This window comes from Nothobranchius furzeri, chromosome 10 (assembly GCF_043380555.1).
Source record: "Nothobranchius furzeri strain GRZ-AD chromosome 10, NfurGRZ-RIMD1, whole genome shotgun sequence".
NCBI classification, from domain to species: Eukaryota; Metazoa; Chordata; class Actinopteri; order Cyprinodontiformes; family Nothobranchiidae; genus Nothobranchius; species Nothobranchius furzeri.
Window position 1 is genome coordinate 28,077,659 of NC_091750.1, and position 432,730 is coordinate 28,510,388.

Consider the following 432,730-nt stretch of genomic DNA (forward strand, 5'->3'; position numbering starts at 1 on the left):
AAACTTTAACTACGTTCCCCAGCTTGTAATGGACATTTTGGTGAAAATGATGGGAAACTTCAACTTCCCAAATCACAATTTTGGCTTTAATTTGTTTGTTTTTTCATGGAGAAACAATTTAATAGGTTTAAAATGAGAAGCCTGAAGCTAGTTACACAATCTACTGTTGAAATACCAACATTGTGACAGTAAAAAGAACACAGTTAAACAAAAAATAAATAAATAATTGATATACTGTCATAGAAACTGCTGTTGCATCATGATGAAACGACAAAGTGCTCCCCAGTGTGCTGCCTATGCTTTTCTGCCAAAGATAAGCCCCATGTGGACACGAATGCCTTCAGGCTTTTACTTAATTAACTAAACTCTACACTGGACACATTTCTGTTATTTATTTCTGGTATTTATGTGCAAAAGTTTTACGTTTGCATCACTGCTGGATTTTAGGGAAAACCCGCTGGAAAAGCCAGCTACGGAGCACGTCACCCGCTGATAAAAACTAAACCTAAAGTTGTTGTTGTTGCCTCAGAGAGTGAGCAACTTTATATTTTTAATTAAGAAGAACTTGAAGCCCAGTTGTTCTGTCTACCATCTACACTTGCACGTCAGTTAGTGTTGAACCCAGGAGACAATCAAAATGTAATTTCTCAGCTCTCTGTGATCTTGCGGCTCGGTGCTCTTTTCCCTCTGTCTGTTGGAGGCAAATTGAAGCCTGAATAAAACTGGGAGATTGTTTTTGCTGTTGCATCGTTCAGAGCGGAGAGGAGAGCAGCTTCAGGGGACCTGGACAGGATGCTAGAGAGCTGACAGCTCCTCAGTACAGCACAGATATTGCTTTGAGCTCTCTAGGGCAGGTTCAAACACCCTCAGATTCGAAAATACATTTAGTTTAAGTAACAGGTGCAAAACGAAATGTGCCGTGGATAAAACAAATGAACTTAAACTGAATTTTTGTTAACCATCCACCACAAGATTCGCTGCCTTTGGTTTATTTCTGCCGCTTGGTCATCTCCACTCTCTCCAACGTCCAACTGGGCACAAGTACTAACTGATGGCCGGAGCTGAGCATGCGCTGACGGCCGATCACCGGATACACGGCAGCGTTTGAAGCTGATGGCAGCTCGTTAACAAACATTCACAAACAATTAAGATGCATTTTTGTCTAATTTATCTACTGACAAAACAAAAAATAATCTGTTAAGTATAACTCACTCAACCTGGAGGTAAGTGGAGAAAATTTAGAAAGTTTACAAAACTATATTGACAAAGTTTTTGAGTTTTTCGTCATGGGTCCGAAGAAATCAGCAGCTGAGGCTGAAACACCTGCTGGGACCAAGAGGAGCCGTACTCAGGAGTCGCCTGAGGCCTCATCTCCCCGGAAGGACACATTAGAATTATTAGATTCTATAGATAAACGGCTTCTGGGATTTGAGGGGCGACTTCATCTGCTTGAGGTTGTACACCAGGAGTTTCAGAACCTCCGAACATCTTTGGAGTTCAGCCAAGAGACAGGTGGAGCAGCTTGCCGCTGAGAACGTATCTCTGCGGGAGTCCGTTTCTTCCCTGGAAGAGGGAATGACGCGGATCACCCAGGACTACAAGACTCTGAAGGAGACTGTTTTGGACCTTCTGGTCCGTAGCATGAGGGATAATCTGGTGTTCGCAGGCCTGCCGGAGCAGACAGGAGGGACGGAGAACTGCGAGCAAACAATAAAAAACTTTCTCCGGACCCAAATGAAGATACCCGAAGAAACGGTAAAAAACATCACCTTTCACCGGGTACATCGCCTTGGAGCTAGACGAGTGGACAGCAGAAGACCTCGTCCCATCGTGGCTAAATTTGAACATTTTAAGCAGAAGAATCTTGTTAAAAGTCACGGAAGAGAGCTCAAAGGGAAAGACTTCAGCGTTAATGAGCAGTTCCCTAAGGAAATCCTGGATCGGCGCCGAGTCCTCTTTCCGCTGCGCAAAAAGTTTATCCAGGATGGGAAGAGGGCTGTCATCTCGGTGGATAAGCTTTATGTGGACAATACACTTTACAAGGAGCGAGGAGTGACAGACTGGCTGTATTAGCCCAACATCAGGTCAGACATTTATCATTCTTATCAGGATTTACTGGGTTTGATCACTTCAGGATTCAGTGTTGGGCAAGTTACTTCAAAACTGTAATGCATTATTTATTACTTGTTACCCTCATTTTAAAGTAATTCATTACCTTACAATATTACTGATTTTAAAATGTAAGGCATTACACTACTTTTGCATTACTTGAAGTAATTTCACCAAAACAACTTCAGTATGAATCTGGTCATGTGACGCTCAGTGAGCTCATGACATATATGTGGAAGGTGATGTGGCGTCTGAGCTAGGACTGCTGTTAAAAACAGTCAGATATAATAACAGTGCTTTAAAATGATTGTTTATTAAATAAAAGCAACAACAATCTGTACTCTCAGCACGCTGCCATCTTATATTAACTGAGGAGGGAGTGAGGTGGTGGGGGCTCCAAGCCTATATTTGCTTTGGTCCCCAAATCTCTCTCTCTCTCTGGAAGCCCCACTCTAAGGGCCTTTGCAGTGTATTAGTGACTCATATATTGTACAACCACAGTCATAAAGTTTTCAATCAGTAGTTTTATTTCAGTATGTATTTTTCCAGTATCACAAAAAATATAATTTTATATGGTTAAAACCATCTAGCTTATGTGCACTTTTTAAAACACTGCCCAGCAAAAATTTGGACGTTTAATGACAGTTGAACGGTCACAACTGTAAAATAATATCACAGGAATTAGGAAAAAATAACACAACATCTACTCTATTTTCCTTGCCCGGACTCGAACCTGGATCCTCCGGGGGGAGAGTCACCCGCTCTCCCAGCTGAGCTATGACAAAAACTACTAAATATCAGATTTTTTAATATAGATATAGCTCCCATCATTTTGGTCCGACAGGAAGCCAATGGGCCAATGAGGTAGAGGATAAAGTGCAGGCAAAACTAACCAATCAGAGAACAGAGAAGATCTGCCACAGGCCACACCTCCAGAGTGCCAAAACCCCTTAACAGCCGAGCGAGCGGAGTCAGAAACCGAGCGCGCAAAGAGGCTGCCGAGCGCGCAGAGAGGCTGCCGCACGCGCACGTTTTCATCTGCCGTGTGCTCGTTGGCAACGCGCGCACGCAGGTTTGTCACTTGTGCACATCCTTGTGCGCTCACAGACACAGTTTGCTCCCTCTCAGTGCACAAATGACCTCTCGCCATGTATATTTTCACTCGCGAGTCCCGTCCAAACGCGCGAAGTGGACCCAATCCGCGTGCACGGGTTGTGGCACGGGTCTAACGCCATAGAAGGGTAACGCAGCAGCTTACGGTAGCAAGACGTGCCACTGCAGTAACGTGCTGCTGACAGCTCCGGTGGAAAGCAGGGGTCAGACTCAACACACACACACACACACACACACACACACACACACACATTAAATCCACAGCACAATGTCATAATTTATGCGTCAAATAATACAACCACAAACACTGTTGGATCTTTATTATTATTATTATTATTATTTACTTTTCTGTTATTTATTAACATACTATTTTATACATTGAAGTACTTATTCCATCATATTCACATTAAGGGGCCATATTATAGCTACTCACACACACATCTATGGGTGCACTAAGGTTTGTCTCATGGAACGTACATGGAGCTGGCTCCATAGAGAGAAGAATAAAGATTTTTGATCAGTTAAAAAGACTACAAGCAGACGTAATATTATTACAAGAGACTCATAGATCTGCCACATCCGCAGATGAACTTAAAACACCTGAGTTTCCCAGCATGTTCTCTGCCTGCTATAACTCTAGGCAAAGGGGTGTAGCTATTTTAATACACAAAAACATTAATTTCACAGTATTGGACACAGTCTCTGATCCAGAGGGTAGATTTATAATGTTAAAAATATCTGTACAGAACCAAAGCTTATGTATTGTCAGCATATACTGTCCAAATATTGATGACCCTTCATTCTTTCATAATTTTTTCTCTGTACTCTCCGAACACTTGGACTGTCCGCTTATACTTGGAGGCGATTTTAATTTTTGGATGAACTCCTTAACAGACAGGCTCAGTACAGCTGGGACTCAGCGCAATTGGCAATCCACTAATATAGTTAAACAGTACATGAGTGATTATGGGCTTTGTGATGCATGGCGATCTCTTCATCCTAACCGTAGAGAGTATACTTTTTTCTCACACGTCCATCACTCTCATTCACGTTTGGATTCTTTTCTAGTCAGCAGCTCATTGTTGGCTAACATTTCAGACACTGAGATACACCCCATAGTTGTCAGCGACCATGCTCCGGTTTCTTTAACTCTGGTAAATAAGAAGACAATCCCACCAAGCAAAAACTGGAGGTTTAATACATCACTGCTTAAAGACGAAGGTTTTATTGATTTTTTTAAAAAGGAGTGGGCTTTATATTTAGAACATAACGACCTGCCTGGAACATCAGCATCTGTTCTCTGGGAGGCAGGAAAGGTAAAATAATCTCTTCTCATCACATAAGAAAAAAGCAGAAAACAAACGTATTCAGGAGTTAGAAGAAATCATTGTCTTTAGAGGCATCCACAGACGAAGAGTTAATGAGCAAATTACGTATAGCTAAATTAGAACTTCATGGAATTATTGACAAAAAGACACAATTTTTAGCACAAAGACTACAAATAGAAAACTTTGAACATAGTAATAAATCAGGTAAATTTTTGGCTAGCCAATTAAAAATAAAGAGAAAACTACTATATCTGCTGTTAAAGACTCAACCGGGAATATAGTTTATGACCCTGAAAGCATAAACAACACTTTCAGAGACTTTTACCAAACTTTGTACTCACCACAGATAAACCCATCATAATAATGATGGTGATAATGAGATTAATGAGTTCCTTGACAGGATAACACTTCCTAAGTTATCAGACAGCAAAGTTACAGTCCTGGACTTGCCACTAACATCAGCAGAGCTCCAGGAAGCCCTTAAATCCATGACTAATAGGAAAGCTCCAGGTCCAGACGGGTTTTTCAGCAGAGTTCTACAAAGAAGTCTGGATCATTCTGGCTCCAATATTTTTCAGAATGGTGAGGGAAAACGAAGAGAGCGGCAGATTACAGCCAAACATGAACTCAGCCAATATTAGTCTCTTGTTAAAACCAGGCAAAGACCCTGCATTTCCTGCCAGCTATCGTCCAATTTCTCTTATTAATGTTGATCTCAAAATAATTTGTAAAGCCCTGGCAAAAAGATTATAGTTGGTAACCCCCTTCATAATACACCCTGACCAAACTGGTTTCATTAAAGGTAGACAGTCATCCACAAACTCGCGTAGATTACTTAATTTGATAGATTTATCTTACAGTAGAAACATAGAAACTAGTATATTATCTCTAGATGCAGAAAAAGCTTTTGATAGAGTTAACTGGAAGTTCTTATTTGCAACTTCACATAAATTTGGTTTTGGGAACTTCTTCATAAACTGGCTACAAACATTACACAGTTCACCAACAGCACATGTCAGGACAAACGACCAAATATAAGCTAGCTTCTGTCTTCAGAGGGGGCCCAGGCAGGGATGCCCACTCTCCCCCTCACTGTTTGCTATCTTTTGATCCACCCTGTTCTTCTGACAACGACCCAGATTCCTTAACTGCTCAGTTCAGCGAGCACTGCCTCTCCATTCTGGACAACATCTGTCCTGTCAGAACCAGATCAGTTCCTGCAGTGAACCCTACTCCCTGGTTTAATGACAGCCTTCGCAGCATGAAGCGCCAATGCAGAAAAATTGAGCGTTTGTGGAAGAAAACCCATCTCCACGTCCATCTGCTGCACCTAAAGGATGTTCTGACATCCTTTAACTCTGCAGTCAGAGACGCTACGGTTTCCTATTTCTCCAACCTGGTGTCCCAGAGCAAAGGGAAACCCAAGGTGCTGTTTAACACCATCAGCAGCATCGTCTCTCCTGCCTCTCCTACAGCCTCCATCCACTCTGTTGCAGACTGTGAGAACTTTCTTTCTTTGTGGACAAAGTCAATAAGGTTAGATCTAGCATCTCTCCTTCAGCCTTATCGCTGCCTCTCCCGACTCCAACCAGGCCCATCATCCTAGATAGCTTTGCTCCGGTTTCTTTGCCTGAGTTAACCAAACTAGTTAACTCTATGAAGACCTCTGCATGCCCCCTCCACATCTTACCCTCATCTTAGTTTAAAAGTGCTTTTCTGTCCATCGGTCCCAGCGTGCTCTCTATAATTCACGCTTCTCTGGTCTCTGGTCAGGTCCCTGCTTTCTTTAAGAACGCTGTAATCCACCCGCTTCTTAAAAAACCGAGTCTCGACCCCTCTCTCCATAGCAGCTTCAGACCCATCTCTAAACTTCCGTTCATCTCCAAGATCTTGGAAAAGGTTGTGGCTAAACAACTCACAGCTGCTCTTGATGAACATAACATCTATGATAGCTTCCAGTCAGGTTTTCGTAGAGCTCATTCTACTGAAACAGCTCTTCTTAGGGTCTCTAATGACCTTCTGACTCACAATGATGCAGGGGACTGTTCTGTTCTGGTCCTGCTGGACCTGACTGCAGCCTTTGACACTGTTGACCATCACCTGCTACTGGAGAAGCTGAGAGACTGGGTAGGCTTATCAGGATCTGCTCTGGAGTGGTTCTCCTCTTATCATTCTGAGCGCTCCTTTTCTGTGGCCGTCTCCAAGTTTAGGTCCTCCACCACCTCTCTTACCCATGGTGTCCCACAAGGTTCTGTGCTGGGGCCTCTACTCTTCCTCCTCTATCTGCTTCCTCTTCAGCACATCCTGAGCTCCTTCAAAGGAATCTCCTACCATCTTTATGCAGATGACATCCAACTGTACATCTCCTTTAAGCCCCATGAGATGTCTAAGCTGCAGCTGTTACACACCTGCTTAGACTCTATCAAAGCCTGGATGGTGGGAGCTTTCTTCAGCTGAATGAAGATACGACTGAGATCCTCATCTGTGCCCCAGACAAGCTGGTTCCCAAAGTCAGAGACTCTCTTGGTCAGCGTGTTTCTCACACCAAACCTTCCGTCAGGAATCTTGGCTTGACCTTTGACCCAGCTCTCACCCTGGATTCTCATGTCAGTTCTCTTGTTCGCTCTTCCTTCTTCCATCTCAGGAACGTTGCTAAGCTGAGTTCCATTCTGTCTCGCTCTGAACTTGAGACAGTTCTCCACACCTTCATCTCCTCACGCTTAGCCTACTGTAACTCTCTTTTCACGTGTCTGAGCAGAACCTCCCTGAACCGTCTACAGGTGGTTCAGAACGCCTTTGCTCGGCTTCTGACCAAGTCCTCCAAACACACCCACATCACCCCGCTTCTCCTCCAGCTTCACTGGCTGCCAGTCAACTTCAGGGTTCATTTCAAGATCCTGGTTCTGGTCCATAGGGCCTTACATGGACAAGCACCATCTTACATTGGTGATCTTCTTAGTCCCTACACCCCCAGCAGGTCCCTGAGGTCCAGTGATCAAAGCACCCGGCTAAAGACCAAAGGTGACAGATCATCTGCTGCTGTGGCCCCCAGACTCTGGAACTCTCTCCCCCTGAGCCTGAGATCAGTGGACTCAGTGGTCTCCTTTAAAAAGCAGCTGAAGACTCACTTGTTCAAGCTGGCTTTTGTATGACCTTCTTCACCTCTCTCTCTTTATTCTGCTCTCCCCACCTATTCCACCTTCCTCAGGATCCACTGATTTCCCTCTTTCCTATTCACTCTCTCTCTTTCTTAACATTTTTTCTTTTAAATTGCAATTGCTTATTCTTGCTCATTTTAAATTTATTTTTAAACATTTTCAAAATGCTTTTTTTTTTCTATTTTTACAATTTTTATATTTTTTGTTTTTGTTTTTGTGAAGCGCCTCGTGATTTTTTATCTTGAAAGGCGCTATAGACATGATATTTTCTTCTTTCTTCTTCATCAATCCTCTGGACGCACTCCACCTCAATCTTTGCGCCCTCCAGCTCTAGGTTTTTGGAAAACATTTGTTGAACTTTAAGCTCCAAATCCTTAAAGTTCTCTCTGTTGGCATCTGGTATCCCTTCGATGATGATGTTTTTTCTTCTGCACTGGTTTTCACTATAGTCAAGCTTTGCGAGCATTTCATCAATGTCCTTTTTTGACTTCATGATTTCAGTTTCAAAAGATTTTAATTTGGCTTCGATTGCCTTATGTCCTGTTGTCATCTCCTCCATTTTACTTTGTGCAAACTCCAAACTTGTCTTCAGCTCCTGTATGTCTCTCACAACACCATCCAGCCTCTTGCTAGTTCCATCCATCATCAGTTGTATAAAACCTTTAACGTTTTCTTGCTGCAGATTCAACATTTGTTTGTAGAATTCTTTCTGCTGCTCAAACACGTGTGTGAATGTAGCCATGGTAATAGCAGACTCATCCTCACAAGGTGCCATTTTATGGGAGGCATGATATTCTTACCAAGATGTACCAGTGGTGGATGTTGTAGATGGATTGATGAAGGCTGTAAGCCTAAAGCTGAAGGCTGTAAGCCTAAAGCTCTCTCTATCAGAGACGGAGAAACAGCTGGCTGCTACCACTTAAACTTTAAGACTATCAGAGTCCCAAAAAGAAAAGCACCATTTGAAGTCACGGACAAAAAAAGACGTTTGAGCTTGAAGAAAACGGTGACTGGTGTTTAGCCCTCTCGCATTTCCTCAAGAAATGCGGGTTTCTGATTTTGGTGGACGCGAAAGTAGCGAAGATATCCGTTAAAAACCTAGCTTGTTGTGTAGATTCACTAAAGCAGCTTTTAACCTTCTTTTTCAGAAGAAACTGTTTCTTAGCGGCCATTTCAACATTACTACTTTACATTGGTATGCAGGTCGGTGACGGATCACGCGTTTGATAATTGTCATCACAGACGCCCTAAGCTAACTGCACTCATCAACAAGGTACCATACCATATAATACCAATTTATTTATAAAGCACCATTTCTAAATAGCATGGCAGCTAACCAAAGTGCTGTAAATAAAAGAGCCAAATGCTTGAACAAATCAACAAAACACAATGAAATAAGGTAAAATACATAAAAACATTGCACAAATAAACAAGGATAAAAATTCCTACAAAAACAATAGAATAAGAGAACAGTTAAAAGCACTATCAAAAATAAAAATTATGTGACGAATGATAAAAACCATTTGAGATGGCACAAATAAAACCAAAAAAGCTACAAGATGGCGTGAGGTGTTACACGTCAGCTACAGAATCATAAAAACTAAATTTAGAAGAATAAACCCTGTGCTGGATTTTCATGCAAAGTGTCACGGAGTGAAGGCAATACTGAAAAGGTGTGTTTTAAGGACCGACTTAAATCTGCTGACAGAGGGAGCCAAATGCACATGGAGGGGCAGAGTGTTCCAGACTTTTGGGGCTGCATGAGAGAAGGCACACTCCCCCCGTGACTTGTACCAAACCTTCGGAACAACAAGCAGCAGATGATCTGCTGAACAACGGGCACAAGTGGGAACATACGGAGTCAGCAGGTCCGTCAGATAGGATGGGGATGGGCAATACAAAGCCTTGTATACATATAACAAGACCTTGAAATGAATCCTAAATTTGACTGGGAGCCAGAGTAAATCTGCGAGGATAGGTGTGATGTGCATGCGTCTGTCGGTGTTGATTAAAAATCTGGTAAATGTAAAGGTAAATGTGGTTTGAAATTTTAGTATACCTTTAAAGATAAGGTGTTCGTTGCATGAAATGCCATCTTCGTTATTGTCTTCCTCCGCTTATCCGGGTCGCGGGGGCAGCATCCCAACTAGGGAGCTCCAGACCGTTCTCTCCCCGGCCACCTCCACCAGCTCCTTCGGCATGACCCCAAGGCGTTCCCAGACCAGATTGGAGATGTAACCTCTCCAACGTGTCCTGGGTCGACCCGGGGGCCTCCTGCCGGCAGGACCCCAAGGCGTTCCCGGACCAGATTGGAGATGTAACCTCTCCAACGTGTCCTGGGTCGACCCGGGGGCCTCCTGCCAGCAGGACATGCCCGAAACACCTCCCCGGGGAGGCGTCCAGGAGGCATCCTGACCAGATGCCCAAACCACCTCAACTGACTCCTTCCGATCCGGAGGAGCAGCGGTTCTACTCCGAGTCCCTCCCGAATGTTCGAGCTCCTCACCCTATCTCTAAGGCCTCAGTGGCAACATGTGGCCACCCTACGGAGGAAACGCATTTCAGCCTCTTGTATCCGCAATCTTGTTCTTTCGGTCATTTCCCAAAGCTCATGACCATAGGTGAGGTTTGGGACGTAGATCGACCGGCAAATTGAGAGCCTGGCTTTCTGGCTCAGCTCCCTCTTCACCACGACAGATCGGCTCAGCGTCCGCATCACTGCAGACGCTGAACCAATCCGCCTGTCGATCTCCCGATCCCTCCTACCCTCACTCGTGAACAAGACCCCGAGATAATTAAACTCCTCCACTTGAGGTAGGACCTCTCTCCCGACCCGGAGTTGGCAAGCCATCCTTTTCCGGTGGAGAACCATGGTCTCAGATTTGGAGGTGCTGATCCTCATCCCAGCCGCTTCACACTCGGCCGCGAACCTACCCAGCAAGAGCTGAAGGTCAGAGCTGGATGAAGCTAGGAGGACCACATCATCCGCAAAAAGCAGAGACGAGATTCTCCTGCCACCACACTCGACACACTCCACACCACGGCTGCGCCTAGAAATTCTGTCCATAAAGGTAATGAACAGAACCAGTGACATAGGGCAGCCCTGGCGGAGTCCAACCCTCACTGGGAACAGGTCCGACTTACTACCGGCTATGCGGACCAAACTCACGCTCCTCTGGTAAAGGGACTGAATGGCCCCTAACAGAAAGCCACCAACCCCATACTCCTGGAGCGTCCCCCACAGGGTGCCCCTGGGGACATGGTCATAAGCCTTCTCCAAATCCACAAAACCCATGTGGATTGGTTGGGCAAACTCCCATGCCCCCTCCATCACCCTTGCAAAGGTATAGAGCTGGTCCACAGTTCCACGGCCAGGACGAAAACCACATTGCTCCTCCTCAATCTGAGATTCAACTATCGATCGGACCCTCCTCTCCAGTACCTTGGAGTAGACCTTTCCAGGGAGGCTGAGGAGTGTGAACCCCCTATAGTTGGAACACACCCTCAGGTCACCCTTCTTAAAGATGGCGACCACCACCCAGGGTCTGCCACTCCACAGGAACTGCCCCTGATGACCACGCAATGTTGCAGAGACGTGTCAACCACGACAGCCCTACAACATCCATAGCCTTGAGATACCCAGGATGAACCTCATTGAATTTCTTGTGCAATGTCAATTTTATAAAAGTATGAGGAAACTTGACAAAAAGTCAATTCTATCGATTATTTTTACTTTTATTTCATCCTAGCAGGATTTTTGTTGTCTGCAAATGCAACATAAACAGTCCCCACTGAGATGAATCAAACATTTTTTACTCTGATAGATGTAAGCATTTGAAATCACTGGAAACTTTTTTTGAAATCTCGTTTTACATGCCCCCTCATGAATGCGTTTTCAGTTTTGTCAGAGCTGTACGCATCTTCCATTACCTGTCTGGCACAATAACAAATGGTCTCACATCTGATTTATTAAATTCATGTCCCACCTTTTCACGTCGACTTTCTTCCATGTTCTGCTGACAAGGTGACCGTCTTCAAAAAGCCTCGCATCAGCACTTTTCTAAAATCTGAAACACAAACACACTTCAGGCTCGACTCCCTTTGAAGCAGCAAAATCTGAAGAAGCCTTTTATCTCTGAAGCGGTGGAAGCCTTTAATGTAAAATTATGATAGAGACCCAAAAACATATTAAAATACAGCTTTCATGGTAAATTTATGCAAATATGTAAAGTAAGCAAAAGAGAAGCTCACGTGTTTAGATGTATGTGGGACAGAAGAGAATAGAAACAGGTTCTTTTGTTGCTTTTCTCCTCTGACTTTACATCACATTCCACTTTTATGTTGGGATAATCTTTCATATAAAAGGTGGGATACTTTGGGGAACTCTGAACCGAAGAATCCAGGCAACACACAGGATGAAGGGTGTTTATTTTTAAACTGGAATATAGCAGATCCAGATTCTGGATCCCAGGAAACATGACAGCTTGTACTGGAAAACACTGGAAAAAGAGAAACAAACTGAGAACATAGATTTGGCACGTGTAGGGTTGAAATTCTGACTGTTTCAAATATCCTGTAGAAAGAGAGGAGCCAGGCAAGAGTTAAAACTGCGTAGTCTGTGGGAACAAGCAGGAAGGGCAGGTGAAGTAGTAGAACCAGAAAGCAGAAACATGGCTGTGATTTCTGTGACTTAGAGTTAAAAAATGCAGGATTTAATCCACACAAAGCTTCAGATAATCTTACACCGCAGTGTTGTGGCTGGAAGTTGTTTATATCCTGTAGCGCACAGGTGGAGATAATTAACCAGGCACAGGTGAGCATGATTAAGTGGGTAAGGAGTGATGAGAGAGACGTGGAAAACCCTTCACAGGAAACGGTCATGGCACGACTTGAAAACAGCACCGCAAATGAATCATGACCAATTTCAGCCTGAACCAGAAACTGTTTTAAAATCAGAAATAGAAAATCTACAAAATATATCAATGAAATAAAAGTTTAATATGCAGAAAGGTAAGAAAAAACACTGGAATGGAAAAATAAACTATGATGACGTTAGTACTTTTAAGATTTTTTTCCAGTATAAGGTATAAATAATGATTCTTACGACTGCAGATAGCTTTCTGAACAGCTTTGCTTCATGAATGTGTCAGGTAGTGGTCAGGTGACCATGGCGATTGGCATCAAAAGGATGTTCCACCCACCTGCTCTCTCAGACGGGATTCCTGTCATGAGCTCCGACACCCTCTCATCGTCGGCCTTCTTCTGCCTCAGGTGCTGGCAGTAGGCTTCCTTTTCACTAAGCCATCCCTGTTATGTTCCTGGTCCGCCCGTAACACCGAGTCCTTTAACTTGTAACGCTCTTGGTGTTACTAAACTGCATGCTTATTCTTACCTTTTGCCAGATCTTACCACATTTGAGTCAGCACAAAACACAAGTGCTTCTAATGGGTTGTGATCCTCTAAAAAAGCTGTTCAAACAAGCTCCAGTTTGAAAAAATACAATTCACAGGTCCAATTCATCCACTTTATGCACCTTTCCTTAAGCCACGCCTCCAGAATGCAGGAGAACGCCATACACAACGGATATGGTTGTAAACCTAAACATAAACATATCTATATAAATAAATAACGAGGGATGCACCAATATGACAAATTTGGGCCGATACCAATATCCGATACTAAAATTGCTCTTTTGGCCGATAACTGATATTTGCCCAAATGTGTGTGTGTGTGTGTGTGTGTGTGTGTGTGTGTGTGTGTGTGTTTGTGGGAGCTAAAGGAGGCTACTAAACCACAAACTGATGATGACCTGACTTTGTTGCTACTGGACTTGTAAGTAAAAATTGCTTTTGCCCAACAGTGTGGATCTTTTTGCTTAGTGGCTTCTATTAGTGTTAGCTTGCTGTTAGCGATAGCTAAAGGAGGCTGTGGCAGGGTTGTTTACGACTTGTGCAGCAGCTCATCAGGCTATGCAGAAGTCTGTTAATCACCTGTTGATTGAAATGGTGTGCTGAAAGAGAGTTAAAACTAAAACGTGCTGGATAGCAGACATCCAGGCATGGAACTGAATACCCCTGATCTAGCAGATTGGAGCGGTTTTTAAATGGCAGCATCACTCAATGGCTCAAATGCCGTCCATCTACTTTCAGCTGCTTATCCGGAGTCGGGTCGCGCGGGCAGCAGCCTAAGTAGGGAGGCCCAGACTTCCCTCTCACTTGGGCCAGCTCTTCCGGGGACATCCTAAGGCGTTCTCTGACCAGCTGTGAGACAAAGTCTCTCCAGCGTGTCCTGGGTCTTTGAGTCTTCTCCTGGTCAGACGTGCCTGGAAAACCTCACCAGGGAGGCGTGCAGCAGGCATCCAAACTAGATGCCTGAGCCACCTCAACTGGCTCCTCTCGATGTGGAGGAGCAGGGTTAGGTTTTATAATTAGGTCTACTCCGAGCCCCTCATGGATGACCGAGCTTCTCACCCTATCTCTAAGGGAGAGGCCAGCCACTCTGGCAGAAAACTCATTTCGGCCGCTTGTATCCGTGATCTCGTTCTTTCGGTCACTACCCAAAGCTCGTGACCATAGGTGAGGGTAGGAATGTAGATGGACCGGTAAATCCAGAGCTTTGCCTTCCGGCTCAGCTCTCTCTTCACCGTGACAGATCGGTACAACGCCCGCATCACTGCAGATGCAGTACCAACCTCCACGCTCCATCTTTCCCTCACTCGTGAACAAGACCCTGAGATACTTAAACTCCTCCACTTGGGGCAGGACCTCATCCCTGACCTGGAGAAGGCATTCTACACTTTTCCGACTCAGGGAAAGGGTAGGCTGACTCAGATTTAGAAGAGCTGTATCTGATCCCAGCTGCTTCACACTCTGCTGCGAACCGCTCCAGCGAAAGTCGGAGATCATGGTCTGATGAAGCCAACAGGACCACATCATCTGCAAAAAGCAGATGCCTGATCCTTAGGCCACCAAAATGGATCCCCTCAACACCTTGTCTGTGCCAAGGCTCAAATACTTTATAGGTAAAGGTGGCTTTGGACTCTTCCAAAGAGAGATGTGAGATACTTACAACCTTAACACAGAAATCCAAAACAAATGGCAAATAAGAAAAAACTGATTTAGAATAAAATAAGAACCAAAAGAATGTAAATTTTACAATCATCCATTAGCATTCATACAGCCTTGTTTCTACACGGCCCAGCAGAGAAAGGCAAAAAGGTAGAAATCACAGAAGAGGAGTACACAGCCTTTTGCCTGGGGGCGAAGCTGTCAAACTTCAGAACTTCATCTCCATCCAGCTCAGTGATACTGAGAGCCGGTTCCTCAGATTTCCTCTCTCGTGTGTCCCATGATGCATATTAAATCAGCTGGTGAATATTAAAGCCTGTGTCACATAAATTAGAGAGATTCACCAAATTCCCCACAGGTTTAATCGACATGAATATTAAAGGAACTCACATTGTTTCAGAGAGAAACCTCCAGCAGGCAGACGGTAAAGACGTTTAATACCTGAAGGACAAAGACAAAGAAGAGGCTTTCCTCGAAATAAGTTGGTGTGAATTCACATGAGGGGTGACCGTGTAGTCGTTCAGCTGACATCAGGGAAACGGGGTTAGTGAGGGGTAATAAAGCTGCCAGTGCTGCCCTGCGTGTCACATCAGATGCTTTTTAAAAACTGTGATTCATCGTAATTCATCACACACACTTGCAAGATGCTTAAAACATTCTTTATGCCTTGGTGCTGCTGGTCCACAAAGGACTGCAGCAACAAATACTCATTTGTTCAAATAAAAGCTTCACTCGCTCACTGACTTCCTGCGGTCTTCACCGTTTCAGTGGTTAAGTGGTGAGGGTCGGAGCAAAACCTGGAAATGTCACCAGACCTTCTCAGCTCGGGCTTAGTTCACACATTTGCAGTGGTCTCTAGTATAAATGAGGACCTTGTGAGTTGATCTCTGTGGAGAAAGAGCTCTCTCGCACCTGTTTCGGGGAGTAGAAGTGAGCCAATTCACACATCTCACCTCTGATTGGCTAACAGTAGCGACTCTACCACTGAGTTTGTTTTCTCTGCAACGTTGATGTTTTATCTCTACAAATAACACAAGCCTGGAGAAGTTCTGCTGTGTGGTGGAGTTGCTAATGGTAACAGTTAGCCTCTAATAGCTGAGATGTTCTCTGCTGATTCCTGGATGCTGAAACAACAACAGCCTTCCCTGCTGTGAGCCAAGATGAATCCATGAATGTTAGGTGACAGGGTGACGTAGATCTGTCAGGCTTTTCTAATCCCAGAGTTTCACCATCTGTTTTCTATCAGAAGCTAATGCAGGAGACAGGTGTAGGAGACTATTTTCATGTTTGTGAAAGTCAGATTGAACAATCATATTTCAAAAATAACAAGTAAACACTGTTTCTCAGTGAACTTGATCTTTAAAGGTGATTTTGCTGATGACTAAAACCTGTTTAGCAGATATTCCTGCTGTGTGTGGTGTGTTAAGAGCACTCTGGTTTAATCAGAAGCATTCATGGGCCGCTTCAATCATAAATCAGGGATACTAACTGTTTTGGGTTTTCTTGGTCCGATTTTCAAGAACGAACAAGCGTGCTGCTTGTTGAATGCAACTTGTAACCAATCAAAAAGTGAAGTGACAGAAGCGCTCTTCTCCTCCGCCATGGTTGTTTACGCCAAATTTACATTTGATCTCATGAGATTTCCCGTCTGAGCGGGAATTGTTTGTGTGTTTGTCGTGGAGTTATCGGAGTGCACCACCCTCCCTGGAGATCATGAAAATTGTTAAAACCTAAACCTTCCATTTTCACACGCTGATAGAAACATGCTTTTCCCTTTCCAGATTTCAGGGGGGTGGGGGGTGGGGGAGGGGGGGGGGGACGTGGAGTTGGACTGGCACTAAATTACTGAGGGACCGAGGGTTTTTTGGAATCGCATGGGGGAAGCATACAGCAGATAATGAATCAGCTGCAAACATCCTCAGAGCTGACGCTAATGGTGGCGTCACTTCCTACTCCGTTTATCCACGGGCAGCAGAGGACGTCAAAGGCATGACAGAAAAAATAACAACAACAATGAAAAACACAACATAAACACACCAACAAAACCATACACAACAGTTAGAAACAGACTAGTACACCCAAAAGACAAGATACCAGCTGGACTTAAATGTGGAGTCGTTTACGAAATCCCATGCAAACTCTGCAATAAAACATACATAGGAGAAACCGGACGCCAACTCAACACACGAACAATAGAACATAGAAAAGAGTGCGAGAAAGAGGCAAATCGAAAACACACAAGAGCAGCAAAAGAAGAAGCAGAAAGCACAATAAAGAAGTCAGCCGTAACAGATCACTGCACAAGAGAAAACCATATAATGGACTGGGACAACACACGGATCATAAACACCGAACAACAGAAATACAAAAGATGGATAAAGGAAGCCATAGAGATGAGGAGACGTGGATGTGGCACCATGAACAGGGATGATGGAGTTTACTCGTTGGATCGTGCATGGGACTGCATCATCGGAGTAGGAAGTGACGCCACCATCAGCGTCAGCTCTGAGGAAGTTTTGCAGTCGGCAAACGAAACGTTAGCAAGATAAAGAGAAACCTTTCCTGTGATTTAAAAAAAGAACTTAATGTTTTCAAATAGATGTTTTTCTGTGCTTCAGCATCACTTCCAGTGTTGGATGCAGGTTCAGATCAGAGGACATTATCTGTTGTGCGTAAATAAGGTTCGGACTGATGGAAGGAATGCTTTGCTTGTGTCCTTTATGGAAACATCAGGAAAAAGTTTTAATCAGGTTTTAACAAAGATTCATAGGAAATGTATTATGATTGTAAAAGTTGTAATAATAGTAATTTACATTTAATTAAGGACCGTGAGACATTAAGATTTCATATCGAGTATTAAATCCATCTTGCGGACCACTGGGTTATTTAATCAGAAGATTGGAACTTTTTAATGCAGGGATTAGATAACACTTTGTATTAACTGAGAGACAAGAGAAGAGAGAGTCCTTCAAACGTTCAAGATGATTTACTACTAAATAATTTTAAACAATTTAAACCATGCTAACTCTCTAATGATGGGTGGTCTGTTTGAATGTGGTGTGAGATGGACGGTGTGTGTGAATGAGTGTTATTCAGAACTCTCGTATCCAAAGAAGCAAGTCTGAGTGGGATGAAGTTTTGCTTCTAACTGATCAGAGTTTGACCGGAGTAGTCATAAACACATGAGACGCCATGTTGTCGCATCCACACATACCCTCAGGGAGACCTCCTTCACGGATCCAGAATGTCAGATCCACGGACCCTCCTCTCGGTACTGGAGCCAGTGGTACAGCGTCACAGCACGACAAACTAGTCCTTTGATTGTCTCCAGGTAAAAAGCGACAGGTGGTTGACAGCGTCAAAAGGGGACCCTCCTTTGGTCAGCGAGTTCAGCTTTTATTCTGAAAGGAAACGTTGCTTGGTTTGTAAAAACAACAGATTTTTCCAGCTTGGTGGTTCTCGGCTTTAAAAGGGAAGTACAGATGGCCGGTCCGATACTTCGCTTAGCATGCGGTGAACTCCATGGGATGTTGAGAACTGGACTTAAGATGGCGTTGGAACTGGTTTTATTAATCTGGATGTTTTGAATTCTGGTCGAATCAAAGCTGGCAGATGTATAAACACCACAGAGACTCTGCCACGCTTCAGACTAGGAAGGTTCTGATTGGATCAGCAACAGCAATGTGCCACGCGATTGTTTACCTTACGTGTGTCAGCATGTCTAGTGAACTAGAATAAGTCATTTTACTTATTAAAACATATTAATCATCACATTGTGATTTCACAGATCGGTCACATTGTCTTATTGACTAACACTTGTTTTGATTAGCTTCATTAAAAATAAAGTTCTTTGATTTAATAAAAGAAAAGAGTCCTTTATCTTCTTTCTTCTTTTGCTGGAAAGTAAACAGTTTAGAAGCGAATGCATGACCTTGAGGCTGCCTCCTGCACTCGAGCGCTGTGTCAGAGGCAACTGTGGAAAGAGGTTAAATAACCTTGAGGAGGAATAGCTCCTTCATCACGTTACAAAGTGAAACAGCTATAAAACAACCACTGGAAAATCACTAAAAACAACCAATCCTGCAATAAAACAGCCACAATATGAATTTTGATTAAACTAAAAATAAGAACACAGTTCTTGAGTTTTAGAACATATGAAGACAGCGCCGGCGCTCCGCACACGCACACCACGCATAGCGCGTAGGGCACCACGCCGGGGAAGGGGCACCAAACGCAAGCTTATGAAAAAAAATATATATATATGATGAAGACAGATTTCAATTAGAAGATGTGCAAAGCAAGTTAACAGCATGTTTACAGAGAGAAAACAATACAAAAAGGAAAGGAGATGGACCGTGTCCACTTTTCACTCTCTGTCCGGGACGTCCGGACTGGAGGTTCTTGTATTGATGAAAATGTCCGACTTTTCATCCAGGAGCAGGGATTGAATTATGGGGGAGCTGTATATCCTACACATCCAGGGGAGCCGGAAAAAAGTTTTCTAACTATATGACATCATTTATGGACTCTTTGGAGCAGAGAGCACAGACAGCTGCACAGCGCTGTGTTGTTGCGCAGCGATTCAGGCAGCTGCTTCCAGCGCACGGTCCATTCTCAAAGTGGCACAACCAAATTTAACACACGATCGTTCATGTCCGCACGTGTTCTCTACTTTCTGTCTTATTTGCGCCTGAAGCGCTCTGCTACTGCGGAGCTCATCACCTGCACTGCGGTGATTTCACCTCACTGACGCAGCATCGAAACGCGCTCTCCGCTTTGCGGTCAGGAGATCCCTTTGATCTGCTCAAAGTAACTGATGAGGAGAAAAAGTAAGAATCCAGGCAGCAGTTTTTCTGGAGAGTTTAGAGGAGACGCAGGAAGATGAGAGACAGACAGGACAGGAAAATAGTTAAATAAAAACAAGAAAACAAAACAAAGTGTTGAAAAGTCAAATGTAGGTAGATTTATCTCCACTACGTGTTTTTACCTGCATAAAGCAATAAGTTACACACATGTCATATTTATTCATATTTTTACATCTGATACAATTCAGATCACCTTCAAAACTCAGTCACACACCCAGGGCCGTTTCAAGACATTTTGGGGGCCAAGGCAAAATGACCCCCCCCCCCCCACACACACACACACTAAATATCAATCCTACTTTTTGGAAAATAATAAGCAGTTTCTGCATACAAGAGAATTTAAGAGAATTTAAGGCGAAGCGCTCGCACATACTGTGTTATTGTGTTGTTTTTTCTGTATGTGTGTGTGTGTGTGTGTGTGGGGGGGGGGGGGGGGGGCACCACGAAGCCTTTGTGCTTAGGGCACCAAAATAGCTAGCAACAGCCCTGTATGAAGAAATCTTTATAAAACAGGAGAAGTGTTGGTCAGAGGGATGGAGTGTCTGGTGGACTCATAAAAGCTGACAGACCATGCTAGCAGTTAGTAACAGAAACATTTATAGAAGAAAGTTTGGAGTCTTGAAACAAAATCACCCATCCAAGTCAGATTTCCAAGGTAAAAGGTCAAGGAATCCCAGTGGCTATCTCCATGCCCTCCTGGGGGATCCCAAAGTGAGTGAAGATCTCCCATCTCTCCACTAAGATTCTGGATACAAGCAGCTGAAATGATGGATCCCAGAGATCAGGGTGCAGTTTAGATTAGATTAGCTGCTTCTTCTCATAAAAACAAGTTAGTGGAGGCGGTTTGAACTTTAAAACTCATGAACTTAGATACGGTTCAGCGCAATCAAGGGTTCCGATTCTCTCAACACAACAGACTGGAGCATCGCCTTCATTTTTGTAGACAGTCCCTCAATCCATCGCTCCTCCATCCTACTCTTGACACCAAGCTGCTTAAATATCTCGGTCCAACACAGAGGCTGCCAGCATTCCTTAGTTTGACCTCAGACATGGAGGATCTGCCTGGTACCCAGGAAACTCCACATTTTGCTGGTGTCGGCTGAAGCTGCCCAACACTGACCAAAACACATATTTCCCAATAGAATAAATAATCCCTTAATTATCCCAAAGTGGGGAAATGTTCACAACATGAGCGTAGAAGAACAAAAGTAAAGCCTGATTCATGCTTCTCCGTCAGCTCCAACAGGGAGAGACACGCACCCACGGACGGAGATGCTTTGCCCTCAGACTTCTCCGTCTCCTGGAGAGTGTTGCAAAGCAATTCCCCGGCAGGACAGCAGAGGGCGTAGCGCTGTTCTGTGGTATCCTGTCATGTATCGGTCCAAGATCATGTGTTTATATTGTTTTTTTTTTTGTATATAAGAGACTTTTAACACAGACAAATTTGTCTCTCATTCTCCTCCACCTCTTCTTGCGCTCGCCACCTCTAAACCCACGTTTCCTGTCATTTCCGTCCACAAATAAAACGCTTGCTGCGTATCTTTTCACTCCTCCAGTCACGGGGAACTAAACGTTCATATTTTAGAGTTTTTTTCACGAGGTATTCTTCAAGCTGCTCCGTGTCTGCCGCTAGTTATCCTCGGCCTTCTTTATGTTTTTGAGGGCGCAATGGCGGGGGTGTAGACGACAGTGGTGTCCTGACCAATCACAAGCTTGTGTACTCCGTCTTGACGGACGGATGTTTAGAAAAGAGAGCTCCGTCCGTCCTTGCGGAGCTCTCCAGCAGGCCCACAAGAACAGTTGCGTTGCGTGTCTCCGCGCTGACGCAGACGGAGAAGCATGAATCAGGCTTAAGAATAAGGAATAAAAGGCTGTACATTAAACAAAAAACATGAAAATCACATGCAAGAAGTCCTGAAGACTCAGTTGAGTTAACAACATTTACACTTTAGATTAGCAAATTATTACATGTGATGAGTGATAACATGAATGGAGAAATGTGCAAATGAGACACGAATTTGTGCAAATAGAATTATAACAGAACTGAGCGGGGAGGCAAGAACTGTTTACTGGTCTTATTGGGAGCAGTGGTGGTTATGGAGTTGCTGGAAGGAAGGACCTGCGATTACGTTCCTTCATGCACCTAGCGTGGAGAACAGCAGAGAGAATTATAAGATACCTTTCGTCAAACTTTTTGACAGGTCTATTGTTCTTTGACCTTTCAGTCCTATTGTTCATTTGACCCTTGACCTTGCCCCCCCCCCCTTCCTATCATTAATCAAATGGACAGGTGTATTGTTCAATCTTTGTCCCCCCCTTCCGTATCATTAATCAAATGGACATGTGTATTGTTGATCGTCCAGATGGCCTAGACCCCCCACGCCGCATCATCAATGGCGTATTGTTGAACGTCCAGATGTCCATGATTCCCCACGTCATAGGCTAATGTGTGTAATGGCGCATGAAGTTTCTTATTGTGTTACCCAGCGGTTCCCACAGCCCCCCTCCCTTCTGAGTGTAATCCTATTGTGTATAACTCTTTAAAAGCTCAGATCTGTCCGAATGGTGAAAAGCCGAGCTCTAAGAAAAAATGATGAACCACGAGGAGATGCATGAAGCACCAAGATGACGCTGCAGCCCTTATAATGCATTTACCAGCCCTTACTGGCACACTATATCAGTCTAACCTCGTGGGACTTTTTATATCTAACATGACATGGCTCACTGACAGTGGATGAGTGCGGCCTAACTGTTGTGAATGACAGCCCCACACGCTGGTCAAGTACTTATGAAATGGTTGTACGTCTCCTCAAAGTTAAAGAATCTGTTTGTGAAGAAGCAAACAAGATGGGATGGTCTGCTTGCTCTCGAGTGAGTGGCAGAAGCTGAAGTCAATGCAAGAACTTTTGCAGCCTTTTGCTGAACACACACAAACTCTTCAGAGTGACACATTGTCTATGTCATTAATACTCTCTTTGATTTACTCAGCCATCTGGCAGATGTTCACGTTGGATTTCGTATGTTCAGTCTTAAACTTTGTGTTTAAATGTGTAAATATTTACATGCAGCTCACTGACACTTTTTGACCAGAACTAAAACTATTGTGTAAAACTCTCTGTCCAGCAGCACATCAAATTAATGGCTGTAAGCACACACACACACACACACACACACACACACACACACTTACACTCACATTTAAAGCACTTTCCCCTTTCAGAAAATGTCTGACTCTCTCTGTTACCAACTCTAAACACCATTCATACATTTCTCTCACTTCAGAAAAGCAATGGTTTGCCATCCTAAACCATTTATGGTTCTATTGTAAAGCACCCTGCATACTCAAGCCTATAAGAATAAAAGTTGATCCTTACCTCAGTGTGACGCTTTTAGTCGACAACTCACAAAGCAAATGACTCTGTATTGTTTTGCAGGTGGGCTGAATTGAAAGAGTGGCGGGAAGTTGGTTCAACAAAGATCTGTTGAGCTTTCTTAAAGTTCATTCTAAACAATTTTACACGGCCAGCGACTTCTGACAAAGCAAATTACTTCCTTTTTTTTTTTTGCAGGTGGCGGGAAAGTTTTAAAACAAAGATTTGGTTCATTCTAACCTAGTCGGCATGGAAACAATTCACAAAAGCAAATGACTTGCTATTGTTTCAAAGAGCTATTTAGGTGAACAGCATCTTTGGTTCGTCATCATCAGCAGTGAAAGCTTAACCATCGCCTCCTGCCTTTAGTGTCACATTTTGTTTTCACTGTCACACACACACACACACACACACACACACACACACACACACACACACACACACACACACACACACACACACACACACACACACACACACACATTGCTTCCTGCCTCAAAGAAAAGATTTGATCCTTTTTGTAGGACCTATAACAGCTGAAATAAATAAAAAGCTGTTTATGAGGTTTGTTTTTTGGGAGGGGTGGATTAGTAAAGTCTCAGAGCAGACGTACCTCTGGTCAAACCTTTAATGTCATACCTCTCAGAATAGTTAAACTAAGGCACATGCATGTCGTAAACGGATTTACACACGAGCGAAGAAGAAGAACCGATGGATACGTGTTTTGAATATAGCCTTCCTCTGCTAAAAACAACGTTCGAATTGAGACATGATGAGATTGGCTTGACAACGCAACAGATTTTTCATAAGCGATTTCAGGAAGAAATGTCCGGTACAAAACCGGTCCGGTATTATTTTTTTGGATCTGCACGCACGCACACACACACACACACACACACACACACACACACACACAAAACTCTAAACACCCATTCAGACATTTGTCTACCTATACAACAAAGCAAATGACTATGTATTGTTTATAAACATTTTTTTTTCGACCAATCGCAACCGTTTTCTATTCAAGATTTTTTTAAACAGCTGTATAAAATGTAAAACCGCATTTTCGGAGTCGTGATTTGAGGTGTAACAAGCTAAGATGACGGGTAAGTTTTTAACTTAAGACGCAAATCTTTTTTTCTCTTTCTGGTTTAACATCTTTATTTTCAGACGCTATTGTCATATCGGACGGCGAGTGGGAAGAAATTCCTATTGAGGAATTAACTTGTAAAACTCCGGTCCCTCTGGATGATTTGTCTAAAATTAATCGTGCGGTCGAGAATCTGAGTGAGTGGATTTTATAAATATATACGTAACGTTCTTTTCTTCAGCTGAGAAATATCTCATTTTACAGAAAAGGAGGGGGTTCAACCTTAGCCCGGAAGTGATAACTTTTACCCAACCACGCCTCCATCCACCAGCCGAACCGTCTTACATTCGTATCAGCCCAGCCAGACCGTCAGATCACACGCGAACGCGAAAGCTGTTCGTTACAGGACCATCACGCCACAGACGATCCTCGAAGCTGGTAAGTGATTACAAAATAGCGATTAATAAGTCAGAGATGTGTCGTTCATATTTATCGTTTTTATTCTCCAGAGCAACGGCCGACGGCCTACGCACCCCCAATATCTCAGCCCCCACCACCTCCAACCCCTTCTCATGCGCAGACGGATGGTAACGATAAAAAAAACAACTGATTAATAAGTCAAAGATGACTCGTTCACATTTACCGTTGTTTTTTATCCTTTCAGAACAACATCCGACAGCCGCTTCAATATCTCCGCCCACACCACCTCATCCTCCTCCTCCTCCTCCCCCTTCTCCTGCGCAGGGTAAGAGATATATAAAAAGGTGGTTATTTACTTCAAAGATGATTCGTTCATATTTTTCATTATTTTTATTCTTTCAGAACAATCGGACAGCGACTCTGAAACCGCTGAACGTGCTCCTGAGCAGCCAGCCGGTAAGCTGTTTCACAAAAAGCTCCGCAGAGTATATTAAATTTTGAAGTAAAAAAGATGATGTTTTTTATCCTTTCAGAACAACCCACGACCGACGAAGAGAACGCCCCACCTCCTGCACCTGTACAGAGTAAGTTAAATTTATATATATAATTTATGAAAAGCTCGTTCATTTTATTTATTTTTATTTATTTTTTCATCAGAAAAACGGTTAAAGAAGAAGAAGCGGGGCAGATTTACGCCACTTCAGAGATTAAACAGGATGAAGCTTGGGTACTTGCTCCTGCAAGTGAATTCCGGCCTGGTGGATGTGATGCAACAAGTTCTGGCTCTGTAAAAGGACGACGCAGATTTTTTTTCTTCATTTTTAGTAGGTTTTTAATGTCTTTTGTATCATGAGTGAAAATTGGTTTGATGACCTTTCAGATTTGTTTGAAGTAGATGATGAATTAAACGTAGATTTGTTAGATCGAATTTTAGATAATGAAACCCCCCCTCTTCATCCATCCTGCGAAAATCTGTTAACTGACTGGTTTGATTTAAGCGGACTGAGTGAAGTAGATGAATTAGCTTCAGATAGTGAGATCTTAGACGATATTTTAGCATCCCAAGCCGTTTCAAACGAGGTCGATCAAATTCTAGCAAATTCAGATCCGCCTTCATCAGAAGCTGTAGATGAAATTTTGAGACAAATAGAACACCAGCAGCGCGTAAACGAGATCGATCAAATTCTAGCAAATTCAGATGAGCCTTCATCAGAAGCTGTAGATGAAATTTTGAGACAAATAGAACACCGGCAGATCGGAGGGAGCGTAAACGCAGCTTTTAACCAGCGTGAAATTAGAGAGAGAGTGTCTTTTCAAGCAATCAACGACCCAGCCGAGTTTTATATTAATCTGATGGAAATATTAAACAGGTTTGCTGAAAGAGGAAGCCAGATCGCGCGTCCCAACGATAGAGTCCAGTTTGAAATTAATACTTTGCACACGACGCACCACGTTAATTTTAATTATGACGGATCAAATATGTTAAATCAGCTTCAGTATTTACTGGATCTGTTAGTCCAATCAAATGAAGCATTAGAGGCCGACAACGAATTTAATTTCAGACTGCAAGTGATAAATAATCCGTCCGGCGGCGGAAAACGAAAAATCGAAACCATTCTGGATCACGAATTAGTCAATAAAAAACGAAACCATCTCATTTGCCCTCCAGAGGCCAATCAGTCGTTGTGTTTTGCGCTAAGCATAGCCGGACTGTTAAATCCCTCAGCGAGAGATACAGAATTATTGAATGTGGCTAAAAATATTCATCAACAGGCAGGGCTTCAGGAGCAATCAACCGTTTCATTTAGCGACGTGATTCGATTTGAAAATATTGTTCAAAGAAAAATAATCATTTTTTACAGATCCGACAGAATCATTTCTAAATTTGAAACAGATTTTAGTGATCGATCAAATCCGTTGTTCATTTTGCTACTGAATCACCATTATTACGGCATAAAAAATATTAAAGGTTTCTTAGGAGCCAAATATTTTTGTTCATGGTGCTTTTCCGCTTATAATAACATGAACGGACATCATTGCAAATGGTTCTGTCGCGTGTGTAATACCGATTTATGCAAACGGACAGAAACGTCTCTCATCACATGTTCTGATTGTAATCGAATATGCCAAAATGTAATATGTTTTCAAACTCACAAAACACCTGTTTTAAGGCCTCAAGCAAACAGGTTAGTTTCTCCTTGCGAAATGTTTAAAAAATGCACCATTTGTAAACAAACTTATTACATCGCTGAAAATATATGTAACTCTCATATAAGCTCTTTTATTATTCATTGTTACATGCTACTCTTTTCATTATGGGATCATGTCATAATATCAAAGGCCTCTCTGTGTTTCTCTCCTGCACAAGCTCTAAAAACAGCTGCAGGAACTCCAAAAGGGAGTGAGACATTGCAGTCTCTTCTTGTACCGGTTACCAAGGATGCTCAAGGCCTCTACACAAAGATTAATAGCTGTATATCTTCTCCTGCACCAGAGAAGGGAGTGTGCACATTCCATCTCCACTCAGTGCCTCTCGGTACCAGTGAATGTATCTTCTCCTGTCATGAATGTATCAGGATGTTCCTGGTAATCTCAAGGATGCATGTTCTCGTGATGAATTAACTGTCCACTAACAAGGCTGTTATTCTTTACCTGTCATGATCATTGACGTATGTACATGGCAAACTACGTATGTAACATTCCTGTAATCTTCAATAAAAATCAGCCGTTTCAGCAGAACGGCGAGAGTCTGTCCGAAGCAACTGACGGGAGCAGGTCGCGGGACCTGCTGTATGTTGCAAAGGCTCTCCCCCTCATGAGCGGTGAAAACAGTGACTGGACTTCTGATCATTTGTCTCCACATTCTGCCAACTCAAAAGGTGTTTAACTCCATCTTCTCCGTACCCGTGCTTGGTCTAACAGAAGAAAGACCAACAAATTTGGCGTCACGAACAGGATTTTTTCTTTTTGAAGAAAAAGGAGTTTTTGGAGGACGATTTGACCAACCGACCCAGTGAACGATCTTGGCACAGAACACCGCGGTGGAAAACAAGGTGAGCAGAACCTTATTTCTAAAAACTGCTCATTGGATTTATCCAAAGCCTTTGTGTCCAGAATCATAGTAGCTGTGGTCCTAAAAATAATAGTTGGAGAAGAAAGTGGAGACAAGTGCAGAAGAAATAAGAGATTTTTTTTGTAATGGTTTAATGGTGAAATAAGATAAGGATTTTACAATGGTTTAATGATAAATGAGATAAGGAAATAGTACAGAAGAAGGGTTGGAGGCCCAGGGTTATTAGAGAAGCCCTAAATTCCATTTTCCAGGTCGTGGCTGGCCACACTATTTGCTGACGAGTGAATAGAAATATAACGAGGTTATATAAGAGCTTGGCGAGAGAGTCCATAGGTGTGGGAACCCTAAAAGTCCACAGGTCGAGGACCTGGTTTGTGTTGAGGCCCTGGGAGGCTAAAGAGAGCTCCCTAAAGCACAGGTCGAGGACCTGGTTCGGGTTAAGGGCAGGGGAGGCTAAAGAGAGCTCCCTAGATTTTAAAGGTCGAGGACCTTTTGTATGAGATGAGAAAAATGTTCTAAGGTAACTGTTTTTGCATAAAATAAGCAATGTTTTAAATATGACAAGCAGCCCAGTTGAAGCCATGAGAAATAAGGTTTTATTGAGAAAGTCAGCAGAAAAGGCGATGAAGGAAAAGGGGTAGATGTTAACAGTAGAGGTAACTGGAGCAAGATTTGGGAAGTGAAGGCTGCAGAATCGAGAGAAAAAGGCACAGCTGTAGACAAGCTTCACTGTGTGTGTAAGCTGAGTTCAGCCTGTGTGTGTGAGGCGCAGCAAGAGGCTGCTTACGGCTCTGGATTGAAAGCGCAGCACTAGGAGAGTGCAGAATGCAGAGCAGAGTTTTGGGAGCTCCGTGTGTGTGTGAAGGCCTGATGCGGTACCAGAAAATAAATAAATAAGATAAATAAGAGCTTTAAAAAGTTGCAACTCTTATATGTAAATTACACTGCAGTGCTAAAATTAATGTTTGGAGCTACGCAAAATTCAAATTCTGCAACCCTGTTCTGATCAGTCTTTGAACAGAACACCATAAGTTAATAAATAAAAGGTTTTTAAAGCAACATATGTATGTGTATGTGTGTATGTATGTATATGTGTATACATATATATACATATGTAGTGTACAAGCGTGATAATCATTTGTGTGCGGAGCAGCATGTGAGGGACCCCGATCTGGGGGTTAAGTGGCCTGGAGATAAAAAAAACAAAAACAATAAGAAATGCAAGTAAGGTTGTATATGACAGCTTTATTTCAGAAATATATGGATATACATATACATAAAGTCAGGTAGCTGCTAAACAGTAAAATCAAAACAGATCTGCAGAAAATAAATATATAAACTATTCCTCAGAGCGCTCTCAAAAAAAAAAAATTGCAATTGGATTTGCTCTAATGTTACATAAGGCCTGCTTAAAAGCATAGTAAGCATTAAATTCTGAAAATAACCAGTGCAGTGTTAAATAAATTAAATAAATTCTGTGCTTAAAATATTATATATATATAGAGAGAGAGAGAATAAATAAGTGACGGACTGACTTACTTTAAAAAAAAAAAGACTGTGACAAACAAAGAATGTCTCTGTGCCTTGTGAATGAGTGGATGCGTGTCTTCTTGCATGAGAAGTAAATGCTGCTTTCGCTGGATCTTCTCCTGAAATGACTCAGTTTTTAATAGAGGGAGCAGCTGCTTGAGAAACGGTGCGGTCCATGTTTTTGCTAGACGGTTATTTAGTTCAAGAGACTGTGGAAACAATAGAAAAAGAATTTATCGTTAGTGTGATGACAAGTAAATCCTTTAAAATACAAAAGTTGCATGGTTGTGGTTATAAAGGAAGTATTTTGTCTGATTATGGGCCGTGGAGTCAGCTGGACTCCCTCGCTCTCTCTGTTTTTCTGTGTAACATGCAGTTTTAAGCAATTTGTGACTTTAGAAAGGATATTTTTCGGTGTTTTGGACGTACCTTAAGGCTCCTGGTTAGGGTATTCAGGAGATCCTTCCTCTCGGACAGATCTAGTGAGAATGACTGGAGTTTCAGCCTGGGGACCTGACTCCACCCACTTTTACACACAAGAATCCCATAGTCTAAAAATAGCACAGGGTGCTGCGAAAAGCAGCTCTGAACTTCTCAGGATCATCTTTATGAAAACCATAAAATTAACAAATAATCAGTCAAGAAACAAAATATTTGTTAAATCTTGCTATAAAACAAAATCCAATAATTGTCTTGCCTCAACTTTAAGGACCATTAACGTTAATAGCTGGATTGTGGGACGCTGAATAATGAAAAAACAGATAAACTAAGTATTATTTCCTGTAACCTGGCTAGAAACTGTACCAGGCTGTTTTGAGTTAAAAACTGGTAGTTATTTTCCTAAAATAAAAATAGATAATAAAAAATGAAAGGAGGGATCTTGCATTTGGGATAGATTGTGCCTAATGTTTAAAACCTGTGTAGAACTGATTTGATGATTCAGAACAAATTGTGCATAGGAAGTAGTCTAGATTTACCTTTGGGTCAATAAAGTCGACTAATTATTAGAAACCATCGTTGATTTTGATTTGTAAAAAGAGAAAGTTCTGTCATTTCAACCCAATCAACATATTTAAGGAAAACGTTTGCTGTGCATTGTGGCGGGCATGAACTTTACTGGGTGGGCCTGTCACAACCAGCTGCAAAGAATGTTTGGGTCTGACTTCTATACAAAGAGAACCTGGAAGCCCTCACCAAAAACTGTGACTTATAACATCAAGACGGGGAGCACTACAAGATGGACAAAGAGGCAGAAACTTATTTGCCCTGCTGCTGATGAAACAAAGTTCAAAAGGGGGAGCATGTGTGCTAACATGTGAACTTTAATCAATGACGGTGGTCATCCTGGACTTACAAAGAGAGGCTCAAAAGAGACTGTTTCCTATGGTTACACCCAGTAAAAGAGTGCTTGCTGCAGTCAGGTAATGAACAAGGCTTTTTGGCAACAACCAGTTGAATTGATGAAATGTCAGAACTGTGGAAAATTTACTAAACTACTGTAGAACATAGTTAACTGAGAAAGTTAGCCTAAAAAAAAAGATAATAATAATATCAATAAATAAATAAATAATAGGATTAGTAACCTGGATTTCAGCCCAACTCACCATTGGACGTCAATATAATCTTTATTGTCTTAGGATTCTCAGCTGCAGCGGACATGCAGTAAAGCCTTATTTTCTTTTCAAAACGGAATACATCAGCGTTATCACTTATTTTCATTGGTTAAGGAAACGGTGTCTATTTATAAGTCTAGGAGAACGCTTTAGGCTTCAACAGTTCTCTCCTTCGAGCAAACATGCGCAAATTTCCGGACAGTTTATAGTAACGTTCCATCCCATTCCATTCATTGCATAAAAATAAACATTAAATGAATAATTTGGCATTCAGCTGACTAAATGATTCATGGAACATCTCATCCGAGACAACAGTGTTGTTTCAGCTCCGTTGAGTTTCCCAACAGATCTAGCCAAACCTAGCTGATCCTATATTTTTCTATCAGCTGTAAGTTCTAACGCAGAAAATAATGTTACAAAAATATTGAATAATGGTACCCCTCATTCGATAAAAATTATGTTCACATTTTTATCTTGTGAAATCTTTAACATAATATTTTTAATTGGCCTTTTTGACGACAATTGTCTAAAAAGTCTTTAAGATTATCATCACAGGATGGCATGATAAATAAGTAAATAACATAAATAAATAAATAGATAAAAATAAGAGAGAAAAAGCAAAATTAATTAAATGAAACGTAATAGTAATAAAACGTTAAATTGATCTAAAATCTGTCATTCAGTGCCACTGGAAAAAGGAAGAGGATAGGGGAGTATTTCTTAGCACAAATCACGTTATTGATTTAGCAATGCAGCTTAATTTCAGATGCTTTAAGGATGATACTAACTTGTGTTATAGATGGAGGAGTAGCACAGAAACACACTTCTAGATGAGGAGATAAGGAAAAAAACTGCTGATTACCAATACTATGCACAAACAAACCTGTAACTGCAGTTTCGTTATTTATGAATTAACCTTAAGTAGTGAATTAATTCTTAGGATTTCTTGTGCGAGTAGTGTTCTTAAAAAAGAAAGAAAGAAAGAAAGAAAGAAGGTAAGAAAGACAGGTAGTTTAGGTAAGGGACAACCTGAAACTATTTGGTTGAATTGATAGTAAAAGTGGTTGTCCTAATTTCTAATTGGAGAGATCACACCGCAACATGAGTTTAGAACGGCAGTTATGGGAAGTTTTGTTGGATTAATTTGATTACACGCTTTAGGTCTTATTTTTTTCTTTCCACTGATTTAGCGTTAGGTTAAGTATTTCACACTTTCGCTTCAGTCTGACATTTGCTTGGTGTGTGAGGGCACAGAGACGTGTATGGACCGTGTGTTTGACTGTGTTTGTTTTGTTTGTTTATTTATCTATATGGGCATGGCCGAGCCTTGAGAAACATCAACAAAGCCATTGGACTATTCTAAGTAAATTGACCAATTCAAATTCAGGATCCTGAAACAATTTGGCTATAACCTCTAATTGATGAAGGACATCTTAAGAATTCATTGTACAAGGCTTCCTCTCCAGTGTTGCCAGAACTGTTATAAAACCCATGCATGGTTGTATATTTTAGTTTGATCATTTATACTCATTGAATTATTGTTGTTTGCTTTATGTTTTAATTTCTTTGTAATTTTTTCTCTGTGACACAGGTGGAGATGCTGGTGGCAAAGTGGATCCCACTCATTTCTTTCTCCCACACACATTCTTACTCTCTCCCTCTCTCTCTGTGTATGTGCATGTGTATGTGTTTGTGTGTCTGTGTGTGTCCATGTCGTGATGTCACTGTACCTTTAATTGCGCTTGCTGTTCGTAACTGTATGTGTCTGATGTTGAAGGTATCAGAGGCTAGGGTCAGTAAGAGCTAGGACATTTTTGTGCATAACCTTTAATCCCTAGGCGATCGGTTCGGGGAACTTCTGGTCCGGCCGGAGTGTGAATCTTCCTACCAACTATCTGCCAAGATCAATTGGACTGCACAAGCCGAGAAAGCCTTCATTGGACCAAAACCACACATGAAGATACTTCGCCTTCGGTGCCAGGCGTCGTCTGGGTCCTGCTGAAGGTCACCAAAAGAAAGTGGACGGAACCAAGGTGGACCGGGCCATACAGGATCACGGAGAGGATGTCACACGCTGTCCGGCTGGACGGGAGGAGCCTAACCTGGAAGAGAAGCAGCTGACATCTGCCTAACTAAAAAAAAAAAAAAGGATCACAGACTAAAACCAGGAAGAGAAGTAGCTGACTGCAATAGCGTGCAAAGCTACCAATTCTGCGGGACGAGGTAGCGTGCCAACCTACCACCACATCCTGCAGGACGAGAATTGTGATATCATCACCCCCTGCAGCTGCCTGGAGCCAGTGGAGGGACCTCAACAGGGGGAAGAAGTAACCACCATACGAACATTCTACAAGGGTTATATTTTACACCCTCATTTATTTTACAAGGATTGATCACCATTGCCATCTCTCCTCCACCTGCTGACCCAATTATCCAGATGCCCTTGTTACTAGCCAATCCTAACATCTATTTGGGAAGGGAACCCTCTGATGATAGTGATGACTCTCATGATGAAGAAGATGATGTTAGAGTGTGAGAATGTTCAGTGATTTATGTAACAATCCCTTCACCTGTTCATTTCTCTGAGTTTTTTGATTGTGTTGTTTTTATTTTTTTTTTATCATTGATGTCCTAGGCATGCCCACTTTGTGCCAAAAGGTGTTCGCCCCAAAATGGGGGGACATGGGGGAATTTTCCCTATTTGACGTACGATAATTAGGGTTTTTCGCCCTCATACGGTGAGCATGCGATCCATTCATGTTGTAACATGTTCAGTTAAAAATATGATCATGTTTTTTGTATTACTTTACTGCTGGAAATATGAGAAGCTGTAATCTGATTGATTGTTTGTATTTGTATTTTAAAACTTTGCTTATTAGATTCTTTTTGATGAAATTTGGTGTTGTTGTTTTGATTTCCTACATCGTTGTTGAACTCTTAAAAGAGTTCAAAAGGGGGATTGAAAATATATGTAACTCTCATATAAGCTCTTTTATTATTCATTGTTACATGCTACTCTTTTCATTATGGGATCATGTCATAATATCAAAGGCCTCTCTGTGTTTCTCTCCTGCACAAGCTCTAAAAACAGCTGCAGGAACTCCAAAAGGGAGTGAGACATTGCAGTCTCTTCTTGTACCGGTTACCAAGGATGCTCAAGGCCTCTACACAAAGATTAATAGCTGTATATCTTCTCCTGCACCAGAGAAGGGAGTGTGCACATTCCATCTCCACTCAGTGCCTCTCGGTACCAGTGAATGTATCTTCTCCTGTCATGAATGTATCAGGATGTTCCTGGTAATCTCAAGGATGCATGTTCTCGTGATGAATTAACTGTCCACTAACAAGGCTGTTATTCTTTACCTGTCATGATCATTGACGTATGTACATGGCAAACTACGTATGTAACATTCCTGTAATCTTCAATAAAAATCAGCCGTTTCAGCAGAACGGCGAGAGTCTGTCCGAAGCAACTGACGGGAGCAGGTCGCGGGACCTGCTGTATGTTGCAAAGGCTCTCCCCCTCATGAGCGGTGAAAACAGTGACTGGACTTCTGATCATTTGTCTCCACATTCTGCCAACTCAAAAGGTGTTTAACTCCATCTTCTCCGTACCCGTGCTTGGTCTAACAGAAGAAAGACCAACAATCGCCATGGGTGGAAATGGCTCACAGCACGTTTGCTCAGCGACCAAATGCATCGTTTGCAAACAGTCGGTGGTCACGGATGATCATCGCTGTTTTATTCAGCTTGAAAAAAAAGATGACGGTTTAACGGAAAAGGTTATTTATTACGACACTGAAACGTTTACGGATCAGAACGGTGTGCATACACCTTTTTTAATCTGTGCAAAATCCGATTCAGGCGACGTTTGGGAGAAATTTGGTTTAGATTGCATTAAAGATTTTATTATGCAGATGCGTCGTCCTAAATTCAGCAATTATACATTTGTTGCACACAATGCGCGCGGATTTGATGCTTATATAATTTTGAGAGCTATGTGTCAATTAAAAATTGTTCCCAAAAATATACTCATGCAAGGCTGTAAAATCCTGAGTTTTCACGATCCAGATTTCGGGTTGAGATTCATTGATTCCTTAAGTTTTCTCATGATGAAATTAGCTAACCTTCCAGCTGCTTTGGGCTTTACAGATAAAACTAAAGGTTATTTTCCTCACAGATTTTCATCGCTTGAACATCTGAATTATAAAGGGCCTTATCCAGATGTCAGCCATTATGGGTTTGAACAAATGTCTCCGGAGCATAAAAAAAAAATTTTTAGAATGGTACACCGATGTGTCTAAACAGCAGCTGTTTGATTTCAGAAAGGAGGCCGTGTTTTATTGTAGAAACGATGTGGAAATTCTGCGTAAAGCATGCGGTATTTTCAGAGAGGAGTTTTTTTAATGAAACAGGTATCGACCCGCTGAAATCTGTCACGATCGCTTCAGCTTGCATGCGCGTGTTTAGATCAAAATTCCTAAAACCAGACACATTGGCCATTCCTTGTCCGCTCGGCTATCGACCGCAACAAAAACCATTTTCAAGTTCAAGCATCGTGTGGCTGGAATGGGTTTCACGCAGTCATAATGTAGACATTCAACACGCTTTAACGCCTTTGGGGGAGTATAAAGTGGGAGATTTTTATCTCGACGGATATGCTGTGATTTCAGGCGTCGAGCAAGGGTTTGAGTATATGGGTTGTTTTTTCCACGGCTGTCCAAAATGTTTCTTACAGTCATCCATATGTCCTCTGAGAAAAATCACTTTTGGTGAAATTTATGACAAAACCGTCGAAAAGCTTCAGTCGTTGGAAACTGTGCATCGATTAAAAATGAATGTCATTTGGGAACATGATTGGCAGGAGATGGTAAAAACTGATCCGGACGTGAAACAGTTTGTCTCAAGATTTGACCCCCCGCCAGCTCCTCTCTCACCTCGTGAAGCCCTGTATGGAGGCAGAACTTGTCCGGTTCGGCTGAGGCATTCGGCTCAGAGCGGTGAAAAAATCCACTATGTGGATTTTACGAGCCTGTACCCTCATGTAAACGCCACACAGACTTACCCCATAGGCCATCCCAAAATTCATGTTAAAAATTTCAGAGATCCAAGTCACTATTTTGGCTTGATTAAAGCTGTCGTTTTGCCACCCAGAAAACTGTTTTTCCCTGTTCTGCCTTTTAAAACATCCAAAGGTAAACTTGTTTTTACACTATGTCGCACATGCGCTGAAATGAATAATCAATCTGATTCTTGTTCACACAGCGCGTCTCAACGTGCTTTGATGGGCGTTTGGGTGAGTGTAGAGTTCAATTACGCTTTGGAGTCAGGTTACCGTCTGGTGAAAATGATTGAAGTCTGGGATTTTGAGAAAAGCAGTAAAGATGTGTTCGCAGGTTACATTAACACGTTTTTGAAGCAGAAACAACAAGCGTCTGGTTTTCCTGAAGGATTGATTGACGATGACTCGAAAAGAAAATACATTCAGGACTACCAACTTCATCAGGGAATACAATTAGATGAGTCTAAGATTCAGCACAATCCTGCTAAGCGTGCCATTTCAAAATTATGTCTCAATTCACTCTGGGGAAAGTTTGGTCAAAGAGATGATCTTGTACAAACCACATTTGTTCAAAAACCTGATGAATTTTTTGACATTCTGTTTTCAGGGAAATACAAAGTTAAATTCTTCAGCTTTGTCACTTCAGGAGCCGTTCTGGTGCAGCACAGTTTGACAGAAAAATGCCTAACGACTCCTGGCAGAAGCAACAACATATTTATAGCCGCTTTCACCACAACTTATGCCAGATTGAAATTATTAAATGCGTTGAAAAAACTGGGAAATCGCGTCATTTATTACGATACAGATTCTATAATTTATTCTGTCAAAGAGAATGAGTGTGTTTTACCAACAGGACCGCTGCTGGGGGATTTAACCGATGAACTGCACGGCGATTCCATCACAGAATTTGCTTCATCCGGTCCAAAAACGTATGCTTACAAAACCCGGGACCGCCAGCAGGTGTTGCTAAAGGCTAAGGGTATCACACAGTCATTCATTTCATCTGATCACATCAATTTTGACAGCTTAGCGCTGCTGGTTAGGGGTACGTGTCTGGAGAAAGGGGAAGATTTTTGCAAACTCGGCAGGAGATCGTCAAGAGAGATAAAAAAGGCCTCACTCTCTCGAATGTTTCATTTGTGAAAAGGTTTCGTGTGATTTTTGATAAGCGGAGGTTATTTGCTGACGGCAGTACAGAACCATTTGGGTATTAAAAATGGAAACTGATTTTGACGCTAGACTAAAATTTCCATTCAGTGCACAAATTGCTGGTCCGTCAGGCTGTGGAAAAACCTTTTTTGTAAAAAGTATTTTGGAAAATTGTATGCAATGTTTAACTGAAATGCCAGAAAACATCGTGTGGTTTTTTACATCTTATCAACCTATGTATGATGATCTTTGTAATAAAAGTATTAGATTCGTTCAAGGTCTCCCGCTTTCATTCGAGGATGATGATTTATTTCCATTGGGTCATAACCACTTGGTGATCTTGGATGACATGATGTCTCAAACGTCCAGCCATCCTGGAGTGTTAAAATTATTTACGCAGCTGAGACATCACAGAAATATGAGCGTCATTTTAATCACTCAAAATGTTTTTCATCAAGGAAAACATAGTCGTTCCATCAGCTTAAACACCAATTATTTGATTTTGTTTAAAAACCCTCGAGACAAATTGCAAATCAATGTTTTAGCAAATCAAATATATCCTACCCAAAAAAGATATTTCATGGAGAGTTTTCAAGACGCTACGTCAGAACCGTACGGTTATTTAATTGTGGATTTAAAAGCGGAAACGCCAGAATCTTTCCGTCTCCGTACGGGTTTACTTCCGGATCAGCTCACTGCGGTGTATTTGTCTAAAACAGAGCCATGTCAGCCCGGATAAAACGCAACGCCAAGATTCTACGTGCTTTGTCACGTATGAAGCCTCGCCAACGTCGGGAGTTTTTAAAAGGGTGCTCCGAGGACGTTCTGAAGGCTTTGTGCGAGATAGCTTTAAACGTGATCAAAGGAAATATACGTCTGTCGCCGCGTCAATTTCAAAAGTTGTCTAAAAGCAGAACGGTGCTCAGGCAGTTGACTCATAACAAAACTAGCCTTTTTAAAAAAAAGAAGCTTTTAGTCGGCCAGAAAGGCGGATTTCTACCCATACTCTTAGCAGCCGCTGCGCCTCTGATCGGCGAACTGATAGGTGGCTTAATAAGGAAATAAACGATGGCTTCTCAAAAAATGTTTATGGTGACCCCCCAACAATTACGTCAGCTTGTTAAACCTACGATACGGGACGTGGCTGAAGAGAATCTTGACTCTGAAATGAAATTAATTATGCAGGAGACGGGATTAACGCCGTATGAGAAAATTAAAAAATACAATGCGCTGCTACAGCGTTATTTAAAGTTGATGAGAAGCGGATTACACGAAAGCGCACCTCCCACTGAACCGCCCACTGTGACGGCTGAGCCTACGTCAGCTGTAGAAACAGCAGCTGACACACTCATTAATGAAATGCTACAGAATCTTCCTGTACGCGGAAGAAAAAACGCCGAGTACCTGCTGAAAATGACACGATTAAACTGGACTCCGACGGGGGAATTTAAATATAAAGGCGATGTGCAGAAAGGATCGCACATCCTTGACTTGATTAAAAGCATCAGCAACCCGTTAAAAAAACATCCACAATCAGAACGGATGGGTTGGACTCCTTTCCTAAAAACTCTAGTAGAAAAAAATGTGCCCTTATCTATCGTGTCCAATCCGCTAGCGAAACGTCAGATTACGCAACTCAGGAACGGAGGGGTTGTGCTTCCGGATTCTGAAGACGGTGTTTTGAAGAAAAAAAAGAAAAAACCGAGGAGAAATATCATTTTATCACCAAGCTGGAGCGATGTCCCCACTTTGAAGAAATGGATCAGCTTTACACCTTAACTCTCTTGTTTGTTCAATAAAACTTTATTCAAAACAAATTTCACAGTCCGTGACATTCTTTAAACATTTCAAGAGTACAATTCACCTGTGTGAAGTATACATCATGACGTTTGATGCAATTTGAAAATTTTTTAACAAAATGATAAACCATAGCATCATTTTTATCTACATTTTTATGATATTTAGACAGAATTTGTTTCAGAGAAAGTCCACAAGCCTTATGACACAGGAAAAAAACACAATGCTGGCCACAACGGTCGGATGCAAAACTCTGTAGCTGACGATCCTGATATTGTATTCTTGAACAACGTTCTGTTAGAAAATTCAGGATGTTTTCAGGGTAATATTTAAATTCAGGCGATAGACCGTAAGAGTCAAAAAATGTTCCGAGGCCATTTTGTTCCACAGCTAGCGCCAACCAGTGTTCACCGGGTAAATGGACAGGATGAGTGTTTACCACAAAGTAGGCCGGTAGTCGAATGTTTTTTGGGACGGTAGACAGCTGATCAGACACGTACACGCCACCAAAATCTCCCAGCAGGTTCGATAATATGCCGTCCAATTCGTGATTATCCATTAATAATAATCCACCAATACCTCTCTCTTTGAGTTTATCTCCAGAATGGAGTCGTAACACGCATACACAATGAGTGTAGCCGTGGCTCTCAGAGGTTCTCCAAAGCGCATCTCCATCCTCAGGTTGCCGGTGGAAACGGTTGAAAGCGCCTCCGAGTCATCCGCTGTGTTCAGATTAAAGGCAAAGAGTGTATACCCCTGTTGATATTCCAACCTATTAATCGATAGAGGCAAATCTTTCAATTGTCTTGAAGTGGCTGTAAACAGATTATAAAATTCTCTGACCGATGTTCCCTGGTAAAAAGTAGGTTGGAAGGCTTTCGATGGAATCTGTTTTCCGTCTCTGGACAACGCCAGATATTCCACATTCATGTGGCAAAAATTAAAAGGCGAAAGATCTCGACGTCCTGTGTAAGCTTCGTGATCCACTAATCCTAAGACGATATATTTAGGAATGGCGCCGAGAAAGAGGTTCTCCAGATTACATATCCTCGAATTTTGTGGAATGGAATAAGTTTTGACGGTCACGCGTGAGAGCGGGTACATGGCGTTTGCTTTTAGTAAAGCAGACTCGTGACCCAAACGTACGGCGGGTGAAATATTAACTTTCTTCACAAAAAGCGATGCACCTAGCAGTTTCAGCTTGTAGGTGGAATCACGCGCCCCCATCAGGCAAAAAGCATCACACGCGCGTGTCAGTTTAATTCTGAGATCGACGGAATTTAAAAGAAGTCTTTCACAGAAAAATATATCAGAATGCAGGGGTCCTATCAGATCCACTTCTCTGGAGTTTTCTGTAAAAGTCGCTCGTTGATTAAGGCCTAAATTGCGTCCGTTAATTACAACGGTGGAATCGTGCGCGCCTGCGGTGTCTTTGAAGAACAATCCCGCGCTGAATTGAGAATTCAAACTCGCTTCAGAAAAGTTCAGCAGGGTTTCGATGATCGCTCTGTAGGGGTGCGTGGCGCTGGACTGTGAAATCAGACGATCGCCGAGAACCACGTCACATTGTGAGAAAATCGTGTTTATCGGGTAATTAATCAGACCGGTGGCAGCACCATCATCTAGCGGGCTGCCATCATCGTTTGTAATTTTCACCCGCAAAAATAGAAGAGTGTCGTTTAAATCCAAATATTTTTCTCCATCTCCGGGGACAAAAAATTCTACAGGCCCGCCGTCCGTCAGGGCCGCTATGGGTAAAATTTCGCTGTAGATCTTATCTTCGATAGACAACTGCGTCATGGGTACGGTGAAGAGATCCAGTTCACTCAGCGTACATTCTGACGATTTGCTGTGGAGCAGTGACATGATTAAAAAATATCAGAGCCCGTCTGGCGAGACTTCTTCCTCTTTTGCTTGCGTTTTGTAACTGGAGCTTTGATGCGCCGGTCGCTTCGTGATGTAGATGTCTTTAAACGCCTGCCGGGGGGTCTTTTGCGAACACGCCTCGACAGAACCATGAGGCCTGACCCCTCTTGGGCATTAGGGTCATTGATTTTACCGACGGCTCTCGTCAACACATCTGACACGATTCCTGTAGCGGCCTTTTTGAGATGCGGTTTAGCCAGAGCAAATCCTTTTTTAACAAAAGGTGATATGAATCGAAACAGTCTTGAAAATATCGATCCAAAGCCACGTCCGTACATATAAGGAACACCGCTAAAACCTGGTAAACCATGACCGGCCTGAGTGACGTAATAATTGATAAAACGGTTGGGATCGTTTCTCTGCAGGTGATAAATCATGTCTGCAAGACGTACGAGCGTAACTGACTCTCTCACCCTGTTTCACAAGCGTTATATTATTGTATTTCTCTGATGTGCGGGCCTGAAATGAAGCCTCACCGTTGTTTTTCCGTATAAGAAGTGAATCGGCTCATTCTGATCAGATTTTATTTCGATATGAATGCTTTCTATATGATTCGTAGAAACGCTGATGTAATCCACAGGATTAAACACATGAGTGACCGTGTGACCGAAGGTCCCTTCAACTTTCACCGTACGTAATAAAGGCGCAAAGACGTCCCCGACCAACTGCTCGGTCACGACATCCGTGTAGCAGTAAAACTGATATAGACCGCCTGTTAAATCGGGTGGGCGAGGCGCCGATTTGATCGGTTCATCGAGGCCTGAAGTACCTTCAGGCGTCAACCACTCACCCGCGTTGAAACCTAACAGATAGGCCAGAGGCGCTAAAAATCTAAATTCTATTTCATCACCGATCTGATATTTGAGAATGGGGTCGGGGAATCTGTGAATGAGATAGAAATCAGGATCAATCTTTCTCATAGCAGTCTCACATTCCATTCTAAGTGTTTGGATAGCTTTATAATATCCGGGAGTAATCGGAGCTCTGTTGATTTTCTTAGGTTCTTTCACTCGTCGCCATTCAACAAACGCACGATTGTTCGGTAAATTAAACCACGAGTGCACGTAAGTGATTTCAGACAGTCCCACTTGCCACCTGCCATTGAGATTGATGTGACGGGCTAGATCGGTTCTGTAACTGGCAATCGTGTTATTTTTAAACACTTCGTTACTGGCGTTAGAGGGCAATGTGATATAAAAACCCTCCTCTTGTCTCAGATCCATTTTTTTATTGTATCTGTTTTTTTAAACGTTGTGCAGGTCTGAGGCTTTAATCCAACTGGAAAATTTTTGAGGCCAGCCAAGCCATTTAACAAAAACTTGCTTCTGGCCTCTGTAAGTTCTGCGCTTTAACATTTTTTCAACGTGGAAGGATCGTTCGGTCGATAAGTTTACTTTCTGCAATTCGGGTTCATAAAATGACCCTTCGATTTTTTCCCCATCAAAATCTTTGAGTTTATAAACCGGCGGTGCTCGATGAAGACACTGGTCCACTGTGAACAGCTCGTGCGTGAAACTCTGCTCATATTTTTTATCAAAAACACCTCTGAGTTTGGAAATTCTCACAACGTCACCCCTGTTAAACTTCATTTTCTTTGCAGGCTTCGGTGCGGTGGTCCCGTAAAGGTTGCGAAACACTTGCCATTGATTTTCCGTGTTAACTTCAAAGGGGGCCATTTTGATAGAAGTGTGGTAGCTATGATTATAACCTTTCACCAAATCTTGAATCACATCTATGTAGCGATGGGTGTTTTTGGCTGTGAAATATCTCCACATTCTACCTTTTAGAGTCCTGTTAAATCTCTCCACAACGCTGGCCTTTACGCTGCTGGCTGTGGCAAAATGCACAATTTCGTGTTTCTTCATGAGGGCTTCAAATTTCTTATTAAAAAATTCTTTACCGGAATCCGTTTGCAATTTTTTAGGGACACCGCTGTCTTTCAAAACTGAAGCAAAAGCTTCTGTAACATCTTTCCCCGATTTGTTTTTCAGGGCTCGTACATAGGCTTTCTTTGAAAATACATCTATGACGGTTAATAGGTAATTAAAGCCGTCGTTTGATTTTGACAAGGCCTGCATGTCGCATAAGTCAGCTTGAAACTGTTTTAGCGGCCCTGAGACAAAAACCTTATTTCTCGGAAAATGAACTCTTGCAGGTTTGTGAAGTGTATAGGCGTCTTGTTCTGAGAGAAAATCGCGAGCCTTATCCGATGAAACTTTCTCCCCAATATCTTGTTGTAAACCGGTTCTAAACCTTTCCACACCACCGTAACTACCCTGATGTTCTGGTGTAAAATAAACCTTTTTCATTACCTCCTCCATCTCTGATGAATGGTTGGCAAAAATGATGCATAATTGTTTTCATTAGTTCTTTTTATTTCATAAATTGTACACACAATCTAATGACGCTACCGTCAGAAATAAAATCTAATCATACTGTAAAAAACAGCAGTCATCAAATATAATCACACAGTCTAATCATACTGTAAAAACAGCAGTCGTCAAATATAATCTAAACACTAGTCAGAACTAAAAACAGTCGTCAAATATAATGAATAAAATCACACAGTCTAATCATACTGTCGTCAAATATAATCTAAACACTAGTCAGAACTAAAAACAGTCGTCAAATATAATGAATAAAATCACACAGTCTAATCTAAACACTAGTCAGAACTAAAATCTAATCATACTGTCATCAAATATAATAATAAAGTTGTAGAAGAGACCCTCCGCAGCTCGCTCACTCCATCACCACCCCGGACAGCGCGTCCAGGTCAGCTTTGGACAGGCGATCGTACACCGGAAAAATGTCTTTGTGAATGGGCATCACAGCCCTGAATCCGTGCAGCTGCGTCACAGCCATGGTGAACAGAATCTCAGTGTCCAGAGGCTGGAAGCCGTGCAGACTGAGAAAACTTTGAAGAGCCGGAATCAGTTTAGGTGTTAAAACCCTGCGAATAATGTGAGTAAAGTGAAAATCGTAAAATAATTCATTTTCAGCTACGTAAAGACATTCGTGTTGCCGTTGACTGGGGTGATCGATCTTGCATCCGTGGCAGATGGTTGGTAAGTGAGCTTTGATCGCCATGTTGACCAAGTGAAGAAGACCCATTTTCACACGGTCTACTTTGTCTTCTGAAAACACCCAGTCAGGCAGACGGTGAGGCTCCTCATCGGTGCTCTGGATGTCGAGGGGTTGCACATCCTCCTCCTCCTCATGACCTGGCGGCGGCTCAGGGTTTGATGTCACCAAAGGTGGATCAGCCCCGTCGACCCAGGGCCTGAATGGTACGTTCTCCGGAACCTCCATGATGGTGGGGAGTCGTGGTAGGTTATCCTCTGGAAAACACGATGGTGCCGATGCGGGCCTCGGACTGCCGTTGTATCTCGGCGGTGGTGGTGATGGTAGCGATCTGGACCTCGGACTGGTGTTGTATCTCGGTGGTGATGAATCCGTTAGTACCCAGCTCGGTGGTGGGCTCCAAAGGTCTTTAAGGGTCGTCTGATTGTAGAACCCCGTCATGCTGATGCCTAGATCGTCTGGATGAAATGGTTTCTAACTGTAAGCTCTTTATAACTAGTGCTGGGTGGGGGGCGTGGTATGATGATGCAACCTCCTCCTCCTAAGGCAGGTCTTAGAACTCCAGCTTTTTTCGCACTGTCAGAATGTCGTTCCAACAGCGGCTGGTACGAAAAAGTGAAGTAATACGATCCTCCACTTCATTTATTTTTTCACACCAGGCTTCGAAAGGTACAACCTGTAGAAGGCGGTAAATTCTGCATACAGAATGCACATTCTCCAGCACAAAAAAGAGCTCAAATCCTCTCACACGGACCGAGGCCTTGAACATCCACTCTCCATCAGCATCCTCTTCCCCCTCCCATGAAGCGCTGAATGCTGTCACAGCGTTCTGGATTTCATCCAACGTTGGAAGAGCTTGCGGCCCGCTGCGATTGACAGGCGGACGAGGTCTCTCTTCATCATCTCTGTGCACCTTGCGTGGAACAGCCAGCCTGAGCACAGCCCAATCGTTGTAGGAGAGAACCGCTGGTGAGTTTGATAAATAGGATTTAAGAGGTTCGCCCTCAGCCACATCTTGGATTAAACACAGTTCCTTAGTGTCGTAGCTGAACCGGTACCCAAAACTACCGGAATAGCCGTAAGGTTCCAACTGCCATATTTGCTCCAAGATCTCTTTACCGCCGAAAGGAGGAACCTGCACTCTGCAGATGTAAAATGTAGATTTGCGGGGAGCACCAATTCCAGCCGGCATCTGATGTATAGCGATGGATTTTTCACAAAGCATGGTTTTTGACAGCGGCGTATCCACGCTCTCTTCTTTCACTTTTTGAGTTGAAGTTGAAGCGTCGGATGTAGTAGGCACCTCTTCCTCGTGGCTTGGTGCTTCATGCATCTCCTCGTGGTTCATCATTTTTTCTTAGAGCTCGGCTTTTCACCATTCGGACAGATCTGAGCTTTTAAAGAGTTATACACAATAGGATTACACTCAGAAGGGAGGGGGGCTGTGGGAACCGCTGGGTAACACAATAAGAAACTTCATGCGCCATTACACACATTAGCCTATGACGTGGGGAATCATGGACATCTGGACGTTCAACAATGCGCCATTGATGATGCGGCGTGGGGGGTCTAGGCCATCTGGACGATCAACAATACACATGTCCATTTGATTAATGATACGGAAGGGGGGGCAAAGATTGAACAATACACCTGTCCATTTGATTAATGATAGGAAGGGGGGGCAAGGTCAAGGGTCAAATGAACAATAGGACTGAAAGGTCAAAGAACAATAGACCTGTCAAAAAGTTTGACGAAAGGTATCTTATAATTCTCTCTAACAGCTTAGGGCAGGTGCTGGGGGACTTTGAGTCCTTCCCACCTTCTACACTGGATTGAGTGGACATCCTAGGACCTTCTTAACTCATTCACTGCCAATGACGACTAAGTCGTCATTGGCATGTTTTTACTGTGTGGGCGTCGGAACGAGCCCCCGCACCGTGAGAACAAACATCACAGTTCTAAAGCCGATCTTCATCTGCGCATGTCACACGTCACATGATCAGGAAGCAGAACATCCATGTGTTAGGAGATCGTTTTGGGCCGCTGCTGTAAAAAAAAGTGAGGCGCGAACCGGAAAAGCTTCTGCCGATGACAATTCGACAACGGATTATGAAATTATGGATAACGCTCGAAACGCGCTGATTCTTCCTGATGTAAGAGGTGAGTCTACTCTTTGTTTTGGTAGTTCTGGCATTGACATCATCCTAGAGCGCAACGTTCTGTCACTCTTAATAAAACGGTGAAAACACTGAAAAACTCTGGCAGCGAAAGGCTTTCTGATCAGGAACGGCTGACAGTGAATGAGGTAATGATCCACAGATAAGCTGCTGCCCCAACAAACCACACCCTAGAAGATGGCTGATTCCATGACTGAGTCAAAGACGGTCTTTGTCCATATTTCAGAATCAAAGTCAGAGACTCTCCTCATCAGCTTGCTTCTCACACCAAACCGTCTGACAGGAATCTTGGCGTGACCTTTGACCCAGCTCTCACCCTGGATTCTCATGTCAGTTCTCTTGTTCACTCTTCCTTCTTCCATCTCAGGAACATTGATAAGCTGAGTCCCATTCTGTCCCGCTCTGAACTTGAGACAGTTCTCCACACCTTCATCTCCTCACGCTTAGACTACTGTAACTCTCTTTTCACGTGTCTGAGCAGAACCTCCCTGAACCGTCTACAGGTGATTCAGAACGCCTGTGCTCGGCTTCTGACCAAGTCCTCCAAACACACCCACATCACCCCGCTTCTCCTCCAGCTTCACTGGCTGCCAGTCAACTTCAGGGTTCATTTCAAGATCCTGGTTCTAGTTTTTTGGGGAAGCATGGCCAATAACCTCCTCGTGGGAACAGGCTCTTATTTATCAGTCTAATGTCAGCCTATGGTCATTTGAAGCAGTTAGAACTGATGTCTGCATGTCGAAGACAAGCCTTGCAGTTTTATTCTCACAGGTGGAGCATTATAGCTTCTGTGTTAATGATGCCTGATACCAAAACTTTATTAGAAATACTTTTGGACATAGACACAGAAGTGTTTCTTGACCTGCAGAAAGAGAGAGAGAGAAAAAGGGGCGACACACTAAAATACAACAATACCAAAATGTCACTGCTCCAACAGCATAAGTATATATAAAAGTAACTATTTTTGCTGAGAAACACACGGTAATAATTCATAGTGCAGTTAGTGCCAACCAAAGCCACCACACAGGTGATGTGTTGAAAATGCCCAAGTCCGTCCTTGTGAGAGCACCATGTGAGCACCTGCATGCATACATGTGCTTATGTATGTAAGGTTTCTCTATAGGAGTGTCCAATAGTGAGTGTGAGGGGACACAGGCTTGCCCCCAAAGACGTGTGGAAGATGGAGGAGTTCCAAGCCCTAGAGGTCCAAGGGTCTCCCCAAAGCGCAGGAACCCCAGGGAGACAGCTGCCGGAGAAGTCCAACGCCCCACCCGAGAAGATTACCCCAGGGGTTGCAACCAGCAGCCTATGGTCAAATAAAATGAAGCCACAAAAAAGGACATTTTCGTTTGAGACATGATGGACACAAATTGGAAGACACACACTTCTCTTCAGTTCAGTGGCGCTGTCGCTTTATTCAATGTGTGAAACAGTTTCAAATGTCTGCAACAGGATTGTGGGGGAATAAACTCCCAAGGTCCCCTTCACTGTTCGCCAGAACCAGAGCCTCGATCCGAGCCGCGCGGCTCCATTGTCTGACTTCAGGGAAAATCAAATCAATCATTAAAATGAAATAGGGTTGCAAAACTTCCAGGCCATTGTTTTTGTAATTACAGGTTTTAATTTAATATAATGTAAAATCTCTAGCTGCGTGCCTCTTTTGCTACAATGGAGTAATCCGTCCACCCACCAGCTCATTCAGGAATCTGACAGAAAGCGCTGGTTCCCGGCCCACCAGCCTGTGGAGAATCGATTGGTTCCAACTGGGGAGAAAAAGGAAGATCATGCAGAAGGATTTGCAAAGGGCAAATCCCCCCCACACACACACACACGGAGCCTTTGGTCTTCATAAGTGGTCCGACGGTGGCGGTAATGTGGTGCAATAATGTTCTTTTACAAAAGACTACCTGATACGGGTATAAAGGGGGTATGGGGGCGGTCTCTGCGCTGGACTTCCTTTTAGCTTGGTGATAACTTGCTTTTTATTGCAACTGAAGCCACGCTCTCTAAATTTTCTTGACAAGCCGCAGCTAAATGTGTCTGTCCTCCACAGTCTAGTGATCTGAGCTTCAGCTCTAATGGAGAGAACCTCCTAGAGCTCTGCATCGCTCCAGTCTCAGTTGGTTCTGGTTACAAAAGTAAAGCTTACTGCTCATTTCATTTCATGACGGCTCGGCGCTTTCATAAGGCACACAATGGCAGCAGTATTATACTGATTTGCGGGCATGGTGTGTCTTATGAAAGCGACATAAAAAAACAAGCTGGCCCTGACCACGCCCACCCATCCCCTGCTCAGGCTGCTATTGACCCTTTGCACCAACGTCACCTAATCACGTGGGTCCACCATGCTGGACGGCAAAAGCATGTAAACAGAGAACGATACGATTACTAAACAAAGGGAAAAGTGGAGCCTAAAATTGTTTCTGCGATCAAAACAAAAACAAAACTCCTCCAGCATTCCTTCCACTAGTTCATGCCCAGTTCAGTTATCAGAGGAAGTAGCACATCTAGCGGGGCTCATAGAGAGCGGTATGCTAACTAGCTTACCAACGTTAGCTTACGTTCTCTCTGCAGCTGTTCACCGATGTAAACATGTTGCTGACTTTGCCTAAATTCACCCCTCTGGATTTATAACTTTATGTTATAAACAGCGTTTCACTTTACACCAAAGCTGATTGTTAGAAAGTCCGGATCCCTACCAGCTTCTGTTGCTGGTGGTGGTACCGGGTTCAGCTGCTGCTCCCACACCGGAATGAGAAGATCTCTGAACGCCGACGCTCATATAAATAAATAAATAACGTCATTTTAACACACGTAATCATACATCGGAGCTTTAATATTGTTAATAATTGTCTGGCTTTACACTACAGTGGACGGAGCGCAGCCTCCGTGGTGAAATACCCGTCCATCAGGATTACCAGTAACTCGTATAAACACATCACATTTATCCCTGTCCCTGTCTTCCTCGTGGAATAAATCAACGTTAGTCTTACCCATTAAAAACATGTTCGCTGCAAATCTGAGGCCTGCTAGGCCGCTTGATTGATCGCTGCAGTTCATCTCCGTCCTCAGTCTTCATCAAAGTTATTAAAAATAAAAAACGAGTTGAGTTTACGTCCTCGTCTGTATGTGCCGCCGACCACGCAGCAAGCTAAAACCATTTTACTGTCAAATCAACTAAATAAAAGCCATAAAAGGCTCCAAACTGACTTGCTTTGACTAGCTTCACTAGAGTTTCTACAGGTGTAAACGGTCTTTTTGCCGTCCATCATGGCGAAGGGGCGGTCACATGAGTGGCGTGACGTAACGTGCAAAGGGTCAATAAGCTGAGAAGCTCCAATATCTGAGAGGAACTTGGATTAGAGTTGCTGCTTCTCTAGTGTGCCAATTTCCCTATTTGTGACATCACAAACAGGGATTTAAAAAAAGGCTTGTATTCATGGCACATAACTCTTCAAACCAAACGCTGACAGGATACGGATGGGACTTCTTGTGTTCATAGAGGCAGTAGGGCCTCACATGGCAGCACAACAGGATGCAAAAGGTGACTTTTCTTTATGATGTTCCCTTTATGTTTCAACTCCGTGGATCCAGATCTATCAGCCAACTTAATAATTACATATTTTTTAGAAAATATGATATAAAATTCATTAATTTGGGCTAAGTAGATGCAGCAAACGGATGCCTGGCCGCATGTATTTCTGAGTTCCACACGTCCTTTAAAAGAGTAGAGATGACTCTGCATCAGTGGCAGTGAAACAGATGTAGTTGGAGAATTTATACAGTGTTTACTTTATTGATCTGTGTCAGCTTGATGTGTGTGATTTCAAGTGAATGGCACGACTCTCAGATGGAGCTCAATTTGGTGTTATAAGACTCACTAACAGGAACACAGCTGTGCAGCCTCATCAGCCACTCTGAGGCAACAAGAGGGAGAGTGAGCTGGGACCCTGACAAATCAGCTGCAAATGACAAAACCCGTCAGATTTTTTGTTTCTGGCACCGGAGGGGGGCACATTTTCCAGCTGCAAATGGGAACGGCTGCATTAATTCATTAGCCTGACATAGAACTTTAGGAGGAGTTTGGAGCTGTTATCGTTGCTCCGGGCCTCCAGCTTCGATGGAAACACCAGCTGAGGTCGGCACGCAGGATGGACGGCTGCAATAGCTGTCTGCTTTCCACACAGCCATGCTTTATGGTTCTCAGTCCTTTAATCTTAAATATGACCATACGTCAGAGAGCAAATGGAGCCAGTGCTGGTATCAGTAATGAGATATGCAATAAACAAGATTTATTTATTATTTTTATAGCTTTTTTATTGAATTTGAATTTTGTTTGTTAGATTTACGGCTTTGAAACAAGTTCTTGTATTTGACCACCAACATGCAGATTCTCCATAGGAGTGGAGTGTGAGGCTGTTAAAAAAGAGAGGGCTGTTAATGTTAAAGCAAACAAAATGTCAGAGAACAACACGTGGGACAGCGTTTCAGGTTCGAGCTGACTAATCTGTGGATGGAGGAGGATGCACAAGTCGATCTGCTAGTGAGCTTTGTTGGAAGATATTTCCAGGTTTTATTAGAATTTCATTAAAATGTCGAAACATCATTTGAGGAATTTTGACCAAGCTCAAAAACAAATTTTCTTTAATAAAATACTGTATTTGAACCTGAGCCAGAGTTGGACTAAACTCATAATTAAAGGAGGGTTGACCGTAAACCGACCGAGACACGAATGAGACACTTGGTGACTAGAGTTAATCAATCAAACTGTCAATTTTTTTACATCTCCATTTGGTCACTCACGTAACCCAAGATATGAAATAATAATTAAAAATAATACTACTAAAACAACTGAACTCCAAGTTATTCAATGAAATTATGTTTCAAATTTTTTATAATATTCTGTTTTATTTTTTATATAATTATACATTTTTTACAGCAATAAAGAAATAAAATTGGTACTTTTCCACCATACATCCTCCACCAGATGGCAGTAGGCACAAATCTACCCTTCTATTGTATCTTATCTAAATTTAACATTCTATACTATTTAATAATTCATTTTTATTTATGATGTACTTATTTAACAATATAACAATAAATAAAAACATAAATAAATGTGTCCCTTGTTGCATGTTGTACGGAGATGCTCCTCCAGGGGTCAAGTATAAAACTGGATATCGCAGGGTTCTGAGGAAGGCTCTAATCCGGATCTGATCTGGATGCTTCAAGGACAGAAGTGGTTTGATCAGAATTTTGACAATAAAATGATACCAAGGGGTTGTAAAAAATTATTTTTGCAAAAACGCCTCACACACCAATTCAGATAAACTACGACTCGCACATACTGTGATATTTTTATGTATCCAGCCAACAGTAGCAGCTCGGTGCGATAAAGGCTCAAAAGATGTAACATTTAGTTAAATGCCTGTTATTTCCTCAAGGGCCACTTCTGCCAGGTTAAACAGTCACATCACCAACTTAATTAAATAAAACAAGATAAATTAAAGGAGAAGTCCATTTCAGGATGCAGAATGACTTTGATTGACGACACTTTATGAGGGCCACACATACAAACAGTACATTTGTAATAAATAAATAAATAAATGGCTACAAAACTGGACGTTTAAATTAAATGTTTATTCTCTAAAAGATGCATCTTGAAAATGATTTGTGCAGCTTGATGTCACTAATAATAAATGAATAACCATCACTGTTAGGGTCAGCGCTGGTTACCAAGGTAACCAAATAGACCTTCCTCAGGAGGGAACAAGTTGTTCCTATTGTTAAATCAGTGCTTTTTGCATTTTCTTGAACAAAAAGATGATTTCAGTAGAGTTCCAATTTACAAAACGGCAAATTTAGAAAAAAAAAAAAAAATCCAAATCAAATCTCACTTATTGGATTAAATAAAGCGGATGAGCACATTTAAGCTGTCTTTTATTTAATATCGGAAGCCTGATGAATTAAATTTGACTAAATCAAAACTGTGAAGAGCATCCGAGGGACCTTGACGTCTCTAATTTCCCTCTGGGATTAATGAAGTATCTTTGAATTGAACGGAATGATAACGTGAAGCAGAGTGGCCGAGCGCGGATCTCTGGATCTGAAAGGGAAATCACAGCAGATGGTTACGTTTAGCTGGATGAGTCACTCAGGAACAGTGAAGCCAGTGGAAGTCAGACTCGGTGTTAATATGATGGTGAGTCACGGAGGCTCTCTGGCTTCATGTGAAGATGGAAATGATGTCTGATTCAGCTGCTCGCAGCTCTGATTAGGGACACAATGACGCATCATGAGTGCTTTCAGGTGTTTTTTCTGATGCTTTTAAAGACTACATTAGATTTTCAGCTTGTTAGGAAAAATAAAACATGTTATTCATCAGAGATTTAGATTTCTGTGCTGGCAGCCTTTTGCATTGTTTTGGTAAAATTTTTAATCCAAATTTTGATTTGTTTTACTTTTTATTTTCATGACAGAAGAGGCAACACATAAACATGCTCTTCAACAAACATTTATCTCCTTTTGCTGCAACACACAATCGGAGGATGTTGATTTTCAGAGGGACAGTAGACCTTGCAAGTTAAAGCTTGGGTGCATTACAGTTTAAATTTTTTTAAATAACCTTAAAAATGCTTAAACGTGACCATCAATCCCTGTTCTATAATATGAATTATGTAATATTTCATATTTGCATTTCCCCACAGTCCCTCCTCTTGCCTCGCAGCACAACAAATAATTTACTGGAGTTTAGAGTGTTGACCAATATACTTGCATGTCCACAAGAGGGAGCTGTCAATGAGAAACCACCCCAGTTCCCAGAATGCATTGCAAGGTGATGCACTGATGCACCTATCAGCATAGTACAACAACCTAGCTTGAATGCTAACTTGTCATGCATTGAATTAATGCCAATTTGTAAACTTCAAGCTAACTTTGGAAGACGAGGGAGGGGAACAAAAAGTGTTGGAGCCCCTCACCTAATCTGAGCTGGGAAACTAAGTTGGAGTTTTCCTTATTGGATATTGATCAATTGGTCAAAATTCAAATTTTATGACAACAGGTGAGCGTTGGAACCAAGCGACAAACTCCACCTGCCAAAAAGTGAAGCCAACGTAGAAGTGACAATTGTTGTCCCCCCATCCACAAGGGGCTGGCTCCAGAAAGGTGCAAGGACAGGTTGTCCATCTTATCTATACAGTAATTGGTTGGAACATCGACCAACTAGTAAATTAAGAGCCTTTCGTTCTGCTTCACCAATGCCCTCATTGCTGACAATATAATCTGAATCCATCAGTCCCTGTAAAGTCCTATACATGTCTACTGCCTCCTGGTGGAGGATGAAAAGGTGGCAAGGGCCAATTCTATTTTTTTGTAGTTATTTTGTTATTTGTAATGTAATATATGTATGCATGTTAGGCTTTAAAGGGTCAAGTTTCGCCATAAAACCTTAAAATGACAACAAAACGCGAGGTCTTCTAAAGACCATTTCTTGTTTATATTGCTGAACCAGGATTTTCTTGTCTTTCCTTGCAGAAAAAAATGCAATTGAATGCAATAATTTTTATGGTTTAAAGTAATACTAAACAGTTCAACACTTTAAGATATTTGGGCTTCAGTGATTGCATACATAGAAACTTTACCAACTTCCCCTTGGAAAGCACTCTGCAGCTCTCTGCCGACCAGAAATTGCACTTAACAGAGGAGGCTCCCTAACTGCTTAACGGCTGTTAGCTTTTGACCATGCCGGTAGCTAATATAAAAGCTAGCAGTTTGCTTTCTCAGTTCGCTGAATGTCAATAAAAAGCGCAAGCAGAAGAAAAGAAGGAATCTGCTTCTTTGATGGCCAGGTCGCGGGGCCTCGAAGTAAAGGGAAGCGAGTAAATAATTTGGAGGCAAAGCAAAGAGCTAAGACCAGAATGAACTGTGACATGGCCTACACTAGTTTGAAGGAATCTTCATGGACTGATGTAGGGTTGAGAATTGAAAACCGGTTCTTGTTGAGAACTGGTTCCCATTGTTTCAATTCCTAGGAATCGTTTCATACTTTTGCAAATGATTCCCCTTATCAATTCCAGTCGGGGTGAATGATGCGTAGGTTACGGAAGCAGGAAACATGACGTGTAAGTGGCACAAACGCTCAAAAGTTTGGTTATATTTTACAATCAAGCATGACAACAGGGTAACTTGCAAGACTTGCAAAGTATATTTCATCAGGGGAGGAATCATTATGAATATTCAAAAGCCTTTGGGCACAAAATACGCAATAAGTTAAAGTTGTTGTCATGTTTTGACCCGTATAACTGATTATTTATCATAAAGAAACTGACAGTTATTTGCAGGAGATGTGCACATTTTGTTCTTTTCCACCTGTTTAACTACTCTGGAACTGAACAATCAATTCCCACCTCTAGACTGATGGTGACCTGGCTTTGTTGCTACTGTATTTTATAAGTAATAGCTTTTGTCCAACAGTGTGGAACTTTTTCTTTTGTGGTTTATTTTAGCATTAGTTAAATCATGTTGGTGTTAGCTCGTTGTTCGCGCTAGCTACAGCAGGCTGCGGCAGGGTTGTTTATGACTGTTCAATTTAGTTTTCAACTACGAATGAGAACTAGGAAACTGTTTCGAGTTACTGTAAAATCTAGTTATTTCTCAAGAAATCAGCAAAACATATTTAATGTGCCATCATTAGATTAGAAATATAATTTTTTGTAGGTTTTCTAAAGTACTTTATTAATAGTATTTCATACTCCAGGATTTAAAGGTTCAAACTGTTAATTCTTTGTAATAAAATACTTTATAAGACTTTCCACTGAAACGACTTTGTCCCAGATCTCATAACCACGCTGCTTTTGCTTCACTAACCCCGCTGAAAGTCTTTGTGGTGGCAAAGCAAGAGCAATTTTCCAACTCCCTAGATTAAAGTACTATTTTCCCAGGACAACTTTTGATGGTCGTTGACTTTGTCCACGGAGGTTGGATTGAATTTCTTCACTCTTGCTGAATCAGAAGTACAATCACATAGCAAGAACAATGAACAAGTATTTCAGTCATGATGCCAAGCCTGCACTGCAATCATTCTAAAGGTCATAAAGTCTCAAAGACTAAAAACGCCTCTGGGAACAAACATTTCAGTGCTGCTCCTTTATAAGCTCCACTGGTGTGTTGAAGCTAATCATTCTCTGTTTCTGTGCAACATCTCTCTCTCTCTCTCCCTCTCTACATGTGACACGATCGAGGTGGATGGATGGTGCCACTAATATTAAAAGGAGATTCAAATAGGTTCACAGATAAAACTAGTAAGGTACTCCGGCGTCCGGCAAAAATAGAATCGATCCTATTTTTGCCGGATGGCGGAACGGCGGGCAGGGCACTGCGACGCACGGCCGCAGTAGTGGAACAGCTCTGATTGACTACAATGGGACCATTTTTGCTGCGGAGTTCGTGCCGGTGCGCAGCGGAGCGGAGATAGTGGAATTTTGGGGTAACTCTGCCCGCCTGCTGTGTTGCGCTCCGTGCCCTGGCTTCTCCGGCCGCGGATCTCGCTCTCCGCTGCTGCTGCTACTGCTGTCCGTGCCGCTGGTGAACCCCCTCCTCGGTCCAAGACTCCGACCGGACTCAATGGCACCTGTACGTGCGCCGCACACGTGTGGAGAGAGGGACACCCACGCTCCTCCGCACTCGGCCGCCGTCCATCCTCCAGGACCGTACTCCGGGTGATCCTCTGTTCCGGCGGGGGGGTGCAGGCAGGCACATGTGTCCTCAAGACACCGTCCGGGGTGCGTCTCTGCCTCAAGCTGGCTCTGTCTGCCATCCTGGCTCTCCCCCTGGTCCACGCGTTCCTCCCTTTAAATAAAACCTGTCCTGCCTGCGTCTGTTCATTAATTGGCAGTCCAAGCAACACTCTGCCGCAGGTGTAGATGATTGGAGTGATTAACACAGAATGAAACACAATGTTGCACCAAACAAACTAAAAACACACCATCAATAAAAACATGCACATCAGAATAAAAACAAGTAAAACATGCAATAAAGAATATAACTTAAGTGCAACATTACCACTCTGTGACACACACACACACACACACACACACACACACACACACACACACACACACATCGTAAATCCTCTAATACAGGCCCGGGCCTGTATTTGACTCAAGCTCATCAAGCTCCAGGCCTTTATTGGGAGGAGGACCAGAATTAGAGGCAGGCCTCAATTTCTATTTGAGCAAAATGAACTAATGGTTCGCTGGAGTTTTTGACAATTAAAATTGCGCCCACGTTTTCAAAGTTAAACACATTTCTTTTAACAACGGTAGTTTCTGATTCAGCCCCCCTCCCCCCTCCCCCTGCTTCAGCCCTCTCCCCCCTCCCCCTGCTTCAGCCCTCTCCCCCCTCCCCCTGCGCAGCGGCCGCAAACTCACTGATGCGCCTGCAGCCTCTCTGAGTTCCTGCTGCTCTAAACATTAAAATAATTATTTCATTTTCTGTTCCTCACTTCTGATTACCTTCAGTGGTGTCTGTTTGTTGCAACCAGCAGGTACAAAAACTAACTTGTTTTTATTTGACTATTTTTCTGTCCTGCCTGTTTATTATCTTCCTGCATCTCCTCTCAATCCTAAAGAGAAACTGCTACCTGGGTTCATATATATTCACCTCATGAGTTACCTTTGAACTGCAGTTCTAAAAGATCTACTGACAACAAAAACAGCGGAGTGCTCGCCGGCCGCACCGGTGAGGTGCGTCACCGAGGACAAAACAGGTGATGCGCCCCATGTCACGAGCGTACCTGGTGAGTGGAGCGGAGGTAGGATTCAAATGCGAGGAGGAAGAAGGCGAACAGTTAAGTCCGTTTAACATGAGTTTATTAAATACACACGCTGGACACTGAAACAATGACACGACATGGAACACAGAACAGAAGGGGTTTAAATACGCGAGGAGCGGGAGCTATGGTGATTGGGAAACAAGAGGCAGGTGGGAGCAATTAACGGGGACACAGACTAAAACCTAAGAGAAGACAGGACAGGGTGTGACAGTACCCCCCCCCCCCCCCCCCCCCCCAAAGGGCGGATCCCAGACGCCCACAGGAACAAGGAGCAGGGCGGGAGGAGGGGGACCCGGAGGGAGGGCCCAGAGGAACCGAGGGACCGATGGAGAGGCGGCAGGGATCAGCAGAGTCCGGGGGCCTGCGCTTGCGGCAGATGAGGAGGCGACGGGCCCTTGGAGGTTGGCGCCTGCGGCAGAAGAGGAGACGACGGGCCCTTGGAGGCCGGCGCCTGCAGCAGAGGAAGAGGCGACAATGGGCCCTTGGAGGCCTGCGTCTGCGGCAGAGGAGGAGGCGACAGACTCTTGGGGCCCGGCGTCTACGATAGAGGAGCTCTGCAGGCTGGGCCGGTGACAAGGTCCCTGCAGGCTGGGCCGATGACAAAGTCCCTGCAGGCTGGGCCGATGACAAAGTCCCTGCAGGCTGGGCCGATGACAAAGTCCCTGCAGGCTGGGCCGGAGCCACCTTCAGAACCACCATCGGAACCGGAGACGGTGGAGACATCGGACCAGAGGGGATGTCGTCCTCTAGACAGGAGAGAGCGTCGTCCTCTAGACTGGAGAGAGCGTCGTCCTCTAGACTGGAGAGAGCGTCGTCCTCTAGACTGGAGAGAGCGTCGTCCTCTAGACTGGAGAGAGCGTCGTCCTCTAGACTGGAGAGAGCGTCGTCCTCTAGACTGGAGAGAGCGTCGTCCTCTAGACTGGAGAGAGCGTCGTCCTCTAGACTGGAGAGAGCGTCGTCCACTAGACTGGAGAGAGCGTCGTCCTCTAGACTGGAGAGAGCGTCGCCCTCTAGACTGGAGAGAGCGTCCACCTCTAGACTGGAGAGAGCGTCCACCTCTAGACTGGAGAGAGCGTCCACCTCTAGACTGGAGAGAGCGTCCACCTCTAGACTGGAGAGAGCGTCCACCTCTAGACTGGAGAGAGCGTCCACCTCTAGACTGGAGAGAGCGTCCACCTCTAGACTGGAGAGAGCGTCCACCTCTAGACTGGAGAGAGCGTCCACCTCTAGACTGGAGAGAGCGTCCACCTCTAGACTGGAGAGAGCGTCCACCTCTAGGGTGAATAAGGTGGCTACAGACGAGGCGACTTCGGACACATCGACTTCAGAGACGACTTCGGACACGTCGACTTCAGGCGACACGTCAACAACAGGGTGAGACGTCAACAATAGGGTGAGGCGTCGACTTCTGAACAGGGGGAGGTGTCGACCCTTGGCTTGGAGGCGTCGACCCTTGGCTTCTGGTCCTCCGGTGTCTGGACCACCGGTCTCTGAGCCGCCGGCTTCTGGACCGTCAACCTCTGGACCAGAACTGGAACCGTCTGCTTCTGGTCCGGGGGAGTCGGCTTCTGGTCCCTCGACTTCTGGACCGCCGACTTTTGGACCGCCGATTTTTGGACCAGATCCGGTACCGTCTGCTTCCGGGCCGGTACCCTCTGCTTCTGGGCCCGATCCGTCAGCTTATGGGCCGGTACCATCTGCTTCTGGGCCGGAGGCAGAGCCGCTGCGGGGGGAGCTGCCTGGACAGGCTGGACCAGATGCGGTGCGACCTCCGGGACCACCGCTGGAACTGGAGGCGGTGCGTCCACCGGGGCCACCGCTGGAACAGACTGTGTGAGAACTGGTGGTGCTGGGAACGATGAGAGGAGGGAGGACAGATCGTCCAGCTGTAGCTCTTTGAAGTTGAGTGCCCGATGGAGCTGGACCAGCTCAGCCTGGAGACCGGCGAGCTCCGCTGGGTGAACCCCGGGCTTGCTCCTCTGGCTCAGAGATGAGGAAGCTGCATGCTGGCCCGAGACCCTCTCCTGGCGGTTTGGGGAGGTTAGAGCGTCCAGGTGAGACTCCTGGAGGCTGATGAGCTGGCAGGACAAGCCGAGCTCCGCCTGGAGCTCTATCAGCTGGGCTGCGAGTGCTGCTCCTCCCCCTGCAGACGACGGAGGCGCCGGTTCGGCAGGAGACGGGACTGGTGGTCTGGCCGGGGGCGTGTCCAAACTGCCGCGCCGGGCAGGGGCAAATGCGAGCTCACAGCTCCGTCCCGAGACACCGGATGGTGGTGGAGTCCGGCGTCTTTCCCCACGCCGTGGACCAACTCTCAGGGAACAGACAGCCAGCCTCGTGCCCTCGTAGCCGCAGCGATCCGGGAACGTCTCCCCATCCAAACCCCCGTCCGGTTCCGGAAGGGCGGCGAGGAACGTCGAGGCTGAGGGTCGGGGACGCCGGCGGCAGCGAGGCGGAGCTGGGGCTGGAGAGGGAGAAGCCAGCTGGTGGGTCGGGGTAAGCCACCGGAGCAGGTACTCCCACAGAAGAATCTCCCCGCTGGATCCTTTAACAGGTCGTGTCATTCTGTCACAAGCGTGCCTGGTGAGTGGAGCGGAGGTAGGATCCAAACGCGGGGAGGAAGAAGGCGAACAGGTAAGTCCGTTTAACATGAGTTTATTAAATACACACGCTGGACACTGAAACAATGACACGACATGGAACACAGAACAGAAGGGGTTTAAATACACGAGGAGCGGGAGCTATGGTGATTGGGAAACAAGAGGCAGGTGGGAGCAATTAACGGAGACACAGACTAAAACCTAAGAGAAGACAGGACAGGGTGTGACACCTCACTCCACAGCAGTGAAACGCATCAGGCACAAATAAAAGAATAGAAGTCAGAAAACATAAAAGGAAATGAGCTGACATGAACGATCGCGTGTTAAATTAGTTTTTGAGGTGGCGACACCTGATTTGTTACTGTTACTGTGGCCGTGCTCAGGACGCAGATGTCTGGAGCGTGTCAACAATCAGAGCTTTGCATGTGCAAGCTGGTTAAGGTTAGGATGGGGGTGAGGGGAAGGTTAAATTGCAAGAGGGTAAAGGTCACAATTTGGTTAAATGTCCGTTTTACGGCAGGTGTCAGTACCGACGCTCTGGCACAGCGCGTTGCCTCCCGACGCGCAGGAGCTTGTCACCTGCTGACAGCAGGCTGCTGTCTTTTCCGAGGACTGCATCTTGCCGGTCATTATCACGTGACAGCGACTAGTCGATGACAGGCATAACAAGTCACTATAGAGCGGTGAAGTCGACTAGTGACTAGTTCATACAACCCCTGCTACTGCTCCCCAGAGTGTTCTGCAGCATAATCAGCACGTTCTCTTTGAACTTGATATCAAATTTTCGCCTCCTCTTCATCTCCGCACGGTTAAAGTTACCCTCGCGGTCGATCACTGGCAAATCAAAAGTGAGACGGATGACACAACTGCCCCCCGTACTTGCTTGTTACCACATTGCACCCGGCCACAATAAAAACCCGGCCATTATTCACCTCCGCCGACTCCAACACCGGCCAAAATATGATACCCGGCAGTTAATTAAATACAGGCTAATATTAGAGGATTTACGGTATATATAATAGATGGTGAACATGGTGGAACTCTCAGATTAGACATTCTGTCAGATCTACTGAAAATTAACATTCATGAACTCGTCCATCTTCGCTCACAAGGCTCTCTGCTAATAGAAGTTAACCGTTAGCATTAGCCACTCCACCACACACCAGAGATCCTTCCAGCTTGTGCTATTTGTGGAGATGAAACATCAACATAGCAGAGTGAAAGGAGTCAATGGTAGAGTCGTGTTGGTCAAACAGAAACGAGCTGTCCAAATATAAGACTCCAAATCCTGCCATGTTCTGCTCCTTACTCTGGCTAACTTCTAGTTCCTGAAACAGGAGTGCCAGAGCTTTCCCCCACAGAGATCAACTCACAAGGCATTTGTTTGTGTGTATATATATGTATATATATATATATATATATATATATATATATATATATATATATATATATATATATATATATATATATATAATATAAAAAACAATAAGCCAATGCATCCAATACATTCACCTCAAATTTCAGGAAAACAAGCATTTAAGGAAAAAGACAGATTAGCACAATCTTGGATTAATGACATTCCTCTTTAGGGTGGTGAGGGTTCTCAGCCTCAGAGGTAACTTAATGGGCTCCATCATCCAAGAGAAGACAGATGAGACTACCTTTCCTCATCCAATTGAGTCAGATGACCACTTTTCCATTTAGATTCCTTCAGTTAAAGCATCCTTTCCAGACTGGAACCAGAAAGCAGATTAATCAGAAGTTTTCTCAATTAATACCAGAGTTTTAATTAGCCATTAGTCGTCACGGTCACCGTGTTCCTTTTTCAAGCCTGTTTAGGTGGTCAGGATTTATCTCGGCCCATTCCAAGGTGAAGGATAATAACACACTAAGTGGAAAACTGGATTAGAGCCATTTACATTTGCCTGGACACGCTTCCTACACACACACACACACACACACACACACACACACACACACACACACACACACACACACACACACACACACACACACACACACACACACACGACCTCCTGACCGTTTTCTAAGCACCTACATTTTATTTCTTATACTAAAAAATGCCATTTAACTGATTTACTCCACTTTAATTGCTGGGCTCCAACTTAAATACATTTCCTCAGCTATGTACTAATCCATCTGCAGAAACAATATTAGCTTAGACAATGCCAACAAATCTTCTGACTTGTTTTTAAAAGGAAAGTAAATGACTTCACAATCCATTATTAGAATATTGCCATAATCTCAGCATTTCACTGGAATAAAATGTTATCTGTTTCTTTAGCTCTTTGACCATGAACCCAAATCTGTGCAGCCAGAGCAGCTATGAAAAGTTGGAGTGATGCATCTTTGTTTATGGCCTTTTAAAAGTTGATTTGGGGCTTACATGGAAATGGCAATCACTAAGCAGAATATTTGTGCTCTTAAAAATAAAGTAAAATTGGATTCTAATTCTACTAATTAAAAAATTATTTAAATTGTTTGTTCGTAATTTAAAGGGACACTGTGGAACATTTTAGTAAAAATCAATATTTATAATAAATAATACCTCCACGAGGCATTTACAGGTGTGCAGAATGAATGTACAGTTTCTCCGATAAAAACTATATTAAAAAAAATCTAAATTTTATTTTGACGGGAACGATGCAGGGTACATCTACTAGCCAATAAGGGGGACTGTTGTGTTCAAAAGTCCGCTTGGCAAGGTGAAGCTGGGAATGTGTTTTAATGTCCATCAATGGTCAGTTTTAAGCACAGTTTGACCCATGGACGTCACTAGGATTGAGATATAGGGGGGGCTTAGCCCCAGGAGCTTGACCTTGAACATTTTTTTCACACCCTGCAAAAACATTGTCAATTAATTCATTATCTGAAGAACATTTAACAAAACCTATTATTTTATCACTTTCTTTTCCTTTCCTACCTTTGTGCATTTTCTCTCTTCTTTTTATAAAAAAATAACACTTAATCAGTAAATTAGTGGGGTCTATGTTGAAGAAAGATTTTATATAAGTCCATTAAAAATTAGATATGTTATATTTCCAAATAAAGCTATTCATTTCAGTCTACTGCACTTAACAGGGGGAAATGTTGCAGTCATTTGTTTAATTTGTTTAATTACAACTTGCTTAATTATAAATGTTACTGAAATATGACAAAGAACAAATGAATAATTGTCAAACTTTTATTCTGCCAAATGAGTGTGCAGTTGACAGTTTTAATATATGAATAACACTGCTATGATATGGAATAAAGGAGTATGTAATTAACAATTACAAGACAAAATAACAGTATATATAAAAATTAGGGCTGGGACTTGATTAAAAATTTTAATCTAATTAATTAGAGGCTTTGTAATTAATTAATCTAAATTAATCGCATTTTAATCGTTCAGGAAAATGTGCTCTGAAAGCAAAACTTAATTAAAATTATGAGACGGAGAATTAAACCTTAGACATAGTTATTAGTGTAAAACTAAAGCTTTTAATAAAAAACTAATTTTAATTAATCAAATGTCACTGTGTGATATGAAACAAGACCCAAATCAACTAAAATTTATAATTACAAATAGAAAATGCCTGCAAAGGGTTCCTGAGCCTTTAAATAGTCTCTCTGTCTAGTTGAATGACAGAAATAAATTTGACTTTGCACCAGATTCTAATTTTTCCAGTTTTACTTGTTTGTATAATTGGGAGTTTTATTAGCATTTCTACTCTTAATGTAGTAAAAACACACATATAAATAATAATCCTTCAAAATGACAGTAGAACTGGCACAAATATGATCTAGGACTTAAATGTGCTATTTTTTAACACCAGAGCAGGCATAGCATATTCTGAGAATGATCAGAAACACTAACTGGTTCCAGTTGGATGACTGGAGGATGATGGGAAGATAAAAGATCATGGCGAGGAAATAATGATCTGACGAACAGGTGAGGGGACCTTCCTTACATGGGAAGTCCTGATGTCACGTTAAGAAGGGGATGCTGCAGACCCGCAGATTCACGCCTGCTGCAGCGAATCTGGTGTGATCTCCAGCCTGATCACAACTTCCTCGTTCCTCGCTGCCCCTGATGCACTTAAGCATCCGTCTCTTAGCTGATGACAGCTTCAACACACCTCGCTGCTTAATGATAGTAATGCATGCGATGTTTAGACAGCGACTCGTCTCAGAAACACAATACCCCGACAGAATTGTTTAGAAAATCAACAGAAAAGTTTCAGAGTGTTTCTGTTTTAACTTAAACTTCTGTATTCAACTATAAGACACGTTGTCTGTGACTGTTTACAGAGTAGTGAGAACACAGAGCGTTCTCCCAGCGGCAGCCAGGTGCCTCTCGTTTGTCTGACTACTTTCATAAACTACTGTTAGGGCACAGAATTATTCTGTCTGGTGCTTTCAGCGCTGCACAGATGTTACGTAAATGTTAAAAATATAGCTTACCGCAACTTTTGTAAAGTTTCTGGTGCCACCGGGCAGCTGCAGCAGAGACGATCTCTGAAAAATGTCCGCGACTGTCACGTTCTGCCCCTGCCTTCCTGACTGTGTCTCTCTCCTGCCCTGATTAGCCCTTATTGTTCTCATCTGCCCCTCGTTAACCTGCCCATGTGTTCCTGATTTATACCTCCCTCCTTGTGCCAATCTTTGTCAGATCATTGTTGTTGTTTGTCGTGTTGTTCCTGCCGTATCCTACTATTAAATCCATTTTTATTTAATCCGTGCCTGCTCTTCTGCCTCCTGGAACCCTCCACCACACTTGGTCCACCATCTCCACCTCCTACACCATGACAGCGACACGGACTCCGTTGTTGTCTGGAAGTTTTTTTTTCCAAGTTAAGAAAAGAGGCGGGTGGGTTTCCTAAATCCTGCATCAGTCCAAGCAAGGCAACTTCTTACTGTTTTTATTCCATTAGTAGCCATTAGCACTGTGCATTGTTGTGTGCCTCAGTGATATTCTGTCTGCGAGGAAGTCGTGCAATGACAAAGGTTCCGCTGTGCTCGAAATGCAAGCTGCGATTAAATGCGTGAAATAACGCCGAGCTGTGGGGAGGGGAGAACGGGTGGAAAACATCGGTCTCCCGAGAGTTCCACAAGCCGATAGTGGGAACCCAGCTCCACCAACATGTTGTATTTCAACCCATTTTCTAAAGTGCAGCATTATGTTAAATGCACTGGGTTTTACCCTATTACATTTACATTTCATGGTTAAACAGTACATGTTAAAATCTAAGCTCAGCTCGGCAGTGACCTAAAATACACAAATACAATTTTACTTACTGAAAAAAATGAAGTGGAGACTCCTTGGACACTCTATTAGTGCAATTAATGCCACAGCAAGTCATTTTGTCCAACAATTGCACAAATAATATTGTAGTGACCCCGAGCGTCTCAGCGGCAGTCCCCAACTCAACCAGCAGGAGGCAGTAGTGGTTCACACCAGACCTTTATTAGGCTTCTTCTTCAACCCTTTGTAACACTACAGACACAGAACTTCTATCACGCTCCTACCACACAGAGTCACGGTGTCAGTTAACCATGCTAATTCAACCCGCTCCACAGAACACACATCACCTTCCCTGTGGCTTACATTAACATAACACTCAAATCAACACATAGAAACTAGCAGACGGATAGGAAACACATATAACACAATACCCAGAATGCACCTGGCTTACAACCCCAGCCAGGTCATTACACTGCCCCCCCCCCCCCCCCCCCCCCCCCCCCCCAAGAGGTTTAGTGTCCCCACAACCTTAACCGTCCACTCTGTAGTCCTTTAAATATCCGGGCCGGCGTCGAGTACGCTTTGGCCTTGACTGGGGTTCCATGGCGCCCCCAGCTGAGCCAGGCGTAGGAAGCAAGGAATCCCCAGGCTGCCCACCAGTCTGCGGGTTTGGGGCAAGCGGATGGTATGGCGCCAGCCGATCCTTATGCAGCACCACCCGCCTTCCCCGCCCCGGCATCCGGACTCGGAAAACCACCTCTGATAGCTGTTCCAGGATCTTGGCCGGGCCTTGCCAGTGACTCATGAGCTTGGGGGGCCAGCCCCCGCTTCCGCCGGGGGCAGTACACCCAGACCCAATCTCCGGCCCCCAGCATAGGACCATGCGCACGGGTATCGTACGCTCGTTTCTGGCGGGCCCCGGCCCCCTCCAATGTCTGTCTCGCCAGCTGATGCACCGTGTGCAACCGCTCCTTGAGCCGCCGGAAGTAATCCATCTCTGGTCCCCCAGCAATTTCCGGCTCAGGGGGCGCCCCGAACACCAAATCCACCGGAGTTCGGATCTCCCTTCCGAACATTAAGGCTGCAGGGGTACACTGACTTGACTCCTGCACTGCAGTTCGATACGCCCACAAAACAAGGGGCAGGTGTTGGTCCCAGTCCCTCTGATGCTGGCTGGTCAGGATGGCCAGCTGGGTGGCCAACGTGCGGTTGAACCGCTCAACCAGACCATCGCTTTGAGAATGAAGGGGGGGGGGGGGGGGGGTCCTCGTTTTTTTTACCCCTAGCCTCCGACACACTTCTCCCAGCACTTGGCTCTCAAAATTCCTCCCTTGGTCGCTGTGGAGCTCCTCCGGTACACCAAACCGCGTGAAAATCTCATCCACCAGAGTGTGCGCAGTTGTCACTGCACTCTGATCCGGCACTGCATACGCCTCTGGCCACTTCGAGAAATAATCCATTGCGACCAGGACGTACTGGTTGCCGGCATCAGTAACAGGGAACGGACCCAGGATGTCCACTCCGATCCGCTCCATTGGCACCCCAACTAGGTATTGCTGCAATGGGGCATGGGAGCGCTGGCTGGGACCTTTCTGTGCTGTGCAGTCGTCACAGCAGTGAACATGGATCTCCACGTCCTGACGACAGCCCGGCCAATAGAACCGCTGTCTCAACCGCCGCACCGTCATCCCATTCCCAAAATGGCCAGTACCTGCAGCCCCGTGAACCCAGCGGAGGGTTAGGGTTAACTAACCCTAACCCTAACCCTAACCCTAACCACAGCCAACAGCTCACGCCGGGTAACACAATAATTCCTCTCGGCCCGGCTGAGACTGCAGCTGTAGTATGCCACTACTCGCTCCTCCGCCTCTCCCCCTTGGGAGAGCACAGCTCCGACCCCCACGTTGCTGGCATCGGTGTCCAACAGGAAAGGCTGGCTGGGGTCAGGATACGCCAAGACCAGGGCACTCACGAGGGCAGTTTTCAACTGTTCAAAGGCCGCTGCACAGTCCTCAGTCCAACCAAACCACCGACCCTTGTTCGTCAACTGATGCAAGGGGCTAGCGACAGTGGCAAAGTCTTTTACAAACCTCCTATAATAGGAGGCTAGCCCCAGGAAGCTTCGTAGCTCGGTGACGTTCGACGGGGGGGGGGGGGGGGGGGGGGGGCAGTCCCCCCACAGCAACCACCTTCTCCGGATCAGTAGCCACCCCTTTTTCGCTCACCACATGTCCCAGGAGCTTCACCTGGCGAGCCAGGAGGTTGCACTTAGCCGGGTTCAGCTTTAGTCCGGCCCTGCGGATAACAGTCAGGACCTCTCACAGGGTAGCAACAGCCTGTTCAAAGTCCTTGGCATGAGTCAGCAAATCATCCAAGTAGGCCACGCAGCGGCCGCGGGGAATGTCTTTGAGGACCCTTTCCATTAACCTCTCGAACGTGGCTGGTGCGTTGCATAGTCCAAAAGGCATCACCCTAAACTGCCACAGTCCTTGCCCAATGGTGAAGGCAGTCTTGGGTCGTGCCTCATCAGCAAGCTCCACCTGCCAGTACCCACTGCGGAGGTCTAGCGAGCTGAACCAACTGGACCCAACGATGTAATCCAGTGCGTCATCGATGCGAGGTAGCGGGTAAGAGTCCTTGCGGGTTACCGCGTTCAGGCGCCTGTAGTCCACACAAGGGCGCCAACCCCCTGTTTTCTTCCGCACCATAACTACAGGTGCGGCCCATGGACTATCCGAGGGTTCAATGACGCCATTATCTGCCATCTCTTTTATCAGTTCCTCGGCAGCTTTGCGTTTGGAGAGGGGCAGGCGGTGGGGCCGCAGACGGATTGGGGCAGCTGCTCCAGTGTCGATGGTGTGCTTCACCAGGTCCGTCCTTGTACAGTCTTCTTCCTTGGTGGCGAAAGTATCCACAAACTCTGCCAGGAGGCTCTGCAGCTGCCGCTGCTGTGTCACACTGAGGTGCACCCCACTCCGCCGCCCAAGCTCCTCTACTGCCGCGACAGTCTCAGGCGACGGGGAGACCGCCGAGCTAGGCGGCGACTCTGGCTGCGGGATGTTGGCTCTGCTCACGTTTACCCCCTGGGTCCTCTTCCGCCCCTTTTCCGCCCTCGACCCCTGGCTGTGGCCTGAAGCTGTGGGGCGCGAGAGCTTTGGGGGTGCCGGCGGGGTGGGGGCCTGTCCCTGACTACCGCGGCCCACTTGGAGCTGCACAGTCTCAGCACCAAGGTGGATGGCAACTCCCGGCACATCGACCTGTGCCCCCCAGTGGGTTAGCAAGTCCAGTCCAACAATGCACTTATCTGTTATATCGGCAAGCCAGAACTCATGGTTCACTCTGTTTGTGCCCACCACCACCTGCAGAGTCTTTCTCTCCGGCATCACAGTCTTTTCTCCTGTGACAGTGTACAACGTTGTATGAGTAGGGGTCCAATCCATCGGCAATGACCCGCCCGTCTCCGGAAGCACCCCCTCCGCAGCAAGCAGATGGTAGACCCCGTGTCCACCAGGGCCCGGCAAGACCGTCCATCCATGATACAGTCCAGGTATAGTCCACGGGTGGACCCACAGCGGCCCACCACAGGATGATTGTCATGGAGAGGTTTTAATGATTGGGGTGGGGGTCCCCTCACTGTCCCACCCCGTGGCCGTTTCCCGTCGGTGATGTCACTCGGGCCCGAGGACTAGGTGCAGGACAGTTCCGGGCAAGGTGCCCGGGCTCCCCTCACCGATAACAACAGTCTGTCCGGCGCCTTCGACGAGGGACTGCTTCTGGTTGGGCTCGTCTGACCTCCTCCTCTTCATCAGACTGGTCCATGCTCATCTCTCGCTCGACCCCCCTGACTGATCGTCGGGTTACTGGTTCGCCCCTCAGCACCTCCTCTGCCCGCTCCGCCTCCCTCAACGCCTCCTCCAGGTCTCGGGGGGATGACAGCCGGACTTGCTGTCGCAGCCTCTCCGGTGTGAGACCCCTCAGGAAGGCGTGGAGACCCAGCTCTTCCTGGGCCGCTCCTGAGAAGGTTGGATAGCCCCGTCGGGCATAGAGGCGGACGTCCGCGGCAAAGGACCCCAGGCTCTCTCTCTCACGTCGGCTAGCCAGCTCTTCCCTGCTCTGTTCAGCTGGTGGTCTCTGTCCAAACCGTCTGCCGAGTGCCGTAGTCAGAGCCCGGAGGTCGCACTGCTCCTCTAGGGGCAGGTCCAGCAGAACCTGAAGTGCTGGGCCCTCCAGTGCGAGCGCCAGGTGGGTGGCAGTCTCTTCTTGACCCCACCCATTGTGAGTGGCAGCCAGCATGACTTGGGCCAGGTACGGCTGTAGCTGTGTCGCCCCGGTGTAATGCTGCAGTTTAGCAACCGTCCTGCCAGGGAGCTGTGGTGCAACCCCAGGAATCTCTTCCCGCCGCAGGGGGTGTCTGTTCCGGGGCGCACTGTGGCCCTGTGGCCGCCCCAGCTCCGGTCTTCTTTGCTGGATCTCGGCAGCCATTTTTCCGAGAATCGAATAGTTGTCCCAGATTGCATGCTCTATTTCGTCTATGGTCGGCTCCATAGTGTCTGCTAGACACTCAGCGATCCCACGTCTGACACCAATTGTAGTGACCCCGAGCGTCTCAGCGGCAGTCCCCAACTCAACCAGCAGGAGGCAGTAGTGGTTCACACCAGACCTTTATTAGGCTTCTTCTTCAACCCTTTGTAACACTACAGACACAGAACTTCTATCACGCTCCTACCACACAGAGTCACTGTGTCAGTTAACCATGCTAATTCAACCCGCTCCACAGAACACACATCACCTTCCCTGTGGCTTACATTAACATAACACTCAAATCAACACATAGAAACTAGCAGAGGGATAGGAAACACATATAACACAATACCCGGAATGCACCTGGCTTACAACCCCAGCCAGGTCATTACACTATCCAAAAAAGAACACACACACACAGAGACTCAAAATCCCGGAGCAGTTTCCAGACCAGACCGAGGCTCTACTGAGGCCTTTCCCCGGAGCTAGCTCTGTGGGGTCTGATGCTCATTAATTATACAGAATTTTAGGCTTTTAATACACTTAAACAGAAGAGTGAGAAAAAAATTCACCCCCCTCAGAGTTGTCATGAGTGTAAACTAGATCATTAAACCAAAAACATGTTTTGGTACCAGGCTGTAAACATGTTTATTTCTGCTGTGAAACTGGTGTTTTTAACATGGGAGTCAATGAGGATTTGCTCGCTTCTGACACCAGCCCCTAGTGGATGAGGGTGGAACTGCAATTTTTGGTACTTCCGGGTTGGGACCAATTTTAGAGCCGCATTGTGGGGGCCTGGTTGCAACCCGCACCTTCGCGCACCGGTGTAACGTCATCAGAATTCTGCTCGATTCGGTGACCACACTCGGTTCCGTGTTTGAAATGTGTTTCCCTACCGCTCCGCACGGAAGCGGCAAAATAACGTTTAGCGCTCATGACAAGCGGATTCTCAGCGCTTTGCTCATAAAACAGAAGACCTGCAGGCCTCTGTGAGTTAAAACATCCTGATACTGTTCAGGTGTAAACATTGTGCTCCATCCCTGTGTTTGAACTCAGAAGATGCTCCTTGATGCCACAGATATGTGATGATTTAGCTTGTTTCTTTATTTTACTCCAGAATTAGAGATTAAAGTATTACTAAAGCAGTTCAGTGTAGTTAAATTAGTCATTCACATGATTCTAACATGCTGCAGTGTGTGTGTGTGTGTGTGTGCGTGTGTGTGTGTGTGTGTGTGTGTGTGTTACACATATAGGACTGCATGAGACACCGTGGTTTCATCAAATCCATGCATCCTATATCTTGGCTGAAGTAACGGCTCAGGAAAATAACTTACAGTTGTGGTCAGAAGTTTACATACACTTGTAAAAAATATAATATAATGGCTCTACTGAGTGTCCCGTTATTTCTAAAACTCTGATTTTTCTCTGATAGAGTGATTGGAACAGATACTTCTTTGTCACAAAAAACATTCATGAAGTTTGGTTCTTTAATGTCTTTATTATGGGTTAACAGAGAAAAGTGATCACATTTGCTGGGTCACAAATATACATACAGCAGTGCTAATATTTGGTTACATGTCTCTTAGCCATTTTCACTTCAATCAGGCGCTTTTGGTAGCCATCCACAAGCTTCTGGCAAGCTTCTGGTTGAATCTTTGACCACTCCTCTTGACAGAATTGGTGAAGTTCAGTTAAATTTGATGGCTTTCTGACATGGACTTGTTTCTTCAGCACTGTCCACATGTTTTCAATGGGGTTTAAGTCAGGACTTTGGGAAGGCCATTCTAAAACCCTTATTCTAGCCTGATTTAGCCATTCCTTTACCACTTTTGACGTGTGTTTGGGTCATTTTCCTGTTGGAACACCCAACTGCGCCCAAGACCCAACCCTCGTGCTGATGATTTTAGGTTATGTTGAAGAATGTGAAGGTAATCCTCCTTCTTCATTATCCCATTTACTCTCTGTAAAGCACCAGTTCCATTGGCAGCAAAACAGCCCCACAGCATAATATTCCCACCACCATGCTTGACTGTAGGCATGGTGTTCTTGGGGTTAAAGGCCTCACCTTTTCTCCTCCAAACATATTGCTGGGCATTGTGGCCAAAAAGCTCGATTTTTGTTTCGTCTGACCACAGAACTTTCCTCCAGAAGGTCTTATCTTTGTCCATGTGATCATCAGCAAACTTCAGTCGAGCCTTAAGGTGCCGCTTTTGGAGCAAGGGCTTCCTTCTTGCACGGCAGCCTCTCAGTCCATGGAGATGCAAAACACGTTTGACTGTGGACAATGACACCTGTGTTCCAGCAGCTTCTAATTCTTGGCAGATCTGCTTTTTGGTGATTCTTGGTTCACTCTTTACCCTCCTGACCAATTTTCTCTCAGCAGCAGGTGATAGCTTGCGTTTTCTTCCTGATCTTGGCAGTGATGAAACAGTGCCATGCACCTTATACTTACAAACAATTGTTTGCACTGTTGCTCTTGGGATCTGCAGCTGCTTTGAAATGGCCCCAAGTGACTTTCCTGACTTGTTCAAGTCAATAATTCGCTTTTTCAGATCCATGCTGAGCTCCTTTGACTTTCCCATTGTAGCGTTTGTGGGCGTTTGTATCCAATGAGCCCTATTTACCTGGCCTAAGAGAAGTCACCCGCTGTAGTCACTCATAGTCACTCACAAGAAGTTAAGAGGCCATGCTACGAAGCTCAGTTCACTGACACGTTTCTAAGTCACCAAAATTGCTAGTTCATGTTGCTGTATGTATATTTGTGACCCAGCAAATGTGATCACTTTTCTCTGTTAACCCATAATAAAGACATTAAAGAACCAAACTTCATGAATGTTTTTTGTGACAAAGAAGTATCTGTTCCAATCACTCTATCAGAGAAAAATCAGAGTTTTAGAAATAACGGGACCCTCAGTAGAGCCATTATATTATATTTTTTACAAGTGTATGTAAACTTCTGACCACAACTGTACATTTCAAACATAATGACGTCTCTGCGGTGTTTATGATAATGATTTATCTTATCTTTGGTCTGGGAGGTGTAACATATCATGATACATGCCTTTTAAAACATGTTAAAGTGCTACAAGAGGAGATGAATGCATGAATTTAAAGTTCATGTTTGGAGACCGACCTTCACAGTTTGGAGGCTCACGCTAGTGAGGAGACACCATTAGTTCTAGTAACACCTGGGCTCCCAAGGCCTGTTCTGACAGGATGGACATTACGGGACCCTTAAGGCTTCCAGTTGGATGATTGGAGGATTATTTAGGAGGATTGGAATGAACAAACTGATTTCAGGGGTGAAGGGTTAAACGAGTGAGTGAACCCACTACCAAGGATGAACTCTGCTAACTTTAAAAATCAGCTGCTCTAAATAAGCATGAAGGTCAGAGAGGAGCTCTAGGATGGACACGGATAAAGGAACTGTAATGTAGAGGTAAAGTAGGGCAGGGCCAACGTTAGCAGCTGTCATACGGTCCATCTGAAATGTCTGACTGCATTAGGCTTGTTATGTGACGGGTTAGAGCACAGTCTCATGTTAGAGTTTTGTCATGAGAACATTGAGATACCTCACATGCTGATGGCATCTTAAAATTTTTTTTCTCAAAATGAAGAATAATTTTAATCACAATTGAAACTTACCATCCTAGAAAAACCTCGTCCAATCAATGTGCACATCCTGTTCTCACTGACTGGATAGAAATCCCTCCTTCAAGCTGTGTGTGTGTGTGTGTGTGTGTGCGCACACACACGAGCGAATTGTGAACTGGTGTTATGATTTAGCGCTACTTACATGTAGCCATCCTTACGCTGACAAAAATGTAACTAAGTAACTTTTACTTTGAGTACATTTTTTACGATACTTTTTACTTTTACTTGAGTAAAAATTTAGGCAAGTACTTTTACTTGTAGTTGAGTAAAAAATTATCAAAGTATTGGTACTCGTACTTAAGTAGGAAGTTTTAGTACTCTTTCCACCTCTGATCAAGCGTTTGTTTCCCGTGCATTCTGACTGTGTATTTTCGTATTTGCCGCCCAAGGGGAACGTTAGAACATACCATCTGGCGAGGGGGAGGTTACACATACCCTCTACTTTTAACCTCCACCTTGGTAGTTGAAACCTCCCCCTCGCATTGCTTCGGTCCAAACTCGACCAATGACGAGGCGGCTCCCGCCGTTCCCTTCACAGAGCCGGCTTTTAGAGCGACCGACACATCACTAACGTGTTCGCTAGCAAGATGGTTAAGGTCAGGTTAGGGGTGAGGGGAAGGTTAAATAACAAGAGGATAAGGTTAGGGTGAGGTACAATGAGCTTGTTTGGTGCCCTGGCTGTGGACATCCCATCGCGTCAGTTTTACGCTGCATTGGGATCTGCAGACAGGAAAGGGAATAACCCCTTTTCGCACATAAGTGACGAAAAAGGGCACTTTTGACGTCAGGGGTGTGACGCGGAGGGTGGCTGACCAAGCGTTTGTTTTTGACACACTGGGAGTGAGAATGTGTTGTCAAATGAGACAAAATATCTTTCTTTAAACGTGTTATTATTTACAACTAGCAAATAAAAATGTTGTTTTAGTTTTTTTCTTAAACAACGAAGCAGTTTCTGTGATTAAAAACTATTACGACTGACAGACGAAATCAGATTCTGCAAATCTCACAACATGAACCAGTAAAAGCAGCAAATCCAGCTGTTGGACTCTCATTGGAAGTGGATGTTTAATGCCCTCGAACAGCCTGTTCCCTCTCGGACTTTGTTACGCTGCTATTAAACTGTAAGAGTTGCACTTAAACCTCTGACTGTTTCTCATCATTAAATGTAAGTATTACTCTTTAAAAAGGTTAGATCTACAGTGGGGGACAGGAGGAACTCGATTCATTTCAAAATTAAATGGATAATAAGAACCGATGTGAATAAATCTGCACATCTGATAGGCTTTTGTCATCCAGAACCTTCCCACTGTGAACGCTGCATTTTAATTTGTACGGCGGGGCTAATGAAGGGTTGGCGGTGCAAAAGCCAATCAACTGAAATCCACCTTTTTTAATGAAAAGAGAATTATTCTAATGCGTATTATGGCTGAATCACCACTCGGCGGCCACATTTGCAGCTCGCTCCTTGTTATCTCTCTATTGTTAATTAAGATGGGTGAACTAAGAGAGCCTGGGAACTGAGTTTATTTCCTCTTAGCTGGACGTGAAAATGCAAACTGGTTGGCAACGTTGTTCTCCCTTTAACACATTCATAAAGTTCTTGTAAAAAGGATATTTCTCTTCTCCTCTACTTCTTAGTGTATGGTAAATGAGGCGAATAGTAAAGGTGGAAATTAGTTTTTTTTGCACATAAAACAGCTTCACGCTGCCAATCACGACCATTCTGTTAGACCTGATTCATACAGCCTTACTGTCGAGAACAGACGATCCTCTCTGAGCATGCTCAGTCTGAGTTTAGCCGATAAATCACAGTCAGTGAAGATTTTGAAATTCCAAATAAACCTCAAAACGTGTACCCTCAAGTGTTGGAATCTAACCAGACCGTTTGAACGTGAAGCTACTAATTTTACATCGTCAGGAATAAAAGAAGACAACCTAGAAATGAATATTTAGCTCAGATAAATTAGGGAAGTTTTCATGTGTCACCTGTGGTTCCTATCAGGGGGTCTCCCTAGAAACGACTCATTTTTCAACCATGAAAGAGTTAATTAAATGCATTCAGCTGTAGATCTTTAGGGTGTTTTGGGCCCTGTCCACACGTAGCCGGGGATCTGCCAAAACGTAGATATTTTTCTACGTTTTGGCCTGCCATCCACACGAAAACGGAGTTTTTTCACACGAAAACTGAGTTTTTTAAAAACTCCGGCCAAAGTGAAGATCTGCGTTTTCTCCGTTTTGGGTGTCTGCGTGTGGACGGACAAAACCGGAGTTTTAAGGTCCGCAACGTCACATTCCGCGACAAAAAAATGCTGACATCACGTGTGCGACCTGTGTTTACACTAGCCGACATCATGGATGCCCTCAGAGCTGCGCTCGCTTTATCAATAGTCCAAGCGCTTTCTGCTTGTTTGTGTTTGCAAGCGGAATTACTGCTCCTTACGGAAGACCACAGACGAAGGACGAGGTTAAGAACGGGGGAAGTACTGCCGCCTACAGGTCTGGCATGTCCTTAACAACGTATTTATCCGGGTACGTGTGGACAGAGTTTGTTTTTAAACGAGGTGGTGTGGATGCAAGTTTTTGGAGGGTCGGATATTCGTTTTAAAAAAGACCCGGCTACGTGTGGACTAGGCCTTGGTGTTCTCTCTCTCTCTCTCTCTCTCTCTCTCTCTCTCTCTCTCTGTCTATCTCTCTGTCTCTCTCTCTGTCTCTCTCTCTCTCTCTCTCTCTCTCTCTCTGTCTCTCTCTCTCTCTCTCTCTCTCTCTCTTTGTCTGTTCTGCGATTGGGCTAAACTTTTTAGTTTCTGTCTCTGTCCTGCCCTCTCAGACTCATCCAGAGCTTGTTTTTATTTTTTTAAGGATGTTTTAACCCACTCAGGCGCAAAATAAGTTTTGATAAAAGGACGAACAACTAAGTCCTTCAGGGGTACTTCTGAGTTAAAAAATGCTCACATAATACGTGTGTGGAGTAACCAGGTGGGTGGGTTTTAACATTGCAAATCTGCAACGCCTGCCTCCAGAGGGTTAAGAGAGTTTTCCTTTAGATTAAATTAGCTGCTGTCCTCTGATAGGACCGATTTTACTTTCCTTTACGTTAAATGTAATTGTTTTATAATTAGATGGAATTGACAGTTTTTACATACATTTAAAAAAAATTGCACAGCTTTTGAAGATGGACTGTGTTGTAAATTTACACGTATAAACTGAATTTACCGGAACTGAAGCAACCCGAAAACAAATGTTTCCACTAAAATATGCATATTTTTATGTCTCAGTGGTTTTGTTTAACTAAGCCTGTTGGACCTCTTGCTGTGAAAATTGAGACACTATAAACATAAATGAAAATAAGTCCAGGACTACAAATGCGCTTCACGTAAGTGATGTCATCGAACCAGACACGGAGAAAACGGAGGAAAAAGGGCTGTAACTTCAGCAAACTTCCCGCAGAAGGAAGAACCACCATAAATCTGGTCCTGTGGTAAGTAGCCGCTACGCTAGGGGAGAGGAGATTATGTGGTGACGTCACATATGCGATGTGCCCATTTCTAGTGTCTGCCAGTGAGCAGAATATCTCTGACAAGGTGACGGGCTGCACAGAAAAGAATTTCAATCAAACCTCTTGAGCCCTGCTCCAAGTCCTCATCCAGATGATAAAGGGCCAAGAAGGCAGACTCTACATGGAAGAGTTGCACGCTGTCAGTATAGTCATGTATTTATTCTGTCTTTTGTCCAAGGCTGAGGACGGTTGGGCCAAACAGAAGGTTCTGCAAAACGATCGCAATGTTGTTGTCCATTTAAAAAAATAATAAAAACAAACGGTTGTTCTTTTTTACACAAGCACAATGACAGGTTTTGCTCCAAAGAGCTCAGCGTCTTTAGGTTAAAGCTGAAATGTTTCCTTTGAAAAATGGCCAAATAAATAAATACAATGAAAACAAAAAAAATATTTTTATTGTTTTTATTTATTGTTATGAAAATTGTTTTTTTTTTAACTAATTTATTTTTTTCTCACAAATACTCAGAGTTTTGAAGCTGAAAAGACAGAAATGTTAACTAGACATTGGGGGTGTTTCTCAATGACAAGGAACCTTGCCTTGATGTCTTGAGCCCCGCCCCGGTTGCCTAGGAGATACGTCATCAGGAACCGCCAAGACGTGTTCCAATCGGTTCCAATGTTCATGTTCTACCGAGGCGTGTGTTCTCTGTTTGTTAGCCGTTTAGCTAGCTGAGCAAGGAGGAGGTGTCTTGTAGCCTAGCCTTGGGCAAAAATTACCCTCAATACACCGCAGTATTTTCAAAAAGACGGCGGATCAGAAGCCGGCAGCTACTTCTGGGACAATTTTCAAGTTTAAAAGTAAGTCGACTAATTTAAAATGTGTTTTTAGATCCAAAGAAGTTATCCATGGTTGGTTAGTTGCTTAGTAGTTGCAGCTTCGGTGGTTAGCGAGTAGTAACTCACTTATATTTTTAATTTAATAAACATATATCTCATTATACGTATATACATATTGAAACTAATACATATAAAATATCACGTTATCTCCCGTGTCACGTGATGCCACATGACCGCCGTGGAAGCCATGTGATGCAAGTCTGTTCCATTTAACCGTTTTCTTTGACCAAGGAAGGACAGTGTCCTCCTGAGCAAGGCGCCTGGCCTTGCAACACATTGCCTCGCAAGGCAAGGCGCCTTGACATTGAGAAACTATTTGGGGGATACAAAATGGGTTTTAAATGGTAGGTAATCTTTCATAGATTGTATTTCCCCTAAGCCCCACCCCTGGTCTCTACAGCAAAATCAATCGTTACGCGAGCCGAGAGCGTTGACCAATAGAGTTGCGTTTCTACAAGAAGGAGCTGCCAATCAAAGATATTGCGCCCCACTTCCAAGCATGCACTATGGTTGGATGCAGCAATGCACTTAGCAAACCAACCTAGCTTGAATGCTAACTCGCCCTACACTGAATTAATGTTGTAAACTTCCAGAAGAGAAAGGAGAACCAAAATGTGTTGGAGCTAAGTTACTAGCATAGCGTTCAACCTTACGCTCCATCAGACTACTGTTTTGGCCTGCTGTGGCGTTAGTCGGGATGTGTTAGCATTGTGAGTTGCCTGCCAGTTATAGATGTCTCCCTGCTTGACCACTACAGATTTGTTTTAAATGAGGGATTAGCAGCTCCTGCAGAACCCGATGAAGGCTGAGGAGATAATTCAACAGTTAGAATCAGGTGTGTCTGTGCAGGAACATATTGAAAACATTCGTCCATTTGCGCAACAAAGCTATTTGTGTGTGTGTACAAGGTATGAGGCGTGGCTTTCATTTCCTTCCTGAAGAGGAAGTAGGTCAGGGGTGTGAGATTTCAAAATCTCCTCCTCGTCTCCACACGGAGTTTTAATGATTGTGGTTTTCACTACAGGTAACTTGTTTTCGTCTGACTGACGCTAAAGAACTCAAATAAAATTGACCTAAGGTCATAATTAACCAACGAGCAAAAAGTGTTGAGCGCTAATGAGAGATGGAAAAGTGCAAAAATCAACGGAGACAGACGAGAGTAAAAAATAGATCCTAAATTTGGAAGAAGAGGTCATAAAATGCTCGAAAGGAAACTTTGCTTAGGGCGAGTTTTTCTTTTCCAACAGACACGTTATCATCCGATGGAGAGAGCACACCAGAGATTGTTATGAACATGGAGAACGTAAAGAGCAGCTGTATTTTTATACTTAAGGGAAACGCTTTTTAAAGATGGCCAACTTGCCTGAAGGAAATGCAGTAAAAGACATTTGTGTAAAAGTGAGAAAAACACATTTTGGAAACTAATTGGGATCAATCAGCAGACAAAAAAGCCATAAAATGTTTTATTTTATATGGAAAAAAAACTATTTGAGGACAAATCACAACAAATCTCACCGAGAAAGCGTTCTCCAGCTGGTTTTACAGACTTGTTCAGTTTACCTTCAACCAAATGTGTGGTTTATTATTTAATCTGTCCTTCCAACACATCCAAAACAAACAGAATCTAATGAGCTTGACTCTTCTGCAGAACCAGGCTGGCGTCGTCTATGAATGACTTCTTTGAAAATCATCTCAACATGGACCTCAGATCAATTTCCCAGCAGCCACTTCAACTTTCCTCCTCTTCTTCCTCCTTCCTAGCATGACACGCTGGTCAGGCTCCACCGACAGGCGCATCCTGACGAGCACTGCGTCACGAGCAGCTCCGCAACAGCGACGCACCATGAATAATGATTGTGGCATGAATCAATGTGAGCACCGGAACAGCTGACTGCTGACGGTTGTCTGCTCCTTTTGTGAATGTCTTCTTGCGTCGACTCTGCATCCTCGTGGGGATGCAGCAGGCAGTGAAAGCTGCAGGCTGCAGCGACACTGTGACTTTAAAAGACCGACGTGCTCCCCCATCATCCCCAAAAAAGGGTCTTCAGAGAGATCACAAAGGATTCCGATCTTAACTCCATCGCTGGCTGCTTGCAGCATTCTTTCCCTCTCCCAACTCTAGCTGTCAAAGTCATTACAGCGGCACGCTCTTTTCCCTCTGCTCTGCACAGATAACAAGCAGCCGCGCTCATCTGCTGACTCCTCTCCAACCAAAGCAATGCTTATCGTCCTTAAACAGGCTGCCCCTGTGAAACTAATTATTGTGCTGCTTTCTGCTGCTTAACTAATAACCTAAAGAGGGTGAGGAATTTTAACCCAAAGTCACTAATTGTCCCTTTTTACTTCTAATACTGTAAATCCAAAACAAATGACAAATCACTTATTTTCATGTTAAAATCTTTCAGTGAAATACATGATTATGTTAACTTTCTTCCTGGTTTAACTTGCGTTTTAAGACAGTGACGTTTGACGTGAGGGATCCATCTCAGGAGTTTACTTTGCTGAGACGAGGAGGAATCTAGCAGAGATTTCTTTTGTAAAGTGAGTTGCATAATTTGTCTGAAACACTGCTAGAGAGGAAAAACAAAATAATTACTTATAGAGAAAAACAAACCACGCAGAATAGTATTCACAAGCAGAAACAGATCTCCTAAGGGAGGAGACGTGGCTCTCTGAGATGTAATGAGTCTTGGTTTGTCAGGACTAATCCTGCTGTCCTATCGGGTGGCCCCCTCAGGACGGGGAATGGTTAAGCGGGGTTGATGGTTTAACCCTAACCCACATGGCGGGGGTGAGGTGGTGCTCACTCCTCAGAAATCGAAAAAGAAACACATTAGGAATGTGGGAGGGTGGGGAGAAAAACAAAAGGAATAACAAACACTACATTTCTGCTAAAACTCTGAACAGAGGGCTTGCTGCAGAAGAATTTGTCAAAAAAAAAAACTGAGAAAGGCAAGCAAAACTCGAAACGGCGCACGGTAAAACTGGGGTGAAACTGTGGGTTTTAAAACGGCCGCTGTATGACGTCGTGTCGTTTTCAACTTCGCCACCTGACGCGCCTTGAAGAGGCCACATTCCGAATCCGCTATACACGCTTTCGTACCCTCACATCTTGAATACACCAACTAACTTTTGGTCGGGATTCCTGTGTCGGCCATGAACCGGTTGCAGATTGTGTAAATCACAGCTGCACAAATAGACAAGCCATGAGATCCTAGTTTGGCGCTCCTATATGGAGTCAATTTTATGTCAATAAGGTCTCGCGAGAGCACGCACAGTCACGAGAAGATAATTCAACATCCATCAGAGGATACGTTCCCATCCACTAGCGCTAAAAAAGCCCTCCTCACATGTCTTAAACTATCCGCGAGTGCGAAAAGCACCTTGCGCGTGTTTAGAAGGACCCGAGAGCAGATTTTATCCAGTCAAGCACAGACAATTGTTCCTGACGCACGTAAGTGTGGGTACTACGTGCGTGGAACTCATAATACACGCTCGTGCAGCCTGCTCTGCTCTCGAGTAGAAATTACGATCTATCGGACAAGTTTCACTTTTGACAGTTTGGGGGGCGGATTCCAAGGAGCTGCCTTCCCCAACGTGATTGGTCACTTTCAGACAGAGATCTTTACCCCATTTTCCCACAGTACAGACAAAATCTGCTCTTGGGTCTTTCTAAACATGCGCAAGGTGCTTTTTCGCGCTCGTGGATAGTTTAACACATGCGAGGAGGGCTTTTTTAGCGCTAGTGGATGGGAACTTGTCCTCTCACGGATGTTGAATTATCTTCTCGTGATTGTGCGTGCTCTCGCGAGACCTTATTGACATAAAATTGACTCCATACTCCTACACTGGCTGCCCATGGCCTTTAGGGTGAATTTTAAGATCTTGCTCTTTGGATCAGAAGAGGTGTCAACAGGTAAGATCAGGCTAAATCTTCTTGGTGGTCACAAACAGGCAATATTTGATTCATTGGTCATATTTCCATCAAAAAGTCCTCATGTGGAACATGTAAAGGATCAATGTCACCTCTTACAGAGGAGATTGAAAAGTTTGTCCTTGTAGGGCAGCAGTAGTTCAGGAGGTAGAGCGGGTTGTCCAGAAATCAGAAGGTTGCAGGTTTGATTCCACCAGGGAAAGCTGCTGTTGTGTTCCTTAGCAAGACACTTAACCCCCGGTGGTGGTTGGAGGCACTGATGCCGCCTGTGCTCGGCAGCCTCGCCCCTGTCGGTGAGCCCCAGGGCAGCTGTGGCTACACTGTAGCTCATCACCTGTGTGTGAATGGATGAATGTTACATTTTAGTGTAAAGCGATCTCCACAGGGCTGTGTACTGTCTCCTCTGCTCTTCTCCCTGTACACAAACTGCTGCACCTCGAGCCATGACTCCGTTAAACTGATCAAGTTTGCGGACGACACCACCCTCATCGGGCTCATCTCTGACGGTGATGAGTCCGCCTACAGGAGGGAGGTGGAACGGCTGGTGTACTGGTGCAGCGGCAACAACCTGGAGCTCAATGCTCAGAAGATAGTGGAGATGATTGTGGACTTCAGGAAAGTCACAGCCCCATCTCTCCCCCTCGTCCTGACAAACACCCCCGTCACCACTGCGGACTCCTTCCGCTTCCTCGGAACCACCATCACACATGACCTTAGGTGGGAGCCATCCATCAGCTCCCTGATCAAAGGGCCCAGCAGAGGATGTACTTTCTGCGGCAGTTGTGAAAGGTCAAGCTGCCGGCCCAGATGATGGTGCAGTTTTACACGGCCATCATTGAGTCCATCCTCACCTCCTCCATCGCTGTGTGGTACGCTGGAGCCACAGTGAGGGACAAACACAGACTGCAGCGCATTGTGCGCTCCGCTGAGAAGGTGATTGGCTGCAGCCTTCCATCTCTCCAGGACCTGTACGTCTCCAGGACTCGGGGGCGTGCAGGTCGGATAGCAGCTGACCCTTCTCACCCGGGTCACAGACTTTTTGAGCCACTTCCTTCAGGCAGGAGGTTACGGTCCATCCGGACCAGAACCTCCCGCCACAAGAACAGCTTCTTTCCATCTGCCGTTAGACTTGTGAACAGCTTATAACCACGCAACCATGCTCGTCTTCTGTACTCGACACTACGTCACGTTATCGGCCATGTTACCATTACCTGCCATTTTTTAAAGCTGAAAGTTTTATTCTATTTTTAATCTTATTATTCATGTTATATGTAGCACATTAGTACCGAAGCAAGTTCCTAGTTTGTGAATTGTTTGTTCACTGACAATGGCAATAAACCTATTCTGATTCTGATTTAGAGTCCTCAGACTCTGAACGGCGCTATAAAAGTAATTTATCATTCATTTAGTTCCATCATGCAAATATAAAAATTGCTTGAAATCCCTTTCAGATGCAGAATTTTAATTGGCTACAAATGTCATCACTGAATTATTTAGGACATGGAAAAAATGTGTGAATGAATTTCTTAAACAAATGTGCACATTACATGCTACTTTTCGTGCCAGAGTTGTAAATCAAAGCCTTCAGTTGTTGGAAAAAGAGGGAATCATTTAGTGTCCAGCCTGAATCGGATTTACTTGAAAAGCTGTTAGAAATTTCTGAGTTTCACTAAATTCAGGGCAATGAGAAGAATGTAGCTAAGTGTAGCTCTTCTCAGCTCAATACCGCCAAACCGTAGCTCAGTAATAGTAGAACTGACAGTTACTTACACATCGTGTTTGCTGACACCACTTCGGTTTGGCAGCCATCTTGATTTGGATTCATTGGTTGCAGATGAACAGTTGACTAATTTCTAGACACTTCATTGGTTGAAGGAAACATTTTTACTTGCTGAAAATGGCAAACTTGTTTTGTCCATTCATCTCCGCCGTAAGCGGTTCCACATGTTTTTTTCACCTTAACCTGTTGACACGTTTTTCGTCCTGCAGCGTCTTTTCTAAGCACAGACCGGTTGTGCCTTGGCCACATGAGCAGTCAGAAACATAAGTGTTCCCTGCTGGTCGGGGATGATGGACTTGATGCATCCATCTGGATTTCAAACAGGTTTCTTTGCTTCGAGTTTGCTGCGCTGGCAGGGCTCATTGAAATCTGATGGATAATTTATGTTGTAGAGGTGAGCCGGTAATTTCCAGGGGTGTCGTGGTCTCTGTGCTTGGCTGCCCATCGTGAATGATTAATACGTAAACATTATTCATGACTTTCCCTCATAAATTTAGCTGGTGATTAATTCTGCCAATCCAGCACTCGAGGAGAGAACGGAGACGAGACTCAGGCTGAGGTGAATGTGAGCAGGATGACTTCCAACACCTGGGTCCAGATGTTTCCCACTGATTGGTTGTTTTTCTTTGTGTCAAACATGCTGCTGACACGTGCGCTCTAACTGTTCGAACTAATTACCTGCGATGTAGATGTCCATACCTTAAAGCTTCTTATACAACAGTTGGTTCCGACCGAGTGATTTGATTGGTCAAGAGGCTTTCCAAGAGTGCTGATATTGGACTATAACAACACCGTTATTGTAGATAAGGTTTGTGTTGCCTAGCAACAGCCTTGTCTGAGTCTCTGTTTCGTGTTGGGACTATTTGTGTTGGTGGCGGAGCCTGATAAATGATTAAATACATGATCAAATCATAATCTGTTGCTTATTGTTGTTATAAAAATAAAATGAGCAGGTAGAACTGTTGTATAAAAGCAATATCACACTTGAGGTCGTGCGTTGTTGCTGAATATCAGCACTGGTGTGATTATCTACGGCAGTCCGTCTGCGACCTCGTGCCTACGGCCGAATCACGTGTGATATTGCTTAAATATCTAAAATATTTAGAAAAAATACTTTTATTAATAATCACTAATGGATCACTCTGTCTGGAGCTTTTTAAAACAAACAGCTGTTATTTTGTTTAAAACAAAGTGACAAAAAAAATAAAAATCAACCAATCAAACAACAAAACTAGGAACAAAAGTTCAGCAGAACACAATGGCTGTGTCTCAATTCAGGGTCTGCATCCTTCGAAGGACCCAGCCCACCCGGCCGACGTGGGCTGCGTCCTCCGTCGGCCGGGTAGACCGGATGCTAACGGCTGTGAATTTGGACAGGCCTTGCCTTCATGAACTCCCTCGGCGAACGTTCCGTCGCCTAGCAACCGTGGAACCGCTGGGCAGAAGGGAGAAGGAACTTTAAACGATGGAGCTCGACGTTTTATTTAGCTTTTTAACCCCCAGAAACCCAAATTTAGAAAACAACTGCAACATCTTTTTTTTAACCTTTCACATGTTGTTCTAGGAGGCCAGATAAACGGGCCTATTTACACATTTTAACAGTCAATAGCGTTGCAGAACCGAACAATAAGACCTATTAGCAATGTAAATGTAGTTTTAAAAAGAAAAAAATGGGGAAGGTTTATTCTTGTAGACTTAAATCTGATGTTGTAATATTACAACCGTGGGTCTCTGGGGGTTAATCATTTCCTTGACTGTTGGAGAGCTAATTCAGAGAAAATACTTTTGACAAGCTGAGCCTGAGCAAAGATGTGATAATAGTTTTTAATACTTTCTAAGGGTCTTAATTTGACCAAAACCGATTTATCACCTTTTAAGACTTTTCAAGACCCAGCGGATACCCTGTAATATTAAACAATTCTCATTTGTAAACAAAAATAAAATTCAAGAGTTTAATGCAGAACTGATTTTATTTAGATATTTCTTTTATATATACATGTTTAATCTTTATTAACCATTTTTTTCTAGCAAAGTAAAAAGCTGTCAAAGTTCTCCCTTCTCTCCTGGGCCCTCTGCTGCTCTGCCTCCCTCTGCAGCCTCATGTCCTCCCTGATCAGCTCCAGAAGCTGGTCATCGCTGTCACCTTCCCCTGGATGCCCATTTTCTCCAGAATAGTCTTAACAAACATGTAAGAGAAGAAACAGATAGAGAAAAGAGGACAACGGGTTATTGCTTTCATGTTTTCGCAGAAAAAATAAACTCAAACGAGTTTTTAAAATATGAGATGTTATTGTACCTCCATGCCACAGCCGCCGAATACTTTGCTCCGGTGATCATGTGGTCCATCTCCGCCCTAAGCTTAATAAAGTCCCTGGTTTTCTCTTTTGGTCCTAAAATACAAACTTCTATTAAAATCAGGGGGAAACGTAGCGGGAGAAGTACGACACCGAGCGGCCGAACATACGAGCCGAGACCGCAATACAAGCACTTTTACTGTAACATTTCTAACTAAAATAACGTTCATGTATCACAAAAAGTCCTTAACCTAACAGTTTTCAAGTTTATACTTACATTTATATGCGCAATCCTCTCCGACAGCTCCCGCTTCACTGTCCGCCATTGTTTTTAAGTTTTTCTGGCTGTGTCTCAATTCAGGGTCTGCATCCTACGTCGGCCGGATTCGTCGGCCGGTTACGTCACAGCGCCACGACTAGGCCTGTCCCAATTCGAAGACTCCTTCAAATGCGGTCGACGAATGCGGCCTTCTTTTCGCCTGAATGAAGGATGGGTCGGGTGTATCCTTCAATAGGTAGCATTTCCCAAGATGCCTTGCGGGCCGGCCGGCAGAAAAACTTAAAAACAATGGCGGACAGCGAAGCGGGAGCTGTCGGAGAGGATTGCGCATATAAATGTAAGTATAAACTTGAAAACTGTTAGGTTAAGGACTTTTTGTGATACATGAACGTTATTTTAGTTAGAAATGTTACAGTAAAAGTGCTTGTATTGCGGTCTCGGCTCGTATGTTCGGCCGCGCTCGGTGTCGTACTTCTCCCGCTACGTTTTCCCCCTGATTTTAATAGAAGTTTGTATTTTAGGAACAAAAGAGAAAACCAGGGAATTTATTAAGCTTAGGGCGGAGATGGACCACATGATCACCGGAGCAAAGTATTCGGCGGCTGTGGCATGGAGGTACAATAACATCTCATATTTTAAAAACTCGTTTGAGTTTATTTTTTCTGCAAAAACATGAAAGGAATAACCCGTCCTCTTTTCTCTTCCTGTTTCTTTTTCTAACATGTTTGTTAAGACTATTCTGGAGAAAATGGGCATCCAGGGGAAGGTGACAGCGATGACCAGCTTCTGGATCTGATCAGGGAGGACATGAGGCTGCAGAGCAGCAGAGAGCACAGGAGAGAAGGAATAACTTTGACAGCTTTTTACTTTGCTAGAAAAAAATGGTTAATAAAGATTAAACATGTACATATAAAAGAAATATCTAAATAAAATCAGTTCTGCATTAAACTCTTGAATTTTATTTTTGTTTACAAATGAGAATTGTTTAATATTACAGGGTATCCGCTGGGTCTTGAAGCGTCTTAAAAGGTGATAAATCGGTTTTGGTCAAATTAAGACCCTTAGAAAGTATTAAAAACTAAACTATTATCACATCTTTGCTCAGGCTCAGCTTGTCGAAAGTATTTTCTCTGAATTAGCTCTCCAACAGTCAAGGAAATGATTAACCCCCAGAGACCCACGGTTGTAACATTACAACATCAGATTTAAGTCTACAAGAATAAACCTTCCCCATTTTTTTTCTTTTTAAAACCACATTTACATTGCTAACAGGTCCTATTGTTCAGTTCTGCAACACTATTGGCTGTTAAAATGTGTAAATAGGCCTGTTTATCTGGCCTCCTAGAACAACATGTGAAAGGTTAAAAAAAGATTTTGCAGTTGTTTTCTAAATTTGGATCTCTGGGGGTTAAAAAGCTAAATAAAACGTCGAGCTCCATCGTTTAAAGTTCCTTCTCCCTTCTGCCCAGCGGTTCCACGGTTGCTAGGCGACGGAACGTTCGCGGAGGGAGTTCATGAAGGCTAGGCCTGTCCAAATTCACAGCCGTTAACATCCGGTCTACCCGGCCGACGGAGGACGCAGCCCACGTCGGCCGGGTGGGCTGGGTCCTTCGAAGGATGCAGACCCTGAATTGAGACACAGCCTCTGCCGGCCGGCCCGCAATGCATCTTGGGAAATGCTACCTATTGAAGGATACACTGGACCCATCCTTCATTCAGGCGAAAAGAAGGCCGCATTCGTCGACCGCATTTGAAGGAGTCTTCGAATTGGGACAGGCCTAGTCGCGGCGCTGTGACGTAACCGGCCGACGAATCCGGCCGACGTAGGATGCAGACCCTGAATTGAGACACAGCCAATATTTGACACGTTTCTTCCTCATAACGGTGTGAAGAACCCCTTTAACATTAGTAATGAGCCACATTAAAAGTGGATTAAAATGTCTTTTCCTTGCAGTTTGTGCGATTTTAATCACCAGTCCATGGACGTAATTTTCACTTTAGAAGTGGGGGGGGACACGGAGTGGGGAGGGGGGAGGGGGGAGGGTGGTGAATCTTTACAGTATGCTCTAATGGGAAACAGGCTTTAACACAAACGGTTGTTTTCTGCTTGGTCCTAGAGCTCAACCATTGTCAATTTAATATAGCGTAATATTGTTTTTGGATGGTAAAAAGTGCAGGGGTCAAACCTTGACTTTGGAAAAAGTGGGGGGGACATGTCCCCCCCGTCCCCCCCCCCCCAAAATTACGTCCATGCACCAGTCATATTCATTAAAGCAGAGCAGAGCACCACCTAGAGCTGCATTCACAGTCACTGCTTTCAGCCGAATTCATAAACACCGTTTGAAAGGCTGATTATTAACAAACACAGTCCTGTACAGGTGAAACTTGAAATGCTAAAACATTGTTTGCAGGATGAACCATTGTCTCCCTGCTCCGGGATCCTCTCCAGAAACTCAGATTCACTCATTCTATCAACACATTAGTTGTGGTCTCTAGTGCACATGAATGCTTCGTGAGTCATTGTCTGTGGAACAAAAGCTCTGGCGCTCCTGTTTCAGGTGGTTGAATTTGTCGGGGGGGGGGGGGGGTGAGACATCGGGGGGGGGGGGGGGGAATCATAACCAAAACAACCCAAACAAGGCAGAGACTCACCTCTTACATCAGGAAGAATCTGTGCATTTCGAGCGTTATCCATTCTTTCATAATCCGTTGTTGAATTGTATTCAGCAGAAGCTTTTCCGGTTCGCGCCTCACTTTCTATACAGCAGCGGCCCAAAGCCATCTCCTAACACATGGATGTTCTGCTTCCTGATCACGTGACGTGTGATGTATGTGGATATAGATCGGCTTTAGAGCTGAGATGTTTGTTCTCACGGTGCGGGGGCTCGTTCCGACGCCCACACAGTAAAAAATTGCAAGTAGTGAATGAGTTAATAAAAGGACCCTTATTGTAAAGCGTTATCAAGATATCAAGTAAAAATGGTTTCTCAGTGAACTTAGGGTGTTTCTCAATGTTAAGGAACCTCGCCTTGATTCCCTGGTTCCGCCCCGGTTGCCTAGGCGATGCATCATCAGGAACCGCCAGGGCGTGTTCCAATATTCATGTGCTACCGAGGCATCGGTTCTCCGTTTGTTAGCCATTTAGCTAGCTGACCAAGGATAAGCGGGAGGTGTCTGTTAGGTAATTTTATCTCCCATCCAGGATTACCTTATAGGGAAAGTTCAACACGCAGGGTTTATAACAATCAGCTGATCAATACCCAGAGGCGGTTTTACCATTAGGCATAGGTAGGCGGCCGCCTGGGGCCCCCTTGTGTTGGGGGGCCTCCTAGCCCTGACCGCCGGCACCCCTAGGTTAATGCCACAATATTCTTATTACCAACCTGTGGCCGCAGACGGGATTGGACATGCTTCTCGTTACCATATTTCCTGAACCGTTCAAGATATCATTAAAATTCCAAAAGTGCTGAAAAGATTAAAAATGGGGGTTTCCGTGCATATACAATGTATTACGGTAGCCACCGGGATTCCCCGTCTTGAGCGCAACGAATCACAACACAGAGAGATGTGCTGAGTTTGTCATCCAAAATGCTCCGTTTTATAACTTTTGAACGGCAGATCAGATCCAGGAAATTCCAACGGTTCCTAAAAGTACATAAAAGCAGCTTTCCAACGATCTATAGCATGAAGCAATCAGATTTATGGAAAATATCGCTACGGGGGGAAATCCTGCTGTACAGCCTGATTGAAACGGAGCGCAGCGCCGCGGTGAAAGCGGATAACGGAACGGGGAAGCTAATCAGCATAAAAGCCAGCATGAAATTATGGAAATGCCTCAAAGAAAATCAACACAATCTATTAGGTGTCCCAGAAGGCTTATATCTGAAGACAGTGACCACGAAGAAGGACAGATCTCCAGTGAACCAGGGTATGAATGTTTGTTCCGTCTTTATTTTTTTATTTGAACAACCCTCAACTATTTGCTAATTTTAAGATTCAGCTTCATTACAGCATTATTTATCTTTTTACAATAAATAATTATTTTTGCTAAAACTAAAGTTTTTGGTATAGCAGTGCACGGTGTGCCAGAGAAGCATCCCATGGCGGTGTGAGGTGTGCTCTGCCTGCAGCTGGAGAGAAACTGCTTCAAGGTCTACCACATCAAATAAAAACGTCTGAAAGTTTACAAAAATAAATGGTCTTAAAAACAGCTAAAAAAGATACCAAGGTTCACATTTTTTTAAGAATAGATGCATTTCAGTTCAAAGTTTAAATTGTTCATTCCAAATTGTTTGCCCAGTCATTTTGAAGTTCCTGTTCAGTAATAAATGTAAAAAATTCAAATCCGTTTTTTGCTTTTTTCACTTTTAAGCTGATTTTTAAAGGCTTTAATAGAAATAAAATCTAAATACAAACCATACACTGAAAGCTGAGGTTGTTCTGAAAAAAGGAGAAGAGTTACACACACTTTGTACTTTTTATTACAATTTTACAGCCTTAAGATTAAAAACATACCAGGCGGCCCTGTTATAATTATGGCCATAAGAGGGTTATTAAGATGGCGATGCACAACCAGGAAGTGATTGGTAGTCATTCCACTCCAATCCAGTTGGTGGCGGTAATGCACCAAATTGTTGTTTGCCAATTGCCATAAGACCACAAATAAGAAGAAGAAGAAGAAGAGAGGTGGGAGCTTTCATAACAAACCCAAAGCGATAGTCAAAACATGAAGCATGACATGGAGTTATCCTAGTGGCTCCAGTAAGAGAAAGAAGCAGCTTGCTTCATAAAAGCTTTTATCTTCACTTCTGAAAGTGACGTCGTTTCTCGATGTAAACATCAAAAGGAAGCAGAAAGGAAAGACAATGGAAAATGTTTAAAGGTAGGAAAACATAGACCAAAATGGAAAATAGAAAAAATAACAAAGGCTAAAGCACAGGAGCACTGACAGGAAAAAGAAAGCAGAGCAAACATTGAAAGCACTCAAAGGGAGGGAAATACAGGAAAAAAGAGGAGGACTAATATAAAGGGAAAATAACTCATGTCAGAAGAGGGGAGAGTTTCGCAAATCCAGTTAAAGGTAAGATTGTTGACAATTTTGTGTAAGGGGCCCCATGTCTGTGTTCGCCTTGGGCCCCCAAATTGCTAAACCCGCCCCTGTCAATACCAATACCAATAATCAACCAACAATCTCAATTTAGACTTTGCAAAGTGGAGAGGAATGATACACACCAGACAAGGGTCGACAGTTCACTCTCATCAGACAAAGTCCTCAGACAGTATTTATTAAGCAGACACACAAAAAGATAAACACACACACATTCGAGGTTCTCACAGACTCTCAGGCAGGAAGACACTCCAGGTGCAATTTCTAAAACAATAAAGCTGTCTCAAGGGAGTTCTACTGATAAGGGGGACTAGGACTGGTACCAGGCGAGGTCAAAACCTCCCAAAACGTCCTCCCTGTAAGAACTGAAAAGGCCTGTCTGTTACCCGAGTAAAATAAATGGATGAAACTTTGTTTAAAAACACCAGATGTTACACAGTCAAGTCATTATAATATATGTTTTTATCCAACAGTGTCTTTTAGCCTGGCCCTGGTAAAACATTTCCCAGAATACAGCACGGTACTTTCAAAAGGATGGCGGATCAGGAGCTGGCAGCAGCTCCTGGGGGCAAACTTCCAGTTTAAATGTAAGTAAAATAATTGTAGCTATCGGGCTGATATCTGAAGTGTTTATTAGATCTGAAGCAGTTTTCTATAGTTGGTTAGTTTCTTAGTGGTTGCAGCTTCCGTGGCTAGCGGGTAGCAACTCGCTAACATATTTAATTTAACCAATATATACACAAGTAAAGAGTAAAGGGCTCGTTATAAATCTATATTGATACGTATAAATATAAAATATAACTTTACCTCATGTGACCGCAGCTCCTGAAAGCGTTCACATGAGGTAAATTCTGTTGACTGTTTTCTTTGACCAATGAAGGACAGTGTCCTCATAAGCATTGGCACTGAGAAACACCCTTGGTCTTTAACCTGTTTAACCCTAACGACCCCGACTGGGGGCCTCTACAGTTTCATGTCCCAAACATCTACAACTGTCCACATTCTCCAAACACAACTAAGCCCACAACCAACCAGCCCGCATGGGAAACAAAGCCATTTTAAATTGTATTAGATTAAGATACAATGATGTTTGAACGTTATTTTAGAAGAGCATCTGACCTTGAACAAATTTAGTTGAGAACCCCTGGAATAAATAAAACAATTGACTAAAAATCCTAAATGGAATTTGAACTCACAACCTCCATCCTGTCAGCACTTCCACACAGGGCAGCTCTTCTAAAATAAAGTTCAAGTATTATTTTATCTTAATGCATCAAAATCCAAATCCTGCTTTGTTGACGTTTTACGTGTTTCTAAACTGTTTTGACGCTAGCTGTAGCCGTGCTCGGGAAATGCAAACAACCACTGACACCTGGGACATGAAACTCCAGAGGCCCCCAACTGGGAGGCGCCAGGGCCCAAAGGAAAAATGCCTAGGGCCCAAAGGGCACCACAAACATCTGGAATTGGTGTTGTATCTCCAGCTTGAATAAAAACAAACTAAAAAGCACATCGTGTTAGAAAAGGTATTTTTGTTTTGTTTTTCTTTCCAGGTCACATGTTCGATTTGCAATGAAAGAACAAAGTCAGAAGTCCTACCCAGTCATACTGGTTTAACTGGACATTGTCCTGTCTCTGATTTGGGTCTGTCCTTTAAGAAAAAGCCCATCGATCACCTTATTGTGTTTACAAGTCACTTTGTTTGTGTCTCTTTCTTCTAAAAGCTTTTTCTTCTCCGCCCACAAGCACCTTTCTGCCACAAGGTATTTCCTCTAAACAACCATTAATTACCCATGATGCAACCTTTTACGTAAGAAGGAGGTCTCAAAGAGAGCTTTGGGCACTTTGCTATAAAAAGGAGGAGTTTTGTTTAGGAAATGCAGAATTTTTCATTGTGTAAAAAGGCCTTTATGAATATTAACAACCAATCAGCTGTAGAAGATGTCTTATGGAGGAAGCTACAAGAAAACAATTAAAAATCTACAAAAAACCCGAGGGACCTTTCGAATTTTGAGAAGAAAGTCAATTTGTCTATTTAGTTTAATCTAAGTGTTCTCTGTCCTCTTGTTTTGATGGGTTTTTAAAAGGAACTGACTTCAGATCAGCAGATCATTACCTGGAGACGCCTCTCCTCTCTACAAAATGAGCCTCTCGTTTGAAGTCGTCAGAGTTTCCCCGAACAACGCTGATTGACTTTTAACTGACTTTGCGCCGGGCTTGTTATCAGCGAGGATGTGCTGACTTCGTCCCTCGTGGAGCAGCGCAGCCCCTCAACACTCGCGCATTAGCACTTAAAAGCACATCTGTCGCTTTCCAGAGCAATTACTTCCACAGATGCAGTGATTTTACATGGAGATTTTTCCCAAACATGGACAGGAAAATGAGGGTGGAATTTTAAAACATGGAGGAACTGCTGGTGGAGCATGTGTAGGGAGAGGGACTGTGCGAGAGAAAAACTAAAATCTTAGAGGAAAGACATTATTAACGAGAAAGAATTAGATCTTTTACCTCAAACTTTCCATTTGTTCTGACCTACATATCCTGGTGGTTTGCCTCGAAGGACTTGGCTTTGTTTTCTGTGCTGCTGCTCTCCGTCTGGCCATTTCAAACACAAAAGGCATTTACTGTAAACAAGGCCATATGCCGGGCTGAGCCTTCATTTTCTCCATTATTCACAAGCGCACACACACTCGTTTTCAGTTCGACTCAGAAAATGTGCAAACATAGCAATGGTGATCAAATACGTCATTTTGACCGCACAATCGGTCATCATTGTTAATAAAAACTCCAACATCTGTCGCTAATTTCTGAAATACAAAATATCAACACAGTTGTAGCCCTCAAAATGCCCTTACACACTGAGAAAAGAGAATAGTTTAATCAACCTAATTGAATTGCTTCAATTGGTAACAAGCAATTTAATTAAGTTTATCCAACCTTAAGTATTAAAATTGTAGTTTATCTAACCTAAATTATTAAAATTGTACTAATAATATTAGTTGGATAAACTTAATTAAATTGCTTGTTCCCAATCGAAGCAATTTTTTAAGTTGGATCAACTTTTTCTTTTTACTGTGCACTTAGCCCAGATACCACGAAGAATGGTGGTGCAGATGTATTTTGCCAGAGGTGGCCCACACATGACCGGCTGTCCCATAACCCCAGCCAATACTTGGCCATGTGTGGCACGACATCATCTCAGCAGTGCCAGCCATGCCAGGGGGACGCCAGATCCAACTGAGACGTTTCTGGAATGTTGGAAAAACTTTACATTCTAGTTGATGAATAAGGAAAAAGCAAAGTGGGGCATTCATAGACAGTTTGGTGCTGCGTTTAGCTGTTGTACCAGTCTGTCGTGGTGAAGACAGATCCGAACTGGAAGGCAACTTGTCTGGATTCGCTAGTTGATCTACGTTCCAGCCCTCATGTCAACCCTCAGCTTTGGGCAGTGACTGAAAGACGGAGATCACGGATACAAGCAGCTGAGAAGAGTTTTCTCCACAGGGTGTCTGGGCTCTCGCTTAGAGATGGGGTTAGAAGCTCTGGCCTCTGGGAGGGGCTCGGAGTAGGCTGCTCTTTCACATCGAGAGGAGCCAGTTGAGGTGGCTCGGGCATCTGGTTAGGATGCCTCCTGGAAGTATCATGGTTTTCCAGGAATGTCCGTCCAGGAGAAGACCTAAAGGAAGACCCAGGACACGCTGGAGGGACTATGTCTCTTATCTGGGCAGGGAACGCCTTGGGATTGCCCTGGAGGAGCTGGCTCAAGTGGCGGGGAGAGGGCACTTTTCAAAATTGTTGAGTTAATAATCGTTGCTGGCCACAAAACGTCATCTTATTTAAAGATGCATAAATGATTTTACGGTAATTTTGTCCTTGTGTATTTGTAAATAAAAGTTCAAAAGAGCCTATTAGTAAAAGTCTGAACATGAAAATGTTCGAAATGATCACTTTACATTAAAAACCTGCTGAGAGTCAAACTTTGTCCAGAAATGCAAGTGGCCACGAAATCACTCAGCACTTTGAACATTACGCTTTAGATATTCCACCTAGTCAGTTTCTGCTGGGGTCATTCATATGTTACCTTCAACTGGTGAGACCTCACTATTATCTCAGTTTATTCTCTTTATTCCTTCAGAGCAGATGGGAGCATGAACCAATGTGACACACCACCTTCAGAAAGATGAGCTCTTTGTTTACTTGTCAGCAGAAAAGTATAAACAACTGTCTGCATGAAAAGCCGTAAACAGGCCGAGACGTCATAGAAAACTTGGCAGGAAGGCTGGCTTTGAATTCTAATCTCACAGAGCCTCCTAAGTCTTCAGCCCACAGAGACAGTTGCCAATTGCGACTGCCTCGCCTCTCCGATGTGATGGATGAGCCTCCGTCAGTAACTCGCCTTGTTCACGTAAACAACGGCTCCACCAGAACTTGCCACACAGCGGTGGTCATGGGGGAACGACGTCCTCATCTCACCGAAGGAAACAGTTCAAACCGACTAATTAATTAGACATGAAATTCTGACTTAGCACGATTTTTACTTATTTTAACCTTCAGACGCATCATTTTGACACTTTGAATCATTTAATTGAATTTGTAGAGTTTAAGCCTTTAAAGCTGAACAAATGGTTGGCTGATGTCAATGATAATGTAATTATATAACGACATAACTGCAATAAAGACCCTTACCATCTGCAGATCCTCCACCAAAGGACAGTAAAGAACATGTATAGAGCTGGATATGGCAGGTTTTGAATGGAGGTGCTAATCATGATACTCCATCTGGATGTTTTAAAGTCTCTTTCCGGAGTATTTCTCTTATCCGATGGCACCATCTAGTGGCTGACAAGCATATCACACAAAAAATCTGTCGATCCATGTTACTAAGATGGCGACTTCAAGTTTCTGTTTATAAATGAGCTTCTGTAGCTGACAAACAGCTAAAACACGCTGTTTTACAAGTATTATTCTCATGTCATGCTGTGTTTTCATATACAGGTGCTGGCCAGTAAATTAGAATATCATCAAAAGGTTGAAAATATTTCAGTAATTCCATTCAAAACGTGAAACTTGTACATTATATTCATGCAATGCACACAGACCAATGTATTTCCGATGTTTATTACGTTTAATTTTGATATTTATAGGTGACAACCAATGAAAACATCAAATCTGGTATCTCAGAAAATTAGAATATTCTAAAGGCCAATGAAAAAATGTTTGTTTCTCTAATGTTGGCCAACTGAAAAGAATGAACATGAAAAGAATGTGCATGTATAGCACTCAATACTTAGTCGGGGCTCCTTTTGCCTCAATAACTGCAGTAATGCGGCGTGGCATGGACTCGATCAGTCTGTGGCACTGCTCAGGTGTTATGAGAGCCCAGGTTGCTCTGATAGTCGTCTTCAGCTCCTCTGCATTGTTGGGTCTAGCGTATTGCATCCTCCGCTTCACAATACCCCATAGATTTTCTATGGGGTTAAGGTCAGGCGAGTTTGCTGGCCAATCAAGGACAGGGATACCATGGTCCTTGAACCAGGTGCTGGTGGTTTTGGCACTGTGTGCAGGTGCCAAGTCCTGTTGAAAGGTGAAGTCTGCATCCCCATAAAGTTGGTCAGCAGCAGGAAGCATGAAGTGCTCTAAAACTTCCTGGTAGACGGCTGCATTGACCCTGGACCTCAGGAAACAGAGTGGGCCAACACCGGCAGATGACATGGCACCCCACACCATCACTGACGGTGGAAACTTTACACTGGACCTCATGCAACGTGGATTCTGTGCTTCTCCGCTCTTCCTCCAGACTCTGGGTCCTTGATTTCCAAAGGAAATGCAGAACTTGCTTTCATCAGAAAACATAACTTTGGACCACTCAGCATCAGTCCAGTCCTTTTTGTCCTTGGCCCAGGCGAGACGCTTCTTGCGCTGTTTCTTGTTCAAGAGTGGCTTGACACACGGAATGCGACACCTGAATCCCATGTCTTTCATGAGTCTCCTCGTGGTGGTTCTTGAAGCGCTGACTCCAGCTGCAGTCCACTCTTTGTGGATCTCCCCCACATTTTTGAATGGGTTTGTCGTCACAATTCTCTGCAGGGTGCGGTTATCCCTACAGCTTGTACACTTTTTTCTACCACATTTTTTCCGTCCCTTCACCTGTCTGTTAATGTGCTTGGACACAGAGCTCTGCGAACAGCCAGCTTCTTTAGCAATCACCTTTTGTGTCTTGCCCTCCTTGTGCAAGGTGTCAATGATTGTCTTTTGGACAGCTGTTAAGTCAGAAGTCTTCCCCATGATTGTGGTGCCTTCAAAACAAGACTGAGGGACCTTTTGAAGGCCTTTGCAGGTGTTTTGAGTAAATCAGCTGATTAGAGTGGCAGCAGGTGTCTTCTATATTCAGCCTTTTCAGAATATTCTAATTTTTTGAGATACCAAATTTGGAGTTTTCATTAGTTGTCACTTATGAATATCAAATTTAAATGTAATGAACATTGGAAATACATTGGTCTGTGTGCATTGCATGAATATAATGTACAAGTTTCACGTTTTGAATGGAATTACTGAAATATTTTCAACCTTTTGATGATATTCTAATTTACTGGCCAGCACCTGTATTTATATTTTAAAGACTTACTTGTCCGTTAAAAGTTCATTAACTCTGCATCAGTCGAGCTATGTCCTTAAATTGAAGCATGTAAGCTGTAGTCTAACGCTATTGGTTAGTCCTGGTCGGCATTCAGTTTCCTAATGCACGGCAGGGGCGCATTTAGGACTGAAGAAGATCCGGGGCTTAACACGTGCGCGTGCACGTGCACACACACACACACACACACACACACACACGTAACACGCACTAGTCTTTTCATAAAACATTCGGGACTTGAGCCCAAGTAGCCGGGCCTAACGCCGCCCTTGATGCACAGAGCTCTGCGGGGCAGGGGGCGTGCTTAGCATAAAAAATGACTTATTGCTTACATTATATCACAGTAAATGATAAGATAATGGCTTTTATGGATTTCTGAAAAATCATACATCATTTCTTAAAGGAGAAAACTCTGGAAAGATAATTTAAGACAAAAAATGGTTTGATGAACATTTCTGACAATAATATAAGGGCGTAATTCAATTGATTATTCAATAAATTAGCTCTTGTCTCTACGGAGGCCTTTCGAGCCATTTTCAGTTGAAGAAAAGCTCTGGCGCTCCGGTTTCTTCTGATGAGCTCACAGCAACGGGACTCCTCATTCTCAGTTCGCTCTTCTTTATTGGGTATTAAAATGCAATGTTGATGTTTTAAATCCACAAATAACACAAGCCCGAAGGAGTTCTGACATGTTGTGGAATTGCTAATTCTAATGGTTAGCTTCTACTAGCTGAGATGTGCTCTGCTCTCTCCTGGATGCCAAACCAATAACAGCCTTCCCCGTGTCACACCCTGTCCTGTCTCCCCATTCTGTTCTGTCATGTGTCTCTGTTAATTGCTCTCACCTGCCTCTCGTTTTCCAATCACCCAAGCTCCCAGCCCTCATGTATTTAAACCCCTTCAGTTCTGTGTCTCTTGTTGGTTCATTCTTTCAATAGTCCAGCGTGTTGTTATTATTAAAACCTTTTGTAAACCCTTCCTGCCTGCCTGTCTGCCTTTGCACCCGCATATGGATCCTCACCTCTGCATTTACTCACCAGCACGCTTGTGACAGAATGAACCAACCCACAGAAGGATCTAGCGGGAAGGTTATCCCTTGGGAGTACCTGCTCCAGTTTCTCGCTGCTGACCACCGGCCGGCTTCTCTTCCTCCGGCATCGCCTTGCCGCTGACGCCGCCGCCGAGCCCGGGCCTCAGCGATCCTCTCCACCCTCCCAGAGCCGGATGGTGAGTTGGACGGGGAGGAGCAGATGGACCATAGTCCCGTCTCCGGTCCAATCAGCGCCTCCGTCATCTACAGGCGGAGGAACTTCGCCTACAGCCCAGCTGACAGAGCTCGCCGGCCTCCGGGCGGAGCTTGGCCGAATCCGTCAGCTTGTCAGCCTTCAGGAGTTCCAGCTGGACACCCTATCCTCCCCGAATCACCAGGAGAAGGTTTCGGTCCAGTCAGCAGCTCCCTCTTCTCTAGGCCAAAGGATTGAGCCCGCAGTCCACTCAGCAGAGCTTGACGGTCTCCGAGCTGAGCTGGCCCAACTCCATCAGAGCCTCAGTCTCCAGGAGCTCCAGCTGGACAATCTATCCTCCCTACTCTCCCAGTTACCGGCGCCATCAGTTCAGTCAGCTCCAGTTCCAGTGGTGAACCAAGAGGCTCTTCCCCCAGGCCGGCCTGTCCAGGTGTCAGAGCCCAGTCCGGCGGCTTCAGCCAAGGAAGCGGTCCGATCTGCAGGAGCTCCTCCTCCACTCCAGAAGTCGGCGGTCCAGAAGCCGGCGGACCAGAAGTCGACGCCTCCGGACCAGAAGTCGACGGAGGTCGACGCCTCCAGCCCTGTGGTCGACGCCTCCAGCCCTGTGGTCAATGCCGTCCCCAGTCCAGTGGTCGACGCCGTCCCCAGTCCAGTGGTCGACGCCGTCCCCAGCCCAGTGGGCGACGCCGTCTCCAGTCCAGTGGTCGATGCCGTCTCCAGCCCAGTTGTCGACGCCGTCTCCATCACGCTGTCTCCAGCCCAGTGGTCGACACCGTCTCCAGCCCAGTGGTCGACGCCATTGCCTCCAGCCCAGAGGTCGACGCCGTCGCCTCCAGCCCAGTGGTCGCCGCCTCCAGCCCAGTGGTCGACGCTGCCACCTCCAGTTCAGAGGTCGTCGCCGCCACCTCTAGTCCACAGGTCGAAGCCGCCATCTCCAGTCCAGAAGTCAATGCCACCGCCTCCAGTCCTCCGGCGTCTCTGCCTCCGGTCGCCGCCGGTCCTGCCCTCGCCAGGAGCGGGCCCCCAAGAGCCCGTCGTCATCTCCTCCTCTGCCCCAGACGCAGTCCCCCGGACTCTGCTGGTCCCTGCCTCCTCTCCACCGGTCCCTCGGCTCATCTTGGCCCTCCTTCCTGATCCCCCTCCTCCCACTCTGTTCTGTGTTCCTGCGGGCGTCTGGGATCCGCCCTTTGGGGGGGGGGGGGCTGTCACACCCGTCCTGTCTCCCCATTCTGTTCTGTCATGTGTCTCTGTTAATTGCTGTCACCTGCCTCTCGTTTTCTAATCACCCAAGCTCCCAGCCCTCATGTATTTAAACCCCTTCAGTTCTGTGTCTCTTGTTGGTTCATTGTTTCAATAGTCCAGCGTGTTGCTATTATTAAAGCCTTTTGTAAACCCTTCCCGCCTGCCTGCCTGCCTTTGCTCCCGCATATGGATCCTCACCTCTGCATTTACTCACCAGCACGCTTGTGACAGAATGAACCAACCCACAGAAGGATCTAGCGGGAAGGTTATCCCTTGGTAGTACCTGCTCCAGTTTCTCACCGCAGACCACCGGCCGGCTTCTCTTCCTCCGGCATCGCCTCGCCGCCGAGCCCGGGCCTCAGCGATCCTCTCCACCCTCCCGGAGCCGGATGGTGAGTTGGATGGGGAGGAGCAGATGGACCGCTTCTGCTGTGTGCTCCCCCGGAGTTGGCCCACGGCATTGGGAAGGATGCCGGGCTCCACCGGAGGAGGAGGAGGACGGAGCCGCAAGCTTGCCTCTGCCCCGGCTTGGCGCACCTGCTTGGACCCGCCCCCAGTCAGACCAGTAATCCCGTCTCCGGTCCAATCAGCGCCTCTGTCATCTACAGGCGGAGGAACCACGCCTACAGCCCAGCTGACAGAGCTCGCCGGCCTCCGGGCGGAGCTTGGCCGAATCCGTCAGCTTGTCAGCCTCCAGGAGTTCCAGCTGGACACCCTATCCTCCCCGAATCACCAGGAGAAGGTTTCGGTCCAGTCAGCAGCTCCCTCTTCTCTAGGCCAAAGGATTGAGCCCGCAGTCCACTCAGCAGAGCTCGACGGTCTCCGAGCTGAGCTGGCCCAACTCCATCAGAGCCTCAGTCTCCAGGAGCTCCAGCTGGACAATCTATCCTCCCTACTCTCCCAGTTACCGGCGCCATCAGTTCAGTCAGTTCCGGTTCCAGTGGTGAACCAAGAGGCTCTTCCCCCAGGCCGGCCTGTCCAGGTGTCAGAGCCCAGTCCGGCGGCTTCAGCCAAGGAAGCGGTCCCATCTGCAGCAGCTCCTCCTCCACTCCAGAAGTCGGCGGTCCAGAAGCCGGCGGACCAGAAGTCGACGCCTCCGGACCAGAAGTCGACGGAGGTCGACGCCTCCAGCCTTGTGGTCGACGCCTCCAGCCCTGTGGTCGACGCCTCCAGCCCTGTGGTCGACGCCGTCCCCAGTCCAGTGGACGCCGCCGTCCCCAGTCCTGTGGTCGACGCCGTCTCCAGCCCAGTGGTCGACGCCGTCCCCAGCCCAGTGGTTGACGCCGTCCCCAGTCCAGTGGTCGACGCCGTCCCCAGCCCAGTGGACGACGCCGTCCCCAGTCCAGTGGTCGACGCCGTCTCCAGCCCAGTGGTCGACGCCGTCTCCGGCACGCCGTCTCCAGCCCAGTGGTCGACACCGTCTCCAGCCCAGTGGTAGACGCCGTCGCCTCCAGCCCAGAGGTCGACGCCGTCGCCTCCAGCCCAGTGGTCGACGCCTCCAGCCCAGTGGTCGACACTGTCTCCAGCCCAGTGGTCGACGCTGCCGCCTCCAGTCCAGAGGTCGACGCCGCCATCTCCAGTCCAGAAGTCAACGCCACCGTCTCCAGTCCTCCGGCGTCTCTGCCTCCGGTCGCCGCCGGTCCTGCCCTCGCCAGGAGCAGGCCCCCAAGAGCCCGTCGTCATCTCCTCCTCTGCCCCAGACGCAGGCCCTCAAGAGCCCGGCGGCGTCTCCTCCTCTGCCCCAGACGCAAGTCCCCGGACTCTGCTGGTCCCTGCCTCCTCTCCACCGGTCCCTCGGCTCATCTTGGCCCTCCTTCCTGGTCCCCCTCCTCCCGCCCTGTTCTGTGTTCCTGTGGGCGTCTGGGATCCGCCCTTTGAGGGGGGTGGGGGGTGGGGGGGGGGGTTACTGTCACACCCTGTCCTGTCTCCCCATTCTGTTCTGTCATGTGTCTCTGTTAATTGCTCTCACCTGCCTCTCGTTTTCCAATCACCCAAGCTCCCAGCCCTCATGTAGTTAAACCCCTTCAGTTCTGTGTCTCTTGTTTGTTCATTGTTTCAGTAGACCAGCATGTTGTTATTATTAAAACCTTTTGTCAACCCTGCCTGCCTTTGCACCCGCATATGGATCCTCACCTCTGCATTTACTCACCAGCACGCTTGTGACACCCCGTCTATTACAAGTTTCTCAGTGAACCTCCTTTTTTAACAATATTATCTTTTAACAGATGTCCTGCTAGTTTGTCTAAAGATGTTTTTTTGTAAGATGAACGGACTTTTATCTTACGAAGCCAAATTTTACACACAGTTCTTGTAAAATAGCAGATTTATCCTCATCAAAAAAAATTAATAAAAACATTTTTTTAAAAGCTGAAGACGTCTGAAAATTCCACTAATGTAAATAAACATGCAATAACAAATCTGTTGCATTTATAAATCCATACCTATTACCTGTCTGCTTCTGCATTTAATGACTTATCTGAGTGGATGTTGATTCAGATTGAATCTGAAGGCTGAAAATATTTCTGCCTGGTCTGAAAACATCTTGCCTGATAGCTGAACGCTCTTAATATTTCATATGTGACAGCCCGGTGATCTGTGAACACAAACTATAATCTATATGAGCAAGCACGCAGCGTGGAACCGAACGGATTGGTTCTAAGTTGCTCCATGAAGAGGAAGACGTTTGGCTGGATAAGGAACTGAAGACCATTTGACACCAAGACTCCATATCTGTCATTCAGCTTTGCTTCCCATCAGATTGAGCTGTGGAGTTTACAGACCATTGTGAGAAAATTAAAGAAAGATTTCTGAATCATGTTAGAATATAAATCAATCAGTCAATCAATCAATCAATCAATCAATCAATCAATCAACCTACTTTGTATTTCTTGTGTTGGGGTTGATGTGCGGATTAAATTAGACCAGGAGAAAAAAATTGTTCAACAATGGTAAAGTTTAAGGGTTTGTTTAAATCAAATGTGATTAAATATTATGAATCAAGTCAATGAAAAAATGCATAAAGTATTAAAGTTTTTTTGTAAAGCAAGAATGGGAATTTGAATATATTCCCATACATTTCAATAATGATGTATAAATTATGGAATCGGTACGCTATTCTAAAATTTTGCTTAAGTTCAAAGGGTTTGGGGGGTTGGGCTTATAAGCGTATGCTTCTGCCTGCACCCATTCTTTGAACTGTAAGTTGTGTGTTTGCTTGTAAACCTGCAAATGTTTATTTTATTTTTTGTTGTTGTACTATTTTATTGTACTAATTTTTTGTTTAGGTGTCAAGATGGCCGCTGGACAAGCTGTGCTGGTGTGAGTCTCTGCAAACAATTAAATCTAAAACTTGGACTAAATTCGGACTAAACTGATCAACAACATTGGAAAACTATTTGAAACAAGGAAGACAAATGCAACTTGATAAATTTACAACTGGAGTTGTGAAAGATGTCAAAGGGAAGACAAAAGCAGTCTTCCAAACAAATGGAGGCAGATGCGCAAAAACAAATGGAGAGTAACCGAGAGGAAACAACTGAGGACATGTCACCGATCAAATCATCAGGTTTGGCTGAAATACTTGAAGAACTGAAGGAATTTCGAACTGAAACATCAGTCAGTTTTGGAGCATTGAAAGCTGAAATGAACGAGCTACGAGTACATTTCATGAACATTAAAAAAAGAATGGAGGAAGCTGGACAGAGAATTGCTGAGAACGAAGATCGTGCAATGAAAGCCTCCAAAGTGCTAAAACAAATGCTTCAAGTGCAAAAACAATTAGAAATAAAATGTGAAGAACTTAAAAGCCAAACCCGCAGAAAAAATATAAGAATCTACTCGTTACCAGAAGATTGTGAAGGAAATAACATCATTGATTTTGTCATCAAATTGGCTCGGGAAAAGCTGGAAGTGGCCGATGAACTGCATATTGAGATGGCACACAGAGTTGGGCTGAAGACAGGACGAAAGGAGCGCCCCAGAGCGATTCCGGTTCAGTTCCAATCATATGCTATGAAACGGAAAGTACTAGAAGCTGCTTGGAGAAAAAGAACTCTACAAGTGAAGGACCAAAAGATCTACTTCGGCGAGGACTTTACAAGAGCTGTGTTTAAGCAGCGTGCAAAATACAAGGAAGTGCGGAAAATACTCAGTGAAAGGAAAATTAAGTCACGGATTCTGTTTCCAGCTAGACTACAGTAAAGATCTTCTGTGAGGATGGGAAAGCGCGACTGTATAATGATCCTCAGGCTGCTGATATTGGATTAAGTGAGTTCGGAGTAAAGATGAATATTCCAGAAGAAACGGAAGATCTGGAATAAATAATGAGGAGCGCAGGATGGAAGTTGAAGGAGAAGAATTCCCGGCCATGAACTGATGAAGGAGTCAAGGTCTGTTGAGATACACAAGAGATGAGGTACTTTTGGAAAAATAGCTATGGTAAAACTAGCTGGAAAATCCTTGAAAAGATTTGAAGCTACAGAATATAAAACACTTGATTATGAAACCAATACTGATCCAGACAGTAATCTACTAAATGCAATTAATGACAATTGTACATATTATACAAATGATCAATTTAATTCCATACTGTCGTTCTTTTTAAAACACAGAAACAGTTTTGTTGACCTGTTTTGTCGCTACGTTTCGCCGGCGGCTGCAGGCATCCTCAGGCTGACGCTGATGGTGGCGCATCACTTCCTTCTTGAAATATTGACAATAGTAAAGAAAAGTAAAAATAAAACATCTATTGATTGTCATGGGATTGACATGACTATAGTAAAGAAAACAATTGAGTATGTTGTTAAACCACTTACTTATGTTTGTAATTTGTCTGTTCAGAATGGTATATTTCCAGTAAAAAAGAAAATCGCTGAAGTAATTCTGATATTTAAAAACAGAGATAGACATAGCTTTGATAATTACAGACCAATCTCAGTGCTTCCCCAGTTTTCTAAAGTGCTCGAAAAATGGTTCACTCAGAAACTAGACAACTTTACTGAAAACAACAAACTGCTGAGTGACAATCAGTTTGGATTTCGATCTAATAAATCTACATCCCTGGCATTACTAGAATTAAATGAAGAAATTACAGCAGCAATAGAAAGGAAGCAATACACAGCAGGTCTGTTTATTGATTTAAGAAAAGCATTTGATACCATAGACCATAGTTTGTTACTTTCTAAATTAAAGAATTACGGGATAAGAGGGATAGCTCATGATTGGTTAAGTAGTTATCGGACCAAAAGAAATCAATTTCTACAGTTAGAAGATGAAATTTCATATTCTCAAATTATTACATATGGTGTCCCACAGGGTTCTGTGTTGGGACACCATATGTGTCATTTGTATATTAATGATTTTTGTGATGTGTCCAAAACATTACAGTTCATTTTGTTTGCTGATGATACACATATATTTTGTTCTGGGAATAACTTACAAATTATTTAGGAAAATATGGATTGTGAGATGACTAAACTTAAGAAGTGGTTTATGGACAATAAATTATTTATAAATTGGAATAAAATGAAATTCATGATCTTTGGTAACAGGAAGACAGATGGTTCTGTTACACTGTCCATAGATGGTACTTCAGTTGAAAGAGTAAATGAAGTAAGATTTTTCGGGGTCATCTTGGATCATAAACTTAATTGGAAACCCCAAATAAAATATATTTAAAAAAATGTGTAAAAGTATTGGACTTTTAAATAAAGTAAAAAGTATTTTGGAGTCATCAACACTTCATATATTATATTATTTATTTATTGTTCCATACTTGACTTATTGTAAAGAGGTTTGGGGCAACACACATAAAACAAACACTAATCCTTTGTTTTTATTCCAGAAGAAAGCTATGAGAATTATATATAAAGTAGATGCTAGAGAACATACCAATAGACTTTTTATTGAATCAAAAATTATGAAATTCGGGGATTTGGTTAATTTGAAAACTTTACTAATTATGTTCAAGGCAAAAAAGAGGTTACTGCCAGTGAAGTTACAGAAGTTTTTTGTTTTGATTTCAAATGATGGAAAAAATAGAAAGAAGCCCGAGTTTAAAAGAGTTTTTGCACAAACAACATTAAAGCAAATGTGTATTTCAGTATATGGAGTAAAATTATGGAATAATCTGGATCATGACCTGAAAAAATGTTTAACTACCGATCAATTTAAGAGACTATATAAAGAAAAATTCATAGAATCCTATGATTGATAAGTAAATATTGAATAAGTACATTGATGAGTTTTATTGTGATGTTGTTTACAAAGATAAGGAAGTTCTATACTCGGTTTGTGTATAGGGCCATTCTGTAAATGATAATGTATGAAGTAGAAAGGCGTAGGTCATACAAGACTTCTTCTTCCTCCCCCTTTTTTTCACTTAGGAGACTGTTGATGATTGTATTTTGCATGAATGATGAATGAAACTGCTGAGTGAGAAAATAAATTAACAATTGTACTATTGATTTTAATTTCTCATTAAAACATTCTAACTGAATTAACCGTTAGAACCTGTATTTCTCACACTGAAGGAACTCCTCCTAGCTAGCAAACAGAAGTTTGCTTGTAGAGAAACGAACTGCAGTTTGTCCCCGTCTCCCTTAATACTTTGTTTTTTTGCTAAAATGTTACTCGAGACTGTGACGCTGAGTCTCCTTACGGCAGATTTCGGCTTTCTCCAGACTTTTGTCTTCCTGCACTCACCTCCCACGCTACATCAAAGCAAGGCTTCTACCCCTGTAAGTAGATCTCGTTTCCATAATGACACCCATAATAATCCGAGCCTTTTATTCTATTCCACTGCCTTTGCTGGAGTCATTGCCCCTTATTATATTACATCACAGCTTTTCAGAATGTGGTTTGTCTTTCTGTTGGTAATTTACACCTACGTGCACGAGGAAATGTGCACAAGTTGGTAACTCTGAATGACCTTTAGCTTCTCTGGAGTTAGACACAAGAGGTTAGGGAGCACAGCTGATGGTTTATGGCTGGAAATAATGATTTTTCAGTGTCCCAAACTCACCTGGATGTGAGCTTGGTCCTGATTTTCATGATAAAATATTAGAAAATATGAAATTTAAGAAATATATTTGATGGAGAAAAAAATAAATAAAAATAAGCCCCCGACAGATTTAAGGTGATTTGAACCGCTGCTTTGTTATGATGAGCTCCAACTGACAAGGACGCGATCAATAACAACGTATTGAAGATTTACTGAACACATAAGGGTCCCAGAAACATGAATGAAGCATTTGTCACTGTCACTTCTGAGTTTTCAGTTTAAAACGAAGAAAGAAGCAGAAACAGAAAACCCATCCAGCTCTTACCAAACTGAGCCGGTGCTGCTTTGTTTCAGTCATGGAGGATACAAACGCCTTTTGCAGACAATTAAAATTCACTGCTTAAGGCCACATTAATAATTTTCTTACAGCTCTGCATCAAACGTGATCAATTTACCACAAATAGACGTTCAATCAAAAAGGCAAACCACGTCTTCTACCAACAGATTTAGACAAGCAGCAGTTAAACAAATAACAATAAGGTGGAATGAGAATAAAATAAAATATGTGAGAACATTTATTTAAAATAGAAACAGCTGCACAGAATGTGACCATCTGTGTTTATCTTCATGGGCAACATCTGGAGGATGCTGTCTTTGTTCACACAAGTCAACAATAAAAACATCTGTATCACCACTTTTAGACATAACATCACAGTTGGAACAACCGTCTACCTGGTAGCTGGAATATCAAACAGTCATAATGACACAACTAACAGCCAGCGTGTCAGCAGTAGACCTGCTGCTCCTCCACACTGAGAGATGCCAGTTGAGGTGGCTCAGGCATCTGGTTAGGATGCCTCCTGGACGCCTCCCTGGTGAGGCTTTCCAGGCATGTCAAACCGGGAGGAGACCCAAAGGAAGACTCACATCTGAGGACCTGGCCTTGGTGGCTGGGGGAGAAGGATGTCTGGTCCTCTCCACTTAAGCTACTGTCCCCATGGCCCGAACCCCGGATGAGCTGATGGACGTCATCAGTGTCCATGGACGCCTTTTGGCGCTGCTGGTCGTGATTTACTGGCATCTAAGCAAAGTCCTTAAAGAACCGATTTTATACAGAGACAATGGCTGAGAGGACTGAGCCCAGTCACCGTTCCACCCTCCCAGAACTCCTTCAGACTACAGACTCAAACAGCTGAGGGCAAGGTTTGAAGAAAAGAACATCGAACGTTTAGATCTCGGATGACATGTTGTGAATGACTCGGCAACCACCAAACCAAATCTCAGAGATTTTATGTCAACTTTTAAGTTGGATCAATTTATAAAGTCAGATGGATGTCCAGGAATTATTTGATCAAAGTGATATTTTGTTGTAGAAAATCTCTGTGAAGGAGGCATAATCACAACAGTTCAGCCTGAACGTATGCTGTATTTGTTACGCCTCATTCCACAGAAAGCCATGTTGATGTAAGACGCGTGAACGTTCCAGGTCGCGCAAACAGCTCAGCTGCTATTGTAGAGAAACACAAACCCAGTCAGTGTAACACGTTGGGTAAAAACAGAGAACCTGGGCCATGCGCCACGCTTCACCGGCTCTGTTTGGTAAGTATTGTTGTGGAGGATCAAAGCCTTCACTAGTGCACTCCCTTCCAGTGAGATTTCAATGCTGCACAACTCTCAGCTCAGCTAAGGGATTAGGCCAGCCTTGAATTTAAAGGGGTGAGGCTGGGAGGAGGGGGTGGGTGAATTTTTGCCTACAGGGGGTGGCATGTTGCTATTTATGGCATGAGCTGCATAAACTAAAGCTTCGTGTCTTGCAGGCATTCACTCAAGAAAAAAAAAATACCGCAGTGCAATTATGCATTGACACAAACTGATATGCAGGTTTTTCTTTTCCTGGCCTCACGCGCCTGATACAAGCACTCAAAAACCAAATAACCATGACTATGTGCTACAACGGCTTGTATTTAGTTCAGCGACAGCATATGTAGGGTGGTATATTCTGGTTTTGAGCATGTTCAGGCCTAAAGCTTTATAATTAATTGGAACCGTGCTGTGTTCCAATCTTTTGACTGTCATCCTGTGAGAAAAGCAGGTGTCTCAGAGCTCTTCAGGGCTCGGGCCCAGTGTCAGATCCACCAATCAAACCAGTTCTAAGCGCAGATTGACCAATTACACACCAGCTGTTCACGAAGGGGTGAAAGACGGGGGGAGAGGGAGATGGAGACATCTGATCTGAGTCGCTCTGACAGGAATGGCACGCTGCCCGGTTCTCTAATAGTTGTCACAAATGTGTCGTTGATTGAAAAACTCATATTTGGCTAAATGTTGTTATTTTAATCCCCATCAATTTGCCAATATTAGCAATAGAATATTTTTGAAGTCCATTAAAATAAAGACAGCTTAAAATTTTAGTTTTTTAACGTTTTTACCTGTCAGTTTAGGAAAAAAACGTAAAAAGTTTCCTTTGAGGAATCCTTCAGCTCTTGGATTTTAACGGAAACACCTTTCAGGTCAAAGGTCAGACATTCTCCTTAAGGGTTTTCTAACATGCAGGAAACATGCTGGATCAAGAAAATGATTAAAAAATCTGAAAAAGTTGCAAAATATCCCTTTCTAAATAAAAAAAAACTAAATTTTTGTCTGCATTACTTAATCGCTTTTGTTTTACTGTATTTTCTATTTGAAACACACAATTATACCAAGACACGTCTCAGTCAGATACACTTATCTGTAACTGACTCACTCACTTACTTAAAAACCTAATAAACACAAGGACAGCAGAGAGCTGGTGTGTATCTCCAGCAGTCATTGCGTGAGAGGCGGGTACACCCTGGACGACATGTTCACGGGTGTCCTCCAGGATGTCCATCACTGGGACACACAACCAGTATGTCCATCACTGGGACACACAACCAGTATGTCCATCACTGGGACACACAACCAGGATGTCCATCACTGGGACACACAACCAGTATGTCCATCACTGGGACACACAACCAGTATGTCCATCACTGGGACACACAACCAGTATGTCCATCACAGGGACACACAACCAGGATGTCCATCACAGGGACACACAACCAGGATGTCCATCACAGGGACACACAACCAGGATGTCCATCACAGGGACACACAACCAGGATGTCCATCACAGGGACACACAACCAGGATGTCCATCACAGGGACACACAATCAGGATGTCCATCACAGGGACACACAACCAGTATGTCCATCACTGGGACACACAACCATTCAAACGTAAATGGAAACCTGGAGACAGATTAGTATAAGTAAATGACCACAGTCTTCTCTTTGACAGCAGTTTTTTGTTTTTGTGTGTGTTGCTCTGCAGAAGCTGCATTTATGTTCTTGTCTCATCAAAAATACAAATGGCTGACTGTTAAGAACTGAGACCTGCAAAAGATTACGATTTAATATTGATTTATATTTCATTGTTTGTGTAACCATTTGTGTTATCTTTGTATGTATATTGTAAATACTTATGGTTTGTCTGTCGTTAACTAATATAATGTGGTTAATTCAACCAATAAGATCGCTGTCAGTGACGCATAAAGATGACGTGACAGAATAAACCAGGTGCTCCCTGATTGAGAAGCTAAGCAGTGATGTGGATGTGTTTTATTGTCCTCCGTCGACACGATTATTGACTCTGCTAACAGGTTACGGGCCCAGTACTACCCGGTAAAAGGAGCCTAACTGAAGGATTACCCCCGACACATTAAGAGGGAAGATCACGTTTGGTGAGCCGCCAACAACCCACACCATGAGCCGACAAGCTATTGAATCCAGAAGCTGGTGGGCAAATTGGTATTTGACGGAGAAGAAACAGAAACACGAGTTGTGGGAAACCACATTCCTAGGCCACTTACGTCTGCAAGGACTAAAAGACACTATATCGAGCACCGATGAAGGTGAAGCTGATTCTGATGATGAGAACAAGAACGCGGAAGCGTACGCAGAATTGATCCAATTCCTGGACGAGAAGAGCCTGTCCCTCGTGATGAGAGACGCAGCTGACGATGGCCGCGCAGTACTACGGATATTGAGGTACCACTACGCTGGCAAAGGTAAACCCAGGATCATCGGTCTTCATACTGACTTAACTTCTCTTCAGAAGACGCATGATGAAAGTGTAACGGAGTATATCCTACGAGCGGAGACTACAATTACTGCTTTAAGAAACGCAGGAGAGACTCTAAGTGATGGGCTGCTGGTAGCTATGATTTTAAAAGGATTACCAGAGACATATAAGCCATTCTCTGTGCATATAATGCAAAGTGACTCGGATGTTAAGTTTGCAGACTTCAAGAGCAAGCTACGTAGTTTTGAGGATACAGAGAAAATGCGCAAGGATGAACATGACAACGTCATGAAGGCGAGACCAATTTACAGTGGGTCTCGACACACGGCAGCTGTTGCTAATCAATGACCGCGGTGACCTGTTTCAAATGTGGCCGACGAGGACATAAGGCCAGAACATGTCATCAGAAGCAGCCGATGCAGGAGCAACACTCACCGAGACGCGACATGCCGGAGAAGTCAAAGAGGTGATGAGGTACGCATAGCTCGTGAGGACGACGATGACGAGACCCAAGACGACACTTATGCTTTCAACAGTGGCGGCTGGTGAAAAATATTTTTGGTGGGGCTGTGCTATTTTTTTTATTTTTAAACAAACTTGTGCTTTCTGAGCTTTGTGCACAACTTCACTATTTCCTGAATTAAGCACAGCTCTTTTATTTCCTGTCTTACATCATTGGACAAACTGATTAATCCAGGTGTGTCTGACTATTGGCACACTGCCTTGCGGACCAAGGTTGAAAAATACTGCATTAAATTGCACATAAAATAACATGACCATATATGGTAAATAGGCAATGCGAGAGGCAAGTAACAAAAACATTTTGTTTAATTTCAACATTTGAGTGAACACCAAAAATTATGAGCAGGTCACTGTTACAGTAATGGTAGTAAACACCACTTAGACAAAATGCCAGAAATTTATACTGTTAAATATTTCTGGAGTGTTGTGCCAAGGTCAACTTTATACAAAGATCAAGTGGATGCATTTGTGTGTGTGTGTGTGTGTGTGTGTGTGTGTGTGTGTGTGTGTGTGTGTGTGTGTGTGTGTGTGTGTGTGTGTGTGTGTGTGTGTGTGTGTGTGTGTTACCTCATTTGTACAGAAATTTTGCCCTTCTGTCCTTCTGAGTGGCAAAGCTCTCGATGAGCTTTTTATTGAAGTCAGGAATGTTTGTGACAAGCTTGTTTTTCCATGGAGAGCATGGCAAGAGCATTCAGCCCATCCTGTGTCATGGTGTTCCTCAAGGAAAGTCTTAATCCTCTTTAAAGTAGAAAAGCACCTTTCTGATTCGGCTGTGGTCATGGGTGTGGTGACAAGAATCTTCTTTTGCATGGCTCAGGATGGTGTGAAAAACCTGTCATATGATAAATAAAAAACAACAGATAAGTGCATAGGAAACACTTTCATAGGAAATAATGTCATCAGTATCCTCTTACAAATGTCATATTTCCCAGTTTTTGGGACAATAAAACATTTCTGATTCTCAATCAGATGTTTTTACATTTGAGGTAAAAACATCTGATTGAGAATCAGAAATGTTTTATTGTCTCAAAAGCTGGGAAATGTGTTTGCTGCAGCAGAAGTGTAACAAGTAAAATGGAATCAGATTGATGTATGTACAAATTTACATGAAATACACATTTACATGATTAAATATGTATAATAAGTATGTGTGTTGAAATTAGTTTTTACAGTTATTGCTCATTAAACATGTTATTAAACAAATGTCCCAGTTTGTGGGACAACCAAGGATTTCTGATTCTGATTGTCTTGTTCACAGAAATGTAATGTACAGCTTACCTCTGCACCCAGCTGCTGTTGTTCCCTGCATGGCAACGTTAGCTCTGCTGCCTAGCATGGCTAGCTTCACCGTGTTGTCCATGTGTGCCCGGGATGACTCGTGTTTCTTCACCTTCTCAGAAAAATGTTTCATGTCTGTAACTCCTGACTCATCCATGCCTTATCTGTCTCAGCCGTTTTGAATAACAAACACGGAAAGCAAAATAACGCATTAGCATGATTGCATCCAGCTAGCCAAGCCTTCTTGGTGTACCAATTTTGGGAGAAGCCTAGTGTGTACAGTTTACCTCTCTCCTTCTCCTGCTGGCTTATACGTCGGGCTGATCTGGTCCAAGCTCTTTGACATTAAGTTTTTCCACCATAGTTCTCTTCTCGAACGGATACTGGAGAAGAGACCGAACTGAATTCAGTGGCTGCTGAGATCCGGTATCCATGCTGGTTGTAGTCACCGGCGGCGTCCATGTTACATCTGCGTCACGACCAAAAACGACTCTGCCGAGTTCTACCGAACACCAACGAATCCTTTGGCGGTAGCTCCATCGCCCATCATGTTTCTGAAACGTTCTGAAACAACGTCGATGCTGATTGGATACATTCCCATTCCTACCCTTTGATATTCTTGTCAGCAATTGGACAGCTGGTCTCGTCCTGTTTGGGCGATTGAAAAACAGCACACAGCCTCCACCGCTCGGCAGAGACCGGCAGAGACCGGCAGAGACCAATATATATATATATGATTTATTTTTGTTACAAAACACACAATTAACTTAGAATATGTGATTATTGTTAATTTTATTTATTTATTTTTTTTATAAAAATTAAAAACACGGAAAAACTGGGAGGGCGGCGCCCTATCGCCCTCTACTGGCCAGCCGCCACTGGCTTTCAAGATAAATACAGACAACGAAAATCCTGGATTCTGGAAGGAAACAAAACAAAGCTAGATTCAAGATGTACTGAAGGAATATTCATTGGTTATGACAAATACAATCCTGCATATCTCATTTACTTTCTTTTGAACAAGAGTGTGCAGAAGGTTAGACTGGTAAAGTTTCAAAACAAGAATGTTGAAGAGAGGCAGACACAAACAGTTCTTATCCCTGAGGAGGATGACATACCAACTGTCTTATGACCTCGAGTGGTGAAAACGCCATCCTCTCACAAAGATGAATCAGGTGGTGAAACTTCTGATGGAAATGATCAAGGTCCAGACACAAACAAGGCAGCAGGAACAAACAGAAGGTATCCAGAAAGGATGAGAAAGAAACCAGAATATTTAAAGGTCTATGTATCAAAAGGGGAGGATAACAATGATCAAGGATCATATATCGACTACTGTTACAGAGCAACATGCGGTATGCCCATTACATACAACGATGCTATAGAGTCCCCAAATTCTGAAAAATGGAAAGCAGCAATGGATGAAGAGATGCGTTCTTTATTAGAGAATGACGCCTATACCCTGACTGACTTACCAAACGGGAAGAAAGCAGTGGGGGGTAGATGGGTATATGTTCTGAAGAACAATGATAACGGATCAGAAAGATACAAGGCTAGCTACGTAGCAAAAGGTTACGGTCAAAGAGCTGGACTAGATTATGATGAAACATTTTCCCCAACAGCTTGTCTAACAAGCGTCAGGGTACTGGTGCAGTGTGCTTACAGGAGAACCTCATTTTACACCAGATGGACGTCAAGACAGCTTATCTTCATTCACCAATAGATTGTGACGTATATATAGAACAACCAAAAGGATATGAGATTAAAGGCAACCCAGATAATAATAATAATAATAATGCACTGAACTTATAGAGCGCTTTTCTAGACACCCAAAGACGCTTTCACACACTCTCACATTCACACACTGCTAGTGATGGTAAGCTACTTGTAGCCACAGCCGCCCTGGCAGAGGCGAGGCTGCCATTTGGCGCCGTCGGCCCCTCTGACCACCACTAACACAGGCAAGTTGGGTGAAGTGTCTTGCCCAAGGACACAACAGCAGGATACCCCTGGCGGGAGCTGGAATAGCACCCATGACCCTCATGAGGCAACCCGCTCTACCACCTGAGCTACTGCTGCCCCCAGATGAACATTTAGTGTATAAACTGAAGACGTCTGTACAGATTAAAACAATCTGGCAGGAACTGGAATAAAACTTTACATGACTACTTGATAACTAAAGGATTCAGTCAAAATCCTGCAGACCATTGTGTATATACCAGGACAACAGAGAGCCACAAAGCTATAATACTCATTTGGGTCGATGACATCATTTTAGCTGCCAGTGATGCGTGTCTTTTACAGTCAGTCAAGATAACTGTATTCAGATGACTCAACAGAAGTATGCTGAACAGATATTAGAAAGGTTCAATACGCATGAATGTAGAACAAGAGCAACACCATGTGAACAGAAGAGAAACTATAACGATGGTGCAAAGAAACTCATAGATGTACGACTGTATAGAGAAGCAGTAGGTAGTCTTCTTTATTTGGCATCATGCACAAGACCAGATCTCAGCTTTATTTTAAGCAAGTTATCACAGTATATCAAAGACCCGACTGAAGAACAGCGGATTACTGTGACTCAGTACTAAGGTATCTAAAAGGTACAACAGGAAAAACTCTAACTTACAGACCAAATGAGACGTAACTAAGAGTACAGGCTTACAGTGATGCAGACTGGGCTGGTGATGTAATGGACAGATGAAGTACATCAGGTTACTGCATTAAACTTAATGATGAAAGTGCACTGATATCATGGAAGACAAAGAATCAGCCAACTGTAGCTTTATCAAGTTGTGAACAGTGTTGGGAGTAACGCCGTTTAAGTATAACGTATAACGGCGTTCTTTTTTAGGTAACGGAATAATCTAATTAATTACTTTTCCCGCCGTTGAGACGCCGTTACCGTTACTGGGGACAGAAGGTTGTGCGTTACTATGTGCTTGTCGAACGTTGAGCAACAGTGTGAGGCTTTCTGACCGCCACACTTCAGCTGCAGCCGGGGAGAGAGAGGTGTCGGTAACGCACTTACAAACACGATGATGATTGGCCGGGTGGGCGGAGACCCTCAGTGTTCTCACTGTCACCGCATGCTGTAGAGCAGGGATTCCCTAAGTGTGGTGCGCGCACCCCTGGGGGTGCGAGAGCTGCCGCTAGGGGGTGCGCGAGGTGAAAAGTGTAATGGCTGCGGAGCTCAGAGAAGTCTGTCATATGTCACCATTAGCGTAGCCAGAAACTCATTTGTGGGCGGGCCTAAGAAAAAGTAAGTGGGCACAATAAATGTAATTGAAAACAAGTATATTTTTGCACGTGCGTGTGTGTGTCCTCCGCATGTGCCCTAGCTTCATAATAACAATGCGCCGAGCTTCAGCACTCTGGCCTGCGCACGCCGATATGTTCCGTATTTGATCATTTTTAACGGTGTTGGAGGAATCTGAAGGTGGCGAGTCATTCTGGCAGATTGTAATTAACACCTGTCTCATGCAGGTGTTCTGACGTTGTAAACCTCACACACACAACATTATGGATGTAACAAAATAAATAAGAAATGATTCCCATCTGAGCATTTTAGCATTATTATATTATTATATTAGCACACTGACTGTGGGACAGCATTCTAAACGTGTCAGGCTATTGACAGCGCGCTGAAGATCTGAAGTTCAGAGTGCGTCTGTCAGAGGTCAGATGTGTTCCAGCGGAACCACGGCTCACGGGTGCACAAGTGAGCACATCTGGGCTGGGCAGAAGTAATTTTACATCATTGGTTTAAATAGCGCCAATAACGAGACGCGGTGACTGGAGTGGCTCATGGAGCTGTGCCGCACACACACACACACACACACACACACACACACACACACAGATTCAATAAGCACGCACGCTGCGCAAACTCCGGCGCGCCATCAGACTGAAGACAGAAATGAGCGCTGCCTCCTCTGTGATAAAATAAGTTATTAGCTTCTATTTTGGGATGACGTATTAAAGTCGAGTCCGCTCGATATATATATATATATATATATATATATATATATATATATATATATATATATATATATATTTTTTTTTATATATATAAATATATATATAAATAAATAAATATATATATATATTTATTTATATATATATATATATATATATATATATATATATATATATATATATATATATATATTTATTTATATATAATTTTTGATCATTTTAATTTTTTTGAAGCGCCTTGTGATTTTTATTTTGAGAGGTGCTATAAAAATGTTTTGTTTAAATTGTGTATGAAAATGTCAAATAAAAAGCTGAAAAGTCAGTTTATTGTCCATCCTTTGTGATATTACATCTGATCCTGCTGCCTACTACTAAACATATGCAGTAGAGCTTATTTTTTTAAATGAAATCATGACACCGCTGTCCTATATTACTTGTTTTTAAGGTTTTTCACATTTGTTTTGCCATTCTGGTTGTTTTTGCTGTTAATCTGCCATTAGTTTTGCAGTATCATTTCCTGTGGTATCTACATAATGAATAAAGGTGACAAAAAAAAGTTTACCTGAAAACGTGAAGGGGGTGCGCGGCTAAATAAGTTTGGGAGCCGCTGCTGTAGACACAACAGAGCAGTGATGGGAATAACGCCGTTTAAAATAACCGCGTTAATAAAAAAAATATTTCTTTCAGTAACGAGCAAACTAATTAATTACCGTCTTCTTTTATCAAAACGATCGTTTCTGTTACTGATAAGGAAATGTGTGCGTTAAGCTGCGCGGTGTGTTGAAGCTGTCATCAGCTGATCAGGAGCTAAAGAGGTAGATGTCTTCATCCAAGCGCATCACGGCCGTGAAGAACGAGGAAGATGTGATGAATATCTACGGCTGCAGGTGTGGATCTGCAGCCGTGCCCTTCTTAGCGTGACAGCGGGACATCCCGAAGGTCCGCTCACCTGTTCACCGCTCAGACGTCCTGATCTCCTGCCTTCCTAGATCATCCAGCTGTAACCTGTTTCTGATCATGTCTTTAGTCCCGCTGTAACACTGATGCATCAGTCTCAGACGTCATGGAGCTCAGGTGTTATCAGAACTACCTGTGTGTGTTTACCACCCAGCTTCAGCTCTTCTGTGGTTGGGTCTGACCCACGTTAGTAAATGTAAGTCCTCCATCAGGCTTGTGCCTCTTCTAGTGTCATTTTAAAGGATATTTATTTATTTATTTAACCGTTACTAGATTAGTAGCAACAGAAATGCTGCTAAAAACACACAATTATGTGAAGCTGGAAAAATTAAAATACTGTGCAAAATTGCATTTATTTCTGTAATTTAACTAGACTGAGAGACCATTTAAAGACTTGGGAACCTTTACAGATGTTTCTATTTTAAATTTTAGCTGACTGGGGTCTTGTTAAATATCACACAGTGACCTTTTAATAGTCTAGATTAGTATAATGTTCCTGTTAGTAGTTCCTCCTGTTAAGCGCATATTTATTTAAATTATTCAGGTTTATAAAAAAACATTTGGACTAGGGATGGGTACCTATGACATCTGAATCGATCCGGTACTAATTCCCGGTACCTAGGAATCGATACCGGTACTTAACGGTACCAATTTTCAATACTTTTGAGTGTTTATTATTTTAATTCTCTTTCATAATTAAATATATTTTTTTTCTCAATATATAACAATGTTTAATAAATATCACGATAAATAACATTCAACTGTTTGTATTTTAACATCGTCCTTGTAGTTTTATAAGCTGATAATTAAACTGAAGCAAACATCTTTACTGTGAACTAAATTTACTGTGTATCTTCATTCCTTTTGCCGTCCTTTCTCATTTGATTTTTCCTACTGGGAAGTCAGAATTTCCGAGGAGAAAGCGAACGCACCATTAGCTGATAACAATGGTAGCAATGGAAGCTAACATATCAAGCTAACGTTATCTTAAACAGTTTATTTAACTGCTGGAGCAGATTAAAACGATGATGCCTCACACTTAGATCGTTCTCACTGGTTTCATCTTCACCCAATCACCCGTCGCATTTAGTAAAGTGAAGCCAAACTTTAGAGCGCGTTCATGTTCTTCTAGTCGGAAATTCGGAGTTCCGAGGAGAAAGTGAACGCACCATTAGCGAAACGGAAGCTAACATATCAAGCTAACGTTATCTTAAACATTTTATTTACCTACCGGAGCAGATAAAGATGAGGATGTCTCGCTTAGATCGTTGTTGCTGGTTTCATCATCACCCAGTTACCCATCACATTTAGTGAAGTGGACCCAAGCTTTAGCGTGCTTTCTTTCTACCGTGCTGCTCTGTTTACAACTGGCTTGCAGCGAGCGACGACATAATGCTCTTGCGCATGCGCAGCTCTCTAGGCAAGTTCTCGTTGTGAAGGACGGGTACCGAAACGAGGCACCGATTCAAATGACGTGAATCGGTGCTCGGTCGGTACTATGGAATTCGGTCGGTACCTTAAAAAGTACTGAATTCGGTACCCATCCCTAATTTGGACATACATTTTATTATGTTCCAGTCATTAGTCATTTATATTTCACTATTGTAGTAATTCTTGCATGCTTTAATGAAAAAAGTAACTCAGTAGTTATTTTTCTTGGTAATTAGTTACTTTTATAATCTTGTAACTCAGTTAGCAACTGAGCTACTTTTTGACAAAGTAATCAGTAACTATAACTAATTACTTTTTAAAGTAACGTTCCCAACACTGGTTGTGAAGCAGAATACATTGCATTAGCAACAACTGTACAGGAATGTTTGTATCTTTCATATTTGTTGCCTAGTATGCATGCACAGGACATGATGGCACCCTTAATCCTAGAGGACAACCAGGGTACCATTGCTTCAGCAAAGAACCCCGTCAGAGGGCAGAGATGCAAACACATAGACATAAAATACCATTTTATAAGATCACGTGTGAACGATGGGAACGTGATGCTACAATATTGTCAAACCGATCAGATGGTAGCAGAGGGAACGACAAAACCAGCAACAAAAACGGTATTGAAGAAAGATGAAAGCATAATAATTGGAAAATAAGAGAAATCAGGAATAAAAGACAAAGAAAGTAAGACAAAGTGAGAACAAGTGGGGGTGTTAAGAACTGAGAACTGCAAAAGATTATGATTTAATATTGATTTCTATTTCATTATGTTTGTCTTCTCATTTAAGTTATCTTTGTATGTAGACATTGTAAATGCTAATGGAGTGTCTGTCGTTAACTTATATAACGTGGTTTATTCAACCAATAAGATCGCTGTCACCTGATTGAGAAGCTAAGCAGTGAGGTGGCTGTTTTATTTTCCTCCGTCGACACGATGATCGACTCGGCTAACACTGCTGAGAAACCAGTGACAGCAGACTGACCCGGCTTTCATCCTGCTGCTGCAACACCACAAAGCACACTTTATTACATTTATTAATCATTTCTTTTGTAGACGCTCGACATGTGCTGAGTTTGTCCTTTTTATGACCAGAGAAAGGTGGATGCTTCTAATAAATAAATAAATAAAACAAAGCATCTCTCTGTATTCCTGCGGAGAGTCCTCCGTTTAAAAATAGATGAAAATGCCTCTCCTCCTTTTAATAAATAAGCACTTAATAAAATGCTCATCAATATTTCATTGTTCTGTTGTGCATTATTAAAAACATAATGAGCTGGTTAGGCTTTTCTAATTGATTTGGATAATTAACTGTGTTGATTTAGACTTGAGGAGATGCATCTCTATCTGAGCACTTAAGCTAACCGGTGATGGTTTCAGACAGCAGCAGCAGGCTGCAGCAGAGGAAACATACAGAAAAAAGACTGACAGCATTAGCAATAACAAAGAATCATAAAAAAAACCTCCGTACAGTCAAATCAGACCCACACAGCTTTGTGACTTACCTCCTAATGCTCATGATTACCGTGAATCCAAAGCCGCTAATGATGCTGATTAATTTCAAATCAGACTGATTTAAGGGGTTAATTAGCCAGCATAAATAAAACCGCCCACACAGTTTGGCTGTCTCAGAAGGAAATACACAGAAAGGCTGGAGCTTTGCATTTCAGCTGTATTATTGGTTTTACTCAGTAAATGTAGAAAACTGTTGATTTTCTCTTTTGTTTCCACTCGAGTAGAGCCTTAGTGTGTACACTCTAGAATTTTTACCTCATATTTTTATTTTTTATTCATTTGTTTTCACATACGGTGTTTGGCTAGAACATTAAAGGGGCAGTAGAACGTAAAAAACACTCATCTGGTTGTTGAGTAAAAGCAGCTTGGATGGTCAAAAACCAGAAAGTCAGAGCCACGCCTGACCGGATTTCTTTGTATCGTGGATCCGTTTGAATTACTTTGAAATAAGAATAGAATAGAATAGAATAGAATAGAATAGAATAGAATAGAATAGAATAGACTTCATTGATCCCACAGTGGGGAAATTCCCTTCGTACAGCAGCACCGACACTTAAAAGAAAAATTTGAAGATAAATAATAACAAAGGTTTATGTATTTATACACATAGGCAATAATCTAGTATTGTAACCTTTGACCACAAAAAAACACAAATAATAAATAAATAAATTAAACCTTTTATTGAATGAAAAGTGCAATTTTTTTTACCAGTTGGTGAATGTTGCTTTTCTTTGTTTTCAGAGGGATTCGTTTCTCAAGACTTGAATATTACCTGAGCAGGTGGTGACGATCTGTAGGTTGTGCTTCTTTAGTTTAAAACAGTAGCATATTTTACTGAAGTTGATCAAGTTATTTAATCATCTTATTAGTTTAATTTGAAAAGTTATTTATTGATCATATGACTCTTTTTACTAATGATTTTATTTTTATAATGTTTTTCTATTTTCTATATTTGTTTTACATTTATTATATTGATATTCATCATTATTGATTTTATTAAATTTATGGAACTTTGAATGCCTAAAAGTTTCTTATTTATACTGAAGTTGATTCAGTCAAATTAATTGATTTATTATTTACTATTACATCATTTCATTTATGTATTAAATGCATTCATTTATTATTAGATGTGAAAATGAGTAAAATATCAAATATGCTCAAGTCATCATCAAGTCAATAGATGCAAGTCGATTCAACTTGCAAGTCCTTGGCGTTCAAATCCGAGTCGAGTCCTGTCTTTATAGATTTTATCAAGTCACGTCAGAAGTCATTAAAATAATGACTCGAGTCCAAGTCATGTGACTCGAGTCCACACCTCTGGTTTTCACACATGCTTTTGTTGCCTCTAATGGTGTTGGTAGATGTATTTAGCATGCATATCTCACTGCTGGGAGGCAAACTGTTCTTGGAACAAAGACGTCAGAATTAAAAATGACACCTACAAAGTTGACGTAGACGAGACAAACTGTTCAGCTCTGAAGGGCATCTTGAACCTTCAGCTACTTCACAGGTGAGTGGAGGGAGTGGAGAGCTTCTCAGTGTGCTGGAGTGGATAGATGGCTGGCAGCCGACCTGATCAGTGTCCTACCCTCCGCTGGCAGTGTAATAATTTGGAAACTAGCTGAGGATGAGATCAAGAGTCAGCCCATGAGACAGAGAACAGTACTGGAAATGAGGCGATGATGCTGCATTTTGGCTCATTCACTCCCTTTCAGACACTTTGTCCTCTAAACGAGTGCAGCGGTCTCATCCAGTCAGGTGTGCACGTCTTCGCTTGTCATCTAGAAGCTTCTGGTGTTTAATCTGTGACTGGCCGTGAATCTCACGAAAAGGGAGTGAGTACTGTGAATTTGCATTCTTGGTTTGTGCCCGCCCACATAAAGGGGAGAGAGAGAGAGAGAGAGAGAGAGAGAGAGAGAGAGAGAGAGAGAGAGAGAGAGAGAGAGAGAGAGAGAGAGAGAGAGAGAGAGAGAGAGAGAGAGAGACTGTTTTCAGTCCACCTCTACGTTCCTACCCTCACCTTTGGTCACAAGCTTTGGGTGGTGGCTGAAAGAACGAGATCATGGATACAAGCGAGTGGCTGGGTTCTCCCTTAAAGATATGGTGAGAAGCTCGGTCATCCGGGAGGGGCTCGGAGTAGACCCGCTGCTCCTCCACATCGAAAGGAGCCAGTTGAGGTGGCTCGGGCATCTGATTAGGATGCCTCCTGAACGCCTCCCTGGGGAGGGCACGTCCAACTAGGAGAAGGCCTAAGGGAAGACCCTGGACAAGCTGAAGAAACTGTCTCACAGCTGGTCAGGGAACACCTTAGGATTCCCCCAGAGGAGCTGGTCCAAGTGGCTGGGGAGAGGGAAGTCTGGGCCTCCCTGCCCCCATGACCCGACCCCCGATAAGCAGCTAAAAATGGTTGGGTGGATGGATTTATTAAAGGGATTTGGGGGTGGTCTTCCTGGGAGGATCCAGTGGGGCGGCCAACACTTGTCCAGGTGTGGCCATGCCCCCCCAGCCACCCCTTGAGAGCGCCACTGCAGATGAGACAAATAAGACGTCTCCATCCTGAATCCGTGTCATTAGCAGCTGAATGGTGGTTGGACACGTGCTTGGTCATGGAGATAAACACAGATTTTTAGTGTGAATACTAAACTGATTAGTCTTGATGAAATGTGACCCGAGCAAAAGGAAAAATGTCCTCCATCATCCAAGCAACACATGGCTAAAACAATAATATAAACACGTTTTCGTAGAATGGGAACTTCGGCTTCCCACCAGAAACTTTGCTGGCTGCCTTCAGCTGGAACGAGTCGCGGAGGTGCAACTGGGCATCTGGCAGGGATACCTTGGAAGTCTACGGGGGGATTTCACACATGTCCCACGACTACCAAAGTCAGAACAGTCCCAGAATCCTCTGGAGAGATGATTCATCAGCTGGTTTGGGAATGCCTCGGTGTGAGAGGTGTTCCCAAAAAGGTCCCAGAAAGAAAAACTCAACAGAATAAATAAAAACAGGCAAAGGAGCGAGCATCATAGGAGAGTGTATTTAGAATAAACCTGTAAGAATGATAGACTTTTGTGTTCAGTGATTAAAACTTTAAACACGAATGCTGATGGGACGGCAGCGAGGGAAGAGTGATGATGGGTGGTGATCAGCTGATCCATGAGCACAAATGAAAATAGCTTTTCTAATAATGACTTCTAGTTTCTGTTTCTTCCCCGTCAGTAACGAACACACACCGCTGCTGGAATTAATTAAAAATCAAACAACTTCTAATGCCCTCGTTAAATAAACTCTAATTAGCAACACGTAATGTGGAGCTGCGCTCCTCCAAGAGCCTGAAGGAGCATCGGAGGAGCGAACACCCACCTCCGCTCCGACCGGGGACGCGTAATCACCCGCTGGAAACCAGAAGACTCCTTCCTCCCGCGCTCTCACGTCACTTGTTTACCATCTGCAACTCTCTGTTAGTCAATATTGGCGGAATAGGCAAACAAAACTGTTGAAGCTGCATTTGAACAATGAAACGTTGTGTTTCTGTACGTTTTATAAATCAATGCGAGCCTGATGTTGTTTGGTGCTCAGCTGTGTGTAATGGGACTAACAAGTCCTATAAAGCTGAACTGGAAACATAATGAGAAACAATTCATCATGTAATACAGCCGGCCCGTCACGCGGCCGGACCTATTGACCACAGCCGTGTTGTATCTGATCCCTCCAGGAAACGTGTTGCTCTGCTGGTGAGAATAATGACGCCTGCCTCCCCGCTGCCGAGCAGCCGAGTAGACGGGCCTCGAACCGTTTAGTTGTGAAGTAAATGTATGCAGTGATGTGTTGTGGAGGAGATTAAGCTGACTGAGCAATCTGCTTGAGCAGGCAAAAATGTTGATGGTGTCAAATGTATGGCGTAACACAGCGAAGTGCAGCACTCTCTCAGAGGCGGACAGCCTCGGCATGATGGAGCTGTTATGAGAAGGAAGTGAATGAAACAGCCTAACAACAGATGCTGACATTTAAAAAGTGGAGAGCACATTTCTGTCCATTTGGAGGCTTCATGATCTAAATTGTGGACGCCCTGGTATTTTGTCCATTTATTTTCCCATTCTCCTGATTTACGCTCCGACAGATCGTCTCGGCTTCGGTAATTTAGCACAGCTGTATCAAAATTACCTTTTGATCATTTCCCACAATGCCTTAAGTGGGCCTTCCCCTCGGAAAAGCCAACCCACCCTCTGAGCTCAACAACTTCCAGCTCACATCTAATTTGTTATCGCAGCCGTTTGAAAAACAACGAAATGGCGTTCGTGGCATTCTGCTATGAAAATGACCTCCTGTTGTAAGAACTCAGTTATTAATTTGTTCTAATAATTGTTTGTTTACCACCTGCAGGTTAAAATCTCCCTAATTCCACAAACTTCAGCAAAAGAAGACACATATATTCAAAAGAGTTTCGTTGTCACAGAACAACGAAGACGTCATTGCACTCGCTCAGACAGCTTTAATGCACGTATAAGCACGGTGAGCAGAAGCAGTTACACGATTTCTTCTGGTTTTTCACTGAACTCAAAGTAAATCAAGCTTGTTTTGAACTTTGCAGAGAAGGTGCAGGCAGCAGGGGGCGACATCATCCTCTGCTGCCTGCAGAAGAAGCGACACCACCAACATCGCCAAAAGCTCTGACGAAGGCGCCAGTGAGAGCCAAAACGTGGCAGCTAAGGTAAAAACAACCTGCATTTACTTTGTGTGTACTGAAGAACCGGAAAAAAGGAATCGGATAGGAAAACAGAACAAAAGTAATGAAGACGTTCAAAGAAGCAGTAATTATTTTATTTGTTAAGGATCACTTTGGATTAGGGATGTCCAATATTATCCACCTGCCATTAATATCCAACAATGCCCGTTTTAAAACAGGGCTGCTGCCAGCTTTTGCACTACTCCATGCGTGTGGGTGGGGCTTGCTTCTTCAGCGAAAGAAATTAGATTAAAAGGATACTTTGGAATTTTTCATATATTTAAATACTTTTCTTCCAGTATGTGCTAAAAGGACCCTTTACAGGGTTAATGAACTGCCACTCAGACCTCCACTGCCCTCTGTGGCCAGAATACTGCACTTGCAACTTCAGACTGGTAATACCTGGTGCTGTAGTCTGCTTCCAGCATGTTTCCTATGTTTAGACCATGAACACAGCTGATTAGTTTGATTTATCTACAGGGCAGCAGTAGCTCAGGTGGTACAGCGGGTTGCCTCATGATCGGAGGGTCATGGGTTCGATTGCAGCTCCCGCCAGGGGTATCCTGCTGTGGTGTCCTTGGGCAAGACACTTCACCCAACTTGCCTGTGTTAGTGGTGGTCAGAGGGGCCGACGGCGCCAAATGGCAGCCTCGCCTCTGTCATACCTCCCCAGGGCGGCTGTGGCTACAAGTAGCTTACCATCACTAGCAGTGTGTGAATGTGCAACACATTCTCACACCCTAAGCGTCGGAAACAAACGCTTGGTCAGCCACCCTCCACGTCAGACCCCAGACGCCAAAAGTGCCCTTTTTCGTTACTTATGTGCGAAAAGGGTTTTTTCCCTTTTGTAACTGCAGATCCCAATGCAGCGTAAAACTGACGTGATTAGATATCCGCTGATGCGGCACCGAACCAGCTCATTTAACCGCACCTAAACCTTAACGTTTCACTATTTATAACCTTCCCCTCTCCCTCATCCTAACCTTAACCCTCTTGCTACCTAAAACGTTACTCTCACTGTGATCAAGCGTTTGTTTCCCATGCATTCTGACTCTGACAGTCAGAGTCTGACAGTGAATTTTCGTATTTGCCGCCCAAGGGGGACGTTAGAACATACCATCTGGCGAGGGGGAGGTTACAAATACCCCCTACTTTTAACCTCCACCGTGGTAGTTGAAACCTCCCCCTCGCGTTGGCTCGGTCCAAACTCGACCAATCATGAGGCGGCTCCGCCGTTCACTTCATAGATCCGGCTTTTAGAGCGATCGACGCATCACCAACGTGTTCGCTGGCAAGATGGTTAAGGTTAGGATAGGGGTGAGGGGAAGGTTAAATAAGAGGATAAGGTTAAATAAGAGGATAAGGTTAAGGTGAGGTACGATGAGCTTGTTTGGTGCCCTGGCTGCGGACATCCCATCGCTTCAGTGTAACGCTGCATTGGGATCTGCAGTCAAATAAGGGAAAAACCCCTTTTCGCACATAAGTAACGAAAAAGGGCACTTTTAGCGTCAGGGGTCTGACGTGGAGGGTGGCTGACCAAGCGTTTGTTTTTGACGTGCTGGGAGTGAGAACGTGTTGGAATGTGAGAGTGTGTGAAAGCGTCTTTGGGTGTCTAGAAATGTGCCATATAAGTTCAATGCATTATTATTACTATTTAGTGATGAATCACTCCTGTAGACTCTAAGGAAGACTGAGGAGACATGTCCACGCTTAGATTAAGGTGTTAAAAGGACAAACGCATAGCAAGAAGTTTCCTTTTGCTAGGGGGCGCTAAAAGCAAGCCAACTCTCCCTTTAACATGTTTGTTTTTGGTCTTGAGTTGGTTTTGGTGGGTTACATGCATTCAGCTTGGTTTATGGACTTGAAATTATAAATAAATAAAATAACTAAAATATCAACAACCTAAAATAAACCCGTCAACACTGTTCAGATCTCGTTTGAATCAGCCGATGAGTTATGGTGTGGGTGTAAAGAGTCAGAAAGCCCAGAGTGTCGATGAAGCGATCGAGTGTTGTTCACCAAAGCTAAAAACTTCAGAAAGTTGGACTTCAGCCAGCTGTTAGTGTTGGGGAGATTGGAGTGGGTTGATGCTTTTGAAATTAATGATCAGTTGAAAACAATTTTCCTGAGTTGTGGTAATTTGGTCATTTTCATTTTGGAGCATTTGTCTGATCTCCATCCATAGACCAGTGCTGAAACCCTGTCAGAACAGAACCTGGACCAGAGGTCTGCAACCTTTATAATCCAAGGAGCCATTTCTCCCCTCGGTAACTTCAGAGCTGCAACTGTTACAGGAACTTTGAAAAGAGACAATATGTCAGAACCCAAGCCCCCAGACCGGCCTCTCCCAGCTAACCGGCCTCCATCTTGGACCACATTTCCCAGCATGCTCCTCGCGGGAACTCCCGGCATTCTCCCAGTCACACCCAAGCCTATATATGGAAGACGCCGCACCGGCTCTTTACTCAGTCATCGTTTCATTGAAACCCCTGATCAGAGTTCTCTACCGAATAATCCAGATATCAAACATCTTTACCAAGCTCAACTCCCGTACCCAGTCGACCATCGTGACACAATATTTCCTTATTGATAATTATCCATGGGAGAGGATTGGGACCACTGGAAAGTGTATTTGTTTTTTCAGATTTCTGTGAATAATGTAACGGTTTTGAGATTAAAATCAGGATCAGGACTTTTTCTGAGATTGAAGGCAGAACTCTTTTCATTCATTTTCTAAAGACCCAGTCCACTTATTTTTCAACCTTTCTGCAGTGGTCTCTAGTTAAAGTAAATACTTTGTGAGGGAACCTTTGTGGACCAGAAGCTCTGGTGCTCCTGTTTCTAGAACTGGACATGAGCCAGATGAGAGGCCAGCAGAAGACAGCAGGATTCAGACTCATTTCCTGATATTTAGACGTCTCTCCTCTTATTGGCCAATGATAACGCAACTCTGATGTTTTATCTCTACAAGCAGCAAGCCTAGAGGAGTTCTGCTGTGTGGTGGAGTTGCTACATTACAGGTACTTTTAGTCTCATTCTGTTTTAGAAATTCAGTGAAATTATTCCAGAAAAAAGTGAAATGCTGCACAAACCTGCATTTTTGCTGTATTTATATTGAAAATAAAGAGTTTTTTTATATCAATTGTAGCCAAAGTTATGAAGGCCTGAAGACCTGTGGCTGCAGGTTGCAGAGCCCTGCTCTGTGTTTATTGATTATATTTGTATTTGTAAAAGGTAAACCTTACATTAGAAACATTTAACCAGATCACATGTACTCTCAGGCATGCACGAGGAAAAGCTTCCTTTCCCTTTAACTTGTCTAAAACCTTATAAAGTGTGATGGTTCTCACAGAAACGGAAATATATTTAAAATAAAACTGTCAAATATAGTTTGATTAACTCTTGTACCAAACTATTCTCTAAAGCCAACTTGCGGCCTCAGATCGACAGAGAGATTGATGGATTTAACCTCACCCTTAATCTTTACAACTGCATCCGAGCCTGCCACTGTGATTTAAGGCACTGCAGAGATATAGCCGCACAACAAATGGCTTCACTCCTGTTCTTCCTTCTACTCCGTCTGTGTGAACGCAGCAGGCCTCCCAAAAGGTCAACCAGCACCCATCAGGTGTGACTGACTGACATCAGTTGTGTTTTAACCATTTGAATCAGAATGGGAGGATCAGGACAGAGGTGAAGAAGACAAACGGGAGAGAAACACACACACACCAAGGCTGTGCCATTTATTGCATTATTTACCATCTTGGTATTAAAAACACACACAAGCAGCAGCGCTCGTAGAAAATAACTCTCTTCCTTTTTTTCCTGCTGACAAAACAAAAACGTTGGCTGGTATGATTAAAGCTGCTGTCACCGGGGTTTTTATCAGAAGTTTCTCCTCTTCCTCCATCTGCCTGTTTCTGATTCTCAGCCCTATCGCGCAGCAGCATCAATGGAAGCTCGATAGTGCTCCAGGACAACACGAGGACCTGAGGGGACTGGCGCAGTGAGAACCATGATGGGAGCTGAGGGAGAAGAGGTGCTTTATGAGCGTGATAGATCAGCATCTGAGTGTGCAGGTTCCATACATGGCGACAGCATGGTGTCCACTTTGATTTGTACAGTTTAATCCCGCTTTATTACCGCGTCTGTCTCATTCCTGTTGCTGCTTGTGCCGATTCTGTCATTAGAACTCAGAGTTGTTAAAGTAATTGCTTTCATTTGGTAAAACATCCTCTGTGTTTACAAAGAAAAGCAATTATTGATATTTCTCTGTGGATTTGAGTCTATCGCTATCCAGTTTGAGTCATAACTCATGCTTTGCCCCCCTCCTCCACCCCACTCTGTACCAGGTTGAGTATTTAAGATGTTCCAGCGCTAGGCTGGTTTAAATCCTACCTGTCTGACAGATTTCATTTTATAAATGTACATGACAAATCTTCTTCATACTCCAGGGTTACTTGTGGAGTACCACAGGGTTCAGTGCTTGGAGCAATTCTTTTTACTATATATATATGCTCCCAATTGGTAAAATCATTAGACAGCATGGGATAAACTTCCACTGTTATGCTGACGATACTCAATTATATTTATCCATTAACCCTGATGAACCTAATCGGTTGGGTAGAGCAGCTGTGAGTTTTTTAGCCACAACCCTTTCCAAGATCTTGGAGATGAATGGAAGTTTAGAGATGGGTCTGAAGCTGCTATGGAGAGAGGGGTCGAGACTCGGTTTTTAAGAAGCAGGTGGATTACAGCGTTCTTAAAGTAAGCAGGGACCTGACCAGAAACCAGAGAAGCATTAATTATAGAGAGCACGCTGGGACCGATGGACTGAAAAGCACTTTGAAACAAAGATGAGGGTAAGATGTGATGACTGTTGCTTGACTTGCTCCGCCCCAGCCTCTGCCATCTGGTCAAGGTGTCTTCTCATATTGATCAAACCTGTTGAATGACAAATACATAACACATATTTAATATATCTGGTAATTAAGTTTTGATAGAAGATGCAACAAGAATTGTTTTTAGTAATACATGCCTTACAAATACTATAATTTGTGTCGACAGACTCGTATAATTGAACTTTAAGTATGTTGACAGGATTGAAATGAATAAGAAACAGATTAAGGTATGATATTAAATTAGAAAAAATTACCTGCTTCAATGATATCGTGCCTCTCAGTCCGGGTGGTCTTGAACTTTGGAAGAAGGATTGCAGCAGCAGTCAGCTCAGGGTCTTCCATCATCTCACCAAAGAGCTTTTGGACACCATCCTGAATGGCTCTGAAGAGTGGCAGACACATCTTGGAGACAGTCTCCAGTCTGCTGAGTTTTTCTTTTAGCTGGAAGATCACTTGAGGGGCGGGACTAGGAAGCTCAAAAATGACCAATCAGAAAAAAAGGAAATCCCGACTGTACCACACGACGCGGTAGATTTCTAGTTGTAGTAAAAAAATAGCATCTGACAATGGCGCAAACATCTTTTATTTTTAGAAGAAGTGCTTTTAGCGCTTCTACTTGTGGTTTTAAAGACATCTGAGTCATTTAGAACAGAGGAAAGAGCCGCAGCGAACTCCGCCGCTGTCTTCGTTGTTTATGAGAAATTGAGCATCGCCGTGTATGACGTGAATTAAACAGGAGGAGTCTGGCAGGCCAGGCTGTCTTTCTCGTACCATTAGCGCCTATTTTCTTCTCCTACCCACCATTCATTGCACTGTAAGGTCACTGAACACATGCTTCACACTAAGAAGTTCAACTCACCTGTTGACCCCTCAGACATCCCTTCATTGCTTCTCACAAGCCTTGATCTTCTTAGGTGATCCTCCAGTCGTCCGAGTAGTCAGTTAGTGTTTCTTATGCTTTCCTTCGTACCCCGTAACACACACTCTCGTAACTTAAGCACTCAGTTCTTCTGGTGCGCGCCTTCAGCGTTCGCAGCATTTCCGTGTTTGGGTCTTTCAGTATAGACATATATACATAGACACTTCGTTAAGCGCTGGATCACTCTCGAGCGCGTTAAGACGCTTCTACATATGTATATGTTTATACTCTCGTCTCTCTTCTCTGTGGTTGTCTGAATCCAGTGCGAACCGTGCCGACACTGTATTTTGCAATGTTGTTTTTTTTACTCGGTAACGGATAAGATAAAAAATATAGCGAAGTACAATACTTTTACAAAAAACAATACTTAAGTAAAAGTAAAATTACAGATTTTAAAAACTACTTAAAAAGTATAAATGCGCAAAAAATCTACTCAATTACAGTAACGCAATGTAATTCGTTACTTCCCACCTCTGATGGTTACAGGTGTGAGGATGCACCTTCTGTTATAGCCACATTAGAGGAGTGCAGCCTGGCTGAGGAGGAGAGAAGGAAAAACCACACAGAGTAGAATACTAACTAATAATTACAATTTCTTGTTGTGTAGCTCACCTTACGTGCACTTTAAAACCTGGACATGTGCCTGCTCACAGCAACCCGTTTGTCTGGTCTTTGGAACTGGGCACAGAGAGGTTCTGGAACAGGAATTTTTTTCCGAGTACTCCTGATATGGGAGAGGATCCACCACCACAGAGTCGAACAGCAGGTCCATAAGCTTGTAAAGGTGGAGCTGAGGGTGTGGCTGTAAGGCTGGGATCAACTGACGACACCCGGTCAAACTAGCTACAAGCTAACCTGAGGCTAACCCAAAGCTAACGCGGAGGTGGGAGCTAAGCTAACGGAGGTAGCAACCTAGCTACAACCGGAGTTAACTGTGCACAACACCAGAGCTTCTGAGTCAGAGATACGCCGGGCTGACCGCTGGGTAAAACCGGGTGGAACACAGAGGTCTCCGAGACCTCCACAAGCCGGCAACCGCGCAGCAGACAGAAGCCGTGATCAGACAGAGATACGCCGAGCTGCGGGGAGGAGAGAACGGGTGGAAAACATCGGCCTCCCGAGAGCTCCACAAGCCGATAGTGGGAACCCAGCTCCACCAACATGTTATATTTCAACCCATTTTCTAAAGTGCAGCATTATGTTAAATGCACTGGGTTTTACCCTATTACATTTAAATTTCATGGTTAAACAGTACATGTTAAAATCTAAGCTCAGCTCGGCAGTGACCTAAAATACATAAATATAATTTTACTTACCGAAGAAAATTAAGTGGAGACTCCTTGGACGCTCTATTAGTGCAATTAATGCCACAGCAAGTCATTTTGTCCAACAATTGCACAAATAATATCCAAAACAGAATACACACACACAGAGACTCAAAATCCCGGAACAGTTTCCAGGCCAGACCGAGGCTCTACTGAGGCCTTTCCACGGAGCTAGCTCTGTGGTCACGTGGGTCTGATGCTCATTAATTATACAGAATTTTAGGCTTTTAATACACTTAAACAGAAGAGTGAGAAAAAAATTCACCCCCTCAGAGTTGTCATGAGTGTAAACTAGATCATTTAAACCAAAAACATGTTTTGGTACCAGGCTGTAAACATGTTTATTTCTGCTGTGAAATTGGTATTTTTAACATGGGAGTCAATGAGGATTTGCTCGCTTCTGACACCAGCCCCTAGTGGATGAGGGTGGAACTGCAATTTTTGGTACTTCCGGGTTGGACTCAATTTTAGAGCCGCATTGTGGGGGCTTGACGGAGACACAGCAACCTCACAAACTCCCTGGAATTTGCTGTGACTGTCGTTCCCCCCCCCCCCCCCCCACCACCACCACCACCACCACCCCACCCCCAGCCAGTCATAACCTTCCTTCCATGATTGTGACATTAGACTGATTCACAGCAGCATTCTTACATATTGCTCCTTTAAGAGAAGTTTTAAAAGGACACCAAACACAGTTAAAAATATTATTTCAGTAGTAATCTGTAGGAGCTGCTGGGAACTCAACCTTTTTAAGTAAATGCTGTATGTCTTGCTCATAACTGCCAACCAAAATGATAAATTAAACATCAGTCCCCATCGGACATTATACAGAGTTGCTTTTCATTAATCTAACATGTTCGTACATCAGTCTATACATGAAATCATCCAACTTATCGTAAAATAAGGAAATAGATGTAAGAATCATTTTCATGGAGTTAAATGAACAAATCATGGAAGATGTTCAGTAACACATTCCATTTTGTCGATAAACAGGATGCGTCCATCATTCAGTCAAAGATCCGTCCACATGTGAGGACGTCTGACATGCTGAGGCCTGAGGACGCCACGTCAGAAGATGTCAGGATGACTTCAAATCATCCTAAACAAGGATTCACTTTATTGACGTTCAACACATGGAGACTCTGAGTTGTTTAGATCCATCCATCAACCTACAAACTAAACTCAACCAGTAAATTCTGATTTAGAAAAACTTTTAGTTTTAACGCTTTACGTGTAATTTAACTGAACGTTTTAGTGTTTTATCAGACTTTAGAGTCATTCGTGTCATTTCGTAGCCAACCTAAGGGGGTAAAAAGAATTTCTGCTGGTTTCAGTTTGAGTCATAATGTCAAAGCTGAAGAAGAAGAAAAGCTGCGTTTTTTCTTGTTAAATTTGTTTTTATTTTAGCCAGGTTCAGCACGTTTCAATAAGACGAAGGGCCTAAAATCTGCTCTGCTCTGTCAAGTTATTTTGTTCCAAGTTTTTTGCTATGATTCGATGCCCTCCACGGGTGGTCTCATCCTTCCAAGCGCGGGTCCAGTCCAGGAGACCTGGGAGCTTGAGGGTTCTGCCCAGCATTTTAGCTCTTCCTAGAGCTCCAGGTTGCAACCAATCTAATGCTCTCCTAAATTTATGTCACAATTAATGAAAATAAATAAATAAATAAGCTCCTGTGGGACTTCCAGATCCAGACCAACAAACAGGTGATGGCAAACCAACCGGACTTTGTGGCAATACCAAATACAAAAGGAACACGAGAAACTAGAGTACCAGGACCCCCAAGAAGAACTTGAGACAGCCTGAAGAGTGAAGACATCGATGATGCCTGTGGTCTTTGGGGCATTCGGGGCGGTAACCCCCAAACTGGAGAAGTGGCTAAAACAGATTCCAAGAAAAACATCTCAGTCCAGTCAAGTTGCAACCAATCCAGTGTTCTCCTACAAACTACTATGAAGAAATCTGACCTACGTGTCAAATTTGCAAAAACGAAGCCAGATTTGAGCCTCATTTTTCCTGTTACATGACCAACGATTTTAGACTGCAAAAGACAGACGACAGGTGCGACGGGAAGGAAGAAGCTCCACCAGCAGGAGGAGCAGAGTGAACCAACCCACTAAGCCAAATGACAGGGAAGATGATGGGGAATGGAGGAAATGTACAACTCCTGCAAAAACACGAACCACACGTGTTTCATGATAAATTAAGAAAAAACAGAAAAACTTTTCTTATAAAATAGCTTTTGCACCAAAGTGCAATGACTTTTTTTTACATTATGAAGCAGTTTAGGGCAAAACTGATCCATTTTCATCCTGGTCCACTTTAAATTAGCTGTTAGCTCATCAACTAATCTCCGTTTCTCCAAACTGGAGCCAGTCAAAGAGCTTTTTACAACAGATTCTGAAGAAAACTCTTGGATATTCAGTAACGATGGCTCAGGTTAAACAAAATGAGCGTTAGTTTAAAAATAGATGCTTGTAGATAATAATTCTGTTATTGGTCCAACCAAACTCTCAGAGCTGAACCAGTTTTCTGCAGGACAGAAAGCAGGAACTGAAATTAAGTAGAACAGAGAGAAGAACATACTGTAAATCCTCTAATACAGGCCCGGGCCTGTATTAGAGGATTTACGGTATTTTATATTTGTACTGCAGCGGGAAGACTTCGCTGCTATTAGATGTGTTCTTGTATTAATTTTATTCCAGGCTGCAGGTTTCCTGTGGTCACCAGCTTCTCTACGAGTACCCCTCTGCAGCAGCTACACACACACACACACACACACACACACACACACACACACACACACACACACACACACCGGGCATACCCTCTGGGTGATGTACGCATGTTGCATTTATGTGCATGTGAGGAGTGAAGCGGGACATGAATGTGTGTGAGAGCAGCCCTGCATTATTTGTAATCTCTGCTGCTGCTGGAGGCACCAGACCTCTGTGTTATAGGACGGAAACAGACCTGCTGTTTCATGATAAACAGCCTTGTCTTCCTACAAAAGCCCCATAATGCAGAAAAACACAGAGTTAACGTTCGTCCGGGTTGGCCTCCTCTCTGAGCTTACACGTGACATTTGCTGAGGCGAAATTCAGTTGTTTTCCTCAGAGCCGGAGCTTGTTCTCCCCTCAGCCCACTTCTACTCTCCGACAGGAGGCTGTGAGGCAGCGGCACCCTTGAAATTCACGACCAGCCTTGCAGGAAGGAGCGGTTAATCATTTCTACCAGATGTAGCGTTGTGTTGGTGACGTTGCTTTGGAAACAAGTGAGTCACTGTTGTGTTTTGTTACAGATGAATGTGGCCAGCATTTTGGTTTGGGCGTGCTTTAGATGTCTATAACACCAAAAACGACCAGTGGGGAAAAATATGCAACTATACTAAGACATTTTTTATGTAATCTAATCATGGAAATTTTTTTTTGTTACATACATCGGTCACTTTTGGCTTCACATGCAGGCTAAACGTGAAAATAGTCTTCTACCCCTTTTTCCTGTTAACCGGCGATAGAAAACAGACAAGGAAATGCTCGGATGAGGAAAAGCCAGTCGGATCTACATCACACTGGAAGTTTGGGTTCACGGACTAACTATCGCTATGTGACACGTGTCACTTCAAAATTGACATGCAAATATTCAAAGTGGATTAAAAAATAAATGCTGTCAAACAGCCGCAAAGCGTGGCAAGAACATCAAAGTTACGTGTGCCACCGGAGACTTTAGAGGACGGACCAGTCAAAAAAAAAAGCTTGCTCCTGAGCCTCTGCCACTCAGTGTGGGATTACTCATCAGGATTAAAGGGAAGTTGTAAAGGCCACGCTGCCGACATGCAACAGCACCTCACACGAAGCAGCCTGCAGTTGTTCCTCCTAACCAGACAACTATCGAGGAAGGGTCAATAAAACTTAGCAACTCCAGCCTTTTTCATAAAACTACGATGTTACTTTGCAGCAGGGCTGAGGCTATGGCTGATTTATTGTTTGGATCACAGTGAGTTACACTAATTCTAATATATTTTTATTTCTATTACACATACATACTTTTTAACTGTTATTTTCACATGACTGTTGTCAGGCTGTCTTGTTCTGGTTCTCATGATAATAATTCTGTTTCTTCCAGTAAGTTATCTTGTGCTTACTTCATCTGTATAATGTCTCTTTACTTTTGGTGAATTGTACTGAGTCCAGAATAAAGGCTACTTGGCTGTACAAGATACAAACAAGGATTACGTTTTGGAAATATATGAAATGTATTTAGCCTGCTAATTTATCTCAAATACTAATAACTACCGTATTTTACGGACTATAAATCACACTTTTTTTTTCATAATCTGGCCGGTCCTGCTACTACGGAGCGGCTTATATAACAAAACATGTAGGCAACACCACGCTGCTGCGGGCCGACTCCGACCCAAGAATGAGTTCCCCTGTCCCGCTGGGAGGGTTTCAAACACCGCCTTCTTCTGCTGGAGACCGTGGCCCGCTGCTGCGGCGCATTATTCGGTTATTGTTAACGGTACTGCAATGTGAAACGCTTTGTCTCAGATTTTGTAAGAAAAATAAAATTTCCCCCCAAAATACGACTTATATACAGTGATCCCTCGCTACTTCGCGGTTCGTTTATCGCGGATTCACGACTTCGCAGATTTTTTCTTTGGAGCCTTATTCAAGGGAAATTCGCTGATTCGCGGTATTTTTCACCGATGCGCGGTACTTTTCTATGCCAAATATCAAGAAATTCCTGTTTTTTTTCATCAATTTCATCATAAAATGCACTTTTGTAATAAAACTATAAAAAACCAAGTAAATAATTTTTTTCTTGAGTTTTACCCACAAAAAGAGAATGTGATCATACGATAATTCAATATAGTACTGTATGTCAGACTGGTCGGCTGGATTCGGGAGTTGAGCTTGTAGGGAGCGTGGTTTCACAGACGCGGAAGTGAGAGCGTCGGTGAAACGCTGGCTCATGATTTAATCTAGGAAACCCCCGAGCGTTCGAGCGTCAACGAATTGACACGGAAATGCCGGGCTTTCCAGAAGTAAGTAAGATAACTTACTATGAGCTGATAGTTAGTGGGATGGATCGGTAGGTTGGAAACTCTGATCGTGAATCTGAAGAAACGATGACTGAGTGGTGAGCTGGAAAGGCGACTTCCGTTTAAAGCCGCGGTTTGTGACGTAGATGCGACGTGGAGGGAATCCCCTTCAGGGGCATGCTGGGAGTTTTGGTCCATAGTGGAGGCCGGCTAGCTGGAAGAGGCTGGCCTGGGAACTTGGATTCTGACACTGTACTGTAAATATGGTGTCCCTACTTCGCGGATTTTCACCTATCGCGGCCAGGTCTGGAACGCATCTACCGCGATAAACGAGGGATCACTCTAAGTTTTTTTCTTCTTCGTTATCATTTAATGGCTGGTGCGACTCAGGAGCGACTTATAGTCCGGAAAATACGGTATGTTAAAAATAGTGAAAACTTGCTCAAAGCAAAATATATTTTCATTACGGAAATAACTTATAAACTTACAGATTTAATATTTTTTATTCACAGAAAGGTACTTTTCATGAAACAGCGCCGCAAACCTCCACCTGAACTCCATGCGGTCGATGGGTGTTCCTCAGAATTAGCTCCGGTTGTAGCTAGGTGGCTACATCCGTTAGCTTGGCTCCCACCTCTGCGTTAGCTCTGGGTTAGCCAGGGTTAGCTTCAGGTTAGCCTGTAGCTAGCTAGACAGGGTGTCGTCAGTTGATCCCAGCCTTACAGCTCCACCTCTCTTCCCTTTTATGGAATTGCCTGGGCTTGACGGAACCTGTGACACGGTCAAAATGGCGGTGGTGGCCACCTCCCATTTTAGTACAAAAACGTGTTATTGGAGCCTATGGAAAGGAGATGTCCAGTATATTTATGTTGATGGTCTCCTTTTGTAATTTGACACCTGCAAGCAAAAAGTTCCAGAGTTGTTTAAAGAGCTGAAGCCAGGAGCAACCCAGAAGTTATTTCTTTATAATAACAACAACAACAACAACAACAATAATAATAATAATAATAGTAGTAATAAGTATTATTATTACTATTAACAGGGTTCTGCTGAGCTTTGTGACCTCCTGAACAGGTGATTCAAACATTGAATCACTTTCCAGCATGTTTTAGTTGTTTCCCTGCACCAGCATACCTATTTTGATGGTTTAATCACCTGTTTCTGAGCTCATGATGTTCTGCAGAAGCCTGTTAATCACCTACTGATTAAAATCAGGTGTGGTGGAGCAGAGAAACAACTAAAACATGCTGGGTAGAGCCAGGATTGGACTACTTATTTATGAAATCAAGAGTAAACATTTTTTAAATGAGTTTTTTGCCACAAGAAGACAAAAAAATAAATAAAAAATAATAAATAACCATCACAAGTTGTCACAAAATTACTGACATATTTATTGTGAAAGAGCGTTAAGGGAAAATTATTCAAAATCCCAAGCTCAGTGTCCTGAATCTTTTAAAAATGATTGGAGTGTCTCATTTAGAGACACAGAAATCATGTTTTGCCATGGGAGTTTTCTCAAGTGTTCAAAATATCTGAGGTGAAAATGAATAGGCTGAGTTTCTGTGAGATAAATGCAGCGTTCCCGTCCTCAGGCTGCAGCTCTGTCCTTGGTTTGATCCCAGAGTTCGGGATAATTACGGAAAACTGTGACTCCGCCGGGTCATTCATAAGCAGCGGGCGTTTATCACCTGGAGTATGAGGTGGACTGTGCTCTTGAATTAACGAGTGAAGGTGGATCAGTATTTTAATGGTATTTTTTTACAGATGTGGGTCAGCCGGCTGTATTTACCTCTGAAAACCACAGAATCCTTAGACGGCTCCTCGTTTGTGATGGATTCTGTCTGACACGATGATTGGAATCACTGCTCCCTCCATGAAGCCTGCTGTGGGTCTCCCCCACCCCCCTCCTGGTTTCAGGGGTTGCTGCAGGGCTTTCTCCTCCAGTCTTTTCTTGCTGTTCTGTATTTTTACTTCATGTCTTTATTTCCTCCATTAGTCTTGCTTACTCTAGTGTTGCAGCTGCTTAGTGTCAAAAACAATCCCCGTTCTTTATTTGTTACTTATATTTCCTACTGCATGGACCCTGTTCCACGCCTCCATTGTTGAGGTGGTCGACTGGAGCTGTGGTCGCAGGATCGTCGGTGCCTATCGTGGTGGCAACCCCCAAACCAGCTGGTGGACACCGGCAGTTAGGATGCTGTCAAGCTGAAGAAAGAGTCCTATCAGGTCTTTTTGGCCTGTGGGACTCCAGTGGCAGTTGACGGGTACCGGCAGTCCAAGCGGAACGCGGCTTGGGTGGTCGCCAAGGCAAAATCCTGGGCATGGGAGGAGTTTGGTGAGACCATGGAGTAAGACTTCTGTATGGCTTCAAGGAGATTCTGGTCCACCATCCGGCACCTCAGGTGGGGGAAAGCAGTGCGCTACCAACACTATCTATAGTGGGGACGGTGTGCTGCTGACCTCTGCTCAGGACGTTGTGGATCGGTGGGCAGAATACTTCGAAGACCTCCTCAATCCCACCGACACGTCTTCCCGTGAGGAAGCAGAGTCTGGGGACTTTGGGTTGGCCTCTCAAATCTCTGGTGCTGAGGTCACTGAGGTGGTTAAAAAGCTCCTCTGTGGCAAGGCTCCGGGGGTGGATGAGATCCGCCCGAAGTTCCTTAAGGCTCTGGATGTTGCGGGGCTGTGTTGGCTGACGCGGCTCTGCAATATCGCGTGGACATCGGGGACAGTCCCACTGGACTGGCAGACCAGGAAGGTGGTCCCCTTATTTAAAAAGGGGGGCCGCAGGGTGTGTTCCAACTACAGGGGGATCACACTCCTGAGCCTTCCTGGAAAGGTCTATTCAGGGGTTCTGGAGAGGAGGGTCCGTCGGATTGTTGAACCTCAGATTCAGGAGGAGCAATGTGGTTTTCGTCCTGGCCGTGGAACACTGGACCAGCTCTATACCCTTAGGGGGATCCTGGAGGGTGCGTGGGAATTTACCCAACCAATCTACATGTGTTTTGTGGATTTTTAGAAGGTGTTTGACAGCGTCCCTCGTGGGGCCCTGTGGGGCCCTGTGGGGGGTACTTCGGGAGTATGGGGTACCAGGCCCTCTGATACGGGCTGTTAGGTCCATGTATGAACGGTGTCAGAGCTTGGTCCGCATTGCCGGCAGTAAGTCGGGCTCGTTCCCAGTGAGAGTGGGACTCCACCAAGGCTGCCCTTTGTCACCGATTCTGTTCATAACCTTCATGGACAGGATTTCTAGGCACAGCCAAGGTGTGGAGGGCATCCATTTTGGTGGCCTGAGGATCAGGTCTCTGCTTTTTGCAGATGATGTGGTCCTGTTGGCTTCATCAGAAAGTGATCTTCAGCTTTCGCTGGAGCGGTTCGCAGCCGAGTGTGAAGCAGCTGGGATGAGAATCAGCTCCTCTAAATCTGAGACCATGGTCTTGATTCGGAAAAGGGTAGAATGCCTTCTCTGGGTCAGGGATGAGGTCCTGCCCCAAGTGGAGGAGTTTAAGCATCTCGGGGTCACGAGTGAGGGAAAACTGGAGCATGAGATCGATAGGCGGATTGGTGCTGCATCTGCAGTGATGCGGGCGTTGTACCGGTCTGTCGTGGTGAAGAGAGAGCTGAGTCAGAAGGCGAAGCTCTCGATTTACCGGTCGATCTACGTTCTGTCATGGTCTGCGTCTGCGTCTCCCCTCGTGTGTCTCCTTGTGTTCTCCATCCCTCTCTAGGTTCTCCTTTTGTGTCTCCTAGCGCCCTCATGTGTCTCCTGGTGTTCGCTATTTGCCCCCAGATCTTCCGCCCTCTAGGTTTCCCTCCTCAGGCATCCCCCTCCCAGGTCCTGTGCTCCCTTGGCCCCCTTTTAGTCACACCCCTGTAGTTTTTCTTTCTGTAGTGTTTTTCCTCTAGTTTCAACTTCCCCCTTGGAATATTAGTTATGTTTGCTGCCCTTCAGGTCTTTAGGTTTTATTCTTAGGTCATTTTCCTTAGTTACAGCTGGTCATGTTATTAGTCTCTCTAGTGTGTTTTTCCCATCTGTGTTTGAGGTTTTTTCACCCTCCTTAGATTTTTTAGTTATGTTCCTGCTCTTCTTGTCTTTAGTTTTTATTCTTAGGTCATGTTTGTTTCCTCCCTAATTAGTAACTCAGTTCACCTGCTCTCTCTCCCCACACACCTGCAGGTCATCTCCCTCTCATCCTCCCCAGTGTATGAAGCCCTGTCTGCGTCCAGTGTCTTGTTGGTCCATTGTTTGGTGTCAGCGTTGTTTCGTGCCTCGTCTCTAGGTTTTGTGCTCGACGTGAGCTTTCGTTCTCCTGGTGTTCAGGACTTTGGTTTTTGGCTTCCTGCCCTTTTGGATTTTTTTGTTCCTCATCCTAATAAAAAGGATTTTACTTTTAAATCGCTCCTGTCTCGAGTCATCTGGTGTTTTCTGCATCTTGGGTCCTAACCTCCTCCTAACTCACAACGTGACACGTTCCTACCCTCACCTATGGTCATGAGCTTTGGGTAGTGACTGAAAGAATGAGATCGCAGATACATGCGGCCGAAATGAGTTTTCTCCGCAGAGTGGCTGGGCTCTCCCTTAGAGATAGGGTGAGAAGCTCGGTCATTAGGGAGGGGCTCGGAGAAGACCCGCTACTCCTCCACATCGAGAGGAGCCAGTTGAGGTGGCTCGGGTATCTGGTCAGGATGCCTCCTGGACGCCTGCCTGGTGAGGTTTTCCGGGCACGTTCAACCAGGAGGAGACCTAAAGGTAGACCCAGGACACGGTGCAGGGACTATGGCTGTGTCTCAACTCAGGGTCTGCATCCTTCGAAGGACCCAGTCTACTTGGCCGACTTGGGCTGGGTCCTTCGTCGGCCAAGTAGACCGGATGTTAACGGCTGTGAATTTGGACAGGCCTAGCCTTCATGAATTCCCGCCACTCCCTCGGCGAACGTCCCGTCGCCTAGCAACCGTGGAACCGCTGAGCAGAAGGGAGAAGGAACTTTAAACGATGGAGCTCGAAGTTTCATTTAGCTTTTTAATCATTTCCTTGACTGTTGGAGAGCTAATTCAGAGAAAATACTTTCGACAAGCTGAGCCTAAGCAAAGATGTGATAATAGTTTTTAATCCTTTCTAAGGGTCTTGACCAAAACCGATTTATCACCTTTTAAGACTTTTCAGACCCAGCGGATACCCTGTAATATTAAACAATTCTCATTTGTAAACAAAAATAAAATTCAAGAGTTTAATGCAGAACTGATTTTATTTAGATATTTCTTTTATATGTACGTGTTTAATCTTTATTAACCATTTTTTTCTAGCAAAGTAAAAAGCTGTCAAAGTTCTCCCTTCTCTCCTGGGCGCTCTGCAGCCTCATGTCCTCCCTGATCAGCTCCAGAAGCTGGTCATCGCTGGCACCTTCCCCTGGATGCCCATTTTCTCCAGAATAGTCTTAACAAACATGTAAGAAAAGAAACAGGAAGAGAAAAGAGGACAACGGGTTATTCCTTTCATGTTTTCGCAGAAAAAAATAAACTGAAACCAGTTTTTAAAATATGAGATGTTATTGTACCTCCATGCCACAGCCGCCGAATACTTTGCTCCAGTGATCATGTGGTCCATCTTCGACCTAAGCTTAATAAATTCCCTGGTTTTCTCTTGTCCCTAAAATACAAACTTCTATTAAAATCAGGGGAAAACGTAGCGGGAGAAGTACAACACCGAGCGACCGAACATACGAGCCGAGACCGCAATACAAGCACTTTTACTGTAACATTTCTAACTAAAATAACGTTCATGTATCACAAAAAGTCCTTAACCTAACAGTTTTAAAGTTTATACTTACATTTATATGCGCAATCCTCTCCGACAGCTCCCGCTTCACTGTCCGCCATTGTTTTTAAGTTTTTCTGCCGGCCGGCCCGCAAGGCATCTTGGGAAATGCTACCTATTGAAGGATACACCGGACCCATCCTTCATTCAGGCGAAAAGAAGGCCGCATTCGTCGACCGCATTTGAAGGAGTCTTCGAATTGGGACAGGCCTAGACGCGGCTCTGTGACGTAACCGGCCGACGAATCCGGCCTATGTCTCTCACCTGGCCAGGGACCGCCTTGGGATTCCCACAGAGAAGCTGGCCAGGCACGTGCAGGGGGGGGGGGGGGGGGCAGAGGGTGCTTGAGACCCTGCCCCTTTTGTCATAAGTGCCCAAAGTGCCCTTTTTCCAGTCGTTCGTCAGCTTTTACCATACCAAACTGTTATACTGTGATACAGATCGGGAACTAGGACCATGCAGAGGCAGCCGCCTCAAGCTGAAGGCTATTTTCCCTTAGACCCGCCTACAAGCTCACTGATTGGCTCTGCCGCATCATACTAACGTGTGATTGGTTGTCCTTGCTGTCGCTCTACCTTGTAGCCATGGAGACAACAGACCGGTGTTTTCCCTGCGGACAGGAGTCTGCGTTCATCTAACTGTAAGTTTTTTTTTCTGCCTGCTTCACGTCAGCTGGATGAATATTAATACCAGAGCTTTTGTTTACGTGTGTTTGAGTCCGTGGTTAGTGTGTGTGGAGCAGAGTCAGGTAGCTGCATGTCTGGGACAGAAAATGACACATGAGAGAGAGTTCTCCTGAAGTGCTGCAGAAACTCACAACAAAGAATCACGGATGTGTCTCACTCTAGATTCTCCAGGTCATAACTTCTGAATTACTAAGCAAATAAAAATACTTCAAACGGGTTCTAAAAGTATATAAAACGAGCTTTCCAACGAGGTATTACATGATGTAATTCATGTTACTCCAAAAATCGCTATTAGAAGGAAACCAGCTTTGCAGAAAGAAACGGAGGAACCGCGACAGGAGAGCAGAGAACTGAAGGGAGGAGATGATCTGGTCATCTTCATCAGCAGCTTTTATAAAGTTATGGAAACGTCACAAATAAAATCCACCTGGTTGGTCAGGTATCCCAGAAGGCTGTTTCTGTAGACGGTGACATGAGGAGGGACAGATTAAAGTCACACTGGTTTTTATTTGAACACTCAACTGTTTACTAAATGATTCAGCTTCATTCCAACATAATTTATACGTACAATAAATATTTATTTAGCTGAAAATATAATGTTATCAGTGCAGAATTTTATTAGTTGACTTTTTGTAATGAAATGTTTACATTTAACCTTTTATGTGCTTATTGATCTTCATAATGCTGGTAGAAATGTAGCTACAGCTGTGATGTATGAGTGTTATGATACCTAGTATTTATTTTACTGTATCCCGTTCTCTGGACCAGAGCGTTATGGCGCAGTATGGGGACCAAAATTAAGACTACTGCAGCAGGAGGCTATATAAATTCTGAAGCAAACTACTGATCTGATTAATGATAAGTTGGTGCCGGTAACTGAGAGGCTGGCGCTGCTTACTGAGAAATAGCACCTTTACCGGCGTTACTACTAGATACGCTAGGGACTAGCAGCCCTCGGCTGGTCATTGACTGGTTCACACACTCCCTCTGCTGTCTATTAGCATGGATAGGCTAGCATTAGCCTGGATGGGCTGGTGTTAGCATCGGAGAGGCTAGCCATTAGCATGCCTAGGCTGGCCACTAGCTGACTAGTGACTCTCCGAGACATGCTAATGGCTAGCCTCTCCAATGCTAATGCCAGCCTATCCATGCTTAAAGTCCTTCAAGGGTGTAGGAAATCCAGCTAGTGGCATGCCTAGGCACGCTACTGGCTAGCCTCTCCGATGCTAACGCCAGCCTATCCATGCTAATGGTCCGTTGAGGAGGTAGGAAATCCAGCTAGTGGCCAGCCTAGGCACGCTAATGGCTAGCCTCTCCAATGCTAACACAAGTCTGTCCAGGCTAACGCTAGCCTATCCATGCTAATAGACAGCAGAGGGAGTGTGTGAACCAGTCAATGACCAGCTGAGGGCTGCTAGTCCCTAGTGTATCTAGTAATAATGCCGGAAAAGGTGCTATTTCTCAGTAAGCAGTGCCAGCCTCTCAGTTACCGGCGCCAGCTTATCATTAAACAGATCAGTAGTTTGCTTCTGAATATATAAAGCCTCGTGCTGCTGGGCAGTAGTCTTAATTTTGGCCCCCATACCGCACCATAGAGCGTAGACCTGTGGTCACAGACAGGCTGCAGTCATTAAACTGGTTAACATGAGGTCAGGGGTCACACTGTTTTCTGAGTGTTTGCAACACAGTTCTGAGTTAAAATTGTTCTTTTGAAATAGTTTGCTCAAGTCATTTTGAAGTTCCTGTTTAGTAATAAATGTAAAGAAAATTCAAATCAGTTTTTTTCATTTAAGCTGCAGTTTTACAGACTTTAATAAACATAAACACAGATACAAACCAGACACGAAAGCTGAGGTTGTTCTGAAAAAAGGAGCAGAGTTACAAACATTTTACACTTGTATTACAATTTTAAAGCCATAAAACAAAACAAAAATACCTGTTATATTTATGGTCATAAGAGGGTTTAACGTGATAAATTTTCTGCCTCCCACAAAGAGATGGTAAAAGTGAATGTGAGCATAATTATATACATTTTATTACTTTATTATGTATTTTTTATTATTGACTATTACTCCAAAGGGTTTCAGATGAAGGCAACTGGACTTCTCTGGTTTCTTTAAAACGTTTCACTTCTCCTCTGAGGAGCTTTGTCAGTTCTAACTGGAATTTGGGGGAGTCAAGCTCATAAGCTGTAGCTGTCTGTTGTTATTTAAAGAGCAGAAACTACTCTGAGTACCCCGCCTCTCCATCTCCTGATGAGTCGTTAGCCTCTATTGATGGTGAGTCATCGTGTTGATTAGATGCAGGAAGGTGTGACCTAGACTGAAACTGAATGAGATTCAAAAAAAAGTTCTAATCTTTTAAACAACGCTGTTGGTCCTCTTGGTCCTTGTTCTGGTTTTTTAAAACCCGGTGTTAAAAACCTTGGTGTGTTTTTAGACGGTTCTTTTAATCTTTACAGACAGGTGAGTGCAGTGGTCCAATCAGGTTTTTATCACTTAAGGCAGATAGCAAAGGTGAAGCCATACCTTCCTGCTAATGTCCTCGAACATGTCATCCACCTGTTCGTGTCTTGCCGATTGGACTACTGCAACTCCCTGTTTTCTGGCCTGGACCAGTCCTCCCCACACTGACTTCAGCTGGTCCAAAATGCAGCGGCTCGCTTGCTGACTGGAACCAGCAAGTGGGATCACATAACCCCGGTTCTGGCCTCTCTCCATTGGCTTCCTGTCTTACAGGATCTATTTCAAAATTTAACTTTTTGTTTTTAAATCCCTTCATGGCCTGGCCCCAGTTTACATCTCTGAGCTGCTGTCCGCTTACGTCCCTGCCAGAACTATGAGGTCCAGCTCTCAAGCTCTTTTAACAGTTCCAAAAACCCGCCACAAGACTCGCGGCGACAGAGCGTTCTCTGTGGTTGGTCCCAAACTGTGGAACAAGCTACCTCTCAACATCAGGACCACACAGAATCTAGAGCATTTTAAATCCCTTCTTAAGACGCAAATTTTTGATTTGGCTTTTAATGCAGGTTGACTTGGGCATCTTAGTAGTTTTAACAGTTTTTGTCATAGATTGTGAGTGTTGTGTGCTCATCTTATTTTAGATTTTTATTGTTGATTTGTTGTATCTTGATTTGTTTTACCTTGTACAGCGCTTTGGTGTAGCTTTGCTGCTGTAAATGCGCTCTGTAAGTAAAATTGACCTTGACCTTGACCAAAGCTGCATTATTGGTACTGGAAAGGTGAAATCTAAGCCCCGCCCCTATTTAAAGTGGGGTTTTCACATTTTTACATAGATAGCTTCTTTTACTCCTCTCAAATCATCGATCTTCTCTGTCCAGAATGTGGACTTTGTCATCTTCAAAGGTGTGTCCCTTGTCCTTCAGGTGAAGGTGGACTGCAGAGTGTTGACCTGAAGAGGTGGCTCTCCTGTGTTGTGTTATGTTCTTGTGTAAAGGGTGTTGTTGTTAGGTTGGTAGCAGAGCTCTCATGTTTAGTGGTAAGTTCAGTGAGATCATGGAATGGGATCAAGAATTTTCTACTGACAGGAAAAAGTTCTCAGCTAACATAGCTGTAGATCACACTGGATAAGTCTCTGTGGTGCATTTATTTTACATTTATTTAACTACCTCTTACTAGAGCTGTCTTTAGTAAGCACAAAATATCTTTGGTTGTACACCTGTGCAATAGCAATAAAGTATCTTGATTCCTGTTAAATGTACTTCCTGAATGAGTGACCTTTTTAGGCTAAAATAACAAAATGACAAATACAGACAGAAGGACGACTTCTTTCTTCTTTTATAATGCGTTGCATCACCACCTGGTACCAGAACAGTATTCAGTATTGGAAGATAATCAAAAATCAAACAACTTGGACTCGGATCAGGGGCAAAAATGTGGTTGTAACATCTCTAGATATAAGTCAGCTTTAAAAACTAAAACTGTTATTTATGAACTAACATTAACACCAATGACACTAATTGATATATTTTTATTATGTTGTTTGAACCCAAGGTTCTCATTATCTGAATTTTCTAACTTATTGGATTGCTCTATAAGTGCCCCTTTTTTTACTTTGAGCACCCGCCCCGTCAAAGGTCTCTGCACGGCCCTGGAGCTGGCCCAAGTGGCTGGGGAGAGGGAAGTCTGGGCCTCTCGCCTTAGGCTACTGCCCCCGCAACCCGACTCTGGGTAAGTGGAAGAAAATGAATGAATGAATGAATGGATGGATGGATGGATGGATGGCTATTTCCTATTGCCTGGCTGGGGAAATCAATAATGCACGTTTTCCAGATTCCACTTCTTTAATTGAACATCCAGTCAAGGTTTATCTTTATGCAGGAGATGCCAAAGTATTCCACTCTCTCTCTTTCTCCTTGTCCCATTCTCTTCTCCTCAGGTGCAGCAGGCTAAAGTCAATGCACGCTTATGCAAAGCTGCTTGATGCACCATGCAGTAAAGCCCACTGGTCCCATTTATTGTGACTGGTGATGCCTAAGCCTTGGTATACATCCTCGTGTCAGGGTGCAAGGCTTTTATCTGGCATGTGGGGTCACATGCTTCCCGTTTTAAATGTAACGTAGAAAAAAACTCTACAGAACCTCAGTTTTCGTGGATTATTCAGCATCCTACCTTCCTAATACCAAAGTTTCATTCAAAGATTTCTAATTGGCTGCACCTGGCGGTAAGGCGTTTCCTGTTTCCTGTTTTCAGTGTTGCACTCCGTGTAGCTGTTTGGTGTTTGGGGCTCGCTAAAGCTGATTTAATTTCTCTGTACTTGGATATCTCTGAGTTATTGTAGCACAAAAGCACGCTAAAACACACATTTTCTGTTTTTCCACCTAGCTTTTAGGGAACCATTTGAGTTTGCACGCAGTTTATTTGGTACTGAACAGTTTGCTCGTCCAGTTAGCTTAGCCTCAGCACGGCTATGGCTACTTCTGTCTCTGCTTCTCCATCTCCTATCTCTTGCTCTCTGTGTCAGATGTTTAGTTACTCCTCTGCCTCCTTTAGCGATAATGGTACGTGTAATAAATGTAGCATTTTTGTAGCTTTGGAGGCGAGGGTGTCGGAATTGGAGTCCCGGTTCCGCGCTGTTGAAAAACCCGTAAACAGCCGTAGCTACTTAGCTATCGCGGGGCTAACTAGCTTAGAACCACCCCGTAGCGGTCCTCCAGCAGAACCCGAGCAGCCGGGACCTCAGGCCGGCTGGGTGACGGTACGCAGGAAGCATAGAACCCAGCCCGTGGGCCACCACCAACCCTTCCACGTTTCTAACAGATTTTCCCCGCTCAGTGACGCACCCACTGACAAGCTGACTCTGATCATTGGCAGCTCCACAGTCAGAAACGTGGCATTAGAGACTCCAGCAACCATAGTTAAATGTTTACCTGGGGCCAAAGCGGGCGACATTAAATCTTATCTGAAACTGCTGGCTAAGGATAAGCGTAAATGCAGTAAGATTGTTATTCACGCTGGCGGTAACGACACCCGGTTACGCCAATCGGAGGTCACTAAAATTAATGTTGCTTCGGTGTGCAAGTTTGCCAAAACAATGTCGGACTCTGTAATTTTCTCTGGCCCCCTACCCGATCGGACCAGTGACGACATGTTTAGCCGCATGCTGTCCTTCAACCGCTGGTTGTCTAGGTGGTGTCCTGAAAACAATAAGGGCTACATTGATAATTGGAAAACTTTTTGGGGAAAACCTGGTCTGATGCGGAGAGACGGCATCCATCCCTCTTTGGATGGAGCAGCTCTTCTTTCTAGGAACATGGCCAGTTTTATTAGTCCTCCATGACTACCCAGGGTCCAGACCAGGAAGCAGAGTCGTAGTTTAACCCACCCCTCTGCAGCTTCTGTACTGTTACCCACCCACTACCCCATAGAGACAGTGTCCTGCCCACGGCCAAAATCACACAGATTAAATATCAGGCTTAATAAAGCAAATCATGGAAATCTCATAAATATTAGAACAAATTCAACTGAGCAGAAAACTAGAAAAATTAAATGTGGGTTATTAAACATTAGGTCTATTTTTTCTAAGACTTTGTTAGTTAATGACTTGATTTGTGATAATCAGATCTCTTTGCTCTCTCTCACAGAATCCTGGCTGCAGCAAGAGGACTATGTTAGCTTAAACGAGTCGACTCCTTCAAATTATTTAAATCATCATATTGCTCGAAGTACAGGGCGAGGAGGAGGAGTAGCAACCATTTTTCATTCTGACTTATTAATCAGTCCCTTACAGATTAATAGTTACAGTTCGTTTGAACATCTTATTCTTCGTTTTCCTAATCCAGATTGCAAAACTGTAAAACCACTCTTGTTTGTAGTTTTATATCGTCCACCAGGCCCTTACTCTGAATTTTTGGATCAGATCTCTGATTTTTTTTCTGATTTGGTGCTAAATACTGATAAGGTCATTATAGTGGGGGATTTCAACATTCATGTGGACATTGAAAATGATTGCCCCAATGTAGCCTTTAGTAATATCTTAGAATCAATTGGTTTCACTCAAAGAATACATAGCTCCACCCACTCCTGCCATCATACATTGGACCTTGTGCTGACTTATGGCATTGAGTGTGAGGAAATAACGATCTTTCCACATAATCCAGTCCTCTCGGACCACTTTCTGATAACCTTTGAGTTTTTTATAACTGAGTTCTCGAGACATGAAAGTAAATTTCACTATAATCGGTCTCTATCTGACAACGCAGTTGCATCTTTTAAATCAACTGTTCCATCTTTACTGTCCTCAGCATCTCAGAGGAATGGTAAATGGTAAATGGCCTGTATTTGATATAGCGCCTTCTAGAGTCCTGGAACCCCCAAGGCGCTTTACAACACAATCAGTCATTCACCCATTCACACACACATTCACACACTGGTGGGGATGAGCTACAGTGTAGCCACAGCTGCCCTGGGGCGCACTGACAGAGGTGAGGCTGCCGAGCACTGGCGCCACCGGTCCCTCCGACCACCACCAGCAGGCAACGTGGGTTAAGTGTCTTGCCCAAGGACACAACGACAGCGACAGACTGAGCGGGTCTCGAACCTGCGACCTTCCGATTGCGAGGCGAGCACTTAACTCCTGTGCCACCGTCGCCCCATCATGTAACATAGGGCAATATTTTCATTTCTAGCCCCTCACAAATTGATGCCTTAGTTCATCATGTTAATTCCTCTTTACGTGTGGCATTAGATGATGTTGCCCCTTTAAAAAAGAAGGTATTTAGGGACAGGAAGTTGGCTCCCTGGTTTAATTCTCATTTACGAGCCTTAAAACAAAACTCTAGGAAATTGGAGAGAACATGGCGCTCTACGCACCATGAGGAGGCCTACCTATCCTGGAAAAATAGTCTTGTGCTTTATAAAAATAAGCTTCGACAAACTAGAACTGCTTATTTTTCAGCACTAATTGAGGAGAATAAGCATAATCCTAAATTTCTTTTTAGTACAGTTGCTAAACTTACACAGAATCATAGCTCTGAGCCATCTATTCCCTTTGCCCTCAGCAGCAATGACTTCATGGGATTTTTTTACAAGTAAAATTAATTCTATTAGAAACAAAATCTTTAGCATTCTCCCTAATGCGATTTTGTCTTCCTCAGTAAGTGAGGCAGCTTCAGAGGTAACTGTAGAACCTCATCTGTGCTTAAACCGTTTTGATCCAGTTGAGCTTTCAGAGTTATCAAAAATATTAGCTTCATCTAAACCTTCAACTTGCATTTTGGATCCAATCCCAACCAAATTATTTAAAGATGCATTTCCTTTGGTTACTGCCCCCATTCTAGATACAATCAATCTATCCTTAGTAAATGGGTATGTACCACAGGATTTTAAGGTTGCTGTAATCAAACCTTCACTTAAGGCCTAGTCCACACGTAGCCGGGTTTTTTTTAAAAACGAATATCCGCCCCTCCAAAAACTTGCATCCACACCACCGCGTTTTAAAAACAAACTCTGTCCACACGTAGCCGGATAAATACGTTGTTAAGGACATGCCAGACCTGTAGGCGGCAGTACTTCCTCCGTTCTTAACCTCGTCCTTCGTCTGTGGTCTTCCGCAAGGAGCAGTAATTCCTCTTGCAAAAACAAACAAGCAGAAAGCGCTTGGACAATTGATGGATTGGGTAGTGACAGAGCGCAGCTCTGAAGGCTTCCATGATGCCGGCTAGTGTAAACACAGGTCGCACACGTGATGTCAGCATTTATTTGTCGCGGAAAGTGACGTTGCGGACCTTAAAACTCCGGTTTCGTCTGTCCACACGCAGACACCCAAAACGGAGAAAACGCAGATCTTCACTTTGGCCGGAGTTTTTAAAAAGATCCGTTTTCGTTTGAAAAAACTCCGTTTTCGTGTGGATGACAGGCCAAAACGTAGAAAAATATCTACGTTTTGGCAGATCCCCGGCTACGTGTGGACAGGGCCTAAGAAGCCTTCTCTGGATCCAGATGACCCAGTGAATTATAGACCAATATCTAACCTTCCATTTTTATCCAAAGTCCTGGAGAAAATAGTGGCCATCCAAGTATGTCAGCATTTAAACACTAATGATCTGTTTGAGGAATTTCAGTCTGGTTTTAGAGAGTATCACAGCACTGAAACTGCATTAGTGAGAGTTACAAATGATATTCTCATGGCCTCAGATAAGAATCTTGTGTCTGTTCTAGTCTTGTTAGATCTCAGTGCTGCCTTTGACACAGTTGACCACAATGTTCTTTTAGAAAGGCTTGAACATGTTGTAGGGATCAAAGGAACAGCGCTAGGCTGGTTTAAATCCTACCTGTCTGACAGATTTCATTTTGTAAACGTACATGACAAATCGTCTTCATACTCCAGGGTTACTTGTGGAGTACCACAGGGTTCAGTGCTTGGACCAATTCTTTTTTTTTATATATATGCTCCCAATTGGTAAAATCATTAGACAGCGTGGGATAAACTTCCACTGTTATGCTGACGATACTCAGCTATATTTATCCATTAACCCTGATGAACCTAATCGGTTGGGTACATTACAGGCTTGTCTTGAGGACATAAAAAATTGGATGACTCTAAACTTTTTGCTTTTAAACCAAGACAAGACGGAAGTTCTCATCTTTGGACCAGAAATCCAGAAAAGGAAATTGCTTAGCCAATCGCCTGACCTTAATGGCATTACATTAATCTCTGCGAACAAAGCAAGGAACCTTGGTGTTATCTTTGATCAGGACATGTCATTCAAATCCCAGGTTAAACAGGTTTGTAGGATTTCCTTTTTCCACCTTCGGAATATTGCTAAGATTAGAAGCATACTTTCCAGGAGTGATGCTGAAAAACTAGTTCATGCATTTATTACATCAAGACTGGATTACTGTAATTCATTACTCTCAGGAAGTCCACAGAATGCAGTTAAAAGTCTTCAGCTTGTCCAAAATGCTGCATCTAGAGTTCTGATGAGAATTAAAAAGAGAGATCATATCTCTCCTGTCTTAGCTTCCCTACACTGGTTACCTGTTAAATTCAGAATAGATTTTAAGATCCTCCTTCTCACATATAAAGCTCTTAATAATCAAGCTCCATCATACATCAGTGATCTGATTGTTCCATACATTCCTAACCGAGCACTTCGCTCTAAGACTGCAGGTCTACTGGTGGTTCCAAGAATATCTAAAATTAGGATGGGAGGCAGATCTTTTAGTTATCAGGCTCCTCTCCTGTGGAACCAGCTCCCAGCTTTAGTCCGTGAGGCAGACACTTTGTCTACTTTTAAGAATAGGCTTAAAACATTTTTATTTGATAGGGCCTATGGTTAAAATCTGATGTTAGCCTAGATCTGGACAAGTGGGGGAGTAGAGGGAGGTGGAGTGTACAGTCGGTAAAGACGGCTCTCGCTTGCCCTGCCTCCAACATGCCTACATCTAAATAGGATAGATTATCCAGAGTTATCTCTGTAGTTATGCTGCTATAGGCTTAGACTGCTGGAGGATACACTGACCACTTTTCACACTCTACTGCTTTATTCTACAATCTGCTCTTCAACTGTATTATTTTCTGCTATTTCAGCTGTTAACTTTATTTTCTCTGTAAGTGTTTTTCTCCCCAGAAGAAGCTACAACGATGTTCTGCTGAGCTGTGGTGGCCTCATGGAGGGGGCCATCATCTAGCACACTGCTGCTAACCACTTAAACATTCTCTCTCTCCTGATAATAACTTTTTGCTTTCCTTGACGTTGGATGTGCTACTACTAGTTTACCCGTTTAATTATAGATCCACTAGGATAAATACAATAAAGTTTATCTCTCACCAAATAGAATATTTACTAAGAAATCACAATATAACTGTAGACACATTACTTGTGTGTGTGTGTGTGTGTGTGTGTGTGTGTGTGTGTGTGTGTGTGTGTGTGTGTGTGTGTGTGTGTGTGTGTGTGTGTGTGTGTGTGTGTGTGTGTGTGTGTGTGTGTGTGTGTGTGTGTGTGTGTCTGCCTGCTCTGTCTTCTCCATCCCCAGTGAGTCGTGGAGGATGGCTGCTTATTCTGAGCCAGGATTCTCTGGAGGTTTCTTCCTGTTAAAAGGGAGTTTTCCTCTCCACTGTCGCTTTATGCTTGCTTGGTATGAGCATTGCTGTATAGTCACTGACACTAGTCAGTGACTTGATGCAATTTGCTGGGTTCCTTATATAGGAAACATTATTTTTGATTGGCTTAATGAACTGACCTGAATTGGAATTTTTATTATGTGAAGTACCTTGAGACGACTCTTGTGGTGATTTGGCGCTTTATAAATAAACTTGAATTGAATTAAATTGAATTAATCACCCTTGATGAATACATACCCCCCCCCACACACACACACACACACACACACACACGTGCGCACACACACAAGCACCAGCTGAGTCTTGGACAGTAGTAAGACATCATGTGCCATCTAACTGAGCTCAGAAGTCCCTTAGGGATGTGTCCTCGGTCCTCGACTCTTTACTATCACATACGTTTACAGCCAGAATCAGCAAAAGACAGGCCATTAAGTCTGTTGGTGACACAAAGCTGTAGGGACTCGTTAATGACCACGATGACTCAGAAAAAAAAGAAAGAATCAGCAGACAAATTGTTTTATAATTTCAACAAAAGTAAAATGATAGTTTTGATCATCTCCTCCCATGGGGTCAGTGTCAGCAGCTTGATATTTATGAGTCTCAATAACACACATCTACGAAGAAAGCTCAGCAGAAAACGAACATTTAATTCATTTTGGTTAACTACATTTTAAAGCTGCTTTAAAGGAAAATGCCTAAACGCTTACAGAGAGAATACACTTACATGAAAGTTGTAAGAAGCAGGATACTCCACATCAAAGATACGGGCTGGAGGTAAAGTTTCAGGTGTTTCCTCTTTTTTTCCTCTACTTTAAGAGTTGAAACACTCCTGAGCAGGTTGCCAGTCCATCAGAGTGCTGACGTGGAGAGCTTTCTGCTGTCTGTGTTTCATATCTTATCTTTGCTCTGTGCTTTGGAAGCAATACGTTCACACTTTTCGAAACAGCTTGAAAAATGCGGTGCCCAGACATGAAACTTGAGCTGCCAAGTCTGCTAAAACAAAAGCAGTATGAGTCTTTTTCTTATTGTTTTGTAAAAAAAACATCTAAGAATACACATAAACACAGCCACACACCCACACATGTAGGGGGTGACACTGAGTTGTGTCTGATGTTGTTTGGAATTCCCCAACAGAGGTTGAACAGCACTCACTGTCACCCCTGATGTGAGTGCAGGAAAGACCGACTGCAAGCTTCCCATCTGTTCAGCTCCAGAGATGGCAGTGGTCCATCTCCCCAGCTCAAATTTTAACACCCCCCCCCCCCCCCCCCCCCACACACACACACACCATTCTGAAAGTTCGGAAGCAGCTATTTCATTCCCCAAAAGGCTAAGAACAGGATCCAAGCGTGGGATGATTCAATCCTGCTGAAGAGCTTTTTCACTCATTTTCTGTCAAATAGACACCAAACTGTTCACTTAGTGCTCAAAAAATGAGGTAAGAGAAAAGTAAACGACAAAAACGTACATCTGAAAGTTATTTCTTTAGGGGAAGTTCATCAAAAACCTGACAGGACCTGAGAGGTGCACCATCCTTTAGGAATCCCGTTGTTCGTTCTAAAATTCAACGTATGAATCTACAAAACAAGCTAGCTTGTAAATACAAACATGGTTGCAGAAGTCTCACCCCTTCCACTGGGTATCATCCCCAGGCCATGCTCGCCAAATACCAGAACCTGCATTGCCAGAGTAAACAAAATAGTGCTAAACACCAGTCACCGCTCTCTAGGTTCAAACCTTATTTGTTGTCTGTGACTTTTAACTCTTTTTGGGGGGGGGGGGGGTATTTTCAGAAAGTTGAAGTGGTAGCAGTCGGCTGTTTCTTCTTCTCTGATATTGAGTGGAGAGCCTCACACCACTGGTGTTCGGCTGCTAAATACGTGAGCGTGAGATGAACGAAGGCCCAGGGAAGAGCAGAAGTCCAGTGAGACCAGCAATCGGGTTTGTTTCGGACCGAGTCGTGCTATTGGCTGAGGTTTTTAGACAAATGGGAGAGCACCACTTTATTATCATTTTATCTTCACAATGTATTTTTCTTTGGTGTGTTATTACTGTGTCTAGTTTCTAAATCCATTTTTGGTTCTTTTTTAAAACACAGAAAAGGTTTTTCTTTACCTTGCTGACAGTTTCGTTCGCCGACTGCAAAACATCCTCAGAGCTGACGCTGATGGTGGCGTCACTTCCTACTCCGTTTATCTGCGGGCAGCACTATATCACCGAGCAAACATGGTAACAGAAGAAAGAGACCGAAAACAAGAGGACAAACACATACAACATGCTTTAAAGACCTGCGGATACCCGACATGGGCAATAAACAAAGGAAAACAACAAACAACAACAGAAAGAAAAGAACAACCTAAGCAGAGAAACAGAAACCCAGAAAGACAAGAACCAAAACCAGTGATAACCCTACCATACATCAGAGGCATAACAGAAAGAATAAGAGCAACAATGAAAAAACACAACATAAACACACCAACAAAACCATACACATAAACACACCAACAAAACCATACACAACAGTTAGAAACAGACTAGTACACCCAAAAGACAAGATACCAGCTGCACTTAAATGTGGAGTCGTTTACGAAATCGCATGCAAACTCTGCAATAAAACATACATAGGGAGAAACCGGACGCCAACTCAACACACGAACAATAGAACATAGAAAGGAGTGTGAGAAAGAAACAAGTCGAAAACACACAAGAGCAGCAAAAGAAGAAGCAGAAAGCACAATAAAGAAGTCAGCCGTAACAGATCACTGCACAAGAGAAAACCATATACTGGGACTGGGACAACACAAGGATCATAAACACCGAACAACAAAAATACAAAAGATGGATCAAGGAAGCAATCGAGATAAGGAGACGTGGATGTGGGACCATGAACAGAGACGATGGAGTTTACTCATTGGATCATGCATGGGACTGCATCGTCGGAGAGGGGAGAGCGGGCAGCAGAGGGCGACAACGTCCTTTGCTGCCCGCCGATAAACGGAGTAGGAAGTGACGCCACCATCAGCGTGAGCTCTGAGGATGTTTTGCAGTCGGCAAATGAAACATTAGCAAGATAAAGATAAACCTTTCCTGTGTTTTAAAAAAGAACCAAAAATGGTATTACAATGTATATTTGTTATACTGTTAAAACATTGTTGAGGCACAAAAGCATGTTTTAAGCTAGCTTGTTTTGCTGATTTGCTATAGCAGCTATAAAAGTCTCGTTCCCTTTTTGTTCAGTATGTTTTCTGTGTTCCAGTATGACTGAATGAGAGTCGCTTCTGCTGTTTTAAAAAAGTCTGGCGCTCAAGTTTCAGCTGGTAGAAGAGCGGGGGACGTCTAACAGTTACAAGTCGATGTTGCAAATATGCAAATGTCTCAGTTCTGATTTGCTAACAGCAACACAACTCCAACATCAGAAAGCCTGGATAACTATTGATCAAAGATGCTTTATTTACCCACCAATTGCAGGAATGTAACATAGAAGTTAACACTGAAACAAAACAAGCGCCCTCTAGTGGTTGGCTGTGTTATACGGTTTATGCTCTGCCCCCTTTTGGTAAAACAAGATGAGACATATTAGTCTCTACAGCTGTGGTGTCCAAATCATGTCTTGAAGGGAAGCTATTGTGCATGTTTTAGGTGTTTTTCTGCTACAGCCCTCTTGATTAAAATCAGTGAGCAGTTAACAAGCTTCTGCTGAACTTGGGGACATGTTGAACAGCCACAACTGTTGAATGAGATGTGTTGGAGCAGGGAAACTCCAGAAACCTGCAGGTGTTCTGGCCCCGGACCAGGATCACACACCTCCACTCTGCAAAGTTCTACTATAATACATAAATACACCGTGTTTCATCAGACCTACATAGTTTGTACATTTTATTTTTGTATTTTTTTACAGCCGTTTGCCTTATTTGGCCTTATTTCAGGGACACAAGGATCCACGTGGAGAGATTTAGCCTCATTTCTGTAGGTGAAACTACTTCATGGATAAAGTCTGCTTGTCTTAAATGTATTTCAGCCACATTGTTCAGTCACGGCAGGCGTTTAAAATCGTTTCTGACAGCCACACTACCACTCAGCAGAATTTCAGCAGCTGTAAAAGCAGACCCAATCTTCCAGTGACAGTGAGTGTCATGTCGGGAAAAGTTGTTTTTCTTTGGTGCTTTACTTTCAAAAGAAGATGAATATATTTTTATTTATTTAATTATATTTTTTCCTCATCGTTACAGTCAGGTCTGGAAACTGTTGTGTTGTTACCTTTTTACCTGATACCTCACCAACACTTGGACTTTGGACTGGAAAAATAAAACTATTTGTCGTTCTTCGTGTTAAAATATCCTTACAGAGAACTGGTTGGTTTGATACTTTGAGATCTGACTAGTTGGGAGTTTTTTTATGTAAATAAATTGATGTAGGTGCAATTTTATCTCTCTGGGTTGGAATCAACACTTAAACACTAACACTAATGATAAAGACTGTAGCGGCATGAAGGTTCTCTGATGTGTGCCAAAGGTCACGTTTGCCCAGCTGGGTCAAGCTGGGTCAAACAGTACTTTGAATCCACAGATTAACCCAAGGAGCCACGATGTCTGCTCAAGATCATAACATCATATCTGCTGTTCCGTCCCAGAAGAAGGACACTTCAAGCCACGATGATAATAATTAGATAATAATTAATAAACTCATTGTTTTTTACTGTTTAATATAATCATTATAACATGATCACTTGGTTCATTATAAAGGTATCTTAATTACATGAAATGGATTATTATGTTTTGGGTATAATAATGATTAATTATAATGATTATAAAGATGTGTTCAGCAAAGACGACCTTCACCCGATCCAGCTAACACAGAGTTCAGATAAACAATAACTGCATCACATGTTTTTGACGCATGAGCAAGCTTTCTTCCAGAGAGAGGGGGGGTGGTCTGAGAGCTTTCGGTAAAAACTAACCATCACAGATTTCACGCCCAGTTCTGAACAAGGCATCATCCTGAGAAGCCAGGGACGGCCACCCTGAACGTCTGCCTGCTGTTCTGTCACGCCGACAAGAACGGCTAAAGAACAAACGAACTATAACCAGCCAACGAAAGACTGATTTCTGAAGTTAAGTTAAATACGAGAACGTTCATCTGCCAAACGCTTGGCCACCGTGTACCCGGCTACCACTCTGGACCAGAGCATCGGACACTTGCGTCTTCTCTGCCAGCCCCGAGTGTCATCTTGGATGAACCCATCCTCTCGATCTCCGGATCCATAAGAGGGTCAGCTGTTTAGGTGAGGTAGAACACCCTACAACCCTCAAAATAACTCAGTTATCCACAAAACATCATTTTCACCCAGAACCTTCCATTCCCTCTGAAAGAAACCTTCTGAGAACCTCATTCACGCATCCAAAACTCACCATTCTCAAATGAGTTTTCCATCCAACACAGGTTTGCTTTTAAACAAAGTTTAACATCAAAACTGTTAAAGGTTGTCATTCAAATTGCCATCCATGAACTGTCATTTTATAATTGTCGTTTCAAAGTTTCAGTTTAAAAATTGTTTGTAATAAAACATCTTCATTTTTAAACTTGCCTCGTTATTGAAACGAAACACAGAAAAGGGTTGCATTTCCATTTATCGAATGAAAAGAATCTTACTGAATCTTCTGTTTAATAAATAAACTTTTGCAATTAATTTAAGTATCTTAAATTAATTTTCACCCCATCACAAGACACACTATGAGTAAGCTTTTGTCTGTTTAGCGGTTGTGTTCAGCACTACGGTGTCCTGTTATCCCATAAAATGATCATTTGCTTAATTCTCTACACAACAAACTTGACATTTTGCACGTCAGTGTTGCAGCAGTGCTCCGTGATCATGCTGGCAGGCTGGTCTGATGGTTGCGCCAAACATTAGTTTACCAACACTTATTGTACTAAATAGATCACCCATCCATCCATCCATCCATCCATCCATCCATCCATCCATCCATTTTCTTCTGCTCAGCCGAGTCGGATTGCGGGGGCAGCAGCCTAAGTCGAGAGGCCCAGACTTCCCTCTCCCCAGCCACTTGGGCCAGCTCCTCCGGGGGAATCCCAAGGCGTTCCCTGTCCAGGTGAGAGACATAGTCCCTCCACCGTGTCCTGGGTCTACCTTTAGGTCTCCTCTCGGTTGGACGTGCCTGGAAAACCTCACCAGGGAGGCGTCCAGGAGGCATCCTGACCAGATGCCCGAGCCACCTCAAGTGGCTCCTCTCGATGTGGAGGAGTAGCGGATCTACTCCAAGCCCCTCCTGGACGACCAAGCTTCTCACCCTATCTCTAAGGGAGAGCCCAGCCAGCCTGTGGAGATAACTCATTTCGGCCGATTGTATCCGCGATCTCGTTCATTCGGTCACTATCCAAAGCTCGTGACCATAGGTGAGGGTAGGAACGTAGATCGACCGGTAAATCGAGAGCTTCACCTTCTGACTCAGCTCTCTCTTCACCACGACAGACCGGTACAACGCCTGCATCACTGCAGATGCAGCACCAATCCTCCTATCGATCTCACGCTCCAGTTTTCCCTCACTCGTGAACAAGACCCCGAGATAGTTAAACTCCTCCACTTGGGGCAGGACCTCATCCCTGACCCGGAGAAGGCATTCTACCCTTTTCCGAATCAAGACCATGGTCTCAGATTAAAAAAATAGATAGTTTATTAGTAAATCATAGAGATGTTAGTAGCACTTTCAAACTGAACCAGGTAGTTTGTTTTAACAGAATCAGAACTTGTGTACAAAAAAGTGAAACTAGCAAGTTTCAAAATTCTTAAACTATTTTTAATAATAAAAATTATTATTTAACCAATTACAGCCCTAACAGTATTTCACCTACAGCGTCTAAAAGTGCCAGACCCAACAGATATCAAGTTGTTCAGCAGGTCAAAGATCTGAAACACCCAAGTGTAGCAGCAATATTTTTAGACCTTAAAGAAACATAATTTTAAATCATTTTCTTGAGCCAGTGTGTGCTAAATTACTCTTCATGAAATGTTGATGAAATGTCACTCAGACCCCCACTGCCTTTTATATGTGGCATTTGCAACTTCAGAGTGCCGGTTCCATATGTTGGACTTGGAAAAAAATTGAGCTGACATACCTGGTACTGCAGTCTGCTTCCAGCATGTTTCCTGAACACAGCTGATTGGCTTAATTTAGATATGAATCACTAGACACTAATGAAGGCTGGGGAGACATTAAGGTGTTAAGAAGATGTTTTACTTTTGATTCTACTAAATGGACACTAGAGGGTGCTAAAAGCTAGCCCAAACAGCCTAGTCTCCCTTTAAAAAGGCCTTTCATATGGTTAATCTAACAGAAAGTATATCTGCAACTGGTGTATTCTAGTCACAAGGGGAGTGTCGATTCACTATTTAATCAATGCATTGCAACGTGACACGTTCCGAATCAAAATCCATTTGTAAACATACATAAAAATGTAAAATAAATGCTGAAAATTTGCTGCTAAGCATGGTGGGAACATGAAGGTTACTCATAGCGCCCGGAGGCTTTAGGAGACGGATCAGCAGAAAAAAAACAAAACAGCAATGGTGGAAGCTTGTTTCTCAGCTTCAGCTGAGGGATCTACTCATCAGGAGGAATAAAGGGAAGGTGTGAAAACCTCAAATAAAATGCAGCAACACCATCAACATGCGACAGCACCATACATGTTTCCATCTTGGATTAGATGAATAGGAGAAGCCGGTCGTTCCTCCTAACCATTTAAAAAATCGAGGAAGGATTAACAAGTCTTGCCTGCCGCAACTTCACACTCTTTCATAAAACAACCGCGTTGCTTTGCTTCACAGCTGAGGCAGCACCAAGGAGCCTTTGGTCGGGAATATGACGCGATTATATGTTTTCACAAAGATTACGCGATGCGGTATAAAGTGGGTGTGGTGGCCGTCCTAACAAAAGCAAAACTCGTGTTTTTCCTGTAGATTTTATGCAAAAGTATTTTGGGTATGTGCTCAGTCTTACATGAGTAAGATGGTGGAATAAACGGTATTTAGGAACTTGAAATAAAGTGATAATGTGTAGTTTTGCCTTTAGTCTCTGGAAATTTTTGTTGAAATGTTGTTGAAAATGAATGAAATGGCCATGGGTCACTGCCTGGCGACTGCAATGCCCCTGGGCGGGTCTGGGTGGGGGCCTGGGGGCTCGGGGTTTGGGGGTGGCCGGCCCCGTACGGGGATCTGGGCGAGGCCTTGGGGGTCGGGTCCTGACATGTATGCTGCTGGGAAGAAGGCAGGAACACGCAGCAGTGCCTGGCCTGGGTTCGGGGGCCTCAGGTAGACCTTGGCTCCTCTGCCGTTCCATCACAGGGGAGGGGGAGGTTCAGGAGGGGGAGGACCCAACCTTACCTGGATGTCCCATGTCTTATATATTCTGGAAGTTGTGCAAATGCAGGGATGGGCATAGATATTCTGCTGGGGTGGGGCTGGGTTGGTGCCCTCGGACTCCGTGAGGCTCTGTAATGCTGCTGCTTTGGGCCCTGACAGGATGGGCTGGGGTCTCCATGCCCTGCGTGGCAGTTTGACAACAGAGGTGCCTATTGGGGCCAGTAGGGGAGCTGGCTCCCTGGAGGGCTAAGCCCAGCCAGCCATTCCTCCCCATCCCCGCACATTTCTCTCCTCCTGCTCCCTCACATCATCACACAAACATACACATAGGACCTTGGGGGGTGGGCAAGTCAGGGAGTGCAGGTATGGACCCCATTTCCGCATTCCTGTGGCAACCTGCCCCCCAATTTTATTTGCACCTTATACACTTCCACTGACGACATTCCACACAAACACACACTTAGGGCCTTGGGAGTGAGCACATTCAACGGCATTTGGCAGGGGGACTTCTCAGCCTCCTCCCGGGTGCCGGTGCCCACTTCCAATTTTAAACCGCACTTAGACACTGATGGCTGAGGGTGTAAGTGGGGTGGTGCGGTGGCACCAGCTGGCTTAGGCCGGATGATGCCCGCACTGCCCACTCACCACAGCCATGGAATACACCTCATGATCACACAACACTATATTGGAGCAGGCGGAGGGAGACTAGGGGTCTTAGCCACCTCTGTTGTTGCTAGGCCTCCTGGAGCTGGAGGCTAGGAGGGAGATCTGGCCGTCTGGTTGGGGTTTGGGGTGGTGGGTTGCTGTGCTCAGCGTTGGGCGGGTTTGCCTGCTCATCAGCACCCCAGCAGAAAGGGTCAAACTCTGGTTACCAGTGATGGTTGTACCCAATGTGCAGCAGTACCGGGACCAGAGTGAATAGGGTGTGTATGGGGAGCATGAGTGGGTGTCCGGCGTGCATTTTTGTAAGTCTTGGGTTGTATGTGCATGTGTGAGCATGAGGGAGGGAGTGTGTGACTGTGTTTGTGTATGACTGTATATGTCAGGTGGGGCCTTTGACTCCTCCCCTCTCCTGGAACCTCTCTTGATGATATAGATCTTTGTCCCCCATCCCCCTGCCACACCTGGTGTTACGGCCGCCGCCGTTTTGAAGCCCAGTGGTGTGCTGCGCACCGTTCCCTGTGCAGCAGCGCAGCACCACGGACAGCTACGCCTTGGGAAGCTGTCCTTACTCCAGCACCATGGACAGCGCCGGAGCGGCAGTCACGCCAGCTGGGGCTTCTCATCTCATCAGCCGGCCCTTTAAAAGCGGCCAGGTGGAGCTCATCAGGGGAGAGAAATGTTTGGTGTTGCAGAGGCAACGTGTGTTCTCTCCCCGTTGGCGGTTACCAGAGATTTTGTGGTTAATACCAGGTTGTGGTTTGCTTCTTGTGAAGAAGCAGCTTTAGAACCTTTTGTGTTTGGGAAATTCGCAGTTAAGCGGTAGTTTTTGGTTTTGGTGTGTCTACAAGACCACCTTGTGGGTAAATTACCAGGTGGGTTTTTTTTCCCCCTTTTTGAAGTCTCAGTTTCCTGAGCTATTTTCGTTGTTTGGGTAAACTTAAGTTAATTCAGTATTTGGTTTTGTCCTTTAGACAAACCTTATTTAATTTAAGGGTGGGATTTTTCCCCTTTTGAGTTTCATCCCCTTTTTAACTAAAGGAGATTTATTTAGGATTTAGGATCTTGAGTGGTTGGTCCTCTGGACATTTTCAGTTAATTAAGGATAACTTAGTTAAGTTCTAGGTAAGGGTTTTTTGGCCCTTCTTTTGGTTCCTTTCTTTTTTTAATAAAACCTTTGAAATTATAAGGACACTTTGAGTTTGGTTTTGCTTGGTCAAGCCTTTTTCTCCCCAACGAGGGTCACTTTTTGTTAGACTGGTCCATCTTATGTTTATTCCCCTCACCTTCCTAGCTGAGCCCATAGAGGGGTGTAACACCTGGTGCGAGGGGTTGTGCCATGGTCTGCCTGAGTGTTCGTGACAACCGGGTCTGGGGGTTTAAGTTTCAGGCATCTGCCTGATAGATCCCGGTGGCTGCCTGGTGGGGTCTGGGTCCCTTGGCTCTGCTGGGTCCCCGGCGGGGGTGGTCGCCCCTGGGTCCCGGGCTCGGCTGGCTAGGGGGTGGGAGGCTATGGGCGGGCCTGTGGGCTTGCCGCTGATATCTCCCGGGACTCTGCTGGCTGCTGGTTGTGGCCCCCCGGGGCTATCCTCTGTGCCCCTCGGGGGGGGGGGGGGGGGGGGGCTTCCTGGTTGCAGTCTCCTTGGGGTTCCTGTGTTCTGGGGCAGCGCCTGGATCTCTGGGACTTGGCACTCTCCCCGTCTCCTGCGCATCTTTGGGGGGGCAGATCTGTGGTCCCTCACACTCTCTGTTGGACACTCCTATAGAGAAACCTTACATAAACAAGCGCGTGTACACACACAGGTGCTCACATGGTGCTCTCATAAGTATGGGCTTGGGCACGTTAAACACAGGTCTTAAGACTCTGGTGGGCACTTAATGCACTGTGATTTATTATCATGATTCTACAGTTAAGCAATGTTGATTATATAGTTCTTCATCAAGTTGACGCAGTGATAGCTAGATCTTGTTGTATTGTTGTTGTGTCCCATTTTTTTTGTCTTTTTCTGCAGGTCTAGAAGCAGACTCTTGTTCATTGTTTATCTTTGTGGAACACCCCCCCCCCCCATCTCTCCTCCTCCTCTTTCCCCACCTTTTCTTTTCCTTTCTCTTTCACCTCTGTCTCCGTGTCTGGTCGGAATTAAAAAGCATTCAAAAACAATAACAATAAAGTTTTAAGTATCAGGCGTGACATTAAAACCAGACGCTTTGATGCTCCACCTGAGAGTAAATCTGTAAGGCTTGTCACCAGCATTCAGACATCAATTCTGCTTGCTTCACAGCCAGACAGGACACGGTAAAAAAAAAAAAAAAAAAAAAAACAATGAATGAAATGATGTTCAGTCGTTGAAAAATATTAGAGGCTTTGTACCACTGGGGGTGGGAAACGAAAACCAGTTCTTGTTGAGAACCCATTCTCATTGTTTCAATTCCTAGGAATCGTTGACCACTTTTGCAAACGACTCCCCTTATCAGTTTTAGTCGGCGCAAATGACGTCACCATGCAGATTTATTCAGCTATGGAAGCAGGAAACATGGCATCTAAGCAGCACAAATGCTCAAATGTTTGGTTATATTTCACAAGATGTGATGACAACAGGGCAACTTGCAGTAATTGCAGAGTAGATATTTCATCAAGAGGTTGAAACACTACGAATGTGCAAAAGCATTTGGCTAAAAAATACACAATAACTTAAAGTTTATGACCCGCTCTGGATTAGTAAATTTCAACGCAGCAGTGGTGACGTTCACACATCCTCTCCTGGTTATACTGGAGGTAACTAATCAACCAACACTGCCTATCGAGGTAACGTCGTCTGCTTCATATCCCCACACTAGCAGACTCCTCCAGCGACAAAGGTCCGGCATGAGGGGAGATTTCTCCCATCCAGCAAAAGCTGCAGCAACACTGCACTGAACAAGAGTGAGCCTCTGGGCAGTGTGTGTGTGTGTGTGTGTGTGTGTGTGTGTGTGTGTGTGTGTGTGTGTGTGTGTGTGTGTGTGTGTGTGTGTGTGTGTGTGTGTGTGTGTGTGTGTGTGTGTGTGTGTGTGTGTGTGTGTGTGTGTGTGTGTGTGTGTGTGTGTGAATAAATGAACTGTAGTGTGACGCACTTTGGAGTCCTCTGACTCTGAAAGGCACTTTACAAATACGGGTCGTTTATCATTTAAATCAGAATGAAATACCTAAGATGGCACACTCCTAGTTGGGGGTGGGGTTCCACAAGGCTCGTTTTGGGACCCAAGGCTCGTTTTGGGACCCATATTAATTTCCATGTATTTAATTCATTAACCATAAATATGACCTGACTGTAACAATGTGCACTGATGATGCTTTGGTTTTTGTTCAGGGTAAAAATGTGAAAAGTCTCACACATGGCATGCTGAAAATGTAAACCTGGCTAAGAGGTCACATCTGTCTTTAAAACCCACAAACAGACATAAAAATGATGATGTTCACAAGGAAACCTATCAAATTAAACACGGCTAATAACCAAAACCTTTCAGCACAGAAGAGTTCAGGACCACGGAGAGCTCCTCTCCCACACTGCGGGGTCAGCTAGAACAACTAGCCACCCATTTCCTGGGTCTGCTTGTTGCTGTTCAGGGTTGTGTGTGGTCTAAGTCTATCACAGAGAAAATATGTTATTAATACACAAATATTTTCTTTTTCTGTCAGTAAAGAAGATCGTAAATGTCTTGGAGTTCGGAGTTCATGCCTTTATTTTGTATTTTGTAGTTTTTCCGTTAGTTTTCTTATATGTTTATTTTCTTGTTCTTTCTCTTGGTTTATTCTAGTTAAATCTGATTTCACACCAGGTTTGAGTTTTCTGTCATGCTTGGCTGTAGGTTAGGTCAGCTCCCCTCCTTCTCTGTTTAAAACTCAATGCAACATTTAAGTTTAGCCAAACCAAAAAATAAATAAACAGATTAATAAACATTACCTTTCAGCCTCTGTGCCAACTCTTGCATTTCTTCTTTGCCTCTCCTCTGAGCAGCACTTTTATTTGTGTAGATTTTAAAAACAGGACTGCTGAGTAGACGTGCTCGCCAAAGCTCAGTTCTCAACCTTTCACATCCACATATTTACTCATTTTGACCAAGTTCAACACCTGGATGAACAGCGAACCTTAAAACCAGCATAACCTGATCCGAGCGCGGCGTCTCCTGCAGGCTGTGACGTCACTCCCGCCTCCAAGGTCACTGAGCTGCTACTTATCCAGGTTTCACCAATTCTGAACGATGTTTAGTAAATAAAAAAACAAATAAATGCCATGAAACCGGGCTTCATGTGGACTATCTGTACAGTTTATTGTATTTTCACTCAGAAAACCTAAAGGCGTCTTTAATTCCTGCTGTTTAAGAGAACACTTTCCAGTTTGCGGTGATTCTTATAACGAATATTTAATGCTTAAGGATGAAATTAGTTCCTATGATAACTCTGTGGGTCGTTTTACCTGAACGCGCAAAGCCAACCGCACATGTTTGGTTTATTATAATATTTTAATATTTATTTTAAATTGGAGCCATCAGGCAGACTTCAGCATGAATGAGGCAGATGTGCTTCAAACTCTTGATATTTTGAAAGTTTGGGTTTTCGGAGCTTCATTGGGGGACTTTGTCCGCCGCTCGGAGCCGCCTGACTCACCCCACCCTCCCCTCCTCCCTCCCTCCCTCCCTCCCGCCTGCCTGCCCCGGTCACGTCAAAGGCGCATGTGTGTTTCTGCTGTGATGCGAGTTGAGCCGCATCCAGACGCACTGGCCGCCGCTGGCTGATGCCCTCCCCCCTCCCCTCATCCTCCTCATCCTCTCCTCGCTGCTCCTCATCTTGGTGTGCGCTAAAATCTCCAGCGCCGGACGGACGGACGCAGTTTGGACGCAGCAAACGAACGGCACCGCGGGGGATGTGAGAAAAAGACACCCAGAGCAGACATGGATGTTTAACCGGCGTTTGGTTTTAATTTTTCTAATCTTTATTTTTTTTTATCGTAAAGAAAAATCCCACAAACAAACCTTGTGATGTTGCTTCTGCCCAGGGGGGTGTAACTGAATTAAACCTGCTCGATGTCTCTCATCAGTTTGTAACCGGAACAAAATGAGGATTTCTTCCCGCTGGATTCTGCTGATGTTCTCGGGCTTGTGGGGACTGAACATGGGCGCGTTCCCGAGCAGCGTTCAGATCGGTGAGTGTGAGCCTCCGAGTCCAACCGGACCGGGAAATAAACCCTGGAACCGGACCTGCCCGCCACCTCCGGTCCTGACACTGAACACCTCAGTACTCCTCAAAGTGAGAGGAGCTGATCTATGCTGCAGCTTGTCCTTCTGATAAATCCTCTCCAGTTGTCTATGATAGATGTGCATTTAGACACATCATGCGTTTTTACGTGTGTGTCCCAGTACACCCGCCACTGCAGCAGATCAGAGCAGCAAAGTGTGTGTGTGTGTGTGTGTGTGTGTGTGTGTGCAGCATGCAGGCTGCCTGTGCATTGACTGCTTTTAACACTGCCTCCGGGTCCTGGTGCTGCAATAACCCGCCTCCACTGTCCCAAAGGACCTTAATTCCTCACCTTTTATTCCAGAGGTAAAAAAACTCTTGATGCTGTCATTTAACAACTTCACAGCTTTGGTCATGAGAGGGAATACGGATGACAGCCTTGTGGTTTTCATTTTCCCATCTGACAGCATTTGGCTGGTTTAGAGGCAGCTGACAAACAGAAGGGCAAACTGTGACCTCCAGCTGCTAATCACTCGCCCAGCAGAAACACCGTTCCAGTAAAACCAGCGAAACCCTTATCTCTGAAAAATGCACTCTCTCTCTTTTTTGTGTGGATTTGCCTTCCACGGTATCCCTGCGTTCAGGCAGTGATGCTGATGATGAATGACAAGCCGTTCAAATGATTCTCCTTGTCCTTTCGTGTCAGTGTGATCCTCAAACCCCTGGGCCCTCGCAGAAGGTCAAAGTTCGGGGTTTGTTACAGAATATCAACCTTCCTGAGCCCTCTCGCAGGAGCGGCCAGTAAAAATGCTTTGCCATCATGTCGAGCATTTATGTAAGGAGTCGTTGCTGATTTAAGCAAAGCGTTGTGGGGGAGAGCTGCTCGGATACAGATCTCTAGATGTTTATTTAGGCTCATCATGGCTGCTTATTAACATGTGTTTAACAAAGTGTCATCGTTCTCTCTGTCTGACCTGTGGGAGAGCAAAAACACCACTAAATGTCACCTTCTGACCGTGTAACGTGTTACCTCAGAGCTCCTTTTGCCGCCTGGAAGGGCAAACAAGGGCAAGAATTATTGCTATCAGCAGGGAAGGCGTGCTGTGCAGGTGTAACAAATACACAACTGAGTACATGTATTTTTATGGGTCTACAGTGAGGGTTCAGCTTTTCCCATCATGCATTGCACACTGCATGGAGGACACATTGGATGCAAATTTTGTCCGATTGGAAAACGTTGGTTTATATGAAAGCAGCTACAATAAATTCAGATGGAAAGGCCTTCATACACAAAGAAGGCTGGTTTTGATCAGCGCTGTCCATTTCTTCTTGGAGTGGGTGTAAAACGACACAGCAAGTACATCTGATTGGTAGACAACTTATTGTTTTGCAGGCCTAAAACAGTTTGAGCAGCTTAAAAACACAAAAAATTGGACTAAAATGAGCCGACTAGCCAACTCCAAAAGTGCATTAAATACTAACGCTGGACAGAAAAAATAAAACTTAAAGGAAATGATAACTAGCTGGATTCCTGACATTAGAAATCCTCCAGACTATTCTTTCCAAACCAGCTTTTGAAGAAACTTGCTGCTCATTCACTTATTTTCCTGTTTGTGTTTCTGTCATTTCTGTATTTTTCAATGTTTTTGTTGTGCTTGTGAAGAACTTTGTGAGTATTCTTATTAGGTTACAAGGTTATTTTACAATAATTTGACTTCCTATACCCACATTTGTTGTGGTCAGTAGCTCTTAAAGGGCCATTTGGGCCATTTTGAAGTTTTTGTATAAAAGTTATAAATAAATTCAATTCAAGTTTATTTATATAGCGCCAAATCACGACAAGAGTCGTCTCAAGGCACTTCACATAATAAACATTCCAATTCAGGTCAGTTCATTAAGCCAATCAGAAATAATGTTTCCTATATAAGGAACCCAGCAAATTGCATCAAGTCACTGACTAGTGTCAGTGACTATACAGCAATCCTCATACTAAGCAAGCATGCAGCGACAGTGGAGAGGAAAACTCCCTTTTAACAGGAAGAAACCTCCAGAGAATCCTGGCTCAGTATAAGCAGCCATCCTCCACGACTCACTGGGGATGGAGAAGACACACACACACACACACACACACACACACACACACACACACACACACACACACACACACACACAGACAAGTAATGTGTCTACAGTTATATTGTGATTTCTTAGTAAATATTCTATTTGGTGAGAGATAAACTTTATTGTATTTATCCTAGTGGATCTATAATTAAACGGGTAAACTAGTAGTAGCACATTCAATGTCAAGGAAACAAAAAGTTATTATCAGGAGAGGGAGAAAGTGGTCAGCAGCAGTGTGCTAGACGATGGCCCCCTCCATGAGGTCACCACAGCTCAGCAGAAGATCGTTGTAGCTTCTTCTGGAGAGAAAATCACTTAGAGAGAAAATAAAGTTAACAGCTGAAATAGCAGGAAATAATACAGTTAAAGAGCAGATTGTAGAATAAAGCAGTAGAGTGTGAAAAGTGGTCAGTGTGTCCTCCAGCAGTCTAAGCCTATAGCAGCATAACTACAGAGATAACTCTGGATAACTTATCCTTTTAGATGGAGGCATGTTGGAGGCAGGCCAAATACATTCTTAACCATAGTGGACCACACTCCGAAAGGCCTGTGGAATGTTTTACAGCAAAGACACAAATTATTTGGGGAAATACTGCCTCCTACAGGCTTGGCATGCTTATGAATGCTGGTGGTGGTCAGAGGGACTGGTGGCACCAGTGTTCAGCAGTCTTGCTTTCGTCAGCACGCCCCAGGGCAGCTCCGGCTACAGTGTTAGTTCGTTATCACCAGAGTGTGAATGTGTGTCAATGGCTGGATGACTGGTTGTGTGTGTCTTGGGGGTTGTAGATGCCTGAGAATGCACTATACAATTACATTTACCGTGGTGTTCACAAGGAACTGGACATATATATATGTATATATATATATGTATGTATGTATATATACATATATATATATATATATATATATATATATATATATATATATATATATATATATATATATATATATATATATATATATATATATACATACATATATATATATACATATATATATATACATACATATATATATGTATATATATATATTTATGTATATATATATATATATATATATATATATATATATATATATACATACATATATATGTATATATATATGTATGTATATATATATATATATATATATATGTATGTATATATATATATATATATATATATATATATATATATATATATATATATATATATATATATATGACTCTCAAGACAGCTCTGAGGATGTTTTACAGTTAGCAAACGAAACTGTCAGCAAGGCAAAGAGAAACCTTTCCTGTGTTTTAAAAGAATCAAAATGGAATTAGGGGGAATTTAATGCTGGATTTAGGTAAATGGAAAACAGGAGTGGTCTCAGCTACTCTTCGACAAGCCTTTAGCTCATCAATTCTGTTTTATGTAAGCTCAGTTTCTCTACGCAGACTGTTCTGGAAGCTGTCTGCATTCAAACAGTGCTCTTACAGTTCAGGATGGCTCGCAGAGTCAATTCTAAAATGTAATTTTGTCTGTTTGTGAGGAGAAAACAACCTTTTAGAAACATAATTTACAAGAACAATGTCCTCTGAAGCTCTTATTGCCTTAAATTTGCCTTCTGACATCTTAGGATATATCAGAAACTTGTCCTCTTTTGGAGGTCGCAGCAATCCCTGTGAACAGTTCTTAATTTATGGTGCATGACATTCCCCTAACGACTCACAGTGTGGGTGTTGCTTGTTGAATGTTTGGCCACTTTGGTGTGTGTGTGTGTGTGTGTGTGTGTGTGTGTGTGTGTGTGTGTGTGTGTGTGTGTGTGTGTCCGTTCAGCAACACTTTGAACAGTCATAAAGACACACAACTTGTGGCATCAGATTTAGTGTGACGGGTTCACAGATTCAATGTCAAACAAACGCAAAATGGGATTATCACGACCAGGTTTCAATAAAGGGAGTAAATTATTCTGAAGTTTACCTTTTTTAAGAGGTCAGCTATGAGAAAAACACGCTGGCATTTCACTTAAAGTGACATTTACACAGTCTCATCCTAAAAAATATAGCCTTAAGTCTGATCTGGAAATGTGAAACAAACTGCTCCTAACACCTCTGACATTTCCACAACCACGAATGGCTCAGATGGAATCTTTGTTTATGTTTGGGATTATAATCTAAAGAGACAGAGCCTAAAAATGGAGCGGAGTTCTTTCCAATGTTAAAGCTGATTTATGACGCAGGAGCTAATCTGGAATAAGAAACTGAAAGCTGAGCTGATTTATCATGATTTATTTTTCTATCTATACTTTTATGTGATAAAATAGTTTTGTAGACATCGAGCTGACTGTTGTTGCCATAAAAGAGAAGAATAAAGCATCATGGATGCCAGAAAGCACAGGATGTTACATTTTTCATAAATGTTTACAGGTCAGTTTGTTATAGGTCACTAAAGCAGAATTATGTCTTCTCTAACCTCAACAAATAATCACATTTAAAACCAAAATACTTCATTAGACCTTTTAAAACAGAATTTAATATCATTTATTGTAGTGTTGGTCGAGGTTAAATGACTTTGTTTAAAGCATTCCCCTTAAATTATACATTTGAAGCTCCGGTGTAAGAATAAACTCTAGATAAATATTGGCTACGTGTTTAAGTGTTTTAATAAAATGCATTTGATAATAATAATAATAACAACAACAACAATAATAATACTATTAATAATTGTTGTTCTTCTTCTTATTATTATCCTTTTTCCATAAGATCAAATTAAACATTTTGAGTAATTGAAAATATTCAATCACTAGTGATTTAAATATAATAAATAACAAATCGTCATTATGTATTTATAGAGCTGTTTCCTAAACCATCAGGGTTAGGGTTAGCTCTGCAGGTCGATCTAGCCTCACCTCAGCAAGTTTCCCATCGGAGCAAACAGTTTTTGGCCCCAGCTATTCACAGAACTCTGTATGTTGGGAGGGCTTTGCACCGGCGGGAGAGCAAAACTACAAAGATGGCGGCTCAGGAATGGGGCTCGTTTGAATTGGCTTTGTCATCAAATTTGGTCGAGTTAGACTTGAGCTCTCCTTTGTGACATGAGCAGACAGAGATATTTGCTTTTTGTTCTCTTGGCGTCACATTATTCTTTGCTCTGATTGGTCCTAGCGCGGCCCAATCGTGTTTGGAGACAGTAGGGTTGTCACGGTATGAAAATTTAACCTCACGGTTATTGTGACCAAAATTATCGCGGTTTTCGGTATTATCGCGGTATTTTTTAAACGGTGTTGCATATGTTCAGAAAGCATTGATAGTCCTGTTCTACACAAACTGAAATAGTTCTGAAAAGGTTTAACAGTGTTTATTAAACCTAAAATAACACAAAGCCTTAGCAAAAGTGCAACTTTTCACAAGTAAAGGAACAAATAGCTTATTTTTCTGGAACATGTTACAGTAGTCAGTGCAGGTTTAAATTATACAAATCCAAACATTCAAAACATAAACAATATGTAAACAAATCAAAGAAACACCACTTGTTTTCTCATATACTTGTTTTCTTCATTATCAAAATGAAAATCTAAAACTCCAGTCCACACTTGACTTGAGCGCTGTACAAGTCCACCTTAAAAAAATATGTATTTAAAATAAATAGCCACTTTAAACAAATTACTAAAATAACTACTACACTATGTAATCAAATCCAAATGTTCAAGTATAAATGGCATTGATTAAGTAAACAAATCAATGACAAGGAACTAATTGTATATTTCTCTTCATCATCAACAAATAAGATGCTTCATCCAGCAACAGGGTGTCCGTGACACGGTTTAAATGCTGGCAGAGGACGCTGCGGCTGCAGTATATAGTGACTCGTTGTATTCTCCCTCAACCAAAAGTCCTCACGTCATGCATTTAAGCTAAAATGCTAATGTTAACTTACCTTGCACTGGCTGTAGAGACGTGGGTGATGGTCACGCAGATGTGCCATGAGATTCGAAGTGTTGCTGCCTTTTGCAGACACTTGTTTCCTGCACGTTCTGCAAACGGGATAGCCGTCTTCTATTAACTGTCCCTCAGCGTTTTTCAGAAGTCCAAAATATGCCCATACTTCCGATTTAGTCTTCTTTGACGGCTGATGGATGTCCTGGGCGCTGCCGTCTCCTCCTTCGGCCATTATTTCAGCTTCAAAGTTTTGGTGCCGTTGCAAACTAAAAAGTGCGCGCCGCGGGAACTTCAGCTGAAGCGACGGTGGCTGGTAAGGGTCATCGCGCCGAAACCGCGGCCACGGTAAACCCACCGAGATAATTTAGTTTTTTAAAAACTGGACGGTTATTTTTATTGTCAACTTTTTTACCGGGGTTTACCGCTATACCGGTTACCCTGACAACCCTAGGAGACAGTCTGAAAGACAACCATGGATTCTGGGTTGTTTCACTAGGTTGTGGCCAGACTCACATTTATAGGGTGGCTTTCCAGGCTGGGCCCAGTCTTGTAACAAGATCAATCCTGATAAACAGGATATGAAATCAGAACATTATCAGCCTCTTAAAGCCTTTTTGCATTTCATGCTCATTGGTCGACGCATCTGTGTGGAATTCTGTGATTGGTCGGTTTGTATCTTTTTGTTTTTGCTTATTAGAATTCTGGACCTTTTTACCCTGATGCACGCTATGAATCACATGTAAAAACCTTTCCTCTAGTGACACCGGTGTGACAGAAATGTTATTTATCAGGTGTTAAACACCATGGTTGTGTTTTCCAGCAGCAACACTTCCTGTTTAATGTTTACTGATCAGATTAGAACATCTCTATTTGTTCCTGGCATGAATCGGATGACTCCGGCACAGTGAGTGTTGATTTTCTGGATGTTTGACTCTCCTATATGAATGCGGACCAGAGTCAATATTTCACTTTGTCCAGTTGTTCACTCTGATTACGCTCAGATTCAACCTCCATTAGCAGCCATGTTGGCTGGAACTCAACACGTTTGGTGATAATTAACAGGTGATGGATGGAAAAAGTTGTGGATGAACAATTAGCACACTTTTCACAGCTCCTGGATATCAAATCAAATCAAGTCAAAGATACTTTATTGATCCCAGAGGGAAATTAGAGTTTCAGTACACACAATTCAGAGATCAGACATACATGGGCAAGACACATGAAAAGAATTGGTGACTGTGGTCATTCGCAACCCTGAGTCGCGCTACCTTAATAGAGATAAGAGGGTTAAATGAGGATTGGTTCAGGTGGAGGGAAAAAAGGCACTTCAGAGTTACCCTCCACCAGGAGGGCAGCTTTGCTCTGCAAAAAAACACCTCAGACAGATATGCAACAGACTTCAGACAACACAAAATAAGTGTCCACTAGGTGGGGTGGTGGGTTGGGACTATCCCCACTTCAGTTCCTGCAGCCACTACAAGCAGCGCATTGTGTGGATAGGGGAAGGAGCATTGAGGGCTGGAGGGTTGCAGCGACCCTGGAACGTTTCAGCGGCCTTCCCGCAGTCCTGCCCAGGCTGGGAAAGGAGACAGAGTTGAGTTGCCATAGCGACGGCACATTCCACATATCTTCTGGGGGGGGGGGGGGTCGTTGGAGCCTTGCAGGCTCAAGGACGCCAGATTCCGATTAGAAATTGTTTTGGGGCCAGACAGAGATAATTTCCTCTCTGTCTTACAGTTTGTTGGTCCTCAACCTCTCAAAATCCCAATAATGGACATTAATCTATCCCAATCCGTGCTTATTCGTCCACCCTCTCCTTGATGGCATCCATCTTTTGTGCCAATGAATGAATCTCGGCCAAAGTTCCAAGCTTACGATTTATCTTGACAATTATTTGAGTCTGTGAGTTCACAGCACAGTGCAAACCATCTCTGAACTCGGGGATCAGGCCAATATTCCTCATTAATTTTCCGGTAAACCAGGTAGCCTCCAAGGCCAATGAGCAGGAACTCTGACACCAACACCATGAATATCCACACGTCTTCAGAGTCCTCCACAGACAGCTGAGATAAACAAATCAAGTTCCACTGTTTCCAGGAGTCCATGATGCAACTCGGTCTGTACCGGCGGGGCATCCGGGAGCCCCTTCTCCCGTTCTCATTGTTGACAAAATTGTATCAATCGCGTTGAGTGACCAACTGACGAGATCCATTTTAGTGAATTTCAGTTTCCAGTTTCCAGAAAAATGCAGAAGCAGCCGTGCACCCAGCACACAGAGACAGACAAAGGGCCTTGAGGATAAGATACGGAGAAGAGGAGGAAAAAAGCGTCTGCACCCTCCAAGAGCCGGAAGAAGAAGATGCCATACCATCCCATATTTATTTATAAAGCACCATTTCAAATAGCATGGCAGCTAACCAAAGTGCTGTACATAAAAAAGCCAAATGCTTGACCAAGAAACACAATAAGAACAGGCAAAATACATAAGAACAAAGCATAAATAGTCGGAGATAAAAATTCTTACTAAAAACAGTAAAATATGAGAACAGTTAACAGCACTATAAAAATAAAATAATGCAACGAATGATAAAAACATGTGAAATGGCACAAATAAAACAAAATAAAATACCAGATGGTGCGAGGTGCCAAAAGTGAGCAACTAATTCATAAAAACGGAATTAAAAACTCAAATCCGGAGCTAGATTGTCATGAAAAGTGTCACGGAGGGAAGGCAATGCTAAAGAAGTGCGTTTTCAGGGCCGACTTGAAACTGCTAACGGAGGGAGCCAGACACACACGGAGAAGCAGAGAGTTCCAGAGTTTTGGGGCTGCATAAGAGAAGGCACACTCCCCCTGTGATTTGTACCAAACCTTCGGAACAACAAGCAGCAGATGGTCTGCTGACCAAAGGGCACGGGTGGGAACATACGGGGTCAGCAGGTCCATCAGATAGGACGGGGATGGGCAGTACAAAGTCTTGTAAACATATAACAAGACCTTGAAGTTAATCCTAAATTTGACTGGGAGCCAGTGTAAATCTGCGAGGATGGGTGTGATGTGCATGCGTCTGTCGGTGTTGGTTAAAAATCTGGCCGCAGCATTTTGAACCTTCTGCAGTTTGCTTAAGGCTGAAGCATTAATCCCATTCAGGACATAATTTGCGTGATCCAGACACAAAGTAATGAAAGCATGAATGACTGACTCAAGATCCGGCCGTTTGAGGATTGACTTAAGACGAGTGATGCGGCAGAGTTGGAAAAAGCAGGACTTGACAGTAGCGTTGACTTGTGAAGACATTGAAAGGTCAGAGTCCAGTTTCACATCTAGGCTAGTGCCACATGATTTGAGATTGAGTGGGAGAGTTGAGACATCTAAAGCACCATTCATGTTAGTGGGGCTAAAAAGTATGGCATCTGATTTGATGTCATTTAACCGTAGGCAGTTTTGAGAACGCCAGGATCTGACCTGGGAGAGGCATTCTGACATTATAGAAAATGAGTGCTGTTGGTTGATTTGAAGGTAGATCTGGCAATCATCTGCATAAAAGTGGTAGTTAACCCCAAGACTTGCTCAAATCTTACCAAATGGTAGTATGTAAATTGAAAAGAGGAGAGGACCCAGGATGGAGCCCTGTGGTACTCCCCATGGAAGTGGGACATTGGGAGAAAAGCAGTCTCCAACATGAACACTAAAACACCGACCATTAAGGTAAGACTTAAACCATTCAAGGGCAGTACCGGTCACACCCACCCAAAATTCAAATCTGTGAAGTAGGATGGTGAGGTCTACAGTGTCGAATGCTGCGGTCAGGTCGAGTAAGAGTAACAGCACATGGGAGCCAGAGTCAGTCAGAATCAAGATGTCATTGAGTACCCTAATGTGTGCAGATTCTGTGCTGAAATTACTTCTAAACCCTGATTGGAATGGGTCAAGAAGCCCATTGTCATCTAGGTGAGAAGTAAGCTGCGTGAGAGCCAGTTTCTCAACTACTTTTGAGATGAATGGAAGTTTTGAGATTGGGTGATAATTGGCACAGTCAGACTGGTCAAGGCCTGGTTTCTTCAATAGCGGCTGAACAACTGCATTTTTAAAAGCAGCTGGAAACACACCAGAGGAGAAGCTGGAATTGACAATATCCAAAACAGCAGGGGCCACCCCTGGAAGGACATCGCACGGCAGTCTTGGAGGAAGGCTGTCCTCTGGAGAGCCTGAGGGCTTCATAACCAAGATTAGGTCAACCAGGGAAGAGGGTGTCACATGAGCAAAGCAAGTGAATGAGGGTGGACAGTGAGGATCCACACAGGTAACCCAGCCTGAATAAGAGAAACCGGTTCTAATTTCCTGGATTTTATGCAGGAAAAAGTTTTGAAACTCATTGCAAAGAGCCCCTGTAGAGGGAGAAGAGTTGGGAGATTCTCTAAGGGATAGTACAGAGGTGAGGACACTGTACAGTTTCTTCTGGTCGTTTTTATGCCTAGTGATTATATTTGCAAAATATCTGTTTTCAGCTGCGCGGACAGCTTTCTGATAGCGGGTCAAAGAATCCTTGAATAACTGGTAGGAGACTTGCAGCTTGTCCTTCCGCCACCGGCGTTCACAGACCCTACATTAGCTTCTTAGGGCACGAGTCTCCTCATTGAGCCAAGGGTCTGCCACAGTTTTTTTTATGCCTGGATTTTAGAGGAGGGACTGCATTTAAAACAGTTGAGCAGGTAGAGTTGAAAGAGGTCAACAGCTCCTCAACTCCTACACAGGTGGAATCAGGTTGGGAAGTGGATAGAGTCGCAGCTAGGCTAGATGCTAATAGATTGGTGGTGAAAGGGGAAATTATTCTTGTAAGGTGTAGATTATGTTGCCTAGGAGATGGAGGCGTCAAGCCACAGATATTAAAAATAATAGAATGATCAGAGATACACGCAGAGTCAACAATCAGATCAGAGATACAGATCCCAAAAGACAAAACCAAGTCTAAAATGTGCGATCCTGAATGGGTGGGTGACTGGACCTGTTGCTGGAGACCAAAACAATCTAAAATGACTAAAAAGCCACCAACAAGAGGTTAGTCAGGGCAGCAAACATGTATATTAAAATCACCAAGAATAATCCCGCGGTCATATTTTGGAAGAAAGTCTGTTAAAAGATCAGAAAATTCCGATAAAAAGTTTGAATTGTACTTAGGTGGGCGATAGCAGAGAATAAACAGCAGCGGAGGACTAACGTCCACCTCAAAAGCCATAAACTCAAAGCTGGTTGGAGTCACCGGTATAGTAAGTTTTTTAGGATGGAAAGAGGATCTGAACATGGTTAGTAATCCACCACCACAACCAGTGAGCCTGGGCTCGTTCAGAACCTGACAGTCTGAGGAACAGAGCTCTGACAGAGCAGCTGACTCACCAGGAAGAACCCAGGTCTTGTTCATGCAGAATAATGTCACCTCATGCTGCCGCACTTTGGAACCCCCGCGTTTGTCACGTCTGCGGCGTTTCCTTGGTAGCCACGCCGGGCGGGGAGAGCGAAGCAGCAGAGCTGGGACCGCTGTAAACAGCGGGGCGAAGGACCGTCTTAGATCCGAACAGCGGTGATAGGCAAATCCAAGTTTATGCCGAAGTTCAAGAAGGGAGAGGCGATCATAGCAAAAATTTGAGCTACTATCCATCAAAGAGCAACTCAGGAAAATAAAAAGCAAAAACAACAATCGGGTGAGCAGACGGCAGGCCGTGGACGGCGCCATCTTTTTTTTTTTTCATTTAATGAAATGTCATTCATTAAAAAGATTAAAAATAACATATTCATATGAGATGATATAACTCTGCACAGAAGCACAATCAGACCAGGAAGTAACTCCTGAGAATCCGTTGTAGTCCTTTCCTTCCTGTCAGAATTCAGCACAGCAGGAGCTTAATTTCACTGTGATCCTTTAACCTTGGGAATCTGCACGGATCGTGTTATTTCATTCATTTACACGCCAAGAAAAACCTTCCGTTAGAACACAAGACGTAACTTAGTACTTTGGGCTTAACTGCACACATTCCAGAGATCATTTAAACACGGTGGAGTACCGAGAAGAAAAGGCAAAGATCAGAAACGATGTTTTATATCCATGAGAGAATTCCCAGTCAGGAATGTTTGTCCCAGTTTTCATCAGTTATTTAATAATGAAGTATCTGATGCTTTTATTGTTATCAACGTTACTACTATTAATACTACTAACAATTGCAAGTACTACTACAAAACACCTACTGCTAATACTAACACCACCACCACCACTACTACTTCCCAAACTACTACTACTACTACTAACACCACCACCACTACTACTACTTCCCAAACTACTACTACTACTACTAACACCACCACCACTACTACTAGCCAAACTACTACTACTACTACTACTACTACTACTAACACCACCACCACTACTACTAGCCAAACTACTACTACTACTACTACTACTACTATTACTGCTAACACCACCACTACTACTACCCAAACTACTACTACAACTACTACTACTAACACCACCACAACTACTACTACCCAACTACTACTATTACTACTACTACTAACACCACCACCACTACTACTACCAAAACTTCTACAACTACTATTACTACTGCCACCACAACCAATACTACCACTACTACAATGACTTGTGGCATTGGGCAGCAGTAGCTCAACAGGTTGAGGAGGTTGTCTAGTAATCGGAAGGTTGCAGGTTCAATCCCGGCTCCGGACAGAGATTTCTGCTGTTGTGTCCTTGGGCAAGACACTTAACCCACCTTGCCTGCTGGTGGTGGTCGGAGGGTCCGGTGGTGCCTGTACTCGACAGCCTCGCCTCTCATCACCACCAGTGTATGAATGTGTGTGTGAATGGGTGAATGATACACTGTAGTGTAAAGCGCTTTGGAGTCCTTACTCTGAGAGGCGCTATACAAGTGTGGCTCATTTTTCATTTACAACAACTACTACATTTGCTAACACAGCTACTACTATTACTACCACTACCAAAATTATTACTACTATTACTACTGCCACTTCCACCACTACAACTACTACATCTAGCAGTACTACTACTATTATTACTACCACCTCCAATACTACAACTACTACCAGAACAACCACTATTACCCATTAAGAAAATGACCAGAACTACCACTACTACTACTACTGCTACTAAAACTACTACAACTACTACTACTACTAGTTCTACTACTACTACTACTACTAGTTCTACTACTAAAACTACTGCAACTGCCGACACTTCCACTACTGGTAATTGATTTAGTCTGAACTATGTAGACTTTTTTCTTTTCCTTTACAATATTACTAATACTTTTCAAAATGAAATCCGTAATAAAAGATGAGAAAAACAAATTAGTCTGATGGTAAAAGTACAGGAGAGACAAGTTGGTTATTAAAATATTTCTTTTGTTTTCATTGTTTTAACTTTTCAGTTTTTCATGCTTTTGTTCCTTTAAAAATTTCTACTTTTTAAAACTTTTGTCAATTTTTAAATGTTCATTTTTTAAATTTTTGATCAAATAAGGTCATTTTTGTCTGTAAAAAGATAAATGAAAGTTTGCAAACTTTGCTAAAATCCTGGACATGAAACACATTTGACCTTTCAGCAACAATAAAATAACGAGAAACACCTTGGTGGAACTAATTAGAGTAATTAGCCGCGTGTGGACAAGGTGGTTGTGATGAAAAAGCATCGCAGATCAGAAGTGAAGAAGGTAGAATGTGTTAGAAAAGAACAATTTAACAATTTTCTGAATTTCTTAAATGTTTCAGAAAGTCAGAATTAATCCCTGATCTGAGGTTCCTCATCCATCCTCTTTCTCTCCTCCATTTTTAAGGTGGTCTGTTTATCAGAAACACCGACCAGGAGTACACCGCCTTCCGACTGGCAATATTCCTGCACAACACAAGTCCGAACGCATCGGAAGCTCCGTTCAACCTGGTGCCTCACGTGGACAACATCGAAACAGCCAACAGCTTCGCTGTCACCAACGCCTGTAAGTCAAGCTAACAGTAGTTTGTTGTGCTTCGGTGGGTCTGGAGGTAGCTGGAGGATGCACAGAGCAAAACGGAGAACTGCTGGTTCAAAATGGGAGAATGTGGTGTGTTAATACAAAACTAATGAATATTTGCATGAAAACATCAATCATGCAGATTTTACACCCACTCTTCACCAGTTCAATCCAGGGACAGTCTTAGCAGACATTCCTGCCATTTGTGGTGTGTTAAAGAGTGCTCTGGTCTGCTAGGAAGGATGTCTGGACCATTTGGATAAAAAATCCTTTCAAACATGTTGGATTGGTTTGGACAAACAAACTTGCTGCCTGTTGATTGTGATGTGTATTCAATCAGAATGCAAGGTGATGGAATTCCAAAGGGGTTCTAATGCAGGCAACCGGACTTCTTTGGTTTCTTGAAGATGTTTCACTTCTCATCCGAGGAGCTTTGTCATTTCTGACTGTCATACAGGAGGGCCAAGCTTATGAACTGTAGCTGTCTACTGTTGCTTAATGAGCAGAAACTACCCCTTTTTTTGTACGCCTTGATGAGTTGTTGGAGTCGTTAGTCTCTATTGTGTGGGAATCGTATTGACTAGATGCAGGAGGGTGTGACCTAGACTGAAACTGCTTGGTAAATAGGTTGAGGGCTGCATTATAGGTGGTGGAAAGGTGAAACCTGAGGCCTCCCCCTCTATTTAGGCCCTGTCCACACGTAGCCGGGGATCTGCCAAAACGTAGATATTTCTCTACGTTTTGGCCTGCCATCCACACGAAAACGGAGTTTTTTCACACGAAAACGGATCTTTTTAAAAACTCCGGCCAAAGTGAAGATCTGCGTTTTCTCCGTTTTGGGTGTCTGCGTGTGGACAGACAAAACCGGAGTTTTAAGGTCCGCAACGTCACTTTCCGCGACAAAGAAATGCTGACATCACGTGTGCGACCTGTGTTTACACTAGCCGACAGCATGGACGCCCTCAGAGCTGCGCTCGCTTTATCAATTGTCCAAGCGCTTTCTGCTTGTTTGTGTTTGCAAGCGGAATTACTGATCCTTGCGGAAGACCGCAGACGAAGGACGAGGTTAAGAACGGGGGAAGTACTGCCGCCTACAGGTCTGGCATGTCCTTAACAACGTATTTATCCGGGTACGTGTGGACAGAGTTGTTTTTAAAACGCGGTGGTGTGGATGCAAGTTTTTGGAGGGGCGGATATTCGTTTTAAAAAAACCCGGCTACGTGTGGACTAGGCCTGAGTGTAGATTTTTCCCGTTTGAGGTGATGGGCGCACACAGCACGCCCCTGCAATCTTTCCCATCTGACCTTGGAATGTTTGTGTGTGAATCGCTTTGAGTAGATTTCACAAAAACTTTTACATCTGTGATTTCTTTTTAAAAAAAATTTACCGCCACACGAGTGGTCTCATGTTCCGTAATTGTTTGACTATTTAAAACTCCTGCTGTGTGAATGGCGTCTAAATGGGAAAAGACTTCAGATTTATTTTCCCAGGAGAGTCTTGAGTGATACTTATCTTTGTTTTTAGTTTGATTTCCTTTATATAGTTAGTTTCCAACATTTCTTAACTTGAGTTCCAGTTGAACCTTGGAGACTGAATTTTGATTATGGTCACTGCTCGTGGAAAACTTGTTCAGCTTTTGCTTCTAAACCAGGAATATTTTGTACCTGAGCAGGTTTATTACAAGCGTCAACGAATGCAAATAGCTTTTGGTTTAAAGAAATGGTTCATCAGCTGTCGGGTTTAGTCCACCTAAATAAATGTTGTTTAGCCCTGCAACTGTTCCAAGACCTTTTGAAAATAGACTATTTCTAATATTTCTAATTTTATGATGGTTTTATTTATTTATTTATTTTTGTGAGATTAAAAGTCAGAAAATCTTTTTATTTACCTCTTTAGTAAAAATTTACTAGAGATTTGCTGTCAGTTTTTGAAAAGCCTCTTTAATATACAAAAAACTTTTGCAAAAATATTGGGTATATTTTCTATGGGATGTTGATATTTAGGGAAAATGTTAAAAAACACACAATTAGATCCAAACATATTACTGGTAATTTTAGTGTTATTCTATTGTGAAGATAAACTGTTTAGACCCGCAATAAAAATATGTAAAAACGTTAAAACCGAGTTAGATTTTTTTATCATTCGTAGCCAACATTATTTACAGCCTTTGTGGGAGCTCCAAAGAGCAGCTTTTGGCCCCAGAGCCACAGATTGCAGACCCCTGGTCTGGATACTTCTCAGGTGAACTTTGCTTTGGTTTCAGGTTTATTTTACTAAAATCTTATTAATATTACACGGGACAAGAAAAATGTTTATGTAAATAAGGGTCTATGTGGTTAAACTCCTGTCTGTGCTAGGGCTAGTGCAGCTATGAGATACATAGCAATAAGGATAATTACTGTAATATGATGAGTGTAGTTTCCAGAAAGAAAAAGGTCCCCGGATAAATGCCACTGATTTAGGTTTATGTGTTTCCATCCCAACAGCTCAGTGCTGCTGATGTGGCTGCACAGCTGTGTCTGAGTGTCTGCTGGCTCACATCTGATCTCAGCAAAGCTACGGACACCAACGGGGATAGGAGCCAACCATAAACCCCACACACTGCCATGCTTGGATCTCCTAACAGTAGAAGGCAGTGATTTTCAGTGATGATCCCTGAGGAAGCATCTTGTGTTTTCTCCTCTCAGTCGTTTGTGTGTCTGCAAGAGGGGAGTGGAGGGGTTGAAGTTCCTGCAGAGCCCATAAAACTCTCCAGCCTGACGTCTTCCACTATCTACAGTGTGATCTGGTGTTTAAAAAAACCAGTGGCTAAATTAAGCAGGGAAAGGAATGGTTTCATGCTGGTTTGGTAATTGCTTGCATGTGGTGAGGTGGCTGTAGCTCAGGAGGAAGTGAACCCCGATTTGTCGCCACGTGAGAATAAATGGTTCTTCAGCCTCTCGGTGTGACGACTGGGAAAGTATATGGAGGAGTCTTAATGTTCTGTCTCCTGCATTTTAATTTTATCACTGGGAGCTCATATTTCCTTCACATCCCACCAGGGATTTTCATAATCTCTTGTTGCTGTGTTAGCGTCATTAGAGGTTGCCAAATGAAATGTCAGTGGTTCCTGTTTGTGTTGGTGCACATGGATGTGCCGTCAACTACAACTAGGTAAACAGACGAGTCTCTCTGGAGGATTTAGCAGCTTATTTTATTTTGATTCTGTGTCCGCTTCATGTTTTTTCTTGCTGGAGATGAGACCACAACGATGCAACGCTTGCTATAGCTGGGAGTTAAAGAAGAAGCAGTGATTTTGCATGATGAGTTGATCATTTTGATTTAATTGTGTTGCTGGTGATGCTGAAGTGTCCAAAGCTAGTTTACCCAAACAGAAACACCGCTGATCGTTCATCCGCTAGCTAGACGGTGAAACAGGAGGTTATAGTTTGATGTTGGCATCTTTATTTTTGAATTGGCAGTTACAGTGGGGCAAAAAAGTATTTAGTCAGCCACCGACTGTGCAAGTTCTCCCACTTAAAATGATGACAGAGGTCAGTAATTTTCATCATAGGTACACTTCAACTGTGAGAGACAGAATGTGAAAAAAAAATCCATGAATTCACATGGCAGGATTTTTAAAGAATTTATTTGTAAATCAGGGTGGGAAATAAGTATTTGGTCAATAACAAAAATTCAACTCAGTACTTTGCAACATAACCTTTGTTGGCAATAACAGAGGTCAAACGATTACTATAGGTCTTTACCAGGTTTGTACACACAGTAGCTGGTATTTTGGCCCATTCCTCCATGCAGATCTTCTCGAGAGCAGTGATGTTTTGGGGCTGTCGCCGAGCAACACGGACTTTCAACTCCCTCCACAGATTTTCTATGGGGTTGAGGTATGGAGACTGGCTAGGCCACTACAGGACTTTCAAATGCTTCTTACCGAGCCACTCCTTTGTTGCCCGGGTGGTGTGTTTGGGATCATTGTCGTGTTGGAAGACCCAGCCACGTTTCATCTTCAAAGCTCTCACTGATGGAAGGAGGTTTTGGCTCAGAACCTCACGATACATGGCCCCATTCATTCCTTCCTTAACACGGATCAGTCGTCCTGTCCCCTTAGCAGAAAAACAGCCCCAAAGCATGATGTTCCCACCCCCATGCTTCACAGTAGGTATGGTGTTCTTGGGATGCAACTCAGTATTCTTCTTCCTCCAAACACGACGAGTTGAGTTTATACCAAACAGTTCTACTTTGGTTTCATCTGACCACATGACTTTCTCCCAATCCTCTGCTGTATCATCCATGTGCTCTCTGGCAAACTTCAGATGGGCCTGGACATGCACTGGCTTCAGCAGCGGAACACGTCTGGCACTGCAGGATTTGATTCCCTGCCGTTGTAGTGTGTTACCGATGGTGACCTTTGTTACTGTGGTCCCAGCTCTCTGCAGGTCATTCACCAGGTCCCCCCGTGTGGTTCTGGGATTCTTGCTCACCGTTCTCATGATCATTTTGACCCCACGGGATGAGATCTTGCATGGAGCCCCAGATCGAGGGAGATTATCAGTGGTCTTGTATGTCTTCCATGTTCTGATAATTGCTCCCACAGTGGATTTTTTCACACCAAGCTGCTTGCCTATTGTAGATTCACTCTTCCCAGTCTGATGCAGGTCTACAATTCTTTTCCTGGTGTCCTTCGAAAGCTCTTTGGTCTTGGCCATAGTGGAGTTTGGAGTCTGACTGTTTGAGGCTGTGGACGGGTGTCTTTTATACAGATAATGAGTTCAAACAGGTGCCATTAATACAGGTAACGAGTGGAGGACAGAAAAGCTTCTAAAAGAAGACGTTACAGGTCTGTGAGAGCCAGAGATTTTCCTTGTTTGAAGTGACCAAATACTTATTTTCCACCCTGATTTACAAATAAATTCTTTAAAAATCCTGCCATGTGAATTCATGGATTTTTTTCACATTCTGTCTCTCACAGTTGAAGTGTACCTATGATGTAAATTACTGACCTCTGTCATCATTTTAAGTGGGAGAACTTGCACAATCGGTGGCTGACTAAATACTTTTTTGCCCCACTGTACTTCCACAGATAAAGACAATGAAACTGACCTTGTTAACACGTTAGGAATAATTAACAGTGTTGGGCAAGTTACTTCAAAACTGTAATGCGTTATTTATTACTTGTTACCCTCATTTTAAAGTAATTAATTACATTACAATATTACTGATTTTAAAATGTAAGGCATTACACTACTTTTGCATTACTTTAAGTTACTTTCACCAAAACAACTTCAGTATGAATCTGGTCATGTGACGCTCAGTGAGCTCATGACATATACGTGGAAGGTGATGTGGTGTCTGAGCTAGGACTGCTGTTAAAAACAGTCAGATATGATAACAGTGCTTTAAAATGATTGTTTATTAAATAAAAACAACAACAATCTGTACTCTCAGCACGCTGCCATCTTATAGGGCCAACTGAGCAGGGAGTGGGGTGGTGGGGGCTCCAAGCCTATATTTGCCTTGGTCCCCAAATGCCTTGATACGGCCCTGGATGTGGGACTGACTTCTGGGGTGATCTGATTCCATCACATGTATAAATATTAAATGCTTATATATTATTGCTTTTCACTGGTAAAAATGTGTATTGAGGATAAATCTACCTACTTTTTTCTTTTCAAGCACTTTGTTTTGTTTTCTTGATTTTATGTGAATAATTTCCCGCCCTTTCTCCCTCTAACCTTCCTGCATGCTGCATGTTTTCTCCGTCTTCCAGAAAAACTGTTTCCTAGATTTCCTACTTTCTAACTAATCAGCCAAAGGGATCTACCGAACGCAAAAACAAAATAAATAAATAAAAAAGCTTCGCGCTGCGCTCCAGCAGTGATGAGTTGAAATCACTGGGGCACAGATTATGAACTCAGCTGAAAAGTACATGAAGTACCAGAGAATATGGGCTGATATAAACGATCGCAAACGAATGACTTTGTTTTGGTGGAGCGGTTTTGTGAATATAACAGCGGCCGCGTGCAGGACGCAGCTGGAGTATTTGAGCCGTTACCGCTGCGTCCTCTCTGCACAGAGAATGCCCGCAAAGCTGAGTCCATACATGACGTCATATTTGTAGAGACTGGATCTTTTTTCAGGCTTCCCGCAATTTGAATTTTTAGGAAACCCGCATCTTGATTTTGGGTTTAAAAATGCGTTGTAATTACCGCGTTACTGACAATTGTACCGAGTAAATATTACCGTTTTCTTTCCCTGTAATGCCTTACATTACCACATTACAGCAAAAAGCAGTGCATTACAGTAGTTAATTACTTTTGTACCGCGTTACTCCCAACACTGATAATTAACACGTGTAAACGCTCAAACATGAACAAGGTTTACCTGAATGAAACATGGTCAGTCTTGGTGTGACCATATTGTGTTTTTTTAAGTTATTTTAGAGATATTTTTCCATCTGGGACTTGTGTTGTGCTGTTGTGCTTCAGTAAACCCATTTTAGCCAGTTTAAAGGTGCAATGTGTACGAATTCTACAGGGAAATAATCACAACAGTCTAATGTCTCAATCATGTTGAAAGGAAGGTTGAACTGAAACACATTTCCTTCTCAGCCGGCCGGAGGGATTGAGTTTTTTCTTGTGGAAGAAAAAAAAAAAGCAGGACGTTAACTGTTTACTATCTCAGTCTGTGAGGTTGCCGAATCTGCAGCAAGCTAATGCTGCAGAGCAGGCATTTGTAATTTGACACCAGTAGGCAAAAAGTTCCAAAACCAGTAAACAGGATCCACCCAGAAGTAATTTCTTGTACCCACAAGAGGTCACGTCATCCCCCCTTTTTTCACTCTAATACTGAGTGAAGCAGGCTAGAGACTAAGGGTGCTTCTCAATGCCAAGGAACCTTGCCTTGATGTACACGAGGACACACAACCATTTTTACCGCGGGTTTGCTCCAAAACATCAGTTCAGTCCCTGTGATCCACTCGCTGTTTACCTCCTCTCTCCCTCCTCTCCTGTGGGTTGGAACCCGCACCTTCGCGCACCGGTGTGACGTCATCAGAAATCTGCTCGGTTCAGTAACCAGACTCGGTTCTGTGTTTGAAATGTGTTTCCCTACCGCTCCGCATGGAAGCGGCAAAATAACGTTTAGCGCTCATAACAAGCAGATTAGCAGCGCTTTGCTCATAAAACAGAAGACCTGCAGGCCTCTGTGAGTTAAAACATCCTGATACTGTTCAGGTGTAAACATTGTGCTCCATCCCTGTGTCTGAACTCAGAAGATGCTTCTTGATGCCACAGATATGTGATGATTTAGCTTGTTTCTTTATTTTACTCCAGAATAAGAGATTAAATTATTACTAAAGCAGTTCAGTGTAGTTAAATTAGTCATGACGTGTGTGTGTGTGTGTGTGTGTGTGTGTGTGTGTGTGTGTGTGTGTGTGTGTGTGTGTGTGTGTGTGTGTGTGTGTGTGTGTGTGTGTGTGTGTGTGTTACACATATAGGACTGCATGAGACAGCGTGGTTTCATCAAATCCGTGCATCTTATATCTTGGCTGAAGTAACGGCTCAGGAAAATAACGTATATTTCATAAATAATGACATCTTAATAGTCTTTATGATAATGTTTTATCTTATCTTTGGTCTGGGAGGTGTAACCTATCATGATACATGCCTTTTAAAACATGTTAAAGTGTTACAAGAGGAGATGAATGCATGAATTTAAAGTTCATGTTTGGAGACCAACCTTCGCAGTTTGGAGGCTCATGCTGGTGAGGAGACACCGTTAGTTCTAGTAACACCTGGGCTCCCAAGGCCTGTTCTGACAGGATGGACGTTACGGGACCCTCAAGGATTCCAGTTGGATGATTGGAGGATTATTTAGGAGGATTGGGATGAACAAACTGATTTCAGTGGTGAAGGGCGTGTTGTGAACTGGTGTTGTGGTTTTGCACTGATGTAACCATCTTTACGCTGACAAAAATGTAACTAAGTAACTTTTACTTTGAGTACATTTTATTTATGATACTTTTTACTTTTACTTGAGTAAAAATTCAGGCAAGTTAACTTGTACTTGAGTAAAAAAATATCAAAGTACTGGTACTCGTACTTAAGTAGGAAATTTTAGTACTCTTTCCACGTCTGCTCAGGTTTAAGTCAACTAATTTAAAATGTTGTTTTTTTAGATCCAAAGAAGTTATGTATGGTTGGTTAGTTGCTTAGTAGTTGCAGCTTCGGTGGCTAGCGGGTAGTAACTCACTTATATTTTTAATTTCATAAACATATACACAATTTAAAAAGCAAAAGTCTTGTTATGTATTCATATTGAAACTAATACGTATAAATTATAACGTTGGCTCCCATGTCACGTGACGTTACGTGACCGCAGTGGAAGCCGTAGTCACGTGATGCAAGTCTGTTTCATTTAACCGTTTTCTTTGACCAAGGAAGTGTCCTCGTAAGAAAGGAGCCTGGCCTTGTAAGATATCGCCTCGCAAGGCAAGGCGCCTTGACACTGAGAAACACCCTAACGTTTAGCTAACAATGCTAACGGTGAGTTAGAAGCAAATCGGCTCTAAAAATATTTCAAGCTACTTTTCTAATCACCGTAACTGAACACAGCCATGAAGTAATATTTTAGCTAAAAAATGAGCAGCAGTAACCACATTTGACCACATGGTGTTGCTGTTCCTAATGTAACCCTTAAAACTTGATTTTCACTTCACCCGTAAGTCATTTCAATCTTCTGGCTGATTAGACTAGACTGGATATGAGTAGGAAGTTTATATTCATGTAAAACTTGTGTGACACCTCAAATTTAAAAGCCAAATGTTGCTTTTTTTGAGTTTTTCCATGAAACTCATTTTGTCTTCACTCATCTGAATTGGACACTGCAAGTAAAAGATCCATAAAAGTAGCTGATGCAAACAAATACAACCATCCTTGCAAGTTTAGGAGCAGAATGGAGACTGAACAGTTTCTTTACTGGAATAGAAGCAACCACAATGGCTGTACATTCACATTGAGCTGGCCTGCAGTGCATTGATTGGCCAAGCCAAATCAAAGCAGAATTGCATGAGCCAATTGCATGAGCCAATCAATGGCTCTGATAGTTCAGGGTCAGCTGGGAATCCGAGATCGAAGACACATCACTGTTTTCATCCCCAGTTTTACATGTATTCTGTCTCATCTGCTGCTTCACCCTCGTTATCAAAGACCTTGATGTTAAGGTTATGAATAGGAAACGCTACCATGTGACATTTAAGGGCATCGAGTACATTTGGGAAGAGGAGATGAGAGGCAGAGCTAATTTGTTAGGAGAGATTATTCTATGTAGGGGAATGCTGTCAGGAAAGCTGATGGGGATAATTGGCAGGAGAATGGGGACAAATTATGTGATATATTCTCATTGCCATTGATAATTCTTCAGTGGGCCCATCGACATATACATATATGGACAATGGGTTTCCATAGACCCCAATAACACGTTTTTGAGGGGAAAAGGGAGGTGGCTACCACCGCCATTTTGACAATGTCACAGGTTTCATCAAGCCCAGACAATTCCACAAAAGGGAAGAGAGGTGTAGCTGAGGGTGTGGCTGTAAGGCTGGGATCAAATGACGACACCCGGTCGAACTAGCTACAAGCTAATCCAAAGCTAACGCGGAGGTGGGAGCTAAGCTAATGGAGGTAGCTACCTAGCTACAACCGGAGCTAACTCTGTGGAACACCAGCGACCTGAAGCTCACATGGAGTTTGTGTGGAGGTTTGCGGCGCTTTTTCATGAAAACTATCTTTCTGTGAATAAAAAAGTATTAAATCGGTAAGTTTATAAGTTATGTTTTTAATGAAAATATATTTTCCTTTGAGCAAGTTTTCAATATTTTTAACGTACCATATTTTCCGGACTATAAGTCACTCCGGAGTATAAGTCGCACCAGCCAGAAAATGTATCAAGAAGAAGAAAAAAACATAAGTTGCACTGGACTATTAATCGCATTTTGGGGTAAATTTTATTATTTTTCTTACAAAATCTGAGACCAAGCGTTTCACATTGCAAGACAAGTACCAGTAACAATAACAGAATAAACAACGCGGGCGCAGCAGCGCGCCACAGTCTCCAGTAGAGGATGGTGGTGTTTGAAACCCTCCCAGTGGGACAGGGGAGCTCATTCCTTGTCCAGAGTCGGCCCGCAGCAGCGCGGTACAGCCTACATAATTGGGTATATAAGTCGTTCCGGAGTATAAGTCGCAGGACCGGCCAGACTATGAAAAAAAAGTGTGACTTATAGTCCGTAAAATACGGTAGTTATTAGTATTTGAGATAAATTAGCAGGCTAAATACATCTCATATATTTCTAAAACGTAATACTTGTTTGTATTGTAGCGTTGTGGTTTTAGGCTCTTTTATGAAAGAGGAACCATGCTACGTATTAATTCGGAATATTAATTTTTTATGAATCAATAACCAAATTTTATATTGTTAAGAAGACTCAAAGGTTGTTTTCATCGATAAACTGACGATAATATCTGTGTGTCTGTGTTTCAGTTCAATGAACAAACAAGTTTCAAAATTAAAAGTTTTAATTCTTCAAATTAGACTAATGATTTTGAAATTGACAAACAGGAAATAACAATCAACATTGGCAACTTTGTGGGACAATCGTTAACAGTTGATATGATCAAATAGACCTTGTGGTGAATTTATGAAGATTGAGAATGTCGTGACATGAATGCGTGTGTGAGTCTGATTTTGCTTCAGGAAGAAACAGGTGTCTGAGTGAAGTGATGGTTTGGATAAACTTAGGTCTTATCAGAGAACTGTATCAAACGCTAAATATCGTGTTCTGTCTCACCGAACTCTTGTGGACCCTCTTTCGGATCCAGGCCGTGGAGGATGGTGGTGGTTCATCCAGATGACACCAACGGCTGACAGGGGAGACGTAGGTGTCGAACGGAACCGGTCCAGAGTTGCCCTCGGTACAGGGGGGAGAAACGAGCCAACCGGCTCCCCCCTTCGGTTTCTTCAGGTCCTCTCTCTTTCGTTGTCAAGCACGAACTCAAATCATAAGACTGAAACTTACCAAAAGCCTTTCTCTTCTCAAAGCAAACGTGTGCGTCAGCAAATGTGTTTTGGAGTTTACTGTGAGAATCTGTGTGTGGGTGTGTGTGTGAGTGTTTGTGAAGGTCGCCAACAAACATCCTCAAACATTATTTAAGAATGGATTAATTAATCCATTATAATTACCCAAAGCATAAGAATCATTCATTTGATTAAAACACATTTATAATGAGCAAAATGATAATGGTTATTCTTTAACATTAAAATCAAGAAACAAAGTTTTAAGACTTGTTATGTTATGACTACATTTATGGGAACAACATCTTCTGTGGGAACAACATCTTCTGGCACGAAGCTGCAGGTGGCAGATGTTATGGTTTCCTCCCAGACTCGCTGGCGTTCAGGTCTTAATCTGTGGGTGAAAGTTCTCAGCGACCCAGCTTTGACCCAGCTGAGTCCAACACCACCTTTGTGACAGAAAACCCACACTTCCTCACGTTACAGTATCTTGTACAGCCAAGTAGCCTTTATTCTGGACTCAGTACAATTCACCAAAAGTAAAGAGACATTATACAGATGAAGTAAGCACAAGATAACTTACTGGAAGAAACAGAATTATTATCATGAGAACCAGAACAAGACAGCCTGATAACAGTCATGTGAAAATAACAGTTAAAAAGTATGTATGTGTAATAGAAATAAAAATATATTAGAATTAGTGTAACTCACTGTGATCCAAACAATAAATCAGCCATAGCTGATTAGTAATCATGACATGAGGTCTGGGAGTTTTAAAGTTTCATTCTTTTATTACATTTTTTTCTGAGATCTGTTAAAAGGTCACCATGGCAGCCTGTGTCTCCAACATCAGCTACACAACGCAGCAAGTGTAAGTGCCAAATACCTGTCTTGACCACTTCATGTATGGTTTTGTACTTTAAACAGCTAGGCCAAACCTGTTATTTTTTCTCCATAGCCATTTGGATCATTGGAGACAGCTACGTGAGACGTGGTGCCCAGAGAGCTGCAGAGACCCTCGGAGACAACGTGAACCATGAGGAGGTAGGGAGGAGGTGTTCTGCAGGTGACAGTTTCTGCTTATCAAGCAACAATAGACCGCTACAATAAGTACGTCCGTGTCTCCTGGTTCGGTTGGGGCGGACTGAGGTGGAAAGACCTTCTCCCCTTCTTTTTCCACTCCCTGCGAGGAAGAGCAGCTCCTGATGTCCTTCTCATCCACTGTGGCGGCAATGACACGGGGGTGGTCAGCAGTGTGAGGCTGGTCAACATGATGAAGGAGGACCTGTACCGGCTTCACCTTCTACACCCTCATATGATGATCATCATGTCATCCATCACCCAAAGGTGTAGCTGGAGGGCAGGTGTAAAACCTGATAAAATTGAGAAGGCCAGGAGGTTTGTCAACAGTGTTATGGCTACACTTATTTCTAAATGGTGCAGTTGTTGTGCTTCCTCACATCACATCTTCCTGTACCGACGCTTTGTGTCCTGTTATTTTATAAAATGTGATGTAAAAAAATAAATATTTTTGCTCAATTACTGGAATTTCTTTGGTTAAGACAAAAAAGGAGGGAAGAATCATTTATGTCAAGTTATTTCTACAACAGGCCCATTTTAAGTCCAACAGTTTCTTAGCAGCCAATTGAAATGTGTTCTTTACTAACTTTACTTGGTTTAAAAATCTTACTAAAATAAACCTTAGAGGCTGCCGTGTTGCAAAACCCAATCATGCTTGTTATGTAAATATTAGCTTTGTAGATATTTTTTACAGATAGATATTTGTGTGCTAAAAAAAACGTAAACTTAAATAATTTGTCATTCTTTATTGAAAAACTACAAAATACTGGTATGCAGAAAGTGTGGGAAAATGATAATGTGAAAGTATTGCTCTTTAAATATTTATCTTTAAAAAGAAAAACTCTAAAAATGTCCTGTACAGCAACATGACAGAAGAATGGTGGTCTGTCTGTCAGAATGTGCTGAACAGATTTGCTCCATCAAGAGGAGCCTTTTGTGTACGAGTTTAGGTTAATGTAATATTGGTTTGGGTTTTGTATCGCCACATCAGCATGTAAATGCTGAACCCATCTGGAATAAAGAGGGTTGATGGAGGACAAACAAGTAAATAATAGAGGAAAATAAAAACAACTAGGAAACCAACATAAAAACAGCAACCAGCTGCTGCACCTGTAAAGAAACATTTCTAAGAATCATCAAGAAAACGTGGGATGAACAACTATAAACATGTAAACCATGAACAACAAACATCAACAAGCATGTTTTAGTCTTTGTACTGGGAAGACCACCTCACAGACAGCCGAGCGCCTTGCTACAGAGAACTCAGCAAGGCCACATCCAGAACCGGGCTGACACGGGTCATGGGCCACAGGACACAGGAATCACACAGCAACTCCACCTGAAACAGAATCATTAAAATTAGAATCAAATACAACTGTTGTTCAATATGACATAACTGTCATGATTATGAGACAGACTAAACAGACTTTCAGCCAGACTGAAAAAATGTTGCCAGAAAAAATATTTTTGTGCTGCTGTCATTGAAAAGATATAAATAAAAGTTTCCAAAGGTTATCCTAGGTCAAACCCCCTTTCAAACACCAGTGTTGACCTGCAGTCACACGCCTGGCATGAATGAGTGAGGCATCTGCATGGTAATTCAAATGGAATTTTAAGGAAGGCAACTGGACGTCTTTGGTTTCATGAAAATAGGAGGGTGGATCTTATTGTAGCTGTCTATTGTTGCTTGATAAGCAGAAACTGTCACCTGCAAAACACCTCCTCCCTGCCTCCTCGTGGTTCGTTTGCATCGTTATCATCTGTATTGTGGGAGTCGTTGTGTTGATTAGATGTAGAAAGGTGTGATGTCGTGTTACTTTCTTGTAAATATGTATATAGTATTTCTTCTTCGTTCATGCATGAGTTACAGTTATTACATATTTTTCATATTTTGCTATATTATTATTATTTGCAGTAGGTACCTACGTGAAGCCCCCCCCCCCCCTCCCCACCTTCTTCAAATCTAACAAAAATGGTGTCAAACATTTGTGCTGGTTTGTGCTGCAATATAATAATAGTAGTATATCAATAATATGAAAATAAAATGTAATAACTATAACTGTGAGCTTGGAACGCAGAACAAAAACTATATACATATTTACAAGAATGTTTTCTTCTAGTTACACAGCAATGTAACATCTGTATACTCCCTCAATACTGTTTCATACTCTGAGCTGAGTAAGCTTGTTGCGAGGCAGAAGCCATCTGGCTCTCCACTTGACGTTCTGCCGCCTCGTCTCTGGAAGGCTGCCTTTCCGTGCCTTGGCCCTTCACTTGGTCAGATTATCAATGGGAGCCTCAGCACAGGTGTGGTCCCAGCTGCTTTGAAAGCAGCAGTTATTCGGCCGACCCTGAAGAAACCTGGTGCTGATGTCTCTGTGATCGAAAATTACAGGCCTATCTCTACCCTGCCTTTTACATCTTAACTGCTTGAGAAAGTCATTTATCAGCAGCTGGTCTCACATTTAGCTGACTCTGATCTGTTTGAGGTTTTCCAATCAGGGTTCAGGTCTGGCCATAGCACAGAGTCAGCTCCACTGAGGGTCTTAAATGACATCTATCTATCACTAGATCAGGGAACATCTGTGGTGCTTCTGTTATTAGACCTGACAGCAGCCTTCGACACAGTTGACCACGCGATTCTACTCGATCGCTTGGAACGATGGGTTGGAATCAAAGGGTCTGCTCTGGATTGGTTTAGATCATATCTCCACAACAGGACATTCTTTGTTAAACTGGGTGATGTTTTTTCTTCTTGGGAGGGGCTCCGCTGGGGGGTCCCGCAGGGATTGATCCTTGGTCCTCTTTTGTTTGCCATTTCTGGGGTCAATCTTTCGTAAACATGGCCTATCATTCCATCTCTATGCTGACGATTGCCAGATTTACTCTCCATTGTGTCAGGAGAAAGGTCTGCTCTATCCAGTCCTTTGTGTCCTGTGTTAACGAGGTGAAGTCTTGGCTAATGTCCAACTATCTACATCTGAATGAGGGAAAGACAGAGCTCATTGTTTTTCACCCCAACAGCAGGAATGTGGATCGTTATGTTGATCTTGGCCCTCTTTCTCCCTACTCAAAACCAGTTGTGACCAGTTTGGGGGTGAAAATTGATGCTGGACTTAAATTTGATGCTCACATCAACTCTGTGATCTGGTCCAGTTTCTTTCACCTGAGACGCCTTGCAAAAATCAAGCCCATGCTGTCAAGAGCCCACCTGGAGCAGGTACTGCATGCCTTTGTAATTTCTAGGCTTGACTACTGCAACTCTCTATATGCAGGGTTGCGTCAGTCATCACTGCGTCACCTTCAGGTTGTGCAGAACAGCGCAGCCAGGTTCTTGACTGGGACCAGGAAACGGGACCACATCAGTCCGGTTCTGGCCTCCCTGCACTGGCTTCCGGTTCGCAATTCAGACTCCTCGTCTTTGTTTTTAATTTCTTCCAGGGTGGTGCTCCCCCCTATCTGGCCACGCTCCTGAACAGACATTCCCCATCACGTGCTCTGCGCTCCTCTGACCAAGGCCTGTTCGCTGTCCCTCGTTCTAGGTGTCGTACCCATGGGGACCGGGCTTTCTCAGTCCTAGCACCGTCACTCTGGAACCAGTTGCCACCCTCAGTTAGGCTGTCCCCATCTCTGCCAGTCTTCAAGAGCCGCCTAAAAACATACCTCCTCCGCTTGGCGTTCCCTGAATGTATTTGAGTTAGGCCGTCATTTATGTTGATTTTATCTCACAGTTTTCATTGGTTCAATTTTTCCCTTGTTTTACACATTTGTCTTACACATTTGTCTTCTACTGGAATTGTAATTTGTAATCTGTAATTTGAATTGCTTTTATTTTCTGATTTATTCACTTTATTTAACTTTGTTCTGCACAGTGTTCAGCGCCTTGGGCTTCCTGACTAGGGCTGTCGCAATAATCGCAAGAACAATATATCGCGATATTAAGAAACCCACCGCGCTGCATGACGTGCCACCGCAATTACCGCACTTGATTAAATCTCGCGACAGCGCATGCTGAGAGGTAAAGTCTGTGCTGATCGAGGAGATAGTAGGGCACTTTTTTTTATTCCTGTTAATGTTGCAGCCAAATTTGCATTTCAAAGTTAAACCTCCTGAATGTTGTTTTTAAGTTCAGTCAAAGAATGCCGTTACTGCCCTTTGATCTGCATTCAATAAAGTGTTAAAAATGGCCATGTATTTTTTTCTAACATTTTTTAAATGTGTAAGCACAATGTTTCAAAGGAAATATTGCCATGAGTTCAGTAATTAACAAACAAATTTGCTAAGTACATAAATAAAAACGGGGTGCAATAATATCGCATATCGCAATATTGAGCTGCCCTGACTCACCGCAGGGGGAATTCCTCAATCGCGACAGCCCTATTCCTGACAGGGTTGCGGAAGGCGCTTTATAAATAAAGCTTTGATTGATTGATTGATTGATTGTATATTATACAGCTAATGCTTCAATTGTTTCAATATGACCAAAATATGAAGTAATGTGTTTGTACCCTGGAGTCCGTGGTGAAGTGATGACTCTGAAAGTGTTCACTGCACAAGCGGGAGTGTGAATTGGGAGTCCAACACTCTCTTCTTTGGTTGCTTACCCAAAGGTCAAGCCTCTCTGGATCACCTAGAGGAAAACTTCATACAAAGAACTACTTAACCATATGGGTTTAAAATACTTAATAGCTTATCATGGCATGTAGTAAAAGGTCTAAAATTAGGATAAAGAGTAATACAAAATGCATACTTTCTAAAAAAACAATATAAAAAAACCACTTGAGTCTATCGCCTTATTGGATAGGACATGAACCTTTTAATTATCAATTTTATTAACTAATTTCCACTTTATTAAACTGCACTGGTTAGATTCTGAGAAAAGCTCAAACAAGTTAACAATGAAGCTTCTATCATATATAAATATCTAGGATATTATATATTCGATAGAAGTTCATATGCCAACGAGCTTGGTCCATTTTTAATCCAAAGATTAATTTTAATTTTAAGATAATTAAATTTAATAGCAAAGGTTTATTTATTTAATCAGAAGTTAAAGGAATCTTTGCTTATTCAATAACCAAAAATATATACACCATTCTGTGTTTCATTTGAAAGAAGAGTCAGAGTTTTTAAAAGTTAAGAATTTATTACTTAAACTTTTAAACATGACAATTTGAAATGACAATTTAGAAATGACAATTTTTAACATCTTTGATATTAAAACTTGTTTTAAAGGCAAACCTGTGACTGAATGGGAGCTAAAATGAAAATGCGAGTTTTTGGATGGGTGAATGAATCTCAGAAGGTTTCTTTCGGAGAGAGAAGCACATTCTGGGTGGAAAGTTGGTTTTGCAGCTAACTGATGTTACTTAGATAAACAGCATACAGACGCAATCTGTCGAAAGTGTCTACCTCACCCAGATCAGGAGACCCTCTTCTGGATTCGAGATGTCAGGTGGAGATGATTTCCTCTGGGCACGAGTTTGGTAGAAGGACCTTAGTGCCACCAAATCGGTCCTGAGATGTCTCCGTGGGTCACTCAACTGGTGAAATTATTTGCGTCTCAAAACCAATAACTCTGAAGGAGTTTTGCGTCAGCTGGAAACAGTTGCATTTATTCAAAGCAAGTCTATCGGCGTGACAGGATGCTTAGTAGAGAGTTGGGCGGCCGTCCCTCGTCTCCTGGTATGGTTCAAGAACTTAACTTACAGCTGCGGGATTTGGTTTTAACAAAACCCTCAGAACACGCCCTCTCAGCGTCAGAAAGCTTGGTCATGAAGTAATGACATGTGAGATGTTTGACTCCTTACCCTGGATACCCTCTGTGTGAGGTGGTTAAACATGCAAGATGACCTTCTGGTTTACTGAACACACATTAGGATTATCAACAATAATTATTATTATACCCAAAGCATAATAAGTAATTTCAGTAATTAAAATACATTTATACTGAACCAAGAGATTATTTATGATGGTTGTAATAACAGTAATAAAGTCAAGAGTTTATTAAAATTATTATTTAAAATTATTATTGTGACATCTTGAAGTGTCCATCTTGGGACGGAAACGCAGCAGATAAAGATGATTTTCAGCAGACATCACGGCTCCTGGCGGGTAAATCTGTGGGCAAAGTTACAGTTCGACCCAGCTTGACCCATCTGGGAAAATGTGACCTTTGTCACAAATTAGAGGCCATTCATGACGCTTCAAACAGTACATGTTAAAATGGTAGTTAGCTAGCTACTTTGATAAGCTCAGCTACTGCAAAAGCGGCAGTGACCTAAAATATATAAATATAATTTTACTTACTGGAAAAAATGAAGTGGAGACTCCTTGGACGCTCTATTAGTGCAATTAATACCACAGCAAGTCATTTTGTCCAACAATTGCACAAATAATATCCAAAAAAGAATACACAAACGCTACAACTACTGGTCTCATTTCAGAGATTAAAAATCGCGTAACAGTTTTCAGGCGAGACTGAGGCTACTGAGGCCTTTCCACGGAGCCTGCTCTGTGGTCACGTGGGTCTGAGGCGGCGGTCACGTGTGTCGGATGCTCATTAATTATACAGAATTTTAGGCATTTAATACACTTAAACAGAAGAGTGAGAAAAAAATTCACCCCCCTCAGAGATGTCATGAGTGTAAACTAGATCATTTAAACCAAAAACATGTTTTGGTACCAGGCTGTAAACATGTTTATTTCTGCTGTGAAATTGGTGTTTTTAACATGGGAGTCAATGAGGATTTGCTCGCTTCTGACACCAGCCCCTAGTGGATGAGGGTGGAACTGCAATTTATTTCACTTCCGCATTTGCCTCAATTTTTGACCCGCATTGTGGGGGCTTGAGTGGGCCAGACACAAATTATTCTACATTTGTTTGATTTACTGTTGTGTCCCTTCCAATTTTCAGGAAGGCTACTGGCGTCACTGGTGTCAAATTGTACTGGTGTTTAACCAGAATAGCAGCAAAAAGGAGTCAGGTTTGTTTTCAGTGACGACTTTTATTATAAATGCTGCAAAATGGCAAATCAGATTTCTTCACTTCAATTTAACAAACTGTCTCTTTTATTGTGGAACAAAAATCAGCAGGACGATTACTTTGCATTTGTGTCAAGATGCCATTATTCGGTGAGTTAAATGAACCGGGGGCAGAGTTGAGCATTTTTAATGCAGTGACCAGCAGAATGATTACATCTGGCTGAAAGAATGGTTTTCAATAAGGTGACCTCGTAATAGAGGGCACTCTGTAATTAAGGTGCACAGTTTGAGTGAAAGTGAGTGTTAGATCCTCACATCTTCATTAGAAACTTCAAATTAAGTGAAGATTTGCACAGACGCCCCCCCATCATTATGTGGAGGATAAACTGGAAACTCATCTATGTGTCTGTGAGCAGCTGCAGAGTCCCGAGTGTGTGTGTTACCTTCCAGCTGATGCTGTTTTGTTTGCAGTTTCCAAACCACACAGCCAGGCAGGTTTGAAAAGCATTGCAGGGGTGGAAAGGGTTAATGAGTCCTCCTACACTCTGACTCGGCCTTCGCCTTCTTTGGAAAAAGTGGCATCTTAATGGGCATTGACTCATTTATATTCAGCATGGTGCTCTGACTCACTCCAGCTCCAGACAACATGCAACAACCCTTCCTCCTGTGTGCAGCACCAAGAGAGCTGACCATCTCTCTGCATCGCTCACATGAACACTTCCTTTCTCTCTTTTTGGCATGCATGCAGGCTGTGCGGCGTGTTGTTGACCCCGTTTGAGTCTATTACTTCTCCTCCGTGGGTCCTGTGCTGCGGCTTGTTCTGCCCTTTGAATGGCTGCCTGTGCTCTTTGTTTGTGTGAGGATACCTCATGCAGTCCTTTTGTCATTGGTTGTTTAGTGTGAGTTGGTGGAATCACGGACGGAGAAGAAATAAATGGAGGTGGAGCCTATTAATGAGAGATCATTGAGGTAAAGCAGGAGAGAAGAAGAAGCATTAAGGAAAATGTGTTGGTGGGATTTCCTATGCTGAGTCATGATGCAGATGTTGGTAGGAGATGTTTTTTTGGAGCATCTTGTGCTTGAAATGCTCTTCACATACGGATGACAACTAATTAAATTAAGTCTTTTGTTTAAAAAAAGGGAATAGTTTGAACAATCCTGGAAGTACCTCAACTGATCATTGTGAATGTCCTGTTCTTAATCATATGATACGTACATCAAACTGCCCTCTGACCCCCTTCCACCCTCTGAGCACGAATCTTGTATTCTCGGCTTGGAGCAGCTGAACAGGAGAGCTGTGCTTGCTATTGTAGCCGACCTAGTGTTCTGTTTGCAAATTTCATTTAAGAAGTGGTTTTCTACCTTCTTTTTAGCGTTTGGCTCTGTCCTTGTTGGAAAACATTTAAGTGACGGACCTGTTGTCTGTGAACGCAGCCTTTCCTCTGTCGGCTGGCAGAGTCGTCTGTTTGTTGCCTTGGCAATGCGTGTGTGAAGGGAAAGCAAATGGGAGAAGGTTCTAGAAGCTTTGACCTGTTCGTGGAGTTTTACGAGATTGTTGGTGGCGCTGAGCTGCAGTGATTTTAAGTTGGGGATAAATAAAATATGGGTGCGTTACGTTAGGATTTGCGGGAGAAAAAATGCAGACAATGGGTGGAAAATATGAAACTGAAACCTTGAACAAGCATTTCTGTATTCTGGCTTATGGTAAAAACGGGGGTTGGACCTTTTAAATTGTGTATATTCAAAAGTATCTTTGCTTGGATTGCAAGAAAAAAAACTTGTCCTATTCCACCTTTAACCTACTCTGGAACCACAGATAGAAATTAGCCTCGGGCTAAGTCCTGTAAATCTCTCCTGAGATTAATGTTCTTGTTTATGATATCTGACAAACTTTAACAGAAGCAAGATTACCTACGACGTCCCGTCACGTGCACGCGTTGGCATTCATCAAGCCTTCTTCATGTGTGTCAGTGCACCAATAGCTATGTGCTACCTTATTTGTTGAAGGCCTCGTCTCTCGTCTCGTCTTCCTCCGCTTATCCGGGTCCGGGTCGCGGGGGCAGCATCCCAACTAGGGAGCTCCAGGCCGTCCTCTCCCCGGCCTTGTCCACCAGCTCCTCCGGCAGGACCCCAAGGCGTTCCCGGACCAGATTGGAGATGTAACTTCTCCAACGTGTCCTGGGTCGACCCGGGGGCCTTCTGCCGGCAGGACATGCCCGAAACACCTCCCCAGGGAGGCGTCCAGGAGGCATCCTGACCAGATGCCCAAACCACCTCAACTGGCTCCTTTCGATCCGGAGGAGCAGCGGTTCTACTCCGAGTCCCTCCCGAATGTCCGAGCTCCTCACCCTATCTCTAAGGCTGAGCCCGGCCACCCTACGGAGGAAACTCATTTCGGCCGCTTGTATCCGCGATCTCGTTCTTTCGGTCATTACCCAAAGCTCATGACCATAGGTGAGGATTGGGACGTAGATCGACCGGTAAATCGAGAGCCTGGCTTTCTGGCTCAGCTCCCTCTTCCCCACGACAGATCGGGTCAGCGTCCGCATCACTGCAGACGCCGAACCAATCCGCCTGTCGATCTCCCGATCCCTCCTACCTTCACTCGTGAACAAGACCCCGAGATACTTAAACTCCTCCACTTGAGGTAGGACCTCTCCCCCGACCCGAAGGTGGCAAGCCACCCTTTTCCGGTCGAGAACCATGGTCTCAGATTTGGAGGTGCTGATCCTCATCCCAGCCGCTTCACATTCGGCCGCGAACCTACCCAGCAAGAGCTGAAGGTCAGAGCTGGATGAAGCTAGGAGGACCACATCATCCGCAAAAAGCAGAGACGAGATTCTCCTGCCACCAAACTCGACACACTCCACACCACGGCTGCGTCTAGAAATTCTGTCCATAAAAGTGATGAACAGAACCGGTGACAAAGGGCAGCCCTGGCGGAGTCCAACCCTCACTGGGAACAGGTCCGACTTACTACCGGCTATGCGGACCAAACTCACGCTCCTCTGGTAAAGGGACTGAATGGCCCTTAACAGAAAGCCACCCACCCCATACTCCTGGAGCGTCCCCCACAGGGTGCCCCTGGGGACACGGTCATAAGCCTTCTCCAAATCCACAAAGCACATGTGGATTGGTTGGGCAAACTCCCATGCCCCCTCCATCACCCTTGCAAGGGTACAGAGCTGGTCCACAGTTCCACGGCCAGGACGAAAACCACATTGCTCCTCCTCTATCTGAGATTCAACTATCGATCGGACCCTCCTCTCCAGTACCTTGGAGTAGACCTTTCCAGGGAGGCTGAGGAGTGTGATCCCCCTATAGTTGGAACACACCCTCAGGTCACCCTTCTTAAAGATGGGGACCACCACCCCGGTCTGTTGAAGGCATTTTAGTAAACTCTTCCTGCATCACCGTTCCAGTTACAGATTAATTTTAAGAAACGGTTTTCTGCCGTCAGGAGGAGTCACATCCTAGTTGATTTTTGGAGTTGTCAGCATGACTGTGCAGCTAAATGCTTCAAGCTAGATGCACATTTAACATAAATATGTATTGGTTGCCTTCTGCTTTTGCTGCAAAGATGATCAAGGTTTCCCCAAATAATTAGTCGTAAGAGTCAATCATTTCTTTTGCAAAATAAAATAAAATAAAAACTTTTTTTCTGGAATTATTAAATATAAACCCTCATCTAATCTTGTTTCTGTCTTCAGCTGATTTCTTTGCATAATTTTTTCTACACCTTTCCTTTTGAGGCTCTACATCCCAATCCAAGCTTTGGTTACATAAACCCTCCCAGGAGTGTGTTTAGAAGTGTGTGTTCTGTATCAGGAAGGGCTGAAGACACATTTATCGAGAATTTAAGCCCTTAGATGTTTTTTTAATCACCAGTGTCAAAAAATGCAAAAGGTGGGCAATGTTGTCTTTCTTTTAGCAAAATATCTCATTTAGATGGATTTTAAAGAAATTGACCAAAATGTCATTCTATATAAATCAGCATCTGTTAACTTTTTAAGTTAATTCAATCCAAGATGATAGCAGATGCATCTTGGAAGACAAATTTACAGTTAAAGGGATACTTTGCAACATTTTTATATTTTTAAATACTTTTACAGGGTTAATGAAAGGCAGCCCAGCCCTTATCGCCCCCTGGGGCCAGAATATTCCTCTTGAGCTGACATACCTGGAGCAGCAGTCTGCTTCCAGCACGCTTCCTACATGTTTTAGATCATGAACAGAGCTGGGTTTTTTTTTTATTTAGTGATGAATCACTCCTGTAGACACTAATGAAGGCTGGGGAAACATTTCAGTTGTTTAGATTAAGGCGTTAAAAACGATTGCACAGCGAGGAGATAAGTTTTGCTTTTGGTTCCTCAAACAGACACTAGGGGGTGCTAAAAGGAAGCCAAAACTGCCCAGTTCCCCTTTAATGAGCTAAAAATTGGTGCCATATTAGCTGAGAATGGTTCAACACATTTTAAGTCAGGGCCAGATTAACACTTCGTTGTACCCTGGGCAACAATATTTAAGGGCTCCATCATCACGACCCAAGGATCACCACAATATGGTCACATACAGAATATTTTACTGTAACATGGAGTAAATATACTCAATACTTGAATGCCTGACGTCACGTAACCCGCTCAGGGTAACCTTTGACCCACCTCGTGTGGACTGACCAATGAGGAGGGGGTCTTAACTTGAGGCCCTCTCTTCATCGGTGTGCAATTGCCCAGTTGCCCGTATGGTTAATCCGGCCTTGTTTAAGTGCTAACATATCATAAAAGCTTTTGTGATTTTATTATTTCACCCAAAAATCTGTCATTTCAATCATTTCCTAATATGAGATTAACTCTAGAGATTATATACATCCCATTAATAAACACTCAGCCTTGTATTCATTAAATATACACTTTATTTAAATTATTTAAACAAAGAGATAATATATAAAACATATTTTTATTCTGATCATTCAAACAGGATTTAAAACGTTGACTCGCAGGCCACAGATTTATTCAGCATCTCTTTAAACCAGAGATCCACCATGAAAGAAGAGGATTTTCAAAGAAATCCTGTCTGGCCCCTGATGAGCAGATTGCAGCAGAGCTACAAGTCGGGAAATGTCAGCAAAATATGTAGCTTGTAATCAAACGGTGTGAATTCCTCTGTGCTTTTACTGAATGAGAGTGAATAGCAGCTAAGTTTGACCTCTAACGGGTAAATAATTACCTAATAAATCAACAGCGCTTCACATAAAGTTGATTTTCAAGAGACCTCTGACTTCATGAAGGCAGTGAGCTGGAGTGATGAGGACCACATGTTGGCACAGATGGTCACTTCTGCAGAGATGTGATGTTCTCCAGAGGAAATAATAATCTGAGACATGGGAATTTACCTGCAAGCTAGCAGGGCGGATCTCAGGAGGATGTATGTCGATGCAAATCAGAGATAAGCTGAGTAATCCTCATAGTCAGGGTTTAAATTACCGGTTTCTCTGTAAAGTAATGCTACTGTAAAGCTGTTGTTGTGCTCACATGAAGCACAGCAGCTTTTTTTTTTTTTGTTTAAAATCCACCCATGACCGGTGAGGATGTTCCTTTCTGTTGACAGCAGAACGCGGCTCTGCTGATTTTATTGATTAAACTAAACCTGAGGTGACAGATTAAAGAGCCCAGTAGTGCAGCTACATAAATGCATAAATGCAGGTTATCGAGGAGCTTTTTTTCCATCATCAATAAGTCATAACCACAAAAAGCCAAGAAACATTTATTTGCACAACAAAGCTGTGCTTGGGAGAAATGGTGAATTTCACTGGATGTGTAAAAACAGGAAGTGGCTCACGGGGTCAGCGGCAGCTGCCAGGATATCAGATCTTTGTCAACATTCCCTAAATAACCGAGAACACGCAAATGAACGTGGATTATTTGTGTTGGTTCTGATGCTGACAGTCAGGAAAGAAGTCCGGTTTAGCTTTTTCCTGTTGTCCCTGTTGGTTATTTATAAATCCCTCAACCCTTAAACCTAAAATGAACACACACACAGAGGAGGGAGGTCGTTTTACGCTGTGTGGCCAGAACAGCGGGGGGAAGACATGACACAAACCCCTCCAGGTCTCCGCCATACTTCTGTGCCCCTCTGTCCCACAGTAAGTTTTATTGAAAGACAGGACGAAGAAGGCGGGGCCTTCTCGAGTTACATAGTTACAGGCTCATCTCCTAGGATACCAACAACGCACACACATCACATTCCTAAACTGCTCCGTAGAAACAATGTCATCTCTTCACACACACAAACCCAGGTGCTTTCAGTCAACATTCTATTTCTCATGGGAGTATATCCGATAACACAGAACAGCACGATCTGAGGAAGGTCGTTGTCCTCCCTGTTGAGACGGGAGGACTGGCACAGGATAACACTTGCATTGGTTTTTAAGCGGTAATGTCAACTAGGGATGGGTACCGAATTCGGTACTTTTTAAGGTACCGACCGAATTCCATAGTACCGACCGAGCACCGATTCACGTCATGTCAAACGGTGCCTGGTTTCGGTACCCGTCCTTCATAACGAGAACTTGCCTAGACAGCCGCGCATGCGCAAGAGCGTTATGTCGTCGGTCGCTGCGAGCGAGTTGTAAACAGAGCAGCATGGTAGAAAGAACGCACGCTAAAGCTTGGGTCCACTTCACTAAATGTGATGGGTTACTGGGTGATGATGAAACCAGCGACAACGATCGAAGTGAGACATCCTCATCTTAATCTGCTACAGCAGCTAAATAAACTGTTTAAGATAACGTTAGCTTGATATGTTAGCTTCCGTTTTGCTAATGGTGCGTTCGCTTTCTCCTCGGAACTCCGAATTCCCGACTAGAAGAACATGAACGCGCTCTAAAGTTTGGCTTCACTTTACTAAATGCGACGGGTGATTGGGTGAAGATGAAACCAGCAACAACGATCTAAGTGTGAGGCATCATCGTTTTAATCTGCTCCAGCAGCTAAATAAACCGTTTAAGATAACGTTAGCCTGATAAATTAGCTTCCATTGCCACCGTTGTTATCAGCTAATGGTGCATTCGCTTTCTCTTCGGAAATTCTAACTTCCCAGTAGGAAAAATCAAATGAAAAAGAACGGCAAAAGGAATGAAGATACACAGTAAATTTAGTTCACAGTAAAGATGTTTGCTTCAGTTTAATTATCAGCTTATAAAACTACAAGGACGATGTTAAAATACAAACAGTTGTATGTTATTTATCGTGATATTTATCAAATATGGTTATATATTGAGAAAAATATATATTTAATTATAAAAGAGAATTAAAATATTAAACACTCAAAAGTATTGAAAATTGGTACCGTTAAGTACCGGTATCGATTCCTAGGTACCGGGAATTAGTACCGGATCGATTCAAATGTCAAAGGTACCCATCCCTAATGTTAACGAAAACCACTTTTTTCCCTATCAGTCCCCAGCTTCTTTATTTATTTTTTTTTTGGGGAATGTCACTGGTCAAGGTTGTTACACCTGCATCCTTTTGTTTTGGCCAAAAATGTATTCCAGGAGTGTCCAAACCTGATCCGTGATCCACCATTGTGTCCTGTAAGGGCCACAGCAGCTGTAGATGAGGGTCAGATCTTCTCTCACCATGTTTAAACCGGACCATCTGACTCCAAACACACACCAGCAGTTACTTTACCCAATTATTGTAAGATGCAAACAAAGACAAAAAAGGAACAGAAGCAGAGTTGAAACTGTAAAAAATCTCTGTGGGAAAACATCCGTCGGCCATGTTGGTCCAGGAAAAGGTGGATTATTGCAGTTGTGCCGTTTGAAGAGAAGTGCTGAACATTAAAAAGCCATCGGGGGTGTGCAGCGGCAGCCTCGTCATCGTCTTTGTCAATTAGTCTTCTATTTTTGGATCTGAGGATGCTCTGATGGGTTTTCTACTAATTGGGACAGCAAGCTGTGCCAGTTAGTGCGTTGATCATGTAGAGATTTCAGATTTTAGCAACTTTTGGTTGATTTTAGTTTTATTCATCGTGATGATGTGGAACGAAAAGCACAGATGTTGACGCAATCATTGTTGATGTTTCCAAGTGAGTCATAACTTTTGGTAAATAGTAATTGGCCCATATTTGATGTAGCGCCTTTTGGAGTCATTCACCCACACTGCACTGATGGTGACGAGCTACACTGTAGCCACAGCTGCCCTGGGGCAAACTGACAGTGGCGAGGCGTGTCCGCCGTTGTTGATGGTCACTTCTCCGGGAGCTGGAGATCAGCGGGACATACAAACTCAAAGCTAACAGTTTTCTCGGGTGTTTTCAGCTGGAAAAATGCGGCTGAGTGACTCAAAAGTGAAGCAGCGTCAACAAAAAGAGTTGCGGTGTTTCTGTGGTCTCCCTCAGAGATCCAGCATGGCTACAGCCTCGCTTCGGAGCCGGCCCGGCTGCCACGGGAACCGGGAACAGGTAGCCGCCTGCTATTCTCAGGCAGGAGAAGCTGGGCACCCCGCTCAAGTTTCTTATGCAGCCCCACTAACATGTTTGACCAAGCACTTCAGTGACAGCACATTGGGGTTTGCTTCAGATCCTGCAGGAGATGCTGGGGAGAGGGATGCCTGGGCGTCCCTCATGGACCCACCACCTCAGGACTTGATCTTGTATAGGGAGAATTAATCCAGAAGTAACCAATCAGAATGAAAACATTAAAAAACTTGAAATACCTTTAAAGATTTGTACACAAATAAAAAAAAAAGTTAAATGGAAAGAAAAGCTTATGTGGCTCTAAACCAGGGCTATTCAATTCTGGGCCTGGAGGGGTGGTATCCAGAACTTTTCAGTTTTAACTGTTTCAACACACCTGATTTCAATCAGCAGATGATTAACAGGCTTCTGCAGAACCCGATGAGCTGCCACACAGGTGAATCAAGTGTGTTGAATCTGAGAAACCACTAAAACATGCTGGATACCACCCCTCCCGGACCGGAATTCAGTACCCCTGCTTTAAACCTTCAGTGCACAAATATTTGAGTTTATAGTTTGACCTCCATGTTTACAAACGCATACTAACCCTAACCCTGTCCTAGAGGGAACCCTAACCCTGTCCTAGAGGGAACCCTAACCCTGTCCTAGAGGGAACCCTAACCCTGTCCTAGAGGGAACCCTAACCCTGTCCTAGAGGGAACCCTAACCCTGTCCTAGAGGGATTCCTAACCCTGTCCTAGAGGGAACCCTAACCCTGTCCTAGAGGGAACCCTAACCCTGTCCTAGAGGGATTCCTAACCCTGTCCTAGAGGGAACCCTAACCCTGTCCTAGAGGGATTCCTAACCCTGTCCTAGAGGGAACCCTAACCCTGTCCTAGAGGGATTCCTAACCCTGTCCTAGAGGGATTCCTAACCCTGTCCTAGAGGGAACCCTAACCCTGTCCTAGAGGGAACCCTAACCCTGTCCTAGAGGGAACCCTAACCCTGTCCTAGAGGGAACCCTAACCCTGTCCTAGAGGGAACCCTAACCCTGTCCTAGAGGGAACCCTAACCCTGTCCTAGAGGGAACCCTAACCCTGTCCTAGAGGGAACCCTAACCCTGTCCTAGAGGGAACCCTAACCCTGTCCTAGAGGGAACCCTAACCCTGTCCCAGTGAGAGACGCCCAGAATGGTTGGAAAGCCTCAATGATGCAATGATGGAAGTTACAGGGAAATAACAGAATGTCTGCTCTGAGATCACAGCGAATACGTGGTGTGATTTCACAGATGGGCTTTAGCAGGAACACACACACAAACACACACACACACACACACACACACACACACACACACACACGGTGGAGAATGCTGCTGCAGTGCATAAAAATGTGCATGCATCACATATTTTAATGAAGGTAGGAACACAAACAAACCTTGTTTGTCCTTTGAGGTGAAGGTTAGCGGAGTAAAGCCTTCCCAGGTGACTAACCATGTCACCGGTTTCTAACAGATCTCTCTGGTATAAGAGGACCGAATATCATATTAGACTAGAGTTTAATCACTCACAGGCTAATAAGGAAGGGACTGACGTGGCTGAAGTCAAACATCTACATCACACAGTACCTAACCGGCTTTTTTTCTTTGAAGTAAAAACATTTTTCCAATGCTTGCATCTCTTTCTTTAGAGTAACTTTTTGTTTTCAGCACAGTGTAGATATTAGGTTAAAACTAAGCATTTCATCCATTAGAAAACTGAAGATTTACTGACATTTTGCAGCACATCTACTTGCACCTTATCTGCTTCTATAGTCTGCCTCTTCTCAGCATCAGGAAGTAGCCTCACAAAGTAAAACCATATAAATAAATGTTGGTGCAAAGTCAAAGTTCATGTTTGGGGACTTTTGCACTGTTGTGACTGTAGTGGCTGTAATAATTGAGAGATAAATGACTGAAGTAAAATCTAGTTTACATTCTATTTAGGGATGAGCCGGATACTGGTTTCAGACGAGTATCCGGTACGGATAAAGCATTTTTGACGAGTATGAGCGTGAAACGAGTAAAACGTAAATATCTGTAATCGTGCTGAAGGTAAATCCTCATTGGGTAACTGACTGTCTTCCCGCTCTGTGATTGGCCATTCACATAGAGCGCCCGCCCCTCCCTACATACAAAACTCTGCAGCGGGAGCTCAGTCCACGTCCGGTCCATCCACGCACACACACATACAGTAACGGATCTCTCTGTGCTTGCTTCACTGTTCACGTTTCTTCAGTACTCCCCATGTTTTCTTCAGTTTGCTTCTTTTTAAAGTTACTTTCAAGTTATTTAAAGTAACTTTTGTCGTAACGTACGTGGTGCATTTGACAAGACAGAGCTGAAAACGGCTCGTGCTGAGTCAGTCACTGCCTCCGCTCCGTCGCGTTTCTTTTTCCTCTCTCTCTCTCTCTCTCTCTCTCTCTCTCTCTCTCTCTCTCTCTCTCTCTCCTCTTCCTCAGGATCTACTCCCTCTTTCCTATTCACTCTCTCTCTTTCTTTACATTTTTTAAATCACAATTGTCTATTTTTTGCTCATTTTAAATATATTTTAATCATTTTCTAAATTATTTTTTCTATTTTACATGTTTTGTTTTTGTGAAGCGCCTCGTGATTTTTATCTTGAGAGGCGCTATAGAAAAGATCTTTCCTTCTCTCTCTCTCTTAATTCATGCACTTAAATATTAGTGTTCTGATTTTACTGAAAAACTTGTTCTGTAATAGTTCCTTTACTATTGTGATCAAAAACATTTAATCTCAACTCTGAGGCTGCTCTGTAAATAGTTTTCAAATAAACAATACACATAGCAACTTCTGATCAGACTTAAAATAACGCATCGATGCAAACCACACCCACTTCCGGTTAAACCACACCCATTTCCGGGTTAGACCACGCCCACTCCGAGTACAGATACAGATACTTTAGATGGCTGAACAGATACAGATAGTGGTGTACTCGCTCATCCCTAATTCTATTAGTAAAACAGCACCTTTGTCTCTGAAAGAGACGGAGAAAGATGTTTTTCCTGACACGCCTGCCCTTTTTTGTGAACTGAAGCTTCTTTTTAATATTTTTCTCCGTTAGATTCAAACACAAACAGCTTAAGAGAAGGTGGCTATTTTATGTTTCATGTGTGTTAAAACGGATCAGCTATTCCATAATGAAGGGCTTTCTCATTTAACCCTCCCACTGTCTATATGGGAAAGACTAGTTACTGTTTGATTATTTTAAAATGAGAAACGGTTTATTTGGCTTTATAAAAGCAAAGGTTATTTTCAATAAGTATGGAAATTCTGTTATTTTATGTACTTGTTAAATATTCAACCTGCTAAATGAACACCTTTGTGCTGAACCAGTGGGTTCAATCGTGATTAGACGTTCTGATGGAGGAACCCAACATGGAAGATCTCCATTAGTTGCTGATTTCATTAGTTGGAGGTCAAACGGCCAAACTCCGTCCCAAAGACCTCAAGAGGAAATGGATCCTGACTCCGTCCTCTTGCAGCTTTGACCTCTTCACCTTTTAACTCTTTAGAGCCTGAATGCTCCATCCGTCTATCTTTTCTAGCCTTCATGAATTGTAGTTTTGCCTTCAATTCTTTTTAGTTAGTGAGATGATGCACATGCGGTTCTTTAGTTTCAGTTTCATTGAACTGTTTTGTTTTGCTTCACGTTTTGATCATCAGCTTAAATTTCTTCTTGTGTTAAAATGTTTAAGTGAAATTCTTTTACACACACCGACGTTGTTCTTTATTAAGTGATGCATCTACAAAGTCTTGAGTCGTTCTGCACTTCTGTAGATTTTCCTTCAAAGGAATCAGACTTTCTTATTTTTGTGGTTTTAATCAAATGTCTTCTTTTGGACTTCAGCTGCTTTTTACTGGTTTTCATTCCAGGACCACCGCCACCACCATCACTGGCTTTATTTTTACCACTGGACCTCATTCTGAATTATTCTGTCAAATAGGTGCACCATCTTAGCAACAAAACAAATTTAAATAGCATCCTGTCACAAAAATGCAATTTGAATTTATTTACTCTCAAAAATAAATGGAGCACTCTCAGATGGAAGCTGAACTTTTTTAGTTAATGTTGGCCTTTTCTTTATACTGTGTGGATTTTTCTCATTTTAAGAGTAATTTTAATATAATATAGATTATTAAATCCTGCGATGGACTGGCTCTCTGACCAGGCTGCCCTGCTTGATTGCCCATTGACCGCTGGAGATAGGCACCAGCCCCCCGCGACCCTACATGGACAAGCAGGTTCAGACAATGGATGGATGGAGATGATTAAATTATAAAACAAAATGACTAATCTTTGTTTTTGTATTAATTTACTAGTTTGTTTTTTCTGTTTTGGTCCAGAGACAAGAATATCAGGTTTAAATATTAAAAGATAGTCTGGTTTAATGTGACCATCATCCAGCATCATCACCTTTCCTACGTAGTCAGGTCAGACATGAGGGGTTTCCCCTGCTGTGACGTAAACCGTTCCTCAGCGCTGATTCATCCATTCGCACTTCAGATCAGATGTTTATGTCTCTTTAAACAGTAAAGCCTCAGAAAACTGTTCAGGTTGACCTTTCACCCCTCGCTACTACTTCTCCATCCCGTGGTATCGAATCAGATAATTATGGCTTATTAATTCTTTTCAAACTGGCTCTCCCTCTGTGTGTGTGTGTGTGTGTGTGTGTGTAAAGATGCTGTTGGAACGGTCACTGTATGAGAACGCTCGCCAGCAGGCTACCAGAGAAAAGACCCTGATTGCAACGTGATTGGCCAATTACAGAGTTTTTATCAAGCCAGATTCGTCTCCCTCCACGGCGGCCAGCACACATGTGAGGGACGGGACGAGTTTACGGTATTTGTTGTTGTGTGTGGGAGTTTATGCCATACAAAGTCAAAAATAAGGATGCTAAGTCCAGCAGGGATGTGGTTCGACACGTTTGTGTGTTGAAGTGTTTTTGAGGTTATGAACAATAATCCTATAAAACTATTTTCATTGGTTAAAAACTATGGAAAAAAAACAAATTGAAGACACAAATAAGATTCGAGTAAAATAAACACCAGTCCATTCTTTGAAATGCGCCTTATTAGACAATGAGGTAAAAATGTTGTAAACTGCCAGTCAATGCATTTAATAAACTCTTTGTCACAAGTGGTAGATTAAAAGTAATAGTAGGTAAAAGGGAAATTCATTTAAAATAAAACTTGCCAACAAATCAGTAAAAATCAGTCGCATTTAAAACTTTTGGAGATGAAAGCGACATGTTAGAGCAGGTAAACATGGCAGAATGACGGCAAAACCCACTGCTACTGCGTCTCTATTGTGGCATCTAGAAAAATCTTTTTTTCTCTCACATCGTCTGTTCCTGTATTTTCCAAGTAAAATTTTAAGTTAAATTATTTATTAATATACATGTATTAAAATGAGATATCCCACAAGCCATTTTGATTTTTAAGTTTATATTGATTCCGTTTGATAAAAGGAGTCACTATTAAACAGCACAACTCTTTTTAAAATGTGAACTCTGGATGGCGTTTCCCAAAATCCACAAATAATCAAGTCAGAATGATTGTTTTCTGTTTGTCATCAAAAATATTACCTGCATTCTGAACCATTTTATTCCTTCTATCCAACATTTCTAAAAAGGTTTCGGATGTTTCAAATATATATATATATGTCTATATATATATATATATATATATATATATATATATATATATATATATATATATATATATATATATATATACACATACAGAGAGAGAGAGAGATTCTACAAACCTATTTAGAGATGTATTGTATCAGCAAATCCGCCAGGTTACATTTCTTTGGCTGATGGTTTCCCACAGGAATGTGGTGTTCCAGGTCCTATTCTCTCAGCGAGGGCTGACATCAGAGGCAGCTTGCAGTGATTTGGAGGGTGTGAAGGAGAAGTGGATTGCTTATGCTGTGCCCTTGACATTTCTCCCCCTCCTAACTTCAACTCAATCAGGGAATCAAAATTCAAATTATTGAACCATTTTACCTCCAGTCCATCACTGCTGCCGGCCTCCCATCAGGCCCTTCTGCACCCTGACCAGGATAATGAATCGTCCTTGAATTCCGACTGGAGATCCTTAACACCTCCCTTCTCTCCGCTTAGACTAAATCTGCTGAATTGCTCATTCCTGTGGGAACAGACCGCATGATGATGCACATTAATGACCTGCAGAGTAAAAGATATTACCCTCTGACGCTGCATGACCACAGCCGATGAAATGCTTGATCGGAAAGGAAGACGATGAGGAAGGGAGGAGAAAATTTGAGAGGTAAAGCGTGGAGAACAGTGGCGGCTCCAGAAATGTTTCTCTGCAGGTGCTATGAAGGAGCTAGTCTTTTTATTGAGGGTGCTATGAAGGAAGTGGTCATGCGTACCTGTTGTTCTCTGAAACACCTTCAACACTAGCAGATACACATGCGTGCACAACACCTCAACAACACCTGAAACAATCATTAATATACATCATAAACATGTGAACAGCCGCCGACTTTTCCATGAAATCATAAACACATACAACCACACAGAAAACCATCTATTGACCCTTTGCACCGACGTCACCTAATCACGTGGGTCCACCATGCTGGACGGCAAAAGCATGTAAACAGTGAGCGACACGATTACTAAACAAAGGGAAAAGTAGAGTCTGAAATTGTTTTTGCGATCAAAACAAAAACAAAACTCCTCCAGCATTTCTTCAACTAGCTCATGCCCTGTTCAGTTATCAGAAGAAGAAGAATGCTAGCCAGGGCTCCACAGCTTCCAACCAATGCCTTACACCAACAATTACAGAGGCAAACCGGCGGTCTAATTTACAAGCCCACACAAACACTCCACTGAAATAAATTTGCACACACAGCCTATTAACATGCATTTAGAGCCACCAGTAATAGCAGAGACGCTAAGCTACAACCGCCACATATTATCATGTTTAAACACCGCCAAACAACAGGCAATGAAAACACTCACCTCAACCAAAAACGAGGCACTGCGTTACATGCAAACACTGGGGGTGAAGGAAGCTCTCCAAATGGCGTTACCAACATGGAAAACAACGAGTAGGGAAGACTGAAAATACACGAAGTACACTCAGAGCTGGGATCTGCACAGACTGAAGAGATATCGCCCGGGGGCTCATAGAGAGCGGTATGCTAACTAGCTTACCAGCGTTAGCTTACGTTCTCTCTGCAGCTGCTCACCAATGTAAACATGTTGCTGACTTTGCCTAAATTCACCCCTCTGGATTTATAACTTTATGTTATAAACAGCGTTTCACTTTACACCAAAGCTGATTGTTAGAAAGTCCGGATCCCTGCCAGCTTCTGTTGCTGGTGGTGGTACCGGGTTCAGCTGCTGCTCCCACACCGGAATGAGAAGATCTCTGAACGCCGACGCTCATATAAATAAATAAATAACGTCATTTTAACACACGTAATCATACATCGGAGCTTTAATATTGTTAATAATTGTCTCGCTTTACACTACAGTGGACGGAGCGCAGCCTCCGTGGTGAAATACCCGTCCATCAGGATTACCAATAACCAGTATAAACACATCACATGTATCCCTGTCCCTGTCTTCCTCGCAAAATAAATCAACGTTAATGTTAATTACCCGGTAAAAACATGTTCGCTGCTAATCTGAGGCCTGCTAGGCCGCTTGATTGATCGCTGCAGTTCATCTCCGTCCTCAGTCTCCATCAAAGTTATTAAAAAGAAAAAACGAGTTGAGTTTACGTCCTCGTCTGTTAGTGCCGCCGACCACGCAGCAAGCTAAAACCGTTTTACTGTCAAATCAACTCAATAAAAGCCATAAAAGGCTGCAAACTGGCTTGTTTTGACTAGCTTCACTGCAGTTTCTACGGGTGTAAACGGTCTTTTTGCCGTCCATCATGGCGAAGGGACCTGGGCTGCATGGTGGCGCAGTGGTTAGCACTGTTGCCTCGCAGCAGGAAGGTTGCAGGTTCAAAACTCGGCTGCGGCCTTTCTGCGTGGAGTTGCGTGTTCTCCCCATGCATGTGTGGGTTTCCTCCGGGTACTCCGGTTTCCCCCACAGATCACAACGTGCCCTATAGGTTATAAACTGTAAGTCGCTTTGGATAAAAGCGTCTGCTAAATAAATGAAAACATAAAAACATCTTCACCTGAGAATAAGTTTCTACTTTTTCTGCTTGCAAAAAGAATGGTTCATGTGAAGGGGGCGGGGAGAATATGCAAATAGCTTCCTGAACAGTTTGGTTCCATAAAAGGACTTTTTCCGACACATTCACAAAATCATAACTTCTGTCCGTCCATTCAGGATTGTTTGTTTGTTTGTTTGTTCCCGATCTTAACAGATTGGCTTGAACTTATTAAATGTTTCACATTAGTGGTAACATCTGTATTATGTCTGGAGACTGTTGCTGTCTGAATTAAAACAGACAAAAATCTTAGTTACAATCACACTTTAGTTTGAATTTCATTCATTATCAAATAAAATATGGAATTGGAGTGATTTTTTAAACAATTTTTAGTCATAAATTGTAAATCTTATGACTTAGTTTCAAGTACAGCCTTCTTTTAATACTAATTTCATCACAAACATATTGAATTATTATCAGATTCACCCGCTTTAAAGGGATACTTTAAAACTTTTTCATATTTTTAAATGCCTCACAGACTGGGACGTTACTCGAGGTGAACCGTAAGCTGGACAATGTCCTTGCTGCGTTGCCGGTGTTAGTGCACAAACTGGATGTCATCTCGGAGAGGGTCACTGGATGGTGTGGAGATGTTTAATACCTAAATTGGCTTCAATGGAGGACTTGAATGATCAGTTACAGACTTTAAGGCAGAGAGGAGAATTATCTCTGCCGGACCCAAACAAAGTCCTGTTATCCAATCTGATGCCATAGCAGCCTTGGAGTTGCGTGCAATCAACCCCCACAATGGAAGGAATGCAGACAGATGCTGTGAAAACTCGACCTACCCCCCGCCTTCAGATTGTGGTCTCTGCATAGCGAGGTCATCAAAATGGAGGCACTCAATGTGCTCTGTGCTCTCCCATGACCTCCCTCCCACCTGTGGATACAGTTGGCTGAGCGCCACACGGGCTGCTCCCGCTGAGGAAACCAGGATCTACAGGATCTACCGGGTCTCATGTTGTGAACTGTGACGTTCGTGCTTACTTGTTGAGGTGTTTTTTTTTTTGCATAGTAGAGCTACTCCCTACCGGGTGTAACTCTGCTGTGCCTTTTTTTCCCTCCTCCAACTCTCCTCGTGTAATCCCCTCTTCATCTATTGAAATGAGCGCCGTTATGGCTGCTCTCGTGGTCTGCCTGTATCTGTTCTGTCTATGTATGTGTGTGTGTAACCTTGGGCAGGCTGTTCTGTGGAGTCAAGTTCCTATGCTCTGGTTCGCTGAAGCGCTGGCAATAAAATTCTCTCTGATTTTCTTGAGCAGGTATGTGCTAAAATGACCCTTTACAGGGTTAATGAAAGGTCACCAGCCCCTATCGCCCCCTGTGTCAAGAATATTCCACTCGCAACTTCAGACTGGCAGGACGCTTTGTTAGAAAAAAAAACTGGAGCTGACATACCAGGCGCTGCAGTCTGCTTCCAGCAAGTTTCCTGCATGTTTTAGATCATGAACACAACTGATTTGTTTACATGAGTGAATCATCACTAAATTAGACACCTGGATGACTTGGAGATGTTTCAGCTGTTGGATTAAGGTGTTAAAATGACAAACGCACAGCAAGGAGAAAAGTTTTTCTTTTGGTTCTACAAACGGACACTAGGGGGTGCTAAAAGCAAGCCAAAACTGCCTGGTCTCTCTTTACATTTTCATTTAGGTTTTATTGATAGATCTGCAGTTAGTAAAACTGAATTCTGTTCAAATGTAAACATTAGTTTTAAACTAACGGAAACAGATTTAATGCAGATAAATCATGCATCTAAATGAAGTGTGATTATCAGCAGAAGCGTACTCTCAGTTTTATCTGACCTCTGTTGTTTTCCTCCACATGGATAATGTATGCATGCAACAGATTCTGTGTCATATCCAGTGCATGCATAATTTCTCCCTTGTCCTTGTGTGTGGGCGATTTGACCCCTGTGAGTAATATCTGGCACTCCTAACAATGACGTGGACAAAAGAAGAAAGAGTTGCAGATTTGCCGTTTACCAATTTTGTGATGTTTTCTCGTTTGTCATCTCCTCGCATTTTTCTGTGTGTTACTTTAGTCCTGTTTTTCCGCTTGTTCCCAGAAAAACACAAACATACATCACTCAAACCATCTGCATTCACGCAGCCCTCCTCCGAGTGTTATTTCCTGTCTCTACGGGGAGCTGAGGGTGGGCTAATGAGGCAGACAGGCCAGATGATGCACCTCCTGATAAAAAAAACATCCAAAGTTCCTTAAGCCTGCATTATGCTATGCTGTCTAACCAAAAAGTAAACAACTGCAGTGAATTTCAGATGAATATCTGGAGCTTAAAACAAAAAAAGTCAGTCTGCTAAAGAGAAAGAGGATTTTTCTCCAGAAATCAAATGTTTTGTTGGAGTTTATATTTGGTGCAAAATCTCTGTAGAACTCTGGAAACTGAAGACCCATGACTCCAGCGCCTGGCTGCTTTTTTATGCTAACATAACTTGCCCTATATTTATGATGATAAAAGTATGGACTTATAGATATTTGTGTGATCCCATGCAATTATGCCAAACCTTGCACAGGTAGTTTGCATGCGTGTTAATGACTCATAAGTAGCTCAATAACTGTAAAAAATAAATTAAACACCATTTCTGTATGGGCCGTTGTTAATTAGCTGTGGCATCCATCTTGAATCTAGCTGACTCTAAAGGTTAACTAGAAAACTTTGCATTTCTTGCACAAATGCTGTTTGAATGCTGGTTAGCTGAAAATGTAAGCAGAAGCTGCTGAACTGAAGCTGAAACTAAGCAAAAGCGTCAAAATGAGCTGAATGTTTTGAAAGATGTAGAAGCAAAAGCACTAACAAGCAAATAAAGCACAAAAAGTAAGTGAAGAATGGAGAAAAATAATCTTAAATAGCAAAAAACTGAAATCAGTGAACATTATATAAAAATCTGGACAGCTAAAATGCCTACACACCTGTTATTTCAGTAGGACTAGTTTAAAAGTTTAATTTTTACATTTAGCTGAACTGTGAAATTAGCATCATATGCTGAATTCAGAAACTAATTGCTGAAGCTGCTGAATAGCTCAAGTGACGCTGATGCTTAGCTAAACTGTCATAATTTGCTGAATGTATTTAAAGATTTAGAAGCAAAAATCACCAAAAACTGTAATAAAGCTCATAATGTAGGTGAAGAATGGCAAAAAAAAGCTAAACAGCAAACTGAAATCTTTGAACAATGTTTAAAAACTAGACAGTTGAAATGTTTACACACCTGGCATTTGAGTAAGAAAAGTTTAATAGTAAATTTTTCACAATTAGCTGAATTGTGAATTTAGAAACTTTTACTGATATCTGAAACTGATTAACATATGTTCAGATTGTGCAATGGATGGATGAATGGTTGGATGGATAAAATGATGGATAGATGGATGTTAGATGGTTAATTGGATGGATGAATGGATGGATAATGGATGGATGGATTTATTAGATCAAGACGATCAATTTGATGTATCATATGTATGGGTGTGTACTTCCATTTAGCCAGAAGATGATTGAACACTCTCAGCCAGTCAGAGAGCTGGGATGGGGTTGGGCAGTTTCCCGCCTTCTGACGGTGAATAAAATGTAAGTTACGTTTCTAGTTTTACGTACGGGAGGTCAGAAAGATCAGAAACAGCACTATGTTATTGGCACAGTATTAGGCTTTTTACATTCATTTCGATGAGACTTGTTTGGGGTAATCCTTTTGCACCTGCATTGCCATGGTAACAGATGACAGGAATCTGCCCCAATATGGTGACGTCCAATGTCCCATGACCTTTTTACAATTTAAATAATGTTTGTATATTAAAGTATGTTGATACAGCAGTGTCTAAAAGTTTACTAAAAGTTGTTGCTAAACCTGTTGCCATGGTAATTGATAACTCATTTAAAAGTTAACGCAAGATTCTGGAGACCAAGCCGGTCAGTTTGATGTATCATATGTGTGGGTGCTCGGTCCTGTTTGGGCAGAAGACGGTTGAACACTCAGCCTCATTCAGGAAGTACATTTAACAGGAATCAAGGTACTTTATTGCTATTGCACAGGTGTACAACCAAATATATTTTGCGCCTACTAAAGACAGCTCTAGTAAGAAGTAGTAAAATAAATGTAAAATAAATGCACCACAGAGACTTATCCAGTGTGATCTACAGCTATGTTAGCTGAGATCTTTGTCCTGTCAGTAGAAAATTCTTGATCCCATTCCATGATCTCACTGAACTTACCACTAAACATGAGAGCTCTGCTACCAACCTAACAACAACACCCTTTACACAAAGGCACCATCATCACATACGTGGCAGGAGTCTCAGAGAAACTTAGAAGAATCTTCTCCAAACACAACATCCCGGTAAACTTTAACCCAACAGCACCCTCAGACAGAACCTGGTCCATCCAGAAGACAAAACACCCAAACAGAAGCTCAGTGGGTTCGTTTATGCAGTCCAGTGTAGTGAGGACTGTCCAGATGTTTACATTAGAGAAACTAAACAACAATTACACAAGAACATAACACAACACAGGAGAGCCGCCTCTTCAGGTCAAAACTCTGCAGTCCACCTTCACCTGAAGGACAAGAGACACACCTTTGAAGATGACAAAGTCCACATTCTGGACAGAGAAGATAGATGGTTTGAGAGAGGAGTAAAAGAAGCTATCTACGTCAAAACGTGAAAACCCCACTTTAAATAGGGGCGGGGCTTAGGTTTCACCTTTCCAGTACCAATAATGCAGCTTTAATCTCATTCAGTTTCAGTCTAGGTCACACCTTCCTGCATCTAATCAACACGATGACTCACCATCAATAGAGGCTAACGACTCATCAGGAGATGGAGAGGCGGGGTACTCAGAGTAGTTTCTGCTCTTTAAATAACAACAGACAGCTACAGCTTATGAGCTTGACTCTCCCATATTCCAGTTAGAACTGACAAAGGTCCTCAGAGGAGAAGTGAAACGTTTTAAAGAAACCAGAGAAGTCCAGTTGCCTTCATCTGAACTCTATGGAGTAATAGTCAATAATAAAAAATATATAATAAAGTAATAAAACATATACAATTATGCTCACATTCACTTTTACCATCTCTTTGTGGGAAGCGGAAAATTTATCACGGTTAACCCTCTTATGACCATAAATATAACTGGTATTTGTTTATTTTATGGCTTTAAAATAGTAGTAAAAGTGTAAAATGTTTGTAACTCTGCTCCTTTTTTCAGAACAACCTCAGCTTTCAGTGTCTGGTTTGTATTTAGTGTTTATGTTTATTAAAGTCTGTAAAACTGCAGCTTAAATAGAAAAAATAAACAGATTTGAATTTTCTTTACATTTATTACTAAACAGGAACTTCAAAATGACTTCAGCAAACTATTTCAAAAGAACAATTTTAACTCAGAAATGTGTTGCAAACCCTGGCTTCACGATTACCAGTTTAATGACTGCAGCCTGTCTGTGACCACAGGTCTATGCTCTGGTCCAGAGAACGGGATACAGTAAAATAAATACTAGGTATCATCAAATAACACTCATAGGCTACTTCACAACTTTAGCTACATTTCTACCAGCATCATTCAATTCAAAAATACTTTATTAATCCCAGAGGGAAATTGATTGCTGTAGTAGCTCAGAATAATAATAATAATAATAATAAAGTCATCAAAGATCAATAAGCAGATAAAAGGTTAAACGTAAACATTTCATTACAAAAAGTCAACTAATAAAATTCTGCACTGATAACATTATATTTTCAGCTAAATAAATATTTACTGTACATATAAATAATGCTGGAATGAAGCTGAATCATTTAGTAAACAGTTGAGTGTTCAAATAAAACTGTAATCTGTCCCTCCTCATGTCACCATCTACAGAAACAGCCTTCTGGGACACCTGACCAACCAGGTGGATTTTATTTGTGACGTTTGTTTCCATAACTTTATAAAAGCTGCTGATGAAGAGGATCAGATCATCTCCTCCCTTTGGTTCTCGCTCTCCCGCCGCGGTTCCTCCGTTTCTTTCTGTGACGCTGCAAAGCTGGTTTCCTCTAACAGCGATTTTTGGAGTAACATGAATAACATCATGTAATACCTCGTTGAAAAGCTCGCTTTATGTACTTTTAGAAACCTTTTGAATTATTTTTATTTGATTAGTAATTCAGAAGTTATGACCCGGAGAATCTAGAGTGAGACACATCCGTGATTCTTTGTGAGTTTCTTCAACACTTCAGGAGAACTCTCTCTCATGTCTCATTTTCTGTCTCAGACATGCAGCTACCTGACTCTGCTCCACACACACTAACCATGGACTCATACGCACGTAAACAAAAGCTCTGATATTAAAATCTATCCAGCTGACGTGAAGCAGGCAGAAAAAAGCTTACAAGTAGATGAACGCAGACTCCTGCCTGCAGGCAAAACACCGGTCTGTCGTCTCCATGGCTACAAGGTAGAGCGACAGCTGGGAAAACCAATCACACGTTAGTATAATGCGGCAGAGCCATTCAGTAAGCTTGTAGGAGGGTCTAAGCGAAAATAGGCTTCAGCTTGAGGCGGCTGCCTCCGCATGGTCCTAGTGCCCGATAGGGCTGTCGCGGTTGAGGAATTCCCCCTGCGGTGATTCAGGGTGGCTTAATATTGCTGTATGCGATATTATTGCAGTCCTTTTTTATTGCAGTACTATCTAAACAAAATGTTTACACATTTAAAAAAGGTTAAAAATTGCCGTGCCTTCTTTTATAATGCTTTACTGAATGCAGATCAAAGGGCAGTAACAACACATCGCAGTAACGTTTGTTTGTCCGACAGTTGGAGTCCGACTGAACTTAAAAACAACAACATTCAGGAGAAGGTTAAACTTTTAAATGCAAATTTGGTTGCAGCATCTAACAAATAAGAAACAAGTCCCCATTTTGTTTAGTTGTTTAAAATCAAGCATAAAAAATTGCATGTACCGGGCGCGCGCGTGCGCGCACCGGGGGGCGGGGGCACTATCATTTCACTTTCACACACACGAATGACGGTGATTTATAGCTCGGTCACGTCCTTGTTACATACAAGGAAAACCAGCATGTTAACCATATACGGTTTGAGAGAGGATCTGAGAGGGGTGGCAACATTTCCAGCAACACTGAAAACCCTCTCGGATGGTGCGCTCGTTGCACTTACCCCAAATTCCACTACCTCCGCTCCGGTCCGGCCCCGCTCGCTTCCGAACTCAACTTGCATGCGACTCTGGCGAGCAAAGGGAATCTCTCCCGGTTGTTGCTCCACCATGTCAGGGGGGTTTCTTTAGGGTGGATGCATTCCTCCTGCAGGTAGCGAGTGAGCTCCAGCTCGGCTCAAACTCTCTTCGGGACGGTTGCAGAAGTAGTGCTTGTCCGGGACTTCAGCAGGTCTCCGAGCGTTTATTTATTTATTTATTTTTTGCCGCTGGTGGCAGCTCCGTCTCGGCCAAGGACTCTGGCTGCGCAGCAGCTGACGTACTGAAAACCAAAGCGCTCCCAAAGGAGCGAAGTAACGTTTCGTTTTGATACCAGTGCAGCCGTCCTTCTCAACATGCATCATTGAGTTGAACCAAGTTCAGTAATCGCGTTGGCCCATGATGCAGCGCGGTGGGCTTCTTCATATTGCGATATTTCATTTTTGCGGTTACCGCGACAGCCCTAGTGCCCGATAGGTTTCACAGTATAACAGTTTTGTACGGTAAAATCTGACAAACGCCCGGAAAAAGGGAACTACGGACAAAAGGGGCAGGTGCTCAAGCCCCCCCCCCACCCCCCCCCCCCCCCAATTTGCATTTATTGTACAATTGCTGTTTGAATGCTGGATAGCTGAAACTGTAAGCTGAAGCTGCTGAACAGCTGAATTGAAGCTGAAACTAAGCAAAACTGTCCAAATGAGCTGAATGTATTGAAAGATGTAGAAGCAAAAAGCACTAACAAGCAAATAAAGCACAAAAAGTGAGTGAAGAATGGAGAAAAAATAATCCTAAATAGCAAAAAACTGAAATCTGTGAACACTGTATACAAATCTGGGCAGCTAAAATGTCTAAACTGTTATTTCAGTTGGACTAGTTTCACAGTTTAATTTTGACTGTGAAATTAGCATCATATGCTTAATTCAGAAACGGATTGCTGAAGCTGCTGAATAGCTGAAGTGAAGCTGAAACTAAGCTAAACTGTCAAAATGAGCTGAATGTATTTAAAGATTTAGGAGCAAAAATCACCAACCAGTGTAATAAAGCTCAGAATATAGGTGAAGAATGGACAAAAATGCTAAACAGCAGAAAACTTTCATCTTTGAACATTGATTAAAAACTCAAAATTTCAAATGTTAAAGAGCTGGCATTTGAATGAGAATAGTTTAACGGGTACATTTTTACAATTGGCTGAACTGTGAATTTAGAAACATTTGCTGATATCTGAAACTGATAGATTAACATATGTTCAGACTTGGTATGGGATGGATGAATGGTTGGATGAATGAAATGATGGATGAATTGTTGGATGGATGTTAGATGGTTGGATGGATGGATGGATGGATAGAAGCATGTATGGATTTATATGTGGATGGATAGATACCCTAGCCCAAGCTGATAGATTTGATGTATCACATGTTTGGGTGTGTACCGGTAATTCCATTTGGCCAGAAGATGATTGACCTCTCTCAACCAATCAGGGAGCTGGGAAGGAGCGGGGCACTTTCCCACCTTATGACGGTCAATCAAATTGAACTTGTTTCTAGTTTTAAGTACAGATAGTTCAAAAAGATCAAAAACAGGGGTCAGTTATTGGCTCAATATTCAGCCTTCTATATTCATTCCTATGAGACTTGGTTAAAGTGATTTGTAGTTCCATGTGTTGCCATGGTAACAGATGAATGAAGTCTGCTTTAATAAAGCAATGTACAATGTCGCATGACTATTAAACTTTGAATAACATTTCTATATTAAAGTCTGTTGATACAGTTGTGTCTACAATATTATTAATGTTGTTGCTAAGCACGTTGCCATGGTAACTCAGAACAATATCAAGTTAATACAAGACTCCTGGGACCAAGCAGATTGAATCGATGTATCATATGTGTGGGTTGATATTTCCTTTTAGGCAGAAGATTATTGAAAACCCTCAGCCAATGAGAGAGCAGCGAAGGAGGAGGGGGTGGGGGGGTGGGGGGTTCCTGCCTTCTGAGTAGTGTTAAAATGTCAACTATGCTGCTAGTTTTAAGTGTATAGATCTCAGAGTTTAGAAACAGCAGTATGTTATAGGCTCAATATTAGGCTTCTCACATTCATGTCAATGCAACTTGTTTGGGGATATCCTTATGCACTTGTGTTACCATGGTAACAGATGACAGAAATCTACTTCAATATACTTATGTTCAATGTGCCATGACCTTTTAAAATTATTATAATGTTTGTATAGTACTGTTCGGCTGTATGTATGGAAGGGAAAAAGAAGGAACACACACATATAAAGGAATCACTTAAAACATGTGGCTATCCTAATTGGGCGTTTATAAAGTCAGCAAAGATGCACAGAAAAGAAGACCAGACACCAGCGAGGGAGGATAAGAAAGACAGACGCAACAACCTTGTCATCCCCTATGTAGCGGGTGTATCAGAGAAACTCAGGAGGGTTTTCTCCAAACACAACATACCAGTGTACTTCAGGCCCAGCAACACACTCAGACAGAAACTGGTTCACCCGAAAGACAAAACTCCTAAACACAAACTGAACAATGTGGTGTATGCTGTACAGTGCAGCGAGGAATGCCCAGACCTCTACATCGGAGAAACCAAACAGCCACTTCACAAGCGCATGGCACAACATAGAAGAGCCACCTCCACGGGACAGGACTCAGCATTTGCATCTAAAGGACAAAGGTCACTCTTTCGAGGATGCCAACGTTCACATTTTGGACAGAGAGGACAGATGGTTTGAAAGAGGAGTAAAGGAAGCCATTTATGTCCACTGTGAGCAACCATCTTTGAACAGAGGCGGTGGTTTACGGCACCAACTGTCTGCCATCTATAATCCAGTTTTGAGATCCCTTCCCAGATGCCTCAACGCCCACACATATCCTGGGTCATCTGACCTCAGGAATTCACATGATAGGGTGGGGCCAGGTTTCACAATGAGCTCACCCGAAACTCTGGCTGAATAGGACCCACACCCACCCTCACACCTTGGCTCGTGTGTTTATGTAGAAGATCATCAGGGGGTCTTTTGTTCCCTCTTCGGGGGGGAAACTCCCACTGGGTTTGAATCTGGGAATCTCCACCATTTGACCTTAGAAGTGAAGAAGCCTCTCGGATGAGAGGTGAAACGTCTTCAAGCAACTCAAAGAAGTCCAGACGCTGTTATGATAGGGATTGTTATGGCTTACAGCTGATTTCAACCCCAAAATCTAAATCTCAGACAATCAGTAAATTATGAAACGGTTCAAAATTTTAGACTCAAAGTATCACACTAATCAGCTAATAAATCCAGAACACCTCCAGAATGTTCCTGAGCCTTAGATGGTCTCTCAGTCTGAGCTGGATTACTTATAAATGTACATTTGCACCATGTTCTAGTTTTTCCTGTTTTGCATTATGATTACACAAAAACTCTATATATTTGTGTTTGTATTTGAATTGTCAATATCCATCTACATGATAGTGTATAAGTCATTTATTAAAATGGCTGAGTAGTACTTTCTGCTTCTCTATCGTGTGTGTGTGTGGTTGTGTTTAATCATGTTATGATGAAATGACCCCATACCAAACATGGATGCCAGAGAAAACAGCGTAACGTATAAATATTTAGTGAAATGGTCACAAAAATATAATCAATTAAAACCAAAATATTTAAGCTTAAAAATAAAATTGGTTCCATTACATTGTGTAAATGGCAGCTAAAGAAACCGTTAATGTGTTTAGTGCAATGTAAAGTTTAATTCTTTAACAAATACATCAGTAATAATGACAAAAAGTCTGCAGCTGCATTTGATCCACGACTCTGATGTCTTGAATTTTTAAATTTCATGTTAACATTTTGTGAAACGACTAGTTGGAGGGCAGGATTTAATTTTAAGCAATAAAAACAAACATCTACAGAAACATTATTAAGCAAAATGACTTTTGGGGACATTCTTCTACAAGTTCCCTAGAGTGACTGCAGCAGAGCCTTCATTTATTCATGCATTTGCTAACAGCCTGTAGTGATGCATAGGTGTTCTTTCCTCATGACACTGCGCTTTCTGAAATGGAAACCTTGATTAAACTTGGACTAACTTCCAGTAAACTGCAGGTGAGCGATACTACTGACGGCAGTCCCGTCCCAAATAAAACACAGCAGTAGCCCTTATTTCTACAAATGTGTTTGAGTTCTGGTGTCTGGGCCAGCAGGGAGCCGTCCTGAAAGAGGAAAGCAATTAAACAGGCAGGCTGAAGCAATTCGCAGAAGCTTTTGTTGAAGTGATGGAGTAGAGGGAGGAGAGAGCCCAAAGTACTGGAGTTAACGTCAAATCATCTCGTTTCCACACTCTGAAAGAGGCAGAACAAATACCGAGTGAGCTAAAGGGAAACTGCAGCTGGGAACAGAAATATTCACTCAGCTGGGAGGAAGGAAATGTGGCAGAGGCGAAGACAAAAACTCTAAACGTTGGGAATAACAGATGGAGTTGGGGATATTTACAATCTAGTGGAATTATGGACAGTTACTTGTGACTGTAGATGGTGTTAAAATATCCCCATCACCATATTTGCACGAGGTGCTTTGGGGATTTTCGGGCCTCCAGAGGGACCAAATCACAGCGAAAACAAAGGTGCTTAAACTTTGAGCCTGATCTCGGACGTTTACGGAAGCGTGGGGCTGCCATCCATGCAGAATAATGATATAGTGATGTACTTCTCTTATTCTAACTATCTTTCCTGTATAATGTAATATCACATGTTTACTATGTTATGTTTTGAAATCTCTGTCACAAACTGGTGTTGCTGAAACGGCCTTCAAAGTTTCAGCCTCATCCTGGTCTAAACGGCAGTGTCATTCTAAATGAGCTCATTTACCAAAAACGACAGAAGCACATGGGTCTCACCTGATCGCTGCAGGCAAGCACCGTTTTTTCACTAATTTTTGAAAATGATCAGTTTTTCATGCAGGCTGAACATGAAAATAGTCTCCTACACCTATCTCCTGCATTAGCTTCTGAAGATTGTTGGCGGACAGTATACAAAACTGGTCTTTCCTTCTCAGGAATCTCTTCTCACACACTGGGAGATCTCCAGTCGTCCACCTAAAGCTTGGTTTATGCTTGACGCATTCACTTTCCACGCGGTGATGCGGCTCGCGGATGGAACGAGCTTCACAACTCGCAGCGTTTATGGTTCGTGCGGCTCGTCTCTGCGGTGAGACAATATTCTCCCAAACTGTAGGGGGCAGCATGGAGCTCTACGGCATGCATCCAACACTACACCATAGTAGAAGTAGAAATCACTGTTTACAACATGGCATTCCAGCATTTTTAACAGCGTCCTCGTCTTTTCCGACAGTGCGAGCTATTTCTCTCCAAGAATCATTAACAACATGTTGATCACGGTGATCTCTGAAAGCTGAATCATACAAATGTCTGTATTTACCAACCTCTGCCATACTAGTTCTTGCCGGTCCGCCATGTTTTTCCGCGTCCGTCCGCGTGGTTAGAAATTTTCCGAGGTGCGCGTTGCGGAAATCTTGGGCCGTGCGGAGACGCGGTGGAGGGGCGTGGTTGTTAAAATGACGCAAAATGACGCAACTTCTCCGCGCGGAGCCGTGCGGACCTCGCGGACGCGTCAAGCATAAACCAACCTTAAGGCTTCTACTGATCTCCAGCATCCATTACCATATTGAAGCACATGGAGATAACAACCTGCACTTACTCTAAACACTAGAGTATTCTAAAAGTCTTGCACATTTTTGAGAGCCGTAACGCTTTGTGTTGTGGTCTTGTTCAATTAAACTGCTTGTAGAATTCCCTACTTTTTAGCAAATGCATTTAATGACACATTCATTCCCTCTAGTTTTTGTCCTTTTAAATATCAGATTTACATCAAAAGCTGACAAACCTGCAACCAAAATCACACAAAATGACTAAAATCAGAGAAAAACGATTTCAGTGACTTAAAACTTCCTGTAATATAAATATTGTAACAGGATTATTACTCTGCTTAGAGTCTTCAAGGTGACAGGGTGGTGAAAACAATTCATGTTTTGTGTGTGTGTGTGTGTGTGTGTGTAAGTGTGTGTGTGTGTGTGTGTGTGTGTGTGTGTGTGTGTGTGTGTGTGTGTGTGTGTGTGTGTGTGTGTGTGTGTGTGTGTGATAAAAGATTGGGTGTCCACACTGCTCTGAACACCCAGATGGTGTTTTGCCTGTGACGCACATTTTAGCTTCAACCTTCAATTATTTCATTGCACACATCACTTACTGTAAAACACACACACACACACACACACACACACACACACACACACACACACACACACACACACACACACACAAACCCCTGTGGGACATTTCTGTGCTCCCCGTTGGTGCAGCCGAACGCCGAGTTGCCATGTTTGGGCATAACTCTCTCCTCATTAACACAACCCCCCCAATCTGGTCCCACGTGGTGACCGTTTTTAAATGGAGGCGCGTTTCTCTAAATCCCGTCACTCAGCCACTATTTTCTCTCCTGGACCTCAAACCCAAGCCGATTGTTCTGTTCTACGCAGTCGCTTTCCTTTTACTCTGACATGATTCGTTCACGATTCCACTTGTCATTTGTGCAACAGAAGAACAGCAAAATCAGTGTCTTTATTTGGTTGCTTTGTCATTTTTTGATGTGATGTGACTCTGAAAAATTTTGCTTCTGAAAGTCTTTTGTTCTTTTGTGTCACTCAGTTGAGTAAGTGACGATTTACAACATACTGCCGTTGAAGAAGTTTTGCTTCAAACGAGGAAAATCCTCAAGTTCACCTCGGATCATCGTCCTGCCTCGACCTCACCTACCTCGGTGTACAGTTTGTCTTGATACAACACATTCATTCTCAAAATTCAAAATTTGGACAGCCTTGGTGCTTCACTGTGAGGTAATCGACGATAAAATGCGCTCTCAGCCCCTAAATTCAGACAGAGCCAATGTTAATGGTAGCAATACCTATAAATACAAACATGGAGACTAACTGGGCCTTTCCACTGGATGTGAAAGAGTCGTTTATTGCCCCTGAAATTGGTGTGACGGGTGTGTTTCCACCGGCCGCGAAGCGTTACATTTTGGAAGCTCCCCAGAAGCATAGGTAGCCTACGCGTTGTTTATGCTTCAAATTTATTTTTTACGTGCTACGCTTCCAGAACACATCAAACTCCGCTGTTCAGATCGGGCCAGATGGGAAGTCAAACACACAAGCAGTGTAAAGCATCTGAAATTTTTCTAAATATAAGTCCCTTGCAGATTTCCAGTGCCTTAACTAGAAAAAGTGTGTCAACACCAATAAAGCAGCCGTAGCCTGTTACAACCCCGACATGTGTTGTTAAGATGTGAAGGAGGGGGTAACATAAAAACATGACAGTGAATTTTAAATGATTTTAATTGCAATAAAAGTTTTTTTTTTAAACAAGTGCAAGCAGAAGGTGAGCAATATTAAAATAATGCAAAAGGAGCATTTCTCAAAAAGGTTAATGGTTAAAAGACAACTTATCAGCAACTAAAACACCTGGTTAAAACTTTGTTAAAAGTGTATTTTAAAACACAACAAAATTGATAAAAGTCTTCAAATCAAAACAGAGTTTACCTTAAAATGAGTCAACCAGGTTGACATGAACAGAAGACCCCTTTGGATCACTCGGAGTTAAAACTTTGAAGTTAAATCTTATCAAAATGAAGGGGTTTAAAACCAAACGAGGCGCTGGAGGACAGCAGAACCGCTGCACTGCTGCCTCCCAGACTGCTGAAGTAAAAACCTTCAGCTGTTAGCCTCGTTAACTCCTTGAGTGATCCGTTTGAGCAAACTCAGTTCCCTGTTGTTCTCCAGACCCACAAAGCAAAAGATGGCGGCCGTGAGGCTTGCCACAGTACGAGCTCTGCTCGTGTGTCTCAAAGCTCTGATTTGTTCGTTAGAAAGTCATTTTGTGTGACATAAACCTGTTGGGAATCGCTCTCCCTCAGGGAGAATCCCTATAATGGTGATGAAGCAGTGATGACAGCCCTTCCTACGGAGATAACAAACACAAAAACTGCAAATCCTCGGAAAACCTGGAAAACCAAAAAAAAAAAAAAAAAACTGGGCCGAGCTGGTGTACTCTGTAGGTTCAGGCAATGATCACTTCGACCACCACAACGTAAGATCACTGAAAAACAAAATGGATGAACTTCTACTTCTTATTCAAACTGACAGGGATTGTAAGGTCTGCTCTGTCTGACGAGACCTGGTTGGACCACTCCGTGCCTGACCCAGCTGCAACCCTACCCGGGTTTTCCCTACATCGCACGGACAGGTCAGTCAAGCTATCCACAAAATCTAAAGGCGGTGGTGTATGTGTGATGGTGAATCAGCGATGGTGCAATAATAACACAGAGCTGAAGAGCTGTTGCAGTCCTCACCGGGAATATAATGCTGTCAAATGCAGGCCATACTATCTTCCCAGAGATTAGTCCTCCATGGTCTTAGTTGGAGTTTACATCCCTCCATCTGCTAATGCTAACATAGCCATCGCCGAGCTGGCAAATTACATCTCCTCTGTGGAAAACTCTAATCCAGAAGCCACTGTAGTGACACTTGGTGATTTAAATCGCTGTGGTCTGTCAGTGGAACTTCCCAACTATGTCCAACAAGTCACCTGCCCGAGGAGAGGTGCTAACACCTTGGATCACTGCTACGTGTTAGCGGTGCCTACCGCTCCTGCGCCAGGGCTCCGTTGGGGAGGTCAGATCACGCCACGCTCCTGCTCATCCCGAAATATCGGCAGAAGCTCAAATCCAACAGCAGGAAATCCAAAACTGTCCCGTGTTGGTCAACCTCATGCACAGTAGAGCTGAGGAAAATAATCAAATAATCGATGCATCGGGATGCGGACATAAACGATTCTGCATCGTAGAAGAGTACGCCATAATCGATTATAGTGGAATGTAGTTTTGTTTTTTTAACGGCGGCACCAGCGCCGCATCCCAATCTGTCAGAGTGAGCGTCCTCCACATTTACCTCCGCCTTAATGTGGTACTGCAGGGCTGAGCGCTAGAGTTGTCACCCGAGACCAAACCGGAACCGAATCAGCCCGACCGGTTCTGTTGGATTTGGGCCGTGAATTATGTTAATTGAGCGGGTTGTCACGCGGCGCGCTCCACTCGCTCGATCAGCGACCGAGAGACAGAGAGAGACACTGTCTGCTCACACAAGAGAGACGATCGGAGGACGCTCTTCCAAACACGCGTTAATATTTTCATAATTTAATTATTATTTCTCCTGGAAGCGCTCAGTCAGACTGCTTGTTGTAATGTAGGGAGATCCGGTCTTGGGGAGGGGGCGGGGTCAGTGACGGCAGCTGCAGCGTAATTATCCGTCTCTTTTATTTAGGGACACGAGAAGTTAAAAGGAGAGAGAAATGGAAGATAGAAGTTCTTGTTCCACTTTATTCTTTTGTGTCATGAAGATAAACTGATGTTAAATTCAGCTTAAAGAGAAGCTGGGAGGAAGCTTTGGTCCATTTTAGGTTCCAGGAGACTTGTCTCCTATCTGCTCCTCCAGAGACAGCATGGACATGAGGGTTACATGGTGAGGGTCACACAGGACAGGTTAGTGGAAAGGTTTGTAGTTAGCTGGTTAGTGAAAGAGATCCATCAGCTGGGTAATTTAATCCTAATCCAGCCCACAGCCTTCTGCTGGTGTTATTATCAGAAAGAATAAAACACACATCTTAAATATTATTGGAGTGTATAATTTGTTTTATTATTTTCTGCATCAAACAGAACTTGATTCACTCTCCAACATTTCAGAAACGAACCACTGGGTTCAAATAAAATAACAAACTAAGTCAAACATTTCATTTGGTGTTATTTCTGACACCCTTCAACTGCGGCATAAATATCTGACTCTAGAGCTGCTCAGAGACATGAAACACTCATATATGAACCCATTATGTATTTTATTATTACATTATGTTGTGTCCTGTAGGTTTTCAGTACTTTTTTAGATTTGTGAGTTTTTGCAAAGCGTGTTTTTCTCAGCCTGAGGCGTGGTGTTGAACGAGGAAACAGATTGTTTTACTTTGTTAAATCTTCTTAAATGTTTAAATGTTTTGTCCTAACCTGTTGTGAATGGAGAGCTTTTGAGGGATGGCAGGTTGTGTCAATTACGTTTTTGATAATAAAAAAAAGAAGCAATTATCTGACATCTTAGGTGTGTTCTTGCTGTGTCTTTGTAAATCCATGCTTTCGTTCTTTTTTAAACACAGAAACAGTTTTGTTTACCTGTTTGTAGCTACAGTTTCGCCGACGGCTGCCGGCTTCTTCAGGCTTCCTGTTCACTCTCTCTCTTTCTTAACATTTTTTCTTTTAAATCGCAATAGCTTATTCTTGCTCATTTTAAATATATTTTAAACATTTTTGAAATGCTTTTTTATATTTTTACAATTTTTTTATTTTTTATTTTTGTTTTTGTGAAGCGCCTCGTGATTTTTATCTTGAGAGGCGCTATAGAAATGATATTTTCTTCTTTCTTCTTCTTCTTCTTCTTCTTCTTCTTCATTTTTGTCATTGCATGAAGCACTCCATGTGTTTCAGCTTCTCAGAAAATAATCCTGTACACCAGTGATTCCTAAAGTTTGGGTTGGTTGTATTTCTAGCAGAATTGTTAGAAAACCTGTCATAAATAGTACTAAGTGAACATGAGCTGAAGTGGTTTCTTTTATACTCTGAATAATTTAGCTTTGTCTCATCTGAAGTTTCTGGGGTCAGGTTTTTGACAGTTGCTATGTTGTGGGTCTGAAGCTGAAAACTTTGGGAACCAAAGCTCTCGAGTCGATAAATGAGAAATAAAATCATAGCATGGAAAAACACCCACCATATGTAAAACAATGAAAGCATAATTAAAAATTATTATTAATCAACATTAAGGACTTTGTACAGTTTTTAAACTCTTTCCAGGGTGGAGGTCATTGAATCAGCAAGCAGATGCACGTCCCGTTGTCGTGGAAACCCTTATTTCCTTTGATCTTTAGATCCCTTAACTTGTATACGTGAGCTCGGTGAGAACAAGATTCATCCTCCAGCTTACAACAGATCATATATAAATGATAAACTTGTGCAGCAGATTTGGTATTTTAGAGCTTTTTCCGTCAGACGGTCAGAATAAAAATGAAAAATGTCATCGCGGTATTCTGATTTAGTTTGACACGAGCTGACACAAAGACAAAAAGCGGGAAAACGTTGCATCACGCAGTCCCAACGTATATTCAACACCCTGAAGTGTGACTCTCCCCGGCCATTATTGTTGTCATTGAAATGATGACCTTGTTACTGGATCGTATTGACTTTCTCATGTTACTGCCCAGCTTGTTATTAGCAGTAATGGAAGTTCGTAGACCTCCACTCTTTTTTAGATTTGTCCACAAGGAAGGAATGTGCAGAATTTACATAGTTTAATAAGGAACGATAGCACCGGAGCGGAGACTCCTCTCGGCTTTTCCTGGGAATCCGAGTTGATGTTTACCTTTATGTTGTAAATAACCGCCAGCCCTCCCCTTTCCCTCCTTATTCCAGCCTTTTGCTGGGGAACTCTGCAAATACATTTTTTTATGTTTTCTGCTTGTCTGAGATGCTTCTAGGCTGATTCTACAAATAGGAGCGATCTCTGTTTAATGCAGAACATGTCGGCTGAGTGACTGAGATGCCGGGACTGGACTGCATTCCTTCCCGTGTTAAACACATTTTTTTTAATGCATCACATTGTTTAGTTGCTGTAATTGTTCTCAGTGGCTTCTGGACATTCTAGCATCAGTGAATGCGGACGTTCACTTCTTTTTTCTGAGCCACAATATTTGTTTTCGTTGATGATTTAGGAAAATGGTGCAAGATGGAAAACATAACCTGTGACAGATTTTCACCTCCTGATGTTTGGGAATGTAAAGAAAAGGGCAGGATTTGAATCTAGGTTAGGTTAAAAACTCTAATTTAAAGGGTTTGATTTGAGATTTAGACGGGTGAAGTTTATCTATATTAAAAACCACATAATTACAAAGTCCACTGAGACAATTGTTAAACAAAACTTTTGATTTAAAAACTGGACGGTCCTTCTAGAGTAGGGGTAGACAAGTCCTTTCCCAGAGGGCCGGTGTCCTGCATGTTTTAGTTGTTTCCCTGCGTCAGCACACCTGATTGTACTCAGCAGGGGTCTCATTTATCAAACATTGCTTAGAATCCGTACTAAAACCGTACTCAAAGTTAGGAAAAAAAGTACTTACGCCAAGTAGGTTTGTGATCTATCAAACATGGAGTACGCACAGCTGCACGCAATCTCCGCTTCATAAATCGGAGACTAACGGGAATGCTTCTGAGCTGCATGTTAGTCACATCCCGCCCTCACCACGCCCACTTACTGCCATAAATGGTCAATGCAAAGTGCCTTGTGGACCTCATGCATACACATAAGCCGGCTGTTGCAGCGCTCCGCCAATGACGATGACGACCGTAGATCAAGGCAGATCAAGGAGGCGCAATTTCACACAAGCAGAAGTTGAGGTACCTGTGGGTGGGGTGGAGAAATGAAAGGAAGTGCTTTTGCAAAACAAATAAGACAAAATCCAGGGAGTGGCACAGCGTTGCTGAAGCCGTCAATGTTGTGAATTCTTCCAAGAGATCTGTGGCAGATATGAAAAAATGGTCTGATCAGGATTCGATCTCCAGACTCCCAGGTGAAGGTCATGCGCGCTAACCAGTCAGCCAAACAGAGATCTCTCTTGTCCAACTAGCCAGGGCACATGATCAATCGGGTCACAGTGACAGGACACACACACTGTCACAGACGCATGATGTTCTGTCTCAATCTGTCCCCCTGCTGATATTCTGCATTCCGTATTCTGCGCTTCAGGCTGTGTGTGTGTGAGTGTGCGCGCGCGTTTGTGTGCGTGTGGGGGGTCTTGTTCTGTGTGAAAACGAAGCAGTACAAGTGATAATGTTGCAGGATTTCATAATTTTATCCTTCTCAGCAGCAGCACTGCAGGTGCTCTCCATGTCCAGCATGTGCATAAGCCAGGTCCTTAGTCAACTTAAAGTTGAGCACATTTTTCTGCTAAGTTTTCTTTCATAAATCCCAAAGTTTGCGTGGAAAGTTGCTTACGCAGTTTTCTGACCCTGTTTTGTGCATAAGCAAGCTTGACAAATGAGGCCCCAGGTGAGTACCGGGCTTCTGCAGAACCTGATCAGCTGCTGAATTGGTGAATCAACTTGTTGGAGCAATGAAATACATAAAACATGCTGGGTACCCTCAGGGCAGGGAGTTTTGTACTCCTGCTAGAGACATAGGCAGTGGTAGGCCGCCATCTTGCATGTTTTAGATGTCTTTTCTGCTCCACCTCACATGGGTTCAGTCAAATTGATGGTTGGGACACTTCTGCAGAACTTGAGGACCATCTGAATGAGGATTTCAGGCATTCAGTGAGCAGAGAAATGACTCGAATATGCATGATTGTGGTCCAGGCTGCTCCAGAATGCATTGCTTGCTACTTTTTTTTTTATTGTAGAACTTTTTTTTTCTTCTTCCAGTTCTCGGAGGGTGCAGACACTTTTCTCCTCCTCTCCTCCATATCTTATCCTCAAGGCCCTTTGTCTGTCTGTGTGTGCTGGGTGCACGGCTGCTTCTGCATTTTTCTGGAAACTGAAATTCACTAAAATGGATCTCGTCAGCTGGTCTCTCAACGCGATTGATAAAATTTTTTCAACGATGAGAACGGGAGAAGGGGCTCCCGGATGTCCCTCCGGGACAGACCAGCTGTCTGTGGAGGACTCTGAAGATGTGTGGATATTCGTGGTGTTGGTGTCGGGTTTCCTGCTGATCGGCATTGGAGGCTACCTGGCTTACCGGAAAATTAACGAGCTGTCGAGGAATATTGGCCTGATCCCGGAGCTCAGAGATGGTTTGCACCGCGCTGTGAAATCACAGACTCACATAATTGTCGAGATAAATCGTAAGCTTGGGACTTTGGCCGAGATTCATTAATTGGCACAAAAGATGGATGCCATCAAGGAGAGAGTGGACGAATCAGCACGGATTGTGATAGATTAATGTCCATTATTGGGATACTGAGAGGTTGATGACCAACAAACTGTAAGACAGAGAGGAAATGATCTCTGTCTGGCCCCAAAACAATTTCTAATCAGAATCTGGCGTCCTTGAGCCTGCAAGGCTCCAACGAAAACTCCCCCCTCAGAAGATATGTGGAATGTGCCGTCGCTATGGCAACTCAACTCTGTCTCCTTTCCCAGCCTGGGCGGGACTGCGGGAAGGCCGCTGAAATGTTCCAGGGTGACTGCAACCCTCCAACCCTCAATGCTCCTCCCCTTTATCCACACTGAGGTGACATACGCTGCTTGTAGTGGCTGCAGGAACTGAAGTGGGGATAGTCCCAACCCACCACACCACCTAGTGGACATTTATGTTGTGTAATGTCTGAAGTCTGTTGCATATATGTTTTAGGTGGTTTTTTGCGGAGTTATATAATCCAATCCAATTTTATTTATATAGCGCATTTAAAAGCAGCATGTCAGCTGACCAAAGCACTGCACAGAGTTAAACCTAAAAAGCCATTCAAATTCACATACATACACATTAAACACAGATTAAAACTGTCATAAAATAGAAACACCTGAAATCAAAATAAAAGTTTAAAACAGCCAATAAAAAGATAAGTCAATAAAAACAGAAGTCAGTAAAAACAGAAGCTGTGGAGGACTCTGAAGATGTGTGGATATTCGTGGTGTCGGGTTGACCAAAAGCTAAATTAAAAAAATGTGTCTTCAGGCTGGATTTAAACTGTGCGAGTGAGGAAGCCTGGCGTACCACCAGAGGGAGTGCGTTCCAGAGTCTAGGAGCAGCAAAGGCGAACGCACGCTCCTCACGAGCTTATACTTCATTTTAGGGTCTTTGAGGAATAGATGATCAACAGACCTTAGTGACCGGGGGGGATGTAGGGGGTGAGCAGCTCTGACAGGTATAAGGGGCTAGCTGCCCTCCCTATGGAGGTGAAGTGCCTCTTTTTTCCCTCCACCTGAACCAATCCTCATGTAAACCCCTCTTATCTCTATTAAGGTAGCGCGACTCAGGGTTGTTTCATCTTGTTCTCTCTATAAATTCCACAAGATGCTCAGCTGACTTTTCCTCGTCCGAGGCAAACCTTTATTGAACTCTCAATAATCAGCCATGTGTGTCTACCTCTCACCTTCCGGTGTTACACTCTCCAGACTCCGGGCGGAACACACGGTTAAGAGCAATTCCCATTGCTACATCCCTTCTCTTTTACAAAGACAATGAACTTTCCATTTGTTGAGAACTCAGTATGCAACTGGCACAAAACTTAGACTTGAAATTTCTTTGTTGGACACAATTTCCCTCAAGAAGTAAAAATTTCTATTAACTTTTTTTATTTTATTTTTTTTTCAACAAGTAAACAGATCCCAAAGCCCTACCTCCAAATATTATCACAGAGGTGTTGTTCTGTTCCCTAACCAGTACACAAATCTCAACATATAACTCACATACAGTAGTACCCCTTAATTGCATACATAGTCCTTCAGATATCCGGGTTGTTGTACCACCCGTCCTGACCTGGTAGTGCTGATTTGTGTGTTCCCTTTGTTCTGTGTCAGCCCAGTAAGGTTCTGTCCCTCAGGCTGGGGATGTACTGACATGTCTTTTTTGACCTCCGCGGCTCGCCTCAGATGGCGACGATTCCTTCTGAGGACTCTGCCGTTGTCGATCTCCACATCATAGGATCTATTTCCCTTAGTGTTACACACTCTAGCCTTGGACCATAAGGTGTGTTGTTGAAAAGGTTGGACTCGCACCACGTCCCCTGGGTTTAATATGTCCACGTCCTTTGCCGTCCTGTTGTAGTACTTTGTTTGTCTCTCTGTGTTTTTCCTCAGTGCCAACCTGTCATCAGTCACTTTGGGTTGCAACAATCTGTCTCCTATCGGGAGGAGTGTCCTCGTCCTCCTGCTTAACAGTCTCTGTGCCGGGCTGGTAGTCAAACCTTGTGTTGGGGTGTTTCTGTGGTCCAATAAGGCCAAATATGGATCCTGTCCAGCCAATTTAGCCTTTTTCATGAGTCGTTTGGCAGTTTTAACCGCAGACTCCGCTTTGCCATTACTCTGCGGATAGCCCGGGGATGAGGTATGGTGTTGAAATTCCCATTTCTGGCTGAAGTTGGCAAACTCTGTCGAGCTGTACTGGGGCCCGTTGTCAGAAAACACAATATTTGGGATTCCCTGATGTGCAAAATGAGCCTTTAGTTTCCTAATCACAGTTCTCGACTTGGTATCCGGTAGATAATCTATCTCCCAAAAGTTGGAGTAATAATCAACTGTTACTAGGTAGTCCCTACCCTCAAAGCTGAAGAAATCTGTCCCAACTTTGGTCCATGGTCTGGTGGTCGGCTCGTGTGGCTTTAGTGTCTCTTTCTGTTGTCGCATCCACAGACCGACATCTGTCACATGTAGCTATGTACTTTTTGATGTGGTCATACCGTGCCAGTAGACGCAGTCTCTAGCTCTCCTGAGGCAACCTTCTGTTCCGATGTGTGTTGAGTGAATTCGCTGTGTTATATCTGCCTGGAGTGCTTGTGGAATCACCACTCTCTCTCCCTTGAAGACCAATCCATCCTGTGTGCTCAGTTCATCCTGCAACGATTGGAACAGGGTTATTCCAACAGGTACCTCTTTTTTTACAGGCCGGCCACCCCTTTTGTATTGTCTTTATTAGCGTTTGTAATGTGCCGTCGGTTCTTGTCCCTGCCCGTATTCTGTCCATGCTTTCTGTTGAAACAGGAACATAATCCACCATGTTGACACATTCTGTCTCCAACTCTGTCTGGCTTTTGATGCTGTCCTGCAGGTAGGCCCTACTCAGCGTATCAGCGAGTAGCATCTCGCGGCCTGGAACATATGTTATGGTTATATCATATTTTTGCAGCCTCAATAACATCCTTGGCAGTCTCTTAGGTGCATGTAACAGTGGCTTCTTAATAATGCTCTCGAGTGGCTTGTGGTCTGATTACACACTCACAAGACGACCATATGTACATTTGTGGAATTTCTCCATCCCAAACACAATAGCCAAACATTCCTTCTCAATTTGTGCATAGCCCGTCTCAGTGAGCGTCAGTGCACGACTTGCAAATGCCACTGGTTTTCCCTGTTGGGTCAGGGCTGCTCCCAGCCTCGTCTCGCTGGCATCACACTGCAGCGTTAGCTCTTCTTCAGGGCTGTAATATTTCAGAACTGGGACTTGTGTTAGTTTTTCCTTTAGTCTTTTAAATGCTTCGTCCTGCACGTCTGTCCACTCCCATAGGCTGTCTCTGTGCGTCAGTTGTCTGAGAGGCTCACAGTCGTCTGACAGATGCTTGTAGAACTTGGATAGATAGTTGATCATTCCAACTAGTCTCTGCACCCCTTTTATGTCAGTTGGTGCTGGCATCTCTGTGATGGCCCGTACCTTCTCTGGGTCAGCTCTCAGGCCCTCGGCTGTGAGTAGATGCCCGATGTATGGTACTTCCTGTCTTCTAAGCTTGAGTTTTTCCACATTCAATTTGATGTTCCTCTCTCTGCAGCGTTCCAGGAAAACTCTCAGGTTTCTGTCATGATCCATTTCTGCCAGTTCCATCGTCTCTCCCTTTCCAGTGATCAGGATGTCATCAGCAATGATGTATGTGCCTGGCAGGTTCTCTAACGCTTGCATCAGTTTGCGCTGAAAGACCTCCGGCGCTGGGCTCATCCCCATCGCCATTCTCAGCTAACGAAAGCGACCAAATGGTGTTGCGAATGTCGTGAGATGGCTTGACTCTTCTGTAAGCTTTACATGCCAAAAGCCATGTTTCACATCACACACTGTGAAAACTTTCGCTTTGACACATCCGGCAAGATGTCATCCATTGTTGGTAACGGGAAATGACTACGCTTCAAAGCTTTGTTGAGCGGTCTCGGGTCAATCCATATCCTGGGTTTGCCATTTGGTTTCTGCACTGTCACCATCCCGCTGATCCACTCAGTACTGCATTCCACTGGTGCTATTATTTGTCCGTCTGCAAGACTCCTCAGTTCCTCTTTCAGTGGTTTCATCATCGACACTGGGACTCTTCGTTTTGGCAGTTTGACGGGCTGCACTGTTGTGTCGATTTCCAGCTTGTAAACATCCATCTCCTGTAAACACATCCTGAAACTCAGTCGTTATCTCTTCCAACAACCATGTGTTTTTCTCTGATGGAGCTGTTGTCACTGAGCTGTCCAGAGCCCAGATGTTATCATGCTTAACTTGTATTAGCCTCATCGCCTCACTAGCTGTTCTCTCAGGTAGAGGCGTTTTACAATCCTCCTCTACCACTTGGAACTCGACTCTGTACTTTTTGTTGTTTCTTGGGTTTGTCAGCTTGACCTTACACCTTGGCTTATTGTACATCACAAGAACCTTGTCTGTGTGCTCCATTTCGATGTTCTGGTTCAACAGGTTGATGGGAATAACGTTGCATGTTGCTCCACAGTCAACTTGAAACTTGACCAGGCTGTCGCCAATCATCATGCCTGCAAACAGCTGCTCTCGTTTCTTTCTGTCTGATTCTTTGATCTGGTTCACTTCTACTGCAGTCTGTGTCAGAGCTGTGACAGTCACTATGTCCTCACAGGAATCTGAGTCCTGCTCCGTCACTGCGTGAACTTTTTCTCCACTTTCACTCTGGCTGCTTGTACTCCTGCATGCTATAGCAAAATGATTCTCTTTGCCACATTTTTTGCATTTTTTTCCCATATGCTGGGCATTTTGATTTGAGTCTTTCATGTGCTCTTCCACAAAATCTGCATGATATCTCTTTATCCAGTCTTTTTCTCTCTTTTTGTTTTACTGCATGCAGTTCTTCCACAGCCTGTCCCGCTATTGTTTTGTTGTATTCTCTTGAAATCTCAATTGCTCTACAAATATCTAGACATCTGTCTAATGTGAGGTTCTCTTCTCTGAGCAACCTTTCCCTCCAGCTGGAGCTGTTCGTGCCACAGACGATCCTGTCTCTAGTCAGTGAGTCTTTTAATTGTCCAAAGTTGCAGGTGCTCGCCAGCATCCTCAGGTCTGTAACATATTTATCAATATTTTCTCCAGGAGCCTGATTGCGTGCAAAAACCTGTATCTCTCTACAGTTTCATTAACTTTGGGATTGCAGTGTTCATCTATTTTTCTCATCAGCTCACTTACTGCCACTCTTGCCTCAGCTCCGATCAGATAGTAAAACAGCTTCACTCTCGCCTTTTCCTCAGCATCCGGCAGAGCTAGTTCCGTGTAGAGTGTAAACTCTTCTTTCCATGTTTTCCGCGCCTTAGACAGGTTCACTGAATCCATGCTTCACTGTGCGGGTGGCTTCAATCCATCCATCGTAGCCGCCGCTGCGCTCTTCTCGTCAGCGTCTCACCTGCTGTCCCGAGCCGTTAGCACCCCCAAGGCTAACTGGCCTAGCTGGACGCGTCGGTACCATCCACTCAATCTTTCTTCATCCAGGTGTAACCCACATATAATTGTACCTTAAATATTAGAGGTCAATCTCTATGAAAATAAATAAATAATAATAATAAAATAGAAAGACGCTATTAGTTAAGAGCTACGTTTAGTTGTATCTGAATAGCCCACGGATCCAGCATAAAAAGGGTTAACTCCCAGGAGAAATGAAGGTATCACTCTTAGCCAATGAGCTGCGGCTAAACCCTGCATGTCCCGCCCATCTTCTCCGTGTTGGGCTGCAGACCTTCCGTTAATTCTTTTGGCTGGAGCACCTGGTCAGAACACATCAACCGAGTGAGCAGACATGGAGTTTCGGGGGAAAAAAGGTACAAAATGAAGAGTTAGGTGTCTTTGCGACCATAAAAAATAGTTTTATACATGTTTACTCAGAAAGGAGCCGTTGAGTAAAACGTTATTTACTAGTTTGGTTCTTTTTGCACTTCTGGTTGTAGAAAGCCAGAGTTTAGAGGCGGCGCCATTTTGTGCTGCTGTGCTGCCCCCTTGTGAGATCGGTCAGGTTTTTCACGTGATGTATGAACATTCTGATGTTGATGGCGAGCCAAGCCCGTGGATAAATCAGATCAACAGCGCCTTCTTCTTCTCGCCTTGCTGCACAGTGGAGCATGGTAGGAGTGCATCGAAAGGACCCCATTACACCAATCTGCTCTCGTTTCCCTTTCACATACACACACACCTTCCCTTGGACTTTTGGACATCACGCTTTATTATTTAGGACTTTTTTTTTGACTCTACACAACGTCATACGAGAGGCAATTTGGTGTGTTTCAAGTCGGAGCCACTCCGACAAAAGTGGAGGTTTATTTATTTTTTTGTTGCAGGAAGTTGGAGGTTATACACGTGTCAAGCAGATATCGTGTACTGAAATTGAGCTGATCTGAGCCGAAAGATTAATTGATTTACTAAAAAGGGTGCACCCAGGGAAAGAAACAAGAACAATTGTGATTGCAGAACGGTATTGTTACTCAAACTGTTGGTACCAAAAAGAAAGATATTTCAGTATGAAATAATTTTGTTTTCTCTTTTCAAATTTTCTTTATTAAATTCATCCAGCTGGTAGTTCTAAAATACTTTAAACATTGTCTTGAGTCTCATTCCTTTTCACCGCTTCTGTGTGTAGCCGAACCTACTGGTCCAAAACTTCGACTATATTTACTTTGACTGTTAAGCGAGGTAAATCTGATAGTTGAGCCACAAGTAACTCTTAGAGGCTGTTACACGAGCGCGGTGTGGATCTCTCTAGACCCCGCTGCCACCATGTTTCATCTTGTTCTCTCTATAAATTCCACAAGATGCCCAGTTGACTTTTCCTCATCCGAGGCAAACCTTTATTAAACTCTCAATAATCAGCCATGTGTGTCTACCTCTCACCTTCCGGTGCACTCTCTAGACTCCGGGCGGAACACATGGTTAAGAGCAATTCCCATTGCTACAAGGGTTGCGAATGACCACAGTCACCAATTCTTGTCATGTGTCTTGCCCATGTATGTCTGATGTCTGAATTGTGTGCACTGAAACTCTAATTTCCCTCTGGGATTAATAAAGTATCTTTGATTGATTTGATTGAAATAAAAGCTTAGAAAGGCTGAAGTTTTCAGATATGTGATTTAGGTTCTTTTCCCCAGCAGAGCAATGGTAAACTAATTTGACCTAATTTATGGGATTTTTTACAGCTGAGAAAAATGGGATGACTGTCAAATTGATTCATGACCAGAATCCTGCTCCGCATCCCGACATGAAGGCTTTTAAAATTCCCAAAGGGTGGAAGACATGCCACCCTGGTGGAATAGAGCAACCGACTCCACAATGATGAAAGTGTCTCGTAAACGGAATGCAGAGAGGATGGCTGAATCATGTCGGGAGGCAAGGTGGGGAGGCGGGAGATGGTAACGCGTTGTGGTCTTTGAGATGTCCGTCCATCCTCTGTCCTGTCCTCTTGTTTTGGTTTTGTCTCAAACATAAACATCTGATTTATTACCCCTAAGCCCATCTGAGACTGTGTGCTGCGAGATTTCCTCTTGATCATAAATCTGATCTTTGACTGGTTTTATGTGGTTGTTCTGAAAATGGAGTCAGGGAACGGCCCCTGTGTCCGTGTGTGTGTGTGTGTTCCCGGGTTCCCATCGTTCTCTGAAGATGAGCGGATGTGACAGCGTCGGCCGAAAATGAACTGTTGTCCTCAAGAATCTCTCGGCTCTCCTCGTGTTTATCTTCATGCGTGTTGGTGTGTCCGTGTGGGTGGAAATCAATCAAGTACAGCGACTCTCCAACCACTTTGCTTGGAATGTTTTTACCATGGTGTGTGTGTGTTTATATATGTGCACTTATATGACCTAAAACAGATCCTATTAGAGGTAATGTTCCCCTGTGGTTTGCTAGTTGGGGCCCGTGGTGCAGCTCTGAGCTGGGCCTCGAGGTTGACAGCATACCAGCATCCACCTGACTGAGCTGAGCAGAGGGAGGCCTTGTGGTGCAGCTCTTCCCTCAGGCCCAGGATGTGCTTTCTGACCATCCAGTGAGTCATGAAACATTAGTGAACATGTGAACAGAACCTTATCCTCCACCAGTAGAAACCGGGAGAATAAAAGACATTCTAGCTCGATTTTAGACATGGAAGTTATCATCTTTTCCAAATTTGATAACTATAATTTATATTAAAGGTGAGTTTTACTGAGAAACATTTAATAGGATAAGTCACTCTGAGTTTAACATGTAGGCCAAAAGTGAAAAGGGGTCTTCTACCCCTTTTTGCTGCGTTTGCCGCTGATAAAAATTAAACGGGTTAGAAAAACCTGTCAGATCTTTGTCACACTGAAACTTAGCATTCATGGACTCACCCATCTTGACTCGTGACTGTGGAAGGTTGTTGATGTTTGAAGCCCGAAGAGAGCAGAACACATCTTGGCTAGAAGAAGCATTAGCAACTCCATCACATGGCAGAACTCCTTTTATTGAGATAAAGCATCAGTGTTGCAGAGCAAACGGAGTCAGTGATAAAGTCACATTTCTGATGTGTGATGTTTTCTTTTTTTTTTTTTAACCGTGGCCTGTCTGGCTGTGAAGCAAACAGAATTTATGTCTGAATGCTGGTAACAAGCCTTACAGATTTACTCTCAGGTGGATCATCAAAGCGTCTGCTTTTAATGTCACGCCTGATACTTAAAACTTTATTGTTGTTATTTTTGAATGCTTTGTAATTCCGACCAGACACGGAGACAGAGGTGAAAGAGAAAGGAAAAGACAAAAGAGGGGAAGAGAGGGGGGTTCCACAAAAATAAACAATAATGAACAAGAGTCTGCTTCTAGACCTGCAGAAAGAGCAGAAAAAAATGGGACAAATAACAATACATCAGGAGCAAGCTATCACTGCGTCAACGTGATGATGAAATATAAAATCAACATTGTTTAACTGAACAATCACACGATAATAAATCATAGTGCATTTAGTGGCAACGACAGCCTTGAGACAAGTGTTGAACGTGCCCAAGCCCATACTTTTGAGAGCACCATGTGAGCACCTGTGTGTGTACACACGCTTGTTTATGTAAGGTTTCTCTATCGGAGCGTCCAACAGAGAGTGTGAGGGACCACAGATCTGCCCCCCAAAGATGTGTAGGAGACGGGGGGAGCTCCAAGTCCCAGAGATCCAGGCGCTGCCCCAGAACACAGGAACCCCAAGGAGACTGCAACCGGAAAGGCCCCCGCCCCCCTCGAGAGGCACAGAGGATCGCCCCGGGGGGCCACAACCAGCAGCCGGCAGAGTCCCGGGAGATATCAGCGGCAAGCCCACAGACCTGCCCACAGCCTCCCACCCCCTAGCCAGCCGAGCCCGGGACCCAGCGACCCGGGACCCAGCGACCCGGGACCCAGGGGCGACCACCCCCGCCGGGGACCCAGCACAGCCCAGGGACCCAGACCCCACCAAGTCCCAGGAGAGGGGAGGAGTCAAAGACCCCACCTGACATATACAGTCATACACAAACACAGTCACACACTCCCTCCCTCATGCTCACACATGCACATACAACCCAAGACTTACAAAAATGCACGCCGGACACCCACTCATGCTCCCCATACACACCCTACTCACTCTGGTCCCGGTACTGCTGCACATTGGGTACAACCATCACCGGTTACCAGAGTTTGACCCTTTCTGCTGGGGTGCTGATGAGCAGGCTCCCCCGCCCAACGCTGAGCACAGCAACCCACCACCCCAGACACCAACCAGACGGCCAGATCTCCCTCCTAGCCTCCAGCCCCAGGAAGCCAAGCAACAACAGAGGTGTGCTAAGACCCCGAGTCTCCCTCCGCCTGCTCCAATATGGTGTTGTGTGTTGATGAGGTGTATTCCATGGCTGTGGTGAGCGGGCAGTGCGGGCATTGTCTGGCCTATGCCAGCGGATGCCACCGCACCACCCCACTTGCACCCACAGCCCTCGGTCTCTAAGTGCAGTTTAAAATTGGAAGTGGGCACCGGCACTCGGGAGGAGGCTGAGAAATCCCCCTGCCAAGTGCCGTTGAATGTGCTCAGTCCCAAGGCCCTAAGTGTGTGTTTGCGTGGAATGTCGTCGGTGGAAGTGTATAAGGTGCAAATAAAATTGGGGGGCAGGTTGTCACAGGAATGTGGAAATGGGGTCCATACCCGCACTCCCTGACTTGTCCACCCCCCAAGGTCCTATGTGCATGTTTGTGTGATGATGTGAGGGAGCAGGAGGGGAGAAATATGCAGGGATGGGGAGGAATGGCTGGTTGGGCTTAGCCCTGCAGGGAGCCAGCTCCCCCACTGGCCCCAATATGCACCTCTGTTGTCAAGTTGCAACCCAGGGCATGGTGACCCCAGCCCATCCTGCCAGGGCCCAAAGCAGCAGCATTACAGAGCCTCACAGAGTCCGAGGGCACCAACCCAGCCCCACCCCAGCAGAATATCTATGCCCATCCCTGCATTTGCACAACTTCCAGAATATATAAGACATAGGACATCCAGGTAAGGTTGGGTCCTCCCCCTCCTGGACTTCCCCCTCCCCTGTGATGGAACAGCAGAGGAGCCAAGGTCTACCTGAGGCCTCTGAACCGGGGCTAGGCACTACTGCATGTTCCTGCCTTCTTCCCGGCAGCATACATGTCAGGACCCGACCCCCAAGGCCCCGCCCAGATCCCCACACGGGGCCGGCCACCCCCACACCCCGAGCCCCCAGGCCCCCACCCAGACCCGCCCAGGGCCAATGCAGCCGCCAGGCAGTGACCCATGGCCGCCGCCAAGACCTCCAAGGGGCCCCACTCACAACTGCCAGTAGTCCACCCCCCGAGGCCACCCGAGCACCTCCAGAGGGGGGCAACGGCCCCCCAGTCCCAGACACCCCCCAGTGAACCCACCTCCAGGGAACATCCGGATACTCCAAACTCAGACCCTCCACCCCCCCACCCACATCATCCCGCAGGACAATATTAATGGTCCCCCATCATCGCTATGTGATGGAACCGATCAAAGGAGCCCAGAGAGATTGATTTGAAGTGGAAGCAGAGACTAAATCAAGTGCAAAATGATCTATCAAAAGATTTCAATACTGGTTAATGCAGAGAGATTCTCTAATTTTCCAATTCAAGAGGATAGTTTTCTTAGCGATGTAAATGGCAGTCAGAACCACGTGAACCAAAGATGTTTCAATTGGGACATCGTCCAGGTTTCCCAGTAAACAGAGGGGGAAGTTGGGAAATGATATTTCAGACATTTTGACAGATCCTCACATACTCTACCCCAAAATTTCTGGACAGGTGGACAGGACCACAGTGCGTGAATATAATCTTCAGGAATGTTGTTTGTGCAGTGTGTACAGGCGTCAGATGACACAAACCTCATCTTGAACATCCGATGACCTGTATAGTGTACTTTGTGTAGAATTTTGTACTGAATTAATTGTAAAATGGGGTGTCTGATCATTTTAAAAGTTTTTAAACAAGTTTGGGACCAGAAGTTCTGGTCAAAGCTAACTGATAGATCCACCTCCCGTTTTTTATTTTTTATTTTTTTATTTTTTTTTTTTTGCACCTCCCATTTTTTCAATAGGGATTGCAATTTTATCGTCTATTTTGGACAGTGTCTTATATACTTTAGACAGTAGTTTAGGGGGTTTGAGATTATAGAAGTCTAATACCCTTGGTGGTGTTTGTAATTCTATTTTATTGAGCTTAAATATTTGTTTGACTATAGATTTATTTTGGTGATATTCTAAAAAGCTATTCTTACCCATTTCAAATTGGGAGACTATTCGATTAAATGGGATGAAGTCCAATCCTTCATGTATGTGTTCCAGGTATAGGATTCCTTTATTTTTCCAGTCCGGAAGGTTCATCATTTGTTATTTTGCTAAATATCAGGATTAATCCAGATAAGTGTGCGTCTGCATGGTACTAGTGAAGACTCTGTCATTTTAAGATACTCCCACCATGCTGTCAGAGAGGTGCTGATACTAATACTTTTGAAGCCTTCATGTTTTCTTATGCTTGAGCTAATAAATGGTAAGTCTGAAAGCTCTATCGTATTGCAAAGTGTCTGTTCTATATCTAACCAGGACTCATCTAGTGGGTTATCTTGCAACCATCTTGGTATATATTGCAGCCTGTTGGCTAAGAAATAATGATAAAAGTTGGGTAAATCCAGTCCTCCTCTGTCTTTGGTCTTCTGAAGCGTTTTTAAGCTAATTCGTGGAGGTTGATCCTGCCAAAGGAATTTAGTAATTGAGGAGTCCAGAGATTTAAACCAGTCAGCTGGTGGTTTGTTTGGGATCATCGAGAATAAGTAATTTATTCTGGGTAAGACCATCATTTTAATTGTAGCAACTCTCCCCATGAGTGATATCGGTAAGGATTTCCATCTTGCAAGATCGTCTTCCACTTTCTTTAAAAGTGGGATGTAGTTTAGTTTGGTTAGATCTGCCAGCTTGGGAGAGAAATTAATTCCCAGGTATGTGATATTCCCTGACTCCAATTGTGTATTAAGCAAATTGACAAATGAGAAATTAATTGGTAGAACTGTGGATTTTAACCAGTTTATAGAGTAATCTGAAACTCTTGAAAAAGAGTTTATCAGTTCTATTGAATGGGAGAGAAAGGATTGAGAATTCTGGAGAAAGAGTAAAACATCATCTGCATAAAGACTGATCTTATGTTCTATTTTCTTACACTATATCCCTTTAATATCTGTTGTTTGCCTAATTGCTGCCGCTAGTGGTTCGATAAAAATAGCAAACAGTGAGGGGGAGAGTGGGCAACCCTGCCTGGTCCCCCTCTGAAGACAGAAGCTAGCTGATATTTGGCCGTTTGTCCTGACACGTGCTGTTGGTGAACTTTATAATGTTTGTAGCCAGTTTATGAAGTTCCCAAAACCAAATTTATGTACAGTTGCAAATAAGAACTTCCAGTAAACTCTATCAAAAGCCTTTTCTGCATGCATGTGAAATTTTGCCCTCATGCATATGTTGTAAACAGAAGGTTGAAAATTTTCAACTTTTCAACGCTGTCGCTCGGACAAGGGTCAATCGGTGGAGGTGTCACTGACTGACCAATGAGCGGACAGGATGCTTCTCAGTACATCTCCCGGCAAACGTGAAGGAAAAGTTAATATTTGCTGTGTCAGATTTCCCAGAGCTTTGCAACATTTCTGCAAAATAATATAGAGACAGGCAGCAGGTTAAACCGCTGCTAAAAAAACCCCATCTCTTCCTACAAATCATGTGGAGAACTACTGACCTATCTCTCTCCTCCCTTTTCTGTCCCAAATCATTGAAAGGGTGGCTTTCAAGCAGATCACAGAATACCTCTCACAAAACTGTCTGCTTGACCCTTACCAATCTCGGTTCAAAAAGGGCCACTCCACTGAAACTGCTCTGTTAGCAGTGATGGAATCCTTAAAAGAAGCTAGAGCGACTGCCAAATCCTCAGTGCTTATCCTGCTCGACTTATCGGCTGCATTTGACACTGTCAACCATGGCTTCCTTTTGTCCACACTCTCTAGCATGGGCATCACAGAGAAAGCACACGCCTGGTTTGAATCGTACCTCACAGGACGATCATTCAGTGTATCTTGGTTCGGACAATCCTCTACCGTGCACCATCTTGCCACAGGAGTCCCCCAGGGCTCTGTACTAGGAACTCTTCTCTTTGCCATCTACACTACCTCACTGGGTGAGATCATTCAATCACATGGCTTCTCCTACCACTGCTATGCAGATGACACCCAGCTCTATCTGTCATTTCCCCCGGACGACCACACTGTCTCTGCACGAATATCAAACTGTCTCTCTGACATATCAAAATGGATGAAATCCCACCATCTCCAACTCAACCTCTCTAAAACTGAACTAGTTGTCATCCCAGCAAAACCATCCATACAGCACAATATCTCAATCCAAAATGACTTCCTATCTCTGGCTCCTTCAAAGGCAGTTCAAAATCTGGGTGTTGTGATTGATGAACACCTGACCTTTAAAGATCATGTTGCCTCTGTTGCTCATTTGTGCCGCTTTGCGCTGGATAACATATGAAAGATCAGATCATACCTAACACAACATGCCACCCAGCTCCTGGTGCAAGCTATTGTCATCTCCCGCCTCGATTACTGCATTGCCCTTCTAACTGGTCTTCCAGCCTGTACTGTGAGACCTCTTCAAATGGTCCAGAACGCAGCGGCGCGTCTGGTATTCAATCAGCCAAAAAGAGCACACGTTACCCCTCTGTTCATTGAGCTCCACTGGCTACCGCTAGCACCATGCATCAAATTCAAATTGCTAACACTAGCATACAAAGTCCGAGATGGTATGGCTCCCATCTACCTGAATCCTCTTGCAAAGGCTTACGTCTCGGCCCGGCCGCTCCGGGCATCACAGGTTCGTCAGCTAGCAGTGCCTACTCCACGCTCAGGACAATTCAGACTCTTCTCATGCACCTTTCCACAAATGTGGAATGACCTTCCAAGCACTACCAGAACAGGGGCTTCCTTTTCAATTACCAAGAAACTCCTGAAGACTCTGCTCTTCAGAGAGCATCTTCTTAACTAGCACCCTCCCTGCAACTGTCCCCCCTCTCTGCTGTCCACTCCTTGTTCCCTCCTCTCCATGACTGATGTCAAGTTGTTGTTGTTATTGTTGTTGTTAGCCTCAAGGGCAACATGCCGATTATCACTTGTAAGTCGCTTTGGACAAAAGCGTCTGCTAAATACATAAACATAAACAAATATGGTCACAGAACTCTCATCCCTCCCATTAAGCTTCAGCCCACTGAAATGCACGAGCGCGTAATGAGTGGAGGACCCAGCTAAATGCAGTGGTTCAGTGAAAAAGACAACCGGATTGTCCAATCGTTGTTTCAGAGCGAGCTGCGATATTGGCTAAGGTTTTTAGACAGAGAGAGGACCACCTTTTTTTGTTGTTTTTCTATTTACTCTCAATTCAATTCAATTCAAAGATACTTTATTAATCCAAGAGGGAAATTAGAGTTTCAGTACACACAATTCTGAGATCAGACATACATAGGAAAAGACAAAGACACATGACAAGAATTGGTGACTGTGGTCATTCGCAACCGGAGTGGTGCTTAATAGAGATCAGAGGGGTTTACATGAGGATTGGGTCAGGTGGAGGAAAAAAAGAGACTTCAGAGTTACCCTCCACAGGGAGGGCAGCTTTGCTCTGCAAAAAACACTTCAGACAGAAATGCAACAGACTTCAGACATAACACAACATAATTCAATTCAATTCACGTTTATTTATATAGTGCCAAATCATGACAAGAGTCATCTCAAGGCACTTGAGCTGATCCCCTTAGTCCACTAGGTGGGGTGGTAGGGTTTGGGACTCTCCACATGTCAGTGAATGCAGCCCTTGATAAGCAGCGCTCGTCACCTAAGTCTGGACAGGGGTGGGAGGTTGTTGGGTTTAGAGGGCACAGTGACTCCTGGAACGATTCAGCAGCCTTCATAGCTCGCAGATTCCGATTAAAAATTGTTTTGGGGCCAGACAGAGATAATTTCCTCTCTGTCTTAAAGTTCCGTTGGTCCTCCGCCCCTCTGAATCCAATAATGGCGTAAATTAATCTATTCCAATCTGTGCTGATTCGTCCACTCGCTCCTTGATCGCATCCATCTTTTGTGCCAATGTGTGAATCTCAGCCAAAGTTCCAAGCTTACGACTCATCTCGACAATTATATGAGTCTGTGCATTCACAGCGCGGTATAATCCATCCCTGAGCTCCGGGAAAGAGCCAATATTCCTTGACAGCTCGTAATTTTTCCGGTAAGCCAAGTAACCTCCCAGGCCAAAAAGCAGGAAACCTGACACCAACACCACGAATATCCAGATGTCTTCAGAATCCTCTACAGACAGTTGAGATAATCAATCAATCAAATCAAAATCAATCAAAGATACTTTATTAATCCCAGAGGAAAATTAGAGAGCAAATCAGGTTCCACTGTTTCCAGGAGTCCATGATATGCCCAACTGGATCTGTCCAAGAGAGGCACCCGGGAGCCCCTTCTCCCATTCTTATCATTGAAAAAATGTTGTCAATCGCGTTGAGAGACCAACTGACCAGGTACATTTTAGTAATTTCAGTTTCCAGTTTTCCAGAAAAAATGCACAAGCGCCGTTGCACCCAGAGACAGACAAAGAGCCTTGAGATGAGATAGGGAGGAGAGGAGGAAAAAAGCGTCTGTACTCTCCAAGAGCCGGAAGAAGAAGATTACACACAGAATATTTACAAACGTACTTTGCGTACTATTTGAACTTTGTTCAGAGGCTAGCTTGCTTTACAGATTTGCCATACCGCTGTTTAAAAGATGAAAGATGGGTAGCTTTGTGTAAATCAGCAGTGGCTGCAGTTTTAAAGAGATTTTGCATGATTAGAATGAATGCACATCAACACATTAAAACAAATTATAGTAATTTACTGCATTTGTGGTTCATCTTTTGGTAACTTTAGACCAGAGATCTGAAACCTGCAGCTCTGGAGCCCAGGGCCAGATTAACACTTTGTTGTACCCTGGGCAACAATATTCAAGGGCCCCATCATCACGACCCAAGGATCACCATAAAATGGTCACATACAGAATATTTCACTGTAATGTGCAGTAAATATACTCAATACTTGAATGCCTGGCATCACGTAACCCGCTCAGGGTAACCTTTGACCCATCTTGGGTGGACTGACCAATGAGGAGATGGTCTTAACTTGAGGCCCTCTCTTCATTGGTCAGTCTCGAAGGGGGGGGGGGGGGGCTGTCATTTTGCCTTGGCCCCCAAAATGTCTTGAAACGGCCCTGGGTGTGTGACTGAGTGTTGAAGGTGATCTGAATTGTATCAGATGTATAAATATTGCATGTATATAACTTATTGTTTTATACAGGTAAACATGTAGTGGAGATAAATCTACCTACATTTTACTTTTTGTTTTGTTTTCTTGTTTTTATTTAACTATTTTCCTGTCCTGTCTGTCTCTCATCTTCCCGCATCTCCTCTAAACTCTCCAGAAAATCTGCTGCCTGGATTCTTACAGGTGCTGGCCAGTAAATTAGAATATCATCAAAAGGTTGAAAATATTTCAGTAATTCCATTCAAAACGTGAAACTTGTACATTATATTCATGCAATGCACACAGACCAATGTATTTCCGATGTTTATTACGTTTAATTTTGATATTTATAGGTGACAACCAATGAAAACATCAAATCTGGTATCTCAGAAAATTAGAATATTCTAAAGGCCAATGAAAAAATGTTTGTTTCTCTAATGTTGGCCAACTGAAAAGAATGAACATGAAAAGAATGTGCATGTATAGCACTCAATACTTAGTCGGGGCTCCTTTTGCCTCAATAACTGCAGTAATGCGGCGTGGCATGGACTCGATCAGTCTGTGGCACTGCTCAGGTGTTATGAGAGCCCAGGTTGCTCTGATAGTCGTCTTCAGCTCCTCTGCATTGTTGGGTCTAGCGTATTGCATCCTCCGCTTCACAATACCCCATAGATTTTCTATGGGGTTAAGGTCAGGCGAGTTTGCTGGCCAATCAAGGACAGGGATACCATGGTCCTTGAACCAGGTGCTGGTGGTTTTGGCACTGTGTGCAGGTGCCAAGTCCTGTTGAAAGGTGAAGTCTGCATCCCCATAAAGTTGGTCAGCAGCAGGAAGCATGAAGTGCTCTAAAACTTCCTGGTAGACGGCTGCATTGACCCTGGACCTCAGGAAACAGAGTGGGCCAACACCGGCAGATGACATGGCACCCCACACCATCACTGACGGTGGAAACTTTACACTGGACCTCATGCAACGTGGATTCTGTGCTTCTCCGCTCTTCCTCCAGACTCTGGGTCCTTGATTTCCAAAGGAAATGCAGAACTTGCTTTCATCAGAAAACATAACTTTGGACCACTCAGCATCAGTCCAGTCCTTTTTGTCCTTGGCCCAGGCGAGACGCTTCTTGCGCTGTTTCTTGTTCAAGAGTGGCTTGACACACGGAATGCGACACCTGAATCCCATGTCTTTCATGAGTCTCCTCGTGGTGGTTCTTGAAGCGCTGACTCCAGCTGCAGTCCACTCTTTGTGGATCTCCCCCACATTTTTGAATGGGTTTGTCGTCACAATTCTCTGCAGGGTGCGGTTATCCCTAGAGCTTGTACACTTTTTTCTACCACATTTTTTCCGTCCCTTCGCCTGTCTGTTAATGTGCTTGGACACAGAGCTCTGCGAACAGCCAGCTTCTTTAGCAATCACCTTTTGTGTCTTGCCCTCCTTGTGCAAGGTGTCAATGATTGTCTTTTGGACAGCTGTTAAGTCAGAAGTCTTCCCCATGATTGTGGTGCCTTCAAAACAAGACTGAGGGACCTTTTAAAGGCCTTTGCAGGTGTTTTGAGTAAATCAGCTGATTAGAGTGGCAGCAGGTGTCTTCTATATTCAGCCTTTTCAGAATATTCTAATTTTTTGAGATACCAAATTTGGAGTTTTCATTAGTTGTCACTTATGAATATCTAATTTAAATGTAATGAACATTGGAAATACATTGGTCTGTGTGCATTGCATGAATATAATGTACAAGTTTCACGTTTTGAATGGAATTACTGAAATATTTTCAACCTTTTGATGATATTCTAATTTACTGGCCAGCACCTGTACTTTTTCTCCTCATCAGTTACTTTGAGCAGATCAAAGGGATCTCCTGACCGCAAAGTGGAGAGGCGTTTCGATGCTGCGTCAGTGAGGTGAAATCACCACAGCACAGGTGATGAGCTCCGCAGCAGCAGAGCGCTTCAGGAACAACTAAGACAGAAAGTAGAGAACATGTGCGGACATGAACGATCGTGTGTTTTTTTGGTTGTGCCACTTTGAGAATGGACCGTGCGCTGGAAGCAGCTGCCTGGAGCGCTGAACACCAACAATCATCGCTATATGTGCTATCTGCTCAAAATAGTCCATAAATGGTGTAATATAGGTAGAAAACGTTTTATCCGGCTCCCCTGGATGTGTAGGATATACAGCTCCCCCATAATTCAATCCCTGCTCCTGGATGAAAAAACTGACATTTTCATCAATACAAGAACCCCCCGGGCACCCGAGCAGAGAGTGAAAAGTGGACATGTCTGGGTAAAAGAGGACGTATGGTCACCCTAGTTTAATATAGAGCGCGAGTTTACAGATATAGTATTTTGCTCGTGCCCTTGCTGCCCTGGGCCCTTTAGAGTTTGTGGGCCCTGGGCAGTTGCCCAGTTGCCCATATGGTTAATCTGGCCTTGCTGGAGCCACTCGGGCTCTTTTGCTGTCTGAAGAAGCTCCTTGTAGCTATAATTTCATTAGCCTGATAAGCTAACGCTGGTGCTCGCCATGGCTCATCACACTCAGATATTGATCTAACGTTGCAACATCAGCTCACTTTAGTGATCCGTCAAAGCTCCTTTTCCCAGTCACACGATGAATTTTAGGATATTGTTCAACACAGACATACCAGCAGAACGTCACATGCTCTGATCCAACTGGTGCTTGTGTGACCTTCTACATGGCTGGTGCTTGTGTGGCCTTCTACATGGATTATGTTTGTGTTTCTCGTGTGACCTTCCGGCTTTCCTGCAACCCCTCAGGCTCCGGGGGGCTGTTCTAGCTCGATCCCGGTTGTATGAAACAGGATCTCTCTGGACATCCTGGCCTGCTTTTGAGCCAATTCTGCAGTTATTTTTGATTCAGACTTCTGCACATCTGAAGTACATCTTTACTGTGTCTCGGTGGGGAAATTTAGATTCAGTGAAGTAAACTCATAGAAAGTACATTACATCCTTTTTTTTAAAAAATCCACATTTCGTTACGTTACCCCAGCAGACTTCTTCATAAACACTAAAAAGTCTCCTGCATAAATATTTTTCCCTTGAATGTTTTTGCTCGTTTGCATTTCAGATGTTTGCCGTGTTCTCAGGCAGGTCATGCGGTTCGGTCATCGAGTCAGGAGTCGTTTTCTCTCCTCAGTGGGCGAGTGTGAGAAGCATCTCTGACTGGTTCCTTCTGTCCTTTCTCATCTTTACCTCAGACAGACTTTGTCCACCTCTGAGCTGCTGCAACCTTTTTATTTTGTCAGGCATCAGAGAACTTTTCTAGATGTTGCTACATAAAAAAAAATCAAATATTCAGTTATAGACAGGAATTAAATTACTTGTGATTAAACCGAATGAAGATTTTGTCTGTTTTAGAGAATACTGTAGTTATATTTCTTAATTAGCAAGTCAATTTTAGTGATTTAGCAGGCTAATATTGTCTAACTAGTATTAAATACAATAGTGTATACAGACTTAGACATAAGACTTTTTGTTGAAATGAGGTGAGATAAATAAAGATGCAGATATTTGGTGGGGATGTTTAATTGTGCTGAACAGTCACGTGTCTTTAATAGCAGGCTCAAATTCCTGTAACTGTGCAGCATTTGCCCGGTGACAGTTTTGATGTCTTCATTGAACAAACCAAATGACTGCGTCGGCCAAATTACCTGCAGAGAAACGTTTGGCAGCTGCTTCAAATCTGTTCCTACAGATATGAAGCTGCGGCGGTGATCGTCGGGGGAGCTGCTCTACAACTTATTGGTTTTCTCACTGACGTGCTCTCACGTGGCTCTTAAAGTGTGTGTGTGTGTGTGTGTGTGTGTGTGTGCGCGTGTGTGTGTGCGTGTGCGTGTGTGTGTGTGTGTGTGTGTGTGTGTGTATTTGTGGCTTCCAGCCATTCAGATTGATGAAATCTTAAGGTATTATAACATAAAAATACATTATTCTGCTATGTGGTTCTGTTATGTCTTGAGGTTTCTATGAAAAGTTTTATAAACATTTACTATCTCAAGAATTAGTCAGTTTGGAGATGCACGGATTGGTTGTGATCAAGCAAATGAGCTAATAACTAACTAGCCACAATGGGGGAGTGGAGGGGGGGGGGGTAATCAGAGAGTATTAAACTCTCATTCACCTGTTTTTTGTATTTTGCATTTTTTTGTATTTAAAAAAAATGCAGTTTCTGTGTTTTCTGAATGAATACCTTGAGTCGTTTTCAGAGAAAAAAAACTTTGGTGCTTTAGTGTGAGGTTGTCTGAGGAGTGGGGGAGCTGAATTAATTAGTGTGCAAACAGCTCGTCTCTGATTGGCTATACGCATTGCAACTCTTCTGCTGCCTTTGTTCGCTCTCTGTTTTGAGTAAACATGCAATTTTGATGTTTGATCTCATGTTTTCCACCATGTGGTGCCAATGTTGGCAGCTATATACCGTATTTTCCGGAGTATAAGTCGCACCAGCCATAAAATGTATAATGAAGAAGAAAAAACGTAAGTCACATTTTGGGGGGAAATTTTATTATTTTTCTTACAAAATCGGAGACCAAGCATTTCACATTGCAAGACAAGTACCGGTAATAACAGAATAATCAACCAGGGAGCAGCAGCGCACCACGGTCTCCAGCAGAGGATGGCGGTGTTTCAAACCCTCCCAGCGGGACAGGGGTGCTCTTTCCTGGGTCGGAGCCGCCCGGCCTGCAGCAGCTCGCCCCAGGCTCCAGCAGGTGATGGCGGTGCGTCTTTAATTCCCAGCGGGGCAGGGGAGCTTATTCCTGGTCCGGAGCCGGGCCGCAGCAGCGCGGTATACATAATTTGGTATATAAGTCACTCCGGAGTATAAGTCGCAGGACCAGCCAGACTATGAAAAAAAAGTGCGACTTATAGTCCGGAGAATACGGGATATATCTTTATATGATATCCCGTTCCATCACATTCCAAATTTGCTCTGCTGGATTGAGATCTGTTGACTGTTGAGGCCATGTGAGGACAGTGAACTCATGGTCACGTTCTAGAAACCAGTCTGAGATGATTTGAGCTTCATAACACGGTATTATCCTGCTGGAAGTAGCCATCAGAAGATGAGTACTCTGTGGCCATAAAGGGATGGACATGGTCAGTAATAATACTCAGGTAGGCTGTGGCGTTGCATCGATTAGTACTAGTACTAAGGGGCCCAAAGTGTGCCAAGAAAATGGCACCCACACGATTACACCACCACCAGCAGCAGCCTGAACCATTGATACAAGGCAGGATGGATCCAAGCTTTCGTGTTGTTGATGCCAAACTCTGACCCTATCCTCTGAATGTCGCAACAGAAATTGAGACCAAATTTGGTGAGCCTGTGTGAATTGGACTTAAGAATAATTGAGGTGACACACCTGGTGCTGAAGTCTGGTTCCAGATTTGTTTCATTTAGTGATGAACCGCTCCTGTAGACACTAATGAAGGCTGGGGAGACCTTTTAAGTGTTGGATTAAGGTGTTAAGAAGACAAACGCACAGCGAGGAGATATGTTTTGCTTTTGGTTTGACTAAACGGACACTAGGGGGTGCTAAAAGCAAGCCAAAACTGCCTAGTCTCCTGTTACACCCCTCTGTGGGCTCAGCTAGGAAGGTGAGGGGAATAAACATAAGATGGACCAGAATAACAAAAAGTGACCCTCGTTGGGGAGAAAAAGGCTTGACCAAGCAAAACCAAACTCAAAGTGTCCTTGTGTTTTCAAAGGTTTTATTACAAAGAAAAAGAAAGAACCAAAAGAAGGGCCAAAAAGACCTTACCTAGGAATTATCCAACTAAGTTTAAATGAGTAACGGAAAATGTCCAGAGGACCAACCACTCTAAATCCAAAATAAAATCTCCTTTATTTAAAAAGGGAATGAAACGCAAAAGGGGAAAAATCCCACCAAGTAATTAAGCAAGGTTTGTCTAAAAGACAAAACCAAATACTGAATTAACTAAAGTTGCCAAAACAACTTAAATAGCTCAGGAAAAACCGGGACTGCAAAAGCCCCCCCCCCCCCCCCCCCCCCCGACCTGGTAATTTACCCACAAGGTGGTCTTGTAAACACACCAAAACCAAAAACTACCGCTTAACTGCGAATTTCCCAAACACAAAAGGTTCTAAAGCTGCTTCTTCACAAGAAGCAAACCACAACCTGGTACTAACCACACTCACTGCAGTGATGTCCAGCGGGACTATTAACCACACAATCTCTGGTAACTGCCAACGGGGAGAGAACACACGTTGCCTCTGCAACACCAAACATTTCTCTCCCCTGATGAGCTCCACCTGGCCGCTTTTAAAGGGCCGGCTGATGAGATGAGAAGCCCCAGCTGGCGTGACTGCCGCTCCGGCGCTGTCCATGGTGCTGGAGTAAGGACAGCTTCCCAAGGCGTAGCTGTCCGTGGTGCTGCGCTGCTGCACAGGGAACGGTGCACAGCACCCCACTGGGCTTCAAAAGGGCGGCGGCCGTAACATCTCCCTTTAACACCCTTTCCAACAGAAACTTTATTTCCTTCTAACCTGTTTAGGAACAAGTGGGTAGTAAATAAACCAACATATTTAAATGACTCAATATACAATCAACTCAGTCATTTTTCTCACAATATGCAAAATATAAACATTAAATATTGATTTAAAAATTCATAAACTTGTATTTAGAACTTCATGTTTGATACACAATTTCTTTTTGCGTTGTTGCTCTGGACATTATTTATTTATTATTGCTAGAAAGGCCAAAAATGGCCTCACTTTTGAGATAACAGTTTGACTCAAACAATGTTCAAAAAGTCAAAGAAGCAAATGAGCGAGACAACCTGATGAATGTGACTTTTCCTGAAGTCCCCGGCACATAAAGCTCTAGTCCCTTGGTTCTGGTTCTGGTTGTTTCAGCGTGTCTGTTTAAGGCTCATTTGTGATTCATGTAAAGTAGTTTACATGAAACGCATCTATATCTCTCAGCATTCATCCCCAGACTTCCTGATTTTTGTGATGACGTGAAAGAAGCTGGAGATGGGTGAAAGGGAAAGAGGAGTGTTTCAATGCTTCATCTCCCCTCTTACTCTCATCACCCCTATTTAACCCAGGGCATGATGGGAGACAAAGCCAAGCAGAATGAGCACGGCACAGCAGGGTGCATGCATGTCCACGCGTACATACGTGTGTATGTGTGTGTGACATACTGTGTCTGTGTCCCTGGTGCATTATGTGAAAAGGCTCTGCAGTTATGTCCAGCGGGACTCGGTTTCTCTCCCCCTTTGTGCACATTTGTGTGAGCTGCATGCCGAAGGAAAATTCATGCACACAAACGGAAACATGCAGCAATGCACGGAAGCACATGCCACAACTGAGGCATGCACATACACACACACACATGCACACACACACGCACGCACACACACACACACACACACACACACACACACACACACACACACACACACACACACAAGCTGAGGAAAAGAAAGGAGGCAGCAGTTTGCTTTAAAGCGCCAGGTCTACCCGAATGGCTCTTGAAAGACAAAGCTCAGAGGCGACACGCTTATGCCAAACACACTCTTATGATTCTCTGTGTGTAGTTTTGTCCTTTTTTTACAACAATTTTATTTTGAGGCTTTGACACACAATTGTTAACATCTGGTGACATGATGATGCTTGTAGATAGATAGATAGATAGATAGATAGATAGATAGATAGATAGATAGATAGATAGATAGATAGATAGATAGATAGATAGATAGATAGATAGATAGATAGATAGATAGATAGATAGATAGATAGATAGATAGATAGATAGATAGATAGATATGCACCTGCCGGGTATGTCAGCTACATTTACTTCTAAATCCAACAGACCAAACCGGCAACTCTGAAGTTGCAAGTGCTGTATTCTGGCTACAGGGGGCAGTGGTAGTCTGAGTTGCATTTCATTAAGCTTGTCAGTAAAGGTCCTTTTAGCACATACTGGCTCAAGAAAATTATTTACAACATGAAAAAGTTGCATTTACATGTAAATTTTAAAATCAATAGAATTCTATTTCTGTTCAGTAAGAATCTCTGACCTTTGGGTGGAACCCAGTCGGTACCCCCCACAGCAGCAGCAGTAAACTAATCTGGATTGACACTGCTGATGCAGGTCAGACACAAGAATTGACTTGAAACACCTGAGTTTCCCAGCATGTTCTCTGCCTGCTATAACTCTAGGCAAAGAGGTGTAGCTATTTTAATACACAAAAACATCAATTTCACAGTATTGGACACAGTCTCTGATCCAGAGGGTAGATTTATAATGTTAAAAATATCTGTACAGAATCAAAGCTTATGTATTGTCAGCATATACTGTCCAAATATTGATGACCCTCCATTCTTTCATAATTTTTTCTCTGTACTCTCCGAACACTTGGACTGTCCACTTATACTTGGAGGCGATTTTAATTTTTGGATGAACTCTTTAACAGACAGGCTCAGTACAGCTGGGACTCAGCGCAATTGGCAATCCACTAATCTAGTTAAACAGTACATGAGTGATTATGGGCTTTGTGATGCATGGCGATCTCTTCATCCTAACCGTAGAGAATATACTTTTTTTCACACGTCCATCACTCTCATTCACGTTTGGATTATTTTCTAGTCAGCAGCTCATTGTTGGCTGACATTTCAGACACTGAGATACACCCCATAGTTGTCAGCGACCATGCTCTGGTTTCTTTAACTCTGGAAAACAAGAAGACAATCTCACCAAACAAAAACTGGAGGTTTAATACATCACTGCTTAAAGATGAAGGTTTTATAGAATTTTTAAAAAGGAGTGGGCTTTATATTTAGAACATAATGACCTGCCTGGAACATCAGCATCTATTCTCTGGGAGGCAGGAAAGGCAGTGATGAGAAGTAAAATAATCTCTTTCTCATCACATAAGAAAAAAAAAACAGAAATCAAACGTATTCAGGAGTTAGAGGACATCATTAAGTCTTTAGAGGCATCCACAGAAGAAGAGTTAATGAGCAAATTACGTAAAGCTAAATTAGAACTTTGTGTAATTATTGACAAAAAGACACAATTTTTAGCGCAAAGACTATGAATCGAAAACTTTGAACATAGTTATAAATCACGTAAATTTTTAGCTAGCCAATTAAAAATAAATAAAGAGAAAACTACCATATCTGCTGTTAAAGACTCAACCGGGAATATAGTTTATGGCCCTGAAAGAATAAACAACACTTTCAGAGACTTTTACCAAACTTTGTACTCACCACAGATAAACCCATCAGATAATGAGATCAATGAGTTCCTTGACAGGATAACACTTCCTAAATCATCAGACAGCCAAGTTACAGTCCTGGACTCGCAACTAACATCAGCGGAGCTCCAGGAAGCCCTTAAATCCCTGACTAATAGGAAAGCTCCAGGTCCAGACGGGTTTCCAGCAGAGTTCTACAAAGAATTCTGGATCATTCTGGCTCCAGTATTTTTCAGAATGGTGAGGGAAATTGAAGAGAATGGCAGATTACAGCCAAACATGACCTCAGCCAATATTAGTCTCTTGTTAAAACCAGGCAATGACCCTGCATTTCTTACCAGCTATCGCCCAATTTCTCTTATTAATTTTGATCTCAAAATAATTTGTGAAGCCCTGGCAAAAAGATTAGAGAAGGTAACCCCCTTCATAATACGCCCTGACCAAACTGGTTTCATCAAGGGTAGACAGTGATCCACTAACTCACGTAGATTACCTTGATTACCAGCGCCTTGGGCTTCCTGACAGGGTTGTGGAAGGCGCTTTACAAATAAAGCTTTGACTTGATTTGATTTGATTTACCTGATTGAAACATCTTTGGCTCACGTGGTTCTGACTGCCATATGCATCGCTAAGAAAACTATCCTCATGAATTGGAAAAATATAGATACTCTTTGCATCAACCAGTATAGAAATCTTTTGTTAGATCATACTACACTTGATATAGCCTCTGCTTCCACTTCAAATCAATCTCTCTGGGCTCCTTATCGATGACGGGGGGCCATTGATATTGTCCTGCAGGATGATGTGGGTGAGGGGGTGGAGGGTCTGAGTTTGGAGTATCTGGACGTTCCTTGGAGGTGGGTTCACTGGGGGTGTCTGGGACTGGAGGGCCATCGCCCCCCTCTGGAGGTGCTTGGGTTGCCTCGGGGGGTGGACTACTGGCGTTTGTGAGTGGGGCCCCTTGGAGGTCTTGGCGGTGGCCATGGGTTACTGCCCGGCGGCTGCATTGCCCCTGGGCGGGTCTGGGTGGGGGCCTGGGGGCTCTGGGTGTGGGGGTGGCCGGCCCCGCGCGGGGATCTGGGTGGGGCCTTGGGGGTCGGGTCCTGACATGTATGCTGCCGGGGAGAAGGCAGGATCATGCAGCAGTGCCTAACTCGGGTTCAGGGGCCTTGGGTAGACCTTGGCTCCTCTGCTGTCCCATCACAGGGGAGGGAGAGATCCAGGAGGGGGAGGACCCAACCTTACCTGGATGTCCTATGTCTTTTATAGTCTGTAAGTTGTGCAAATGCAGGGTTAGGCATAGATATTCTGCTGGGGTGGGGCTGGGTTGGTGCCCTCAGACTCCGTGAGGCTCTGCAATGCTGCTGCTTTGGGCCCTGGCAGAATGGGCTGGGGTCTCCATGCTCTGGGTGGAATTTTGACAACAGAGGTGCCTATTGGGGCCAGTGGGGGAGCTGGCTCCCTGGAGGGCTAAGCCCAACCAGCTATTCCTCCCCATCCCCACACATTTCTCTCCTCCTGCTCCCTCACATCATCACACAAACATGCACATAGGACCTTGGGGGGTGGACAAGTCAGGGAGTGCGGGTATGGACCCCATTTCCGTATTCCTGTGGCAACTGCCCCCCAATTTTATCTGCACCTTATACACTTCCACCAACGACATTCCACGCAAACACACACTTAGGGCCTTGGGAGTGAGCACATCCAACGACATTTGGAAGGGGGATCTCTTAGCCTCATCTCAGGTGCCGGTGCCCACTCCCAATTTTAAACTGCACTTAGACACTGAAGGCTGTGGGTGCAAGTGGGGTGGTATGGTGGCATCAGCTGGCATAGGCCAGACGATGCCCGCACTGCCCGCTCACCACAGCCATGGAATACACGTCATCAACATTCACTAACACCCTATTGGAGCAGGCGGATGGAGACTAGGGGTCTTAGCACACCTCTGTTGTCGCTTGGCTTCCTGGGGCTGGAGGCTAGGAGGGAGATCCGGCCGTCCGGTTGGGGTTTAGGGTAGTGGATTGCTGTACTCAGCGTTGGGCGGGGCAGCCTGTTCATCATGACCCCAGCAGAAAGGGTCAAACTCTTGGAACCGGGAGTGGGTGTACCCCATGTGCAGCAGTACTGGGACCAGAGTGAATAGGGTGTGTATGGGGAGCATGAGTGGGTGTCCGGCGTGCGTCTTTGTAAGTCTTTGGTTGTATGTGTATGTGTGAGCATGAGGGAGGGAGTGTGTGACTGTGTTTGTGTATGACTGTATATGTCATGTGGTCCCCTCTCCTGGGACTTCTTTTGATGATAAAGATCTTCGTCTCCCCTCCCCCGCCACACCTGGTGTGGGGTGCGGTGCCTTGGTCTGCCTGGGTCGTGGTCAGGGAGTTTAAGATTTTTGGCATCTGCCTGACCAATCCCAGTAGCTGCCTGGTGGGGTCTGGGTCCCTGGGCTCTGCTGGGTCCCCGACGGGGGTGGTCGTCCCTGGGTCCCGCGTCATTGGGTCCCGGGCTCGGCCGGCTAGGGGGTGGGAGGCTGCAGGCGGGCCTGTGGGCTTGCCGCCAATATCTCCCGGGACTCTGCCGGCTGCTGGTTGTGGCCCCCAGGTGTGATCCTCTGCGCCCGGGGGGAGCAGGGGCTTTTCTGGTTGCAGTCTCCCTGGAGTTCCTGTGTTCTGGGGCAACTCCTGGATCTCTGGGACTTGGAGCTCCCTCTGTCTCTTGCACATCTTTGGGGGGCAGACCTGTGGCCCCTCACTCTCTCTATTGGATGCTCCTATAGATAAACCTTACATAAACAAGCGGGTGTACACACACAGGTGCTCACATGGTGCTCTCATAAGTATGGACTTGGGCATGTTCAACACTGGTCTTAAAGCTATGGTGGGCACTTAATGCACTGTGATTTATTATCGTGTGATTGTTCAGTTGATTATATATTTCTTCATCAAGTTGACGCAGTGATAGCTTGATCTTGTTGTATTGTTGTTGTGTCCCATTTTTTTGTATTTTTGCTTTTTTGTCTTGTCTCTTTCTGCAGGTGCAGATTCTTGTTCATTATTGTTTATTTTTGTGGACCCCCCCCCCCCCCCCTCCCACCTTTTGTTTTTTCCTTTCTCTTTCACCTCTGTCTCCGTGTCTGGTCGGAATTACAAAGCATTCAAAAACAATAACAATAAAGTTTTAAGTATCAGGCGTGACATTAAAATCAGACGCTTTGATGCTCCACCTGAGAGTAAATCTGTAAGGCTTGTCCGCAGCATTCAGACATCAATTCTGTTTGCTTCACAGCCAGACAGGACACACACACACACACACACACACACACACACACACACACACACACACACACACACAAAATTAAAAAAAGAAGTGACTCGATGAAAACGTTAGTTTTTGTTTCTGTTTAAACAAATGGAACCTGAGCCTCGTGAAGCCTCTCATGGCGCTCAGCTGTGACAGCGGGATCGTTGCTGCTGTCGTTCTGGTTAAAATGGCTGCCAGATCAGCACGAGAGCCACAAACCGTGATGGTTTCTTTTCATCCGGACTGCTCAAACAAGCTGGTATTGATTGTTGCCTTGTTGAAACTATTACCGACACAAAGGGGCTTCATTCTTATCCTTCCTGCTCTGTAAAAATCCTCCACAGAGGCTCTTTTGCTGCTTTAACGGTTAATGAAGATGCTGAACGTTATCAGCTGTTGCTGAAGGGAAAAATTATGTTGGTAAATCTCATTTGAATTATTTTCCTTCAGCAAATGTGACTTAAAACCTGAATAGTTTTTGACATAACTCCTGTGCTTTCTGCCTCTAAAACAAGCGGTTAATAATGGAGGTTTGTTCTGTGGAGCTGCGGTCAATTTATTGATTGTTCAGCGGTCTGTAGCCTGCGTCATACACGTTTCCCAGAGCTGTGGGCAGGGCCTGACACCTGGGAAGAGTGTGTCAGTGGCACTAAATGGTGTCCAACCAACCAAGCATCCTCTGACTTACGCAGGGTTCTGATGACGAAGCAGTTTGGTGTCCCTGGAGTCCGGTCCAGACTGGGAGAGCTGCTGGTGATTTAGCTTAACTTGACAGGGCTCCTTTTAGGTTGATGGTTTAAGTCCGCTTGAGCAGATCTCGCCCCTTGTTTTGTTTATTTCAGCTCAGAGTAGCTGTATTCATGCAGGTGTTGTGTAAAATGACAGTTTGAGTTGCTCTGTTAGTGTGTCACATGCATTGATCTCAGCAAGCTGCAGTGTGTGTGAGTGTGTGTGTGTGTGTGGCATTCTGACCTGTTTGTGCAGTCGAGTGTGAGGCCAGCGGATGCTGTTTCAGGGTCACTGCTGGTGTGGGACTAAATGGACGAATCCAGGAGGCCGTCCTGTCACCAGCAGCTGCCCACTCCCTGTCAGCACGACTGCTGTCACATCACTATTGGGTCAAACTCACAACTCTGTTTGATGCATCTTGACTCAGATGGATTGTTAGTATTGACCTCAACTCTTGTGGAACTGCTGTAATCTCAAATCAAAGCTTTATTTATAAAGCACCTTCTGCAACCCTGTCAGGAAGCCCAAGGCGCTGAACATGGTACAGTAGAAGGTAAATATATTGAATAAATCAAAAATAAAAGCAATTCAAATTACAAAAAAGGTGAAACATTCTGGTACAGGACAAATGTTTAAAACAAGGGAATGAGTGAACCGATGAAAACTGTGAAATAAATTCAACATGAAAGAGGCCAAATTCAAACATGTTCAGGAAACGCCAAGCGGAGGAGGTGTGTTTTTAGCCGACCCTTAAAGACTGGCAGAGTTGGGGACAGCCTAACTGAGGGTGGCAACTGGTTCCAGAGAGACGGTGCTAGGACTAAGAAAGCCCGGTCCCCGTGAGTACGACACCCAGAACGAGGGACAGCGAGCAGGCTGTCTCATTCTGTGTCTCCGAATCATGATTAGAACACCAAATACGGTTGTACTGTTCACTTCCTGAGAGGCTACTGACACAAGCCACGGCTGATTAAGGTTAAAGGTGAAAGATTACCTCAGGATCAACATTATTCCATCTTCTGCTACCTTTCTGGAAGATTTTACTTTTTTACTAGAATGGAAAACACTTTCCACAACAGTAGACAATCAAAGGTCACCCGATGTTTTTGTCGTTTGAGCAGAACCAAGGAAAGGGTCATGGCTACGCTTACCGAGGGAACATCTAGCAGAAGACGTACCTCAGTCCAGTCGGAGACGGTCTGGTTCTGATCACATTGTTTACTCGGAGAAAACCGATTACATCAAACACTTTATTCAGTTGCTAAGAAAGATCTTTGCAGCGACAAAGAGAAGAAATGGTCTGACATTTTCAAATATCATCACCCGGGCTTGTTTTTCTCTATGGAGATAAACCTACTGCGTGTTGGTGCAGTTGGTGGCACTGTTGCCTCGCAGAGAGAAGGGCACAGGTTTGAATGCCAGCTGTGCCAGTGTCTGATGGTGTCTGACTGATGGTGCAACACCATGCATGTGTGGGTTCTCCCACAGACCAAAATCAGGTAAACTGTGTGTGTGAGTGGTTGTGTGTGTGTCCCTGTGGTGGGTTTGGACACCTGTCCAGAATGTGCTTCACCTTTCGCCCATCTATCTGTGACAGATGATGAATGGATGGATAAATAATCTGGAGCATGAGTGTGAGAAGTTTGGTTTTCTGTGAATCGTAGAGATCTGGAGTCTCTCCAACGAAACAATCTTAGATTTAAAATCGAAGGTTCTGCTGCTTTAGGAGCTTGTGGGACCTCTGCTGTCTTCTTTCAGATCTGGATCCATCATTATCCTCTTCTCTTGGCTCAGGAAATGGGATCCCTTTGGAACAACTTTTCATTCATATCTTTCATGTTGGTGTCTTTTAAATTGCTTGGCCCTGCCCAACAAACCAGGATATGCATCTTCCTCTCCTGTAATTGTGTTTGTGCCCCAGGAGCTTTGCAGAAAAAGCATTTTTATACAAACGGCTGATTTGAATAGATCATAAAAGTGACAGTTGCGTTTCAAACCCCAGCTTCCACTTCCACTCTGCGGTCTGGGTCCAGGGGGTCTAGTCCAACCATAGCAGTATGATGTAGCTCTGCAGGTCACGCTCCACCTCAGTAGGTCTACCATTGGCCTGAACAGTTTTGTGTCTTGCCAATTACAATGCTGTTTGTTGGGCGGGCTTTGTAATAGAGCTGCGATGGACAAAAACTACAAAGATGGTGTCGACCCAGAGACGCTGTTTGAAATGGCTTTGGCATCAACTTTGGACGATTTAGACTTTGTCTAGCGATGAAAACGTCACATTGTTCGTTGCCTTGATTGGTCCTAGTGCTATCCGACTGCATGTGGAGATGGTGAAAGACAACCGTAGACATACATACCCTTACCCATTTTCCTTTTTGGTGGTCAGACCTCCACACCGGGCCTGGCTCCATCATGGGTGGGTCTCCTCCATCAGCAGATGAAAGAAAGCTGGGTCCATTCCTGAAGCTGGAGTGGCCTTATCAGCCCACATCCTCACTTCCTTCGTTTGTTCGCCAGGTTGATGCTGAGGTTGTTTTGTGATAATCTCAAAGGATTTTACTGAACATGCTGACAGAAACCACACATAGGCTACATTACTACCCAATTCTGGCCCCATCTAAAAAAAATTATAAAATAAAAAGAAATGGCTTACTTTTGTATTCTAATTGGTTTCCCAGAATAAAACTAGCGTAAGGATGGAAAAGAAACAAATGGAACGTATTTATCTATCAGACAATGACTGCCGGCCTACACCTTACCCAAACCTTTAGAGAGCTGAAATTTACCAATGTAAAAAGAAAGATAAAGACTGTAATTGTAAAAATGATCAAAGAGCACACAAAAGCACAGCTGGACAGGTGCTGAAAGCTTCTGGATTACTGTAATAATACCAAGAGTTTCACTTTAATCAATATACATCAGGTTTCTGTTCAACAGGATGAGAAATCCTATGAAAAATATTCTGGTTTTCGTGTAATGTTTGTTTATTTCTTAAGAATATTCCAAAAAAATCATTTTTACTGAAAAAATGTACATATGTAAATAATACGGTGTTAGTTTTTTCTGTGACATCATTTGAACACCAACAGTGACTGATGGTGCAACACTTGCCTGTCTCTTCTTTTGGCCACTTGGGGGCAGGTTACCACGTAATATTAATCCTGTTGCACATGCAGTCGCGTGTGCTTACACACTCACAACACCTCAGCCTTGATTTAGACTTGTTTCAGACCATCTGATGAATGATTTAAAGTCCTGCCTCATTCCCGTGTGGGTCTGTTTTCATTTGAATTTGCCTGGAAAGCCGAGTGGCGAGACCGATCCAAAACAGTAAAACGACAGGATTTAAAACCAGATCAGTGAGCTAGAAAACACTAAACAGGCCCTGGGAGCTGGTGAAAACTCTGATTTATAACTCCACACTCAATCGATGGTTGATGTGAAATTATTGAGCGCAGCATCGGTAAATGCGGGCCGAGCAATCCAAACACGGCAGGGTGGTCATGCCTGTAATTGCTGCTCACAGAGAACATGCGTTTAATTTTCTCGACTATGATAGAGGAGCTTTTTACTTTGTGCAAACACAAAATGTGAAGTTCACACCAAGAATGGAGTTTTTGCTTCTGAGCAAGGGCCGATTTGTCCTGGGACTGAATTATTCCGTTGCACCCAGGTTTCTGGAGGCATTTGCTGCAGATAGGATTTAGATATTGAGGCTGCATGTTGGAGATGTATTTCTTCCTCAGCACACCCGGTGTCATTTCATAGATTATTAAAGGAGCTGTCCGGATTATTTCTTTTATCTGACGGCACCATCTAACGGCTGAAAAATGTATCACACCAAGACGTTGTTACTGTTTTCACTTCCGTATTTACAGCTGAAGGCAACGCCTCAGGAATTTGTTCCTCTAGCCAACACAACAGAGCTAAAACACATTTCACAACAATTACGTTCCGGTTATGTTGTGTTTAAATATACTTATATTTTGAAGACTTGTCCACTAGTATGGTCGCTAACTCTGCATCAACCGAGGTCCATCCTTAAAGGCTCGAACATGCTCTGCGGTTGACGTCTTTACATAAGTGGTTGTCTAACACTATTGGTTAGTGCTGACCAGTGCTCAGTTCATATTGCATTGTGCTCTGTGAGATGGGGGCGGGCTTAGCCAATAAATAAATAGACGTATTGCCTGCTAGGGCTGGGCGATATATTGAAAATGTATTATCAAAATGTCGGACTCTAATCAATATCTTTTTCCTTTGTCAATATATCCGAAAATAAACAAAATGAAAAGATGTGCGTAGGTTGGCCACGTTCATGTCACTTTAAGAAGCTTTACTACCTCGAGTCACATGATAATGTGACTCAGTGTAATACATGACAGCCCCATCTAGTGGACAACTTTTGTGCATACATGTAGTTATCGTCAATTTATTGTTATCGAGGTGAACGCCTCAATATATCGTGTTATTGATTTTAGGCCATATTGCATACATTATATCACAGTACATGATAAGACGAACACATTCACATATTTATAAATAATCCTACATAATTCCTTACAGAGAATAAATCTGGATAGCAGCTTTAACTGTTTTTGCATGACAAATTGATGCAGTGGATTATAATTTTGGTTCAATAGTCAATGGTGCATAAGTCTACTCCCCTTTATCTCAGATCAGATGTTGCGTATGTGACATCACAGCAGTTGCTACTTACCACACGACCAGATTTATGGTGGACAATGCTCCTCCTGGAAGAAAGGTGTGAAGCTCGCCAAACTCACAGCCAATTTTCTCCTTTTCTCCATGTCTGGTTTGATATAAATTTGGTGAGACGAGCAGTTGGACTCCTCTTCGTCTTTTCACACAAAACCTAACGTAACTTTTGCCACTTGGGGAAAACGATCCATTTATTGGCATCAAAATGGGTTTTTTAAATTGTAGCTTCTGAAATATTCTTTTGTTATTCTGAATATATGTGAGCTTGGCTAAGTTTATTTTGTTCATAGAGTTTTACTGAGTTTTTTTATTTTATTTATTTTCTGGCGTTTGTTTTCTCAGTTAGTTGTAATTTATTTATATATATATGTCTATATGTATGTATGTCTATATGTATGTATGTATATATGTATATATGTATGTATGTATGTATGTATATATATATATATATATATATATATATATATATATATATATATTTAATATAGTTTTCTTTTCTTTAATCCTAGTTCTTTTACTATTCAGCTACTTGTTGTCTTGCTATCGTGACCCTCTTGAAAACGAGATGTTGTATCTGGTTTTATCCTCTGAAAATATAAGTGAATAAATTTGCAGACATCATATGTGAAATCTCCGGCACATATCAAACGGGATCCGAAAGTAACTTTTGTCAGCCCGTAGACTCCCATTGATTTTCTTTGACAGTAGGGGACCCATGGTCCAGAAGCAGATAGGTGCGACTTGGGCTTCCTGTTTGATCCACAGACACATATATTGATCTATGTCTATGTCTATGGTTTCATCTTGTTGTTCCATCACAATGAAAGCAGTGAAGACTGCTGCCACCTAGCAGTTGGAGTGTGAATTGTACCACACAAAAGAATTACAGTAAATATTTGCCTTTAAATTCTCAATAAAATTCAGTAAACTCATTTTAAATATTGATTCAGGATCATACCACGAAAATTGCGATATTTCAGTTTGTTGATATTTTCTTACGTCTTTATCATGCATTTTATACATCACACTCTTTGTCCAAACTATGACGGATCCAAGGTTACGTTTTAAATAATATTTGAGTTTGTTTGGCTCCACTGGCCTAACTTGTTGTCATTTTGCAACGATGATATTTAAAATTTGAGTATGCATGATTAGGGATATGTGATGATAGTTACTCAAAATTATTTAGTTTTGAGAGGAGGACTCTTAGTTTATATTGTATTGGAAAATGTGGGTTAGACTATTTCTGTATATCAGGTATCAATAAAAAATAGTCTAATCAGATGGAGCATGGAGTATCAGGATTAGTACCTTCATCAAAAACCCACCAGATCTAGTCCTTTAACCCTCCCACTGTCCCATTGGGTGTGACCCACGAGGAAAGTTGACCATTTAGCAGGGTTGATGGTTTATCCCTTGGGTCCATGTGGCAGGGGTGAGGAGTGAGCACCACCTCACCCCTGCCACGTGGACCTCAAGGGATAAACCATCAATCCTGCTCAATGGTCAACTTTCCTCGCATGGTCACCCATAAAGACAGTGGGAGGGTTAAATGTCTACTGGCCTCTGGTGGAGGATCTACAGGTGGAAAGGACCGATTTAACATCTTTATCAATGTTAGGTTATGAAATGAAGTTTTTATATTTGGATGTTATGTTCTCGGCATGTTTAATTATTAGAACATGCACAACAGTGAGAAAAAATAAAAATCATAAGATTCGTCAAATTTAAACAAGCAAGAAAAGTTATTAATGAAATGTATTCAGATTAGGACTAGTTTTAATCTAAGATTCAGAAATATGGAAACGTGTTTACGCGCATCACCTTAATGTTGAATTTGATTTAAATTTCATGGAGGATTTTGTAGTTATAACAAGGTATTCTTTATTTTCTTGAGAGGAAACACCAGTTGTCATGTTGGGGTTTAAGTGCTTGACCCAAGACATGCAGAATCAACACGAGACAAATATAAATTAAACAAAGGTTTTACTCATCTGTGCTCAACTAAGGACGTCCCAAACTGGGAGATGTTGGGGTGAGGGGGAGAACTGGACCTGCAAGTAGAGTCGGATTAGTAGGAGTTCTGGTGGTTTGAAGGTGGAGGAGGAGTGGAGGTCTTACTGTGCTGCTGGGGAGATGGTCCGTAAGGAGGTCGGTTAGATCTGAGGAGGCAGGATCCAAGTTTCCAGAGGGGTCGAGGGAAGGGTTCCAGAGTGGGGTGGATGAGCGGTGATGAACGGGACTGAGGGAAGGAAGATTCAGGCTGAAGAGAGGTCCAGGAGCTTGGCTGAAGGGGTGTAGTCGAGCCGGATCTGGGAAAAACAAGGAGCAGCGTCAAGTAGAAAAATGAAAAATATAACTAGACTAGACCCGAGTTTTACTAGAGACTGAGTAGCAGGAGAGTTTCCAACTGGATATACCCATGTGGAGGAATCAACCGGCGTTGATTAGCGGTCTTCCTCCTCCTTTTAAGCCAGCAGTGGCGGATGATGGATCTGCTGCAGCTGGTCCCATTCACACACCGCTCACCTGGAATGAATGCTGAAGCTGATTAGAGGATGAGCTCACCATGACGCCAATAAGATGTTAACTAGGGACACGTCTTCTTAAATATAGTTTTTGTTTTGCATTGGTGTGCAAAATACCTCTGAAGGGAAGTATAAATGTCATTTTCTAGCCTGGCCAGCCAGACCCACGCTTCCTCATGGGAAGTTCTCTGTGTGGAGTTAAACAGAAGGCGAGTCTGGCGGGCCAGGCTACACGTTTCCAAAAAAGTCTGAATTTTGCCTCCAGCTTGAAAAAACAGGAAACATCTAAATGAAAAATACACGGGGTGTACATGTGGGTAAAAAAAATCATCACGATTATCTGATTAGGACTCCCACACCTCTGATCCAGGATTCTTTGTTTATTCACACATTGCTGCAGATTCACACTGATCCAGCCATGATAACAGAAACATCCAACCATCTTGTGGGGATAAAATAATCAATAAATTAGAATTCAGGCACAAAAATTCATAAGAGTTTAGAATTTTCCTAGAAATAGAGAGAAATGTGAATCCAACCGCTACGATGAAATCTTGGCGGAGAAAAGCAGCAGAAATTGAACTAGCTGGTTTAAAAATGATTCATTATGTCTGTAATTACATTTTAGTCCTTACGCTGCTCATTTGATGGTGTTGGAATGAAACCCTGGAGCAGACAGAAGTCGGAACATAATCGCCAAAGCCATCATTCGCCATGTGGCATGTGGCGTTGTTCAGCCATATTGTTCTGTCAGAATTTCTCTGAGCACCTTAACAGCTTCTGAACATGTCAGAGTGCGACCTTCTCAAACGTGCTTTGTTCTGCTCACAGCTGGACGAGAGTGATGAGGAATCTTTGTTCTTTTGGGGGGGGGGGGGGGGGGGGGGGATTTTTCACATCAGAGGAGAATTTCCAGCCAACCAGACAGCTGCGTGAAGTTTTAAACCCTCCGCTTTCGTTTTGGATTTTGGTGAACTAATAGTTAAAAACTCCACATCTCGTAAATTCTTGTTTGGGTTCTGTTGGAGCTCCAGAACCAGGATGCAAATGTAATCATCTCCAAAGTCAAGCCTGTTACTCTAATTAGTCATTATGTGTGATAGTAGCGTTTGGAGTCTATTGGTAGACTGAATATTGATTGTGCTGTCGGTGTTGTTTTAGTTGTAACAGTTGAACGCTGTGAAAACAGACTGTAATCGAAGGCAAACACCGCAGAAGAAGGTGGATTTGGATCCAGACTGAGAGGATTAAATATCAGACCTGCAAGTTGCTCCACATCCGTATTAAAGGGTTGTTGTTCTGCAGCCTGTAGCTAACATGACGGAGGGGCGTTGGGTGGAGGGTTTTCTATACATTCGAGGAGGAAAATGCTGCTCAGTGTGTGTGTGTGAGTGCGTGCATGCGTGTGTGTGATGTCATCCTATCCCTTGAGGGGATATCAGCGGCCTTAGTGAGACCTCTGCACTTGTTTCTCAGATGGCTGGACCTTTTCTGCGCTGTGAATCCTGACTGACCCCGTTACGCAGATGCACAACACACAAGGGTGCAAATAAAAGTAGTTTGGCATCTTAAAGGTTTTGGTCACTGAGAAATCCTGTAATTCTTCTTCTTTTTGAAATTCAGTCCTTCACTTTTTAGTTGCACATGCATGCTGACTGTGAAGTCTAAAACCCACATTTCCCGCATTTGACTTTGAGTGCGTTTACATGCAGCCAGTAACCCTTTTAAAACCCGAATATTCACAATAACCCGGTTCCGCAGGTCCTTGTAAACACCGCCAAAAACCCGAATATGCTCATAACCGTGTTTTTAAAAACCCGGTTACTACACCTGGGGTAACCCTTTTCTAACCCGAATGTTTGGTCGTGTAAACGCATACCGGGATATCCCCATCAAAGCGTGTGTTCTGCACATGCTCTGTTCACAAGGAATCTTGGTCTTTTGAGTAGCGAGACGTCTTGTATGCGCCAGAACTACGGAAGTAAACAACAAGTTGGGAGCAACATGGCGAGTCGCGGCACAGCACCACACTTTTGGAGTGACGAGGAAACTAAAGCGCAAACAAACGCGGTCGCTATCTCTTCCGAACTGGGAAACATGTTGTTGTTTTCACGGAAACCGGAACAAGAAGAACCGGAAATGACGCATATTGCGTCTGGACGTAGTCCACACGTCCTGACGCTACCCCAACGTCCGCATTTAAATCGGGTTATGCAAGTTAGAGGTAACTCTTTCTATTTATGCTTGTAAACGGGTTATTCTGATCAACTCAGAAACCCGAATGCCGACCTTAACCCGATCATAACCCGGATATTGGCTGCATGTAAACGTAGTCATAGAAAGAGACAGACGGGTATACGGTCAGGTCAGAATAAGCCAGTCTCTGCTACTTCACAGGGATATTTATTATTCATGACCCCACCCACCCTGGCTTGAGACCGCCAACGTGAAGGTGGGGGCAGAATGCATCGCTGCCGGTAGAAGCTATCATTAGCATTAGCTAATGGAACCTGTCCAGGCTTGTGTTATTGGTGAAAATAAAACGAGAAAAGTCAAAAGAGGCAGCAGGAACGTTGCGTTGCTGTGAGCCAATGGTGGAGGGGAGGGGCACGTATATCATGGATAGTAGTGACTAAGTCCAAATCTTGCTGTTTCCTGCCCCCCCCCCCCCCACCCCCCACCCCCACCCCCCCGTTCCGACTAAGCTCTATTTCCTGAAACAGGAGAGCCAGAGCTTTGTTCCATTGGAAACGACTCACAAGGCATTCATTCAGATGAGCGACCACAGGAGTGATGTGCTCGGTTCTCTTGGTGCTTGTTGAGACTCTAGCATGTAGTTTTGGCGGGACATGGGGACATGCCACCCCCCCCCCCCCCCCACCACCACCACCACCACCACCACCACCTTTCCCAAAGTAAAGTTTTGTCCCCTTCACTTTTTACCATCCAAAAACACCATTATGTTGTATTAAATAGACACCGGTTGAGCACCAGGACCAAGCGCTTGGGTTGAACCCTGTTTCCCATTAGAAGGTCCATAAACTCGTCTATTGGCTCTGCTGATACTTGCTAACGTGTGATTGGCCGTTCCTGCCACCTGTGTACTTGACAGTTCTGCATTCCTGACATTGCATAAAAGTCCTCTAGACTGTAGTTTTATACGAATTTCTGTATACTTACTGTAAAGACCCCCCCCCCATCCTCATGTCAGCTGTGTCCCCCCACTTCTAAAGTCAAAACTACGTCCATGCTCTAGCAGCAGCATTCTGAATGAGCTGCAGCTGCTTGACAGATCTTTTAGGGAGACCAGACCAAAGACCATGGCAATAGACCATCCTGCTGTAGAAGAACGCATGGATGAGAGTCTGTCGATCATCAGACCTCTGAGTCTTGCTGTTTGATAAAGAACATCATCAGTCGATCTTTTGGAGAAACTGGAATTTAATGTTGAAACAAGACAAAAGGGATTAAGGCCCAGTCCAGGTTCATGACACTACAAAACCATCCCAACAGGAGGTTCCTTTTTAAAACGAAAGCCAAACTGGTGGAGTGCTCAGTAACGTTTTATATCATGGTTGCGTAGTTCCTGACACCTTCTTGTACCTTAACTGTGTGTGCAACAGAAGCTGAGTTGCTTTTCCCTCTCGGCGTTTGACTGTTGTCTCGTTTAATCTCGCGGACGAGGATCAAAAGCGACGCTGATTCGGTCTCGTTGTCTCTACAGTGGAGTGCCGCACTCTGCATGAAAACAATGAGTTTGTCAGTAAAACAGCCCCGTTGTTTACTTCCACACCCTCGATTTTCTCTTCACAACAGGAACACCTTCAGCTCTTCCTTCTGTCGCTCGCTCTGATTCTCCTCATATCCACAAACTGGCAGAGGACGCTCGTTATCTCCCCTGTTTGTTGTTTTGCCGTGTGTAGAAAGAAGGAAAAAAAGTGGGCAATTACCACACGGCTCTTGTAGAGAGCCAAGCCGTTCTATAATGAGAAGATCTCCTTGAGCAGGACAGACGGAGTGTGTGCTCAGCGCAGCTCGTGTAGACTTTATGCAAATGCAGTTCCCATTTAATTCAAAGGGCGACCAATAAAAACACAACAGACACAGATTTAGTTTGTGCCGTCCTTTTTATTGTTGTTGTGAAGCGTCTCAGCTGGAGCAGGAGAAAATTCCTACAGTGCTGCTGTAGGAAATGTTGGTTTTTATTTAAATGAGGGAAGAGGCCATCTTTCCTGGTGAAAGCTTCAGAGGAAACATTAGTTCTGATCTCTGTTAGCTGTTTTTGGAGCTCCTCTTCAGTTGATTTAAAGTGGTAATCAGCAGGTTGATGGCTTGTTTTGTTTTCTGTCGCGTTGTTAATCACCTCTCGCTTTAGTGATTTGTTTCTCCTTGTTTGCCTGCAATCAGTTGTCATAGCAGAGAGCACGATGGAGATAACGGAGTACTCTTATCAGCATCACTTCCTGTATGTGTGTGAGGATGAATCTGGCTTCAAAACAATTCATCTATATTTGCTCGATTTCCACAACAAAATGGGCCATCACCTGATTCTTTTGAGTAAACTGAACTCTAAAAACCACATTGCAAACAATAAAAAAGCAATTAATCATAAAACGTTTGCACATTTTTTTTGTTTTTGTTCTGCAGTTTGCTCCCAGTACTCTCGCGGTGTCTTCGCCATCTTCGGCCTGTACGACAAGCGCTCGGTCCACACATTGACGTCCTTCTGCAGCGCCCTGCACATCTCCCTCATCACACCCAGCTTCCCCACCGAAGGCGAGAGCCAGTTCACCCTGCAGCTGCGGCCGTCCATCCGAGGGGCACTGCTGTCCCTGCTGGACCACTACGACTGGAACAAGTTCGTCTTCCTCTACGACACAGACCGAGGTGAGAGGCCAGGATGGGTGGATTTCACAGCAACTGTTGGTGACAAGTTGGCAAAAGTATCCAGAATGTCTCCGAGCATCTCCAAGTTCTCTCAATTTGCTCCTGTGTTGAGGGTTTGCAGAACCAGTAATCTCATCAGGAACTCTTCTCAGTTTAGTTAATGTGAGTCAAACGAGTCGAGAATTTGAGACCGGAGAGATTCTGTGATTAAAATTCAACAAGAAAATGTTCATTAAATTTGCTTAAATGTTGTAATTTGATCTCATTTGAGCCAGCCTACCAGTGTAACCACATTGGACCAGTACTGGAACGTTGGTGAGGAGTTGGAGACAGAAAATTGCAAGAAGAAAATGCAGATTTTCAGTTGGAATCACATTCAAAGCTTTTGTTAGTTTCAAATGACCGAGTCACATGAAACATAATTCATACACGTGCACACGAGCGTGCACACATGAGCACACACACACACACACACCCCAGACTCTGCTCAGTCGAACGAGCAGACAGAGAAGCTGCTGCAAGCTGGAGGGTTTTAACTAGAAGAAAGGCGGGAAAAAGTTGTTTTTTAAAGGAGGAGCGGCTCCTGATTGGTCAAGCCAGCTGGAGCCCAGTCCAGTGCAGCCACTATAGGACCGACGATGTCACCTGGGACCTCCTAGCCATCAGCTGTAGCTTTATTCTAAATCAATGAAGAGCAGAGTTTTAACTTGGAGAGGGAGAAATAATGATGCTTTTTGACGTTTTTAACACTTAAGTGTCTAAACAACAGCTATGAGTGTCTACAGCACTATTAGACACTCATCTATGCAGTTTAGTTACTCGCCCTTTAACGTTGAAATCTACACACCTCCTTAAAAAGAATAAATATCAAATATCTGACATGTTTGCAAGAAACACGATGTTCTCTAGAATTCAGATCATGAAACAAACCCGCTGGTTTTACTAACCATCACGTCTTCGGCTTCGTTCATATTTACTTTTGTGTGACTTTTGGCTCGACTCACCAAACAGATGTGGGAACATCTGTGCTTCTGAAACAATCGTTTGTTTTGGTGATCCAGATGAAAGTCGGGCAGCTGTTGGCAGAGTTTGGGGAAGAGTTGGATCTCTCTCCGTCTGTTTTGCTTAATTTTCTCCACACAAAGATGAACCTCCAAATCCACAGCCGCAGAGGCGGCGCGGTTGTGCGTATTCACACCAGCATGTCACATTTCCATTACAAGGCAGAAAGGATATGGGCTGCTGCCTGGATCACATCTCCACATCTCGCTCTCATATATTTTCCAGGAGGTAGTCAGAGGTTTTTCGTTCTCTTTTCTCTTGCTGCCGCAGTAAATGTTTGAGCAGATTGGCTGCAGTGTGAGGAGCCGATCTCCCCAGAAAACTCATTCCCCACCTCTCTTTCTCTTATCTGGGGTCACACATGCTTGACTGGGTAAAAACCCTTCTCTTCTCTCAACAAAAGCGTCTTGTATCTGATCAAGTATTCTCTAGAAACTCAACAAGGGTTCCTGTTTGTAGGGCTGTGTCATCCTGTAGACGAGCCAAGGACACAACGTGACTCCGATGCAGAAATTCTCTCGCCTTGCGAAGAGCTTTAATGACTCGGATAGTTTAAAAAGACGTGTCACGTTTCTAAAATCTTGTTGTGGTTCAGAGTAGACGTGTACGTCGAGAACAAAGCACCAGGGTGATTAAAACCAGTAGGGCGACTGAGTATTGATGTGACACGTGCAGAACCTGCCAGAGCTAATGCATATTGATGATTCTGGAAAAGTGCATGGTTTATTTTCCAGAAAGTGACTGACAGGTGTCTGAAATTGTGCAGGAACAGTTGCTGCTACGTTGTCCTCCTATTAAAGCGGCCACGTTTCATTAGAACATTTTACCCGTACAAGATCTCTTTGTACGTAGCTGCAGTAGGATGTGTTTTATATTCCAACTATGTAAAGAATATGCATGTAAAAAGGAGCGTAAACTGAAACAACTTTCTCAGAAGGATAAACACAAAGGCAGTGGTAGCAGCCGGCTGTTTCTCCTTCTCTGATGTTATAGCATCAGAACCTCTCACACCGGTGGTGATCTGTTGCTACATACGGGAGTGTGTGGTGAGTGAAGGAGCCAGGGAAGTGTGGAAGGGCGGTGGCTCGGTGAGACAGACAACTGAAAGCTCCAATAGTTGATTTGGTACCGAGCTGTGTTATTGGTGGAGGGTTGAACCCCTTCATTATTTTTTTCCATATTTTTCTTAATCTCCACAAATTATTTACAGCCATACTGTGTTAGAACGTTAAGAGGCATAAAAAACGTTTTCAGCTCGCTTGTTTTGCAGATTTGCCATCGTAGCTCTAAAGGCCCTGCTGCTGAGTTTGTGTCCTGCAGGAGAGAGGGGTTCAAGCACAGGATCAGATTTCCGTCCATCTATTTTCTTCAACTTTAGTCAAAGATTGAATTTTTTTATCCCTCTGTCATGAGCCCCCAGCTGGACATGCAGGAAAATCCTCCACAGGAAAAGAAAAAAAAAACGGCAGCTGGTGGCCCAAAACCACCTCAGAGGACTCATTTCGCTGAAGAGGAGCAGTAACTACATTCCTGGATGATGAGCTCCTGTCAGTCAACAGGTTGTTCCTTAGGTCACAACTAAGTTACAGCAAATGCTTCCTCACACCTCCAATGCAGACCAAAACGATGCCCTCATCACTGCAGACAAAGCTCAGATCCGGAGGTCTTTCTTCCAGGTGATCGCCCCAGAAGGTCACAGTGTGAAGATACCAACGTGACCACATCATGAGATCCTGAGACCATCTTTTCCCTCTTGGCCTTGGATGGTTTCTGTTTTTCTTCTCCTGATTTTAGAAAGAAGCACAAAGATGACCAATTTTCACTTTAATCACAGGAGAGAATCAAGTTCTTTAAAGTTTCCTGGAGCATGAAAAGCAGAATAACTGTCGTATATTTGATGTTTGCAAGAGCTTTTAACTGCAAGGTTCAGTTTTACAAAAATGACAAAAACAACATAGTGCAATCTGAAATCACAGCAGATTTATTTTCTTGCACAGCTTCTTTAATAAACACATTTCCATGCATCATGTGTTTCTAACCTCAGCTCTTCTGGCTCCTTACCTTTTCCCAGTATTTTCAGTTGATTATTTCAAATCTTTTTGCCGAACTTTGCAGGGTTTTTCACATTTTTGCATCGGGTCTGAGGGGTAAATCTCAAAAGCCCTCACACAATTTCCCTTTTTGTGTGTTTGGATATTTTAAAGTTCAAACACTCTGAGTATGAGTAGCGGTGGATTATGAAGAAGCATGTCACCAAACCTCGACCACATTATGGGATGTTTTGTCACCACCGAAGGTCTGACTGTGTGAAATGTGTGTTAATGTTTTGTTTGAACATGCAAGAGCTTTTCTGAGGGCTTCAGGGTGAGGGTGAGGATTTTTTCATTTATTTTTCCCCCGCTGCATCAGGCACTCGTGCAGTCTTGAGTATAATAGAAGTAGAATTGGCCCACGCGTGGCTGAGTGCTGTCAATGAGCGGCCATCGGATTCCTGTCAACAGAGACTCAGGAGGAGTGTTTACTAAATTCCCCTGATTAGATCCAAAACAAAAACCATCCATCAAGTGCTACTGGTAAGAAAATATATGGGCTCCTCCTTGAACCGTCACCTTATCGTGGTGGAGGAGTTTTAGTGCCCTAATGATCCTAGGAGCTATGTTGTCTGGGGCACTTTATGCCCCTGGTAGGGTCTCCCATGACAAATTGGTCTTAGGTGAAGGGTGAGACAAAGAAGGGTTCAGAGGATCTTTCATGGATGTAAATTCAAAGAGTCAGAGTACCCGGCCCGGAGGCTTACCGGGGTCCCACCCTGAAGCCTGGCCTGGGGTTGGGGCCCGTGAGCGAGCCTGGTGGCCGGGCTTTCGCCCATGGGGCCCATCCCGAACCGGATACATGGGCTCATCCAACTGTGGACCCACCACCCGCAGGAGGAACATGAAGGGTCCGGTACAATGTGGATTGGGTGGCAGACCGAGGAGGGAGCCTTGGCGGTCCGATCCCCGGACAAGGAAACTGGTTTTTGGGACATGGAACGTCACCTCGCTGGCGGGGAAGGAGCAGGAGCTTGTGGCAGAGGTTGAGCGGTACCGGCTAGATATAGTCGGACTCACCTCGACACATAGCATTGGCTCTGGAACCCAAGTCCTTGAGAGGGGTTGGACACTCTCCTTTGCTGGAGTTGCTCCGGGTGAGAGGCGGAGGGCTGGGGTTGGCTCTTTGTTTGCCCCAAGACTCTCTGCCTGTGTGTTGGGGTTTACCCCGGGGGACGAGAGGGTAGCTTCCCTGCGCCTTCGGGTCGGGGAACAGGTCCTGACTGTTGTTTGTGCTTATGGGCCAAATATCAGTTCAGATATTTCATTTCATTTATTTATAAAGCCCCTTCTGCGACCAATGCGGACGCCCAAGGTGCTGAACACAACACAATAAAAACATAAAACCATCAGAGTAAAATATAACAATCGTAAAACCAGCATAAAATCAATTAAAAGAGGAGAGTTAAAGCAAAAAATAAAATCCAGAAAATGATTAAGAGGCCAGGGCATTGAAACCGGGTAAAATTTGCTAATCCTGAAAAGCCTTGACAAAAAAATGGGTCTTAAGGCGAGTCTTAAAACCCCCAATGAGGGTGACTGACGCACCACCAAAGGCAACTGATTCCAAAGTGCAGGTGCCAACACAGAGAACGCATGGTCCCCCCGTGACCTGCACATAGTGCTTGGAGCGATCAACGGCTCCCTGCCGGCTGAGCGAAGGGCCCACGAGGGGGCATGCCTATGCAAAAGGTTGCCAAGACGTGCTGGAGCAGTTCCGTGTAAGGCCCTGTATGCCAATACCAAAACCTTTAATTTTGCCCTGTATTGCACAGGCAGACAATGAAGGGATGCCAACACAGGGGTGATATGTTCCCTGCGCCCTGCACAGTGCATTGCAGTAGTCGAGCCTTGAAAGAACAAAAGCATGTGCGACAGTCTCTAAATGTACTCTGGACAGCAGGGGCTTAATTTGGCTACTCTGCGTAAGTTAAAAAAACACGATCGCACAACCTGGTTGATTTGCGCGTCGAATTTAAGGGCTGAGTCCAGTTGCACTCCCAAATTTCGGATGGTGGTCTTCATGTTGGATGCTAAAGGGCCCAGATTCACAGCATCGCATGGGCATGTAGACATGCCAGGGCTAAGTACAATTACTTCAGTCTTAGCGTCATTCAGATGTATAAAGTTTGTAGCCATCCTGGAACGCACATTCTCTTTTTATTTTTATTTTTTTTTTTACATGTCCTGTCTGGCTGTGAAGCAAACAGAATTGATGTCTGAATGCTGGTAACAAGCCTTACAGATTTACTCTCAGGTGGAGCATCAAAGCGTTTGCTTTTAATGTCACGCCTGATACTTAAAACTTTATTGTTATTGTTTTTGAACGCTTTGTAATTCCGACCAGACACAGAGACAGAGGTGAAAGAGAAAGGAAAAGACAAAAGGTGGGAAGAGAGGGGGGAAGGGTGTGTGTGTGTGTGTGTGTGGGGGGGGGGGTTATTGAAAATAAACAATGATGAACAAGAGTCTGCTTCTAGACCTGCATAAAGAGGAAGAGCAGAAAAAAATGGGACACACAACAATACCTCAGGAGCAAGCTATCACTGCGTCAACCTGATGATGAAATATAAAATCAACATTGTTTAACTGAACAATCACACGATAATAAATCATAGAGCATTTAGTGGCAACGACAGCCTTGAGACAAGTGTTGAACGTGCCCAAGCCCATACTTTTGAGAGCACCATGTGAGCACCTGTGTGTACACGCACTTGTTTATGTAAGGTTTCTCTATAGGAGCGTCCAATAGAGAGTGTGAGGGACCACAGATCTGCCCCCCAAAGATGCATAGGAGACGGGGGGAGCTCCAAGTCCCAGAGATCCAGGCGCTGCCCCAGAACACAGGAACCCCAAGGGGACTGCAACCAGAAAGGTCCTCGCCCCGGGGGACCACAACCAGCAGCCGGCAGAGTCCCGGGAGATATCAGCGACGAGTCCACAGGCCTGCCCGCAGCCTCCCACCCCCTAGCCAGCCGAGCCCGGGACCCAGCGACCCAGGGGCGACCAACCCCGCCGGGGACCCATCAGAGCCCGGGGACCCAGACCCCACCAGGCAGCCACCGGGATTGATCAAGCAGACACCAAAAATCTTAAACTTCCTGACCCGGGAGCCACGAACACTCAGGCAGACCAAGGCACAGCACCCCACACCAGGTGTGGCAGGGGGAGGGGAGACGAAGATCTATATCATCAAAAGAAGTCCCAGGAGAGGGGAGGAGTCAAAGGCCCCACATGACATATACAGTCATACACAAACACAGTCACACACACCCTCCCTCATGCTCACACATGCACAATACAACCAAAGACTTATAAAAATGCACGCCGGACACCCACTCATGCTCCCCATACACACCCTATTCACTCTGGTCCCGGTACTGCTGCACATTGGGTACAGCCATCACCGGTTACCAGAGTTTGACCCTTTCTGCTGGGGTGCTGATGAGCAGGCTCCCCCGCCCAACGCTGAGCACAGCAACCCACCACCCCAGACCCCAACCAGACAGCCAGATGTCCCTCCTAGCCTCCAGCCCCAGGATGCCAAGCAACAACAGATGTGTGCTAAGACCCCCTAGTCTCCCTCCGCCTGCTCCAATATAGTGTTGTGTGTTGATGAGGTGTATTCCATGGCTGTGGTGAGCGGGGTGTGCGGGCATTGTCTGGCCTATGCCAGCGGATGCCACCACACCACCCCACTTGCACCCACAGCCCTCGTTGTCTAAGTGCAGTTTAAAATTGGAAGTGGGCACCGGCACTCAGGAGAAGGCTGAGGAATCCCCCTGCCAAGTGCCGTTGAACCTTTCTCACCTTTCTCAGTGGTTAACCTTTCTCAGTGGCCTAGTGGTAGAGTGTCCGTCCTGAGACTGGGAGATCAGGTGTTCGACTCCTGGTCGGGTCATACCAAAGACTTTGAAAAAATGGGACCCAATGCCTCCCTGCTTGACACTCAGCATTGGGGGGTTAAACCCCCAAATAGTTCCCGAGCGCGGCTTGTTTGCAGCTCACCGCTCCCCCAGGGGATGGGTGAAATGCGGAGAATAAATTTCGCACACACACCTGTATGTGTGACAACTAATGGGACTTTAACTTTAACTTTGAATGTGCTCACTCCCAAGACCCTAAGTGTGTGTTTGCGTGGAATGTCGTCGGTGGAAGTGTATGAGGTGCAAATAAAATTGGGGGGCAGGTTGTCACAGGAATGCGGAAATGGGGTCCATACCCACACTCCCTGACTTGTCCACCCCCCAAGGTCCTATGTGCATGTTTGTGTGATGATGTGAGGGAGCAGGAGGAGAGAAATATGTGGGGATGGGGAGGAATGGCTGGTTGGGCTTAGCCCTCCAAGGAGCCAGCTCCCCCACTGGTCCCAATAGGCACCTCTGTTGTCAAATTGCCACCCAGGGCATGGAGACCCCAGCCCATCCTGCCAGGGCCCAAAGCAGCAGCATTACAGAGCCTCACGGAGTCCGAGGGCACCAACCCAGCCCCACCCCAGCAGAATATCTACACCCATCCCTGCATTTGCACAACTTCCAGAATATATAAGATATAGGACATCCAGGTAAGGTTGGGTCCTCCCAAACAAATTCTTTATAATCTGAATCTGACGCCCTGATAGCCTTGAGCTGAGAGCAACTAAAACCCCCACGAAGGAATGCACCCCCACTCCCCCCCCCCCCCCCCCCCCACCCACCCACCCACACCCCACCTTCGGATTAGTGGACTTCAGCCTGGCGAGATCATCAACTGTGGGAGTCAATGTACTCTTTGCTTCTCCCAAGATCTCCCTCCCACCTGTGACTGTACAGTAGATGAGCGCTAGAGGGCTTCTCTCGCTAGGGAAAACAGGATACCCCGCCCTCCTACTGGAGTCTCATGTTATGTTGTGTTGTCTGAAGTCTGTGCATATCTGTTTGAGGTGTTTTTTGCAGAGCAAAGCTGCCCTCCCGGTGGAGGGTAACTCTGAAGTGCCTTTTTTTCCCCTCCACCTGAACCAATCCTCATGTATCCTTCTTATCTCTATTAAGGTAGCGTAACTCGGGTTGCAAATGGCCACAGTCACCAATTCTTGTCATGTGTCTTGCCCATATATGTCTGATCTCTGAATTGTGTGTACTGAAACTCTAATTTCCCTCTGGGATTAATAAAGTATTGATTGATTGATTGATTGATTGATTGATTGATTGATTGATTGATTGATTGATAACAAACACCATGTTTGAACATAAGGATGCCCATCGGTACACTTGGTACCAGGATAGCCTAGGTCACAGGTCGATGATAGACTTTGTAGTCGCATCATCTGATGTGCGGCCATATGTTTTGGACACCTGAGTGAAGAGAGGAGCAGAGCTATCAACTGATCATCACCTGGTGGTGAGTTGGATCAGATGGCAGAGGAAGATGCCGCGTAGACCTGGCAGACCCAAATGCATAGTGAGGGTCTGCTGGGAACGCCCGGCAGAAGAACCTGTCAAGACGGTCTTCAACTCCCACCTCCGGCAGAGCTTTGACCGCGTCCCGAGAGCAGTGGGGGACATTGACTCCGAGTGGGCCTTGTTCCACTCTGCGTTTGTTGAGGGCTGTTGCTAGCTGTGGTCGCAAGGTGGCCGGTGCCAGTCGTGGTGGAAACCCCCTTTCCCGCTGATGGACACCAGAGGTTCGGGGAGCCATCAGGCTGAAGAAGGAGGCCTACAGGGCGTGGCTGGTCTGTGCGTCTCTGGAGGCAGCAGACAGGTACTGGATAGCCAAGCGGGGTGCAGCAGTGGCAGTTGCCGAGGCAAAATCTCGGGCGTGGGAGGAGTTTGGTGAGGCCATGGAGAAAGACTATAGATTGGCTCCAAAGAGGTTCTGGCAAACTGTCCGGCGCCTCAGGAGAGGAAGAAAGCAACTCGCTCACACTGTTTACAGTGGGGAGGGGGAGCTGCTGACGTCAACTGAGGCTATAGTCGGATGGTGGAAGGAATACTTTGAGGAGCTCCTCAATCCCACCTACGCGCATTCTGAGGAGGAACCAGAGCCGGGAGACCTGGGGATGGACTGTCCAATCTCGGGGGCAGAAGTTGCTGAGGCAGTCAAACAACTACACAGCGGTGGAGCCCCGGGGGCGGAAGAGATTCATCCTGGGTATCTCAAGGCTATGGATGTTGTAGGGCTGTCATGGTTGACACATCTCTGCAACATTGCGTGGTCATCGGGGGCAGTTCCTGTGGAGTGGCAGACCGGGGTGATGGTCCCCATCTTTAAGAAGGGTGACCTGAGGGTGTGTTCCAACGATAGGGGGATCACACTCCTCAGCCTCCCTGGAAAGGTCTACTCCAAGGTACTGGAGAGGAGGGTCCGATCGATAGTTGAATCTCAGATTGAGGAGGAGCAATGTGGTTTTCGTCCTGGCCGTGGAACTGTGGACCAGCTCTATACCTTTGCAAGGGTGATGGAGGGGGCATGGGAGTTTGCCCAACCAATCCACATGTGTTTTGTGGATTTGGAGAAGGCTTATGACCGTGTCCCCAGGGGCACCCTGTGGGGGACGCTCCAGGAGTTTGGGGTGGGTGGCTTTCTGTTAATGGCCATTCAGTCCCTTTACCAGAGGAGCGTGAGTTTGGTCCGCATAGCCGGTAGTAAGTCGGAGCTGTTCCCGTTGAGGGTTGGACTCCACCAGGGCTGCCCTTTGTCACCGGTTCTGTTCATTATTTTTATGGACAGAATTTCTAGGCGCAGCCGTGGTGTGGAGTGTGTCGAGTTTGGTGGCAGGAGAATCTCGTCTCTGCTTTTTGCAGATGATGTGGTTCTCCTAGCTTCATCCAGCTCTGACCTTCAGGTCTTGCTGGGTAGGTTCGAGGCTGAGTGTGAAGCGGCTGGGATGAGGATCAGCACCTCCAAATGACCATGGTTCTCGACCGGAAAAGGGTGGTTTGCCAACTCCGGGTTGGGGGAGAGGTCCTACCTCAAGTGGAGGAGTTTAAGTATCTCGGGGTCTTGTTCACGAGTGAGGGTAGGAGAGATTGGGAGATCGAATGGCGGATTGGTTCAGCCGATCTGTTGTGGTGAAGAGGGAGCTGAGCCAGAAAGCTGGGCTCTCGATTTACCGGTCGATCTACGTCCCAATCCTCACCTATGGTCATAAGCTTTGGGTAATGACAGAAAGAACGAGATTGCGGATACAAGCGGCCAAAATGAGTTTCCTCCGTAGGGTGGCCGGGCTCAGCCTTAGAGATAGGGTGAGGAGCTCGGACATTCGGGAGGGACTCGGAGTAGAACCGCTGCTCCTCCGGATCGAAAGGAGCCAGTTGAGGTGGTTTGGGCATCTGGTCAGGATGCCTCCTGGACGCCTCCCTGGGGAGGTGTTTCGGGCATGTCCTGCCGGCAGGAGGCCCCCGGGTCGACCCAGGACACGTTGGAGAGGTTACATCTCCAATCTGGTCCGGGAACGCCTTGGGGTCCTGCCGGAGGAGCTGGTGGAGGTGGCCGGGGAGAGGACGGTCTGGAGCTCCCTAGTTGGGATGCTGCCCCCGCGACCCGGACCCGGATAAGCGGAGGAAGACGACGACGACGACAACGAGACTAAAATGGGAAAGAAACAGGAATGTGTAAAAAAAAAGACCATGTGCATGTGCAACAAGAAAATATTTTAAGAAAATGGATCCAAGAGCAGAAAAGGACAAAAAATAAGAACCAAATGGGAAAAGATCAAATCAAATCACTTTTATTGTCACGTCACATGTGCAGGTACACTGGAGGAAAGGACAGGAAAGATGAGGGGAAGTGAAAGGGAAAATGAAGGAAAGGAAGAGAAAAACAAGGTGAGGAGATGGGAGCAGGGTAAAAGTGTGTGTGTGTGTGTGTGTGTGTGTGTGTGTGTGTGTGTGTGTGTGTGTGTGTGTGTGTGTGTGTGTGTGTGTGTGTGTGTGTGTGTGTGTGTGTGTGTGTGTGTGTGTGTGTTGACCCATCCTAAAAGTGGACCAACAGAATCTGCAGCTGACTCCATCGAGTGTCCGGCTGGGCTCCAGTCCTCCGTGGGTCCACACCCGCCCACAGCTGGCTCCTTGACGCTGACGCTGATTGCGGCTGGCAGCTGCTTCACATTAAGTCCCGGAGCTCCACATTTATCAGCTGGTAATCAGCTGGCCTTTTGCACGCTTTGCTTGCTTCGACCACCATCGCTGCAACTTCCTGTTTGTGGTCTTTAGACAACGCGTCGCCCAATCGGACATGACGCCTTATCTTGTTGCTGCAAACTATGCAAGTAACTGCTGCTGGTTTGTGGGGGCGGGCGGTGGTAAAAAGTGACTGGTTTTCCTGCTGGTTTCACTGTGTTTTAAAATGGTCACTTCAGTAATAAAAACTAATTCTGTAGTTTTCATTTTTAAGACCTTTTGTGTGTCTAAAAGTCTTTTTTCACAGAACATTTTCAGAGTTTTTTCCCACCTTTTAATTGAAAGGGTTAGGGTTTGCCATTTTAAAAGCTTTTGTGTTCAATATCTCGTGAACCACTTGACCAAGTTTAATTCAACTCAGAAAGCAATCATTAGATGAGCATCTAGTCATCTTTTAGAGTTGGCGCTGTTCAAGAAGGCAGCCGCAGCTGCTTGGCCTCAGAAAACACCAGAGTTTTTACTGCAAAGTCAGTTTTACAGATATTAGTGAACTTTTATGAGGTTTTAGCTGAGAGTCGGTCACAACCCATACCGAGCTATTGGGTCGGGCAAGATGTTGAGATCTTGCAGAGCTTAGATAAAATGTTGTTTTTGACACTAATAATGAGCATCAATCACATTTTATTTGCAAAAGACACCAAATAATCTGCAAACATTCAATCAGCTCATTTTGTCCAAACTGATCAGTCGTATCAAAAGTAAATGGTCAACAGAAATAGCAAATCAGATTTACAGAATTATTCTGCACACATAAATGCTAAATATACAGTTTTTTAGAATACCTGCACAAACACTGATGCTAAATTTCTTCAATCGTCTTTTTAAACATTTTTTTATTAATTCAGAGGAGATGTAATTTGAAGTTAATGTTGTTCAAGACGGCAGCCACAGCAGCTTGACATCAGGACTCCTGCACAGTCAGTTTTACAGATATTTACTTGAAATACTGTTATCTGTATCGGTCACACACACACACACTGGTTTGTTCAGATCTAGCATGATTTTATTAATTATTCTTCCTCTACCGGGATAAAGTGCTCACATCTGTTGGTATTGGCACTAATAATGATCATAAATCTACATTTATTTGCAAAAACAACATTTTAACTCCATCAATCAGCTTTTTTTATTTTACATGATCAGATGTGCCAAAAATATGAATCAGGAAACAGGAATTTTTTTATTCAATTCAATTCATTTCATTTCAATTCAATTCAAGTTTATTTATAAAGCGCCAAATCACGACAAGAGTCGTCTCAAGGCACTTCACATAATAAACATTCCAATTCAGGTCAGTTCATTAAGCCAATCAGAAATAATGTTTCCTATATAAGGAACCCAGCAAATTGCATCAAGTCGCTGACTAGTGTCAGTGACTATACAGCAATCCTCATACTAAGCAAGCATAAAGCGACAGTGGAGAGGAAAACTCCCTTTTAACAGGAAGAAACCTCCAGAGAATCCTGTCTCAGTATAAGCAGCCATCCTCCACGACTCACTGGGGATGGAGAAGACAGAGCAGACACACACACACACACACACACACACACACACACACACACACACACACACACACACACACACACACACACACACACACACACACACACACACACACGCACGCACACACACACACGCACACACATAAAGACAAGTAATGTGTCTATAGTTATATTGTGATTTCTTAGTAAATATTCTATTTGGCGAGAGATAAACTTTATTGTATTTATCCTAGTGGATCTATAATTAAACGGGTAAACTAGTAGTAGCACATCCAACGTCAAGGAAAGCAAAAAGTTATTATCAGGAGAGGGAGAATGTTTTAGTGGTTAGCAGCAGTGTGCTAGTCGATGGCCCCCTCCATGAGGCCACCACAGCTCAGCAGAACGTTGTTGTAGCTTCTTCTGGGGAGAAAAACACTTAGAGAAAAAATAAAGTTAACAGATTTAGATACGGCTTGTTTTAAAACCATAGCACGCATGCAAGAGATGCATGAATACTGGCACTAACATTTTTGTCAACACTTATTATTTCAGAGGAGATATAATCTGAAGTGATATTCTCCCTTCTGAACAAGATCTGGAAGAAAACAGATTTATTACCATCCATCCATTTTCAACCGCTTATCCGGGGTTGGGTCGTGTGGGCAACAGCTTGACCAGAGAGGCCCAGACTTCCCTCTCCCCAGCACTTGGGCCAGCTCCTCCAAGAGAATCCTGAGGCGTTCACTAGCCAGCCGAGAAGCATAGACCCTCCAGCGTGTTCTGGGTCTTCCCTTGCATCTGCTCCCAGTTGGACGTGCCCAGAAAACCTCACCAGGGGGGCATCCAGGAGGCATCCTGACCAGATGCCCGAGCCACCTCAACTGGATCCTCTTGATGTGGAGGAGCAGCAGGTCTACTCCAAGCCCCTCCCAGATGACCAAACTTCTCACCCTCTCCCTACAGGACAGCCCAGCCATCTTGTGGATGAACTCATTTTGGGCGCTTGTACCCACAGTCTCGTTCTTTCAGTCTCTACCCAAAGCTCGTGACCATAGGTGAGGGTAGGAACGTAGATCGACCGGCGAATCCAGAGCTTTACCTTTGCCAGTACAACGCCTGCATCACTGCAGATGCAGCACCAATCCACCTGTCGATCTCCTGCTCCATCTTCCCTCACTTGTGAACAAGACCCTGACATACTTAACCTCCTCCACTTGGGGCAGGACCTCGTCCCTGACCTGGAGAAGGCTTTCTACCCGACTCAAGACCATGGTCTCAAGTTTAGAGGAGCTGATTCAGATTGATTACATTTTTACAAAATTTGCATCTTCTTCTGATGACGTCTCTGATCACAACGGTGTTGCATACGTTTAAATTTAAGTGAGTTTCAATTTGTCAGTCGTGCAATTGAGTAAATGAGCAGATGATTTTGTTGTTACACTTGAGAACAACCCAGAAGTCCTCGTGAAGACCTCCGCTTCCTGTTTTTTACACACAACCCCATTTGTCTTTGCTTGCAACTGAAAACAATGTCGTCCCATTTGGCGTTTTTCCTCCCAGCAGCTTAAAGCGTCACGAACCATTTTTCCTCCCTCAGGACAACTGTGGATATTCTGTCGTGATGTGTGTGTGTGTGTGTGTGTGTGTGTGTGTGTGTGTGTGTGTGTGTGTGTGTGTGTGTGTGTGTGTGTGTGTGTTGCTCCCTTTTGGCACCTGCTACCCTCTAATGGAGAGTGAGGGGCGAAGGAGGGGATGGAGGAGGTGGAGGGAGCTGGGTTGCCAGAGTACAGGTTAATCCACTAATTGGGAGCAAAGGGAGATGGGTTGCCAGATTGTGATGGCCACCAGGAGGGGCCGTTTAAGGTGGACATCTGTTCCTGCTGGAGAACAGCCACCCTCACAGTTCCCCTAGGTTCCTCCAGGACACTCATCTTCTTTGTGCACAGACCTGACAGTGATGAGTGCGGTGCATCCAACTCATGCTGCTTTTTGTTCCCGCCTGGACCGAAAACAGAGATCTGGTTGGGAAACAGTTGAAAGCGGTGGAGTTTTCATTATAGATAGGGGAGAAAGGTTGAAACGTAGAGCTAAAAATAGCAGAATGTGATTGAATTCAGGAATTATGGCCAACGTGTTTTATCACCTCATATGATGTTTTTGCATCTATCAAACCTACTGCAGTTCATATGAAACATGTAAAAATGCACGATTATAATTGTAGACGGTGACGTTTATGTGATTTTATTAGCTGCAGCATATTTAAGACTCTTGCCTTTTGTTTCTAGCAGGATACCATTCCAGGCAGAAAGCACCTGCAGCAGGCAAAATGCATGATCTGAAATATTTAAAATTTAGTTTTACAAATACGTCAGCAGGTAGAAAATGCGTGCGGGACATTTTAAGCCCTAAAGGAGACACAGACAGTGTTTCAGTGATTAATACTTAATGAAAAGTTGTCTGCAAGACAAATTCTTGGTTTTCCAAAAAAACATCCAACAGAAATTCCTGCAACAAAGAGAGAAAAAGAAAGTTGACTCCATTCTTTGACATTAAATTTTTATTTTTTAAAGTTATTTTGCTTTTTTTTTATGTGCAAAAAAGTAAATTTTTAATGCAATTGTTATGAATCAAAAGGGTCAATTTTCACCATCGAATTGACACAGCATAACCTTTCATACACGCCAGAGCTGCAAAGACAAGGTTACACCAGCTGGAGGATCCAGACGCACAAATCAACCTTTTGCTCACTTATCGTTCTTCAACGCAGACATGCAGTGTGTCTGAATCCACAGGAAGGATGCTTAAGAGTACGGGTCCTCGCCGGTCTAGCAAGACCGGGTCCTTGCTAGACCGCTAAGACCGGAACCAGCGGCTCTGAATTCGGACAGTCTAGCCTTCACCTCTACGGTGGCCCGTAGGTCCCGTCACAGCCGCGGCGGCAGCTACACGCAAAGGAAAAATGCTAAAGCTAGCGAAAATGGAGCAGGAATATTAAGGAGCTGCAGCAGCTTCACGTCCATCAGCAGCGTTTGTTCACAACCGTTTTCAGGTAAAGTAACTTTGTTTATTCTAGAAGCTTTCAGGACTTACATGCTAACTTTAGATGGTTTCATGTTTGTTTTAAGCTACAGAATGAACTTGTTAAACGTACACAACACATTACTACAGAGTATTATCATGTAGGTAATTAATATAAACCAAATGCATTATAAATGTTGAATGCAGTAGGATGTTTTCTAATGTAAATTGGACCTTAGAACTTATTTTGCATCAAATGAGGGTAAAACGTTTTAAAAAACAGGCTTTTTAATAAAATAGCATAGAAGTGTTTTCAATGTGCATTTGTTTATTCTACTTAAGCCTAATAATGATTAGATCTGTCTTAAAAATGTAAATTCTCTGTAGTTTTCCCTGCTGCTTTTCTTTAAACTGAACAGAACCAGTGTACTGCAGGTTATATGTTTGTTTTACATTTTTCGATAAAAAACTTATTTAATCTATTACAGGTCAGCATGCACTGTGCTGCACATCTGCCTCTGTGCTGGTGAAGTTGTGGGTCTGGAGGATGAGCGTGAGGAAGATGTGTGTGGAGGAGGTCAGTGGTGCTCTGTCCTGCAGGAGGTACCAGCAGACCACCACTACTGTTAACAGGCAAGTCATTCACAGAGACGTAACAGCCGTCGTCTGAGCCAGCCCAGCAGGCCCTGTAGATGGACGATGGAGTGGACAGTGAGAGGAAGCGTCCCAAAGCTCTCTCTGCAGACCGTCCTGTATGATGTTCCTCTGGCCAGAAACGTCCAGCCACGGGTCTGCTCCAGCCCTCCGTCCACGTCTGGATCCTCCTGCAGCAGATCCAGCTGCACTGTTAAAGACTTCCTGCTCACTCAGTTTAAATAAATGATCCAGGAAGAGTCACTCAGGTTAATCCTGCTTTAACCGTACAAAACTGGTCCATACTGGTTCTGATCTGTAAATAAGTGTAACGTATTATCAATAATCTTGTCTCCTTACCATCTTTTCATTTTCTGTTCATGTAACATGTTAAAAAAACATCTGTAATAATAAAACTGGTGATAAAATCAATGACCAGAAAGAGTTATCAGTTAGTATTTTTAATAAACGTGTTCAAATATCAAACAGCTAAATAACATTAACATGATGACAGTAGAAGGCCTCTCTCCCGGGATGACCACCAGGTAAAGCCTCTCCTGACCCTGGACACCTGCAGTCCTACAGAGAAAATCAGACCACAGGTGACAAAAAGGCAATAAACACATTTTTACATTTATCCACATGAGAAGATAAAACTTTTATTCTTCACACAAACTTTTTACTTCATTAAAAAGTGTCAGCTGTGTAAATCCCTGAATGTAAAACTACTTTTCACAGAAGAACTTCTATGGTTGTGTGGGTAAACAGCTTCACTCTTCACCTCTAAGCTTAATAAAAACGCTTCTTTGCTCCGTTGTCCTTAAAACAAATGACAAGTTTAATTCGCCACGCACACACACACACACACACACACACACACACACACACACACGCACACACACACACACACACGGGAATAACTGGGACCTGTGAAACAAACTCGTTCTGGCTGATTTCTGCCTAAAATGTAATTTAAAAAACAAACATAAAAACGAAAAATATCTATAAACTGAACCGCTTTAAGCTTTTTAGGTTTCTACGGCTAGTTTTTAACAAACTTACGTTTAAAACTTCGTAGCTCTCCCCATTTTCTCTCCCTGTTGAAAATCCACAGCCGGCGTGCAAAGCATGCTGGGATAGCCTTGTTCTGTGAGGATACAACAGACCCGTCCTCGAAATGTGGGCGGAGCGAGGACGCGTTTGAGGACGCGAGAATGAGTATTTTTGGAATTCGGACAGTACTCGTTGCTGCGCTGTGACGTCATCGCACTCTTACAAGCATCTTTCCCGTGGATTCGGACACACCCGTAAATAAACTGCCAAGGTCTCCTACAAAAGCCCTTCTCTCTGCCCAGACTGCTGGATTCCTCACTCTGAATAAAAGTGAATCTTCACGAATCCAACAAGGCTTTACTACCTATAAGTTAATTAATCATATGGTTGAATGAACAAGATGTTTAAATGAAAATGTTTGACTAATCTGTGCTTAAATCAATGAAGTAGAAATGAATATTGCTCTTACAATGATCCATTGCAGATATTATGATAAGTTTGTGTTAGATTTAACAAGTTAATCATTATCTACACTCGTACACATCTTCATAAGATACAAATTAAGGTTAAGGTTCACCTCACATAAGTGTTTTAAGCCATTCTCATTCACAGTGTTACAAACATTTTTGTATCTGAGGAGGATGTGGCTTTCTGATAGATGTTGGTGAATACCCAGAAACTTGTCAAATTCTGATTGGCCAAACTTGGCCAGAGATCATAACAAAGTAGTTTAATAAAACAAGAACTACTTCCCGGGTAATTCAGTTTCTAGCGGAGTTCCAAACCGGCCAATTCGGAACAAGCATCCTTGAGATATCTCTTTTGACATACAGTCAAAAGCCTGTTTGCACGCTGCAAGCTGACACAGCCAGACGGCTCCCTAAGAGCCACATCCACTTTGGACACAAACAAGCATTCCAGCTACTGTTGTGACCTGGAGACATCTCAGGGTCATACCGGACGGGTCGCATTGGAGTTAGTCTACTGGCTTCAGGTACCGTGAAGTCCACCTGACTTCTGACAGTACGGATCTGTTGGGGGTCTCCGCCAAGGTTTGTAGACACAACAGATTGGGTCTGATGCTTTTTTATTAATAATCAACTCTCTAGTTTATAGCGGACAACAAATTCTTTTACACCCAGATTTCACAATTTCTTTCAGATTCAAAGATTCTGATAAACATCTAGCTTACATCACACCACCTACACATCGCATTCAATTACCGCATATCCACTCATCACATCTCATTATTCATATCTTGACACGTATAGTCATTAATTTAGAAAAAATAAAACTCCTTTTTAACTTTATACCGGACTCCATCTGAATTAATGCAAAGTGTGTTTATGGTCCCTGAACAAGTAAAAGTAACTATAATCTTTTGATTAATCATTCAAAGATCAATCAGGTTGATATTTCATAGTTCTTTGGAATCATCATATCTTATTGGTCATGATTAATTTGCAGTTGTCACACTATAAAGTGTGACCGCTACACAATCTAGTCATTTACTTCAACTTTGTTTTGTGTGTTTCCAAGGCTACGCCATCCTGCAGGCCATCATGGAGAAAGCAGGACAGAACAACTGGCAGGTCAGCGCCATCTGTGTGGAGACTTTCAATGACGCCAACTACCGACAGCTGCTGGAGGATCTGGACCGGCGTCAGGAGAAGAAGTTCGTCATCGACCTGGAGGCCGAGAGGCTGCAGAACATGTTGGAACAGGTGATGCGATCAGATCTCATTTTAATAAGCCCTTTCCAGAAAAGGTGTTTTTATCTTCTTCAGTTATTATGATTATAACCTAATTACATGAATGAGTGTCTCTCTGCAGATGAAATAATGTAATGCCTTTTGCCGAAAGCATTCTGGGTTTCTGGGCAGCACTCATGAGGAGACTTAAGATTTCATTTTCTTCCAGCTCTTGGAGAGTTCAGACGCTTTTTTCCTCCTCTCCTCCCTATCTTATCCCAAGGCTCTTTTTCTGTCTCTGGCTGTACGGCTGCTTTTGCATTTTTTCTGGAAACTGGAAACTGAAATTCTTAAAATGGACCTGGTCAGTTGGTCACGTAACGCGATTGACAACATTTTTTCAACAATGAGAACGGGAGAAGGGGCTCCCGGGTGCCCCTCTGGGACAGAGCCAGCTGGGCATATCATGGACTCCTGGAAACAGTGGAACCTGATTTGCCTATCTCAGCTGTCTGTAGAGGATTCTGAAGATGTCTGGATATTTGTGGTGTTGGTGTCGGGTTTCCTGCTCTTTGGCCTGGGAGGCTTCCTGGCTTACCGGAAAATTAATGAGTTGTTGAGGAATATTGGCGCTCTCCCCGAGGTCAGCGCTGTGAATTCACAGACTCATATAATTGTTGAAATGAGTCGTAAGCTTGGAACTTTGGCTGAGATTCATGCGTTGGCACAAAAGATGGATGCCATCAAGGAGCGAGTGGACGAATCAGCATGGATTGGGATAGATTAATTTACGCCATTATTGGGATTTTGAGAGGTTGAGGGCCAACGTAACTTTAAGACAGAGAGGAAATTATCTCTGTCTGGCCCCAAAACAATTTCTAATCTGAATCTGGTGCCCTTGAGCCTGTGAGGCTGCAATGAATACTCCCCCCTCAGAAGAAATGTGGAATGCTGCCGTCGCTATTGCAACTCTGTCTCCCTATCCCAGCCTGGGCGGGACTGCGAGCTGTGAAGGCCGCCGAATCATTCCAGGAGTCACTGTGCCCTCCAAAGCCCAACGACCTCACTCCCCTGTCCAGACTGAGGTGACGTGCGCTGCTTATCGTGGCTGCATGCACTGATGTGTGGGAAGTCCCAAACCCACCACCCCACCTAGTGGACACTTATGTTGTGTTATGTCTGAAGTCTGTTGCATTTCTGTCTGAGGTGCTTTTTGAAAAGCAAAGCTGCCCTCTCTGTGGAGGGTAACTCTGAAGTGCCTTTTTTTTTTCCTCCACCTGAACCGGGGGTCGGCAACCCACGACTCTGGAGCCGCATGCGACTCAATCCATCTGATGCGGCTCCCTGTGCTTGTAAAATAATGAATGGATATCTAAATAAAATGCTTTATATTTTACTGCATTAATTTTACATCTGTATGCCAATTCTAAATGTAAAGATTGTCTGCGTAAACCTGAACAGGTCCAACCCGGTCTACTGTGAGACCGGGTAGACGCGTCACGCTTGTGCGTAGTCATATCGGCGCTTTCTGAGCTGACGAGGATGTGAGATTCTGGGATTCTCCTCAGACGGCTCCTGGATGCGTCGCCACATTGGAGACAGGAACAAGCGCTATTCAGCCAAAGTTTCATAATCAGGGGACATTTTCTAAGTGACAAGTCTCGCTTCAGTTGGAGGAATCTTCCCGCATGTGCTCTGGTTCTGCGACGCGATCCAAGCCCCTCTCCACATCTTCAGCTCGCTGTGTACCTTATGTAGTACACGCTGACAGCGAGCTGCGCTGAGCAGTGTCCAGCTCAGATGTTCAGATGGGAATCTTTTCTTGAGTGATTTAGCTACATCTGCGATGTGCGTAGAATAAAGTGTCAGTTCGTCTGCGTGCGTCGGGGTAATTCTTTCTATTCTTTCTCCGTCAAAATAAACGGTCAAATACAGGAACTGTCCGGTCAACACAAGCCCTGCTTTTAACTGTTCTGTTTTCTTGTGAAAATTGTTGCAAAGAGACAAAATTAAACGATTAACACCAGAGCCGGGCGCACTGCGCCGTTATATCCGTCACTGTAAACGAGGGAAAAACAAAATGATCGGATCCTTTTCTGACCTTCCCCACCTACAAAGTTTAATTACAACAATCAAACGTGACAGAGCCTGGATTTGTATTCTGAACAGTCTAAACATGTTTTAAAAAGAAACGTACGACAAAAGGGGCACCTGCTCAGTAAAACCACCAACAGGGTGAAAAATATCAAAATATTGTAGGCAGAGACGGGCTACAACTTCTGGATCCATTTTATATAAATCGTTTTATTGATTATCGTCTTATGAAAGATAACTTTGACGTACACGAGCGACCGGTACTGGCTGCTGTCACCTGTTGTGATTGGTTAAAGCAGCTCTGCTGTCTGAGGGTAGGCCCCGCCCACAATGCCGCGGCTGCTGTGGCTCCCAGTGTTTTCTTTACTGTGGGAAACGGGTAATAATGGCTCTTTGATGGGAACAGGTTGCTGACCCCTGACCTGAACCGATGCTCATGTAAACCCTCTGATCTCTATTAAGGTAGCGCGACTCAGGGTTGCGAATGACCACAGTCACCAATTCTTGTCATGTGTCTTTGCCCATGTATGTCTGATCTCAGAATTGTGTGTACTGAAACTCTAATTTCCCTCTGGGATTAATAAAGTATCTTAGAATTGAATTTTATGGTCATTAAGGTGATTCTTTAACGGTGCTTAGATGAAGGGCGGACCCTCAGATACATGTCTTAGGTCCTATTTTAGACGTTTGCATGATTTTGTTAAACATGCATCATTCAGAAACTTTTCTTCTATTGTCATTCACATTTTTTTAGATTATAAAAGAAAACATGACAGGAAATCCAAACCTACTTGACATTTAGTTCTATGGTTGATTTAAAACATTTATGACCTTCTTTGCACTAAATTTGTCTCTCGTCTCGTCTTCCTCCGCTTATCCGGGTCCGGGTCGCGGGGGCAGCATCCCAACTAGGGAGCTCCAGGCCGTCCTCTCCCCGGCCTTGTCCACCAGCTCCTCCGGCAGGACCCCAAGGCGTTCCCGGACCAGATTGGAGATGTAACCTCTCCAACGTGTCCTGGGTCGACCCGGGGGCCTTCTGCCGGCAGGACATGCCCGAAACACCTCCCCGGGGAGGCGTCCAGGAGGCATCCTGACCAGATGCCCAAACCACCTCAACTGGCTCCTTTCGATCCGGAGGAGCAGCGGTTCTACTCCGAGTCCCTCCCGAATGTCCGAGCTCCTCACCCTATCTCTAAGGCTGAGCCCGGCCACCCTACGGAGGAAACTCATTTCGGCCGCTTGTATCCGCGATCTCGTTCTTTCGGTCATTACCCAAAGCTCATGACCATAGGTGAGGATTGGGACGTAGATCGACCGGTAAATCGAGAGCCTGGCTTTCTGGCTCAGCTCCCTCTTCCCCACGACAGATCGGCTCAGCGTCCGCATCACTGCAGACGCCGAACCAATCCGCCTGTCGATCTCCCGATCACTCCTACCCTCACTCGTGAACAAGACCCCGAGATACTTAAACTCCTCCACTTGAGGTAGGACCTCTCCCCCGACCCGGAGGTGGCAAGCCACCCTTTTCCGGTCGAGAACCATGGTCTCAGATTTGGAGGTGCTGATCCTCATCCCAGCCGCTTCACATTCGGCCGCGAACCTACCCAGCAAGAGCTGAAGGTCAGAGCTGGATGAAGCTAGCAGGACCACATCATCCGCAAAAAGCAGAGACGAGATTCTCCTGCCACCAAACTCGACACACTCCACACCACGGCTGCGTCTAGAAATTCTGTCCATAAAAGTGATGAACAGAACCGGTGACAAAGGGCAGCCCTGGCGGAGTCCAACCCTCACTGGGAACAGGTCCGACTTACTACCGGCTATGCGGACCAAACTCACGCTCCTCTGGTAAAGGGACTGAATGGCCCTTAACAGAAAGCCACCCACCCCATACTCCTGGAGCGTCCCCACAGGGTGCCCCTGGGGACACGGTCATAAGCCTTCTCCAAATCCACAAAGCACATGTGGATTGGTTGGGCAAACTCCCATGCCCCCTCCATCACCCTTGCAAGGGTATAGAGCTGGTCCACAGTTCCACGTCCAGGACGAAAACCACATTGCTCCTCCTCTATCTGAGATTCAACTATCGATCGGACCCTCCTCTCCAGTACCTTGGAGTAGACCTTTCCAGGGAGGCTGAGGAGTGTGATCCCCCTATAGTTGGAACACACCCTCAGGTCACCCTTCTTAAAGATGGGGACCACCACCCCGGTCTGCCACTCCCTAGGAACTGCCCCCGATGACCACGCAATGTTGTAGAGACGTGTCAACCATGACAGCCCTACAACATCCATAGCCTTGAGATACCCAGGACGAACCTCATCCGCCCCCAGGCTCCGCCGCTGTGTAGTTGTTTGACTACCTCAGCAACTTCTGCCCCCGAGATCGGACAGTCCATCCCCAGGCCTCCCAGCTCTGGTTCCTCCTCGGAATGCGCATTGGTGGGATTGAGGAGCTCCTCAAAGTATTCCTTCCACCGTCCGACTATAGCCTCAGTTGACGTCAGCAGCTCCCCATCCCCACTGTAAACAGTGTGAGCGAGTTGCTGCCTTCCTCTCCTGAGGCGCCGGACAGTTTGCCAGAACCTTTTTGGAGCCGATCGATAGTCTTTCTCCATGGCCTCACCAAACTCCTCCCACGCCCGAGATTTTGCCTCGGCAACTGCCACTGCTGCACCCCGCTTGGCTATCCGGTACCTGTCTGCTGCCTCCGGAGACCCACAGACCAGCCATGCCCTGTAGGCCTCCTTCTTCAGCCTGACGGCTCCCCGAACCTCTGGTGTCCACCAGCGGGTACGGGGGTTGCCACCACGACTGGCACCGGCCACCTTACGACCACAGCTAGCAACAGCCGCCTCGACAATCGCAGAGTGGAACAAGGCCCACTCGGACTCAATGTCCCACACTGCTCTCGGGACGTGGTCAAAGCTCTGCCGGAGGTGGGAGTTGAAGACCGTCTTGACAGGTTCTTCTGCCAGGCGTTCCCAGCAGACCCTCACTATGCGTTTGGGTCTGCCAGGTCTACGCGGCATGTTCCCTTGCCATCTGATCCAACTCACCACCAGGTGGTGATCAGTTGACAGCTCCGCCCCTCTCTTCACTCGGGTGTCCAAAACATACGGCCGCAGGTCAGATGATACGACTACAAAATCTATCATCGACCTGTGACCTAGGCTGCCCTGGTACCAAGTGTACCGGTGGGCATCCTTATGTTCGAACATGGTGTTCGTTATGGCCAAACTGCGGCTTGCACAGAAGTCCAATAACAAAACACCGCTCGAGTTCTGATCAGGTGGGCCGTTCCTCCCAATCACACCCCTCCAGGTCAAGCTGTCATTGCCCACGTGAGCATTGAAGTCCCCCAGCAGGACAATGGAGTCCCCTGATGGAGCACTATCTAGCACTCGTCCCAGGGACTCCAAAAAGGGTGGGTACTCTGAACTGATATTTGGCCCATAAGCACAAACAACAGTCAGGACCCGTTCCCCGACCCAAAGGCGCAAGGAAGCTACCCTCTTGTCCCCCGGGGTAAACCCCAACACACAGGCAGAGAGTCTCGGGGCTAACAAAAAGCCAACCCCAGCCCTCCGCCTCTCACCCGGAGCAACTCCAGCAAAGTAGAGTGTCCAACCCCTCTCCAGGGCTCGGGTTCCAGAGCCAATGCAATGTGTCGAGGTGAGTCCGACTATATCTATCCGGTACCGCTCAACCTCTGCCACAAGCTCCGGCTCCTTCCCCGCCAGCGAGGTGACGTTCCATGTCCCAAAAACTAGTTTTCTTGTCTGGGGATTGGACCGCCAAGGCTCCCGCCTTGGTCTGCCACCCGATTCACATTGCACCGGACCCTTCATGTTCCTCCTGCGGGTGGTGGGTCCACAGTTGGACGAGCCCATGTATCCGGTTCGGGCTGGGCCCGGCCGGGCCCCATGGGCGAAAGCCCGGCCACCAGGCGCTCGCTCACGGGCCCCAACCCCAGGCCTGGCTCCAGGGTGGGACCCCGGTAACCCTCCGGGCCGGGTACTCCGACTCTTCGTTTTAACCGCCATGAAAGATCCTTCGAACCGTTCTTTGTCTCACCCTTCACCTAAGACCAATTTGTCATGGGAGACCCTACCAGGGGCACTAAGTGCCCCAGACAACATAGCTCCTAGGATCATTAGGGCACTCAAACTCCTCCACCACGATAAGGTGACGGTTCAAGGAGGAGACTTTCACTAAATTTGTCTCACATAAAATTATTTCAGCTGTTTTATTTCATATGGTTCCAACACCTTCTAGAATAAGCCGACTCTGTCACTTTAAGAAACCAAGCTGGAGCTGGCCATGCTCACCCATCCTCCAAATCATGCTGCTATACGTTGAGAAGCTCAGAGTACAGTTGCTCTTCATTCAGCAACAGCTCTCTTGCATGTGAGAGGTGATTCTATGCTAAATTCCCCGTTTGTGATGTCACAAATGGAGACTTTTTCAAACGGCTCTTTTTAGACACTCAATCCTGAAACCAAGCACTCACACACAACGGAAGGAGTCATTTTCACGTTTGAAATCAGTAGAGAAGCACATGGCAGCAGAAAATGATACAAACACTGACTTATGCACGATATGTCCCCTTTAATCACAACCTCCACTCACTAAAAACCTGAAAAGGGCATTAAGATGGGATTTATTTTAGTAAAATAAGCTAAATAAGTTTTCTCTTTGCCTGATTTTAACTCTTCTTTAGGCTTTCTGTTAGTGTTTTTGAGCTGAGCTCAGGTTGGTTTCTTCTAAAGGATAATTCAATTAGACGAGCGGACTCAGACCTCCTCTCATTTACACCCAGGCCGATGGACAGGAATGAAAACATGATAATTAGGTTAAATATATTTTCAATTTTAACTCAACTGTTGGGTTCAGTGGAAACTTTATCAGTAATTTGTTGATGACAGGAGCCCCAAGCATCATCTTCAAAGAGCTGTTTACCTGTTTTACTGTTTTCAGACTAACTGGAAAAGGTTTGAACTTGTTTTGATCTCCATGGCTGTTGGCATAAGCACACTCAGAATATGATGTGCACCTTCCCTCCTCCTCCTCCTCCTCCTGCTCAGCCTCATCCCTCCATCGGGTTTCTGCTTGTTCTCCAGTTTTCTTAAATAATTCAGAGAGTCTCCTGCCTGACATCTGTCACTTTACCCTGCAGATGTGTACAGGTGTGTTTCTGCCTCTCAGGTGGCTGAACCAAGCTAAACCGAGCCACACCTCACACCAATATCACTTCTGCAGCACTGAACTAACTAATGATCCTGATCCAGAAATGGGATGCAGATGTCTAAATTGGCCCTAATTAGTTGTTAATTTTTATATTTTGAACAGCAGGGTCAGCAAATCTCACTGCTTTGAAGAAATCAGATGTTACAGTGCAAACTCCAGATGAAAACCTGCCCAGTTTGCAGATCAGGACATAATAAGGTGGAAGCTGATTTGTGTTAAAGTGAATTAAGTGAGGAGTCTGTTTATGTGATTAAAAATGGTTAAAAGTGGAGCAGATGTTAATAAAGTCTCACTTTAGCCTCTCTCCTCTGATATGGAGCATGTTTGCTGTTTTACACAAGTCAGTTTTATTTTAAATCAAAATATTTAAGTTAAATACAGATGAAGTCTTTTCTGACTAAAGCCTGGCCTGGCCAGCCATTCCAGTGCTTCCTTATGGGAAACAAAGGGCCGGGTAACGCTCCCACTAAAATAACCCCGCCTCTTGAGAATTCTAACCCGAGCCAATCAGCGCTGAGCAGCATACGTCACACACGGCGACGCTCAGATTCTCATAAACAACGAAGATGGCATTTGAAGCGGCATTCACTGCGGCTCTTTCCTCTGCTCTGAATGACTTGGACATGTTTTTAAAATCACGAGAAGAAGAGCTAAAAGCCTTTCTTCTAAAGAAAGACGTTTGCACCGTCGCCAGACGCCATTTTTGACTACAGCTAAAAACATTACAGAGTCGCGTGATACAGTCGTCATTTCCACCTTTTTTCTGATTGGTTATTTTTGTGCTGGCTAGTCCCTCCCCTCGTGGTACTCTCTGCCTCTGAGTGTCCTCTGTGTAAACTCGACAGAGGGCGAGTCTGGCAGGCCAGGCTGAGGGCTGCAGCAGTCTGGAGAAGACAAATGATTTCCATAATGTTCATAAATTTATTCGATAACAGAAAAACAGGATTGCTTATCTTGGGATTTAAACCTTAGTCATATGTGAGGTGTTGGGATTTTTTTACAGATTTTTTTAAAACGTTATTTATTTTGTGATTAATTTGACTAAACTGTGAGTCTAACAAATGTTTCACTTTGAGCTAGGCAGTTTTGTCGTGCTTTTAGCACCCCCTAATGTCCGTTTGTAGATCAGAAAGCAAAACCTATCTCCTCATTGAGCCTCAGCTGTGTTCATGATCTAAAACAAAGGTGTCGAACTCCGGTGCTCGAGGGCCGGTATCCTGCATCTTTTTAATGTTTCCCTGCTCCAACACAACTGATTCCCTTGTGCAGCTGAAGCCTGGTAATCACCCGCTGATTGAAATCAGGTGTGTTGGAACAGAGAAAACACCAAAACATGTGGGATAGCGGCCTTCAAGGACTGGAGTTTGACACCAGGCTGCAGCACCAGGTATGTCAGCTCAATCTCTTTAACTCCCAACAGAGAGGCCCACCGGTCTGAAGTTGCAATTGGTCAATTCTGGCCACAGGGGGTGATAGGGACTGGGTGTCCTTTCATTAACCCTGTAAAGCTGGGGTATTCAATTCTGGTCCTGGAGGGCCGTATCCATGTTTAGTGTGCTTCATCACACCTGATTCGGTGGTTGAATCACCTGTGCAGCAGCTCATTGGGCTCTGCAGAAGTATGTTATTACCTGCTGATAGAAATCAGGTGTGCTGAAGCAGGGTTAAAACTAAAATGTGCCCACCAGGACCGGAACTAAATACCCCAGCTGGGTATTTAGCACATTTGGCTCGAAAAAACAATTTTAAATGATTGGAAATTTGCAAAGTGTCTCTTTAATTAAATATTTACAAATTTCATTTCAATTTCAATAAATTACGAAACAATAAAACCAAGAACAATTGACACTTAGCGTCACTTTAATTGTTGGTTTTCTTTCATTTTACCTGATTATAAATATAAAAATATCCAAACATCACCTTAGATTAGATGAAGTTAGTACGTGGGTAAAAACTCCATCCTTCAGTTTTCATCCACTCTGTGAGACGGCAGCGTTTCTAATCCGATTAGTGATGAAACTGGTGAGAAAACGCAGCCAGTGAGTCACAGCGAGATGTGGGCTCAGCTTCCGGCAGCTCATTAATGTTGATTCAGTGGCAGGAGAGTTTTAAAAACCCAGCCTGCGACAGAACAGAAAACACTTCTTTTTCTTGTTCACATCATTATTTTTCTGCTGACATCAGCAGAGACGTCTTTTGCTCAGAACAGACTGCTTTTATTTTAGTGATTAACTTTCTATCAGGACTCTATTATCTGGACAAAACCATGAGCTGCTGGTCTGAGAAGTTGTGTAAAACCTTAAAATTTGCTCCTTCGTGCTCCGTTCTCGTCATTGTGCGATGATTGTTAGCAACTAGTTAGAGACTACTTGTTTTAGTTGGAGTCTGAGCTGTGAGGAAATGACATCCATCCGTCTTTCAGGCTGTTTTCTTGATGAAATTCTATCACAAGGAGTCAAAATTGTGTCTTTTTGTGTCATCAAATATTTTTGACACAATAACAAATATTTGTTCCAAATCAAAACCCAAACCCAAGTTGGATCTTCTTCACATTAAGCTGGATGGACCTCCGTGTTGAACGCACCTCCCCTCACCTGTCGTGTGCATCATTTAAAGTAATTAACACACGTTATGCTGTAATCCACTCAGATTAACTCTGATTTGCTTTCTCACAGATCGTTAGCATTGGGAAACATGTGAAAGGATACCATTACATCATGGCCAATCTGGTGAGGAAAACCACCGTTTTGAATGTCTTCTTGAATGTTTTTCACGTTATTTACCACCAATGATTTAATCTATGCTTGAACTCACCTGGAAGAGCAGATTTTAAATCAAATGATGACTTTTCCCTCGTGTTGTCCTTGAAGGGGTTTAAGGACATCAACCTGGAGCGCTTCATGCATGGAGGAGCCAACGTGACGGGCTTCCAGTTGGTGGACTTCAGCAACCCTATGGTCATCAAACTGATGCAGCGCTGGAATAAACTGGATCAGAGAGAGTATCCAGGCTCAGACGCCCCACCTAAGGTATGGCAAGTCAAAATTAGATTAAATCTGACCAGGAGTGCATCACAGCATTCTTTGTTCTGCCTTAAAGAGCCGAGCTGCTTTAAAACAGACTTTATCTGACTTTAGATTAAGAAAAAAGATGGCAACTGTTTAAATTTGTCACCACGTAAAAAAAAACACCATCAATATTAGTTAACATGGATTCATGGTGGGCAAAGTACTTTCAGACATTCATGCACTTAGCTCATGCAACAAAACTAAAAACGTTGTTAAATGTGCTAAATTTATTGTTGCAAAAATTCACCAAAAACATCAAACTTTTTGCAACTAATTTACATTTAAGAGTTCTTTTTGTAGATACTTAAAATGAAGAATAAAGCCAAACTTTAGTTAAACCTGAAGTTTGTTTTCCACTTTATGAATGAAAAAATGTTTTTTTCATAGAACTGACAGCTGGTTTTAGGTTCAGATCATCAGAAAAAAATAAGTAAAAATGTAATTCTCCTAAAAATGTAAAATATTTGATTGGCTTCCAGACATGATGCTGTTTACAAAAAAAAAAATCACAATATTTTTCTGCAGCTTCTCTGCTTTAATTTGCAGCTGCAAACTCCTGAAAATGAAATCTGTTATGAATCCAGCTTGTTTTTTTACTATTATACCAAAATTAAAGAATATTGCCTTGTTGTTTTATTAATTTTTAGAAAGACAAAAGCCAAATACGAGGAATTCGACCAAGGAAAAACACACATCGATAAGGATCAGGCATCTACGTGGACTGCCTGCTTGTCTATGCAGCGATGTGACAGACTGACCCACTTTAGATTCTTTTCAGCCACAGTTTGCAAATGGCAACGGGGCAAGAAGGCATCGCGCTGCGGCGGTTCACAAACCTCCTCCCTTTAGCAAATATGTGTGTCCAGCAAAGATTTCTATTTCAGAAAGACGATGCAGTGGAGTGGAAGGTGTGTGTGTGTGTGTGTGTGTGTGTGTGTGTGTGTGTGTGTGTGTGTGTGTGTGTGTGTGCGCGCGCACGCGCGCGTGTGTGCATTCTTGTATTTCTACCCTTCTTGAGACCAGTGACGGGAAAACTACCTTCCATATTGGGGCCGATGGACGAGTTAGGACCAAAATCATGGTCCCAGTACGGAGTCTTACTAAAACAGACATGGGATAACTATATAATTCCCCTGGTGGTAAAATCCAGTAAAATTATTATGGCCCTAAAAAGACTGTATTTCTACCAGAGGAGTGTTTATGTCATGCACCCCCACTGGTCAGATTGTGTAATTACAAGTGTGTATATTTATGTGTGCAGACACACGAATTGCACTTAGTGAGAAATTGAATGTGACACTTTTGTGGGCTTATATCTCTGGCTCTGAATAAGATAGAGAGGTCCGGTCTGTTTTGTTGCACTCCAACTAACACCCTGTGTCCTGTACAAAAGTAATGGAGTGGAAAAATTGCTTCGTTTTTTTTACCCAGAATTATGTCGTCCAAAGCACGATTTTACTATTATTCTGGGTCCAGTTCAGAGACGGAAAGTACAATCAGGCTGAATCTTTACATGAAGGTAGAGGCTATTGAGCTATACATGCAAACGAAATTTCAGGTTGATAGCATATTCCTGAGGGTGTCAAATCTGTGCCCAAATGTCACCTTTGACAATAGCACTAAGTGAGACATGCAATGTGCCACCTTTGTGGGCTTATAACTCAGGCTCTGAACATCTGAGAGAGGTCAGATTTTTACTGTAAATAATTGTCTGCTATTTGTACAAAAGGAATCGAGACAAAAGACTGTATAGGTTTTAAATGGCAGCTGTAATTATGTGGTTGTACAGCCAAATTTCACTTTATTTTCAGTCCAGTTCCGTGATACAAGGTCCGATCAGCCTGAAATTTTACAGGAAATTGTGGGCCAATAAGATATAAGGGCTTACCAACTTTCAACTTGATAGCTCCTTGCTAAGGTGGTCAAGTGAGGTTCCAAAGGTCACCTTGCAGAATTGCACTTAGTGAGAAATGCAATATCACAGATTTGGGGCCCTGAACAAGATACAGAGGTCCGGTCTGTTTAGTTATACTCCAGATAATAATCTGCTATTTGTACAAAAGGAACGGTGTGAAAATATTGTATGGTTTTTAAATTGCACCCAGAATTATGTGTTCACACGCATGATTTTTACATAATTCTGACACTAGTTCAGAGCCTGAATGTGTCATTACTCCCAAATTTTACAAGAAAGTATGGGCAAATAAGATGTAAGTGATTACCAACTTTCAGCCTGATAGCACCTTGCTAAGTGGGTCAAGTGAGGTCTCAAAGGTCACCGGGCAAAGTGGTACTTTAGGGCCGATTTCAGATTACACATTTGTGGGCCTATAACGTAGGCTCTGAACATCGGAGAGAGATCAGGCCTGTTGTGTTAGACTCTGAATAACAGCCTCCATTATCCACAAAAGGAATCGAGTCATTACCATGTATGGTTTTTAAATGGCACCCAGAAATATGTCATCTGACGCACAATTTTACTATTATTCTGTCCAGTTCATAAACAGATGGTCCAATCAGGCTCACATTTTACAGTGAAGTGGAGACTAATAGGTTATAAATGCTTACCAACGTTCAGCCTGATAGCACCTTGTTAAGGGGGTCATACCAGGTCCCAAAAGTCACTGGGCCATGTGTTAGTTAAAGGCTGTTTTCAGATTACAGCTTTGCAGGCTTATACTGTATCTCAGGCTGTGAACAACCTAGAAAGACCAGGTCTGTTTTGTTATGCTCTAATCCATGGTCTGTATCCTCCACAAAAGAATTGGAGTCAAAAGGATATATTGTTTTTAAATGGCACCTAGAAATTTGTCGTCTGACGCACGATTTTAGTAATATTCTGGGTCTAGTTCAGAGGTAGAAGGTCCAATCAGGCTCAGATTGTAGAGGACAGTAGGGACCAATAAGATGTAAGTGCTTACCAAACGTCAGTCTGATAGACCCTTCCTAAGAGGGTCAAATCAGGTCACAAATGTCACCGGGCAAAGTGGTTTCTAAAGGCCGATATAATGACACATTTGTGGGCTTATAACTCAACCTCTGAACATCATCGAGAGGTCAGTTTTATTATACTATAAATAATAGCCTGTTTCCTCCATAAAAGGAATGGAGTCAACCCTTTGGGTCAAGAGTGGTAAAACCATCCTCGGTCACCAGAGTTGGCCCTGTTCTGCTGGGGTGATGATGAGCAGGCACCCCCACCCAATGCCGAGCAAAGTAACCCACCGCCCCAGGCCTCAACCAGATTGCCAGCTCCCACCCACTTGGCTCTTCCTTTTTCCATCTCAGGAACATTGATAAGCTGAGTCCCATTCTGTCCTGCTCTAAGTTTGACATTATTATCCACACCTTTATCTCCTCATGCTTAGACTATTGCAACTCGTTTTTCACTTGTTTCAAGCAAAACCTCCCTGAACCGTCTACAGGTGGTTCAGAATGCCTGTGCTCAGCTTCTGACCAAATCGACAAAACACATTCACATCACCCCGCTTCTCCTCCAGCTTCACTGGCTGCCAGTCAACTTCAGGGTTCATTTCAAGATCTTGGTTCTGGTTTTTAGGGCCTTAGATTGACAAGCACCAGAAAGTGAGCTTAAGAGGCTTCTTCTTTAGTAAGGAGCCTTCTCTTTCACCCTCCCTCACTATCTGCTGCGAGCTAGAGCCATCGCTTCATTATTGCCTCTACATCTGCTTCAGCAACACACAGACAACCAGGTTTCTTTGTTCTGCACCTATGGATATAAGAAAATGGATCCACAACTACATTAAACATTTATGTGGTATTTACCAGTATAGTATAAAGTATACTACTAAAGGTGTGGATAATTATGATGCGTCACTCATGTGCAAGAATGCGTCCCAAAGTGCACTTTACAAAAACCCTATTTGTTTGTATTGCCTTTTTGGCTCATTTGGAGGTCACAGTGTGGGTCACGGGAGTGGGTCATCATCATAACACCCCCACCCCCCGAGTCAATATGACAGCTCCACTCCTGGTACCCTGTCATACGCTTTTTCTAAATTTACAAAAACACAATGCAGATTTGAGGTAAACAGTGGCTATTTGTAGGTAACTAACAATGGAGATCACATCTTGAGCTGTATTTAAAGCTTGGAGTGAAGGCCATAGCTAGCACTAGACATTAAGCCAGGTGTGGGGAACTCTGGTCCTTGAGGGCTGATATCCTGCATGACTTTGCTCCAATGGACCAGGATTACCCACCCCTGTGTTAGGCTAATGGTGGCCGAGGCTAAAGCTTTAAGCTAAGCTATCAATGGAGACTAGCAGAGGCCAAAGCATGAGCTATATGCGAAACTAGCATATTACCAATGCTACTTGATTTGGAGAGAGGCATTAGTTATTTGTGATTGGACAGTTAAGCTTGGCTGGTCAGAGCAGTGCTAGAGCGACATACTCCTCCATTCTGAGATTTGTTGTAGAAAAAAAATTGGTAAATTGGTCAATAAAATAATAAAAACATTTAAGTTTTTTATTTTATTTTTGACCAAAGGTAGTTAAAGTAAAACACCATATAAAAAACGAAAAACAAAATCTTTATTAATTAAAAAACTAATGATTGTTAACAAATAAATTTAAAAAAGCAACTTTTTAAGTACATTGAAACTCTTATTAGTTAGCATGTCCATTTTTTCCTCAGTCAGTTTAAAATGTTAACATAGAAAAATCTTTTTTGTGTACTGAAACCTGATACACACACAAGACTTTTGCGGTCCCCACAAGACCTACGCCCATCCCCCTCTAGTACATTTCTGGGTAAACTAAAACCTAATACACACACCTGACTTTTGCAGTCCAAACAAGACCAACGCCCATCCCCCTCTAATACATTTTTGGGTAAACTGAAACCTAATACATACACCTGACTTTTGCGGTCCCCACAAGACCTACAGCAATCACCCCCCACCCCCCGAATGAGCTAAAAATCTGGAAATATTCATAAGAGCAGCTACCAATGAGTTGTAAATTCTCACCGTGTTTTGTCCAGATCGGATGAAGGGAAGCAGGTCAAAAAAATTCCTACACGCTAAGGCTAAAGACCCAAAACGAAGCCTGACCTAGATTTGAGCCCCTTTTTGGCCGCCGTTCCGCCCACGTTGATCCGAGGCACACAATTTTTTTGATGCATCCCGGTGCTTGCCCAACCCACAGATTTTGAATTTGTGCTGGTGGTATTGTTTCAAGGGTCCGTTTGGGCCCAGAGGGCAGTTTTCCCGCCATTTTTGCCTTGTGGCCGCCAACGTGGCATTTTTCAACCAATTTTCACCAAACAAACATCAATTTGGCATGCCGCCATCACCCCGAGCTAGCCCAGGGGGTTTGGTAGCCGTAGCTCGTTGTTCTGGTGCTGTTTTGAACCGTAGGGGGCCAGAGGACATTCTCTTTTTGGCCACAACTCCTCAACGGAAAGCCCAATCGGTCCTGTTTTTGGAGAGGTCATCCCAGTGAGGCCAAGCAATCAGAATCTGTTGTCAAAATTGAAGAAAAAAAAAAGTCGTGTGTGATTTTGGCCAAAAAATGGGGTCTGCAAAGCAACGTGTCAAAGAGGACTTGTTTCCAGCTGATACAAAGTGTAGACAAACTTTTCTGCTGGTGACTGCTGCGCCTTCTTTGAGTATGTGGTTTGGGGACCAAGCACGAGTCCACCCGAGGTGATTTGGTGGCAAAATATTTTGTTATTCCGGAGATGTAGCCTCCCAAAGCACGCGATTTTCGCAGTTTTGCAATGGCGTAACTCTAGCGCCGTGCGTGCTATTGAAGAGGAGAGTAGATTTTTGTGCTTGTACCGACGTCCTAAACCAGAGAGTGAAAAAAGTTTGGCTACGCCCCCTAGTGGGCGAACTTAGTCCGTGAGCGATGTAGCGTGGTGCAACTAACAAATTATGATTTGGCATTCCTTCTTTACAACATATATGAATTTCATGTCCCTACATAGAAATTAACTATTTTTTTATAATTTAAAAGTGACGGCCAGAACCCTAGGCCTCAAACCAAGCCTGACCAAGATTTGAGACACTTTTTGGCCGCCATTCGGCCTACGTTGGTCCGAGGCTCACCAAACTTTTTTGGGTGCATCCCAGTGTTGGCCCAAACCAAAGATTTTGAATTTGTGTCACAATTTGTGTTTTAAGGATCCGTTTGGGCCCAGAGGGTAGTTTTTCCTGCCATTTTTGCCATGTGCTTGCCAACGTGGCATTTTTCAACCAATTTTCACCAAACAAACAGCGATTCAGCATGCCGGCGTCACCCCGAGCTAGCCCAGGAGGTTTGGTAGCTGTAGCTTGTCGTTCTGGTGGTGTTCTTCTAGAACTGTGCTGCTCTTAGTGGCTGCATGTTGGAGTAGCTCTGTTGACTACATGAAAGTTTTGCCTTTTCTTGGACATTTTTCCTTCTAGTTTCTCAAGAAAAACGTCATTTTTTTGGACATTTTACTTTTCGGTTTCTGGTTTTGTGAAGCTTGGAGGATTTTTACTGCTATTTTTTCATTTTTTTTACTTTTGAGCATTTGTTATGATGTGTAACCATCTCAACAAGCTGGTTTACAATCTGGAGCAGCTGATTAGCATTGGGAAGGCTAAAATAATACCTCAACTGAAGTCACAAATCCCAAATGAGCTTAAACGCAAGAAGCGTGGGTGCAGAGCGGGAGCAAAACGGAGACAGAGAAAGAGGAAATTCAAACCATCTCTTCCATCGATCATAATGGGCAATGTGAGATCACTGGCCAACAAGATGGATGAACTCCAAGCCCTTTCAAGGACTCAGCCAGAGTATCGGCAGTGTAGTGTTATGTGTTTCACTGAGACTTGGCTGCAGGACCATATCCCCGATTCCAGTGTCTCTCTGCCAGGATTCCTGACTGTACGATCAGACAGAGATCGGAAGAGGAGCGGGAAAAGAAAAGAAGGTGGAGTGGCAGTGCTTTTCAAAAACGGATGGTGCCATCCATGTCATGTTTCAGTGCAGCCCAGATGTTGAACTCTTGGCAGTAAGTTGTCACCCATATTATTTGCCAAGAGAGTTCACCAGTGTTGTCTTGGCAACCCTTTATATTCCACCTTCAGCCATTGCTGAGAATGCATGTGATGCCATCAGTTTTGTTGTCGCTAAGCTACAAACCCAGCACCCCAATGCATTTGTGGCTATATCTGGTGATTTTAATCATGCCTCGCTCTCTGCTACACTTCCAACATTTCAACAGTTTGTCAGCTGCTCCACCAGAGAAAACAAGACATTGGATTTGTGTTATGCAAATGTAAAGAATGCATACATGTCAAAAACAAGACCTCCTCTGGGATAATCAGATCACAATCTTGTTTTTCTCTGCTCAGAATACAAACCACTTGTTCAGAGGCAACCTGTGACAAGAAGAACTGAGAGAAAATGGTCACAGGACGCTGAAGAAGCCCTGCAGAGTTGTTTTGAGACCACAGATTGGATGACTCTCTGCCAAGGATATGAAGAGGACATCAATGCCATGACTGGATGTGTCACTGACTATATAAACTTCTGTGTGGACAACATCATACCCATCAGAACAGTGATATGCGTTGCTAATAACAAACCCTGGATCACCAGTGAACTGAAGAATCTGTTAAATGAGAAAAAAGAGCCTTCAAGGAGGGAGACAGGGAATTAATGAGGAGTATACAGAAGCAACTGAAGATCAAGATCAGACAGCAAGGGGGCATACATGAAGAAGCTGGAGAACAAACTACAGAGGAACAATATCAGAGATGTCTGGTCAGGGATGAAGAAGATCACAAGCTTCAAGCAGAGGAAGGATTGCACAGATGGCAGCCTGGACACAGCCGATGAACTGAACAAGTTCTTCAATAGGTTCAGTTCAGGAACAAACCCAGCATCCTCCTTGCCTGTCCCCAGCCAATCAGACATCCCATCCTCCTCTGATCCAACATTTTCCTGTCACATGCCAGCTCTTTTGTTCTCTAACGCAGTCATGGACTCTTCTGGTTCTATAAATCTGTCTTCAACCAAGTCAGGAGATGCTGCTGCCCCATTTACCTCCCCCTCCCACCTATCTGTCTTTAGAAGTCAGGTGAAGAGGCAGCTGGAGAGATTGAACAGGAACAAAGCTGCAGGTCCAGATGGTGTCAGCCCCAGGGTACTGAAGACATGTGCAGAGCAGCTCTGTGGGATTCTGCAGCACCTCTTCAACCTCAGCCTGGCCCAGGAGAAGGATCCAGTCCTGTTGAAGACATCCTGCCTTGTTCCAGTTCCAAAGAAAGCTCGCCCATCAGTCAATGACAACTACAGACCGGTTGCCCTGGCATCCCACATCATGAGGGTCCTGGAGAGACTCCTGGTGGTCCACCTGAATAAGCAAACTAGAACATATCAGGACCCGCTGCAGTTTGCTTATCGCTATGGAGTTGGAGTTGAAGATGCCATCATCCAGCTGCTTCAACCAACCCACTGTCATCTGGACAAAGCAGGCAGCACTGTCAGGGCCATGTTCTTTGATTTCTCCAGTGCATTTAAAACAATCCAGCCTGATGTACTTTGCCAGAAACTCCAAAAGACACGGGTGGGGGCCTCAACTATCGCCTGGATTAAAGACTACCTGACAAACAGACCACAGTTTGTGAGGCTGAAGAACTGCTCATCAAACCAGGCAATCAGTAACATTGGAGCACCACAGGGGACTGTACTCTCACCATTTCTTTTCACCCTGTATACCTCAGACTTCCAGTACAAATTAGAGACCTGTCATCTACAGAAATACTCAGATGACTCTGCAGTCGTCACGTGTATCAGAGATGGACAGGAAGCTGAGTACAGAGAGGTGGTGGAGCGCTTTGTGGCATGGTGTGGAAACAATCATCTGGCCTTGAACGTGAACAAAACAAAGGAGATGATTTTAGACTTCAGATGAAACAGGGTGGAGTCAAACACTGTTTCCATCATGGGAAAAGAAGTGGAGGTGGTTGAGGAATACAAATACCTTGGAGTTCACCTGGACAACAGACTGTTCTGGAGAAAGAACAGCCAAGCTGTTTACAAGAAGGGACACAGCAGACTGCACTTCTTGAGGATGCTTAGGTCCTTCAATGTCTGTTGCAAGATGCTGCATATCTTCTACAATCTGTTGATGAGCGTGTAATTTCTTCAGCCATCGTCTTTTGGGGTAGTAGCATCAGAAGCAGGGACCTGAAAAGGCTCAACAGCCAAATAAAAAAGGCTGGTTCTGTTCTGGGGACGACTGTGGATCCACTGGAGGAGATAATACAAAGAAGGATTCTCCAGAGAATCAAGAAAATTATGGACAACCCTGAGCATTCTCTTCACAAGACTGTCCGACAACGGAAGAGTGTCTTCAGTCAGAGGCTTCTTCAGTTTCACTGCAACACTGACCGCTACTGGAGATCCTTCCTGTCAACAGCCATTGTAATATACAACAACTTTTTGATGACTTGATTATTATTATTATTATTATTATTATTATTATTATTATTATTATTATTATTATGAGCTACTACAGCAATCAATTTCCCTCTGGAATTAATAAAGTATTTTTTGAATTGAATTGAATTCTGGGTCAGAGGTCACAGCCTCTTGGTACATGCGGAAAAAAGGAAGGATTTGGGCTGAAAAACATGGTTCTCTTCATTCTAGTGACTTGAAAATTTTACTGTCTTTACATAGCTGACAGCTCCAACATGTTCAAGTTTCAAGTTGTTGTCTCATTCACAAGGTATGAGGTCACAGCCTCTTGTTACATGCAGAAAAAAATGAATGATTTGGGTTGAAAAACATTGTTCTCTTCAACCTAGAGACTTGAAACTTTTACTGTGTCTTTACATAGTATACAGCTCCAACATATTCAAGTTGCTGGCTCATTCAGAAGGGTCAGAGGTCACAGCTTCTTGGTACATGCAGAAAAAAGGAAGGATTTGGGCTGAAAAACATGGTTCTCTTCAACCTACAGACTTGAAATTTTTACTGTGTTCCTTAACTTCACAGCTCCAACATGCGTAAATTTCAGACTGATCGGATCTTGTGGCTCCCAACAGCAGTCAGAATAATGCAAAAATCAGGTGTACGACAACTTAATTACAGGTGCCATTTAAAATCTGACTCCATTCCTTTTTTACAAGAAACAGGCAACTATTTAGGGTCTAACAAAACAGACCTGACCTCTCTGTGATGGTCAGATGCTGAGACGTAAGCCATCAAAGCTGTAATCTGAAATTGGCCTTAAAGTGACACTATGCCCGGTGACCTTTGTGACATGATTTGACCACCTTAGGAAGGGGCTATCATCATGAAACTTGGTAAGCATTTATAACTCATTGGTCCCTACTTTCATGTAAAATTTCAGACCAGTTAGACCTTCTAGCCCTGAATTGGACCCAGAAAAATTGTAAAATTGTGTGTCGGACGACATAATTCTGTGTGCCATTTAAAACCCATGCATGGTAATGACCCCATTCTATTTGTGGAGGATACAGGCTAGTATGTAGGGTATATCAAAAGAGACCTGCGCTCTCTATCTTGTTCAGAGCCTGAGATATACATCCAAAAATGTGTAATCTGAATTCAGCCTTTAAGTAACACGTGACCCGGTGACCTTTAGGCATTTACTTGACACCCTTAGGAATGTGCTATCAAGCTGAAACTTTGTATGCTTTTATAAATCAATAGAACCCACTTTCAAGTAAAGTTTCAGACTAATCAGACATTCTGGCCCTGAACTTGACCCAGAATAATAGTAAAACCGTGCTCGGACGACATAATTCTGGGTGCCATTTCAAAATTAAACATTCTTTTGACTCCATTCCTTTTGTAGAGGATACAGGGTAGTATTTAGAGAATAGTAAAACAGACCTGAGCTCTCTATCTCGTTTAGAGCCTGAGATATAGGTCCACACATGTGTACTCTGAATTTGGCCTTCAAGTAACACGTGGCCCGGTGACCTTTAGGCATTTATTTGACCCCCTTAGCAAGGTGCTATCAGGCTGAAACCTGGTAAGCACTTACATCTTATTGGCTCCTACTTTCATGTAAAATTTCAGACCAGTCAGACCTTCTGGCCCTGAATTCGACCCAGAAAAATAGTAAAATAGTGTGTTGGATGACAAAATTCTGGGTGCCATTTAAAAACAATACAAAATTTCCACCCTCCATTCCTTTTTTAGAGGACACAGACTATGTTTTAGAGTATAACAAAATACAACTGGGCTCTCTATCTTGTTCAGAGGCTGAGTTATAAGCCCACAAAGGTGGCACATTCAATTTCTCACTAAGTGCTATTCTCAAAGGTGACGCTTGTGACCTGATTTAACCACCTTAGGAAGAGGCAATCATCATGAAACTTGGTAAGCATGTATTTACTTTTTTTTTTTTTTTTTTTTAATTTATTGAGAACCTCATTAGCTCACACCATAGTGTGGAGCTATTCTTCCTGAGGTCTCTTTCAATTTCATTACAAATATTTAACAAAACACCCCCATCCCCATCCCCACACACACACACACCCAGCAACAACAAACTCCAGGAGCTCAAAATAATCGTACCACCTCAATTGCTATAATAATATACCAATAAGTTACCACACACTTTAGAGTGCATGAAAAATCTAAATAGGTGAAAACGGAGAGTTTACACAGAGCAATAAATAACTATATTCAAGAATCAAAAATCATATCGCATCACATCCATAACAAACAAAAATTATAGAAGCTGTCATATCAGTCACATTTACAATTCACTGTGCAAAATTTACTGTTGTGTGAACAAGAAAAGCTTTAACTTCTTTTGAAAACATCTTCTGTTGTTCTCTAATAACAAAAATCTCGGTATGGCATTCCATGCAACCATGGCTCTGTAATAAACTGCTCTTTGCCTTTGATTAGTTCTGCAGCGCGGTAGTGCGCACCCTATGTCACTTGTCTGTCTCGTCGTGTAATCATGATTGTCTGAAAAAAATGATAATTTGTCATAAATTATTTTAGGTATTTTTGTAGTTATTATATTTCTTATAAATGTGATCAGTGAATATTTTAATCTACATTTCACTGTTAACCAGGCCAACCTATCGTGCATTATACTTACATTTGTTCTATAATTACAACCCAGAACAATTCGTGCAGCTTTATTTTGTGCCACTTGTAACTTATTTAAATTAATTTCACTTGTATTAGACCAAATAACTGATGCGTAATCTAAATGAGACAGTACTAATGTTTGAACTAGAGTTTTTATCTGCAAACGAGGAATAAAATTACAACAATATTTGATCGTGCCCATACTTCTTCCAAGTTTCAGCAGGACATGATTTATGTGACTAGTCCATGACAATCTAGAATCCACAATTACCCCCAACAGTCTTGCTTCTTCTACCTGCTCTATCGCTATGTTACCTAGCTTCAAATGCAGTCTAGGTGTCATCTGTAGTGTATATGTATTCCCCACTATCATGCATTTAGTTTTTTCTGCATTGATTTCTAGTTTGTTCATTCTAAACCATTGTGTAACTAAATCCAACTCCTTTTTTAAAATATCATTTAATTGGCCTTCTGTTTGTGCTGATGCAAATAATGTTGTGTCATCTGCATATATAGCCATGGTTGCATGTTTTAAAATCAAAGGTAAGTCATTAATAAAAATAGAAAACAAAAGAGGGCCCAAACAACTGCCCTGTGGCACTCCACAATCTAACTGACCCGTTTCAGAATAACTGCCATTAAAATAGAAGTTGAATTTGCGATTCGTTAAATAACTTTCTGTCCACTTAATGGCGGACGACTGAAATTTATAACGTTCTAATTTTTTTAATAAGATTTTATGATCAATCACATCAAAAGCTGCACTCAAATCTAAAAATATAGTACCAACTAACTTTTTATCATCTATTTCTTCTAACCAATGATCAGTAATCTGAGCAAGTGCAGTAGTAGTGGAGTGACCCGCCTTATATGCATGTTGATAAATTGTGTTTAATCTATTTGTTATAAAATATTCTTGTATTTGTTCATATGCTACTCTTTCCAAAAGTTTGCTTAATGCTGGTAGCAAACTTATTGGCCGACTATTTTTACCAGACAGTGGTTCTCGGTTATTTTTGATTAATGGAATTACTTTAGCCTTTTTCCATTGGGCTGGAAAAATACTTTGATTAAAACTTATGTTAATAATATGTGAAACTGGCAGTAAAATAAAATCTGCAACCAATTTTAGCAATCTTATATCAATATCATCCATTCCAGGGGGTTTATCTTTACTATTTAAGATTAATTTTTTAATGTAATCCTCTGATACCTCCATAAACTTAAACTCACAATCTTTCATTTGCATGATATCGTCCTTAATTCTTTGATAAGATGTATTTTCTTCTTTTCTCTCCTCCCTGGTATTATTCAATGTTTTAATTTTATTGATAAAAACAGTTTTAAATAATCAGCTATTTCTTTTGGTTTGGTTAAAAAAACTCCATCTGCCTCTAGAACAGTAGGTGCCTTCCTTTTTTTAACCCCCAAAAGTTCATTTAATGTACCCCACACCTTTGCATGATCTAATTTAGCTTCTATGATTCTTCTATGATAATATAATTGTTTTTTGTTTTTATTCAGTTTGGTTACAATGTTCCGTATTTTGCGATATTCGCACCATGTTTCCAATTGATTTGTTTTTATTGCTTCTAATTTTAATTTGTCCCTCTGCCTCATACGTTCCTTAAGTTCTTTATCCAGCCATGGAGAAGCTACATTTCTTACTGCCTGTTTCCTCATCGGTGCATGTTTATTCATCACCTTTGTTAACAAATTGTCAAAGATCTCTACAGCTTTACCCGGATCCTGCTCCTTTGTTACATCTTTCCAATGTATGTTTCTTATTTCTTCTACAAAATCACTCTCTTTAAAGTTTATAAAAATTCTTTTATATATAAAGTGTTGACCTTTTGGCACCTTGACTTTTCTTTTAATAGCAACCAAATTATGGTCACTGCATCCAACTGGAACAGAAATTGCCTCAGAACATAATTCAGCCATATTAGTAAAAATTAAATCAATACACGTTTTAGAGCAGACACCATTATTTTTAACCTGCACTCTTGTGAAATCTTTTACAACTTGTGACAAATTAAAAGTATTAGCAAATGAGGTTAATTTGCTCTTTAATGAGCAATTTCTTGATTTCCAATCAATGTTTAAGTCCCCTAATAGGTAAATCTCATTTCCTGTGTCACAAACCATATCTAACATTTCACCTATTTGATGGAGATACATTATAGCAGCATCCGGCGGTCTGTAGCAACATCCAACTAAAACAGATTTCAAATGAGGAAATTGTAACTGTAACCAGAGCGCTTCCACACCTGTAATTGTGAACTCTGTTCTTAACTTAACAGGAATATGATTTTGAATATAACAAGCGACACCACCACCATGTAAAGTTCTATCCAATCTAAAGAGACTGTACCCATTTATGTCTAATAAAGAACTATTTATTGTCAAATCCAAATGTATTTCTGTTATTGCCATTACCTGTAAATTATACTTTTCTACAATATCTTGAATATCATCTATTTTATTCCTTAAACTACACACATTCAAATGAGCTAATTTAAACCCTCCTTTTTGCAACAACATTTTATCAGCCATTGAAGATTCGTTTAGAACTTCTTCTACCGGTATTTATAATTTCACACTGAGCTTCCATTATTGCCTTTATCCCAACACCAACCACATTCACACACACACACACACACACAGTCACAAAAATCTTTAACGTTGTAACGAAAATACATTTCTGCTTCGTTCTGCCAGCTCATGACATAATCTTTCAAAAATAAATCATTATGTGGGTTCAAACAAAATTAACCATAGCGAGATCTACAATAGTGCTCTCAGTCCAATTCTTGAAACGTCATGTTCACGCCTTTTAGCTCTTATTTAATTGGTATCAATTGTCATTATTTCTTAAGTCCAGGCTCAATCACAGTTTTATAGTACATCTCAGCCTCACTTCGTTCCTGAAATTTTTTTGTCTCTCCTTTAAAAGTTAGGATCAGCGTAGCTGGAAAGACCATACCGTGTCTCACTCCTGCGCTCTTCAGTTTAGCTCTGATCTCCCAGAAACCGGCCCGTTTCTTTGCCATCTCCCTTGTCAGATCCGGAAAAATCTTTATCTTCATTCCTCGTACTTGTAAGACACGTTCCTTTTTCATCACTTCTATGATCTTCTCCTTCATTGACAACTTTTGCAGGTGCACAACCATCCCTCTTCCACCCGCTTTGTTCTCTTGTCCAATCCGGTGCGCCCATTCCACTTCAGGCTCAGACGCAAGCTTTCCTTGAAATAAATCTTTAAATAGTTCATTCATATAAGCTGTTGGCTTGCCTTTTTCCACCTCATCTGGTAATCCAAATACACGGAGATTGTTTTTACGGCTATCCATTTCAAGCCGCTCAACTTTCCCCATCAGCTCTGCATTTTTCCTCTCCAGTGTTCCGCACTCCGCTTCCAACTTTATTATTCGGGTATCCATATCAGACAAGGTTCCATCTACTTCGCCCAGTCTCCTTACACAAGTTGAAATGTCATTCGTGATGGTATTAAGTTTTTCAACCACCACACTCATCTCCTCCCTTATTATCAATCGTATCAGTTCGGACAGCTCCTTGCTTTCTTGCGCACCTGCCATGTCACTTTGCACCTGCAGACACACTTCCACTTCGTAATTTTCTTTTTGTTGGCGCGGCAGTTTCGTTTTTTTCAAGGGCATGACACTGCCAACAGTCTAATCTTTCAGATCCACCAACCTTTAAGTCGCCTTTTCCAGATTAAACACCACAATTTGAACAAATTGTCAGAGCTCGGCGTTTCCCCGTCCTTAATCCTGACGCATGCGCATCACAGTTTGTATATGTATAACTCATCAGGCACTACTTTCATGTACAATTTCAGCCCGATTGGATCTTCTATCTCTGAACTGGACCCAGAATAATGTGAAATTTGGGCCTATGACCACATAAATCTGGCTGCCATTTAAAAATCATACATTTTGTCACTCCATTCCTTTTGTAGAATTAGCAGACCATTATTTGGAGTATAACAAACAGACCTGACCTCTCTAGGATGTTCAGAGGCTGAGTTATAAGCCCCCAAATCTGTAATTTGAAATCGTCTTTGTGCTATTCTCAAAGTTGACCTTTGGGCACTGATTTGACACCTTTAGGAATTACTATCATCATCGTGTTCGCAGGATGGCGCCGCAGATGGCAGCCTCGGTACATTGCTCTCTTTTGTTTGTGTTGTTTTTGTATATTTTTTTTGGAAATCAGCGATGCAAAACGGATTACTTTCAGTAGAGATGAACTACTGGGTATCAGGCAACAAACCACAGAAACGGATTTTCAAAAATTTGAGGACCCGGGGAGTTTATTGGAAGTTTTGATCGGAGGAACTGCTGTTTGTTGGAGAAGGAAGCGCAGGAGGGGTAAACGAGCAGGATCGCTGGTGAGACTCCGCCAACGGGGATTTCGTATGCCTCTCCCAGCAATACACCTAGCGAACATCCGATCCCTACCTAATAAAATGGACGAGCTGCTCCTTCTGAACAGGACCAACCGAGATTTTGCACACTCCGCTGCCCTCTGCTTTACGGAAACGTGGCTCAGTGACTTGATTCCTGATAATGGCTTATACCTGCCCGGGTTTTGTTTACATCACGCAGACCGGGAAAAAGAGCCATCAGGGAAGACGAAAGGAGGTGGAATCTGCTTCTACATTAATGAATGTTGGTGTACAGACGCTACAGTTCTCAGTAAACATTGTAGCTCAAACTTGGAGACAATATTTTTGAACTGTAAGCCGTTTTACTCCCCGCGGGAAATATCATCATTCATTTTGATTGGAGTTTACATACATCCTCAAGCAGATGTGAGTGTTGCATTGCAGACTCTCGCCGATCAAGTTACCTCCACAGAGAACAAGTACCCAGACTCAGTGCTCATTATTTTGGGTGATTTCAATCAGGCTAAACTTAATACCGAACTACCGAAATACAGACAGCACATCAGATGTCCGACTAGAGGCAAAAACATACTGGATCATTGCTACACAGTTCTTAAAGGGGCATACCACTCTGTCCCTCGTGCAGCTCTCGGCCTCTCTGACCATAATTTGATTCATCTTATCCCCACTTATAAACAAAAACTAAAATCTGTAAAGCCAGTCATCAGGACAGTGAGGAAATGGACAAATGAAGCAAAAGAGGAGTTACAGGACTGTTTTGATTGTATGGACTGGAGAGTATTTGCAGATGCCACAGGTGATCTGAATGAGCTAACAGACACTGTGACATCCTACATCACCTTCTGTGAGGAAGTGTGTGTGCCAACAAAGACTTTTCGCACCTTTAATAACAACAAGCCATGGTTTACAGCAACTCTGAGCCAGTTGAGACGGGCAAAGGAGCAGGCTTATAGGGCAGGAGACAGGTCCCTGTACAAATCACTCAGGAACACGTTGAACAAGGAGATCAGAGCTGCTAAAATTAAGTATGCAGCAAAGCTGAAAAACCAGTTTACAGCCAACAACCCCACATTATTATGGGGAAACATTCAGCAAATTACCAACTACAAGAGACCATCCTCCATTTCTGATGCTAATCATGGCCTTGCTGAGGAGCTAAATGGCTTTTATTGTCGCTTTGAGGAAAGGAATGTCACACCCCTCCTCCACTCCAGCATAGCGGCAGCCGCCACCCCTCACCTGGACACTCTTACTCCTCTTTCCTCTAAATCACAAGCTGCGTTCCTTGTGAAGGAAGAGGATGTCTGCAACATCTTTAGGAGACAGAAAGTACGGAAGGCACCAGGCCCAGATGGAGTAACTCCTTCCTGCCTAAGGACCTGTGCTGTCCAACTAGCACCTGTCTTCACAACGATATTCAACAGATCGCTGGAGCTGTGTGAGGTTCCATCATGCTTCAAAAGCTCAACTATCATCCCAGTACCGAAGAAATCCTCCCCTACAGAATTGAATGACTACAGACCCGTGGCTTTGACATCAGTAGTCATGAAGTCCTTTGAGCGCTTGGTGCTGTCCCATCTTAAAAGCACCACAGGCCACCAGCTGGATCCCCTGCAGTTTGCATATAGGGCAAACAGGTCAGTGGATGATGCAATTAACATGGGGCTGCACTTCATCCTGGAACATCTTGATCAACCAAGGACCTACGCAAGGATATTGTTTGTGGATTTTAGCTCTGCTTTTAACACCGTTATACCAGAAATCCTCACCTCAAAGCTTTCTCAGCTCACTGTTTCCCCTGCCATGTGTCAGTGGATTTCCAGCTTCCTGACAAATAGGAGCCAGCATGTGCGGTTGAACAATGTTACATCTGGCACAAGGCTGATCAGCACCGGTACACCACAGGGGTGTGTCCTTTCTCCACTGCTCTTTTCATTGTACACCAATGACTGCACCTCTAATGACTCAGCTGTAAAAATCCTGAAATTTGCAGATGACACCAATGTCATTGGGCTCATCCAGGATGGTGATGAGTCTGCTTATCAGCGAGAAGTTGAGAGGCTGGTGGTCTGGTGTAGTCAGCACAATCTTGAGCTTAACACCCTTAAGACTGTGGAGATGGTCGTGGATTTTAGGAAGCTTCCCACAGTGCTGCCCCCCTCACAATATCCAACAGCCCAGTGTCAATGGTGGACTCATTCAAGTTCTTGGGAACTATCATTTCCAGGGATCTGAAGTGGGAAACAAACATCAACTCCATCCTCAAAAAGGCTCAGCAGAGGATGTCTTTCTTACGGCAACTAAGGAAGTACGGCCTACCACAAGAGCTGCTGATCATCTTCTACACTGCTGCAGTCGAATCCATACTTTGCTCATCCATCACTGTCTGGTTTGGGTCAGCCACAAAAATGGACAAATGCAGACTACAGCGTATTATTAAAACAGCAGGAAAAATCATTGGTGCCCAACTGCCCTCTGTCCAGGAACTGTACATCAGCAGGATCAGGAAAAAGGCAGTGAATATTGTCCAAGATGCCAAACATCCTGCATCTACTCTCTTCCATCTCCTCCCATCTGGCAGACGCTATAGATCACTGTACACAAAAACCACCAGACACAAGAACAGTTTCTTTCCTTCAGCCATTTCTCTCCTGAATCTGTAGATTATTTTACCATCCTTTTACTATAGTTTTTAATACTTAATCAGTATGCTTATGGATATGTGTGTGTGTGTGCGCGCGTGCGTGCGTGTGTGTGTGGGTATGTATATATGTATATAGGTGCGTGCGTAAATGAACATGTGTGTGGGTATACATGTTCTTATGTGTTTTTAGGTATTTTTATTCTCATTTATTATGGTTGTTGTATGTTTTAGAGAGCGAACATCTACCGAAGACAAATTCCTTGTAAATGTAATTTTACTTGGCCAATAAATCTGAAATCTGAATCTGAAAGTTGGTATGCATTTATAACTCATTAGTCTCTACTTTCTGTCAGACCTTCTGGCGCGTATCTGGGCTGAGAATATTTGAATATGTGAAAATCTGGCGTCTGAACACATATTTCTGGGTGCCATTTACAAACCATATATTTCATTCACTTCATTCCTTTTGTGGATGATAGAGGCTATTATTTAGAGTATATCAAAACAGGTCTGAGCTCTCTAGGGTGTTCAAAGCCTGAGATACAAGCCCTCAAAGCTGTAATCGGAAATCGGTCTTTAAGTAACACGTGGCCTGGTATCCTTTGGGCACTAATTTCACCACTGCTATCAGGATTAAAAATGGTATGCAAAAAAATAAAATAAAATAAAATAAAAATTCAGCCTGATTGGACCTTGTATCACAGAACTGGACCCAAAATAATGTGAAATTTGGCTGTACGACCAATTATTACAGTTGCCATTTAAAAACTATACATTCTTTTGACTCCATTCCTTCTCTGGCACTTGAGCAGTACAGACGCTTCCATCTTTCGCTCCCTTATCTTTTTTTCCCAAGGCTCTTTGCCCTGTCTGCCCACAGAGCGCTTCTCTGCATTTCTTCTGAAAAACTCCATTTTTACTAACCATGGATTTGATAAACTGGTCATTCAATGCGATCGATATGATTTTTTCAACATTGAGAACGGAGCAGGGGGCTCCCACATGTCCACAGCGGACGCACCCGGTGGGATATATTTTGGATTCCTGGAAGGAGTGGAAGATCATAAGCCTCTCCCAGCTGTCCATTGAGGACATCAAAGACGTGTGGATATTTGGTCTGATGATCACTGGATTTCTCCTGATTGGAGTGGGAGGATATCTGGTTTTCTGGAAATTTGGGAAGACGGGAGCGATTGGAGGGCGACCCGCACCCACGGAAAGCACCGTCCGTGTGGAGACATCTCAGTCTAGGACGTTACTCAAGGTGAATCGTAAGCTGGACAATGTTCTAGCTGCGATACCGGTATTAGTGCGCAAAATGGATGTCATTTTGGTGAGAGTCACCGGACGGTATGGACAAGTTTAAAACCCAAAATCAGCTTCACTGAAGGACTGGAAATGATCAGTTTAAAGACTGAAGGCAGAGAGGAAAAATTATCTCACCCTGTCGTCGTCGTCTTCCTCCACTTATCCGGGTTCGGGTCGCGGGGGCAGCATCCCAACTAGGGAGCTCCAGACAGTCCTCTCCCCGGCCACCTCCAACAGCTCCTCTGGCTGGACCCCAAGGCGTTCCAGGACCAGATTGGAAATGTAACCTCTCCAACGTGTCCTGGGTCGACCTGGGGGCCTCCTGCCGGCAGTACATGCCCAAAACACCTCCCTGGGGAGGCATCCAGGAGGCATCCTGACCAGATGCCCAAACCACTTCAACTGGCTCCTTTCGATCCGGAGGAGCAGCGGTTCTACTTCGAGTCCCTCCCAATTGTCCAAGCTCCTCACCCTATCTCGAAGGCTGAGCCTGGCCACCCTACGGAGGAAACTCATTTTGGCCGCTTGTATCAGCGATCTCATTCTTTTGGTCATTACCCAAAGCTCATGACCATAGGTGAGGATTGGGACGTAGATCGACTGGTAAATCGAGAGCCTGGCTTTCTGGCTCAGCTTGGAGTCTCATGTTGTGAACTGTTGATGTCTGTTTCTTATAAGTTTGAGGGTTTTTTTTTTTTTTTGCAGAGCAAAGCTGCCCTCCCGGTGGAGGGTAACTGTGAAATGCCTGTTTTTTCCCCTCCACCTGAACCAGTCCTCATGTAACCCTCTTATCTCTATTAAGGTAGTGCGACTCAGGGTTGTAAATGGCCACAGTCACCAATTCTTGCTATGTGTCTTGCCCATGTATGTCTGATCTCTGAACTGTGTGTGCTGAAACTCTAATTTCCCTCTGTGATTAATAAAGTATCTTTAATTTGATTTGATTCCTTTTGTAGAAAAAGCAGACCATTATTTAGAGTATAACAAAACAGACCTTACTTCTCTCTGATGTTCAGAGCCTGAGATATAGGCCACAAAGCTGTAATCAGAAATCGGCCTTTAAGTAACACTTGGCCCAGTGACATTTGGACACTGATTTCACCCTGTTAGCAAGGTGCTAACATCACGAAACTTGGTATGCATTTACATCTTAATGGCCCCTACTTGCATGTAAGGTTTCAGGATAATTGTGCTTTCTGACTCTGAACTGGACTCAGAAAAATGTCAAAGATGTGTGTCTGAACACATAATTCTGGGTGCCATTTAAAAACCATACAAGGTAATGACTCAATTCCTTTTGTGGATGATAGAGGCTATGGTTTAAAGTCTAACAAAACAGACTGACCTCTCTCTGATGTTCATAGCCTGAGATATAGGCCCACAAAGGTGTAATCTGAAATTGGCCTTTAAGTAACACATGGCCCGGTGACATTTGTGACCTCACTTGACCCAGTGAGTCGTGGAGGATGGCTGCTTATACTGAGCCAGGATTCTCTGGAGATTTCTTCCTGTTAAAAGGGAGTTTTCCTCTCCACTGTCGCTTTATGCTTGCTTAGTATGAGGATTGCTGTATAGTCACAGACACTAGTCAGTGACTTGATGCAATTTGCTGGGTTCCTTATATATGAAACATTATTTCTGATTGGCTTAATGAACTCACCTGAATTGGAATGTTTATTATGTGAAGTGCCTTGAGACAACTCTTGTCGTGATTTGGCGCTATATAAATAAACTTGAATTGAATTGAACTTGACCATCTTAGCAAGGTGTTATCAGGCTGAAAGTAGGTATGCACGTATATCTTATTGGACCCTACCTTCCTGTACAATTTCAGCCTGATTGGACCTTGTATCACAGAGCTGGACCCAAAATAAAGTGAAATTTGGCTATACAACCACTTTAGTACAGCTGCCACTTAAAAGCTATACATCCTTATGACTCCATTCCTTTTGTATATTTGGAGTATAACAAAACATACCTGACCTCTCTAGGATGTTCAGAGCTTGAGTTATAAGCCCACAAATGTTTAACATTAAATAGCCCTTAAAGTACCACTTTGCCCGGTGATCTCTGGGACCTAACTTGACCTCCTTAAAAAGGTGATATCAAGCTGAAACTTGGTATGCATTTACAACTCATCAGCCCCTACTTCCCTGTAAAATTCCAGACCATTCATTCCCGCCCTGAACTGAACCCAGAATAATAGTAAAAGTATGCATCGGAAGACATAATTGTGGGTGTCATTTTAAAACCATACATGGTAATGACTCGATTCCATTTGTATAAATAGCAGACCATTATTTGGAGTATAACAAAACATACCTGACCTATCTAGGATGTTCAGAGCCTGAGCTATAAGCCCCTAAAGGTGTAATCTGAAATTGGCCTTTAAGTAACACATGGCCTGGTGACCTTTGTGACCTGATTTCACCACCTTTTAAATGGGGCTATCATCATGAAGGTTGGTATGCATTTATAACTCATTGGTCTCTACTTTCATGTAAAAGTTCTGACTTATCAGACATTCTGGCCCTGAACTGGACCAAGAATAATAGTAAAATCGTGGTTCGGACAAAATAATTCTGAGTGCCATTTACGAACCAAACATTCGTTCGACTCCATTCCTTTTTTTAGAGGATACAAACCATTACGTAGATTATAACAAAACAGACCTGACCTCGCTAGGATGTTCAGAGGCTGAGTTATAAGTCCCTAAAGCTGTCATCTGAAATCTGCCTTTAAGTACACCTTTGCCCGGTGACCTTTGTGACCTGATTTCACCACCTTAGGAATGGGCTATCAGGCTGAAAGTTGGTGTGCACTTACATGTTATTGGCCCCTACTTTCATGTAAATTTCATGTAGACTGATTGGACCTTCTACCTCTGAACTGAACCTAACAAATATATTTAAAATATCAGAAAATTGAAAATATAAATAATTTTTTTTATTTCAGAGTAATGCAAATTTTTTCTCCTTTTTTTAACTTTAAGAAATGCTATTTCTATCTCTCTAAATTGAATAGAAAATGGGGTCCTTAGAAGGTAGGTATTTTACTGGAGTCCGAAGAAGGTAACAAATACAAGAATGTGTGTGTGTGTGTGTGTGTGTGTGTGGGTGTGTGGGTGTGTGGGTGTGTATGTGTCTTTATGCTCCCCACATTTCCTGATAAATGGCTCTCCTGGAAATCCACTCAGCCTAAATGACTCTGCTCCCCCCTAAGTCGTCCAGAGCCTGAATCACAGGCGACTTGGTGCTCCGCTAATATATTAACACCAGGGTGAGTTAGGCCTTCTCTGGCATGTTTACTAACATTGAAAGGTAGCTCTCTGTTTTAAAGTTCCAGTTACAAACAGATGGTGGGGTAACGAGGCTCGTCGGTGAGATGGGAACATGACAGGATGATGTCAGACATTGTAGCTTTTTTAAGCACAAGTACAGGTCCCTGTTTTTACCTTAAAAACTTAAACCTATGAATACGTCGATGTGAAAGGTGGAGGGTCAATGGTCAATAAATACATTTACTCAAATCCGTTTTAAAGTTCTCTCATTTTTTAAACACATGTAGTGGTCTGTGGTATAAATGAATGCCTTGTGAATGGATCTTTGTGTGGAAAAAGCTCTGGCACTCCTGTTTCTGGTGCTAGAAGTGAACCAGAGCAGAAGACAGCATTTTTCCTGATAGTTGGACATCTTGTCTCTGATTGTCTAACAGCAGCGCAGCTCTACCATTTACTCTGTTTGCTCTGCAATGTTGATGTTTAATCTCCACAAATAACACAAGCCTGGAGGATGTCTGCTGTGTGGTGGAGTTGCTAATGCTAACAGTTTGCTTCTACTTCTACTTGCATTCTCCTGGACGCTTAACAAAAACCAGCCTTCCCCATCATGAGTCGAGATGGGTGAGTCCATGAATGTTAATTTTCAGTGTGACGTGGATCTGACAGGATTTTCTAATCTGTGAGTTTCCACGTTTGTTTTCTATCAGTGGCTAATAGGAGTAGGGTATTTTCACGGTTTATCTGCTGTTAAACTCAGAGTGGCCGATCGTATTTTCCAAAATAACAAAAAAAAAAAACTTTTCTCAGTGAACTTAGTCTTTAAACTAATTTTAACTATGAGGTTTTGAAATAATTTCTTCTCTCTGATGCAGGATTTTTTACTTAGGATTTTTTCATTCATTTAATTTAGTTTCCATCTATTTTGAGTCAACTAAATAAAACTGTTATTTATTTAATAAAATGTGTTTCCTGGTTCAACGATTGTAAAGGAAATCGCAACTACACCTGATTGAAATTGTAATGTAATACAGAAAGTACACATTTATTTTTACAAAACTTGACAGTTAACTCTACAAAGTGGGGAAAAGTGCCAAAAGGAACCCTAAACAAAAAAAAATTACGTATTTGTATAACAATTTTATGATTTTTGCCCCAGATCATTTAAAGAAATGCAAACATTTTGAATATTTGCGGCTTCTTTTTTTTAATTGGCATGGAGGTTAAAGAGTTGAATGACAAAGCAGCAGCAAATCTGCCCAAACTGAATTAATTAAACTTCCTACATTTATGTTTTTGAAACATATTTCTGATAAATTAGAGATGAAGCTGTGAAGATGTAGAAATTAGGTTCTGTCCGTTAGTGAGTCTACCTTACAAATCGAGTGTGTGTGTGTGTGTGTGTGTGTGTGCGCGAGTGCGTGTGTGTGTGTGTGTGTGTGTGTGTGTGTGTGTTGCTTTGAACAGCTTGCCAGAAGCAACAGGAAAGCCTCTGAAAGCCATAACATTCAGGCGAGCAGCAGGCTAATGAATAGGATTCACCCCCGGCCACAGGCAAAGTTAATAAACTCCCGCTATCTGGGATAATTAACGCCAGGCTGTCTCCTGGCTGGACAAAACTGTCTTCTCCCCATTCTAACTCCCCCAACACACCTCCTTTCTCTTTCTGCATCTTCGTCATTCACTCCATTAGCTTTCTGGCGAGCCAGAGGTGAGTTTTAGGGAAATTGAACAACTCCAGAGAAGGACGAGCGGGATTGTTGTGGGCCAGACAATCAGAAGCAACACAAAAGGCTTTGGGTCAAAGATAAATTTGGGTAAATTGGGAGGCTTACACTTGAGGGGATCTTCTCTTCTCTTCCTCTGCTACTGATTATTTCTGTTTCCAGAAAATAATGAGCTGCTGTCCCTCCGTAACGGTGCGGGCTGATGCGCTGAACTGCTCGGCCCTGCAGGAACTCTGCATGCTCTCAGAGGCAGATTGTTTCTAAAAAGACCTGACCAGTACAACACTGCACCTCTCTGGCTAAATCAACATTTAATTGGTCTCATACCTTCTTCTCCCAGTTTGGGTCCCGGCAGTGCAGTACAGACAGAGCGGGTTGCAGGGACTATAATTTACAAATCGCATGCTTCTTCTTTCTGCCTGCTGAGCTTTGTCTCGTTTTTAAAACTCTAATGGACCCGAGCTGAACAATAATTCTTAATGAAGTGTTCAGGCAGGAACAGAATCCAGCTGAGTCCTTACACGGCACATCCTTGTCTCTGATCTCCTTTCCCAGTACACCTCGGCGCTGACGTACGACGGCGTGATGGTGATGGCAGAGGCCTTCAGGAACCTACGCAGACAGAAGGTGGACCTCTCCAGACGAGGCAATGCCGGGGACTGCCTGGCGAACCCCGCTGCCCCATGGAACCAGGGCATCGACATGGAGCGTACCCTCAAACAGGCAAGAGCAATACTGGATCTGACCTTGAAACAGGAGGATGAGGTCTTGATTTCTGATTCTTGCACTCACATGAGGGTTTTTGTTCCCTTATCAAAAAACAGAAGATATTGATAAGGTTCAAGGATGTTTGCATGGTCCAGAACTTTAGCTGGTTAAGAAACACATTTATGTCATTTTGTGAAATGTTTCTTGCCACTACATGAGGACATTTTTACCTGTCCTTTCATGGGATCCAAATTATGACTGTGTTTTAAAACATCCAGTTCAGGAGAGCTGAGTTGAAAGGTGACCCTCTGCATTTACCAGAACCCTCATCTGGGTTCTGAAAGAATGAGATTCGCTGGGTGCCTGGGCTCGCCCTTAGAGATAAGGTGAACAGCTTTGTCATCCGGGAGGAGCTCGGAGTAGACCCGCTGCTCCTACACATCAAGAGAAGCCATTTGATGTGGCGCTGGCATCTGGTCAGGATGTCTCCTAGATGCCTCTCTGGTGAGGTTTTCTAGTCATGTCCAACTGGGGGAAGACCCAGGATATGCTGGAGGGACTATGTCTCTTGGCTGGCCAGGGAACGCCTTGGGATCCCCCCGGAGGAGCTGGCCCAAGTGGCTGGGAAGAGGGAAGTCAGGGCCCTACCCCAGATAAGCGGAAGACAATGGATAGGTGAATGGGCAGTTTGGGGTTTTACCGGACTGAGTAGTCAGTTGCAAACATCACATTCTAGCAAGAGGGTGCAAGATCTCAAACAAGCTACAGAACATCTGGGGATGTGGTTCCTGCATTAATTAAAAGGGGGGGGGGGGTCGTCACCAGAGTTCAGACTGTGATCCAATAGATTCTTACATGTGGAATTCCCAAAGTGAGGAACTCTATGAATGTTGAGTAAACAAATGAATCATGGTGAAACTAAAGAGGTTTTTCTGGCAGGAAATGGCTCCAACAGGGATCTTCAGCTGGAAAAACTGTCATTTCTTCAGTTTAAGTCGACTAGAAAAAAAAACGTATTACATTTGATCCCATGCATACTTCTTTCTGGTTTCTCTTGAGCTCGATGGTGATAGCAGTTTTTCTACTGTGTGACATCATCATGTGTGCATGCTAATTTGCGCTGTGTGTTACCTCTGCGTGCAGGTCCGGTTGCAGGGATTAACAGGTAATGTCCAGTTTGATCACTATGGCCGCAGGGTCAACTACACGATGGACGTGTTTGAACTGAAGAATAATGGACCCAGAAGGGTAAGACATGGATACTGTTAGCTAAAAAAATTAGTTCAGTTTTAAAGTTAAAAACTGTTTTGCACAGCCAGAGTCAGCTCATTACATCCCTACATAGGCCTGAAAACATGTTTTAAGCTAATGTGTTTTCCTGATTTGCTATTGCAGCTTTAACGCGCCAACTTTAGGTACACCCCATTTAAATTAGCATGCCCCAAACTGATTTAACATTGGCAATGTCTAAATGTTGTTGGCCGTAATGCTAACATCAGCACAATGCTAGCTCAAGCTAGTGCAAATACTAGCCAATGCTACTGCTAATGCTAGCCCAAGCTACAGCCATCTCTAGCCAGCATTACTGCTAAAGCTAAAGGACGAGAGAAAAACAATGCAGGAGAATATTGGAGAACAAGCGTTACATTCCAGGATGTACTATGTTGTAGAGGCTTAATGAACAGTAAAAGCTCTTAAAGAACCCCTTTAGAAAACATGTATGAACACCAGCTGGTGATAATAAAAGAGTCGGAGTAAGACCTTACCAGCGGTTGCCCATTGGAGTCAAAAAGTCCTGGGGAGTACAAACTTTAGCAACATAACACACACATCAGATTCCCTTACATCACTGGCAACAGGTAAAGAGGTAAATGTGTAAAACAACAACGTTTATTAATGCTGAAAGTTTTGTAACCATTTCTTACAAATCAGTAAATGCATTTTGTCCTCACGGGCTCTCGTAGAAGGAAACATGGCATCTAATATGGCGTCGCCCAGAGACTTAGACCTGCTCCCATGTATTTTAGACCTGATTTTTAAGGCTATATGATATAAAGCCAACAGTATTTTTCAACAACTGGGCATCTTTTCACTCATTTTCAACAACATTTTGATGAATATTTCCAGAAATTAATGGTAAAAATACACATTGTCTCTTTGAGAGGTCAAAGATTTTTAAACGATGGTTCCAAACAAACGCACAACAAGCTAGCTCATTTATCATTTTGGTAGGAAAAGAACGTGAAGCATAAATACGACCTGATGGGGTTTGGTTTAATTTACCTGTTTAGACTTTCTGAAAATAAAGATAAAAATCAGGGTTTAGTGGGAACATCATAAAAAGATTGATCAAATTATTCAACAAACTCCTAGACGTCGAAATTGACTTTCTCTTGTATCTAATTAGTTTCTATGACAGAAAGCAACAAGTGCTGTCATGTATAGATTTTTACTGTTTTTCAGCACTTAAGAGTTAACATTTATTCTCCAACGTCCTCTCCCTCGCTGCATTCCTTTCTGCACATCCTGATCGGATTGGAGATCCGTGCAGCCTGCGGTTGGATGAAGGATTTCTGGGTTCATAAGATATAATTTATGATCTGCCATTTTCTATTATCATAAGTAGGCTGTAAAGAAAAACAGCTTCAGCCTCAGACCGCATCTCCGGCTTTATGCGAAGATGGATGTGTGTTGGAGGAATTGAGGGAAAAAGAGGGAGCAGGAGAGTACTTGAGAGAGTGATGAAGGGAGGATGAAGTGAAACAGAAAGCAATCAAGGTGGTGGAGGAGGAAGCACGAGGAGAGGATTCTCCATCAATCAAAAGCTGCTTTGGCCTGTCCTTCAGCACCACAGCAAGGGCCGCGCGCGCGTGCATGCGTGCGTGCGTGCGTGTGTGTGTGTGTGTGTGTGCAGGGTCAAAGCCTCTCTCCCACATTCTCCATGTCCCTCAATCATCTAGATGACCCGGCACCCCAGAGGTGTCCGCACTCCTCATCCTCACCACGTCTGCTCTGACTTATGGCTGTTTACAGCTGCTGTCAAACCTTGTGTACTCTGCAACATCCGTATATCAGGCTGATACAATATTGCTGTGCCGATATTGGCTTTTTACTATTAAATCAGGTGTCGCCCAACCTGTTCTACACACATCCATCCATCCGACTCCAGATGCTAAAATCGTGGCCCCATCCCGACCTGGGCTAGCTCCACTCTGACCTCGAAGTACTCCTGCAGGTTAACTCAAACAAGTTTGAGGACAAAAATGGGCATTTGCTGGAATTCGGGTAACTGTATTTCCACATTCTGTGCTTCGGTGATGGCAGTCAATTTTAAAATCAGTAAAGCTAAAAATTAAAGTTACAAAAATAACTACAAAATAAAAAAAATAGAGCAACTGTTTAAATATAAACCCAATAAACACTTCGTATTGCGTATTTAGGGTCTTATTCAAATACTTTAATATTTCCAGATAGAAATTTATATTAACATAATATTAAATAAAATAAAGTACAAATATAAATCCAAACCAATCCAATCCAATTTTATTTATAAAGCGCATTCACAAGGCATTACAGCCAAACAAGGCGCTGTACACTAAAAATGTTAGTTAATTAAACAGGCGATATACAAACATGTCGAACACAGATAAAAAATAAAAAGGAAATACAACAAAATTCCGAAAACTAACAGCTGAAAATCAATAAGACACAGGGAGAATAAAAAATTAGAAAAACATTTTTTTTAAAAACACCTCAAAAGTACGGAAGTCGATATTGTGAAGTCCATTTTTAAACAGTGCAGATGTAAGTGATGGTCATAATTATGTGGTATACGCTAGGTTGAAGTAGTGAGTTTTCAGGCGTGATTTAAAAATGCTAGCTGTTGGTGCTAGCCTCACTAGCAGTGGTAATGCGTTCCACAGCTTGGGTGCACAGACAGAGAACGCCCTCTCTCCACGGCTTTTTAAACATGCATTCGGAACAGCTAGGAGGAGCTTATCTTCAGACCTGAGAGCACGCGGCGGGTTGTAGTAATGGACAAGTTCACACAGGTATGGAGGAGCTTGACGGTTCAAGGATTTGTAAGTCAGAAGCATAATTTTGAAATTTATCCTGAACTGCACGGGCAACCAGTGGAGAGATTTCAGAATTGGTTAAATGTTATATATATATATATATATATATATATATATATATATATATATATATATATATATATATATATATATATAATGCATATTTTAAAAATACTCATACAACATTTCTAAATGTTTGCAGGTGCTTGAAATCCTTAAAAATGCTTGAATTTTACAGCTTTTTTAGTGTTTTGAAATAGAACAATAACATTGACTTTCATAGAAAAGCAACAACTAACCTTAAAAGTGCTTAAAATGACTTAAATTTGGTGCGAGAAGCCTGGATTGTTTTTATTAACAACTTGAATAAAAAAATATATAAAAAACAATAAAAAATGAGATTTCATCAAAGAAAAGTTTTTTATATGTATTTTATGGGCCTATTTCTGTGTTGAAGACTTCTTGTTCAAAATAATGCAGGATGAAAGAGCAAATTTTATTTCAGTTTATTATATTAGAGTCCTTATATGATCACACAATAAATTAAAATTGATAACATTATAACTAATTTTAGCAAAATATTGGTTTAAAATGAAGTTTTCTGACTTATTTCATCCCAGATCAGTGGAGGATGATGGTCGTGGATTAAAGCTGGATATATGGACACACACCTGGAGCTGGATGCCCAGCTGTATTTTATTGATAGAGATGCATGAGATTAATTATCAATCTGTCTTATAAACCAGCGATAACAAACATGTCCCTCAGCAGCTGTCGGATGGATGCCTAGCTCAGTCGTGTTGAGTTTTATGAAACTTGTTACAAAAACATCCAAGAGTTTCATAACTTAATTGGAACATTTCTCACTATGAGCAGATTTCATTACATTATGCCTGCTGTGTGTGCATGCGAGCGTGTGTGTGTGTGTGTGTGTGTGTGCGTGTGTGTGTGAGTGTGCATGCGAGCGTGTGTGTGTGTGTGTGAGTGTGTGTGTGTGTGTGTGTGTGAGTGTGCATATTTATATGTGTGTGTAAGTGTGCATGTGTGCTCGCATGTGTGAGCATGAGTGTATGTACGTGTTCGCATGCGTGTGAGTGTGTGTTCATGCATATAGGTGTGTGTGCATGCTAGCATGCGTGTGCTCGCATGTGTGAGCATGAGTGTATGTACGTGTTCGCATGCGTTTGAGTGTGTGCATGTATTCATGCATGTGAGTGTGTGTTCATGCATATAGGTGTGTGTGCATGCTAGCATGCGTGTGCGTGCATGCGAGCGTGCGTGCGTGTGTGTGTGTGTGCATGCATGTGCAGTAGCGGTTTTAGGCACGGGCAGACAGGGCAGTTGCCCGGGGCGGCATTTTTTCATGACACAAAAGGGGCGCACAAGCGCGGAGTAAAAAAAAAAAAAAAAGGAAATCTGCGCCGCACCGAGGTTTTCTATTATCTGTCATATGACAGTGTCTGGATTGGAAACAGCAAGTTGGCGCCCCCTGCAGCTGCAGGCGCTCCTGCTGACTGAGAACGTTCACGTGCACCGTGTGTGTATGAAGAAGAGGAAGGGGAGGGGTGCGGCGGGGGAATTCACCTCTGGGTCTTTCCCAAATGAAATGAGCGTGCAGGGGCTGAATCAACTGTATTAACATGGCTAAAGTCAATCACATCTTAACATTCTTCCATATTTCATTCATAATATCATAAACACAGGCCTATCATTCTTTCAGGTTTCTCTGAATTGTGTGAAATGGCCGAATAAAAAAAGGAAAAACAAAACGATTTTGTGGTCACCCCCCATCAAGGTCAAATAGTTTAGTCCTGACTAAAGGAAACTTACTGAGTCAGGAGCCAAACAGAAGAGATGAACATAAAAAGGCTAAAACCACCAGGTGCCCCATTCAGGGGGAAAAAAAGAAAAAAGAGGAGAAAGATAAAGGTATGTAGCTCTCATGATGCATGTTTTCAATGTTTTGAACCAGTTAACTGGGATTTTAACGGTTAAATGCGGTCAACTAATTGCTAACAGAGCTAATAGGGCTGAAATATTGAAACAAATATTCAAATGGTTCGAAAAAAGTCCTTGAATCGTTTTTTACTGATTCAAACTAGGATTTGTTAAATGCTCGCTGAAGCCTGCCTGAACAACAACAAACACATGTTGATCATGTTCTCATAATAATAAATAAAACAACTCTACAAGCAGAAGAAAACTGCCCAGTCACCACTAACTATCCTGGTTATTTATTGCAGATGGCTGCACGGATTATTTTTTACATGATTTGTTCTGTAAAAGTTGGCATTTTTGGTAGTCTACAGTTTGTTATGTCAGTTTAAATTACAATTTCAGAGGCAATTCTAAAATATTATGGATCATGATAAAGATCTATTGGAGATCTCCCCCGACTTTTGGACTGCTCTGCCAGTCACTGTGGCTCCAGCTGAGAGGAGCTTTTCAAAACTTGATCAAGTCATACCTGAGGTCACCTATGTTTCAGGGGCGGCTCACTAACCTGGCTCTGATTAGTATCAATCACTCAGTAGGGGAGCAGATTTCATATGATGACATTATTGATGACTTTGCATCAAGGTTGGGTTTTAATTTTAGTTTGTGTTTTCTATTCTAAGTGCAATGCTGTAGTGATTATCTTTAGTTTGTTATGTGTGAAATATTTTTAATATTTAGAATATTTATTATCTATTATGTTCATATATTCTTAATATGTAGTTATTGTTTGTTTTTGTATATTTGATTCTATATATTTTGATACAGTATATAATGTGTAGTGCTTTACATTCTGACAACTTCATAGTAATTAATGTAAATATGTGCAACTTAGAAAAATGAATGTTCAATAGTCGTTCTAATAAAACATGCCTGTTTATAGAAAACATGCGTGTGTTCATGCAGGTGGGGTGGTGGTGGTGGTGGTGGTGGTGGTGGTGGGGGGTTGGGGGGGGGGGGCGCTCAAAGGGGGCCTCGCCCGGGGAGTAATTCGATGTAGAACCGCCACTGTGCATGTGAGTGTGCATGAGTGTATGTACGTGTTTGCGTGTGTGTGTGTGTGCGCGCGCATGTGTTCATGCATATGAGTGTGTGTGTGTGTGTGTGTGGGTGTGAGTGAGTATGGGTGCGTGTGTGTGTGTGTGTGTGTGTGTGTGTGTGCGCGCGCGCGCGTGAGTGTGTGTGTGTGTGTGTGTGCCTCAAGGACAAGGTTCTCCTCTGTGCCGTCAACCAAAACTGCTCCATTAAACGCTTGTGTGACTCAATAAAAATGATTCTTCTGAAGGAAACTGTGCTTGTGCCTGATTACAACATTAGTGCACGGAAAACTTCGGAGAAGATTCTGACGTTTCGTTTTCCCTGCAGATCGGCTACTGGAACGACGCAGACAAACTGGTGCTGATCCAGGACTCCCAGCTGCTTCCAAACGACACTACCGGCATGGAGAACCGCACCGTTATTGTTACTACCATTATGGTAAGAGACCAGCATGTCCTCTCTCTCTCTCTCTCTCTCTCTCTCTCTCTCTCTCTCTCTCTCTCTCTCTCTCTCTCTCTCTCTCTCTCTCTCTCTCTCTCTCTCTCTCTCTCTCTCTCTCTCTCTCTCTCTCTCTCTCTCTCTCTCTCTCTCTCTCTCTCTCTCTCTCTCTCTCTCTCTCTCATATACTGAGCAATATTTGCTGTTATCTAATGTTCCTGTGCACTTTAGTGAGGTTTACTCAGGAGGATTTCTTTCTGCTGCACATTATTAATCCTTAAGGTTTTAAAAAAACTGGCCATCAAATAAATGTGTCACAGTCAGATATTAATTATGCTTTCTGGGGGGGGGGGGGAGGGGATCTTGGTGCAGGTAACATCTTTTTTAAATAATTCTTCCGAAAAGTCATTTTCTGTCACATTTTTAAATCATTTTGCTTTTTTCAGTTGTAAAATTACAGTAGACACATTTTTGATGATATAATAAAATAAAATATTTTCTCTCTGACCAAATAAAATTCTATAACACGTCTTATAAAATAAATGTCAAATATTTAAAAATCTTATTAAAATATTTTAAAGGTGTGGAAGACTGAAAAAACCTTTTTAATTATTATTTCTGTTTATAATTGGTCATGCAGGCTGAACATGAAAATAGTCTCCTACATCTATCTCCTTCTGATGGAAAACATTCACCAGCAACTAAAAAAAATGTTGGAAGCATAAATTTATTTTTACAGAGCTGACAATTAAATGAACTAATAAAAAAACAGATAGGAGACAGATTTTTTACAATAATGTCTCCTGCTAATAGGAATATACTTTAATGTGCAGGATGATCCTACACGTTATGACAACTTCAGTATCTTGAAGAAACTGGATTTATTTTTATTTCTCCAATAACTATTTAATAAAACTTTAGCAAATTCCAGAACAAGTTTTTAAGCACTCATATTTCCTCTTTTATTACCAACAAACCTATAAAGTTGTGCAACAATATCGTTGTTGCAGAGAAAATCAGAAATTCTGCAGACAAAAGCCTTTTCTATAGCCTGAATGGCCTTTGGTTGGCATGTGAATGCTCAGATGAGTGACAGCGGCTCTGACTCCAGCCGAGAAGACTGATGTTGAGAGTAGAGGAAGAGAGGAGGTGGGGAAATGGAGAGTCACAGCTCAGCACAATCCTCCCTCTTTTCAGCCCCTGATGAGGAACCCCATTTTAAGAAACTGATCCCAGTTGGACGCAAAGCAGGATATGAAAGCCCTTAATGGCAGAGTGATGGACACAACAGCCCGAGCCAAAATGAGGCCCTGAAGACGCGGGGCGAGAGAAGACACAGCAGCTATCCTAATGGACCGCCTCGTTCTGAAATCCGAGCAAGAAATGGATCCACTCAGAGCCGTAATGGATCCCCTCGGGAGGAAAATGAAATGCATACGAAGGGTTTTTTCCTCCTTTTTTGAGGATCAGCGACGGACGTCTTATGAGGCTGACGTTTTTTAAAACAAATCTCCCATTTTTTCTGTTCACCTGTGTGTGTGTGTGTGTGTGTGTGTGTGTGTGTGTGTGTGTGTGTGTGTGTGTTTTCTGCTCCCTATTTAGATTTAAACGTGTGTTTCTTTCTGTACATTTGATGCATCCTGAAACATGAAGAAGCAGAATTGCTGTTTGCTCTAAATCTGTCACTACCTGCTCTAAAGTACAGTTTATTACGCACTCAGAGGGCTTCCTCAAAGCCTCAACACAGCTTAGGAAGACTAATGCGCCCATAATTATCCCGGTTTGTATCCATCATGTTTCCATTTGGGATGATTTCACAGTTAACAGCTTTGTTCCGTTCCTGCTGTTCGGTGCTGGATCAGCGAGGTCATGAAAGCTATGTTACATTTGGATAATAGACCAAGTTAGAAAATGTCGTCGCTCCAGACAAGTTAGATCAAGATTTATTTAGTTGACTCATTCGCTGCCATTGATGCCTAAAACGTTAATTGTGTTATTTAATGGGGCGGGCTTGGGAACAACCTCGCGCACGTTGAGAAAACATCACGGCTCTAAAGTTGATCTTCACCTGTGTGTGTCACACGTCACATGATTGTGAAGCAGACAGTCCATTAATTAGGAGGTCGGTTTGGGGCTAGGGGTTGTATCAACTAGTCGACTTCGCTATAGTGACTTGTCATGCCTTTCATCGACTAGTCGCTGTCACGTGATAATGACCGACAAGATGCAGTCCTCGGAAAAGACAGCAGGTGACGAGACCCTGAGCGTCGGGAGGCGACGCGCTGTGCCAGAGTGTCTGTATCTAACGCCTGCGGTAAAACGGACATTTAACCAAATTGTGACCTTTACCCTCTTCCAATTTAACCTTCCCCTCACCCCCATCCTAACCTTAACCAGCTTGCGCATGCAAAGCTCTGATCGTTGACGCGCTCCAGACATCTGCGTCCTGAGCACGGCCACAGTAACATTATCAAATCAGGTATCGCCACCTCAAAAACTTATTTAACACGCGATCGTTCATGTCGGCTCATTTCCTTTTATGGTTTCTGTCTTTTATTCTTTTATTTGTGCCTGATGCGTTTCGCTGCTGTGGAGCGGGGCGCATCACCTGTTTTGTCCTTCGGTGACGTACCGATCACTGATGTGGCCGACGAGCACTCCGCTGTTTTAGCGGTCGGTAGATCTTTTAGAACTGCAGTTCAAAGGTAACTCATGAGGTGAATATATATGAACCCAGGTAGCAGTTTCTCTTTAGGATTGAGAGGAGATGCAGGAAGATAATAAACAGGCAGGACAGAAAAATAGTCAAATAAAAACAAGTTAGTTTTTGTACCTGGTGGTTGCAACAAACAGACACCATTGAAGGTAATCAGAAGTGAGGAACAGAAAATGAAATAATTATTTTAATGTTTAGAGCAGCAGGAACTCTGAGAGGCTGCAGGCGCATCAGTGAGTTTGCTGCCGCTGCGTGGGGGGAGGGGGGAGAGGGCAAAAGCAGGGGGAGGGGGGAGAGGGCTGAAGCAGAAACTACCGTTTTTAAAAGAAATGTGTTTAACTTTGAAAATGTGGACGCAATTTTAATTGCCAAAAACTGCAGCGAACCAACGCGCTTCAGGTGTATGACGTCATCAACGACAAGTCAACGTCGACTCGATTTTCATTGCTTGACTGTCGACTTAAAAAAAACTTGTCATGCAGTCCCTATTTGGGACGTCACTATCCTAAAGCGAGGAGCGAACCGGAAAAGCTTCTCACACTGACAACGGATTGTGAAGGAACGGAGAAAGCTGGAAACACTGATTCTTCCTGATGTAAGAAGCGAGTCTACTTTGTTTTGGTAGTTTTGGTGTTGACATCATCATAGACACAACGTTCCGTGACTCTTCAAAAATCAGTAAAAATGCTCTAAAATGGAAATGTTATGGCAGGTAAACTCTGCGTAAACTACTGTGCAAATACAACTTATACCAATAAATAAAAATGTGACTTTTTTTAGCACTTCATGAGATTTACCCAGGCTTTTATCGGATGCGGCGTCTAACTAATAGACTCATTTGAATTGAGACCCAGTAGGCAGTTCCCCCTAGTGCAGAGGTGTCAAACTCCGGTCCTCGAGGGCCGATATCCTGCATATTTTTGTTGTTTCCCTGTTCCAACACAGTTGATTACCTGTGCAGCAGCTCATCAGGCTCTCAAGAAGCCTGTCAATCACCTGCTGAATGAAATTAGGTGCTTTGAAACAGGGAGAACACTAAAACATGTGGGATAGTGGTCCTCGAGGACCGGAGTTTGACACCTGTGCCCTAGTGGATGATGGGGAAACTGCCATGTTTGTCACGTAGCTTCACTTTTGGCAGGCAGAGTTTCCCCCTTGGTTTTCTGGTGCATCGCTTTCTGCATTTCAGGTGCATAGCGGATGCAAATGCATTCCATGAACTGGTCCGACGACTTGCCAAAATCACAAGAGAATTGTAAGATCCCGCATGATTTCACCAGTTTACAGTATAACAATCAAGGAGAAAGATGAATCCAAAAGGTCTGTGGTTAATTTTCTGTTTTTGCCTCAGCCTCTGAGGCATAACAGGTAAAGATGTACTTATTTTTAATAGTTACTCAAATGGAAATCTGCACTTGTCTTTTATTTTAAAATTTGCCAGATGCTGTACACTTTCACTCCGATGTTTAACTTCCTCTCTGGCCTGATCTGAACTATTTACCTTCATGTGTTTTGGAACACGTCCAAATGGACCTGAGGCATAATTTTAGCATTGCACCATGACAAAACGCTTCCGGAACGCCTCCGAGATCCTCCGGTGCACGCCTGGTGTGAACAAATGTATAGTAGATATTAGCTGCGTATTGCTTTACTCTGCTTCTGTGTTTGATTTCTTGTCCTGCATGATCTGAACTGCAGAGCTTGATGTGTTCTGGAAGCATAGCATGTGAAAAATAGACCTAGCAGTTAAACTTAGCGGCATGACTCTATGCTCTTGAGACGGGTCCAAGATGTGCCTCTGCCCGCCAGCTGAAAAAAGCTGCTGATTGTTACGGCAACTGCTAGCAGAATAATGCCCTTTGCAAATAAATATATATATATAATATATATATATATATATATATATATATATATATATATATATATATATATATATATATATATATATGTGTGTGTGTATGTAAAGTCCTCTAATACAGGCCTGGGCCTGTATTTGTCTCAAGCTCATCAAGCTCCAGGCCTTTATTGGAAGGAGGGCCAGTATTAGAGGCAGGCCTCAATTTCTATTTGAGCAAGATGAACTAATGGTTCTCTGGAGTTTTTGACAATTAAAATTGCGTCCACATTTTCAAAGTTAAACACATTTCTTTTAACAACGATAGTTTCTGCTTCAGCCCTCTCCCCCCTCCCCCTGCTTCAGCCCTCTCCCCCCTCCCCCTGCGCAGCGGCCGCAAACTCACTGATGCGCCTGCAGCCTCTCGGAGTTCCTGCTGCTCTAAACATTAAAATAATTATTTCATTTTCTGTTCCTCACTTCTGATGACCTTCAATGGTGTCTGTTTGTTGCAAGCACCAGGTACAAAAACTAACTTGTTTTTATTTGACTATTTTTCTGTCCTGCCTGTTTATTATCTTCCTGCATCTCCTCTCAGTCCTAAAGAAAAACTGCTACCTGGGTTCATATATGTTAACATATATAACATAGGATAACAAACTTTTTTTTCTCTTTGAAACAGTTGTCATGCTTTTAATTAGGATTTGTTTTTACGTTTCAAGGCTAATTAAGTGACCATATATGGTCCGTTTCCTGTCTGCGGTTAAAAGAAATACAAAAGAGAAAATACAAGAAAAATGCAAAAATAAAAAAGGATCATTTCAGAACAAGTGCTGCAATGAAGTCATTTTGGGTGTTGATGGAAATATGATCACTTAAATATTAAACAAATATGTTCAGATGAGATAAATATTTTTAATCAAATGTAACAAAGCAGTGTTGTATTTTTGTCTGTAATTTCCACTAATTACACTGAACTGTACATGTCAAGTGCAGCATGTTTTTAAACAGGTTCAGTGTTGTTTATATGAGGACACGCTAATTAGATGCATTGTTGTTTTTGTCTAAAAGAATGATGGGCTTCAATAAATGGTCAAACGGTGAATGGCTTGTATTTGATATAGCACCTTCTAGAGATGTAGAGCTCCCCAAGGTGCTTTACAACACAGACATTAATTCATCCATTCACACACACATTCATGCACTAATGATGAGGAGCTACGATGTAGCCACAGCTGCGCTGGGGCACACTGACAGACGCGAGGCTGCCGAGCACAGGCGCCACTGGTTCCTCCGACCCCCACCAGCAGGCAAGGTGGGTTAAGCGTCTTGCCCAAGGACACAACAGCAGCATTCTCTGCTGGGAGCTGGGATTTAATGTACAACCTTCTGATTGGACAACCTGTTAGGTAATTATTTATCCATCCGGGGTTACCTTGGGGAAAGTTTAATGCACAGGGGGTTATAGCAAAAACCCACTCCTCCTCCGGAGCTACTGCTACTTCATATCAAATATGAAGATGATTTCATTCTGAAGCTGTGAAAGTTCATTTGGCTGCTCTTAAGGTATAAAACAAACCCCCAATGGACAAAAATAAACCATCTGGGGGTTCTAAGTGCTCCTTCTATAAAAACGGGATTATTCCATAAAGTTACTGAGATTCAAAGATTCAGCTAGTGAGTGTTTCAGCTTTGTACACAGGTGTGTGTGTGTGTGTGTGTGTGTGTGTGTGTGTGTGTGTGTGTGTGTGTGTGTGTGTGTGTGTGTGTGTGTGTGTGTGTGTGTGTGGTCAAATCAGATGGTGGGTTATCTATCCGACACTCATTAAAGCTCCTGACCAAACAGAACGAGCAGCAGACTGTTTGTCCGACAAACTGCACAAACACTCCAAAACAAACCCGAACTAGCCGACGGTGAGCAAACACTGTGTGAGTACATATATGGGTCTACATATGGATTTGTATCGTCGTGTGTGTGTGTTGTGATGGCATGTTTAATTGGTCTCATTAGGCCGTGAGTGAAGCAGTGTGGTTGTGATTATTGACCAGCCTGTCAGCCATGCTGGCCTTTACTGTGAAGACCTGTGAAGCATTGCTCTGTTCTCGTGCCAGAAACACTGACTGCACCCTTTATCTGTGAAACACACACACACACACACACACACACACACACACACACACACACACACACACACACACACCCCTCTCTGGCTGCCTGAGCCATCCCTTGCTGTCATAAATCACATGGATTAGAGCCGTTTCCCTTCTGATAAGCAGCTAAATCTTTGGCAAAAGTGACTTTGCTAATTAAATTATTAAAAATGATGATTTTCAGTCTTTGCACAGCTGAAAACCTTCAACAGAAAATGGTAAAGTTGTGCTTTACCTGAGACGTGTTACCCAAATCCTCCATGTTTATGCATACTCTGCTGTAATTTGGTTTTAGTATTTAGCATTTTTCTGCAGGGTGGAGAGTAGCCAAACAAACTCAGGCTCCTAAAAATGGTAAATAAATAAATAACATTCTATGGTCAGATTTAATGCAACAATGTCTGATGTTATCTGCAGTTTTTGCTTTCTGGAGACATTTTGACAAAAAAATCTACATTTGTGCACAACCAAGTCCTTGTACTTTGCTTGAATTCGATGGAAAAAGGCTAAGGCTGCTATTCCATCATGTCTAAAACATGTTACGATGGTTGTCAAGCCAGATTTTGTTTTAGAAACTGAATCCAGATCCCAAACGCTCACATTCAGTACAGATTTATCCCACATTTTGACCATATTTTAGTCTACACCCAAATGACCTTAACCCTTAACTAAAAAATTCTATAAATCTAACAAAAAAGGTATCTAAAATGTAAATACTTTATGAAAGGTTTCATATTTTACCGTTCTTTAATGTGACCTCTTTAACTTTCTCACCAAGAAAAAAATGACTAGAATGTCAAAATATTTAGAAGTCATGTACAAAATTTCCTTTTATACCTGAAATTCCTTTTTCTAATTTTTACTTTTTGTAAAAAAAATTTAAAAAAAAAGCTGACCTCTGTATCATTATACCTCCTTTTTCAAAGCCACCTGATAAGGCTAAATCTAATACCTATAGGTTTATTATAAAATTAATCAATGACCCCCGGCAAAGGTCAATTTACAATTTTAGACTCGATTTTTTTGTGAAAACTAATTCACAAGCATAAAATGAAAATAAAGATTAAAGCTGCAAGCAGCGTCGTTCGGCCCTCGCAGCTCCTCGCCGCTCCGGCCTGGCCGGCAGCCCGGGGCACCAGGCTACGTCTGGGAAACAGAAACGTCGACCACCCCGACACCAGAAACTGCTAACGGCCACCTCGTCCGCACCTCACCCTGACTCAGCATCCCCTTTGAGCCCACCGTTATATTTTATGTCTCACCACTAGGGAATCCTCTATCTTTACCACACTGGTGGTGTGATGACAGTGACCAACTTTAATGCTATTCTGACCATGTTATTTAAAGTTATCGAAGGATAACGTTATCTAGGGGGCACTGTGACCAACTACAGAAAAGTCCCATTGAGGTCAGCATCGGTAACATTATATAACATTCACCAACCGTTTGTGCCTCATTTGCTAAAAGGCATGATTGTTCATTGCCATGTTCGGTTTCGGGCTAATCGGAGGCCGTTTGTGGAAGTTACAGTCAAATGTAAGGTCATGGCGTCACGCCAGCATTCACCATGGCATTAAAGCCCCTCCCTTTCTGGAAAGCTATCAGATCTGAATGGTCATTACAACATCATGAAGACAGTGTATGACCTTAGTGTCATGTTCACTAAATTAGAGGGGACAAATATGGGCATTTCACCATAAAACAATGGACTTCCTGTAGTGAGGGGGCGGGGCTTAGGTGATGACAGCTGTCCACATTGTCGTTGTCTTGAGATGTGGTCAGTGATCACACAGACAAAGTTTGAAATAGATCTGATCATGCACTTGGGAGTTATTAAGTCAAGTAATGTAATGGCGACAGGTTAAAGTTTGAGGCTTAGCCACACCCACACCTTTCAACTTTTGAAAAATCCGACAGTTGATTTTTTTCCTCTATGTCTTATAGCAGAAGTTTGAAGGATATTGGTGAAAAGGACGATGGAGCATCTCTCTCTCCAAACAACGTGTGCGAAAACCACTAAGTCGAGTACTTGGACCAAAATGGCCGACTTCCTGTGCGACTTTGCACTTGGCTCCAAGAGACTTTTTTGTAGGTCCTGAGACACCACATTAGTGTACCAAATTTCGTAATCCTCAGTCAAAGCATGGCTTGGGGCTATTAGTTTAAATGGACCTAGGGGGCGCTATTAATGACAATAGGCCACGCCCACAAACTTCAGCTGTCTATTTCTCTTGGGGGTCAGACTAGAATCACTCACCAGAAGTTTCGTAGCAATATTACGATAACTGAAGAAATGAGAGGCAAACGTATTTCCATGGCGTGATGGCGATTTTCGCCATGCTCCCAAAGCCCCGCCTTTTTTCAAAACCTGCCAGTACTGGAGAACAAGTAACCTCAAGTTGTCTACTGCTGTTTGCCACAGAATCCTGGTGATTGGGTAAAAGGAGTCCAGTAGGGAGCTGTGAAAAAAAGAGTGGCGTGGAGACAGGTCAAAGTTTGAGGCTTAGCCACGCCCACACCTTTCAACTTTTGAAAAATCCGACGGTTGAATTTTTTCCCCTATGTCTTAAGAGTACATAGCAGAAGTTTGAAGGAGATTGGTGAAAAGGGCGACGGATCATCACTCTCCAAACAACGTGTGCGAAAACCACTAAATCGCGTACTTGGACCAAAATGGCCGACTTCCTGTGCGACTTTGCACTTGGCTCCAAGAGACTTTTTTGTAGGTCCTGAGACACCACATTAGTGTACCAAATTTCGTAATCCTCAGTCAAAGCATGGCTTGGGGCTGACAGTTTGTATGGTCCTAGGGGGCGCTATTTCAGAAAATAGGCCACGCCCACCGGATGTTGACATCAGATTTTTTGAGGGACCGGACTAGGATCACTCACAAGAAGTTTCGTGACGATATCTTTAGAAATGACGAAATGGGAGGCAAACGTAAGGCCACGGCGGTACGCCTGACTTCGCCGCGCCGCCACAGCCCCGCCCTCTGCCGAAAACTCCCATAAAGTGACGCCAAGCAACCCCCACTTGTCTTGAGTTACCAGCTACAAATTTGTGGTGATTAAGTGAAATGGGGCAATTTGGGACTTTTCACAGTAAAACTTGACCTTTTTGGTCCTGAGGGGGCGGGGCTTGTGTGATGTCATCATCCGACCATTCAGTTTACTTTGTGGGTGGATGACGAATGACCACAGAAAGTTTGGTAACTCTATTCCATTCATTTATGAAGTTATAGCAATTTAATTTTTTTTGGCGAGTAGTCAAACTTCGAGGCCTGGCCCCGCCCCTTCAGTATTTACGAAAAGTCAATTTTATGGTCTCATTTTGTTCGCCCATCTCTTCTGAGCAATTTTACAGCAGTTTTGAGACGATCGTGCAAAAAATGATCGAGCAATCCAATCTGAAACGGACCCTAAAAACGGCATAAACGGCTAAAAATCGCCATTTCAACCCAAAATGGCCGACTTCCTGTTTGATATTGACCATGCTTGCAAGAAACTTTTCTGTGCGGACTGTTGAGTACTACAAGTGTACCAAATTTCATAACTGTACGATAAACTAGGCTTTATGGAGAGGGGTTTTTTTTCACTTTCTAGGGGGCGCTGTTCAGCCATTTTCTTTGCGATTTTTTTGGGACCTTTAAAATATCAAATTTTTCACCAGGCTTGACAAGTTTGCAAAATATTGTGAGTTTTGGGGTATGTTAAGGTCCCCAAAAAGCCGTTCAAAGCGGCACCGGAATAATAAAGAAAGAATAAACAGAGCAAAAACAAGAGGCCTTCGCAGCGCTTTCGCTGCTCGGGCCTAATTATTTTTTCATGTGGTGTTGCCTTAGATGATGAATTTTTCATCCTACGTCCTCCCTCTGATTGGCAGCTGCTCTGATGCCCCGTCACCTGTCAGAATTACATTAGGTAGATATTTCTGACAGAGCAGCGAGATCTGCTTCTGCTGCCTCTGGAATGGCTGCAGGGCAGCCAGAGGAATCACAAGATCCTCAGAAGTGTCTCAGCTGAAGCGAGGCAGCTGGACACAGTAGGGTTAAGAGGTCACGATGATTGCAGGTACACCAATCGTTGATGCTCCATCTCCACAACTGTCCTCAATTCAGGATGAGCACCAGCTCACGTTGCTGGAGGGCAAACGTTCGTCAGTAAAATTTTCTTAAATCTCAGATTGTCTTGGAAAGTAAGTGAAAGCGGCATCCTGACGTGAAAGCGGTGCACGGCGCCATCATCATGCTTTACTGCATCATTCTGTGTTGCTGCAGCCGAGCAGCCCAGCAGCTTCCTTCTGTTTCCACTCAGGAGTCTTTGGTTTACCTTTCCTCAGCTTGGGCAGGGGTGCAGATAGGATGTTCAAACTGGGGGGGGGGGGGTTTCCAATGCACCCTCCCCCAAACACACACACACACACGCATGCACGTACACACATACATACACAAACTATTGCAAGTGCCTTAACTAGAGCTCAGTCAGTGTGTGCAAATTCATCCAATGGTTTACGTAAAAACTAACTTTTATATACGTGTTTGAAGCCACGTCTCTTCTAGCACTCACAGAGAACAGTCGCTTCTGCATTTGCTCCCTTATCTGTGTTTTCCCAAGGCTCTTTTGTCCCGTCTGCCTACAGAGCGCTTCTCTGCATTTCCTCTGGCAATCACTATTTTTCAGCATGGATTTCATTAATTGGTCATTCAACGCAATTGATAAGATTTTTCCTACGATGAGAACGGAGGAGGGGGCTCGCGCTTGTCCTCACGGGACACATGCAGCGGGATATATGTTCGATTCCTGGAAGAAGTGGAATATCATCTGTCTCTCTCAGCTGTCCATTGAGGACGTCGAAGATATGTGGATATTTGGCCTGATGATCGCTGGATTTCTTCTGATTGGAGTGGGAGGATATCTGGTTTTCTGAAAAATTGGGATGACGGGAGCGATTGGAGGGCGACCCGCAACCATGGAGACCTCACAGACTGGGAGGTTGCTCGAGGTGAATCGCAAGCTGGACAATGTCTTAGCTGCGTTACCGGTGTTAGCATGCAAAATTGATGTCATCTCGGAAAGGGTCACCGGACGGTGTGGAGATGTTTAATCACCGAATTGGCTTCACCGGAGGAGTTGAATGATCAATACAGACTTTAAGGCAGAGAGAAAAATTATCTCTGTCTGTCCCAAACAAAGTTCTGTTATCGAATCTGACGCCATAAGCAGCCTTGGAGTTGCGTGCAAAACAACCCCCACGATGGAAGGAATGCAGACAAATGCTATGAAACCCTACCTACCCCCCGCCTTCAGATTGTGGTCTCTGCACAGCGAGGTCATCAAGTTGAAGGCACTCACTGATCTCTGTGCTTTCCCGTGACCTCCCTCCCACCTGCGGATTCAGTTGACTGAGCGCCACACAGGCAGCCCCCGCTGAGGAAACCAGGGTCCCAGCCCCTCCCCCCTACCTACCGGGTCTCATGTTGTGAACTGTGACGTTCGTGCTTACATGTTGGGTGTTTTTTTGCATTGGAGAGCTACACCCTGCCGGTGTAACCCTGTTAATGCCTTTTTCTCCCTCCCCTGAACTCTCCTCATGTAATCGCCTCTTCATCTACTAAAAGGAGCGCCGTCATGGCTGCTCCCGTGGTCTGCCTGTATCTGTCCTGTCTATATGTGTGTGTAACCTTGGTCAGGTTGTACTGTGGAGTCAAGTTCCTATGCTCTGGATCGCTGGAGCGCTGGCAATAAAATTCTCTCTGATTCTGATTCTGCAGTGGAACGCCGGCAAGAAAGCTCTGCCTGATCAACACTATAATTGATAAATGATCAGCACTTGTATAGCGCCTCTCAGAGTAAGGACTCCAAAGCACTTTACACTACAGTGTATCATTCATCCATTCACACACACATTCTCACACTGATGGTGATGAGCTACGATGTAGCCACAGCTGCCCTGGGGCACACTGACAGAGGCGCCCCACTATTTAATTCAGTCATTTGTTTTTCTCCCAATCAATTACTAACCAAAACCTCATGCTTTATGCAAAACATTAAACGATTTTCAGCATACCGATCTTTACAGAAAACATAAAACCCTAAAAAACTGCACATAAAATATATTTAAAAAAAGAAATTCACTTGTCACTTAGAGCAGTCTTAGGTCTTAGGTGAAGGGTGAGACAAAGAACGGTTCGAAGGATCTTTCATGGCGGTTAAAACGAAGAGTCGGAGTACCCGGCCCGGAGGGTTACCGGGGTCCCACCCTGGAGCCAGGCCTGGGGTTGGGGCCCGTGAGCGAGCGCCTGGTGGCCGGGCTTTCGCCCATGGGGCCCGGCCGGGCCCAGCCCGAACCGGATACATGGGCTCGTCCAACTGTGGACCCACCACCCGCAGGAGGAACATGAAGGGTCCGGTGCAATGCGAATCGGGTGGCAGACCAAGGCGGGAGCCTTGGCGGTCCAATCCCCAGACAAGAAAACTAGTTTTTGGGACATGGAACGTCACCTCACTGGCGGGGAAGGAGCCGGAGCTTGTGGCAGAGGTTGAGCGGTACCGGCTAGATATAGTCGGACTCACGTCGACACATTGCATTGGCTCTGGAACCCGAGACCTGGAGAGGGGTTGGACACTCTACTTTGCTGGAGTTGCTCCGGGTGAGAGGCGGAGGACTGGGGTTGGCTTTTTGTTAGCCCCGAGACTCTCTGCCTGTGTGTTGGGGTTTACCCCGGGGGACAAGAGGGTAGCTTCCTTGCGCCTTCGGGTCGGGGAACGGGTCCTGACTGTTGTTTGTGCTTATGGGCCAAATATCAGTTCAGAGTACCCACCCTTTTTGGAGTCCCTGGGACGAGTGCTAGATAGTGCTCCATCAGGGGACTCCATTGTCCTGCTGGGGGACTTCAATGCTCACGTGGGCAATGACAGCTTGACCTGGAGGGGTGTGATTGGGAGGAACGGCCCACCTAATCTGAACTCGAGCGGTGTTTTGTTATTGGACTTCTGTGCAAGCCGCAGTTTGGCCATAATGAACACCATGTTCGAACATAAGGATGCCCACCGGTACACTTGGTACCAGGGCAGCCTAGGTCACAGGTCGATGATAGATTTTGTAGTCGTATCATCTGACCTGCGGCCGTATGTTTTGGACACCCGAGTGAAGAGAGGGGCGGAGCTGTCAACTGATCACCACCTGGTGGTGAGTTGGATCAGATGGCAAGGGAACATGCCGCGTAGACCTGGCAGACCCAAACGCATAGTGAGGGTCTGATGGGAACGCCTGGCAGAAGAACCTGTCAAGATGGTCTTCAACTCCCACCTCCGGCAGAGCTTTGACCACGTCCCGAGAGCAGTGGGGGACATTGAGTCCGAGTGGGCCTTGTTCCACTCTGCGATTGTCGAGGCGGCTGTTGCTAGCTGTGGTCGTAAGGTGGCCGGTGCCAGTCGTGGTGGCAACCCCCGTACCCACTGGTGGACACCAGAGGTTCGGGGAGCCGTCAGGCTGAAGAAGGAGGCCTACAGGGCGTGGCTGGTCTGTGGGTCTCCGGAGGCAGCAGACAGGTACCGGATAGCCAAGCGGGGCGCAGCAGTGGCAGTTGCTGAGGCAAAATCTCGGGCGTGGGAGGAGTTTGGTGAGGCCATGGAGAAAGACTATCGATCGGCTCCAAAGAGGTTCTGGCAAACTGTCCGGCGCCTCAGGAGAGGAAGGCAGCAACTCGCTCACACTGTTTACAGTGGGGATGGGGAGCTGCTGACGTCAACTGAGGCTATAGTCGGACGGTGGAAGGAATACTTTGAGGAGCTCCTCAATCCCACCAATGCGCATTCCGAGGAGGAACCAGAGCTGGGAGGCCTGGGGATGGACTGTCCGATCTCGGGGGCAGAAGTTGCTGAGGTAGTCAAACAACTACACAGCGGCGGAGCCCCGGGGGCGGATGAGGTTCGTCCTGGGTATCTCAAGGCTATGGATGTTGTAGGTCTGTCATGGTTGACACATCTCTACAACATTGCGTGGTCATCGGGGGCAGTTCCTAGGGAGTGGCAGACCGGGGTGGTGGTCCCCATCTTTAAGAAGGGTGACCTGAGGGTGTGTTCCAACTATAGGGGGATCACACTCCTCAGCCTCCCTGGAAAGGTCTACACCAAGGTACTGGAGAGGAGGGTCCGATCGATAGTTGAATCTCAGATAGAGGAGGAGCAATGTGGTTTTCGTCCTGGCCGTGGAACTGTGGACCAGCTCTATACCCTTGCAAGGGTGATGGAGGGGGCATGGGAGTTTGCCCAACCAATCCACATGTGCTTTGTGGATTTGGAGAAGGCTTATGACCGTGTCCCCAGGGGCACCCTGTGGGGGACGCTCCAGGAGTATGGGGTGGGTGGCTTTCTGTTAAGGGCCATTCAGTCCCTTTACCAGAGAAGCGTGAGTTTGGTCCGCATAGCCGGTAGTAAGTCAGACCTGTTCCCAGTGAGGGTTGGACTCCGCCAGGGCTGCCCTTTGTCACCGGTTCTGTTCATCACTTTTATGGACAGAATTTCTAGACGCAGCCGTGGTGTGGAGTGTGTCGAGTTTGGTGGCAGGAGAATCTTGTCTCTGCTTTTTGCGGATGATGTGGTCCTCCTAGCTTCATCCAGCTCTGACCTTCAGCTCTTGCTGGGTAGGTTCGCGGCCGAATGTGAAGCGGCTGGGATGAGGATCAGCACCTCCAAATCTGAGACCATGGTTCTCGACCGGAAAAGGGTGGCTTGCCACCTCCGGGTCGGGGGAGAGGTCCTACCTCAAGTGGAGGAGTTTAAGTATCTCGGGGTCTTGTTCACGAGTGAGGGTAGGAGGGATCGGGAGATCAACAGGCGGATTGGTTCGGCGTCTGCAGTGATGCGGACGCTGAGCCGATCTGTCGTGGGGAAGAGGGAGCTGAGCCAGAAAGCCAGGCTCTCGATTTACCGGTCGATCTACGTCCCAATCCTCACCTATGGTCATGAGCTTTGGGTAATGACCGACAGAACGAGATCGCGGATACAAGCGGCCGAAATGAGTTTCCTCTGTAGGGTGGCCGGGCTCAGCCTTAGAGATAGGGTGAGGAGCTCGGACATTCGGGAGGGACTCGGAGTAGAACCGCTGCTCCTCCGGATCGAAAGGAGCCAGTTGAGGTGGTTTGGGCATCTGGTCAGGATGCCTCCTGGACGCCTCCCCGGGGAGGTGTTTCGGGCATGTCCTGCCGGCAGAAGGTCCCCGGGTCGACCCAGGACACGTTGGAGAGGTTACATCTCCAATCTTGTCCGGGAACGCCTTGGGGTCCTGCCGGAGGAGCTGGTGGACAAGGCCGGGGAGAGGACGGCCTGGAGCTCCCTAATTGGGATGCTGCCCCTGCGACCCGGACCCGAATAAGCGGAGGAAGACGAAGACGACGAAGACGAAGACTTAGAGCAGTGGTTCCCAAACTTTTCAGCCTGACCAACAGATGTTCCTTCGTATTTTACCTTATTTATATATTTTCATTATATTTGGAAAGTTTTAATTTATATTTAAATCTCTTTTGAAATTTTATATTTTACTTTTTTTATGATTATGTGGCACACTTGACTTCCATACCTAACGCATCGGCATCTGCCTCTTTTTTACGACTTCTTTTTTTTTTACATTGTCGCTACGTCTGTCACATTAGCGGTATTTACCATCATTTCTACGTCCATCGCGTCCCAGAGAAGGTTAAACCAACATCAGACCCAACGTTTGGAGCTTGTAAACTCCACACACCTCTCGTGCAGCACCAGCTGTCTGATGCTGCAGCAGCGTCCATCGTCCCGGCTGGATGAGTGAATTTCTTCATCAGAGCCAATATTCTGCTTCATAATCAGAGTCAGTCATTACCAGACAAAGTGATCAGTCAACAAAGACCAGACCTGCCGGCAATTATACGTTTTATCTCATATTTGAACTCTTCATGCTGCACCCATCTCCTCCTCTCCCCATCTGGGAGCCTCTCGGCAGGAGGCGATTTTCAAACTCTAAAAATTCCCAAACTTTGCTCAGCCTGAAGGTTCCACATCTCCACTATCTTCTGGTGTAAAGTAGTAACTTCATGAGGATCATGTTTGTAGATGAGACTTGTTAAAGTCAGCAATGAGGCTTTGGCACTTATAACGAGTAAGTCCCAACACTGACAACAACGTACTGAAACTAGAACCAACATGCATAAACAGACAGATCGGTCCCGTCTACTTACACTCTTGGTCTTTTTTAAATACGCAGTAATCGCTGCTCATCTTTTTGGCTTCATCCTGCATCCTAGCAGCAACCACTTTGGCGCCTCTGGAGTCGGTGTTTACGTCATGCTGCATTCAGTGTAATTGGAAAAAGGAGCTTCAAGCACTTAACCTCCGATTTTGTTTTCTTTGTGGCCTTAGTTGGGGGGGGACGGATCGGGGTCGATCTGAATCTGGTGGGGGGGCGGGGTGGGGATCCCTGCCCCGTCCCCCACCCTATCTGCGCGCCTGAACTTGGTGCAATGTCAAGCAAACACATCTCCAGAATAAATGGCTCCCTCTCTCAGTATGCAACACGCTGCCTTCCATGACAAAAGTAATTTGTTTGGAGATACGAGAGCAGAAAACCATGCTCAGCCTTCCGTTCAGATCGTTTTCAGAGAAGCGTCAAATCTAATGATGTAGAGGCGGATTGCGTCGTGGAGAGATGCAGATACCCTCGGTTACTTTTAGTGGTCAAGTCCTGCTTGTTTTTGGTAATAAGTCATCCGCTCTGACTGCAGCTCATTTGTCACTTCTGCTTTATGTCTGCATCCTTTTCTGCTTAGTCATGCTTTCCCTCATCCTCTGAGTTTCTGAGAGTCCCTCGATAACACCTTCACTCGTTCCATGCTCCGTACGGACGGCATCGGTCACTTTGTGGCTCACTGATTCGTTTTTGTTCTGCAGCATCACCACACTCTAAAAAAAAACTCCCAAAGCTTTTGATTTAAAAATGTTAAACCTAGGGATGAGCCGGATACTGGTTTCAGACGAGTATCCGGTACGGATAAAGCATTTTTGACGAGTACGAGCATGAAACGAGTAAACCTCGTAAATATCTGTAATCGTGCTGAAGGAAAATCCTCATTGGGTAACTGACTGTCTTCATGCTCTGTGATTGGCCAGTCACATAGAGCGCCCGCCCCTCCCTACATACAAAACTCTCTAGCCGGCCGGGAGAGCAGTCCGTCCGGCCCATCCACACACACACACACACACACACACACACAGTAACGGATCTCACTATGCTTGCTTCACTGTTGCTCACGTTTCTTCAGTTTTCCCTAGGTTTTCTTCAGCTCGCCTCTTTTTCGGTTGAATATTTAAAGTGACTTTTTTCGTAACTTACATGGTGCATTTGACAAGACAGAGCTGACGTGCTGCATCAGTCACTCCCTACCTCCGCTCTGGTCGGGTTTTTTATTTTTTTTAACTCCATCTCTCTCCCTCTCACCCTCTCTATCTCTCTCTCACACACACACCTTAATCAACATTGTTTTGTTTAACTGTGTGGGGCAAAATGCCAAGAACGTTAAGAAAAAAATCTGTTTAATCAAATTTAAATAAAAATATGTATAAAGTTGTGTCTGGTTCTAGCATTTCATATTTCCTAGTTCCTACTGCATGAGTTCAGATGCATTAATTCATGCACTTAAATATTAATGTTCTGATTTTATTGAAAAACTTGTTCTGTAATAGTTCCTTTACTATTGTGATCAAAAATATTTAATCTCAATTCTGAGGCTGCTCTGTAAATAGTTTTCAAATAAACAATACACATAGCAACTTCTGATCAATCCATATCAATTTCAGACTTAAAATAATATATTGATGTAAACCACACCCACTTCCGGGTTATGCCACGCCCATTCCGAGTACAGATACAGATACAGATAGTGGTGTTCTCGCTCATCCCTAGTTAAACCTAAACTTAAATCAAACGTTTTCTTTACATGTCGCAGTCTTTCAATAGAGAATCAAAGCAGAACATTAAAACCTACTTCATCCATGAAATAAATATTACACACTTAATAAAAAGTCATCTACATAGTTTATGTTGGAATAGTACTCGGAAAAGAACAATAAACAAACCTTTTATTACTGCTTTGAGGTATAAAAGAAAAGGGAAGAATGTTTACTTGTATCGCACTAAGCAAGTCAGTAATCTAAAATGTGTTATTTTAAATAATATCTAAATTTGCAGGTCAGCTGCTTAGAAGAGCATATATGACTTCCTGTATTTTACTGAAACATGCTGAACTCAGCTAGAAAATAAACTACTAAACTATAACATTTTCATTTAGGTTATTTAAATAAAAAATAAAACATTATGTTCCTTTATTTTAATGAGTACTTTTATATTGTTATTAAATTACATTATTAATATCAGGATGAACATGAAAAAAAACAGTATAGAATTTGATTTTTTTAAATGACTTTCTAAATTTCCTCAGCTGTGAGTGTGTATGTGCTTGGTTGTTTGTCCTGTGTGTCTCTGTGTTGCCCTGCGATGGGCTGGCACCCCATCCAGGGTATACCCCTCCTGTTTGCCCAGAGACTGCCCGGAAGCACCCGCGACCCTGCACAGACAAGCGGCTACAGAAAACGGATGGATAGATAACACCGTAGACATCAATACATAGACACTCCATTGGGCGCTGGAGAGAGTAACAGCATTGCCGCCATATTGGAGGGGTCTCCTTACTCTCCAAAGACAATGCAGACAGAGCAACTATGGCCGTTTATGTGCAGCCTACGGTTGCAACAACCAGCGTACTTTTGAAACTAGATCACTGTTACTATTGACTGCTTGGATTTTGTGTTTTTATTTATTTAGTTTAATTGTATTTATATTTTAATTGTCATGCCATTCCATGTGTCTGATTTTGTGAAAAAAAAAACATAAGGAAATGGGTTGAAAGAAATGTTTTTTAGTTGGAGAAGCACCTTCCCCAGTTGCAGAGGGGGCAACTTGAGACCCATCTATGATAGCGACCAGCCACTACAGCCACTCCTGTAGGAAGCACCAGTCCACGGGGTGTCTATGGGACACTATACCAACAGTAAAGCCATACAATTAGCCCTTTCTACCTGTAGATCCTCCACCAGGGGGCAGCAGACATGTATAGGACTGGATGTGGCGGGTTTCTGATGAAAGTACTAATCCTGATGCTTCATCTAGATTCTTTAAAGAGACGGTGTGTAGTTTTTAACCGTTAATCTCTGGAAATATCCATGTAGTTAAAATTGATGGTTGGTAAGGTCTTACTCGAATACAAAAATACCTCTTCCTTACAGTGATTTAGGTATGTACTACCCCCTATCGCCAGGGAAAATACAAATTTTCACTTTAGGCCAGAATTGGTTTGATGTAAATTAGCGATGATCTAAAATGAGTTAATTAGCTTTTTATTGCATTAATTTATTAAAAGCTATTAATTTCCACATTTCTTAAAACATGTATATAAAATGCTTCAGAAAAATTAGAGACACACCACTTTCTTTACTAAGTTTTTTAATAAACTAATACATGGCGTAAACTCAGAATACACTCTGCAGTCACTCTGGGTATTTGGCACTAATTCTGCCCTGGCACGACGCCTTCTACACAGCTTGACCCACAGCTCCTCCTATCCACATGTCCTTGAACGTGACTCTTAACCTCAAATTGTTCCCAGTTGTCAGACAAGCACCTCACGCTTTAACGGAGTGTTTGTGAATGGCTCATTAGGGAGAAATTGCGAAGCGATTTGAATTTAAGTGTTGTATAAATGCAGCTGGTCGCAATTTCTCATTGTGGTCGACAAATGTGGATGGTTGAATGCTGCTGTTGATTTGAATAAAACTATTAGTCATTTTGAAATGACTTAATGTGGTCAGAGATTCAGTTTTAGATTCATGCACTTGGTTTCTGTTATGATGGCACCCCAAACATCATGTATTGAGGATATTTCAGGTAGTATTAGGGGTTACTGTAGGTCTCGACAGAGAATGGGGAAGCAGGTTGGTCTTTAATTGTTAATTTCAATGTTTTTATACCAATGTTTCTGCACGTTTTTCCTTTCATTAAAATACAGATAGGCACTGAACAGCTTAGGAATAGCTAGGACAAAAGAATCCTTAATTTATCCAACAACTACAGATTAAAATCTGGCTCCTTAAATATAACATGTAAGACCCTCTTCACTTGATAGGAAAATCTTTTTTGACCAGATCTTCCCTTTCTGACGATCTGGACAAGCCTGATTACCGTAAAGGCTCTAAAGATATTCTCATCAGATAATCCTACCATGTGTGATGTGTTTTGAGCTCTCTGGTCTGTTCGAAAGCACGTCGAGACGGCTGTAGTTTGAGCTTGTGAGATTTCCTGTCTGACCGGAGAATGTTCCATGTGTGTCATTGGATGCTGTGTTGTTTTTGCTGCATTGCTGCACACCAAACACTGTAACATCAAAAATAATAATTTCATGATAATTTATCTGCATGTGTGGGGTCTCATGTCTGGAAATTAGGCCGTCGATGTAAAAGTCTTACCGTGTGAACTGGGCTTAAGGCGGTAAGAAAAGGAGAAAAACATTACCAATAAAGAATTTATGCCTTCTTGCAAACTCTGTCCTGAAAATGTATGTACACAAATTTAACCAAAGCATTTACAAGGAACACGGGGCAGTCTATATACCCCCACCAGAAAAGCAGCTCCACAATCCTTTTCTAGATTCCTGACAGCTGAAACTTGTAGGCTGAGTCCCAAAATGACCCATCTTTGTAATGCAAGCCATTGAGAACACAGGTATTGGGATTGGGTAATTGTACCAATATTGGGGTATCTTAAACATCATTTAATACTGTATTTTGTTCTCTCCCTTATCAAGTACCAACTGGAAAAGTTGTGTGTAAATAAAGTACTTCCTGTACAATTTCCTGTGGTACTCCTACCATTAAGCAGTTTTAAAATGATGCCTACTGTGTAGGAGTGAGACTGCAGTAACCATGGTGCTTTAAAATGCTTTTAAACCTCATGCAGTAATTAGAAAAAATAAAATACATCAAACAATATAGAAATCCATTTATTGAGTATACTGCATTATATGGAAAACATAACAGTTGCAATGGTAACAAAAATCAATGAGGTTTGCTTCTTCCAGTCAACGAGTTCAGCTTAACTAAGCCCAGAAAAAAGTGTTAAAGCATTTTTACTTAATAGTCTGTGACATGCTTTTCGGTTTTCTGGGTTTATGCCAACGTCTGTCAGTTAAGTGCCATGATGCCGTTTGTATCATCATCACAAGATAGTAGGACAAAACCAACTCATCTGAAACACTTGCTGCCTCCTGCCTGTGAGTCTGACGCTTGGTTCAACGGTTGTGGTCCTCTGTGTAGGAGGGTCCCTATGTGATGCTAAAGAAGAACTGGGAGATGTACGAGGGAAACGACCAGTATGAAGGCTACTGTGTGGATTTGGCTTCTGAGATCGCCAAACACATCGGGATCAAGTACAAGATTTCCATCGTTCCCGATGGGAAGTACGGCGCCAGGGATCCAGAGACGAAGATCTGGAACGGGATGGTTGGGGAGCTGGTGTACGGGGTATGTTCTTTTTTTTTTACCACAAATTGTTCTAGTCATGTGGTTAAGAGTGTGGAGTAAACCAGCATTTCCAATCTGGATCTTTGATCCACAATTCTGCATGTTTTGCTGCTTTTACAATCCATTCTGCAGAACTTCATGACAAAGCTGCTGAGTTTTACTAAAACAGACACATTTGAAACACAAAGGACTGTGTCTCATCGCCAGGACTGAAAAACACTAATGACGTCTTCACATCTGGCCTAGCCCAGTCCGGGCTTTGTATTGTCGGCCCACCCCTGCTAGGGTTCACACCGTGAAGTCTGAGGTTCACACAGCCTTCTCAGGAACGCAGATGTCTCCAAGCTTGTGGGCGGGGCAAAATAAACAAAAATGTTCGTGAATAGTGTTGTTTTTGGAGACTCTGATACACTCCATTCCAGATCTTCCCTTTCTGACAATCTGGACAAGCCTGCTTACTTTAAAGGCTCTAAAGATAATCTCATCAGATAATCCTACCATGTGTGATGTGTTCTGAGCTCTCTGGTCTGTTCGAAAGCACGTCAAGACGGCTGTGTAGGAGAGAGACTGCAGTTAGTGTGGTGCTTCTGATGAAACATGCTTCCAACTTTGTCACTGCGTTCAGAGGGCTCCCTCTATAGGTAGGCGTGAAGCCAGCCAATCAGTCAGTAGTGGGTGTGTTGAGTCAGCTTGGCACGAAGCAAGAACTCTCCAGAATCCGCAGGATTATGGATTTACAGACTCTAACTTAATGTCTTAATTAACTGCAACTGGTGGTGACTAGTTAGACACAAAAGTATACGAATTAATGCAAATTTTCAGTCACAATTAAATGAGTTAGGCAAGTCGTACTAGGCGTATGATGTTATAGAAAACCACCTGCAGATGTGCAGATTTGATGAGACAAAGTGTTGTTTATGTCTTGTTTTCATGCTGTTTGTATTCATGAATGAAGGATAAATGACCCGCACTTGTGTAGCGCCTTTCAGAGTCAAAGGACTCCAAAGCGCTTTACACTACAGTGTATCATTCATCCATTCACACACACACATTCACATGCTGGTGGTGATGAGCTATGATGTAGCCACAGCTGCCCTGGGGCTTCCTGACAGGGGCGAGGCTGCGAACCACTGCCGCCACCAGTGGCCTAAGTGTCTTGCCCAAGGACACAACAGCAGCACTCTCTGCTGGGACTGAACCTACAACCTCTGATTACCGAACAACAGACTCTACCTCCTTAGCTACTGCTTCCCCCAGTTCAAGCTTCAAAGTTCAAAGTTGTGTTGCCAAGTCCTCTCAAAGTCATCTTACATTCCCCAAACTTTGTTAAAATTAAATCAAACTCTGACCTCTGTTCAGACGGCAAAGCTGATGTTCAAATTATTTCAAGAGTTCAAAATTTCAGCGACACAACATCAAGGCCCTGGGAGTTGCTTAGGAGATTGAAAACTTGCAGATGTTTTGAAACATTTTGCAAACTCTCATTCAAATGCTGAAATGCACGTTGTCTTCTTAAACTTTTGCTATCCACTATCTTCCATTGGGAAAATATGTTTGAATTTCTAAAGGAAATGTAAAATATAAGCAAATGATAAACGGTGACCCTCAAAAGCTCTTGATGCTGATGAAATTGGGCAAAATAAAATATAAGAACTTTATTGAAAGACACCAAACAATATTTTGAGTCAAAGAATGTATTTAGATAACAACTAAGGAAATGTACAGACGAACACCACGTTAATACAAACAGATGTGGCTTCACATATAAGAACTGCTCTATATTTAGTCGGTCCGATGTTGGTTTTATGCAGTTTCACATTCTTTACAAAACAAAGATAATATGGTGTTTTATTAACAAATTACAATTATAAAGAAAACATTCAGGTGTTAACAAACAAGAATTTATTAACAAAACTGCTGATGTCTTTCAAAAACGTGTGTGTGAAAGCCGAGTGGATTTGCAGTCATGTGACGCCATCAGCAGTCGAAGGACCCCGAGCCGATCCTGCACCGACACTGGCTCAAGAAATGAGCATCAAAGTTTCTCTGGGGTCTTTTATTTTGCTTTTATTTTATTACCCAATTATTTCATGGCAATATGAATTTAAAATGTTTAGTTTAAAAAACCACCACGTTGATATTTATGTCAGCATTTACAATTAATGTATTGTTATATTTGATTCTAAATATGTGGTCAAATTTGGGTACGGAAGCCCATTTCACATCAATACCTCATATTTGGAAAATTTCAAGGTGTCCTTACTGTCATGTAAATATAATTTATCTTTGTCGTTTTATACGATTTCTCAGTTTGTTTGCAAAACGACCGGACCAATCACGCTCCGTCTGCAAATGCCGTTTTCATGTGTTTGTTGTGGATAATTGAGCCCACCTGAAATGAAAACGTGAGCCTTTAGAGCAGGACTTTATTCTTTGATAGGGTTAAAGAGAAGTGGAGGTGTGGTGCTTGTTAAAGCTTGTTAAAAAGGTGGCATTTGATTGGGCATTGACGCCTGTTTCTACTGCTGACCTCGCTATGGTTAAAAAAGATGCATAAACATGAGATAATGTAGGCTTTTCAGGAGCTCTTTGTGCATTTTTGGAAGAAAAGCTCTAACCAGATAATCAGGTATGACCTTTATGTTTAGTTAGGATCTAATTCTCATTTTTTGTAATTCATGTCAACATCCCTGCAAACAGTCAACGTCACATGGATGTGCAGATCATGTCTACAGGGAGTGCAGAATTATTAGGCAAATGAGTATTTTGTCCACATCATCCTCTTCATGCATGTTGTCTTACTCCAAGCTGTATAGGCTCGAAAGCCTACTACCAGTTAAGCATATTAGGTGATGTGCATCTCTGTAATGAGAAGGGGTGTGGTCTAATGACATCAACACCCTATATCAGGTGTGCATAATTATTAGGTAACTTCCTTTCCTTTGGTAAAATGGGTCAAAAGAAGGACTTGACAGGCTCAGAAAGGTCAAAAATAGTGAGATATGTTGCAGAGGGATGCAGCAGTCTTAAAACTGCAAAGCTTCTGAAGCGTGATCATTGAACAATCAAGCGTTTCATTCAAAATAGTCAACAGGGTCGCAAGAAGCGTGTGGACAAACCAAGGTGCAAAATAACTGCCCGTGAACTGAGAAAAGTCAAGCGTGCAGCTGCCAAGATGCCACTTGCCACCAGTTTGGCCGTATTTCAGAGCTGCAACATCACTGGTGTGCCCAAAAGCACAAGGTGTGCAATCCTCAGAGACATGGCCAAGGTAAGAAAGGCTGAAAGACGACCACCACTGAACAAGACACACAAGCTGAAACGTCAAGACTGGGCCAAGAAATATCTCCAGACTGATTTTTCTAAGGTTTTATGGACTGATGAAATGAGAGTGAGTCTTGATGGGCCAGATGGATGGGCCCGTGGCTGGACTGGTAAAGGGCAGAGAGCTCCAGTCTGACTCAGACACCAGCAAGGTGGAGGTGGAGTACTGGTTTGGGCTGGTGTCATCAAAGATGAGCTTGTGGGGCCTTTTCGGGTTGAGGATGGAGTCGAGCTCAACTCCCAGTCCTACTGCCAGTTTCTGGAAGACACCTTCTTCAAGCAGTGGTACAGGAAGAAGTCTGCATCCTTCAAGAAAAACATGATGTTCTTGCAGGACAATGCTCCATCACACGCGTCCAAGTACTCCACAGCGTGGCTGGCAAGAAAGGGTATAAAAGAAGAAAAACTAATGACATGGCCTCCTTGTTCACCTGATCTGAACCCCGTTGAGAACCTGTGGTCCATCATCACATGTGAGATTTACGAGGGAAAACGGTACACCTCTCTGAACCGTGTCTGGGAGGCTGTGGTTGCTGCTGCACGCAATGTTGATGGTGAACAGATCAAAACACTGACAGAATCCATGGACGGCAGGCTTTTGAGTGTCCTTGCAAAGAAAGGTGGCTATATTGGTCTTTGTTAACTAGCAGTGTTAGAAGAAATACTAGTTTGGATTACTTTTAAAAGTGACAAATAAAATAAAACATAAGCAGCTGTTACAAGGTTTTGCTTATGAATTAAAGGAAAGGACTCAGCATCGGGGTAATGCCTCAGTAGTCACAAATCCTAGATCAAATGAACAAATAGACACCAGTAATGACAATGTAAGGCAGAGCTACTAAAAGGTATGAGGAGGAATACTCAAATGGAACGGGCAACATGGTTCACATCTTCACTGAAGTTGAGCAGCCACAGACGTCATATATGTAGACACCCCGAGGACTGGCGCTGCCATAGTGGCTGGCTGCCATCTTGGATGGGTCTCCATTCGCCCCCAGTGCATTTGTCTATATGGAGGAAGGTGCTTACTCAGGTAAAAAACACATTGTATTATGCATTTTTACTAAATCAGACAAATGGTATGGTATGATAGATATAATATAAATCTAATTAAATAAATATAAAAAATAAAATTTAAAATCCCAACAGATAGACCAGACAAGTCCCAGAAAAGTCCCATGTGATCTATTTTCAATAGTGCGCCGATTGTTGCAATCGTTGGCTGTACAAAAACAGGCATAGTTGCTCATTCTGCATTGATTTCCAGTTGAGTTTGAAGAGAAGGAGCAATGTGGTTTTCGTCCTGGCCATGGCACACTGGACCATCTCTAAACCCTTAGGGGGATCCTGGAGGGTGCGTGGGAATTTGCCCTACCAATCTACATGTGTTTTGTGGATTTGGAGAAGGCGTTTGATGGCGTCCCTCGGGAGGCCCTGTGGGGGGTACTCCAGGAGTATGGGGTACCAGGCCCTCTGATATGGGCTGTTAGATCCCTGTATGACTAGTGTCAAAGCTTGGTCCGCATTGCCGGCAGCAAGTCGGGCTCGTTCCCAGTGAGAGTTGGACTCCGCCAAGGCTGCCCTTTGTCACCGGTTCTGTTTGTAACCTTAATGGACAGGATTTCTAGGTGCAGCCAAAGTGTGGAGGGCATCCATTTTGGTGGCCTGAGGATCAGATCTCTGCTTTTTGCAGATGATGTGGTCCTGTTGGCTTCATCAGAACGTGATCTTCAACTTTCGCTAGAGCGTTTTGCAGCTGAGTGTGAAGCAGCTGGGATGAGAATCATCTCCTCTAAATCTGAGACCACGGTCTTGGTTTGGGAAAGGGTAGAATGCCTTCTCCGGGTCAGGGACGAGGTCCTGCCACAAGTGGAGGAGTTTAATTATCTCTGGGTCTTGTTCACGAGTGAGGGAAAACTGGAGCGTGAGATCGATAGGTGGATCGGTGCTGCATCTGCAGTGATGCGGGCGTTGTACCGGTCTGCCGTGGTGAAGAGGGAGCTGAGTCAGAATGTGAAGCTCTCGATTTAATGGTCAATCAACGTTCCTACCCTCACCTATGGTCATGAGCTTTGGGTAGTGACCGAAAGAACAAGATCGCGGATACAAGCGGCCGAAATTAGTTTTCTCTGCAGAGTGGCTGGGCTCTCCCTTAGAGATAGGGTGAGAAGCTTGGTCATCCGGGAGGGGCTCGGAGTAGATTTGCTGCTCCTCTACATCGAGAGGAGCCAGTTGAGGTGGCTCGGGCATCTGGTCAGGATGCCTCCTGGACGCCTCCCTGGTGAGGTTTTCCGGGCACGTCCAACTGGTAGGAGGCCTGAACGTTTACCTTGGACACGGTGGAGGGACTATGTCTCTCACCTGGCCAGGGAACGCCTTGGGATTTCCCTGAAGGAGCTGGCCCAAGTGGCTGGGGAGAGGGAAGTCTGGGCCTCTCGACTTAGGCTACTGCCCCCACGACCCGACCCTGGATAAGTGGATGAAGATGGATGGATGGATGGATGGATGGATGGATGGATGGAATGAGGGACCCATCTAATATGGCAGTGATGCTGTTACATTTTTCAGCGCCCAATGGGGATATACATATTCGTGCCTATGTGCAACAAGCAGCTGACCTGGGAGAATCTAAACAAGCCAGTGGAAATACATTCATAGCAGCATGTTTAGGTTACATGAAATAGAAATGTGTTTTTTAACAGGTTTAAAAATCCCCACCAAATTCTAGCCTGGTGAATTAGACCAAATTCTGCAAATTTGTGTTATGAAAATATGTGGCGTTATGTACGTTACCAAAAAAGATGAAATAACTGAAAACGTGTTTTATGTTCTATTTTCTTCTAAATAGCCACCATTGCCTCTGATTACTGCTTTGCACACTCTTTGCATTCTCTTGATGAGAGAATATAAAACATGTTTTCTGTTACTTCACCTTTTCTGGTTAAGTACATAACTCCACATGTGTTCATTCAGTTTTGATGCCTTCAGTGAGAATCTACTAATGTAAATGGTCATGAAAATAAAGAAAACACATTGAATGAGGTGTGTCCGAACTTTTGGCCTGTACTGTACATATATATATATATATATATATATATATATATATATATATATATATATATATATATACAGTGGGGCAAAAAAGTATTTAGTCAGCCACCGATTGTGCAAGTTCTCCCACTTAAAATGATGACAGAGGTCAGTAATTTTCATCATAGGTACACTTCAACTGTGAGAGACAGAATGTGAAAACAAATCCATGAATTCACATGGCAGGATTTTTAAAGAATTTATTTGTAAATCAGGGTGGAAAATAAGTATTTGGTCAATAACAAAAAATCAACTCAATACTTTGTAACATAACCTTTGTTGGCAATAACAGAGGTCAAACGATTACTATAGGTCTTTACCAGGTTTGCACACACAGTAGCTGGTATTTTGGCCCATTCCTCCATGCAGATCTTCTCGAGAGCAGTGATGTTTTGGGGCTGTCGCCGAGCAACACGGACTTTCAACTCCCTCCACAGATTTTCTATGGGGTTGAGGTCTGGAGACTGGCTAGGCCACTCCAGGACTTTCAAATGCTTCTTACGGAGCCACTCCTTTGTTGCCCGGGCGGTGTGTTTGGGATCATTGTCGTGTTGGAAGACCCAGCCACGTTTCATCTTCAAAGCTCTCACTGATGGAAGGAGGTTTTGGCTCAGAATCTCACGATACATGGCCCCATTCATTCTGTCCTTAACACGGATCAGTCTTCCTGTCCCCTTAGCAGAAAAACAGCCCCAAAGCATGATGTTCCCACCCCCATGCTTCACAGTAGGTATGGTGTTCTTGGGATGCAACTCAGTATTCTTCTTCCTCCAAACACGACGAGTTGAGTTTATACCAAAAAGTTCTACTTTGGTTTCATCTGACCACATGACATTCTCCCAATCCTCTGCTGTATCATCCATGTGCTCTCTGGCAAACTTCAGACGGGCCTGGACATGCACTGGCTTCAACAGCGGAACACGTCTGGCACTGCAGGATTTGATTCCCTGCCATTGTAGTGTGTTACTGATGGTGACCTTTGTTACTGTGGTCCCAGCTCTCTGCAGGTCATTCACCAGGTCCCCCCGTGTGGTTCTGGGATTCTTGCTCACCGTTCTCATGATCATTTTGACCCCACGGGATGAGATCTTGCGTGGAGCCCCAGATCGAGGGAGATTATCAGTGGTCTTGTATGTCTTCCATTTTCTGATAATTGCTCCCACAGTTGATTTTTTCACACCAAGCTGCTTGCCTATTGTAGATTCCCTCTTCCCAGTCTGGTGCAGGTCTACAATTCTTTTCCTGGTGTCCTTCGAAAGCTCTTTGGTCTTGGCCATAGTGGAGTTTGGAGTCTGACTGTTTGAGGCTGTGGACAGGTGTCTTTTATACAGATCATGAGTTCAAACAGGTGCCATTAATACAGGTAACGAGTGGAGGACAGAAAAGCTTCTTCAAGAGGACGTTACAGGTCTGTGAGAGCCAGAGATTTTCCTTGTTTGAAGTGACCAAATACTTATTTTCCACCCTGATTTACAAATAAATTCTTTAAAAATCCTGCCATGGGAATTCATGGATTTTTTTTTCACATTCTGTCTCTCACAGTTGAAGTGTACCTATGATGTAAATTACTGACCTCTGTCATCATTTTAAGTGGGAGAACTTGCACAATCGCTGGCTGACTAAGTACTTTTTTGCCCCACTGTGTGTATATATATATATATATATATATATATATATATATATATATATATATATATATATATATATATATATATATATATGCGTGTGTGTGTGTGAGTGTCATGACTCCCAACCCTTCACCCTCCTCAGCCTTCATGCAGCACACCTGGTCTCATCATCAAACCCCAGCCAAGCCCTGTTTCCCTGACTACCACAATCAGCTTCATCCACTTCACCTGCTTCTGACTCCTCAGCTCATCACTCACACCTGTTTCCTCTGCTACAAAAGAACCAGCCGTCCAAGCATTCAGTGCCAGATTATTGAAGACTTTGTGCCAGTAAATTCTCCAGCAATTCACCCTGCCTGATCTCTGCCTCCGGACCTCGTTTTTCTCCCGACCCCTGCCTGAACGCTGCCTGCCTCCACGACCTTCACCTGTCCTCTACCTCGCCTCTTGCCTGTTCCCCGTATCTGCATGTCCGATCTGGTTTTTACCCTCGCCTCCTCTCCGACTCTGTCTCCAGCCTCGCCCAACTCTGGTAACTCTGCTTCAAATAAAGATTATATTTTTACTGTGTTTGGCGTCTTCACGGGTCTTCCTAGTTCAGTTCATGACAACATATACATATACATTTTTCCATCAGTTTCACTTTTACATAAACTTTTATAATAGCATAATAGCGTTGGCTCTATTAGGAATTAGGTCAGTATCAGAGTCTACTTATCCATAATGAGGTCATTCAAAGAGGTATTTATAATGGGAAAGGTTGTTATTGTTAATAAAAGTGAAGAACCATTCATGTGTAAAGAAAAAGCCTCCTTTTTAGGGTAAAGTAGTTTTTTTCAACATTTTCCCTTGAAATTAAGATTTTAAATAAGACTTGGGGTAAAAAAGGAAAGTAACATGAAGAATAAGCTGTCCCAGTCAGTGGAACGGCTGCAGAAACAGTTTATGCAACATTCATGGCAACATTTGGAGACACAGAAATCGTCAGCACTTTCAAATCCGAGACGTTTCCACTGAAGTCCATTCATTTCTTCTCAACTTTCCCTGAAAAGACCTAAATATTGTCCTCTTTTTAACCTGTCCCGTATTTTAGCATACATCAGTGCCTCCAGGCTGTCATCTTAGAGCATTTTGCTGAGCATATAGGAACTGAAATCTCTTTCATTTTCACTCCTCTGGTTCTGTTTTCTTCATAAGAGCGAGATGGCTGTAATGAAAGTTTAAGTCCTCTCTGAGAGTAAGCCCTCTGCTTCCAAGCCGGGTGGACGGGGTTGCTGAGGCACAAGCTGTAATCTGGTTTTTGGATTTTCAAAGAGCCAGTTTGCACTTTTCCACAGATGCATAATCCGAGAGGTCGCAGTATACTATTTTTTGCTGTCCTCTGATGTAATCATATTTCAATGGCGTTATTTTACCCTCTCTGCTGATTCTTCTGAAGTTCTGTCTTTGGATTGATTCTCATGTTCTTTTTGTTTTATGTTCATGTTTGTTTGGATTTCTATGTAATTAAATTTTCCGTTTAAATTCCCACAGAAAGCGGAAATCGCTGTGGCCCCTTTGACCATCACGCTGGTCCGGGAGGAGGTGATTGATTTCTCCAAACCTTTCATGTCACTTGGAATTTCCATTATGATTAAGAAGCCCCAGAAGTCTAAACCGGGGGTTTTCTCCTTCCTGGACCCGTTGGCCTACGAGATCTGGATGTGCATCGTGTTCGCCTATATTGGTGTGAGCGTGGTGCTCTTCCTGGTCAGCCGCTTCAGCCCGTATGAATGGCACACCGAGGAGCCCGAAGAGGGCACCGACGGTCCGCCAAGCGACCAGCCCCCCAATGAGTTTGGCATCTTCAACTCTCTGTGGTTCTCCCTGGGCGCCTTCATGCAGCAGGGCTGTGACATCTCCCCCAGGTAACACACACTCACACACTTTTGAACCAAACAGCATTTCCTCCAAACTCAACATGGCCCCTCGGGGCCTTTTACGTGACCTCCAGATAAATTCAAATCCCAGTCTGACATCACGTGAGCCTGCATTGTGCAAACGAAGTACCGGCTCGCTGAGTGTCGTGTGCCTAACCCCAAAATTCCACTATCTCCACTCCGCCCCGCTCTCCGCAGCCGCTCGCTTCCGAACTCAAATTATACTGTACCCGCTCTACAACGCTCCGCTCCGGTGCGGAGACCTGAGGTGCGCAAACAGGAATGCGCGGGATTTTCGAGATCTTGCGATACAGTCCGAGCAATAAACGCGGAAGTTAGATCCAAACACCCGTTGTGTGGGAGAAGCATCGGCATGAACTGTTTAATCTGCCCATCATTTGTGTTGAGAGATCAGCAGTGCTTGGATCAACACAGGGTGACTACTTTGATAGTAGAAACTGTATTTATGGCTTACTTTTGTGTATTTAAACTTCAGCCGCCATTGATAGTTTTTAAAAGTTGTTAAACCTGTGCATATGAAACAAAAAACACCTTTTGTTTATCGATTTATTGTGAAATAACGGTAGTTGTGCTTGCTCCCTTTCCTGTTGGGCGGTTGTGATTCCTGTCCATTGACTGCGGAGGTGCACCGCACGGCCGCAGTAGTGGAACAGCTCTGATTGACTACAATGGGACCGATTTTGCTGCAGAGTTCGTGCCGGAGCGGAGCGGAGATAGTGGAATTTTGGGGTAAATCCTGTCCCTGTCGATGAAACTGGGGCCGGCATCAATGTTTCAAACGTGTGTGATGGATGTAAACAGAAACTGAATGAATGTTGACAACCTGCTGTGAAGAGCAGCAGTTTGTGGCAGAATGGTAAAAGAAACGTCGACATCCTTGGCAGATGGACAAAGATGGATTAAAACCTACCATCTAAATCTTTACATTTTTAACCTAAAGGTGTCATCCTTTCCAAAAATGTTGGAATTATTCCTTTAAACTGGAATATTTTACACATTTTTCCTGTTTATTAGTTCTAAAATATTACTAGTTTGCATGATTATGGTTCAGGTGCATTGAACAGTGGTATTAAGTAAGATGTGTTTAGTGTGTGTGCTTTTATCTGTTGCTTGGTAATACTTGCTGCCGTGTGCTTCAGCTGTGGTCTTGTCCCTGTTTTTTGGTGTGTTTGATGGAGAAAGCCTCTAAGGGTGTTAATTTGCGTCTTCGTTCTGTGGCCCGTGTCCGTTGTGCTTGAGTCTGGTCGAGTCAGTCGGTGTGTCTACGTGTGCATCTAAGTCGATCTACAGTAATAAACGTGGAGCCTTTATTCGAGGTTGCATGTACATTAGAAAAGCAAATTCTTGAATGAAGTGCGACATGCACCTTTTCACGTCAGCATTCTTCCGGTTAGCATACAGTAACATAAATAGTAAACAAATGCTGGCAGGAGTTAAAACAGGATCTTCACAATGGCACAGCTTATTTAGTACGTACTGTACTGGTTGATGGTTTTGTACGCGTCCACTGCTTCTGCTGTTTCATTCCAGAAGGCGAGTGTCCAACCGGTCACAGCTCGACTGAGCCTTTTACATTCAGAGGAAGTCTGGTTCCAACTGCATTATCTGGGTTCTTCAGCCCGATTAGAGCCAGTTCTTCTTCAGCCTGACTAACATGTTTACATGCATTTAAAAAAACATCAGTCTATTTAAGCCAACTGTTTGGGCTCCCAAATTTCAGCCTGTCTGTTTGGTTTTCTCACACTGCATGTAAACAAACTATTGCCTTGGTCCGGCTGAAGTTGGACTTTTAAATGCACGAATACACCTCAAGTAAAACTGAACTAGACTACTTATAATCAAGCTAAGGCACCCAGATAGTGATGTGGTTAGATAACCGAACTACTCCGAAATTACAAAAGCATGGAGTACCCGCTCCAGGTGGGCTCTTGACAGCATAGGCTTGACTTTTGCAAGGCGTCTCAGGTGAAAGAAACTGGACCGGATCACAGAGTTGATGTGAGCATCAAATTTAAATCCAGCGTCAATTTTCACACCCAAACTGGTGACAACTGGTTTTGAGTAGGGAGAAAGAGGGCCAAGATCAACGTAATGACCCACAGCCCTGCTGTTGGGGTGAAAAACAATGAGCTCTGTCTTTCCCTCATTCAGATGTAGAACGTTGGCCATTAGCCAAGACTTCACCTCGTTAATACAGGACACAAAGGACTGGATAGAGTGACCTTTCTCCTGACACAATGGAGAGTAACCCCCAAATTCCACTACCTCCGCTCCGCTCCGACACGAACGCCGGAGCAAAATCGGTCCCGTTGTAGTCAATCAGAGCTGTTCCACTACTGCGGCCGTGCTCCGGCAGTGCGGCGCCGTGCGCCGCCCTCTGTTCCGGCGTCCGGCAAAAATAGAATCGATCCTATTTTGGCCGGACGCCGGAGCACCTCCGCAGTCAATGGACAGAAATCACAACCGCCCAACAGGAAAAGGAGCAAGCACAACTTCCGTTATTTCACAATAAATCGATAAACAAAAGGTGTTTTTTGTTTCATATGTACAGGTTTAACATCTTTTAACAACTTTCAATGGCGGCTGAAGTTTAAATGCACAAAAGTAAGCCATAAATACAGTTTCCACTATCAAAGTAGTCACACTTTGTTGATCCAAACACTGCTGATCTCTCAACACAAATGATGGGCAGTTTAAACAGTTCATTTCGATGCTTCTCCCACACAACGGGTGTTTGGATCTAACTTCCGCATTTATTGCTCAGACTGTATCGCAAGATCTCGAAAATCCCGCGCATGCCTGTTTGCGCACCTCAGGTCTCCACACCGGAGCAGAGCCGTTGTAGAGCGGGTACAGTATAATTCCTGTACTCCTGTTGTGGAGATACAATCTAAACCAATCCAGAGCAGACCCTTTGATCCCAACCCATCGTTCCAAGCGATCAAGTAGAATCGCGTGGTCAACTGTGTCAAAAGCTGCCGTCAGATCTAACAGAAGCAACACAGATGTACCCTGATCTAGTGATAGGTAGATGTCATTTAGGACCCTCAGTAGAGCCGACTCTGTGCTATGGCCAGACCTGAACCCTGATTGGAAAACCTCAAACAGATCAGAGTCAGCTAAATGTGAGAGCAGCTGCTGATAAACGACTTTCTCAAGCAGTTTAGATGTAAAGGGCAGAGTAGAGATGGGCCTGTAATTTTCTATCACAGAGACATCAGCACCAGGTTTCTTCAGGGTCGGCCGAATAACTGCTGCTTTCAAAGCAGCTGGGACCACACCTGTGCTGAGGCTCCCATTGATAATCTGACCAAGTGAAGGGCCAAGGCACGGAAAGGCAGCCTTCCAGAGACGAGGCGGCAGAACATCAAGTGGAGAGCCAGATGGCTTCTGCCTCGCAACAAGCTTACTCAGCTCAGAGTATGAAACAGTATTGAGGGAGCTCAGGGTGGGTGGTGATGGAGGAACTGGAACAGGGTCAACAGAGTTACCAGAAATAGATGCTCTAATGCCCGACACTTTATCAACAAAGAATCTGTGAAAAGCTTCAGAGTTTCCAGCAGCTGTAGGAGACATGGAGCTAGGCTCCTGATACACCAGAACTGAGTTCAGTGTTTTGTAGAGAATCCTGGGATTCTTAGAGATTGTTTCAATGATGTCTGCAAAATAGGCCATTCTGGCAGCCCTCACTGCATCCTGATAAGCAGCCAGAGATGCTCTGAACAACTCACGCGAGACCTGTAGGCCATCCTTTTTCCACTTTCTCTCAGAGGATCATCCTTTTTCCACTTTCTCTCAGAGGATCTCCACGTCTGCCTACAAGCCCGTGTGACATCAGAGAGCCAAGGCTCCCTCCTAGGTCGAGACTTGCACAGTTTGAGAGGGGCAACCACGTCCAGGACCTGATTACAAAGTACATCAAAGTGTTGTGAATAGTGAACAATGTTAGATGGATCAGGGTTAAAGGTCTCTAACCTTACAGACATACAGTCCACAAACTTTGAAATAGTTTCTGCATCCAGGGCTCTGAACCTAGTAGCGGGAGCTTCACACACAGGGACAGGACATGGCAACGTAACATCACAGAGTATAGGAGAGCGGTCGGAGAACACAGGAGGCAAAGTCACCAGGTTCATGACGGGGAGACCAAGAGAGAGAACCAGGTCCAGGGTGTGACCCCTGGCATGAGTTGGGGACGATACGACTGAGTCAAATTGAATGAATCTAGCAAATTCAAAAAGCCTTTAGCAAGCACATTGTCAGGACAGCAGATATGGATGTTAAAATCACCAAAAAATAGGACATAGTCATATTTTAGGATACAGTCTGCCACAAGATCACAGAAATCATTAAGGAAGTTAGAGTCGGTCTTTGAGGGCAATAAATCAGCACAATGAGCAGGCGGGGGAAGATAACCTCTTTGGATCTAAAAAATTATTTGTAATTAGTTGATTTACTTTTAAACTTGAAAATTGTCCCCGAAGTAGCTGCTGGCTTCTCATCCACCGTCCTTTTGAAAATACTGCGGTGTATTCTGGGTAATTTTTGACCAAGGCTAGGCTACAAGACAACTCCCGTGTGTCCTTTCTCTGCTAGCTAAACGGCTAACAAACGGAGAACACACGCCGGTAGAACATGAACATTGGAACACGTCTTGGCGGCTCCTGATGATGTATCTCCTAGGCAACCGGGGCGGGGCCAAGACATCAAGGCAAGGTTCCTTGACATTGAGAAACACCCTAGATATCGCTGGCCCTCGTTTTATTTTTTGAGGAGAGAATGTAAGTACTGTTGATGAATGTAAAGGAAGTGTCCTGACCAATCACAGGCTTGCAGGCTCTGTCGCATTCGATGACAGTTAAAAACTGAGCGTGTCTCCATCTCCCTCTGTGGGTTTGCCGCCGAGGCCTTGCATTGGCGCATCATGGCGTTGCTTGTCTCCGTAGAGACACAGACAGAGAATTATAAATCGGGCTTGAAATGATCAAACAATACAGTACATATTGTGCACATCCTGCTTCTACTCCGCCTGCTTCACTTCTGTCGTTGTTACTGTTTGTGTGTTGCTCCAGGCTAACTGTTTCAGAGTGAAACTACTTCATTAAAAAGATTTGGTTTTCTAACAGACACGTAAACTAGGATGAAGGCTGTCACTCTGGTTAAAGTTTTAGCTCGATTATTGCTGCAACTCGACCTAAATGCGCATGTACCCACACTCACTGTCGCTGAGCTCTCTCCTCCCTTGTTCCAACCATATGGAGCTCCAGAGCTCCGGCGTCGGGTCCAGTCGCACGTTGGCAGAAGGGTGGAGAAATGATCAACTGTGCAGCAAAACTCTGAAAGGATCTTTGTTTTGCCATCAAAGATTGCGCTTACTTGTCGCCTGGACTGGTAAGGCTTGGTTTTAGTGGTTTTCTGTTGAGCCCTTCACACCCATTTGAACGGCTTTGTAGAGCTTAAAGTTCTTGCTGGTGTTATTTTAAGAAACTTTTCTTCTGTCAGCTCGTCCCTTTATCTGTATTAAGCCCTTATGGATGTAATAGAGTTGGTAAGATGCTGGGAGATGAAAGGACTACCAAACCAGCCTGTATCTTTCAGCCTACTCCCTCCCTCCACACCAGCGGAGAACAAAGAAACACACAAGAAGGAAGATCCTGAGGAACATTAAAGCAACTTTCCAAATTATAGCCCGGCATCACGTAAGCAACCTATAGATGAGATTAAAGTGGTCCTGCGTCTGTGTTTAAGCACACTTGCTTCTGTTCACACGTGTGCAGACCACCCTTCACCCACCTCACACCCTCCGCTGCCCACCCGCCACATCCCCGCCTGTGTGCTGCAGATAAGGGCTTTAAAGCAGTGCAACAATGTCAGCTTCAGAATGGAAAGTCTACATTTCACCTCTCAGTCTGTGGCTGTGGTGCCTGCTGCTTTTTCACCCATCACTGTTAATCTCACAGGCCTCTCCCAGTCCACGAACACACACACACACACACACACTCCAGGTTAACCTGACAGGGCAACATGCAAATCACTTCACACAGGGGAGATTAGGAGGCACAGAGGAAGTGACGAGCAGAAGTGAAAAGCTGCAGTTGCAGCACAGAAACTTCAGTCTGCCACTGCGTCCTTTACAGATTATTTTACTGGATTCACAATCTGATCTGAAGCACTTCTAGTGGTTGTGTTGGATCTAATTGCAATTGTTCAATTTAAAAGTAACTCAGTTACAAAAGAGACGGATTTAAGGCCTCATCCAGAAGACAATGGCACTCTTATTTGCCGATAAGCAAAAGAAAACAGCAGAAACGGAGGTTAAACATCGTGTAAAAGGAGCTAAAATGCAAGAGGCTTTAAAAATGACTTTCCTAGAGAAACATCAATAGTTGTTAAGAAAAGTGCAGAAACTATAAGAAACACAACAATAAAATGAAAGAAGAAACATTACCCGTAGCTCTGTGTCAGACTAACATAATTTAATCTAGAGAAATGTTGCTTTTATGGTGATTTTCGATATTCGGCACTTAGACTGCTGCGCCAACGTTTAGCTCAGTATCTTTAAAACTGAATTTTGGCCGTTTCTGTGTCTTTTAAAGTATGGAGGTGGTGATGACCTTAAATCAGGTGTGCTCCTAAAGGTGATCAGCTCTAGATCAGCATCTCATGATGTTTTTAAGGAGGTTTCATTCAAATCAGTCCAATGGTTGCTAATAGTCAAACAGGGTACAACAGTGATTTAATATTTTAAAAATATTTGCAAAAATATAGTTTTTGTGACCAAAACCACTTTAGATTTTTTAATATGAAGATGGATGAAGAGTTCTTTCATTGAAATCATTGATTTTATTTGATTAAAAACTGTTTAAAGGAAGTCTGACATGAAGACATCCAGAATAATGGAGCTACTTGTAGCATAAGTGAATCTGTGAACAAAAGTTAGATTTTTTTAAATACGCAGATCCAGAGCTGACAGACTATTCCCAAATCTCCGTAGAAGCTTGGGTTTTGTGCTGAAAGGAGCAGATGTTAAATACATTTCTCTCTTTTTCTGTAAATTGAACACCAGTTTGTCGGGTTTACGATCCCTCCAGACCGTCTTTGTGATTTTCCCGCTAACTTTGGCTCGCCCGTGTGATCTCGTCCTCTCACAGAACACGCGATTCTCCCTTTCCTAATGTGAATCTTTTTGTACTAATTTTGCTGGAAATAGCACTTCCTCTCCTTTTCGCTCCCTCTGCCTCCTAATGTGGGCTAATACCCCCGCTCTGCTCCCTCTAGGCGGCCCATAATAATTAATTCAGTGACTAATATCCCTGGTCTCCGATGGTGATGTCTCCGTGGAAACAGGAGAACGGAGCTGGGATGAAACAATGACACAACGCTCCTTTTAATTGAAGACAAATCCCAGATGAATAGAAATAAAGTTTATTCTTATTTTGCCTCCTGATGTCGTATCAGTGATGAGGACCATTGAGGTGGACTGGTCAGTTCTTGGTGGTTTTTAGTGTTTAGTCACTGACAGGGATTGGTTTGATCATTCCTGATTAGCTCCCATCGGGATGGCGGACTTCCTAAAGGCCTAGCTTTGACTTTGAAGCCACATACTATTCTATTAACGTAACACCAATTAGCTTTTGTTATCCAGCTGCTGCTGTTCTGCTGCTCGGCTTATTGCTCGTGTCAGCAGCTCCTTCTTCACACTGGCTGGATTTTGTCGCACCATCACTGCAAATTAGGAGCCGAGCTGGAGGCTCTCCACCACAACCTCTCAGAGCTTCAAAGTCGAGCGCCAATTTAAACGCTCCACGCTTTGATATTTTGGTAGACAGTGCTAATGATGTGGCTTCTATCAAAAATAAACAACTCAAGCTGCCATTTAAACACTCCCCTGAGCTGCAGCTCAGATCTTCGTGTGATGAAGCTCAGAATCCTTTTAGTTTCTAATCAGAGGTTTTCATGTAATGAAGTTTTGAGTCTTAAAAGAAAATATTAAACCATAGGAAAGCCTTGTTGTATGGCACAACGGTCACTTTAATTTCCAATAAATTTTCTAAACTACCTACTGCTTTTACAGCAACTTGGCAAAAATATGTCACATTTTCTGGTGGATTTCAAGCAAAAGTGTGCTCCATGCTCAGAAGTTGCATGAAGAAAGTCGGGAGTGAGCTAATAAAATATTAGCTCAACCGTTTTCAGCCAATACTTGCGTTAAAATAACAAAAATGAACCAACTTTAAGCAAATGTTTACTGACAAACTGGGAAATGTGCGTTCTTTTTTAGAAATAGCATCAACTCTGAGTTTCACATGCTGAATGTAAAAATGGTCTTCAACCACCATCACCTGCATTAGCCACCAAATAGACAGGAAAACAAACACATCTACGTCACAGGGAAAATTAGCCTTCATGGCTCCGCCCACCTTGTCTTGTGACTGCCCACAGGATGGAGAGATGAAGTAGAAGCTAATCATTAGCATTAGTAACTCCACAACATGGCAGAACACATTCAGGCTTCTTATTTGTGGAGATAAAAACATTAATGTTGCATTTTTTAACCAACAAAGAAGAGAGAAGGATGGCAGTGGAAGAGTTGCATTGCTGTCAACCAATCAGGGGAGAGATATTTGCATATCCTAAAAAATAAAGTAAAGTACAATTTATCATCAAACACTGGTTTGTGTTGTTCTCCGCGTTTGACCCGTCCCCTGGGGGAGCGGTGACCTGCAGACACGGTCGTGCTCAGGAACTATTCGGTGGTTTAACCCCGCAATCCAACCCCTGCTGAGCATCATGCCTTTGGTAAGACCAGACCATGGAGATGGACCCACGATCTCCCAGTCTCAGGGTGGAAACTCATACCAGCACCATTTTTGATAATGACTAAGACCATACCCACCCACACACACACACACACACACACACACACACACACACACACACACACATATATATCCAGAGTTTAGGAAGGTTGAAGGTTGAGAATTAGGACAACCTGTTTTGCTTTAAATCCGAGCCTGCAGCTGAGGACCAGAGATCCACATGAAACCTTCGTAAACGTTTCTGGACAGTCTTGGTTCATGTTTGGCGTCACTTCATCTCTGATTCATGATTTTCTGTTTTTTACACGTCGAGGGAAATAAAAAGGATGATTGTGGGCAGCGAATGCATTAATTATATTAAGATTTTATTAAGTATTGTCCCCTAACAGTGGCACCCCTTTGAGATACTGGTTTTTAAAGTTGTCCTGCACACATCCAACTGGTCAGACCATCTTGTATCTGTAACGTTCTGGCATGATAGTCGCTTTCATGCTTTCATGTTTTTGAATTGTCATCTAAGCTTCTAATTCCTGTTTTCTCACACGATGCCCCATTTTTTGTCTTTAGTTGGAGAAAAATGAATATATCATAGATTTCGTGTGCTGTATGATCTACATACTGATGGTTCCAGGAGAACTTTGAAGCTGTGATGTTTGCTTTCTGAGAAATATTTGAAAGTTAAACAGCATTTCCTGTAAGGCTGCACAGTATCGCTAAATGAGCGTTTGATGCATCTCAGTTACTTTTATATGAAATCTGTGGTAGACTGTAGTGTGTGTTTCTTTCTTGGCATTATTACAGAATATCAGCTCAAATTAAAATAATTTTAGAAATATTAGGTTTTATTTGTTTTTGGGGAGGGGAGGGGTAGAAACAGCTTTTGTTGCTTTTTAAAATAAAAATCCACTTTTTAAGCCACTTTTTTAAACAGAAAAGAAGCTGAGATTTTAGTAACTCATCTCCATTAGGTTCACACAAATGTCGCGATTTCTTACCTACATATTCACCTCATATCAACTATAATGCATTTGTTACTTTTAATGAATATAAACGGCGGCAACAGCACAGACTAATTGCTAAGTGTCTTTGTTTTGTTAAATGTGGGGTTTTCTTTGTGCCCCGAGGTGCAAAAAACAAAGAAGAATAATCCTGTTGCAGCAACTCAGCAGCCGATTTCTCTTTTCTTTCCACTTATTTCATCTAATATTTTTCCCGTCTGGGAATTCTTGTTTGCTCCGCTGGAAAACTGAGCTCATATATCATTAGACTGAAGTTTTCTTCAACAGTCTTCTACAACAGCTGTGGAGGTTTTGTTTTATTACAACGTTGTACAAAATAAATCACACCTAAATGTGCTTTTTTATTTTTTTAAATGTAAAATAATGTTGAATTTCGCTTTAAATTAGTTAATATGAACAAAAATAACAGCTTTGCTTATAATTATTTATATAATAACCAATATAAAGCACATCTCTTTTAAAACACGTATGTAATGGCAAATCTGCAAAACAAACAAGTTCTTAAACTCAAACACGGTCACAGAACTCTGATCACTCCTGTCAGCTATCATCCCTAGGCCACGCCCCCCGATGCCAGAGGAAACGAGAGAGAGCTAAACACCAGTCACCATTTTGTAAGTCCAAACATCTTTTGTTGTTCGTGACTTCAGATAGTGTTTTTCTCTTTGGGACTCTGGTCGTTTGTCCTGGAGTTGAAGTGGGAGCAGCCGGATGTTTCTCCTCCTCTGGTGTTACTGAGCGGAGAACCTCTCACACCCGTGAGAAAATAAACAATAATGAACAAGAGTCTGCTTCTAGACCTGCAGAAAGAGAAAGAAGAGAAAAAACAATAAAATAAAATAAAAAATTTAAAAATGGGACACACAACAATGCAACAAGAGCAAGCCATCATTGCGTCAACTTGAAGAAATATACAATCATTGTTGTTTAACTGAGCAATCACACGATAATAAATCACAGTGCATTTAGTGGCAACGACAGCCTTAAGACATGTGTTGAACGGGCCCAAGCCCATACTTATGAGAGCACCATGTGAGCACCTGTGTGTGTACACGTGCTTGTTTATGTAAGGTTTCTCTATAGAGCTCCGGACCCCACGTGACTCTCAGTTAGTAGACGCCATTTTGGCAGGTAAAAAAAGGTAAACAAACACATGAACGTGACCGGATCAGCTTGGATTTTACTTCGTTGGAGTTTACTTCACACTTTAAAACCGAAGAAATCGTTTTATATAGACTAAACACCTCCGACTCTTACCGTGCCCCTGGGATACTTTTTAAAAACGCCAGAAACTGTCGGAGCGGACTTCTTACTGGACCTGGCCGGGGAACCCCTTGGGATTCCCCCGGTGGAGCTGGCTAAACCAAGCTTTAGGCGGCTGGGGAGAGGGAAGTCTGGGCCTCTCGACGCTACTGCCCCCCTAACTCGACTCTGGATAAGCGGATGAAAATGGATGGATGGATGGATGGATGGACAAATAACAGATTTACATGTAAGTAGTTTAAATAGAGTGCTGTGCTGTTTGAATGTATAAACTGAACGCCAAGAGAAATCACTAGTCTGATTTTTTTCCGTGAATAAAATAAAAATGTCAGGCAGGAGCGTCTCAGGGTCTGTCTGAGATCTGTCTTGGTGAGACAGATAACAGCAATCCAAAGTGCTTTTTATGTGTGATCTGACACTTGATCAACCATTGCTTAAAAATTAAATACAGCTTAGCCGGTTAGTTGCTGTGATCATAAAACACGTAAACGGCAGCACGCAGAACTCACGAGGCAACGTTTTACGTGATGTTTACTTGTTGCTATGAGTAATAAGACAGAAAAAGCCACACCAAAATAAGTTTAGGAAGCCCACTAAGAATCATAATAAAAGCATTTAAAATAAATACCATACACAGTTGAGGAAACGTTGGTTTAAGTACCTGATATGAAGCGGTCGCTGCATAAGTGAAAACCTTTACTCTCGGGATCCCACAGTTTCATTTTAGCCCGGTCACTAGCGCGTTTTATTACAATGATCCAACGTTTGCGGCGCTCCGGATCTTGGGGAATCCTGTAGAAGGATCTTCCCTTGACTTGTCCCCGTCTGTTCTGGCATCCTGGGGCACAACAGGAATTGACCATATTTCCCGTGTGAGATTTATGACAACAAATAGTCTAGCTACCGGCTTCTGCCTGCCAAAATGGTGCCGTTTTGATTTGAACTGTTGCATGCTGGGAGAAGTGATGTCAACTCCCGGAGCTCTATAGGAGCGTCCAATAGAGACTGTGAGGGACCACAGATCGGCCCCCTAAAGATGTGTAGGAGACGGAGGGAGCTCCAAGTCCCAGAGATCCAGGCGCTGCCCCAGAATATAGGAACCCCAAGGAGACTGCAACCAGAAAAGCCCCCCCCCCCCCCCCCCCCCCCCCCCCCCCCCCAGAGGCGCAGAGGATCGCCCCGGGGGGCCACAACCAGCAGCCGGCAGAGTCCCGGGAGATATCCGCGGCAAGACCACAGGCCTGCCCACAGCCTCCCACCCCCTAGCCGGCCGAGCCCGGGACCCAGCAACCTGGAACCCAGGGGCGACCACCCCCCGCCAGGGACCCGGCAGAGCCCAGGGACCCAGACCCCACCAGACAGCAACCGGGATTGATCAGGCAGACACCAAAAATCTTAAACCCACTGACCTGGGAGCCACGAACATTCAGGCAGACCAAGGCACAGCACCCCACACCAGGTGTGGCAGGGGGAGGGGAGACGAAGATCTATATCATCAAAAGAAGTCCCAGGAGAGGGGAGGAGTCAAAGGCCCCACCTGACATATACAGTCATACACAAACACAGTCACACACTCCCTCCCTCATGCTCACACATGCACATACAACCAAAGACTTACAAAAATGCATGCCGGACACCCACTCATGCTCCCCATACACACCCTATTCACTCTGGTCCCGGTACTGCTGCACATTGGGTACAACCATTACCGGTTCCCAGAGTTTGACCCTTTCTGCTGGGGTGCTGATGAGCAGGCTCCCCCGCCCAACGCTGAGCACAGCAACCCACCACCCCAAACCCCAACCAGACAGCCGGATCTCCCTCCTAGCCTCCAGCCCAAGGAAGCCAAGCAACAACAGAGGTGGGCTAAGACCCCTAGTCTCCCTCCGCCTGCTCCAATATAGTGTTAGTGAGTGTTGATGAGGTGTATTCCATGGCTGTGGTGAGCAGGCAGTGCGGGCATTGTCTGGCCTATGCCAGCGGATGCCACCGCACCACCCCACTTGCACCCACAGCCTTCGGTGTCTAAGTGCAGTTTAAAATTGGAAGTGGGCACCGGCACTCGGGAGGAGGCTGATAAATCCCCCTGCCAAATGCCGTTGAATGTGCTCACTCCCAAGGCCCTAAGTGTGTGTTTGTGTGGAATGTCGTTGGTGGAAGTGTATAAGGTGCAAATAAAATTGGGGGGCAGGTTGTCACAGGAATGCGGAAATGGGGTCCATTCCCGCACTCCCTGACTTGTCCACCCCCCAAGGTCCTATGTGCATGTTTGTGTGATGATGTGAGGGAGCAGGAGGAGCGAAATATGTGGGGATGTGGAGGAATGGCTGGTTGGGCTTAGCCCTGCAGGGAGCCAGCTCCCCCACTGGCCCCAATATGCACCTCTGTTGTCAAAATGCTGCCCAGGGCATGGAGACCCCAGCCCATCTTGCCAGGGTCCAAAGCAGCAGCATTGCAGAGCCTCACAGAGTCCGAGGGCACCAACCCAGCCCCACCCCAGCAGAATATCTACACCCATCCCTGCATTTGTACAACTTCCAGAATATATAAGACATAGGACATCCAGGTAAGGTGTGGTCCTCCCCCTCCTGGACCTCCCCTGCGATGGAACAGCAGAGGAGCCAAGGTCTACCTGAGGCCCCTGAACCCGAGCCAGGTACTGCTGCGTGTTCCTGCCTTCTTCCTGGCAGCATACATGTCAGGACCCGACCCCCAAGGCCCCGCCCAGATCCCCAAAACAAAACAGAAATAGTATAAACCAGTGGTTCCCAAACTTATTTAGCCGCGCACCCCCTTCTATGTCCCGACCATGTCAACGCACCCCCCAGTCCCACATCAGGGCATATGTATATATATATATATATATATATATTAGGGCTGCAACAACGAATCGATAAATTCGATGAAAATCGATTACTAAAAGCGTTGGCAACGAATTGCGTCATCGATTGTGTCGCACAACTCTTCCAAATGCGCCCCCCCCCCCTTCCCGCCCGCCGTTGCGCGCAGACCAGAGCAAGTCAGATCAGCGCGAGGGAGAGCCGCAGATCAGCGCGAGGGAGAGCCGGCAGACTTGTGCTGCTGCGAACCGGTTCCGCATTGTTGCGCTGCGGTCCAGGCAGCTGCTTCCAGCGCATGGTCCATTCTCAAAGTGGCGCAACCAAAAAACTATAATTAGCACACAATCGTTCTTGTCTGCACATGTTCTCTATTTTCTGTCTTATTTGTGCCTGAAGCGCGCTACTGCGGAGCTCATCACCTGTGCTGTGGTGATTTCACCTCACGCAGCATCGAAAATGCGCTCTGCGCTTTTCGGTCAGGAGATCCCTTTGATCTGCTCAAAAGTAACCGGTGAGGTGAAAAGGTAAGAATCCAGGCAGCAGATTTTCTGGAGAGTTTAGAGGAGATGCAGGAAGATGAGAGACAGACAGGACAGGAAAATATAGTTGAATAAAAAACAAGAAAACAAAACAAAGTGTTGAAAAGTAAAATGTAGGTAGATTTATCTCCACTACACGTTTTTACCAGTAAAAAACAATAAGTTATACACATGTAATATTTATACATCTGATACAATTCAGATCACCTTCAACACTCAGTCACACACCCAGGGCCGTTTCAAGACATTTTGGGGGCCAAGGCAAAATGACACCCCCCCCCCCCCCCCCCCCCCCCCCATAGCTGGGCTCCCCAGAAGCCTCTGTGTAATTCATACCCTCTCCAGGAGTATTATTTATACAGTGTTTATAAAAGGCTCCTCAGACATTACTGACATGTTCTAATATTATCAGATGAAAAACTAAATTATCAGACATGCTGTCTCATCTGCTGCTTTTCTAAACTTGCTAAAAGTAGCTAAACCATTTGAAAGCCACTATTAGTGGATTCTCTGAAAGTTTCCATGGAGTGTGGGACAACTTATTTTTTCATTGATCCTATCGTCTAATCTCACAGCTGAAACAAGCATCCTTAATAATCTGTGCACAGGAAGCTTACCGATGCTGTAGTAAAACAAAAGGTATAATAATTTATTATTAATAAAACCTTGTTGCAGCACTAAAGCAGAAAAATGAGATTTTGCATTAAATATGCAAAATATTTACATATGAATTGTTTTAGAGCCCTTTTATTGGCAGAATCTGATATTAATTTAGTTCTTACAAAAAATGGGTCCCAACATGGATTGTGTGGCGTTGCCATAGTGTGATGTCATAGGCACAGATCCCCTGTCCTCTTGTTTGGAAATGGAAATATGATCACCCTATATTAAACAAACTGTCCACCTGGGCTTTTGCGCTGCACAGAGACGCTTCGCTGCCTATGACTGAACGTCAGTTGAGAGTCAGTCTCATGCAGACTGACCAATGAAGAGAGGGCCTCAAGTTAAGACCCTCTCCTCATTGGTCAGTCCACACGAGGTGGGTCAAAGGTTACTCTGGGCGGGTTACGTGTTGTCAGGTATTCAAGTATTGAGTATATTTACTGCATATTACAGTAAAATATTCTGTATGTGACCATATTATGGTGATCCTCGGGTCGTGATGATGGAGCCCTTGAATATTGTTGCCCAGGGTACAACAAAGTGTTAATCTGGCCCTGGTTCCGCCGTCACATTCCCGCAGAAACTGGTTGATCACACCGGGGCCAGACTACTAGCATGTGGTTTTACAACCACAATGTCCTCAGAAGCAAAAACGCTTTTAAAAGGGAGGGAGGAGTCCTAACTGTTGCTGCAGGCGTGTTGTGTGAGAGTGCAGTTATATACTGGTTAATATATTTTTGGGTTCAGTTGCTTTCATGTGGCCTAATGTGAGTCTATATGGGATCATTGGAATGATCAGCAGCATTTCTTGATGTGACTTTATGGCAGTTGCCCAGGGCATCATCGCAAGGAGGATGGCATTCATTTACTTTTGTTTTATTTGGTATTTTTCAGTCATTTTTGGAAATAGTGATCAATTTTGATTAATTCACAGCCAATGTTTAATTACATTTAAAATAAATGTCAACAGATGAGATCAAACAAAACAGATGAGAATTGCCCTTAAGCTGTTTAACTTGGACCAAGCATTTTAGGTCACAGATAGATGTAGCTTAGGGTCTCTGTCTATACACCTTATAAGACAATTTAGGTGATGACATGTTGTTTTTCTGCTATTGAACTGTTTTCTAATAATGTTGTGTTAAATAAAGTGAAGGAAGGAGAGAAATAACGTTTCCCTAGCAGTTTTAAAAAATTTCCCCATGTAATCCGATTAATCGATTAATCGTGTCGAGACCCCATCCGATTAATCGATTATCCAAATAATCGTTTGTTGCAGCCCTAATATATATATATATATATATATATATATATATATATATATATATATATATATATATATATATAGTGTTCCAGTCACCGCGTCTCGTTATCGGCGTTATTTAAACCAATGATGTAAAATGACTTCTGCCCAGCCCAGATGTGCTCACTTGTGCACCCGTGAGCCGTGGTTCCGCTGGAACTCGTCTGACCTCTGACAGACGCACTCTGAACTTCAGATCTTCAGCGTGCTGTTAATAGCCTGACACTCTGAAGCTCGACGCATTGTTTTTAGGAAGCTAGGGCACATGCGGAGGACACACACACACACGCACGCGCGCACAATATACTTGTTTTCAATTGCATTTATTGGGCCCACTTACTTTTTCTTAGGCCCACCCACAAATGAGTTTCTGGCTACGCTAATGGTGACATATGACAGACTTCTCTGAGCTCCGCAGCCATTACACTTTTCACCTCGCGCACCCCCTAGGGAATCCCTGGTATAAACCAAAGAGCAGAAAAAACATTGGGTAGGGAACCAAATATGGCCAGCTAGGAATTTCTATTTAAGTGAAAACAACAATCAAACTAAAGCTGGAAAGTCACCAAACTGAGACAGTAAATACACTGATGACTAAGTAGGGAAAACATTGACAAAACAAACATTTAAAGGAGATGAACAACAGAATTTCATTAAAACCCTAAATACTAAAGCTAGAAAAATAAAAAAATAAACTTCCAATGATCTAAAGAAGTGGTAGATGACTAGTGTTGTTGGTGGTAGGGGTGTTATGAAAAAACTACGAAATAAACTTTATTCGTTTTTTGTCATTTATTTTTTAATCTCCGCAGAACATTTATAGAGGCATAGAAAATGTTGTTGCCAGCTTGAAATAAATTCTTGCTGCAGTCATCATGAGATACAATAATTACATTCAGTTTTGAGTAATAAAAACAAACAAACAAATAAATAAATGAAAGGGTCTGAATCTCTTATGAGGTTTTACAATTACCCAAACTCCCAGTGCTGGGTAACATCTCCCACCCTCACTGACTGTGTTTACTGCATCCTCAACAAGACACAGCAGTGTGTCATTGTGGATCATCACACACACGCACGCACACACGCACGCACACACGCACACACACACACACACGCACGCACACACACGCACGCACGCACACACACACACACACACACTTTCTAAATCTGCTGCTGATTTTTGTTTGGTTTAAAGTGAGAGAATGATGGAGACAGATGGATGTAGTTTGGCAGGATGGGGAAGAAAAGAAGTCAGAGAAAATGACATCAAGTCCCTAAAATATGAAGAAACTCAGAATGAAGTCAATGTTTTTTTAATTAGAGATGATGGATGGATGGATGGATGGATGGTTAGACAACCTGAACTCACAGCTGTTTGGTGGGTGGATGGTTGGGTGGTTGGGTAGATTGTTGGGTTGATGGGTGGAAAGATGGGTGAATGGCTGGGTGGATGGATGATGGATGGATGGATGGTTGGTTGGGTGGGTGGGTGGGGTTGGTTGGTTGGGTGGGTGGATGGGTGGATGATTGAGTGGATGGATGGGTGGATGATTGAGTGGATGAATGGGTGGTTGGGTAGATTGTTGGGTTGATGGGTGGAAAGATGGGTGAATGGCTGGGTGGATGGATGGATGGATGGATGGATGGATGGTTGGTTGGGTGGGTGGATGGGTGGATGATTGAGTGGATGGATGGATGGTTGGGTAGATTGTTGGGTTGATGGGTGGAAAGATGGGTGAATGGCTGGGTGGATGGGTGGATGGATGGATGGATGTATGTATGGTTGGTTGGGTGGGTGGGTGGATGGGTCGATGATTGAGTGGATGGATGGTTGGTTGGTTGGGTGGGTGGATGGGTGGATGATTGAGTGGATGGATGGGTGGTTGGGTAGATTGTTGGGTTGATGGGTGGATGGCTGGGTGGATGGATGATTGAGTGGATGGATGGGTGGTTGGTTGGGTGGGTGGATGGGTGGATGATTGAGTGGATGGATGGGTGGTTGGGTAGATTGTTGGGTTGATGGGTGGATGGCTGGGTGGATGGATGATTGAGTGGATGGATGGGTGGTTGGGTAGATTGTTGGGTTGATGGGTGGATGGCTGGGTGGATGGATGGGTGGTTGATTGGTTGGGTGGATGGATGGATGGATGAGTTGGTTGGGTGGATGGATTTGTGGGTGGATGAATGAATGGTTGGATGGTTAGACAGATGTACAACCTGAACTTAAAAGGGAAATGTTATGCAAAACTTTAATTTTACATTCTTTCGTGCCGACATGAAATCAGTTTCTAAAAATGTAATAAAATTATATATTAAAAAAACTACATTTATTATGTAAAGTTTAACATCCATTATTTTTGAGTTTGCATGTGTTCCTCTGATTCATTCATCTGATCAGACCAACCCTTTCCCTTTTTCTGTGATTTCGCAGTTTAAATTCTCTTTGCTCACACACACACACACACACACACACACACACACACACACACACACACACACACACACACACACTCGGCGGAACAGAGTGGGGATTGGACTGAGGCACAGGAGGAGTCGTTTGTATTCAAATCTAGAGCTAATGCATCAATAAGTCTATTTCATGGGTAAAGTCCCCCAGTGTGAAGGAGACACTGCGGCGCTGCTCCTGCTGCTGCAGGCTCTCATCACCCGAACAGATCAGGAACTTTTCTCTCTTGATTGATTTGTTTAAACAAAAAGCTGCTTCAGTAGCTGTTTAGATCATTTTGGGAGTCCTTTGGGAGACGTGAGGGAGAGTTCAGGGGAAATGTCTGTAAACTGTGTCCTGTATGTTTTGGGGAATAATAGAATTTGACAGGACTGCAATAAGGCCATGACATGTAGATAAAACACAGACAGTTGCAGATGCCGTCTCCTCCTCATCTCTGCGTTTGACACGGAGGCCTGAGGGGTTTGCATCCTCCGCTGTTTGATTTGCACCAAGGGGAAATCTTGTTTGTTCTCCTCAATGCAGCATTTATGGTTTAAGATTCTCCTCACGACCTTCCCCTGCTTCCGAGCAGCGAATTATCCGTCTCCCCAGATTGAGGGAGGAGAAAAGAATAAAAATAATCAAAGCAAGAGAAAAGAACCGTGCTGCTGATATCCAGGCCACTGGAACCGGCAGCTCTTTCCATCGTAAACATAAAAACCGGGACACGAGCATCTTACCGCTGTTCTTCACTAAACCTGGTCAATAACAGCATTTAGGGTTTTGTTGAGGCTGTGAGGTCTGAGGGATGGATGCAGCTGTAAGTGTTAGAGCACCACCCTGTGGTCAAACAGCAGCATCTTTAATGCTTTATTCTACCACTTACAATCCATTTTCTCTCTCTCTATCTCTCTCCTCTCCTCTAAACTCTTAATTTCCCAACATTTTTATTTCCCTTTTGGTCCATTTTCCTCCTTTTTTTTTTGCGGATCCCTCCTCTTGAATTCTTTCCCCAATCCCCTCTCTGCCCGTTTCCCTCCAAAGGTCGCTTTCAGGACGAATCGTGGGGGGAGTGTGGTGGTTCTTCACCCTCATCATCATCTCGTCCTACACAGCCAACCTGGCTGCTTTCCTCACAGTGGAGAGGATGGTGTCCCCCATCGAGAGCGCCGAGGACCTGGCCAAGCAGACCGACATCGCCTACGGCACTCTGGACTCGGGTTCCACCAAAGAGTTCTTCAGGGTGAGTTGGTGTCACTGGGGGAAATGGTCCAGTCCAATAACAGGTAGGGGGACACTCTTAGCTTTGGGTGATGAAATCTTTCTAGAGTTGTTGAAATTTAACTTTTGGAGAATGAACTTGCTAAAACACGATTAACGAAACAAAATGGCCTCACAAAACTTCAAGTGAAACGTGTTTTTAGAAGCCGCAGCTGCTTTAAGCCACAAACACGATGTCTCACTGCTCAGAAATGCAAGCTGCAGATTAAATGTTCAAACCAGTTTTCTGTCAAACCAAACATGAAGCCTTTAGGCCGATCCGTCCTCTTGGTGATTGATCCAATTTTTTCTGTCTCTGATGGCGTTAACTGCAAAAATATTAACGCGGAAGCACATTCTGCTCTCTGTTTCCTCCTCTGGCAGTGCAGAGGAGCTCCTCGTGAACTCCAGCTGCGTAATTGTTTTAGCCTGCTGATATGAAAGCTTTTGGTTTGATCATTTGATCCTTAAAACAACACATTTCTGTTTTTTTATTCCACAACATTGTTGAAGTGAATGAAGAAAACTGGTCTTTAAAAAAAATCCAAATGAAGTGAATACAAAAGTCTTTAAGGTCTAAAATCTATACCCAGATGTTGAACCACTGCAGGAATTAGCATGAGCTGCTCTGGTATGTTTTCCACTTTAAGAAGTCTCGTATGTGGATTTATCTTCTCCATCCCTCACATCATCTACCTTTTGAACCTGTAACCCCATCGAATCCCACAGCGGTCCAAGATCGCCGTCTACGAGAAGATGTGGGGGTACATGAAGTCCGCCGAGCCCACCGTCTTCACCAAGACCACGGCTGAAGGGGTGGCACGGGTCCGCAAGTCTAAAGGGAAATACGCTTTCCTGTTGGAGTCCACCATGAACGAGTACACAGAGCAGCGCAAGCCCTGCGACACGATGAAAGTCGGAGGCAACTTGGACTCCAAAGGCTACGGAGTCGCTACACCAAAGGGTTCACAGTTAAGGTGGGTGGAATAGTGTAACAATATGTTCTACGTGTTGTTATGGTATTCCACCTTCCCTGGTGTGCCGCCTTTCTATCTCTGTCTCCACCTACGTGGGCGGGTGGGGCGTAGACATCTGTATTTGTCTGCATGCATGAGCTTTATTGTGATGATGCAGGGGTGGTTTTTATTTGGTTTTCTTTTCTCTTCCAGCTCTTCACACCAGGTAAAATGCTTGTGCTTGTTGTTTGGGCAGAGACGTTGGAATGGGCATGCTGGGAGCTGTTTTACCTCACTCATCTGAAAATCTCTTTATTCTGCATTTTATATACAAAATGGCATTTAGTCACAGGTGGTGGTACTTCAGCATTATTCACCGTTGGCAGTTTTTCTGTAACTCTTACCCCAAAATTCCACTACCTCCGCTCCGCCCCCGTTTTCTGCTGCCGCTCGCTTCCGAACTCAATGTTTACTGGTACCCGCTCTACAACGGCTCCGCTCCGGTGCGGAGACCTGAGGGGGGCAAACAGGCATGCGCGGGATATTCGAGATCTTGCGATACAGTCCGAGCAATAAACGCGGAAGTTAGATCCAAACACCCGTTGTGTGGGAGAAGCATCGGCATGAACTGTTTAATCCGCCCATCATTTGTGTTGAGAGATCAGCAGCGTTTGGATCAACAAAGGGTGACTACTTTGATAGTAGAAACTGTATTTATGGCTTACTTTTGTGCATTTAAACTTCAGCCGCCATTGATAGTTGTTAAAAGTTGTTAAACCTGTGCATATGAAACAAAAAACGCCTTTTGTTTATCGATTTATTGTGAAATAACGGAAGTTGTGCTCGCTCCTTTTCCTGTTGGGCGGTTGTGATTCCTGTCCATTGACTGCGGAGGTGCTCCGGCGTCCGGCGAAAATAGGATCGATCCTATATTTGCCGGATGGCGAAACGGCGGGCGGCGCACTGCGTCGCACGGCCGCCGCAGTAGTGGAACAGCTCTGATTGACTACAACGGGACCGTTTTTGCTGCGGAGTTCGTGCCGGAGCGGAGATAGTGGAATTTTGGGGTTAGTTGAGTCAACGGAGCCGTTTGAATGCTCGGGCCTTGGTGGCTGTCACTCCCGTGCACACTGAGGAATTTACAGACCTGTGGAGAAGTGCATGTTAAATCTGCTCTCGTCAATCAAACCCTGTCAGCTGACTGCGTGAACTCACCAAGGATAGAAAACGGTTCTGCTTTGTGATTGTTACACATGAGTTTAATCCTCAGAACATCGGAGAATCTGCTGAATATCCGGACTAATCTGGAGCATCGATGCTGGTAACTTTCAACAAGAAAGTTTAGTTTTTAGTCAAATCCTTTCTAAGTGCATGTATTTACACCCTAAAGCAGTTAACTGGTGACCATCCGGCTTGCCGGACCTTTCCACCCAGCCCCCAACCCTTTGGGCCCCAACGTCCCCAATTGGGGGCAAAATTCATGTCTCAAATATCAATAATTGTTTACATTCTCCAAACACAATCAAAACAGTTGACATGGAAAACAAAGCCATTTGAAATATTAATAAATGAAGATACAATATTATTTGGACGTTATATTAGAATAGCAACTGGCATTCACGGTATCTGCTGGAACAAACCTCGACAAATTTAGCTGAATCTGGTGATTCGATATATATAATCGTACGGGGGAGACGATATACGATATATCGTGATACAAAAAGCCAGACTGGATTTAATAGGAAAACTCAGGTCAGATGCTTCCAAGACGCATCCAGTCATATCGTGAGATCTCGTTCCATCAGAATGAAAGTTGTAAACTTCTGCCAACTATCAGTCGAAGTTTGAATAAAGTAAATGTTTGCATACAAATTCTCTATAAAAATGGATATGCTGCATTTAAATACAGGTCCTCCTAAAAAAAATAGCATATTGTGATAAAGTTCATTATTGTCTGTAATGTACTGATGAACATTAGACTTTCAAATATATTAGATTCATTACACACCGCTGAAGTAGCTCAAGTCTTTTGTTGTTTCTAATATTGATGATTTTGGCGTACAGCTCATGAAAACCCAACATTCCTATCTCAAAAAATTACCATATCATGAAAAGGTTCTCTAAACGAGCTATTAACCCAATCATCTGAATCAACTAATGAACTCTAAACACCTGCAAACGATTCCGGAGGCTTTTAAAAACTCCCAGCCTGGTTCATTACTCAAAACTGCAATCATGGGTAAGACTGCCGACCTGACTGCTGTCCAGAAGGCCGTCATTGACACCCTCAAGCAAGAGGGTAATACACAGAAAGACATTTCTGAACGAATAGGCTGTTCCCAGAGTGCTGTAGAAGAAGAAGAAGAAGAAGAAAAAGAAGGTATAATTTCTATAGCACCTCTAAAGATAAAAATCACGAGGCGCTTCACAAAATCAACAAATGTAAAAATATAAAAAAGCATTTAGAAAATGTTTAAAAATATGTTTTCAATGAGCAAAAATAGGCTATTGTGGTAAAAAATGTTAAGAAAGAGAGAGAGTGAACAGGAAAGAGGGAAATCTGTATCAAGGCACCTCAGTGGGAAACCTGTGGGAAGGAACAAGTGTGACAGAAAACGCTGCACAACCAGAAGAGGTGACCGGACCCTGAGGAAGATTGTGGAGAAGGACCGATTCCAGACCTTGGGCAGTGGACTGAGTCTGGAGTAGAAACATCCAGAACCACCGTGTACAGGCGTGTGCAGGAAATGGGCTACAGGTGCCGCATTCCCCAGGTCAAGCCACTTTTGAACCAGAAACAGCGGCAGAAGCGCCTGACCTGGGCTACAGAGAAGCAGCACTGGACTGTTGCTCAGTGGTCCAAAGTGCTTTTTTCAGATGAAAGCAAGTTTTGCACGTCATTCAGAAATCAAGGTGCCAGAGTCTGGAGGAAGACTGGGCAGAGGGGAATGCCAACATGCCTGAAGTCCAGTGTCACGTACCCACAGTCAGTGATGGTCTGGGGCGCCATGTCAGCTGCTGGTGTTGGTCCACTGTGTTTTATCAAGGGCAGGGTCAATGCAGCTAGCTATCAGGAGATGTTGGAGCACTTCATGCTTCCATCTGCTGAAAAGCTTAATGGAGATGAAGATTTCACTTTTCAGCACAACCTGGCACCTGCTCACAGTGCCAACACCACTGGTGAATGGTTTACTGACCATGGTATTACTGTTGTAGCGAAGATGTTCCTACATTTAATTAGAAACCATAAAATGTGAAATGTCACGAAGTTTGAAATATCACCTTAATGGATCTTTGAGTAAATTTAATCAGAAGATCGGACATTTTTATTGCAGGGATTGAGCAACACTTCATATTAACTTCAAGAAAAGAGAGAGAGTCAAGTTTTAAAAGTTTAAAGATTTATTACTAAACAAATTAAAACTAGACTAACTTTAACGCTAGGTGAATGGTGTAACTTCTGAGAACCAGCAGATCCGGAGAAATGATTAGTTTAAGGGAGAGAAGACGATGTTTTTCGCTAAGCTTTTGGTTTGGAGATTTATGACACACATTGAGACGCCATTCTGCCGGCCTACGTACCCTTTGCAGAAGTCCCCATCAGATCAGGAATGTCGAGGTCCAGCTTGACCTTCTCTGGAGCCGAAGCTAGTAGGAAAAGCAGCGGTTGCAGACCACACCAGTCTTGAGATACTTCTGGGTCACGACAGTTTATTGGCATCTAGCAAGACCCAAAAACAGGTCGATGGTTCAGCTTTTATTCTGAAAGGAACCGTAGCAGCAGGTGGAACAGCAACAGATTTTATCCAGCTTGTCGTCAGGTTCGTTCGGCTGAAGAGGAAAGTTACGGATTGGCCACTCCTACAACTTCTCTAGAAAGCTTTGAACTCAAGTTAAAGATGACGTGGGCAGTTTTATAATTTGGATGTTTTGATTTACGGTCGAATCAAAAAGGGACAGATTTACCAAGCACCACCAAAACCACGCCTCGCATCAGACCTGGAAGGTTCTGAAAGGATCAGTAAAAGCAATGTGTCATGTGACTTCTTACATTACGTGTGATCAGTCTCCAGTGCAAACATTTAAAGTCATATTACCTATTATATTCTATAGGATTATAATATCAAGTAATTAATATTTTCATTTCACAGATTGGTTCACATTTTATTATTGGCTAACACTATGTTTGATTAGCTTTATTAAAAATAGAGTTCTTCTGATTTATTAAAAGAAAGAGTTCTTTGTCTTCATTCTTCTCTTGAGCTGGAAGGGAAATAGTTTTAGAAGCAAATGCATGACCTTGAGCAATATCTCATTCAGATTAGTTCTGTGTTAGACGTCTGAGGAGAGAGGGTAAATAACCTTCGGTGGAATAGCTCCGTCTTCACGTTGCACTGGGCTCAATTCAACTGGCCTGCCAACTCTCCTGACCTGAACCCCGTAGAGAATCTGTGGGATATTGTGAAGAGGAAGTTGAGAGATGCAAGACCCAACACTCTGGATGAGCTTAAGGCCGCTATCGAAGCATCCCGGGCCTCCATAACACGTCAGCAGTGCCACAGGCTGATTGTCTCCATGCCACGCCGCATTGAAGCAGTCATTTCTGCAAAAGGATTCCCGACCAAGTATTGAGTGCATAACTGAACATAATTATTTGAAGGGTGACTTTTTTTGTATTTAAAACACTTTTCTTTTATTGGTCGGATGAAATATGCTAATTTTTTGAGATAGGAGTTTTGGGTTTTCATGAGCTGTACGCCACAATCATCAATATTAGAAACGATAAAAGGCTTGAACTACTTCAGTTGTGTGTAATGAATCTAATATATATGAAAGTCTAATGTTTATCAGTGTATTACAGACAATAATGAACTTCATCACAATATGCTAATTTTTTAGATGGACCTGTATTGATTCAGTATCATAACAAAAAATACTGCTATATTTCAGTGTATCGATAGTTTTTTTTACTTCCCTACCAAAGTAGTTACTTCAGATACATCACGGCTCATCGTTCTGTCCTATCAAGCTATCCATAACAATGTGACTATCTAAAGCTTGTTTAAGACTTCTCCGTCAGCTCCCCAATGGAGAGACGCACACGGAGTGTCGAACAGGTTTTTACATGCAAACTTCAGCGCAGGCAGCGGAGTGTTGCAAAGCAACTCTTCGCCAGGACGACAGAGGGCGTAGCGCTTTTCTGTGTTATCCTTCCACCATAACACTTGTATATCCGGTCCACAAAAGGGAGCCTAATGGGCCATTCCCATCTGTACCGGGTCGGCCCGGGCCGGGTAGCCCCAGTCGGCCCCAGCCTGGCCCGGTTGATTCCACACATCCTTGCCTTAAGCCCATGTGGGCTGATTCTACCCACCAATCAGAGGCTTGCTCTAATGGAAGGTGTGAATTTGCTGTCAGCAGTGGGTGTGTTGGCCCTGGTCGGCCTGAAGCAGACCACCTCGAGAAGAGGGCTGAGAATGAGCCTTGGTTGGCCCGGAAAAATACCAGGCCACCCAGATATGTAAACAACCTACGCTACCCGGCCCGGGCTGACCCGGTACAGATGAGAATGGCCTATAAGTCACGCCCATCTACTTCTGGACCATGGATCCTCGAAAGAACGGAAAAAAAATGCAAGTCTAATTCTGCTTGTTATGTTCCATGGATTTCACATATGATGTCCCTCAATTTTAAAGAAGTATTTTGATACCAAGAACTTATTTATTTTCGAACGGGGGGGAAATGCTATTTTAGGTTTTGTGTGAAAATAAGTCCAGGACTACAAATGAGTTTAACGAAAGTGACGTCATCGAACGAGACACGGAGAAAACCGAGGGAAAATGGCTGTAAGTTTAGCGAACTTCAAATCCTTCATTCAGGAGGAAAGAACCACCATAACTCTGGCCATTTGGTAAGTAGCAGCTACGCTAGGGCAGAGGAGATTATGTGGTGACGTCACATATGCGACGTTGCGATTTCTAGTGTGTAGTCATGCTGATTACAAACTTTTACAAGCTGATAAATCTCAAAGTACGTGACTGGCGTGGTCGAAACACCCATCATTACTTTTCATTTAAACTGCAGCACAACATATGTGAGATCCAGGGCGTAAGGCAAAGTGGATTAGAAAATAGCATTTTTAGCCCCGTTGACTTGCATTCATTTTTTCATTCTTCCGGGGACCCGTGAGCCGACCGGAAAGGCCGCTCCCTACGGTGTATTTACTAATGTGTTTATATAGCTCAGAGGCTTTATAACATGGGCAAACTTGTCCTTCATTCTCCACCTTATCGTGTGGTCGCCACCTCTAAACAAACCCACGTTTCCCGTCATTTCCATCCACGTTTGCTCGGTATCTCGACCCCTTCAGTCACGGGTGAATAAATGTTCATATTTTAAGACATTTTCTGGTGACGAATTTACAGGAAGTGGCGTCCTGACCAAACACAAGCTTGTGGTCTCCATCACTTTCAACGGATATTTAAAATTTTGGGAATGTCACCTCTGTGAGCCATCGGAGAGCCCTTGCGCTGACGCATAATGACTCAAACACTTTGTGATTGGCCTGTGTATGTAAGTGGATGTCTAACGCTATTGGCTAATGCTGAATGGCGCTAAGTTCAACTTACACAAGGCTCTATAAGTCGGGGGACGTGCTTAGTAAAATAACGGACATGTTGCCTGCATTATATCACATTATATCACGGTACTTTGTCAGCTGAAAATATAAAAACAAATCTTTACTCTGCTTTGTTTAGATAGGAACCAAGCAATGGAAAACAACCAATAAGTAGCAATAAAAAAACTGTAAAAATAATAAAAAAAAAAAAAAAACAATAAAAGAGCATAAGAACAAAAACAGGCCTGAACATAATAATGGGTCTTCAGGTGGGACTTAATTCCTTAAAGCCTGAATTAATTTTCAATTATAAAAAAGGTTTTCACTTGTGGATTGTCTTTCAGGTACTCACGGTATTTTGGTTGCATTTGGAGCAGATGTGGATTTGACGCAGATCTGCAACAATCGACGTTAACTGGTTAAAAACCAGGAGAGAGGCGCCTGCCTAACAGTCAGAGGCCCCGTCATCTCATTTCTTTTTACGCTTTGTAAAGTTCATGCATCAAACTGCCAATATAATGTCAAAGCTTTGATTATTTCAAAATAAAAGCCCAGATTAACTAGAATTTTAACCCTTTTAAAATGTCTTCATCAATCGTTTTCTGTAAATTCCTCTCTCCTACAAAGGCTGGTTAGATTATCTGCCAGGCTGGTGCCAGTTTTCAGGCGCTGCTTTGACTAGAAGGAGTCCCTGACAGATCACGGTAGTCCTCTCCTTCTGGACACTGTCATTGTTTTTTTTGTTTGTTTGTTTGTTTTTTTGTTTTGTTTTTGTTATTTGGTTTTTGGGGGATTGTCGTCTTCTGTCAGCCACTTTTCTGGATATCAGCGAGGAAACACACCAGTAGCACAGACAGCTGGCGATTCACACGGCTCCACCTTCAAATCCACCACCTTAAAGTGAAATAACTTCTGCATTGCTTTCGGCCTTTAATCCACTCCCATCGCTGAATGTTTGATTTATTTTTAATTTATATTGATACGAGTCGATTAAAAGGATCTAAATGCACACTGAGACAAATCTTTTTATCTTATTAGATTGTTGCTAAAATTACCATAAAATACCTGAACATTTAGGCATAATTCCTTCATCAGAAGATGCTTATTCCTGTCGGTCTGGGCTTCCTGACAGGGTTGCAGAAGGCGCTTTATAAATAAAGCTTTGATTGATTGAGATTCCTGTCGGTTTGGATGTCACAGAGAGACTTGACGCTGAAAGCTTCGAGTTGACAGAGAAAATCTTGATATATTTATTAGACTTGTCTAATGTTTGTTGTTAATGGGTCATTTGTTTGCTGCGAGAGTGTATTCAACAAAAGTTAAAGCAAAGTTTTAATAAAACTCATTTATTTTTTAAATATAGCATGTTGTCAGTTGAACACATAGTTTAAAGTCACAGATAAGTGAATACAATCTGCAGCAAAAAACAAATTTACATGTTGGAACGATTTTGTGATTTGGAAGTGATGAAAATTATAAAATAAAATATAACCGAGTATTATTAAAAAAAAGTTAAACCAGTTTTACACAAGGGGTGTTCAAGTAGTGTGTGTGTTTTTTTTTTTTTTTTGCATTTTGCAATAACGGTAAAATCTTAATCTGCAGAAATTAGATAGAAACTCAATATTTTAGGGCCAGATTTTTATTAATGCTTCTTCTGACAACCACAAATAGACATTTACTGAAAAGCTGATTTGTGAGCATCTTTCATGAGTGACCCAGATAAAAAAGGATAACCCTGACCCAAATCTACAAAAGAGGATGCTTTCATCAAAATATTGTAGGTTTATTTTTTTAGTGAGGTACAAATAAAAACTGAGTTCTGCATTTTGAAATGTAAAAGAAAATCTAATTTTGCACTCAACACTTTCTGTAGACTGGATGACGAAAGGGTGAATTCACTTTATTAATATAATCTAATTTTTTTAATCTTATTCAAAAATGAAAAAGGAACACTTGACTGAAGATAATTCCATTATAAAGAGAATACATTGTGTTTTAGTTTCTAAAGTAAACCTTTTAGCAAGTACATCACAAGATTAGTTGTTTGGGATTAGATGCTAAATTGACTTCACAAAATCTACAATGCTAGGTTAGGGCTAAAGCTTTTTTTGTCTAATTTCAGGTAATAATTCTGCTTGATTGTGTTTAGGAAACAATAATAGTTCTGCAAAAACTTCCATTTCCTTTGCTCCAGTGACGAATCAGGCAGCAAATGAGATTTTCAGTTGATTGGTCTTTTTATTTATTTTATTTTTATTTATTTATTTATTTATTTATTTATCTCAAACCATCGAAAACATGAAATTGCATATGCACTCCCCCATATTCCTGGTGCATACAAAATTTTATTTTTTTTTTAAATGAGGAATACGACAAACATATGCTGTTGAATGAAACAATACAAAATATACAATAACATAAAACCATTTGAGAGGGAACTGGAAGAAGCAAAAGCTTATCTAGTCCAGCCCCAATTCAGTTAATAAATCACATTTGCTCACATTAACAAATTTGAAAGAAAAAAACTTTTCTTTATGCAGGTCGTTCTATCTTCACCTTGCTAGTTGCTACATAAAAAGACAGTTACAAAACAATTGTTCACATGAATCTACAGAAAAAGAAAACAAAACCAATAAACAACAAAAACAAAATATTCCATTTGAAGCCAATTACCATTTTTATCACTTGCTATTTATGGATGAGTCAATTATAAGTTGTTTATACAACATTTTAAATGATCTAATGTTTTTACATAATTTTAAAGTCACATCAAGTTTGTTCCACAGTTTGATACCACATACAGATACACACATACTTTTCATAGTTGTTCGGTATAATGGAAAAATGAAGTTTTTAACGCCTCTCAATTCATAACCCTCTTCATGAGTTTTAAACATCCTTTGCAAATTACACGGCAGTACCTGACTTTCAAAAGGGCTTCTATTAAAAACCATCAATTCACGTGTTTAAAGGAGATTATTATGTTGAAATGTGACTCTCTGGGTAGTTTGTTGATGAAGTGAGAGACACAAAAACTTCAATGATTATTTATGATTTGTGATCTAAAAATGAACATTTGGTTTAATTTGGTTGAAAAACATCAAAGCAGAGAGATTTGTGTTCAGTGTGTGTTTTGAGTCTTTTGAATGGGATTAACCACCTTTGTCCCTTTCTTACTGCTACTCCTCCCCTCTCCTCCCCCCCCTTGACCCCCCCTCCCCCCCTCCCCAATTGGACAGCATACTCACCCCTCTCACCAAATATGTTTTATCGTTTTCAAGAAGTGCAGTTAACCTGGCAGTGTTAAAACTCAATGAGCAAGGCCTGTTGGACAAATTGAAAAACAAGTGGTGGTACGACAAAGGAGAATGTGGCAGCGGAGGCGGTGGCGAGAAGGTTAGCCACAATGTTGCTTTGCCCATGTCACCTTGATGTGGGTAGAGGAGAAATGTTTGTGTTGGTAACAGGAGCATCTGCCGGGTCGATCCCCTCAAGGTCCGCTCATCGTTTGGACACTTTTAACCTCAAGAGGACGTTGAGTAATGTTGAAGCAAAAGTATTTGCTGCATTGACTGATAAATGTTAATAAATGTGCTAACAGCAACATGCTAACATGCTAATAGCAACTTAGAAAAACCCTGCTGTGGGTGTTAAGCTCTCAGCCGCTAGCTTTGGTTCAGCAGTACTTCTTGGTTGTTGTGCAAAAAGGTCCCGGCAGTATGTGCCCGTTCCCAAAAAAAGCGATGCAGCCAGGGTCCCACGTATATGTCTGTTGGCTCCGCCCCCTCCCACCAACACCTCCCAGTGTAACCAAACCAAACCAATCGGACAACCGATGAGCAAAGAGACATGTAACTCAAGTGGGGCCCCTCTCTGGCTTCGTCACTTTGTGGAGAGTACTGAGCTGCTCTTCTTGTTGGGCTTCTTCTGATTGAATAACATAAAATAACATGTCCTATGATGTTATTTATGTTATTTCCCCACCCTTCCCTGTCCCCCATGATATGAAGAACGCCCGTAAACCTTGCCGTATTGAAACTGAGTGAAGCAGGAGTCTTAGACAAACTGAAAAACAAATGGTGGTACGATAAAGGGGAGTGTGGACCCAAGGACTCGGGAAGTAAGGTCAGTCTCCACCAGCCTGGGAGCCTCCCCACCTCTCTTTGTCTCCACACACACTTTTGTAGAGACAGCCAGTGACAGACATGCAGGATGAGCATTAAAGGGATTTTTGGGCCATTTTGATGAGTTTTTCAATGAATGCATGAATTAGCCTGATGTGGATAGCCTCCTGGACAGTCTCTGTTTGGAGAAAAGCTTTTTACGTCCTAGTGAGCTAACAGCTGAGCCCAAAGTGAGCTCCAGTCTCAACAATATCATTGTGGTTCATTAATGTAAATGTTATTTAAATAAACCTTTTTAACCTTTTCATCTTCCTGGGCTGACTCCCCGATAGCCTAGAAATCTAGACAAACATTTGCAAAAGATTTTCCTCTGCAGGTCAGTCTAGCCACCATCCTGCTTAGTCTCAGCAGGTCCCCAGCCAACCACAGCGCTCGGCTTGTTGTGAGACGTTGTGCACCACTATGCCAGAGCTTTTTCTTTTATTTTAATTTCTTTTTTCACAGTGACTGAGCAAAGCAACAAAGATGGCGGTGGCTCAGGAGCGGTACAGCTACAGCTCATAAGCTTGACCCTCCCGTATTCCAGTCAGTATTGACAAAGCTCCTCGGATGAAGAAACCAAGGACGTCCAGTTGCCTTCATTTGGGGCTTTGATCTGGATCACCAGCTTTTTGTTCAAGCTAGCTGTTAGCAGTCTGCGCTATTTCTCTAAACAGAAGCCGTCTGCAGTGATTATAACGTTTATTTACTTCAAAATGGCTGGAATCTCCCTTTGAGCTGAGGGACACAGCATGAGAGGAAATCAAGGCATGATATTGAGACTTATCTTAACAGCAGAGACAGATAAACACTAAATGGTCCCCAGGCATGCTCAGACATGTTCACACACGACTGTACGCCTTAGCTTCTGCAGCACACTCCAGACTGATCGACACTGTCGATGCAATGCAGCATGCAGAAAGTTAGCACACTTTAAACAAAGCGGCATGCGTCTTCCACACTGTTTAATCAGATGGGTGCAGCGCAGGGCACACACGCAATCATCTGCAAATGAGAATTAGCATGACAGGCAGTTTTTTGTGGCGAGAGGTCATGAGCTGAATGTGCCTTAAGGATGTGGGAGAGTTATCAGAGGGGGATCAACAACAGGTACAGGAGCTCTGATGCAACGCACCAGTTTGAGTAAAAGGAGGTTTAAAGGTTCATCGTCAGAAGTGACAAACAGGCAGTCTGTTTTAAAATGTGGAGGACATTAAAAGGTCGGCTGGCTGATTTTCTCACTTAGCTCAGGTCTCAGGGACAACAAGGATGAAGTAAACAACAAAAAGAAAAGAAATACCTTTCTTTCTCTTATCTTTGTGACTGGATCTTACCCTAGGGCGCAACGGCAGCGACGCAGCTTTGTCGCAGCCTTCATGGGTGTGGTGAAGATATCAGGCATGATTTTGCAGCTCTCCTGTGTGAATGTGATGTGCGAGTCTAGCTTTGCGTCTTACACGCCCCCCCACTGGGGCGTGATGCACCACAGCCTGTGCAGCTGAACTCGCAGATCACAAAATCACAAGAGATCGTGTCTGATCTCTTCATAACAACCGTGAAGACGTTGGTGTCATATATAACGCTGTGGCTTTCCACTGCCAGGATAAAAGCTCACGATCCATGCTTAGAAACACACCGATGCTCACCTCCAAAGATGCAATAAGTACAGTAAAGACGTAATGCTCACATAAGCCCTTCGTACACTATAGTCGGCTCGGCCTGGGCCAGGTTGGGACAGCCCACCCCGGCTTATATATGGTGCCGTGTGTGTTCTGTCAAAGTAACGAAAGTTTCTAAGCTAACTAAATTTTATTAATTACCTTCCAATCTATTCCAATTCTCCTGTGATTTTGTGAAAGGACACTGTGATGCTTTTGCTGTCATTTTGTGCTGCAGGTAGGAAGAGATGCGCTAATAAGGACGTGTTTCACTCTACTTACAAACCCGGCGGGAAGCCAACATTTCCTTTTTGCACAAAATCGTTTTTTTTTTCATAGACGAATCCAACCACTAATGAGTTACTCTGGCTAGCCATGAGTAATTGTTCTTTATGTGGATTACTTCCTTTTTTTAGATACTGCGTAGATGTTATTGTAGATAAATAATCGATAGAACAATTAAGAAAGACCAAAATTTCCTTTAATACAACAACTTTTATTAGACCAACATTTGGTTTGCACCTCCGCCAAAATGGCGGACGTTGTTGCGATGCATTCCAGGTAGACTGGGAAAAGCTCATGCTAAAAACGAGCAGTTCACCGTGGCACCCTGAACTAAATTGAACCAGTTTGTGATCAAAATGAGCTTCAGCTTGAGAAAAAAGCTCTTGTTCCTTAAATATCTGGTTTCCCAGAGAGCGGGGGGGGGTAAGAAACGTTTTTTAAATTAGGTGAAACTGACACATTTATCGTTCACGTTACGGTGACTTGGTGTTCATGTGAAAGTGAGGGACTTAAAGTGGACGGACAGGTCAGAGATAGCGTCGCTTGTGCGTGCATGATGTGTATTTAAAGAGATTTTATGTCCTTTTTACCTTGTTTGTCGTGTTGCTTCTGCTGTGATGAGCGCTGACTTGTTTCTCTCCCCGCCGGCTACAGGACAAGTCGTCCCAAGCCCTCAGCCTGAGCAACGTGGCGGGGGTCTTCTACATCCTCGTCGGGGGCCTGGGCCTGGCAATGCTGGTGGCCCTCATCGAATTCTGCTACAAGTCACGCAACGAGGCCAAGAGAATGAAGGTGGAGGCCCAGTCCTCATCCCAATCCCAGTCCCAACACCCCCATTCCCACAGCTGCTACCCGTGCCGCTCAGGCAGCCCTCAACATAGTCCAGAGCCTAGCCAGAGCCCCAGACCCAGCGGGTTTAGCGAGGTTTTCAGTGGTTTTGGCAGCGACGGGAAGGCTGATAAGCTGTAGCGGGGGTTTTCGTAGAAGGTCCACCCAAACGTTTGCTCTCCCTTCACTAGCTCCGTGCGCAGAGACTGTAAGTGAAACTGACCTGTTCGTGTTAGCTTCGCCGTGCTGAGTGGTGTGGTGACCAGTGGCAAAATGCTTCCCACCTCTGTCTTCTCCGTTCACTGTGTGGCCGTGTGATGTCCCAGTCTGCGTTTCAGCTTCTCGTCAGTGTGACAGCAAGTGATGAGTCATCCTCCAGACACGATGTTGCCTCCACTGCTTCACAGCGTTGTGTGGTTTCAGAGGTTGGTCCTCATTCATCATCCAGCGAGGCCCAGTGTCCTGCAAACCGAAGATCTAATGTGCATCGCTACGAGCTCGATCCTTGGGTGACTTCAGTCATCGTAAAGCGCTGAAACAACGTTTGGTGGTTTTACACAGAAAATCACAAACTCAGTTTTAAAACCGGTGATTTTAAAACGAGTCTAGCTGAGGTGATGCAACTCCTTCTCTCGGCTTTTACATATTTCCAGAGAGAAAAGGAGTGATAAATGAGGACCAATGAATTACCTGTACACACACATTCCATCAAACCACAGAGCATTTGTCCACCTCTGCATCCTAGAAACTCGTTCACCCAAGTCTCCATATCGCATCCCGTAGCTCTGGGACTCTAGGGAAATGCAAATCAGGCTGAGATGGTCTTAAGGGTGTGAACATTTCCCTCGGCTTACTTCCCACAAATCTTTTGAGGATTTTGAAATCCCGATATCTGTCTTCAGTCTGTCCAGCGTAGTTATGTGTCCTCCCTCAGCATAAACCTTTAAATTTGGCTGTTGCGGAGTCAGCTTTCCTGTTTTTCCTGCAGCTCTCTCTCTCTCTCTCTGACGGTCCCTCTCTCACAATAGATGTACACTTGTAATGGAAACGACTTATTTGTTTAAAGAAAAATAATTCAATATTTCCATTAGCAGCTGTTCTGCCTGATTTGAGTTATCCCACAATTTTGTAGGGATGAAGCCTTCCTTGTGTCAAAATCAGTGGCGGTTTTACCATTAGGCATAGGTCGTCGGCCGCCTGGGGCCCCCTAGCCCTGACTGCCGGCACCCGTCTGTTAAAGCCACAATGGACTATTCATTTAACCCTCCCGCTGTCCTAATGGGAGGAAAGTGTACCATTGAGCAGGATTGATGGTTTATTCCTTGAGGTCCACTTGGCAGAGGTGAGGTGGCGCTCACTCCCCAAGGAAGCACAAAAGGAAAGACAATGGAAAATGTTTAAAGGGAGGAAAACATGGACCAAAATGGAAAATAGAAACAAAAAGAAAGGCAAACGCACAGGAGCACTGACGGGAAGAAGAAAGCAGAGCAAACACTGAAGGCACTCAAAGGGAGAGAGACGGGAAAAAAGAGGAGGAATAATAAAAAGGGAAAGTAATTCATGGCAGAAGACGGGAGTTTCGCAAATCCAGCTAACCTTCTGGAGGTAGGCGTTATCAAACAGGCGTTACATTAAAACCTACCTACCTGGTTGCTCCACAGACGTTGTTCATGAGCATTTTTTAACTCAGAAGTTCCCCTGAAGGACTTAGTTGTTCGTCCTTTTATCAAAACTTATTTTGAGCCTGAGAGGGTTAAAGGTAAGATTGTCGAAAATCTTGTGTAAGGGGCCCCATGTCTGTGTTTGCCTTGGGCCCCCAAAATGCTAAATCTGCCACTGGTCACAATAACCTAATAATAAATAACCTAACTTCATCCGAGTTCAAAGAGATTCAGGTTGTTTCTTTTAATTCTGCAGAAACTGGAGTTGAATAAAACTAAAAGGTTTTAGCATCAAAATTAATTTTAACTCAGTAAATAACTTCTAAAAAGTTAGAAATCTCCCTTTAGTTTCCGCAGGATTCATTTTTAATGAATTATGAATACATTAATTTAGTTTTCAGTGTTTTCTTAATATCAAAAGTTTTTAATCAGAAAGCTAGTTAAATCTAAAATAGTTATTCTTTAAAATAACTGTCAAATGTTTTTTTATCCAGTGTTGACCTTTACACACCTGTAGTGTATACAAGCTCCACCAGGTGGCAGAAGCACATTTCTGGAAAAGTCACAAATCCTGTAAAATGGCGCCGCTGCTGTCTTTAAACGGCTCGTGTTGTAATTGTCACTGAAGTATATTGAAATTCATTTTACTAACCACCCGTGATTAATAATGTGAAATTCTGTGATTGTTTTCCAGAATAAAAATCACCAAAGCAGCACATGTGGAGCATCCAGAGTTCAAGTCCATCAGGATTGTATCTGACCCTGTAATGTGAAATTATTTACGAAATAAAGTTGATGAGTTTCTGTGACATTCTGGAGAGGATTTTAAGATAGGACTAGCCGTTAGCACATCACTCCTGTGGGAAATAAACTCTCTGAACAGGTTAATGTATTTTTACCTCGTAGACAAACTAATCCTCAACCATATTATGGATTATTCTTGGGTTAGGGTTATTTTTCTTTTATCCAACTCCAGTTTCCAACATTCCAGGTTTTCTTATTTCCAGTTTCTTTGTTTGTGAACTTGACTCCGTATTTCTCTGCAGCTAACGTTCACAGAAGCCATGAGGAACAAGGCGCGTCTGTCCATCACAGGCAGCGTTGGGGAGAATGGCCGAGTGCTAACGCCGGATTGTCCCAAGGCCGTCCACGCCGGGCCTCCCATACGCCAGAGCTCCGGCCTGGCCCTGGTCTCCTCTGAGCTTCCTTGAAAACCAAAAAAACCCCCAAGTGCCTTAATGCAATAACACCAGAGACAATAAAGACCACAACCAGGAAGAAACGACGAAGGGAGGGGATTCAGACAGCCGACGGCTCTCCTCCGATGGGCGCGGAGCAGGGGAAAGCCGCTGGTGGAGGGTTTGTTACGCTCTGCAACTTCCCTCCAAACAAGGAGGCAGAACTATCTCTTTTTTTAAAGACTGTGGCCACGTGGAAGAGACTGTTTGGGCAAACCCACTGCAGATATTCAACCTTTACTAGTGACAGAATAGGGATGAAATGAAATATCACAAGATGTGACGAAGACGGAGGAAAGCGCAAACTCGAAAACTGCACATCGGACCTTTGTTCCTCCGTTGGAGGGCTGTGAAGTGGTGGAAAAAATAAAGAACTGAACTAAAGTCACGATTGCAGCTCTTTTCAGTTTGAAAACAGACGTGAGCAGTGTTCACGAAATATCAACGCGTGACTCCGGGAGGGTCTTCACCCCAACCCCAACGCCATGATGAGAAATATTTGTACTTACAGAAAATGAGATGATACATCTATTGATACTGAATATATGAGCAAACATAGAATACTGTGAAAATTAGTAAATATGTATATTCTGAAAAGAACAAGAAGGAAGTCTCTAGCTGTACATAGCGATGGCCATGCTTGCTTTTTAAACAGATGTACATAGCAGATACTGTAGTGAGCAAAAGGTTTTTTCTAAAAAAAAAAATCATCTTTTAAGATTTTATTCATCGCAATAATGAGAAGGACGACGCCACTTGAAGGAGGAGACACACAGGAGTTAGTGTTAAAAATTCAGTTGAATTCTTTACTGTATTATATAGAAACTCTAAATGTGAAGGGTGTCGACTGCCCAATTATTCTGATACCCGATGCTTAAAGACTAATAAATATATTCAACAAATGAATGTTAACTAGCTCCACCCCAATCCTTAAATCATAACCCTCACTGTGCGGACGTAGACCCAGAGAGACGCTTTGATATCAAATTCATTCCATCAGGATTGTTTTTCATCCCTTCATCTATTTTTTGTACTGAAAAATGAAAGTTTCTGGTTTTAAATGTGAACAGATGACCAGTGGAGGTTTCAGGCTGCCACACGAGTCTAAATGAACCGTAAGTTTTCGTTACGTTGACGTCTGTGTGTTGGACCAGGGCCAGTTCCTACTGAATCACTGTGGATCCTCTGGTGAGTCTGAATACGCTGTAGCCTGCTGAAGAGTCTGATGTCTTCTGGAGCTCGGAGGACAATCTGCATCAAAATACAATGCAACCTTCATCTTCAGCGGCGAGGAGCCGACGAAACTGTTTTAGTTGTTTCTCACCTCTCATCTGGTCCTTGTTTCTTACGGGGGAGAAACCAGCTGAGAGAGCCCAGGTCTCACATTCTTGTCCTGCCATCTGTCTCTAGACCTGAAGTGGAATATTGTCTTTTTTCTTCTTTTTTTTTTGGGATAAATTATAAATATTTATTTTGAATTTTTTAAGTAAAAACAAATTTAAATTGCAACGAGCGGTGTCCTTTTTGACGTATGACGGTTTTAAATAAAACCCTGTCGTGCTTCTCTAGCTCTACACACCTGCAGGTGATCTAGGTTTTCTATGCTCAGCTGACCTGCTCACTGAGTCTTATTGGCCGGCTGAAGTTCAATTCAGTTTATTTCTGTAGCGCCAAATCACAACAAGGGTCGTCTCGAGGCACAGTCAGCAAAATGTTTCCTACATAAGGAACCCAGCAGGTCGCATCGAGTCACTGACTAGTGTCAGAGTCTTAACAGCAATCCTCATACTAAGCAAGCATGTAGTGACAGTGGAGAGGAAAACTCTCTTTTAACAGGAAGAAACCTCCGGAGGATCCCGGCTCAGTATAAGCAGCCATCCTCCACACACACATCGACAAACCAGCACATCATCTGCTGGTGTTGGTCCACTGTGTTTCCTGAGGTCCAAGGTCAACGCAGCCATCTACCAGGAAGTTTTAGAACACTTCCTGTTGCTGACCAACTTTATGGAGATACAGATTTCGTTTTCCAACAGGGCTTGGCACCTGCACACAGTGCCAAAGCAACCAGGGCCTTGTTATCCTTGTTCTCATAGGCGTCATTTTAACCGGGGACGCCGGGGACATGTCCCCGGCAAAATTTGTGATTGGCAGCTGTGTCCCCCCCACTTTAAAAAAAAGCCTGCTGATGAGGATTTTTGTTTTACCAGCTCAGATCTTTTACCAGGGGTCGGAAACCTGTTCCCATCAAAGAGCCATTATTATCCATTTCCCACAGTAATGAAAACACTGGGAGCCACAGCGTTGTGGGCGGGGCCTACCCTCAGACAGCAGAGAGCTGCTCACAACAGGTGACAGCAGCCGGTACCAGTCGCTCTCATGGGTGTCGCACCCGTGGGGGATTCAACACCCACACTTTTCCAGCTGTTTTGCTCACCTCCACACCAGTCTGGTTTCTTTACGTCACACTCACTCTGTTTGCCTCATCTCCTTCTTCACCTCCCGCTTCTGACAGCCGATGTCGGGTTTCCAGGAGAGCAAGTAACTTTGTGGAGGTGCACACTCCGTGTTGGTGTACGAGGCCACCAAGGTAACCGGACTCAGTAGAACCAACTTTCGCTTCAGTGGGAGGAATTCATAATTTTACATCTTGACATTAGCTGTACAAAGTCTGAGTTTGATCAAGTGAAGAACAACAATTTGCAGAGGTTTATAACAGGCGCGGCGCCAGGTTTTCATTTTTGGGTGGGCCACGGTAATTTTGGACGGACCTTAATAAGCAGTGACTTAGTGAAGCAGGCAGGTCGCGCTAGAAAATTTCGTTTAAAAAGACGTCATAAATGTGTTCCCCCGTCCTTTTTATTTCTAAAATATGAAATAAAAACTCACAATTTAATTTTCATTCATTTGTCATTAATATGTAGTCTACACCCGTGCGTTAAGTGGACCATCTTCCAGTAAAAGCAAAGCATCCAGCCCACCTCTCCAAATGCGTAAAATGTGCATCAGCCGCTAGTTAGGCGCACCGTGCGCACTGTCAGCTACGTCAGCCCAGACAAGAGCAGAGCAACTAGAGAAAGAATAGAGGACAATTGTGTCTGGATGTGGATGGAGATTACATTTTACAGCAGCCTGATCATCATTTAAATACGTAAACCATCACCTGGCTTCTAGTCCATGCTATCAGCATTATTTTAATTGGTGTGTGTGTGTGTGTGTGTGTGTGTGTGTGTGTGTGTGTGTGTGTGTGTGTGTGTGTGTGTGTGCGTGCGCGTGTGTGTGTGTGTGTGTGTGCGTGTGTGTGTGTGTGTGTGTGTGTGTGTGTGTGTGTGTTTTCCACTTCAAACACTGGTCTAACCAACCAGACCAGTGTGTCCAGTAACATATTAATGTTATAATTAAACAGTTACACTTCATGTAGGCTAGGAACGTTTCACCTGCCGTGGCCCGACCGCTTCTGCTCCACATAAACTTTGTGCGTGATCAAATGTCTCTACAGGTGCTTTCTGAGCTGAAGAGCTATTCTGCCTCAGACTGGATGCGTCATGCGTCTCCATATTAGAGACGGGAACAAGCGCTGTTCAGCCAAAGTGTCATAATTTCATAAAAAGAACATTTTTCCAAGTGACACATCCCTCAGAGAGACCGGGTTTCCAGACCGCTTCAGTGGGAGGAAATCTTACCGCATGCGACGTGGTTCTGCGCTGGGCTGCGAACCCCTCTACAGATCTTCAGCCCACTGTCCACCGTGTGTTCTCCGAGCCGCGCTGAACACAGTGTCCAGTATAAAGCTCTGATGTTCTGATGGGAATCAAGTTACCTCTGCGATGTGCGTAACGATTAAAATGTCAGCTCATCCATGCGCATCAGTGTGCGTCGGGGTAATTCTTTCAAAACAACCAACATCCTTGAGATTATACGTCAATATGTGGCAAGGTGGAGAAACGAGGGCCCGGGCGGGATTCGATCCCCAGACTCCCGGGTGAGAGTGATACGCTCTAACCAGTCAGCCAAAGGAACATCCCCTTGGCCAAGTAGCCAGGGCGCGTGATCTATCGGGACACTGTGACAGGACACTCACACTGCCACACCTGATTATGAAACTTTGGCTGAATAGCGCTTGTTCCTGTCTCCAATGTGGCGACACATCCAGGAACCTGTCTGAGGAGAATCCCAGAATCTCACATCGTCTTCAGCTCAGGAAGCGCCTATGATTACGCACAAGCGTGACGCGTCAACCCGGTCTCACAGTAAGACCGGGTTGGACCTGTTCAGGTTTATGCAGACAATCTTTACATTTAGAATTAGCTTACAGATGTAAAATTTATGCAGTAAAATATAAAGCATTTTATTTAAATATCCATTCATTATTTTACAAGCACAGAGAGCCGCATCAGATGGATGGAAGAGCCGCATGCGGCTCCAGAGCCGCCGACCCCTGTGCTAGCCTACTTTATTGTCCCCAGCAATTTTTAAACCCCACTCAAGTGTATGGTTATTGTCCCCAGCTATTCTGAAAACAAACTGACGCCCTTGCTTGTTCTTGATTGGCCAGCAAACTGGCCTGACCTTAACCCCATAGAACATCTATGGCGTATTGTGAAGACGAAGATGCAATACGCCAGATCCAACAATTCAGAAGAGCTGAAGGCCGGAGCGACATGGGCTCTCGTAACACCTGAGCAGTGGACTCCACGGCACGCCGCATTGCTGCAGTAATCCAGGCCAAAGGAGCCCCAGATGAACATTCGCTGTTTTTACAGGACCCTAGCGTTTGCAAGACGGGATTTGCCGCGGCACCCTGGGGAGGATTTTGGCATTTATAGTAGCAAACCTGAAGCTAGAATAAACTGCCATCAGACACCTCTCAAACCAAAATGGGACAAAGGGAGGTCGCTGGGCGGCCCCCCCGCATGTGACATTCAAGTGTCAGACGGAAGACACGTCAGACTGATGAAATTTCTTTTTCAGGACCTTTAGCTTTGACGTGACCTGCTGTTTGTCCCGCGTGACGACCCGCTCAGCCGGTGTTTTCACCACCCTGTCGAACAGCTGGCTGTCTCTCACCGTCCCCGTAAAAAGGCGACTATTCTGTTCGTCCGCTCGCACGACCAGAAGCTCCATGGTCTCCGCGTCCGTCCACTTTGCCATGTTGTAGGTGGTTGAAAGATACTCATGAGAGGCCGTGTTTATGTGTGTTTATATCCCTTCCGGCCGGCACTCGGCGCGCAGTATCCGTCACTAACACGACCACCCTCTTTTGCAGGGGCCCTCCCACAGTCACTCCAAAGGGATTAGCACGGCTGACACGCGTTTAGCCGTCAGAGGCGAGGGGCTCGTGCGGCAATATTACTACGAGGCTAGGCGCATCACAATCGAGTTTTATCACCTTTCTCCTTTGCTCCTTGCCGCATTTACGAGACCCACAAATTCAGATTTATCACTCTGTAATGACGCGATGGTCTGCCTTATAAAAGAGGCTGTTGAGTGCTGTACATGCTCATACTTTTCAGCTGGCCAACACTTTTGCATTGGTCTGAACGCATCTAATATTCTAAGATACTGAATTTGGGATTTTCATTGGTTGTCAGTTATAATCTTCAAAATTAAATAATGAATGAATCTAACGTTGTTGGATTGTGGGACGGAGCCCACGAATGCACAGGGAGAACATGAAAACCACGCAGAAAGATCCCAGGCTGGGATTCAAACCCAGGACCTTCTTGCTGCAAGACAACAGTGCTTACCACTGTGCAGCCCCTGACATTTTCTTGACACTTAATCTAACCAGGTGACGGAGGTCATCCAGTTAAGATGAGGGTGTCTCAGAATTCCTAACTGTAGGGATTGTCCGTGAACGTGTCACAGCTCACGGTCTCTGCTACTTCTCGATGAGTTGATTATAAAAAGGTGTGCAGACCAGGGAGTGGTTTTTGAGAGGTGGTGTGCGAGGCTGTAAGTAATAATTGTATTCATTTATGCTCTCAGTTGATTTGGGAGGGGGACTTGCTGCAGCCACACGTGGATAGTGAGTGGTTACCAGAGTCTCTCTGAGCCTTGCGTACTGATTGTTTAGGTAAGACAAACATTCTCGCTTCAGCCCAGGTTTGTTTAATTTACAGTCAATTCATGTGTTTTTATTTCCTATCAGTTTGCACTGCTGCTCAATTGAGTTTACTGAAGTAAAAAGTTTATATCTATGTTAGGTACAGACCACTTTTTAAAAGCTTAAATAAATAAAGGTCATTTTTCTGCACAAAAGGAAAAACGAAGACGCTGTCTTCCTCCACCTCTGCCTTGGTTTATTGTGACCTTACCCACCTTTGGCTGTGATTGTGGTTGCCTACGCCTTACGCTCGGTTACTTTTTCTTGTCTTTTTCCGTGGCTTTAGTTATACATACCGTATTTTCCGGACTATGAGCCGCTAATTTTTTCCCACGCTTTGAACCATGCGGCTTATAATGAGGTGCGGCTTTACTGAAGATTTTCCTTCACCTGCCACTAGGGGGCGCTTTAGCAGAAAGGCAAACAGGTGGAAGTCAAAAGTGGAAATCGGAGAAAGTGCTCATTTTAATTTAGCACATGCAAGCAGCCGGCACGACGAAGAATGTTTTTCAAATCCATACCCCCTCATCATGGTAACTACACGTATGAGTTCATATGATGCTGCATTTAAGTTGAAGGCCATCGATCTGGCAGTGAAGGAGGGAAACAGCGCTGCCGCACGTAAGCTTGGCATGAATGAATCCACGGTTCGGCGCTGGAGACGGCAGCGGGAAGAACTCATTCAAGCCAGCTTCACCCGGGGATGATGACAGCAACACGGACAGCGACACTGACATCGCCACAGAAAAGGTATGTGACGAAGCTCTTCTGAGGCTGTTCAACTCCGACACTGAAGAAGAGGATTTTAAAGTCTTTAGTGCGCAAGAGGAAGATGAGAGCGAATGACTTCTTCTGGTAGGCAAGTGTGTTTTATTTACTAACCAGCCATGTTTTGTGTGCAGTTTTTATTTTCTAATCATCCAGGGCTTATTAATGCTGTGTCAGCTGTTCTTTTCTTCTAAACATGCAAATGACCGGTAATAACGTGTCAGTATTATTTTATAACATCCAGAAATATGAATGCTATCAGTGCTGTTTTCTTTTCTACACTTGCAGGCACGTTCACCCATGTTTAAAATTTGTTTTGTTGAATTAAAACAACAACGAAAAACCTCCGTGTAGCCTCTTTCTGTCTGATTATCTTAGGTTATGGCCGTACATGCGCTGTGCGCCAGAGACCTGCATGTGGCTGCTGCGCCGCGGCTTGTACTCGAGTGCAGCGTGTGTGTAGAAAACCTTTTTTTTTTTGGTTGGTGCGGCTTATATTGAGGTGCGCTCTATAGTCCAGAAATTACGGTAATTTAGTTCTGCTTATTAAAATAGCACCAAATCACGACAAGAGTCGTCTCAGGGCACTTCACAAAGTAAATGTTCCAATAGAGTTCAGTTCATGAACCGATCAGTAAAATGTTTCCTATATAAGGAACCCAGCTGATTGCATCAAATCACTGACTGGTGTCAGTGTCTTCACAGCAAAATTCAGTATGAGCACCACGCAGCCTTTCTATTGCTACAATGTGATTTGTTGGTGTGTGCTATTTAGAAAGACCTCAACTTTTTCTGAGTAAATCTATAACTAAATCATCATGTGATCTAGTAGTAGCACATGCTATGTTAAAGAAAGTAAAATGTTAATATCAGGAGAGGGAGAATGGTTGGCGGCAATGTGCCAGCTGGTGGCCCCCTCCATTAGAGCACCACAGCTCAGCAGAACACCATTGCAGCTTCTTCTGAGGAGAAAAACAGAAAAATAAAGTTAACAGCTAAAATGGCAGGAAATGATGCAATTGGACAGAAGTGGTAGCAATAATCAAGCTCCATCATACATCAGTGATCTGATTGTTCCATATGTGTGGGTTTCCAGGCTGCATGGTGGCGCAGTTGTCAGCACTGTTGCCTCGCAGCGCGAATGTCACAGGTTCGAAACTCACATGCGGCCTTTCTGCGTGCTGACTAACGAGAACTTTCAGAAGCCTTCAACACATTTACTTTAGCCATAGAAGCAGCAAGTTCCATGTCCAAAACCATTTCTTCCATTTGTCTCCATAGCTGTTCTTGTTGTTCCTCCATTTGTCTTCTTAATTGCTCCTGTTGCTCCTGCATAGCATGCTTTTCTTTTAATAATTTTTGACGAACGATAATAGCAGCTGCCTCTGCTTCTGCTTTTAATCGTGCTGAAGAGGTGCTTGGCACAGCAGACTTGCTCCCAAAATCACTGCTCTTCTTTGGTTTTCCTTTAGATGCATTAGATACACTGTCACCTGGACCAGTATCTACTGCAGTGCTTTTCAGTTTCCTTACTGTTTGCAAAACTCTTGTTGTATTGTCATCGCAAACTGATTCTTCATTTGGAAGAAATTCTTGTTCAACAGCACCCTCTTGTGGCTTCTGCAGTACATCAGCAATTGTTGGCAGTTCCAAGAGCCATTTGTTTGCATCCTCAACAAAATTTGATTTATGCTTTTCAACATCATCAAGCCATGTGTTCTGTTTTTCCTGTTCTTCAGAAGGCATCATAGAAATAAGCACTTCATGCAGCTGGCTTGCCTCATTAAACAAACTGGACATTTGTTCAATACAAAAACGAACCTTTTCAGCATTTTCAACATCGGTTGTTTCTCTTATTGTAATTTTAATCAGTTTTATATTAGCTTTTCTTTCATCTTGAAGCCTTCCGGTTTCTGTTCAAATGCTTTAAATGTAAGCTTTTGTTGTCTCTTTGATTCAATCATTTCATCTTCATTCATATTTCCTTCTTTGTTCTGACGTATTTCCTTCAGAAATATCCAGAAATCACACAATTCTGCCCGCACACATAACACAGCACCGTATTTTTTTTCTTTCTTTCTTTCTTAAGCTTGGATGCGAGTTGCGTTCTTTATTCCAACCATTCCATCGGCGAGTGTAGCGGCAGCTGATTTATGAATGAATGGCACTGCGTGGTTTCCATGCGCATTTATTACTTTCGCTGACGACTTCAATGGCTTTCAAATGTCCAGAGTTTATTGGCATTACAGTGAAACTGCGCTTCAACAGGTGAAAAAGCTTCTGTTGACAAATATTGTGGCGTATGTTTGAAAATGTATTCAACAAGCCACGGCAGGCTAAAACAAGGGATTTTAACTGCACAGCTGATCATTTATTGTCCAGGTCGTATTATTATATAAAGCAGGCACTTACTTAGATTGATGGTGATTAGATGCCAAACAATACCTCACAGACAGTGCAGATCTTTCAGGTGTAAATTGGTGAGACAGCAGTCAACAGACATTTCTCCCCAAGTTCACCCCGCCGCCATGATGCAGACCAGCACAAACAAAACAAAATTTCCAAACAATAGAGCTCCGGGAGTTGACGTCACTTCTCCCGGCATGCAACAGTTCAAATCGAAACAGCGCCATATTGGCAGGCAGAAGCCGGCAGCTGGACTATTTGTTATTGTCAGAAAACTCAATCAAACGGGAAATATGGTAGATTCCTGTTGTGCCCCAGGATGCAGAACAGACACGGACGACATAAGGAATGAGCCATCTACAGGATTCCCCAAGATCCGGAGCGCCGCAAACGTTGGATCATTGTAATAAAACGCACTAGTGACCGGGCTAAAATGAAACTGTGGGATCCCGAGAGTAAAGGTTTTCGCTTATGCAGCGACCACTTCATATCAGGTGTTTAAACCAACGTTTCCTCAACTGTGTATGGTATTTATTTTAAATGCTTTTATTACGATTCTTAGTGGGCTTCCTAAACTTATTTTGACGGGGCTTTTTCTGTCTTATTACTCATAGCAGCAAGGTCGGGTGTTCCTCAGACTGTTTACATTCCAGGAGAAGAGCCAGAAGGAGAAGAAGAACGCTTTTCAATAATCATTTAATTTGTGATTAAAGCTAGTCGAAACAGATGTTGATCAATAATAATCAAGTGAATGATCTGTGGAATAAAGATGTCATGATTTATGTGTTTAATGAAAACAGGACTACTGCACAGACAGACTGACCCTCATCTCCATAGAAACGCATGACACATTGTTCCAACCAATCAGAGCTTTCGGCTGCCGCAAGAGAATCTGGCTTGTTGAAATAAAGTGTCCAATCCGCTTTACTAAAACTTATCAACAATTCAGAGATATAAAAACAAGGCAACGCCATTTTAAGCTCAGTTCCATTTTGACTTCAGTTCTATTCACCATCATCCCAAAGAGAAGCACAGCCTGGCCAGATGTGCTTTCTTCTTTAACTGAGAACTGTGAAGCTACTGGAGATTTCCGTTGTTTACCAACAAGACGACGTCCCATCAAAATAAGGGCACCACTAGCTGACGCTGCCGATGGTACCGGGGTCGACCCTTCAGACGGGCTTTGACGTGCTGTGACCGCTGCTTCAACCAGTTCCAGTACACATCCGAGGTCCTAGGACCTGGCATTTCCTGATCTACCTGGGAGACTCCACAGGGTACGTACACGGCAAAATAGCTGCTCATGTCATCAGCTTCCGAAGCCTCGTGGTCCGTAGTCATAACAACCAGATACGCTCCGTCAGCCTAAAGATCCTGAACAAAACACACACACACGCACCAACACAACATCCAAATCCATTTTCATCCATCACAGAGTTAGTCCTGGTAGATTGTTAAGAATTTATAATTAAGAAATTAAAGATTCTTAAACGATCCCAACTCTCTCTCTTTTCTTGTCTCAAAGTCAATACAGAGTGTTTAATTAAACTCCCTGATGATAAAAACAGCCCATCTTCTGATTATAACAAGTGATCTACTTACAGTATATTAAAATACAACTCTAGATCGTTACAATGTAAACATCACGTAAAACGTTGCCTCGTGAGTTCTGCGTGCTGCCGTTTACGTGTTTTATGATCACAGCAATTAACCGGCTAAGCTGTATTTAATTTTTAAGCAATGGTTGATCAATTGTCAGATCACACTTAAAAAGCACTTTGGATTGCTATTATCCGTCTCATCGAGACAGATCTCAGACAGATCCTGAGACGCTCCTGCCTGACATATTTACTTTGTTCACGGAAAAAAATCAGGCTAGCGATTTCTCTTGGTGTTCAGTTTATACATTCAAACAGCACAGCACTCTATTTAAACTACTTACATGTAAATCTGTTATTTATTCATCCATCCATCCATTTTCATCCGCTTATCCAGAGTCGGGTCGCGGGGGCAGTAGCCTAAGTCGAGAGGCCCACACTTCCCTCTCCCCAGCCACTTGGGCCAGCTCCTTCGGGGGAATCCCTGGCCAGGTCCGCCAGGTCCGCTCTGACAGCTTCTGGCATTTTTAAAAAGTATCCCAGGGGCATGGTAAGGGTCGGAGATGTTTAATCTATTTAATTTCTGACTATATAAAATGATTTCTTCGGTTTTAAAGTGTGAAGTAAACTCCGACAAAGTAAAATCCAAGCCGATCCCGTTCATTTTGTTTACCTTTGTTGCCTGCCAACATGGCGTCTACTATCTGAGAGTCACGTGACATCTGGAGCTCTATAGGTGCACACTCATATTTAAAACCACACCCACGGTCAGAGCCGGATTAAACAAATGGACTACACTAGGCAGGCTGCATTTTTAGCCCCCCCCCCCCCCCCCCCCCATCCCCCCTCCATCGATGTTATTAATGAATTGAAATCTGAAACTTACCAAAGTTACTAATAAAAGTTCATTCACATTTTACATAGCCTAGTTTTGGTTACAAATTGGTAGTTTGTATGCCAAAATAAGTCATGTGTTGTATGTAAAACATTCTATCAGACTGTTTTTTGATATTAATAATTTATACGTCAATACACAGCTGTATTAAATGCTAATAAATTATCCTCATCTTATCCATTGGGAGTGTCATTGTTAAGGCAGTAGTACCAGTAAATAACCACTAGGTGTCATTAAACTACGTAAACAGAGAAAATATGTTTATCTTATTTGCTCTGTTTACATTTAATCAACACATTTAATTAGACAGACAGGAACTCCGTCATATTACCGTAATGTATCGTACACCTCTGAAAAGCGCGGGGTGTCACCTTTCTGAAACCATTGGAATTACGAAGGCCGCGCAAATGTTCGAACAGTTACGGTAGTAAACATGTGTGTGTGGGCTCTGGCGAAGTAGACGATCACGCTTGACAAATAGCTTTTGAAAGCTACATGGACGTTCATTTGGCTAAAGTGTTTATGATGTACTTTTAATGTATCTTTGAATAGTAAGGTGAGAAATGTTAAGAAATGTTTAAATTGTCTCATGGGATGTATATGAAACGTGTATTCTAATTATTTAATATTGATACTCGCTTTTGAGTAAACATGAGTTGAACATGAGCTACTCTTACTATGGTGAATTTAATATACTGTAATACTGAAAGCACTTGCTGCTATTCAACACAAATGCTCACTTCAATCCAGTTGAAACTGAAAAAAAATGTGTTATACTTTTTATGCGTAGGCTACGTTAAGTGATATCCCATGAAAATGAAAGACCTTTACCCAAAATTTTTGTAGAGATGACATAAAACATTAAACAGCTGTACTTGACAATTAAAATGCCATCATGTAATCTGCTATTATTGTAGAATAATGTAGAACAGGTTTGAACAGTGTGGCTGTTGTAGTTTTTGAGCTACAGCTGTTCCATCGTTGGCCAGATGCTGAAAAAACACATAAATCAGGCTTTGTTGAAGTTTCACAAATCAGGGAAAGGTTTCACAAATCCCAAACAAGGTTGTATGTAATCTGCTATTATTGTAGAATAATCTAGAACAGGTTTGAACAGTGTGGCTGTTGTAGTTTTTGGTTCACCCGAAAGACAAAACTCCTAAACAAAAACTGAACAATGTGGTGTATGCGGTACAGTGCAGCGAGGAATGCCCAGACCTCTACATCGGAGAAACCAAACAGCCACTTCACAAGCACATGGCACAACATAGAAGAGCCACCTCCACGGGACAGGACTCAGCAGTTCATTTGCATCTAAAGGACAAAGGTCACTCTTTCGAGGATGCCAACGTTCACATTTTGGACAGAGAGGACAGATGGTTTGAAAGAGGAGTAAAGGAAGCCATTTATGTCCACTGTGAGCAACCATCTTTGAACAGAGGCGGTGGTTTACGGCACCAACTGTCTGCCATCTATAATCCAGTTTTGAGATCCCTTCCCAGATGCCTCAACGCCCACGCATATCCTGGGCCATCTGACCTCAGGAATTCACATGATAGGGTGGGGCCAGGCTTCACAATGAGCTCACCCGAAACTCTGGCTGAATAGGACCCACACCCACCCTCACACCTTGGCTCGTGTGTTTATGTAGAAGATCATCAGGGGGTCTTTTGTTCCCTCTTCGGGGGGGAAACTCCCACTGGGTTTGAATCTGGGACTCTCCACCATTGGACCTTAGAACTGAAGAAGGCTCTCGGATGAGAGGTGAAACGTCTTCAAGCAACTCAAAGACGTCCAGATGCTTTTCTTTCAAAGCTCCTTAGACATCCTCATATAATGTTACTAAATTAAAGTCCCTGCAATCCCAATTAGATGGCATGTATATAAAATAGGCAAATGGAGCATATGTTCGATCACGAGCTAGATGGATTGAAAAGGGTGAAAAGAGTTCAACGTATTTCTTTGGACTTGAAAAACAAAGACAAACTAAGAAAAAAATAAGTAAATTTAGGACAAATGATAACATAATTGAGGACCAGAACTTAATCCAAGAAGAAATCTGTTTCCTCTATTGCCACTTATATAAATCAAAATTCAACAAATCAGACTGTGACCTTCTATTTGAAATAATTGATGAAGATATAATAAATGTGGACATTGAAGATAAGCATATACTGGAAGAAGATTTATCTGAAATAGAAATTGAAGATGCATTAAAACAAATGAAAAATGATAAATCACCAGGGATAGATGGGTTAACAACTGAATTTCTAAAACATTATTGGGCAGACATAAAAAAGCTGCTATAGAATGCGTTTATGGAATGTATTAAAACAGGATGTTTGTCCCCCACTATGAAAACAGGAATAATAACCCTACTACCAAAACCACACAAAGACCCACTGAAACTAGATAACTGGAGACCTATAACCTTATTATGCAGCGATTATAAACTTCTGGCTTTAGTGTATGCAAATCGTTGCAACATGTAATTGGAAAACATCGGAGAGTACCAATCGGCCTTTATTAAGGGAAGATATATCCAAAATCACATTCGACTGATATTAGATATGATTGATTACCGTTCGTTCACACATCCAGATAACCTCGGACTGTTCATAGACTTTTTTAAAGCCTTTGACACAGTGGAACATGAATTTATGTTCACAGTGCTTAAAAAACTCGGATTTGGAAAAGGTTTCTGTAAGATTAGAAAAATGTTTTATAATGATATCCATAGTTACATCTCGCTCAACCCTGGGATAACACCAAAAATTAAGATTTCACGTGGTATTAGACAAGGTTGCCCTATTTCGCCAAAATTATTCATTTTATGTACACAAATGCTAGCACACCTAATTATAAACCACCCTCAAATAAAAGGATACACAATGTTTGATAATGAATTTAAAATAAGTCAGTTTGCAGATGACACAGTAATCTTCTTAAAAGACAAATCATTAATTGAAACAGCATTAGATATAATATCAATCCTTTCTAACGCCTCAGGATTATGTCTGAACTTAAAAAAATGTGAAATACTATCTCTTCATCCATGCGCCGAGACAGATATAGGCTCCATCCCTGTCAAAACTCAAGTACAATACCTAGGTTTAATATTGTCCAAAGACAGAAATAAGAATGAAGAACTAAACATAAAGAAAAAAATAGATGGTATGACAAGATCTCTCAACCACTGGCTCGTGAGAGATCTTTCTATCATTGGCAGAATCTTATTAACAAAAGCAGAGGGCTTATCAAAATTAATCTATCCTTGTCAGTCTCTTTATGCCCCCCCCCCCCACACACACACATTGATAAAAAAAAAAGTTAACGCGACCATTTTTAATTTTATATGGAAGAACAAGACACAGTACCTTAAAAAGTCTGTGATGGTTAAAGACTACGAACATGGTGGACTAAAGGCTGCTGATTTTGAAGCCATGATTGGTGTACTTAAGCTAAACTGGATAAAAGCTTTTTTAATACAACCACATTCTATATGGTTCCACATACCAAAATATATTTTCCAAAAGGTTGGAGGATTAGAATTCGTGTTAAAATGTGACTTTGAAATATCTAAATTACCAATCAAACTATCTGACTTCCATAAACAAATACTGCTCTACTGGAAAATGATATTCAGCCACAACTTTACACCACACAGCTTCACCTTGTGGAATTATTAGGAAGACTATATTAAAAAAAGAAGGGTATGACAAAAAGATTTTATATGTGACAGATTTGATGGATAAAAATGGCAATTTGTTACAATTTGAATGTTTTGTCAAAAAATTTAATTTTAAATGCTCTGTTAGAGAGTTTAATCAAATAGTAGAGCTATTCCACTTCCCTTAAAATTCATGGTTAAAAATACCTTGCTTAATTCAAATGTGGTGATTAAACTTCCTGAGTTGAAAATTGGCGAATTTAAATTAGGTGAACAGAAATGTAATAACAACATACTTGGAAGTATGTTTAAAAAAGTTATTCTATGATATTGAAAAATCAACGAAAATAAAAATCACAGGAAATGAAATTACATTAACAAAGCCATTTTGCAGCTTTCTTAAATGGCCAATAGCACCCAAGCTGAAATAAATTCAATTCAAAATAATACATAATATCAATCCTGCTGCCGAAACATTAAGAAAAAGATTTAATTTTGAAGTGAATCAGTGTGTTTTTGTATGACGGAATGTGAAACTATTGAGCACCTTTTCTTCTCGTGTTCAGTAACAACTGGTTTTTGGGAGGATGTTTATCGATTTTTAAATATTGAGAGAAATGATGTATGGCTTAACAAATCTAAAGTTGATGCTCTTCCAAAAAAGATATCCAAAATGGTGAACATTATTTTCATCATGGGAAAATACCATATACATAAAACTAAATGGAAAAACAGCAAGCCTAACATTAACCATTTTAAAAATGAAAAAAAAAAAATAATAATAATTTACAACATCTCTAAAAGTATTATCAGAAAATAACCAATCTATTTTTTTTCAATTCAATTCAATTCAAGTTTATTTATATAGCGCCAAATCATGACAAGAGTCGTCTCAAGGCACTTCACATGATAAACATTCCAATTCAGGTCAGTTCATTAAGCCAATCAGAAATAATGTTTCCTATATAAGGAACCCAGCAAGATGTCAGCAATCCTCATACTAAGCAAGCATGCAGCGACAGTGGAGAGGAAAACTTCCTTTTAACAGGAAGAAACCTCCAGAGAATCCTGGCTCAGTATAAGCAGCCATCCTCCACGACTCACTGGGGATGGAGAAGACAGAGCGCACACACACACACACACACACACACACACACACACACACACACACACACACACACACACACACACACACACACACACACACACAGACAAGTAATGTGTCTACAGTTATATTGTGATGTCTTAGTAAATATTCTATCTGGTGAGAGATAAACTTTATTGTATTTATCCTAGTGGATCTATAATTAAACGGGTAAACTAGTAGTAGCACATCCAACGTCAAGGAAAGCAAAAAGTTATTATCAGGAGAGGGAGAATGTATTAGTGGTTAGCAGCAGTGTGCTAGTCGATGGCCCCCTCCATGAGGCCACCACAGCTCAGCAGAACATCGTTGTAGCTTCTTCTGGGGAGAAAAACACTTAGAGAGAAAATAAAGTTAACAGCTGAAATAGCAGGAAATAATACAGTTAAAGAGCAGATTGTAGAAGAAAGTAGTAGAGTGTGAAAAGTGGTCAGTGTATCCTCCAGCAGTCTAAGCCTATAGCAGCATAACTACAGAGATAACTCTGGATAATCTATCCTATTTAGATGGAGGCATGTTGGAGGCAGGGCAAGGGAGAGCCGTCTTTACCGACTGTACACTCCACCTCCCTGTACTCCCCCACTTGTCCAGATCTAGGCTAACATCAGATTTTAACCATAGGCCCTATCAAATAAAAATGTTTTAAGCCTATTCTTAAAAGTAGACAAGGTGTTTGCCTCACGGACTAAACGAAATATAACGATCTTTCCACATAATCCAGTCCTCTCGGACCACTTTCTGATAACCTTTGAGTTTTTATAACTAAGTTCTTGAGACATGAAAGTAAATTTCACTATAGTCGGTCTCTATCTGACAACGCA

At 43.5% G+C, this 432,730-nt stretch overlaps 1 protein-coding gene and 2 long non-coding RNA genes across 7 annotated transcripts; 2 read left to right on the top strand and 1 right to left on the bottom strand.

Moving 5' to 3' along the window:
- Positions 1–82,668: 82,668 nt before the first annotated feature.
- Positions 82,669–85,614, bottom strand: LOC139072169 (uncharacterized). The gene is made up of 3 exons (XR_011521761.1): positions 85,465–85,614; positions 85,190–85,283; positions 82,669–85,069 (listed from the first exon to the last, which is right to left on the bottom strand). It is a non-coding gene; the product is annotated as an uncharacterized lncRNA (long non-coding RNA).
- Positions 85,615–85,671: 57 nt separating this feature from the next.
- LOC139072166 (uncharacterized) lies at positions 85,672–86,303 on the top strand. Its single transcript, XR_011521758.1, has 3 exons — positions 85,672–85,804; positions 85,989–86,082; positions 86,201–86,303. It is a non-coding gene; the product is annotated as an uncharacterized lncRNA (long non-coding RNA).
- An 81,962-nt stretch (positions 86,304–168,265) lies between these two features.
- gria4b (glutamate receptor, ionotropic, AMPA 4b) lies at positions 168,266–416,831 on the top strand. 5 transcript variants are annotated; one of them, XM_070555454.1, is made up of 17 exons: positions 168,266–168,699; positions 182,616–182,774; positions 281,898–282,137; positions 301,176–301,360; positions 311,346–311,399; positions 311,541–311,699; positions 337,769–337,936; positions 339,065–339,169; positions 345,358–345,468; positions 367,565–367,771; positions 377,347–377,720; positions 381,553–381,666; positions 397,696–397,894; positions 398,641–398,888; positions 409,500–409,614; positions 412,250–412,387; positions 415,131–416,831. In XM_070555454.1, the coding sequence occupies exons 1-17, from the start codon at positions 168,612–168,614 to the stop codon at positions 415,293–415,295; spliced, it is 2,829 nt and encodes a 942-aa protein (XP_070411555.1). In that variant the 5' UTR covers positions 168,266–168,611; the 3' UTR covers positions 415,296–416,831. The 5 variants fall into 5 exon arrangements, with proteins under 5 accessions (XP_070411555.1, XP_070411554.1, XP_054587006.2 ...); XM_070555453.1 differs by lacking the exon at positions 409,500–409,614 and adding an exon at positions 408,771–408,885 and having other exon boundaries at positions 168,267–168,699; XM_054731031.2 differs by lacking the exon at positions 381,553–381,666 and having other exon boundaries at positions 168,267–168,699.
- Positions 416,832–432,730: the final 15,899 nt, after the last annotated feature.

What these genes read in the sequence shown, in the direction of transcription:
- gria4b (XM_070555454.1), top strand. Translation starts at nt 168,612, where the DNA reads ATGAGGATTTCTTCCCGCTGGATTCTGCTGATGTTCTCGGGCTTGTGG. An exon ending in TGGAGCGTACCCTCAAACAG is followed by an intron (nt 337,937 to 339,064) that starts GCAAGAGCAATA and finishes CTCTGCGTGCAG; the next exon opens with GTCCGGTTGCAGGGATTAAC. An exon ending in CCAAGGACTCGGGAAGTAAG is followed by an intron (nt 409,615 to 412,249) that starts GTCAGTCTCCAC and finishes CGCCGGCTACAG; the next exon opens with GACAAGTCGTCCCAAGCCCT.